Source organism: Schistocerca americana, chromosome X (genome assembly GCF_021461395.2).
Source record: "Schistocerca americana isolate TAMUIC-IGC-003095 chromosome X, iqSchAmer2.1, whole genome shotgun sequence".
NCBI lineage: Eukaryota > Metazoa > Arthropoda > Insecta > Orthoptera > Acrididae > Schistocerca > Schistocerca americana.
The window spans coordinates 498,064,503-498,641,218 of NC_060130.1; positions in this window are offsets into that span (position 1 = coordinate 498,064,503).

Here is a 576,716-nt window from a genome sequence, read left to right on the forward strand (position 1 = left end):
TGTTTAAAAAACTCTTTTGTGTAAAATCGCATGCTGTAAGGAAAGACACCTATATACAGATAAACATGAAAACCAAAACCTTAACTACATTCAATACGTACTAACAAAGTTTTACTAGATGGCGTTATAAAAACATGTGAAATAGCGTTTTTATAATATAAAATTGCGTTTTTACAAATGGAACTATGTAGGATATATATATTGTAAAATTGACTTCTTACGAAAGAATGGAACTATGTAGGTGAACTCAAAAAGCAAAAACCACTCTAAAAACAAAATTTCATCCAAATCGTTAGGGCCGTTTTCGAGATACGCGGTATATAATACATAATCCAAGTGTTATTGCTCGTGTGTAAAGAAGGTGTGTGTGTTTTGCTTTGCATCTGCAACAATTAGAGGCACGTATTTATTCATCATACTTGGATTTCTTGATTTTAATCGTGTGTATTGGGAGCTGTGTACTCGCTGTATATCGTTTCTGTCATCACTAGTTCGTGTACTACTCGCGCAAACTAAGCTGACGTCGGCGCGGTGGCTGATGGTAGCGACAGTAAATGGGAAATGCCTTTACGCTCGTTCCAGTCAGCCACCGCCAAGTATCAGCTTGGTTTGTTCGTTCCGAACTTCCTCTGTTCACACGTATCCTCCACTTGACTGCCATCTGGCGGTCGTAATCATTCGGCACGACTCGGCAAGATTCGGAAGTTCCCTTCGAAGCATAGCGTACCAAGACTCGATGAATCGTTGGAACTTGGAATCGTCACGAGTCGGAAACACGTAATCGTTCTTACGATTCTTTTGAACGACGATTCGTCCGTATGACGATTCGATTCTTACGATTCTTTATTTAGAGTCGTTCAAATGAACGACTCATTCACGAATCGCCACAACTCTACTAGGCAAGGCTCGCACGGCTGTCCTAGCTGCGCTCCTGGACGGGCCACGCCTCGATGTCCACCTCTGCTGCAAACTGCACAACAGGAGCTCGCTCTCAGCCGGTTGTCACCGTCCAATTGACATCATACAAGCCAACTGCGACGTCACTCCAGCAGTGGCTGCATCAATTCCCACGGGCAGACACGCCCCTGAACTGACTTAACCTTGTGCACGACTTGATGACTAATCATTTAACAGCCAGTATCGTAGACCAATATACCGTAGGAGAATGTAAGACACCGAGAAAATTTTTCTTTCTTTATGTTTATAAAATATTTGTGTACCAGAAAGTCCACAAATGTTAATAAGTACATGTAATACTCTCTACGATAATGAAGAACATAGAAGCCTTCACATTTTTTCTGCGACCAGCTAGGAGATGCCTTCAAGTTTCGTATCGTCCTTTCTTCTTCAGATTTCGCTATGTATGCATCTATCTTGTTAGCTGTTGTTGTTCTTGTTGTTGTGGTTTTCAGCCGAGAGACTGGTTATATGCAGCTCTCCATGCTACTCTGGCTCTGAGCACTATGGGACTTAAAATCCATGGTCATCAGTCTCCTAGAACTTAGAACTACTTAAACCTAACTAACCTAAGGACATCACACAACACCCAGTAATCACGAGGCAGAGAAAATACCTGACCCCGCCGCGAATCGAACCCGGGCGTGGGAAGCAAGAACGCTACCGCACGACCACGAGCTGCGGACTACGCTACTCTATCTTGTGCAAGCTTCCTCATCTCCCAGTACCTATTGCAACCTACATCCTTCTGAATCTGTTTAGTGTATTCATCTCTTCGTCTCCGTCTACGATTTTTACCCTCCACGCTGCCCTCCAATACTAAATTGACGATCCCCTGATGCCGCAGAATATGCCCTACCAACCGATCCCTTCTTCTAGTCAAGTTGTGCCACAAATTTCTCTTCTCTTTAATTCTACTCAGTACCTCCTCATTAGTTATGTGATCTGCCCATCTAATCTTCAGCATTCTTCTGTAGCACCACATTTCGAAAGCCTCTATTCTCGTCTTGTCTAAACCATTTATCGTCCACGTTTCACTTCCATACATAACTACACTCCATACAAATACTTTCAGAAACGACTTCCTGACACTTAAAACTTTACTCGGTGTTAGCAAATTTCTCTTCTTCATAAACGCTTTCCTTGCCACTGCCAGTCTACATTTCATATCCTCTCTACTTCGACCATCATCAGTTATTTTGCACCCCTAATAGCAAAACTCCTTTACTACTTTAAGTGTCTCATTTCCTAATCTAATTCCCTCAGCATCACCCGAATTAATTCGACTACATTCCAGTATCCTCGTTTTGCTTTTGTTGATGTTCATCTTATATCCTCCTTTCAAGACACTGTCCATTCCGTTCAACTGCTCTTGCAAGTCCTTTGCTGTCTCTGACAGAATTACAATGTCATCGGCGAACCTCAAAGTTTTTATTTCTTCTCTATGGATTTTAATTCCCGCTCCGAATTTTTCTTTTATTTCCTTTACTACTTGCTCGATATACAGATTGAATAACATCGGGGATAGGCTACAACCCTGTCTCACTCCCTTTCCAACCACTGCTTCCCTTTCATGCCCCTCGACTCTTATAGCTTCTATCTGGTTTCTGTACAAACTGTAAATAGCCTTTCGCTCCCTGTATTTTATCCCTGCCACCTTCAGAATTTGAAAGGGAGTATTCTATTTAACATTGCCAAAAACTTTCTCTAAGTCTACAAATGCTAGAAACGTAGGTTTGCCTTTCCTTAATCTATTTTCTAAGATAAGTTGTAGGGTCAGTATTGGCTCACGTGTTCCAACATTTCTACGGAATCCAAACTGATCTTCCACGAGGTCGGCTTCTACCAGTTTTCCATTCGTCTGTAAAGAATTTGTGTTAGTATTTTGCAGCCGTGGTTTATTAAACAGATAAATTCGGTAATTTTCACATCTGTCAACACCTGCTTTCTTTGGGATTGGAATTATTATATTCTTCTTGAAGTCTGAGGGTATTTCGCCTGTGACATACATCTTGCTCACTAGACGTTAGAGTTTTGTTAGGCCTGGCCCACCCAAGGCTGTCATTAGTTCTAATGGGATGTTGTCTACTCCCGGGGCCTTGTTTCGACTTAGGTCATTTAGTGCTCTGTCAAACTCTTCACGCAGTATCATATCTCCTATTTCATCTTCATCTACATTCTCTTCCATTAATATAATATTGTCCTCAAGAACATCGCCCTTGTATAGACCCTCTATATACTCCTTGCACCTTTCTGCTTTCCCTTCTTTGCATATTACTGGATTTCCATCTGAGCTCTTGATATTCATGCTAGTAGTTCTCTTTTCTCCTAAGATCTCTTTAATTTTCCAGTAGGCAGTATCTAACTTACCCCTGGTGATGTGCGCCTCTACATCCTTACATTTCTTCTCTAGCCATCCCCGCTTAGCAATTTGGCACCTCCTGTCGATCTCATTTTTGAGACGTTTGTATCCTTTTTTGCCTGCTTCATTTACTGCATTTTTGTATTCTTTCCTTTCATCAATTATATGAGGGGCGTTTCAAAAGTCCGTGCAAAAATAAATACTGCTTACATGTTTGGGGTAAACATTTTTTATTTTTCTACATAGTTTCCTTTTAGACTTATAAACTTCGTCCAAAGCTGTTCTAATTTGTTGATCCCTTCCGAATAATAGGAATTCTATAAGTCTGCAAAATAGCTAACTGATGCTGAAATCACCTCCTCGTTTGAATAAAATCTTTGTCCTGCCAGGCATTTCTTCAAATTGGGGAACAAATAGTAGTTCGAGGGAGCCAAGTCTGGAGAATAGGGCGGGGGGGGGGGGGGGGGGGGCGGATGTGAAACGAGTCGAATCCGTTTTCCATTAATTTTGCGACCACAACTGCTAAGGTGTGTGCTGGTGCATTGTCGTGATGGAAAAGGAAGATCCAAAAACAATGAATAATATTCACCTGTAATAGTTTTACCCTTTTCCAGATGGTCGATGATAATTATTCCTTGCGATTCCCAAAAGACAGTCGCCATAACCTTTCCGGCCCAAGAAATGGTCTTCGCCTTTTTTGGTGCAGATTCTCCCTTGGTAACCCATCGTTTAGATTGTTGTTTGGTCTCAGAAGTATAGTAATGTATCCATGTTTTATCCGCATTGACGAAACGACGCTCAAAGTTCTGCGGATTCTTCTGAACAGCTGCAAAACATCCTTGCAACACTTCACACAATTCCGTTTTTGGTCAAGCGTGAGCAATCGCAGAACACATCTTGCGGATAGCTTTCACATGTCCAAATGTGCAAAATATTATGTGCCCGTTCATTCGAGATGCCCACAGCACAAGCAATCTCACGCACCTCAACTCTTCTGTCATCCAGCACCATATTATGGATTTTATCAATGATTTCTGGAGTGGTAACCTCGACAGGGAGTCCAGAACGTTCAGCATACTTGTGCCCATATGGCCACTCCTAAAATTTTGAAATTACTTATAAATTGTTCCGATCTAAGGCGCAGAGTCACCGTAATGTTTATCTAGCTTCTCGTTAGTCCCCTGAGGCGTTTTGCCTTTCATAAAGTAATGTTTAATCACAACACGAAATTCTTTTTCGTCACTCGACTTCCTTGATTCACGCGAATGCCAAACACAAAGGAATAGACTAATATTACTGAAACTTGGTGTGCGTTCTTCCCAAAGATGCTACTAACTAAACATGACCTCGATAGACGCCGGTGGTGGCATGTCTCGGACTTTGCACGGACCTTTCAAACGCCTCTCGTATTCGAGTATATTTAAATTAATACCTTTCAAATGTATTAATTTAACAAACTAAACATATCTTTTTGTATTAATGTCTTTATCAGCTTTGTATACAGCCATTCGTGAAAGAAATGTAAAACTGCTGACGTGAAGCCCGTCCGCCACTGGTGTGATCCAAACACTGATTAGCAATTTATCAGATCTTTTATGGTGCACCAAAGAACCTACAGTCTTTATGAAACGAATTCCGTTACTCAATTAACTACACAGCATAATTCGATTGACCGATCGCGTTATGCACTTGCCTTATGAAAATTACATTGGAGCCACATCTGTAACTTTGCGTTTCTCTCGAACACCAACCTGGAGTAATAGGAAACTACAACAGGACTCACCAAGCACTGCTCGGTTATTTTCAATTGACATTACTAAGCTGACTACCTGCTGGTAAGTGATAGGTGATCACGACTATTTTCTTTCCATTGTCTGCAGCTCGCGGTTGTGCGTTAGCGTTCTCGCTTCCCACGCCCGGGTTCACGGGTTCGATTCCCGGCGAGGTCAGGGATTTTCTGTGCCTCGTGATGACTGGGTGTTGTGTGCTGTCCTTAGGTTAGTTAGGTTTAAGTGGTTCTAAGGTTTAGGGGACTGATGACCATGTCTGTAAAGTCCCATAGTGCTCAGAGCCATTTGAACCATTTCTCTTTACATTCTCTATCTTCCTTCCACCTTCGCAAGCAGGCAAGGTAACAGTTACAGCTCACAACTTCCACTTGCTCAAACACCTTCGAGAGAGCTTGTTTCCGTTGTCACTCCATGTAAGGTTGCAGTTTAACGTCATTCCAGAGACACTTCTGTTTACATCAACAAAATAATACATGATCCGTTACATCAGTTGTTTGAATCGGCCAACAATGTGAGATAAATAGTTCCCCAACACCCACATACACACACTTCCCTCCATTACCCAACTGACAATTCCTTGTTGCCTCAGGATAAGCCCTCTAAAACGAAGTCATGCATTAAGCTTCTTGTTTTTCCCGAGTTCGACTCAGTATCTTCGTATCAGTTATTCGATCTGCAGCGCCAGCACAAATTTTCAGCGCTACTGAGAAAATTGTGATCGTGGTATCGATATAGCTATGATGCCACGGCGTAGGTGGAAGTTTTTAAGTTGGCACTACGGCAGACAACGACGAAGCACCCTCTAACCGGTGCTGTGCAGGTCTACGAGCTCCGCGACAGATTCTGCCCATTTTGATCAAGAGCAGACGGCCAGGACACTTCGCTTGCTATTGAGATTATGTACTACATAGACGGGTCTAAGGCTTCGCAGCTCAGTGAAAAGTTATGTATTCAGTTAATATTGTGATACAGTAAAACCATTTCTAAGAGCAGTACCGAGAGAGTTTCACCTTTTCCTGCTCCTACTCACTTCCGTCATTCGGCCAACCTTTAGTTTACAGGAGCCGACCCACCCACCGCCTTCCAGGCGGGATACAAAACTTGGCGACGAACTGGGATAAAAAAAATTTTTTTCCTCTCCTTTCATTTCGTTTTTTGCTCGGTAATGCTTTAGCTTTTTTGTGATATCCCCGTGTGGCTGATCGGGCATGGATGCGTGTGATGTCCTTAGGTTAGTTAGGTTTAAGTAGTTCTAAGTTCTAGGGGACTGATGACCTCAGAAGTTAAGTCCCATAGTGCTCAGGGCCATTTGAACCATTTTTTTACGATGAAGTGATTGATGCTTTGAACTCCCACTTTCGTAATAGTGTAAATGTGGTTGCTGCACGCTACAAATTCCTTCGCCTCACGCGTGGCTCTAATCAGTCGAATAAAGCTTGGTTAGCGGGCCTTCAGGGACTAACTTCTGATTGTGACTTAAATTGCTCGTGTGGACGCTCATATGCGGATGTAATGATTACAGACGCTATTGCGCAAAATGTGGTGGATCACCGCATCCGCGAACAATTCCTCATATTTAAAAACCCGTCTTTGCAGGAAGTAGTGGACTTGCTAAACAGACAAGATAAATTAGCCATGGCTGCTTCCACGTTCGACGTGACCCCGGGTGTGTGTACTGTTAGCGCGGCACAACACGTGCCCTCCCACCCGCCAGCACGGCCAGCCACGCCGCGCCGCTCGCGCGCAAGTAAACAAATTTCACACCAGCCACCCACGAAGAAACTGAAATCATGTCCGAACTGCTTTCGTGCCAACCCACGGGACATTTGCCCATCCCGTCAGGCACTGTGCTATTTTTGTAATAAGAAATGACATGTGCAAGCTATGTGTAGTAAGAGAAACTCTAATTCGCCAAATCTCTCCCCCTTCGCGTAACTCGCGTGGGCGTCACCGCAACGGCAACCGTCATGACCATGATTCACATCAGCCTATGGATAATAATGCCATTTATTCAAAGCCATCTACTTCACCTTCTTCTACAGCTCGTCGTGTGGATCAGGTTTTACCAGACACTTCCTCTCGCATTCAGGAAACTTTTTGTGACTTTGCTCATTTGTGAATGTTCTGTTCGCATGCAGCTGGACACTGGTGCGTCAGTTTCTTTACTGAACAAATCGACGTATGACTTGCTTTATTCACTCCCGCTTCTTCGTTCCCATTCCACGCTGACTGCACTTACTGGACAGGAAGTCTCATTGCTTGGCGTGTGTAGTTTGCAAGCTACATATGGTGCCACGACCCATACAGTGTCTTTCCATGTGCTCAGCTCTAGTGATGCTACGAATATTTTTGGCATGGACGCATTTGAACTTTCTGGTCTCGCAATTCAGGACAATGTACTTTGCATCAACACTATTGACCATGCAGAAACTGTTACCACACTATGCGATGATTTTGCTGAACTCTTTTCTGATGGCCTTGGTTGTGCCACAGACTTTGCAGCGCATGTTGTAGTTAAAGGCAATGCCATTCCTATTTTCCGGCGTGCACGCCTGGTACTGCACGCTTGTGCGACGCCGTGGCTTCTGAACGTAAGCATTTTCAAGACATTGGTGTTACTGCACTTGTTTCTACTTCGCCATGGGCTTCGCCTATAGTGTGTGTGAAGAAACCAAACGGTCGTCTCCGAATTTGTGCTGACCTTAAGTCTACAGTAAAACCCTTGACAGTGGTAGCTACATTTCCCTTACTGCGTCCTGATTTTTTAAGCTTGGTGTGGGAAAATTCTTTTCCACCTGCGGGACGCATACTTTCAGATTCCGCTTTAAGAACAGTCGCAGCGTTATTTTGTGATACACACCCACCTTGGATTGCTCAAGTTTCGCCGCCGTCCGTTCGGTTGTGCTTCGCCTCCTGCTATTTTCCAGTCTTATTTGCAGCAGTTATGGACCAGTGTCCCTGGCTGCTCAAATTATCTGGACGATATAGATGTATAAGGCCGCACCCCTCACGAACATTTGCAGAATTTACGTGCCTTAGTTATTGTACTTTTGCAGGCAGGACTAAAGTGTAAAAGAGGAAGTGCAAATTTTTGCAAACTGAGATTCAGTATTTAGGACATATGATTAACGAACAGGGTATCCACCCCTCGCCGTCAAATCTCAGTGCAATTAGAGACTTGCCAGCACCCAGGAACTTGAAAGAACTTCAGTCTGTGCTGGGCAAAATTTTATATTATATTCGGTTTATAGCAAATGCAGCGGAGACTGCAGCGTCTTTGCATCGCCTTCGGCGTAGGAACGTTCCTTTTGTTAGGTCTTCGGAATGAGAGTCTGCTTTCCACGAGATCAAATCTGCTTTGTTGAGTGATCGCAGTTTGATTCCTTTCGATCCCTCTAAACCCGTTGTTTTAGCTGTCGATGCATCTTCTCACGCCATCGGAGCGGTTCTCTCACACCGCATGTCTGTCGATCGCCCGATAGCTTTTGCGTCTATGTTGCTCAATTGTGCCCACCAAAACTATTCTCAAATCGAGAAAGAAGCTTTAACTATTGTATATGGCGTGACAAAGTTTCATGATTTTTTGAGCGGTCGCAAGTTGTATTTGGTCACCGACCATAAGCCTTTGATGTCGTTGTTCCACCCGTCAAAGCCAGTTCTGACCCGTACTGTACAAAAGTTCCAACGCTGGTCTTTGTTTCTGTCAAACTACAATTACAAAATCTTGTTTCGGCCCACGGCCCGGCAAGGCAATGCTGGTGCTTTGTCTCGTCTGCCTGTCGGTCCTGACGAAGTGTCTGATTCTGCCGGATTGTCCCGCATGTTTATTGATTCACAAGATAAGGAATTAGCTGATGGTTTACCGGTGGATTTTCGTCGCATTGCTTCCGCGACAGCCGCCGATGCATCTTTGCAGATTCTTTTGCAGTATATTCGTACTCAATGGCCTCCATCTGCTATGCAGATTCTCCGCTTGCTGTACGCTGGTCATTGGGATATAGTGCCGATGAAGCAACTAACGCATCGTCACTGCACTTGGGTCGACATTGATAAACATATTAAGAATTTGCTTGATAACTGTTGCTCTTGTATGGAGCATCAATGTGCTCCCCGCCAGCGCTTCTTTGCGTGGCTGACTCCTACTGCGTCTTGGCAGCGCGTTCATATTGATTGTGCGGGTCCTTTCTAGGACACCTGCTGGTTAATAGTCATTGATGAGTACAGTAACTTTCCTTTTGTTGTACCTCTGTCTTCTTCTACATCTGCCAGTACTATTAAGGCTTTGACGTCTGTTTTCTGCATTGAGAGCCTCCCTGAAGTTATTGTCTCCGACAATGGCCCCCAATTCATGTCCTCTGAGTTTGAAGTGTTCTGTGCTGCTAATGGCATTCGCCATCTGACCTCAGCCCCATTCCACCCTCAGGCAAATGGCGAGGCTGAACGCTTTGTGCGTATGTTTAAGTCACAGATGAGCAAATTGCACGCCACGCACTCTCGCGAGCATGCGCTCTGGACTTTCCTTGCTTCATATTGCTGGCAGCTGCTCGGCACCCGTTCCCCAGCGGAATTGCTACATGGCCACGCCCATCGGTCGCTCCTGCAGCCATTGCACCCGCCGCCGCGCGTTCCCGCTGCTTCGTGTCGTTCTGGCTTGGCGCCACATGATTTAGTGATCTATTGCGTTTTCTCTGGCAGGCAGCGCTGGGAGCAGGGACGCATTCTTCGCCAGCTTGGCCGCGCCTTATGTGTCATTTATGGTCTCTCAGCACTGATAAGCGACACCGGAACCAGATCCGTTTGTGCCCTCCTCGGTTTTCTGCCGCTGGTTGGTTTCCGGCAGAACTGGAAGCTTCACGGATTCCGCCGCCTCAGCCCACGACTCCACCGAGGGCCCCTCCGCCACTCGCGCCCCCGCCGCGGGCGTGCCTGCCGTTGTCGAAGTCGCCGCTGTCAGTCCGGTTCCCCGTACGGGACGGCCGCCTCTCGCCGCTACCACGGCGCCATCTCCGGCCGCCGCCGCCGCCGCCGTGTTCCTCCGCAGTGCCGGTTCCGATGGACGCAGAGGCTGCCTCGTCACACACAAAATTATGTAGGTCGTTGCTCCGCCTCCTCATCCGAGCATACCCAGTGGTGGTGCGTGGAGTGGGCAGGTTTTCCATGGGGCGTTTTCCTCGTCCCTGTCGTGAGCAATTCGGGTTCGCGGGTGGACAGCACGCATCAGCAGTTCCGCAGTCCGTCCCCTCAGCTGCGCCCCTCTGGCTGCCTCCACCTGTCGCCGGACCCACACTCAATGACAGTGCATCGTTTCAGGGGGGAGGGATGTGGTACCGATAGGTACGATGCCACGGCGTAGGTGAAAGTTCTTAAGTTGGTACTACAACAGACACCGACGACAGCGCCTTCTAACCGCTGCTGTGAAGGTCTAAGAGCTCCGTGACAGATTCTGCCCATCTTGATCAAGAGCAGATCGCCGGGAGACTTCGCTTGTTATTGAGACTCTGTACTACTTACGATGGGTCTAAGGTTTCGCACCTCAGTGCAAAGTTATGTATTAAGTCAATATTGTGATATAGTAAAACCAAGAGATGTTCACCTTCTCCTGCTCCTACTCACTTCCTTCATTCAGTCACCTTTCTGTTTACAGGAACAAACCCACGCGCTGCATTCCAGGCGGGATACAAAAGTGATATTGCTGTGGCTGTTGCAAAAGACTTACTTAGTGGGCCAGCTCAGGGCCGACCAAACACCATTACGTCAGATGCACCAATGCCATTAGCACATTCCCACACATTGTGCTCCAGGAAAGGGTCTGGCACTGCCATAAAAACTACACAGCAGAAAGGCGTTTGTAGGCCAGTTGCTACACATCCAAACAACAGACTTCTTATGGTCTATATGGTTGCGAGCTGTGATTTGCAAAGCAAGAACGGTCTGACCCAACATAAATTACAATTATTTTCAGTCAAAGGTGTCTCAGTCTGGTAGCTACTACTTACCAGGAGAGGTGTATGCAGCTCCACGAGGCGACGTGATACTACAAGCAGCCACCACGAGATTTGGCGTCCACTAACTGTGGGCCCCTGCTTCTGGTCTTAAGATCAGTGCTGTGGCTTAGCATCTTCCAGCCAGTGGGCCACCTTCAGGCCAACTACCAGGTGCAAACATCCCTCCGCCATAGAAGGCAGTCACTTGACACCATGACCACCTATTTCATCAGTTCCTTAACACTCGCTGTCTTCAGCACACATTATGGAGTACGTTGCACCACAGAATGTTCTAGTTTGTTCTTCAGTAAAATTAAGACTAATAGTGAAGTTTTTATGAGTAGCCATCTATCATCATCCCGACAACAGTCCACCACTTCAACTCAGGCCTCCACACGCACATCTACATCACCATGGATACTCTGCAAATCACATTAAGGTGCCTGGCAGAGGGACCATCGACCAACCTTCACAATTCTCTATTATTCCAATGTCGTATAGCGTGCGGAAAGAATGAACACATATATCATTCTGTATAAGCTCTGATTTCCTTATTTTATCGTGATGATCGTTCCTCCCTATCTAGGTCGATGTCAACAAAATATTTTCGCATTCAGGGGAGAAAGTTGGTGATTGGAATGTCGTGCGAAGATTCCGTCGTAACGAGAAACGCCTTTCTTTTAATGATTTCCAGCCCATATCCTGCATCATTTCTGTGACAATCTCTCCCATATTTCGTGATAATACAGAACGTGCTGCCTTTCTTTGAACTTTTTCGATGTACTCAGTCTGTCCTATCTGTTAAGGATCCCACACTGCGCAGCTATATTCCAAAAGAGGACGGACAAGCATAGTATCCTCTTGTAGCGTAGTGTCCTCCTTAGTAGGTTTGTTACATTTTCTAAGTGTCCTGCCAATAAAACGCAGCCTTTCTTGAGCCTCCCCACAACAGCTCCTATGTGCTCCTTCCAGTTTAAGCTGTTCGTAATTGTGATACCTAGGTATTTAGTTGAGCATACGGCTTTTAGATTAGACTGATTTATCGTGTAACCGAAGTTTAAAGAGTTCATTTTAGCACTCATGTCGATAACCTCACCCTTTTCTTTATTTGAGGTCAACTGCCACTTTTCGCCCCATTCAGATATTTCTTCTAAATCGTTTTGGATTTTGTTTTGATCTTCTGACGACTTTATTAGTCAAAAACGACAGGGTTATCTGGAAACAACCGAAGACGGCTGCTCAGATTGTCTCCCAAATCGTTTATATAGATAAGGAACAGCAAAGGGCCTATAAAACTACCTTGGGGAACGTCTGAAATCACTTCTGTATTACTCGATGACTTTCCGTCAATTACTACGAACTGTGACCTGTCTGACAGGAAATTGCAAATCCAGTCACATAACTGAGACGATATTCCCTAAGCACGCAATTTCACTACGAGCAGCTTGTGTGGTACAGTGTCAAAAGCCTTCTGGAAATCCAGGAATACGGAATCGATCTGAAAGCCCTTGTCAATAGCACTCAGCACTTCGTGTGAATAAAGAGCTAGTTGTGTTTCACAGGAACGATGTTTTCAAAAACCGGGTTGACTGTGTGTCAATAGACCGTTTCCTTCGAGGTAATTCATAATTATCAAACACAATATATGTTCTACAATCCTGCAGCATATCGACGTTAATGATACGGGTCTGTAATTTAGTGGATTACTCCTAGTACCATTCTTGAATATTGGTGTGACGTGTGCAACTTTCCAGTCTTTGGGTACCGCTCTTTCGTGGAGGGAACGGCTGTATATGATTAATAAGTAAGGAGCTAATGCTTTAGCATACTCGGAAAGGAATCTAATTGGTATACAGTCTGGACCAGGAGACTTGTTTTTATTAAGTGATTTGAGTTGCTTCACTAGTTCGAGGATATTTACTTCTACATTACTCATATTGGCAGCTATTCTCGATTCGAATTCTGGGATATTTACTTCGTCTTCTTTGTGAAGGCATTTCGGAAGGCTGTGTTTAGTAACTCTGCTTTGGCAGCACCGTCTTCGATAGTAACTCCGTTGTTATCTCGCAGAGAGGGGCATTGATTGTTTCTTGCCGCTTATGTACTTCACATACGACCAGAATCATTTTGCATTTTCTGCCAGGTTTCGAGACAAAGTTTCGTTGTGGCAACTGTTGTAGGCGTCTCGCGCTATAGAGCGACCTTCTGTATAAGATCACCAATCGTGGGGATTTTGCGTCTGTTTACATTTGGCATGTTTGTTTCGTTGTTTCTGCAACAGTGTCTTAACCCGTTTTTGTACCAAGGAGGATCAGCTCCGTCGTTTGGTTCAAATGGTTCTGAGCACTATGGGACTTAACTTCTGAGGTCACCAGTCCCCTAGAACTTAGAACTACTTCAACCTAACTAACCTAAGGACATCACACACATCCATGCCCGAGGCAGGATTCGAACCTGGGACCGTAGCAGTCTCGCAGTTCTGGACTGTAACGCCTAGAATCGTTCCCCCAACCCGGCTGGCACAACGTTAGGTTCTTCGCAAAAATTTCGGCTGATCTTATATCCGATTTTAGGCAGGTTTCAGTGCCTATAACGATTTGAACATCAGTGCTTTCTATTAGCGCTTGGAGCTCTGGTACATTCCCAACACAGCTACGACAATTTACAACTGCTATCCCAATGATTCATGTATCTACTTTCTTCCTGTGTTTAGCTTGCACCCTTTGTGACTGAAGCCCTTCTTGTGATTTCCCGTGACCCTCTAACCTAAAAAAACACAATCCACGCCACACTCCCCTGCTACCCGTGTAGCCGCCTCCTGCGTATAGTGGACACCTGACCTATTCAGCGGAACCTGAAACCCAGCCACCCGTTGGCAAAAGTCGAGGAATCTGCAACCTACACGATCGCAGAGCCGTGTGAGCCTCTGATTCAGACCCACCACACGGCTCTGTACCAGATGTCCGCAATCGGTCTTGTCGACTATGCTGCAAATGGTCTGCTCTGCTTTCATCTTGCAAGCAAGATTGGCAGCCTTTACCACTTCTGTTAGTCGCTCGAAACCAGAGAGAATCTCTTCTGGTCCAAAGTGTCACACATCACTAGCACTGACGTGAGCAACCACCTGCAGTTGGCGGCACCCTGTGCTCTTCGTGGCATCCGGGAGGACCCTTTCCACATCTGGAATGACTCCACCCGGCATGCACACGGAGTGCACATTGGATTTCTTACCCTTCTTGTCAGCCAAGTCCCTAAGGGGCCATACAACGCGCCTAACGTTGGAGCTCCCAACTACCAATTATCCCACCCGCTGCGATTGCCCGGATCTTGCAGGCTGAGCGGTTTAAGCACCTAAAGTAGTAGTCCTGAGTAGACGCTCAAGCGAAGAAGTTAAGTTACAGTAAGTATTAGGAAAGAATTAAATTAAGTGTCCTTGCCATCGTACTGTTTTGTTCGCCACCTTTGTTGTTTGCATTATTTGTGGGGGACACCATGGCGGAGAGGTTGCAAATTTCTGCAGCCTGGACCAGATGTTCAGGGAAGTGCATGTGCCGATGATTTTTGTGTCCTGCAGAGTGCAACTGCCGACAGTAATTTTGTTGTAGATACTTAGGAGGTGGCACAGAAAGCTATCAATAAGGCTGATTGTATTGCAGATGTTGCGGGTACAGAAATGGTACAACGCATTTAGTATTTCCGAAGGACGCAGATTCAGCTCCATCTGTGACGGCACTGCCTCCTCAGAACGTGGGAGGAGAAGAAAGAGGACATGTATTTGTAAGGTTAATGATCGGGCCGACAAGGCTTGTGCCAGTGGATCAGGAGATTGACAAAAGTGACAACACTTGCAGTGTAATGCGTGATGCAGGCGAAGGCTGCTGCGCAATTCTAGGGTTAGACTTTCTGATCAAGCATCATGCTGAAACTGATTTTCGATGAAGCGCCTTGGAACTTTGGGGGATAATGTTCAAGCTGGATGAAGCAGTCACCAGTGAAATACTGTCGCAAGGTTCGTTTTTCATGAAGGACAAACGCGGGCAAAATCACTAAAGCTTAATTTGTATGATATAGTGCCACAATGCACTGGGCAGTTTCTTTAGGTGACAGAATGCGTTGCTAATTTATACGATTCTGGTCTTCGCCTCCGATTCGGGAATCGTCGCTGAGTCCGCAGCGTTTAGTGATTGAGAGCACTTCTCCTGTCTATACGCACGTTGAGAAGTTATATGAATACCGACGTGTGGCTTGGAGTTCTAGTTTGTTGTCTGTAGAATACAGACAGAACAAGATAGTATTAGAATATACTAGTCAAAGGACCGCCTTCTTCCGTCCTAGTGTTTAATGAGTTTTTTATTTTGTGGCTGGAGTTCTTCCATCGTCGCAGACGTGTACGAGAACCATCACTCAGTCGCACGCGACGCAGTACATTCGGTGATATTGCTAATTGCTATGGCTTATTAGGGTTACAAAGCTTAAAAGCTGTGATCACGTAAGTTTCATTTCCACTGAGGTTGCACACCACTGTAAATCTTTTTTGATAGTAGTGTCTTCTAGTGTTTGGGACATAGATGACGTCAGTCATGTCGCGTTATTTATAATTGATGGTGTAGCCATAACAAGGGTCATTCGGGCAGTTGATCAATAATATTAGTAATGAAATTCATTTGCATCTCTTTATGTCCACTGCACATCGTGTTATATCATTTATAATATAGAAAGGGGTTTTAATCTACAATAAATGTATAAGCAGAAACAACATTAATATTTAGTAGTTACTAGTTCCCTTAATCATTCATTTATTTTTGTGTTATAATTTATATGTTGAAGAGCAAGAGATCCTAAGATCTGCTTCAGGGGGTAATTAGACAGAGCCAAATCTTTATATTTGCGTTCAGTATTTTCCATTGCGCACATTCATTATTACACCCGCCTGGAGTAGCATCTAGGAAATCACAGAATACCTTCTGGAAATACTACCTAACACTTAATTTATATTTTATGTTAGCAAATCCTTCCTTTTCATTAATACTTTTCTTGCTATAGTCAGTCTTCATTTTATATCCTCTCTATGTCGGCCATCATCAGTTATTTTGCTGCCCAATAGTCCTTTTACTGTCTCATTTCGTAATCTGATTCCCTTAACACTACCTGATTTAACCCTCGCATTACCAAGGGGGAGGGAAGGGGTACTTTATGCCTACCTTTTCAGAACACTGTAATCCAATTATGACCATTATATTTAAAAATTTTGAAAAAAAAATTGTTTTATGCCTAGCTTTTCAGAGTACTGTAATCTGAACGCAAAAATTTAGGCCTTTTTGGTGCATGTGAATTTTCAGAACAGGTGTCATATTCATATTCAGGTTTAGGACACTTCTTACACGTAAATATATCGTTAAAAAGTAAGTTGTTCGTAAAATATAACGAAATTTAATGGAATCCTTATATCTTTGTGTTGGTCATATATTATGCCCCCTTTGTAGTACACATTATGGAAAATCCGTTGTACTGCTAGGTTTAATTCGAACAAATTCCATTACCTTTCATTTAGTTACATTGAGGGTTATCTTATAATCCTTATTCAGGGCACTATCTATTCCACTCGTCTGTTATTCCAAGTTCTTTGCTGTGTTTGACAGAAATGCAGTGTCACTGGGAAACTTCAAAATGTTTATTGCTTCTCCCCAATATTTAAATCTGTTTACAAATTTATCCTTGTATGCTTTACCGCTTGTTCGGTGTAGATGTTCAATAATATCGTTTGTAGGCTACCCTAAAGTCTAACTCCCATTTTCAAATTGCACAACTAGAAATCCAGCGGACGGAGTATCAGAATATATGTGCTTCAACAAGACTTGTTTTTTATGGGGTGAGGCTCTGAAATACCTGTCCAGCTTCATGATACCTCCCTTCTTTGTACCTGAGGACACCAAAATCCATTTCAGAACATTAAATGTTATTTTTGTAACTTCCAGAAGAGCAGAGAACATTGAGATAACTATTTCTAGACCGAAAGATAACCCAGTTCTGTTCGAACCCACTAGCGAGAACAAAGAGAAAAGACTGTTAGAGATGCAGTAAAGGGAAATGTCGTTAGAGTGTATTCTGGGATTGAAGCAGTATAAGGAAGGAAAACTATTGTATCCTTTTCATGACTTTACGCCTCTTATCTTCAGATATAATTTTAAATGAAGAATGGGTGCCAGAGGAAAGTTGCTACCTCACAGTATATCTGGAAAAAATAGCTTTTCATCTAAGGATAATTTGAGGCGTTTATGTAAAAGTCCGATTTCAGAAGCTTCTCTGTCTTGGGGCGCCTGACTCAAATGCTTTAACATTGTCATTGTCCATGACACCAGATGGTGCAGTGTAGGTGATTCTGCAGTTCTAATTCCTTGGACGCCGCTTTGAAGAGCTACAAAAACCCTTACGTTTTAAGAGCTATAAAATAAACTATTCCATATAACAATTACAGTAATATAATAGCATACATACCGTTAAAAGTTCTTTCATCAGCGTAATATCAGTTCCTTCAATTTGGGCTATTCCTCCATTCTCAGAGAGCTTTTCGCACAAAGACATTCTAACATTGTCAGCTGCTTATTCCGGCGAGTATCGTTAGACGGGGTCAGTGATTTGTCAAGAGCATTAAGAAGACCACTTTTCTTTACGTAAGTGACGCGTTCTTTCGCTGCAGTCAAACGACCATCTAGTTATGAACAATTGACGCATATATACTCGGCGTCAAAATTATTTCGTAGCCCTGTATTTAGCATATGGCAGGAACAATTCAATCGCCTAGTGCCACGACATTGTTGGTATCTTGATCAGTTGTGTGCTGCATGTTTTTCAAAGTAGAGTCGTGGATACCAAGAGACGCAAATCGTCCAAACAATTCTCTTAGAATGTTCACGCCCGTTGTTGATTCATCTGGAAACTGAGTTGTAAACAAAATGAGAGAGCTGAGAGTCCAGTCAATGAAACAGGAGACAGTACATGTCAGATAATTGTTTCTTCTCGCACTTGATGTCCACATGTCTGTAGTTGCTGAATATTCACCTTCTGTTATGTGAGCAATTACCTCAGTCATAATTATATGTCGCAGGCCTTTAGCACCTTCTGCTATGTACCACGGCACAGTTGTGGGTTGAGACATAATAACTTTTGCAGTGTCAATTAACGTTGAACAAGATTCACAAGACCTTCATCTCTTATAGTTCCATACGACCTTACGTCTCCTGCACACATAGCCACGCATTTATCGACAGTTATCTCCTGAGCAGTTTTAGGAAGTCGTTTCTGGTCCACATAAGACACTTGTTTATTAGACGCGCATGGATGGAGAGAAATGTGCGAAGTGCCACTTGCGGATAGCTTTCTCATGTCCAAACGTTAGTGCAAAATATTATGTACCCGTTCATTCGAGATGCCCACAGCGCTAGCAATCTCACGCCCCTCAACTCTTCTGTTATCCAGCAACATATTATGGATTTTATCAATGATTTCTGGAGTGGTAACCTCCACAGGGCGTCCAGAACGTTCAGCATACTTGTGCCCATATGGCCACTCCTAAAATTTTGTAATCACTCATAAACGGTTCTAATCGAAGACGCAGTGTCACCGTAATGTTTATCAAGCTTCTCCTTAGTCTCCTAAGGCGTTTTGCCTTTCATAAAGTAATGTTTAATTACAACACGAAATTCTTTTTCGTCCATATTTTGACAGTCACTCTATTTCCTTGATTAACACAAATGTCAAACACAAAGAAATGGACCAATATAACTGAAACTTGGTGTGCGCTCTTTCCAGAGATGCTACTAACTAAACATGACCTCGATAGGCGCCGGTGGTGGCATCTCTCGGACTTTGCACGGACTTTTCAAACGCCTCTCGCATTCGAGTATATTTAAATTAATACCTTTCAAATGTATTAATTTAACAAACATAACATATCTCTTTGTATTAATGTCTTTATCAGCTTTGTATACAGCTATTCGTGAAAGAAAGGCAAAACTGCTGACGTGGAGTCCGTTCGCCCTTGATGTGATTCAAGTATTGATTAGCAGTTTATCAGATCTTTTATGAGGCACCAAAGAACATACAGTCTTTCAGAAACGAAGTCTGATACTCAATTAAATAAACAGCATAATTCGATTGACCGATCGCGTTATCCACTTGCCCTAGGAAAATTACGTTGGAGCCACATCTATAACTTTGCGCTTCTCTGGAACACAAACCTGGAGTATGAGGAAATCACAACTGGAAACAACAAGCACTGCTCGGTTAATTTCAATTGACAATATTGAGCTGACTACCTGGTGGTAAGTAGTAGCTGATCACGACTATTTTCTTTACGTTGTCTATCTTCCTTCCACCTTCGCAAGCAGGCGAGGTAACAGTTACAGCTCACAACTTCCACTCGCTCATTCACCTTCGAGAGATGTTGTTGCTATTGTTGGATATTGACCACTTATACTGTATAGTTGCAGATTAACGTCATATCAGAGACACTTCTGTTTACAACAGCAAAATAATATAAGAACCGCTACATCACTTGGTGGCACCGGCCAACAATGTGAGATAAATAGCTTTTCTCATACGAGAATGAGCAAGCCGTTAATTTAAAGCAATATAGAAACGTCTTTTGCCATGTCAACAGCCGAGAGCGTTGAATCACACGAGATCTACCTTACTCATGAGTTCTCCCATTAAAGAACTTGCAAAATTGTGGACCAGAAGCCTACCTCTCCCTCCTGCCTCCTTACTCAAAGAAGTTGTTGTGGTCTTTAGTCTGATGACTGGTTTGATGCAGCAGCCCAAGCTAGCCTATTCTGTGCAAGCCACTTCGGCGCTGCACAGCTAATGCAATGTGCATCAGTTTGAACCCGCTAACTGTATTCAAGAAACTGTCTCCCTCTACAATTTTAACACAACCCCCCCACCCCCCAATACCCACATATACATTCTTCTCTCCATTACCAAACTGACAAGACGTTAATGCCTCAGGATATGCGCTGTGAAACGAAGTTGTGCCATAAATTTCTTGTTTTCCCCACTTCGACTCTGTATCTTCGTATCAGTTATTCGATCTGTAATGCCACCACTATTTTTCGGCGCTACTGAGTAACATTGTGATGTTGCCATGGATGTTGCAAAAGATCTCGGGAGTGGGCCAGCTCAGAGCCGATCATACACCATTTAGTCCGATGAAGCAATGCCACTGGCAGATTCCCACATTGTGCTCCAGGAAAGGGGCTGACACCGCCATAAGGACAATAAAGCTGAAAGCCGCTGGTAGGTCTGTTACTACACATCCAATTAACAGACTTCTTATGGTCTACATGGTTACAAGCTGTGATTTGCAAAGCAAGAACGCTCTGTACCAACATAAATTACCATTATTTTCGGTCAAAGGTCTCTCAGTCTGTTAGCTACTATTCAAGAGGAGAGGTGCTGCTGCTCCACAAGGCTACATGAGGCTACAAGCATCCACCATGGGATTTGGCCTCCACTAAATGTGGGCCCCCGCTGCTGGTTTTAAGATCAGTGCTCTGAGCTTGGCATCTTCAAGCCTGTGGGCCAACTACGAGGTGCAACCAGCCTTCGGCCATAGAGGGCAGACTACAGAATGTTCTAGTTTGTAGTACAGTAAAATATATGACTAATAGTGAAATTTTTATGAGCAGCCATCGATCATCATCCCGACAACAATCCAACCACCTCAACTCAGACCTCCACATATAGAGGTCTTAATCCTGGCCCTCCACATTTTGATGCCAGAAGTGTGTGTCACGGCTAAATTTCAGTGATAGGGGAACCTTACCAGCCACCCTCCCTGGAGACGATGACTCTCGACTACCTCAGGGTTGCAGTTATGCCGACACGCAGCATCAGTGTGCAGTTGATGAGTGCACTGCTTTTTTTCTATTTTTTCCCCTGCGAGTATCACGTCGAGTCATAGCACCTTTTACCAGCTTTTAGTTCTGTTTTCGTGTGTGACATGTGTAAAGTAAACTCAGACTGTGTTCTGAGAATGAGTAAATATGAACGTTATTTTTGCCTATCATGAATGAGTATGGCTCATTGTCTGTAAGTGTATAAGGTGTTAATCATGCGTAGCTTCCTGGGAGGGGAAGATGAGTTTTGCCGAGAGTTCGGAGTTTTGTGGTATTTTTCGCAGTTTTTAATGGGCAATGTATTTCATTTTGAGCAATAAATGTGGCTCACTACGTTTAAGCACGCGAAGTAGTAGTCATGAGTAGCCTCTCAAATGGAGAATTTACGTTACAGTAAGTGTTATGATAGAATTAGATTAAGTGTCCTTGTCGTCATAGTGTTCTGTTCTCCTCGTTTGTTGTTTGCATAATTAGTGAGGTATAGCCTGGCGGAGTGGTTGCGAATTCCTGCAGCCTGGACCAGATGTGAAGGGAAGTGTATGTGCCGATGATATTTGCAACTGCCGACAGTAATTTTATTGTAGATTCTTAGGAGGTGACGCAGAAAAGTATCAATATGGCTGGTTGTATTGCAGATGTTTTTGGCACTGAAATGGTACAGATGCATTTAGGCCGCAGATTCGGCACCATCTGTGATTGCACTGCCTCCTCAGAAGGTGGGAGGAGAAGAAAGGGGAAATGTGTTTGTAAGGTTTATGATCGGGCCAACAAGGCTTGCGCCAGTGGATCAGGAGATTGACAAACTGACACACCTGCAGTGTAATGCGTAATGCAGGCGAAGGCATCTGCGTAATCCCAGGACTAGACTTGCTCATCATTTTTGCCGAAACTGACTTTCGATGACTCGTAGTCGATCCCAAGGGGATAATGTTCAAGCTCGGGGAAGCTGTCACCAGTGAAATACTGTCGCAGGGTTCGTTTATCATGATTTGACAAATGTGAGCAAAGTCACTAAAGCTTAATTTGCATGACATAGGGGCACAAGTCACTGGGAAGTTGCTTTAGGTGACCGAAGGTTTTGCTAACTTGTACGATTCTGGACTTCACCTCCAGGTAGGGAATCATCGTTGAGTACACAGCGCACAGTGCATAGTGATTGAAAGCACTACTCCCGTCTATACTCACGTGGATCGTTATCTGAATTCCGTCCTTGCGGCTGGAACTTCACGTTTCTTGTCTGTAGAATACAGAGAGGAACACATAGTAATAGATTATACTAGTCAGAGGACCGCCTTCTTCCGTCCTAGTGTTTAATGGGTTTTTTTATTTTGTGATGGAGTTCTTCCATCGTCGCAGACGTGCACGAGAACCATCACTCCGACGCACGGGACGCAGTACATTCGGTGATATTGCTAATTGCTTCTGCTTATTAGGGCTATAAAGCTAAACAGCTGTGATCACGTAAGTTTCATTTCCACTGAGGTTGCACACCACTGTTGAAAGTAGTGTCTTCTAGTGTTTGGGATGTAGATCACATCAGTCATCTCACATTATTTATTTTAGACGCATTGCCATAAAAAGGGGCAGATTTGGGCAGTTCTTCAATAATTCATTTGTATCTCTTTATGTCCACTGCACATCGACATATAACAAATGTAATATATAAAGTGGTTTTAATTTACAATAAATGTATAAGCAGAAAGAACATTTATTATTTAGTAGTTGCTAGTTCCCTTAATCATTCATTTATTTTTATGTTGTAATTTATATATTAAGGGCAAGGTGGAGGAAATAATATCACCGTTAAGAGATCCTAAGACTTGCTCAAACAGGGCAAAACCTTCATTTTCGCGTTCAGTATTTTCCATTGCGCCCATTCATTGTTACATCCGCCTGGAGTAGGATCATGGAAACAATACAAATACCTTCAAGAAGTACTTCCTAACACTTAAATTTAAATTCAATGGCAGCAAATGCCTCTTTTTTATTAATACTTTTCTTGCTATAGCCAGTCTTCATTTTATATCCTCTCTACTTCGGCCATCAGTTATTTTGCTGCCCAATAGTACTTTTAGTGTCTCATTTCGTTATCTGATTCCCTTAACAACCACTAATTTAACACTCGCAATACCAAGGGCGAGGGAAGGGGTTCTTTTTGTCTACCTTTTCAGAATACTGTAATCTAGTCATGTACATTATATTTTAAAATTCTGAAAAAAATATATTTGTGATTTGTAATGATTTCTTCTACCAGATACCATAACTGTTTTAAATTTTTCATTAAATTTTAATGCAAAAAGTTAGGTCTTGTCAGTGCCTGTGAATTTTCAGAACAGGTGTCATATTCATATTTTCAGGTTTAGGACAATTCTTACACATAAATATACCTTTAAAAAGTTTTTTGTGCGTAAAACACAACGAAAATTAACGAAATCCGTCTATCTTTGTGTTGGTCATATATTATGCCCCCTTTTGTAGTACACGTTATTGAAAATCCGTTGCTACTGCTGGTTTAATTCGAATACGTTACATTACCTTTCATTTAGTTCCATTGAGGGTGAACTTATAATCCCTTTTCGGGGCACTATCTACTCCATTCAACTGTTATTCCAAGCTATTTGCTGTCTCTGATAGAACTGTAGTGTCACCGGTAAACTTCAAAATGTTTATTGCTTCTCCCTGATATTTAATTCTGTTTACAAATTTATCTTTGTATGCTTTACTGATTGTTCTGTTTACAAATTTATCTTTGTATGCTTTACTGATTGTTCAGAGTAGATGTTGAATAACATCGAGTGTATGCTACTCGAATGTCTCACTCCCATCTTCACATTTCACCACTAGAAATCCACCTAATACAGTAGCAGAATTTATGTGCTTCAACATGGTTTGTTCTTTGGTGGGGTGGGGCTGTGAAATACATGTCCAGCCTCATTACTCCTCTCTTCTTTTTACCTGAGGACTGCAAAATTAATATTTCAGTGCATATACGGCAAAAATTCAAACTTTCATTTAGGACAACATTGATTCCCAAGGATTCACATATTACCAGTTGTGGAGGAACATGTAGGAAAGAGCATCTCTCCTATTTACGAACATCAAATGTAGTTTTTGTAACTTCCAGAAGAGCAGAGTACATTGAGACATATATTTCTAGATCGAAAGACAAGCCAGTTCCGTTCGAACCCACTAGCGAGAACAAAGAGAAAAGACGGTTGGAGATGCAGTAAAGGGAAATGTCGTTAGAGTGTATTGTGGGATTGGAGAAGTGTGAGGAAGGAAAACTATTGTATCGAATTCATGACTTTACGCCTCTTATCTTCATATATCTTTTTTAAATGACGAATGGTGGCCAGAGGAAAGTTGCTACCTCACAGTATCTCTGGACAAATAGCTTTTCATCTAATTATAATTTGAGGCGTTTATGTCAAAGTCCAATTTCAAAAGCTTCGCTGTCCTGGGGCGCCTGACTCAAATGGTTTAACACTGTCATTGTCATTGTCAACAGAAGGTGTATCTATCAAGAGCATTAGGAAGACCACTTTTGTTTACGTAAGGGAAGCGATCTTCCGCCGCAATTAAAAGACCATGAACTTATGGACAATTGACGCATATATACTCCACATTAAAATTATTGGATAACGGTGGACATAAATCATGTAAACAATTCTCTTAGAATGTTACAGTCCGTTTTTGGTTCATCTGGAAACTGGGTTGTAGAGAAAATGCGAGATCTGAGAGTTCAGTCCATAGAACAGGAGACAATGCATATCAGATAATGGTTTCTTCACGCGATCGCGCTGGATGTCCACATGTCCGTAGTTGCTGAGTATTCGCGTTCTTTTATATCAGCAATTACCTCAGGCACAATTATATGTCGTAAGCATTTAACACTTTCTGCCATGTACCGCGGCACAGTTGTGGGGTGACGTATAATGGCCTTTGCAGTATCGATTAACGTCTGAACAAGATCCATAAGACCTTCACCTCTTATAGTTCCGTACGACCATACGTCTCGCGCACACATAGCAACGCAATTATCGACAGTTATCTCCTGAGCTGGTTTAGGAATTCGTTTTTCGTCCACATAAAACCTTTGTTTATTAGACACGCATGGATGGCGAGAAATGTACGAATTGCCGCTTGACCCTTCAGCATGAGAGTAAATTTCACAGCACAGCGAACAGCAAAGAAAATGAACGCTTTTCCTAACGCAATCCACAATAGACTTTAACAAGGTCCAAACTGTACTTTTCAAATTCGCTCCAGCCTTCGTGGTTCTCTACTCACCACTGATTAGTTTTTCTTTTACTTCCTTTTCTCTTGACATGTGCTCCTTCATCTGCAAACCACGTTTAGTCTCCCGCTCTCATTTTGTGTGTTACGAAAGAAATTAAGAAATCACATCACTCCACTAAACACTGCTCTACTCACCGCTCGTAGCCCGTAGCTCGCAACTGCGGTCAGTGCTACCAACTGTTCGTAGGTGCAGCACAGCAGTGCTTGAGCAAGGCACTGATGTAGTGACGTCACGGGGTCGCTCACGGAGCAGTGAGGTCGCTACCCGTGGGCGGCGTCTCCATGCGCAACTCTGCCGAGACCGTGGCATACAGATTCTTTCGCAACAGCAGTGCTCGGCCCTTGGGATGACGTCACGGTCTCGCTCAGCCCGATACTGCTGCAGTCCAGTGAGGCCGCAGCTCGCGGGCCGAGCCTCTTCGCACGACTCTCCGGCGGACGTCGATGAGGCTGCCCCGCCCGAACCGGCAGCGCGAGGCAAGGCTCGCACGTCTGCCCTGGCTACGGTCCTGGACGGGCCGCGCTTCGATGATCAGCTCTACTGCAAACTGCACAGCCAGAGCTCACATTCAGCTGGTTTTAATCGACCTATTGACATCATACAAGCCAACTGCGAAGTCACTCCAGCAGTGGCTGCATCAATTACCGCGGGCAGACACGTCCCTGAACTGACATACCTTCTTATCGTCCAAACAATGATACCTCCCAAATTTTAAGTTAGTGTATCTTGTACAAATATCCCTCGTGCCAATGTAAATGATTTGTAAAACTTTTTATTCAAAACATGTCAAATAGTGTATTGTTTTTCTTGTATACACCAATCTTGTAATTTTACTGTACACGACTTGAATGAGTACTCTTTTATCACCCAGTATCGTAATAAAATGTCTCGTAAACAGACTAAGACACCAAGAAATTTTTCTTTCTTTATGTTAATGAAATATGTGTTTACCAAAGAGTCCACAAGTGTTAAAAAGTACAAGTAACACTTTCTATGATGATAAAGAACAGAGAAGCCTTCACATTTTTTTTTTTGCGATCAGCTAGGGGATGCCTACCTGTTTCGTATTGTCCTTTGTTCTTCCGCTTTCGCTGTATAAGCATCTATACTACAGGCCATTAAAATTATTACACAACGAACGTGCTACAGAGGCGAAATTTAAACGACAGGAGGAAGATGCTGTGATATGCAAATGATTACCTTTTCAGATCATGAACGCAAGGTTGCCGCCGGTGGCGACACCTACAACATGCTGAAATGAAGAAAGTTTCCAACCGATTTCTCATACACAAACAGCAGATGACCGGCGTTGCCTGGTGAAACGTTGTTGGGATGCCTCGTGTAAGGAAGGGAAACGCGTACCATCACGTTTCCGACTTTGATAAAGGTAGGATTGAAGCCTATCGGGATTGCGGTTTATCGTATCGCGACTTTACTGCTCGCGTTGGTCGAGATCCAATGACTGTTAGCAGAATATGGAATCGGTGGGCTCAGGACGGTAATACGGAACGCCGTGCTGGATCCCAATGGCCTGATAGCACTAGCAGTCGAGATGAAAGGCATCTTATCCGCATGGCTGTAACGGATCGTGCAGCCACGTCTCGATCCCTGAGTCAACAGTTGGGGACGTTTTCAAGACAACAACCATCTGCACGAACAGTTCGACGACGTTTACAGCAGCATGGACTATCAGTTCGGGGAACATGGCTGCCGTCACCCTTGACCCTGCATCACAGACAGGAGCGCCTGCGATGGTGTACTCAATGACGAACCTGGGTGCACGAATGGCAAAACGTCATTTTTTCGGACGAATCCACCTTCTGTTTACAGCATCATGATGGTCGCATCTGTGTTTGGCGACATCGCGGAGGACTCACAATGGATGCGTGGATTCGTCATCGCCATACTGGCCATAACGGTATGGGGTGCCATTGGTTACACGTCTCGGTCACCTCTTGTTCGCACTTTGAACAGTGGACGTTACATTTCAGATGTGTTACGACCCGTGGATCTACCCTTCATTCGATCCCTGCGAAACCTTACATTTCACCAGGATAATGCACGACCACATGTTGCAGGACCTGTACGGGCCGTTCTGGATACAGAAAGAGTTCGACTGCTTCCATGGCCAGCACATTCTCCAGATCTCTCACCAATTGAAAACGTCTGGTCATTGGTTGCCGAGCAACTGGCTCGTCACAATACGCTAGTCACTACTCTTAATTAACTGTGGTGTCGTGTTGGAGCTACTTGGCCAGCTGAACCTGTACACGCCATGCAAGCTCTGTTTGACTCAATGCCCAGGCGAATCAAGGCTGTAATTTGGCCAGAGGTGGTTGTTCTGTTTTTCTGGGTACTGATTTCTCAGGATCTATATACTCAAATTGCCTGAAAACGCAACCACATGTCAGTTCTTGTATAATATATTTGTACAATGAAACACGTTTAACATCTGCATTTGTTCTTGGTGCAGCAATTTTAATGGCCAGTAGTGTATCTTGTTAGCTCTTAAGAACCATGAATATATTTAAGTGTATTTAAATTAATAACTTTCAGATGTATTAACTTAACAATTTAAACATATCTATTTGTACAATGTCTTCATCAGCTTTGTGTTCAGCTATTCGTGAAAGAAATGCAAAACTGCTGACAAGGAGCCCGTCCGCCATTGGTGTGATCCAAATAATATTTATCAATTTATCAGATCTTTAATGGTGCACCAAAGAACATATAGTCTTTCAGAAAGCAATTTATCAGAACATTTAAGTAAACTGCAGTCTATCGGGAACGAAGTCCGATACTCAATTAACTATACGGCATAATGCGATTGACCGATCGCGTTATGCACTTGCCGTATCAAAGTTACATTGTAGTAACATCTGTAACTTTACGTTTCTCTCGAACACCAACCTGGATTAATAGGAAATCACAACAGGAATCAACAAGCACTGCCCGGTTAATTTCATTTGACATTACTAAGATGACTACCTGCTGGTAAGTGGTAGGTGATCACGATTATTTTCTTTACATTCTCTATCTTCCTGCCACCTTCGCAAGCAGGCAAGGTAACAGTTACAGATCACAATTTCCACTCGCTCATCCACCTACCAGAGAAGTTGTTGCTATTGCTGGCTGGGGAGTCCTTATATTGTGGTCACTCCGTGTGTGGTTGCAGTTTAACATCATACCAGAGACATTTCTGTTTACAATAACAAAATAATACAAGAACAGCTTTCCCAGTTCGTTGCATCGGCCAACAGTGTGAGATCAATAGCTTTTCTCATACGGGAATGAGCAGCGCCGTAAATATAGAGCAACTCGTGAGTTCTCCCAGTAAAGAAGTAGCAAAGTTGGAGACCAGAAGCCTACCTCTCCCTCCCGCCCCCTTCACCAATGTTGTTGTTGTGGTCTTCAGTCTGAATACTGGTTTCATGTAGCTGCGTAAGCTAGTCTATTCTGGGCAAGCCTCTTCAGCGGTGCACACCTAACGCAATGTGCCTCAGTTTGAACCTGCTACCTGTATTCAAGACTTTGTCTCCTCTACAATTTTAATACCCCCTCTTCCCCAACATCCACAGCTACACACTTCTCTACATTACCAAATTGATAATTGCTTGGTGCCTCAGGATATGCCCTATGAAAGGAACTCGTGCTACAAGTTTCTTGTTTTCCCCAGTTCGACTCAGTATCTTCATATCAGTTATTCGATATGCAACGCCACCACTAATTTTCGGCGCCACTGATTAAAATTATGATTGTGGTATCGATAGCTACGACGTCACGGCGTAGGTGAAAGTTTTTAAGTTGTCACTACGATAGACACCGACGACAGCGCCCTCTAGCCCGTGCTGTGGAGATCTACGAACTCCGCGACAGATTCTGCCCATTTTGATCAAGAGCAGACGGCCAGGACACTTTGCTTGCTATTGAGATTATGTACTACATAGACGGGTCTAAGGCATCGCAGCTCAGTGAAAAGTTATGTATTCAGTTAATATTGTGATATAGTAAAACCATTTCTAAGAGCAGTACCGAGAGAGTTTCACCTTTTCCTGCTCCTACTCACTTCCGTCATTCGGCCAATCTTTAGTTCACAGGAGCCGACCCACCCGCAGCCTTCCAGGCGGGATACAAAACTTGGCGACGAAGTAGGATAGAAAAATATTTTTTCCTCTCCTCTCATTTCGTTTTTTGCTCGGTAATGCTGTAGCTTTTTTGTGATATCTCCGTGTGGCTGATCGGGCATGGATGTGTGTGATCTCCTTACGTCAGTTAGGTTTAATTAGTTCTACGTTCTAAGCGACCTCAGAAGTTAAGTCGCATAGTGCTCAGAGCCATTTTAACCGTGTGGCTGAGTGACTGTCTATAAGTGTTCCCACCATTCGCTACAAGACTTTCATTTGTGGAAACCATGGCTCAGCAAATGACGCAGCTGCTTGCTGCCATAAATGGACTGGTCACACTACAAACTGCAGCTATTTCGGTGCCTCCGACGCGACGACGCCGTCGCCAACGGCGCCATCATTTCGTGCCTTTGATGCTGACGTTGAACGCTGGCCACAATACATCGCACAGCTCAAGGCACAGTTCGCAGCTTACAACATACCAGATACAGAGCGGCTTGCTTTTCTCATTGCCAATGCGGGTGTTGCTGTACCGTGTGCTCGTGAAATTGTTTGCCACCATCCGCCCAGAAACTAAAACTTACGATGAAGTAATTCACGCTTTCAACTCCCACTTTCGTGATAGTGTAAATGTGGTAGCTGCACGCTACGAATTCTTATGCCTCCGGCGTGGCTCTACTTAGTCGAATAAAGCTTGGTTAGCGGGCCTTCAGGGACTAACTTCTGATTGTGACTTAAATTGCTCGTGTGGACGCTCATATGCGGATGTAATGATTACAGACGCTATTGCGCAAAATGTGGCGGATCACCGCATCCGCGAACAATTCCTCAGATTCAAAAACCCGTCTTTGTAGGAAGTAGTGGACTTGCTAAACAGACAAGATAAATTAGCCATGGCTGCTTCCACGTTCGACGTGACCCCGGGTGTGTGTACTGTTAGCGCGGCACAACACGTGCCCTCCCACCCGCCAGCACGGCCAGCCACGCCGCGCCGCTCGCGCGCAAGTAAACAAATTTCACACCAGCCACCCACTAAGAAACTGAAATCATGTCCGAACTGCTTTCGTGCCAACCCACGGAACATTTGCCCATCCCGTCAGGCACTGTGCTATTTTTGTAATAAGAAATGACATGTGCAATCTATGTGTAGTAAGAGAAACTCTAATTCGCCAAATCTCTCCCCCTCCGCGTAACTCGCGTGGGCGTCACCGCAACGGCAACCGCCATGACCATGATTCACATCAGCCTATGGATATTAATGCCATTTATTCAAAGCCTTCTACTTCACCTTCTTCGACAGCTCGTCGTGTGAATCAGGTTTTACCAGACACTTCCTCTCGCATTCAGGAAATTTTTTGTGACTTTGCTCATTTGTGAATGTTCTGTTCGCATGCAGCTGGACACTGGTGCGTCAGTTTCTTTACTAAGCAAATCGACGTATTACTTGCTTTATTTACTCCTGCTTCATTGTTCACATTCCACGCTGTCTGCACTTACTGTGCAGGAAATCTCAGTGCTCGGCATGTGTAGCTTCCTAGCCACGTATGGTGCCACAACCTGCAGGGTGTCTTTCCATGTGCTCTGCTCTAGTGTTGCTACGAATATTTTTGACATGGACGCATTTGAACTTTCTGGCCCCGCAATTCAGGACAGTGTACTTTGCATCAACACTATTGAGCATGCAGAAACTGTTACCACACTACGCGATGATTTTGCTGAACTCTTTTCTTATGGCCTTGGTTGTGCCACAGACTGTGCAGCGCATGTTGTAGTTAAAGACAATGCCATGCCTATTATCAGGCGTGCACGCCCGGTACTGCACGCACTGCACGACGCCGTAGTTTCTGAACTTAAGCATTTGCAAGACATTGGTGTCATTGAACTTCTTTCTGCTTCGCCATGGGCTTCGCCTATAGTGTGTGAGAAGAAACCAAACGGTCGTTCAAATGGTTCAAATGGCTCTGAGCACTATGGGACTCAACTGCTGTGGTTATCAGTCCCCTAGAACTTAGAACTACTTAAACCTAACTAACCTAAGGACATCACACACATCCATGCCCGAGGCAGGATTCGAACCTGCGACCGTAGCAGTCGCACGGTTCCGGACTGCGCGCCTAGAACCGCGAGACCACCGCGGCCGGCACCAAACGGTCGTCTCCGTATTTGTGCTGACCTTAAGTCTACAGTAGCCGGCCGCGGTGGTCTCGCGGTTCTAGGTGCTCAGTCCGGAACCACGCGACTGCTACGGTCGCAGGTTCGAAACCTGCCTCCGGCATGGGTGTGTGTGGTGTCCTTAGGTTAGTTAGGTTTAGGTAGTTCTAAGTTCTAGGGGACTGATGACCTCAGAAGTTAAGTCCCATAGTGCTCAGAGCCATTCGAACCATTTTTAACTCTACAGTAAATCCCCAGACAGTGGTAGCTACATTTCCCTTACTGCGTCCTGAATACATTTTTGATAAGCTTGGTGCGGGAAATTTCTTTTCCACGACTGGCTTGCGGGACGCATACTTTCAGATTCCGCTCGACGAACAGTCGCAGCGCTATTTTGTGATCAACACCCACCTTGGATGGCTTAAGTTTCGCCGCCTTCCGTTCGGTTGTGCTTTGACTCTTGCTATTTTTGAGTTTTATTTGCAGCAGTTGTATGCCACTGTCCCTGGTTGCTCAAATTATCTGGACGATATAATGGTATAAGGTCGCATCCCTGACGAACATTTGCAGAATTTGCGTGCCTTATTTATTGTACTTTTGGAGGCAGGACTAAAGTGTAACAAGGGTAAGTGCAAATTTTTGCAAACTGAGATTCAGTATTTAGGTCATATGATTAACGAACGGGGTTTCCACGCCTCGCCCTCACATCTCAGTGCAATTAGAGACTTGCCAGCACCCAGGAACTTTAAAGAACTTCAGTCTGTGCTGGGAAAAATTTCATATTATAATCGGTTTATACCAAATGCAGCACAGATTGCAGCGCTTTTGCGTCGCCTTCGACGTAGTAACGTTCCTTTTGTTTGTTCTTCGGAATGTGAGGCTTCTTCCCACAAGCTCAAATCTACTTTGTTGAGCGATCGCTGTTTGATTCCTTTCGATCCCTCCAAACCAGTTGTTTTGGCTGTCGATGCATCTTCTCACGGCATCGGAGCGGTTATCTCACACCGCATTAAGTTTGTCGATCGCCCGATAGCTTTTGCGTCTAAGTTGCTCAATTCTGCCCACCAAAACTATTCTCAAATCGAGAAAGAATCTTTAGCTATTGCATATGGTGTGACAAAGTTACATGATTTTTTGTATTGTCGCAAGTTCTATTTGGTCACCGACCATAAGCCTTTGATGTCGTTGTTCCACCCGTCCAAGCCAGTTCCGGCCCGTACTGCATAAAAGTTGCAACGATGGTCTTTGTTTTTGTCTAACTACAATTACGAAATCTTGTTTCGGCCCACGGCCCAGCATGTCAATGCTGATGCTTTGTCTCGTCTGCCTATCGGTCCTCATGAAGTGTTTGATTTTTGCGAATTGTCCTGCATGTTTATTGATTCACAAGATATTGAATTAGCTGATGGTTTACCGGTGGATTTTAGTCGGATTGCTTCCTCGACAGCCGCCAATGCTTCTTTGCAGATTATTTTGCAGTATATTCGTACTCAGTGGCCTCCAACTGGTATGCAGATTCTCAGCTTGCTGCACGCTGGTCATTGGGGTATAGTGCGAATGAAGCAACTAGCGCATCGTCACTGCACTTGGGTCAGCATTGATAAACATATTCAGAATTTGCTTGATAATTGTTGCTCTTGCATGGCGCATCAATCTGCTCCCCGCCAGCGCTTCTTAGCGTGGCCGACTCCTACTGCGCCTTGGCAGCACGTTCATATTGACTTTGCGGTTCCTTTCTGGGACACCTGCTGGTTAATAGTCACTGATGCGTACAGCAACTTTCCTTTTGTTGTAGCCGGCCGCTGTGGCCGAGCGGTTCTAGGCGCTCAGTCCGGAACTGCGCGACTGCTACGGTCGCGGGTTCGAATCCTGCCTGGGGCATGGATGTGTGTGATGTCCTTAGGTTAGTTAGGTTTAAGTAGTTCTTAGTTCTAGGGGACTGATGACCTCAGATGTTAAGTCTCATAGTGCTCAGAGCCATTTGAACCATTTGAACCTTATGTTGTACAGTCGTGGACAAAACGAGCGAGACCCCTCCCCTTTTCGTTATGCTGATCCGCACATCTCTAAAGTCTGCTACACAGCATAACAGGCAAGGCGACGAAGTGCTACCAACATACTGTGCACAGGCGTGAAATTGAAGAACTATCCGTTGTCAGACTGTTTTCAATCATCTGTAAGACTATACTAATGCTGATTAGTGCGTTAAACAAAACACGTAAATCTAAGATATAAATGAAAGAAGAAACGCTAATTAGTATGAACTGTACTAATAGAAATGATTGTCAACTTACAGAGATAACATAACTGTTTTAGTAAGACAAAGTACCCCAGATCGTTACGAATTAGCAAAATATTTTGCGCATTCGGCCACGAAACGGTCTGTGTCATCTTTCAGACCAGTGATACTGGTTCCTAACATAGAACCTCACTTTTTTACACCACGAAAGGAACGTATACCGCAGCAATTGCGATCATTTCATCTTATTATGTCTACTCGAGGTAAACGGGTTTTGAGAGTTGGGTACACAGACAGACGGTCAAGAATGTGACACTAGTAGGGTTCCATTTTTACCGATTTAGGTGGCGAAATTCTAAGAACGAAATAGCTACGACAGTTACTGAAGATGAGGGCCGCATAAATAATTCCCCCTACTCTTTATTCTAAATGTTCTAGTTGCAGTCGATACATCATCATATTAATCGTAGCTACGCTTTCGAACTAAAACACGTTTACAGGAGTGCAAATGAAGTCCATTTGCCTATATACGTGATAATTCAGATCCCAATATTAATGCCAACGCGTTTTAGAAGTGCGAGTATTCCCATTGCTGGCTAGCTTAAGAAACACTTCGGCTAATAAACGTTTTCTCGCTGTGGCGAGGGCCGGCTGTAGTGGCTGAACGGTTCTAGGTGCTTCAGTCTGGAACCGCGCGACCGCTACGGTCGCAGGTTCCAATCCTGCCTCGAGCATGGGTGTGTGTGATGTCCCTAGGTTAGTTAGGTTTAAGTAGTTCTTAGTTCTAGGGGACTGATGACCTCAGATGTTAAGTCTCATGGTGCTCAGAGCCATTTGAACCATTAGAACAAATCAGCATTAATGTAGTGTTACACATGATTGAAAACAGTCTGACAAAGTTCGGATAATTTTTCAATTTCACGCCTGTGCATAGTATGTTGGTAGCACTTCGTCGCCTTGCCTCTTATGCTGTGTAGCAGACTTTATAGCTATGCGGATCAGCATAACGAAAAGGCGAGGGGTCTCGCTCGTTTTGTCCACGACTGTACATATGTCTTCTACTACATCTGCCAGTACTATTCAGGCTTTGACGTCTGTTTTCTGCATTGAGGGCCTTCCTGAAGTTATTGTCTCCGACAATGGCCCTCAATTCGTGTCCTCAGAGTTTGAAGCGTTCTGTGGTCCTCATGGCATTCGCCATCTGACCTCAGCCCCATTCCACCCTCAGACGAACGGCGAGGCTGAACGCTTTGTGCATATGTTTAAGACGCAGATGAGCAAGTTGCGCGCCACTGACTCTCGTGAGCACGCTCTCTGTACTTTCCTTTCTTCATATCGCTCTCTGCCGCTCGGCACCCGTTCCCCAGCGGAATTGCTACAAGGCCGCCGCCGCCGCCGCCGCCGCCGCCACCGCCGTGTTCCTCCGCAGTGGTGGTACCGATGGATGCTGAGGCTGTCTCTCACGCAGCCTCCGCCGTCGCCCATGGAGGTTGAGGCTTCGCCTCCTCACCCGAGCATACCTAGTGGTGGTGCGCGACCTGGGCAGGTTTTGCACGGAGCGTTTTCCTCGCCTCCCCTCGAGCAATTCGGGGTCGCGGGTGGAAAGTACTTCTTCGCAGTTCCGCTGTCCGCCCCCACAGCTGCGCACCCCTGCGTGCCTCCACCAGTCGTCGGAAGCCCTACACAACGACGGAGCATCGTTTCAGGGGGGAGGAATGTGGTATCGATTGCTACGATGCTACGGAGTAGTTGAAGGTTCTTAAGTTGGTACTACAACAGACACCGACGACAGCGCCTTCTAACCGCATCTGTGAAGGTCTAAGAGCTCGGTGACAGATTCTGCCCATCTTGATCAAGAGCAGATGGCCGTGGGACTTCACTTGTTATTGAGACTATATATTACTTTACCATGGGTCTAAGGCTTCGCACCACAGTGAAAAGTTATGTATTAAGTTAATATTGTGATATAGAAAAACCCTTTCTAACAGCAGCACCAAGATATTTTCACTTTTTCCTGCTCCTACACATTTCCTTCATTTAGCCAACATTTCAGTGTACAGGAACAGATCCACGCACTGCCTTCCAGGTGGGATCCAAAAGTGATATTGCCATGGCTGCTGAAAAAACTTAGTTAGTGGTCCAGTTCAGAACCGACCAAACACCATTATGTCAGATGCAGCAATGCCACTGGCAGATTCTCACATTGTTCTCCAGGAAAGGGACTGGCACTGCCATAACGACGACGCAGCAGAAAGGCGGATGTAGTCCAGATACTACACACCCAATCAACAGACTTCTTAGGGTCTAAATGGCTGCGAGCTGTGATTTGCAAAGAAAGAACGCTCTGTCCCAACATAAATTACAATTATTTTCAGTGAAAGGTGTCTCAGTCTGGTAGCTACTATTTACCAGGAGAGGTGTATCCCGCTCCACGATGCAACATAAGGCTACAAGCAGCCACCACGAGATTCGGCCTCCACTGACTGTGTGCCCCTGCTTCTCGTTTTAAGATCAGTGCTGTGGCTCAGCATCTTCCAGCCAGTGGACCACCTTCGGGCCAACCAACAGGTGCAAACAGCCTTCCGCCATTGAAGGCAGTCGCTTGAGATCATGGACACTTGTTGCATCAGTTCCTTAACACTCGCTGTCTTCAGCACACGTTATGGAGGACGTTGCACCACAGAATGTTCTAGTTTGTTCTTCCGTAAAATGTATGACAATTGTGAAGTTTCATGAGCAGCCATCTATCATCATCCCGACAACAGTCTACCACCTCAACTCAGGCCTCCACACGTACATTTACATCTACATGGATACTTTGCAAATCACATTTAAGTGCCTCGCAGAGGGTTCATCGAACAACCTTCACAATTCTCTATTATTCCAATGTCGTATAGCGCTCGGAAAGAATGAACACCTATATCTTTCCGTACGAGCTCTGATTTCCCTTATTTTATAGTGGTGATCGTTCCTCTCTATGTATGTCGGTGTCAACAAAATATTTTCGTATTCAGAGGAGAAAGTTGGTGATTTGAATTTCGTGAGAAGATTCCGTTGCAAGGAAATACGCCTTTGTTTTAATGATTTCAAGCCCAAATCCTGTATCATTTTTGTGACACTCTCTCCCATATTTCGTAATAATATAAAACGTGCTTTGAATTTTTTCGATGTACTCCGTCAATCCTATCTGTTAAGGATCCCACACTACGCTGCAGTATTCTAAAAGAGGACGGACAAGCGTAGTATCCTTTTATAGCGTAGTGTCCTCCTTAGTAGGTTTGTTACATTTTCTAATTGTCCTGCCACTTCCTTCGAGGTAATTCATAATTTTTGAACGCAATATATGTTCTAAAATCCTGCTGCATAGCGACTCTAATGATATGGGCCAGTAATTTAGTGGATTACTCCTACTACCTTTCTTGAATATTGGTGTGACCTGTGCAACTTTCCAGTCTTTGCGTACGGATCTTTCGTGGAGCGAACGATTGTATATGATTGTTAAGTATGGAGCTAATGCATCAGCATACTCGGAAAGAAATCTAATTGGTACACAATCTCGACTAGAAGACTTGCTTTTATTAAGTGATTTGAGTTGCTTCACTACTTCGAGGATGTTTACTTCTACGATACTCATGTTGGCAGCTGTTCTCGATTCGAATTCTGGGATATTTAATTCGTCTTCTTTTGTGAAGGCATTTCGGAAGGCTGTGTTTAGTAACCCTGCTTTGGCAGCACTGCCGTAGATAGTAACTCCACTGTTATTGCACAGAGAAGGCATTGATAGTTTCTTGCCGCAAACGTACTTCACATACGACCAGAATCTTTTTGGATTTTCTGCCAGGTTTCGAGACAAAATTTCGTTGTGCAAACTGTTATAGGCGTCTCGCATTGAACTCCGCGCTAAATTTCGAGCTCCTGTAAAGGATCGCCAATCTTGGAGATTTCGCGTTTGTTTAAATTTGGCATGTTTCTTTCGCTGTTTCTGCAACAGTGTTCTAATCCGTTTTGTTTACCAAGGAGGATCAGCTCCGTCGTTTGTTTGTTTATTTGGTATAAATCTCTCAGTTGCTGGCGATACGATTTCTTTGAATTAAAGCCACATCTGGTATACATTCATATTATTAATTTGGAATGAGTGGAGATTGTCTCCCAGGTAAGCGTCAAGTGAATTTTTATCTGCTTTTATGAATATGTATATTTTTCGCTCATTTTTCGAGGATTTGGAGATTACAATGTTCAATCTCACTACGACAACCCTGTGGTCACTAATCCCTATATAGGTTTTCCTGCTCGTTATTAACTCAGGATTATTTGTTGCTAAGAGGTAAAGTGAGTTTTCACAACCGTTTACTATTCGTGTGGGCTCATGATCTACCTCCTCGAAATAAATTTCAGAGAATGCGTTTAGCAAAATTTCGGATGATATTTTATGCGTACTTCCGGAATGAAACATGTATTTTCGCCAACATATCGAGGGTAAATTAAAGTCACCAACAAATTTTATCGTATGAGTCGGGTACGTGTTTGAAATCAGACTCAAGTTTTCTTTGAGCCTTTCAGCAACTGTATCATCTGAACTGGGAGGTCAGTAAATGGATCCAATTATTATTTTATTTCGGTTGCCAACAATGACCCTTGCCCATACTAACTCACAGGAAGTATCTACTCCAATTTCGCAACAAGTTAAACTACTTCTGACAGCAAGAAACACGCGACCGCCAACGGTGTTTAGCCAATCTTTTCGAAACACCGTTAGGTTCAAAAATTGCTCTGAGCACTATGGGACTTAACATCAGGGGACATCAGTCCTCTAGAACTTAGAACTACTTAAACGTAACCAACATAAGGACATCACACACATCCATGCCCGAGGCAGGATTCGAACCTGCGACCGTAGCACACTCGCAGTTCTGGACTGAGACGCCTAGAACCGCTGGGCACCGAGGCCGGAACACGGTTAGGTTCTTCGCAAAAATTTTGGCTGGGCTAATGTCCGATTTTAGCCAGCTTTCAGTGCCTATAGCGATATGAGCATCAGTCCTTTCTATTAGCGCTTGGCGCTCTGGTACTTTCCCATTACAGCTACGACAATTTACAACTGTTATACCAATGATTCCTCTATCTACGTTCTTCCTGTGTTAAGCTTGCACCCTTTGTGACTGAAGCCCTTCTTGCGTTTTCCCGAGAGCTTCTAACCTAAAAAACCGCCCAATCCACGCCACACAGTCCCTGCTACCAGTGTAGCCGCCTCCTGCGTATAGTGGACACCTGACCTATTCAGCGGAACCCGAAACCCAAGCACCCTTTGCGCAAGTCTAGGAATCAGCAGCCTACACGTTCGCAGAACCGTCTGAGCCTCGGATACAGACCCACCACTCGGCTCTGTACCAAGGTCCGCAATCGGTCCTGCCGACTATGCTGCAAATGGTCAGCTCTGCTTTCATCTTGGAAGCAAGTCTGGCAGTCTTTACCACTTCTGTTAGCCGCTCGAAACCAGAGAGAATCTCTTCTGATTCAGAGTGACACACATCATTGGTACCGACGTGAGCAACCACCTGCAGTTGGCTGCACCCTGTGCTCTTCATGGCATCTGGGAGGACCATTTCCAGATCTGGAATGACTTCACCAGGTATGCACACGGAGTGCGCATTGGATTTCTTACCCTTCTTGTCAGTCCAGTCCCAGACGGGCCACGTAATGCGCCTAACGTTGGAGCTCCCAACTACCAATAATCCCACCCTCTTTGATTGCGCGGATTTTGCAGGCTGAGTGGTTTCCCCTGAAACAGGACTGGTGACAGCATCTTGACTCAGCGACAGCGTCAGCTACAGACAGTACCTGGAACCTGTTTGTCAGACAATCCGGCCGTCTTTTGCCGCCTACTTTGCCCTGGGGCGACCTCTAGATTTTGATGTCAGAAGTGTGTGTCACCAGTAAATTTCAGTGAAGGAGGTATCTTACCAGCCAACCTTCCTGGAGACGATGACTCCCGGCTACCGGAGGGTTGCAGTTTCGTCTACAGACTTCATCAGTATGCAGTGGGTGATTGCACTGACTGTCTTTTTTCCTCCCGTGTGAGTATCACGTCGAGTCTTTGATGGGGTGGGGCTGTGAAATACATGTCCAGCCTCAATACTCCTCACTTCTTTTTACCGGAGGACAGCAAAATTCATATTTCAGTGCATATACGGAAAAAACTGAAACTTTCATTTAGGACAACATGCATTTACAAGGATTCACATGTTACCAGTTGTGGAGTAACATGTAGGAATGAGCGTCTCTCCTATTTCAGACCATTAAATGTTATTTTTCTAACTTCCGGAAGAGAAGATTATATGGAGATAACTATTTCTAGATCGAAAGGTAAGCCAGTTCCGTTCGAACCCACTAGCGAGAAAAAGAGAAAGGACGGTTGGAGATGCAGTAAATGGAAATGTCGTTAGAGTGTATTGCGGGATTGGAGAACTATGAGGAAGGAAAACTATTGTATCCTTTTCATGACTTTACGCCTGTTATCTTCAGGTATCATTTTAAATGACGAATGGTGGCCAAAAGAAAGTCGCTACCTCACAGTATTTCTGGACAAATAGCTTTTTATCTAAGTATAATTTAAGGCGTCTATGTCAATGTTCTATTTCAGAAGCTTCTCTGTCCTGGGGCGCCTGTCTCAAATGCTTTAACATTGTCATTGTCCATGTCAACATAAGGTGCAGTGTGGGTGATTTCCCCGGTTCTAATTCCTTGGAAGCCGCTTTGAAGAGCTACAAAAACCCTTTTGTTTTAAAAGCTATAAAATAAACGATTGCCTATAAGTATTACAGTAATCGAATAGAATACATAACGTAAAAAGTTCTTTCATCAGCGTATTATCAGTTCCTTCATTTTGGACTATTTCTCCCTTCTCAGAGAGCTTCTTTCACTAAGACATTCTAGCACTGTCAGCTGCTTCTTCCAGCGGGCATCATTAAACTGGCTCAGTTACCTATCAAGAGCATTAAGAAGACCACTTTTCTTTACGAAAGTGACGCGTTCTTTCGCCACAGTCAAAAGGCCATGAAGGTATGGACAATTGACGCATATATACTCCGCATTAAATTTATTTCGTAGCCCTGTATTTAGCATATGACAGAAAAAATTCAATGGTGAATAATCATGCAGAGCAACGACAATGTTGGTACTTCGATCAGTCATGTGCTGCATGTCTTTCAAAGTAGAGTGGTGGATAGCAAGAGACATAAATCGTCTAAACAATTCTCTTATGATATTACAGACCGTTTATGGTTCATCTGGAAAGTGGGTTGCAAACAAAATGCAAGATCTGAGAGTCAAGTCAATAAAACAGGTGACAGTACGTGTCAGCTTATGGTTTTCTGTCGCTCTAGAAGTCCACATGTCCGTAATTGCTGAGTATTCACCTTCTGTTATATGAGCAATTACAATAGGCAAAAATATATGTCGTAGGCTTTTAGCACATTCTGCCATGTACCGCGACACAGTTTTGGGGTGAGACATAATGGCCTTTGCAGTGTCGATTAACGTCTGAACAAGATCCATAAGACTTTCACCTCTTATAGTTCCATACGACCTTACGCCACGTGCACGCATAGCCACTCATTTATCGACAGTTATCTCCTCAGCTGGTTTAGAAAGTCGTTTTTTGTCCACATAAGATGCTTGTTTGTTAGACACGCATGGACGGCGAGGAATGCCCGCCGGCTAGGGTGGCCGAGCGATTCTAGGCGCTTTAGTCCGGAACCGCGCGACCGCTACAGTCGCAGGTATGAATCCTGCCTCGGGCATGGATGTGTGCGACGTCATTAGGTTGGTTAGGTTTAAGTAGTTCTAAATTTTAGGGGACTGATGACCTCAGCAGTTAAGTCCCATAGTGCTCAGAGTCATTTGAACCATTTTTGAGAAATGTGCGAAATGCCACTTGACCCTTCAGCGTGAGAGTAAATTTCACTGCACAGCGAACAGCAAAGAACATGAACGCTTTTTTTAACGCCATCCACGACAGGCTTTAACATGGTCCAAACTGATCCTTTAGAATTCACTTCAGGCTGTGTGGTTATCCACTCACCACTCATTAGTTTTCCTTTTACTTCCCTTCTTATTGACAAGCGCACCTTCTCCTGCAAACCACATTTAGTATCCGCGCTCATTTTGTTCGTTACGAAAAAAAATGAAGAAATCCCACCACTCCACTAAACTCTAGCGGTCTAAGGCGCTGCAGTGATGGGACTGTGTGGCAAGTCCCAGTGAAGGTTCGAGTCCTCCCTCAGCCATGGGGGTGTGTGTTTGTCCTTACGATAATTTAGGTTAAGTAGTGTGTAAGCTTAGGGTCTGATGACTTTAGCAGTTAAGTCCCATAAGATTTCACACACATTTGAACATTTGAACTAAACTCTGCTCTACTCACCGCTCGCAGCCCGTAGCTCACACCCGCGGTCAATGCTACCAACAGCACGTAGGCCGCAGCACGCCAGCGCTTGCGCAAGGTACTGGTGCAGTGACGACACGGGACCGTTCAGTGTGGAGCAGTGACGCCGCGCCCATAGGGCTGCGTCTCCATGCGCGACTCTGCTGAGCCCGTGGCATACAAGTTGTTTCGCAACAGCACTGCTTGGCCCTTGGGGTGACTTCATAGACTCGATCTGCCCGAGACTGCACGACTCGGCACCGTCATGGCTACGCTCCTGGACGGGCCGCGCCTCGATGCCTATCTCTGCTGCAAACTGCAAAACCAGAGCTCGCTCTCAGCCGGTAGTCACTGTCCGATTGACATCATACAAGCCAACTGCGACGTCACTCCAGAAGTGGCTGCATCAATTCCTACAGGCAGACACGTACCTGAACTGTATTAACCTTGATGTACTCGACTTGAATGGCTACTGACATAACAGCCAGTATCGTACAAGCGAGGCAGTGAGGCCTGAGAGCTATAGACAACATCGAACGTAAGCTCCTGGAAACCCCAGGCGGGTGGACCGCGGCGTAGCGGGAGCCACGTGGCCGAGGACAAGGAGAAGACACAGGGGCTCGCTCACAAAACGCGTGGCGCCGTGTAGGTGGTTTTCCGAAGGGCCGGAGCAGAAGCTTCTGGAACAGTCTGTAAACTTCTAAAAGCTTTGGTGGATTGCAAAACTGAGATTGGGAAACGAACGCCTTCCAGCAACATGATTGGCCACACACATAAAAGTGGGGAAGAAAAAAGAACAGGAGCTACGGAAAGCGTTGCGACTGTGAAACACTTGTTCCTGGGGCGTCGAGGAGAGAGGTTGGTCCTGGCGAGGTGTGCGACCTCGTTACTGGGACAGAGTACTTGTAGCGAGAGCCTGAGGATCGTTTGGTGTTCCACGGCAGCCGTGGAGGTGCCTACGGAAGCTTTTGGTGAGGTAGAATTTATGTTATCTCGCAGAGGCGAGAACCTTTGCAGCGATAAGCGCTAGATCACTGTAGTGGTCGTGCATTCACAACGGCGGTTAGGGAAGTAAAGTAAACTGCTGATCACATGTCTTTTTCGTTCTATGCTGAGGCATCACGTTGCTTGTCGTGAGTGTGGTTCTAAATGTAATTGCAATTGACATAGCTGATGTCAGTATTCCGCGCTTGAATTAACAACCGCTAATATATCACAGGACAGACGATTGCCAAATGTGAATAGGCAGAACTAAAATGTTGCTCGTACTGTGTAATCTTGTATAGGGTCAATTGCAGAAGAGTAAAGAATTTAACACTACTGAGAGTGTCATTTCATAGTTAGTACTTCCCTTTGTCATTTTATTATCTCCTTATTTGTGTATTTCATGTTTGCAACCCCCTGGTGGAGGTAGTGTTTGTAGGTCAGCTCATCTCAACATTCTAGCATATACTGAGGATATTGTTAGAAACCAACCAGATTTGCATACTAGTTGATGTCACATATAGAGCAATGTACAAGCTTACCATTCTGGAAAGCGTATCAGTGTCAGAGCGACTAATCGGCGTTATAAAATCCGTTGTGCAAAATTTTTCACTTATACGTTCGGCTCGCAGGATTACCCATCAGCAGGAAAAACCAAAACAGAAGCGGTAGCATACAGTGTCCTAGTCGTCGTACTGTTTTGTTCTCCTCGTTTGTTGTTTGCGTAATTATTGAGGTACACCCTGGCGGAGAGGTTGAGAATATCTGCAGCCTGGACCAGATGTGGAGGGAAGTGCATGTGCCGATGATTTTGGTGTCTTGCAGAGTGCAACTGACGACAGTAATTTTCTTGAAGATACTTAGGAGGATGCACAGAGAGCTATCAATAAGGCTGATTGTATTGCAGATGTTTTGGGTACTGAAATGGTACAGACGCATTTAGTATTTCCGAAGTTCGCAGATTCTGCACCATCTGTGACGGCACTGCCCCTCAAAACGCGGGAGGGGAAGAAAGAGGAAATGTGTTCGTAAGGTTAACGATCGGGCCGACAAGGCTTGTGCCAGTGGATCAGCAGATTTGCAAAGTGACAATACCTGCAGTGTAATGCGTGATGCAGGCGAAGGCAGCTGTGCAAATCCCAGGGCTAGACTTTCTCATCAAGCATCATGCCGAAACTGACTTTCGATGACGAGCAGTGGAACTCAGGGGCATAAAATTCAAGCTGGGGGAAGCTGTCACCATTAAAATACTGTTGCAAGACTAAATTGTTAAGGCTTTCGTGGCCACTTGTTGACAAACTGCCTATTGGCTTCTGTCTCGGGTTCGTCGGCCGAAGAACCCGAGACAGAAGCCAATAGGCAGTTTGTCACTGTTGCAAGGTTCGTTCATCGTGATGGGACAAATGCGGGCAAAATCACTAAGGCTTAATCTGCATGATATAGTGCCACAAGGCACTCGGATGTTGCTTTAGGTGACAGAAGGTGTTGCTAACTTTTACGATTCTGCACTTCGCCTACGGGTAGGGAGTCATCGTTGAGTACGCAGCGTTCTGTGATTGAGAGCACTTCTTCTGCCTATACTCACGTTGACCCATCAAAATTCCGCCCTTGTGACTGGGAGTTCGCGTTTCTTGTCAGTAGAATGCAGAGAGGAGAAGATAGTAGTAGATTATACTAGTCAGAGCACCGCTTTGTGCCGTCCTAGTGTTTGAATGAGTTTTTTATTTTGTGGCTGGAGTTCTTCCATCGTCGTAGACGTGTACGAGAACCATCACTCCGACGCACCGGACGCATTACATTCGGTGATATTACTAATTGCTTCGGCTTATTAGGGCTATAAAGCTGAACAGCTGTGATCACGTGAGTTTCATTTCCACTGAGGTTGCACATCACTGTAGATCAACTTTGAAAACAGTGTCATCTAGTGTTTGGGACGTAGATAATGTCAGTCATCTCACGTTATTTGTATTAGATCGCGTAGCCAAAAAACGGGGCAGATTTGGGCAGTTGATCAATAATATTAGTCAGGAAATTCATTTGTATCTCTTTATGTCCATTCCACATCGACATATAAACATTTGTAATAAATAAGGGGGCTATAATCTACAATAAATGTATAAGCAAAAACATTAACATTTAGTAGTTACTAGTTCCCTTAAACATTCATTTATTTTTATGTTGTGATTTATACGTTAAGAGCAAGAAGGAGGAAATAATATCACCATTAAGAGATCTTAAGATCTACTTCAGGGGATAGTCAGACAGGGCAAAATCTTTATTTTCGCGTTCAGTGCTTTCCATTGCGCACATTCTTTTTTGCTCCCGCCTGGACCAGCATCTAGTAAACCACACAAATACCTTCAGGAAATACTTCCTAACACTTAAATTTATATTCGATGGTCGAAAATCCCTCTTTTTCATTAATTCTTTTCTTGCTATAGCCAGTCTTCATTTTATATCCTCTCTACTTCGTCCATCATCTGTTATTTTCCTGCCCAATAGTCCTTCTAGTGTCTCATTTCGTAATCTGATTCTCTTAACACTACCTGATTTAACCCTCGCATTACCAAGCGGGAGGGAAGGGGTACTTTATTCCTACGTTTCCAGAACACTGTAATCTAGTCATGCACAATATATTTCGTAATTGTTTCTCAGTAAAACGTAACGCAAAAATTTAGGTCTTTTCAGTGGATTTGACTTTTCATAACAGGTGTCATATTCATATTTTCAGGTTTAGGACACTTCTTAAACATAACTATATCTTTAAATGTATGTTGTGCGTAAAAGAAAACGAAAATTAACGAAATCCGTATATGTTTGTGTTCGTCATATATTACGCCCCCCTTTTGTAGTACACTTTATGGAAAATCCCTTGGTACTGCTAGGTTAATTCGAATACGTTCCATTGCCTTTCATTGAGGGTTATCTTATAATCCCTTTCCAGGGCACTATCAGTTCCACTCAACGGTTATTCCAAGTTCTTAGCTCTATCTGACAGAATTGGAGCGTCACTGGTAAACTTTCAAAATGTTTATTGCTTCTCCCTGATATTTAATTGTGCTTGCAAATTTATCCTTGTATGAGTTACTGTTTGTTTGGTGTAGATGTTGAATAACATTGAGTGTAGGCTACATGAATGTCTCACTCCCATCTTCCCATTGCACAACCAGAAATCCAGCGGATGGAGTAGCAGAATTTATGTGCTTCAATATGATTTGTTTTTTGTTTTTTTTGGGGGGTGGGGGGGATCTGAAATACATGTCCAGCCTCATTATACCTCGCTTCTTTTTAATTGAGGACAGCAAAATCCATATTTCAGTGCATATATGGCAAAAATTCAAACTTTCATTTAGGACAACATAGATTCCCAAGAATTCACGTGTTACCACTTGTGGAGGAACATGTAGGAATGAGCGTCACTCTTATTTTAGAACATAATATGTTATTTTTGTAACTTCCAGAAGAGCAGAGTACATTGAGATAACTATTTCTAGATCGAAAGGTAAGCCAGTTCCATTTGAACCCACAACCGAGAACAAAGAGAAAAGACAGTTGGAGATGCAGTAAAGGGATATGTCGTTAGAGTGTATTCTGGGATTGGAGAAGTATGAGGAAGGAAAACTATTGTCTCCTTTTCATGACTTTACGCCTCTTATCTTGAGATATTATATTTAAATGACGAATGGTGGCCAGAGGAAAGTTGCTACCTCACAATATATCTGGACAAATAGCTTTTCATCTAAGAATTATTTGAGGCGTTTATGTAAAAGTCCGATTTCAGAAGCTTCTCTGTCCTGGGGTGCCTGACTCAAATGCTTTGACATTGTCATTGTCCATGTCAACAGAAGGTGCAGTGTAGGTGATTTCCCCTAGTTCTAATTCATTGGAAGCCGCTCTGAAGAGCTACAGAAACCCTTATGTTTTAAAAGCTATAAAATAAACTATTGCGTATATGAATTACAGTAATACAACAGCATACATACCGTAAAAAGTTCTTACATTAGCGTGATATCAGTTCCTTCAATTTGGGCTATTTCTCCCTTCTCGGAGAGCTGTTCGCACAAAGACATTCTAACATTGTCAGCTGCTTATTCCAGGGACTATCGTTAGCCTGTGTCAGTGATCTATCAAGAGCATTAAGAAGAACACTTTTGTTTACGTTATTGATGCGTTCTTTCGCCATAGGCAAAAGACCATGAACTTATGGACAATTGACGCATATCTATTCCGCATCAAACTTATTTCGTAGCCTTGTATTTATCATACGGCAGGAACATTTCAATCAAGAATAATCGCGCATTGCAACGACGATATTGTTATCTTGTTCATTTGTGTGCTGCATGTTATTCAAAGTAGAGTCGTGGGTACCAAGAGACATTAATCGTCTAAACAATTCTCTTAGAATGTTACCGCCCGCTTTTGATTCAGTTGAAAACTGAGTTGCAAAGAAAATGCGAGATCTGAGTGTCCAGTCAATGAAACAGGAGACAATACATGTCAGATAATTGTTTCATCTCGCGCTGGACGTCCACATGTCTGTTGTTGCTGAGTATTCACCTTCTATTATATGAGCAATTACCTCACTCATAATTGGCTCTGAGCACTATGCGACTTAACTTCTGAGGTCATCAGTCACCTAGAACTTAGAACTAATTAAACCTAACTAACCTAAGGACATTACACACATCCATGCCCGAGGCAGGATTCGATCCTGCGACCGTAGCGGTCGCTCGGCTCCAGACTATAGCGCCTAGAACCGCACGGCCAATCCGGCCGGCTCACTCATAATTATATGTCGTAGACTTTTAGCACTTTCTGCCATTTACCGCGACACAGTAGTGGGGTGAGACATAATGGCCTTTGCAGTGTCAATTAACGCCTGAGCAAGATCCATAAGACCTTCACCTCTTATAGTTCCGTACGACCTTACATGTCGTGAACACATAGCCACGCATTTATCGACAGTTACCTCCAGAGCAGGTTTAGGAAGTCGTTTCTCGTCCATATAAGACCCTTGTTCATTAGACGCGCATGGATGGCGATAAATGTACGAAGTGCCACTTGACCCTTCAGCATGAGAGTAAATTTCGCAGTACAGCGAACAGCAAACAAAATGAACGCTTTTCCTAACGCCATCCACAATAGGCTTTAACAGGCTTCAATCTGATTTTTTAAGATTCGCTTCAAGCTTTGTGGTTCTCTACTCATCACAGATTAATTTTTCTTTTACTTCTCTTTTTCTTGACATGCGCTCCTTCCTCTGCAGACCACGTTTAGTTTCCGATCTCATGACGTGCGTTACAACAAAAATGAAGAAATAGCACCATCCCACTAAACACTGCTCTGCTCACCGCTCGTATCCCGTAGCCCGCAACTGCGGTCAGTACTACCAACAGTCCGTAGGCCGCAGCACGGCAGTGCTTGTGCAAGGCACTGGTGCAGTGACGTCACGGGCTAGCTCAGTGCGGAGCAGTGAGGGCCCGGCCCGTGGGCAGCGTCTCCAAACGCAACTCTGCTGAAGCCGTGGCATACAGGTTCTTTCGCAACAGCACTGCTCGGGCCTTGGGGTGACGTCAGGGACTCGCCCGGGCCGAGACTGCTGTAGGCCAGTGCGGCCGCAGAACGCGGGCGGGGTCTCTGTGCGCAACTCTGCACGGTGCGGCCCACCGGACCTCGATGCGGCTGCCCTGGCTGAACCAGCAGCGCGAGGCAAGGCTCGCACGGGTGACATGCCCACGGACCTGGACGTGCCACACCTCGATGCCAACCTCTGCTGCGATGTGCACAACCAGAGCTCGCACTCAGCCGGTCGTCACCGACCGGTTGCCATCAGATGGCCTGTGTGGCCGAGCGGTTCTAGGCGCTACAGTTGAGACTCTCGCGACCACTACGGTCACAGGTTCGAATCCTGCCTCGGGCATGGGCGTGAGTGATGTCGTTAGGTTAGTTAGATTGAAGTAGTTCTAAGATCTAGGGACTGATGACCTCAGAAGTTAAGTGCCATAGTGCTCAGAGCCACTTGAACCATTTGTTTGTTTGACATCATACAAGCCAACTGCGACAGTGCAGTGGCTGCATCAATTCCCACAGGCAGACACATCACTGAACAGACTTAACATCTTATCCTCAAAATAATTATACCTCTCAAATTTTAAGTTAGTGTATCTTGTACAAATATCTGCCATGCCAAGTAAAATGATTTGTCAAACTGTTTATTTAAAACATGTCAAATTGTGTATTGTTTTTTCTTGTATACACCAATCTTGTAATTTTGTGGTACTTAATCGACTTGAATGACCGCTCATGTAACAGTTAGTATCGTAGTCACTCAAGTGGGCAAATGTAAGGCACCAAGACAATTTTTCTTTCTTTGTGTTTATGAAATATGTGTGTACCAGAGAGTGCACAAATGTTAATAAGTACGTGTTAATAATTTCTATGATAATAAAGAACAGAGGAGCCTTCTCCTTTTTTTCTGAGATCAGCTAGGCGATGCCTTCCTGTTTCGTATCGTCCTTTGTTCTTCAGCTTTCGCTATGTAAGCATCTATCTTGTTAGCTCTAAATTACCATGAATATACTTAAGTATATTTAAATGAATGCCTTTCAGATGTATTAATTTAACAAAGTAAACATATCTCTTTGTATTAATGTCCGCCTCCGCAGCGCAGCAGTAGCGTTACCGACTAGTAGGGGGCCCCGGTTCGATTCCCAGCAGGGGAGTGGGTGTTGTGTGTCCTTCATCATCCTTTTCATTATCATTGACTCGCAAGTCGCCGATGTAGCGTCATCTAAAAAGGACTTTCAATACGGCAGCCGAACTTCCCTGCATAGGGCCTCCCGGACTACAATGTCATACATTTATTTATTTTTTTACACTTTTGTGTTAATGTCTTTACCAGCTTTGTGTACAGCTATTCGTGAACGAAATGCGAAACTGCTGACATGGAGTCCGTCCGCCATTGGTGTGATCCAATTACTGATTAGCAATTTATCATATCATTTATTTATGGTGCACCAACGAAACTGCAGTCTTTCAGAAACGAAGTCTGATACTCAATCAACAAGCACTGCTCGGTTAATGTCAATTGACATTACTTAGCTGACTACCTGCTGGTAAGTGGTAGGTGATCACGACTATTTTCTTTACATTCACTATCTTCCTTCCACCTTCGCAAGCAGTCAAGGTAACAGTTACAGCTCACAGCTTCCACTCGCTCCTCCACCTGCCAGAGAGGTTTTTGCTATTGTTGGATATTGACCACTTATACTGTATGGTTGCAGATTAACGTCATATCAGAGACACTTCTGTTTACAACAGCAAAATAATATAAGAACCGCTGCATCACTTGGTTGCACTTATACTGTGGTCACTCTGTGTGTGGTTGCAGTTTAACATCATACCAGAAACATTTCTGCTTACAAGAACAAAATAATACAAGAAACAATTCCTCAGTCGTTGCATCGGCCAATAGTGTGAGATAAATAGCTTTTCTCATAAGAGAATAAGCAGCGCCGTTAATTTAGAGCAATATAGAAACGTCTTTTGCCATGTCAACAGCCGAGGGTGCTGAATCACACGAGATCGATCTTACTCATGAGTTCTCCCAGGAAAGGACTTGGAAAATTGTGGACCAGAAACCTACCTCTCCCTCCCGCCCCCTTCCTCAATGTTATTGTTGTGGTCTTCAGTCTGAAGACGGGTTTGATGCCGATGCCTAAGCTAGTCTATTCTGTGCAAGCCTCTTCAGCGCTGCACAGCTAATGCAATGTGCATCAGTTTGAACCTGCGAACTGTATTCAAGACTTTGTCTCCCTCTACAATTTTAATACCCCCCTCTCCCCAACACTCACGTATACACACTTCTCTCCATTACCAAATTGAAAATCCTTGGTTCCTCATAATATGCCCTATGAAACGAAGTCGTGCCATACGTTTCTTGTTTTCCCCAGTTTGACTCAGTATCTTCTAATCAGTTATTCGATCTGCAGCGCCACCACTAATTTTCGGCGCTACTGAGTAAAATTGTGATTGTGGTATCGACAGCTACGATGCCACGGCGTAGGTGACAGTTCTTAAGTTGGCACTACGACAGGCACCGACGACAGCGCCCTCTAGCCGGTGCTGTGGAGGTCTACGAGCTCCGCGACGATTCTGCCAATTTTGATCAAGAGCAGACGGCCAGGACACTTCGCTTGCTATTGAGACTATGTACTACTTACTACGGGTCTAAGGTGTCGCACCTCAGTTATATATTCAGTTAATATTGTGACATAGTAAAACCATTTCTAAGAGCAGTACCGAGAGATTTTCACCTTTTCCTGCTCCTACTCACTTCCTTCATTCGGCCAAGTTTTCAGTTTGCAGAGCAGACCCAGACGCCGCCTTCCAGGCGGGATACAAAAGTTGGTGACGAACAGGGATTAAATTTTTTTTTCCTTTTCTCTCATTTCTTTTTTTGCTCGGTACTACTTTAGCTTTTTTGTGATATGCCCGTGTGGCTGAGTGACTGTTTTTAAGTGTTCCCACCATTCGCTAATAAGACGATCATTTGTGTAAACCTTGGCTTCGCCACAGGAACAGGCTTCGCTGTCCGATCTTGTACATTTTCAGGCTCAGCAACTGACGCAGCTGCTTGCTGCCATAAATGGACTGGTCACACTACAAACTGCAGTTACTTCGGCGCCTCCGACGCCACCGCCTGTACCGACGCCGTCGCTGACCGCACCGCCATTTCGTGCCTTCAATCCAGACGTTGAACGTTGGCCAGAATACATCGTACAGCTCAAGGCACAGTTCGCAGCTTGCAACATACCAGGTACAGAGCAGCTTGCTTTTTTAATTGTCAATGCAGGTGTTGCTGTAACGTGTGCTCGTGAAATTGTTTCCCACCACCTGCCCAGAAACTAAAAATTACGATGAACTGATTGATGCTTTCAGCTCCCACTTTCCTGATAGTGTAAATGTGGTAGCTTTACGCTACAAATTCTTTCGCCACAGGCGTGGATCTACTTAGTCGAATAAAGCTTCGTTAGCGGGCCTTCAGGGACTAACCTCTGATTGTGACTTTAATTACTCGTGTGGACGCTCATATGCGAATGTAATGATTAGAGATGCTATTGCGCAGAATGTGGCGTATCACCGCATCCGCGAACAGATCCTGAGATTTAAAAACCCATCTTTGCAGGAAGTAGTGGACTTGCTAGACAGACAAGATACATTAGACATGGCTACTTCCACGTTCGACGTGACCCCGGGTGTGTGTACTGTTAGCGCGGCACAACATGTGCCCTCCCAAGCACCAGCACGGCCAGCCACGCCGCTCCGCCGCGCGCGAGTAAACAAATTTCACACCAGGCACCCACTAAGAAACTGAAATCATGTCCGAACTGCTTTCGTGCCAACCCACGGGGCAGTTGCCCATCCCGTCAAGCACTGTGTCATTTTTGTAATAAGGAAGGACATTTGAAAGCTGTGTGTAACAAGAGAAACTCTAGTTCACCAACTGTCTCCCGTTCGCGTTACTCACGTGGGCGTCACCGCAACGGCTACCGCCATCATCATGATTCACAGCAGCCTATGGATGTTAATGCCATTTATTCAAAGCCTTCTGCTTCACGTACTTAGACAGCTCGTCGTGTGAATCAAGTTTTGCCAGACACTTCCTCTCGCATTCAGCGCGATGCGAGGAAACTTTTTGTGACTTTGCTCATTTGTGGACGTTATGTTCGCATGCAGCTGGAATCTGGTGCGTCAGTTTCTTTACTGAACAAATCGACGTATGACTTGCTTTATTCACTCCCGCTTCATCGTTCACATTCCAGGCAGACTGCACTTTCTGGGCAGGAAATCTCAGTGCTCGGCGCGTGTACTTTCCTGCCACATATGGTGCCACAACCCGTACAACGTCTTTCCATGTGCTCTGCTCTAGTGATGCTACGAATATTTTTGGCATGGACGCGTTTGAACTTTCTGGCCTCACAATTCAGGACAATGGATTTTGCATCAACGCTATTGACCCTGCAGACAGTGTTGTCACAGTATGCGGTGATTTTGCTGAACTCTTTTCTGATGGCCTTGGTTGTGCCGCAGACTTTGCAGCGCATGTTGTAGTTGAAGACAATGCCATGCCTATTATCAGGCGTGCACGCCCGGTACTGCACGCACTGCGCGACGCCGTAGCTTCTGAACTTAAGCATTTCCGAGACATTGGTGTCATTGAACCGGTTTCTGCTTCGCCATGGCCTTCGCCTATAGTGTGTGTGAAGAAACCAAACAGTCATTTCCGTATTTATGCTGACTTTAAGTCTACAGTAAATCCCCAGACAGTGTTACATACATTTCCCTTACTGCGTCCTGAAGACATTTTTGATAGGCTTGGTGCGGGAAAATTCTTTTCCACGATTGACTTGTGGGACGCATACTTTCATATTCCGCTCGACGAACAGTTGCAGCGCTATTTTGTGATCAACACCCAACTTGGATTGTTCAAGTTTTGTCGCCTTTCGTTCAGTTGTGCTTCGGCTCCTGCTGTTTTTCAGTCTTATTTGCCGCAGTTGTGTGCCACTGTCCCTGGTTGCTCAAATTATCTGGACGATATAGTGGTTCACAAAATGGTTCAAATGGCTCTGAGCACTATGGGACTTAACATCTGATGTCATCAGTCCCCTAGAACTTAGAACTACTTAAACCTAACTAACCTAAGGACATCACACACATCCATGCCCGAGGCAGGATTCGAACCTGCGACCGTAGCGATCACACGGATCCAGACTGAAGCGCCTAGAACCGCACGGCCAAACCGGCCGGCCGATATAGTGGTATAAGGTCGCACCCCAGACGAACGTCTGCAGAATTTGCGTGCCTTATTTATTGTACTTTTGCAGGCAGGACTAAAGTGAAACAAGGGTAAGTGCTAATTTCTGCAAACTGAGATTCAGTATTTAGGACATATGATTAACGAACAGGGTATGCACCCCTCGCCCTCACATCTCAGTGGAATTAGTTACTTGCCAGCACGCAGGAACTTGAAAGAACTTCAGTCTGTGTTGGGCATAATTTCATATTATATTCGGTTTATACCAAATGCAGTGCAGATTGCAGCGCTTTTGCATCGCCTTCGACGTAAGAACGTTCCTTTTGTTTGATCTCCCGAATGTAATGCTGCTTTCCACAAGCTCAAATCTGCTTTGTTGGGTGATCGCTGTTAGATTCCTTTCGATCCTTCCAGACCATAAGTTTTGGCTGTTGATCCATCTTCTCACGGCATCGGAGCGGTTCTCTCACACCGCATTAAATCTGTCGATTTCCCGATAGCTTTTGCGTCTAAGTTGCTCAACTGTACCCAGCAAAAATCTTCTCAAATCGAGAAAAAAGCTTTAGCTATTGTAAATGGTGTGACAATGTTACCTGATTCTTTGTACGGCCGCAAGTTCTATTTGGTCACCGACCATAAACCATTGATGTCGTTGTTCCACCCGTCATAGAAAGTTCCGGTCCATACTGCACAAAAGTTGCAACTTTGGTCTTTGTTTTTGTCTAACCACAATTACGAATCCTTGTTTCGGCCCACGGCCCGGCATGTGCAATGCTGACGCTTTGTCTAGTCTGCCTATCGGTCTTGACGAAGTGTCTGATTCTTTCGAATTGTCCTGCATGTTTATTGATTCACAAGACAAGGAATTAGCCGATGGTTTTCCGGTGGATTTTCGTCGCATGGCTTCCGCGACAACCGCGGATGCTTCTTTGAATATTCTTTCGCAGTATATTCGTATTCAATGGACTCCATCTACTACGCAGATTCGTGATCCACTTGTTCGACGCTACTTTGCGCAACGTCAGAACTTGTCTGCACACCATGGTGTTATCGTGTTACGAACTAACAGTGATCAGCCTCGTGAGGTTGTACCTCGTTCGTTGCAGTCGGAAATACTCTGCTTGCTGCACGCTGGTCATGGGGGTATAGAGCGGCTGAAGCAATTAGCGCATCGTCACTGCACTTGGGTCAGCATTGATAAACATATTGAGAGTTTGCTTGCTAACTGTCGCTCTTGCATGGCACATCAATCTGCCCCCGCCAGCGCTTCTTTGCGTGGCCGAGTCCTACTGCGCCTTGGTAGCACTTTCATATAGATTTTGCGGGTCCTTACTGTGACACCCGCTGGTTAATAGTCATTGATCCGTACAGCAACTTTCCTTTTGTTGTACCTATGTCTTCTACTACATCTGCCAGTACTATTCAGGCCTTGACGTTTATTTTCTGCATTGAGGTCCTTCCTGAAGATATTGTCTCCGACAATGGCCCCCAATCCGTGTCCTCAGAGTTTGAAGCGTTCTATGCTGCTAATGGCATTCGCCATCTGACCTCAGCCCCATTCTACCCCCAGGCGAACGGCGAGGCTGAACACTTTGTGCATATGTTGAAGTTGCAGATGAGCAAGTTTGGCGGCATGCACTCTCGCGTGCATGCGCGCTGGGTTTTCCTTGCTTGATATTGCTCGCATCCGCTCGGCACTCGTTCCCCAGCGGAATTGCAACATGGCCGCTCCCATGAGTCGCACCTGCAGCTATTGCATCCGCCGCCGCGCGCTCCAGCTGCTTCGTCTCGTTGTGGCTTGGCGCCACATGATTTAGTGTTCTGTTGCGTTTACTCTGGCAGGCAGCGCTGGGAGCAGGAACTCATTCTTCGCCAGCTTGGCCGCGCCTTATTTGTCATTTCTGGTCCCTCTGGCACTGACAAGCGACACCGGAACCAGATCTGTTTGTGCCGTCCGCGCTTTTCTGTCTCTGGTTGTTTTCGGCAGAATTGGAGGCTTCACAGATTCCGCTTCCTCAGCCCACGACTCCACCGATGGCACTTCCGCCGCTCGCAAACCCGACACGGGCGCCCCACATGCCGTCGTCGAAGCCACCGCTGCCAGTCCGGTTACCTGTATTGGTCGAGCGCCGCTACCACGGCCCCACCTCCGGCCGCTGCTGCCACCGCCGCCACCGCCGCCGTGTTCCTCCATTTTCCCAGTACGGATGGACGCTGAGGCTGCCGTCACGCCGCCGACGCCGTAGCCCATGGAGGTCGTTGCTCTGCCTGCTCATCCGAGTATACCCAGTGGCGGTGCGCAGCCTGGACAGGTTTTCCACGAGCGAGTGGACAGCACGACTCAGCAGTTCTGCAGTCTGCCCCCTCAGCTGCGCCCCCCTGGGTGCGTCCATCAGTCGTCGGAAGCCCTTCTCAATGACGGTGCATCGTTTCAGGGGGGAGGGATGTGGTAGCGATAGCTGTGATGCTATGGTGTAGGTGAAAGTTCTTAAGTTGGTACTACAACCGACACCGGCGACAGCACCCTCTAGCCGGTGCTGTGGAGGTCTACGAGCTCCGTGACAGATTTTGCCCATCTTGATCAAGAGCAGACGGCCGGGAGACTTTCCTTCCAATTCAGACTATGTACGATGGGTCTAAGGCTTCACACCTCAGTGCAAAGCTATGTATTCAGTTAATATTGTGATACAGTACAATCATTTCTATGAGCAGTATCGAGAGATTTTCACTTTTCCCTGCTCCTACTCACTTCCTTCATTCAGCCAACCTATCAGTTGACAGGAACAGACCCACCTACTGCTTTCCCGGTGGGATGAAAAAGTGATATTGCCATGACAGTTGCAAAAGACTTAGTTAGTGGGCCAGCGCACAGATGACCAAACACCATTACGTCAGTTGCAGAAATGCCACTGGCAGGTTCCCACACTGTGCTCCAGGAAAGGGGCTGGCACTGCCATAACGACGACACAGCAGAAAGGCGTTTGTAGGCCAGTTACTACACATCCAATCAACAGACTTCTTATGGTCTACATGGTTGCGAGCTGTGATTTGCAAAGCAATAACGCTCAGTCCCAAAATAACTTACAATTATTATCAGTCAAAGGTGTATCAGTCTGGTAGCTACTATTTAGGAGGAGAGGTGTATGTCGCTCCTCGAAGCGACATGATGCTACAAGCAGCCACCACGAGATTTGGCATCCACTAACTGTGGGCCCCTGCTTATGGTTTTAAGATAGTGCTGTGGCTTAGCGTCTTCCAGCCAGTGGGCCACCTTCAGGTCAACTACCAGGTGCAAACAGCCCTCTGCCATAGGAGGCAGTCGCCTGAGACCGTGGACAACTGTTGCATCAGTTCCTTGACACTCGCTCTCTTCAGCACACGTTATGGAGGACGTTGCACCACACAATGCACTAGTTTGTTCTTCAGTAAAATGTATGACTAACAGCGAAGTTCTTGTGAGCAGCCATCTATCATCATCCCGACAACAGTCCTCAACCTCAACTCAGACCTCCACATGTACATCTACATCTACAGGGATACTCTACAAATCACATTGCTGGCAGAAGGTTCATCGAACCACCTTCGCAATTCTCTATTATTCCAATGTCGTATAGCGCGCGGAAAGAATGAACACCTGTATCTTTCTGTACGAGCTCTGATTTCCCTTATTTTATCGTGGTGATCGTTCCTCCCTATATAGGTCGGTGTCAACAAAATATTTTTGCATTCAGAGGAGAAAGTTCGTGATACGAATTTCGTGAGAAGATTCCGTCGCAACGAAAAACGCCTTTCTTTTAATGATTTCCAGCCCAAATCCTGTATCATTTTTGTGACACTCTTTCCTATATTTCGCGATAATGCAAAACGTGCTGCCTTTCTTTGAACTTTTTCGATGTACTCAGTCAGTCCTATCTGGTAAGGCTCCCACACTGCGCAGCAGTATTCTAAAAGAGGACAGACAAGCGCAGTATCCTCTTGTAGCGTAGTGTCCTGCTCAGTAGGTTTGTTACATTTTCTAAGTGTCCTGCCAATAAAACGCAGCCTTTCTTTAGCCTTCCCGTCAACAGTTTCTATGTGCTCCTTCCAACTTAAGTTCTTCGTAATTGCAATACCTAGGCATTTACTTGAATTTATGGCTTTTAGATTAGACTGCTTTAGTTCATTTTAGAACCCATGTGGATGACCTCACACTTTTCGTTATTTAGGGTCAACTTGACTTTTCGCACTATTCAGATGTCTTTTCTAAATTGTTTTGATCTTCTGATGACTTTAATAGTCGAAAAACGACAGTGTTATCTGGAAACAACCGAAGACGGCTGTTCAGATTGTCTCCCAAATCGTTTATATAGGTAAGGAACAGCAAAGGGCCTATAAAACTACCTTGGGGAACGTCTGAAATCACTTCTGTATTACTCGATGACTTTCCGTCAATTACTACGAACTGTGACCTCTCTGATAGGAAATCACAAATCCAGTCACATAACTGAGACGATATTCCATAAGCACGCAATTTTACTACGAGCAGCTCGTGTGGTACAACGTCAAAAGCCTTCCGGAAATCCAGGAATACGGAATCGATCTGAAATCCCTTGTCAATAGCACTCAGCACTTAGTTGTGTCTCACAGGAACGACGTTTTCAAAACCCGTGTTGACTGTGTATCAATAGACCGATTCCTTCGAGGTAATTCATAATTTTCGAACACAATATATGTCCTAAAATCCTGCTGCATATCGACGTTAACGATATGGGCCTGTAATTTAGTGGATTACTCCTACTACCTTTCTTGAATATTGGTGTGACCTGTGCAGCTATCCAGTCTTTGGGTACGGATCTTTCCTCAAGCGAACGGTTGTATATGATTGTTAAGTATGGCGCTAATGCATCAGCATACTCGGAAATGAATCTAATTGGTATACAGTCTGGACTTGAAGACTCGCTTTTATTAAGTGATTTGAGTTGCTTCACTACTTCCAAGGATATTTACTTCTACGTTACTCATATTGGCAGCTGTTCTCGATTCGAATTCGCCAATCTTGGGGATTTTGGGTCTGTTTAAATGTGGCATGTTTGTATCGTCGTTTCTGCATCAGTATTCTAACTCGTTTTGTGTACCAAGGAGGATCAGCTCCATCGTTTGTTTGTTTTTTTGGAATAAATCTCTCAATTGCTGCTGATACTATTTCTTTAAATTTAAGCCACATCTGGTCTACACTTATATTATTAATTTTGAATGAGTGGTGATTGTCTCTCAGGCAGGTGTAAAGTGAATTTTTAATTGCTTTTTGAATAGGTATATTTTTCGCTCATTTTTCGTAGATTCGGGGATTACAATATTCGATGTCACTACGACAACCCTGTGTTCACTAATCACTATATCGGTTTTGATGCTCGTTATTAACGCAGGATTATTTGTTGCTAAGAGGTCAGGTGTGTTTTCACAACTATTTACTATTCGTGTGGGTCACCACCAACTATTAATGTATGAGTCGGATATGTGTTTGAAATCAAACTCAAGTTTTCTTTGAACCTTTCAGCTACTGTATCATCTGAACTGGGAGGTCAGTTAAAGGATCCCATTATAATTTTATTCCGGTTGCCAACAATGACCTCTGCCCATACTAACTCACAGGAAGAATCTACTTCAATTTCGCGACAAGTTAAACTACTTCTGACAGCAAGAAACACGCCACCGCCAACGGTGTTTAGCCTACCTTTTCGGAACACCGTTAGGTTCAGAAATGGCTCTGAGCACTATGGGACATCAGAGGTCATCAGTCCCCTAGGACTTAGAACTAGTTAAGCCTAACCACCCTAAGTGCTACGTCTGCGTAAGCAGAAGAAACTAACGATCAAAGTCCGACAACAATTTATTTGACTGTTCAATTTAGCAAAACAAATTCTCCATGTATAATATCAACACAAAACAACGATCCGTCTTCGAATCTCAACTACATACAAGAATAATATAGAAAACAACTGAAATAATTTCCTACTAGTCTCCGCCAGAGACTTCTCCGATATACCAAGCCTAATCCAGAGATCAGCAAGAAGATCCAAGCTGGGCTGCCGGGGTGGCAGCTATCCATGTCTGCTGGCGGCCTCTGAACTTCCGATGTGCAGCTGAGCGCCGGCCTTTATAGCGCTTTGGGGGATGAGTACCTCGGAACTATTTTCTATCACATGGTTTGATGTGTGAAAATAGTTCCGGGATCTGCAGCGACCTCTTCCTTATGTTTATGTGGGTCGGTAGTCAACCTGGTGGCCGCTAGTGTCTTTACCGTGGTGTTGTTGTTGTGGACGTTGTTGTGGCAGTACATTAATATTGCCTGTCGGTTGTGTAGTGCTTCAGTGTGCCTGCGGGACGGGCAGCCCGCGGCTGCAGGCTGTCAGTTTGGTTGCTGATACTCCAGGCGCTGTGATGTCTGGTGGAGAAGGCTACAGCAGACCTCCCCCTCCCCCCCCCCCCCTCCGCCACACCCTCACCAGCCGGAGTTGTCGGCCAGCTCATGTCGACATCTGGCCACGGGTCGGCGGGAGAGAAGAACCCCGGCCTGGGTGAGGCATTCACGTCCATGGGTGTAGGGACCACCTCAGGAACGACCGTCCGCAGTGATCCAGGTGACGGTGGAGACGGCAGTGGGTGCGGAGTCGGAATCGGAGATGGCGGCAGCTGTGGTTGGGGCACAGCGAGGGGAGGAGGGACAACCCCCCTCCCCCCCCCCCCCCCCCCATGATCCAGCTGCAACTGCGGTGGCGACGGATAGGGCTGCGTCCGAGGGCGGAGCTGATTGATGTGCTTCTTGCACACAGACCCATCGTCTAGGACGACAGCCGCCATTGGCCGACCGAGGAGAGCCGATATCCGGGTGGGCACCCGCCGGGAACGGTTGTGGGTGAAGATCAGCGCCCAGACTGGATCCTGCGGACAAAATCGTTGCTGCGGCGAGTGCGGGGGCACCGGGCGGGGTGAAGGGGGATTCAGGAGGGACAAGGCGGTGCGATGAGGGCAGCCATGAAGCTTTTCGGCTGGGGAAGATCCCTCTTGGACGGTGGAGCAGTAGGAAGACAGAAAGATTTAAGGGCATCGTCCATTGAGTGGAGAGGGCGTAGCTTGGACATCTGGGCCTTGAAGGTGCGAACGAACCATTCGGCCAATTCATTGGATGCTAGGTGGAAAGGGGTGGTGTGAAACAGGTGGATGCCCAAGGTGGTGCAAAAAGCCTTGAATTTGGCCGAGGTAAACTGAGCGCCATTGTCAGTCACCAGCGTCTCCGGAAGACCCTCAATTGCAAAAATGCAGGAAAGTGCTTTGATGGTTGGGCGGATGTCGTGGAGGTCATGTGGGAGATATACGGGTACCCGCTAGCCTCGTCGACCAGGATAAGCCAGGAAAATCCTATGAAAGGACCCGCGAAATCGAGGTGTAATCGGGACCATGGAGAAGGAACATCCGGCCACGGGACGAGGCTGCGTGATGGTGCCGCTTGCTGCCGCTGGCACGATGGACAGGAAGCCACCATGCGCTCGATGTCGGCGTCCAACCCCCGCCAGGAGATGTGTTGGTGCGCCAGCTGCTTGGTCAAGACAATACCCCAATGTCCCATGTGAAGGAGTTCTGAGGCACGTTGGTGGAGAGAGGAAGGCAGGACCACCCTCCAACGATCAGCATCATCTGAGATGAGGAGGACGCCATTGCAGGCAGTGAGGTCCTGGCAGTGGTGCCAATTAGTGCGGACCTTCGGAGACCACAGGTGACGGCCGTCCGCCGGCCACCCCTGTTGGATGTAGTGCAGCAAAGTCTGGAGGGTAGGGTCCTCGGCCGTGTAATGGGCCACCAGCTTGGCATCCAACGGCAAGGCAGCGACGGCGTCGGCTTCAGCAACATCCAGATGGAAACAAGCCACGGGGTAGGCGTCGAAAACGGGGTCGGCCCCCACCGGTAGGCGAGATTGAAGGTCAGCATTGGCATGCCGCACCGTGGCCCGAAACCAGATGTTGTAGGAATAACCTGCGAGGAACAGAACCGAGCGCTGGAGCTGGCGAGCAGACCAGGTGGGGATGGTGGATGTGGAACTGAACAACGATACCAACGGTTTGTGGTCGGTGTACAAGGTGAACCGACGACCATATATGAAATCGTGGAACTTCTTGAAGCCAAATATGATCGCCAACGCTTCCTTCTCGATCTGGCTGTAGTTCCGCTGAGCTGGAGAGAGCGTCTTCGAGACGAAAGCCACCGGGTGCTCCACCCAGTCGATGATGTGAGACAGCACCGCCCCGATGCCATAGTCAGACGCGTCAGCAGCCAATGTGATCGGCAATGCGGGATCATACGGAACCAGGCAAGCCAGCGTCAGGAGAGCCGCCTTCAGACAGTGAAACGCCCTATCACAGGCTGCAGACCAGTCCCAGACAACGTTCTTCCGAAGGAGACAGTGGAGAGGTTCTGCCAAGGCCGCTGCGTGCGGAATAAAACGGCGATAGTAGTCAAGCTGGCCCAAGACGGACTTGAGCTGGGAGATGTGCTGCGAAGGCGGCAGCTGCTGGATGGCCTAGATATATTGGGGTGTGGGGTGAATGCCGGAGGCGCTGAGGACATGGCTGAGGCAGGTCATCTGAGGCACAATAAAAAGACACTTCTCCTTGTTGCAACATAAGCCAGCAGCCTGGAGGATGCGGAAGAGGTGGCAGAGGTTCTGGGCCAAGTCCAGAACAGAGGTGTCCGCGACTAAGATGCCATCCAGGTAGTTTGCGTACCCAGAAAGTCCTTTGTCACGGACTCCAGATAGGGCTGAAAAATGACGGGAGCGCTGGCGACCCCAAAAGGAAGGCGGTTATAGCAGAGAAGCCCAAAAGGATTGGAGATGACCAAAACAGCTTTGGACGGCTCATCCAAACGTAAATTGGAGGTACACATCCCTCAGATCAATTTTGGCAAACACCTTGCCACCAGCCAATTTCGACAAAATGTCCTCAACCTTCAGGATGGGGTAAGAATCGATAACAGACTGAGCATTGACAGTGGCCTTAAAATCCCCACAAGCACGCAAGGATCCATTGGGTTTCTCAAGAACGACAATGGTCATAGCCCAACAACAACTATGGGGAACGGGGCTGAGGACACCCTCATCCTCCAGCCATTCCGGCGTAACTTGTGATGGAGTCTGAAAAGAACCAAGCAAGCCTTATGGAACTTCGGAACAGCCGAGGGAAGGAGTTCGATGTGAGCCTCAAACCCTGCACCCCCAGAGACGGGGTGGAGAAAACAGCAAAGAATTATTGCAACAGTTCCTGGAGGTGGTCACCTGCTGAAAGAGACTGGACTGCTGGCTCCGAATCATGGATCTCCAAGCCCAATAAAGGGAAAAGATCCATGCCCAATAGATTCGTGGCCGTGGGCGCGGAGAGGACCAATACCCAAGCCTGAACATCATGCGAGCGGTACTGGTCCCGAGCAGAGAACCACCCTTGGAGGTTAATGACATCATTACTGTAGCTCCGCAGGGCCGCATGAAAAGGACAGAGAGGTAGGGACCCCAGACAACAGTGGGAGCCAGCATCGATGATGATGGCGGAAGAACCTGTATCTACCTGAAACAGGAGGGGGACGCCATCAACCTGTACCATCAGAGTGATTGCCGCAATTGAAGGAGGAAAGACGGACTGCACAAAGGAAATCTGCGGCAGAGGGACAGAGTCGTCCTCCAGAGAGTCGGAAGCGTCGACGGACGTGTGGTCAACGAGCATTGAAGAGGACGATTGGCACACCTCCGCCTTGTGGCCCTGTTTTCTGCAGGCCGAATTGGTCACACGTCGAAACCGACAATCAACTCGCCAGTGCGAAATGAAACATTGCTGACAGGGCAGTAACCCTTGCTGCTGTTGTGGCTGGGGCGGCTGACGCCGCCCTCACGGTGGCTGGTGCGGTGGTGGAGCGGCCATTCCCCCTCTATCCGGGAATGGGGGAGGGCCCTCTGTACGGGGCGAACCCGTGAGGCATACTGGCGCTGCGACGGGTGGGCGACGAGGACCTGTGCAGGGGGAAGCAACTCAATCGACGAGCGAGTAGACTGGTCATGAGCGCGGACAACATTCAAGAAAGTTTCCAACGATGGATCCTTGAACTTAAGACGGTCGGTCCGCAAGGAGTAATCAGGAACATGTACGAGAAGCATGTCCCGAATGAGCGCTGAACCATACAACTGTTTACACGAGGGGTTGCCACAAAAAATCCGACAGTCCCGGGAAAGGCCTTGTAGTGTGGCAGTCCACTCCCTGTAAGGTTGGGAGGGGAGCTTCTTACAACAAAAAAACTTGTGACAGGCAGCTGGCACGTGGACCTGAGAATCAAAATACTCCAAAAAACTCGAAGTCAACTGTTCATATGAGAGAGCTTGTGCCTCCGTGTCGGGGTGCAACTGCTGCAACAGATGATATTTCTGGACCGACATAGGCAAGAAAAAACGCGCGCCTCTGCACGTCGCCAAAGACGTCATGCGCCAAAAAATGTTGTTCCAACCGTGCTACATAATTACACCAACGCTCCAAACACTTGTCAAACTTAGGAAAAGCGGGAGGCGTGACAGGTAGCCCCGCGAGCGGGGAAGCGGACGGAGCACTCGGTGCCTGAGACCCACGGGAGACAGCAGACAGAGCCTGCAATTGCTGAATAATAAGTTCATTCGTCTGCTGCATACTCGCTAAAAGCGCGAGAACGCGTGCCAAGGGCTGATCGATGCCCGTAATATCCTCTCCCATGGAGAAGAACAAGCAACAAACGCGTGAAAACTGCGAACCAACTCGTCGCCACTGCTTTGTCTGCGTAATCAAAGTCCGACAATGATTTATTAGACTGTTCAATTAACCAAAACAAATTCTCCAAGTATAACACCAACACATAACAATGACCCATCTTAGAATCACAACTACATACAAGAATAATATAGAAAACAACTGAAATAATTTCCTACTAGTCTCCACCAAAGATTTCTCCGATATACCAAGCCCAATCCAGAGATCAGAGAGAAATCCAAGCCGGGCTGCTGGGGTGGCAGCTATACATGTCTGCTGGAGGTCGATGAACTGCCGATGTGCAGCCGAGCGCAGGCCTTTATAGCGCTTCGGCGGATGAGTACCTTGGAACGTGGTTTGACGTGTGAAAATAGTTCCGGGGTCTGCAGTGACCTCTTCCTTATGTTTATGTGGGCCGTTAGTGGCCCCTGATGGCCACTGGTGTCTTTGATGTGGTGTTGTTGTTGTGGTTGTTGTGGCTGTTCATCAATATTGCCTGTCAGTTGTGTAGTGCTTCGGTGTGCCTGCGAGGCGGGGAACCCGCGGCTGCAGGCTGTTAGTTTGGTTGCTGATACTCTGGTTGAGAAGGCCCCAGCACTAAGGACATCACACATATCCATGCCCGAGGCATGATTAAAACCTGTGACCATAGCAGTCTCGCAGTTCCGGACTGAAATGCCTAGAACCACTCGGCCACCGTGGCCGGCATACCGTTAGGTTCTTTGCAAAAATATTGGCTGAGCTTATATCCGATTTTAGCCAGCTTTCAGTGGCTATAACGATTTGATCATCAGGGCTTTTTATTATCGCTTGGAACTCAGGTACTTTGCCAACACAGCTACGACAATTTACAACTGTTACACCAATGATTCCTGTATCTACGTTCTTCCTGTGTTCAGCTTGCACCCTTTGTGACTGAAGCCCTTCTTGTGTTTTCCCGAGAGCTTCTAACCTAAACAACCGCCCAATCCACGCCACACAGTCCCTGCTACCCGTGTAGCCGCCTCCTGCGTATAGTGGACAGCTGACCTATTCAGCGGAACCCGAAACCCAACCACCCGTTGGCGCAAGTTGAGGAATCTACCGCCTACACGGTCACAGAACCGTCTGAGCCTCTGATTCAGACCCACCACTCGGCTCTGTACCAGAGGTCCGCAATCGGTCCTGTCGACTATGCTGCAAATGGTCAGCTCTGCTTTCATCTTGCAAGCAAGACAGGCAGCCTTTACCACTTCTGTTAGCCGCTCGAAACCAGAGAGAATCTCTTTTGATCCAGAGTGACACACATCACTGGTACCGACGTGAGCAACCACCTGCAGTTGCGTGCACCCTGTGCTCGTCATGGCATCAGAGAGGGAGGACCCTTTCCACATCTGGAATGAGTCTACCCGGTATGCACACGCAGTGCGCATTGGATTTCTTACCCTTCTTGTCACCCTAGTCCCTAAGGGGCCCCATAATGCGCCTAACGTTGGAGCTCCCAACTACCAATAAACCCACCCTCTGTGATTGCCCGGATCTTGCAGGCTGGTTCAAAAATGGTTCAAATGGCTCTGAGCACTATGGGACTCAACATCTGGGGTCATCAGTCCCCTAGAACTTAGAACTACTGAAACCTAACTAACCTAAGGACATCACACACATCCATGCCCAAGGCAGGATTCGAACCTGCGACCGTAGCAGTCGCGCGGTTCCGGAATGAGCGCCTACAACCGCGAGACCACCGCGGCCGGCTTCTTGCAGGCTGAGTGGTTTCCTCTGAAACAGGACAGGTGACAGCATCTGGCACAGTGACAGCGTCAGCCACAGACAGTGCCTGGAACCTGTTTGACAGACGAACCGTGGAGGCCTTACGTGGGGCCACTTGGGAAGTCTTTTGCCGCCTTCTTCGCCCTGGGTCGACCTCTACATTTTTATGTCAGAAGTGTGTGTCACCACTAAATTTCAGTGACAGAGGAACCTTACCAGCCACCCTCCTTGGAGAGGATGACTCTCGGCTACCTGAGAGTTGCAGTTTCGTCGACAGACAGCATCAGTATGCAGTGGGTGTTTGCACTGACTGTTTTTTTTTTCCCCCCCCTGCGAGTGTCACGTCGAGTCAGTTCACCTTTTATCAGCTTTTCAGTTCTTTTTCCATGTGTGACATGTGGCAAGCAAACTCAGACTGGGTTCTGACGAGGTGTAAATATGAACGTTATTTTTCTCTGTCATCAATGGGTGTAGGTCATTGTCTGGAATGGTATAAGGTGTTAACCATGTGAAGCTTCTTAGGAGGGGAAGATGAGTTTTGTTTAGAAGTCGGAGTTTTGTGGTAGTTAACTCCGTTATGAATGGGGAATGTATTTGATTTCGAGCAATAGATGTGGCTCACTACGTTTAAGCACGTAAAGTAGTAGTCTTGACTAGCCGCTCAAGCGGAGAAGTTGAGTTACAGTAAGTGTTAGGATAGAATTAGATTAAGTGTTGTAAGGTGGCATGATTTTGAGCCACATTACAACTACCAGTCCGGTAAGAAGACCCTTTAATAGCATAAACATCGAGACAGGAAACCATTAACGATACTGACATCGGCTAGCGATCTTAATTTGTAGCAGAATATCTGCACGTTGGGCGATAGTGAAGCGGACGGAGACTGGCAGGAGAATGGGAAAGACACAAGCGAGGCAGGCAGGCCTGAGATCTGTAGACAACATCGAACGTAAGCTCCTGGAAACCCCAGACGGGTGGACCGCGGCTTAGCGGGAGCCACGTGGCCGAGGACAAGGGGAAGACACAGGGGCTCGATCACAAAACGCGTGGCGGCGTGTCAGTGGTTTTCCGAACGGCCGGAGCAGAAGCTTCTGGAACAGTCTGCAAACTTCTAGAAGCTTTGGTTGATTGCAAAACTGACATTGATCGGCGCTCAGAAACGAACGCCTTCCAGCAACATGATTGGCCACAAACATTAAAGGGGGGGATGAAAAAAGAACAGGAGCTACGAAAAAGCGTTGCGACTGTGAAACACTTGTTCCTGGGGCGTCGAGGAGAGAGATTGGTCCTGGCGAGGTGTGCGACCTCGTTACTGGGATAGAGTACTTGTAGCGAGAGCCTGAGGTTCATTTGGTGGTCCACGGCAGCCGTAGAGGTGCCTACGGAAGCTTTTGGTCAGGTAGAATTTATGTTATCTCGCTGAGGCCACAACCTTTGCAGCGATAAGCGTTAGATCACTGTAGTGGTCGTCCATTCGCAACGGCGGTTAGGGAAGTATAGTAAATTGCTGAACACGAGTCTTTTTCGTTCTATGCTGAGGCTTCACGTTGCTAGTCTTGAGTGTAGTTCTAAATGTAAATGCAATTGCCATAGCTGTGGATTACGCGTTGAATTAACAACCGCGAATATATCAAAGGACAGGCGATTACCAAATGTGAATAGGCAGAACTGAAATGTTTCTCGTACTGTGTAATCTTGTATAGGGTAAATTGCAGAAGAGTAAAGAATTTAACACTACTAAGTGTATCATTTCATAGCTAGTATTTTCCTTTGTCATTTTATTATATCCGTATTTCGTATTTCATGTTTGCAACCAGCTGGTGGAGGCAGTATTTGTAGGTCAGCACATCTGAACATTCTAGCATATACTGAGGATATGGTTAGAAACCATCCGGATTTGCATACGACTACTTGATGTCACATGTAGAGCAAAGGATAAGCTTTCCCTTCTGGGGAGCGTATAAGTGTCAGTGCGACTAATTTGCGTTATAAAATCCGTTGTGCAAAATTATTCACTTATACGTTCGGGTCGCAGGCTTACCCATCAGCAGAAAAGAGCAAAACAGAAGCGGTAGCAAAATGGCTCAAATGGCTCTGAGCACTATGGGACTTAGCATCGGAGGTCATCAGCCCCCTAGAACTTAGAACTACTTAAACCTAACTAACCTAAGGACAGCACACACATCCATGCTCGAGGCAGGATTCGAACCTGCGACCGTAGCGGTCGCGCGGTTGCAGACTGAAGCGCCTAGAACCGCTCGGCCACTCCGGCCGGCAGTAGCGGTAGCATACAGTGTCCTTGTCGTCGTACTGTTTTGTTCTCCTCGTTTGTTGTTTGCGTAATTAGTGAGGTATATCCTGGCGGATAAGTTGCGAATTCCTGCAGCCTGGACCAGATGTGGAGGGAAGTGCATGTGCCGACGATTTTTGTGTCTTGCAGAGTGCAACTGACGACAGTAATTTTGTTGTAGATATTTAGGAGGTTGCACAGAAAGCTATCCATAACGCTGATTGTATTGCAGATGTTTTGGGTACTGAAATGGTACAGACGCATTTAGTATTTCCGAAGGACGCAGATTCTGCACCATCAGTGACGGCACTGCCTCCTCATAACGTGCGAAGGGAAGAAAGAGGAAATGTGTTTGTAAGGTTTATGATCGGGCCGACTAGGCTTGTGCCAGTGGGTCAGGAGATTAACAAAAGAGACAACACTTGCAGTGTAATGCGTGATGCAGGCGAAGGCTGCTGTGCAATCACAGGGCTGGACTTCCTCATCAAGTAACATGCCGAAACTGACTTTCGATGACGAGCGGTGGAACTCATGGGGATAATGTTCGAGCTGGGGGGAGCTGTCACCAGTGAAGTACACTCGCAAACTTCGTTTGTCATGAAGGACAAATGCGGGCAAAATCAGCAAGGCTTAATTCGCATAATATAGTGGCAGAAGGCACTGGGAAGCTGCTTTAGGTGACCGAAGGTGTTGCTAACTTATACTATTCTGGAGTTCGCCTCCGGACAGAGAGTGATTGACAGCACTTCTCCTGTCTATACTTACGTTGAGACGTTATCTGAATTTCGTCCTTGTGGTTGGGAGTTCGTGTTTCTTGTCTGTAGAATACAGAGAGGAGAAGATAGTACTAGATTACACTAGTCAAAGGATTGCCTTCTGTCGTCCTAGTGTTTGAACGAGTTTTGTGTTTTGTGGTTGGAGTTCTTATACCGTCGCAGACGTGTACGAGAATCATCACTCCGACGCACAGGACGCAGTACATTCGGTGTTATTGGTAATTGCTTGGCTTATTGTGGCTATAAAGCTGAACAGCTGTGATAACGTGAGTTTCATTTCCACTGAGGTTGCACACCAATGTAGATCCCCTTTGAAAGCAGTGTCTTCTAGTGTTTGGGACGTAGATGATATCAGTCATATTGCGTTATTTATATTAGATCGCGTAGTAATAAATAGGGGCAGATCTGGGGCAGTTGATCAATAATCTTAGTCAGGAATTTCATTTGTATCTGTTTATGTCCACTGCACATCGACATATAAACATTTGTAATAAATAAAGGGGTTTAAAACTACAATAAATGCATAAGCAGAAACATTAATGTTTAGTAGTTACTAGTTCCCTTAAACACTCATTTATTTTTATTTTGTAATTTATATGTTAAAGAGCAAGAAGGAAGAAATAATAGCACCGTTAAGAGATCCGAAGATCTTCTTCAGAGGGTAGTTAGAGAGGGTCGAATCTTTATATTTGCGTTCAGTATTTTCCATTGCGGACATTTATTTTTACACCCTCCTGGAGCAGCATCTTGGAAACCATACAAATACCTTCAAGAAATACTAATACTTAAATTTATAATCGATGTTACCATCTAACATTCTGCGTGGTGTCTGTTGTTCTAAGTCGTGTCTCCCTACCACTTTCGCGGAACGACGCTCTGAGCGTGTTTTATAGGGAATTGATTAGTTTGAACCTGGGACCTGTTGCTGGTAAGGAGACGCCAGACCACACATGACATGTAGGGTTCAGAAGAGTTCAGTGAGACTAGCGATGATATAACCAAATACTTAATGATTTCAGAGTCAGCTCGACTGCACTCCCTGTAAAAGAACCTTAATACTAACTAAATGTAGTGGAAGGGGTTCAAGGCTTTCCTATTTTTAGTTGGCTGGTAAAATAACGTCGAAAAAGCAGTTAAGTTTACGATTAGAAATTTTATTCTACTCACAAAACATGGTTTATAAATTGCACTGTTGATAAAAGGAAAAATTTTAATACAGGATGATAAAAACCAACTGCGTTCAACAAAAATGTGAACGAATATTCCCTGAGTGGGTTTCCAGGTTCTACAATGGATCGAAGGATGACCTATGCCATATCACATCTATAATCTAGGTTTAAATTAAGTTTCACAAAAGAGAAAACTATCAAAATGGTCTACAGTGACCCTCAATTATCTTTAATTACTTATCTAACTTGTCGTAAATTACAGTGGCTTATGTGGCTTCTCAGTAATTATATAACAGAAAAATCATCGCGTTTCAGATTTTAAGATGGCTCTGAGCACTATGGGACTCAACTGCTGAGGTCATTAGTCCCCTAGAACTTAGAACTAGTTAAACCTAACTAACCTAAGGACATCACAAACATCCATGCCCGAGGCAGGATTCGAACCTGCGACCGTAGCGGTCTTGCGGTTCCAGACTGCAGCGCCTTTAACCGCACGGCCACTTCGGCCGGCTTCAGATTTTAACTTACGTAGCAAATGTGAATACTATGAGCTTCAATTGACGATCGACACTAGTATTACGTAAAAATGGGATGTAACAGATGAGACTTCTGCAGTTCTGAGTGAAGCCTTATGCGCTCAAAAATGCGGCATCGCGTGCGTTCATTACCTTGTCGGTTTTCGTCAGGGGGCGGCGGCCGGCACAGCTCCATACAGCTCGCTGTCACGGAAGCAACTCTGTCCTAACTTCCACTTACTACAAATTACCAAAGTTGGTTTAAAAAAAACTATCTGGCTGTGTTTTCATCTGACCAATCAGGGTCTCAATGTTAACCTTAAGCTCCGCCTACAAAAATTCTGTCTATCCAATGAGAAACGTTATACTTTTCGTGGTGGGGCAATGTTTTTAACGTTTGCAATATAACAGAGACGCGAAAAAGTCACACGCTAAAACTTGAAGCTGGTGTGGCCCTTTTAGTGTTACCGCAAGATTTATACTGTTCTTCTGGAGGGCTCTGGCTTTTAACATGGGCTGGGGGGTGGTCCTGGTGGTTAGATAGAGACATGGGTGTCCGTCCCTTATCGTAGGGCCTTCTAGTTGAACACGGTTCTGCTCGGCTTCTGTTCTCGTTTCTCCCCACTGAACTGCGTCTGTCTCACGGTGGGAAGGTATGACATACATTTAGGCATTCTTGTGTTAGTCTGTGGTATTCCATTTGCTCACTCGTTACTCGTATTACTTTGGTTAATTTAATGTCACGATTTATTCGGAGCTATGTGACATACTACTGGATTTGTTTATCATATCAGGGTTTTCATGGAAGGTGTTGGATTTGTCTGACACCTTACAAGCAAATACCTCTTTTTACATTAATACTCTTGTTGCTATAGTCAGTCTTCATTTTATATCCTCCCTACCGCGGCCATCATCACTAATTTTGCTGCCCAATAGTCCTTTTAGTGTCTCATTTCGTAATCAGATTCCTTAAGACTTCCTGATGTAACCCTCGCAATACAAAGGGAGAGGGACGGGGTATTTTATGCCTACCTTTTCAGAATACTGTAATCTAGTCATGTGCATATTATTTTACAATGTTGAGAAAAACATATTTGTGATTTCTAATGATTTCTTCTACCAGATTCCGTAGTTATTTTAAATTTTTGAGTAAAACTTAACGAAAAAATTTAGTCTTGTCAGTGGATCTGAGTTTTCAGGGCAGGTGTCATATTCATATTTTCAGGATTAAGACCATTCTTACACATCAATATATCTTTATAATGTATGTTGCGCGTAAAAGACAACGAAAATTAACGAAATCCGTATATCTTTGAGTTGGTCATATATTACGCCCCCCTTTTGTAGTAAACGATATAGACATTCCGTTGGTACTGCTAGGTTTAATTCGAATACGTTCCATTACCATTCATTTAGTTCCATTGAGGGTTATTTTACAATCTCTTTTCAGGACACTATCAATTCTGTTCAACTGTTATTCCAAGTTCTTAGCTGTCTCTGCAGAATTGTAGTGTCACTGGCAAACTTCAAAATGTTTATTGCTTCTCCCTGATATTTAATTCTGTTTACAAATTTATCGTTGTATGCGTTACTGCTTGTTCGGTGTAGATGTTGAATGACATCGAGTGTAGGCAACCCGAATGCGTCACTCCCGTCTTCCAATTGCACAACTAGAAATCCAGAAGATGGAGTAGCAGAATTTGTGTGCTTCAACAAGATTTGGTGTTTGATGGGGTGGGGCTGTGAAATACACGTAGAGCCTCATTACTCCTCTCTCCTTTTTACCTGAGGACAGCAAAATTCATATTTCAGTGCATATACGGCAAAAATTCAGACTTTGATATAAGACAACATGGATGCCCATGGATTCACATCTTACCAGTTGTGGAGGAACATGTAAGAATCGGCGTCTCTCCTATTTCCGAACATAAAATGTTACTTTTGTAACTTCCGGAAGACAAGATTACATTGAGATAACTATTTCTGGATCGAAAGGTAAGCCAGTTCCGCTCGAACCCACTAGCGAGAACAAAGAGAAAGGACAGTTGGAGATGCAGTAAATGGAAATGAAGGTAGAATGTATTGTGGGATTGGAGAAGTATGAACAAGGAAAACTCTTGTATCATTTTCATGAGTTTACGCCTCTTATCTCCAGATATCATTTTTAAATGACGAATGGTGTCAAAAGAAATTTGCTACTTAACAGTATCTCTGGACAAATAGCTTCTAATCTAAGTATAATTTGAGGCATTAATGTAAAGTCAGATTTCAGAAGTTTCTCTGTCCTGGGGCGCCTGATTCAAATGCTTTAACATTGTCATTGTCCATGTCAATAGAAGGTGCAGTGCAGGTGATTTCTCCAGTTCTAATTGGTTGAACGCCGCTTTGATGAGCTACAAAAATCCTTATGTTTTAAAAGCTATAAAATACACTATTGCGTATTAGAATTACAGTAATAGAATAGCATACATACCGTGAAATGTTCTTACATGAGCGTGATATCAGTTCCTTCATTTCGGGCTATTTCTCCCTTCTCAAAGAGATTTTCGCACAAAGACATTCTAACATTGTCACCTGCTTATTCCAGCGAGTATCGTTAGACGGGCTCAGTTATCTATCAAGAGCATTAAGAAGACCACTTTTCTTTACGTAAGTGACGCGTTCTTTCGCCACAATCAAAAGACCATGAGCTTATGGGCAATTGACGCATATATACTCCGCGTTAAATTTATTTCGTATCCCTGTATTTAGCATATGGCAGGAATAATTCAATCATGAATAATCATGCAATGCAACGACAATGACAACCTTCATCAGTCGTGGACTGCATGTCTTTCATAGTAGAGTGTTGGATACTAGGAGACATAAGTCGTCTAAACAATTCTCTTAGAATGTTACCGCCCATTTTTGGTTCATCTATAAACTGAGTTGTAAATAAAATGCGAGATCTGAGAGTCAAGTCAATGAAACAGGAGACAGTACATGTCAGATAATTCCTCTTTGTCGAGCTGAATGTCCACATGTCTGTAGTTGTTATATGAGCAGTTACCTCAGGCATAAATATATGTCGTAGGCTTTAAGCACTTTCTGCCATGCACTGCGTCCCAGTTGTGGGGTGAGACATAATGGCCTTTGCAGTGTCGATTGACGTCTGAACAAGATTCATAAGACCTTCACATCTTATAGCTCCATATGACCTTACATCTTGTGCACACTTAGGCACGCATTTATCAAAATGGTTCAAATGGCTCTTGGCACTATGGTCATCAGTCCCCTAGAACTTAGAACTACTTAAACCTAACCAACCTAAGGACATCACAAAACACCCAGTCATCACGAGGCAGAGAAAATCCCTTACCCCGATGGGAATCGAACCCGCAAACCCGAGCGTGAGAAGCGAGAACGCTACCGCACGACCACGACCTGCGGACACGCATTTATCATCAGTTCTCTCGTCAGCTGGTTGAGAAAGTCGTTTCTCGTCCGCGTAAGGCCCTTGTTTATTCGACACGCATGGATGGCGAGAAACGTACGAAGTGCCACTTGACCCTTCAGCATGAGAGTAAATTTGACAGTAGAGGGAGCAGCACAGAAAATGAAGGCTTTTCCTAATGGTATCCACAATAGACTTCAACAAGGTCTAAAGTGTACCTCTAAAATTTGCTCCATTCTGTGTGGTTCTCTACTCACCACTGATTAGTTTTTCTTTTGCTTCCCTTTTCCTTGACATGTGCTCCTTGTTCTGCAAACCACGTTTAATTTGCCGCTCTCATTTTGCGTGTTAGGAAAGAAATGAAGAAATCCCATCACTCCACTAAACACTGCTCTACTCACCGCTCATAGCCCGTAGTTCGCAACTGCGGTCAGTACTACCAACAGCTCGTAGGCCGCAGCACGCCAGTGCTTGCGCACGGCACTGGTGCAGTGACGTCATGGGCTCGCTCGGTGTCGAGCAGTGAGGCCGCGGCCCGTGGGCTGCGTCTCCACGCGCGACTCTGCTGAGGCCGTGGCGTACTGGTTCTTTCGCAACAGCACTGCTCGGCCCTTGGGATTACGTCAGGGACTCACTCGGCCCGAGACTGCTGCAGTCCAGTGCGGCTGCAGCTCGCGGGCCGAGCCTCTTCGCAATACTCTCCCGGCGGACCTCGATGCGGTTGCCCTGCCTCAACCGGCAGTGCTAGGCAAGGCACGCACGGCTGTCATGGCCACGGAACTGGACGGACCGCGCTTCGATGATCACCTCTGCTGCAAACTGCACAACCAGACCTCACACTCAGCTGGTTGTCACCGACCGATTGTCATCATACAAACCAACTGCGAAGTTAGTCCAGCAGTGGCTGCATCAATACTACGGGCAGACACGTCCCTGAACTGACTTAACCTTTTAGCCTCAGAAAATTGATACCTCTTAAATTTTAAGTTAGTGTATCTTGTTCAAATATCTCAGGTGCCAATCTAGATGATTTGTCAAACTGTTTATTTAAAACATGCCAAATAGCGTATTGTTTTTCTTGTATACACCAATCTTGTAATTTTGTTGTACACGAGTTGAATGAGTACTCATGTATCAGCCAGTATCGTAGTCAAATGTATCGTAGACAAACGTAAGACACCAAGAAGTTTTGATTTCTTTATGTTTATAATATATGTGTTTACCAGAGAGTCCACAAGTGTTAAAAAGTACATGTAATACTTTCTATGATTATAAAGATCAGAGAAGCCTTCACATTTTTTCTGCAATCAGCTAGGGGATGCCTTCCTGTTTCGTATCGTCCTTTGTTCTTCCGCTTTCGCTGTGAAGCATCTACACTACAGGCCATTAAAATTATTATACCACGAACGTGCTACAGACGCGAAATTTAAATGACAGGAAGAAGATGCTGTCATATGCAAATGATTACCTTTCCAGAGCATTCGTGCAAGGTTGCCGCCGGTGGCGACACCTACAACGTGCTGACATGAGGAAAGTTTCCCACCGTTTTCTCATACACAAACAGCAGTTGACCGGCGTAGCCTGGTGAAACGTTGTTCTGATGCCTCGTGTAATGAGGAGAAATGCGTACCATCACTATTCCGACTTCGATAAAGGTAGGATTGTAGCCTATTGCGATTGCGGTGTCACGTATCGCGACGTTGCTGCTCTCTTTGGTTGAGATCCAATGACTGTTAGCAGAATATGGATACGGTGGCTTCAGGAGGGTAGTACGGAACGCCGTGGTGGATCCCAACGGCCTCGTATAACTAGCAGTCGAAATGACAGGCATCTTATCCACTTGGCTGTAACGGATTGTGCACCCATGTCTCGATCCCTGAGTCAACAGATGGGGACGTTTGCAAGGTAACAACCTTCTGCACGAACAGTTGGACGACGTTTGCAACAGCATGGACCATCAGCTCGGAGATCATGGCTGCAGTTATCCTTGACGCTGGATCACAGACAGGAGCGCCTGCGGTGGTGTACTCAAGGACGAACCTGGATGTTCGAATGGCAAAACGTCACTTTTTCGGATGAATCGAGCTTCTGTTTACAGCGTCATGATGATCGCATCTGTGTTTGGCGACATCGCGGTGAACGCACATTGAGGGCGTGTATTCGTCATCGCCATACTGGCGTATCACCCGGCGTGATGGTATGGGGTGCCATTGGTTACACGTCTCGGTCACCTCTTGTTAGCACTTTGAACAGTGGACGTCACATTTATTATGTGTTACGACCCGTGGCTCTACCCTTCATTCCATCCCTTACATTTCAGCAGGATAATGCACGACCCCATTTTGCAGGACCTGTACGGGCCGTTCTGGATACAGCAAATGTTCGACTGCTGCCATGGACAGCACATCATGCAGATCTCTCACCAACTGAAAGCGTCTGGTCAATGGTGGCCGAGCAACTGGCTCGTCACAATACGCTAGTCACTACTCTTGATTAACTGTGGTATCGTGTTGAAGCTGCATGGCCAGCTGTACCTGTACATGCCGTCCAGCTGTTTTTGTCTCAGTACCCAGGCGTATCAAAGCCATAATTACGGCCAGAGGTGGTTGTTCTGCATACTGATTTCTCAGGATCTATATACCCAAAATGCCTGAAAATGTAATCACATGTCAGTTCTAGTATAATATATTTGTCCAATGAAACACGTTTATTATCTGCGTTTCTTCTAAGTGCAGCAATTTTAATGGCCAGTAGTGTATCTTGTTAGCTCTTAAGAACCATGAATATATTTAAATGTATTTAAATTAATAACTTCCAGATGTATTAACTTAACAAACTAAACATATCTCTTTGTATGATGTCTTTATCATCTTTGTGTTCAGCTTTTCGTGAAAGAAATGCTAAACTGCTGACGTGGAACCCGTCCGCCATTGGTGTGATCCAAATACTGATTAGCAATTTATCAGATCTTTTATGGTGCACCAAAGAACCAACAGTCTTTCAGAAACGAAGTCCGAAACTCAATTAAGTATATAGCATAATTCGATGACCGATCACGTTACGCACTTGACTTATGAAAATTACATTAAGCCACATCTGTAACTTTGCGTTTCTCTCTTACACCAACCTGGAGTGATAGGAAATCACAAAAGGAATCAACAAGCACTGCTCGGTTAATTTCGATTGACATTACTGAGCTGAGTACGTGGCGGTACGTGGTAGGTGATCAGGACTATTTTCTTTACATTATCTATCATCCTTCCACCTACGGAAGCAGGCAAGGTAACAGTTACAGCTCAGAACTTCCACTCGCTCATCCACCTACCAGAGAGGTTGTTGCTGTTGTTGGATGGGGACCACTTATACTGTGGTCACTCCATGTGTGGTTGCAGATTAACGTAATACCAGGGACATTTCTGTTTACAACAACAACATATACAAGAACCGCTACTTCAGTTCGCTGCACCGGCGAATTGTGTGAGCTAAATAGCTTTCCTCATACGGGAATGAGCATCACCGTTAATTTAGAGTAATATAGAAACGTCTTTTGCCATGTCTCAGCCCAGGGTGCTGAATCACATGAGATCTACCTTACTCATGAGTTCCCCCAGGAAAAAACTTCCAAATTATGAACTAGAAACCTTTCTTTCCCTCCCATCTCCTTCCCCAATGTTGTTGTGGTCTTCAGACTGAAGACTGCTTTGATGCAGCTGCACAAGCTAGTCTATTCTGTGCATGCCTCTTCAGCGCTGCACAGCTAACGCGATGTACATCAGTTTGAACCTGCTACCTGTATTCAAGACTTTGTTTCCCTGAAAAATTTTAACACCCCTCCCCCTCCCCAACACCCACATATACACATATCTCTCCATTACTAAATTGACAACTCCTTGATGCCTTAGGATATACTCTAAGAAACGAAGTTGTGCCAAAAAATTTCTTGTTTTCCCGAGTTTGACTCAGTATCTTCTTATCAGTTATTCGATCTGCTGCGCCACCACTGTTTTTCGGCGCTACTGAGTAAAATTGTGGCATTGCCATGGCTGTTGCAAAAGATCAGCGCGGACCAAACACCATTACGTCAGATGCAGCAATGTCACTCGCAAATTCCCACATTGTGCTCCAGGAATATGGCTGGCACCGCCATAACGACGACACAGCAGAAAGGCGTTGGTAGGCCAGTAACGAAGCATCCAATCAGCATACGTCTTATCCTCTGCATGGTTGCAAGCTGTGATTTGCAAAGCAACTGCGCTCTGTCCCAACATAAATTACCATTATTTTCAGTCAAAGGTGTCTCAGTCTGGTAGGTACTATTTAAGAGGAGAGGTATTGCCGCTCTACGAGGTGACATGAGGCTAGAAGCAGCCACCATGTTACTTGGCATCCACAAACCGTGAGCCCCTGCTGCTGGTTTTAAGATCAGTGCTGTGAGCTTAGCATCTTCCAGCCTGTGGGCCAACTACCATCTGCAACCAGCTTCGGCCATAGAAGGCAGTCGTTTGAGGCCATGCCCACCTGTTGAGTCCGTCCTTAAAACTCACTGTCTTCAGCACACACTACGGAGGACGTTGCACCACACAATGTTCTAGTTTGTTCTTCAGTAAAATGTATGACTAATAGTGAAGTTTTTATGAGCAGCCAGCGAACATCATCCCGACAACAATCCACCACCTCAACTCAGAACTGTACTTGTAGAGGTCGTCCATCCTGGACCTCCACATTTCGATGTCAGATGTGTGTGTCACGTCTAAATTTCAATGACAGAGGAACCTTACCAGCCACTCTCCCTGGAGACGATGACTCTTGACTACCTCAGGGTTGCAGATTCGTCGACACACAGCATCAGTGTGCAGTGGGTGACTGTTCTATTTTTTCCCCTGCGACTATCACGTCGAGTCATTGCACCTTTCAGCAGCTTTTCAGTTCTGTTTTCATGTGTGACATGTGGCAAGTAAGTTCCGACTGTGTTCTGACGATGTGTAAATATGAACGTTGTTTCTGCCGATCATCAATGATTATGTCTCATTGTCTGGAAGTGTATAAAGTGTTAACCATGCGTAACTTCTGAGGAGGGGAAGATGAGTTTTGTCCAGAAGTCGGAGTTTTGTGGTAGTATTCACCGTTTTTAATATGCAATGTATTTCGTTTTAAGCAATAAATGTGGCTCACTACGTGTAATTATGTAAAGTGGTAGTCATGAGTAGCCGCTCAATGGGAGAAGTTAAGTTACAGCAAGTGTTAGGGTAGAATTGGATTAAGTGTGCTTGTCGTCATACTGTTTTGTTCTCCTCGTTCTTTGTTTGCATAATTAGTAAGGTATACCCATGCGGAGAGTTTGCGCATTTCGGCAGCGTGGACCAGATGAGGAGAGAAGTGCATGTACCGATGATCTTTGTGTCTTGCAGAATGCAACTGCAGACAGTAATTTTGTTGTAGATATTTAAGAGGTGACACAGAAAGCTATGAATATCGCAGATTGTATTGCAGATGTTTTGCGTACTGAAAAGGTACAGACGCATTTAGTATTTCCGAAGGCCGCAGATTCGGCACCATCTGTAACGGCACTGCGTCCTCAGATCGTGGGAGGAGAAGAAAGAGGAAATGTCTTTGTAAGGTTTATGATCGGGCCGACAAGGCTTGTGCCAGTGGGTCAGGAGATTGACAAAAGTGACAACACTTGCAGGGTAATGCGTGATACAGGCGAAGGCTGCTGTGCAATCCCAGGGCTAGGCTTTCCCATCAAGCATCATGCCGAAACTGACTTTCGAGGACGGGCGGTGGAACTCACGGGGATAATGTTCAAGCTGGGGGAAGCTGTCACCAGTGAAATACTGTCGCAAGGTTCGTTTATCATGACAGGAGAAATACGAGCAAAATCATTAAGCACTAATTTGCATGATGGGAAGTTGCTTTAGGTAACCGAAGGTGTTGCTAACTTATACGATTCTGGACTTCGCCTCCAGGTGGGGAACTATCGTCAAGTACGCAGCGTTCAGTGATTGAGAGCACTTCTCCTGTCTGTACTCACGCTGAGACGTTATCTGAATTCCATCCTTGTGACTGGGAGTTCGAGTTTCTTGTCTGTAGAATACAGAATGGAGAAGATAGTATTAGATTATACTAGTCAGAGGACCACCTTCGCCATCCTAGTGGTTAATGAGTTTTTTATTTTGTGACTGGAGTTCTTCCATCGCTGCAGCCGTGTGCGACAATCATCACTCCGACGCATGGGACGCAGTACATTCTCTGATATTGCTAATTGCTTCGGCTTATTAGGGCTATAAAGCTGAACAGCTGTGATGGTGTAAGTTTCATTTCCACTGAGGTTGCACACCACTGTAGATCATCTTTGAAAGTGGTGTCTTCTAGTGTTTGGGACGTAGATGATATCAGTCATCTCGTGTTATTTATATTAGATCACGTGGCCATAAAAAGCGGTACATTTGGGGAGTTTATTAATAATGTTAGTCAGGAAATTCATTTGTATCTCTTTATGTCCATTGCACATCGACATATAAACGTTTTTAATAGGAATAGGGGTTTTAATCTACATTAAATGCATAAGCAGAGACAACGTCAATATTTAGTAGTTACTAGTTCCCTAAATTTATTTCTATGTTGCAATTTATATGTTAAGGAACAAGAAGGAGGAAATAATATCACCATTAAGAAATCCTAAGACCTGCTTCAGGGGGTAGTCAGACAGAGCCGAATCATTATATTTGCGTTCAGTATTTTCCATTGTTCACCTTCATTTTTACACCCGCCTGGAGCAGCATCTTGGAAACCATACAAATACCTTCCAGTAACACTTCCTAACACTGAAATTTATATTCGATGTTAGTAAATCACGCTTTTTCATTAATAATTTTCTTGCTATAGTCAGTCTTCATTTTATATCCTCTCTACTTCGGTCATCATCTGTAATTTTGCTGCCCAATAATCATTCTACTGTCTTATTTCGTAATCTGATTCCCTTAACAGTATCTGATTTAAAACTCGCCGTACCAAGGGACAGGGAAGGGTTTCTTTATGCCTACCTTCTCAGAATATTGTAATCTTCCCATTTACATTATATTTTCAAATTTAAAAAAAAAAATGTCATTTTTAATGATTTCTTCTGCCAGATTACGTAGTTGTTTTTAATTTTTCACTAAAGCTTAACGCAAAAATTTAGGTCTTGTCAGTGGATATGAATTTTCAGAACAGGTGTCATAATCATATTTCCAGGTTTAGAACCCTTCTTACAGACAAATATATCTTTAAAAAGTATGTTGTGCGTAAAAGACAACGAAAATTAACGACATCCGTATTTCTCTGTGTTGGTCATACATTACGCCCGCTTCAATAGTACACGTTATGGAAAATCCTTTGGTACTGCTAGGTTTAATTCGAATAGGTGACATTACCTTTCATTTAGTTCCATTGAGGGTTATGTTATAATCCCTTTAAAGGGCACAATCTGTTCCAGTCAACTGTTATTCCAAGTGCTTAGCTGTCTCTGAAAGAATTGCAGTGTCACCAGTAAACTTCATAACGTTTATTGCTTCTCCCTGATATTTAATTTTGTTTACAGATTTATCGTTGTATGCCTTACTGCTTGTTCGGTGTAGATGTTGAATGACATCGAGTGTAGGCTAGCCGAATGTGTCACTCCCATCTTCAAATTGCACAACTAGAAATCCAGCAGATTGGCTAAAATTTACAGACGCGTGCAATTTGGCACGGACTTCAATGCGAGATGCCTTTAATAGGTTCCACAACGAAACATTGTCTCGAAATTTGGTAGAAAACCCGAAGAAATTCTGGTCGTATGTAAAGTACACAAGCGGCAAGACGCAGTCAATACCCTCGCTGCGCAGTGCCGATGGCACTGTTACCGACGACTGTGCCGCTAAAGCGGAGTTATTGAACGCAGTTTTCCGAAATTCCTTCACCAGGGAAGATGAATGGAATATTCCAGAATTTGAAACACGAACAGCTGCTAGCATGAGTTTCTTAGAAGTAGATACCTTAGGGGTTGCGAAGCAACTCAAATTGCTTGATACGGGCAAGTCTTCAGGTCAAGATTGTATGCCGATTAGGTTCCTTTCAGATTACGCTGATACAATAGCTCCCTACATAGCACTCACATATAACCGCTCGCTCACTGATAGATCTGTACCTACAGATTGGAAAATTGCGCAGGTCGCACCAGTGTTTAAGAAGGGTAGTAGGAGTAATCCATCGAACTACAGACCTATATCATTGACGTCGGTTTGCAGTAGGGTTTTGGAGCATATACTGTATTCATACATTATGAATCACCTCGAAGGGAACGATCTATTGATACGTAATCAGCATGGTTTCAGAAAACATCGTTCTTGTGCAACGCAGCTAGCTCTTTATTCGCACGAAGTAATTTCCGCTATCGACAGGGAATCTCAAGTTGATTCCGTATTTATAGATTTCCGGAAAGCTTTTGACACCGTTCCTCACAAGCGACTTCTAATCAAGCTGCAGGCCTATGGGGTATCGTCTCAGTTGTGCGACTGGATTCGTGATTTCCTGTCAGGAAGTTCGCATTTCGTAGTAATAGACGGCAAATCATCGAGTGAAACTGAAGTGATATCACGTGTTCCCCAGGGAAGCGTCCTGGGACCTCTGCTGTTCCTGATCTATGTAAATGACCTGGGTGACAATCTGAGCAGTTCTCTTAGGTTGTTCGCTGATGATGCTGTAATTTACCGTCTAGTAAGGTCATCCGAAGACCAGTATCAGTTGCAAAGCGATTTAGAAAAGATTGCTGTATGGTGTTGCAGGTGGCAGTTGACGCTAAATAACGAAAAGTGTGAGGTGATCCACGTGAGTTCCAAAAGAAATCCGTTGGAATTCTATTACTCGATAAATAGTACAATTCTCAAGGCTGTCAATTCAACTAAGTACCTGGGTGTTAAAATTACGAACAACTTCAGTTGGAAAGACCACATAGATAATATTGTGGGGAAGGCGAGCCAAAGGTTGCGTTTCATTGTCAGGACACTTAGAAGATGCAACAAGTCCACTAAAAAGACAGCTTACACTATACTCGTTCGTCCTCTGTTGGAATATTGCTGCGCGGTGTGGGATCCTTACCAGGAGGGATTGACGGAGGACATCGAAAGGGTGCAAAAAAGGGCAGCTCGTTTTGTATTATCACGTAGTAGGGGAGAGAGTGTGGCAGATATGAAACGCGAATTGGGATGGAAGTCATTACAGCAAAGACATTTTTCGTCGCGGCGAGATCTATTTACGAAATTTCAGTCACCAACTTTCTCTTCCGAATGCGAAAATGTTTTGTTGAGCCCAACCTACATAGGTAGGAATGATCATCAAAATAAAACAAGAGAAATCAGAGCTCGAACAGAAAGGTTTAGGTGTTCGTTTTTCCCGAGCGCTGTTCGGGAGTGGAATGGTATAGAGATAGTATGATTGCGGTTCGACGAACCCTCTGCCAAGCACTTAAATGTGAATTGCAGAGTAGTCATGTAGATCTAGATGTAGTCGTAGATGGAGTAGCAGAATTTATGTACTTCAACAAGATTTGGTTTTTGATGGGGTGGGGCTGTGAAATACATCTACAGCCTCATTACTCCTCTCTTATTTTTACCTGAGGAGAGCAAAATACATATTTCAGTGCATATACCACAAAAATTCAGACTTTGATGTAGGACAACATGGATTCCCAGGGATTCACATGTTACCAGTTGTGGAGGAACATGTGGGAATGAGCGTCTATCCTATTTCCGAACATTAAATGTGATTTTGTAAGTTCCAGAAGAGTAGAGTATATTGAGATAACTATTTCTAGATCGAAAGGTAAGCCAGTTCCGTTCTCACCCACTAGCGAGAACAAATACAAATCACAGTTGGAGATGCAGTAAATGGGAATGACGTTAGAGTGTATTGTGGGATTGGAGAAGTATGTACAAGGAAAACTCATATCATTTTGATGGCTTTACGCCTCTTATCTTCAGATATCATTTTTAAATGACGAATGGTGGGCAAGGGAAGTTGCCAGCTCACAGTATCTCTGGAGAAATAGCTTTTCATCTAAGTATAATTTGAGGCGTAAATGTAAAAGTCCGATATCAGAAACTTCTCTGTCGGGGGCGCCTGATTCAAATGCTTTAACATTGTCATTGTCCATGCCAACAGAAGGTGCAGTGCAGGTTATTTCTCCAGTTCTAATTGGTTGGACGCCGCTTTCAAGAGCTACAAATACCTTCTCGCACAAAGACATTCTAACATTGTCAGCTGCTTATTCCAGCGACTATCATTAGACTGGCTCATTTATCGAACAAGAGCATTAAGAAGACCACTTTTCTTTAAGTAGGGGAAGCGTTCTTTCGCCCGAATCAAAAGACCATGAACTTATGGACAACTGAAGCATATATACTCCGCATTAAAATTATTTCGAAGCCCTGTATTTGAAATATGGCAGGAACAATTCAATCGTGAATATACCGCGCAGTGCAACGACAATGTTGGTACCTTCATCATTCGTGTGCTGCATATCTTTCAAAGTACTGTGGTGGATACTAAGAGACATATATCGTCTAAATAATTCTCTTAGAATGTTACCGCCCGTTTTTGGTTCATCTGGAAACTGAGTTGTAAACAAAATGCGAGATCTGAGAGTCCAGTCAATGAAACAGGAGACAGTTCACGTCAGATAATTGTTTCTTCTCGCGCTGGATGTCCGCATTTCTCTAGTTGCTGAGTATTCATTTGGTGTTATATGAGCAATTACCTCAGGCATAATTATATGTCGTAGGCTTTTAGCACTTTTTGCCATTTACCTCGACACAGTTATGGGGTGAGATATAATGGCCTTTGCAGTGTCAACTAACGTCGGAACAAGATCCCTGAGACCTTTATCTCTCATAGTTCCATACGACCTTACGTCTCGTGCACACATAGCCACGCATTTATCGACAGTTATCAGTTATCCCCTGGGCAGGTTTAGGAAGTCGTTTCTCCTCCACATAAGACCCTTGTTTATTATACACGCATGGATGGCGAGAAATGTGCGAAGTGCCACTTGGGCCTTCAGCATGAGAGTAAATTCCATCTAACAGCGAACAGCAATCAAAATGAACGGTTTTCCTCCCGCCATCCACAATAGGCTTCAACACGGTCGCAACTGAACTTTTAAGATTCGCTTTACGCTGTGTGGTTCTCTGCTCACCACTTATTAGTCTTCCTTTTACATCCCTCTTTCTTGACATGTGCTCCTTCTTCTGCAAACCCCTTATAGTTTCCACCCTCATCTTTGCATTACGAAAAAAATGAAGAAATCACACCCTCCACACGTATCCCGCAGCTGACAACTGCGGTCAGTGCTACCAACAGCCCGTAGGCGGCAGCACAGCAGTGCATTGGCAATGCACTTGTGCAGTGACGTCACGGTCTCGCTCAGTGCGGGACAGTGAGGCCGCGGCCCGTGGGCTGCATCACCACGCGCAACTCTTCTGAGCGCGTTATGTACAAGTTCTTTCGCAACAGTACTGCTCGGCCCTTGGGGTGACGTCAGGAACTCGCTCAGCCCGAGATTGCTGTAGTCGAGTGTGGTCGCACGACTCTGCACTGTGCGGACCGTCGGTCCTCGATGCGGCTGCCCCGGCTGAACCGGCAGCGCGAGGCAAGGCTCGCACGGCTGTCATGGCTACGGTCCTGGACGGGCTGCGCCTCGATGCCCACTTCTGATACGAAGTGCAGAACCAGAGCTCACACTCCGCCTGTTGTCACCGACCGACTTACATCATACAAACCGACTGCGACGTCACTCCAGCAGTGGCATCATTTATTCCCACGGGCAGGTACGTCACTGAACTGACTTAAACTCTTATCCCCAGAACATTGACACCTTTCAAATTCTTAGTTAGTGTATCTTGTACAAATATCTCCCATGCCAATAAAAAGGATTTGTCAAACTGTTTATTTAAAACATGTCAAATAGCGTATTGTTTTTTCTTGTATACATCATTCTTGTAAATTTGTTGTACACAACTTGAATGACTACTCATATATCAGCCAGTATCGTAGTCAAATGATCCGTAGGCACATGTAAGATACCAAGAAAATCTTTCTTTCTTTATTTTTATGAAATATGTGTGTACCAGTGAGACCACAAATAATAATAAGTACATGCAATACTTTCTATGAAGATAAAGAACAGAGAAGCCTTCACATTTATTCTGTGATTGACTAGGAGATGCCTTCCTGTTTCGTATCGTCCTTTCTTCTTCAGCTTCCGCTATGAAATCATCTACCTTGTTAGCTCGTAAGTACCATGAATATATTTAAATATATTTCAATTAATACCTTTCAGATGTATTAATTTAATAAACTAAACATATCTCTTTGTATCAATGTCTTTATCAGCTTAGTGTTCAGCTATTCGTATTGGAGGCACATCTGTAACTTTGCGTTTCTCCCGAACACCAACCTGGAGTAATAGGAAATCACAATAGGAATCAACAAGCACTGCTCAGCTTTGTGTCGGCTATTCGTGATACAGGTACAAAACTGCTGACATGGAGCCTGTCAGCCATTGGTGTGATCCAAATACTGATTAGCAATTTCTCAGTTCTTTTATGGTGCACCAACGAAACTGCAGTCTTTCAGAAACGAGGTCCGATACTCAATACAGCATAATTCGATAGACCGATAGCGTTGTGCACTTGCCTTAGGAAAATTATGTTGGAGCAACATCTGTAAGTTTGCGCTTCTCTCGAACACCAACCTGGAGTAATAGGAAATCACAACAGGAATCAACAAGCACTGGTCGGTTAATTTCAATTGACATTACTGGGCTGACTACCTGCTGGGAAGTGGTAGGTTAACACGACTATCTTCTTTACATTCTCTATGTTCCTTCCACCTTCGCAAGCAGGCAAGGTAACAGTTACAGCTCACAACTTCAACTCGCTCATCCACCTACCAGAGATGTTGTTGGTATTTTTGGGTAGGGACCACTTATACTGTGGTCACTCCATGTGTGGTTGCAGTTTAACGTCATACCAGAGACTCATCTGTTTACAACAACAAAATACTACAAGAACTCCTACATCAGTTCTTTGCATCGGCCAATAGTGTGAGATAAATACCTTTTCTCATACGAGAACGAGCAGCGTCGGTAATTTGGAGCAATATAGAAACGTCTTTTGCCATGTCAACAGCCGAGGGCGCTGAATCACATTAGTTCTACCACACTCATGAGTTCTCCCAGTAAAGAACTTGCAAAACAGTGAACCAGAATCACACCTCTCCCTCTCGCCCCCTTCCCCAATTTTGTTGTTGTGGTCTTCAGTCAGAAGATTGGTTTGATGCAGCTGCCCAAGATAGTCTATTCACTGCGAATCTCTTCAGGCTGCACAGTTAATGCAATGTACATCAGCTTGAACCTGCTAACTGTATTTAAGACTTTGTCTCCCTCTACAACTTTAACACCCTCCCCCCTCCCCCACACTCACATATACACACTTCTCTCCATTACTCCATTACCAAACTAAAAATTCCTTTTTGCCTCAGGACATGACCTATGAAACGAAGTTGTGCCATAAATTTATTGTTTTTCCCACTTCTACTCAGTATCTTCTTATCAGTTATTCGATGTGCAGTGCCACCACTATTTTTCGGCGCTACTGAGTTATATTGTGATGTTGAAATGGCTGTTGCAAAACATCTTAGGAATGAGCCAGCTCAGAGCCGACCAAACACCATTATGTCAGATGCAGAAATGCAACAGGCAGATTCCCACATTGTGCTCCAGGAAAGGGGCTGGCACCGCCATAACGACGACACAGCAGAAAGGCGTTGGTAGGCCATTTGCTAGACATCCAATCAACAGACTTCTTATGGTTTACATGGTTACAAGCTGTGGATTGCGAAGCAAGAATGTTCTGCCCGATCATAAATTGCCACTATTTTCAGTCAAAGGTGTCTCAGTCTGGTATCTACTATCTTCGAGAAGAGGTGTATGCCACTCCTCGAAGCGACACGATGCTTCAAGTAACCACCACGAGATTTGGCCTCCACTACCTGTGGGCCCCTGCTTCTGATTTAAGATAAGTGCTGTGGACTTAGCATCTTCCAGCCAGTGCACCAACTACCATGTGCATTGTAAGGTTTATGATCGAGCCGACAAGGCTTGTGCCTGTGGACCAGGAGACTGACAAATGTAACAACACTTGCAGTGTTATGCGTGAGCCGGCCGGAGTGGCCGTGCGGTTCTAGGCGCTGCAATCTGGAACCGAGCGACCGCTACGGTCGCAGGTTCGAATCCTGCCTCGGGCATGGATGTGTGTGATGTCCTTAGGTTAGTTAGGTTTAACTAGTTCTAAGCTCTAGGGGACTAATGACCTCAGAAGTGGAGTCCCAAAGTGCTCAGAGCCATTTTTTTGTAATGCGTGATGCAGGCGAAGGCTGCTGCGCAGTCCAAGGACTAGACTTTCTGATCAAGCATCATGATGAAACTGAGTGGGAACTGAGCGGTGGAACTGAGGGGGATAACTTTAAAGCTGGGGGAAGCTGTCATAATCGAAATACTGTTGTAAGGTTCGTTTATCATGATAGGAGAAATGCGGGCAAAATCACTAAGGCTTAGTTTGCATGATATAGTGCCACAAGGCATTGGGAAGTTGGTTTGGGTGACCGATTGTGTTGCTAACTTATACGATTCTGGACATCCCCTTCGGGTAGGGAATCGTCGTTGAGTACGCAATGTTCCCTGAGTGTGAGCGCTTCTCCTGTCAGTACTCACGTTGAGACGTTATCTGAATTCCGTCCTTTTGGCTAGGAGTTCACGTTTCTTGTCTGTAGAATACAGACAGGAGAAGATCGTGTTAGATTATACTAGTTAGAGGACCGCCTTCTGCCGTCCTAGTGTTTAATGAGTTTTTTATTTTGTGGCTGGAGTTCATCAATCGTCGCAGACGCGTACGAGAACCATCACTCCGACACTCGAAAAGCAGTACATTCAATGATATTGCTAATTGCTTCGGTTTATTAAGGCTAATAAGCTGAACAGCTGTGATCACGTAAGTTTCAATTCCACTGAGGTTGCAAACCACTGTAGATCATCTTTGTAACTAGTGTCTTCTAGAGTTTGGGACGTAAACGATATCAGTCATCCCGCGTTATTTATGTTAGATCGCGTAGCCACAAAAAGGGGCACATTTGAACAGTTGGCCAATAATATTACTCAGGAAATTCATTTGTATCTCTTTATGTCCATGGCACATCGACATATAAATATATGTACTGTATAAAGAAGTTTTTACCTACAATAAATGTATATGGAGAAACAACATTTATTATTTAGTAGTTACTAGTTCCCTTAATCATTCATTTATTTTTATGTTTTAATTTATATGTCAAACAGCAAGAAGGAGGAGATAATATTACCGATAAGAGATGCTATGATCTGGTTCAAGTGTTAGACAGACAGGGCCAAATCTTCACTCTCCCGTTTAGTATTTTCCATTGCGTACATTCATTTGTGCACCCGCCTGGAATAGCATCTTGGAAACCATACAAATACCTTCAAGAAATACTTCCTAACACTTAAATTTATATTCTATGTTAGCAAAACCCTCGTTTTCATTAATACTTTTCTTGCTATAGTCAGTCTTAATTTTATATCCTCTCTACTTCATCCTTCATCAGTTATTTTGCTGCCCAATAGTCCTTTTAGTGTCTCATATCGTATTCTGATTCCTTAACACTACCTGATTTAACCCTCGCAATACCAAGGAAGAGGGAAGGGGTACTTTATGCGTACCTTTTCAGAATACTGTAATCTAGTCATGTACATAATATTTTAAAATTTTGAAAAAAATATATTTGTGATTTTTAATGAATTCTTCTACCAGATTCCGTACTTGTTTTAAATATTTCAGTAAAACTTAACGGAAAATTTAGGTCGTGTCAGTGGTATAGAATTTTCAAAACAGGTATAATATTCATATTTTAAGTTTTAGGACCCTTCTTACACATAAATATATCTTTAAAAATGTATGTTGTGCGTAAAAGACAACGAAAATTCACGAAATCCGAATATCTTTGTGTTGGTCTTATATTACGCTTCCCCTTTGCAGTACACGTTGTGGAAAATCCGTTAGTACTGCTGGGTTTATTTCGAATACGTTCCAAGATTTCAAACTTTCATTTAGAACAACATAGATTCCCAAAAATTCACGTGTTACCAGTTGTGGAGGAAAATGTAGGACTGAGCGTCTCTCCTATTTCAGAACATGCCCCCCTTCTAACAGCCGTGTACCGCAAGTCTCTAGAGGAACGGAGGGTTCCAAATGATTGGAAAAGAGCACAGATAGTCCCAGTCTTCAAGAAGGGTCGTCGAGCAGATGCGCAAAACTATAGACCTATATCTCTTACGTCGATCTCTTGTAGAATTTTAGAACATGTTTTTTGCTCGCGTATCATGTCATTTCTGGAAACCCAGAATCTACTATGTAGGAATCAACATGGATTCCGGAAACAGCGATCGTGTGAGACCCAACTCGCCTTATTTGTTCATGAGACCCAGAAAATATTAGATACAGGCTCCCAGGTAGATGCTATTTTTCTTGACTTCCGGAAGGCGTTCGATACAGTTCCGCACTGTCGCCTGATAAGCAAAGTAAGAGCCTACGGAATATCAGACCAGCTGTGTGGCTGGATTGAGGAGTTTTTGGCAAACAGAACACAGCATGTTGTTATCAATGGAGAGACGTCTACAGACGTTAAAGTAACCTCTGGCGTGCCACAGGGGAGTGTTATGGGACCACTGCTTTTCACAATATATATAAATGACTTAGTAGATAGTGTCGGAAGTTCCATGCGGCTTTTCGCGGATGATGCTGTAGTATACAGAGAAGTTGCTGCATTAGAAAATTGTAGCGAAATACAGGAAGATCTGCAGCGGATAGGCACTTGGTGCAGGGAGTGGCAACTGACCCTTAACATAGACAAATGTAATGTATTGCGAATACATAGAAAGAAGGATCCTTTATTGTATGATTATATGATAGCGGAACAAACACTGGTAGCAGTTACTTCTGTAAAATATCTGGGAGTATGCGTACGGAACGATTTGAAGTGGAATGATCATATAAAACTAATTGTTGGTAAGGCGGGTACCAGGTTGAGATTCATTGGGAGAGTGCTTAGAAAATGTAGTCCATCAACAAAGGAGGTGGCTTACAAAACACTCGTTCGACCTATACTTGAGTATTGCTCATCAGTGTGGGATCCGTACCAGGTCGGGTTGACGGAGGAGATAGAGAAGATCCAAAGAAGAGCGGCGCGTTTCGTCACTGGGTTATTTGGTAACCGTGATAGCGTTACGGAGATGTTTAATAAACTCAAGTGGCAGACTCTGCAAGAGAGGCGCTCTGCATCGCGGTGTAGCTTGCTCGCCAGGTTTCGAGAGGGTGCGTTTCTGGATGAGGTATCGAATATATTGCTTCCCCCTACTTATACTTCCCGAGGAGATCACGAATGTAAAATTAGAGAGATTAGAGCGCGCACGGAGGCTTTCAGACAGTCGTTCTTCCCGCGAACCATACGCGACTGGAACAGGAAAGGGAGGTAATGACAGTGGCACGTAAAGTGCCCTCCGCCACACACCGTTGGGTGGCTTGCGGAGTATCAATGTAGATGTAGATGTAGATGTAGAACATTAACTGTTATTATTGTAACTTCCAGAAGGAAAGAGTACATTGAGGTAACTATTTCTAGATTTTTCGAGCCCACTAGCGAGAACACAGAGAAAAGACGGTTGGGGATGCAGTAATGGGTAATGTCTTTAGAGTGTGTTGTGGGATTGGAGAAGTATGAGGAAGGACAACTATTGTCTCCTTTTCATGACTTTACGCCTCTTATCGTCAGATATCATTTTTAAATGACGAATGGTGGCCAGAGGAAAGATGTTACCTCAAAGTATCTCTAGACAAATAGGTTTTAATCTAAGTATAATGTGCGGCGTTTATGTAAAAGGCCGATTTCAGAAGCTTCTCTGTCCTGATGCGCTTGAGACAAATGCTTTAACATTGTCATTGTCTATGCCAACAAAAGGTGCAGTGCATGTGATTTCTCCTGTTCTATTTCCTTGGAAGCCGTTTTGATGGGCTACAAAAACACTTATGTTTTAAGAGGTATAAAATAAACGATTGCGTATAAGATTAGAATAATCGAATATCATACATAATGTAAAAAGTTTTCATCAGCGTATTATCAGTTCATCATTTCGAGCTATTTCTCCCTTCTCAGACAGCTTCTCGCACAAAGACGTTCTAACATTTTTAGCTGCTTATTCCAGCGACTTTCGTTAGACTGGCTCAGTTATCAATCAAGAGCATTAAGAAGACCACTTTTCTTTACGTAAGTGACGCGTTCTTTCGCCACAGTCAAAAGACCATGCATTATGGACAATTGACGCATATATACTCGACATTAAATTTATTTCATTGCCCTATATTTAGCATACGGCAGGAACAATTCAATCGTGAATATATCGCGCAGTGCAACGACAATGTTGGTACCTTGATCAGTCGTGTGCTGTATGGTTCAAATGACTCTGAGCACATGGGACTTTACTTCTGAGGTCATCAGCCCCTAGTACTTAGAACTTCTTAACCTAACTAACCTAACGACCACACACAACCATGCCCGAAGCAGGATTCGAAACTTACAGACTGAAGCGCATAGAACCACTCGGCCACTCTGGCCGGCGTTTACTGTACGACTTTCAAAGTAAAGTCGTCGATACCAATACACCTTAATCGTCTAAATAATTCTCTTAGGATATTACAGACCGTTTATGGTTCATCTGGACACTGGGTTGTAAACAAAATGCAAGATCTGAGAGTCAAGTCAATAAAACAGGTGACAGTACGTGTCAGCTAATGGTTTCTTGTCGCGCTAGACGTCCACATATCCGTCGTTGCTGAGTATTCACCTTCTGTTATATGAGCAATTACATTAGGCATAATTATATGTCGTAGGCTTTTAACACTTCATGCCATGTTCCGCGACACAGCTGTGGGGTGAGATATAATGGCCTTTGCAGTGTTGATTAACGTATGAACTAGATCCATAAGAACTTCACATCTTATAGCTCCGTATAATCTTACGTCTCGTGCACATATAGCGACACATTTATCGACAGTTATGTCCTGAGCAGGTTTTGGAAGTCGTTTCTCGTCAACACAAGACCCTTGTTTATTAGACACGCATAGATGGCGAGAAATGTGCGAAATGCCACTGGACCCTTCAGCATGAGAGCAAATTTAACCGCACAGCGAACAGCAAACAAAACAAACGTTTTTTCTAACGCCATCAACAATAGGATTTAACTCGGTCCAAAGTGAACATTTAAGATTCGCTTCAGGATGTGTGGTTCTTCACTCACCACTGATTAGTTTTTCTTTTACTTCCTATTTTAATTGACATGAGCTGCTTCTTCTGTAGACCACATTAGTTTCCTCGCTCATTTTGTGAGTTACGACAAAAATGAAGAAATCCCACCACCCCACTAAACACTGCTCTACTCACCGCTCATAGTCCGTAGCTCACAACTGCGGTCAGTGGTACCAAAAGCCCGTAGGCCGCAGCACAACAGTGCTAGCGCAAGGCACTGGTGCAGTGACGTCACGAGCTCGCTCAGTGTGGAGCAGTGAGACCGAGGGCCGTGGACTGCGTCTCCATGCGCAACTCTGCTGAGGCCGTGGCATACAGGTGCTTCTGCAACTGCACTGCTCGGCCCTTGAGGTGACATCAGGGACTCGCTCGGCCCGAGACTGCTGAGGCCAGTGCGGCCGCAGCTCGTGGGCCGGGCCTCTGCGCACGACTCAGCACCGTGCAGCCCGGCGGATCACGATGCAGCTGCAACGGCTGAACCTGAAGTGCGAAGCAAGGCTCGTGGCTACGTTCCTGGACGGGCCGCGCCTCGATGCCCATTTCTGCTACAAAGTGCACAACCAGAGCTCACACTCAGCCGGTCGTCACTAACTGTTTGACATCATATAAGCTAACTGCGACGTCACTCCAGCAGTGGCTGCATCAATCCGCACGGGCTGTCAAGTCCCTGAACTGACTTAACCTCTTATCCTCAGAACAATGATACCTCTCAAATTTTAATTTATCCTATCTTGTACGCATATCTCCCGTGCCAATGAAAACGATTTGTCAAACTGTTTATTTAAAAAATGTCAAACTGTGCATTGTTCTTTCTTGTATACACCAATCTTGTAATTTCATTGTACTAACGACATGAATCACTACTCATGTAACAGCCAGTATCGTTGTCAAATGTATCGTAGGAAAATGTAAGACCCCAAGAAAATTATTCTTTCTTTATGTTTATGAAATATGTGTGTACCAGAAAGTCCACAAATGTTATTAAGTAGATGTAATACTTTCTACGATAATGAAGAACAGCGAAGCCTTCACATTCTTTCTGTTATCAGCTAGGAAATGCCTTCCCGTTTCGTATTGTCCTTTGTTCTTCAGATTTCGCTATGTATGCATATATGTTGTTAGCTCTTGTTGTTGTTGTTGTTGTCTTCAGTCCAGAGACTGGTTTGAAGCAGCTCTCCATGCTACTCTATCCTGTGCAAGCTTCTTCATCTCCCAGTACCTACTGCAACCTACATCCTTCTGAATCTTTTTAGTGTATTCATCTCTTGCTCTCCGTCTACAATTTTTACCCTCCACGCTGCCCTCCAATACTTATTTGGTGATCCCTTGATGCCTCAGAACATGTCCGACCAGCCGATCCCTTCTTCTAGTTAAGTTGAGCAACAAACTTCTCTTCTTCCAATCCTATTCAATACCTCCTCATTAGTTATATGATCTACCCATCTAATCTTCAGCATTCTTCTGTAGCCCCACATTACGAAAGCTTCTATTCTCTTCTTGTCCTAGCTAGTCATCGTCCATGTTTCACTTCCATACATGGCTACGCTCCATACAAGTACTTTCAGAAACGACTTCCTGACACTTAAATCAATACTCGATGTTAACAAATTTCTCTTCTTCAGAAACGCATTACTTGCCATTGCCAGTCTACATTTGATATCCTCTCTACTTCGACCATCATCAGTAATTTTGCTCCCCAAATAGCAAAACTCATTTAATATTTTAAGCCTCTCATTTCCTAATCTAATTCTCGCAGCACCACCCGATTTAATTCGACTACATTCCATTATCCTCGGTTTGATTCTGTTGATGTTCATCTTATGTCCTCCTTTCAAAACACTTTCCATTCCGTTCAGTTGCTCTTCCAGGTCCTTTGCTGTCTCTGACAGAATTACAATGTCATTGGTGTACCTTAAATCTTTTATTTCTTCTCCATGGACTTTAATTCCTACTCCGTATTTTTCTTTTTTTTCCTTTACTGCTTACTCAATATACAGATTGAATAACATCGGGGAGAGGCTACAACCCTCTCTCACTCCCGTCCCAACCACTGCTTCCGTTTCATGCCTCTCGACTCTTATAACTGCCGAAGTGGCCGTGCGGTTAAAGGCGCTGCAGTCTGGAACCGCAAGACCGCTACGGTCGCAGGTTCGAATCCTGCCTCGGGCATGGATGTTTGTAATGTCCTTAGGTTAGTTAGGTTTAACTAGTTCTAAGTTCTAGGGGACTAATGACCTCAGCAGTTGAGTCCCATAGTGCTCAGAGCCATTTGAACCATTTGACTCTTATAACTGCCATCTGGTTTCCGTACAAACTGTAAATAGCCTTTCGCTCCCTGTGTTTTATCCCTGCCACATTCAGAATATGAAAGAGAGTATCCCAGTCAACATTATCGAAAGCTTTCTCTACGTCTACAAATGCTAGAAACGTAGGTTCGCCTTTCCTTAATCTATTTTATAAGACAAGTCGTAGGGTCAGTGTTGTCTCACTTCTACCAACATTTCTACGGAATCCAAACTGCCCGTCCCTGAGGTCGGCTCTACCAGTTTTTCCATTCGTCTGTAAAGAATTCGTGCTAGTATTTTGCAGCTGTGACTTATTAAACTAATAGTTCGGTAATTTTCACATCTCTCAACACCTGCTTTCTTTAGGATTGGAATTATTATATTCTTCTTTAATTCTGAGGTTATTTCGCCTGTCTCATACATCTTGCTCACTAGATGGTAGAGTTTTGTTAGGCCTGGCCCTCCCAAGGCTGTCATTAGTTCTAATGTGATGTTGTCTACTCCCGGGGCCTTGTTTCGACTTAGGTCTTTCAGTGCTCTGTCAAATTCTTCACGGAGTATCATATCTCGTATATCATCTTCTTCTACATTCCCTTCCATTTCTATAATATTGTCCTCAAGATCATCGCCCTTGTATAGACCCTCTATATTAGGCTCGCCCCCGTGCCCCGCGGCGCAAGGCAGTGTAGTTCAGCGCCGAGTACACGACCGTTGTGTCGCTAGTGTCGGCATAGGCAGAGAGAGAGAGAGAGAGAGAGAGAGAGAGAGAAATAGCTGCGGAGTGAGTGAGACCTCTTAGCACTGCTCGGCGTTGGACTGTCATGCGGTCTGATCCAACGTAAACAAAACATTCTATTTTAGAAATAGTTTTATGTAAGGGATATAGTGTCTCATTCTTATTGTTAATAGTTACAAGTAAATATTTTTTTTAATACTTCGTGCTACAGCTTTCTGTATCACTTTTCAAAGTTTAGAAATCGGATCCTTAGTCTGATGTTTTGTACATAATCATTTCAACTGACCAAGTTTGAAAACTTATCAAAAATAGATTTAAGGTTATAAATCTCTTTAATTCTGACAGTCAGCCTTGTTAAAGACGACAATTAACATTTTACACGTTTTTCTACTTCGAGGAAACGATTTTGTCTAGGTTTGGTACAATATTCCGTGAGACTGCTTACCTCAAAGAATTTGTCAAATTTTTATCGCCGAGTAATGAACGGTTCTTAGTTTTAGCAAGCTTTAAAAGAGAGAAAAAGCGCTCACAAATATACGTAGAGCCAAACATTGGGAGAAATTTGGCCGCGTGCTTGTGCAAAAGAGGATATGTCTCTCGTGGAAGACATCTGTAAAAATCATCCAAAGTTTTACACATAAGAAAGTGGTTCTTCAGGCGGATATCGCACTGCAGGTCAATCAGCTCTAGTTGAAGCACTTGTGAGACGTCCTCTGCCCGAAGGAAAACGGGCGAACAAATATATATAAGGCCAGTTGTAGCTCACTTATCTCCAAAAATTAGTTTTCAAACTGTTCTTGTAATTCGCAAATGATTTGAACATAATCTGAAAAATCCACACCTTCTTTAACACTGTCTAGTGCAGAAAAGCGTCCACAATTCTTCTCGCGCAACTGTTTTCCCCACAAAATAACATTTTTTTTAAATGCTTGAATCGTCTGCACTAAATCAGCAACAGAGTGATTTTCGCCTTGGAGTGAAATGTTCAAGGTATTTAAATGACCATTAAGGTCACTCAAAAAAGCCAAATTCGCCACACACTTAGGATCACAAATTAATTCTTCTGGCGTCCTTTCATTTCAAAAAGATATTTATTTCACCCCTCAAGGAGAAAAACCGATGAAGCACATTTCCTCTGCTCAGCCATCTTATTTCGGTGTGGTAGGGGATGTCAGGGCATTCCGCTTCGATATCAGCGAGAAATTCTTTAAATTGGAGATGTGTGAGTCCATGCGATCGAAGATAATTAACAGTTCAAAGAACTGTGTCCATAACATTTTTTATGTTGACAATCTTCGCACAAAGTGCCTCCTGGTATATCAGACAATGGACTGCCGCGAATAAGGAAGAGCCAACTTCAGCCATTTTTGACCTGACGTAACCCGGGAATCCAGTGCGAATCCCTCGTAGCGCAGGGGCTCAATCCGTTGTTACACTGGTCAGGCGTTCCCGTTTTAAACCCATTGACTCTAACACGTTTTCCACGGCTAGAAAAGTATCCAAACCCGTGGTTGTGTCTTATAATGGTATAAGGTCGAGTGGCGCGGCGGACGGTCGGGCGGTCCGCACGGCCAGCTAAGCGACACGGCTCGGCCACTGTGGCAACATACGAATTCTCCCGGGGCGATGGCCGCGGGCGATCGCGGGCGCTAGCGCCCCAGGGGCACTGTTTGGACGAGGCTCCTTCCAACTTTCTGCTTTCCCTTCTTTGCTTATTACTGGATTTCCATCTGACATCTTGATATTCATGCAAGTCATTCTCTTTTCTCCAAAGTTCTCTTCAGTTTTCCTGTAGGCAGTATCTATCATACCCCTAGTGATATGCTCCTCTACATCCTTAGATTTGTCCTCTAACCATCCCTGCTTAGCCATTTTGTGCTTCCTGTCGATCTCATTTTTGACACGTTTGTATTCTTTTTTGCCTGCTTCATGTACTGCATTTTTGTATTTTCTCCATTCATCAATTAAATAATATACGAGGTGAGTTTGAAAAGTCTGTGAAAAAAAAACCGCTTACATGTTTGTGGTAAAATTTTTTATTTTTCAACATAGTCTCCTTTTAAAATTATACACTTCGTCCAATGCTGTTCTGATTTGTTGATCCCTTCCGAATAATAGGAATTGTCTAAGTCTGCAAAATAGCTAATAGTTGCTGAAATCACCTCCTCGTTTGAATAAAATCTTTTGTCCCACCAGCCATTTCTTCAAATTGGGGAACAAATAGTAGTTCGAAGGAGCCAAGTCTGGAGAATAAGGGAGGGGGGGGGGATGTGAAATTAGTAGGATTCCTATTTCCATTAATTTTGCGACCACAACTGCTGATGTGTGTGTTGGTGCATTGCCATGATCGAAAAGGACGGTCCAATAAAGATGAATAATATTCACCTGTAATAGTTTTACCATCTTCCAGATAGTCGATGAGGATTATTCCTTGCGAATCCCAAAAGACAGTCTCCATAACCGTTCCGGCCAAAGGAATGGTCTTCGCCTTTTTTGGTGCAGATTCTCCCTTGGTAACCCATTGCTTAGATTGTTGTTTGCCCTCAGGAGTATAGTGATGTATCCATGTTTCATCCACAGTGACGAAACGACGTTTGATGTACTCTTAAAGTATTGCGGATTCTGCCTGAACAGCTGCAAACCATCCTTGCAACACTTCGCACGATTCCGTTTTTTGTCAAGCGTGAGCAAACGCGGAAGGAATCTTGCGGATAGCTTTCTCATGTCCAAATATTCATGCAAAATATTATGTACCCGTTCATTCGAGATGCCCACATCACTAGCAATCTCACACACTTCAACTCTTCTGTCATCCATCACCATATTATGGATTATATCAATGATTTCTGGAGTGGTAGCCTCAACAGGGCGTCCAGAAAGTTCAGCAACACTTGTGCCCGTATGGCCACTCCTAAAATTTAAAATCGCTTATAAACTGTTCTAATCGAAAGCGCAGAACAACATGACTGAAACTTCGTGTGCGTTCTTTCCAAGGATGCTACTAACTAAACATTACCTCGATCGGTGCCGGTGGTGGCATCTCTCGGACTTTGCACGGTCTTTTCATACACCTCTCGTATTTGAGTATATTTAAACAAATACCTTTCAGATATATTAATTTAACAAAATAATCATATCTCGTTGTGTTAATGTCTCTATCAGCTTTGTGTACTGCTTGTAAGTAGGCTGTTTAGGGTTTTTTATTGGTAACGCCACCTCTGTATAAAAATCACTGGCTGCGCTGTGTGCAGTCTGTGTCTAGTTTGCATTGTTGTCTGCCATTGTAGTGTTGGGCAGCGGCAGCAGGATGTGAACAGCGCATAGCGTTGCGCAGTTGGAGGTGAGCCGCCAGCAGTGGTGGATGTGGGGAGAGAGATGGCGGAGTTTTGTAATTTGTCATGAACTGCTATATATATTATGACTTTTGATGATATTAAGGTAAATACATTGTTTGTTCTCTATTAATATCTTTCATTTGCTAACTATCCCTATCAGTAGTTAGTGCCTTCCATAGTTTGAATCTTTTATTTAGCTGGCAGTAGTGGCGCTCGCTGTATTGCAGTAGTTCGAGTAACCAAGATTTTTGTGAGGTAAGCGATTTGTGAATTGTTCATAGGTTAATGTTAGTCAGGGCCATTCTTTTGTAGGGATTTTTGAAAGTCAGATTGCGTTGTGCTAAAAAATATTGTGTGTCAGTTTAAGCACAGTCTTGTATAATTGTTCAAAGGGGACGTTTCAAGCTATTCGTGAAAGAAATGCAAAACTGCTGACGCGGAGCCCGTCTGCCATTGGTGTGATCCAAATACTGATTAGCAATTTTTCAGATCTTTCATGGTGCACCAAAGAACCTAAAGTCTTTCAGAAACAAAGTCCGAAACTCAATTAACTATATAGCATATTTCGATGACCGATCACGTTACGCACTTGACTTATGAAAATTACATTAAGCCAAATCTGTAACTTTGTGTTTCTCTCTTCCACCAACCTGGAATGATAGGAAATCGCAAACAGGAATCAACAAGCACTGGTCGGTTAATTTTAGTTGACATTACTGAGCTGACTATCTGCTGGTAAGTGGTAGGTGATCACGACTATTTTCTTTACATTCTCTCTCTTCCGTCCACCTTCCCAAGCAGGCGAGGTAACACTTACAGCTCACAGCTTCCACTCGCCCACCCACCTTCGAGAGAGGATGTTGCTATTGCTGGCTGGGGAGCAATTATACTGTGGTCACTCCATGTATGGTTGCAGTTTAATGTCATACCTGAGACACTTATGTTTACAACAACAAAATAATAATAGAACCGCTGCATCAGTTGGTTGCATCGGCCAACAGTGTGAGATAAATAGCTTTTCTCATTCGAGAAGGAGCAACGCCGTTAATTTAGACCAATATAGAAACGTCTTTTGCCATGTCAACAGCCGAGGGCGCTGAATCACACGAGATCTACCTTAGTCATGAGTTCTCCCGGTAAATAACTAGGAAATTTGTAAACCAAGAGCCGACCTCTTCCTCCGGCCCCCCCCCCCCCCCCTAATGTTGTTGTTGTGGTCTTCAATCTGAAGACTGGTTTGATGCAGCTGCGCGAGCTAGTCTATTCTGTGCAAGCCTCTTCAGCGCCGCACAGCTAATGCAATGTGCATCAGTTTGAACCTGTTCACTGTATTCAAGATATTGTCTCCCTCTACATTTTTAACACCCACATATACACACTTTTCTCCATTACCAAACTGACAAGTCCTTGATGTCTTAGGATATGCCCTATGAAAAGAACTTGTGCCATATATTTGTTTTCCCCAGTTCGACTCAGTATCTTCTTATCAGTTATACGATCTGCAGCGCCACCACTATTTTTCGGCGCTACTGAGTAAAATAGTGATGTTGCCATAGCTGTTGCAAAAAACCTTGGGAGTGAGGCAGCTCAGAGCCGACCATTACGTCAGATGCAGCAATGCCACAGGCAGATTCCCACATTATGCTCCAGGAAAGGGGCTGGCACCGCCATTACGACGACACAACACGAAGGCGTTGTCAGGCCGGTTACTACACATCCAATCAACATACTTCATATAGTCCACATGGTTGCAAGCTGTGATTTGCGAAGCAAGAACGCTCTCTCCCAACATAAATTGCCATTATTTTCAGTCAAAGGTGTCTCGGTCTGGTAGCTACTATTTACGACAAGAAGTGTATGCCACTCCTCGAGGCGACATAATACTTCAAGCAATTACCACGAGATTTGCCCTCTACTACATGTGGGCCCCTGCTGCTGGTTTTAAGATCACTGCTGAGGACTTAGCATCTTCCAGTCTGTGGGCCAACTACCAGGTGCAACCAGCCTTCCGCCATAGAGTGCAGTCGTTTGAGACCATGGCCACCTGTTGCCTCAGTTCCTATACACTCGCTGTCTTCACCACACGCTATGGAGGATGTTGCACCATAGAATGTTCTAGTTTGTTCTTCAATAAAATGTATAACAAATAGTGAAGTTTTTATGAACAGCCATCGATCATCATCCCGACAATAATCCACCACCTCAACTCAGATCTCTGTGTGTTTAGGTCATCCATCCTGAATCTCTACATTTCGATGTCAAAAGAGTGTGTCACCACTAAATTACAATGACAGAGAAAATTGCCAGCCACCCTACCTGGAGACGATGACCCTCGACTTCCTCAGGGTTGCAGTTTCGTCGACACACAGCATCAATATGCAGTGGTGAGTACACTCGTCTGCGAGTATCACGTCGAGTCAGTGCACCTATAAGCAGCCTTTCAGTTCTGTTCCCATGTGAGACGTGTGTGAAGTAAACTCAGTCTGTGCCGGCCGGAGTGGCCGAGTGGTTCTAGGCACTTCAGTCTGGAACCGCGCGACAGCAACGGTCGCAGGTTCGAATCCTGATTCGGCCATGGATGTGTGTGACGTCCTTAGGTTAGTTAGGTTTAAGTAGTTCTAAGTTCTAGGGGACTGATGACCTAAGATGTTAAGTCCCATAGTGCTCAGAGCCAGCCAAACTCAGTCTGTAATCAGAGGATGTGTAAACATGAACTTTATTTATGTCTATGATGAATGGGTGTGGCTCATTATCTGTAAGTGTATAAGATGTTAACCATACGTAGCTCCTCAGGAGGGAAGATGAGTTTTCTCGTGAAGTTGGAGTTTTGTGGTTGTTTTCGCCGCTTTTAATGGGCAGTGTGTTCCATTTTGAGCAATAAATGTGGCTCACTGCGTTTAAGCGCGTAAAGTAGTAGTCATGAGCAGCCGCTCAAATGGAGAAGTTGAGTTACAGTAAGGGTTAGGATAGAATTAGATTAAGTGTCCTTGTCGCCGTACTGTTTTGTTCTCCACGTTTGTTGTTTGCATAATTAGTGAGGTATACCCTGGCTGAGACGTTGCCAATTTCTGCTGCCTGGACCAGTTGTGGTGGGAAGTGCATGTGCCGATAATTTTGGTGTCTTGCAGAGTGCAACTGCCGACCGAAATTTTGTAGTAGACACTTAGGAAGTGACACAGAAAGCTATCAATAAGGTTGATTGAATTGCAGATGTTTTCGGTACTGAAATGGTACAGACGCCTTTCGTATTTCCGAAGGCCGCAGATTCGGCACCATCTCTGACGCACTGCCTCCTCAGAACGTGGGAGGAGAAGAAAGGGGAAATGTGTTTGTAAGGTTTATGATCGGGCCGACAAGGCTTGTGCCAGTGGATCAGGACATCGACAAAAGTGACAACACTTGCAGTGTAATGCGTGATGCAGGCTAAGGCTGCTGTGCAATCCTAGGGTTAGACTTTCTCATCAAGCATCACGTCAAAACTGGCGTTCGATGAAGCGCTGTGGAACTCAGGGTGATAATTTTCAAGCTGGGGGAAGCTGTCACCAGTGAAATACACTCACAAGGTTCGTTTGTCAAGAGTGACAAAAGCAGGCAAAATTACTAAGGCTTAATTGGCATGATATAGTGCTACAAGGCACTGGGAAATTTGCTTTAGGTGACCGAAAGTGTTCCTAACATACACGATTCTGGACTTCGCCTCCGGGGAGGGAATCGACGGTGAGTACGCAGTGTTCAGTGATTGAGAGCACTTCTCCCGTCTATACTCACGTTGAGACGTAATCTGCATTCCGTCCTTGTGGCTGGGAGTTGGCGTTTCTTGTTTGTAGAATACAGAGAGGAGATGATAGTATTAGATTATACTAGTCAGAGGACCGCCTCCTGCCGTCCTAGTGTTTAATGAATTTTTTATTTTGTGGCTGCAGTTCTTCCATCGGCGCAGACGTGTACGAGAACCATCACTTCGACATACGGGACGCAGTAAATTTGGTGATATTGCTAATTGCTTCGGCTTATTAGGGCTATAAAGCTGAACAGCTGCGATAACGTAAGCTTCAATTCCACTGAGGTTGCACACCACTGTAGATCATCTTTGAAACCAGCGTCTGCTAGTGTTCTAGTGTATGGGACGTACATGATAACAGTCATCTCGTGTTATTAATATTATATCACGTTGCCATAAAAAGGAGCAGATTTGGGCAGTTGATCAGTAATATTAGACAGGAAATTCATTTGTATTTCTTTATGTCCATTGCACATCGATATATAAGCATTTGTAATGTATAAAGAAGTTTTAATGTACAATAAATGTATAAGCAGAAACAACATTAATATTAAGTAGCTACTAGTTCCCTTAATCATTCATTTATTTTTATGTTGTAATTTATATGTTAAAGTGCAAGAAGGAGGAAGTAATATCACCGTTAAGAGATTCTAGGGTCTGCTTCAGGGTTTAGTCAGACAGTGCCAAATCTTCATTTTCGCGTTCAGTATTTTCCATTGCGCACATTCATTTTTGCACCCGTCTAGAGTAGCATTTAGGAAACCATACAAATTCCTTCGAGAATTACTTCCTGACACTTAAATATACATTCTATGTTAGCAAATCCGTCTTTTTGTTAATACTTTTCATGCTATAGTCAGTCTTCATTTTATATCCTTTCTACTATGGGCATCATCATTTCTTCTGCTGCCCAATAGTCCTTTTAGTGTCTCATTCCGTAATCTGATTTCCTCTACCTGATTTAACCCCCGCAATACCAAGGGAAAGGGAAGGGGTACTTTATGCCTATCTTTTCAGAATACTGTAATCTAGTCATGTTCATCATATTTCTAAATTTTGAAATTCATAAATTTGTGATTTTTAATGGTTTCTTCTTCCACATGCCGTAATTGTTTTAAATATTCCAGTAAAACTTAATGCAAGAATTTAGGTGTTCTCACTGTTATAGAATTTTCAGAACAGGTGTTACATTAATATTTTCAGGTTTAGCACCCTTCTTACACATAAATATATCTTTAAAAAGTATGTTGTGCGTAAAAGATAACGAAAATTGACGAAATCCGTATATCTTTGTGTTGGTCATATATTACGCCACCCTTTTGTAGTACACGTTATGGGAAACACGTTGGTACTGCTACGTTTATTTCGAATACGTTCCAAAATTTCAAACTTTCATTTATGACAACATGGATTCCCAAGGATTCACGTGTTACCAGTTGTGGAGGAACATGTAGCAATGAAAGTCTCTTGTATTTCAGAACATTAAATGTTATTTTTGTAACTTCCAGAAGCGCAGAGTACATTGAGATAACTATTTCTAGATCAAAAAGTAAGCCAGTTCCGTTCGAAACCACTAGCGAGAACAAAGAGGTAAGCGGTTGGAGATGCAGTAAAGTTAAATGTCGTTAAAGCGTATTCTGGGATTGGAGAATTATGAGGAAGGAAAACTATTGTCTCCTTTTCATGACTTTTCGCCTCTTATCGTCAGATATCTTTTTTAAATGACGAATGGTGGCCAGAGGAAAGTTGCTACCTCAAAGTATCTCCAAATACTGATTATCAGTTTATCAGATCTTTTATGGTGCACCAAAGAACCTACAGTCTTTCAGAAACGAAGTCCGAAACTCAATAAACTATACAGCATAATTCGATTGACCAATCGTGTTACGCACTTGCCTTATGAAAATTACATTGGAACAACATCAGGCGAAGACTGCTGTGCAATCCCAGGGCTAGTCATTCTCATCAAGCATCATCGCGGAACTGACTTTCGAAGACGAGTAGTGGAACTCAGGGGGATAATGTTCTTGCTGGGGGAAGCTGTCATCATTGAAATACTGTTGCAAGGTTCGTTTATCATGTCAGGACAAATGCAGGGAAAATCACTAAGGCTTAATTTGCATGATATAGTGCCACAAAATTATTCAGAAAAAGTTAACGCAAAAATTTGTGTCTTGTCAGTGGATGTGAATTTTCAGACCAGGTGTCATATTCATATTTTCAGGTTTAGGACCCTTTTAACACATAAATATATCTTTAAAATGTATGTTTTGCGCAAAAGACAATGGAAATTTACGAAATCCGTATATCTTTGTGTTGGTCATACACTACGCCCCCATTTTGTAGTACACGTTATGGGAAACACGTTTGTACTGCTAGGTTTAATTCGGATACGTTCGATTACCTTTCATTTAGTTCCATTGAGGGTTACCTTATAATTCCTTTTCAGGGCACTATCTATTTCATTAAACTGTTATTCCAATTTCTTTGCTGTCTATGACAGAACTGGAGTATCACCAGTAAACGTCAAAAAATTTATTGATTCGCCCTCACATTCAATTCTGTTTACAAATCTATTCTTGTATTCTTTACTGCTTGTTCGGTGAAGATGTTGAATTACATCGAGTGTAGGCTACCCGAATGTCATACCCCCATCTTCAGATTGCACAATTAGAAATTCAGCAGATGGACTAGCTGAATTCATGTGCTTCAACAAGATTTGTTCTTTGATGGGATTGGGCTGTGAAATACATGTCGAGTCAAATTACTCCTCTATTCTTTATACCGGAGGGCAGCAAAATTCGTATTTCAGTGCATATACGCCAAAAATTCAAACTTTCATTTAGTACGACATGGATTCCCAAGGATTCACGCGTTAACAGTTGTGGAGTAACATGTAGGAATGAGCGTCTCTCCTATTTCCGAACTTCTTATGGTCTACATGGTTGCAAGCTGTGATCTGCAAAGCGATAACGCTCTGTCCCAACATAAATTACCATTATTTTTGGTCAAAGGTGAAATTTGCCCCTACTTCTGGTTTTAAGATCAGTGCTGTGGCCTAGCATTTTCCATCCAGCGGGCCACCTTCAGGCCAACTACCAGGTGCAAAAAGCCCTGTGCTATAGAAGGCAGTCGCTTGAGACCATGGCCACCTGCTGCATCAGTTCCTTAACATTCACTGTCTTCAGCACACGTTATGAAGGATGTTGCACCACAGAATGTTCTAGTTTGTTCTTCAGTAAAATGTATGACTAATAGTGAAGTTTTTATGAGCAGTCATCTATCTTCACCCCGACAACATTCCACCACCTCAACTCAGACCCCCACATGTCCATCTACATCTACATCGGTACTCTGCAAATAACATTTAAGTGCCTGGCAGAGGATTCATCGAACCACCTTCACAATTCTCTATTATTCCAATGTCGTATAGCGCGCGGAAAGAATGGACACCTATATCTTTCCGTACTAGCTCCAATTTTATTTATTTTATCGTGGTGATAGTTTCTCCCTATGTAGGTTGGTGTCAACAAAATATTTTCGCATTCAGAGGAGAAACTTGGTGATTGGAATTTGGTGAGAAGTTTCCATCGCAACGAAAAACGCCTTTCTTTTAATGATTTCCAGCCCAAATCCTGCATCATTTCTGTGATACTTTCTCCCATATTTTGTAATAATACAAAACGTGTTGCCTTTCCTTGAACTTTTTCGATGTACTCCGTCAGTCATATCTGGTAAGGCTCCCACACAGCGCAGCAGTATTCTAAAAGAGGAAAGACAAGCTTAGTATCCTCTTGTAGCGCAGTGTCCTCCTTAGTAGGTTTGTTACATTTTCTAAGTGTCCTGCCAATAAAACGCAGCCTTTCTTTAGCCTTCCTCACTACTGTTTCAATGTGCTCTTTCCTATTTAAGTTGTTCGTAATTGTAATACCTAGGTATTTAGGTGAAATTGCGGCTTTTAAATTACACTGATTTATCGTCTAAAAGAGGAAATACAAGCTTAGTATCCTCTTGTAGCGTAGTGTCCTCCTTAGTAGGTTTGTTACAATTTCTAAGTGTCCTGCCAATAAAACGCAGCCTTTCTTTAGCCTTCCTCACAACTGTTTCAATGTGCTCTTTCCTATTTAAGTTGTTCGTAATTGTAATACCTAGGTATTTAGGTGAATTTGCGGCTTTTAAATTAGACGGATTTATCGTGTAACCGAAGTTTAAAGAGTTCCTTTTGGCACTCATGTGGATGACCTCCCACTTTTTGTTATTTAGGGTCAACTGCCACTTTTTGCCACATTCAGATATTTTTTCTTAATCGTTTTGGATTTTGTTTTGATCTTCTGATGACTTTATTAGCCGATAAACGACAGTGTCATCTGCAAATAACCGAAGACGGCTGCTCAAATTGTCTCCCAAATCGTTTATATAGATAAGGAACAGCAAAGGGCCTATAACACTACCTTGGGGAACGCCCGAAATCATTTCTGTATTACTCGATCACTCTCCGTCAGTTACTACGAACTGTGACCTCTCTGACAAAAAATCACAAATCCAGTCACATAACTGAGGCAATATTCAATAGGCACGCCATTTCCCTACGAGCAGCTTGTGTGGTACAGTGTCAAAAGCTTTCCGGAAATCCAGGAATACGGAATCGATCTTAAATCCCTTGTCAATAACACTCAGAGTTCGTGTGAATAAAGAGCTAGTTGCGTTTCACAGGAACGATGTTTTCAAAACCCGTGTTGACTGTGTGTCAATAGACCGTTTCCTTCAAGGTAACTCACAATTTTCGAACACAATATATTTTCTAAAATCCTGCTTCATATCGACGTATGCGATATAGGCCTGTAATTTAGTGGATTACTCCTACTACCTTCCTTGAATATTGGTGTGACCTGTGCAACTTTCCAGTCTTTGGGTACGGATCTTTCGTGGAGCGAACGGTTGTAAATCATTGTTAAGCATAGAGCTAAGGCATCAGCATACTCGGAAAGGAATCTAATTGGGATACAGTCTGGACCAAAAGACTTGCTTTTATGAAGTGATTCGAGTTGCTTCACTGCTTCGAGGATATTTACTTCTACGTTACTCATGTTGGCAGCTGTTCTCCATTCGAATTCTGGGATATTTACTTCGTCTTCTTTTGTGAATGCATTTCGGAAGGCTATGTTTAGTAACTCTGCTTTGGCAGCACTGTCTTCGATAGTAACTCCATTGTTATCGCGCAGAGAAGGGATTGATTGTTTCTTGGCGCTAACGTACTTCACATACGACCAGAATCTATTTGAATTTTCTGCCAGGTTTAGAGACAAAGTTTGGTTATGGAAACTGTTGTAGGCGTCTCGCATAGAACTCCGCGGTAAATTTCGAGCTCCTGTCAAGGATCCGTAATCTTGGGGATTTTGCGTCGTTTAAATTTGGTACGTTTGTTTCGTTGTTTCTGCAACAGTGTTCTAGTCCGTTTTGTGTACCAAGGAGGATCCACTGCGTTGTTTATTTGTTTATTTGGTGTAAATCTCTGAATTGCTGCCGCTACTATTTCTTTGAATTTAAGCCACGTCTGGTCTACGCTTCATATTATCAATTTGGAATGAGTGGAGATTGTCTCTCAGGTAAGCGTCAAGTGAATGTTTATTTGCTTTTTTGAATAGCAATCCCTATATCGGTTTTGCTGCTCGTTATTAACTCAGGATTATTTGTTGCTAAGAGGTAAACTGTGTTTTCACAACCGTTTACTATTCGTGTGGGGTCATGATCTAACTGTTCGAAATAATTTTCAGTGAATGCGTTTGACAAAATTTCGACTGATATTTTATGCGTACTTCCGGAATTAAACATGTATTTTCGCCAACATATCGAGGGTAAATTAAAGTCACCACCAACTATTATCGTATGAGTCGGGTACGTGTTTGAAATCAAACTCAAGTTTACTTTGAACATTTCAGCAAATGTATCACCTGAACTGGGAGGGCAGTTAAAGGGTCCCGTTATTATTTTATTCCGTTTGCCAACAATGACCTCAGCCCATACTAACTCACAGGAAGTATCTACTTCAATTTCGCGACAAGTTAAACTACTTCTGACAGCAACAAACACGCCACCGGCGACGGTGTTTAGCTTATCTTCTCGGAACACCGTTAGTTTAAAAAATAGCCCTGAGCACTATGGGACTTAACATCAGAGGTCATTAGTCCCCTAGAACTTAGAACTACTTAAATCTAAGCAACGTAAGGACATCACACACATTCATTCCCGTGGCAGGATTCCAACCCGCGCCCGTAGCAGTCTCGCAGCTCGGGACTGAAACGCCTAAAACCGTCGGCCATCGGGTCCAGCACACCGTTAGGTTCTTCACTTAAATTTCGGCTCAGCTTATATCCTATTTTAGCCAGCTTTCAGTGCCTATAAAGATTTGAGCATCAGTGCTTTCTATTAGCGCTTGGAGCTCTGGTACTTTCCCAACACAGCTACAACAATTTACGACTGTTATACCAATGGTTCCTGTATCTACGTTCTTCCTGAGTTCAGCTTGCATCCTTTGTGACTGAAGCCCTTCTTGTGTTATCCCGAGACCCTCTAACGTAAACAACCGTCCAATCCACGCCACACCCCCGTTCCACCCGTGTAGCCGCCTCCTGCGTATAGTGGACACCTGACCTATTCCGTGGAACCCGAAACCCAACCACCCGTTGGCGCAAGTCGAGGAATCTGCATCTTACACGCTCGCAGAACCGTCTGAGTCTCTGTTTCAGACCCACCACTCGGCTCTGTACCAGAGGTCCGCAATCGGTCCTGTCGACTATGCTGCAAATGGTCAGCTATGCTTTCATCTTGCAAGCATGACTGGCAGCCTTTACCACTTCTGTTAGCCGCACGAAACACGACAGAATCTCTTCTGATCCAAAGTGACACACATCACTGGTACCGACATGAGCAACCACCTGCAGTTGGCTGCACACTGTGCTCTTCATGGGATCGGGGAGGACCCTTTCCACATCTGGAATGACTCCACCCGGTATGCACACGGAATGCACATTGGTTTTCTTACCCTTCTGGTCAGCAAGGCCCTAAGGGACCCCATAGCGCACCTAACGTTGGAGCTCCCAACTACCAATAATCCCACCCTCTGCAATTGCCCAGATCTTGCAAGCTGAGTGGTTTCCTCTGAAACAGGACAGGCGACAGCATGTGGCTCAGCGACAGCGTCAGCCACAGGCAGTGCGTGGAACCTGTTTGTCAGACAAACCGGCGAGGCCATATGTGCTCACGCTTGGGAAGTCAATTGCCGCCTGCTTCGTCCTGGGGCGACATCTACATTTTGATGTCAGAAGTGTGTGTCACCACTAAATTTCAGTGACAGAGGAACCTTACCAGCCACCCTCCCTGGAGACGATGTCTCTCGGCTACGTGAGATTTGCAGTTTCGTCGACAAAAATGGTTCAAATGGCTCTGATCACTATGGAACTCAACTTCTGAGGTCATTAGTCCCCTAGAACTTAGAACTAGTTAAACCCAACTAACCTAAGGGCATCATACACATCCATGCTCGAGGCAGGATTCGAACCTGCGACCATAGCGGTCTCGCGGTTCCAGACTGCAGCGCCTAGCACCGCACGGCCACTTCGGCCGGCTTTCGTCGACAGACAGCATCAGTATGCAGTAGGTGATTGCACTGACTGTTCTTTCTTTTCCCCTGCGAGTGTCACGTCGAGTCAGTCCACCTTTTACCAGCGATTTAGTTCTGTTTTCATGTGTGACATATGGCAAGTAAACTCAGGCTGGGTTCTGAGCATGTGTAAATATTAACGTAATTTCTCTCTGTCATCAATGGGTGTGGCTCATTGTCTGGAATGGTATAAGGTGTTAAACATGTGAAGGTTCTTAGGATAAGAAGATGAGTTTTGTTTAGAAGTCGGAGTTTTGTGGTAGTTTACGCAGTTTTCGCCGTTTTGAATGGGGAATGTATTTCATTTCGTGTAATAAATGTGGCTCACTAGTTTAAGAACGTAAAGTAGCAGTCATGAGTAGCCGCTCAAGCGGAGAAGTTAAGTTACAGTAAGTGTTAGGATAGGATTAGATTAAGTGTTGTAAGGTGGCATGATTTTGAGCCATATTACAACTACCACTCCGGAGGGAAGGCCCTTTAATAGTATAAGCATCGAGACAGGAAACCATTAACGATACTGACATCGGATACGGATCTTAATTTGTAGCAGAATATCGGCACGTTGGGCGATAGTGAAGGGGACGGAGATGGGAGGCTGGCAGGAGAACGGGAAAGACACCAGCGAGGCAGGCATGCCTGAGAGCTGTAGACAGCATCGAACGTAAGCTCCTGGAAATCCCTGGCGGGTGCACCGCGGCTTAGCGGGAGCCACGTGGCCGAGGACAAGGAGAAGACACAGGGCTCGCTCTTAAAACGCGTGGCGGCGTGTAGGTGGTTTTTCCGAACGGCCGTAGCAGAAGCTTATGGAACAGTCTGGAAACTTCTAGAAGCTTCGGTCGATTGCAAAACTGAGATTGGTCAGCGCTCGGAAACGAACGCCATCCAGTAACATGATTGGCCACACACTTTAAAGGGGGCAAGAAAAAAGAACAGGAGCTACGAAAAAGCGTTGCGACTGTGAAACACTTGTTCCTGGGGCGTCGAGGAGAAAGGCTGGTACTGGCAAGGTGTGCGACCTCGTTACTGGGACAGAGTACTTGTAGCGAGAGCCTGAGGATCGTTTGGTGTTCCACGGCAGCCGTGGAGGTGCTTACGGAAGCTTTTGGGAGGCAGAATTTATGTTATCTCGCTGAGGCGTGAACCTCTGCAGCGATAAGCATTGATCACTGTAGTGGTCGCGCATTGGCAACGGCGGTTAGGGAAGTAAATTAAATTGCTGAGCTGGCCGGTGTGGCCGAGCGGTTCTTGGCGCTTTAGGCTAGATCGGAGCGACCGCTACGGTCGCAGGTTTGAATCCTGCCTCGGGCATGGATATGTGTGCTGTCCTTAGGTTAGTTAGGTTTAAGTAGTTCTAAGTTGTAGGGGACTGACGGCTTCAGATGTTAAGTCACATAGTGCTCAGAGCCATTTCAGCCATTTGAACCATAAATTGCTGATCACGTGTCATTTTCGTTCTATCCTGAGGCTTCACGTTGCTAGTCGCGAGTGTAGTTCTAAATGTATTTGCAATTGCCATAGCTGATGTCAGTATTCCACGTTGAATTAACAACCGCGAATATATCACAGGACAGACGATTACCAAATGTGAATAGGCAGAACTAAAATGTTGCTCGTACTGTGTAATCTTGTAAAGGGTAAATTGCAGAAGAGAAAAGAGCTTAACACTACTACTTTCGTTTGTCATGTTATTGTCTCCTTATTTGTGTATTTCATGTTTGCAACCAGCTGATGGAGGCAGTGTTAGTAGGTCAGCACATCTGAACACTCTAGGATATATTGGGGATATGGTTAGAAACCAACCAGATTTGCTTACGACTATTTGATGTCACATGTAGAGCAAAGGATAAGCTTACCCTTCTGGAGAGCGTATAAGTCTCAAGGCGAATAATTAACGTTATAAAATCCACTGTGCGAAGTTTTTCACTTATACGTCCGCAGGCTTACCCATCAGCTGAAAAGAGCAAATCAGAAGCGGCAGCCAAATGGTTCAAATGGATCTGAGCACTATGGGACTTAATATCAGAGGTCATCAGTCCCCTAGAACTTAGAACTACTTAAACTTAACCAACCTAAAGACAGCACACACATCCATGCCCGAGGCAGGATTCGAACCTGCGACCGTAGAGGTCGCGCGGTTCCAGACTGAAGTGCCTAGATCCGCTCTGCCACTCCGGCCGGCAGAAGCGGTAGCATACAGTGTCCTTGTCGTTGTACTGTTTTGTTCTCCTCGTTTGTTGTTTGCGTAATTAGTGAGGTATATCCCGGCGGAGAGGTTGCGAATTCCTGCAGCCTGGACCAGATGTAGAGGGAAATGCATGTGCCGATGATTTTTGTGTCTTGCGGAGTGCAACTGCCAACAGTAATTTTGTTGTAGATATTTAGGAGGTTCAAAAATGGTTCAAATGGCTCTGAGCACTATGGGACTCAACTGCTGAGGTCATTAGTCGCCTAGAACTTAGCACTAGTTAAACCTAACTAACCTAAGGACATCACAAACATCCATGCCCGAGGCAGGATTCGAACCTGCGACCGTAGCGGTCTTGCGGTTCCAGACTGCAGCGCCTTTAACCGCACGGCCACTTCGGCCGGCTGATATTTAGGAGGTTGCACAGAAAGCTATCAATAACGCTGATTGTATTGCAGATGTTTTGGGTACTGAAATGGTACAGACGCATTTAGTATTTCCGAAGGACGGAGATTCTGCACCATCTCTGATTGCACTGCCTCCTCAGAACATGGGTGGGGAAGAAAGAGGAAATGTGTTCGTAAGGTTAATGATCGGGCCGACTAGGCTTGTGCAGGAGATTGACAAAACCTACAACACTTGCAGTGTAATGCGTGATGCAGGCGAAGGCTGCTATGCAATCACAGGGCTGGACTTCCTCATCAAGCATCATGCCGAAACTGACTTTCGATGACGAGCGGTGGAACTCATGGGGATAATGTTCAAGCTGGGGGGAGCTGTCACCAGTGAAATACACTCGCAAGCTTCGTTTGTCATGAAGGACAAATGCGGGCAAAATCACTAAGGCCTAATTTGTATGATATAGTGCCACAAGGCACTGGGAAGTTGCTTCAGGTGACAGAAGGTGTTGCTAACTTATACGATTCTGAATTTCGCCTCCGGGTAGGGAGTCATCGTTGAGTACGCAACGTTCAGTGATTGAGAGCACTTCTTCTGTTCATACCCACGTTGAGCCTACTAAATTCTGTCCTTGTGACCGGGAGTTTGCAGTTCTTTTCTGTAAAATACAGAGAGGAGAAGCTAGTATTAGATTATACAAGTTAGAGGACCGCCATCTGCTGTCCTAGTGTTTGAATAAGTTTTTTTTTTGTGGCTGGAGTTCTTTCATCGTCGCAGACGTGTACGAGAACCACGACTCCGACGCACGGGATACAGTACATTCGGTGATATTACCAATAGCTTTGGCTTTTAGGGCCATAAAGCTAAACAGCATTTCCACTGAGGTTGCCCACCACTGTAGATCATCTTTGAAAATACTGTCTTCTAGTGTTTGGGACGTAGATGATGTCAGTGATCTCACGTTATTTGTATTATATCACGTAGCCAGAAAAAAGGTGCAGATGTGGGCAGTTGGTCAATAATATTAGTCAGTAAATTCATTTGTGTGTCTATTGCACATCGACATATAAACAATTTGTAATAAATAAAGGCGTGTTAATCCTCAATAAATGTATAAGCAGAAGCACAAATATTTAGTAGTTACTAGTTCCCTTAAACCTTCATTTATTTTTATGTTGTGATTTATACGTTAAAGAGCAAGAAGGAGGAAATAATATCACCATTAACAGATCCTAAGATCTGTTTAAGGGTGTAGTCAAACAGGGCAAAATCTTTATTTTAGCGTTCAGTATTTTCCATTGCGCACATTCATTTTTGCACCCGCCTGGAGTAACGTCTAGGAATCCACACAAATACCTGCAGGAAATACTTCCTAACACTTAAGTTTATATTCGATGTTAGCAAAACCCTCTTTTTCATTAATACTTTTCTTGCTATAGACATTCTTCATTTTATATCGTCTCTACTTCGGCCATCATCAGTTATTTTGCTCCCCAATAATGCTTCTAGTGTCTCATTTCGTATCCTGGTTCTCATAACACTTCCTCATTTAACCCTTGCATTACCAAGGGGGTGGGAAGGGGTACTTAATTCCTACGTTTCCCGAACACTGTTATCTAGTCTTGAAAATTATATTTTAAAATTTTGAAAAAGTATATATTTGTGATTTATAATGATTTCTTGTACCATATTCAGTAATTGTTTAAAATTTTTCAGAAAAACTTAATGCAAAAATTTAGGTCTTGTCAGTGCATGTGAATTTTGAGAACTAGTGTCATATTTGTATTTTCAGGTTCAGGACACATCTTAAACGTAAATATATCATTAAAAAGTATGTTGTGCGTAAAAGACAACGGAAATTATCTGGACAAAGAACTTTTCATCTAAATATAATTTGAGGCGTCTATGTTAAAGTCCGATTTCAGAAGCTTCTCTGCCCTGGGGCGCCTGACTCAAATGCTTTAACATTGTCATTGTCCATGTCAACAGAAGGTGCAGTGTAGGTGATTCGTCCAGTTCTAATTCCTTGGACGCCGCTTCGAAGAGCTACAAAAACCCTGATATTTTAATAGCTTTAAAACAAACGATTACGTATAAGAATAACTGCAATAGAATAGCATAAATACTGTGAAAAGCTCTTTCATCAGCGTGATATCAGTTCAATCGTTTCGGGCTATTCCTCTCTTCTCAGTGAGTTTTTAGCGCAAAGGCAAACTAACATTGCCAGGTGCCTATTCCAGCTAGTATCGTTAGACGGGCTCAGTTATCTATCAAGAGCATTAAGAAGACCAACTTTGATTACGTTATTGACACGTTCTTTCGCCACATTCAAATGACCATCAACGTGTGGACAATTGACACATATATACTCCGCATCAAAATTATTTCGTAGTCTTTTATTTATCATATGGCAGGAACAATTCAATCGTGAATAATCGCGCAGTGCAACGACGATGTTGGTTACTTGATCTGTTGTGTGCTGCATGTTTTTCAAAGTGGAGTTGTGGATACCAAGAGACATAAATCGTTTATACAATTCTCTTAGAATGTTACCGCCCGTTTTTGGTTCATCTGGAAACTGAGTTACAAACAAATTGCGAGATCTGAGAGTCCAGTCAATGAAACAGGAGACAGTGCATGTCAGATAATTGTTTCTTCGCGCACTGGAAGTCCACGTGTCTGTAATTGCTGAGTATTCACCTTCTGTCATATGAGTAATGAGTAATTATATGTCGTAGGCTTTTAACACTTTCTGCCATGTACCGCGACACAGTTGTGGGGTGAGACATAACGGCCTTTGCAGTGTCAATTAACGTCTGAACAAGATCCATAAGACCTTCACCTCTTATAGTTCCATACGACCTAACATCTCGTGCACACATAGCCACACATTTATCGACAGTTACCTCCTGAGCAGATTTAGGAAGTTGCTCCTCGTCCGCATGAGACCCTTGTTTATTAGACACGCATGGATGGCGAGAAATGTGCAAAGTGCCACTTGACCCTTCAGCATGAGAGTAAATTGCACTGCACAGCGAACAGCAAACAAAATGAACCCTTTTCCTACCACCATCTACGACACGCTTCACCACGGTCCAAACTGAACCTTTAAAATTAGCTTCAGGCTGTGTGGTTCTCCACTCACCACTCATTAGTTTTTCTTTCACTTCTCCTTTTATTGACATGTGCACCTTCTTCTGTAGGCCACGTTTAGTTTCCGCACTCAGTTTGTCCGCTACGAAAAAAACGAAGAAATCGCACCACTCCATTAAACTGTGGCAGTCTAAGGCGCTGTAGTCATGGACTGTGCGGCTGGTCCCGGTGGAGATTCGAGTCCTCCCTCGGGCAAGGTTTGTGTGTGTTTCTCCTTAGGATAATTTAGGTTAAGTAGTGTGTAAGTTTAGGGTCTGATGACCTTAGCAGTTAAGTCCCATAAGATTTCATACACAATTGAATATTTGAACTAAACTCTGCTCTACTAACCGCTCGCAGACCGTAGCTCACAACTGCGGTCAGTGCTACCAACAGCCTGTAGGCCACAGCTCGCCAGCGCTTGCGCACGGCACTGGTGTAGTGACGTCACAGGCTTGCACAGTGCAGAGCAGTGAGGCCGCGGCCCGTGCGCTGCGTCTCCATACGCGACGCACCTTAGCCCATGGCATACAAGTTGTTTCGCAACAGCACTGCTCGGCCCTTGGGGTGACGTCATGGACTCGGTCGGCCTGAGACTGCTGTAGCCCAGTGCGGCCACACGACTCCGCACCGTGCGGCCCGTCGGACCTCCACATGGCTGCCCTGGCTGAACCGGCAGCGCAAGGCAGGCTCGCACGGCTGTCAATGCTACGCTCCAGGATGGGCTGCGCCTCGATTCCCACTTCTGCTGCAAACTGCACAACCAGAGCTCGCACTCAGCCGGTTGTCACCGTCCGATTGAAATCATACAAGCCAACTGCGGTGTTAATCCAGCAGTGGCTGCATCAATTCACACGGGCAGACACGCCCCTGAACTGTCTTAACCTTGTTGTACACGACTTGAATGACTCCTCATGTAACAGCCAATATCGTAGTCAAATATATCGTAGGAAAATGTAAGACACCAAGAAAATTTTTCTTTCTTTATGTTTATGAAATATGTGTGTACCAGAAAGTAAGCAAATGTTAATCAGTTCATGTAATACGGGCCGATAATGAAGAACAGACAAGCCTACACATTTTTTCTGGGATCACCTAAGAGATGCCTTCCTGTTTCGTATCATCCTTTCTTCTTCAGCATTCGCTATGTATGCATCTATGCATCTATCCTGTTAGCTCTTAAGAACCACGAATATACGAGGGGCGATTGAGAAATCCGTGCAAAAATAAAAACTGCTTACATGTTTGGGGTGTACCTCATCTATTTTTGAACATAATCTCCTTTTAGACTTATACACTTCGTCCAACGCTGTCCTAATTTGTTGATCCCTTCCGAATAGTAGGAACTGTCCAAGTCTCCAAAATAGCCAATAGTTGCTACAATCACCTCCTCATTTGAATAAAACCTTTGTCCCAAATTGGGGAACAAATAGTACCCCAAGGGAGTCAGATCTGGAGAATAGGGGGTGGGGGACGTGAAACGAGTTGGAGTCCTATTTCTATTAATTTTACAACCACAACTGCTAGGGTGTGTGCTGATGCATTGTTGTGATCGAAAAGGACGGTCCAATAACGATGAATAATATTTACATAGCTTTCCCATTTTCCAGATAGTTGATGAGGATTATACATTGCAAAACTCAAAAGACAGTCGCCATAACCTTTCCAGCTGAAGGAATGGTTTTCTCCATTTTTGGTGCAGTTTCTCCCTCGGTAACCAATTGTTTGGATTGTTGTTTGGTCTCCGGAGTATAGTAATGTATCCATGTTTCATAAACAGTGACGAAACGACGCTGAAAGTCCTGCGGATTATTCTTAACAGCTTCAAACCATCCTCGCAACACTTCGCACAATTCCGTTTCTGGTCAAGTGTGAGCAATCGCAGAACGCATCTTGCGGATAGCTTTCTCATGTCCTAATGTTCATGCAAAATATTATCTACCCATTCATTCGAGATGCCCACGGAACTAGCAGTCTCACGCTCCTTAACTCTTCTGTCATCCATCACCATATCATGGATTTTATCAGTGAATTCTAGAGTGGTATTTTCCACAGGGCGTCCAGAACGTTCAACACAACTTGTGCCCCTATGGCCACTCCTAAAATTTTGATATCACTTATAAACTGTTCTAAGCCAAGGACAGCGTCATCAAGCTTCTCTTTATTCTCCTGAGACGTTTTGCCTTCATACGATAATGTTAAATCACCACACGCAATTCTTTTTCTTCCATTTTTTTGACAATCACTCGGCTCCCTTGATTCATACGAATTCCAGACCCAAAGAAGTAGACCAAATTGACTGAAACTTGGTGTGCGTTCTTTCCAAATATGCTAATAACTAAAAATGATCTCGATAGGCGCCGGTGGTGGCATATCTCGGACTTTGCACAGACTTTTCAAACGCCCTTCGTATTTAAGTATTTTTAAATTAATACCTTTTAGATGTATTAATTTAAAAAATTAATCATATCTCTTTGAATTAATGTCTTTATCAGCTATGTATACAGCTACTCGTGAAAGAAATGCAAAACTGCTGACATGGAGCTTGTCCGCCATTGGTGTGATGCAAATACTGGTTAGCAATTTCTCAGATCTTTTATGGTGCACCGAAGAACCTAGAGACTTTTAGAAACGAAGTACGATACTCAATTAACTATACAGCATAATTTGACTGACTGATCGCGTTATGCACTTGCCTTATGAAAATTACATTGGAGCCACATCTGTAACGTTGCGGTCGGCCGTTTGTGGCCATGCGGTTCTAGGCGCTTCAGTCTGGAACTGCGCGACCACTACGGTCGCAGGTTCGAATCCTGCCTCGGTCGCGGATGTGTGTGATGTCCTTAGGTTAGTTAGATTTAAGTAGTTGTAAGTTCTAGGGGACTGATGATCTGAGATGTTAAGTCCCATAGTGCTGAGAGCCATTTTTTTAACTTGGCGTTACTCTCGAACTCAAACCTGGAGTTACATTAAATCACAACAGGAATCAACATGCACTGCTCAGTTAATTTCAATTGACAATACTGAGCTCACTACCTGCCGCTGGCAGATTCCCACATTGTGCTCCAGAGAAGGGGCTGGCACCGCCATAATGACGACGCAATAGAAAGGCGTTGGTAGGCTAGTAACGAAACATCCAATCAACAGACTTCTTATGGTCTACATGCGTACAAGCTGTGATTTGCAAAGCAAGAATGCTCTGTTACAACATTAACTACCATTATCTTTAGTCAAAGGTGTCTCAGTCACGTAGCTACTATTTAAGAGGAGAGTTGTTGCCGCTCCACGAGGCGACATGACGCTACAAGCAGCCACCATGGGATTTGGCCTCCACTAACTGTGGGCCACTGCTGCTGGTTTTAAGATCAGTGATGTGAGCTTAGCATCTTTCAGCCTGTTGGCCAACTACCAGGTGGAACCAGCCTTCAGCCATAGAAGGATATCGTTTGAGACCATGGCCACCTGTTGCATCAGTTCAAATGGTTCAAATGGCTCTGAGCACTATGGGACTCAACTGCTGTGGTCATAAGTCCCCGAGAACTTAGAACTACTTAAACCTAACTAACCTAAGGACAGCACACAACACCCAGCCATCACGAGGCAGAGAAAATCCCTAACCCCGCCGGGAATCGAACCCGGGAACCTGGGCGTGGGAAGCGAGAACGCTACCGCACGACCACGAGATGCGGGCGTGTTGCATCAGTTCCTTAACTCTCGCTGTCTTCTGCACACACTATGGAGGACGTTTCACCACAAAATGTTCTAGTTTGTTTTTCAGTAAAATGTATGACTAACAGTGAAGTTTTTATGAGCAACCATGGGTCATCATCCCAACAACAATCCACCACCTCAAGTAAGACATCCACTTGTAGAGGTCATCCATCCTCGACCTCCACAGTGTGATGTCAGAAGTGTGGGTCACGTCTAAATTTCAGTGACAGGGGAATCCTACCAGCCACCCTCCTTGGAGACGATGACTCTCTACTTCCTCAGGGTTGCTGTTTCGTCGACACACAGCACCAGTGTGCCGTGGCTGAGTGCACTGACGGTTCAATCTTTTCCCCTGTGAGTATCACATCGAATCATTGCAGCTTTTTAGTTCTGTTTTCATGTGTCACGTAAACTCTTACAATGTTCTGAGGATGTGTAAAATTGAGCGTTATTTTTGCCTATCATCAATGGGTGTTTCTCATTGTCTGGAAGTGTATAAGATGTGAACCATGCGTAACTTCTTAGGAGGGAAGATGAGTTTTGTCGAGAAGTCGGATTTTTGTGGTAGATTTCGGCGTTTTGAACCTGCAGTGTATTTCATTTTAAGCAATAAATGTGGCTCACTACATGTAAGCACGTAAAGTAGTACTCATGAGTAGCCGCTCAATGGGAGAAGTTAAGTTACAGTAAGTGTTAGGGTAGAATTAGATTAAGTGTCCTCGTCGTCATACTGTTTAGTTCTCCTCGTTTGTTTATTGCATACTTAGTGAGGTATACCCTGGCACAGAGGTTGCGACCAAATGTGGAGGGAAGTCCATATGCCGTTGATATTTGTGTCTTTCAGAGTGCAACTGCCGACAGTAATTTTGTTATAGATACATAGGACGTGACGCAGAAATAAGGCTGACTGTATTGTAGATGTTTTGGGTACTGAAATGGTACAGACGCTTTTAGTATTTTCGAAGGCCGCAGATTCGGCATCATGTGTGATGGCACTGTCTCCTTAGAAGGTGGGAGGAAAGGAAGAGGAAATGTGTTTGTAAGGGCTATGTTCGGGCCGACAAGGCTTGTGCCAGTGGATCAGGACATTGACGAAAGTGACAGCACTTGCAGTGTAATGCTTGACGCAGGGGAAGGTTGTTGTGCAATCCCTGGACTAGACTTTCTCATCAAGCATCATGCCAAAACTGACTTTCGATGTCGCGCGGTGGAACCCAGGGGGATAATGTTCAAGCTCGGGGAAGCTGTCACCAGTGAAATACTGTCGCAGGGTTCGTTTATCATGATAGGACAAACGTGGCAAAATCATTAAAGCTTAATTTGCATGATATATGGGCACAAGGCACAGGGAAATTGTCTTAGGTGACCGAAGGTGTTGCTAACTTATACGATTCTGGACATCGCCTCCGGGGAGGGAGCCATCGTTGAGTACGCAGCGTTCAGTGATTGAGAACACTTCTCCTGTCTATACTCACGTTGAAACGTTATCTGAATTCCGCCCTTGCGACTGGGAGTTCGCGTTTCTTGTCTGTGGAATACACAGAGGAGAAGTAATAGATTATACTAGTCAGAGGTCCGCCTTCTGCCATCCTAGTGTTTAATGAGTATTTTTATTTTGTGGCTGAAGTTCTACCGTCGTCGCAGACGTGCACAAGAACCGTCAGTGCGACGCACGGGACGCAGTACATTCGGTGATATTGCTAATTGCTTCGGCTCATTAGGGCTATACAGCTGATCAGCTGTGATGGTGTAAGTTTCATTTCCACTGAGGTTGCACACCACTGTAGATCACCTTTGAAAGTAGTGTCACCTACTGTTTGGGACGTAGATGATATCAGTCATCTCGCGTTATTTATATTAGATCACGTAGCCATAAGGATCGGCACATTTGGGCAGTTGAAGAATAATTTTAGTCAGGAATTTCATTTGTATCTCTTTATGTCCATGGCACATCGACATATAAACATTTGTAATATAGAAAGGGGTGTTAATTCACAATAAATGTATAAGCAGAAACAACATATATAATTTAGTGGTTGCTAGTTCCCCTAAACATTCATTTATTTTTATGTTGTAATTTATATGTTAAGGGCAAGGAGGAGGAGATAATGTTACCGTTAACAGATCCTAAGACCTGCTTCAAGTGTTAATCAGACGGGGCTGAATCTTTATATTCGCGTTCAGTATTTTCCATTGCGCACATTCATTTTTACATCCGCCTATAGCGGATACCATACAAATACCTTTGTAATAATCTTGTAATAAATCTTTGTAATAAATAATCTATGTAATAAATAATCTTGGAAACCATACAAATACCTACAGTAAATATTTCCTAACATTAAAATTTATATTCGATGTTAGCAAATCCCTCTTTTTCATTAATACTTTTCTTGTTATAGTCAGTCTTCATTTCATATCCTCTCTACTTCGGTCATCATCAGTTATTTTGGTGCCCAATAGTCCTTTTCGTGTCTCATTTCGTAATCAGATTCGTTAACACTTCCTGATTTAACCCTCGCAATACCAAGTGACAGGGAAGGGGTACTTTTTGCCTACCTTTTCAGAATACTATAAACCAGCACATTATATTTTAAAATTAAAAAAATAAATTCTTGTGATTTTTAATGATTTATTCTATCAGATACCGTAATTGGTTTAAGTTTTATCAGTAAAACTTAACGCAAAAATTTATGTCTTGTCAGTGGATGTGAATTTTCAGATCTGGTGTCATATTCATATTTTCAGGTTTACGACACTTCTTACACATAAATATATCTTTAAAAAGTATGTTGTGCGTAAAAGACAACGAAAATCAACGAAATCCGTGTATCTTTGAGTTGGCCTTATATTATTCCCCCCTTTTGTAGTACACGTTATGAAAAATCCGTTGGTACTGCTAGGTTTAATTGGAATACGTTCCATTACCTTTCATTTCGTTCCGTTGAGGGTTATCTCATAATCCCTTTCCAGGGCACTGTCTATTCCATTCAAGTGTTATTCCAAGTTCATGGCTGTCTCTGACAGAATTGCAGTGTCACCGGTAAACTTCAAAATCTTTATTGCTTCTCCCTAATATTTAATTCTGTTTACAGATTTATCCTTGTTGCTTTACTGCCGCCCCCCCCCCCCCCCCGCCATGAACCACGGACCTTGCCGTTGGTGGGGAGGCTTGCGTGCCTCAGCGATACAGATAGCCGTACCGTAGATGAAACCACAACGGAGGGGTATCTGTTGAGAGGCCAGACAAACGTGTGGTTCCTGAAGAGGGGCAGCAGCCTTTTCAGTAGTTGCAAGTGCAGCAGTCTGGATGATTGACTGATCTGGCCTTGTAACAATAACCAAAACGGCCTTGCTGTGCTGGTACTGCGAACGGCTGAAAGCATGGGGAAACTACAGCCGTAATTTTTCCCGAGGGCATGCAGCTTTACTGTATGATTAAATGATGATGGCGTCCTCTTGGGTAAAATGTTCCGGAGGTAAAATAGTCCCCCATTCAGATCTCCGGGCGGGGACTACTCAAGAGGATGTCGTTATCAGGAGAAAGAAAACTGGTGTTCTACGGATCGGAGCGTGGAATGTCAGATCCCTTAATCGGGCAGGTAGGTTAGAAAATTTAAAAAGGGAAATGGATAGGTTGAAGTTAGATATAGTGGGAATTAGTGAAGTTCGGTGGCAGGAGGAACAAGACTTCTGGTCAGGTGAGTACAGGGTTATAAACACAAAATCAAATAGGGGTAATGCAGGAGTAGGTTTAATAATGAATAGGAAAATAGGAATGCAGGTAAGCTACTACAAACAGCATAGTGAACGCATTATTGTGGCCAAGATAGATACGAAGCCCACACCTGCTACAGTAGTACAAGTTTATATGCCAACTGGCTCTGCAGATGACGAAGAAATTGAAGAAATGTATGATGAGATAAAAACAATTATTCAGATTCTGAAGGGAGGCGAAAATTTAATAGTCATGGGTGACTGGAATTCGAGTGTAGGAAAAGGGAGACAAGGAAACATGGTAGGTGAATATGGATTGGGGCTAAGAAATGAAAGAGGAAGCCGACTGGAGAATTTTGCACAGAGCGCAACATAATCATAACTAACCCTTGGTTTAAGAATCATGAAAGAAGGTTGTATACATGGATGAACCCTGGAGATACTAAAAGGTATCAGATAGATTATATAATGGTAAGACAGAGATTTAGGAACCAGGTTTTAAATTGTAAGACATTTCCAGGGGCAGATGTGGACTCTGACCACAATCTATTGGTTATGACCTGTAGATTAAAACTGAAGAAACTGCAAAAAGGTGGGAATTTAAGGAGATGGGATCTGGATAAACTGAAAGAACCAGAGGTTGTACAGAGTTTCAGGGAGAGCATAAGGGAACAATTGACGGGAATGGGGGAAAGAAATACAGTAGAAGAAGAATGGGTAGCTTTGAGGGATGAAGTAGCGAAGGCAGCAGAGGATCAAGTAGGTAAAAAGACGAGGGCTAGTAGAAATCCTTGGGTAACAGAAGAAATATTGAATTTAATTGATGAAAGGAGAAAATATAAAAATGCAGTAAATGAAGCAGGCAAAAAGGAATAGAAACGTCTCAAAAATGAGATCGACAGGAAGTGAAAATGGCTAAGCAGGGATGGCTAGAGGACAAATGTAAGGATGTAGAGGCCTATCTCACTAGGGGTAAGATAGATACTGCCTACAGGAAAATTAAAGAGACCATTGGAGATAAGAGAACGACTTGTATGAATATCAAGAGCTCAGATGGAAACCCAGTTCTAAGCAAAGAAGGGAAAGCAGAAAGGTGGAAGGAGCATATAGAGAGTCTATACAAGGGCGATGTACTTGAGGACAATATTATGGAAATGGAAGAGGATGTAGATGAAGATGAAATGGGAGATAAGATACTGCGTGAAGAGTTTGACAGGGCACTGAAAGATCTGAGTCGAAACATGGCCCCCGGAGTAGACAACATTCCATTGGAACTACTGACGGCCTTGGGAGAGCCAGTCCTGACAAAACTCTACCATCTGATGAGCAAGATGTATGAAACAGGCGAAATACCCTCAGACTTTTGAAGAATTTAACAATTCCAATCCCAAAGAAAGCAGGTGTAGACAGATGTGAAAATTACCGAACTATCAGTTTAATAAGTCACAGCTGCAAAATACTAACACGAATTATTTACAGAAGAATGGAAAAACTAGTTGAAGCCAACCTCGGGGAAGATCAGTTTGGATTCCGTAGAAACACTGGAACACGCGAGGCAATACTGACCTTACGATTTATCTTAGAAGAAAGATTAAGGAAAGGCAACCTTACGTTTCTAGCATTTGTAGACTTAGAGAAAGCTTTTGACAATGTTGACTGGAATACTCTCTTTCAAATTCTAAAGGTGGCAGGGGTAAAATACCGGGAGCGAAAGGCTATTTACAATATGTACAGAAACCAGATGGCAGTTATAAGAGTCGAGGGGCATGAAAGGGAAGCAGTGGTTGGGAAGGGAGTGAGACAGGGTTGTAGCTTCTCCCCGATGTTGTTCAATCTGTATACTGAGCAAGCAGTAAAGGAAACAAAAGAAAAATTCGTAGTGGGTATTAAAATTCATGGAGAAGAAATAAAAACTTTGAGGTTTGCCGATGACATTGTAATTCTGTCAGAGACAGCAAAGGACTTGGAAGAACAGTTGAATGGAATGGACAGTGTCTAGAAAGGAGGATATAAGATGAACATCAACAAAAGCAAAACAAGGATAATGGAATGTAGTCTAATTAAGTCGGGTCATGCTGAGGGATTTAGATTAGGAAATGAGACACTTAAAGTAGTAAAGGAGTTTTGCTATTTGGGGAGCAAAATAACTGATGATGGTCGAAGTAGAGATGATATAAAATGTAGGCTGGCAATGGCTAGGAAAGCGTTTCTGAAGAAGACAAATTTGTTAACATCCAGTATTGATTTAAGTGTCAGGAAGTCATTCCTGAAAGTATTCGTATGGAGTGTAGCCATGTATGGAAGTGAAACGTGGACGATAACCAGTTTGGACAAGAAGATAATAGAAGCTTTCGAAATGTGGTGCTACAGAAGAATGCTGAAGATAAGGTGGGTAGATCATGTAACTAATGAGGAGGTATTGAATAGGATTGGGGAGAAGAGAAGTTTATGGCACAACTTGACTAGAAGAAGGGCTCGGTTGGTAGGACATGTTTTGAGGCATCAAGGGATCACAAATTTAGCATTGGAGGGCAGCGTGGAGGGTAAAAATCGTAGAGGGAGACCAAGAGATGAATACACTAAGCAGATTCAGAAGGATGTAGGTTGCAGTAGGTACTGGGAGATGAAAAAGCTTGCACAGGATAGAGTAGCATGGAGAGCTGCATCAAACCAGTCTCAGTACTGAAGACCACAACAACAACATGCTTTACTGTTTGTTCGGTGTAGATGTTGAATGACATCGAGTGTAGGGTACCCAAATGTCTCACTCCCATCTTCCCATTGCACAACTAGAAATCCAGCAAATGGAGTAGCAGAATTTATGTGCTTCATCAAGACTAGTTCTTTGATGTGGTGGGTCTGTGAAGTACATGTCCAGCTCCCATACTCCTCTCTTCTTTTTACCGGAGGACCGCAGAATTCATATTTCAGTGCATATACGGCAAAAGTTAAACGTCCATTTAGGACAACATGGATTCCCAAGGATTAACGTGTTACCAGTTGTGGAGGAACAAGCAGGAATGAACGTCTCTCCTATTTCCGAACATTAAATGTTGTTTTTGTAACTTCCACTTGAGCAGACTACATTGAGATAACTATTTCTAGATCGATAGGTAAGCCAGTTCCGTTCGAACCCACTAGCGAGAACAAATAGAAAGGCGTTTGGAGATGCAGTAATGGGAAATGTCGTTAGGGTGTATTGTAGAATTGGAGAAGTATGAAGAAGGAAAACTATTGTATCCATTTCATGACTTTACGCCTCTTACCTTCAGATATCATTACTAAATGACCAATGGTGGCCAGAGGAAAGTTGCTACCTCCCATTATCTCTGCACAAATAGCTTTTCATCTAACAAAAATTTGAGGCGTTTATGTAAAAGTTCGATTACAGAAACTAATCTGTTCTGGGTCGCCTGACTCAAATGCTTTAACATTGTCATCGTCCATGTCAACAGAAGGTGTAGTGTAGGTGTTGTCTCCAATTACAATTCCTTGAACGTCACTTTGAAGAGCTACAAAAACCCCTATGTCTTAAAAGCAATAAAATAAACGATTGTGTATAAGAATTACAGTAATAGAATAGTAAACATACCGTGCAAAGTTCTTTCATCAGCGTGATATCAGTTCCTTCATTTCGGGCTATTTCTCCCTTCTCAGAGAGCTTCTCGCAAAAAGACATTCTAACATTATCAGCTGCTTATTCCAGCGACTATCGTTAAACTGGCTCATTTATCAGACAAGATCATTCAGAAGAACACTTTTCTTTACGTAAGTGCCGCGTGCTTTCGCCGCAATCAAAAGACCATGAACTTATGGACAATTGACGCATATATACCCTGCATTACAATTATTTCGTAGCTCTGTATTTGACGTATGGCAGGAACAATTCAATCGTTAATATATCGCTCAGTGCAACGACAATCTTGGTACCTTTATCAGTCATGTGCTGCATGTCTTTCAAAGTACTGTGGTGGATACCAAGAGACATAAATCGTACAAACAGTTCTCTTAGAATGTTACCGCCCGTTTATGGTTCATCTGAAAACTGAGTTGTAAACAAAATGCGAGATCAGAGAGTGCTGTCAATAAAACAGGTGACATTACATGTCAGATAATTGTTTCTTCTCTCGCTGGATGTCCACATTTCTGTAGTTGCTGAGTATTCACCTTCTGTTATATCAGCAATTACCTCAGGGATAATTATATGTCCTAGGCTTTTAGCACTTTTTGCCATGTACCTCAACACAGTTGTGGGGTGATATACAATGGCCTTTGCAGTGTCAACTAACGTCTGAATGAGATCCATAAGACCTTCATCTCTCATAGTTCCATACGACCTTACATCTCGTGCACACATAGCCATGCATTCATCGACAGTTATCTCCTGGGCAGGTTTAGGAAGTCGTTTCTCCTCCACATAAGACCCTTGTTTATTATACACAAATGGATTGGGAGAAATGTGCGAAGTGCCATTTGGCCCTTCAGCATGAGAGTAAATTCCATCGAACTGCGAAATGAACGCTTTTCCTAACGCAATCCACAATAGGCTTTAACACGGTCCAAACTGACCTTTTAAGATTGGCTTCAGGCTGTGTGGTTCTCTGCTCACCACTTGTTAGTTTTTCTTTTACATCCCTTTTTCTTGATGTGCTCCTTCTTCTGGAAACCATATTAGTTTCGCTTATTTTGTGCGTTACGACAAAAATGAAGAAATCCCTCCACTCCAGTAAACACTGCTCTACTCAGCGCTCGTAGTCCGTAGCTTTCAACTGCGGTCAGTACTACCAACAGCCCGTAGGCCACAGCACGCCAGTGCTTGCTCACGTCACTGGTGCAGTGACGTCACGGGTTCGTTCATTGTGGAGCAGTGAGGCCGCGGCGCGTGGGCTGCGTCTCCATGCAAAGTCTGCTGAGCCCATGGCATACAGGTGCTTTCGCAACAGCACTGCTCGACGTCAGAGACTCGCTTGGCCGAGACTGCTGCAGTCCAGTGCAGCTCGCGGACCTGGCCTCTGTGCACGACTCTACATCGTGCAGCCCGTCGGACTTCGATATTGCTCCCCCGGTTGAACCGCCAGAGCGAGGCAAGGCACGCACGGCTGACATGGCTGCGCTCCTGGACGGGCCACGCCTCGATGCCCACCTCTGGTGCAACTTGTAGAACCAGAGCTCGCTCTCAGTCCGTTGTCAACGACCGACTGACACCATACAAGCCAACTGCGATGTCACTCCAGCAATGGCTGCATCAATTCCCACGGGCAGACCAGTCCCTTAACTGACTTACCCTCTTATCCACAGAACAATGATACCTCTCAATTTTTAAGTTACTGTATCTTGTACAAATATCTCCCATGCCAATGAAAATGATTTGTCAAACTGTTTATTTAAAACATGTCAAATTGTGTATTGTTTTTTCTTGTATGCACTAATCTTTTTAGTTTTGTTGTACTTACGATTTTAATGACTACTTTTGTAACGGCCAGCGTCATAATCAATTGTATCGTAGGCAAGTGTAAGACAACAAGAAAATTTTTCTTTCTTTATGTTTATGAAATGTGTGTGTAGTAGAGAGTCCATAAATGTTAATCAGGATATGTAATACTTTCTATAATAATAAAGAACAGAGTAGCTTTCACATATTTTCTGCAATCAGCTCGGAGATGCCTTCCTGTTTTGTATCGTCCTTTCTTCTTCAGCTTTTGCTATGTAAGCATCTATCTTGTTAGCTTGTAAGATCCGTGGATATATTTAGGTCTATTTAAATTAATACCTTTCAGATGTATTAATTTAAAAACTAACCATATCTCTTTGTATTAATGTCTTTATCAGCTTTGTGTACAGCTATTCGTGAAAGAAATGCAAAACTGCTGACATGGAGTCAGTCTGCCATTGGTGTGATCCAAATACTGATTAACAATTTATCAGATCTTTTATGGTGCACCTACGAACATGCAGATTTTCAGAAACGATGTTGGATACTCAATTAACTATACAGCATATTGCGAGGGACCAATCGCGTTATTGAATTGCCTTATGAAAATTACATTGGAGCCACATCTGTAACTTTGCGTTTCTCTCTTACACCAACCTGGAGTAATAAGAAATCACAACAGGAATATAAAAGCACTGCTCGATTAATTTCAATTGACATTACTGAGCTGAATGCCTGCTGGTAAGTGGTAGGTGATCACGACTATTTTCTTTACATTCTCTGTCTTCCTTTCACTTTCGCAAGCAGGCAAGTTAACAGTTACAGCTCACAACTTCCACTCGCTCATCCACCTTCCAGAGAGGTTGCTGCTATTGTTGCTTATACAGTGGTCACTCCACGTGTGGTTACAGTTTAACGTCATACCAGAGACATTTCTGTTTACAACAACAAAAGAATACAAGAACTGCTACCTCAGTTCGTGGCATTGGCTAATAGTGTGAGATAAATGGCTTTTCTCATAGGAGAATGAGCAGCGCCGTTAATTTAGAGCAATATAGAAACGTCTTGTGTAATGTCAATAGCCGAGGGTGCTGAATCACACGAGACCTACCTTTCTCAAGGGTTTTCACAGTAAAGAACTAGAAAATTGTGGACCAGAAACCTATTTCTCCCTCCCACCCCCTTCCCCAGTGTTGCTGTTGTGGTGTTCAGTCTGAAGACTGATGCAGCTGCCCAAGCTAGTCTATTCTGTAAAAGCCTCTTAAGCGCTGCACAGCTAATGCAATGTGCATCAGTTTGAACCTGCTACCTGTATTCGAGACTTTGTCTCCCTCTACAATTTTAACACCCCCTCCCTCTCCAACATCTACATATTCACACTTCACTCCATTAGCAAATTGACAATTCCTTCGTGCCTCAGGATATGCCCCATGAAACGAAGTGTGCCATACGTTTCTTGTTTTCCCCAGTTCGACTCAATATCTTCATATCAGTTATTCGATCTGCAGCGCCACCACTAATTTTGGGCGCTACTGATTAAAACTGTGATTGTGGTATCGATAGCTACGATGCCACGGAGTAGGTGGAAGTTCCTAAGTGGGCACTACGACAGACAACGATGACAGCACCCTCTAGCCGGTGCTGTGGAGGTCTACTAGCTCCATGACAGATTCTGCCTATTTTGATCAAGAACAGATGGCCAGGAAGCTTCGCTTGCTATTGAGATATGTACTTCTTATGATGGGTCTAAGGCTTCCCACCTCTGTGCAAAGTTATGTATTGTAGTGTTGCGGAATAGTAAAGAGTTTGAAACGTGGAATATGGTCAAAGTCTCGTTGCCTATGCCAAGTGCCAGAGGCAGTAAGTTAGCCAAGATGTAAGAGGATTGCACATATATCGGAATGTGTCGTCACTCAGGGGCAGTGGCCAGCTACACACAACAGGCGAGAGAGAATTGCTTAGCATGCGGGTTTGTGTTAGACGGAGATTTTTGTAGAGTGCAAGACAGAGGTATAGCGTCAGGTGTACTGTATTTCACAACTTTGCGTAAGTCTGTCGTAACAACACATAACGCTGGCCAGAGTGGCCGAGCAGTTCTAGGCGCTACAGTCTGGAACTGCGCGACCGCTATGGTCACAGGTTCGAATCCTGCCTCGGGCATGGATGTGTGTGGTGTCCTTAGGTTAGTTAGGTTTAAGTAGGTCTAAGTTCTAGGGGACTGATGACCACAGCAGCTAAGTCCCACAGTGCTCAGAGCCATTTAAGCTACAACAGGTAACTCCATCGCAAGAACACCTAAGGGGCGAGTACGACAGATGAATCAGCAGTATAAGTGAAACGAATGCATTCATTACAAACGAGCATGACGTCAGGACGTCGCTTGTGCTTCCTTTAAATACACCAGCTTTGATAGCAACAAGGCACTCGCAGTTAGACTTGCAGTTAGATGTCACTGGGCCATTGCTTAGTGCTCAGCTCAGTGATCGACGTGTTAATCTTTATTACGGAGATGTTGCAGTAAGGGCGGCCCATCCAGCAGCAGACGTGAGGGGACAGTACCAGCTCTGGTCCTCTCTGCTGCCACTGTCAATCATTTACCGAGGATTAGCAGATATCGCAGTAGACTTGCTCTCCGCCAATGCTGACCACATCAGTGAGCCATCGTCGAAATCATGCAGGGTCTAGTCCCTGTGCATCTGCTGTCACAACTGGGTGAGCCGACGATGCTAGGGGACTGCAGCCTGTTCTGCCCGTCCACCGTGGACGAGCCACCAGGTGGAGCAGGGAAGAAGACGGGGTGGGAGAGAGTACACTCTGCACTACGAGGACGCCTCTCGTGCCGACAGCGCCAGGACTCCAACCCGGAGCCCCCTACGTGCAGCAGCTTGCTGTTCGCAGCCGAGCCGGCCGGCCAGCTGGGCGCCACCATCCTCGCGCGGCCGAAGTACGATGTAGGGACATTCCTTCGCAAGGTCACAGCATGCACGCTGTGCTAGCAAGACTGTGTGGCCCGGAGCTGGTGACATTGCTATGAGTCAAAAATGGTTCAAATGGCTCTGAGCACTATGGGACTTAACATCTATGGTCATCAGTCCCCTAGAACTTAGAACTACTTAAACCTAACTAACCTAAGGACATCACACAACACCCAGTCATCACGAGGCAGAGAAAATCCCTGCCGGGAACCGAACCCGGGAACCCGGGTGCGGGAAGCGAGAACGCTACCGCACGTGCTATGAGTCAGCGAGGACTCGGGAAGGTCGTTGGTATCACCAAGCCACATTGTACTCGGCAGAATTAAAGGTGTTATGAATTAATAATGTTTCTTTGGCGTTTCTGACGCGTCCACAGTCATTTCCTAGTATCCTGACAACTGGAGGGATCACCGCTCGGCCATACAGTCCAACGTAGGCGACCGGGACCGCCTACAGATTTGGTGTCAGGAGTGGTGTCAGAAGTTCTCGCATTCACTGCCTACAGATTTGGTGTCAAAAGTCCTTGCACCCACCGCCTACAGATTTGGTGTAGTGGTAAGTGCACAAGGCGGTTTTTGTTATTAACTATGGATGCACGTTCTTTGTTGGGAGTGCACTTTGTGAGACCTGCTGAAACCCCAGATTTATCTGAGTTTAAGGGCAACAGTTGGGAAACGTACTTGGTGCCAGTCAGATGTACTGTGTGTAATTTAACGGGGCATGGGGAGCCATGCACATAGTTTGTACCAGTAGAATGTTCAATTTGTAAACGGTTTGGTCACACAGCGAACAATTGTGGACAGTGTTGCTGGGCTATAACAAGGCGGAAGGATTGATTTTGTTTAGTTGTGCATTGTGAGTCTTGTTTATCTTCGTGTGTGTAGTGCTCAACTGTGACAAAGGAGTTGAGTAGCTGGTGTTGTTATTGTTCTGAGGAGTAAATTCAGTATAGAGTAAGTTGTTGGTAATTTCCACAAATCATGCCGGAAACAAGATCCGTTAGTACTGATGTGAGTATAGCTGCTCTGACGGAGCAAGTCTCAAAATTCTTAGAAGAGAATGCGCAGCATAAGTTACGTCATGTAGAATTAATGACGCAAATGGAGACCTTGCGTTCGGCGCAAGAGTCGCAAACGGGTTCAAGTGAGTGCATGTCAGTAGCAATGTCCAACCTTGCAATATATCCTTCAGTAGCTAACCTGATCACGCCTTTCTCGGGTAAAACAGCAGAGGATGTCACAGCGTTCATTAATGATGTTTTGGCAACAGCTGCAATGAGCAATTGGTCGGACGAAAGTACGTTACGTACACTCCTGGAAATTGAAATAAGAACACCGTGAATTCATTGTCCCAGGAAGGGGATACTTTATTGACACATTCCTGGGGTCAGATACATCACATGATCACACTGTCAGAACCACAGGCACATAGACATAGGCAACAGAGCATGCACAATGTCGGCACTAGTACTGTGTATATCCACCTTTCGCAGCAATGCAGGCTGCTATTCTCCCATGGAGACGATCGTAGAGATGCTGGATGTAGTCCTGTGGAACGGCTTGCCATGCCATTTCCACCTGGCGCCTCAGTTGGACCAGCGTTCGTGCTGGACGTGCAGACCGCGTGAGACGACGCTTCATCCAGTCCCAAACATGCTCAATGGGGGACAGATCCGGAGATCTTGCTGGCCAGGGTAGTTGACTTACACCTTCTAGAGCACGTTGGGTGGCACGGGATAGATACGGACGTGCATTGTCTTGTTGGAACAGCAAGTTCCCTTGCCGGTCTAGGAATGGTAGAACGTTGGGTTCGATGACGGTTTGGATGTACCGTGCACTATTCAGTGTCCCCTCGACGATCACCAGTGGTGTACGGCCAGTGTAGGAGATCGCTCCCCACACCATGATGCCGGGTGTTGGCCCTGTGTGCCTCGGTCGTATGCAGTCCTGATTGTGGCGCTCACCTGCACGGCGCCAAACACGCATACGACCATCATTGGCACCAAGGCAGAAGCGACTCTCATCGCTGAAGACGACACGTCTCCATTCGTCCCTCCATTCACGCCTGTCGCGACACCACTGGAGGCGGGCTGCACGATGTTGGGGCGTCAGCGGAAGACGGCCTCCGTGCGTCGCTGCGGTCCGGTCCCAGGTCGACGGGCACGTGCACCTTCCGCCGACCACTGGCGACAACATCGATGTACTGTGGAGACCTCACGCCCCACGTGTTGAGCAATTCGGCGGTACGTCCACCCGGCCTCCCGCATGCCCACTATACGCCCTCGCTCAAAGTCCGTCAACTGCACATACGGTTCACGTCCACGCTGTCGCGGCATGCTACCAGTGTTAAAGACTGCGATGGAGCTCCATATGCCACGGCAAACTGGCTGACACTGACGGCGGCGGTGCACAAATGCTGCGCAGCTAGCGCCATTCGACGGCCAACACCGCGGTTCCTGGTGTGTCCGCTGTGCCGTGTGTGTGATCATTGCTTGTACAGCCCTCTCGCAGTGTCCGGAGCAAGTATGGTGGGTCTGACACACCGGTGTCAATGTGTTCTTTTTTCCATTTCCAGGAGTGTATATCAGATTTTCGACTTGCATGGGAAGCCAAGACGTTCGTGATGTACCATGAGACGCAGACGCTTAGTAAGGCGAGCACGTTTGTAGAATTGGCAGATGGGTTACGACAAAGATATCGTAAGCAGAATAGTGCAAGATTTTTTAGGGAGAAGTTAGGTAATTTGACACAGAAGGTCAATGAGACAGTGGAGTCTTTTTCAGAGAGGATACGGAAAATTAATTCGCAGACCTATGAATTATCGGGTAATTCTGATGCGGATTATGTATTACTATGTGAGGCAGAAAACAGGGCCCTCGATGTATTCCTCAGGGGAATTCCTGCAGGATTTTCTTGTAGGGTTAGGATGGAGAATCCTGGGGATATAGCTGCAGCACTGCGTATTTCAACGCATCTGCAGGAGATAGACATTGCAACAAGGGTTCGCAATGATAAACGAATCTTTGCGTCGGAGAGGAATTGTTACCGTTGTGGGAGGAAAGGTCACATGAGGGCTCAATGCAGACAGCCGCAGTGCTATGTTTGTAAACACTACTGTCACAAGGCGAATGAGTGTCGTAGTAAGCAGAATGGTAACGGAATAAACAGGAAAAAGCGTTAAACGGGAACGGGAGTGTTTCGTCCATCTGAAGACATTCCCGGTAAGCAGAGGTACGGTGAAAACTAGTACAGAGACGGATTGTTGCTTGATGGTTGTTGTAAGGAATAACAGATGTAAGTTTTTGATTGATACAGGGGCACATGTATCTGTAGCTAGTCTAGACCTCGTGGGTAGGAGAAGACTAGATACTCCTAGGTATAGATTACGTGGAGTAGGTAATAATGAGTTGCAATCATTGGGTACAACACAGCTGGTTTTTAAGATTGGAACTGTAGAGTTCGGAAAGCATATGGAAGTGTTGCCAACTGTGGGACAAGGGTATTCTGTGATTCTCGGACTGGACTTCCTCGATAAACATCATGCCAAAATTAATCTTTCACAGCGTACAGTTGAACGTAGTGGAAACTTGTTTTGAATGGGTACAACAGCTGTAAATGTTTCTACGTCGCGAGGTGCATCCGTTGCTAAGATATCACCAATTGAGCCGCGTACAAGGGCATTAAAGATGATTACGCATGTCAAAGTGCCTTCGGGTACAGGGAAGTTAGTTTGGTTGTCAGTATGTACCGATGTACCACAGCAGAGACTATGTGTGGTGGAGCCACTGCAGAGCAATGAAGCATTGGATAAAATGCATTGTTTTATTAGGAGGAGCGTTGCGCACGTAACGGATATAAATGAGGAACTGATGATTCCGGTCAGTGTAGATAATTTTGGGGCAGATGAAGTGGATCTCTCAAAGGGTTTAGTGGTAGCAAGTTTGGAAATACTCGACGATGAGGACATAGGTGAATCCCAAGGTGATTATAACGTCAAGCAAACCGTCAAGGCATCTGTACTACGTGATAAGATTCGTCATTTGGAGAATGGTGATCGGAGAGCTATAGAAGCTTTGTTATTAGGGTATTTAGATTTCTTTAATTTAGAAGGTCCATTACCAGCAACTCCTATTACACAGCACCATACACCGACTGGCGATAGTCCGCCGGTCTATAGAAAACCATACAGGATAGCGAAACACCTACAACCACTAGTGGAAGAATTTATTAATCAACAGCTAAGGGTCGGTATTATAGAGAACAGTGAAAGCCCGTGGTTTGCCAACATAGTGGTAGTTCCTAAGAAGTCATCGGACGGTACTAAGAAGTATTGGTTTTGTTGTGACTATCGTTTTTTGAACACACGAACTGTAACAGATGCGTATCCAATACCGAACATCACGGAAACATTGGACAACCTAAGTCGGTGTAACTATTTTTCGACGCTAGTTCTAACGATTGGGTACCCTCAGATAGAAGTAAGTCCCAAGGATAGACCGAAGACGACCTTTACAACAAGCGTTGGTTACTTTCAGTGTCACATAATGCCATTTGGGTTGAAAAACACTCCTGCTACTTTCCAGCGTCTGTTAGATGGTGTGCTTCGAGGACTGAAACCGAAGATTGCTATGGTATACCTCGATGATATTGTTACTTTTTCGCGTAATATAGAAGAGCATGTGGAACGACTGAACGAAGCATTTAGTAGGCTAAGAGAGGCAAATCTTACGCTTAATGTAAAGAAATGTCAGTTTTTCCCAGACGCAAGTGACTTATCTTGGGCATATTATCAGTCAGGATGGGGTAAGAACGGATCCTCGTCTAACGTCGGCTGTGCGTGGTTTCCCACTACCACAGACCATTAGACAAGTTCAGCAATATGTCGGTTTATGTAATTACTACAGACGATATGTAAAGGGGTTCGCGAAAATTGCACATCCATTAACGAGATTGTTAAAGAAAGGTGTTAAGTTTAAATGGAGAGCACAGTGTCAGGAGGCATTCGAGAAACTCAGATACTAATGGCAGACCCAGTGCTGATACTTCCTGATTTCGAACAAGAGTTCATACTATCTTCTGATGCCAGTAATATTCCTGTAGGTTTCATTCTTTCTCACAAGGTTAATGGACAGGATCATCCAGTGGCTTATGCTTCCAGGCAACTGAATAAGGCAGAGAAGAATTATTCAACTACAGAGAAAGAAATGTTAGCAGTGATTTACGTTATCACGTATTTTCGCTGTTATTTATATGGGCGTAAGTTCAAGGCGATTACAGATCACGCGGCATTGAAGTGGTTGTTGGGGTTGAAAGGTTCTTCAAGTCGTTTAACTAGATGGGCACTGAAACTAAGTGAATTTGACTACGAGGTAATTCACAAACCAGGGGTAAAACATACGAATGCAGATGCACTTAGTAGAAAAACAGCAGCTGTACAAGTTGTGGGCAAAAGTGAGAAGGAGTGGATAAAGGCGCAAGCTACTGACAGATAGGGTCAATTGCTCGAACGCAACCGCAGTGTGAAATGCAGGATGGGTTGCTTTGCAGGAAGACAAAGTGCCGACTATGCTTCGTAGTTCCGGAGTCGCTGAGGAAAGAAGTGTTGAAACAAGGGTACGACCATGTATTGTCGGGTCATGGTGGTAAAAGAACGACTGATAGACGGGTAGCTGAAAGGTTTTGGTGGAAGACACGTCGCAATGATGTAGAGCAGTATGTGCAGAGAGCAGATTTAAGTCATCAGAAAATTCAGTCACAGAGACTACCTGAAGCGGATCGTCCGTTCGCATTCATTGGATTAGACGTAATCGGAGCATTTAACAAGACCCAAGCGGGTAATCGATACGTATTAACAATATTAGATCATTTTTACCGATACCTGGTAATGGTAGCTATTCCAGATCAGAAGGCAAGCACTGTTGCGGAAGCCTTGGTATATAACTGGTTGCTGAAGTATGGTGTGCCTGATACTATAATTACAGATCAGGGTAGTAACTTTATGTCGGAGCTGATGAAGCAGTTATGCCGTTTATTGAAAGTTAAGAAATTGCTGTCAAGCCCATTTCATCCTCAGTCGAATGGACAAACAGAATGGGTTCATAGGACGTTAGTTAAGATGATTAGTCATTACGTAAATTCAGAACACGTGGATTGGGACGTGTATTTAAATCTGTTGACAGGCGCATATAACGCGAAAGTTCATACAGGAACGGGGCTCTCTCCGTATGAGGTAATTTATAGTCGGAAAATGCCATCACCATTTGATGTGCTCAAACCTCAGGTAGGTTCACAGGATGAGTCAGTGAAGAATTTCGCCAAGAAATGGAGAAAGATTTGGCAAAGAGTACGGCGTACTAATACTAAAGCTTTGGAGAAACAAGAGAGTATTGGGCAAAGAACAGGTAAACTGCCGCAATACAGAATTGGTCAATGGGTATTGTTGGCTAATCCTTATGTTCCAAAGGGTAAAACGAAGAAGTTTTTGACTAAATATTCTGGACCGTATCAGGTAAATGAAATAGTGTCTCCCGTGAACGTAAAATTGCAGTTACCAACCAAGTCGTCAGTAGTTAATGTGAGTAGGATTAAGCCGTTTAAGGGCGCAGTGGATGCGTTACCGCAGATTCCTCCAGCAGTAACAAAGGGTGTGAGGGTACCGAAGCTAAAAAAACAGCAGAGGAACGTTCCTTACGCACGTAGGTCTAGTGATAAGTAGATTAAGTGTCCTCCAGGAGGAACATGTCGTATATATTGTTATTAGGTAATAGGGTATGTGTAGTTTTTACTTGTCATTTGTGTGTTGTAGACGTGGTAAGGAAGGGAGCGATTGACATAGCTTCCTTATCCTTCAGGTGCCGTGCCAGGATGTGGCCTGGGAAACTTTTCGTCAGTCTGGTACTGCTACACTGTTGCAGATTAGAGGTGGTGCAGGTGCAACCACTGGGTAAGGGAATTTTGTTTGCAAGACAATTAGATGTGGTATTGTCAAGCCGCAGGTGGACAATCTTGTTCACGTATAATATATGGGGAGTGAGGAATGATGTATGGACACTACAGGATAGGTTTACGGTACTACAGGTGGCCACGGAGAAAGAGGGGTTGTTTCAAGACATACGGAACGAGTATCAGGAGGTGAAGCTCTTATACGAAATGGTGAGAAGGCAGTTGCAACAAGTAACAGAAGTGGTCCCGCAAACGCTCGTTCGCAGGAAACGAGCGTGGTTGGATGCAGGGGGAAAAATGCTGAAAACAGTGTTGGGATCCACGGACGAGGAAGATATAAGGAGCTTAAACAGTATGGTGGGGAGGTGCAGGAGTTGGCGGAGGAGACAAAATCGAAAGTGGATTGGCACGCGACACGTATAGGTAACATGCAGCAGGGGATATTGAATGTCACTATAACAGTGCGGGAGTTGACGTCAGACCTGGAACGGTATGCAGCAAATACCAGGAAAGTGTTGAATGGGGATATAGTGCGGTAGCGTTCTCGCTTCCCACGCCCGGGTTCCCGGGTTCGATTCCCGGCGGAGTCAGGGATTTTCTCTGCCTCGTGATGGCTGGGTGTTGTGTCATGTCCTTAGGTTAGTTGGGATTAAGTAGTTCTAAGTTCTAGGGGACTGATGACCATAGATGTTAAGGCCCATAGTGCTCAGAGCCATTTGAACCAATGGGGATATAGAGGCTATACAGACGAGACTGGTCCGAATAGACGGGAAAATACAAGTAGCATCTTTATTGAGGGCATTGGCAGACAGGGTGGATGATGCACGTGTCGAATTGGAAGCGTTATTTGAAACTATGTATCACGCAGTGCATGGGAAATTGAGTGCAACTTTGTTAGGTCCAGATCACGTGATGAAGGCGTTGCTGAAAGTGCAGAAAGAATTCTCGGAAGGAGTGCGTCATGTCGTGCCTCCGGCGAAGCGGAATTTACCGTTACTCTATCGCATGTCTAAACTGAGAGTAATTACAGATCAGACGAGTATACATGTAGAAGTGCAAATACCAGTGATGGGTATCAATTCGCAGTACCAGTGTTATACAGTACACCCGTATCCAATTAGATGGGGTGCACTTGGGAAGTGGGTGCAAGTGCAAACTCGGGAAGTATTGTTAGTGTCAAGACGGAGGAGTACTCATGTGGTAATGTCTACGGAAGATTTGACAGACTCTTTCAGGGGAAGTGTTTTTGTTTGTCCAGCAAAGGAGGTGGTAACCCACAATCATTCGTGTGAGATGCAGTTGTTCTTGGGGAATATGAGAACCTTAGAATGCGAAAAGAAGGTGTTACTTCCGAGACCGAAATTTCAGAAAGTTGGGGAATATTGGATTTACTCTGTGTTCGAACTAGAGATCGTAGTTGCCACTTGTTACAGAAATGGTAGATTTACAGATATATCAAAGCTTGAATTGCAGGGCAGTGGGTTTTTGATTAATGGCACTGGATGTAAAATAGTGGGGAAGCATTTTCACCTACCAGCTACATTCATGGGTACAACAATGATTAACGTGACACAGCCTATCTTGAAATATCCAGAGGAACCGCCACACATATTGCCTCGCCAGAATCTAACGTTTATTAAGAGTCCTTGGATCCTACATTACTACAATATTTAGATAGCCTGATTATCTCAGAAAAAGAGCAGATCTCAGTTAATCAACTACTGCAGCACGTGCAGCAATATCGGGAGAAACGTAAGCAAAACACAATCATGTTTGGTGTCTCAATGACGCGCATAATATTAGTTCTAGCGCTTATTTGTCCAACTTACTTTTGTATACGGAAAAAGATGTCTCGTTCTGAAATAACAACCGTACATCAAATACCGATGGGATGGATTGGGAATAGTGGAACGTAATATAAATTGATAAGCAATGATAACATTGGAATCAGTATTGAGTGTAAATAGAATATTAGCGGGTAAGAAAAGTTTGACAGTGTTGAAGGAGTAGTTGTAAGATACCTGTAGAGTATAAGGAAGTATGGCGTGCACAATCAGTAAGTCCACAATTATAAAATTCGGGACGAATTTTGTTAAATGAGGGGGATGTGTAGTTTCACGGAATAGTAAAGAGTTGGAAACGTGGAATATTGTCAAAGTTTCGTTGCCTATGCCGAGAGCCAGAGGCAGTAAGTTAGCCAAGAGGTAAGAGGATTGCACGTATATTGGAATGTGTAGTCACTCAGGGGCAGTGGCCGGTTACACACAAGAGGTGAGAGAGAATGCGGGTTTCTGTAAGACGGAGACTTTGTAGAGTGCCTGACAGAAGTATAGCGTCAACTGTACTGCATTTCACAACTTCGTGTAAGTCTACCGCAACAACATGTAACTCTGTCGCAAGAAAACCTAAGAGGCGAGTACGACAGATGAATCAGCAGTATAAGTGGAAAGAATGTGTTCATTACAAACGAGCATGACGTCAGGACGTCGCTCGTGCTTCCTTTAAATACGTCAGCTTTGATAACAATAAGGCACTCGCAGTTAGACTTGCAGTTAGATGTGTAATGGGTTGCTGCGTAGCGCTCAGCTCGGTGATCGACATGTATTAAGGAGATGTTGCAGTAAGGGTGGCCCAACCAGCAGCAGACGTGAGGGGACAGTACCGGCTCTGGTCCTCTCTGCTGCCACTGTCAATCATCAACCCAGGATTAGCAGACATCACGGCAGACTGGCTCGCAGCCAATGCTGACCACGTCAGTGAGCCGTCGTCGAGATCGTGCGGGGCCTAGACCCTGTGCATCCACCTTCACAACCGGGTGAGCGATGACGCTGGGGGACTGCAGCCCGTTCCGCCTGTCCACTGTGGACGAGCCACCAGGAGGAGCAGGGAAGAAGACGGGGTGGGATAGAGTACACTCTGCACTACAAGAACGCCTCTCGTGTGAACAGTGCCGGGACTCCAACCCAGAGCTTCCTATGCGCAGCAGCTTGATGTCCGCAGCCGATCCGGCTGGCCAGCCGAGTGCCACCAGCCATGCGTGGCCAAAGTACGAAATAAGGACATTCCTTGTACGAAATAAGGACATTCCTTCGCAACATCACAGCACGCAGCGCTGCGCTAGCAAGACTGTGCGGCCCAGAGCTGGTGTCATTGCTATGAATCAGTGAGGACTCGGGAAGGTCGTTGATATCACCAAGCCACATTGTACTTGGCAGGAATAAAGGTGTTATGAACTAATAATGTTTCTTTGGCGTTTCTGACGCGTCCACAGTCATTTCCCAGCATCCTGACTGGTGTCACTGCCAGACACCACACTTGCTAGGTTATAGCCTTTAAATCGGCCGCGGTCCGTTAGTATACATCGGACCTGCGTGTCGCCACTATCAATGATTGCAGACTGAGCGCCGCCACACGGCAGGTCTAGAGAGACTTCCTAGCACTCGCCCCAGTTGTACAACCGACTTTGCTAGGGATGGTTCACTGACAAAACACACACTCATTTGCGGAGATGATAGTCTAGCATAGCCTTCAGCTACGTCATTTGCCACGACCTAGCAAGGCGCCATTGTCATTTACTATTGGTATTGTGAATCATGTACTGTCCACACCGACGTTCACCATTAATGGATGAAAGTTAAGTATTCCACCAGCTACATCCATTTTTCTAAATTCTAATTTCTTTGTCCTGTTCCAGACCTCATGCCAGCCTGCGTGAGCTAAAATGCGTGCCTTTCGGCCTCTTATAGTAACCCGGTATTGGCTCTCCTGCCAACCAAAACATTGGCGACGAGGCAAAACCGCGTTCTTATCGATATTGCCCTGATTTACTTGTGTAATGGCTTCGCCACAATCTCCAGATGTACTGTCCGAATTTTTTCGCTTACAGAATCAGCAGAAACAGGCCTTACTGGATGCCCTTGGACAGTTCGTCCAGGGTCAACAGGCAATGCAAAATGAAGCGGCAGCCGCCGCTCCACCGCTAACGCAGCCACAACACGCTGTTACACCAACTTTTCGTCCTTTTGATGCTGCACTGGAAAGCTGGATGGAGTGGTCATGCCAATTTGGATTCCATCTCGCCGCCTATAATATTCAAGGTAACGAGCGGTAGCCATTGTTGTTATCATCGGTCGGCGTCCAAAGGTACCGTGTGATAGTCAAATTATTTCTCCGACGCGACATAGCAACTCTGTCCTACGACGAAATTTTGTCTGCATTAGATGCATATTTCAAAGAATCAGTCAATGTAGTTGCGAAAAGGTATACCTTCTTTCGTACAAAACGTACGGCAGGTCAGACTAATTGGGAGTGGGTTGCAACCTTGCATTGCCTTACTAGGGATTGTGCTTTTGAGTGTCAATGTGGACTCCCTTATTCAGATACTATGGTACGTGATGCAATTGCACAGAACGTTTCTGATGTTCGTATAAGGGAACAGATTTTGAAACTCGTGATGACTGGGTGTTGTGTGATGTCCTTTGGTTAGTTAGGTTTAAGTAGTTCTAAGTTCTAGGGGACTATAACCATAGCTATTAAGTCCCATAGTGCTCAGAGCCATTTGAACCATTCTGATTTTGAAACTATTCAGTCCCTCCCTTCCACAAGTGATGGACATATTGGATCGGCAGGACACACCTGACTTTGTTCAGGAATCATTTGAAACCAGCCATGTGTCAGGTTAACCGGCCCGCCGGGCGAGCTGCACGGAGCAGTAAACAGCCCTCGCGCCCGGCCGCGTCGTTGCCGCCAGGCTCTCAGCCACGTGTGCCACGCAGGCAAGTAAATGCAGTGCTAAAATCTTGCCTGTATTGCGCTACTAGACATTCGTGTGAGAATTGAACGTCACACCAAGCTATTTGCTTTTTCTGTAATAAAAAAGGACATGTTCAGAGTGTTTGCCAGAACGTCTCAGATCGAAAACTCACAACCATTCCAGGCCCTTTGCTTTGCACCGGATTAGAACCTAGGACACTAAGGCTCATGAAACATCGCTCATGGAAATTCATGTAGTTCATTCCACTCCGCCCAGTGCCACTCTCTCTAACAGCGACTGTGTTCGTCCCACAAATAGTGTGCGTCGACATCGCCGGAAATCCCGTCAAGTCGCAAGTGATTATATACCAGTGTCAGTTCACGTTGTGCGAGACAGTCGCTCTTCTCGTCAGGAAGACAATTAACTTTATGTAGACTTGGACATTAACGGCAAAGTGATACCATTCCAGCTCGATACCAGAGCTGCAGTTTCACTGATCTTTCAAGACACGTTCAAACAGCTGGGCACACCTCCATCGCGTGCCGCAAATGTTAAGTTAACTAGTTATTCAGGTCAAGATCTCCTTGTGTTAGGACGGGGCAGCCTTCTTGCAACATACAAAGGACAAACAAAGCTTGTGTCATTTTACATCCTTCGTTCTTCTTCTGCAGTGAACTTGTTTGGTTTCATTTTTTTCAGTTGTTTAACTTGTCTATAGTAAGTCCCGCCCCTGCATTGTTCCAGCAATATCTCCAAACTGTTTGTGCGTCGGTCCCTACTGCAGCAAACTATCTGGACGATATTGTGATCTCTGGAAAGACGGAAGAAGAACATTTAGCCAATCTCATAACATTATTTTCAGGTTTTGCGACAAAATGGTCTTCGCTTGCGGAAGGACAAATGTGTGTTTCTTGCTCGTGACTTGCCCTACCTGGGACATGTACTCAATGCCCAAGGCATACTCCCAGTCCCGAGCACCTCCGTGCCATACAAGACTTGCCTTCGCCGCAGCTACAGAGTGTGCTGGGAAAAATTAATTATTATCACCGTTATATACCACACGCCTCTTCCATTTCAGCTCCGCTTCATCGCTTACGCTATAAAGGTGTTCCGTTCGTCTGGACGACGGAATGCGAACGCGCCTTTCGCCAGTTGAAATCGGCGTTGCTTTCCAATACTTGCCTTACGCCATTCGATCCCCAGAAGCCCCTTTTGTTGATGGTGGGTTCATTGGATTTCGGGATCGGTGCTGTGCTTGCACACAAAGATAGATCACACGATCGCCCTATTGCCTTTGCGTCCAAATTGCTCTTGTGTGCGCAAAGAACTTATTCACAGATCGAGAAAGAAGCACTGGCTCTCGTATTTGGTGTTACATAGTTTCATGATTTCTTGTATGGTCGTCACTTTACCATCATCACAGACCACAAACTTTTGACATTGCTTTTTCATCCGAACAAGCCTGTACCTCCATGTACAGCGCATAAATTCATTCGCTGGTCTATTTTCCTCTCGCAGTACCACTACGATATCTTGTATCGGTCCACTGCTAAGCACGGAAACGCCGATGCGTTGTCCCGTTTGCCCGTTGCTGAGGACAGAGCACTCGATTCCTGTGAACTTGCTTGCATGTTCACTGATTCGGAAACCGATGACGTGGTCGAATCGTTTAAGATTGATTTTCGTCGTGTAGCTACAGCCACAGCTGCCGACCCTGTCCTTGCTACCATTCTGCGTTTTGTAGCTAGGCAATGGCCCTTGCCAAAGTCATGGATCGGGGACCCGTTGGTTCGCCGACTTTTTGCTCACAAGGAGTGACTTTTTGTTCGACGTGGTGTTTTGCTGTTGCGCTTTGATAATGATCAGTCCAGGGTCGAGGTCCCGCGTTCGTTACAGTCCTCTGTCTTACAGCTTCTCCACCAAGGACATGGGGTATAGTGATAATGAAACAACTTGCTCGTCAGCACTGTACTTGGTTCGGAATCGAAGCCGCGATTACGAATATGTGCTCTTCTTGCATGGTGTGTGCCGAACAACAATCAGCCCAACCGCGGAAATTCTTTGCATGGCCAAAAGCCACTTCCCCTTGGCAATGCTTACACATCGATTTTGCTGGTCCATTCTGGAATGCTCGATGGTTGGTTGTGGTTGATTCATTCAGTCATTTTCCTTTTGTTGTCCGGATGTCTTCCACGACGTCATCTGCCACCATCCAAGCGTTATCTGCTATCTTTTGCATTGAAGGTCTTCCACAAACTATTGTTTCCGACAATGGCCCACAATTCATGCCCGCAGAATTTCAGTCATTCTGCAAAGCCAAAGGTGTTCAACATCTGACGTCCACGCCGTTTTCGCCACAGTCAAACGGTGCCACTGAACGATTGGTCAGGACTTTGAAGTCACAGATGTTGAAGTTAAAAGAGTCGCATTCTTGGGAGGACGCGTTATTGCTCTTTTTGTCCTCGTATCGCTCTCAGCCCTGAGATGTTCGCTCGCCGGCTGAGTTGCTCCACGGTCGTCATCATCAAACCTTGATGTCTTTGCTACATCTGCCGCATCAGGTTCCTGTGCAGCGGCAGACACCTGCTTTTCCTCCAGGCGACGTTGTCTACTATCGTCAGTACCGAGGTTCACGGCGTTGGATCAAAGGGCGCATTCTTCGCTGCCTCGGTCGCACTATGTATCTGGTTTTTGGGGCCTCTGGTGAGGTGCGCCGGCATCTCAATCAGCTGCGCCTCTGTCGTCGCACGGGATCTGCTGCTCCCCGTCTGCTTTCAGCGGCGGTGCCGTCCGGTCAGCGCCCTGGGGACCCATCTACTGGCTCGCCTCAGCCCCAGGTGTAACAGACGCTGCCTTCCATTTTGCCCCATGGCGACGCACCGCCGCCACCGCCGCCGCCGCCTGTTCTCCCGCCGGCGACGCCCGCAGTGGACGCGTCGCTGCAACCGCCGGGCGCCTCCCTGGGTAACGCACTGCCGATCGCTTCCCGTGACCAGTTGTCCTCCGACATGGAACTCTTGCCTGCTCCAGACCATATGTCGTCTTCCCTGGCCCGATGGAGGTCGACCTTTCGGCCCCTCCTGTCTCTTTGCGGGCGCATACACCGCATGTTGGCGTGCACCCTGGAGCAGGTTTTCAGGTGTTTCCTAGCTCCCCGCGGTCCGAATGGCAGGATGAGGGTGGCACAGCCTCCCCTGTTGTTAGCCTCCCCATCTCGTCGCATGCGTTAACATGGGGCCCTCCCCACGGCGGGCGGAAGCCTTATGCCACCACCGTACGCCGATTTGCGGGGGAGGAATGTGGTGTCACCGCCAGACACCACACTTGCTAGGTGGTAGCCTTTAAATCGGCAGTGGTCCGTTAGTATACGTCGGACCCGCGTGTCGCCACTATCAGTGATTGCAGACCGAGCACCGCCACACGGCAGGTCTAGAGAGACTTCCTAGCACTCGCCCCAGTTGTACAATCGACTTTGCTAGCGATGGTTCACTGACAAAATACGCTCTCATTTGCCGAGACGATAGTTCAGCATAGCCTTCAGCTACGTCATTTGCTACGACCTAGCAAGGCGCCTTATCAGTTACTGTTGATATTGTGAATCATGTACCGTCCACACCTACGTTCACCATTAATGGATTAAAGTTAAGTATTCCAACAGCTACGTCCTTTTTTCTAAATTCTAATTTCCTTGTCCTGTTCCAGACCTCACGCCAGCCTGCGTGAGCTAAAACGCGTGCCTTTCGGTCTCCTCTAGTAACCCGGTGATGGCTCTCCTGCCAACCAAAACACTGACAACTGGAGGGGTCACCGCTCGGCCATCCAGTGCACCATAGGGGACTTGGACCACCGGGGCGCCTACAGTATTCAGTTAATATATCGATATAGTAAAACCATTGCGAAGAGCAGTACCGAGAGATTTTCACCTTTTCCTGCTCCTACTCACTTCCTTCATTCGGTCAACCTTTCACTTTACAGGAGCAGACCCACCTGCCGCCTTCAGGGCGGGATACAAAACGTCTCGACGAACTGCGATTAAAATTTTTTTTTCCCTCTCCTCTCATTTCGTTTTTTCCTCGGTACTGCTTTAGCCTTTTTGTGATATCCCCGTCTGGCAGAGTGACTGTATGTTAGTGTTCCCACCATTCGCTATAAGAATTTCGTTTGTGTAAACCACGGCTTCGCCACAGGAGCAGGCTTCACTGTCCCATCTTGTACGTTTTCAGGCTCAGCAAATGGCGCAGCTGCTTGCTGCCATAAATGGACTGGTCACACCACAAACTGCAGCTACTTCGGTGCCTCCGACGCCACCGCCTGTACCGACGCCGTGGCCAACGGCGCCGCTATTTCGTGCCTTCAACCCTGACGTTGGAAGTTGGCCAGAATACATCACACAACTCGAGGCACACTTCGCAGCTTAAAACATACCAGGTACAGAGCGGCTTACTTTCTTCAATGTCAACGCAGGTTTTTTGTTGTACTGTGTGCCCGTGAAATTGTTTCCCACCACCCCCCACTTTCGTGATAGTGTAAATGTGGTAGCTGCACGCTAGAAATTCTTTCGCCTCCAGCGTGGCTCTACTCGGTCGAATAAAGCTTGGATAGCGGGCCTTCAGAGACTAACTTCTGATTGTGACTTCCATGGCTCATGTGGACGCCCATGTGCGGATGAAATGATTAGAGGCGCTATTGCACAGAATGTAGACAGACAAGATACATTAGACATGGCTACTTCCACGTTCCCCCGGGTGTGTGTACTGCTAGCGCGGCACAACACGTGCCCTCCCACCCGCCAGCACGGCCAGCCACGCCGCGCCACTCGCGCGCAAGTATACAAATTTCAAACCAGGTACCCACTAAGAAACTGAAATCGTGTCCGAACTGCTTTCGTGCCCACCCACGGGACAGTTGCCAATCCCGCCAAGCTCTGTGTTATTTTTGTAATGAGAAAGGACATGTGCAAGATGTGTGTAGTAAGACAAACGCTAATTTACCAATTGTCTCCCGTTCGCGTGACTCACGTAGGCGTCACCGCAACGGCAACCGCCATGAACATGATACACACCACCCTGTGGATGTTATTGCCATTTATTCAAAGCCTTCTGCTTCACCTACTTCGACAGCTCGTCGTGAGAATCAAGTTTTGCCAGACACTTCCTCTCGCATTCAGCGCGATGCGAGGAAACTTTTTGTGACGGCTCATTAGTGTTCGTTCTGTTCGCATTCAGCTGGACACTGGTGCATCAGTTTCTTTACTGAACAAATCGACGTATGACTTACATTACTCACTCCCGCTTCATCGTTCACATTCCACGGCGGCTGCACTTACTGGACAGGAAATCTCAGTGCTTGGCGTGTGTAGTTTGCTAGCCACATATGGTGCCACGACCCCTACAGTGTCTTTCCGTGTGCCCTGCTCTAGTGATGCTACGAACATTTTTGGCATGCACGCATTTGAACTCTTAGGCCTCGCTATTCAGGAAAATGTACTTTGCATCAACGCTATTGACCATGCAGACAATGTTGCCGCACTATACGATGATTTTGCTGAACTCTTTTCTGATGGTATACGATTTGCCACAGATTTTTCAGCCCATGTTGCAGTTAAAGGCCTATTTTCCGGGATGGACGCCCGGTACTGCACGCCCTGCGCGACGCCGTAGCTTCTGAACTTAAGCATTTGCAAGACATTGGTGTCATTGAACCTGTTTCTGCTTCGCCATGGGCTACGCCTATAGTGTGTCTGAAGAAACCAAACGGTTCTCTCCGTATTTGTGCTGACTTTAAGTCTACAGTAAACCCCCACACTGCGTGCTGAAGACATTTTTGATAAGCTTGATGCGGGAAAATTCTTTCCCACGATTGACTTGCGGGACACATACTTTCAGATTCCGCTCGACGATCAGTCGCAGCGCTATTTTGTGATCAACACCCACAGTGGATTGTTCAAGTTTCGCCGCCTTCCGTTCGGTTGTGCTTCAGCTCCAGCTATTTTTCGGTCTTTTTTGCAGCAGTTGTGGACCACTGTCCCTGGTTGCTCAAATTATCTGGACGATATTGTGGTATGAGGTCGCATCCCTGACGAACATTTGCAGAATTTGTGTGCCTTATTTATTATACTTTTGCAGGCAGGACAAAAGTGTAACAGAGGTAAGTGCAATTTTTTTGAAACTGATATTCAGTATTTAGAACATATGATTAACGAACAGGGTATCCACCCCTTGCCCTCATATCTCAGTGCAATTAGAGACTTGCCAGCACCCAGGAACTTTAAAGAACTTCAGTCTGTGCTGGGAAAAATTTCATATTATATTCGGTTTATACCAAATGCAGCGGAGATTGCAGCGCCTTTGCATCGCCTTCGGCGTAAGAACGTTCCATTTGTTTGGTCTTCGGAATGTGACGCTGTTTTCTACAAGCTCAAATATGCTTTGTTGAGTGACCGCTATTTGATTCCTTTCGATCCCTCCAAACCTGTTGTTTTGGCTGTGGATGCATCTTCTCACAGCATCAGAGCAGTTTTCTCACACCGCATTAAATTTGTCGATCGCCCGATAGCTTTTGCGTCTAAGTTGCTCAATTGTGCCCAGCAAAACTATTCTCAAATCGAGAAAGAAGCTTTAGCTATTATCTATGGTGTGAGAAAGTTTCATGATTTTATTGTATGGTCCCAAGTTCTATTTGGTCACCGACCATAAGCCTTTGACGTTGTTGCGCCACCCGTCAAAGCCAATTCTGGCCCGTACTGCACAAAAGTTGCTACGTTGGTTTTTGTTTTTCTCTAGCTACAATTACGAAATTTTGTTTCAGCCCACAGCCCAGCATGGCAATGGTGATGCATTGTCTCGTCTGCCTATCGGTCCTGACGAAGTGATTGATTCTTCCGAATTGTCATGCATGTTTATTGAGTCACAAGATAAGGAATTAGCTGAAGGTTTTGCTGTGAATTTTCGTCGCATTGCTTCCGCGCCAGCCACCTATGCTTCTCTGCAGATTCTTTTGCAGTATATCCATACTCAATGGCCTCCATCTGCTATGCAGGTTCGTGATCCACTTGTTCGACGTTACTTTGCGCAAAGTCCCAAACTGTCTATACACCACAGCGTTATCTTGTTACGAACTGACAATGATCAGTCTTGTGTGGTTGTACCTCATTCGTTGCAGTCGGAAATTCTTCACTTGCTGCACGCTGGTCATTGGGGTATAGTGCCGATGAAGCAATTAGCGCGTCGTCACTGCACTTGGGTTGTGATTGATAAAGATATTGAGAATTTGCTTGTAAACTGTCGCTCTTGCGTGGATCATCAATCTGCTCACCGCCAGCGCTTCTTTGTGTGGCCGACTCCTACTGCGCCTGGGCATGGCGTTCACATTGGATTTGCGGGTCATTTCTGAGACACCCGCTGGTTGAATAGTCATTGATGCGTACAGCAACTTTCCTTTTGTTGTACCTGTGTCTTCTACTACATCTGCATGTACTATTTGGGGTTTGGCGTCTATTTTCTGCACTGAGGGCTTTCCTGAAGTTATTGTCTCCATCAATGGCCCCCAATTCGTATCGTCAGATTTTGAAGCGTCCTGGGCTGCTATTGGCATTCGCCATCTGACCTCAGCCCTGTTCCACCCCCAGTCAAATGGCAAGGCTGATCGCTTAGAGCGTACGTTTAAGTCGCAGGTAAGCAAATTGCGCGCCACACACTGTCACAAGCACACGCTCTGGACTTTCCTAGCTTCATATTGCTCGCAGCCGCTCGGCACCCGTTCCGCAGCGGAATTGCTACACGGCCGCGCCCATCAGTAGCTCCAGCAGCTATTGCACCCGCTGCTGCGCGCTTCGCTGCTTCGCTGCTTCGCCTCGTTGTGGCTTGGCGCCGCATGGGTTAGTGTTCTATCGCGTTTTCTATGGCAGGCAGCGCTGGGAGCAGGGACGCCTCCTTCGAAAGTTTGGCGGCGCCTTATTTGTCATTTCTGGTCCCTACAGCACTGACAAGCGACACCGCAATCAGATCCGTATGTGCCGTCCTCGGTTTTCTGCTGTTGGTTGTTTTCTGGCAGAATTGGAGGCTTCACGGATTCCGCCGCCTCAGCCCACTACTCCACCGACGGCGCCTCCGCTGCTCGCCCCCCCCGCCGCGTTCACGCGTGCCGTTGTCTCCGTCGCCGCTGCCGGTCCAGTCACCTGCACCGGACGGACGCCTCTCGCCGTCGCCACACCCCCGGCCGTCGCCGTCGCCGCGTACCTCCACGGTGCCGGAACCGATGGACGCTGAGGCTGCTGTCACGCCACCGCCGTCGTCGCCCATAGAGGTCGATGCTCTGCCTCCTCATCCGAGCATACCTAGAGGCGGTGCGCGGCCTGGGCAGGTTTTCCACGGGGCGTTTTCCTCGCCAACTCGCGAGCAATTCGCGACCGCGGGTGGACAGCACACCCCGGCAGTACCGCTGTCTGCTGCGCTCCCCTGGGTCCTTCCAACCGTCGTCGGAAGCCCTACTCAACGACGGTATGTCGTTTCAGGGGGGAGGGATGTGGTATCGATAGCTACGATACCACGTCGTAGGTGAAAGTTCTGAGCCGGCCGGAGTGGCCGAGCGGTTAAAGGCGCTACAGTCTGGAACCGCACGACCGCTACGGTTGTTGACACCAACCAACATAGGGAAGAAAGACACCACGATAATATAAGGGAAATCAGAGCTCGTACGCAAAAATATAGGTGTTCATTCTTTCCACGCGCTATACGAGATTGGAATAATAGAGAATTGTGAAGGTGGTTCGATGAACCCTCTGCCAGGCACTTAAATGTGATTTGCAGAGTATCCATGCAGATGTAGATGTGCGTGTGGAGGTCTGAATTGAGGTGGTGGACTGTTGTCAGGATGATGATAGATGGCTGCTCATAAATACTTCACAATTAGTCACACATTTTACTGAAGAACAAACTCGAACATTCTGTGGTGCAACATCCTCCATAACGTGTGCTGAAGACAGCGAGTGTTAAGGAACTAATGCAACTAGTGTCCATGGTCTCAAGGGACTGCCTTCAATGGCGGAAGGCTGTTTGCACCTGTTGGTTGGTCCGAAGGTGGTCCACTGGCTGGAAGATGCTGAGCCACAGCACTGATCCTTAAACCAGAAGCAGGGGCCCACAGTTGGTGGAGGCCAAATCTCGTGGTGGCTACTTGTAGCATCATGTCGCCTCGAGGAGCGGTTTACACCTCTCCTCGTAAATAGTAGCTACCAGACTGAGACACCTTTGACTGAATATAATTGTAATTTATGTTGGGACAGAGCGTTCTTGCTCTGCAAATAACAGCTCGGAGCCATGTTGACCATAAGCAGTCTGTTCAAATGGTTCAAATGGCTCTGAGCACTTTGGGGGTCAACATCTTAGGTCATAAGTCCCCTAGAACTTAGAACTAGTTAAACCTAACTAACCTAAGGACATCACACACACCCATGCCCGAGGCAGGATTCGAATCTGCGACCATAGCAGTCCCGCGGTTTCGGGACCGTAAAAGTCCGATTTCAGAAACTTCTCTGCCCCGGAGGCCTGACTCAAATGCTTTAACATTGTCATTGTCCACGTCAACAGAAGGTGCAGTGTATGTGATTTCCCCAGTTCTAATTCCTTGGACGCCGCTTTGAAGAGCTACGAAAACCCTTATGTTATAAGAGCTATAAAAGAAACGATTGCGTATAAGAATTACAGTAATCGAATAGCATACATACAGTGAAAAGTTCATTCACCAGCGTGATATCAGTACCTTCATTTCGAGCTATTTCTCCCTTCTCAGAGAGCTTCTTGCACAAAGACAATCTAACATTGTCAGCTGCTTATTCCAGGGAGTATCGTTAGAATGGTTCAGTGATCTGTCAAGAGCAGGAAGGTTGAAGGAAGATAGAGAGTGTAAAGAAAATAGTGATCACCTACCACTTACCAGCAGGTAGTCAGCTCAGTATTGTCAATTGAAATTAACTGAGCAGTTCTTGTTGACTCCTGTTGTGATTTCCTTTTACTCCAGGTTTGTGTTCGAGAAAACCTCAAAGTTAGAGATGTTGCACCAATGTTATTTTCATAAGGCATGTGCATAACGCCGACGGTCTATCGAATTATGCTGCATAGTTAATAGAGTCGGACTTCGTTTCATAATTATTGTAGGTCCTTTGGTTCACCGTAAAAGATCTGATAAATTACTAAGCAGTATTTGGATCACACTAATGGCGGACGGGCTCCACGTCAGCAGTTTTAAATTGGTTCAAATGGCTCTAAGCACTATGGGACTTAACATCTGAGGTCATCAGCCCCTATAACTCAGAACTACTTAAAGCTAACTAACCTAAGGACATCACACACATCCATACCCGAGGCAGGATTCGAACTTGCGACCGTAGCAATCGCGCGGTCCCGGACTGAAGCGCCTAGAACCGCTCGGCCACCGCGGCCGGCCTCAGCAGTTTTGCAATTCTTTCACGAATAGGTGTATACATAGCTGATAAAGACATTAATACAAAGAGATATGTTTAGTTTGTTAAATTAATACATCTGAAAGGTATTAATTTAAATATACTAAAATAGGGGGGCGTTTGAAAAGTCTATGAAAAGTCTGAGAGGTGCCACCACCGGCGCCTATCGAGGTCATTTTTGGTTAGTAGCATCTTTGGAAAGATCACACACCACGTTTCAGTCATATTGGTCTATTTCTTTGTGTTTGGCATTCGTGTCAGCCAAGGAAGTCGAGTGACTGTCAAAAAAATGGACGAAAAAGAATTTCCTATGGTGATTAAACATTACTTTATGAAAGGCAAAACGCCTCAGGAGACTAATGAGAAGCTTGATTAACATTATGTTGATTCTGCGCCTTCGCTTAGAACAGTTTATAAGTGATTTCACAATTTTAGGAGTAGCTATATGGGCACAAGTGATACTCCAGAAGTCATTGACAAAATCCATGATATATTGATGGATGACAGAACAGTTATGGTGCGTGAGATTGCTAGTGCCATGGGTGTCTCGAATGAACGGGTACAAAATATTTTGCATGAACATTTGGACAGGACGAAGCTATCTGCAAGATGTGTTCCGCGATTGCTAACGCTTGACCAAAAACGGAATCGTGTGTAATGTTGCAAGGTTGGTTTGCAGCTGTTAAGAAGGATCCGCAGGACTTTGAGCGTTGTTTCGTTACTGTGGATGAAACATAGATACGTTACTATACTCCTGAGACCAAGCAACAATGTAAACAATGGGTTACCAAGGGAGAATCTGCATGAAAAAAGGCGAAGATCATTCCTTCGGCCAGAAAGGTTATGACGACAGTTTTTCGGGATTCGCCAGGGATAATCCTCATCGACTATCTGGAAAAGGGGAAAACTATTACAGGTAAATATTATTCATTTTTATAGGACCGTTCTTTCCCATCATGACAATGCACCAGGACAAACCTAAGCAGTTCTGGTGGCAAAATTAATGGGAATATGATTCCATCTCGTTTACCATAACACACTATTCTCCAGACATGGCCCCCTTGGACTACTGTTTGTTCCCCAATTTGAAGAAATGTCTGGCGAGGCAAAGATTTTATTCAAAGGAGGAGGTGATTGCAGCAACAATTAGCTATATTGCAGACTTAGACAATTCCTATTATTCGGAAGGGATCAACAAATTAGAACAGCTTTGGACAAAGTGCGTAAGTCTAAAAGGAGACTATGTTGAAAAATAAACGGTTTACCCCAAAGATGTAAGTAGTTTTTATTTTTTCACGGTCTTTTCAAACGCCCCTCGTATATTCATGGTACTTAAGAGCTAACAAGATGGATGTATACACAGCGAAAGCTGAAGAACATAGGACGATACGAAACAGAAAGACATCTCCTAGCCAATCACAGATACAATATGAAAGCTTCTCTGTTCTTCATTGTCGTAGAAAGTATTACATGTACTTATTAACATTTGTGGACTTTCTGGGACAAACATATTTCATAAACATAAAGAAAGAAAATTTTTTTTGGTTTCTTACATTTTCCTGCAATATGTTTGACTACGATACTGGCTGTTACATGAGTAGTCATTCAAGTCGTGTACAACAAGGTTAAGTCAGTTCAGGGATGTCTGATTGAATTGATTCAGCCACTGCTGGAGTGACGTCGTAGTTGGCTTGTATGATGTCAATCGGACGGTGACAACCGACTGAGAATGAGCTCTGGTTGTGCACTTTGCAGCAGAGGTGGGCATCGAAGCGCGTCCCGTCCAGGAGTGTAGCCATCACAGCCGTGCTAGCCTTGCCTAGCGCAGCCGGTTCATCTGGGGCAGTCGCATGGAGGTCCGACGCGCCGCACGGTGCAGAGTCATGCAGCCGCACTGCGCTACAGCAGTCTCCGACCGAGCGAGTCCCTGACGTCACCCCAAGGGCCGAGCAGTGCTGTTGCGAAACAACTTGTATGCTACGGGCTAAGAAGCAGAGTCGTGTGTGGAGACGCAGCCCACGGGTCGCGACCTCGCTGCTCCGCACTGAGCGAGGCTGTGACGTCACTGTATGAGTGACGTGCGCAAGCGCTGGCGTGCTGCGGCCTACGTGCTGTTGGTAGTGCTGACGGCAGCTGTGAGCTAGGGCTGTGACCGGTGAATAGAGCAGAGTTTAGTTCAATGTTCAAATGTGTGTGAAATCTTATGTGGCTTAACTACTAAGGTCATCAGACCAAACACCATTTCGTCCGATGCAGATTCACATATTGTGCTCCAGGAAAGTGGGTGACACCGCCGTAACGACGACACAACAGAAAGGCGTTATTAGGCCAGTTACTACACATCCAATCAACAGACTTCTTTTGGTCTACATGGTTGCAAACTGTGATTTGCGAAGCAAGAGCGCTCTGTCTCAACATGAATTACCGTTACTTTCAGTCAAAGCTGTCTCAGTCTGGTAACTACTATTTACGAGAAGACGTGTATTCCACTCCTCGAGGCGACGTAATGCTCACGCAACCACCACGAGATATGGCCTCTACTACCTGTGGGCCCCTGTTGCTGGTTTTATGATTAGTTGTGTGAGCCTAGCATCTTCCAGCCAGTGGGGCAACTACCAGGTGCAACCAGCTTTCCGCTATAGAGGGCAGTCGTTTGAGACCACGGCCACCTGTTGCGTCAGTTCCTCAACACTCACTGTCTTCAGCACACACTATGGAGGACGTTGCACCACAAAATGTTCTAGTTTGTTCTTCAGTAAAATGTATGACCAACACTGAAGTTTTTATGAATAGCCACAGATCATCACCCCGACAACAATCCACCACCTCAACTCAGACCTCCACATGTAGAGGTCACCCATCCTGAACCTCTATATTTTGATGTCAGAAGTGTGTGTCACCTGTAAATTTCAGTGAAAGAGGTACATTACCAGCATCAGTGTGCAGCGGGTAACTGCACTGACTGTTTTATTTTTTTTCCCTGCGAGTATCACGTCACGTCATTGCACCTTTTAGCAACTTTTCATTTCTATTTTCATGTTTGACATGTGTCAAGTAAACTCAGACTGTGGTTTGAGGATGTGTAAATTTGAGCGTTATTTTTGCCTATCATCAATGAGTGGGGCTCATTGTCTTGAAGTGTATAATGTGTTAACCATGCATAGCTTCTTAGGAGGTGAAGGTGATTTTTGTCGAGAAGTCGGAGTTTTGTTGTAGTTTTCGTCGTTTTTAATGGGCAATGTATTTCATTTTGAGCAATAAATGTGGCTCACTACATTTAAGCACATGATGTAGTAGTCATGAGTATCCGCTCAAGTGAAGAAGTTATGTAACTGTAAGTGTTAGGATAGAATTAGATTAAGTGTCCTTGTAGTCATACTGTTTTGTTCTCCTCGTTTGTTGTTTGCATGGTTGGTGGTGGGATCCCCTGGCGGAGAAGTTGCGAATTTCTGCAACCTGGACCAGATGTGCAGGGAAGTGCATGTGCCGATGATTTTGGTGTCTTGCAGAGTGCAACTGCCGACAGTAATTTTGTTGTAGATACTTAGGAGGTGACAAAGAAAGCTATCAATAAGGCTGATAGTATTGACGATGTTTTTGGTACTGAAATGTGAGTGTAGAAATGAATGTGCGCAATGGAAAATACTGAAAGCTAATATAAAGATTTTGCCCTGTCTGGCTACCCTGTGAAGCTGATCTTAGGATCTCTTAACGGTGATATTATTTCCTCCTTCTTGCTCTTCAACATATAAATTACAACATAAAAATAAATGAATGATTAAGGTAACTAGTAACTACTAAATTATAAATGTTGTTTCTGCTTATACATTTATTGTAGATTAAAACACCTTTATTTATTACAAATATTTATATGTCGATGTGCAATGGACATTAAGAGATAGAAACTCCAGCCACAAAAACAAAAAACAAAAAAAAATTCATCAAACACTAGGACGGCAGAAGGCGGTCCTCTGACTAGTGTAATCTAATACTACCCTCTTCTTTCTATATTCTACAGACATGAAATGCGAACTCCCACCCAAAAGGACGGAATTCAGATAAAGACTCAGCATGAGTACAGACAGGAGAAGTGCTCTCAATCACTGAACGCTGCGTACTCAACGACGGTTTCCTATCCGGAGACGAAGTCCAGAGTCGTATAAGTTAGCAACACCTTCGTTCACCTAAACCAACTTTCCAGTGCCTTGTGCAATATATCATGCAAATTAAGCATTAGTGATTTGGACCGCATTTGTCCTATCATGATAAACGAACCCTGCGACAGTATATCACTGGTGACAGCTTCCCCCAGCTTCAACATTATCCTCCTGGGTTCCACCACTCGTCATCGAAAGTCAGTTTCGGCATGGTGCTTGATGAAAAACTCTAGCCCTGGGTTGCACAGCAGCCTTCGCCTGCATCACGCATTACACCGCAAGTGTTGTCACTTTTGTAAATCTCCTGATCCACTGGCACAAGCCTTGTCGGCCCGATCATAAACCTTACAAACACATTTCCTCCTACATTCTGAGGAGACAGTGCAGTCAAATACGGTGCCCAATCTGCGGACTTCGTAAATACTAAATGCGTCTGTACCACTTCAGTACCCAAAACATCTGCAATACAATCAGCCTTAATGATAGCTTTCTGTGTCACCTCCTAAGTATCAACAACAATATTACTGTCGGTAGTTGCACTCTGCAAGACACAAAGATCATCGGCACACGCACCTCCCTCTACATCTGGTCCAGGCTTCAGAAATTCGGAACCTCTGCGCCAGGGTATACCTCACTAATTATGCAAACAACAAACGCGGAGAACAAAACAGTACGACTGTAATACTACCGTCTGCAACTGCTATACCATAACCTTAAAGTAGGAGGCAGGTCGTGAAATATAACTATCTAGTTAAAACAATTATGGTATACAGCAAAAGAGCAGTGTTACCCTCTGAGAGGAATTTTGTTGTGTTGACCGAGTTGTACGTAACGGGGGTGGCTTATCGGAAATGAAAGTCAGAATTACGTAAATATTGAAACAGTAACAAACAAAATTTTTGTTTATCTGCACTGTTTAACGCATAGAGAAAACGGTCGCCAGCCTAATTAGGCAAGAGAATGATTAAAATTTTTGTTCAAGAAAAGAGTTATTGGTAACTTTAATGGATAAACACAACCTATACTTTGTCACACGTGAGTGCAATGAATTCTGACACATACATATGTTTACGGTAAGAATGAAGCTAACAGCTAGAGCATCACAAACTATTTGCAAAAATATAGCAGATACCGAAACACACTATTTTTTTCAGGGCTTGTTCAAACTGAATAGTCTTTATAACATTACTATTAACATTCACTGCAGGATCATAAACTGGACATAGGTTAAGTCTCTCTCAGTTAAATACTTTAATATTTAAAATGAAAGTTAATTGGAATCCACTAACAGGTTGCTTCTCTATCTTTTGAATAAAGAAATTATGGTTTTGATAAATAGTGGTCTTCCCATTACTTGATACCTAGCATTAGCACAATAGACAAACCGTGAATCCTGTTATACTATTAATATGCACTTCCAATACACAAGAGAGACAAACACTTAGCAATCATGAACAAATAATTTTCTACTATTGCAGTTTTCCACTTTTACTACAGTGAAACACAATGTTGACAAATTTGCAAGAAACTGACTCACCTTTTAAAATTTACTACATGTAGCACTATGATCATTAACTAAGCAAAACTTTATAAGCCTCAATTTTAAGAACTTTAATTTATAAAAGAAACAGCAAATTGTCTTTATTACCACAATCTTCTACTTTCAAGTAAATGATTAAATAGGTGTCTTTGATACTTCACAAAACTACATTTACTGCCTACCACAATTTCGCTAAATCCACAATAAATCTGAATATTCCCTTCTCATCAAAGATCAAACAACATTATGTAATTAACTGTCTAACTTTGAGGCTTTCATTTTTTCCACAAAATACCACACTCGGTAGTCATAGTTCAGATGGAGAGGAACCTGAGAGGTGTTGTGATAGGGAAAAAATCAAGGTAGGTACATAAATTCAGTTATAAGTTACCTTATATTTGTGCACACTAAATCACCCAGTAAGCTGATCCATCACTGTACATTATTATAGCATTCCGTTACAGTGATTGCGCAATGTGGTGTGGATTTGCAGGCAGAATTGCTGGACTCTGTCCCTTCTTGGTGGCGATGATGGATACCAATTCCAGAATCGTTCCAGCTATTTATCCATCCATCCGAGGCATTGGTAAGCGGCAGGAAAAGCTTCTCTCGGAACCAGCACAATATACAACTCTTACACAGGCAGTGCACAGTTTGGTAGCTCGCCCCCGACTGACTCTTGGCTCCATCTTTTCTACCTAGGCCAACCACATTTTGTGTGCGCTACACAGTTCCGTTCCCGAGGGGAACCACAAGACGTTTTACATACAAAATGACTAAGAACCCTAAGTGAGGATCAGCAGTTTACACAACAGTAACCAAACACATTAATTAAAACAGGACATTTGCACATATAGGTAGTTCTAAACAAAATTATTTAAACAAATTCCAATTAGATACAGCAAGTTTAGTTCCCTCCAAATGGGACAAAGAATTTAAATGACAGATACACTGCATTGCACAGAATCACACCATGACATCAAAGTTTTCACAAAGAAAGGAGTATACAATTTTGTGTTATCTATTCAATGAAACACATTTACAAATACTCTATGTTATAACATTAAACCAAAGCAAAAGGCAAAATAAATCAATACAGCATTAGAATTATGGTGTTACATGACGACAAGGACACGTAATCTAATTCTATACTAACACTTACTGTAACTTCTCCACCTGAGCGGCTAGTCATGCTTGAACGTAGTGAGCCACACTGATTGCTCAAAATGAAATACACTGCCCATTAAAAACGACGAAAACTACCACAAAACTCCGACTTCTCGACAAAACTCATCTTCCCCTCTTAAGAAGTTACGCATGGTTAACACCTTATACACTTCCAGACAATGAGCCACACTCATTGATAATAGAATAAAATAACGCTCATATTTACACATACTCAGAACACAGTCTGAGTTTACTTGACAGATGTCACAAATTATAACAGAACTGAAAAGCTGCTAAAACGTGCACTGACTCGGCGTGATACTCGCAGGGGAAAAAAATAAAACAGATAGTGCACTCACCTACTGCACACTGATGCTGTGTTGGTTGGTTGGTTGTTTTGGGGAAGGAGACCAGACAGCGTGGTCATCGGTCTCATCGGATTAGGGAAGGATGGGGAAGGTAGTCGGCCGTGCCCTTTCAGAGGAACAATCCCGCATTTGCCTGGAGTGATTTAGGGAAACCACGGAAAACCTAAATCAGGATGGTCGGACGCGGGATTGAACCATCGTCCTCCCGAATGCGAGTCCAGTGTCTAACCACTGCGCCACCTCGCTCGGTGATGCTGTGTGTCGACGAAACTGCAACCCTGAGGTAGTTGAGAGTTATCGTCTCCAGGAAGGGTGGCTGGTAAAGTTCTCCTGTCACTGAAATTTGGACGTGACACACACTTCTGACATCAAAATGTGGAGGTCCAGGATGGATGACCTCTACACGTGGAGGTCTGAGTTGAGGTGTTGGATTGTTGTCGGGATGCTGATCGATGGCTGCTCATAAAAATTTCACTGTCAGTCATACATTTTACTGAAGAACAAACCAGAAAATTCTGTGGTGCAGCGTCCTCCATAGTGTGTGCTGAAGACAGCGGGTGTTACGGAACTGATGCAAAAGGTGGCCATGATCTCAAACGACTTTCTTCTATGGCTGAAGGCTGATTGCACCTGGTAGTTGGCCCACAAGCTGGAAGATGCTAAACTCACAGCACTGACCTTAAAGCCAGCAGCAGGGGCCCACAGTTAGTGGAGGCCAAATCCCATGGTGGCTGCTTGTAGCCTCATGTCGCCTTCTGGAGCGGCATATTCCTCTCCTCTTAAATAGTAGCTACCAGACTGAGACACCTTTGACTGAAAATAATGGTAATTTACGTTGGGACAGAGCGTTATTGCTTTGCAAATCATAGCTTGTAACCATGTAGACCATAAGAAGTTTGTTGATTCGATGTGTAGTTACTGGCTTACCAACGCCTTTCAGCTGCGTCGTCGTTATGGCCTTTCATTTAGCACATTGTGGGAATGTGCCAGTGGCATTGCTCCATCTGACGTAATGGTGTTTGGTCGGCTCTGAGCTGGCCCACTCCCAAGATTTTTGGCTACAGCGATGGTAACATCACAATTTTACTCAGTAGCGCCGAAAAGTAGTGGTGGCATTGCAGATCGAATAACCGATAAGAAGATACTTTGTTTAATAGGGCATATACTGAGGCATCAAGGACTCCTCAGTTTGGAATATCATTTAGTTGGTGACAGGAGAAAATACAAAAACGCATTACATGAAGCAGGCAGAAAAGAATACATACGTCTAAAGAATGACATCGACTGGAAGTGCAAAATGGCTAAGCAGGGATGGCTAGAGGGCAAATGTAATTATGTCGAGGCGCATATCACTAGGGGTAAGTTAGATACTGCCTACAGGAAAATTAAAGAGATCTTTGTAGAACTGAGAACGACTTGCATGAATATCAAAAGCTCCGATAGAAATCTAGTAGTAAGCAAAGAAGGGAATGCAGAAAGGTTGGTTGGTTGGTTTGGGGAAGGAGACCAGACAGCGTGGTCATCGGTCTCATCGGATTAGGGAAGGATTGGGAAGGAAGTCGGCCGTGCCCTTTCAGAGGAACCATCCCGGCATTTGCCTGGAGTGATTTAGGGAAATCACGGAAAACCTAAATCAGGATGGCCGGACGCGGGATTGAACCGTCGTCCTCCCGAATGCGAGTCCAGTGTCTAACCACTGCGCCACCCCGCTCGGTGCAGAAAGGTGGAAGGAGTATATAGAGGATCTATATAAGGGCGATGTTCCTGAGGACAATATTATAGAAATGGAAGAGAATGTACATGAAGATGAAATAGGAGATATGATACTGCGTGAAGAGTTTAACAGAGCACTGAAAGACCTAAGTCGAAAGAAGGTCCCAGGAGTAGACAACATCCCGTTAGAACTAATGACAGCCTTGGGAGAGCTGGCCTAACAAAACTCTACCATCTAGTGAGCAAGATGTATGAGACAGGCGAAATAACCTCAGAATTAAAGAAGAATATAATAATTCCAATCCTAAAGAAAGCAGGCGTTGAGAGATGTGAAAATTACCGAACTATTAGTTTAATAAGTCACAGCTGCAAAATACTACCACGAATTCTTTACAGATGAATGGAAAAACTGGTAGAGCCGACCTCAGCGAAGGGCAGTTTGGATTCCGCAGAAATGTTGGAAGAAGTGAGACAACACTGACCCTACGACTTGCCTTATAAAATAGATTAAGGAAAGGCAAACCTACGTTTCTTGCATTTGTAGACTTAGAGAAAGCTTTCGATAATGTTGACTGGAATACTCTCTTTCAAATTCTGAATGTGGCAGGGATAAAACACAGGGAGCGAAAGGCTATTTACAGTTTGTACGGAAACCAGATGGCAGTTATAAGAGTCGAGGGGCATGAAAGGGAAGCAGTGGTTGGGACGGGAGTGAGAGATGGTAGTAGCCTCTCCCCGAAGTTATTCAATCTGTGTATTGAGCAAGCAGTAAAGGAAAAAAAGAAAAATACGGAGTAGGAATTAATGTCCATGGAGAAGAAATAAAAGATTTAAGGTACACCAATGACATTGTAATTCTGTCAGAGACAGCAAAGTACCTGGAACAGCAGAACGGAATGGACAGTGCCTTGAAAGGAAGATATAAGATGAACATCAACAGATGCAAAACGAGGATAATGGAATGCAGTCGAATTAAATCGGGTGATGCTGCGGGAATTAGATTAAGAAATGAGACGCTTAAAGTAGTAAATGCGTTTTGCTATTCGGGGAGCAAAATAACTGATGATGGTCGAAGTAGAGAGGATATAAAATCCAGACTGCCTGTGGCAAGGAAAGCGTTTATGAAGAAGAGAAATTTGTTAACATCGAGTATAGATTTAAGTGTCAGGAAGTCGTTTCTGAAAGTATTTGTATGGAGTGTAGTCATGAATGGAAGTGAAACGTGGACGATAAATAGTTTAGACAAGAAGAGAATAGAAGCTTTCGAAATGTAGTGCTACAGAATAATGCTGAAGATTAGATGGGTAGATCATATAACTAACGAGGAGGCACTGAATAGAATGAAAGAGGAGAGAAAATTTGTGGCACAACTTGACTAGAAGAAGGGATCGGTTGGTAGGGCATATTCTGAGGCATCAAGGGATCGGCAATTTAGTATTGGAGGCCAGCGTAGAGGATAAAAATCGTAGAAGGAGACCAAGAGATGAATACACCAAACAGATTCAGAAGGATGTAAGTTGCAGTAGGTGCTGGGAGATGAGGAAGCTTGCACGGGATGGAGTAGCATGGAGAGCTGCAGCAAATCAGTCTCTGGACTGAAGAGCAAAACAACGACAACAAGATCTTCTTTGTTCTTCTTTACTGTAGAAAGTGTTACATGTACTTATTAACATTTATGAACATTCTGGAACGCATATAATTCACAAACATAAAGAAAGAAAAATTTTCTTGGTGTCTTACATTTTCCTGCGACACATTTGACTACGATACTGGCTGTTACACGAGTAGGCATTCAAATAGTCAGTACAACAAAATTACAAGATTCGAGTATACAAGAAAAAAAGAGTACACAATTTGACATGTTTTAAATAAACAGTTTGACAAATCATTTACATTGGCATGGGAGAAATTTCTAAAAGATACACTAACTTAATGTTTGAGACGTATCAATGTTCTGAGGATAAGAGGTTAAGTCATTTCAGTGACGTGTCTGCCCATTGGAATTGATGCAGCCACTGGTGGAGTGACTTCGCAGTTGGCTTGTATGATGACAATCGGTCGGTGACGACTGGCTAAGTGCGAGTTCTGGTTGTGCACTTCGCAGCAGAGGTGGGCATCGAGGCAATGCCCGTCCAGGACCGTAGCCATGTGAGCCGTGCGAGACTTGCCTCGCGCTGCCGGTTCAACCGGGGCAGACGCACCGAGGTCCGACGCGCCGCACGGTGCAGATTAGTGCGCCTGCACTGGACTACAGTAGTCTCGGACCGAGCGAGTCCCTAACGTCACACCAAGGGCCGAGCAGTGCTGTTGCGAAAGCACCTGTATGCCAGCGGCTCAGCAGAGTTCTGCAGAGGGACTGATATTATCTACGTCCCAAACACTAGAAGACACTACTTTCAAAGATGATCTACAGTGGTGTGCAACCTCAGTGGAAGCGAAACTTACGTGATTACAGCTGCTCAGCTTTATAGCCTTAATATGCCGAAACAATCACTATCACCGAATGTGCTGTGTACCCTTGCGTCGGAGTAATGGTTCACGTACATGTCTGCGACGATGGAAGAACTCTGGGAGTTTGCGTTTCTTGTCTGTAGAACACAGGGAGGAGAACATATTATTAGATTATACTAGTCAGATGACAGCCCTCTGCCGTCCTAGCGTTTCAATGAGTTTTTTATTTTGTGGCTGCAGTTCCTCCATCGTTGCAGACGTGAACGCGAACCATCAATCCGACGCACCGGACGCAGTACATTCGATGATATTGATTGCTTTGGCATATTAGGACTATAAAGCTGAACACCTGTGATCACGTAAGTTTCATTTCCACTGAGGTTGCACACCACTCTAGATCATCTTTGTAAATAGTGTCTTCTAGTGTCATCTTAGATGATGTCAGTCATCTCGCGTTATTTGTATTAGATCGCGTATCCATAGAAAGGGGCAGATTTGGTCAGTTGATCAATAATATTAGTCAGGAAATTTATTTGTATCTCTTTATGTCCAATGAACATCGACATATAAACATTTGTAAATAATAAAGATGTTTTAATCTACAATAAATGTATAAGCAGAAACATTAATATTTAGTAGTTACTATTTCCCTTACGCATTTATTTATTTTTATGTTGTAATTTATATGTTAAAGATTAAGAAGGAGGAAATAATATCACCATTAAGAGATCCTATGATCTGCTTCAAGGGGTAGTCAGACAGGGCCAAATCTTCATTTGCGCGTTCACTATTTTCCAGTGCACACATTCTTTTTTACACCCACCTGGATCGGCATCTTGGAAACCATACAAATACCTTCCAGAAATACTTCCTAACACTTAAATTTATATTCGATGTTAGCAAATCCCTCTTTTTCATTAATACTTTTCTCGCTATAATCAGTCTTCATTTTGTATCCTCTCTACTTCGGCTATCATCAGTTATTTAGCTGCCCAATATTCCTTTTAGGGTGTCATTTTGTAATCAGATTCCCTTAACACTACCTGGTTTAACCCTCGCAATACCAAGGGAGAGGGAAGGGGTACTTTATGCCTACCTTTTCAGAATACAGTAATCTTGTCAGGTACATTATATTTTAAAATTCTGAAAAAAAATATATTTGTGCTTTTTAATGAGTTCTTCTGCCAGATTCCGTAATTGTTTAAACTTTACGCAAAAATTTAGGTCTTGTCAGTCGATGTGAATTTTCAGAACATGTGTCATACTCATATTTTCAGGTTTAGGACACTTCTTACGCATAAATATATCTTTAAAATAGAGGGTTATCTTATAATCCCTTTTCAGGGCTCTATCTATTCCATTCAACTGTTATTCCAAGTTCTTTGCTGCCACTGACAGAACTGCAGTGTCACCGTTTAACTTTAAAATGTTTATTGCTTCTCCCTGATATTTAGTTCTGTTTACAAATTTGTCCTTGCATGCTTTACTGCTTGTGAAGTGCAGATGTTGAATAACTTCCCTCGGGCATGGATGTGTGTGCTGTCCTCTTAGGTTAGTTAGGTTTAAGTAGTTCTAAGTTCTAGGGGACTGATGACCTCAGAAGTTAAGTCCCATAGTGCTCAGAGCCATTTAAACCATTTTTGAATAACTTCTAGTGTAGGCTACCAGAATGTCTCACACCCATCATTCCAATGCAGAACTAGAAATCCAGGAGATGGAGTAGCAGAATTTATGTGCTTCAGCAAGATTTGTTCTTTGATGCTGTGGGGCTATGAATTCCATGTCCAGTCTCATTACTCCTCTCTTCTTTTTACCGGTCGACAGCAAAATTCATATTTCAGTGTATATACGGCCAAAATTCAAACTCTGATTTAGGACAACATTGATTCCCAAGGATTATCATGTTACCAGTAATGGAGAAACATTTAGGAATGAGCGTCTTTTCAATCTCAGAACATTAAATGTCATTTATGTTACTCCAAGAAGAGCAGAGTACATTGAGACAACTATTTCTAGATCGAAAGGTAAGCCACTTCCGTTCGAACCCACTAGCGAGAAAAAACAGAAAAGACGGTTAGAGTTGCAGTAAAGGGAAATGTCGTTAGAGTGTATTGTGGGATAGCAGAAGTATGAGGAAAAGAAACTACTGTACCCTTTTCATGACTCTACGCCTCTTATCTTCAGATATCATTTTTAAATGACGAATGGTGGCGAGAGGCAAAGTTGCTACCTCACAGTATCTTTGGATTAATAGCTTTTCATATGAGGCATTTATGTAAAAGTCCAATTTCAGAAGTTTCTCTGTACTGGGGCGCCTGACTCAAATGCTTTAACACTGTCATCGTCCATGTCAAGAGAAGGTGCAGTGTAGGTGATTTCTCCAGTTCTAATTGCTTGGACGCCGTTTTGAAGTGCTACAAAACCTATTATGTTTTAAAAGCTATAAAATAAACGATTGCGTAAAAGAATTACAGCAGTAGAATAGCACACGTACCGTAAAAAGTTCTTTCGTCAGTATGATATCAGTTCCTTTAGTTCGGGCTATTTCTCCCTTCTCAGAGATCAATTCGCTACAAGACATTCTAACATTGCCAGCTGCTTATTCCAGCGACTACCTTAAGACTGGCTCAGTGATCCATCAGGAGCATCAAGAAGACCAACTTTCTTTAAGTAAATGATGTGTTCTTTCGCCGCAATCAAAAGACTATGAACGTATAGACAATTAACGCATATATACTCCGTATCAAAATTATTTCATAGCCCTATATTTAGCATATGGCAGGAACAATTCAGTCGTGAATAATCGCGCAGTGCAACGACAATGTTGCTACCTTAATCAGTCGTGTGCTGAATGGTTCAAATGGCTCTGAGGGCTATGGGACTTAATTTCTGAGGTCATCAGTCCCCTAGGACTTAAAACTACTTAAACCTAACTAACCTAAGGACATCACACACATCCATGTCTGAGGCAGGATTCGAACCTGCGACCATAGCGGTAGAGCGGTTCCAGACTGAAGCATCCAGAACCGCTCGGCCACTACTGCCGGCATGTGCTGTATGTCTTTCAAAGTAGAATCGTTTATACCAAGAGACATTAATCGTCTAAACAATTCTCTTAGAATATTGCTGACCGTTTGTGGTTCATTTGGAAACTGGGTTGTAAACAAAATGCGAGATCTGAGAGTCCAGTAAATGAAACAGGAGATAGTACATGGCTGCTAACGGTTTCAACTCGCGCTGGACGTGCCCATATCTGTAATTGCTGAGAATTCACCTTCTGTTACATGAGCAATTACCTCAGTCATAATTATATGTCATAGGCTTTTAACACTTCCTGCCATGTACTGCAACACAGTTGTGGGGTGAGATATAAGGGCCTTTGCGGTGTCAACTACAGTCTTAAAAAGATCCATAAGACCTGCACCTCTTATAGTTCCGTAAGACCTTATGTCTCGTGCACACATAGCAACGCAATTATCGACAGTTATCTCCTGAGCTGGTTTAGGAAGTCGTTCCTCGTCCACATAAGACCTTTGTTTATTACACACGCATGGGTGTCGAGAAATGTACGAAGTGCCACTTGACCCTTCAGCATGAGAGTAAATTTCACAGCACAGCGAACAGCAAAGAAAAAGAACGCTTTTCCTAACGCCATCCAGAATAGACTTTAACAAGGTCCAAACTGAACTCCAGGCTGGTTCTCTACTCACCACTGACTAGTTTTTCTTTTACTTCCCTTTTTCTTGATATGTGCTCCTTCTTCTGCAAACCACGTTTAGTTTCCCGCTCTCATTTTGTGTGTTACGAAAAAGGTGAAGGAATCTCATCACTCCACTAAACACTTCTCCACTCACCGCTCGTAGCCCGTAGCTCGCAACTGCGGTCAGTGCTACCAACAGTTCGTATGTGCAGCACACCAGTGCTTGCGCACAGCACTGGTGCAGTGACGTCACGGACTCGCTCAGTGCGGAGCAGTGAGGTCTCAACGCCAACTCTGCTGAGGCCGTGGCATACAGGTGGTTTCGCAACAGCACTGCTCGGCTTGTGGGATGACGCCAGGGACTCCCTCAGCCAGTTACTGTTGTAGTCCAGTGCGGCCGCAGCTCGCGGGCCGATCCTCTTCGCACGACTCTGCCGGCGGACCTCAATACGGCTGCCCTGCCCGAACCGGCAGCGCGAGGCAAGGCTCGCACGGCTGTCATGGCCACAGTCTTGGACGGGCTGCGCTTCGATGTTCACCTCTGCTGCAAACTGCACAACCAGAGCTCACACTCAGCCGGTTGCCACCGACCGATTGACATCATAAAAGCCAACTGCGAAGTCACTCCAGCAGTGGCTGCATCAGTTACCATGGGCAGACACGTCCCTGAACTGAATTAACCTCATATCCTCAGAACATTGATACCTTTCAAATTTTAAGTTGGTGTATCTTGTACAAATATCTCACGTGCTAATGTAAGTGATTTGTCGAACTGTTTATTTATAACATGTGAAATTGTTTATTGTTTTTCCTTGTATGTACCAATCTTGTGGTTTTGTTGTACTTACGACTTGAATGACTACTTTTGTAACGGCCAGTGTCGTAGTAAAATGTATCGTAGACAAACGAAAGACACCAGAAAATTTTTCGTTCTTTATGTTAATGAAATATGTGTTTACCAAAGAGTCCACAAGTGTTAAATAGTACATGCAAAACTTCCTATGATGATAAAGAATAGAGAAGCGTTCACATTTTTTTTGCGATCAGCTAGGGGATGCCTTCCTGTTTCGTATCGTTCTTTGTTCTTCCACTTTCGCTGTGTAAGCATCTACATTACCGGCCATAAAAATTATTACACCACGAAGATGACGTGCTACAGATTTAAATGACAGGAAGAAGGTGCTGTGAAATGTAAATGATTACCTTTTCAGAGCATTCACGCAAGGACACCATAACGTTCTGACATGAGGAAAGTTTCCAACCGATTTCTCATACACAAACAGCAGTTGACCGGCGTTGCCTGGTGGAACGTTATTGTGATGCCTCGTGCAAGGAGGAGAAATGCGTACCATTACGTATCCGACTTTGATAAAGGTAGGATTGTAGCCTATTGCAATTGCGGTTTATCGTATCGCGACATTGCTGCTCGCGTTGGTCGAGATCCAATGACTGTAGGCACGGCCGCGGTGGTCTAGCGGTTCTAGGCGCTCAGTCTGGAACCGCGGGACTGCTACAGTCGCAGGTTCGAATCCGGCCTCGGGCATGGATGTTTGTGATGTCCTTAGGTTAGTTAGGTTTAAGTAGTTCTAAGTTCTAGGGGACTGATGACCAAAGTAGTTAGGTCCCATAGTGCTCAGAGCCATTTGAACCAGCCATTGACTGTAGGCACAATATGGAATCGGTGGTTTCAGGAGGGTAATACGGAACGCCGAACTGGGTCCCAAAGGCCTCGTATCACTAGCAGTCGAGATGACAGGCATCTTATCCACTTGGCTGTAACGAATCGTGCAGCCATGTCTCGATCCCTGAGTCAGGAGATGGGGACGTTTTCAAGACAACAACCATCTGCACGAACAGTTCGACGACGTTTGCAGCAGCTCGGAGACCATGGCTGCAGTTACACTTGACGCCGCATCACAGACACTAGCGCCTGCAGTGGTGTACTCAACGACGAACCTGGGTACACGAATGGCAAAACGTCAATTTTTCGGATGAATCCAGGTTCTGTTTACATCATCATGATGGTCGCATCTGTGTTTGGCGACATCGCGGTGAACGCACTTTGGAGGCGTGTATTCGTCCAAGCCATACTGGCGTATCACTCGGCGTGATGGTATGGGGTACCATTGGTTACACGTCTCGGTCAATTCTTGTTCGCACAGTGGACGTTACATTTCAGATGCGTTACGACCCGTGGCTCTACCCTTCATTCGATCCTTTCGAAACCTTACATTTCAGCAGGATAATGCACGACTGCATGTTGCAGGACCTGTATGGGCCGTTCTGGATACAGAAAATGTTCGACTGCTGCCCTGGGCAGCATATTCTACAGATCTCTCACCAATTGAAAACGTCTGGTCGATGGTGGCCGAGCTACTGGCTCGTCACAATACGCCAGTCACTACTCTTGATTAACTGTGGTATCGTGTTGAAGCTGCAAGGGTAGTTGTACCTGTATACGTCAACCAAGCTCATTTTGGCTCAATCCCAAGGCGTATCAAGGCCGTCATTACGGCTAGCGGTGGTTGTTCTGGGTACTGATTTCTCAAGATCCATATACACAAATTGCCTGAAAATGTAATCACATGTCAGTTCTAGTATAATATATTTGTCCAATGAAACACGTTTATCATCTGCATTTCTTCTTGGTGCAGCAATTTTATAGGCCAGTAGTGTATCTTGTTAGCTCTTAAGAACCATGAATATATTTAAGTGCATTTAAATTAATAACTTTCAGATGTATTAACTTAACAAACTAAACTCTTTGTATAATGTCTTTATCAGCTCTGTGTTCAGCTTTCGTGAAAGATATGCAACACTGCTGACTTGGAGTCGGTCCGCCATTGGTGAGATCCAAATACTGATTAGCAAATTTATCAGATGTTGTATGGTGCCCCAACGAAACTGCACTCTTTCAGAAACGAAGTCCGATACTCAATTAACAATACAGCATAATGCGATTGACCGATCGCGTTATGCACTTGCATAATGAAATTAACATTGGAGGCACATCTGTAACATCGTGTTTCTCTCGAACACCAACCTGGAGTAATAGGAAATCACAACTCGAATCAAGAAGCACTCTGTTAATTTCTATAGACATTGCTCAGCTGGCTACCTGCTTGTAAGTGGTAGGTGATCATGACTATTTTCTTTACATTCTCTATCATCCTTCCACCTTCGCAAGCAGGCAAGGTAACAGTTACAGCTCAGAACTTCCACTCGCTCATACACCTACCAGAGATGTGGTTGCTGTTGTTGGATGGGGACCACTTATACTGTAGTCACACCATGGTAGTTACTAGTTTCCTTAATCATTCATTTATTTTTATGTTCTAATTTATATGTTATAGAGCAAGAAGGAGGAAATAATATCTCCGTTAAGACATCCTAAGATATGCATCAGGGGGTAGTCAGACAGGGCCAAATATTCATTTTTGCGTTCAGTATTTTCCATTGCGTATATTCATTTTTACACTCGCCTGGAGAAGCATCTTGGAAACCATACAAATACCTTCCAGAAATGCTTCCTAACACTTAAATTTATATTTGATGTTAGCAAATCCCTCCTTTTCATTAATACTTTTCTTGCTATAGTCAGCCTATATTTTGTATCCTCTTTACTTCGGCCATCATCAGTTATTTCGCTGCCCAATGGCGGTTTTAGTGTCTCATTTCGTAATCAGATTCCCTTAACACTACCTGATTCTACCGTCGCAATACCATGGGATAGGGAAGGGGTACTTTGTCCCTACCTTTTCAGGATACTGCAATTTAGTTAGGTACATTATATTTAAAATTTTGAAATAAATATATTTCTGATTTTTTGATTACTTTTACCAGATTCCTTAATTGTTTTCAATTTTTCAGTAAAACTTAACGCCAAAATTTAGGTCTTGTCAGTTGATGTGAATATTCAGAACATGTGACATATTCATATTTTCAGGTTTTGGACCCTTCTTACACATAAATATGTCATTAAAATGAATGCTGTGCGTAAAAGGCAACGAAAATTAACGAAATCCGTATATATTTGTGTTGGTCATATATTACAACCCCATTTTGTAGTGCACATGATGGAAAATCCGTTGGTACTGCTAGGTTCAATTCGAATAGGTTATATTACCTTTGATTTAGTTGCATTGATTGTTATCTTTTAATCCCTTTCCAGGGCACTATCTATGCCATTCAACTGTTATTCTAAGGTCTTTGCTGTCTCTGACAGAACTGCAGAGTCACCAGAAAACTTCAAAATGTTTATTGCATCTCCCTGATATTTAATTCTGTTTACAAATTCATCCTTGCATGATTTACTGCTTGTAAGGTGCAGACGTTGAATGACTTCGAGTGTAGGCTACCAGAATGTGTCACTCCCATCTTCAAATGGCACAACTAGAAATACAGCAGATGGAGTAGCAGTATTTATGTGCTTCAACAAGATTTGTTCTTTGGTGGCGTGGAGCTGTGAAATACATGTCCAGCCTCATTACTACTCTCTTCTTTTTACCTGAGGGCAGCAAAATTCATATTTCAGTGCATATATGGCAAAAATTCAAACTTTCATTTAGGACAACATGGATTCCCGTGGATTCGCATTTTACCAGGTGTGGAGGGACATGTAGGACTGAGGGCCTCTCCTATTTCCGAACATTAAATGTTGTTTTTTTAACTTCCAGATGAGCAGAGTACATTGAGTTAACTATTTCTCGATCGAAAGGTAAGCCAGTTCCGTTCGAACCCACTAGCGAGAACAAATAGGAACATGGTTGGAGTTGCAGTAATGGGAAATGTCGTTGGGGTATATTGTGGGAATGGAGAAATATGGAGAAGGAAAGCTATTGTATCCATTTCATGACTTTACGCCTCTTATCTTCAGATATGATTTGTAAATGACAAATGGTGGCCAGAGGATACCTCACAGTATCTCTGGACAAATAGCTTTTCATCTAAGTATAATTTGAGGCGTAAATGTGAAAGTCCGATTTCAGAAACTTCTCTGTCCTGGGGGGGCCTGACTCAAATGCTTTAACATGTTCATCGTCCATGTCAAAAGAAGGTGTAGTGCAGGTGATTTCTGCAGTTCTAATTTCTTGGACGCCGCTTTGAAGAGCTACAAAAACCCTTATATTTTAAAAGCTACAAAATAATCGATTGCGTATAAGAATTCCAGTAATAGAATAGTAAACATACCGTGAAAAGTTCTTTCATCAGCGTGATATCAGTTCCTTCATTTCGGGCTATTTCTCACTTCTCAGAGAACTTCTCGCACAAAGACATTCTAACATTGTCAGCTGCTTGTTCCAGGGAGTATCGTTAGACTGGCTCAGTGATATATCAAGATCATCAAGAAGACCACTTTTCTTTACGGAAATAACGCGTTCTTTCGCCGCAATCAAATGACCATGAACCTATGGACAACTGACGCATATATACTCAGCATTAAAATAAATTTGTAGCCCTGTATTTAGCATTCGGCAGGAACAAGTCAATCGTGAATATATATCGCGCAGTGCAACGACAATGTTGGTATCTGCATCAGTGGTGGATACCAAGAGAAATAAATCGTCTAAACAATTCTCTTAGAATGTTACCGCCCGTTTTTGGTTCATATGGATACAGAGTTGTAAACAAAATGTGAAACCTGAGAGTCGAGTCAATGAAACTGGAGACAGTACATGTCAGATAATTGTTTCTTCTCGCACTGGATGTCTGCATATCTGTAGTTGCTGAGCATTCACCTTCTGTTATGTGAGCAATCACCTCAGGCCTAATTATGTGTTGTAGGGTTTTAACTCTTTGTGCCATGTTCCACGACACAGTTGTGGGTTGAGAGATAATGGCCTTTGCAGTGTCAATTAACATCTGAACAGGATCCGTAAGACCTTCACCTCTTATAGTTCCGTTCGACCTCACGTCTCGTGCACACACAGCCACGCATTTATCGACAGTTATCTACTGGGGAGGTTTAGGAAGTCGTTTCTCGTCCCCATAAGACTCTTGTTTATTAGACGCGCATGGATGGCGAGAAACGTGTAAAGTGTCACGTGACCATTCAGGATGAGAGTAAATTTCACAGCACAGGAACAGCAAACAAAATGAACGTTTTTCCTAACGCCAACCAGTATAGGCTTTAACACGGTCCAAACTGAACTTTTTAGATTCGCTTCAAGCTGTGCAGTTCTCTACTTATCACCGATTAATTTTTATTTTACTACCCTTTTTGTTGAAATGCGCTCCTTCCTCTGCAGACGACATTTATTTTCCGAGCTAATTTTGTGCGTTACGACAAAAATGAAGAATTCCCACCACTCCACTACACACTGCTCTACTCACCGCTCGTAGCCCGTAGCTCTCAACAGTGGTCAGTACTACCAACAGCACGTAATGCGCAGCACGCCATTGCTTGCGCATGGCACTGGCGCAGTAACGTCAGGGTCTCGCTCAGTGCGGAGCAGTGAGAGCGCGGCCCGTGGGCTGCGTCTAAATGCGCAACTCTGCTGAGGATGTGGCATACGGGTTCTTTCGCAACAGCACTGCTCGGCCCTTGGGGTGACGTCAAGGACACGGTCGGCAAGAGACTGCTGCAGTCCAGTGCGGCCGCAGCACGTGGGCCGGGCCTCCATGCACGACTCTGCACTGTGCTACCTGTCGGACATCGATGCGGCTGTCCCAGGTGAACCGGCAGCGTGAGGCAAGGCTCACACGCCTGACATGGCTGCACTCCTGGACGGACCGCGCCTTTCTAGAAAGTGCACAACCAGAGCTCGCGCTCAGCCGGTCGTCACCGACCGATTGACATTATACAAGCCAACTGCGACGTCAATTCAGCAGTGGCTGCATCAATTCCCTCGGGCAGACACGTCCCTGAACTGAGTTAACCTCTTTTCCTCAGAACAATAATTCCTCTGATATTTTAAGTTACTCTAATTTTTACAAATATCTTCTGTGACAATGAAAATGATTTGTCAAACTGTTTACTTAAAACATGTCAAATTGTGTATTGTTTTTTTTGTATACACCAATCTTGTAGTTTTGTTGTACAGACGACTTAAATGACTAAGCATGTAACAGCCCGTATCGTAGTCAAATATATCGTAGGAAATTGTAAGACACGAAGAAAAATTTTCTTTATTTATGTACATGTAATACTTTCTACGACAATGAAGATCAGAGATGCCTTCACGTTTTTTCTGCGATCAGCTAGGAGATACCTCCCTGTTACGTATCATCCTTTGTTCTTCAATTTTCGCTATGTATGCATCTATCTTGTTAGCACTTAAGAACTATGAATATACGACGGGCGTTTGAAAAGTCCATTCAAAAATAAAAACTGCTTACATGTTTTGGGTAAATCTTTTTATTTTTCAGCATAGTCTCCTTTTAGACGTATACACTTCGTCCAATGCTGTTCTAATTTGTTGATCTCTTCAGAATAATAGGAATTGTCTAAGCCTGCAAAATAGCTAATAGTTGCTGAAATCACATCATCATTTGAATAAAATTTTTGTCCCGCCAGCCATTTCTTCAAATTGGGAAACAAATAGTGCTTCGAGCGAGCCAAGTCTGCAGAATAGTTGAGGGTGGGAGGGATGTGAAACGAGTTGGAATCAAATTTCCATTAACTTTGCGACCACAATTGCTGAAGTGTATGCTCCTGCATTGTCGTGATGGAAAACGATGAATAATATTCGCCTGTAATAGTTTTACCCTTTCCCTGACAGTCGATGAGGATTGTCCCTTGCGAATCCCAAAAGACAGTCGCCATAACCTTTCCGGCCAAAGGAATTGTCTTCGCCTGTTTTCGTGCAGATTCTCCCTTGGTAGCCCATAGTTTAGAATGTTGTTTGGACTGAGGAGTTTAGTAATGTATCCATGTTTCATCTACAGTGACGAAACGACGCTTAAAGTGCTACGGATACTTCTGAACAGCTGCAAATCATCCTTGCAACGCTTCACACGATTCCATTTTTGGTCAAGCGTGAGCAATCGCGGAACACATCTTGTGGGTAGCTTTCTCATGTCCAAATCTTCACGCAAAATATTATGTACCCGTTCATTCGAGATGCCCACAGAACTAGCAGTCTCACGCACCTCAACTCTTCTGTCATCCATTACCATATTATGGATTTTATCAATGATTTCTAGAGTGGTAACCTCCTCAGAGCGTCCAGAACGTTCAGCATCACTTGTGCCCATATGGCCACTCCTAAAATTTTTAAATCACTTATAAACTATTTTAATCGAAGGCGCAGAGTCACCGTAAATTTTATTACGCTTCTCTTTAGTATCCTGACGTGTTTTGCCTATCATAAAGTAATGTTTAATCACCACATGAAATTCTTTTTCGTCCATTTTTTGACAATCACTCGACTTCCTTGATTGACACGAATGCCAAACACATACAAATAGACCAAATTGACTGAAACTTGGTGTTCGTCCTTTCCAAAGATGCTACTAACTAAACATAACCTCTAAAGGCGCCGGTGGTGGCATCTCTCAGACTTTGCATGGAATTTTCAAATGCCTCTCGTATTTGAGTATATTTAACTTAATATCTTTCAGTTGTATTAATTTAACAAACTAAACATATTTCTTTGTATTAATGTCTTGATCAGCTTTGTATACAGCTATTCGTGAATGAAATGCAAAACTGCTGACGTGCTGCCCGTCTGCCATTGGTGTGACCCAAATACTGATTAGCAATTTATCAGATCTTTTATGGTGCACCAAAGAACGTACAGTCTTTCAGAAACGAAATCTGATACTCAATTAACTCCAAAGCGTAATTCGATTGACCGATCGCGTTATGAACTTGACTTATGAAAATTACATTGAAGCCAAATCTGTATCTATGCGTTTCTCTCGAACACCACGCTGAAGAAATAGGAAATCACAACAGGAATCAGCAAGCACTGCTCGGTTATTTTCAATTCAGATTACTGAGCTGACTACCTGCTGGTAAGTGATAGGTGATCACGACTATTTTCTTTACGTTCTCTATCTTCCGTCCACCTTCGCAAGCAGGTGAGGTAAGAGTTACAGCTCACAACTTCCACTTGCTCATCTACCTTCGAGAGCGGTTGTTGCTATTGTTGGATAGGGATCATCAGCGTGAGATAAATAGCTTTCCTCATACAAGAATGAGCAGCGCCGTTACGTTAAAGCAATTTAGAAACGTCTTTTGCTATGTCAAAAGCCGAGGGCGCTGAATCACAAGAGATCTTCCTTACTCATGAGTTCCCCAGTAAAGAATTTGCAAAATTGTGGACCAGAAGTCTACGTCTCCCTCCCGCCCCCTTCCTCAATGTTGTTGTTGTGGTCTTCAGTCTGAAAACTGGTTTGATGCAGCTGCCCAAGCTAGTCTATTCTGCGCAAGCCTCTTCAGCGCTGCACAGCTAATGCAATGTGCATCAGTTTGAACCTGTTCACTGTATTCAAGACTCTGTCTCCCTCTACAATTTTAACACCCCCCCCCCCCCCATCCCACCCCAACACGCGCATATACACACTTATCTCCATTACCAAACTGACAAGTCCTTGGTGCCTTAGGATATGCCCTAGGAAACGAAGTTGTGCCATAAATTTCTTGTTTTCCCCAGTTCGACTAAATATCTTCTTATCAGTTATTTTATCTGCAGTGCCACCACTACTTTTCGGCGCTACTGAGTAAAATTGTGAAGTTGCCATCGCTGTTGCAAAAGATCTTGGGAGTGGGCCAGCTCAGAGGCGACCAAACACCATTACGTCAGATGCAGCAATGCCACAGGCAGATTCCCACACTGTGCTCCAGGAAAGGGGCTGGCACCGCCATAACGACGACGCAGCACGAAGGCGTTGGGAGGCCAGTTACTACACATTCAATTAACAGACTTCTTATGGTTTAGATGGTTACAAGCTGTGATTTGCAAAGCAAGAACGCTCTGTCGCAACATAAATTACCATTATTTTCAGTCAAAGCTGTCACAGTCTCATAGTTACTAGAGGAGAGGTGTATGCTGCTCGACGAGGCGACATGAGACTACAAGCAGCCACCATGGTATTTCGCCTCCACTAAATGTGAGCCACTGCTGCTGGTTTAAAGATCAGTGATGTGAGCTTATCATGTTGCTGCCTGTGGGCCAACTATCAGGTGCAAGCAGCCTTCAGCCATAGAAGGCAGTCGTTTGAGACCATGTCCATCTCTTGCATCAGTTCCGTAACACTCGTTGTCTTCAGCACACACTGTGGAGGTCGTTGCACCACAGAACGTTCTAGTTTGTTCTTCAGTAAAATGTATGACTAACAGTGAAGGTTTTATGGGCAGCCATGGATCATCATCCCGACAACAATCCACCTCAACTCAGACCTCCACGTGTAGAGGTCATCCATCCTGGACTCCACATTTTGATGTCAGAAATGTATGTCACCTCTAAGTGTCAGTGACAGGGGAACCTTACAAGCCACCCTGCCTGGAGACGATGGCTCTCGACTAGCTCATGGTTGCGTTTTCGTCGACACACAGCATCAGTGTGCAGTGGGTGAGTGCACTGCCTGTTTCTTTTTTCACCTGCGAGTATCACGTCGAGTCAGTGCACCTTTTAGCAGCTTTTCAGTTCTGTTTTCATGTGTGACATGTGTCAAGTAAACTCAGACAGTGATCTGAGGATGTGCAAATATGAGTAGTAGAGCTACGTTCATTCCACCCCACTTTCTTCTGTTGCCAAATTTATTAAAAATGGCGGGGATGACGACATTCAAGATGGCGGCTTGTAGACTTGGCAACAGTGCATGACGTCATTTAGGATGGCCGATTTTGGCTTGAAAATAGGCCAATTGTGCTATGTCCAGTAACCTAACCTCCAGAAGAAATGGCAGGAATTTTGAATTTTGACGGAAAAATGGCCTATTGGGCAACGTCCACTAACCTAACTGTCCAGAAGAAACTGGCGTCAAATCCAAATTCCAACAGGACAATGCATGCAAAACCTTACTTTTCTTTATTATTATTCGTTATCATTTATTAACATTGATTATTATTTATTATAATTCATTATCAATCATTATCATTTATTATCATTTATTATTATTTATTATTACTCGCCTACATCCACGAAAAAATTCACGCCAAATGCAAATTCCAAAACGATATTGGCTGCAAAACAATATTTGTCTGTATTATTATTCATTATCGTTCATTATTTAATATAATTTATTATTTATTATTATTTATTATCATTTATTATTATTTGTTGTTATAGGCCTACCTCCACTAACATAGAAAATCGCGCCTTGTTCAAATTCACACTCCATAATCTCTTGACATCCGTACTTCTATTTATTATTATTATCATTTACTATTATTTATTAGCATTTAAAATGATTTATTATAATTTATTCAAGATGGTTTATTTTTGCATAAAAAAAATCTCTCACAAATTCAATTTCAAACACGATAATCTGTCACACCTACGTAAAATAAGAGACCAATTGGGCTATGTGCACTAACCTAAGTTCACCTCATCCTACGAAGTTTGAATTTTTCGCACTCACTTATTGTTTCACTCCTAAGCTATGAAAATCGCGTCAAATAGTAATAAAGTGCACTTTTACTAACGTAAGTCACCTCCTTTGAATTCGTGGGAAAAGGACTGAAGTCTTTATTTCAAACAGTACCGTCGTCACTTGTTCTCCAACAGAGTTAGTACACATGTTATAGATCGCAGTCCAGTCGCCACAAGGCCTCCAGTCCAACTGAATTAGTTCATATGGTCGTCGCCGACCCGATACAGACCGTGCGCCACTGACAAGCGAGCGATCGCCTCACGTGACGGCCGTCGGATACGTCCGCGTCTGCTACCCGTCCAGCGGCCGTTCGCGTCACAGCCCATTGACACCGACTAGCGTCGCAGGCCTGCGCTGGTCCAGCGATGTAAACATGTTTTCGTGGACAGTGGAGTTCGCCCCCACCGACCAGTGGGCGCCAAATCTATTCGCTGGACAGGTTGGAACCTGCAGACTTCATAACGATAGGTCGGTTGATCCAGCATCTGGTTGACAAAGAACGCCCTGCCACACGTTTGGCGTCAAAGTTCGCTCGAGAGTGGATCCCGCAATGACGTCTCAAAAGGTTGTCCAGCACATGTGCTCGCCACGACGTCCCTCGCTAAGTTAATTGATCACCCAACTCTCATATTCAATCCACTTTCTGCGTTTACCTAATTCAAGATCGTCGCGAAAACACACGTCCTTACACATGAGCCATCGCTCGCGCCTAAATTAGTACCTCCGCAAGTGAATGTAACACAGTTCGCATGACTACTAAATTAAATTGATCAATTAATTAACCTCTCTGATGCAGAAAAGTGCCATGTGCACCTAGAAATGGAATCAGTTTTCGCCATTGCCACGCCCACCTGGGCTTGAAGTGAAAACACAAGAAAATTGTGGCAAACGAAGCCCCTAACCTAAGTCATCTGTGATCAAAATCGTCTGCTTTGCCTCTCTCACACACCACGAGCGCGAGCCCGCCCACGTCGCAACCTGGACAACCTGGACCTTTATACTCGCGTCGGACATACTCTTCTGTAAATATTCAAGCTGAACTATGTCCCGAATACTCTTGTTCAATCCACACGGTCTAGGACACGGCCACAGCACACCACCAGTACCTAAGCGGAGAACACCGCTCACCCCACCTTTAGTTAACCGCTGAGAGACGGAGATATGCTGCAATCACATCCCTCGCGCTCTCGTAGCTACTTGCCTCAGCAATTCCATCTAACAAAACCTCCAAGTAGAAGAAATAAGAACCAACTCGAACTCTCTCATATTCTGTATCGTCCCACAAATAATTAACGTACATTTTCTTTAGACATCGAGTATATCTATCACTCTCATACAAAAAACACCCGCCCTGATGTACCTGGTGTCAAGTTGCACAGTCAGCAGACACGCAAACAGCTCCTAACTTCAGTGCACAATATCAGACTTCTCGTAAGAAATGCAGTATAGATAACTGTAAACACCATCAGTACTCGTAATCTGTCCAAATAACTCATAGCAAAATAACTCAACAGATGCGTTCAATCAACCTGTCCCATACTAAGTCACACATCCGACAGCTCTCAATTTGCTCAAAGGTCTCTGTTCGACCCCTCAAACATGACTTGATGACAGCCGCATTCACACCTAACACCCGAGAAATTCATATCACCTACAAGGCGAACATGAGTATCCAAGTCAGAAAAATAAGAGCCCAGTCAACATCTCCGAAATTGTATAGTGCCCCCAGAAATAGTTAACGCTCCCTTTCGTGTTTTCTCAGCTTATTTGTAAATTCAAATTCTTACCCTAACAGAACTTGCTCACGAAAATAATACTGAATGCGCTCCTAACCTCCTACCTTTCCAGCTCTCAACATACACAAATGTTCTCAATCCTCTTACATCCCAACACAACCGATTAATCATTCTTATTTCTTATCGAATTTACTGGCCTAATTTCCTAAGGACCCGTTATCGAAGTACCATCCTGATTTTCTTTCTGAGGCTTGCTGTGCTTACTTTTACAGAGATCTCTAAATTACCTCCACAGCCCCCTCAATCTACACACACACACACACACACACACACACACACACACACACGGTCATCCTCTCGTCATCCCATAACATAAGCAATAGTAACTTTACAGCCCTTTATATACAAACCCTACACAATGTAAGCCACATTAACTTTACAATAACGACTACATGCCCCAATTGTCTCCAATCCCAGGGAAGCACTGTGAACCTGCTCTTCCTTTCTACACACATGACACTCAGCGGTAATCAGCCCTTCTACATCAATGGACGGAAGTCCCTCTCAGAACTATTCCGCAAATTCGGCGGTCGCTACCCCTCAAGACAAATGCGTTACTTTCTCTTCTTGTTCCTTGCCTGCTAGCTTTTCTGCTACAAACATCTCCAGACTCATAGACTGCAAGAATACACCAAAAGTTTTCTAAGTACAGCTTCCTGTAAACCACTGAGTAACTAGAAACAAAGAGACCAAAAATTGATATTTGCACTCTCGAATACCGAAGTCGTTGCTGTCATTATACTACAGTTAATTCTTACGATCGCGGTCTTAATTGATTGGCATTCCACAATGAGCTAAGCATCGGAAATACACTCTCTTGACCGCTGTTACTCTGGAAATATCTCTACCGTCTTTACGACTTCCTCTCTACTCATCACATAACATCAATAATATTAACTTTACAATGCAATATATACAAACGCTACACAATGTAAACCACAGTAACTTTACAATACAGTATATACACATTTGACACAAAACAGTGCACTTATCCAGTATATCTCTACAGCATGCGAAAAAAATACCCTATTCCTACAGCCTCTATATACCGCAATGCTCCCCAATCCTAGGAAATTACCGTCAACCTGCTCTTACTCTCTACAGACCTGACACTCAGAGCGAAACTTCTCTCTTACATGAGTGGACCTAAGTCACCCTCAGAACTTTTTTGAAAAATTCGGTATCGTCCCCCCTCACCACAAACGCCTTACTGTCTCTCCCTCCCTATCGGTTTGCCTCAAACTCATAGACTGCAAGAACACATGAACTTTCTCCATAATATTACACCATTTTAGCTGTACTTCTCAATATCATGCACTAGGCTACACCCTACCGAACAATAGTTCATCATAATTCCCAAGATGAATACTTCAGATTAATTCTCTATAAACGCCAAACATTATCTACGTGCAACGTGCTGTAAACCACTGTCTAACTAGAAACAGACATATGCAAAATGGTATTTCCACTCTCGAATATCGCTCTCAGTCATGTAACATATTCGAGATCTTGGCTATAATTTACACGTCAACTAACGTCTGTCCCAAATCTAGAGAGCAGACAAAGGTGTATCCAACACACCACAATCGATCTTCACTCAACTAAATAAAGGAAGCAAATGTGCAGAAGTAGTCAACCGAACAATGTTCATCCCATCGAACACTCCGACCCAAATCAATCATCTTCTCAAATTATGACTTGATCACCAAAGCCGCCCAACACATACTATTACTTCGCTATTCGGTCGTCTAGAGGACATCAAAGTTAACTCTTACAGATCGATACACTCTAACAGGTCTCTGCATTCGTACAGCTGCTCCCGTTATTTATTATTATTTATTATCGTTTCTGATCATTTAATATTATTTATTATAACTTTTAATTTATGTCATGCTTGTGTGTTCGCCACGAGGTCCGGAGTCCAACTGGGTTTTTACACATGGCCACCAGCAGGGGACCTCATTCAAGTTGTCCGATTTTGGCTCCAAGTTCAACTGTGTTTAGATTCTAACACAACCACACTCTGTCATCACATCAGTTGATTATGCAATTACCATTGTTCAAGATGGCTGCACCCAGTGCGATACATGTCACCTTTAACGAACCTGCATGCTACAGTCTAATTCCAACTTGGCTTTAGTCACACGCTACACATCGTTCAACTGATTCCATTTCCAGATCTTTGGGCATATGATATCTGCAATTAAAGTCGGAGAAAGACATATCCATTACCTTCTGCAGTCTGGCTAGAAACAGAACGACCTCAGTTAGTGCAACAGGACCGTGTCTTGACCATTCGCCGGAAATGCGAGCGCCGGCGGCGGTATGTCAAAGCCACATATCTGTCCATCTAAACAGCCGTCTGCTCAGCCCCAGGACGAGCGTGCCGAAGTGGGCTCCCTCTGTACCTGCTCTGCAGCTATTGTCTAATGACATACACTGCACAAATGGATTTCTGAATAGCGCAGATCTCTATCCTCCCCTGTATCTCCTACTCGACATGTAAACATTGTCTCCCCCAGCCAGCGAACCCGACGTCACTCACGCCGTGCTGACAATTTCCACTCACAAATCTTAAATACCTAAATATATAAAAGCTTATTCACTCCTATCAAAACTCACTTAATAATAAAAAAGCATTCTCCCTTTCTAACCATAGATGAGTATGCATTTAGAACAAATAGACAAACATAATTCCAAGCAGAAGTCATACATATGATTAAAAAGAAAAAGAAGACCTCAATTTAGATTATCTGACATTTATTTACATGTCCTAATGATACAGTCGTAGATGAGTTATGTCATCCACTCGCTCGCTCCTTCAACACACACTTTCACAGAACCTGTTCTACTTGTATGCCACCGACCCTGTTATAACAATAATTTTCTACAAACATTTACGCCCCCACATACAACCCAGCTCAATAGAACATAATAATTCCATTTTCCACAGATAGTCATATTCGGTGAACAGTTAAACGTACTGAATTACACATACATATAGTCAAATAAGCACCATTATACACCAGAGCACCCTCAGTCGACCAAAGTCGCTCTCAGAACAGTTCAGCTAATTCGAGAGCCGTTTCCCCTTCGCAGAGACCCGTCAGTCTTTCTGATCAGAGCCTGTTCCTGTTTCTACAGACATCTCCAGACTCACATATTAGAAGACCAAAAATATTTTTAATATAATATTGTAAAATTCACCTCATACTCGTCTATATTAAGCACAGTCCTAGTACTTTAGCGTGTCATAGACCTCTGACTAACTAGAGTTCCTGCCTTGCACAGACATTAACACAGACTGTTTCTACAGACATCTCCAGACTCACATATTAGAAGACCAAAAATATTTTAAATATGATATTATAAAATTCACCTCATACTCGTCTATATTAAGCACAGTCCTACTACTTTAGCGTGTCATAGGTCTCTGACTAGCATGCTATTAAATTAAGGCATTTTGAGATCTGTTACTACAAATCGATATGGGGTGCTAAGCTCCAAGACTTAGTTACATCTCGAGAAATGTGGTGCACTTGGAGGGGTTAGGACTAGGAAAGCTCTATTCAGTCAAGAGAGGTGAAGTGTAGCTATATTTGTCTGCCTGATGAGGATTAATTGGGTAGCGATGTTGCGGGGTAGGCTGGTCAATGCCGAAGGGACGATGGTCTTTTAACGTAAGAGGGCGAGATTGCTCTGTGACCGCCATACGCAGAGAGATTGATCAAATACTATGGGCGAGGTCTTAGAAATATGTATATCGTTGTCGGGTATGCTTTGATCGTTTTTATGTGTTCGAGAATTAAGTGTGAATGGACGACCTGAGCAGTCATCTATCACTGCTCACAATGATACTTGCAAAGTAGAGGAGGTATGGTTTAGCTATGATACTGAAATTAGGAAAACATGCTGTCACATGATTGGCCAGTGTTGGGCTTACTGTAAAATTTTTCGCGATATCAGCTGTGATGGATAATATTACGGTAGATCGGTGGTGTCTTATCCATCCCATCCGAGCATTGGGTACCACGTAATGACTGAGTGACAAGGCTTGTTTGAGTTAGGGGAGACATTTTGGTTGATGGACCGCTAGTTGGGTTGCTAGCACCGAAAATGGTGATCTCGTACTTGTGTGCAAAATGAACAATCACTAGAAATGGAACACAGAGTTATCAACAATTGCGTCATTGTGACATATGAGTTTAAAAGTAGAGGCCGTCAATCACTTTTGGGGGGTAGTTTGGAAAGTCGCCATACCACCACCAGGCACTTCTAGTGTCCTTGTGTTGTGGCTACCCTTTATTTAAAATCATTCAATGTTTTGCTATCGACTGTAAGAATATTATTTTCAAGGTGCAAGTTATAGTTTCCTGTGAGAGGCCGTGCATCAGTCTGTGTTAATGTCTGTGCAAGGCAGGAACTCTAGTTAGTCAGAGGTCTATGACACGCTAAAGTACTAGGACTGTGCTTAATATAGACGAGTATGAGGTGAATTTTATAATATTATATTAAAAATATTTTTGGTCTTCTAATATGTGAGTCTGGAGATGTCTGTAGAAACAGGAACAGGCTCTGATCAGAAAGACTGAAGGGTTTCTGCGAAGGGGAAACGGCTCTCGAATTAGCTGAACTGTTCTGAGAGCGACTTTGGTCGACTGAGGGTGCTCTGGTGTATAATGGTCATTTTGTACGCTATACGTAAAAGAATTCTATCTTTATTAAAACGACACGGTGCGCATCGGAATATAGTTATCATTCGTCTTTGCTTAAGTATATAATGTTAACTACCCTATCCTCATTGAGAAGAGTGTCTATGTCGGTAAAAGTATTTGCTTATTTGACTACATGTATGCGTAATTTAGTACGTTTAATTGTTAATCGAATATGACTATCTGTGGAAAAAGGAATTATTATGTTCTATTGAGCTGGGTTGTATGTGGGGGCGTAAATGCCTGTACAGAATTATTATTATAACGGGGTCGGTGGCATATATGTAGAACAAGTTCTGTGAAAGCGTGTGTTGAAGAAGTGAGCGAGTGGATGACAAAACTCATCTACGACAGTATCAATAGGACATGAAAATAAATGTCGGATAATCTAAATTGAGGTCTTTTTTTTTCTTTTTAATCATATGTATGACTTCTGCTTGGAATTATGTCTGTCTATTTGTTCTAAATGCATACTCATCTATGCTTAGAAAGGGAGAATGCTTGTTTATTAATAAGTGAGTTTTGATAGGGGTGAATAGGCTTTTATATATGAGAGTAATTAAGATTTGTGAGTGGAAATTGTCAGCGCAGCATGAATGACGTCGGGTTCGCTGGCTGAGGGAGACAATGTTTACATGTCGAGTTGGAGATGCAGGGGAGGATAGAAATTTGTGCTATTCAGGAATCCGTTTGTGCAGTGTATGTCGATAGACAATAGCTGGAGTGCAGGTATAGAGAGAGCCCACTTCGGTAAGCTCGTCCTGGGGCTGAGCAGACGGCTGTTTAGATGGTCAGATATGTGGCTTTGACATGCCGCTGGCGGTGCTCGCATTTCCGTCGAATATTCAAGACAAGGTCCTGTTGCACTAACTGAGGTCGTTCTGTTTCTAGACAGACTGCAGAAGGTAATGGATATGTCTTTCTCCGACTTAAATTGCAGATTTCAGATGCGCAAAGATCTGGAAATGGGCTAAGCTGAACGATGTGTAGGGTGTGACTAAAGCCAAGTTGGAATGTTACTGAAGCATGCAGGTTCGTTAAAGGTGACACGTTTCGCACTGGGTGCAGCCATCTTGAATGATGGTAATTGCGTAATCAACTGACGTGAAGATAGTGTGTCAGCGACAGACAGCACCTGGAACCTGATTGTCAGACAAACCGGGGAGGCCTTATGTGCGGCCGCTTGAGAAGTCTTTTGCTGCCTGCTTCGCCATGAGGTGAGCTGTGCATTTTGATGTCAGAAGTGTGTGTCACCACGAAATTTCAGTGAAAGGAGGAACCTTACCACACACCCTCCCTGGAGACGATGACTCTCTACTACCTCAGGGCTGTAGTTTTGTCGACAGACAGCATCACTATGGAGTGGGTGATTGCATTGACTGTTCTTTTTATTTCCCCTGCGAGTATCACGTATAGTCAGTCCACCTATTACCAGCTTTTCTGTTCTGTTTTCATGTATGACATGTGGCAAGTAAACTCAGACACTATTCTGAGGATGTGTAAATATGAACATTATTTTTACCTATCATCAATGGGTGTGGCTCATTGTCTGGAAGGATATAAGGTGTTAACCATGTGTAGCTTCTTAGCAGGGGAAGATAAGTTTTGTTTAGAAGTCGGAGTTTTGTGGTACTTTACGCAGTTTTGAATGGGGGATGTATTTCATTTCGAGTAATAAATGTGGATGATTACGTTTAAGTACGTAAAGTAGTAGTCATGAGTACATGCCCAAGCGGAAAAGTTAAGTTACAGTAAGTGTTATAATGGAATTAGATTAAGTGTCTTTGTCGTTGTACTGTTTTGTTCTCCTCGTTTGTTGTTTGCATAATTAGTAGGGATACCCTAGTGCAGAGGTTGCGAATTTCAGCAGTCTGGACCAGATGTGCAGGGAAGCGCATGTGCCGATGATTTTTGTGTCTTGCAGAGTGCAACTGCCGACAGTAATTTTACTGTAGATACTTAGGAGGTGACACAGAAAGCTATCAATAAGGCTGATTGTATTGCAGATGTTTTGGGTACTGAAATGGTACAGACGCATTTAGTATTTCCGAAGAACGCAAATTCGGCACCATCTGTGACGGCACTGCCTCCTCAGAAGGTGGGAGGAGAAGAAAGAGGAAATGTGTTTGTAAGGTTTATGACTGGGCCGACAAGGCTTGTGCCAGTGGGTTAGGAGATTGACAAAAGTGACAAACTTGCAGTGTAATGGGTGATGCAGGCGAAGGCTGCTCTGCAATCCCAGGGCTAGACTTTCTCATCAAGCATCATACCAAAACTGACTTGTGATGACGCGCGGTGGAACTCAAGGGGATAATGTTCAAGCTGGGGGATGCTGTCACCAGTGAAATACTGTCGCAAGGTTCGTTTGTCATGAAGGATAAATGCAGGCAAAATCACTAAGGCTTCATTTGCATGATATAGTGCCACAAGGCACGGGGAAGTTGCTTTAGGTGACCTAAAGTGTTGCTACCTTATACTATTCTGGACTTTGCCTCCGGGTAGAGAGTCGTTGTTGATCACGCTGCATTCGGTGATTGAGAGCACTTCTTTGTCTATACTCACGTTGAGACATTTAAATCCCGTGCTTGTGTCTGGGAGTTCGCGTTTCTTCTCTGTAGAATACAGAGAGGAGAAGATAGTATTAAATTATACTAGTCAGAGGACCGCTTTCTGCTGTCCTAGTGTTTGAACAAGTTTTTTATTTTGTGGCTGGAGTTCTTCCATTGTCGCAGACATGTACGACAACCATCATTCCGACGCACGGGACGCAGTACATTCGGTGATATTGATTGCTTCGGCTTATTAGAGCTATGATCACGCAAGTTTCATATCCACTGAGGTTGCACACCACTGTTGATCATCTTGGACAGTAGTCTTCTAGTGTTTGGGACGTAGGGCAGTTGATCAATAATATTAGTCAGGAAATTCATTTCTATCTGTTTATGTCCATTGCACATTGACATATAAACATTTGTAACATATAAAGAGGTTTTAATTTACAATGAATGTATAAGCAGAAACGTTAATATTTAGTAGTTTCTTGTTCCCTTAAACATTTATTTATTTTTATGTTGCAATTTATATGTTAAAGAGCAAGAAGGAGGAAAAATATCACCGTTAAGAGATCCTAAGATCTGCTTCAGGGGGTAGTCAGACAAGACCAAATCTTTAAATTTGCGTTCAGTATTTTATACTGCGCACATTCATTTTTACATCCGCCTCGAGCAGCATCTTGGAAACCATACAAATACCTTCAAGAAATACTTCCTAACACTTAAATTTATGGTCGATGTTAGCAAACCCCTCTTATCGTTAATACTTTTCTTGCTATAGTCAGTCTTCATTTTATATCCTCTCTACTTCGGTCATCATCAGTCATTTTTCTGCCCAATAGTGCTTTTAGTGTCTCATTTCGTAATCAGATTCCTTAACACTACCTGATTTAACCCTCGCAATACCAAGGGAGATGGAAGGGGTACTTTATGCCTACCATTTTAGAATACTGTAATCTAGTCATGTACATAATATTTTAAAATTTTGAAAGAATATATTTGTGATTTTTAGAGATTTCTTCTACCAGAATCTGTAATTTTTTTTAAAATTTACAGTAAAACGTTAGGTCTTGTCAGTGGATGTGAAAGTTCAGAACGGGTGTTATGTTCGTATTTTCAGGTTTAGGACCCTTCTTACAGATAAATATATCTTTTAAAAGTATGTTGTGCTTAAAAGAGAACGAAAATTAACGAAAGCAGTATATCTTAGTGTTGGTCGTATATTACGACCCCCTTTTGTTGTACACGTTATGGAAAATCCGTTGGTACAGCTATGTTTAATTCGAATACGTTCCATTACCTTTCATTTAGTTCAATTGAGCGGTATCTTACAACCCCTTTCCAGGGCACTATCTATTCTGTTCAGCTGTAATTCCATGTTCTTTGCTGACTCTGACAGAACTGCAGTGTCACCGGTAAACTTCAGAATGTTTATTGCATCTCCCAAGTATTTAATTCTGTTTACAAATTTATCCTTGTATGCTTTGCTGCTTGTTCGGTGTAGATATCGAATGACATCGAGTGTAGACTACCCAAATGTCTCACTTCCATCTTCAAACTGTACAACTAGAAATCCAGCGGATGGAGTAGTAGAATTTATGTGCTTCAACATGATTTTTTTTTTGGGGGGGGGGGGGGGGCGGAGAGTGGTGGGGGGAATCTGAAATACATGTCCAGCCTCTTTATACATCTCTTCTTCTTACCTGAGGACAGCAAAATTCATATATCAGTGCAAATATGGCAAAAATTCAAACTTTCATTTAGGACAGTATGGATTCCCAGGAATTCACGTGTTACCAGTTGTGGAGGAACATGTAGGAATGAGCATCTCTCCTATTTCCGAACATTAAATGTTGTTTTTGTAACTTCCAGATGAGCAGAGTACTTTGAGATACCTATTTCTAGATCGAAAAGTAAGCCAGATCCTTTCGAACCCACAAGCGAGATCAAAGAGAAAGACGGTTGGAGATGCAGTAAAGGGAAATGTCGTTAGAGTGTATTGTGGGATTGGAGAAGTATGAGGAAGGAAAAAGATTGTATCCTTTTCATGACTTTACGCCTCTAATTTTCAGATATCATTTTTAAATGATGAAAGGTGGCCATAGGAAAGTTGCTACCACACAGTATATCTGAACAAATAGCTTTTTATCTAAGTATAATTTGAGGCGTTTATGTAAAAGTCCGATTTCAGAAGCTACTCTGTCCTGGGGCGTTTGACTCAAATGCTTTAACAATGTCATTGTCCACGTCAACGGAAAGTTCAGTGTAGGTGATTCCTCCAGTTGTAATTCCTTGGACGCCGCTTTGAAGAGCTACAAAAAGCCTCATGTTTTAAAAGCTTTAAAATAAACGATTGCGTTTACAAATAACAGCAATAGAATAGAATAAATACCGGGGAAAGTTTTTTCATCTGCGTGATATCAGTTCCTTCATTTCGGGCTATTCTTCCCTTCTCAGAGACTTTTTAGCACAAAGACATTCTAACATTGTCAGCTGCTTATTCCAGCGAGTATCGTTAGACTGGCTCAGCGATCTATCAAGAGCATTAAGAAGACCACTTTTTTTTACGTCCACATAAGACCCTTGTTTATTAGTCGCTCATGGATGGCGAGTAATGTGCGAAGTGCCACTTGATCCATTAGCATTAGAGTAAATTTCACAGCACAGCGAACTGCAAACAAAGGGAACGCATTTCCTAACGCCATCCAAAATAGGCTTTAACGCGGTCCAAACTGAACTTTTGAGATACGCTTCAAGCTGTGTGGTTCTCCACTCATCAATGATTAATTTTTCTTTTACTACCCTTTCTCCAGACCACCAGTTTCCAATCTCATTTTGTGCGTTTCGACAAAAATGAAGAAATTCCACCATCCCACTAAACACTGCTCTACTGAAGGCTCGCAGCCAGTCGCTCACAGCTGCGGTCAGTGCTACCAACAGCACGTAGGCAGCAGCATGCCAGTGCTTGCGAAGGGAATGATGCAGTGACGTCACAGCCTCGCTCAGTGCGGAGCAGTGAGGCCGCGGCCCGCGGGCTGTACGTGACTCTGCTTAGCCCGTGGCGTACAAGTTGTTTCGCAACAGCACTGCTCGGCCCTTGAGGTGACGTCAGGGACTCGCTCGGCCCGAGACTGCTGTAGCCCAGTGTCGCCGCATGAATCTGCACCGTGCGGCCTGTCGGACCTCGGTGCGGCTGTCCCGCCTGTACAGTCAGCGCGAGGCAAGGCTGGAACGGCTGTCATAGCTACGGTCCTGGATAGGGCCGCGCCTCGATGCCCACCTCTGCTACGAAGAGCTCAACCAAACTCATACTCATCCTGTTGTCACCGACCGATTGACATCATACAAGCCAACTGCGATGTCACTCCAGCAGTGGCTGCATCAATTCCCATGGGCAGAAACGTTCCTGAACTGACTTACCTCTTATCCTCAGAACAATGATTCCTCTGAAATTTTAAGTTACTTTATCTTGTAAAAATATCTCTTGTGCCAATGAAAATGATTTGTTTATTTACAACATGTCAAATTGTGCATTGTTTTTTATTGTATAGACCAATCTTGTAATTTTGTTGTACTGACGACTTAAATGACTACTCATGTAACAGCCATTATCGTAGTAAAATATATCGAAGGAAAATGTAAGACACCAAAACAATTTTCTTTCTTCATGTTTATGAAATATTTGTGTACCAGAAGGACCACAAATGTTAATAAGTACATGTAATACTTTCTACAATAATGAAGAACAGAGAAGCTTTCACATTTCTTTCTGCCATCAGCTTCCAGTTTCGTATCGTCCTTGATTCTTCAGCTTTCGCTATGAATGCATCCATCTTGTTAGCTCTTAAGAACAATGAATATACGAGGGGCGTTCGAAAAGTTCCTTCAAGGGTCTAACGCTGTTCTAATTTGTTGATCCCTTCTAAATAATAGGAATTGTTCAACGCTGCAAAATAGCTAATAGTTGCTGCAATCACCTCTTCGTGTGAATAAAATATTTGTTCCGCCAGCCATTTATTCAAATTGGGGAACAAATAGTAGTCTGAGGGAGCCAAGTCTGGAGAATAGGGGGTATGCTAAACGAGCTGGAATCATATTCCCATTAATTTTGCCACCAGAATTGTTTAGGTTTGTCCTGGTGCATTGTCACGATGGGAAAGGACGGTCCAATAACAATGAATGATATTCACCTGTAATACTTTTACCCTTTTCCAAATAGTCGATGAGGATTATCCCTTGCGAATCCCAAAAGACAGTCGCCATAACCTTTCCGGCCTAAGGAATGGTCTTCGCCTATTTTGGTGCAGATTCTCCCTTGGTAACCAATTGTTTAGACTGTTGTTTGGTCTCAGGAGCATGGTAAGGTATCCATGTTTCATCCACAGTGACGAAACGACGCTCAAAGTCCTGCGGATTCTTCTGAACAGCTGCAACCATCTTTGCAACACTTCGCCAAATTCTTTTTTTGGTCAAGCGGGAGCAATCGCGGAACGCATCTTGCGGATAGCTTTCTCATGTCCAAATGTTCACGCAAAATATTATGTAACCGTTCCTTCGAGATGCCCGCAGAACTAGCAATCTAACGCACCTTAACTCTTCTGTCATCCATCACCTTATCATGGACTTTATCAATGATTTCTGAAGTCGTAACTTCCACAAGGTATCCAGAAATTTCAGCATCAAATGGCTCTGAGCACTATGCGACTTAACATCTGAGGTCATCAGTCCCCTAGAACTTAGAACTACTTAAACATAACTAACCTAAGGACATCGCACACATCCATGCCCGGAGTAGGATTCGAACCTGCGACTGTAGTGGTCGCGCGGTTCCAGACTGTAGCGCCTATAACCACTCGGCCAAACCGGCCGGCCCGTTCAGTATCACTTGTGTCCATATGGCTACTCCTAAAATTTTGAAACCACTTATAAACTGTTCTAATCGAAGGGCAGAGTCACCGTAATGTTTATCAAGCTTCTGTTTAGTCTCCTGAGGCGTTTTGCCTTTCATAAAGTAAAGTTTGATCACCACACGAGATTCTTTTTCGTCCATTGTTTGACAATCATTCTACTACCTTGACTCACACGAATGCATAACACAAAGAAATAGACCAATATTACTGATACTTGGTATGCGTTCTTTCCAAACATGCTACTAACTAAACATGACCTCTTTAGGCGCCGGTGGTGGCATCTCTCGGACTTTGCACAGACTTTTCAAATGACCCTCGTATTTACGTATATTTAAATTAATACATTTCAGATGTATTAATTTAACACACTAATCATATCTCTTTGTATTAATGTATTTATCAGCTTTGTATACAGGTATTCGTGAAAGAAATTCAAAACTGCTGACTTGGAGCCCGTCCGCCGTTGGTGTGATCCAAGTACTGATTAGCAATTTATCAGATCTTTTATGGTGCACCAAAGAACCTACAGTCATTCGGAAACGAAGTTCGATACTCAATTTACTATACCGCATAATGCGATTGGCCGATCACGTTGTGCACTTCCCTTATGAAAATTACATTGGAGCCATATCTGTAACTTTGCGTTCCTCTCGAACACCAACCCGGAGTAATAGGAAATCACAAGAGGAATTAACAACCACAGCTCGGTTAATCTCAATTGACATTACTGAGCTGACTACCCGCTGGTAAGTGGTAGGTGATCATGACTGTTTCCTTTACATTCTCTATCTTCCTTCCACCTTCGCAAGCAGGCAAGGTAACAGTTACAGCTCACAACTTCCACTCCCCCATCCACCTTGATGCTATTGATGGATAGGGACCACTTATACTGTGGTCACTCCATGTGTGGTTGCAGTTTAACGTCATACCAGAGATACTTCTGTTTACAACACCCAAATTATACAAAAACCGCTACATCAGTTGGTTGCATCGGCCAACAGTGTGAGATAAATATCTATTCTCAGTCGAGAATGGGCAGCTCCGTTAATTTAGAACAATATATATACATAATTTGTCATTTCAACAGCCGAGAACGCTGAATCACATTAGTTCTAACTTACTCGCAACTTGTCCCAGTAAAGAACTCGCAAAATTGTGGACCAGAAGCCTACCTCTCCCTGCTGCCCCCTTTCACAATGTTGTTATTGTGGTCTTCAGTCTGAAAACTGGTTTGATGCAGATGTCCAAGCTAGTCTATTCTGTGCAAGCCTCTTCAGCGCTGCACAGCTAATGCGACGTGTGCATCAGTTTGAACCTGCTAACTGTATTAAAGACTTTGTCTCCCTCTACAATTTTAACACCCCCACCCTCTCCCCAACGCCCACATATACATATTTCTCTCCATTACCTACCAACCTGAAAAGTCCTTGATGCCTCAGGATATGCCCCATGAAAGGAAGTTGTGCCATAAATTTCTTGTTTTCCCCGGTTCGACGCAGTATCTTCTTATCAGTTATTCGATCTGCAGTGCCCCCGCTATTTTTCGGCGCTACTGAGTAAAATTGTGATGTTGCCATGGCTGTTGCAAAAGATCTTGGGAATGGGCCAGCTGAGCGCCGACGTAACACAATTACGTCAGATGCAGCAATGCCACTGGCAGATTCCCACATTGTGCTCCAGGAAAATAGCTGGCACCGCCATAACGACGACACAGGAGAAATTCGTTGGTAAGCCAGTAACTACACATCCAATCAGCAAACTTCTTATCGTCTACCTATTTGCAATCTGTGATTTGCAAAGCATGTGCGCTCCATCCCAAAATAAATTACCATTATTTTCAGTAAAAGGTAGCTACAATTTAATAGGAGAGGTGTTGCCGCTCCACGAGGCGAGATGAGGCTACCAGCAGCCATCACGAGATTTGGCCTCCACTAACTGTGGGCTAATGCTGCTGGTTTCAAGATCAGTGCTGTGAACTTGGCATCTTCCAGCCTGTCGGCCAACTACCTGGTGCAATTAGCCTTCGGCCATGGAAGGTAGTCGTCTGAGACCATGGCCACCTGTGGCGTCAGTTCCTTAACACTCGCTGTCTCCAGCACACGCTGTGGAGGACGTTGCACCACGGAATGTTCTAGTTTGTTCTTCAGTAAAATGAATGACTAATAGTGAAGTTTTTATGAGCAGCCATCGATCATAATCCCAACAACAATTCACCTCCTCAACTCAGACCACCACGTGTAGAGGCAATCCATCGTGGACCTCCACATTATGATGTCATAAGTGTGTGTCACGTCTAAATTTCAGTGACGGGGGAAACTTATCAGCCACCCTCCCTGGAGACAATGACTCTCGACTACCTCAGGGTTGCAGTTTCGCGACACATAGCATCAGTATGCAGTGGGTGAGTACACTGCATGTTCAATTTTCCCCCCTTTGCAAGTATCACGTCGAGTCAGTGCTCCTTTTAGCAGCTTTTTATTTCTGTTTACAAGTGTGACATGTGGCAAGTAAACTCTGACTGTGTTCTGAGTATGTGTTAATATGAACATTATATTTGCCTACCATCAATGAGTGTAGCTCATTGTCTGGAAGTCTATAAGGTGTTAACCATGCGTAGCTATGGAACCCAGGGGGATAATGTTCAAGCTCGGGAAAGCTGTCACCAGTGAAATCCTGTCGCAGATTTCGTTTATCATGCTAGGACAAATGTGGGCAAAATCACTAAAGCTTGATTTTCATGGTATATGGGCACAAGGCACTGGGAAGTTGCTTTATGTGACCGAAGGTGTTGCTGACCTATACGATTCTTGACTTCGCCTTTGGGTAGGGAATCGTCGTTGAGTACGCAGCGTTCAGTGATTGAGAGCACTTCTCCTGTCTATAGTCACGTTGAAACGTTATCTGAATTCCGTCCTTGCGGCTGGGTGTTCGCGTTTCTTGTCTGTAGAATACAGAGAGGAGAAGATAGTAATAGATTATACTAGTCAGAGGACCGCCTTCTCCCATCCTAGTGTTAATGAGTTTTTTATTTTGTGGCTGGAGTTCTTCCATCGTCGCACACGTGCACGAGATCCATCACTGCACTACATTCGGTGATATTGCTAATTGCTTCGGCTTATTAGAACTACAAAGCTGATCAGCTGTGATAGTGTAAGTTTCATTTCCACTGAGGTTGCACACCACTGTAGATCATCTTTGAAAGTAGTGTCTTCTAGTGTTTGGGACGTAGATGATATCAGTCGTCTCGCGTTTTTTATATTAGATCACGTAGCCATAAAAAGCGGCAGATTTGGGCAGTTTATCAATAATATTAGTCAGGAAATTCATTTGTATCTGTTTATGTCCATTGCACATCCACACATAAACATTTGTAATATATAAAGGTGTTTTAATCAACAATAAATGTATAAGCAGAAACAACATTTATAATTTAGTAGTTGCTAGTTCCCTTAATCATTCATTTATTTTTATGTTGTAATTTATATGTTAAGGGCAAGGAGGAGGAAATAATATCACCGTTAAGAGATCCTAAGACCTGCTTCAAGGGGTAGTCAGACAGGGCCAAATCTTTATTTTCGTGTTCATTAGTTTCCATTGCGCACATTCATTTTTACATCCGCCAGGAGTAGCATCTTGGAAACCACACAAATACCTTCAGTAAATACTTCCTAACATTAAAATTTATATTCGATGTTAGCAGATCCCTTATTTTCAATAATACGTTTCTTGCTATAGTCAGTCTTCATTTTATATCCTCTCTACTTCGGTCATCATCAGGTATTTTGCTGCCCAATAGCCCGTTTAGTGTCTTATTTTGTAATCAGATTCGATAACACTTCCTAATTTAACCCACGTGACACCAAGGGAGAGGGAAGGGGTACTATTTGCCTACCTTCTCAGAATACTGTAATCTAGTCATGTACATTATATTTTAAATTTAAAAAAAATATATTTGTTATATTTAATGATTTCTTCTGCCAGATATCGTAATTGTTTTCAATATTTCAGTAAAAATTAATGGAAAAATTTAGGTCTTGTCAGTGGATGTGAATTTTCAGAACAGGTGTCATATTCATATTTTCTGGTTTAGGACACTTCTTACGCATTATTACATCTTTAAAATATACGTTGTGCGTAGAAGACAACTTAAATTAACGAAACCCGTATATCTTTGTCTTCATCATACATTACGCCCCCCGTTTGGTGAACAGGTTACGGAAAATCCGATGGTACTGCTAGGTTTAATTCGATTACGTTCCATTACCTTTCATTTAGTTCAATTGAGGGTTATCTCATAATCCCTTTCCAGGGCACTGTCTATTCCATTCAAGTGTTATTCCAAGTTCTTTGCTGTCTGTAATAGAATTGCAGTGTCACTCGTACACTGCAAAATGTTTATTGCTTTGAGAGGCACCCATATGCCTTGCTCAAACTGTGGCTTCAAGCAGTCAGGCCTGCAAGATGAGTGGACTGCCAAGCGAGTGGATTTATCCATATTTATCGCAATACATCAGTGACTGATTGTGAGCTCTAGTAACCACAATTAAGCTACGGCTTTGACCGACACGTAGCCATCGCACTGAATATGAATGGCGCACACGTTATAAATTCTGGATATCATGACTACACACTATTCGAAGGACAAGGCCACCAATCTCTTTCTGTTAACTATCTTTTTTATTCAGATAAATTCAATTATGGTTCACAGATAACCTAAACACACCATTACATTTTATACTACAATTACACATGAGAAACTCCGCCCAAAGGGCATGGCTTTACATTGGTGATTCTCTGTCTTATGGTTTTGTAATTATCTAACGCTACAGTGCACTTTCCTTACAGTACCCATCACGTCGAAGTGCCCGTCTCTAATTTCAAGTCCCGCACACGCCATTTCTTAAATATTTCCAACTTACAGTACACACGCCTGTAATTTAGCTTAATTTTAGCACTCGGAAGTATTTCTACTTAGTTCTAGCACTCGCAAGTATTTCAACCTATTGCTACAAGTGTTTTCATTGTGACCGTTCGTCACTTACGAAGAGTACTACAATCCCCTTAATATTATCTGACTGACATTTAATTCTCCCCACAAAACTTCCTGAAATAGAGAAATAATTATTCCACACTAATCTTAAGTATTTCACATGTATACCATCTCTCCGCTCTTTTGTCTTTTACGGAGCACACCTAAGACAGGTCTTACCAACACAAGATCCAGCGCCAGAGTGCTGAAACATGGCCGTTCTTCAGGTCAGCTCACACCTCCGGCAAGATGGGGGAGCACCATGTTACCGTATTGGTCAGCCACATTTCAGGTGCTCAAATCTCTGGTAAATTTCACCTCTTTGGTTCCACCAAAGGTGACCAAAGGCCATCTCAAAGATGATCATATATTGCACATTCACTATCTGCGGTTAGCAGACGACCATACATTCATTTATTTCACAGATCTCACCAAATTGGATGTAATGATTTATTTTGTGGGAGTGCACATGTGATCAATTAAATAAATAATTTGTCATTCTTTCCTACAGCGATATCCGGCTTCGGTGTATTAAGTGGAATTGAGTTATTACCCACAAAAAAATATGTTGTTCTGACAAGAATAACGAAGAATATTGTACCTATTTTCAATGTTGGGCGGTACTGTACCCTTTCACCACCGGCTACCCATGCAAAAAGGAAAAAAAAGTGATAATAATTCACGGTACTATCCTTGCAATGTGAGGGTAGTTCCGAACATTTTTGTAAGAAAGCTGTTTTCGAACAAACGTAGTAAGTCACGATAATAACCAGAAGAAGACCTTAGCCCCTCGTGACCTTAAGTAGACGACCAAATGCTGTTACTTTACCAACTTATTGACACAGTTGTCACATTATTGTACTCTGTACAATCCGGAGTAACGTACACATACAAATTTACAACAATCCAAATGACAAATAAAACAATACATCATACCGATAAAAAAATGGCGAGATAAAAATTTGCTTAGTTACCTGTATCTCCGTTGTTCTTAGGAGTAATCCAAACTTTACTAATTCTATAACAAATAAAAAAAATACTAATTGTACTCATGAAATTTTAAATAGCTCACCGTCCACAAAGAGCAAGTAATCTGACATACATAAATTTCGGGGTAATAAACTTTACACAGCAATGGTTCAAATGGTTCAAATGGCTCTGTGCACTATGGGACTCAACATCTATGGTCATCAGTCCCCTAGAACTTAGAACTACTTAAACCTAACTAAGCTAAGGACATCACACAACACCCAGTCACCTCGAGGCAGAGAAAATCCCTGACCCCACCGGGAATCGAACCCGACACAGCAATGTCTAAATACAAAACAAAATGAACAAAAGAAAAAAAATTGCGTACACTAGTTACATGTAGAATGTCAGGCTCTGTACCATTACTTTAAAATGTAATCAAAAATGGCTCTGAGCACTATGGGACTCAACATCTTAGGTCATAAGTCCCCTGTAACTTAGAACTACTTAAACCTAACTAACCTAAGAACATCACATCCATCCATGCCCGAGGCAGGATTCGAACCTGCGACTGTAGCAGTCCCGCGGTTGCGGACTGCAGCGCCAGAACCGCACGGCCACCATGGCCGGCAAAATGTACATCACCTACAGAGAAATTAAACTGAGAAAAAAAACAATGAAATATAACAAGTTACATACTGGTTACGTAATAAGTCAATGTAAGACACAATATCATCACTTAAGCAATTACCACCACTACTCGACTGTGAGTTTAAACCTTATCCTTGTCCAGCAGTATAAATACATGCTGCTGAGCTAGTCAGTCCATCAACTTTGATCAATAACCGCAGTAAATAGTTAACAATAAGTGCCAGAATCCACCAGTAGCTCTCGTATTTTACTCTACTGCTCATTTCTCTGTTGTTATATATTTAGACGACAAGAACTTGCATTTCGACTAGCCTCCATTACACTTCAATGTGAAATATCACCACTGTGATAATACAAATAAGTGGCTTCAGTCAACACACCAACTAGATTATTACTGTCCACGACATAAAAATGCATCAGTTAATTCCTATATTTGTTGTGCAATGCAAACTCTTGTCCCCTGTGACAACTTTACTGAGCAATGCAACAAGAGCCGCTATGTTAGTATTACGACACTGGCTAATTATTAAAGCATCCTTGTACCAAATATTTCAATAAACATGCTACATGAACTTGATAACCCAGAACAAACAAAAAAAAAAAAACACACTAACTATTCTAAACACATATGTTACTGATATATGATCACATTTGCTGTCCCTTCAGGAATAAAACATACAAAAAAATTTACACAATTACAAATACAAATACATTATTCCCTATTATGTGAGTCACACAGAACCATTTCATTCTGTGATTTTCTTGGGGTCAAAAAGTTGCTGACAGTTTTCTTAGAAACACTGCCTCGATGTCAAAGCTCTCCCATGGTCACCCGGACGAAAGTCTTTAGGTCACCCAAATCGGCATTTTGAACACACACTGAACAGTTAACAGTATCTCACATTAAACTCAAATGTCATAGTCACTCTCAGATTACCATCCACACGAATGTGGTCGTCCAGAAATGGCCCTACAAGTACTATTACCCACGGTCCTTTCGTTTCAGTTCATGGTGTAATTAAAAGTCATTATGTTCCAGCAAACAAAACTTATTCTCGCACCAATTAAAGAAATGTCTCCTACTACAAATGCAAGTGTCAATGTCCCACTTTAGTTTCTTGTGTTCAGACAATAATTAGTCAACAAACGACAACTGTCCTCTTTAAGTATAACTATCGTCCCACATGCATTTTACAAAGCACACTTAACAAGTCACTCTCAAACGCTTATGGATCCCACCATCCAGTTGTCAAGACAAAACAAACCAATCGTCCAGTCTGCTAAAGACAAAATTTTTTCCACCACTCACAACGTTGGAACACCAGTCCTTCACTTTCCAACTTATTGAGACATACGAGCAGTCATCTTGTTTCACGGCTCCACAGTCCAGTACTAGTTAATAGCTGCTGTTAAAAAATCCCCGCCGGACTCCGCCGCGCGTCGTTCATTCTACCGTCGCGCTGACGCCAGGTGAGCCGTTGAGCAGAAAAACCACCCCCTGTTGCCTCTGTGGGATACTGTCTCCATTCGTAAGGGTGGCGCAACTTATGAATGGCAGTGGTAGGTGCGCGTCGCCCCAGGCCATTGACCTGCTGTAGCGGGCACGAGGAGTGTACCCCAACCGACAGTGGAGTGGGGAGCGCAGTGGCTCTGTCGCCTCTCACATGCTGACGTCAGCTTGGCCTCCCGCATTTTTATGTAGGTACGGGCGCGTTCTGCTTGGGCACCTCAGCTCTACGACACCCAATCAGTCAGCCCCTTCCGTGCATCTCGCAAAATTACAGACAAAAGGTTGTTCTTACAGTATTTAAATACTTATTGATTACATGTATGATCTATTAGATACATTGTTAATAAAAGAAACTTTGTTCTAAAAAACATAAAATCATACACCCTAGTTTTCTGCACATACAACATCAACATTTATCCCTTTTCTATATACAGCCCACACTTGTGCTATTGATTGTAACTGTCGTCCCTCATACAAAACATGAAAGTGTTACAAAAAAAGGAATAAGAAACAATCTATGCAGCTCATAGTTACAATATCTAATAGTAGACTACTTTAACATCCTATCACAGTGAACATATTAGCAACTGTTGATTCTAAAACCACAATATACAACACACCTTTGCCAGCCGGAGTGGCCGAGCAGTTCTAGGCACTTCAGTCCGGAACAGCGCGACCGCTACGGTCGCAGGTTCGAATCCTGCCTTGGGCATGGATGTGTGTGACGTCCTTAAATTAGTTAGGTTTAAGTAGTTTTAAGTTCTAGGGGACTGATGACCGCAGAAGTTAAGTCCCATAGTGCTCAGAGCCATTTGAACCATTTTGAACAACAAACCTTTGTGCTTGTGACAGACTGAAATTAATACCCCTTGAAAGTGTTCTAACAAAAAAATAAGAAACAATCTATACAGCTCACAATTACCTATTATGTAATATCAAGTAGTAAACTATTTTTACATCCTAACACAATAAACATTTTAGAAACTGATGACTCTACATGTACAACATACACTGCACCTTTGTGCTTGTGACAGACAGAAATTAGTATCTCTTTACATATTTTTACCTTTTATTGTATATAACAACATTTCCAGGACATGTATGTACCATCCACATGACGTCATATCCTGACCTACCATCGAGGTTCATCCAAATCAAACAATAAAGCACATAATGCTTTACTTATTTATAGGTAGCATCCCCTTTAACAGGGATGTGCGCATTGATCACACTACTGCCGGCCGGTGTGGCCGAGCGGTTCTAGGCGCTTCAGTCTGGAACCGCGCGACCGCTGCGGTCGCAGGTTCGAATCCTGCCTTGGGCATGGATGTGTATGATGTCCTTACGTTACTTAGGTTTAAGTAGTTCTAAGTTCTAAGGGACTGATGTCCTCAGAAGTTAAGTCCCATAGTGCTCAGAGCCATTTGAACCATTTGATCACACTACTCTATGACTCTCAGTCAACTGACATCACATTTTCCTTCTCATTTGATCCATTAATACATCAACAGAATAGGTCTAGCAGTCAGCTAACCTTAACACCACCACACTCACGTCGACATAACATACCTTTGCTCCATTATACTCAACAACATAACACATGGAGTTGTTTGGGAGATAGCATTCCAGTCTCCGATTTCGTCCTTTCACTCTGGCATCTCTCTCCATCGGCTTACCTCTGCATTCACTTTACCGATTATTCGTGCTGCTAAATATCAACTTAGAGTTGCGATATTTCATCTAAGAACAAAAAATACACAAATCATTCTTCCTGCAAAATAACTGTACACATTCTTGGGACCGTTTTGATTAGTTATACTGGTACCAGGATTCAACAACAACAACAAAATATTATTTTTGCAATATTGCAAATGTTATGGTAAGAATTAGATTTACACTTATATTACATCTTACGTCAGTATTCCACAACGTTCACCATCTGGATCTCAGACTCCCTTTGTGTCCTTTCACGTTGTGCAGTTGTCCTCATCTCTTCATTCATATTTCGACTCTCTGTCCGTCCATTACTCCATCATTTCCTGATCTTCCTTCTCCATTCGCATCAATCTCGATTGCAGCATACACAGGCCTCTCTGTAACATATACCTAAGACATCTCCACATTATTCAATTCTACTCACCTATATTTACCACTGTTTCATCACGTCGAATCTCTCTTTATTAATCACACTGCTTCACGTCGCTTCTTTCCTTAAATATCACCTTTATCCACTACTATTTATCACGTCGCTTCTCTCTCTATCTACCATCTTTATCTACTCATTAATCATCACGTCGTTTCTGCTTGATCCTTATTCATATGACAAAAAATTCGTACATACACCACTCTGTCGACTCTTGTTCATGACTCATTCGACCAGTCTATTCCGTCACACTTCCTGACATACCACCTGTACATTCTTATGTTCGATTTGACCCTGCACAGCGTTACACACCACAAATAAATACACTGCCTATGTACAATAACTCGTCTACTTTCGATCTATCCTTAACTATTCCATAATTTGATGTTTGAAATGTGAAGAAGCCCACACGATTATTTCCCCTTGATCGTCTCAATCAGTACAGCATTTTCGTGGACAATCCGCCTCACTCTGAATGGTTCACTATACACAGTAAAGAATTTGCTAGTTAGGAATCTGTGCTTACATGAAAATTAAATGTGTGCTGAGAATATACAAGCTGGGAGAAAGGGACAACACAAGGGTTAGAAACGTTGGTGCCAGTGGCCTCTTTCCCTAACACCAGATTCCGTACAACCATACGCAGCACTTCATTATAACTGTCACCACGACAATGACATACTATATATCGGATGGCAGCTAATCTAAAAACTTCGATCACATAGCTGATGTTATCTGTAACAGCGTTTTATATCTACCCCATGCCATACAGATCACAATGTTGACTTTTTTCTTTCCTACAGTGGTGTCTGGCTTCGGTGTATTAAGTGAAATTGAGTTATTACCCACAAAAAAAATGTTGTTCTGACAAGAATAACGAAGAATGTTGCACCTATTTTCAATGTCAGGCGGTACTGTACCCTTTCAGCTTCTCCCTAATATTCTCCCTAGTATTCTGTTTACAAATTTATCCTTGTATGCTTTACTGATTGTTCGGTGTAGATGTTGAATGAAATCGAGTGTCGGGTACCCGAATGTCTCACTCCCATTTTCAAATTGCACAACTAGAAATCTAACAGATGGAGTAGCAGAATGTATGTGCTACAACAAGATTTGTTCTTTGATGGGGTGGGGCTGTGAAATACATGTCCAGCCTCATTATACCTCTCTTCTTTTTACCTGAGGACAGCAAAATTCATATTTCAGTGCATATATGGCAAAAATTCAAATTTTCATTTAGGACAACATGGATTCCCAAGGATTCACGTGCTACCAGTTGTGGAGGAACATATAGGAAAGAGCATCTCTCCTATTTCAGAACAATAAATGTTATCTTTGTAACTTCCAGAAGAGCAGAGTACATTGGGATAACTATTTCTAGATCGAGAGGTAAGCCAGTTCCGTTCGAACCCACTAGCGAGATCAAAGAAGAAAGACGGTTGGAAACGCACTAAAGGGAAATGTCGTTAGAGTGTATTGTGGGATTGGAGAATTGTGAGGGTGTTGTATTCATGACTTTACGTCTCTTATCTTCAGATATCATTTTTAAATGACGAATGGAGGCCAGAGGAAAGTTGCTACCTCACAGTACGTCTGGACAAGTAGTTTTTCATCTACATATAATTTGAGGCGTAAATGCAAAAGTCCAATTTGAGAAGTTTCTCTGTCCTGGGGCGCTCGACTCAAATGCTTTAACATTGTCATTGCCCATGTCAAGAGCAGGTGCAGTGCAGCTGATTTCTGCAGTTCTAATTCCTTGGACGCCGTTTTTGAAGCGCTACCAAACCCCATATGTTTTAAAACAATGAAATAAATGATTGCGTATAAGAATTACAGTAATAAAATAGCATAAATATCGTGAAAAGTTCTTTCATCAGCGTGATATCAATTCCTTTATCTCGGACTATTTCTCCCTTCTCAGAGATCTTTCCGCACAAAAACAGTGTAGCATTGTCAGCTGCTTATTCCAGCGACTATACTTAGAATGGCTCAGTTTTCTATCAAGAGCATTAGGAAGACCTCTTTTCTTTACTTAGGGGAAGCGTTCTTTCGCCGCAATCAAAAGACCATGGACAACTGACGCAAATATACTCCGCATTAAAATTATTGGATACCAAGGGACTTAAATCGTGTTAACAATTCTTTTAGAATATTACCGCCCGTTTCTGGTTCATCTGGAAACTGGGTTATAAAGAAAACGCGAGATCTGATAGTTCAGTCAATGAAACAGGAGACAGTGCATGTCAGATAATGGTGTCTTCTCGCGCTCGCGCTGGACGTGCACACGTCCGTAGTTGCTGAGTATTCGCATTTTGTTATATGAGCAATTACCTCAGGCATAATTATATGTCGTCGGCTTTTAACACTTTCTGCCACGTCCGGCGACACAGTTGTGGTGTGAGATAGAATGGCCTTTGCAGTGTCGATTAACATCTCAACTAGACCCTCACCTCTTATAGTTCCGTACGACCTTACGTCTCGTGCACACATAGGAACGCAATTATCGACAGTTAGCTCCTGAGCTGGTTTAGGAAGTCGATTCTCGTCCACATATGGCCTTTGTTTATTAGACACGCATGGATGACGAGAAATGAACGAAGTGCCTCTTGACCCTTCAGCATTAGAGTAAATTTGACAGTACAGCGAACTGCAAAGAATAAGAACGCTCTTTCTAAATCCATCCACAATAGACTTTACCAGGGTCCAAAGTGTACTTTTAAAGTGCTCCAGGCAGTGTGGTTCTCTACTCACCACTGATTAGTTTTTCTTTAACTTCCATTTTTCTTGACATGTGCTCCTTCCTCTCCAAACCATGTTTAGTTTCCCGCTCTCATTTTGTGTGTTACCAAAAAAATGAAGAAATCCCATCACTCCACTAAACACTGCTCTACTCACCGCTCGTAGTCCGTAGTTCGCAACTGGGGTCAGTGCTACCAATAGGTCGTAGGTGCAGCACACCAGTGCTTGCGCAAGGCACTGTTCCAGTGACGTCATGGGCTCGCTCAGTGCGGAGCAGTTGGGCCGTGGCCCGTGGGCTGCGTCTCCAGGCGCAACTCATCTGAGCCCGTGGCATACAGGTGATTTCGCAACAGCACTGCTCGGCCTTTAGGATGACGTCAGGGTCTCGCTCAGCCCAATGCTGCTGTAGCCCAGTGCGGCCGCAGCTCATGGGCCGAGCCTCTTCGCACGACTCTCCCAGCGGACCAAGATGCGGGTGCCCCTCCTGAACCGGCAGTGCGAGGCAAGGCTCGCACTGCTGTCATGGCTACGTTCCTGGACAGGCTGCGCTTCGATGATCACCTCTGCTACGAACTGCACAACCAGAGCTCACACTCAGCCGGTTGTCACCGACCGATTGACGACATACAAGCCAACTGCGAAGTCACTCCTGCAGTGCCTGCATCAATTCCCACGGGCAGACACGTCACTGAACTGACTCAGAACACTGACACGTCTCAAATTTTAAGTTAGTGTATCTTGTACAAATATCTCACGTGCCTATGTAAATGATTTGTCAAACGGTTTATTTAAAACATGTCAAATAGTGCATTGTTTTTGTTGCATACACCAATCGCGTAATTTTGTTGTACACGACTTGAATGAGTACTCATGTATCAGCCAGTATCGTAGTCAAATGTATCGTAGACACCAAAAAAATTTTTCTTTCCTTATGTTTATGAAATATGTGTTTACCAGAGAGCCCACAAGTGTTAAAAAGTACATGTAATACGGTCTATGTTGATAAGGAACAGAGAAGCCTCCACATTTTTTCTGCGATCAGTTAGGGGATGCCTGCCTGTTTGGTACCGTCCTTTGTTCTTCCGCTTTCGCAGTGTAAGCATCTACACTACAGGCCATTAAAATTAGGACACCACGAAGACGACGTGCTACAGACGCGAAATTTAAACGACAGGAAGAAGATGCTGTGATATGCAAATGATTAGCTTTTCAGAGCATTCACGCAAGGTTGCCTCCGGTGGCGACACCTACAACGTTCTGACATGAGGAAGGTTTCCAACCGATTTCTCATACACAAACAACTGTTGACCGGCGTTGCCTGGTAAAACGTTGTTGTGATGCCTCGTGTAAGGAGGAGAAAAGCGTATCATCACGTTTGCGACTTTGATAAAGGTAGGATTGTAGCCTATCGCGATTGCGGTTTATCATATCGCGACATTGCTGCTCGCGTTGTTCGAGATCTAATGACTGTTAGCAGAGTATGGAATCCTTGGGTTCAGGAGGGTAATACGGAACGCCGTGCTGCATCGCAACGGCCTCGTATCACTAGCAGCCGAGATGAGAGGCCTCTTATCCGCTTGGCTGTAACGGATCGTGCAGCCACGTCTCGATCCCTGAAGCAACAGATGGGGACGTTTGCAAGGCAGCAACCATCTTCACGAACAGTTCGACGACGTTTGCAGCAGTAAGGACCATCAGTTCGGAGACCATGGCTGCAGTTACCCTTGACGCTGCATCACAGACAGGAGCGCCTGCGATGATAAACTCAATGACGAATTTGAGTGCACGAATTTTTTCCGATGAATCCAGATTCTGTTTACAGCATCGTGATGGTCGCATCTGTGTTTTGCGACATCGCGGTGAACGCACATTGGAAGTATGTATTCGTCATCGCCATACTGGCGTATCACTCGGAGTGATGGTATGGGGTGTCATTGGTTACACGTCTCAGTCACCTGTTGTTCGCACTTTGAACAGTGGACGTTACATGTCAGATGTGTTACGACCTGTGGCTCTACACTTCATCCGATCCCATGCATTTCAGCAGGATAATGCACGACCCCATGGTGTAGGATCTGTACGGGCCATTCTGATAATGAAAATGTTCGACTGCTGCCCTGGCCACCACTTCATGCAGATCACTCACCAACTGTAAACGTCTGGTCAATGGTGGCAGAGCAACGGGCTCGTCACAATACGCTAGTCACTACTCTTGATTAACTGTGGTATCGTGTTGAAGCTGCATGGCCAGCTGTACCTGTACACGCCGTGCAAGCTCCGTTTGACTCAATGCCCAGGCGTATCAAGGCCATAATTACAGACAGAGGTGGTTGTTCTGGGTACTGATTTCTCACGATCTATATACCCAAATTACCTGAAAATATAATCACATGTCAGTTCCAGTAGACTATACTTGTCCAGTGAAACACGTTTATCATCTGCATTTATTCTCGGGGCAGCAAATTTAATGGTCAGTAGTGTATGTTATTACCTTTTAAGAACCATGAATATATTTAAGTGTATTTAAATTAATAACTTCCAGATGTATTGACTTAACAAACCAAACATATCTCTTAGGCTAGGTGCAAATTGAGACGCGTATAGCACTTGTGACGTGACACGACGCTACAGCGCGACACACACGTGCCGCACGAGTCGCGCGGATGCAGCGCGTATTGCGACGCGTACACCATACTTCACACGCGCCGACTGACGGCGCTCTACGCAGAGAGAACCGAAGCGCGCGCAACCTGTTACCTTCCTCAAACGATTTTTCAGAAACTATTCACTGAAAATATTTGATTTTAGCCTTACTTGTAGCGTTATATGTCAGCTACGTGGCGAAGTGCCCATCATCTCGCTAATAACCATTCTTATTGTGATGTACACATTTTAGTAAGACACTACGCAAAACTCAAAAAGTTTGCAACGAAAATTAGGGGTCGCTATGATTTTGCGATTGGTGCGTATTATATCATATGTTGCTGCGTATGAAATTTAGCTAACATGTTGAATTTTTGTTTAGACTTGGGAGGAGGTCTCTATCTGCCTCCGATCTCGAGAAAATGGATCCTATGTAGCGCGCTCACTTCCGATCTCACGCCCGCGAGAATGAAGTACTCGCAACATTTCTCTTATCTCCTAAACCACTAGAGACATCGAAACGAAAGTCTGGCGAATGGTAGCACACAAGGTGGAAAGTGTTTTGTCAATTCTTAAACACATGGAACATCCTGTCTATGGCGATATATCAGTACTTAACTTACCTTTTTATTTATTTCACTCCAGTAACTGTAATTTTTAAGAGTTATCGACAGCTAGCGAAACAAGAGCTTCCTAGTATGAAAATAAACATGAAATTTTTGCTCTTACGTTACTGCAAACGGACACTACGACGTTTTTCATAAGCTATTGAGCTCTGTGACTGCCAATTACTTGTTTAATGTGACATTCCGTTTCGGAATTGTATCGGAATAGCTGCTGTGAGATGAGTTTGGCAAATTACACTGTGACAAAGGAAGTACAATTAAACCTGTACCAACAGAAATGTGGCCGTTACTCATAAATGGTGATGCTTCTTCGAATGAGGAAAGGTTAACTGACACAAAAATAGATTGCCAATTCTGTTGGAATTTTGGTGGAATCCCCGTAACCCATTGTATTTTTAAAAGTGAGTGACTGGAATGGAAACTTACCAAAGGATTTCATTCCGTCTCCTGAACTGAGCAGTATTAAAATAATGACGAGCAATCCTTCGGGCAGAATGATAGGCACATGCCAGATACTGGTTACTCACCTACGATTTGCCAAACTGACAATGTGTGATCGCGAATAAAATAGTTGTTATTGAGAAAAATAAACAATTGATCTGTCGCACAACTCAATGGTCAGCGTATTGTCAGCAGCGGAGGAAAATGCGCGCGACAAGAATGCAGAAGCTAGCCATGTGTGCCTTGGGAGCTGAAGTTCGAAAAGCATTGTCATGAAAGTAGGTCTGCCTTTGTCAGCAGTACATTTTAACAAATTAAATCTATCTAGTCATGATACTCCTTTAGGATATTCCTACTTCCGTAATAATACCGACCATTTTCTTCATTTGTGTAGCCTGTTGCATAATTAGTTTATTAATGCTAATAATGTGCATGCAACAATTAAAATGCTTTTTCTCATCACGGCGAACCAATTAAAACATTATTTGTGACTGTTTTTCGACTGTTTCTGGCTTGTAGCGGAAATGTGATATTCACATGCATGTAGTACAGTGTGTCGTATTACATTATTACATCCATATCCAAGTATTCACAGTGAGACTTCTACACTTCTGATCTTCGACGCTTTTTACCAGATTACCCCTTTCCAAATTTTTGTAACAGATCGTACAGATACGCCAGCATACGAGGCAGCGAGAAGATAACCTTGTTTTACTTTCCTGTCTTGCTTCTTAATCACATGATTTTATAATATTCCTTGCTTCCTTATTCACTACCCTCTGTCCCTTCTACATCTACATCTACATGATTACTCTGCAATTCACATTTAAGTGCTACGCAGAGGGTTCATCGAACCACAATCATACTATCTCTGTATCATTCCACTGCCGAACAGCGGGCGGGAAAAACGAACGCCTAAACCTTTCTGTTCGAGCTCTGATTTCTCTTGTTTTATTTTGATGATCATTCCTACCTATGTAGGTTGGGTTCAACAAAATATTTTCGCATTCGGAAGAGAAAGTTAGTGACTGATATTTCGTAAATAGATCTCGCCGTGACGAAAAACGTCTTTGCTTTAATGACTTCCATCCCAACTCGCGTATCATATCTGCCACACTCTCTCCCCTATTACGTGATGATACAAAATGAGCTGCCCTTTTTTTGCACCCTTTCGATGTCCTCCGTCAATCCCACCTGGTAAGGATCCCACACCGCGCAGCAATATTCCAACAGAGGACGAACGAGTGTAGTGTAAGCTGTTTCTTAAGTGGACTTGTTGCATCTTCTAAGTGTCCTGCCAATGAAACGCAACCTTTGGCTTGCCTCCCCACAATATTATCTATGTGGTCTATCCAACTGAAGTTGTTCGTAATTTTAACACCCAGGTACTTAGTTGAATTGACAGCCTTGAGAATTGTACTATTTATCAAGTAATCGAATTCCAACGGATTTCTTTTGGAACTCATGTGGATCACGTCACACTTTCCGTTATTTACCGTCAACTGCCACCTGCCACACCAAACAACAATCTTTTCTAAATCGCTTTGCAACTGATACTGGCCTTCGGATGACCTTACTAGATGGTAAATTACAGCATCATTTGCGAACAACCTAAGAGAACTGCTCAGATTGTAACCCAGGTCATTTATGTAGATCAGGACCAGCAGAGGTCCCAGGACGCTTCCCTGTTTAACACCTGATATCACTTCAGTTTTACTCGATGATTTGCCATCTATTATTACGAACTGCGACCTTCCTGATAGGCAATCACGGATCCAGTCGCACAACTGAGACGATACCCCATAGGCCCGCAGCTTGATTAGAAGTTGGTTGTGACGAACGGTGTCAAAAGCTTTCCGGAAATCTAGAAATACGGAATCAGCTTGAGATCTCCTGTCGATAGCGGCCATTACTTCGTGCAAATAAAGAGCTAGCTGCGTTGCACAAGAACGATGTTTTCTGAAACCACGCTGATTTCGTATCGATAGATCGTTCCCTTCGAGGTGGTTCATAATGTTCGAATACAGTATATGCTCCAAAACCCTACTGCAAACCGACGTCAATGATATAGGTCTGTAGTTCGATGGATTACTCCTACTACCCTTCTTAAACACTGGTGCGACCTGCGCTATTTTCCAATCTGTAGGTACAGATTTATCGGTGAGCGAGCGGTTGTATATGATTGCTAAGTAGGGAGCTATTGTATCAGCGTAACCTGAAAGGAACCTAACTGGTATATAATCTGGACCTGAAGACTTGCCCGTAGCAAGCGATTTGAGTTGCTTCACAACCCCTAAGGTATCTATTTCTAAGAAACTCATGCTAACAGCTGTTCGTGTTTCAAATTCGGGAATATTCCATTCGTCTTCCCTGGTGAAGGAATTTCGGAAAACTTCTTGCAAACTGAAAACATCGTGGAGGCATGTGATACAATTCCAGTGGCCAATGGCTCACCAGTTACTGAAGTATGCATTTTTCTTGACAGAAGAAAAAAATACTATACGGATATACATAACAGAAAAGCATAAGGTGCTAACGAAGGAAGCTGGAGCGTTTAATTGGCGAAAAATGAAACACCACCCAAAGGCAATAAAATTTAGTATACAGTAAGGCAATATTTATCGTATGTGCAATACTGCCACTGCTCATATGCGCCGTGCTGATGTGAGCATATGGCCGGAGTACTTTTCCGCTCCCGCCTCAAATTTCCCACAGTGCTAGCGAGGCACGCACGACGCGCGGCGCGAGAAACTGTGCCACAACCACAACGCCGCGCGGCCCAGCGCAGGCGCGTGTCGCGTCGCAGTCGCGTCGCGTCGCAATTTGCGCGGTCCCATTTGAACCTGCGATGTTACAAAAACACGCGCTGCGCTGCGCCGCGCCACACGCGCTTTACGCGTCTCAATTTGCGCCTAGCCTTAGTAGAATGTCTTTATCAGATCTGTGTTCAGCTATTCATGAAAGAAATGCAAAACTGCTGACTTGGAGCCCGTCCGCCTTTGGTGTGATCCAAATACTGATTAGCAATTTATCAGACATTTATGGTGCAGCAACGAAACTGCAGTCTTTCAGAAACTAAGGCCGATACTCAGTTAATTATACAGCATAACGCGATTGACCGATTGCGTTGTGCACTTGCCTTATGAAATTTACATTGGAGGCACATCTGCAACTTTGCATTTCTCTCGAACACCAACCTGGAGTAATAGGAAATCACAACAGGAATCAAGAAGCATTGCTCGGTTAATTTCAATTGACATTACTGAGCTGACCACCTGGTGGTAAGTGGTAGGAGATCATGACAATTTTATTTACATTCTCTATCATCCTTCCACCTTCGCAAGCAGGCAAAGTAACAGTTACGGCTCAGAACTTCCACTCGCTCATCCCCCTACCAGAGAGGTTGTTGCTGTTGTTGGATGGGGACCACTTATACTGTGGTCACTCCATGTATGGTTGCAGATTAACGTAATACCAGAGACATTTCTGTTTACAACAACAAAATATACTACAACCGCTACTTCAGTTCGCAGCATCGGCGAATAGTGTGAGATAAATAGCTTTTCACATACGAGAATGAGCGGCACCGTTATTTTAGAGTAATATAGAAACGTCTTTTGCCATGTCAACAACCGAAGGTGGTGAATCACTCGAGATTTACCTTACTCAGTAGTTCTCCCAGGAAAGAACTTACAAATTTATGGACCAGAAACCTACCTTTCCCTCCCATCTCCTTCCCCAATGTTGCTGTTGTGATCTTCAGTCTGAAGACTGGTTTGATGCAGCTGCCCAAGCTAGTCTATTCTGTGAAAGCCTCTTCAGCGCTGCACAGTTAACGCAGTGTACATCAGTTTGAACCTGCTAACTGTATTCAAGACTTTGTCTCTCTCTACAATCTTAACACTCCACACCCCCCCGCCCATCCCCAACACACACATATACACACACATCTATCCATTACCAAACGGATAAGTCTTTGATGCCTTAGGATATGCCAATGAAACGAAGTTGTAGCATAAAGTTCTTGTTTTCCCCAGTTTGACTCAGTATCTTATTATCAGTTATTCGATCTGCAGTGCCACCACTATTGTTCGGCGCTACTGAGTAAAATTGTGACATTGCCATGGCTATTGCAAAAAATCAGCGCCGACCAAACACCATTACGTCAAATGCAGCAATACCACTGGCAGATTCCCACATTGCGCTCCAGGAAAATGTATGGCACCGCCATAACTACGACACAGCAGAAAGGCGTTGGTAGGCCAGTAACTACACATCCAATCAGCAGACTTCTTATCGTCTACATGGTTGAAAGCTGTGCGCAAGTGCGCTCTGTCCCAACATGAATTACCATAATTATCAGTCAAAGATGTATCAGTCAGGTAGCTAATATTTAAGAGGAGAGGTGGCGCTCTACGAGGCGACATGAGGCTACAAGCAGCCGCCATGTTACTTGAACTCTATTAACTGTGTGCCCCTGCTGCTGGTTTTAAGATCAGTGTTGTCAGCTTAGCATCTTATATCCTGTGGACCAACTACCAGGTGCAACCAGCAATCGGCCGTAGGAGGCAGTCGTTTGAGGCCATGCCCACCTGTTGAGTCAGTTCCTTAACACTCGCTGTCTTCAGCACACACTATGGAGGACGTTGCACCACAGAATGTTCTGGTTTGTTCTTCAGTAAAATGTATGACTAATAGTGAAGTCTTTATAAGCAGCCACCGATCATCATCCCGACAACAATCCACTGCTTCAACTCAGACCTCCACATGTAGACGTCATCCATCCTGGACCTCCACATTTTGAAGTCAGAAGTGTGTGTCAAGTGTAAATTTAAGTGTCAGGGGAACCTTACCAGCCATTCTCCAGGGAGACGATGGCTCTCGACTACCTCAGTGTTGCAGTTACGTCGGCACACAACATCAGTGTGCAGTGGGCTAGTGTACTGACTGTATTTTTTCCCCTGCGACTATCACATTGAGACATTGCAACTTTTAGCAGCTTTTCAGTTCTGTTTCCATGTGTGACATGTGGCAAGTACACTCCGACTGTGTTCTGAGGATGTGTAAAGATGAACGTTATTTCTGCCTATCATGAATGTGTGTGGCTCATTGACTGGAAGTGTATAAGGTGTTAACTATACGTAGACTCTTAGAAGGAGAAGATGAGTTTTGTCGAGAAGTCGTAGTTTTGTGGTAGCTTTTGCCGTTTTTGATGGGCAATGTATTTCATTCTGAGCAAATTATTTGGCTCACTGCGATTAAGCGCGTATAGTAGTCGTCATGAGTAGCCGCTAAAGTGCAGAGGTTAAGTAACAGTAAGTGTTAGGGTAGAATGAGATTAATGGTCCTTGTAGTCATACTGTTTTGTTCCCCTCGTTTGTTGTTTGCATAATTAGTGAGGTATACCCTGGCGGAGAGGTTCCGAATTTCTGCAGCCTGGTTCAGATGTGGAGCGAAGTAGATGTGCCTACGATTTAGGAGTCATGCAGAGTGCCACTTTTGACAGTAATTTTGTTGTACATACTTAGGAAGTGACACGTAAAACAAATTAATAGGACTGATTGCATTGCAGGTGTTTTGGGTACTGAAATGGTACAGACACATTTAGTATTTCCGGAGGACGCATGTTCGGCACCATCCGTGATGGCACTGCCTCCTCAGAGGGTGGGAGGAGAAGAAAGAGCAAATGTGTTTGTAAGGTTTATGATGGGCCGACAAGGCTTGTGCCCGTGGATCAGGAGATTGACAAAACTGGCAACACTTGTAGTGTAATGGGTGACACTGGCGAAGGCTGCTGTGCAATCACAGGGCTAGACTTTCTCATCAAGCATCATGGCGAAACTGACTTTGGATGACGTGCAGCGGAACTCAGGGGGATAATGTTCAAGGTGGAGGAATTGCCAACAGTGTAATACTGTCGCAAGGTTCGTATATCATGATAGAACAAATGCGGACAAAATCACTAAGCATTAATCTGCGAGATGTATTGCCACGAGGCACTGGGAATCTGATTTAGGTGACCGAAGGTGTTGCGAACTTACACGATTCTGGAGTTCGCCTCCGGGTAGCGAATCGTCGTTGAGTACGCAGCGTTCAGTGATTGAGAGTGCTTCTCCTGCATACACTCACATTGAAATGTTATCTGAATTCCGTCCTTCCGGCTGGGATTTCGCGTTTCTTGTCTGTAGAATACAGAGAGGAGAAGATAGTAGCCGACCGAAGTGGCCGTGTGGTTAAAGGCGCTGCAGTCTGGGACCGCAAGACCGCTACGGTGGCAGGTTCGAATCCTGCCTCGGGTATGGATGTTTGTGATGTCCTTAGGTTAGTTAGGTTTAACTAGTTCTACGATCCAGGGGACTGATGACCTAAGATGTGAAGTCCCATAGTGCTCAGAGCCATTTGAACCATTTTTTTTCTAGGGGACTAATGACCTCAGCAGTTGAGTCCCATAGTGCTCAGAGCCATTTGAACCATTTTTGAGAAGATAGTATTAGATTATACTAGTCTGAGGACCGCCTTCTGCCGTCCTAGCGTTTAATGAGTTTTTTATTTTGTGGCTGAAGTTCTTCCATCGTCGCAGCCGTGCACGAGAAGCGTCACTCCGACACACTAACGCGGTACATTCTCTGATATTGCTAATTGCTTCGGCTTATTGGGGCTATAAAGCTGAACAGCTGTGATCACGTAAGCTTCATTTACACTGAGGTTGCAAACCGCTATAGATCATTTTTGAAAGTAGTGCCTTTTAGTGTTTGGGACGTAGATGATATCAGTCATCTCGTGTTATTTACATTAGAACACGTAGCCACCAAATGGGGCACATTTGAGCAGTTGATCAATAATATTAGTCAGGAAATTCATTTGTATCTCTTTACGTCCTTTGCACATCGACATATAAACATTTCTAACATATAAAGAGGTTTAAATCTACAATAAATGTATAATCAGGAACGACATTAATATTTAGTAATTACTAGTTCCCTTAATCATTCATTTATTTTTATGTTGTAATGTATATGTTAAAGAGCAAGAAGCAGGAAATAATATCACCGTTAAGAGATACTAAGATCTTATTCAGGGGGTAGTCAGACATGGCCAAATCTGTATATTTGCGTCCAGTATTTTCCACTGCGCACACTCATTTTTACGCTCGCCTGGAGCAGCATCTTGGAAACCATACAAATACCTTCCAGAAATACTTCCTAGCACTTAAATTTATATTCGACGTTAGAAAATCCCTCGTTTTCATTAATACTTTTCTTGCTGTAGTCACTATTCATTTTATATCCTCTCTACTTCGGCCATCATCAGTTATTTTGCTGCCCAATAGTGCTTTTAGTGTCTCATTCCGTAATCAGATTCCTTTAACACTACCTGATTTATCCCTGGGAATACCAACGTAGAAGGAAGGGTTACTTTTTGCCTACCTTTTCAGAATGCTACAATCTAGTCATATACATTATACACTCCTGGAAATGGAAAAAAGAACACATTGACACCGGTGTTTCAGACCCACCATACTTGCTCCGGACACTGCGAGAGGGCTGTACAAGCAATGATCACACGCACGGCACAGCGGACACACCAGGAACCGCGGTGTTGGCCGTCGAATGGCGCTAGCTGCGCAGCATTTGTGCACCGCCGCCGTCAGTGTCAGCCAGTTTGCCGTGGCATACGGAGCTCCATCGCAGTCTTTAACACTGGTAGCATGCCGCGACAGCGTGGACGTGAACCGTATGTGCAGTTGACGGACTTTGAGCGAGGGCGTATAGTGGGCATGCGGGAGGCCGGGTGGACGTACCGCCGAATTGCTCAACACGTGGGGCGTGAGGTCTCCACAGCACATCGATGTTGTCGCCAGTGGTCGGCGGAAGGTGCACGTGCCCGTCGACCTGGGACCGGACCGCAGCGACGCACGGATGCACGCCAAGACCGTAGGATCCTACGCAGTGCCGTAGGGGACCGCACCGCCACTTCCCAGCAAATTAGGCACACTGTTGCTCCTGGGGTATCGGCGAGGACCATTCGCAACTGTCTCCATGAAGCTGGGCTACGGTCCCGCACACCGTTAGGCCGTCTTCCGCTCACGCCCCAACATCGTGCAGTCCACCTCCAGTGGTGTCGCGACAGGCGTGAATGGAGGGACGAATGGAGACGTGTCGTCTTCAGCGATGAGAGTCGCTTCTGCCTTGGTACCAATGATGGTCGTATGCGTGTTTGTCGCCGTGCAGGTGAGCGCCACAATCAGGACTGCATACGACCGAGGCACACAGGGCCAACACCCGGCATCATGGTGTGGGGAGCGATCTCCTACACTGGCCGTACACCACTGGTGATCGTCGAGGGGACACTGAATAGTGCACGGTACATCCAAACCGTCATCGAACCCATCGTTCTACCATTCCTAGACCGGCAAGGGAACTTGCTGTTCCAACAGGACAATGCACGTCCGCATGTATCCCGTGCCACCCAACGTGCTCTAGAAGGTGTAAGTCAACTACCCTGGCCAGCAAGATCTCCGGATCTGTCCCCCATTGAGCATGTTTGAGACTGGATGAAGCGTCGTCTCACGCGGTCTGCACGTCCAGCACGAACGCTGGTCCAACTGAGGCGCCAGGTGGAAATGGCATGGCAAGCCGTTCCACAGGACTACATCCAGCATCTCTACGATCGTCTCCATGGGAGAATAGCAGCCTGCATTGCTGCGAAAGGTGGATATACACTGTACTAGTGCCGACATTGTGCATGCTCTGTTGCCTGTGTCTATGTGCCTGTGGTTCTGTCAGTGTGATCATGTGATGTATCTGACCCCAGGAATGTGTCAATAAAGTTTCCCCTTCCTGGGACAATGAATTCACGGTGTTCTTATTTCAATTTCCAGGAGTGTATTTACCACTTACCAGCAGGTAGTCAGCTCAGTATTGTCAATTCAAATTAACTGAGCAGTGCTTGTTAATTGCTATTGTGATTTACTGTTACTCCAGGTTTGTGTTCGTGAGAAACGCAAACTTACAGATGTGGCTCCAATGTTATTTTCATAAAGCAAGTGCATAACGCGGTCTGTCTATCGAATTATGCTGTATAGTTAAATGAGTATCGGACTTCGTTTCATAAAGACTGTAGGTTGTTTGGTGCACCATAAAAGATTTGATAAATTACTAATCAGTATTTGGATCACTCCGATGGCTGACGGGCTCCACGTCAGCAGTTTTAAATTGGCTCAAATGGCTCTGAGCACTATGGGACCTAACATCTGAGGTCATCAGTCCCCTAGAACTGAGAACAACGTAAACCTAACTACCCTAAGGACATCACACACATCCATGCCCGAGGCAGGATTCCAACTTGCGACCGTAGCAGCCGCGCAGTCCCGGACTTAAGCGCCTAGAAACGCTCGGCCACCTCGGACGGCCTCAGCAGTTTTGCATTTCTTTCACGAATAGCTGTATACAACGCTCATAAAGACATTAATACAAAGAGATATGTTTAGTTTGTTAAATTAATGCATCTGAAAGGTATTAATTTGAATATACTTGAAAAGTCTGTGCAAAGTCCGAGAGATTCCACCACCGTCGCCTTTAGAGGTCATGTTTAGTTAGTAGCATCTTTGGAAAGAACGCACACCAAGTTTCCGTCGTATTGGTCTATTTCTTTGTGTTTGGCATCCGTGTGAATCAAGGAAGTCGAGTGATTGTCAAAAAATGGACGAAAAATAATTTCGCGTGTTGATTAAACATTACTTTATGAAAGGCAAAACGCCTCAGGAAACTACAGAGGAGCTTAATAAAGTTTGCGGTGACTCTCCGCCTTCGATTAGAACAGTTTGCAAGTGATTTAAAAATTTCAGGAGTGGGCATATGGGCACAAGTGATGTTGAACTTTCTGGACGCCCTGTGGAGGTTACCACTCTAGAAATCATTGATAAAATCCATAATATGGTAATGGATGACAGAAGGGTTGAGGTGCGTGAGACTGCTAGTTCTGTGAACATCTCGAATGAACGGGTACATAATATTTTGCATGAACATTTGGACATGAGAAAGCTATCCACAAGATGCGTTCCGCTATTGCTCGCGCTTGACCAAAAACGGAATCGTGAGAATTGTTGCAAGGATGGTTTGCAGCTGTCCAGAAGAATCCGCAGGACTTTGAGCGTCGTTTCGTCACTGTGGATGAAACATGGATACGTTACTATACTCCTGAGACCAAACAATAATCTAAACAATAGGTTACCAAGGGAGAATCTGCACCAAAAAATGTGAAGACCATTCCTTCGGGCCGGCCGAAGTGGCCGCGCGGTTAAAGGCGCTGCAGTCTGGAACCGCAAGACCGCTACGGTCGCATGTTCGAATCCTGCCTCGGGCATGGATGTTTGTGATGTATTTAGGTTAGTTAGGTTTAACTAGTTCTAAGTTCTAGGGGACTAATGACCTCAGCAGTTGAGTCCCATAGTGCTCAGAGCCATTTGAACCATTTGAACCATTCCTTCGGCCAGAAAGGTTATGACGACTGTCTTTTAGGATTCGCAAGGGATAATCCTCATCGACAATCTGGAAAAGAGTAAAACTATTACATATGAATGATATTCATTATTATAGGACCGTCCTTTTCCATCATGACGATGCACCAGCACATACCTAAGCAGTTCCGGTGGCAAAATTAATGGAAATAGGATTCCAGCTCGTTTCCCATACCCCCCTATTCTCCAGACTTGGCCCCTCGGACTACTATTTGTTCCACAATTTGAAGAAATTTCTGGCGAGACAAAGATTTTATTCAAACAAGGAGGTGATTGCAGCAACTATTAGCTATATTGAAGACTTGGACAATTCCTATTATTCGGAAGGTATCTACAAATTAGAACAGCGTTGGACGAAGTGTATAAGTCTAAATGGAGACTATGTTGGAAAGAAAAAGGTTTACCACTAACATGTAAGCACTTTATATTTTAGCACGGACTTTTCAAACGCGCCTGGTATATTCGTGGTACTTAAGAGCTAACAAGATGGATGCATACATAGCGAAAGCTGAAGAACAAAGGACGATACGAAACAGGAAGGCATCTCCTAGCTGATCGCAGAAAAGAGGTGAAGGCTTCTCTCTTCTTTATTGTCGTAGAAAGTATTACATATACTTATTAACATTTGTGGACTTTCTGGTACACAAATATTTCATAAACATAAAGAAAGAAAAATTTTCTTGGTGTCTTACAATTTCCAGCGATATATATGACTTCGATACTGGCTGCTACCTGAGTAGTCATTCAAGTCGTGCAGAACAAGGTTATGTCAGTTTAGGGATGTGTGTGCCTGTGGGAATTGATGCAGCCACTGCTTGAGTGACGTCGTAGTTGGCTTGTATGATGTAAATCGGTTGGTGACAACCGGCTGAGAGTGAGCTCTGGTTGTGCAGTTTGCAACAGAGGTTGGCATCGAATCGCGGCCCGTCCAGGATTGTAGCCATCACAGCCGTGCTAGCCTTACCTAGCGCAGCCGGTTCAGCTGGGGCAGAGTCATGCAGCCGCACTGGGCCACAGCAGTCTCCGGCCTAGCGAGTCCCTGAGTCACCCCAAGGGCCGAGCAGTGCTGTTGCGAAGCAACTTGTATGCCACGGGCTAAGCAGAGTCGCGTACGGTGATGCAGCCCACGGGCCGCGGACTCACTGCTCCGCACTGTGCGAGGCTGTGACGTCACTCCATCAATGACTTGCGCAAGCGGTGGCGTGCTGCGGCGTATGTGCTGTTAGTAGCACTGACGGCAGCTGCGAGCTACGGGCTGCGAGTGGTGAGTAGAGTAGTGTTTAGTTGAATGTCCAAATGTTTGTGAAATCTTTTGGGACTTCATCAGACCAAACACCATTTCGTCCGATGCAGATTCCCACATTGTGCTCCAGGAAAGGGGGTGGCAACGCCGTAACGACGACACAGCAGAAAGGCATTGTTAGGCCATTTACTACACATCCAATCAACAGACTTCTTGTGGTCTACATGGTGGGATGCTGTGATTTGCGAAGCAAGAGCACTCTCTCCCAACATAAATTACGATTACTTTCAGTCAAAGGTGTCTCAGTCTGGTAGCTACTATCTACAAGGAGAGGTGTATGCCACTCCTCGAGGCGACATGATGCTTCAAGCAACCACCACGATATATGGTCTCCACTACCTGTGGGCCCCTGATGCTGGTTTGAAGATCAGTTTTGTGGGCTTAGCATCTTCCATCCTGTGGGCCAACTACCAGGTGCAACCAGCCTTCCACTATAGAGGGCAGTCGTTTGCAACCATGGTCACCTGTTGCGTCAGTTCCTTAAAACCCGTTGTCTTCAGCACTCACTATGGAGGACATTGCACCACAGAATGTTCCAGTTTGTTATTCAGTAAAATGTATGACAAACAGTGAAGTTTTTATGAACAGCCATGGATCATCATTGCGACAACATTCCACCACCTCAACTCAGACCTCCACGTGTAGAGGTCATCCATCCTAAACCTCTACATTTTGATGTCAGAAGTGTGTGTTACTTGTATATTTCAGTGAGAGAGGAACCTTACCAGTCAACCTATGTGGAGACGATGCCTCCCGATTTTCTCATGGTTGCAGTTTCTTCGACACACAGCATCATTGCGCAGTGGGTGATTACACTGACTGTTTTATTTTATTTTTTTTCCCTTCGAGTATCGCGTCGCGTCAGTGCACCTCAGCTTTTCAGTTTTGTTTTCATGTGTGACATGTGTCAAATGAACTCAGACTGTGTTCTGAGGATGTGTAAATATGAGCGTTATTTTTGCCTATCATCAATGAGTGGGGCTCATTGTCTGGTAGCATATAAGGCGTTAACCATGCATAGCTTCTTAGGAGCGAAAAGTGATTTTTGTAGGGAAGTCGGAGTTTTGTGGTAGTTTTCGCCGTTTTTAATGGGCAATGTATTTCATTTGGAGCAATGAATGTGGCTCACTACGTTTAAACACGTAAAGTTGTAGTCATGAGGAACCGCTCAAGTGGAGAAGTGAAGAAAAAGTAAGTGTTAGGATAGAATTCGATTAAGTGTCCTTGTCGTCGTACTGTTTTGTTCTCCTCGTTTGTTGTTTGCATGATTGGTGGAGGGATTCCCTGGCAGAGAAGTCTCGAATTTCTGCACCCTGGACCAGAAGTGGAGGGAAGTGCGTGTGCCGATGATTTTGGTGTCTAGCAGAGAGCAACTGCCGACTGTAATTTTGTTGTAGATACGAGGGTGACGAAGAAAGCTTTCAATAAGGCTGATTGTATTGAAGATGTTTTGGGTGCTGAAATGCGGGTGTAGAAATGAATGTGCGCAATGGAAAATACTGAAAGCGAAAATAAAGATTTTGCCCTGTCTGACTACCCCGCGAGCAGATCTTAGGACCTCTTCACGGTGAAATTGTTTCCTCCTTCTTGCTTTTTAACATGTAAATAACAACATAGAAATAAATGAATGATTAAGGGAGCTAGTGACTACTAAATATTAATCTCGTTTCTGCTTATACATTAATTGTAGATTAAAACCCCTTTACATATTACAGATCTTTATATGTCGATGTGCAATGGACATAAAGAGATACAAACTCCAGCCAAAAAATAAAAAAACTCATTAATCACTAGGACGGCAGAAGGCGGTCCTCTGACTAGTAAAATCTAATACTATCTTCTTCTCTCTGTATTCTACAGACAAAAAATGTGAACTTCCACACACGCTGCGTTCTCAATGACGATTCCCTTCTCGGACGCGAAGTCCAGAACCCTGTAAGTTAGCAACACCTTCGGTCACCTATAGCACCTTCCCAGTGCCTTGTGCCCTATAACATGATAATTAGGCATTAGTGATTTTGCCCGCATTTGTCCTATCATGATAAACGAACCCTGCGACAGTATTTCACTGGTGACAGCTACCGCCAGCTTGAACATTATCCCCTTGGGTTCCACCGCTCGTCATCGAAAGTCAGTTTCGGCATGATGCTTGATGAAAAAGTCTAGCCCTGGGATTGCACGGCAGAGTTTGCCTGCATCACGCAGTACACTGCAAGTGTTGTCACTTTTGTAAATTTCCAGATCCACTGGCACAAGCCTTGTCGGCCCGATCATAACCATCACAAACAAATTTCCTGTTGTTCTCCTCCTACATTCTGAGGAGGCAGTGCCGTCAAATATAGTGCCGAAACTGCGGCCTTCGGAAACACTAAATGCGTCTGTACCATTTCAGTTTCCATCTGCAATACCATCAGTCTTATTGATAGCTTTTTGCATCACCTCTCAAATACCTACAACAAAATTACTGTCGTCATTTGTGTGGTGTCACCGCCAGACACCACACTTGCTAGGTGGTAGCCTTTAAATCGGCCGCGGACCGGTAGTATACGTCGGACCCGCGTGTCGCCACTATCAGTGATTGCAGACCGAGCGCCGCCACACGGCAGGTCTAGAGAGACGTCCTAGCACTCGCCCCAGTTGTACAGCCGACTTTGCTAGCGATGGTTCACTGTCAAATTACGCTCTCATTTGCCGAGACGATAGTTAACATAGCCTCCAGCTACGTCATTTGCTACGACCTAGCAAGGCGCCATTATCATTTGCTATTTATCTTGTGATGCATGTACCGTCAGACCGATGTTCACCAATTATGGATTAAAGTTAAGTATTCCAGCAGCTACGTACTTATTTTACTAGATTCGACTCCTTTAACTGTTCCAGACCTCACGCCAGCCTGCGTGAGCTTAAACGCGTGCCTTTCGGCTATCTGTTAGTGACTTGGCTGTCTTGCCAAGTCACAACAATTTGTACTCCGCATGACACAAAGATCATCGGCACATGCACTTCCCTTCAAATCTGGCCCAGGCTGCAGAAATTCGCAACCTCTCCGCCAGGGTATACCTCACTAATTATGCAAACAACAAACGAGGAGAACAAAACACTACGACGACAAGGATACTTAATCTAATTCTCTCCTAACACTTACTGTATCGTAACTTCTCCACTTAAGCGGCTACTCATGACTACTACTTTAAGCGCTTAATCAAATTGTACCCTGACGCTTACTGTAACTTAGCTTCTTCACCTGAGCGGCTAGTCATGCTTAAACGTAGTGAGCCACACTTATTGCTCAAAATGAAATACGTTGCCAATTAGAAACTACCACTAAACTCCGACCTCTCGACAAAACTTATCTTCCCCTCCTAAGATGTTACGCATGCTTAACACCTTATACACTTCCAGACAATGAGCCACACTCATTGATAATAGGATAAAATAGCGCTCATCCTTACACATCCTCAGAACATAGTCTGAGATTACTTTACACATGTCACACATGGAAACAGAACTGAAAAGATGCTAGAAGTGCACTGAATCGGCGTGATACTCGCAGGAGAAAAAAATAGAACAGACAGTGCACTCAGCTACAGCACACTGATGCTGTGTGTCGACCAAACTGCAACCCTGAGGTAGTGGAGAGTTATCGTCTCCAGAGAGGGTGGCTGGTAAGGCTGACATCAAAATGTGGAGGTCCAGGATTTATGACCTGTACACGTGGAGGTCTGAGTTGAGCTGGTGGATTGTCGCCGAGATGATGATCCGTGGCTGCTCATAAAAACTTCTCTGTTAGTCATACATTTTACTGAAGAACAAACTAGAACGTTCTGTGGTGCAACATCCTCCATAACGTGTGCTGAAGACAGCGAGTGTTACGGAACTGACGCAACGGGTGGCCATGGCCTCAAACGACTGCCTTCTATGGCGGAAGGTTGGTTGCACCTGGTAGTTGGCTCACAGGATGGAAGATGCTAAACTCACAGCACAGACCTTAAAACCAGCAGCAGGGGCCCACAGTTAGTGGAGACCAAATCTCGTGGTGGCTGATTGTAGCCTCATGTCGCCTCGTGGAGCGGCATACACCTCTCCTTTTAAATAGTAACTACGAGACTGAGATACCTTTGACTGAAAATAATGGTAATTTGTGTTGGGATAAAGCGTTCTTGCTTTGCAAATCATAGCTTGTAACCATGTAGACCATATGAAGTCTGTTGTAGTTAGTGGCTTACCAACGCCTTACTGCTGCGTCGTTGTTATGGCCTTACCTATAGCACAATGTAGGAAACTGCCAGTGGCATTGCTGCATCTGTCGTAATGGTGTATGGTCGGCTCTGAGCTGGTCCACTCCCAAGATTTTTTGCAACAGCGATGGAAACATCACAATTTTACTCAGTAGCGCCGAAAATTAGTGGTGGCACTGCAGATCGAATAACTGATAATAAGATACTGAGTCGAACTGTGGAAGACAAGAAATTTGTGGCACAACTTCGTTTAATAGGGCATATCCTGATTCATCAAGGACTCGTCTGCTTTGTATATAATTTAATTGATGAAAGGTGAAAATACAAAAACGCATTACTTGAAGCAGGCAAAAAAGTATACATACGTCTAAAGAATGAGATCGACGGGAAGTGCAAAATGGCTAAGCAGGGATGGCTAGAGGACAAATGTAAGGATGTAGAGGCGCATATCACTAGAGGTAAGTTAGATACTGCCTACTGGAAAATTAAAGAGATCTTTGGAGAAAAGAGAACGACTTGCATGAATATCAAAAGCTCAGATCGAATTCCAGTAATAAGCAAAGAAGGGAAAGCAGAAAGGTGGACGGAGTATATAGAGGGTCTTTACAAGGGCGATGTTCTTGAGGACAATATTATAGAAATGGAAGAGAATGTACATGAAGATGAAATAGCAGATATGATACTGCTTGAAGAGTTTAACAGAGCACTGAAAGACCTAAGTCGAAACAAGGTCCCAGGAGTAGAAAACATCCAATTAGAACTAATGACAGCCTTGAGAGAGCCAGGCCTAACAAAAGCAGGTGTTGACAGATGTGAAAATTACCGAATTATCAGTTTAATAAACCATGGCTGCAAAATACTAACACGAATTCTTTACAGACGAATGGGTGAACTGTTAGAAGCCGACCGCGGGGAAGTTTAGTTTGGATTCCGTCGAAATATTGGAACACGTGAGCCAATACTGACCCTACGACTTATCTTAGAATAAAGATTACGGAAAGGCAAACTTACGTTTCTGGCATTTGCAGGCTTAGAGAAAGCTTTTGTCAGTGCTAACTGGAATACTCTCTATCAAATTCTAAAGGTGGTAGGGGAGAAATACAGGGAGCGAATTGCTGTTTACAATATGCACAGAAACCAGATAGCAGTTTTAAGAGTCGAGGGGCACGAAAGGGAAGCAGTGGTTGGGAAGGGAGTGAGACAGGGTTGTAAGCCTATCCCCAATGTTATTCAATCTGTATATCAAGCAAGCAGTAAAGGAAACAAAAGAAAAATTCGGAGCAGCAAATCCATGGAGAAGAAATAAAAACTTTGAGGTTCGCCGATGTCATTGTAATTCTGTCCGAGACACCAAAGGACCTGGAAGAGCAGCTGAACGGAATGGACAGTGCCTTGAAAGGAAGATATAAGATGAACATCAACAGAAGTAAAACGAGGATAATGGAATGCAGTCCAATTAAATCGGGTGATGCTGCGGGAATTAGATTAGGAAATGAGACGCTTAAAGTTGTAAATGAGTTTGGCTATTAGGAGAGCAAAATGACTGATTATGGTCGAAGTAGAGGGGATATAAAATGTAGGCTGGCAATGGCAAGGAAAGCGTTTCTGAAGAAGAGAAATTTGTTAACATCGAGTGTAGATTTAAGTGTCAGGAAGTCGTTTCTGAAAGTATTTGTATGGAGTGTAGACATGTATGGAAGTGAAACGTTGACGATAAATAGTATGGACAAGAAGAGAATAGAAGCTTTCTAAATGTGTTGCTACAGAAGAATTCCGAAGATTAAATGGGTAGATCACATTACTAATGAGGAGGTACAGAATAGAATTAAAGAGAAGAGAAATTTGTGGCACAACTTGACTAGAAGAAGGGATCGGTTGGTAGGGCATATTCTGAGGCATCAAGAGGACGCCAATTTAGTATTGGAGGGCAGCGTGGAGGGTAGAAATCGTAGAGGGAGACGAAGAGATGAATACACTAAACTGATTTAGATGGATGTAGGTTGCAGTAGGTACTGGGAGATGAGGGAGCTTGCACAGGATAGAGTAGCATGGAGAGCTGCAGCAAATCAGTCTCTGGACTGAAGAGCACAACAACGACAACAAGAGCCAAAGCTGAAGAACAAAGGACGATACGAAGCAGGAAGACATCTCCTAGCTGATCGCAGAAAAAATGTGATGGCTTCCCTGTTCTTGAATATCATAGGTAGTATTACATGTACTTATTAACATTTGTGAACTTTCTGGTACGCACATATTTCATAAACATAAAGAAAGAAAAATTTTCTTTGTGTCTTACTTTTTCCTGTGACACATTTGATTAAAATACTGGCTGTTACATGAGGAGTCATTCAAATAGTCAGTACAACAAAATTATAAGATTGGTGTATACAAGAAAAAACAAGTAAACAGTTTGACAAATCATTTACATTGGCATGGGAGAAATTTGTAAAAGATACATTAACTTTAGAGGTATCAATGTTCTGAGGATAAGAGGTTAAGTCATTTCAGTGACGTTTCTGCCCGTGGGAATTGATGCAGGCACTGCTGGAGTGACTTTGCAGTTGGCTTGTATGATGTCAGTCGGTCGGTGACGACTGGCTGAGTGCGAGCTCTGGTTGTGCACATCACAGCAGACGTGGGCATCGAGACGATGCCCGTCCAGGACCCTAGCCATCTCAGCCATGCGAGACTTGCCTCGCGCTACCGGTTCAGCAGGGGCTGCCGCATCGAGGTCCGACGCGCCGCACGATGCAGAGTTATGCTCTCGCACTGGACTACAGCAGTCTCGGGCCGAGCGCGTCCCTGACGTCACACCAAGGGCCGAGCATTGCTGTTGCGAAACCACCTGTATGCCAGCAGAGTTCCGCATAGAAAATCAGCCCACGGGCCGCGGCCTCGCTGCTTCACACTGAGCGAACCCGTGACATCACTACACCAGTGCCGTGCGCAAATAGTGCTGTGGTGCGGCCTACGGGCTGTTTGTAGCGAGTTACGGGCGACGAGCGGTGAGTAGAGCAGCATTTGATGGAGTGGTGGGATTTCTACTGTTTTTTGGTCGTGCACAAAATGAGCGCGGAAAGTAAAGGTGGTTTGCTGGAGAAGGAGTGCATGTCAAGGAAAAGGAAGGTACGTGAACCATCACTCTGACGCACTGGACGCGGTACATTCGTTGAGATTGATTATAAGCTGAACAGGTGTGATCACATATGTTTCACTTCCACTGAGGTTAAACACCACTGTAGATCATCTTTGAAAATAGTGTCTTCTAGAGTTTGGGACTTACATGATGTCAGTCATTTCACATTATTTATATTAGATCGCGTATCCATAACAAAGGGCAGATTTGGGCAGTTGATCAATAATATTAGTCAGGAGCCGGCCGTTGTGGCCATGCGGTTCTAGGCGCTTAAGTCTGGAACCGCGCGACCACCACGGTCGCGGGTTCGAATCCTGCCTTGGGCATGGGGGTGTCCTTAGGTTAGTTAGGTTTAAGTAGTTCTAAGTTCTAGCGGACTGCTGACCTCAGATGTTAAGTCCCATAGTGCTCAGAGCCATTTGAACCGTCAGGAAATTCATTTGTGTCTCATTATGGCCCTTGCACATCGGCATATAAACATTTGTAATATATTGCGAGGCATCCACATGCCTTGCTCATACTGTGGCATCAAGCAGTCAGGCCTGCAAGATGAGTGGTCTGCCAAGCGAGTGGACTCATTTTTATTTATCGAGTAACATGAACTCTAGTACTCACAATTAAGTTACAATATTTTTCTCTTTACTGTCTTATCTATTCTGATAAATTCTATAACCGAAACACACAAATTCTATAACCTATAACAATAACACGTGAGAAATTCTGCCCAGTGGGCATGGCTTTACATTGATGATTCTCTATCCTATGGTGTCGTAATTATTGAACGCTACAGTGCACTTTCTGGATAGGATGGTGTATCTTTTGCTGTATCTCACACTTCGACTCTCACACCCATCATCACGAAAATTTCCTCCAGACCGAGTGGTACAAAAAGGAATATGCATAACCCACTGCCTCTGAAACTATCTTGTTACTCTCCCATGCCAACCACACATACTTAAATTTCATGAAATACATCAGACATAACAACATACAATACAAAGAATAGTCACAACGTTATAATTATATCACTTTCAGCTTTCCCACTTCAATTAGTATTTATCCCAGTTTCACACGACACTGCCCCACTTTGTAACTTTTCTTTCCTACTATGAACTCTGGAGGATATGTGCACGTCTTCCTGTGCAATGCAAGCCAAGTGGCGTTGCTGGATAGATGGCTGACTCACCTTGCTTCTCTCTCAGAGGATTATAATTTGAATAAAGCGTCACACGGAAACATAACACGCAAAGTAATATTAAGAACATATTCATCACACACGCGAGTCCTCAACTGATACCATGGATTAGTACTTTTCATTATCCTTTGTCTTATACACAGATTGAGACTCACACAGTACTCACCACGTAGAACTACTCGTCTCTAATTTCAAGTCCTGCACGCACCATTTCTTAAATACACTCCTGGAAATTGAAATAAGAACACCGTGAATTCATTGTCCCAGGAAGGGGAAACTTTATTGACACATTCCTAGGGTCAGATACATCACATGATCACACTGACAGAACCACAGGCACATAGACACAGGCAACAGAGCATGCACAATGTCGGCACTAGTACAGTGTATATCCACCTTTCGCAGCAATGCAGGCTGCTATTCTCCCATGGAGACGATCGTAGAGATGCTGGATGTAGTCCTGTGGAACGGCTTGCCATGCCATTTCCACCTGGCGCCTCAGTTGGACCAGCGTTCGTGCTGGACGTGCAGACCGCGTGAGACGACGCTTCATCCAGTCCCAAACATGCTCAATGGGGGACAGATCCGGAGATCTTGCTGGCCAGGGTAGTTGACTTACACCTTCTAGAGCACGTTGGGTGGCACGGGATACATGCGGACGTGCATTGTCCTGTTGGAACAGAAAGTTCCCTTGCCGGTCAAGGAATGGTAGAACGATGGGTTCGATGACGGTTTGGATGTACCGTGCACTATTCAGTGTCCCCCCGACGATCACCAGTGGTGTACGGCCAGTGTAGGAGATCGCTCCCCACACCATGATGCCGAGTGTTGGCCCTGTGTGCCTCAGTCATATGCAGTCCTGATTGTGGCGCTCACCTGCACGGCGCCAAACACGCATACGACCATCATTGGCACCAAGGCAGAAGCGACTCTCATCGCTGAAGACGACACGTCTCCATTCGTCCCTCCATTCACGCCTGTCGCGACACCACTGGAGGCGGGCTGCACGATGTTGGGGCGTGAGCGGAAGACGGCCTAACGGTGTGCGGGACCGTAGCCCAGCTTCATGGAGACGGTTGCGAATGGTCCTCGCCGATACCCCTGGAGAATCAGTGTCCCTAATTTGCTGGGAAGTGGCGGTACGGTCCCCTACGGCACTGCGTAGGATCCTACGGTCTTGGCGTGCATCCGTGCGTCGCTGCGGTCCGGTCCCAGGTCGACGGGCACGTGCACCTTCCGCCGACCACTGGCGACAACATCGATGTACTGTGGAGACCTCACGCCCCACGTGTTGAGCAATTCGGCGGTACGTCCACCCGGCCTCCCGCACGCCCACTATACGCCCTCGCTCAAAGTCCGTCAACTGCACATACGGTTCACGTCCACGCTGTCGCGGCATGCTACCAGTGTTAAAGACTGCGATGGAGCTCCGTATGCCACAGCAAACTGGCTGACACTGACGGCGGCGGTGCACAAATGCTGCGCAGCTAGCGCCATTGGACGGCCAACACCGTGGTTCCTGGTGTGTCCGCTGTGCCGTGCGTGTGATCATTGCTTGTACAGCCCTCTCGCAGTGTCTGGAGCAAGTATGGTGGGTCTGACACACCGGTGTCAATGTGTTCTTTTTTCCATTTCCAGGACTGTGTTTCCAACTTATAGTACACACACTAGTAATTCAGCTTAACTTACACACTCGGAAATATTTCATCTTACTGCTACACATGATTTCATTGTGACCGTCGGTCACTTCCGAAGACAGGTCCTACCAACACAGGATCCAGCGCCAGAATGCCCAAAACATGGCCGTTCTTCAGGTCAGCTCGCACCTCCGTCGAGGTGGGGAAGATCACGCTACCCATAGGTCAGCCACATTTCAGGCGCTCAAAGCTCAGGTAAATTTCATCTCTTTGGTTCCACCAAAGGTGACCGATGGACCGTCTCAAAGATGATCATATATTCACATTCACTATCTGCGGTTAGCAGACGACCATACATTCATTCAATTCACAGATCTCACAAAATTGGATGTAGGGATTTATTTTGTGGGAGTGCACATGTAATCAATTAAATAAATAAGTTGTCATTCTATCCTACACTGATATCCGGCTTCACTGTATTAATTGAAATTGAGTTATTATTAGAAATAATATGTTGTTATGACAGGATTAACGAAGACTGTTGTACTTATTTTCAATGTCGGGCGGTACTATTTAGCGTATGACAGGAACAATTCAATCGTGAGTAATCGCGCAGTGCCACGACAACATTGGTACCTTGATCAGTCGTGTGCTGCATGGTTCAAATGGCTCAGAGCACTATGGGACTTAACTTCTGTGGTCATCAGTCCCCTAGAACTTGAAACTACTTAAACCTAACTAACCTAAGGACATGTCACACATCCATGTCTCAGGCGGAATTCGAACCTGGGACCGTAGCGGTAGCGTGGTTCCAGAGTGAAGCGTCCAGAACCGCTCGGCCACATTGGCCGGCATATGCTGTACGTCTTTCAAATTAGAATCGTGGATACCAAGAGACATTAATCGTCTAAACAATTCTCTTAGAATATTAGCGACGTTTGTGGTTCATCTGGAAACTGGGTTGTAAACAAAATGCGAAATCTGAGAGTCCAGTCAATGAAACAGGAGACAGTACATGTCAGCTAATGGTTTCTTCTTGCACTGGACGTGCACATGTCCGTATTTGCTGAGTATTCACCTTCTGTTACAAGAGCAATTACCTCAGGCATGATTATGTTTTAGCTCTTTCTGCCATGTACCGCGACACAGTTGTGTGGTGAGACATATTGGCGTTTGCGATGTCAACTAATCTCTGAAAAAGATCCATAAGTCCTCACCTCTTACAGTTCCGTATGACCTTATGTCCTGTGCACACATAGCAACGCAGTTATCGACATATAGCTCCTGAGCTGGTTTAGGAAGTCGTTTCTCGTCCACGTAAGACCTTTGTTTATTAGACACGCAAGGATGGCGAGAAATGTTCGAAGTGCCACTTGACCCTTCAGCATGAGAGTAAATTGGTCTGCACAGCGAACAGCAAACAAAATGAACGCTTTTCCTAACACCATTCACGACAGGCTTCACCAGGGTCGTAACTGAACCTTTAAAATTCGCTTCAGGCTATGTGGCTCTCCACTCACCACTCATTAGTATTTCTTTTGCTTCCCTTTATATTCACATGTGCACCTTCTTCTGCATACCACGTTTAATTTCCGCGCTCATTTTGTGTGTTACGAAAAAATGAAGAAATCCCACCACTCCACTAAACTCTGGCGGTAAGGCGCTGCAGTCATGGACTGTGCGGCTAGTCCCGGTGGAGAATCGAGTCCTCACTGGGACAAAGGTTCTGTGTGTTTCTCCTTAGGATAATTTAGGTCAAGAAGTGTGTAAGTTTAGGGTCTGATGACCTCAGCAGTTAACTCCCATAAGATTTCAAACACATTTGAATATTTGAACTAAACTGTGCTCTACTACCCGCTCGCAGCCCGTAGCTAACAACTGCAGTCAGTGCTACCAACAGCCTTTAGGCCACAGCACGCCAGCGCTTGCGCACGGCACTGGTGCAGTGACGTCACATGCTCGCTCAGTGCAGAGCAGTGAGGCCGCGGCCCGTGGGCTGCATTTCCACGCGCGACTCTGCTGAGACCGTGGAATACAAGCTGTTTCGCAACAGCACTGCTCGGCCCTTGAGGTGACGTCAGGGACTCGCTCGGCCTGAGAGTGCTGTAGCCCAGTGCGGCCATACGACTCTGCACCGTGCGGCCTGTCAGACCTCCATGTGGCTGCCCTGGCTGACTCGGCAGCGCTAGGCAAGGCTCACGCAGCTGCCATGGCTATGCTCCTAGACAGGCCACGCCACCATGCCCACCTCTGCTGCGAGCTGCACAACCAGAGCTCGCTCTCAGCCGGTTGTCACCGTCCAATTGACATCATACAAGCCAACTGCGGCATCACTCCAGCAGTGGCTGCATCAATTCCCACGGGCAGACGCGTCCCTGAACTGTCTTCACCTTGTTGTAGACGACTTGCATGACTACTCATGTAACAGCCAGTATCGTAGTCAAATATATGCCTTCCTGTTTCGTATCGTCCTTTGTTCTGCAGCTTTCGCTATCTATATCCATCTATGCACCTATCCCGTTAACTCTTAAGAACCATGAATATACGAGGGGCGTTTTAAAAGTCCGTGTTTGTGGTGAACCTTTTTTATTTTTCAACATAGTCTCCTTTTAGACTTATAGACTTAGTCCAACGCTGTTCTAATTTGTTGATCCCTTCCAAATAATAGGAATTGTCCAAGTCTGCAAAATAGCTAATACGTGTTGCAATCATCTCCTCGATTAATTAAATCTTTGTCCCACCAGCCATTTCTTCAGTTTGGGGAAGAAATAGTAGTCCGAGGGAACCAGGTCTGGAGAATATTGGGGGGTGGGGGATGTGAAACTAGATGGAAACCTATTTCCATTAATTTCGCGACCACAACTGCTGAGATGTGTGCTGGTGCACTGTCGTGATCGAAAACGACGGTCCCATGACAAAGAATAATATTCACATAGTTTTACCCTTTTGCAGATAGTTGATGACAATTATCTATTGCGGATCCCAAAAGACAGTCGCCATAACCTTACTGGCCGAAGGATTGGTCTTCGCTTTTTTGGTGCAGATTGTCCCTCGGTAACCCATTGTTTAGATTGTTGTTTGGTCTAATGAGTATAGTAATTTATCCATGTTTCATAAACAGTGGCGAAACGACGCTCAAAGTCCTGCGGATTCTTCTGAACAGCTGCAAACCATCCTTGCAACACTTCGCACAATTCCGTTTTTGGTCAAGCATGAGCACCCGCGGAACGCATCATTCGGCTAGCTTTGTCATGTCCAAATGTTCATGCAAAATATTATGTACCCGTTCATCCGAGATGCCCACAGCACTAGCAATCTCACGTACCTTAACTCTTCTGTCATACATCACCATATCATGGATTTTATCAGTGATGTCTGGAGTGGTATCCTCCACAGGGCGTCCAGAAAGTTCAGCATTACTTGTGCCCATATGTCCACTCCTAAAATTTTGAAATCACTTATAAACTGTTGTACGCGAAGGCGAAGAGTCACCGTAACTTTTATCGAGGTTCTCTTTAGTCTCCTGACGCATTTTTTCTTTCATAAAGTAATGTTAAATCACCACACGAAATGCTTTTTCGTCCATTTTTTGACAATCACTCGACTTCCTTGATTCATACGAATGCCAAACACAAAGAAATAAACCAGTATGACTGAAACTTGGTGTGCGCTCTTTCCAAAGATGCTACTAACTAAACTCGATAGGCGCCGGTGGTGGCATCTCTCTGACTTTGCACAGACTTATTTAAGTCGTATTTAAGTATATTTAAATTAATGCCTTTCAGATGTATAAATTTAACAATTTAAACATATCTCTTTGTATTAATGTCTTTATCAGCTTTGTATACAGCTGTTCGTGAAAGAAGTGCAAAACTGCTGACACGGAGCCTCTCTGCCTTTGCTATGATCCAAATACTGATTAGCAATTTATCAGATCTCTTATAGTTTACCAAAGAACCTACAGCCTTTCAGAAACGAAGTACGATACTCAATTAACTACACAGCATAATTCGATTGACCGATCGCGTTATGCTCTTGCATTATGAAAACCACATTGGAGCCACATCTGTAATTTTGCGTTACTCTCGAACACAAACCTGGAGTAACATGAAATCACATCAGGAATCAGCAAGCACTGCTCAGTTAATTTCAATTGACAATACTGAGCTCACTACCTGCTGGTAAGTGGTAGGTGATCACGACTGTTTCCTTCACATTCTCTATCGGCCTTCCACCTTCGGAAGCAGACAAGGTAACAGTAACACCTCACAAGTTCCACCGGCTCATGCACCTTCGAGAGAGGTTGTTGCTATTGTCGGATAGGGACCGCTTATAGTGTATGGCTGCAGTTTAACGTCATACCAGAGACACTTCTGTTTACAACAACAGAACAATACAAGAACCGCTACATCAGTTGGTTGCATCGGCCAACAGCGTGAGATAAATACCTTTTCGCAAACGAGAATGAGAAGCGCCGTTAATTTAGAGCAATATAGAAACGTCTTTTGCCATGTCAACTGCCGAGGGCGCTGAATCACACGTGATCTACCTTACTAATGAATTCTCCCAGTAAACAACTTGCAAAGTTGTGACCAGAAGCCTACCTCTCCCTCCCACCCCCTTCCACCATGTTGTTGTTGTGGTCTGCAGTCTGAAGACTGGTTTGATGCAGCTGCCCAAGCCAGTCTATTCTGTGCAAGTCTCTTCAGCGCTGCACAGATAATGCAATGTGCATCAGTTTGAACTTGCTAACTGTATTCAAGACATTGTCTCCCTCTACAATTTTAACACCCCCGTCTCTCAACACCCACATATACACACTGCTCCCCATTACCAAACTGAAAAGTACTTAATGCGTCAGGATATGCACTATGAAACGAAGTTATGCCATAAATTTCTTGATTTCCACAGTTCGACTCAGTATCATCTTATTTGTTATTTTATTTGCAGTGTCACCACTATTTTTCGGCGCTACTGAGTAAAATTGTGATGTTGCCATGGCTGTTGCAAAAGATCTTGGGGTTGGGCAAGCTCAGAGCCGACAAAACACCATTACGTCAGATGCAGCAATGCCACTGGCAGAATCCCACATTGTGCTCCAGAGAAGGGGCTGGCAACGCCATAATGACGACGCAGCAGAAAGGCGTTGGTAGCCCAGTAACTATACATCCAATCAACAGACTTCTTATGCTCTACATGGGTACAAGCTGTGATTTGCAAAGCTCCGTCCCAACATAAATTACCATTATCTTTAGTCAAAGGTGCCACAGTCTGGTAGCTACTATTTAAGAGGAGAGGTATTGCCGCTCTACCAGGCGACATTACGCTACAAGCAGCCGCCATGGGATTTGGCCTCCGCTCACTGTGGGACCCCGCTGTTGGTTTTGAGATCAGTGCTGTGAACTCATCATCTTCCAGCCGGTGGTATGACTACCAGGTACAGCCAGCCTTCAGCCATAGAAAGCAGTCGTTTGAGACTATGGCCACCCGTTGCATCAGTTCCTTAACACTCGCTGTCTTCAGCACACACTATGGAGGACGTTGCACCACAGAACGTCCTAGTCTGCCTTTCAGTAAAATGTACGACTAACAGTGAAGTTTTTATGAGCAACCATGTGTCATTATCCCGGCAACAATCCACCACCTCAACTCAGACATCCACGTGTAGAGGTCATCCATCCTGGACCTCCACATTTTGATGTCAGAAGTGTGGGTCACGTCTAAATATCAGTGACTGGGGAACCTTACCAGCCACCCTCCCTGGGACGATGACTCTCCACTACCTCAGGGTTGCTGGTTCGTGGACGCACAGCATCAGTGCACAGTGGCTGAGTGCACTGACTGTTCTATTTTTTCCCCTGCGAGTATCACGTCGAATCATTGCACCTTTTAGCAGTTTTTGAGTTCTGTTTTCATGCGTGACATGTGTCAAGTACACGCTGACTGTGTTATGAGGATGTGTAAATATGAGCGTTATTTTTGCCTATCATCAATGGGTGTGGCTCACTGTCTGGAAGTGTATAAGGAGTTAACCATGCATAGCTTCTTAGGAGGGAAAGATGAGTTCATTCGAGAAGTCGGAGTTTTGTGGTAGTTTTCGCCGTTTGTATTATGCAATGTATGTCATTTTGAGCAATATATGTGGCTCACTACGTTTAATCACGTAAAGTAGTAGTCGTGAGTAGCCGCTCAATGAGAGAAGTTAAGTTACGGTAAGTGTTAGGATAGAATTAGATTAAGTGTCATTGTCGTCGTACTGTTTCGTTCTCCTCGCTTGTTGTTTGCATAATTAGGCAGGAGAGGTTGCGAATTTCTGCAGTCTGGACCAGATGTGGAGGGAAGTGCATGTGCCGATGATTTTTGTGTCTTACAGAGTGAAACTGCCGACAGCAATTTTATTGTAGATACTTAGGAGGTGACGCAGAAATCTATCAATAAGGATGATTGTATCGCAGATGTTTTGGGTACTGAAATGGTACAGACGCATTTAGTATTTCTGAAGGCCGTAGATTCGGCACCATCTGTGACGGCACTGCCTCCTCAGAAGGTGGGATTACAAGAAAGAGGAAATGTGTTTGTAAGGTTTATGATGGAGCCGACAAGGCTTGTGCCAGTGGATCAGGAGATTGAATAAAGTGACAACACTTGCAGTGTAATGCGTGGTGCAGGTGAAGGCTGCTGCGCAATCCTAGGGCTAGACTTCATCATCAAGCATCATGCCGAAACTGACTTTCGATGACGCGCGGTGGAACCCAGGGAGATAATGTTCAAGCTTGGGGAAGCTGTCACCAATGAAATGTTGTTGCAGGGTTCATTTATCATGTTAGGACAAATGTGGGCAAAATAACTAAAGCTTAATTTCAGTGGTATATGGACACAAGGCACTGGGATGTTGCTTTATGTGAGCGAAGGTGTTGCTAATTTATACGATTCTGGACTTCGCCTCCGGGTAGGGAATCGTCGTTGGGTACCCAGCGTTCAGTGATTGAGAGCACTTCTCCTGTCTATATTCACGTTGAAACGTTATCTGAATTCCGTCGTTGCGGCTGAGATTTCGTGCTTCTTGTCTGTAGAATACAGAGAGGAGAAGATAGTAATAGATTGTACTAGTCAGAGGACCACCTTCTGCCATCCTAGTGTTTAATGAGTTTTTTATTTTGTGGCTGGAATTCTTCCATCGTCGCAGACGTGCACGAGAACCATCACTGCGACACACGGGACGCAGTACATTCGGTGATATTGCTAATTGCTTCGGCTATTCAAAAATGAGGGTGGAAACTAAATATGGCCCGTAGAAGAAGGAGCACATATCAAGAAAAAGGGATATAAAAGAAAAACTAATCAGTGGTGAGCAGACACCCACACAGCGTAAATAGAATCTTAAAAGATCAGTTGGGACTCTGTTAAAGCCTATTGTGGATGGCGTTAGAATAAGCGTTCATTTTGTTTGCTTTTCGCTGTTGTATGGAATTTACTCTCATGCTGAAGGCCCAACTGGCACTACGCACATTTGTCGCCATCCATGCGTGTATAATAAACAAGGGGCTTATGTTGAGCAGAAACGACTTCTTAAACTTGCTCAGGAGATAACTGTCGATAAAAGCGTGGCTATGTGTGCAGGAGACGTAGGTTCGTATGGAACTATGAGAGATGAAGGTCTTAGGGATCTTATTCATACGTTATTTGACATTTTAAAGGTCATTATATCTAACCCCACAACTGTGTCGGGGTACATGGCAAAAAGTGCTAAAAGCCTACGACCTATATTTATGCCTGAGGTAATTGCTCATATAACAGAAGGTGAATACTCAGCAACTACAGAAATGTGGACATACAGTGCGAGCAGGAACAATTATCTGACATGTACTGTCTCCTGTTTCATTGACTGGACTCTCAGATCTCGCATTTTGTTTACAACTCAGTTTCCAGATGAACCAAAAACGGGCGGTAACATTCTAAGAGAAATGTTTCGACGATTTATGTCTCTTGGTATCCACCACAGTAGTTTGAAAGACATGCAGCGCACGACTGATCAAGATACCAACATTGTCGTTGCAATGCGCGATATGTTGAATTGTTCCCTCCATAAGTCAAATACGGGCCTACGAAATAATTCGGAGTATATATGCGTCAATTGTCCATAAGTTCATGGTCTCTTGATTGCGGCGAAAGAACACGGTACTTACGTAAAGAAAAGTGGTCTTCTTAATGTTCTTGTTAGATAAATGAGCAAGTCTAACGATAGTCGCTGGAATAAGCAGCTGACAATGTTAGAGTGTCTTTGTGCGAGAAGCTCTCTGAGAAGGGAGAAATACCTCGAAATGAAGGAACTGATATCACGCTGATGAAAGAACTTTTCACGGTATGTTTGCTATTCCATTACTGTAATTCTTATACGTAATCGTTTATTTTATGCTTTAAATAAGATAAGGGTTTTTGTAGCTCTTGCAGGCGGCGTCCAAGCAATTAGAACTGGAGAAATCACCTACACTGCTCATTCTGTTGACATGGACAATGACAATGTTAAAGTATTTGAATCAGGCGCGCCAGGACAGAGAAGTTTCTGATGTTGGGCTTTTACATTTACGCTTCAAATTACACTAAGATGAAAAGCTAATTGTCCAGAGATACTGTGAGGTAGCAACTTTCCTCTGGCCACCATTCGACATTTAAAAAGGATATCTGAAGATAAGAGGCGTAAAGTCATGAAATGGATACGATAGTTTTCCTTCCTCATACTTCTCCAATCCCACTAAGCACTCTAACGACATTTCCCATTACTGCATCTCCAACCGTCTTTTCTATTTGTACTCGCTATTGTGTTAGAACGGAACTCGCTTACCTTTCGATCTAGAAATAGTTAACTCAATGTAATCTACTCATCTGGAACTTACAAAAATAATATTTAATAATCAGAAATATTAGAGACGCTCATTCCTACATGCTTCTCCAATACTGGTAACGTGTGGATCCTTGGGAGTTCATGTTGTCCTAAATCAAAGTCTGAATTTTTGCCGTATATGCACTGAAGTTTGAATGTTTCTTTCGTGTGGTAGTTAGAAGAGAGGAGTAATGAGGCTGGACATGTATTTCACAGTCCCACTCCATCAAAGAACAAAACTTGTTGAAGCACATAATTTCTACTACTCCATCTGCTGGATTTCTAGTTGTGCAATTGGAAGATGGGAGTAACACATTCCGGTAGCCTACACTCGATGTCATTCAACATCTACACCGAACAAGCAGTAAAGTATAAAAGGATAAATTTGTAAACAGGATTAAATATCAGGGAGAAGTAATAAACGTTTTGAAGTTTACCGATGACAATGCTATTCTGTCAGAAACAGTAAAGAACTTGGAATAACAGTTGAATGGAATAGATAGTGCCCTGGAATGGGAATATAAGATAACCCTCAATGGAACTAAATGAAAAGTAATGGAACGTTTTCGAATTAAACATAGCAATACCAACGGATTTTCCATAACGTGTACTACAAAAGGAGGGCGTAATATATGACCAACATAACGATACAAGGATTTCGTTAATTTTCGTTGTCTTTTACGCACAACATACCTTTTAAAGATATATTTGTGTGTAAGAAGGGTACTATTCCTGGAAATATGAATATGACACCTGTTCTGAAAACTCACATCCACTGACAAGACCTAAATTTTTGCGCTAAGTATTAGTGAAAAATTAAAAACAACAACGTAATCTGGTAGAAGAAATCATTAAAAATCACAAATATATTTTTATCAAAATTTTAAAAATATTTTATTTATTTATTTAGCGTATGCCTCATAACATCACAGTAAAAATTACAGAAACAACATGTTTAAAAAAAAACACATATGTATAAACAGAGCAATAAATAACAGTTTGTAAATAAGGACACCGCCAATTGTAAATTTACACTCACAGAAGAGCAATCACAAGCAGACGATTTATGTCTCTTGGTATCCACCACAGTATCCACACCGTCGGATCTCGATGCGACTGCCCCGCCTGAACTGCCAGTGCGAGCATGGCTCGCACGGCTGTCATGCCTACGGTCCTGGATGGGGCCGCGCCTCGGTGCCCACCTCTGTTGCGAAGTGCTCAACAGAACCCACACTCAGCCTATTGTCACCGACCGATTGACATCATAGAAGCCAACTGCGACTTCACTCCAGCAGTGGTTGCATCAATTCACACAGGCAGACACATCACTGAACTGACTTAACCTCTTATCCGCAGAACATAGATACCTCGCAAACTTTTAGTTAGTGTGTGGTGTCACCGCCAGACACCACACTTGCTAGGTGGTAGCTTTCAATCGGCCGCGGTCCATTAGTACATGTCGGACCCGCGTGTCGCCACTGTCAGGGATCGCAGACCGAGCGCCACCACAAGGCAGGTCTCGAGATACGGAATAGCACTCGCCCCAGTTGTACGGATGACGTAGCTAGCGATGCACACTGACGAAGCCTCGCTCATTTGCAGAGCAGATAGTTAGAATAGCCTTCAGCTAAGTCAATGGCTACGACCTAGCAAGGCGCCATTAGTAACATTGCATGTATGTAAAGAGTCTCACTTGTATCGCCACAATCTCCAGATGTACCAAAAGGATGGATTAAAGTTAAGTATTCCAGAAGCTACGTACTTTTCTTTATAGCATTCATTACGTCTCCTGTTTCAGACCTCACGCCATCCAGCTTTAGCTTAGCGCGTGCCTTTCGGCTTCCTCTCATTGTGTCTAGGCTGTCTTGTCTAGACACATCATAGTGTATCTTCTACACATATCTCCCGTGCCATTGCAAAAGATTTGTCAAACTCTTTACTTAAAACATGTCCAATAATTTATTGTTTTTTCTTGTTTACACCAATCTTGTAATTTTGTTGTACAGGACATGAATAAGTACTCATATTACAGCCATTATTGTAGTCAAATGTATCGTTGACAAACGTAAGACATCAGGAAATTTCTCTTTCTTTATGTTTATGAAATGTGTGTGTAGCAGAGAGTCCACAAATGTTAATAACTACATGTAATACTTCCTATGATGATAAAGAACAGAGAGGCCTTCACATTTCTTTCTGCCATCAACTAGGAGAAGCCTTCCTGTTTAGTATCGTCCTTTGTTCTTCAACTTTTGCTATGTTTGAATCTATCTTGTTAGCTCTTAAGAATAATGAATATATTTAAGTATATTTAAAATATTCATGAAAGAAATATTCATGAAAGAAATGCAAAACTGCTCACATGGTGCCCGTCTGACTTTGGTGTGATCCAAATATTGATTGGCAATTTATCAGATCTTTAATGCTGGCCGGTGTGGCTGTGCGATTCTAGGCGCTTCAGTCTGGAACCGCGTGACCGCTACGGTTTGAGGCCATGCCCACCTGTTGAGTCAGTTCCTTAACCCTAGATGTCTTCAGCACACACTATGGAGGACTTGCACCACAGAATGTTATAGTTTGCTCTTCTGTAAAATGTATGACTAATAGTGAAGTGCCGGCCGCGGTGGTCTCGCAGTTCTAGGCGCTCAGTCCGGAACCGTGTGACTGCTGCGGTCGCAGGTTCGACTCCTGCCTCGGGCATGGATGTGTGTGATGTCCTTAGGTTAGTTAGGTTTAAGTAGTTCTAAGTTCTAGGGGACTGATGACCTAAGATGTTAAGTCCCATAGTGCTCAGATCCATTTGAACCATTTGAACCATAGTGACCGATAACGGCACACAATTTACGTCGCAAGAATTCCAGTCATTCTGTCAGATGAACGGAATTGCACATTACAGGACAGCACCATTTCACCCTGAGGCTAATGGACTCGCCAAACGATTCGTACGAACGTTCAAGGCACACATGACAAAGTTGGTGCAACAGTACAACAAAGAGACTTCCTTATGAATTTTTCTGTCACAATACAGAGCTACGTGGCACAGTTACCAGCAGAAAAACTGCATGCGCGACACACAGGACTTTGATGTCCATCCTAAAACCCACAATGCATCCAGAAAATGATCAACGAACGTCGAAAGGACGACGATTCCACGTAAACGACAAAGTCCTCGTAACTGTCTACCGTCGAGGAAAGCGTACTTGGACACAAGGAATCATTCTCGAATTCAATGGAAATGTCATGTATAGAATAAAAATGAAAAGCGGCATAGTTATTCACCATACTAATCAATTACGGCAGCAAAGGCAGCAGTCACATATAGGCTCAACTCCTAGGCTGTTTAATTTTGCAGCCTCAGAAGTAGATGTCAACCCCGAGCAGCTCGCGGGATTCCAGACGCCGTTACCGGCTGCCGCCGCCGACGACGACGCAGCACCTTCATGGGCAGCCGACTACACCAGCCGTCCACAGCCGACATCCCCAGAGAAGATGGACGTCGAAGAAGAATTATATTTACTCTATGACCAATGTACTGATGTTGAAATGCAATTATGTAACAAAATTTCTGCGTCTCCGGTTCCCTGTTCCGCAGGTTTTAGGTGGGTTTTCCTAGCGGACCGCGGGCGAATGCCACGGGGAACAACATGTGTGCACCCACAGAGATACGCACGCCAGAAAGCAAAGAAGCAGATAAAAAAGGATTTTCAAGCAAACTTCAAAAGCATTTTTTCTTCCCTGGAAGGGAGGGATATTGTGTACATAGTTCCGTGTAGTCAGCGCGTACACAACTTTCCCACTAGAGCGCACCCCGCTAAGCACAACAGCACAGGCGCAGCGCTCGACCGTCTCCGCACTATGAGATGGCGCTGCCTTAGAGACGGATAAAATTCTGCTTCCGCCGATCTGCGTATTAATACGTACCGCAGCCAATGAGATTGCTGCTAACGTAGAACCTTTTCTCCTCACGGATCACACTCGCGCAGTGATACCTGAACGCGTGAGGTATTGTAACTAGTGTACAGTCCTCCGATTAGTAAGTCTGCATTAGTCTGTACCAGTCTATAGTCAAGTTTCAGTCTGCGCCTAATAAGATTATCATATTCCTGTAGACAGCCATGAAGATAAATGTATAGACACTTTGTTAAGTATCAGAGATATGTGAGAATAAGATTAACGTACCAAGACCAAAGGAACTTCAGATTGTCAGTTGTAAACAGCATCCAGAATCAAGTTACGTAATGTCTATGCTTTTTATTATTTTAATAAATGTGTGTGACAATTAATCAAGTTCTGTTTAAAGTTGGTCACCGTCAATCTGCTACTCTAAGCGTGCAAGTGTCATTTCTATCGTCTGACCTAACGGCAGAAGATAAACATGCCACGATAAAACCATGAGACATATTGCTGACACTCGCCTACTTTGTTAGAGTGACAAGTCAAATAATCTGATGGTGAGTGTACCGAAAGTCTTCAAGTACGCACACCACAGCCAGTTACTACACATCCAACCAACAGATGTCTTATGGTCTACATGGATTACATGCTGTGATCTGCAAAGCAAGAACGCTCTGTCCCAACATAAATTACCATTATTTTCAGTAAAAGGTGGCTCAGTCTGGTAGCTACTACTTAAGAGGAGAGGTGTATGCCGGTCCACGAGGCGACATGAGGCTACAAGCAGCCACCATGGGATTTGTCCTCCACTAACTGTGGGCCCCTGCTACTGGTTTTAAGATCAGTGCTGTGAGCATAGCATCTTCCAGTCGGTGGTATGACTACCAGGTACAACCAGCCTTCAGCCATAGAAATCAGTCGTTTGAGACCATGGTCACCCGTTGCATCAGTTCCTTAACACTCGCTGTCTTCAGCACACACTATGGAGGAAGTTGCACCACAAAATGTTCTAGTTTGTTCTTTAGTAAAACGTATCACTAACAGTGAAGTTTTTATGAGCAGCAATCGATCATGATCGCGACAACAACGCACCACCTCAACTCAGACCTCCACGTGTACAGGTGATCCATCCTGGACCTCCACATTTTGATGTCAGAACTGTGTGTCACCTTTAAATTTCAGTGACACGGTAACCTCACCAGCCACCCTCCCTGGAGACGATGACTCTCAACTATATCAGGGTTGCAGTTTCATCGACACACAGCATCAGTATGCAGAGGCCGGCCAGAGTGGCCGAGCGGTTCTAGGCCTTTCAATCTGGAGCTGCGCAATCGGTACCGTCGCAGGTTCGAATCCTGCCTCCGGCATGGATGTGTGTGATGTCCGTAGATAAGTTAGGATTAAGTAGTTCTAAGTTCTAGGGGACTGATGATCTCAGAAGTTAAGTCCAATAGTGCTCAGAGCCATTTGAAAAGAAGTGTGCAGTTGGTGAGTGCACTAACAGTTCTATTTTAGCCCCTGCGAGTACCACTTCGAGTTAGTGCACCTTTTAGCAGCTTATCAGATCTGTTTTCATGTGTGACATGTCTCAAGTAAACTCAGACTGTGTTCTAAGGATGTGTAAGTATGAACGTCATTTTTAACTATTATCAATGATTGTATCTCATTGTCTGGAAGTGTATGAGGTGTTAATTATGCGTAGCTTCTTAGGAGGGGAATATGAGTTTCGTCGAGAAGTCTGACTAATGTGGCTGTTTTCGCCATTTTGAATGAGCAATGGATTTCATTTTGAGCAACATATGTGGCTCACTGCGTTTAAGCACGTAAAGTAGTAGACATGAGTAGCCGCTCAAGCGGAGAAGTTAAGTTATTGTAAGTGTTAGGTTAGAATTAGATTAAGTGTTCTTGTCGTTGTACTATTTTGTTCTCCTCGTTTGTTGTTTGCATAATTAGTGGGGGACAACTCGGCGGAAAAGTTGCAAATTTCTGCAGCCTGGACCAGATGTGGAGGGAAGTGCATGTGCCTATGATTTTTGTGTCTTGCAGAGAGCAACTGCCGACAGTAATTTTGTTGTAGACACTTAAGAGGTGACACAGAGAGCTATGTTTTGGTCACTGAAATGGTACAAACGCATTTTGAATTTTCGAAGGCCGCAGATTCGGCATCATCTCTGACGGCACTGCCTCCTCAGAACGTGGGAGGAGAAGAAACCGGAAATGTGTTTGTAAGGTTTATGTTCGGGCAGACATGGCTTGTGCCAGTGGATCTGGAGATTGACAGAAGTGACAACACTTGCAGTGTATTTTGTGTTGCAGGCGAAGGCTGCTGTGCAATCCCATGGCTAGACTTTGTCATCAACCATCATCCCGAAGCTGACTTCCGATGACGACCGGTGGAACCCAGGGGGATCATGTTCAAGCTGGGGGAAACTGACACCTGTGAAATACTGCTGTAAGGTTCGTTTATCATGATAGGACAAATGTGGGAATACCACTAAGCCTTAATTTACATGATATAGTGCCACAAGGCACTGGGAAGTTGCCTTATGTGACCGAAGGTGTTGCTAACTTATACGATTCTTGACTTCGCGTCTGGGTAGGGAATCGTCGTTGAGTACGCAGCGCTCAGTGATTGAGAGCACTTCTCCTGTCAATACTCACGTTGAGACGTTATCTGAATTCCGTCCTTGTGGCTGGGAGTTCGCATTTCTTATCTGTAGAATACAGAGAGTGGAAGGTAGTACTAGATTGTACTAGACAGAGGACCGCCTTCTGCCGTCCTAGCGTTCAATGAGTTTTTTTATTTTCTGGCTGGAGATCTTTTATCGTCGCAGACGTGTACGAGAACCGTCACTCCGACGCACCGGACGCAGTACATTCGGAGCTATTGGTAATTGCTTCGGGTTATTAGAATTATAAAGCTGAACAACTGTGATAATGTAAGTTTCATTTCCACTGAGGTTCCACACCACTGTAGATCGTCTTTGAAAGTATTGTCTTCTAGTGTTTGGGACGTAGATGATTTCAGTCATAAGGCTTTATTTATTTTAGATCGCGTAGCCATAAAAAGGGGCAGATTTGGGCAGTTGATCAATAATATTAGTCAGTAAATTCATTTGAATATCTTTATGTCTATTGCACATCGACATATAAACATTTGTAATATATAAAGGGGTTTTAATCTACAATAAACGTATAAGCAGAGAAAACATTAATATTTAGTAATTACCAGTTCCCTTAATCATTCATTATTTTTATGTTGTAATTTATATGTTAAAGAGCGAGAAGGAGAAAATAATATCACCGTTAAGATATCTTAAGATCTGCTTCCGGTGGTATTCAGACAGGGCCAAATCTTTACTTTCGCGATCGATTTTTTCCATAGTGCACATTCGTTTTTACAACCGCCTTTAGCAGCATCTCGGAAACTATACAAATACCTTCCAGTAATACTTCCTAACATTTAAATTTATATTCGAAATCCCTCATTCTCATTAATACTTTCTTGCTATAGTCAGTCTTCATTTTATATCCTGTTGTGCGTAAAAGACAACGAAAATGAACGAAATAAGTCTATCTTTGTGTTGGTCGTATATTACGCCCCTCTTTGTAGTACACGTTATTTAAAATCCGTTGGTACTGCTAGGTAAAATTCGAATACGCTCCATTACCTTTGATTTAGTTCCATTGGAGGATATCTTATAATTCCTTTCCAGGGCACTATCTATTCCATTCAACTGTTATTCCAAGTTCTTTGCTGCCTCTGATTGAATTGCAGTGCACTGGTAAACTTAAAAATGTTTATTGCTTCTCCCTAATATTTAATTCTGTTTACAAATTTATCCTTGTATGCTTTACTGCTTGTTCGGTGTAGATGTCGAATAACATCGAGTGCAGGCTTCCTGAATGTCTGACTCCCATCTTCCCATTGCACAAATAGAAATCCACTGGATGGAGTTGCAGATTTTATGTGCTTCAACAAGATTAGTTTTTTGATGGAGTAGGGCTGTGAAATAAAAGCCCAATCTCATTACTCCTCTCTTCTTACCTGTAGACAGCAAAATTCATATTACAGTAAATACACGGCAAAAATTCAAACTTTAATTTAGGACAACATGGATTCCCAAGGATCCACATGTTACCAGTCGAGGAGGAACATGTAGAAATGAGCGTGTCGCCTATTTCAGAACATTAAATGTTATTTTTGTAACTTACAGAAGAGCAGAGTACAACGAGATAGCTATTTCTAGATCGAAAGGTAAGCCACTTCCGTTCGAACGTACTAGTGAGAACAAATAGAAAGATGGTTGGAGATGCAGTAAAGGGAAATGACGATAGAGTGTATTCTGGGATTGGAGAAGTATGAGGAAAGAAAAGTATTGTATCCTGTCATGACGTTACGCCTCTTATCTTCAGATATCATCTTTAAATGACAAATGGTCGCCAGAGGAAGGCTGCTACATCACAGTATCTCTGGACAAATAGCTTTACATCTAAGAATAATTTGAGGCGCTAATGCAAAAGTCCGATTTCAGAAACTTCTCTGTACTAGAAGGCCTGACTCAAATGTTTTAACATTGTCATTGTCCATGTCAACAGGAGGTGCAGTGTAGGTGACTCCCCCAGTTCTAATTCCCTAGACGCCGCTTTGAAGACCTACAAAAACCCTTATGTTTTAAATGGTATAAAAGAAACGATAGCGTATAAGAATTACAGTAATCGAATAGCATACATAACGTAAAAGGTTTTTTCATGAGCGTATTATCAGTGCCTTCATTTTGGGCTACTTCCCCCTTCTCAGAGAGCTTCTTGCACAATGACATTCTAACATTTTCAGCTGCTTATTCCATGGTGTATCGATAGACTGGCTCAGTGATCTACCAAGAGCGGGAAGGTTGAAGGAAGATAGAGAATGTAAAGAAAATTGTCGTGATCACCTACCACCTACCAGCAGATAGTCAGCACAGTATTGTCAATTGAAATTAACTGAGCATTGCTTGTTGATTCCTGTTGTGATATCCTGTTACTCCAGGTTTGTGTTCGAGAGAAACGCAAACTTACAGATGTGGCTTTAATGTTATTTTCATAAGGCAAGTCCATAACGCGGCGGTCTATCAAATTATGCTGTATAGTTAATTGAGTTTCGGACTTCGTTTGATAAAGACTGTATGTTCTTTGGTGCACCATAAAAGATATGATAAATTACTAATCAGTATTTGGATCACACCAATGGCGGACGGGCTCCACGTCAGCAGTTTTAAATTGGTTCAAATGGTTCTGAGCACTATGGGACTTAACATTTGATGTTATCAGTCCCCTAGAACTTAGAACTACTGAAACCTAACTAACCTAAGGACATCACACATATCAATGCCCGAGGCAGGATTCGAACTAGCGACCATAGCAGTCGCGCGGTCCCGGACTTAAGCGCCTAGAACCGCTCGGCCACCACGGTCGGCCTCAGCAGTTTTGCATTTCTTTCACAAGTAGCTGTATACAAAGCTGATAAAGACATTAACACAAACAGATATGTTTAGTTTGGTAAATTAATACATCTGAAAGGTGTTAATTTAAATATACTTGAATACGAGGGGCGTTTGAAAAGTCTGTGCAAAGTCCGAAGATGCCACCACCGGCGCCTATTGAGGTCGTGTTTAACTAGTAGCATCTTTGGAAAGAACGCACACTAAGTTTCAGTCATATTGGTCTATTTCTATGTGTATGGCATTCGTGTTAATGAAGGAAGTCGAGTGATTGTCAAAAAATGGGCGAAAAAGAATTTCGTTTGGTGATTAAACATTACTTTATGAATGGCAGAACGCCCCAGGGGACTAAAGAGATGCTTGATAAACATTATAGTGACTCTGAGCCTTCGCTTAGAACAGTTTATAAGTGATTTCACAATTTTCGGAGTGGCCACATGGGCACTAGAGATACTGAACTTTCTTGACGCCCTGTGGAGGTTACGACTCCAGAAATCATTCATAAAATCCCTGATATGATTATGGAAGACAGAAGAGTTAAGGTGCGAGAGATTGCTAGTTCTGTGGGCATCTCGAATGAACGGGTACATAATATTTTGCATAAACATTTGGACACGAGAAAGCTATCCGCAAGTTGTGTTAGGCGATTGCTCACGCTTGACCAAAAACGGAATTGTGCGAAGTGTTGCAAGGATGGTTTGCAGCTGTTCAGAAGAATCCGCAGGAGTTTGAGCGTCGTTTCGCCACTGTGGATGAAACATGGATACATTACTATACTCCTGAGACCAAACAACAATCTAATCAATGGGGTACCAAGGCAGAATCTGCACCAAAAAACGCGAAGACCATTCCTTCGGCCAGAAACGTTATGACGGCTATCTTTTGGGGGTTCGCAAGGGATAATCCTCATCGACTATCTAAAAAAGGGTAAAACTATTACAGGTGAATATTATTCATTGTTATAGGACCGTCCTATTCCATCATGACAATGCACCAGCACAAACCTAAGCAGTTCTAGTGGCAAAATTAATGGAAATAGGATTCCAGCTCGTTTCCCATACCCCATTATTCTCCAGACTTGGCTCCCTCGAACTACTATTTGTTCCCCAATTTGTAGAAATGTCTGACGAGACAAAGATTTTATTCAAATGGGGACGTGATTGCAGCAACTATTAGCTATATTGCAGACTTAGACAGTTCCTATTATTCGGAAGGGATCAACAAATTAGAACAGCGTTGGACGAAATGCATAAATCTAAAAAGTGACTACCTTGAAAAATAAAAAAGTTTACCCAAAATATGTATGCAGTTTTTATTTTTGCACGGACTTTTCAAACGCCCCTCGTATATTCTGGTACTTAAGAGCTAACAAGATGGATGCATACATAGCGAAAGCTGAAGAACAAAGGACGATACGAAACAGGAAGGCATCTCCTAGCCAATCGCAGAACAAATGTGGAGGCTTGTCTGTTCTTCATAGTTGTAGAATGTATTACATGTACATATTAACATGTGTGGACTTTCTGGTACACAGATATTTCATAAAAATAAGGAAAGAAAAATTTTCTTGGTGTCTTACATTTACCTGCGATATATTTGACTACAATACTGGCTGTAACATGAGTAGTCATTCAAGTCATGAACAACAAGGTTGAGTCAGTTCAGGGATGTGTCTGCCTGTGGGAATTGATGCAGCCACTGCTGGAGTGATTTCGTAGTTGGCTTGTATGAAGTCAATCGGACGGTGACAACCGGCTAAGAGTGACCTCTGGTTGTGCAGTTTGCAACAGAGGTGGGCATCGAATCGCAGCCCGTCCACGATTGTAGCCATCACAGCCGTGCTAGCCTTGCCTAGCGCAGCCGGTTCATCTGGGGCAGTCGCATGGAGGTCCGACGCGCCGCACGGTGCAGAGTCATGTGGCCGCACTGGGCTACAGCAGTCTCCGGCCGAGCGAGTCCCTGACGTCACCCCAAGGGCCGAGCAGTGCTGTTGCGAAACAACTTGTATGCCACGGGCTAAGCAGTGTCGCATATGGAGACGCAGCCCACGGGCCATGGCCTCACTGCTCCGCACTGAACGAGGCTGTGGCGTCACTGCATCACTGACATGCGCAAGCAATGGCGTGGTGTGGCCTACGTGTTGTTGGTAGCACTGACTGCAGCTGAACCAGACTCAGGCGTCCAGAACTGCTCAGCCACTCCGGTCGGCATGTGCTGTATGTCTTGCAAAGTAGATATGTGGATACCAAGAGACATTAATCGCCTAAACAATTCTCTTAGAATATTACCGACCGTTTGTGGTTCATCTGGAAACTGGGTTGTAAACGATATCTGAGAGGCCAGTCAATGAAACAGGAGACAGTACGTGTCAGCTAATGGTTTCTTCTCTCGCTGGACGTCCACATGTCTGTAGTTGCTGAGTATTCACCTTCTGTTGCATGAGCTATTACCTCAGTCATAATTGTATGTCGTAGGCTTTTAACACTTTCTGCCATGTACGACCACACAGTTGTGGGGTGAGATATGATGGCCTTTGCGGTGTCAACTAAAGTCTGATCAAGATCCCTAAGACCTTTCTCATAGTTCCATACGACCTTACGTCTCGTGGACACATAGCAACGCAATTGTCGACAGTTTTCTCCTGAGCTGGTTTAAGAACTCGTTTCTAGTTTACATAAGACCTATGTTTATTACACACGCATGGATGGCGAGAAATGTTCGACGTGCCACTTGACCCTTCAGCATGAGAGTAAATTTCACAGTACGGCGAACAGCAAAGAAAATGAACGCTTTTCCTAACGCCATCCACAATAGACTTTAACAAGGTCCAAAGTGTACTTTTAAAATTTTCTCCAGGCTGTGTGGTTCCCTACTCACCAGTGATTAGTTTTTCTTTTACTTCCCTTTTTCCTCATATGTGTTCCTTGTTCTGCAAACCACGTTTAGTTTGCCGCTCTCATATTGTGTGCTACGAAGAAAATGAAGAGATCCCATCACTCCAATAAACGCTTCTCTAGTCACCGGTCGTAGCCCGAAACTTGCAACTGCGGTCAGTGCTACCAACAGTTCGTAGGTAGCACACCAAAGCCAGTTCACCGCACTGGTGCATTGACGTCACGGGCTCGCTCAGTGCGGAGCAGTGAGGTCGCGGCCTGTGGGCTGCGTCTCCACGCGCAACTCTGCTGAGCCCGTGACATACAGGTGCTTTCGCAACAGCACTGATCGGCCCTTGGGAAGACGTCAGGGACTCGCTCAGCGCGATACTGCTGTAGTCCAGTGCGGCCGGGGCTCGCGGGCCCAGCCTCTACAAAGGACTCTCCCGGCGTACCTCGATGCGACTGCCCCACCCAAACCGGCAGAGCGAGGCAAAACTCGCACTGCTGTCATGGCCACGGTGCTGGATGGGCCGCGCTTCGATGATCACCTCTGCTGCAAACTGCACAACCAGAGCCCACACTCAACCAGTTGTCACCGACCGATCGACATCATAAAGGCCGACTGCGAAGTCACTCCAGTAGTGACTGCATCGATTACCATGGGCAGACACGTCCCTGAACTGACTTAAACTCTTATCCTCAGGACATTGATACCTTTTAAATTGTAAGTCAGAGTATCTTTTGCAAATATCTCACGTGCTAATCTAAATGATTTGTCAAATTGTTTATTTAAAACATATCAAATGATGTATTGCTTTTCTTGTATACACCAATCCTGTAATTTTGTTGTACACGAACTGAATGAGCACTCATGTAACAGCCAGTATCGTAGCCAAATGTATCGTAGACAAACGTAAGACACCAGGAAATTTTTTTTTCATTATGTTTATGACATATGTGTCTACCAGAGAGTCCACAAGTGGTAAAAAGTACATGTATTACTCTCTATGATGATAAACAACAGAGAAGCCTTCACATTTTTTCTGCGATCAGCTAGGGGATGCCTTCCTGTTTCGTATCGTCCTTTGTTCTTCCGCTTCCGCTGTGTAAGCATCTACACCACAGGCCATTAAAATTATTACACCACGAACGTGCTACAGACGCGAAATTTAAACGACAGGAAGAATATGCTGTCATATGGAAACGATTACCTTTCCAGAGCTTTCACGCAAGGTTGCCGCCGGAGGCGACACCTACAAAGTGCTGACATGAGGAAAGTTTCCAACCGTTTTCTCATACTCAAACAGCAGCTGACCGGCGTTGCCTGGTGTAACGTTGTTGTGATGCCTCGTGTAAGGAGGAGATATGCGTACCATCACGTTTCCGACTTCGATAAAAGTAGGATTGTAGCCTATTGCGATTGCGGTTTATCGTATTGCGACATTGCTGCTCGCGTTGGTCGAGATCCAATGACTGTAAGCAGAATATGGAATCAGTGGGTTCAGGAGGGTAATACGCAACGCCGTGCTGGATTCCAACGGCCTCGTATCCCTAGCAGTCGAGATAACAGGCATCTTATCCACTTCGCTGTAACCGATCAAGCAGCCACGTCTCGATCCCTGAGTCAACAGATGGGGACGTTTGCGAGACAACAAGCATCTGCACGAACAGTTCGAAGGCGTTTGCAGCAGCATGGACTATCAGCTCGGAGACCAAGGCTGCAGTTTCCCTTGACGCTGCATCACAGACAGTAGCGCCTGCCATGCTGTACTCAACGACGAACCTGAGCGCACGAATGGCAAAACATCATTTCTTCGGACGAATCCAGGTTCTGTTTACAGCATCGTGATGGTCGCATCTGTGTTTGGCGACATCGCAGTGAACGCACATTGGAGGTGTGTATTCGTCATCGGTATACTGGCGTATCACCCGATGTGATAGTATGGGATGCCATTGGTTACACATCTCGGTCACCACATGTTCGCACTTCGAACAATGGACTTTACATTTCAGAAGTGTTAAGACCCGTGGCTCTACCCTTCTTTCGATCTCTGCAAAACCTTACATTCCAGCAGGATAATGCACGACCGCACGTTGCAGGACCTGTACGGGCCGTTCTGGATTCAGAAAATGTTCGACTGCTGCCCTGGCCAGCACATCATGCAGATCTCTCACCAACTGAAAGCGTCTGGGCAGTGGTGGCCGAGCAACAAGTGGCTCATCACAATACGCTAGTCACTACTCTTGATTATCTGTGGTATAGTGTTGAAGCTGCATGGGCAGCTGTACCTGTACACGCTATCCAAGCTCTGCTTGACTCAAAACCCAGGCGTATCAAGGCCGTAATTACGGCCAGAGGTGGTTGTTCCGGGTACTGATTTCTCAGGATCTATATACCCAAATTGCCTGAATAAGTGATCACATGCCAGGTCTAGTATAATATGTTTGTCCAATGAAACACGTTTATCATCTGCATTTCTTCTTGGTGCAGCAATTTAAATGGCCAGTAGTGTATCTTGTTAGCTCTTAAGAACCATGAATATATTTAAGTGTAATTAAATTAACAACTTCCAGATGTATAAACTTAACAAACAAAACACATCTCTTTGTATAATGTCTTTATCTGCTTTGAGTTCAGAAATTCGTGAATGAAATGCAAAACTGCTGACGTGGAACCCCTACGCCATTGGTGTGATCCAAATACTGATTAGCAATTTATCAGATGTTTTATGGTGCCTCAACGAAACTGCAGTCTTTCAGAAACCAAGTCCGATAGTCCATTAACTGTACACCATAATGCAACTGACCGATCGCGTTATGCACTTGCCTTATGAAATACACATTGGAGGCAAATCTGTAACTTTGCGTTTCTCTCGAACTCAAACCAGGAGTAATAGGTATTCACAACAGGAATCAATAAGCACTGCTCGGTTAATTTCGATTGACATTACTGAGCTGAATCCCTGCTGGTAAGTGGTAGGTGACCAGAACTATTTTCTTTACATTCTCTATCATCCTTACACCTTCACAAGCAGGCAGGGTAACAGTTACAGTTCAAAGCTTCCACTCGCTCATACACCTACCAGAGAGGTTGTTGCTGTTGTTGGATGGGGACCACTTATAATGTGGTCACTCCATGTGTGGTTGCAGATTAACATCATACCAGAGACATTTCTGTTTACAACAACAAAACATACTACAACCGCTACTTCAGTTCGCTGCATCGGCGAATAGTGTGAGCTAGTTAGCTTTTTTCATACGCGAATTAGCAGTACCGTTAATTTAGAGTAATATAGAAACGTCTATTGCCATGTCAACAGCCGAGGGTGCTGAATCACAAGAGATCTACCTTACTCATGAGTTCTCCCAGGAAAGAACTTGGAAAGTTATGGAACAGAAACCTACCTTTCCCTCCCATCTCGTTGCCCAATGTTGTTGCTGTGATCTTCAGTCTGATGACTGGTTTGATGCAGCTGCCCAAACTAGTCTACTCTGTGCAAGCCTCTTCAGCGCTGCACAGCTAGCGCAATGTGCATCATTATGAACCTGCTAACTATATTCATTACTTCGTCACCCTCTACAATTTTAACACCTCCCCCCCCACCCCAACACCCACGTATACACACATCTCTCCATTACCAAACTGACAAGTCCTTGATGCCTTAGGACTTGGCAATGAGACGAGGTTGTGCCATAAAATTCTTGTCTTTCATAGTTCGAATCAGTATCTTCTTATCAGTTATTCGATCTGAAGTGCCACCGCTATTTTTCGGCGCTACTGAGTAAAATTGTAACATTGCCATGGCTGTTGCAAAACACCTTTAGAGTAGGCCAGCTCAGCGCCGACCAAACACCATTACGTCAGATGCAGCAATGCCACTGTCAGATTCCCACATTGTGCTCCAGGAAAATGGCTGGCACCGCCATAACGACGAAACAGCAGAAAGGCGTTGGTAGGACTGTAACTGCACATCCAATCAGCAGACGTCTTATCGTCTACATGGTTGCAAGCTGTAATTTGCAAAGCAAGAACGCTCAGTCCCAACATAAATTACCATTCTTTCCAGTCAAAGGTGTCTCAACCTGGTACCTACTAATTAAGAGGAGAGGTGTTGCAGCTCCACGAGGCGTTATGAGGCTAGAAGCTGCCACCATGGGATTTGGCATCCACTAACTATGGGCCCCTGTTGCTGGTATTAAGATCTGTGCTGTGAGTTTAGCATCTTACAGCCTGTGGGCCAACTACCAGGTGCATCCAGCCTTCGTCCATTGAAAACAGTCGTATGAGGCCATGAAAACCTATTTCGTCAGTTCATTAACACTCGCTGTCTTCAGCACACGCTATGGAGGACGTTGCACCACAGAAAGTTGTAGTTCGTTCTTCAGTAAAATGTATGATTAATAGTAAAATTTTTATGAGCAGCCATGGATCATCATCCCGACAACAATCCACCACCTCAACTCAAACCTCCACATGTAGAGGTCATCCATACTGGACCTCCACATTTTGATGTCAGAAGTGTGTGTTATGTCTAAATTTCAGTGACAGGTGAACCTTACCAGCAACTCTCCCTGGAGACGATGACTCTCGACTACCTCAGGGTTGCAGTTTCGTCGACACACAACAGCGTCGAGTCAGTGCACCAATAAGCAGCTTTTCAGTTCTGTTTCCATGCGTGACATGCGTCAGGTAAACTCAAACTGTGTTCTGAGGATGTGTAAATATGAACGTTATTTTTGTCTATCATAAATTAGTGTGGCTCATTGACTGGAAGTGTATAAGGTATTAACTATGCGTAGATTCTTAGAAGAGAAAGATTAGTTTTGTCGAGAAGTCGTCGTTTTTGGTAGTTTTCGCCGTTTTTAATGGGCAATCTATTTCATTTTGAGCAATAAATATGGCTCACAGTGTTTAACGGCGTAAAGTAGTAGTCATGAGCTGCTCCTAAATTGGGAAGTTAAGTTACAGAAAGTGTTACGATAGAATTAGCTTAAGTGTCCTTGTGGTCATACTGTTTTGTTGTCCTCGTTATTTGTTTGCATTATTAGCGGGGGATACCCTGGCGGAGAGGTTGCGAATTTTTGCAACCTTGACCAGATATGAAGGGAAGTGCATGTGCCGATGATTTTTGTGTCTTGCAGAGAGCAACTGCCGACAGTAATTTTGTTGTAGATACTTAGGGGGTGACACAGAAAGCTATCAATAAGACTGCTGTGCAATCCCAGGGCTAGACTCATCAAGCATCATGCCGAAGCTGACTTTCGATGACGTGCCGTGAAACACATGGGGATAATGTTCAAGCTTGCAGAAGTTGTCACCAGTGAAATATTGTGGCTAGGTTCGTATGTCATGATAGGACAAATCCGGGCATAATCACTAAGCCTTAATTTGCATGATATAGTGCCACAAGGCACTGGGATTTTGCTTTAGGTGCCCGAAGGTGTTGCTAACTTATACGATTCTGGACTTCGCCTCCTGGTAGAGAATCGTCGTTTAGTACGCAGCGTTCAGTGATTGAGAGCACTTCTCCTGTCTATACTCACGTTGAGACGGTATCTGAATTCCATCCTTGTGGCTGGGAGGTCGCATTTCTTGTCTGTAGAATACAGAGAGGAGAAGCTAGTATTAGATTATTCTAGTCAGAGGACCGCCTTCTGGCGTCCTGGTGTTTAATGAGTTGTTTATTTTGTGACTGGAGTTCTTCCATCGTCGCAGACGTGTACTTGCTTCAGCTTATTTGGCCTATAAAGCTGAACAGCTGAGATCACGTAAGTTTCATTTCCGCTAAGGTTGCACACCACTGTAGATCATCTTTTAAAGTAGTGTCTTCTAGTGTTTTGGACGTAGATGATATCAGTCACCTCGTGTTATTTACATTAGATCGCGTAGGCACAGAATCGGCCCATTTGTGCAGTGGATCAATAATATTAGTCAGGAAATCCATTTGTATCTCTTTATGTCCATTGCACATTGACATATAAACATTTGTAATATTTAAAGGGGTTTTAATCTCCAATAAATCTATAAGCAGAAACAACATTGTATTTGATATGTTAAAGAGCAAGAAGGAGGATATAATATCACCATTAATAGATCCTAAGATCTGCTTCAGCGGGGAGTCAGACAGGGCCAAATTTTTATATTTGCGTTCAGTATTTTCCACTGCGCACATTCATTTTTACACCCGCCTGATGGAGTATCTTGGAAACGATGCAAATACCTTCCAGAAATACGTCCTAACACTTAAATTTATATTAGATGTTAGGAAATCCCTCTTATTCATTAATACTTTTCTTGCTATAGTCGCCGGCCGGAGTGGCCGTGCGGTTCTAGGCGCTGCAGTCTGGAGCCGAGCGACCACTACAGTCGCAGGTTCGAATCCTGCCTCGGGCATAAATGTGTGTGATGTCCTTAGGTTAGTTAGGTTTAATTAGTTCTACGTTCTAGGCGACTGATGACCTCAGAAGTTAAGTCGCATAGTACTCAGTGCCATTTGAACCATTTTTGCTTAGTCAGTCATCATTTTGTATCCTCTCAACTTCGGCCATCATCAGTTAATCCGCTGGTACTGCTAGGTTCAATTCGAATAGGTTACATTACCTTTCATTTAGTTCCATTGAGGGTTATCTTATAATCCCTTTCCATTCAACTGTTTTTCCAAGTTCTTTGCTGTTTCTGACAGAATTCCAGTGCCACTGGTAAACTTCAAAATATTTATTGCATCTCCCTCATATTTAATTCTGTCTACAAATATATCCTTGTATGTTTTACTGCCTGTTCTATGTAGATGTTGAATGATATCGAGTGTAGCGTACCGGAATGTCTCACTCCCATCTTCAATTTGCACAACTGGAAATCCAGGAGATGGCGTAGCAGAATTTATGTGCTTCAAACATGATTTGTTCTTTGATGGGGTAGGGCTATGAAATACATGTCCCGCCTCATTACTCCTCTCTTCTTTTTACCTGGGGATTGCAAAATTTACCTTTCAGTGCATATACGGCAAAAATTCAAACTTTTATTTAGGATAACATGGGCTCCGAAGGATTCACATGTTACCAGTTGTGGAGTAACATGTAGGACTGAGCGTCTCTCCTATTTCCGAACATTAATTGCTGTTTTTGTAACTTCCTGATGTGCAGAGTACGTCTGAACCCACCAGCGAGAACAAGGACAAAAGACTGTTGGAGATGCAGTAGTAGGAAATGTCGTTACAGTGTATCGTGGAATTGGAGAAGTATGAAGAAAGAAAACTATCGTATCCTTTTCATGACTTGACGCCTTCAGATATCATTTTTAAATGATGAATGGTGGCCAGTGGAAAGTTGATACCTCACAGCATCTCTGGACAACAGCTTTTCATCTAAGTATAATTAGAGGCGTTCATATAAAAGTTCAAATTCAGAAACTTCTCTGTCCTGGGGCGCCTGACTCAAATCCTTTAACATTGTCATTGTCCATTTCAAAAGAAGGTGCAGTGCACGTGATTTCCCCAGTTTTAGTTCCTTGGACGCCGCTTTGAAGAGCTACAAAAATCCTTATGTTTTAAAATCTATAAAGTAAACTATTGTGTATAAGAATTACAGTAATAGAATTGCATACATACCGTGAAATGTTCATATATCAGCGTGATACCAGTTCCTTCATTTCGGGGTATTTCTCGCTTCTCAGAGAGCTTTTTGCACAAAAACGTTCTAACACTGTCATCTACTTATTCCAGCGACTATCATAAGACTGGCTCATTTATCTAAGAAGAGCATTAAGACACCACATTTCTTTACGTAAGTGATGCGTTATTTCGCACCAAAAGACCATGAACTCATGGACAATTGACGCATATATACTCCGCATTAAAATTATTTCTTAGCCCTGTATTTAGCATAAGGCAGGAACAACTCAATGGCGAATATATCGCGCAGTGCAACGGAAGTGTTGGTACCTGGATCAGTCGTGTGCTGCATGTCTTTCAAAGTAGAGTGGTGGATACCAAGAGACATAAATCGTCTAAACAATTCTCTTAGCCTGTTATCGGGCACTTTCGGTTGATCTGGAAACAGAGTTGTAAAAAATTGCGAAATCTAAGAGTCCAGTCAATGAAACAGGAGACAGTTGATGTCAGATATTTGTTGCTTCTCGCACTGGATGTCCACATGTCTGTAGTTGCTCAGTATTCACCTTCTGTTATATGAACAATTATCTCCCGCATAATTATATGTCATAGGCTTTTAGCACTTTCTGCTGTGTACTGCGATACATTTGTGGGGTGAGATATAATGGCCTTTGCAGTGTCAACTAACGTCTGAACACCTTCATCTCATATAGTTCTGTACGACCTTACGTCTCGTGCACACATAGATACACTTTTATCGACAGTTATCTCCTGAGCAAGTTTAGGAAGTCGTTTCTCGTCCACACAAGACCCTTTTTTGTTAGACACGCATGGATGGGGAGAAATGTGCGAAGTGTCACTTGACCCTTCAGCAGGAGAGTAAATTTGACCGCACAGCGAACAGCAAACAAAACGAACGTTTTTCCTAACGCCATACACAATACGCTTTAACACGGTCCGAACTGAACTTCTAAGATTCGCTTCAGGATGTGTAGTTCTCTACTCATCAGTCATTAGATTTTCTTTTACTCCCCTCTTTTTTGACATGCGCTCCTTCTTCTGCAATCCACATTAGTTTCCTCGCCCATTTTGTGCGTTACGACAAAAATGAGGAAATCCCACCACCCGACTAAACGCTGCTCTACTCACCGCTCGGAGCCCATAGCTCGCAACTGCGGTCAGTACTACCAAGAGAACGTAGGCCACAGCACGCCAGTGCTTGCGCATGGCACTGTTGCTGTGACGTCATGGGCTCGGTCAGTGTGGAGCAGTGAGGCCGCGGCCCGTGGGCTGCGTCTCCATGCGCAGCTCTGCTGAGGCCGTGGCATACAGGTTCTTTTGCAACAGCACTGCTCGGCCCTTGGCGTGACGTCAGGGACTCGCTCGGCTCGAGACTGCTGCAGTACAGTGCGGCCTCAGTAGGCGGGCCGGGCCTCTGTGCACGACTCTACACCGTGCGTCTCGTCGGTCCTCGATGCAGCTGAACCGGCAGCGCTAGGCAAGGCTCACACAGATGTCATTATGTCATGGCTACGCTCCTGCATGGGCCACCCCTCGATGCTCACCTCTGCTGCAAGCTGCACAGCCAGAGCTTGCTCTCAGCCGGTTGCCACCGACCGATTGGCTTCATACAAGCCAATTGCGACGTCACTCCAGAAGTGGCTGCATCAATTCCCATGGGCACACACGTCACTGAACTGCCTTACCCTCCTATCCTCAGAACAATGATACCTCTCAAATTTTAAGTTATTGTATCTTTTATAAATATCCCCTGTGCAACCACTTTTGTAAGTGTCGTAATCAAATGTATCATAGGCAAATATAAGACAACAAGAAAATATTTCATTCTTTATGTTTAAGAAATGTGTGTGTCCCAAAAATTCCACAAATGTTAATAAGTACATGTAATACTTTCTATGACAATAAAGAACAGAAAAGCCTTCACATTTTTTCTGTGATCAGCTAGGAGATGTCTTCCTGTTTTTTTTATTGTCCATTGTTCTTCAGCTTTCGCTATGTAAGCATCTGTCTTGTTAGCTCTTAATAACCATGAATATATTTAAATCTATTTAAATTAATACCTTTCAGATGAAGTAATTTAATGAACTATACATATCTCTTTGTATCAATGTCTTTATCAGCTCTGTGTACAGCTAATCGTGAAAGAAATGCAAAATTGCTAACGTGGAGCCTGTCTGCCGTTGGTGTGATCCAAATACTGATTAGCAATTATCAGTTACTTTTTGGTGCACCAATGAACCTGCAGTCTTTCAGAAACGAAATCCGATAGTCAATTAACTACACAGCATTATGCGATTGACCGATAACGTTATGCACTTGCCTTATGAAAAATACGTTGGAGCCACATCTGAAACTTTACGTTTCTCTCGAACACCAACCTGGAGTAATAAGAAATCACAAATCGAATCAAGAAGCACTGCTCGGTTAATTTCAAATGACATTACTGAGCTGGCTACCTGCTGGTAAGTGGTAGGTGATCACGACTATTTTCTGCAGATTCTCTTTCTTCCTTCCACCTTCACAAGCAGGCAAGGTAACAGTTACAGTTCAGAACTTCCATTCGCCCATCCACCTTCCAGAGGGGTTGCTGCTATTGTTGCTTATACGGTTGTCGCACCACGTGTGGTTACAGTTTAACGTCATACCAGAGACATTTCTGTTTACAGCAACAAAATAATACAAGAACCGCTACCTCAGTTCGTTGAATCGGCCAATAGCGTTAGATAAATAGCTTTTCTCATACAAAAATGAGCAGCGCCATTAATTTAGAGCAATACAGTATCGTCTTTTGCCATGTCAACAGCCGAGGGTGCTGAATCACACGAGATCTACCTTACTCATGAGTTCTCCCAATAAAGAACTTGCAAAATTGTGGACCAGAAGCCTAGTTCCCCCTCTCGCCCCCTTCCTCAGTGTTGTTGTTGGGGTTTTCAGTCTAAAGATTGGTTTCAAGCTAGTCTATTCTGTGCAAGCCTCTTCAGCGTTTCACAGCTAATGCAATGTGCATCAGTTTGAACCTGCTACCTGTGTTCAGGACTTTGTCTCCCTCTACAATTTTAATACCCCCCTCCCCAACACCCACATATACACACTTCTCTTCATAACCAAATTGACAATTCCTTGGTGCTTCAGGATGTGCCCTGTGGAACCAAGTCTTGTTTTCCCCAGTTGACTCAGTATCTTCTTACCAGTTATTCGATCTGCAGCGCCACCACTAATTTTCGGCGCTACTGAGTAAAATGGTGATTATGGTATCGATAGCTACGATGCCACGGCGTACGTGGAAGTTCTTAAGTTGACACTACGAAAGACACCGACGCCAGCTCCCTCTAGCGAGTGCTGTGGAGGTCTACGAGCTCCGCGACAGATTCTGCCCATTTTGAACAAGAGTAGACTGCCAGGACACCTCGCTTTCTATTGAGACTATGTACGACATACGACGGGTCTAAGGCTTCCCACCTCAGTGCAAAGTTAGGTATTCAGTTAATATTGTGATATAGTCAAATCATTTCTAAGGGCAGTGCCGAGAGATTTTCACCTTTTTCTGCTCCTACTCACATCCTTCATTCGACCAAACTTTCAGTTTACAGGAGCAGACCCACCCACCGCCTTACAGGTGGGATACAAAACTTGGCGACAAACTGCGATTAAAGTTTTGTTTTCCCTCTCCTCTCGTTTCCTTTTTTCCTCGGTACTGCTTTAGCTTTTTTGTGATGTCCTCGTGTGGCTGAGTGACTGTCTTTAAGTGTTTTCCACCATTCGCGGTAAGACTTTCATTTGCGTAAGCCATGGCTTCGTCACTGGAACAGGCTTCGCTGTCCGATCTTGTACGTTTTTAGGCTCAGCAAATGACGCAGCTGCTTGCTGCCATAAATGGACTGGTCACACTACAAACTGCAGCTACTTCGGCGCCTCCGACGCCACCGCCTGCACCGACGCCGTGGCCAACGGCGCCGCTATTTCGTGCCTTCAATCCTGACGTTGAACGCTGGCCGGAATACATCCCACAGCTCGAGGCACACTGTGCAGCTTACAACATACCAGGTACAGAGCGGCTTGCTTTTTTACTGTCATCGCGGGTGTTTTGTTGTACCATGTGCTCGTGAAATTGTTTCCTACCAATCGCCCAGAAACTAAAACTTACGACGAAGTAATTGATGCTTTGAATTCCCACTTTCGTGATTGTGTAAATGTAGTAGCTGCACCCTACGACTTCTTTCGCCTCCGGCGTGGCTCTACTCAGTCGAATAAAGCTTGGTTAACGGACCTTCAGGGACTAACTTCTGATTGTGACTTTAATTACTCGTGTGGACGCTCATATGTGGATGTAATGATAAGAGGCGCTATTGTGCAGAATGTGGCGGATCACCACATCCCCGAACAACTCCTCAGATTTAAAAACCCGTCTTTGCAGGAAGTGGACTTGCTAGACAGACAAGATACATTAGACATCGCTACTTCCGCGTTCGACGTGACCCAGGGTGTGTGTACTGTTAGCGCGGCACAACACGTGCCCTCCCGCCAGCCAGCACGGCCAGCAACGCCGCGTCGGTCGCGCGCAAGTAAACAAATTTCACCCTAGACACCCAATAAGAAACTGAAATCATGCCCGAACTGCTTTCATGCCAACCCACGGGACGGTTTCCCATCCCGCCAAGCACTGTGTTATTTTTGTAATAAGAAAGGACATGCAAGCTGTGTGTAATAAGAGAAACTCTAATTTACCAATTGTCTCCCTTTCGCGTGACTCACGTAGGCGTCACCGCAACGGCAACCGCCATGAACATGATACGCATCACCCTGTGGATGTTAATGCCATTTATTCAAAGCCTTCTGCTTCACGTACTTCGACAGCTCGTCGTGAGAATCAAGTTTTGCCAGACACTTCCTCTCGCATTCAGCGCGATGCGAGGAAACTTTTTGTGACTTTGCTCATTTGTGTTCGTTCTGTTCGCATGCAGCTGGACACTGGTGCGTCAGTTTCTTTACTGAACAAATCGACGTATGACTTGCTTTATTCACTCCCGCTTCATCGTTCACATTTTTTTTTTTTTTTTTTCTTTATTGTATTTCAATTCCCCTATCGGGGCGGGCTGGCAGCAGCATATGCGCTGCTCTTCAGCCGAAAGACATAGAACAAAACAATAGAAGACATTTAAAAACAGCAAAGGAGAGAAGAAGGCGAACATAGATATAAAAAGGGAGAACATCATGGAAGGCAATATACAAAAAAACGGGGTGACTGTAAAATGGAGATAAAAAACTGTTTAAAAGTAGCACACACAAAAAGCCACACACTGCGACGATTAAAAGAACACAAGGCACAGTATGACTGGAGCATAAAGGTGTTGACGGCTGGCATAGCACACAGCGTAGCACTGACGGCGAACCTCAAGGCAGCACACAATTAAAATCACACCTCTTGACGCACACGAGAAAAGCACAAAACACAACACTGACGTGGCACACTGATGTAGATCAATACAGAGGATCTGCCAGGTTCAAGGAGATGAGGGAGACCTGAAGAAGGGAGGGAGGGGAAGAGATGGGGGAGGGGAAATTGGGGGCGCTCGGAAGAGGGCCAGGTAGGGAGGGATGTGGGAAGGAGAGAGGCAAGTATGGGGTGCAGGGTCTCAGGGGAGGGGGGGATGGAGGAAAATCCGCTCTGGGAGAAGGAGGAAAGAGGAGAAGGGGGCCCTGGGGAGGGGGGGGGGAACAAGGCCGGGTTATAGTTGGAAGGAAGGGTATATGTCATGGCGAAGTTCGTCATCCGGGAGGGGGAGGCGTTGGAAATTGCCCCGATGAAGGAGATGGAGGGTGTGGAGGTGGAGAGAGGGAGGGATACAGCGATAGAGGCGCGGCAACGGGCGGGGGGTGGAGAGGAAGGAGGAAACCAGAGGGTGGGGGGGATCAACCCTGCGAACAATGTAAAGGATGCGGAGATGTTGGAGGAACAAGAGGGGGTGGGGGAAGGGGATCAGTTCATACAGGAGCCGTGTGGGGGAAGGAAGGCGGATACGGAAGGCAAGGCGGAGCGCATGGCGTTCAAGGATTTGGAGAGCCTTGTAAAAGCGGGTGGGGGCGGAGATCCAGGCGACGCTGGCATAACAGAGGATAGGACGGATGAGGGATTTGTAGGTGTGGAGGATGGTAGAAGGATACAATCCCCATGTCCGGCCGGACAGGAGTTTCAGCAGGCGGAGGCGGGAATGGGCTTTCTGCTGGATGGTCAGGAGATGAGGGGTCCAGGTGAGGTGTCGGTCAAGGGTGAGGCCAAGGTATTTCAGGGTGGGGGTGAGTTGGATAGGACGACCATAAAGGGTATCGTTCACATTCCAGCTGACTGCATTTATTGGGCAGGAAATCTCAGTGCTTGGCGAGTGTAGCTTGTTAGCCACTCATGCTGCCACGAGCCGTACAGTGTCTTTCCATGTGCTTTGCTGTAATGATACTACGAATATTTTTGGCATGGACGCATTTGAATTTTCTGGCCTCACAATTCAGGACAATGTACTTTGCATTAACGCTATTGACCATGCAGACAGTGTTGCCACATTATGCGATGATTTCGCTGAGCTCTTTTCTGATGGCCTTGGTTGTGCCACAGACATTGCAGCGCATGTTGTAGTTGAAGACAATGCCATGCCCATTTTCCGGCGTGAACGCCCGGTACTGCACGCACTGCGTGACGCCGTAGGTTCTGAACTTAAGCATTTGCAAGACATTGGTGTCATTGAACCTGTTTTTGCTTCGCCATGGGCTTCGCCTATAGTGTGTGTGAAGAAACCAAACGGTCGTCTCCGTATTTGTGCTGACTTTAAGTCTACAGTGAATCCCCAGACAGTTGTAGCTACATTTCCCTTACTTCATCCTGAAGACATTTTTGATAAGCTTGATGCGGGAAAATTCGTTTCCACGATTGACTTGCGGGACGCATACTTTCATATTCCGCTCGACGAACAGTCGTAGCCCTATTTTGTGATCAACACCCACAGTGGATTGTTCAAGTTTCGCCGCCTTCCGTTCGGTTGTGCTTCGGCTCCTGCTATTTTTCAGTCTTATTTGCAGCAGTTGTGGACCACTGTCCCTGGTTGCTCAAATTATCTGGACGATATAGTGGTATAAGGTCGCACACCTGACGAACATTTGCAGAACTTGCGTGCCTTCTTTATTGTACTTTTGCAGGCAGGACTAAAGCGTAACAGAGGCAAGTGCAAATTTTTTCAAACTGAGATTCAGTATTTAGGACATATGATTAACGAACAGGGTATCCACCCGTCGCCGTCACATCTCAGTGCAATTAGAGACTTGCCAGCACAAAGGAACTTGAAAGAACTTCAGTCTGTGTTGGGCAAAATTTCCTATTATATTTGGTTTATACCAAATGCAGCGGTGATTGCAGCGCCTTTGCATCGCCTTTGGCGTAAGAATGTTCTTTTGTTTGGTCTTCGGAATGTGAAGCTACTTTCCACAAGCTCAAATCTGCGTTGTTGAGTGATCGCTGTTTGATTCCTTTCGATCCCTCCAAACCAGTTGTTTTGGCTGTCGATGCATCTTTTCACAGCATCGTAGCAGTTCTCTTACACCGCATTAAATCTGTCGATCGCCCGATAGCTTCTGCGTCTAAGTTGCTCAATTCTGCCCAGCAAAGCTATTCTCAAATCGAGAAAGAAGCTTTAGTTATTGTATATGGTGTGACAAAGTTTCATGATTTTTTGTATGGTTCCAAGGTCTATTTGGTCACCGACCATAAGCCTTTGACGTCGTTGTTCCACCTGTCAAAGCCAGTTCCGGCCCGTACTGCACAAAAGTTGCAACGTTGGTCTTTATTTTTCTCTAACTACAATTATGAAATTTTGTTTCGGCCCACAGCCCAACATGGCGATGCTGATGCTTTGTCTCGTCTGCCTATCGGTCCTGACGAAGTGTTTGATTCTTCCGAATTGTCACGCATGTTTATTGATTCACAAGATAAGGAATTAGCTGATGGTTTTGCAGTGGATTTTCTACGCATTGCTTCATCGACAGCCGCCGATGCTTCTTTGCAGACTCTTTTGCAGTATATTCGTACTCAACGGCCTCCATCTGCTACGCAGATTCGTGATCCACTTGTTCGACGTTACTTTGCGCAACGTCACAATTTGTCTGTGCACCACAGTGTTATCTTGTTATGAACTGACGATGATCAGTCTTGTGTGGTTGTACCTCGTTCGTAGTAGTCGGAAATTCTCCGCTTGCTGCACGCTGGTCATTGGGGTATAGTGCGGACGAAGCAATTAGTGCGTCGTCACTGCACTTGGATCGGCATTAATAAACATATTGAGAATTTGCTTGCTAACTGTCGCTCTTGCGTGGAGCATCAATCTGCTCGCCGCCAGCGCTTCTTTGCGTGGCCGACTCCTACTGCGCCTAGGCAGCGCGTTCATATTGAATTTGCGGGTCCTTTCTGGGACACCCGCTGGTTGGTAATCATTGATGCATACAGCAACTTTGCTTTTGTTGTAGCTATGTCTTCTACTACATCTGCCAGTACTATTCGGGCTTTGACGTCTGTTTCCTGCATTGAGGGCTTTCATGAAGTTATTGTCTCCGACAGTGGCCCCCAGTTCGTGTCCTCAGAGTTTGAAGCGTTCTGTGCTGCTAATGGCATTCGCCATTTGACCTCAGCCCCATTCCACCCCCACTCAAACGGCAAGGCTGAACGCTTTGTGCGTGCGTTTAAGTTACTGATGAGCAAGTTGCACGCCACAGACTCTCACGAGCACATGCTCTGGACTTTCCTTGCTTCATATTGCTCGCAGCCGCTTGGCACCAATTCCCCAGTGGAATTGCTACATGCCCGCGCCCATCGGTCGCTCCTGCAGCTATGCACCTGCCGACGCGCGCTCCCGCTGTTTCGCCTCGTTGTGGGTTGGCGCCGCATGATTTAGTTTTCTATCGCATTTTCTTTGGCAGGTAGCGCTGAGAGCAGGGGCGCATTCTTCGCCAGCTTGGCGGCGCCTTGTTTGTCATTTCTGGTCCCTCCAGCACTGACAAGCGACACCGGAACCAGATCCGTTTGTGCAGTGCTCGGTTTTCTGCTGTTAGTTATTTTCCGGTAGAATTGGAGGCTACCAGCATTCCGCCGCCTCAGCCCACGACTACACCGACGGCGCCCCCGGTGCTTGCGCCCACGCCACGGGCGCGCCTGCCTTCGCCGCCGCCGCCGCGTTCCACCGCGGTGCCGGAACCGATGGACGCTGAGGCTGCCGTCACGCCGTCACCGCCGTCGCCCATAGAAGTCATGGCTCTGCCTCCTCATCCGAGCATACGCAGTGGCGGTGCGCGGCCTGGGCAGGTTTTCCACGGTGCGATTTCCTCTCCCCCTCGCGAGCAATTCGGGGTCGCGGGTGGACAGCACACCCCGGCAGTTTCGCTGTCCGCTGCACCCCCCTGGGTCCCTCCACCCATCATCGGAAGCCATACACAGCGACGGTGTGTAGTTTCAGGGGGGAGGGATGTGGTATCGATAGCTACGATGCCACGGCGTAGGTGAAAGTTCTTAAGTTGGTACTAGAGCAGACACAGACGACAGCGCCCTCTCGCTGGTGTTGTGGAGGTCTATGAGCTCCGTGAGAATTCTGCTCATTTTGATCAAGAGCAGACAGCCGGAAGACTTTGCTTGTTATTCAGACTATGTACTACTTATGATGGGTCTAAGGCTTCGCATCTCAGTGGAATGTCATGTATTAAGTTAATACTGTGATATAGTAAAACCATTTCTAAGAGCAGTACCGAGAGATTTTTCACCTTTTCCTGCTCCTACTCAATTCCTTCATTCGGCCAACCTTTCACTTTACAGCAGCAGACCCACATGCTGCCTTCCAGGCGACACAAAAGTCATATTGCCATGGCTGTTGCAAAATACTTTGTTAGTGGGCCAGCTCAGAGCCGACCGAACACCATTACGTCAGATGCAGCAATGCCACTGGCAGATTCCCACATTGTGCTCCAAGAAAGGTGCTGGCACTGCCATAACGAAGACACAGCAGAAAGGAGTTTGTAGGCCACTTACTTCTTATGGTCTACATGACTGCGAGCTGTGATATTCAAAGTAAGAACGCTCTCTCCCAACATAAATTACAGTTATTTTCAGTCTAAGGTGTTTCAGCCTGGTAGCTACACGAGGAGAGATGTATGCCCTTCCTCGAGGCGACATGATGCTACAAGCAGCCACCATGGGGTTTGGTCTCCGCTAACTGTGGGCCCCTGCTTCTGGTTTTAAGATCAATGCTGTGGCTTAGCATCTTCCAGCCAGTGGACCACCTTCGGCCCAACTACCAGATGCAAACAGCCTTGCGCCGTAGAAGGCAGTCGCTTGTGATCATGGCCATGTGTTGCATCAGTTCCTTAACACTCGCTGTCTTCAGCACACGTTATGGAGGATGTTGCACCACAGAATGTTCTAGTTTGTTCTTCAGCAAAAAGTATGACTAGTGGTGAAGTTTTTACGAGCAGCCACCTATCATCATCCCGACAACAGTCCCATCCTATATCTTTCCGTAAGAGCTATGATTTCCCTTATTTTATGGAGGTGATCTTTCCTCCCTATGTAGGTCAGTGTGAACAATATATTTTCGCATTGGGTGAAGAAATTTGGTAATTGGAACTTTGTGTGAAGATTCCATCGCAACGGAAAACGCCTTTCTTTTAATAATTTCCAGCCCAAATCCTGTATCATTTCTGTGACACTCTCTCCCATATTTTGTGATAAGACAAAACTTGCGGCCTATATTTGAACTTTTTCGTTGTACTCCGTCACTCCTATCTGGTAAGGATCCAACACTGCTCAGCAGTATTCAGAAAGAGGACGGACAAGCATAGTATCGTCTTGTAGCGTTGTCCTCCTTAGTACGTTTGTTAAATTTTCTAAGTGTCGTGCCAATAAAACGCAGCCTTTCTTTAGCCTTCTCCACAACATTTTCTATGTGCTCTTTCCAATTTAAGTTGTTCGTAATTGTAATACCTAGGTATTTATTTGAATATACGCCTTGTAGATTAGACTGATTTCTCGTGCAATCGAAGTTTAAAGAGTTCCTTTTAGCACTCATGAGGATGACCTAACACTTTTCGTTATTTAGCGTCAACTGCCACTTTTCGCACATTTCAGATATTTTTTCTAAATCGTTTTGGATTTGACACAGAAGGCTATCAATAAGGCTGATTGAATTGCAGATGTTTTGGGTACTGAAATGGTTCCTGACGCATTTAGTATTTCCGAAGGCCGAAGATTCGGCACCATCTGTGACGACACTGCCTCCTCAGAAGGTGGGAGAAGAAGAAAGAGGAAATGTGTTTGTAAGGTTTATGATGGGGCCGACAAGGCTTGGGCCAGTGGATCAGGAGATTGACTAAAGTGACAACACTTGCAGTGTAATGCGTGATGCAGGCGAAGGCTGCTGTGCAATCCCAGGGCTAGACTTTCTCATCAAGCATCATGCCGAAACTGACTTTCGTTGACTCGCTGTGGAACCCAGGGGGATAATGTTCAAGCTCGGGGAAGCTGTCTCCAATGAAATACTGTCGCAGGGTTCGTTTATCATGATAGGACAAATGTGGGCAAAATCAGTAAAGCCTAATTTGCGTGATATATGGGCACAAGGCACTGGGAAATTCCTTTATGTGACCGAAGGTGTTGCTAATTTATACGATTCTGGACCTCGCCTCCGGGTAGGGAATCGTCGTTGGGTACCCAGCGTTCAGTGATTGAGAGCACTTCTCCTGTCTATATTCACGTTGAAACGTTATCTGAATTCCGTCATTGCGGCTGGGAGTTCGCGTTTCTTGTCTGTAGAACACAGAGAGGAGAAGATAGTAATAGATTGTACTAATCAGAGGACCACCTTCTGCCATCCTAGTGTTTAATGAGTTTTTTATTTTGTGGCCGGAGTTCTTCCATCGTTGCAGACGTGCACGAGAACCATCACTGCGACACACGGGACGCAGTACATTCGATGATTATGCTAATTGCTTCGGCTATTCAAAAATGAGGGTGGAAACTAAAAATGGCTTGCAGAAGAAGAAGCACATTTCAAGAAAAAGGGATGTAAAAGAAAAACTAATCAGTGGTGAGCAGACACCCACACAGTGTAAATCGAATCTTAAAAGATCAGTTCGGACTCTGTTAAAGCCTATTGTGGATGGCGTTAGGATAAGCGTTCATTTTGTTTGCTGTTCGCTGTTCAATGGAATTTACTCTCATGCTGAAGGCCCAAGTGGCACTACGCACATTTGTCGCCATCCATGCGTGTATAATAAATAAGGGTCTTATGTGGAGCAGAAACGACTTCCTAAACTTGCTCAGGAGATAACTGTCGATAAAAGTGTGGCTATGTGTGCACGAGACGTAAGGTCGTATGGAACTATGAGAGATGAAGGTCTTAGGGATCCTGTTCATACGTTAGTTGACATTTTAAAGGCCATAATATCTAACCCCACAACTGTGTCGAGGTACATGGCAAAAAGTGCTAAAACCTACGACCTATATTTATGCCTGAGGTAATTGCTCACATAACAGAAGGTGAATACTCAGCAACTACAGAAACGTAGACATCCAGCGCGAGAAGAAACAATTATCTGACATGTACTGTCTCCTGTTTCATTGACTGGACTCTCAGATCTCGCATTTTATTTACAACTCAGTTTCCAGATGAACCAAAAAGGGGCGGTAACATTCTAAGAGAAATGTTTCGACGATTTATGTCTCTTGGTATCCACCACAGTACTTTGAAAGACATGCAGCACACGACTGATCAAGATACAAACATTGTCGTTGCAATGCGCGATATATTGAATTGTTCCTGCCATAAGTCAAATACAGGGCTACGAAATAATTATAATGCGGAGTATATATGCGTCAATTGTCCATAAGTTCATGGTCTTTTGATTGCGGCGAAAGAACGCGGTACTTACGTAAAGAAAAGTGGTCTTCTCAATGCTCTTGTTAGATAAATGAGCAAGTCTAACGATAGTCGGTGGAATAAGCAGCTGACGGTGTTAGAATATCTTTGTGCGAGAAGCTCTCTGAGAAGGGAGAAATACTTCGATATGAAGGAACTGATATCACGCTGATGAAAGAACTTTTCACGGTATGTTTGCTATTCCATTACTGTAATTCTTATACGTAATCGTTTATTTTATGCTTTAAATAAGATAAGGGTTTTTGTAGCTCTTGCAAGCGGCGTCCAAGCAATTAGAACTGGAGAAATCAGCTACACTGCTCATTCTGTTGACATGGACAATGACAATGTTAACGCATTTCAGTCAGGCGCCCTAGGACAGAGAAGCTTCAGAAACTGGACTTTTACATGAACGCTTCAAATTATACTAAGATGAAAAGCTAATTGTCCAGAGATACTGTGAGGTAGCAACTTTCCTCTGGCCACCATTCGTCATTTAAAAATGATATCTGAAGATAAGAGGCGTAAAGTCACGAAAAGGATACAATAGTTTTCCTTCCTCATACTTCTCCAATCCCACAAAGCACTCTAACGACATTTCCCATTACTGCATCTCCAACCGTCTTTTCTATTTGTACTCACTAGTGGGTTAGAACGGAACTCGCTTACCTTTCGATCTAGAAATAGTTAACTCAATGTACTCTACTCTTCTGGAACTTACAAAAATAACATTTAATAATCAGAAATATTAGAGACGCTCATTCCTACATGTTTCTCCAATACTGGTAACATGTGGATCCTTGGGCCCGCATCTCGTGGTCGTGCGGTAGCGTTCTCGCTTCCCACGCCCGGGTTCCCGGGTTCGATTCCCGGCGGGGTCAGGGATTTTCTCTGCCTCGTGATGGCTGGGTGTTGTGTGCTGTCCTTAGGTTAGTTAGGTTTAAGTAGTTCTAAGTTCTAGGGGACTTATGACCACAGCAGTTGAGTCCCATAGTGCTCAGAGCCATTTGAACCATTTGATCTTTGGGAGTTCATGTTGTCCTAAGTCAAAGTCTGAATTTTTGCCATGTACGCAGTGAAGTATGAATTTTGCTTTCGTTTGGTAGATAGAAGAGAGGAGTAATGAGGCTGGACATGTATTTCACAGTCCCACCCCATCAAAGAACAAAACTTGTTGACGCACATAATTTCTACTACTCCATCTGTTGGATTTCTAGTTATGCAATTGGAAGATGGGAGTAACACATTCCGGTAGCCTACACTCGATGTCATTCAACAGCTACACTGAACAAGCAGTAAAGTATAGAAGGATGAATTTGTAAACAGGATTAAATATAAGGGAGAAGTAATAAACATTCTGAAGTTTACCGATGACAATGCTATTCTGTCAGAAACAGTAAAGAACTTGGAATAACAATTGAATGGAATAGATAGTGCCCAGGAAAGGGGATTATAAGATAACCCTCAATGGAACTAAATGAAAAGTAATGGAACGTTTTAGAATTAAAGTTAGCAGTACCAACGGATTTTCCATAACGTGTACTACAAAAGGAGGGCGTAATATATGACCAACACAAAGATGTAAGGATTTCGTTAATTTTCGTTGTCTTTTACGCACAACATACCTTTTAAAGATATATTTGTGTGTAAGAAGGGTCCTATACCTGGAAACATGAATATGACACCCGTCCTGAAAACTCACATCCACTGACAAGACCTAAATTTTTGCGCTAAGTATTAGTGAAAAATTAAAAACAACAACGTAATCTGGTAGAAGAAATCATTAAAAATCACAAATACATTTTTATCAAAATTTTAAAATATGATGTACATGACTAGATTACAGTATTCTGAGAGGGTAGGCATAAAGAACCCCTTCCCTCTCCCTTGGTATTGCGAGGGTTAAATCAGGTAGTATTAAGGAAATCTGATTACAATATAAGACACTAAAAGGATTATAGGGCAGCAAACTAAGTGATGATGACCGACGTGGAGAGGATATAAAATGAAGACTGACTATAGCAAGAAATGTATTAATAAAAAGAGGTATTTGCTAACATCGAATATAAATTTAAGTGTTAGGAAGTAATACTGGATGGTATTTGTATGGTTTCCAAGATGCTGCTCCAGGTGGGTGTAAAAATGAATGTGCGCAATGGAAAATACTGAATGCAAATCTAAAGATTTGGCTCAGTCTTACTACCCTCTCAAGCAGATCTTAGGATTTCTTAATGGTGATATTATTTCCTCCTTCTTGCTCTTTAACATATAAATTAAAGCATAAAAATGAATGATTGATTAAGGGAACTAGTAACAACTAAATATTAATGTTGTTTCTGCTTATACACTTATTGTAGATTAAAACCCCTTTATATATTAAAAATGTTTATATGTCGATGTGCAATGGACACAAAGAGATACAAAGGAATTTCCTGACTAATATTATTTATAAAGTGCCCAAATGTGCGGCTTTTTATGGCTACGTGATCTCAAATGAATAACGCTAGATGACTATTATCATCTACGTCCCAAACACTAGAAGACACTACTTTCGAAGATGATCTACAGTGGAGTGCAACCTCAGTGGAAATGAAACTTACGCTATCACAACATATCAGTTTCATAGCTCTACCTACCACTCATAGCCCATAGCTCACAACTGCAGTCAGTGCTTCCAACAGCCCGTAGGCGACAGCACACCAGTGCTTGCACAAGGGACTGGTGCAGTGACGTCACGGTCTCGCTCAGTGCGGAGCAGTGAGACCGCGGCCCGTGGGCTTCATCTCCATGCCCAACTCTGCTGAGCCCGTGACATACAGGTGCTTTCGCAACAGCTCTGCTCTAGAGATGGGCAAAACTGTTCTTTTCAGAGATTGGATCAGAACTGTTCACTCCCTGAAATGAATTAGCTCTTTTTCATGACTCACCACTCATTTACAATAGAAAATAAATGGAAGGCACATTGTCCTTTAAACTTGGTTTATTCCAGTACTACACCTGTATTTTGATCTTATTTGATCCTATTTTTAAGTAACACAGATAATGAGTAAGAATTTTGTATTGTTTATTGAAATTTCCACGATATGACAAAGTTTTTGATTATTGATTTATTTTGCACTATTGTGGTTTTTTGGGTGATCGGAAAATGTTGTAACTTGAGATTTACATTAACAATAAATTTGGCTATAATGTATTAAAATTTCATTAACCTCATACAAATTCATCGCAAGCCATATATTTTTAAAGTGAACGTTTCCTTCCGAAGACGCCTAAAATCGCAAAATCCGTACCAGAATAAGAAAAAAAAATATAAATTTGACTGTAAAACGAAAGTGCTGCATATAGCCTTACGCAGAATAAAACAAGGAAAATATTGGTGTATCACATTTTGCGATACGTTTATCGATTCGCTCGTAATTAAAGCGTAAATTCGAGTCCCACAATAAAAATCCTATAGTAAGAGGAGTCATCAGGAACCTAATCTAATCAGTTTAAACAAATAAAAATAAAATAAAAACAATTGATGTATACATAACATAATAATGTAATGTACATAGCGGTATTACTACGAAGAACAATATCCAGTAGGGACGAACTCCGATGCAGAGGCGCTGAGTCGAGCGGGTCGAGCCGCGAGCTGTATTACTGCGTGAGCTGAGACCGCAGAGACCAGAGTGACACCTGAGTCGCTTTGCTCAACGCTCTGGCTAGAGTCGAGACGGTGGGGTGAGCGTTGAGCAGGCGAGTTCCGAGGGTTGGGGGAGCGGTGAACTCACCCGCTCCGAAACAAATCGTCCGTTCCCTAGCGAGCAGGTTGTTGCTAGTAGTTCCTATGTTATCCGCTAGGTGGCTCTCTGTCCTGTTGCTTGCATCAACTGCCCAGAGGGCAGGACGTGCGACTGAAACGATCGCCGACAGAGTGCGATGCGAAGTTAAGCTGCGCCAGACACTGCGCGCGGCAGACGACACACATGGATGGCACGGCATATGTGAAACAGAAAATCCAATGGGGCACTGCACAATGCAGGCAGCCAAGGTAGAAGCAGGGCAGAGGCCAGCGCTGGCTGTGTTGTGTGGCGTGCACTGTGCTCTGACCAGCAGAGGCGCTGCTGATATGCTCCATCTCTCTCTCTCTCTCTCTCTCTCTCTGCCGTGGGAAACGTTTGGAGCTACCGTTCTTCTTTTCTGAATCACTGATTGTTCACTCCTTTGAAAGATTCAACTCTATGAATTAGTTCAAGAGCGAATCCCCCATCTCTACTCTGCTCGGCTCTAGGGGTGACGTCAAGGACTCGCTCGGCCCAAGACTACTGTGGTCGAGTGCAGCCGCACGACTCTGCACTGTGCGGCCCGTCGGATCTCGATGCGACTGCCCCACCTGAACTGGCAGTGCGAGGCAACGCTCGCACGGCTGTCATGCGTATGGTCCTGGATGGGGCCGCGCCTCAGTGCCCACCTCTGCTGCGAAGTGCTCAACCAGAGCCCACACTCAGCCTATTGTCACCGACCGATTGACATCATAGAAGAAAACTGCGACTTCACTCCAGCAGTGGCTGCATCAATTCCCACAGGCAGACACATCACTGAACTGACTTAACCTCTTATCCGCAGATCATTGATACCTCCCAAACTTTTAGTTAGTGTATCTTCTACAAATATCTCCCGTGCCATTGTAAATGATTTGTCAAACTCTTTACTTAAAACATGTCCAATAATTTATTGTTTTTTCTTGTTTACACCAATCTTGTAATTTTGTTGTACAGGACATGAGTAAGTACTCATATAACAGCCAGTATCATAGTCAAATGTACCTTAGACAAACGTAAGACACCACGATATTTTTATTTCTTTATGTTGATGAAATGTGTGTGTAGCATAGAGTCCACAAATGTTAATAACTACATGGAATACTTTCTATGATGATATAGAACAGAGAAGCCTTCACATTTTTTCTGCCGTCAACTAGGAGAAGCCTTCCTGTTTCGTATCGTCCTTTGTTCTTCAGCTATTGCTATCTTTGAATCTATCTTGTTAGCTCTTAAGAATAATGAATATATTGAAATATATTTAAATTAACACCTTTCAGTTTTGTGATCAGCTATTCGTGAAAGAAATGCAAAACTGCTTACATGGTGCCCGCCTGACATTGGTGTGATCCAAATATTGATTAGCAATTTATCAGATCTTTTATGCTGGCCGGTGTGGCTGTGCGGTTCTAGGCGCTTCAGTCTGGAACCGCGTGACCGCTACGGTTTGAGGTCATGCCCACCTGTTGAGTCAGTTCCTTAACACGCGATGTCTTCAGCACACACTATGGAGGACTTGCACCACAGAATGTTCTCGTTTGTTCTTCAGTAAAATGTATGACTAATAGTGAAGTTTTTGTGAGCAGCCATCGTTCATCTTCCCGACAAAAATCCACCACCTCAACTCAGATCTCCGCGTGTAGAGGTTATCCATCCTGGACCTCTACATTTTGATGTCAGAAGTGTGTGTTATTTCTAAATTTCAGTGACAGGGGAACCTTACCAGGCACTCTCCCTGGAGGCGATGACTCTCGACTACCTCAGTGTAGCAGTTTCGTCGACACACATCAGCGTGCAGTGGGTGAGTGGAATGACTGTTGTTTTTTTTCTCATGGGACCATCTCGTCGAGCAATTTCACCTTTTAGCAGCTTTTCAATTCTGCTTCCATGTGTGACATGTCGCAAGTAAACTCAGACTGTGTTCTAAGGATGTGTAAATATGAATGTTATTTTTGTCTGTCATGAATGGGTGTGGCTCATTGTCTGGAAGTGTGTAAGGTGTTAACCATGCGTAGCTTTTCAGGAGGGGAAGATGAGTTTTGTCGAGAAGTCGGAGTTTTGTGGTAATTTTCGCAGTTTTCAACGGGCAATGTATTTCATTTTGAGCAATAAATGTGGCTCACAGCGTTTAAGCGCTTACAGTAGTAGTCATGAGTAGCCGCTTAAGTGGAGAAGTTAAGATACAGTAAGTGTTAGGAGACAATTAGATTAAGTATCCTTTTCGTCGTACTGTTTTGTTCTCCTCGTTTGTTGTTCGCATAATTAGTGAGGTATACCGTGGTGGAGAGGTTGCGAATTTCTGCAGCCTGAACCCGATGTGCTGGGATGTGCAAGTGACGATGATTTTTGTGTCTTGCAGAGTGCAACTGCCGGGAGTAATTTTATTGTAGATACTTAGGAGGTGACACAGAAAGCTATCAATAACGCTGGTTGTATTGAAGAAGTTTTGGGTACTAAAATGTTACAGACACATTTAGTGTTTCCTAAGGACGCAGATTCGCCACCATTGTGACAGCCCTGCCTCCTCAGAAGGTGGGAGGAGAAGAAAGAGGAAATGTGTTTGTAAGGTTTATGATCAGTCCGACAAGGCTTGTGCCAGTGGATTAGGAGATTGACAAAAGTGTAATGCGTGATGCAAGCGAAGGATGCTGTGCAATCCCAGGGCTAGACTTTCTCATCAAGCATCATGCCGAAACCGGCATCCGATGACGCGCGGTGGGACTCAGGGGATGATGTTCAAGCTCGGGGAAGGTGTCACCAGCGAAATACTGTCGCATGGTTCGTTTAACATGATACGACAAATGCGGCAAAATCACTAAGCTTTAATTTGCATGATATAGTGCTGCAAGGCACTGGGAAGTTGCTTTAGGTGAGAGAAGGCGTTGCTAACTTACACTATTCTGGACTTCGCCTCCGGGTACGGAGTCGTCGTTGAGTACGCAACGTTCTGTGATTGAAAGCACTTATTCTGTCCATACTTACGTTGAGACATCTAAATTCATTTTGTGAATGGGAGTTCGCGTTTCTTATCTGTAGAATACAGAGATGAGAAGATAGTATTAGATTAAACTAGTCAGAAGACCGCCTTCTGCCGTCCTAGTGTTTGAACGAGTTTTTATTATGTGGCTGGAGTTCTTCCATCGTCGTAGACGTGCACGAGAACCATCACTCCGACGCACTGGAAGAAGTACATACGGTGATATTGCTAATTCCTTCGGCTTATTAGGGCTATAAAGCTAAACAGCTGTGATCATGTAAGTTTCATTTCCACTGACGTTTCACACCACTGGAGGTCATCATTGAAAGTAGTGTCTTCTAGTGTTTGGGATGTAGATGATATCAGACATCTCGTGTTATTTATATTAGAACACGTAGCCACCAAAAGGGGCACATTTGAGCAGTTGATCAATAATATTAGTCAGGAAATTCATTTTTATCTCTTTATGTCCATTGCACATCGACATATAAACATTTGAAATGTATAAAGAACTTTTAATCTACAATAAATGTACAAGCAGATACAACATTAATATTTAATAGCTACTAGTTCCCTTAATCTTTCATTTATTTTTATGTTGTAATTTATATGTTAAAGAGCAACAAGGAGGAAACAATATCACCGTTAAGAGATCCTAAGATCTGATTCAGGTGCCCAATCTTCATTTTCGCATTCAGTATTTTCCACTGCGCACATTCATTTTTATACCCTATAGCGTCCCCAGTGAAATAATATGACAAGACTTAAAAACAGTATTTATAAGGAGAGACATATAAAAATTAAATAATATACATTTTTATCATGAACCCGGATTATAGTAATTTCTCTGTGTTTGTTTTGATGGCAAGGAAATGATCTAAGGAGACGACAAGATACGCTCTTTTGTTATCTTTTGTTAATTTTTTACTCGTCTTCACTTCTTCTCTTGTTTTGGTTGCGTGTAGATGGACATCTTTCAAGTGCTGGCAAATGTAAGCATATATGTACTAATTAAGCAAATAATATATTGATTTAATATTATTGTTCGCTTTTAATTTGTAAGAGGTGATCCCGATTTCGTGTCCGCCTTCCTTAAATTAGCCTGCATTCGAGTAATTTACAGTGCAACAATCGCAGCGGCCGATGAAGCCAACGACGTCATTACGTGGGGATAGTAACTAATAAAATTTTAGCGGAAGCAAGAAACTAGCCCGCTATTGACAAAATATACATTATTCTCCACAGCCGACCGACGCTGCAGAAATTACGAAGCTTTAAGATTCTTATTTTCAGTACAACAGCCGAGGGCCAGAGCCAGGACTCCGATTACAATGCAATGGTTAACGGAGGTAAGAGAAAATACTGTCGTGCGTGTGTGAGCCGCAATTGTGATTAATAACTAAAGATTTTTTGCTTTAAAGTGAACTGAGTAGCGGAGGAAATTAATATGAAAAGTTTATTCCATTGTTCAACTTACATGCTCATGTTTTAAGACTCAGCGAGTCTAACGTTCATTAACGTAACAAATGATTTATACTGAAGATTAATATTGTTAAAAAAGAGAACTTCACAAAAGTATTTTATTGTAAATCAAAACCAAAGGAAATATCCTTTTCTATTAACGCCCACCACGTAAGTCAACAACAATAATATCACCAACAAATTTTTGTGGTAAATAACATACTAAATTACGACGGCCGACGGACGCGAGAACCCGCCTAGAGTAGCATCTTGGAACCATACAAATACCATCAAGAAATACTTCCGAAACTTAAATTTATATTCTATTCTCGCAAATCCCTCTTTTTCATTAATACTATTTTTGTTATAGTCAGTGCTCATTTTATATCCTCTCTACTTCGGCCATCATCAGATATTTTGCTGCAAAATAGTCCTTTTAGTGTGTCATTTCGTAATCAGATTCCCTTAACACTACCAGATTTAACCCTCACAATGCAAAGGGGGAGGGGGAGCTGTATGCCTACCTTTTCAGAACACGGTAATCTAATCATGTACATTATAAAACTTCGTGGCAGGTTAAAACTGTGTGCCCGACCGAGACTCGCACTCGGGACATTTGCCTTTCGAGGGCAAGTGCTCTACCATCTGAGCTACCGAAGCACGACTCATGCCCGCTTTACTTCTGCCAGTATCTCGTCTCCTACCTTCCAAACTTAACAGAAGCTCTCCTGCGAAACTTGCAGAACTAGCACTCCTGAAAGAAAGGATATTGCGGAGACATGGCTTAGCCACAGCCTGGGGGATGTTTCGAGAATGAGATTTTCACTCTGCAGCGGAGTGATTCGTGCTTCGGTAGCTCAGATGGTAGAGCACTTACCCGCGAAAGGCAAAAGTCCCGTGTTCGAGTCTCGGTCGGGCACACAGTTTTAATCTGCCAGGAAGTTTCATATCAGCGCACACTCCGCTGCAGAGTGAAAATCTCATTCTGGAATCATGTACATTATATTTTAAAATTTTGAAAAAAATATATTTGTGATTTTTATTGATTTCTTCTACCAGATGCCTTAATTGTTTCAAATTTTTTGTAAAGCAAAAAGTTGGGTCTTATAAGAGATGTGAATATTCAGAACATGTGTCATATTCATATTTTCAGGTTTAGGACTCTTCTTACACATAAATGTATCTTTAAACAGCATGTTGTGCGATAAAGACAACGAAAATTAACGAAATCCGTATATCTTTGTGTTGGTCATATATTACGCGCTCCTTTTGTAGTACACGTTAGTGAAAATCCGTTGGTACTACTAGGTTTAATCTGAATACGTTCCATTACTTTTTATTTAGTTCCATTGAGGGTTGTCTTATAATACCTGGCCAAGGCACTATCTATTCCATTCAACTGTTATTCCAAGTTCTTTACTGTCTCTGACAGAATTGCAGTGTCACCGGTAAACTTCAAAATGTCTATTGCTTCTTCCTGATATTTGCTTCTATTTACAACTTTATCTTTGTGTGCTTTACTACTTGTTCAGTGTAAATGTTGAACAACAAAGAGTGTAGGCTGCCCCAGTGTCTCACTCTCATCTTCAAATTGCACAACTAGGAATCCAGCAGATGGAGTAGCTGAATTTATGTACTTCTACAAGATTTGTTCTTTAATGGGGTGGGCCTCTGAAATACATGTCCTGTCTCCTTACTCCTCTCTTCTTTTTACGGGAAAACAGCAAAATTCATATTTCAGTACATGTACAGCAAAAATGCAAACTTTCATTTATGACAACATGGATTCCCAAGGATCCACGTGTTACCAATTGTAGAGGAACATGTAGGAATGAGCGTTTCTTCTATTTTCGAACATAAAATGTTATTTTTGTAACTTGCAGAATAGCAGAGTACATTGAGACAACTATTTCTAGATCGAAAGGTAAGTCAGTTCCGTTCGAATCTCGCTAGTGAGAACAAAGAAAAAAGACGGTTGGAGATGCAGTAAAGGGAAATGTCGTTAGAGAGTATTGTGGGATTCACGTCCCCGTTTGAATAAAATCTTTGTCTCGCCAGACATTTCTTCAAATTGGAGAACAAATAGTAGTTCGAGGGAGCCAAGTCTGGAGAATAATGGGGTATGGGAAATGAGCTGGAATCCTATTTCCATTAATTTTGCCACCAGAACTGCTTAGGTTTGTGCTGGTGCATTGTCATGAAGGAAAAGGACGAACAATAAATAATATTCACCTGTAATAGTTTTACCCTTTTTTAGATAGTCGATGAGGATTATCCCTTGCGAACCCCCAAAAGACAGCCGTCATAACCTTTCTGGCCGAAGGAATAGTCTTCGCCTTTTTTGGTGCAGATTCTCCCTTGGTACCCCATTGATTAGATTGTTGTTTGGTCTCAGGAGTATAGTAATGTCTCCATGTTTCATCCACAGTGGCGAAACGACGCTCAAACTCCTGCGGATTCTTCTGAACAGCTGCAAACCATCCTTGCAACATTTCGCACAATTCCGTTTTTGGTCAAGCGTGAGCAATCGCGGAACGCAACATACGGATAGCTTTCTCGTGTCCAAATGTTGATACAAAATATTATGTACCCGTTCATTCGAGATGCCCACAGCACTAGCAATGCCACGCACATTAACTCTTCTGTCATTCATCACCATATCATGGATTTTATCAATGATTTCTGAAGTCGTAACCTTCACAGGGCGTCCAGAACGTTCAGCATCACTTGTGCCCTTATGGCCACTCAAAAATTTTGAAATCGCGTATAAACTGTTTTAAGCGAAGGTGCAGGGTTACTGTAATGTTTATCAAGCTTCTCTTTAGACTCCTGAGGCGTTTTGCTTTTCATAAAGTAGTGTTTATTCACCAAAGGAATTTTTTTCGGCCATTTTTTGACAATCACTTGTTTTCCTTGATTGACACGAATGCCTAACGTAAAGAAATAGACCAATATGACTGAAACTTAGTGTGCGCTCTTTCCAAAGATGCTACTAACTAAACTCGATGGGCGCCGGTGGTGGCATCTCTCGGACTTTGCACGAATTTTTCAAACGCCCCTCGTATTTAAGTATATTTAAATTAATACCTTTCAGATGAATCAATTCAACAAATTAAACATATCTCTTTGTGATTATGTCTTTATCAGCATTTACAAACTGCTATTCGTAAAAGAAATGCAAAACTGCTGACGTGGAGCCCGTCCGCCATTGGTGTGATCCAAATACTGATTAACAATTTATCAGATCTTTTATGGTGTACCAAAGAACCTACAGTCTTTCAGAAACAATGTCTGATACTCAAATAACTATGCAGCATAATTCGATTGACCGATCGCATTACGCACTTTCCTTATGAAAATTACATTGAAGCCACATCTGTAACTTTGCGATTCTCTCGAACACAAACCTGGAGTAACAGGAAATCCCATCAGGAATCAACAAGCACTGCTCAGTTAATTCCAGTTGCCAATACTGAGCTGACTACATGCTGGTAAGTGGTAGATGATCACGACTATTTTCGTTACATTCTCTATCATCCTTCCATCTTCGCAAGCAGGCAAGGTAACAGTTACAGCTCACAACATCCACTGGCTCATCCACCTTCGAGAGAGGTTGTTGCTATTGTGGGATAGGGACCACTTATACTGTATGGTTGCAGTTTAACGCCATACCACAGACACTTCTGTTTACAACAACAAAATATACAATAACCGCTACATCAGTACGTTGCATAGGCCAACAGTGCGGGATAAATACCTATTCACATACGAGAATGAGCAACGCCTTTAATTTAGGGCAATATAGAAACGTCTTTTGCCATGTCAAAGCCAAGGGCGCTGAATTACACGAGATCTACCTTACTCATGAGTTGTCCCAGTAAAGAACTTGCAAAATTGTGCACCAGAAGCCTACCTCTACCTCCCGCCCCCTTCCTCAATTTTGTTGATGTGGTCTTCAGCCTGAAGTCTGGTTTGATGCAGTTGCCCAAGCTAGACTTTTCTGTGCAAGCCTCTTCAGCGCTGCACAGCTAATGCCATGTGCATCAGTTTAATCCAGCTAACTGTATTCAAGACTTTGTTCTCCCTCTACAACTTTAACACCCTCCCCTCCCCAATACCCACATATACACACTTCTCTCCATTACCAAACAAACAAGTCCTTCATGCCTAAGGATATGCCCTATGAAACGAAGTTGTGCCTTACATTTCTTGTTTTCCCTAGTTCGACACAGTATCGTCTTATCAGTTATTCGATCTGCAGTGCCACTACTATTTTTTGCGATATTGAGTACATATGTGATGTTGCCATGGATGTTGCAAAAGATGTTGCTAGTGGGCCAGCTCAGAGCCGACCAAACATCATTTCGTCCGATGCAGCTGAAAGGCATTGGTACGCCAGTAACTACACATCCAAGCAACAGACTTCTTATGGTCTACATGGATACAAGCAGAGATTTGCAAAGCAAGAATGCTCAGTCGCAGCATAAATTACCATTATTTTTCAGTCAAAGGTGTCTCAGTCTGGTAGCTACTATTTGAGGGGAGCGGTGTTGCCACTCCACGAGGCGACATGAGGCTACAAGCAGCTACCATGGGATATGGCTCCACAAACTGTAGGCCCCTGCTACTGGTTTTAAGATGAGTGCTGTGAGCTTAGCATCTTCCAGCCTGTGGGCCAACTACCAGTTGCAATCAGCCTTTGGCCATAGAAGGCTGTTGTTTGAGACCACAGAATGTTCTAGTTTGTAGTACAGTAAAATGTATGACAAATAGTGAAATTTCTATGAGCAGCCATCGATCATCATCCCACCACCCCACTAAACACTGCTCTACCCACCGCTCGTAGCCAGTATCATGCAACTGCGTTCAATGCTACCAACAGGCCGTAGGCCCCAGCACTGATACAGTGACGTCACGGGCTCGCTCAGTGTGGAGCATTGAGGCCACGGCCAGTGGGCTGCGTCTCTATTTGTAACTATGCTGAGGCTGTGACATACAGGTGCTTTCGAAACAGCACTGCTCGGCCCTTGGGGTGACGTCAGGGACTCGCTCGGCCCGAGAGTTTTGGTATCCAGTGCGGCCGCAGCTCGTGGGCCGGGCCTCTGTGCACGACTCTGCACCTTGCGGCCCTGTCGGACCTCAATACGGCTGTCCCGGTTGAACCGGCAGCGCGAGGCAAGGCACGCACGTCTGACATGGATGCGCTACTGGACGGGCCGCACCTCGATGCCCACCTCTGCTACGAAGTGCGCAACCAGGGCCCGCTCTCAGCCTGTTATCATCGACCGATTGACATAATACAAGCCAACTGCGATGCCACTGTGGCAGTGGCTGCATCAATTCCCATGGGCAGACACTTCTCTGAATTGACTTACCCTGTTATACTCAGAACAAAGATAACTCTCAAATTTTCAGTTAGTGTATCTTGTACAAATATCTCCCATGCCAATGAAAATGATTTGTCAAACTGTTCATTTAAAACATGTGAAATTCCATATTCTTTTTCCTTGTATGCACCAATCTTGTGGTTTTGTTGTAGTCAAATGTATCGTAGACAAACGTAAGACACCAAGAAAATTTTCCTTTCTTTATGAAATATGTGTTTACCAGATAGTCCACAAATGTTAATAAGTACATGTAATACTTTGTATGATAATAAAGAACAGAGAAGCCTTAACATTTTGTCTGCGACAAACTAGGAGATGCCTTTCTGTTTCGTATCGTCTTTTGTTCTTCAGCTTTCGCTATGCAAGCATCTATTTTGTTTGCTCTGAAGAGCCATGAATATATTTAAATATTTTTTAATTAATACTTGTCAGATGCATTAATTTAATAAACTAAACATATCTCTTTGTATTAACGTCTTTATCAGCTTTGTGTACAGCTAGTCGTGAAAGAAATGCAAATGTGAAAACGTGGAGTCCGTCCGCCATTAGTGTGATCCTAATTCAGATTAGCAATTTATCAGATCTTTTATGGTGCTCCGACGAACCTGTAGTCTTTCAGAAACGAAGTCCGATATTCAATTAACTATACAGCATAATGCGACTGACCGATCATGTTATGCACTTCCCTTATGAAAATTACTTTCGAGCCATACTTGTAACTTTGCGTTTCTCTCGAACACCAACCTGGGTTAATAGGAATTGACGTTACTGAGCTGATTACCTGCTGGAAAGTGGTTGGTGATCACGACTATTTTCTTTGCAGTCTTTATCTTCCTTCCACCTTCGCAAGCAGGCAAGGTAACAGTTACAGGTCACACCTTCCATTCGCTCATCCACTTTCCCGAGACGTTGTTGCTATTCTTGGACGGGGACCACTTATACTCTGGTCACTCCACGTGTGGTTGCAGTTTAACGTCATGCCAGAGACACTTCTGTTTACAACAACAAAATAATACAAGAACCGCTACATCGGTTGGTTGTATTAGCCAACAGTGTGAGATAAATAGCTTTTCTCATACCAGAATGAGCAGCGCCGTTAATTTAGAGCAATATAGAAACGTGTTTTGCCATGTCTACAACCGAGGGCGCTGAATCACACGAGATCTACCTTACTCGTGAGTTCTCCCAGTCACGAACGTGCAAAGTTGTGAAACAGAAGCGTACATCTCTCTCCCCTCCCTTCTCAAATTTTGTTGTTGTGGTCTTCAGTCTGAAGACTGGTTTGATGCAGCTGCCCAAGCTAGCCTATGATGTGCAAGCCTCTTCAGCACTGCACAGCTAATGGAATGTACATCATTGTGGACCTGCTAACTGTATTCACGACTTTGCCTCCTTCTACAATTTTAACACCCCCCCCCCTCCCCAACACCCACATATACACACTTTTCTCCATTACCAAACTGACAATTCTTTGATGCCTCAGGATATGCCCTATGAAACGAAGTTGTGCCATAAATCCCTTGTTTTCCCCAGTTCAACACAGTATCTTCTTATCAGTTATTCGATATGCAGAGCCACCACTATTTTTCAGCGCTACTGGGTAAAATTGTGATTTTGCCATGGCTGTTGCAAAAGATCTTGCCTGTGTGGAGCGGTTGCATAACGCCGCACAAGGCGGGTGACCTTGAAACGAGTTCCACTCGCTGCCACCAGAGCTCGGAGGATCGCGCTTTAGTTTTAAGTAAGCGCAATCCGCTACGAAAAACATTACATCCGGTGTGGCAACGCCCTTCCGGCGTGCGCTGATTGGTTGGGGCGCTCTTATCAGGAGCCACATCCGTTGGGGGCCCAGTCTCGGTCGTGAGGCAACAGCATGTTCAGTCGACTCGAGGCAGCCGCACGATACACACAGCCATGCCTTACAGGAGGAGAAGGTACAGCAGGAGGCCAAGAATGCCAGTATATAAAATGGTTGACAGCTTTAGTTTCGTACCAAATGAGGTTGTTCAAGAAGAGCTCCTGAGTGGTCCAATGACTTTTGTAGGATGCAAGGTTAATTTCTCTTGCACTACTACCGAGGTTGTGATACCATTCCCTCAGATGCAGCAATGCCACTGGCAGATTTCCACATTGTGCTCCAGGAAAGGGGCTGGAACCACCATAATGACAATGCAGCAGAAAGGCGTTGGTAGGCCAGTGTTGTGTACATAGTTCCGCATAGTCAGCTCGTACACAACTTTCCCACTAGAGAGCGCCCCACTAAGCACAACAGCGCAGGTGCAGCGCTCGTCTCTCTCTGCACTACGATTTGGTGCTGCCTTAGAGATGGACCAAATTTTGCTTCCGCCGATCCGTGTAGTAATGAGTAACGCAGCCAATGAGATTGCTGCTAACGTAGAGCCTTTTCTCCTCGCGGATCACACTCGCGCAGTGATACTTGAATGCATGAGGTATTATAACGAGTGTACAGACCTCCGATTAGTCAGTCTGCATTAGTCTGTACGAGTCTGCATTTGTCTGTGCCAATCTATAGCAAGTTTCAGTTTGCACCTAGTAAGCTTCTCATATTCCTGTACATAGCCATGAAGATAAATGTGTAGACACTTTGTCAATTATCGGAGATATGTGAGAATAAGATTAACGTACTAAGACCAAAGGAACTTCAGATTGACAATTGTAAACAGCATCCAGAATCAAAGTTACGTAATGTATAATCTTTTTATTATTTTAATAAATGTGTGTGAAAATTAATCAAGTTCTGTTTAAAGTTGGTCACCGTCAATCTGCTATTCTAAGCGTGCAAGTGGCATTTCTAGCGTCTGACTTAACGGCAGATGATAAACACGCCACGGTAAGACCATGAGACACATTGCTGACACTCGCCTACTTCGTTAGAGCGATAAGTCAAATAATCTGATGGTGTGCGTATCGAAGGTCTTACAGCACGTGGACTCGCATTCGGGAGGACGACGGTTCAATCCCGCGTCCAGCCATCCTGATTTAGGTTTTCCGTGATTTCCCTAAATCGCTCCAGGAAAATGCCCGGATGGTTCCTTTCAAAGGGCATGGCCGACTCCCTTCCCCGTCCTTCCCAAATCCGATGAGACTGATGACCTCGCTGTCTGGTCTCCTTCCCGAAACCAACCAACCAATATTACAATACGGGGACTGATGACCTAAGATGTTAAGTCCCATAGTGCTCAGAGCCATTTCATACAGTACGCACACCACATTGGCGACGAGGTGACTGTTTAGAAGGCAATGGTATTATCGAACCTGTCACATGTAGCGCCTGGGCACGTTGTAATAGAAAAGCCCAAAGCATCATTACGTATCTGTGGAGATTTCAAGAATACTTTCAATTCACAGTGCATTATAGATACATACCTGATTCCGAAACTGATGTATAAATTTGCAGGGGGGTGTGTATTTCGCCAAACTGGATTTAAAGGAAGCATATCTGCAGATCCCTCTAGACAAAGATACACAAAAGTTTATGGTAATAAATACTCCGTTTGGATTGTACAGATACAAGCGCTTACCATTTGGTATCGCTAGCACACCAAGCATCTTTCAACGTTACTTGGAACAATTAATTAGAAACTGTCCTAACGCAGTTAACTATCTCGATGACATAATCGTCTCAGGAAAATCTCCACAAGATTTACTAGATAACCTGGATGAACAGTTCAAGGTTCTCAGAAAGGCCAATCTCAGGTGCAACAAAGACCAATGTATATTTTTTGTCAAGAAAATTCAGTATTTACGACGTATATTGTCAAATAACGGAATCAGTCCGACACCACAGCATAAAGAAGCAATACAGAAATTGCCAGCTCCGAAAGACTTAAAGCAACTAATAGCTTTATTAGGCCAAATTAATTATTACCGGAATTTCATACCGAAAGCAGCTGCAATTTCCGAACCGTTGCACAGATTGCTTCGCAAAGGAGTCACGCGGAATTGGTTCAAAGAATGCCAGCACGCATTCGAAAAACTGAAACAAAGTTTAGTAGACGCAAAATGTCTTACGACATATGACCCGCAAAAGTTGATCACTATTGCGGTGGACTCGTCAGATTACTGGATCGGTGCAGTCATGTCCCATAAACATCAAGTAATTGAACGACCGATTGCATACGCGTCGAAAACTTTAAACTCAAGTCAACGAAACTATAGCCAAGTAGAAAAAGAGGCTCTAGCAATTATCTTTGCAGTGAAGAAGTTTCATGACTACATATACGGAAGAAAATTTATTCTGCTCACAGACCATAAGCCATTCATGACAATATTCGGACCACATAATAGTGTATCCACTAAGACAGCAAAGCGTTTACGACGTTGGGCATTGCTACTGTGTAATTACAACTACGAGATCTTATATAGATCGACGGCAAAACATGCCAACGCCGATGTACTTTCACGTCTACCGGCGGGTCAAGATGAACATTTTGACAAATCAGAGGACGTATGTTTTCAGATAGACGTAATCAGTGAGGACGTAGTGGAAAATTTCCCCGTCAATGCCACCTTAATAGCTAAGTTAGTGACCAAAGATCCAGTGTTACCAAAGATAAAGCAATATATTCTTAAGGAATGGCCTACCGATAAGAACATGTTCGCTCAGCCAGAAGTGAAATCTTATTGGAACATGAGACATGCTCTCACAGTGCACAAAGGCGTCATATTAGTTCACAGTGAACCGGGAAAAACAAGAGTAGTTATACCCAAAGCTCTCAGGACTAAAGTGCTAACAATGTTGCACCAATGTCATTGGGGCATAGTACGCACAAAACGCATGGCCAGAGAACATTGCTACTGGAAGAACATTGATAATGATATTGAAACAATGCTTTGTAACTGTAAATTATGTCAGACGCATCAATCAGCTCCGCCAAGACAATATTTTCTGTGGCCACAGGCAACAGAACCTTGGTCAAGATTGCATATTGACTATGCAGGTCCTTTTCTTGGAACTTCTTGGTTAATTGCCATTGATGCATTTTCAAAATTTCCCTTTGTACTACAAATGCGTACAACTTCTTCAGCGACAACAAATCAAGCGTTGTCAAAGATCTTTTCCATTGAAGGATTGCCTCAAATCATAGTGACCGATAACGGAACACAACTTACGTCGCAAGAATTCCAGTCATTCTGTCAGATGAACGGAGTTGCACATTACAGGACGGCACCATTTCACCCTGAGGCTAATGGACTCGCCAAACGATTTGTACGAACGTTCAAGGCACACATGACAAAGTTGATGCAAGAGTACAACAAAGAGACTTCCTTATTCATTTTTCTGTCACAATACAGAGCTACTCCGCACGAGGCACAGTCACCAGCAGAAAAACTGCATAGGCGACAACACAGGACTTTGATGTCTATCCCAAAACCCACAATGCATCCAGAAAATGATCAACGAACGTCGAAAGGACAACGATTCCACGTAAACGACAAAGTCCTCGTAACTGTCTACTGTCGAGGAAAGCGTACTTGGACACAAGGAATCATTGAAGAATGCAATGGAAATGTCATACATAGAATAAGAACGAAAAGCGGCATAGTTATTCCCCATACTAATCAATTACGGCAGCAAAGATAGCAGTCACATATAGGCAGAACTCCTAGGCTGTTTCATTTTGCAGACTCAGAAGCAGATGTCAACCCCGAGCAGCTCGAGTGATTCCAGACCCCGTCACCGGCTGCCGCCGCCGCCGCCACCGCAGCCAACGTAGACACCGCCGCCGACGCCGGTGCAGCACCTTCATGGGCAGCCGACTACGCCAGCCGGTCCACAGCCGACATCCCCAGAGAAGATGGACGTCGAAGAAGATTTAAATTTACGCTGTGACAAATGTACCGATGTTGAAATGCAATTATGTAACAAAAGTTTTGCTTCTCCAGTTCCCTGTTCTGCAGGTTTTGAGTGGGTTTTCCTAGCGGACCGCGGGCGATTGCCATGGGAGCAACATGTGTGCACCCACAGACATACGCACGCCGGAAAGCAAGGAAGCAGAAAAAAAAAGGATTTTCAAGCAAACTTCAAAAGCTCTCTTTCTTCCCCCAGAAGGGAGGGATGTTGTGTACGTAGTTCCGCGTAGTCAGCCCGTACCCAGCTTTCCCACTAGAGCGCGCCCCGCTAAGCACAACAGCGCAGGCGCAGCGCTCGTCCGTCTCCGCGCTATGAGATGGCGCTGCCTTAGAGACGGCTCAAAGTCTTCTTCCGCCGATCTGCGTATCAATATGTTCGCAGCCAATGAGATTGCTGCTAACGTAGAACCTTTTCTCCTTGCGGATCACACTCGCACAGTGATACCTGAACGTGTGAGGTATTATAACGAGTGTACAGACCTCCGATTAGTCAGTCTCCATTAGTCTGTACGAGTCTGCATTAGTCTGTACCAGTCTATAGTCAATAATAAGATTATCATATTCCTGTACATAGCCATGAAGATAAACGTATAGACACTTTGCCAAGTATCAGAGATATGTGAGAATAAGATTAACGTACCAAGACCAAAGGAATTTCAGATTGTCAATTGTAAACAGCATCCAGAATTAAGTTACGTAATGTCTATGCTTTCTATTAGTTTAATAAATGTGTTTGAAAATACATCAAGTTCTGTTTAAAGTTGGTCACCGTCAATCTGCTACTCGAAATGTGCAAGTGGCATTTCTATCGTCTGACCTAACGGCAGAAGATAAACATGCCACGATAAAACCATGAGACATATTGCTGACACTCGCCTACTTTGTTAGAGTGACAAGTCAAATAATCTGATGGTGAGTGTACCGAAGGTCTTCAAGTACGCACACCACTGCCAGTTACTACACATCCAACCAACAGATGTCTTATGGTCTACATGGATTACACGCTGTGATTTGCAAAGCAAGAACGCTCTGTCCCAACATAAATTACCATTGTTTACAGTCAAAGGCATCTCAGTTTGGTAGTTACTACTTAGGAGGAGAGGTGTATGCCTATCCACGAGGCGACGTGAGGCTACAAGCAGCCACCATGGGATTTGTCCTCCACTGACTGTGGGCCCATGCTACTGGTTTTAAGATCAGTGATGTGAGCTTAGCATCTTCCAGCCTGTGGTCCGACTACCAGGTGCAACCAGCCTTCAGCCATAGAAAGCAGTCGTTTGAGACCATGGCCACCTGTTGCCTCAGTTCCTTAACACTCACTGTCTTCAGCACACACTATGGAGGAAGTTGCACCACAGAATGTTCTAGTTTGTTCTTCAGTAAAATGTATGGCTAACAGTGAAGTTTTTATGAGCAGCCATCGATCATGATCGCGACAACAATCCGCCACCTCAACTCAGACCTCCACGTGTACAGGTGATCCATCCCAGACCTCCACATTTTGATGTCAGAACTGTGTGTCACCTTTAAATTTCAGTGACAGGGGAACCTCACAAGCCACCCTCCCTGGAGCCGATGACTCTCGGCTAACTCAGGGTTGCACTTTCATCGACACACAGCATCAGTATGCAGTGGGTCGGCCGGAGTGGCAGAGAGGTTCTAGGCGCTTCAGTCTGGAGTTGCACAACCGCTACGGTCGCAGGTTCGAATCCTGCCTTGGGCATGGATGTGTGTGATGTCCGTAGGTTAGTTAGGTTTAAGTGGTTCTAGGTTCTTGGGGACTGATGACCTCAGAAGTTAAGTCCCATAGTGCTCAGAGCCTTTTGAAGCCAAGTATGAAGTGGGTGAGTGCACGAGTATCACGTCGAGTTAGTGCACCTTTTAGCAGCTTATCAGGTCTGTTTTCATGTGTGACATGTCTCAAGTAAACTCAGACTGTGTTCTAGGATGTGTAAATATGAACATCATTTTTAACTATCATCAGTGATTGTATCTCATAGTCTGGAAGTGTATAAGGTCTTATCTATGCGTGGCTTCTTAAGAGGGGAATATGAGTTTCGTCGAGAAGTCTGGATTTTGTGGTAGTTTTCACCATTTTGAATGAGCAATGTATTTCATTTTGAGCAATAAATGTGGCTCACTGCATTTAAGCACGTCAAGTAGTAGAAATGAGTAGCCGCTCAAGTGAAGAAGTTAAGTTATTGTGAGTGTTAGGCTTGAATTAGATTAAGTGTTCTTGACCTTGTACTGTTTTGTTCTCCTTGTTTGTTGTTTGCATAATTAGTGGGGGATACCCTGGCGGAAAAGTTGCAAATTTCTGCAGCCTGGACCAGATGTGGAGGGAAGTGCATGCGCCGATCATCTTTGTGTCTTGCAAAGTGCAACTGGCGACAGTAATTTTGTTGTAGATACTTAAGAGGTGACACAGAAAGGTATCATTAAGGCTGATTGCATTGCAGATGTTTTGGGTACTGAAATGGTACAGACACATTACGAATTTCCGAAGGCCGCAGATTCGGCATCAGCTTTGACGGCACTGCCTCCTAAGAACATGGGAGGAGAAAAAAAAGGAAATGTGTTTCTAAGGTTTATGATCGGGCCGACAAGGATTGTGCCAGTGGATCAGGAGATTAACAAAAGTGACAACACTTGCAGTGTATTGAATGATGCAGGACAAGGCTGCTGTGCAATACCAGTGCTAGAATTTCTCATCAAGCATCATGCCGGAACTGACTTCCAATGACGAGCGGTGGAACCCAGGGGGATAATGTTCAAGCTGGTGGAAACTGACACCAGTGAAATACTGCTGCAAGGCTTGTTTATCATGATAGGACAAATGTGGGAAAATCACTAAGCCTTAATTTACATGATATAGTGCCGCAAGGCACTGGGAAGTTGCTCTATGTGACCGAAGGTGTTACTGACCTATACGATTCTTGACTTCGCCTCTGGGTAGGGAATCGTCGTTGAGTACGCAGTGCTCAGTGATTGAGAGCACTTCTCCTGTCAATACTCACTTTGAGACGTTATCTGAATTCCGTCCTTGTGGCTGGGAGTTCGCATTTCTTGTCTGTAGAATACAGAGAGAAGAAGATAGTATTAGATTATACTAGACAGAGGACCGCCTTCTGCCGTCCTAGCGTTTAATGAGTTTATTTATTTTGTGGCTGGAGATCTTCCATCGTCGCAGACGTGTACGAGAACCATCACTCCGACGCACCGGACGCAGTACATTCGGAGATTGCTTCGGCTTATTAGTGTTATAAAGCTAAACAGCTGTGATAATCTAAGTTTCATTTCCACTGAGGTTCCACACCACTGTAGATCACCTTTGATAGTAGTTCTTCTAGTGTTTGGGACGTAGATGATTTCAGTCATCTCGCGTTATTTATTTTAAATCGCGTGGCCATAAAAAGGGGAAGATTTGGCCAGTTGATCAATAATATCAGTCAGGAAATTCATTTGTATATCTTTATGTCCATTGCACATCGACATCTAAACATTTGTAATATATAAAGGGGTTTTTATCTACAATAAATGTATAAGCAGAGAAAACATTAATATTTAGTAATTAACAGTTCCCTTAATCATTCATTATTTTTATGGTGTAATTTATATGTTAAAGAGCAAGAAGGAGAAAATAATATCACCGTTAAGAGATCCTAAGATCTGTTTCATGTGGTATTCATACCGGTCCAAATCTTTACTTTCGCTATCAGTATTTTCCATAGTGCACATTCGTTATTACACCCACCTGGAGTAGCATCTCGGAAACCATACAAATACCTTCCAGTAATACTTCCTAACACTTAAATTGATATTCGATATTACGAAATCCCTCTTTCTCATCAATACTTTCTTGCTATAGTCAGTCTTCATTTTATATCCTGTTGGGCGTAAAAGACAACGAAAATGAACGAAATAAGTCTATCTTTGTGTTGGGCATATATTACGCCCCTTTTGTAGTACACATTATTTAAAATCGGTTGGTACTGCTAGGTAAAATTCGAATACGTTCCATTACCTTTGATTTAGTTGCATTGATTGTTATCTTATAATTCCTTTCCAGGGCACAATCTATTCCATTCAACTGTTATTCCAAGTTCTTTGCTGTCTCTGACTGATTTGCAGTGCCACCGGTAAGCTTCATAATGTTTATTGCTTCTCCCTGATATTTAATTCTGTTTACAAATTTATCCTTGTATGCTTTACTGCTTGTTCGGTGTAGATGTTGAATAACATCGAGTGTAGGCTACCTGAATGTCTCACTCCCATCCTCCCATTGCACAAATAGAAATCCACTGGATGAAGTTACAGAATGTATGTGCTTCAACAAGATTAGTCCAATCTCATTACTCCTCTCTTTTTACCTGAGGACAGCAAAATTCATATTACAGTACATATACGGCAATAATTCAAACTTTAATTTGGGAAAACATGGATTCCCAAGGATCCACATGTTACCAGTCGTGGAGGAACATGTAGGAATGAGCGTGTCTCCTATTTCAGACCATTAAATGTTATTTTTGTAACTTCCAGGAGAGCAGAGTACATTGAGATAACTATTTCTAGATTGAAAGGTAAGCCACTTCCGTTCTAACATACTAGTGAGAACAAATAGAAAAGACGGTTGGAGATGCAGTAAAGGGAAATGACGTTAGAGTTTATTTTGGGATTGGAGAAGTATAAGGAAGGATAAGTATTGTATCCTGTCATGATTTTACGCCTCTTATCTGCAGATATCATTTTTAAATGACAAATGGTCGCCAGAGGAAAGCTGCTACCGCACAGCATCTCTAGACAAATAGCTTTACATCTAAGAATACCTAGAGACGTTAATGTAAAGGTCCGATTTCAGAAACATTTCTGATCTGGAAGGCCTGACTCAAATGGTTTAACATTGTCATTGTCCATGTCAACAGAAGATGCAGTGTAGGTTATTTCTCCAGTTCTAATTCCTTGGACGCCGCTTACAAGACCTACAAAAAACCTTATGTCTTAAAAAAGTTTCTCTGTCCTGGTGCGCCTGACTCAAAAGCTTTAACATTGTCGTCGTCCATGTCAAGAGAAGATGCAGTGTATGTGATTTCTCTGGCTGTAATTGCTTGGACGCCGGTTTGAAGTGCTACAAAAACCATTATGTTTTAAAAGCTATGAAATAAACGATTACGTATGAGAAATACAGTAATAGAATAGCATACATACCGTAAAAAGTTCTCTCATCAGCATGATATCAGTTCCTTTAGTTCGGGCTATTTCTCCCTTCTCAGAGAGCTTTAACACAAATACATCTAACATTGTTAACTGCTTATTCCAGCGAGTAATGTAAGACTGGGTCAGTCATCTATCAAGAGCATTAAGAAGACCACCTTTCTTTACGTAAGTGATATGTTCTTTCGCCGCAGTCAAAAGACCATGAAAGTATGGACAATTAACGCATATATGCTCGGCATCAAAACTGTTTCATAGCCCTGTATTTAGCATATGGCAGGAACAATTCAGTCGTGAATTCTAGCGCAGTGCAACGACAATGTTGGTACCTTGATCAGTCGTGTGCTGTATGGTTCATATGGCTCTCAGTACTATGGGACTTAACTTCTGACGTCATCAGTCCCCTAGAACTTAGAACCACATAAAACTTACTAACCTAAGGACATCACACACATCCATGTCCGAGGCAGGATTTGAACCTGCGACCGCAGCGGTAGCGTGGTTCCAGACTGAAGCGTGCAGAACCGCTCCGCCAACCCGGTCGGCATGTGCTGTATGTCTTTGAAAGTAAAATCGTGGATACCAAGAGACATTAATCGCCTAAACAATTCTCTTAGAATATTACCAACCGTTTGTGGTTCATCTGTAAACTGGGTTGTAAACAATCCGAGATCTGAGAGGCCAGTCAATGAAACAGGAGACAGTACATGTCAGCTAATGGTTTCTTCTCGAGCTGGAGGTCCACATGTCCGTAGTTGCTGAGTATTCACCTTCTGTTACATGAGCAATTACATCAGGCATATTTATATGTCGAAGGCATTTAACACTTTCTGCCATGTACGACCACACAGTTGTGTGGTGAGATATAACGGCCTTTGCGGTGTCAACTAAAGTCTGATCAAGATCCCTAAGACCTTTCTCATAGTTCCATACGACCTTACGTCTCGTGCACACGTAGCAACGCAATTATCGACAGTTATCTCCTGAGCTGGTTTAGGAAGTCGTTTCTCGTCCACATAAGACCTTTGTTTATTAGACACGCATGGATGGCGAGAAATGTACGACGTGCCACTTGACCCTTCAGCATGAGAGTAAATTTCACAGTACGGTGAACAGCAAAGGAAATGACCGCTTATCATAATGCCATCCACAGTAGACTTTAACAATGTCCAAAGTGTACTTTTAAAATTTGCTAGAGGCTGTGTTGTTCTCTACTCACCACTGATTAGTTTTTCTTTTACTTCCCTTTTTCTTCACATGTGCTCCTTGTTCTGCAAACCACGTTTAGTTTGCCGCTCTCATTTTGTGTGCTACGAAAAAAATGAAGAAATCCCATCACTCCAATAAACACTGCTCTATTCACCGCTCGTAGCCCGAAGCTCGCAACTGCGGTCAGTGCTACCAACAGCCCGTAGGTGGCAGCACACCAGTGCTTTTGCAAGGCACTGGTGCAGTGACGTCACGGGCTCGCTCTATGCGGAGCAGTGAGGTCGCGGCCCGTGGGCTGCGACTCCACGCGCAACTCTACTGGGCCCGTGGCATACAAGTGCTTTCGCAACAGCACTGATCTGCCCATGGGATGACGTCAGGGACTCGCTCAGCCCGGTACTGCTGTAATCTAGTGCGGCCGCAGCTCGCGGGCCCAGCCTCTACACAGGACTCTCCCGGCGGACCTCGATGCGGCTGCCCCGCCCAAACCGGCAGAGCGAGGCAAAGCTCGCACTGCTGTCATGGCCACGGTGCTGGATGGGCCACGCTTCGATGATCACCTCTGCTGCAAACTGCACAACCAGAGTTCACACTCAGCCGGTTGTCACCGACCGATCGGCATCATGAAAGCCAACTGTGAAGTCACTCCAGCAGTGGCTGTATCAATTACCATGAGCAGACACGTCCCTGAACTGACTTAATCTCTTATCCTCAGGACATCGATACCTTTCAAATTTTAAGTCAGAGTATCTTGTACAAATATCTCACGTGCTAATCTAAATGATTTTTCAAACTGTTTATTTAAGGCCGGCCGAAGTGGCCGTGCGGTTAAAGGCGCTGCAGTCTGGAACCGCAAGACCGCTACGGTCGCAGGGTCGAATCCTGCCTCGGGCATGGATGTTTGTGATGTCCTTAGGTTAGTTAGGTTTAACTAGTTCTAAGTTCTAGGGGACTAATGACCTCAGCAGTTGAGTCCCATAGGGGAGGAGGAGGAGGAGGAAATTAGTGTTTAACGTCCCGTCGACAACGAGGTCATTAGAGACGGAGCACAAGCTCGGGTTGGGGAAGGATGGGGAAGGAAATCGGCCGTGCCCTTTCAAAGGAACCATCCCGGCATTTGCCTGAAGCGATTTAGGGAAATCACGGAAAACCTAAATCAGGATGGCCGGAGACGGGAGTGAACCGTCGTCCTCCCGAATGCGAGTCCAGTGTGCTAACCACTGCGCCACCTCGCTCGGTAAGAGTCCCATAGTGCTCAGAGCCATTTGAACCATTTTTGTTTATTTAAAACAGGTCAAATAATGTATTGTTTTTCTTGTATACACCAATCTTGTAATTTTGTTGTACACGACTTGAATGAGTACTCATGTAACAGCCGGTATCGTAGTCAAATGTATCGTAAACAAACGTAAGACACCAAGAAAATTTTTTTTCATTATGTTTATGAAATATGTGTCTACCAGAGAGTCCACAGGTGTTAAAAAGTACATGTAATTCTTTCTATGATGATAAAGAACAGACAAGCCTTTATATTTTTTCTGCGATCAGCTATGGGATTCCTTCCCGTTTCGTATCGTCCTTTGTTCTTCCGCTTTCGCTGTGCAAGCATCCACACTACAGACCATTAAAATTATTGCACCACGAACGAGTTACAGACGCGAAATTTAAACGACAGGAAGAAGATGCTGTGATATGCAAATGATTACCTTTTCAGAGCATTCACGCAAGGTTGCCGCCGGTGACGACACCTTCAACGTGCTGACATGGGGAAGTTTCCAACCGATTTCTCATACACAAACAACAGTTGACCGGCGTTGCCTGGTGAAACGTTGTTTTAATGCCTCGTGTAAGGAGGAGAAATGCGTACCATCACGTTTCCGACTTCGATAAAGGTAGGATTGTAGCCTATTGCGATTGCGGTTTATCGTATCGCGACATTGCTGCTCGCTTTGGTCGAGATCCAATGACTGTAAGCAGAATATGGAATCAGTGGGTTCAGGAGGGTAATACGGAACGCCGTACTGGATCCCAACGGCCTCGTATCACTAGCAGTCGAGATGATAGGCATCTTATACACTTCGCTGTAATCGATCGAGCAGCCACGACTCGATCCCTGAGCCAACAGATGGGGACGTTTGCAAGACAACAACCATCTGCACGAACAGTTCGAAGGCGTTTGCAGCAGCATGGACTATCAGCTCGGAGACCAAGGCTGCAGTTTCCCTTGACGCTGCATCACAGACAGTAGCGCCTGCCATGCTGTACTCAACGACGAACCTGAGCGCACGAATGGCAAAACGTCGTTTTTTCGGACGAATCCAGGTTCTGTTTACAGTATCGTGATGGTCGCATCTGTGTTTGGCGACATCACAGTGAACACACATTGGAGGCGTGTATTCGTCATCGCCATACTGACGTATCACCCGGCGTGATGGTATGGGGTGCCATTGGTTACACATCTCGGTCACCACTTGTTCGCACTTCGAAAAGTGGACTTTACATTTCAGGAGTGTTAAGACCTGTGGCTCTACCCTTCATTCGATCTCTGCGAAACCTTCCATTCCAGCAGGATAATGCACGACCGCGTGTTGCAGGACCTGTACGGGCCGTTCTGGATACAGAAAATGTTCGACTGCTGCCCTGGCCAGGACATCATGCAGATCTCTCACCAACTGAAAGCGTGTGGTCAGTGGTGGCCGAGCAACAAGTGGCTCATCACAATACGCTAGTCACTACTCTTGATTAACTGTGGTATAGTGTTGAAGCTGCATGGGCAGCTGTACCTGTGCACGCTATCCAAGCTCTGTTTGACTCAAACCCCAGCCGTATCAAGGCCGTAATTACGGCCAGAGGTGGTTGTTCTGTGTACTGATTTCTCAGGATCTATATACCCAAATTGCCTGAAAATGTAATCACATGTCAGGTCTAGTATAATATGTTTGTCCAATGAAACACGTTTATCATCTGCATTTCTTCTTGGTGCAGCAATTTTAATGGCCAGTAGTGTATCTTGTTATCCCTTAAGAACCGTGAATATATTTAAGTGTAATTAACTTAATACCTTTCAGATGTATTAACTTAACAAACTAAACATATCTCTTTGTATAATGTCTTTACCAGCTTTGTGTTCAGAAATTCGTGAAATAATTGCAAAACTGCTGACGTGGAGCCCCTCCGCCATTGGTGTGATCCAAATACTGATTAACAACTTATCAGATGTTTTATGGTGCCTCAACGAAATTGCAGTCTTTCAGAAACGAATTCCGATACTGAATTAACTATACACCATAATGCGACTGACCGATCGCGTTATGCACTTGCCTTATGAAATATACATTGGAGGCACATATGTAAATTTGCGTTTCTCTCGCACACAAACCTGGAGTAATAGGAAATCACAACAGGAATCAACAAGCATTGCTCGGTTAATTTCAATTAACATTACTGAGCTGACTATCTGCTGGTAAGTGGTAGGTGATGACGACTATTTTCTTTACATTCTCTATCATCCTTACACCTTCACAAACAGGCAGGGTAACAGTTACAGCTCAGAACATCCACTCGCTCATCCACCTACAAGAGAGGTTGTTGCTGATGTTGGATGGGGACCACTTATAATGTGGTCACTCCATGTGTTGTTGCAGATTAACATCATACCAGAGACATTTATGTTTGCAACAACAAAATATACTACAACCCCTACTTCAGTTCGCTGCATCGGCGAATAGTGTGAGCTAGTTAGCTTTTCCCATACTCGAATTAGGAGCACCGTTAATTTAGAGTAATACAGAAACGTCTTTTGCCATGTCAACAGCCGAGGGTGCTGAATGACACGAGATCTACTTTACTCATGAGTTCTCCCAGAAAAGAACTTGCAAAGTTATGGAACAGAAACCTACCTTTCCCTCCCATCTCGTTCCCCAATGTTGTTGTTGTGGTCTTCAGTCTGAAGACTGGTTTGATGCAGCTGCCCAAACTAGTCTGTTCTGTGCAAGCCTCTTCAGCGCTGCACAGCTAACGCAATGTGCGTCAGTATGAACCTGTAACTGTATTCAAGACTTTTGTCTCCCTCTACAATTTTAACACCTCCCGCCTTTTCAGTAGTTGCAGGGGCAACAGTCTGGATGATTGACTGATCTGACCTTGTAGCCCTAACCAAAACGGCCTTGCTGTTCTGGTACTGCGAACGGCTGAAAGCAAGGGGAAACTACAGCCGTAATTTTTCCCGAGGGCATGCAGCTTTACTGTATGGTTAAACGATGATGGCGTCCTCTTGGGTAAAATATTCCGGAGGTAAATAGTCCCCCATTCGGATCTCCGGGCGGGGACTACTCAAGAGGACGTCGTTATCAGGAGGAAGAAAAACTGGCGTTCTGAGGATCGGAGCGTGGAATGTCAGATCCCTTAATCGGGCAGGTAGGCTAGAAAACTTAAAAAGGGAAATGGATAGGTTAAAGTTAGATATAGTGGGATTTAGTGAAGTTCGGTGGCAGGAGGAACAGGACTTTTGATCAGGTTAATAGAGGGTTATAAATACAAAATCAAATAGGGGTAATGCAGGAGTAGGTTTAATAATGAATAAAAAATATAGGAGTGCGGGTAAGCTACTACAAACAGCATAGTGGACGCATTATTGCGGCCATGATAGACACGAAGCCCACACCTACTAAAATAGTACAAGTTTATGTGCCAACTAGGTCTGCAGATGATGAAGAAATTGATGAAATGTATGATGAGTTAAAACAAATTATTCAGGTAGTGAAGGGAGGCAAAAATTTAATAGTCATGGATGACTGGAATTCGAGAGTAGCAAAAGGGAGAGAAGGAAACATACTAGGTGAATATGGATTGGGGGAAAGAAATGAAAGAGGAATCCGTCTGGTAGAACTTTGCACAGAGCATAACTTAATCATAGCTAATACATGGTTCAAGATTTATAAAAGAAGGGTATACACATGGAAGAATCCTGGAAATACTAGAAGGTATCAGATAGATTATATGATGGTAAGACAGAGAGTTAGGAACCAGGTATTAAATTGTAAAACTGGGGCAGATGTGGACTCTGACCACAATCTATTGGTTATGAGCTGTAGATTAAAACTGAAGAAACTGCAAAAAGGTGGGAATTTAAGGAGATGGGATCTGGACGAACTGATTAAACCAGAAGTTGTACAAGGTTTCAGACAGAGCATAAGGGAACAACTGTCACAAATGGGGGAAAGAAATACAGTACAACGAGAATGGATAGCTCTGAGGAATGAAGTAATGAAGGCAGCAGAGGATCAAGTAGGTAAAAAGACGAGGGCTAGTAGAAATCCTTGGGTAACAGAAGAAATATTGAACTTAATTGATGAAAGGAGAAAATATAAAAATGCAGTAAATGAAGCAGGCAAAAAGGAATACAAAAGTCTCAAAAATGAGATCGACTGGAAGTGCAAAATGGCTAAGCAGGGATGGCTAGTGGACAAATGTAAGGATGTAGAGGCTTATCTCACTAGGGGTAAGATAGATCCTGCCTACAGGAAAATTAAAGAGACCTTTGGAGAGAAGAGAACCACTCGTATGAATATCAAGAGCTCAGATGGAAACCAAGTTCTAAGCAAAGAAGGGAAAGCAGAAAGGTGTAAGGAGTATATAGAGGGTTTATACAAGGACAACGTACTTGAGGACAATATTCTGGAAATGGAAGAGAATATAGATGAAGACGAAATGGGAGATATGAAACTGCGTGAAGAGTTTGACAGAGCACTGAAAGACCTGGGTCGAAACAAGGCCCCGGGAAAATACAACATTCCATTAGAACTACTGACAGCCTTGGGAGAGCCAGTCCTGACTAACCTCTACCATCTGGTGAGCAAGATAAATCAGACAGGTGAAATACCCTCAGACTTCATGAAGAATATAATAATTCCAAAGAAAGCAGGTGTTGACAGACGTGAAAAGTACCGAACAATAATTTTAATAAGTAACAGCTACAAAATACTAACGCGAATTCTTTACAGACGAATGGAAAAACTAGTAGAAGCCAACCTCGGGGAAGATCAGTTTGGATTCCGTAGAAATATTGGAACACGTGAGGCAATACTGACCCTACGACTTATCTTAGAAAATAGATTAAGGAAAGGCAAACCTACGTTTCTAGCAATTGTAGACTTAGAGAAAGCTTTTGACAATGTTGACTGGAATACTCTCTTTCAAATTCTAAAGGTGACAGGGGTAAATTCAGGGAGCGAAAGATTATTTACAGTTTGTACAAAAACCAGATGGCAGTTATAAGAGTCGAGGTAAATGAAAGGGAAGCAGCGGTTGGGAAGGGAGAGAGACAGGGTTGTAGCATCTCCCCGATGTTATTCAATCTGTATATTGAGCAAGCAGCAAAGGAAACAAAAGAAAAATTCAGAGTAGGTATTAAAATCCATTGAGAAGAAATAAAACTTTGAGGTTCGCCGATGACATTGTAATTCTGTCAGAGACAGCAAAGGACTTGGAAGAGCAGTTGAATGGAATGGACAGTGTCTTGAAAGGAGGATATAAGATGAACATCAACAATAGCAAAACGAGGATAAAGGAAGGTAGTCGAATGAAGTCAGGTGATGCTGAGGGAATTAGATTAGGAAATGAGAGACTTAAAGTAGTAAAGGAGTTTTGCTATTTAGGGAGTAAAATAACTGATGATGGTCGAAGTAGAGAGGATATAAAATGTAGACTGGCAATGGAAAGAAAAGCGTTTCTGAAGAAGAGAAATTTGTTAACATCGAGTATAGATTTAAGTGTCAGGAAGTCGTTTCTGAAAGTATTTGTATGGAGTGTAGCCATGTATCGAAGTGAAACATGGACAATAAATAGTTTGGACAGGAAGAGAATAGAAGATTTCGAAATGTGGTGCTACAGAAAAATGCTGAAGATTAGATGGGTACATCACATAACTAATGAGGAGGTATTGAATAGAATTGTGGAGAAGAGGAGTTTGTGGCACAACTTGACAAGAAGGAGAGACAGGTTGGTAGGACATGTTCTGAGGCATCAAGGGATCACAAAGTTAGCATTGCAGGGCAGTGTGGAGGGTAAAACTCGTAGAGGGACACGAAGAGGTGAATACACCAAGCAGATTCAGAAGGACGTAGGTTGAAGTAAGTACTGGGAGATGAAGAAGCTTGCACACGATAGAGTAGCATGAAGAGCTGCATCAAACCAGTATCAGGACTGAAGACCACAACAACAACGACCCCACCTCCCCAACACCCACATATACACACATCTCTCCATTACCAAACTGACAAGTCCTTGATGCCTTAGGATATGCCAATGAAACGAAGTTGTGCCATAAAATTCTTGTTTTTCCCAGATCGAATCAGTATCTTCTAATCAGTTATTCGATCTGCAGTGCCACCACTATTTTTCGGCGCTACTGAGTAAAATTGTAACATTACCATGGCTGTTGCAAAAGATCTTTAGAGTAGGCCAGCTCGGCGCCGACCAAACACCATTACGTCAGATGCAGCAATGCCACCGGCAGATTCCCACGTTGTGCTCCAGGGAAATGGCTGGCCCTGCCATAACGACGACACAGCAGAAAGGCGTTGGTAGGCCTGTAACTGCACATCCAGTCAGCAGACGTCTTATCGTCTACATGTTTGCAAGCTGTGATTTGCTAAGCAAGAACGCTCTGCCCCAACATAAATTACCATTCTTTTCAGTCAATGGTGTCTCAGTCTGGTAGCTACTATTTAAAAGGAGAGGTGTTGCAGCTGCACGAGGCGTCATGAGGCTAGAAGCAGCAAACGTGGAATGCACTAACTATGGGCCCCTGTTGCTGGTATTAAGATCTGTGCTGTGAGTTTAGCATCTTACAGCATGTGGGCCAACTACCAGGTGCAAGCAACCTTCGGCCATTGAAAACAGTCGTATGAGGCCATGAAAACCTGTTGCGTCAGATCATTAACACTCGTTGTCTTCAGCACACGCTATTGAGGGCGTTGCACCACAGTAAGTTCTAGTTTGTTCTTCAGTAAAATGTATGACTAATAGTAAAATTTATATGAGAAGCCATGGATCATCATCCCGACAACAATCCACCACCTCAACTCAGACCTCCACATGTAGAGGTCATCCATACTGGACCTCCACATTTTGATGTCAGAAGTGTGTGTTATGAGTAAATTTTAGTGACAGGGGAACCTTACCAGCAAATCTCCCTGGAGACGATGACTCTCGACTACCTCAGGGTTGCAGTTTCGTCGACACATAACAGCGTCGAGTCAGTGCACCAATAAGCAGCTTTTCTGTTCTCTTTCCATGTGTGGCATGTGTCAGGTAAACTAAAACTGTGTTCTGAGGATGTGTAAATACGAACGTTATTTTTATCGTAAATGAGTGTGGCTCATTGACTGGAAGTGTATAAGGCGTTAACTATGCGTAGATTCTTAGAAGAGGAAGGTTAGTTTTGTCGAGAAGTCGTCGTTTTTGGTAGTTTTCTCCGTTTTTAATGGGCTATCTATTTCATTTTGTGCAATAGATATGTCTCACTGCGTTTAACGGCGTAAAGTAGTAGTCATGAGCAGCCCCTAAAATGGGAAGTTAAGTTACAGTAAGTGTTACGATAGAATTAGATTAACTGTCCTTGTAGTCATACTGTTTTGTTGTCCTCGTTCTTTGTTTGCATAATTAGTGCGGGATACCCTGGCGGAGAGGTTGCGAATTTCTGCAGCCTGGGCCAGATGTGCAGCGAAGTGCATGTGCCGATGATTTTTGTGTCTTGCAGAGTACAACTGCCGACAGTAATTTTGTTGTAGATACTTAGGAGGTGACACAGAAAGTTATCAATAAGACTGATTGTATTGCAGGTGTTTTGGGTACTGAAATGGTACAGTCGCCTTTAGTACTTCAGGAGGACGCATATTCGGCACCATCTGTGACGGCACTGCCTCCTCAGATCGTGGGAGGAGCAGAAAGAGGAAATGTACTTGTAAGGTTTTTTTCGGGTCGACAAGGCTTGTGCCAGTGGATCAGGAGACTGACAAAAGTGACAACACTTGCAGTGTAGTGGGTGATGGAGGCGAAGGCTGCTGTGCAGTCCCAGGGCTAGACTCATCAAGCATCATGCCGAAGCTGACTGTCGATGACGTGCCGTGAAACTCATGGGGATAATGTTCAAGCTGGGGGAAACTGTTACCATTGAAATACTGTTGCAAGGTTCGTTTATCATGATAGAACAAATGCAGGCAAAATCACTAATGCTTAATTTGCATGTTATGGGGTCACAATGCACGGGGAAGTTGCTTTAGGTGACCGAAGGTGTTGCTAACTTATACGATTCTGGACTTCGCCTCCTGGTAGAGAATCGTCGTTTAGTACGCAGCGTTCAGTGACTGAGAGCACTTCTCCTGTCTACACTCACGTTGAGACGGTATCTGAATTCCATCCTTGTGGCTGGGAGTTCGCATTTCTTGTCTGTAGAATACAGAGAGGAGAAGCTAGTATTAGATTATACTAGTCAGAGGACCGCCTTCTGCCGTCCTAGTGTTTAATGAGTATTTTATTTTGTGGCTGGAGTTCATCCATCTTCGCAGACGTGTACGATTACCATAAATCCGACGCACGGGACGCAGTACATTTGGTGATATTGGTAACTGCTTCAGCTTATTAGGGTTATAAAGCTGAACAGCTGTGATCACGTAAGTTTCAATTCCGCTGAGGTTGCACACTATTGTAGTTCATCTTTTAAAGTAGTGTCTTCTAGTGTTTGGGACGTAGATGATATCAGTCACCTCGGGTTATTTATATTAGTTCTCGTAGCCACAAAATCGCCCCATTTGTGCAGTGGATCAATAATATTAGTCAGGAAATTCATTTGTATATCTTTATGTCCATTGAACTTCGCCATATAAACATTTGTAATATTTAAAGGGGTTTTAATCCACAGTAAATCTATAAGCAGTAACAACCTTAATATTTGGTAGTTACTAGTATCCTTTATCATTCATTTATTTTTATGTTGTAATTAATATGTTAATGAGCAAGAAGGAGAAAATAATGTCACCATTAAGAGATTCTAAGTCAGACAGGGCCAAATCTTTACATTTGTGTTCAGTATTTTCCATTGCGAACATTCATTTTTACACCCGCCTGGAGCAGCACCTTGGAAACGATACAAATACCTTCCAGAAATACTTCCTAACACTTAAATTTATATTAGATGTTAGCAAATCCCTCTTATTCATTAATACTTTTCTTGCTATAGTCAGTCATCATTTTGTATCTTCTCTACTTCGGCCATCATCAGTTATTTTGCTGCCCAATAGTGTGGCATTTCGTAATCAGATTCCCTTAACACTACCTGATTTAACCCTCGCAATACCATGGGATAGGGAAGGGGTACGTTATCCCTTCCTTTTCAGAACACTGCAATCTAGTCACGTACATTATATTTTAAAATTTTGAAAAAAAGATAGTTGTCATTTTTAATGAATTCTTCTACCAGGTTCCGTAATTGTTTTCAATTTTTCAGTAAAACTTAACACAAAAATTTAGGTATTGTTAGTGGATGTGAATTTTCAGAACATGTGTCATATTCATCTTTTAAGGTTTAGGTCCCTTCTTACGCATAAATATGTCTTTAAAATGTATGCTGTCAGTAAAAGAATACGAAAATTAACGAAATACGTATGTCTTTGTGTTTGTAATATATTACACCCCCCCTTTTGTAGTGCACGTTATGGAAAATCAGTTGGTACTGCTATGTTCAATTCGAATAGGTTACATTACCTTTCATTTAGTTCCATTGAGGGTTATCTTATAATCCCTTTCCGGGGAACTATCTACTCCATTCAACTGTTTTTCCAAGTTCTTTGCTGTCTCTGCCAGAATTGCAGTGTCACTGGTAAACTTCAAAATGTTTATTGCATCTCCCTCATATTAAATTCTGTTTACAAATTTATCCTTGTATGTTGCACTGCTTGTTCGATGTAGATGTTGAATGATATCGAGTGTAGGCTACCCGAATGTCTCACTCCCATCTTCAATTTGCACAACTAGAAATCCAGGAGACGACGTAGCAGAATTTATGTGCTTCAACATGATTTATTCTTTGATGGGGTGGGGCTATGAAATACATGTCTAGCCTCATAACCCCTCTCTTCTTTTTACCTGGGGATTGCAAAATTCACATTTCAGTGCATATACGGCAAAAATTCAAACTTTCATTTAGGATAACATAGATCCGAAGGATTCAGATGTTACCAGTTGTGTAGGAACATGTAGGATTGAGCGTTTCTCCTATTTCCGAACATTAATTGTTGTTTTTGTAACTTTGTGATGTGCAGGGTACGTCTGAACCCACTTGCGAGAACAAAGAGAAAAGACTGTGGGAGATGGAAGAGTAGGAAATGTCGTTAGAGTGTATCGTGGAATTGGAGAATTACGAAGAAAGGAAACTATTGTATCCTTTTCGTGACTTGACGCCTCTTATCTTCACATATCATTTTTAAATGACAAATGGTGGGCAGAGGAAAGTTGATACCTCACAGCATCTCTGGACAATAGCTTTTCATCTAAGTATAATTTGAGGCGTTCATGTAAAAGTTCAAATTCAGAAGCTTCTCTGTCCTGGGGCGCCTGACTCAAATCCTTTAACATTGTCATTGTCCATGTCAAAAGAAGGTGCAGTGCACGTGATTTCTCCAGTTCTAATTCCTTGGACGCCGCTTTGAAGAGCGACAAAAATCCTTATGTTTTAAAAGCTATAAAATAAACGATTGCGTGGAAATATTGCAGCAGTAGAATAGCAAACATACCGTGAATAGTTCTTTCATCAGCGTGATATCAGTTCATTCATTTCGGGGTATTTCTCCCTTCTCAGAGAGCTTTTCGCACAAAGACATTCTAACATTGTCAGCTACTTATTCCAGCGACTATCTTAAGACTGGCTCATTTATCTAACAAGAGCATTAAGAAACCACATTTCTTTACGTAAGTGAAGCGTTATTCCGCCGCACCAAAACACAATGAACTTATGGACAATTGATGCATATATACTCCGCATTAAAATTATTTCCTAGATCTGTATTTACCATAAGGCAGGAACAACTCAATCGCGAATATATCGCGCAGTGCAAGGAAAGTGTTGGTAACTGGATCAGTCGTGTGGTGCATGTCTTCCAAAGTAGAGTGGTGGATACCAAGAGACATAAATCGTCTAAACAATTCTCATAGAATGTTAGCGACCGTTATTGGTTGATCTGGAAACAGTGTTGTCAAAAATTGCGAAATCTGAGAGTCCAGTCAATCAAACAGGAGACATTAGATGTCAGATGTTTGTTGCTTCTCGCACTGGATATCCACATGTCTGTACTTGCTGAGTATTCACCTTCTGTTATATGAGCAATTACCTCCGGCATAATTATATGTCGTAGGCTTTTAGCACTTTCTGCCATGTACGGCGACACATTTGTGGGGTGAGATATAATGGCCTTTGCAGTGTCAACTAACGTCTGCACAAGATCCTTAACACCTTCATCTCATATAGTTATGTACGACCTTACGTCTCGTGCACACATAGCTACACTTTTATCGACTGTTATCTCCTGAGCAAGTTTAGGAAGTCGTTTTTCGTCCACATAAGACCCTTGTTTGCCAGACACCCATGGATGGGGAGAAATGTGCCAAGCGTCACTTGACGCTTCAGCATGAGAGTAAATTTTACCGCACAGCGAACAGCAAACAAAACGAACGTTTTTCCTAACGCCATACACAATACGCTTTCACACGGTCCAAACTGAAGTTTTAAGATTCGCTTCAGGATGTGTAGTTCTCTACTCATCAGTCATTAGTTTTTCTTTTACATCCCTCTTAATTGACATGCGCTCCTTCTTGTGCAATCCACATTAGTTTCCTCATTCATTTTGTGCATTACGACAAAAATGAGGGAGTCCAACCACCCGACTAAACGCTGCTCTACTCAACACTCAGAGCCCATAGCTCGCAACTGCGGTCAGTACTACCAAGAGCCCGTAGGCCACAGCACGCCAGTGCTTGCGCATGGCACTGTTGCAGTGACGTCACGGGCTCGCTCGGTGTGGACCAGTGGGGCCGCGGCCCACGGGCTACGTCTCCATTAGCAGCTCTGCTGAGGCCTTGGCATACAGGTTCTTTCGCAACAGCACTGCTCGGCCCCTGGGGTGACGTCAGGGACTCGCTCGGCTCGAGACTGCTGCAGTACAGTGCGGCCGCAGCAGGCGGGCCGGGCCTCTGTGCACGACTCTACACCGTGCGTCCCGTCGGACGTCGATGCGGCTGAAACGGCAGCGCTAGGCAAGGCTCACACGGATGTCATGGCTATGCTCCTGCATGGGCTGCCCCTCGATGTCCACCTCTGCTGCAAGCTGCACAACCAGAGCTCGCTCTCTGCCGGTTGCCACTGACCGATTGACATCATACAACCCAACTGTGACCTCGCTCCAGCAGTGGCTGCGTCAATTCCCACGGACACACACGTAACTGAACTGCCTTACCCTCCTACCCTCAGAACAATGATACCTCTCAAAATTTAAGATATTGTATCTTTTATAAATATCCCCCGTGCGACCACTTTTGCAACAGCGAGTGTCGTAATCAAATATATCATAGGCAAGTATAAGACACGAAGAAAATTTTTCTTTCTTTATGTTTATGGAATGTGTGTGTACCAGAGAGTCCACAAATGTTAATAAGTACATGTAATACTTTCTATGATAATAAAGAACAGAGAAGCCTTCCCATGTTTTCTGCGATCAGCTAGAAGATGTCTTCCTGTTGTTTTATAGTCCATTGTTCTTCGGCTTTCGCTATGTTAGCATCTATCTTGTTAGCTCTTATGAACCATGAATATATTTAAATATATTTAAATTAATACCTTTCAGAAGTAGTAATATAATAAACTATACATATCTCTTTGTATTAATATCTTTATCACCTTTGTGTACAGCTAACCGTGAAAGAAATGAAAACTGCCAACGTGGAGCCTGTCTGCCGTTGGTGTGATCCAAATACTGATTAGCAATTATCAGTTATTTTATGGTGCACCAATGAACCTGCAGTCTTTCAGAAACGAATTCCGATACTCAATTAACTACACAGTATAATGCGATTGACCGATAACGTATTCCACCTGCCTTATGAAAATTACATTGGAGCCACATCTGTAACTTTACGTTTCTCTCGAACACCAACCTGGAGTAATAAGAAATCACAAAAGGAATCAACAAGCACTGCTAGGTTAATTTCAAATGGCATTACTGAGCTGACTACCTGCTGGTAAGTGGTAGGTAACCACGACTATTTTCTTTAGATTCTCTTTCTTCCCTCCACCTTCACAAGCAGGCAAGGTAACAGTCACAGCTCAGAACTTCCACTCGCTCATCCACCTTCCAGAGGGGTTGCTGCTATTGTTGCTTATACAGGGGTCACTCCATGTGTGGTTACAGTTTAACGTCATACCAGAGACGTTTCTGTTTACAGCAACAAAATAATACAAGAACCGCTACCTCAGTTCGTTGAATCGGCCAATAGCGTTAGATAAATAGCTTTTCTCATACAAGAATGAGCAGCGCCGTTAATTTAGAGCAATACAGTAACGTCTTTTGCCATGTCAACAGCCGAGGGTGCTGAATCACACGAGATCTACCTTACTCATGAGATCTCCCAATAAAGAACTTGCAAAATTGTTGACAACAAGCCTAACTCTCCCTCCCGCCCCCTTCCACACTGTTGTTGTAGTGGTCTTCAGTCTGAAGACTGGCTTCAGGCTAGTCTATTCTGTGCAAGCCTCTTCAGCGTTTCACAGCTAATGCAATGTGCATCAGTTTGAACCTGCTACCTGTGTTCAAGACTTTGTCTCCCTCTACAATTTTAATATCCCCCCTCCCCAACATGCACATATGCACACTTCTCTCCATAACCAAATTGACAATTCCTTGGTGCTTCAGGATGTGCCCTGTGAAACGAAGTCGTGTCTTAAGTTTCTTGTTTTACCCAGTTCAACTCAGTTTCTTCTTATCAGTTATTCGATCTGCAGTGCCACCACTAATTTTCGGCGCTACTGAGTAAAATTGTGATTGTGTTATCGATAGCTACGATGCCACGGCGTACGTGGAAGTCCTTCAGTTGGCACTACGAAAGACACCGACGCCAGCTCCCTCTAGCCAGTGCTGTGAAGGTCTACGTGCTCCGCGACAGATTCTGCCCATTTTGAACAAGAGTAGACGGCCAGGACACCTCGCTTGCTATTGAGACTATGTACGGCATACGGCAGGTCTAAGGCTTCCCATCTCAGTGCAAAGTTATGTATTCAGTTAAATTGTGATATAGTAAAACCATTTCTAAGAGCAGTGCCGAGAGATTTTCACCTTTTCCTGCTCCTACTCACTTCCTTCATTCGGCCAAACATTCAGTTTACAGGAGCAGACCCACCCACCGCCTTACAGGCGGGATACAAAACTTGGCGACAAACTGCGATTAAAGTTTTTCTTTCCCTCTCCTCTCGTTTCCTTTTTTCCTCGGTACTGCTTTAGCTTTTTTGTGATGTCCCCGTGTGGCTGAGTGACTGTCTTTAAGTGTTTTCCACCATTCGCGGTAAGACTTTCATTTGCGTAAGCCATGGCTTCGCCACAGGAACAGGCTTCGCTGTCCAATCTCGTACGTCTTCAGGCTCAGCAAATGACGCAGCTACTTGCTGCCATAAATGGACTGGTCACACTACAAACTGCAGCTACTTCGGCGCCTCCGACGCCACCGCCTGTACCGACGCCGTGGCCAACGGCGCCGCTGTTTCATGCCTTCAGTCCGGACGTTGAACGCTGGCCAGAATACATCCCACAGCTCGAGGCACACTGCGCGGCTTACAACATACCAGGTACAGAGCGGCTTGCTTTTTTCATTGTCATCGCGGGTGTTGTGTTGTACCATGTGCTCGTGAAATTGTTTCCCGCCACTCGCCCAGAAACTAAAATTTACGACGAAGTAATTGATGCTGATAATTCCCAATTTCTGATTGTGCAAATGTGGTAGCTGCACCCTACGAATTCTTTCGCCTCCTGCGTGGCTCTATTCAGTCGAATAAAGCTTGGTTAGCGGGCCTTCAGGGACTAACTTCTGATTGTGACTTAAATTGCTCGTGTGGACGCTCATATGTGGATGGAATGATTAGAGGCGCTATTGCGCAGAATGTGGCGGATCACCGCATCCGCGAAAAAATCCTCAGATTTAAAAACCCGTCTTTGCAGGACGTGGACATGCTAGACAGACAAGATACATTAGACATGGCTACTTCCACGTTCCCCCGGGTGTGTGTACTGTTAGCGCGGCACAACACGTGCCCTCCCACCCGCCAGCACGGCGAGCCACGCCGCTCCGCTCGCTCGCAAGTAAACAAATTTCACCCTAGGCACCCACTAAGAAACTGAAATCATGTCCGAACTGCTTTCGTGCACACCCACGGGACAGTTGCTAATCCCGCCAAGCACTGTGCTATTTTTGTAATAAGAAAGGGCATGTGCAAGCTGTGTGTAGTAAGAGAAACTCAGAATCAACAATTGTCTCGCGTTCGCGTGACTCGCGTGGGCGTCTCCGCAACGGCAACCGCCATAATCATGATTCATATCAGCCTATGGATGTTAATGCCATTTATTCAAAGCCTTCTGCTTCACGTGCTTCGACGGCTCGTCGTGTGAATCAAGTTTTGCCAGACACTTCTTCTCGCATACAAAGCGATGCGAGGAAACTTTTTGGGACTTTGCTCATTTGTGTTCGTTCTGTTCGCATGCAGCCTGAGACTGGTGCGTCAGTTTCTTTACTGAACAAATCGACGTATGACTTGCTTGGATCACTCCCGCTTCATCGTTCACATTCCACACTGACTACACTTACTGGACAGGAAATCTCAGCGCTCGGCGTGTTTAGCTTGCTAGCCACATATGCTGCCACGACCCGTACAGTGTCTTTCCATGTACTCTGCTCTAGTAATGCAACGAACATATTTGGCATGGACGCATTTGAACTTTGTGGTCTCGCAGTTCAGGACAACGTACTTTGCATCAACGCTATTAACCATGCAGACAGTGTTGCCGCACTATGCGATTATTTTTCTGAACTCCTTTCTGATGGCCTTGGTTGTGCCACAGACTTTGTTGCGCATGTTGTAGTTAAAGACAATGCCATGCCTATTTTCCGGCATGCACGCCCGGTACAGCACGCACTGCGCGACGCCGTAGCTTCTGAACTTAAGCATTTGCAAGACATTGGTGTCATTGAACCTGTTTCCGCTTCGCCATGGGATTCGCCTATAGTGTGTCTGAAGAAACAAACGGTCGTCTTTGTATATGTGCTGACTTTAAGGCTACAGTAAATCCCCAGACAGTGGAAGCTACATTTCCCTTACTGCGTCCTGAAGTCATTTTTGATAAGCTTGATGCGGGAAAATTCGTTTCCACGATTGACTTGCGGGACACATACTTTCAGATTCCGCTCGACAAACAGTCGCAGCACTATTTTTGCAATCAACACCCACCTTGGATTGTTCGAGTTTCGCCGCCTTCCATTCGGTTGTGCTTCGGCTCCTGCTATTTTTCAGTCTCATTTGCAGCAGTTGTGGGCCACTGTCCCTGGTTGCTCAAATTATCTGGACGATATAGTGGTATCAGTTCGAACCCCTGACGAACATTTGCAGAATTTGCGTGCCTTAATTATTGTACTTTTGCAGGCAGGACTAAACTGTAACAGGGACAAGTGCAATTTTTTTCAAACTGAGATCCAGTATTTAGGACATATGATTAACGAACAGGGTATCCACCCGTCGCCGGCACATCTCAGTGCAATTAGAGACTTGCCAGCACACAGGAACTTGAAAGAACTTTAGTCTGTGTTGGGCAAAATTTCCTATTATATTTGGTTTATACCAAATGCAGCGGTGATTGCAGCGCCTTTGCATCGCCGTCGGCGTAAGAATGTTCCTTTTGTTTGGTCTTCGTAATGTGAAGCTACTTTCCACAAGCTCAAATCTGCTTTGTTGAGCGATCGCTGTTTGATTCCTTTCGATCCCTCCAAACCAGTTGTTTTGGCTGTCGATGCATCTTTTCACAGCATCGGAGCGGCTCTCTCACACCGCATTAAATCTGTCGATCGGCCGATAGCTTTTGCGCCTAAGTTGCTCAATTGTACCCAGCAAAACTATTCTCAAATCGAGAAGTAAGCTTTAGTTATTGTATACCGTGTGACAAAGTTTCATGATTTTTTGTACAGTCCCAAGTTCTATTTGGTCACCGACCATAACCCTTTGAGGTCGTTGTTCCACCTGTCAAAGCCAGTTCCGGCCCGTACTGCACAAAAGTTGCAACGTTGGTCTTTATTTTTCTCTAACTACAATTATGAAATTTTGTTTCGGCCCACAGCCGAGCATGGCGATGCTGATGCTTTGTCTCGTCTGCCTATCGGTCGTGACGAAGTGTTTGATTCTTCCGAATTGTCATGCATGTTTATTGATTCACAAGATAAGGAATTAGCTGATGGTTTTGCAGTGGATTTTCGACGCATTGCTTCATCGACAGCCGCCGATGCTTCTTTGCAGACTCTTTTGCAGTATATTCGTAGTCAACGGCCTCCATCTGCTACGCAGATTCGTGATCCACTTGTTCGACGTTACTTTGCACAACGTCAGAATTTGTCTGTGCACCACAGTGTTATCTTGTTATGAACTGACGATGATCAGTCTTGTGTGGTTGTACCTCGTTCGTAGTAGTCGGAAATTCTCCGCTTGCTGCACGCTGGTCATTGGGGTATAGTGCGGATGAAGCAATTAGTGCGTCGTCACTGCACTTGGATCGGCATTGATAAACATATTGAGAATTTGCTTGCTAACTGTCGCTCTTGCGTGGAGCATCAATCTGCTCGCCGCCAGCGCTTCTTTGCGTGGCCGACTCCTACTGCGCCTAGCCACCGCGTTCATATTGGTTTTGCGGGTCCTTTCTGGGACACCCGCTGGTTGGTAGTCATTGATGCACGCAGCAACTTTCCTTTTGTTGTACCTATGTCTTCTACTACGTCTGCCAGTGCTATTCGGGCTTTGACGTCTGTTTCCTGTATTGAGGGCTTTCCTGAAGTTACTGTCTCCGACAATGGCCCCCAGTTCGTGTCCCCATAGTTTGAAGCGTTCTGTGCTGCTAATGGCATTCGCCATCTGACCTCAGCCCCATTCCACCCCCAGTCAAACGGCGAGGTTGAAAGCTTTGTGCGTACGTTTAAGTCACAGATGAGCAAGTTGCACGCCACAAACTCTCACGAGCACACGCTCTGGACTTTCCTTGCTTCATATTGCCCGCAGCCGCTCGGCACCTGTTCCACAGTGGAATTGCTACATGCCCGCGCCCATCGGTCGCTCCTGCAGCTATGTACCTGCCGGCGCGCGCTCCCGCTGCTTCGCCTTGTTGTGGGTTGGCGCCGCATGATTTAGTGTTCTATCGCGTATTCTTTGGCAGGCAGCACTGAGAGCAGGGACGCATTCTTCGCCAGCTTGGCGGCGCCTTATTTGTCATTTCTGGTCCCTCCAGCACTGACAAGCTACACCGGAACCAGATCCGTTTGTGCAGTGTTTGGTTTTCTGCTGTTAGTTATTTTCCGGCAGAATTGGAGGCTTCACGGATTCCGCCGCCTCAGCCCACGACTCCACCGACGGCGCCTCCGCTGCTCGCGCCCCCGCCGCTTTTACGCCTGCCATCGTCGCCGTCGCCGCTGCCGGTCCAGTCACCTGCACCGGACGGGCGCCTCTCGCCGTCGCCACGTCAACACCCCCGGCCGTCTCCGTCGCCGCCGCCACTACCGCCGCCGCGTACCTCTGTGGTGCCGGAATCGATGGACGCTGAGGCTGCTGAAACGCCGCCGCCACGGTCGCCCATTGAGGTCGTTGCTCTGCCTCCTCATCCGAGCATACATAGTGGCGGTGCGCGGCCTTTTTCACGGGGCGTTTTCCTCGCCCCCTCGCGAGCAATTCGGGGCCACGGGTGGACAGCACGCCCCGGCAGTTCCACTGTCTGCTGCGCCCCCCTGGGTCCCTCCAACCGTCGTCGGAAGCCCTACTCAACGACGGTGTGTCGTTTCAGGGGGGAGGGATGTGGTATCTATAGCTACGATACCACGGCGTAGGTGAAAGTTCTGAAGTTGGTATTACAACAGACACCGAAGACAGCGCCCTCTAGTTAGTGCTGTGGAGGTCTACGAGCTCCGTGACAGATTCTGCCCATTTTGATTAAGAGCAGACGGCCGGAAGACTTTGCTTGCTATAGAGACTATGTACTACTTATGATTGGTCTAAGGCTTCACATCTCAGTGAAAAGTTACGTATTAAGTTAGTATTGTGATACACAAAAACCATTTCTAAGAACAGTACCGTGAGATTTTCATCTTTTCCTGCTCCTACTCACTTCCTTCATTTGGCCAATGTTTCACTTTACAGGAGCATACCCACGTGCTGCCTTCCAGGTGGAACACAAAGTGATATTGCCATAGCTGTTGCAAAAGACTTTGTTAGTGGTCCAGTGCCACTGGCAGATTCCCATATTGTGCTCCAGGAAAAGGGCTGGCACTGCCATAACGAAGACAAAAATGGATCAAATGGCTCTGAGCACTATAGGACTAAACTTCTGAGGTCATCAGTCCCCTAGAACTTAAAACTACTTATACCTAACTAACCTAAGGACGTCACACACATCCATGGCCGGATTCGAATCTGTGACCGCAGCGGTCGCGCGGTTCCAGACACAGTCTCTTCTTATCAGTTATTGTATCTGCAGTGCCACCACTATTTTTCGGCGCTACTGAGTAAAATTGTGATGTTGCCATGGTTATTGCAAAATATCTTGAGAGTGTGCCAACTCAGAGCCGACCAAACACCATTTCGTCCGATGCAGCAGTGCCACTGGCAAATTCCCACATTGTGCTACAGGAAAGGGGCTGGTACCGCCATAACGACGACACAGCAGAAAGGCGTTGATAGGACAGTTACTACACATTCAATTAACAGACTTCTTATGGTCTACATGGTTACAAGCTGTGATTTGCAAAGAAAGAACGCTCTTTCCCAAAATAAATTGCCATTATTTTCAGTCAAAGGTGTCTCAGTCTGGTACCTAGTATTTAAGAGGAGAGGTGTTGCCGCTCCACGAGGCGACATGAGGCTACAAGCAGCCACCATGGGATTTACAACATCGCTGCGAGCTGTGATTTTCAAAGCAAGATCACTCTGTCCCAACATAAATTACAATTATATTCAGTCAAAGGTTTCTCAGTCTGGTAGCTACTATTTACGAGGAGAGGTGTATACCGCTCCTCGAGGCGACATGATGCTACAAGCAGCCACCACGAGATTTGGCCTCCACCAACTGTGGGCCCCTGCTTCTGGTTTTAAGTTCAGTGCTGTGGCTTTGCGTCTTCCAGCCAGTGTACCATCTTTAGGCCAACTACCAGGTGCAAAGAGCCCTCTGCTATAGAAGGCAGTCGCTTGAGACCATGGCCACCTGTTGCGTCAGTTCCTTAACACTCCTGTCTTCAGCACACGTTATGGGGGATGTTGCACCACAGAATGTTCGAGTTTGTTCTTCAGTAAAATGTATGACTAATAGTGAATTTTTTATGACCAGCCATCTACCATCATCCTGACAACAGTCCACCACCTCAACTCAGACCTCCACACGTACATCTACATCTACATGGATACTCTGCAAATCACATTTAAGTGCCTGGCAGAGGGTTCATCGAACCACCTTCACAATTCTCTATTATTCCAATCTCGTATAGCGCATGGAAAGAATGAACAGCTATATCTTTCCGTACGAGCTCTGATTTCCCTTATATTATCGTGGTGTCTTTCTTCCCTATGTTGGTTGGTGTCAACAAAATGTTTTCGCATTCGGAGGGGAGAGTTGGTGATTGGAATTTCGTGAGAAGATTGCATCACAACGAAAAACGCCTTTCTTTTAATGATTTCCAGCCCAAACCCTGTGTCATTTCTGTGACACTCTCTCCCATATCTCGTGATAATACAAAACGTGCTGCCTTTCTTTGAACTTTCTCGATGTACTCCGTCAGTCCTATCTGGTAAGAATCCCACACTGTGCAGCGGTATTCTAAAAGAGGACAGACAAGCGTAGTATCCTCTGGTAGCGTAGTGTCCTCTGTAGGAGGTTTGTTACATTTTTTAAGTGTCCTGCCAATAAAACGCAGCCTTTCTTTAGCCTTCCCCACAGCATATTCTATGTGCACTTTCCAATTAAAGTTGTTCGTAATTGTAATACCTAGGTATTTATATCAATATTTGGCATTTAGATTAGACTGATTTATCGTGTAACCGAAGTTTAAAGAGTTCGTTTTAGCACTCATGGGGATGGCCTCACACTTTTCGTTGTTTAGGGTCAACTGCCACATTTCGCACCATTCAGATATTTTCTCTAAATCGTTTTGGATATTGTTTTGATCTTCTGATGACTTTATTAGTCGATAAACGATAGTGTCATCTTCAAACAACCGAAGACGGCTGCTCAGATTGTCTCCCAAATCGTTTATATAGGTAAGGAACAGCAAAGGGCCTATAACACTACCTTGGAGAACACCTGAAATCACTTGTGTATTAATCGATGACTCTCCGTCAGTTACTACGAACTGTGACCTCTCTGACAGGAAATCGCAAACCCAGTCACATAACTGAGGTGATATTCCATAAGCACGCAATCTTCCTACGAGCAGCTCGTGTGGTACGGTATCAAAAGCTTTCCGGATATCCAGGAATACGGAATCGATCTGAAATCCCTTAACAATATCACTCAGCACTTCGTGTGAATAAAGAGCTAGTTGTGTTTCACAGGAACGATGTTTTCTAAACCAGTGTTCACTATGTGTCGATAGACCGTTTCCTTCGAGGTAATTCACAATTTTCGAACACAATATATTTTCTAAAATCTTGCTGCATATCGACGTTAACGATATGGGCCTGTAATTTAGTGGATTACTCCTACTACCTTTCTTGAATTCTGGTGTGACCTGTGCAATTTTCCAGTCTTTGGGTACGGATCTTTCTTCGAGCGAATGGTTGTATATGATTGTTAAGTATGGAGCTAAGGCATCAGCATACTCGGAAAAGAATCTAATTGGTATACAGTCTGGACCAAAAGACTTGCTTTCATTAAGTGATTTGAGTTCTTTCACTTCTTAGAGATTATTTACTTATGTTGGCAGCTGTTCTCGATTCGAATTTTGGGATATTTACTTCGTCTCCTTTTGTGAAGGCGTTTCGGAAGGCTGTGTTTAGTAACTCTGTTTTAGCAGCACTGTCTTCGATATTAACTCCATTGTTATCGCGCAGAGAAGGCACTGATTGTTTCTTGCCGTTAACGTACTTCACATACGACCAGAATCTTTTTGAATTTTCTGCCAGGCTTCGAGACAAAGTTTCGTTGTGGAAACTGTTATGGGCTTCTCGCATTGAACTCCGCGTTAAATTTCGAGCTCCTGTAAGGGATCGCCAATCTTGCGGATTTTGGGACTGTTTAAATTTGGCATGTTTGTTTCGTTGTTCGTGCAACAGTATTCTAACCCGTTTTCTGTACCAAGGAGGATCAGCTCCGTTTTTTGTTTGTTTATTTGGTATAAATCTCTCAACTGCTGCCGATACTATTTCTTTGAATTTAAGCCACATCTGGTCTACACTTACATTATTAATTTGGAATGAGTGGATATTGTCTCTCAGGTAGGCGTCAAGTGAATTTTAATCTGCTTTTTTGAATAGGTATATTTTTTGCTCATTTTTCCACGATTTGGGGATTACAATATTCAGTCTCACTACGACTGCCCTGTGTTCACTAATCCTTATATCGGTATTGATGCTTGTAATTAACTCAGGATTATTTGTTGCCGAGAGGTAAAGTGTGTTTTCCCAAACGTTTACTATTTGCTTGGGGTCATGAACTAACTGCTCCAAATAATTTTCAGAGAATGCGTTTAGCAAAATTTCGGATGATATTTTATGCGTACTTCCGGAATTAAACATGTATTTTCGCCAACATATCGAGGGTAAATTAAAGTCACCACAAACTATTATCGTATGAGTCGGGTACGTGTTTGATATCAAACTCAAGTTTTCTCTGAACCTTTCAGCAACTGTATCATCTGAAGTGGGAGGCCAGTAAAAGGATCCCATTATTATTTTATTCCGGTTGTCAACAATGACCTCTGCCCATACTAACTCACAGGAAGTATCTACTTCAATTTCGCGACAAGTTAAACTACCTCCGAGAATCTTTTCGGAACACCGCTAGGTTCAAAAAAGGCTCTGATATCTATGGGACTTAACATCAGAGGATATCAGTCCCATAGACCTTAGAACTACTTAAACCTAACTAAGCTAAGGACGTCACATGCCCGTAGTGGTCTCTCAGTTCCAGACTGAAATGCCTTGAACGACTCGGCCACCGCGGGCAGCACACCGTTAGGTTCTTCGTAAAAATTTCAGCTGAGCTTATATACGACTTTATCCAGATTTTAGTGCCTATAGCGATTTGAGAATCAGTGCTTGCTATTAGCGCTTGGAGCTGTGGTACTTTCCCAACACAGCTACGACAATTTACAACTGTTATACCAATGGTTCCTGTATCTACGTTCTTCCTGTGTTCAGCTCTGTACCAGAGGTCCGCAATCGGTCCTGTCGACTATACTGCAAATGGTGAGCTCTGCTTTCATCTTGCAAGCAAGACTGGCAGCCTTTACCACTTCTGTTAGGCGCTACAAACCAGAGAGAATCTCTTCTGATCGAAAGTGACACACATCATTGGTACCGACGTGTGCTACCACACGCTGTTGTCTCCACCCTGTGCTCTTCGTGGCATCCGGGACGACCTTTTCCACATGTGGAATGACTCCACCCGGTATGCACATGGAATGCGCATTGGTTTTATTACCCTCCTTGTCAACAAGGCACTAAGGAGCCCAATAAAGCGCCTATCGATGGAGCTTCCAACTACCAATAATCCCGCTTGCAGTGATTGCCCGGATCTTGCAGGCTGAGTGGTATCCTCTGAATCAGGACAGCGGACAGCATCCGGCTCAGTGACAGCGTCAGCCACAGACAGCACCTGGAACCTGTTAGCCAGACAAACCGGGGAGGCCTTACGTGCGGCCTCTTGGTAAGTCTTTTGCCACCTGCTTCGCCCTGGGACGACCTCTACATTTTGATGTCACAAGTGTGTGACACCTCTAAATATAAGTGACAGGGGAACCTTACCAGCCACCATCCCTGGAGACGATGACTCTCGACTACCTCAGGGTTGCAGTTTCGTCGACACACAGCATCAGTATGCAGTGGGCCGGCCGAGTGGCCGAGCGGTTCTAGGCGCTTTAGTCTGGAGCCGCGCGACCGCTATGGTCGCAGTTTCGAATCCTGCCTCGGGCATGGATGTGTGTGATGTCCGTAGGTTAGTTAGATTTAAGTAGTTCTAAGTTCTAGTGGACTGATTACCTCAGAAGTTAAGTGCCATAGTGCTCAGAGCCTTTTGAAGCCAAGTATGCAGCGGGTAAGTGCACTAACTGTTCTATTTTACCCCCTGCGAGTATCATGTCGAGTCAATGCACCTTTTAGCAGCTTTTCAGGTCTGTTTTCATGTGTGACATGTGTCAAGTAAACCCAGACTGTGTTCTGAGGTTGTGTAAATATGTACGATATTTTTCCCTATCATCAATGTGTGTGGCTCATTGTCTGGAAGGATATAAGGTGTTAACCAAGTGTAGCTTCTTCGGAGGGGAAGATGAGTTTTGCTTGGAAGTCGGAATTTTGTGGTAGTTTACGCTGTTTTGATTGGGGAATGTATTTCATTTCATTAATGAATGTGGGTCACTACGATTAAACACGTAACGCAGTGGTCATGTGTAGATGCTCAAGCGGAAAATTAAGTTACAGTACGTGTTAAAATGGAATTAGATTAAGTGTCCTTGTCGTCGTACTGTTTTGTTCCCCTCGTTTGTTGTTTGCATAATTAGTGAGGTGTACCTTGGCGGAGAGGTTGCGAATATCAGCAGCCTGGACAAGATGTGGAGGGAAGTGCATGTGCCGATGATCTTTGTGTCTGGCAGAGTGTAACTGCCTAACTCGTATTTAAGTATTTAAGTATATTTACATTAATACCTTTCAGATGTATTAATTTAACAAACCAAACATATCTCTTTGTAGTAATGTCTTTATCAGCTTTTTATACAGCTGTTCGTGAAAGAAATACTGATCAGCAATTACTCAGACCTTTTATGGTGCACCAACGAACCTGCAGTCTATCAGAAACGAAGTCCGAACCTCAATTAACTATACAGCATAATGCGCTGACAGATCATTTTATGCACTTGCCTTATGAAAATTACATTGGAGCCATATTTGTTACTTTGCGTTTCTCTCGCACACCCAGCCGGGGGTAATAGAAATTAACAACAGGGACAACAAGCCACGCTTGGTTAATTCAATTGACGTTACTCAGCTGACTACCTGCTGGAAAGTGGTTGTTGATCACGACTATTTTTTTCATTCTCTGTCTTCCTTCCACCTTCGCAATCAGGCAAAGGTAACAGTTACAGGCCACAACTTCCATTCGCTCATCCACCTTCCCGAGACGTTGTTGCTATTGTTGGATGGGGACCACTTACACTCTGGTCACTCCACGTGTGGTTGCAGTTTAACGTCATACCAGAGACATTTCTGTTTACAACACCAAAATATACAAGAAACGCCACGTCAGTTCGTTGCATCGACCAATAGTGTGAGATAAATAGCTTTTCTCATACGAGAATGAGCAGCACCGTTAATTTAGAGCAATACAGAAGTGAAGTTGACATGTCAACAGCAGAGGGTGGTGAGTCACACCAGATCGACCTTACTCATTTATTCTCCCAGTAAAGAAAATCAAAACTTGTGAACCAGAAGAGTACAACTCTCTCCCTCCCTTCCCTACTGTTGTTTTTGTGGTCTTCAGTCTGAAAACTGGTTTCATGCAACTGCCCAAGCTAGTCTATTATGTGCAAGCCTCTTCAGCAGTGCAAAGCTAATGGAATGTACATCATGGACCTGCCAACTGAATTCACGAATTTGTCTCCCACTACAATTTTTACACCCCTACCCTCTCCCCAACACCCACATATACACACACCTCTCTCCATTCCCAAACTGACAATTCCTTGATGCCTCAGGATATATCCTATGAAACGAAGATGTGCCATAAATTTCTTGTTTTCCCCAGTTCGACTCAGTATCTTCTTATCATTTATTCGATCTGCAGCGCCACCACTATTTTTCAGCGCTACTGAGTAAAACTGTGATGTTACCATGGCATTTGCAAAAGATCTTGGCAGTGGGCCAGCTCAGAGCGCACCAAACACCGTTACGTCAGAGGCAGCAACACCACTGGCAGATTTCCACATTGTGCTCCAGGATAGGGGCAGGCACCGCCATAACGACGACGCAGCAGAAAGGCGTTGGTATGCCAGTTACTACACATCCAAAATACAGACGTTTTATGATCTATATGCTTACAAACTGTGATTTGCAAAGCAAGAACGCTCTGTCCCAACATAAATTACCATTAATTTGGGTAAAAGGTGTAACAGTCTGGTAGCTACTATTTAAGAGGGGAGGTGTACGCAGCTCCCCGACGCGACATGCGGCTACAAGCATCCACCATGGGATTTGTGCTCCACTAGCTGTTGGCTCCTGCTGCTGGTTTTAAGATCAGTGCTGTGAGCTTAGCATCTTCCAGCCTGTGGTCCGACTACCAGGTGCAACCAGCCTTCAGCCAAAGAAAGCAGACCATGGGCACCTGTCGCATCAGTTCCTTAACACTCGCTGTCTTCAGGACACACTATGGGGGAAGTTGCACCACAGAATGTTCTAGTTTCTTCTTCAGTAAAATGTATGACTAACAGTGAAGTTTTTATGAGCTGCCATCGATCATCATCCCGACAACAATCCACCACCTCAACTCAGACCTCCACATGTAGAGGTCATCCATCCTCGACCTCCACATAGTGATGCCAGAAGTGTGTGTAACGTCTATATTTCAGTGACAGGGGAACCTTACCCGCCACTCTCCCTGGAGACGATGACTCTCGACTACCTCAGGGTTGCAGTTTCATCGACACACAGCATCAGTATGTAGTGGGCCGGCCGGAGTGGCCGAGCGGCTCTAGGCGCTTCAGACTGGAGCCGCTCGACCGCTACGGTCGCAGTTTCGAATCCTGCGTCGGGCATGGATGTATGTGATGTCCGTAGGTTAGTTAGGTTTATGTAGTTCTACGTTCTAGGACACTGATCACCTCATAAGTTAAGTGCCATAGTACTCAGAGCCTTTTGAAGCCAAGTATGCAGTGGGTGAGTGCACTAACTATTGTATTTTACCCCCTGCGAATATCACGTCGAGTGAGTGTGCCTTTTAACAGCTTTTCAGTTCCGTTTTCATGTGTGACATATGTCAAGTAAACTCACACTGTGTTCTGAGGCTGTGTAAATATGAAAGTCATTTTTACCTATAATCAATGATTTTGGCTCATTGTCTGGAAGTGTATAAGGTGTTAACTATGCGTAGCTTCTTAGGAGGGGAAGATGAGGTTCTTCGAGAAGTCAGAGTTTTGTGGTAGTTTTCGCCATTAGGAATGGGAAATATTTCATTTTGAGCAATAAATGTGGCTCACTACGATTAAGCACGGAACGTAGTAGTCATGTGTAGATGCTCAAGCCGAGAAGTTAAGTTACAGTAAGTGTTAGAATGGAATTAGATTATGTGTCCGTGTCGTCGAACTATTTTGTTCTCCTCGTTTGTTGTTTGCGTAATTATGGAGATATACCCTGGGGGAGAGGTTGCGAATATCAGCAGCCTGGACCAGATGTGCAGGGAACTGCATGTGCCGATGACCTTTGTGTCTTGCAGAGTGCAACTGCCAACAGTAATTTTGTTGTAGAACTTTGGAGGTTGCACAGAAAGCTATCAATAAGGCTGATTGTATCGCAGATGTTGCGGGTACTGAAATGCTACAGACGCATTTAGTATTACCGAAGGCCGCAGATTCGGCAACATCAATGACGGCCCTGCCTCCTCAGAACGTGGGAGGAGAAGAAAGAAGAAATGTGTTTGTACGATTAATGATCGGGCCGACAAGGATTGGGCCGGTGGATCAGGAGATTGACAGTGTAATGCGTGATGCAGTCGAATGCTGCTGAGCAATCCCAGGGCTTGATTTTCTCATCAAGCATCATGCCGAAACTGACTTTCGAAGACGTGCGATGGAACTCAGGGGTATAATGTTCAAGCTCGGGCAAGCTGTCACCAGTGAAATACTGCTGCAAGGTTCGTTTATCATGATAGGACAAATGAGGGCAAAATCACTAATGCTTATTTTGAATGATATGGTGCCGCAAAGCACTGGGAACTTGCTTTAGGTGACCGAAGGTGCTGCTAACCTATACGATTGTGGACTTCGCCTATGGGTAGGGAATCGTCGTTGGCTACGCAGCGCTCAGTGATAGAGAGCACTTCTCCTGTCAATACAAAAGAGCGGCGCGTTTCGTCACAGCGTTATTTGGTAACCGTGATAGTGTTACGGAGATGTTTAATAAACTCAAGTTGCAGACTCTGCAAGAGAGGCGCTCTGCGTCGTGGTGTAGCTTGCTCGCCAGGTTTAGAGAGGGTGCGTTTGTGGATGAGGTATGGAATATATTGCTTCCCCCTACTTATTACTCCAGAGGAGATCACGAATGTAAAATTAGAGAGATTAGAGCGCCCACGGAGGCTTTCAGACAGTCGTTCTTCCCGCGAACCATACGCGACTGGAACAGGAAAGGGAGGTAATGACAGTGGCACGTAATGTGCCCTCCGCCACACACCGTTGGGTGGCTTGCGGAGTATAAATGTAGATGTAGATGTAGAATACTCACGTTGAATCGTTATGTGAATTCCGTCCTTGTGGCTGAGAGTTTGCGTTTCTCGTCTGTAGAATACAGAGAGGAGAAGACAGTATTAGATGATACTAGTCAGAGGTCCGCCTTCTGTCGTTCTAGTGTTTGAATAAGTTTTTTATTTTGTGGCTAGAGTTCTTTCATCGTTGCAGACGTATACGAGAACCATAACTCCGACGCACGGGACGTAGTACATTCGGTGATATTGCTAATTGCTTCGGCTTATTACGACTATAAAGCTGAACAGCTGTTATCACGTAAGTTTCATTTCCACTGAGGCACACAACTGTCGATCATCTTTTAAAGTTGTGTCTTCTAGTGTTTGGGACGTAGATGATATCAATCATCTCGCGTTATTTATTGTAGATTGCGTAGCCATAAAAAGGGGCAGATTTGGGCAGTTGATCAATACTATTAGTCAGGAAATTCGTTTGTATATCTTTATATCCATTGTACATCGGCACAAAAACATTTGTGATATATAAAGGGGATTTTAATCTACAATAAATGTATAAGCTGAAAAAACGTTATTATTTAGTAGTTACCAGTTCCCTTAATCATTCATTTATTTTCATTTTGTAATTTATATGTAAAAGAGCAAGAAGGACAAAATAGTATCACGGTCGCAGGTTCGAATCCTACCTCGGGCATGGATGTGTGTGGTGTCCTTCGGTTAGTTAGGTTTAAGTAGTTCTAAGTTCTAGGGGCCTGATGACCACAGAAGTTAAGTCCCATAGTGCTCAGAGCCATTTGAACCATTTTTGAACATCCTAAGATCTCCTTCAGGTGGTAGTCAGACAGGGCCAAATCTTTAGTGTCGCGATCAGTATTTTCCATTGTGCACATTCATTTTTACACCCGCTTGGAGCAGCATCTCGGAAACCATACAAATACCTTCCAGTAATTCTTCCTAATACTTAAATTTATATTCGATATTACGAAATCCCTCTTTCTCATTAACACTTTTCTTGCTATAGTCAGTCTTCATTTTATATCCTGTTGTTCGTAAAAGACAACTAAAATAAACGAAATAAGTATATTTTTGTGTTGGTCATATATTACGCCCTTTTTTGTTCAAAAATGGTTCAAATGGCTCTGAGCACTATGGGACTCAACATCTTAGGTCATAAGTCCCCTAGAACACTTAGAACTTCTTAAACCTAACTAACCTAGGATTCGAACCTGTGACCGTAGCAGTCCCGCGGTTCCCTGTTTGTAGTACACGTTATTTAAAATCCGTTGGTACTGCTAGGTTTAATTCGAATACGTTCCATTGCCTTTCATTTAGTTCCATTGGGAGTTGTCTTATAATTCCTTTCCAGGGCACTATCTATTCCATTCAACTGTTATTCCAAGTTCTTTGCTGTCTCTGACAGAATTGCAGTGTCACTTGTAAACTTCAAAATGTTTATTGCTTCTCCCTAATATTTAATTCTGTTTACAAATTTATCCTTGTATGCTTTACTGCTTGTTCGGTATAGATGTTGAATAAAATCGTGTGTTAGCTACCTGAATGTCTCACTCCCATCTTCCCATTGATCAACTAGAAATCCACCGGACGGAGAGCAGAATTTATGTGCTTCAACAAGATTTGTTTTTTGATGGGGTGTGTTATGGGTTGGCAAGAGAGCCAACCCGGTACTACTAGAGGAAGCCGAAAGGCACGCGTTTTAGCTCACGCAGGCTGGCGTGAGGTCTGGAACAGGTCAAGGAAATTAGACTAGCAAAAAAGGACGTAGCTGTGGAATACGTAACTTTAATCCATAAATGGTGAACATCGCTCTTGACGGTACATGTTTTACCGCATCAATAGTAACTGGTAATGGCGCCTTGCTAGGTCGTAGCAAATGACGTAGCAGAAGGCTATGCTAACTATCGTCTCGGCAAATGAGAGCGTATTTTGTCTGTGAACCATCGTTAGCAAAGTCGGTTGTACCACTGGGGCGAGTGCTAGGAAGTCTCTCTAGACCTGGCGTGTGGCGGTGCTCGGTCTGCAATCACTGATAGTGGCGAGACGCGGGTCCGACGTATACTAACGCACCGCGGCCGATTTAAAGGCAACCACCAAGCACGTGTGGTGTCTGGATGTGACACCACAGGGTGGGGCTCTGAAATACATGTCCAGTCTCATTACTCATCACTTCTTTTTACTGCAGGACAGCAAAATTGATATTTCAGTACATATACGGTACTATTTGAAACTTTAATTTAGGACAACATGGATTCCCAAGGATTCACAAGTTACCAGTTGTGGAGGAACATGTACGAATGAGCGTCTCTCCTACTTCAGAACATTAAATGTAATTTTTGTAACTTTCAGAAGAACAGAGTACATTGAGATAACTATTTCTAGATCGAAAGGTAAGCCACTTCCATTCGAACCCACTAGCGAGAACAAAGAGAAAAGACGGTTGGAGACGCAGTAAAGGGAAATGTCGTTCGACTGTATTGTGGGATTGGAGAAGTATGAAGAAGGAAAACTATTGTATCCTGTCGTGACTTTACGCCTCTTGTCTTCAGATATCATTTTTAAATGACGAATGGTCCACAGAGGGAAGTTGCTACCTCACAGCATCTCTGGACAAATTGCTTTACATCTAAGCATAATTTGAGGCGTTTATGTAAAAGTCCGATTTCAGAAACTTCTCTGTCCTGGGGGGCATGACTCAAATGGTTTAACATTGTCATTGTCCATGTCAACAGATGGTGCAGTGTATGTGATTTTCTCAGTTCTAAATCCTTGGACGCCGCTTTGAAGAGCTACAAATACCCTTATGTTTTAAGAGCTATAAAAGAAACGATTGCGTATAAGAATTACAGTAATCTAGTAGAATGCACTACGTAAAATGTTCTTTCAACAGCGAATTATCAGTTCCTTCATTTTGGGCTATTTCTCACTTCTCAGAGTGCTTCTTCCACAAAGACATTCTAACATTGTCAGCTGCTTATTCTAGGCAGTATCTTTAGAGTGGATCAGTGATCTATCAAGAGCAGGAAGGTTGAAGGAAGATAGAGAGTGAATGGTTCAAATGGCTCTGAGCACTATGGGACTTAACATCTGTGGTTGTCAGTCCCCTAGAACTTAGAACTACTTAAACGCAACTAACCTAAGGACATCACACACATCCATGCCCGAGGCAGGATTCGAACCTGCGACCGTAGCAGTCGCGCGGTTCCAGACTGCGCGCCTAGAACCGCTAGACCACCGCGGCCGGCGATAGAGAGTGTAAAGAAAATAGTTGTGATCACCTACCTCTTACCAGCAGTAATCAGCACAGTATTGTCAATTGAAATTAACTGAGCAGTGCTTATTGATTCCTGTTGTGAGTTCCTGTTACTCCAGGTTTGTGTTCGAGAGAAACGCAAAGTTAGAGATGTGGCACCAATGTTATTTTCATAAGGAAAGTGCATAACGAGGTCGGTCTATCGAATTATGCTGCATAGTTAATAGAGTCGGACTTCGTTACATAAAGACTGTAGGTTCTTTGGAGCACCATAAAAGATCGAATAAATTGCTAATCAGTATTTGGACCACACCAATAGCCGTCGGGCTCCACGTCAGCAGTTTTAAATTGGTTCAAATGGCTCTGAGCACTATGGAACTCAACATCTGAGGTCATCAGTCCCCTAGAACTCAGAACTACTTGAAGCTAACTAACCTAAGGACATCACACACATCCATGCCCGAGGCAGGATTCGAACTCGCGACCGTAGCAATTGCGCGGCCCCGGACTGAAGCGCCTAGAACCGCTCGGCCACCCCGGCCAGCCTCAGCAGTTTTGCATTTCTTACACGAATAGTTGTATACAAAGCTGATAAAGACATTAATACAAAGAGATATGTTTGGTTTGTTAAATTAATACATCTGAAAGATATTAATTTAAATATACCAAAATAGGAGGGGCGTTTGAAAAGTCTGTTCAAAGTCCGAGAGATGCCACCACCGGCGCCTATCGAGGTCACGTTTAGTTAGTAGCATGTTTGGAAAGATCGCACACCGAGTTTCAGTCATATTGGTCTATTTCTTTGTGTTTGGCGTTCGTGTGAAAAAAAAAAAATGGCTCTGAGCACTATGGGACTTAACATCTATGGTCATCAGTCCCCTAGAACTTAGAACTACTTAAACCTAACTAACCTAAGGACAGCACACAACACCCAGCCATCACGAGGCAGAGAAAATCCCTGACCCCGCCGGGAATCGAACCCGGGAACCCGGGCGTGGGAAGCGAGAACGCTACCGCACGACCACGAGATGCGGGCTGGCGTTCGTGTGAGTCAAGGAAGTTGAGTATCTGTCAAAAAACGGACGAAAAAGAATTTCGTGTGGTGATTAAACATTACTTTATGAAAGACAAAACGCCTCAGGAGACTAATGAGAAGCTTGATAAACATTATGTTGATTCTGCACCTTTGCTTAGAACAGTTTATAAGTGATTTCACAATTTTAGGAGTGGCCATATGGACACAAGTGATACTGAACGTTCTGGACGCCCTGTGGAGTTTACGACTCCAGAAATCATTGATAAAATCCATGATATGTTGATGGATGACAGAAGAGTTAATGTGCGTGAGATAGCTAGTGCCGTGGGCGTCTCGAATGAAAGGGTATAAAATATTTTGCATGATATTTTGGACACGAGAAAGCTATCCGCAAGATGCGTTCCGCGATTGCTAACGCTTGACCGAAAACGGAATCGTGTGTAGTGTTGCAAGGATGGTTTGCAGTTGTTCAGAAGGATCCGCAGGACTTTGTGCGTCGTTTCGTTACTGTGGATGAAACATCGATACGTTACTATACTCCTGAGACCAAAATACAATCTTAACAATGGGTTACCAAGGGAGAATGTGCACCAAAAAAGGCGAAGACCATTCCTTCGGCCAGAAAGGTTATGACGACTGTCTTTCGGGATTCGCAAGGGATAATCTTCATCGACTATCTGGAAAAGGGGAGAACTATTACAGGTGAATATTATTCATTGTTATAGGACCGTCCTGTCCTATCATGATAATGCACCAGAACAAACCTAAGCATTTCTGGTGGCAAAATTAATGGGAATAGGATCCCAGCTCGTTTCCCATATCCCACTACTCTCCATACGTGGATACCTCAGACTACTATTTGCTCCCTAATTTGAAGAAATGTCTGGCAGGACAAAGATTTTATTGAAACTAGGGGGTGATTGCAGTAACGATTAGCTATATTGCAGACTTAGACAATTCCTATTATTCGGAAGGGTTCAACAAATTAGAACAGCTTTGGACGAAGTGCATAGGTCTAAAAGGAGACTATGTTTAAAAAAAAAGGTTTATCCCAAAGATGTAAGCAGTTTTTATTTTTGCACAGACTTTTCAAACGTCCCTCGTTATTCATAGTACTTACGAGCTGACAAGATGGATGCGTACACAGCGGAAGTTGAAGAACATAGGACGATACGAAACAGAAAGGCATCTCTTAGCCGATCGCAGATACAATGAGAAGGGTTCTCTGTTCTTCATTATCGTAGAAAGTATTACATGTACTTATTAACATTTGTGGACTTTGTGGGACACACATATTTCATAAACATAAAGAAAGAAAAATTTTCTTGGTGTCTTACATTTTCCTGCAATATATTTGACTACGATACTGTCTGTTACATGAGTAGTCATTCAAGTCGTGTACAACAAGGTTAAGTCAGTTCAGGGATGTGCTGTCTGTGGGAATTGATGCAGCCACTGCTGGAGTGACGTCGTAGTTGGATTGTAAGATGTCAATGGGACAGTGACAATTGGCTGAGAATGAGCTCTGGTTTTGCACTTTGCAGCAGAGGTGGGCATCGAAGCGCCGCCCCTCCAGGAGTGTAGCCATCTCAGCCGTGCTAGCCTTGCCTAGCGCAGCCGGTTCAGCTGGGGCAGTCGCATGGAGGTCCGACGGGCCGCACTGTGCAGAGTCATGCAGCCGCACTGGGCTACAGCAGTCTCTCGCTGAGCGAGTCCCTGACGTCACCCCAAGGGCCAAGGAGTGCTGTTGCGAAACAACTTGTATGCCACGGGCTAAGCACAGTCGCGTATGGAGATGCAGCCCACGGGCCGCGGCCTCTGCTCCGCACTGAGCGAGGCTGTGACGTCACTGCATGAGTGACGGGCGCAAGCGCTGGCGTGCTGCGGCCTACGTGCTGTTGGTAGCTCTGACGGCAGCTGTGAACTACGGGCTGTGAGCGGTGAATAGGACAGAGTTTAGTTCAAATGTCCAAATGTGTGTGAAATCTTATGGGACTTAACTTCAAATGGTTCAAATGACTCTGAGCACTATGGGACTTAACTTCTGAGGTCATCAGTCCCCTACAACTTAGTACTACTTAAACCTAACTAACCTAAGGACATCACACACACCCATGCCCGAGGCAGGATTCGAACCTGCGACCGTAGCGGGTGCGGTTCCATACTGTAGCGCTTAGAACCGCTCGGCCACCACGCGCCGGCGGGACTTCACTACTAAAGTCATCAGACCAAACACCATTTCGTCCGATGCAGATTCCCACATTGTGCTCCAGGAAAGTGGGTGTCACCGCCGTAACGACGACACAGCAGAAAGGCGTTGTTAGGCCAGTTACTACACATCCAGTCAACAGACTTCTTTTGGACTACATGGTTGCAAGCTGTGATTTGCGAAGCAGGAGCGCTCTGTGTCAACATGAATTACCATTACTTTCAGTCAAAGGTGTCTCAGTCTGGTAGATACCATTTACGAGAAGACGTGAATGCCACTCGTCGAGGCGCCGTGATGTTTCAAGCAACCACCACGAGATGTGACCTCTACTACCTGTGGGCCCCTGCTGCTGTTTTAAGATTAGTTGTGTGGGCCTAGCATCTTCCAGCCAGTGGGCCAACTACCAGGTGCAACCAGCTTTCCGCTATACAGGTCAGTCGTTTGAGACCACGGCCACCTGTTGCGTCAGTTCCTTAACACCCGCTGTCTTCAGACACACTATGGAGGACGTTGCACCACAGAATGTTCTAGTTCGTTCTTCAGTAAAATGTATGACCAACAGTGAAGTTTTTATGAACAGCCACAGATCATCACCACGACAATAATCCACCACCTCAACTCAGACCTGCACATGTAGAGGTCACCCATCCTGGACCCCTACATTTTGATGTCAGAAGTGTCTGTCACCTGTAAATTACAGTGAAAGAGGAACCTTACCAGCCAACCTACGTGGAGACGATAACTCCCAATTTCCTCATGGTTGCAGTTTCATCGACACACAGCATCAGTATGCAGTGGGTGACTGCACTGGCTGTTTTATTTTTTTTCCCTGCGAGTATCACGTCACGTCAGTGCACCTTTTAGCAGCTTTTCAATTCTGTTTTCATGTGTGACATGTGTCAAGCAAACTCAGACTGTGTTTTGAAGATGTGTAAATATGAACGATATTTTTGCCTATCATCCATGAATAGGAAAATAGGAATGCGGGTAAGCTACTACAAACAGCATAGTGAACGCATTATTGTGGCCAAGATAGACACAAAGCCCATGCCTACTACAGTAGTACAAGTTTATATGCCAACTAGCTCTGCAGATGATGAAGAAATTGATGAAATATATGACGAGATAAAAGAAATTATTCAGGTAGTGAAGGGAGACGAAAATTTAATAGTCATATTTGACTGGAATTCGTCAGTAGGAAAAGGGAGAGAAGGAAACATAGTAGGTGAATATGGATTGGGGGAAGAAATGAAAGAGGAAGCCGCCTTGTAGAATTTTGCACAGAGCATAACTTAATCATAGCTAACACTTGGTTCAAGAATCATGAAAGAAGGTTGTATACCTGGAAGAATCCTGGAGATACTAAAAGGTATCAGATAGATTACATAATGGTAAGACAGTGATTTAGGAACCAGGTTTTAAATTGTAAGACATTTCCACTGGCTGATGTGGATTCTGACCACAATCTATTGGTTATGAACTGCAGATTGGAACTGAAGAAACTGCAAAAAGGCGGGAATTTAAGGAGATGGGACCTGGATAAACTGAAAGAACCAGAGGATGTACAGAGTTTCAGGGAGAGCATAAGGGAACAATTGACCGGAGTGGGGGAAAGAAACACAGTAGAAGAAGAATGGGTAGCTCTGAGGGATGAAGTAGTGAAGGAAGCAGAGGATCAAGTAGGTAAAAAGACGAGGGCTTATAGAAATCCTTGGGTAACAGAAGAAATATTGAATTTAATTGATGAATGGAGAAAATATAAAAATGCAGTAAATGAAGCAGGCAAAAAGGAATACAAACGTCTCAAAAATGAGATCGACAGGAAGCGCAAAATGGCTAAGCAGGGATGGCTAGAGGACAAATGTAAGGATGTAGCGGCTTGTCTCACTAGGGGTAAGATAACTACTGCCTACAGGAAAATTAAAGAGACCTTTGGAGGGAAGAGAACCACTTGTATGAATATCAAGAGCTCAGATGGCAACCCAGTTCTAAGCAAAGAAGGGAAGGCAGAAAGGTGGAAGGAGTATATAGAGGGTTTATACAAGGGCCATGTACTTGAGGACAATATTATGGAAATGGAAGAGGATGTAGATGAAGATGAAATGGGAGATAAGATACTGCGTGAAGAGTTTGACAGAGCACTGAAAGACCTGAGTCGAAACAAGGCCCCGGGAGTAGACAACATTCCATTAGAACTACTGATGGCCTTGGGAGAGCCAGTCATGACAAAACTCTACCATCTGGTGAGCAAGATGTATGAGACAGGCGAAATACCCACAGACTTCAAGAAGAATATAATAATTCCAATCCCCAAGAAAGCAGGTGTTGACAGATGTGAAAATTACCGAACTTTCAGTTTAATAAGTCACAGCTGCAAAATACTAACGCGAATTCATTACAGACGAATGGAAAAACTGGTAGAAGCGGACCTCGGGGAACATCAGTTTGGATTCCGTAGAAATGTTGGAACACGTGAGGCAATACTAACCTTACGACTTATCTTAGAAGAAAGATTAAGAAAAGGCAAACCTACGTTTCTAGCATTTGTAGACGTAGAGAAAGCTTTTGACAACGTTAACTGGAATACTCTCTTTCAAATTCTGAAGGTGGCAGGGGTAAAATACAGGGAGCGAAAGGCTATTTGCAATTTGTACAGAAACCAGATGGCAGTTATAAGAGTCGAGGGGCATGAAAGGGAAGCAGTGGTTGGGAAAGGAGTGAGACAGGGTTGTAGCCTCTCCCCGATGTTATTCAATCTGTATATTGAGCAAGCAGTAAAGGAAACAAAAGAAAAATTCGGAGTAGGTATTAAAATTCATGGAGAAGAAATAAAAACTTCGAGGTTCGCCGATGACATTGTAATTCTGTCAGAGACAGCAAAGGACTTGGAAGAGCAGTTGAACGGAATAGACAGTGTCTTGAAAGGAGGATATAAGATGAACATCAACAAAAGCAAAACGAGGATAATGGAATGTAGTCAAATTAAATTGGTTGATGCTCAGGGGATTAGATTAGGAAATGAGACACTTAAAGTAGTAAAGGAGTTTTGCTATTTAGGGAGTAAAATAACTGATGATGGTCGAAGTAGAGAGGATATAAAATGTAGACTGGCAATGGCAAGGAAATCGTTTCTGAAGAAGAGAAAATTGTTAACATCGAGTATAGATTTAAGTGTCAGGAAGTCGTTTCTGAAAGTATTTGTATGGAGTGTAGCCATGTATGGAAGTGAAACATGGACGATAACCAGTTTGGACAAAAAGAGAATAGAAGCTTTCGAAATGTGGTGCTACAGAAGAATGCTGAAGGTAAGGTGGGTAGATCACGTAACTAATGAGGAGGTATTGAATAGGATTGGGGAGAAGAGAAGTTTGTGGCACAACTTGACTAGAAGAAGGGATCGGTTGGTAGGACATGTTTTGAGGCATCAAGGGATCACAAAGTTAGCATTGGAGGGCAGCGTGGAGGGTAAAAATCGTAGAGGGAGACCAAGAGGTGAATACACTAAGCAGATTCAGAAGGATGTAGGTTGCAGTAGGTACTGGGAGATGAAGAAGCTTGCACAGGATACAGTAGCATGGAGAGCTGCATCAAACCAGTCTCAGGACTGAAGATCACATCAACAACAACATCATCCATGAATGGGGCTCATTGTCTGGAAGTGTATAATGTGTTAACCATGCATAGCTTCTTAGGAGGGAAAGGTGATTTTGGACGAGAAGTCGGAGTTTTGTTGTCGTTTTCGTGGTTTTTAATGGGCAATGTATTTCATTTTGAGCAATAAATGTGGCTCACCATGTTTAAGCAAATGATGTAGTACTCATGAGTATCCGCTCAAGTGGAGAAGTTATGTAACTGTACGTGTTAGGATAGAATTAGATTAAGTGTCCTTGAAGTCATACTGTTTTGTTCTCCACGTTTGTTGTTTGCATGATTGGTGGCGGGATCCCCTGGCGGAGAAGTTGCGAATTTTTGCAGCCTGGACCAGATGTGCAGGGAAGTGCATGTGCCGATGATTTTGGTGTCTTGTAGAGTGCAGCTACCGACAGTAGTTTTGTTGTAGATACTTAGGAGGTGACAAAGAAAGCTATCAATAAGGCTGATTGTATTGAAGGTGTTTTGGGTACTGCAATGCGGGTGTAGAAAAGAATGTGCGTAATGCAAAATACTGAAAGCAAAAATAAATATTTTGCCCTGTCTGGCTACCCCGTGAAGCAGATCTTAGGATCTCTTAACGGCGATATTATTTCCTCCTTCTCTCTCTTTAACATATAAATTACAACATAAAAATAAATGAATGATGAAAGGAACTAGTAACTACTAAATAATAAATTTTGTTTCTGCTTATACATTTATTGTAGATTAAAACACCTTTATATATTACAAATGTTTATATGTCGATGTGCAGTGGACGTTAAGAGATACAAACTCAAGCCACAAAAAAAAAAAAAAACTCACTAAACACTGGGACGGCAGAAGGCGGTCCTCTGACTAGTATAATCTAATACTGTCTTCTTCTTTCTGTATTCTACAGTTGAGAAATGCGAACTCCCACCCACAAGGACGGAATTCAGATAACGACTCATCATGAGTATAGACAGGAGAAGTGCTCTCAATCACTGACCGCTGCGTACTCAACGACGATTTCCTACCCGGAGACGAAGTCCAAAGTCGTATAAGTTAGCAACACCTTCGGTCACCTAAAGCAACTTGCCAGTGCCTTGTGGCACTACATCATGCAAATTAAGCATTAGTGACTTTTCCTGCATTTGTCCTATCATGATAAACGAACCCTGCGACAGTGTATCACTGGTGACAGCTTCCCCCAGCTTGAACATTATTCCCCTGAGTTCCACCGCTCGTCATCGAAAGTCAGTTTCGGCATGATGCTTGATGAAAAAGTCTTGCCCTGGGATTGCACAGCAGCCTTCGCCAGAATCACGCATTACACTGCAAGTGTTGTCACTTTTGTCAATCTCCTGATACACTGGCACAAGACTTGTCGGCCCGATCATAAACCTTACAAACACATTTACTCCTACAACCTGAGGAGGCAGTGCCGTCGAATCTGCGGACTTCGTAAATACTAAATGCATCTGTACCATTTCAGTACCCAAAACATCTACAGTACAATCAGCCTTGCTGATAGCTTTCTGTGTCACCTCCTAAGTATCTACAACAATATTACTGGCGGCAGTTTCATCCTGCAAGACACAAAGATCATTGGCACATGCACCTCCCTCTACATCTGGTCAAGGCTTCAGAAATTCGCAACCTCTCCGCCACGGTATACCTCACTAATTATGCAAACAACAAACGAGGAGAACAAAACAGTACGACTATAACACTACCGTCTGCTACTGCTATACCATAACCTTAAAGTAGGAGGCAGGTCGTGAAATATAACTATCTACTTAAAACAATTATGGTATAAAGCAACAGAGCTGTGTTATCCTCTGAGAGGGATTTTGTTGTGTTGACCGAGTTGTACCTGACGGGGGTGGCTTATGGGAAATGAATGTCAGAATTAAGTAAATATTTGAACAGTAACAAACAAAGTTTTTGTTTATCTGCACTGTTTAACGGATAAAGAAAACGGTCACCAGCCTAATTAGGCAAGAGAGTGATTATCATTCTTGTTCAAGAAAATAGTTATTAGTAACTTTAACGGATAAACACTACCTATACTTTGTCACACGTGAGTGCAATGAACTCTGACACATACATATGTTTACGGTAGGATTGAAGCTAACAGCTAGAGCAGCACAAACTGTTTGCAAAAATATAACAGATACCGAAATACACTATTACTTTCAGGGCTTGTTCAAACTGAATAGTCTTTATAACATTACTATTAACATTCACTGCAGGATCATAAATTGGACATAGCTTAAGTCTCTCTCACTTAAATACTTTACTATTTAAAATGAAATTTAATTGGAATCCACCAACAGGTTGCTTCTCACTATCTTTTGAATGAAGAAATTATGGTTATGATAAATAGTGGTCTTCCAATTACTTGTTACCTAGCATTAGCACAATAGACAAACTGTGGATCCTGTTATACTATTAATATGTACTTACAATACACAAGAGAGACAAACACTTAGCAATCATGAACAAATAATTTTCTACTATTGCAGTTATCCACTTTTACTACAGTGAAACACAATGTTGACAAATTTGCAAGAATCTGACTCACCTTTTAAAATTTACTACAGGTAGCACTATGATCGTTGCCTAAGCAAGACTTTATAAGCCTCAATTTTAAGAACTTTAATTCATAAAAGTAACAGCAAATTGTCTTTATTACCACAGCCCTCTACTTTCAAGTAAATGATTAAATAGGTGTCTTTGAAACTTCACAAAACTACATTTACTGCCTACCAAAATTTCACTAAATCCACAATAAATCTGAATATTCCATTCTCATCAAAGATCAAACAACATTATGTAATTAACTGCCTAACTTTGAGGCTTTCATTTTTTCCACAAAATAGGACACTCGGTAATCATAGTTCAAATGGAGAGGAACCTGAGAGGTTTTGTGATAAGGAAAAAATCAAGGTAGGTACATAAATTCAGTTATAATTTACCTTATCTTTGTGCACACTAAATCACCCAATAAGCTGATCCTTCACTGTACATTATTATAGCAATCCGTTACAGTGACCGCGCAATGTGGTGGCAACTGCATGATGGTAGGTGGATTTGCAGGCAGAATTGCTGGACTCTGTCCCTTCTTGGTGGCGATGAAGGATACCAATTCCAGAATCGTTCCAGCTATTTATCCATCCATCCGAGGCATTGCTAAGCGGCAGGAAAAGCCTCTCTCGGAAGCAGCACAATATACAACTCTTACACAGGCAGTGTACAGTTTGGTAACCCCCAACTGACTCTTGCCTCCACCTTTTCTACCTAGGCCAACCACATTTTGCGCGCGCTACACAGTTCCGTTCAAGAGGAGAACCACAAGACGTTTTACATACGAAATGACTAAGAACCCTAAGTGAGGATCAGCAGTTTACATAACAGTAACCAAACATATTAATTAAAAGAGGACATTAGCATATATAGGTAGTTCTAAACAAAATTATTTAAACAAATTCCAATTATGTACAACAAGTTTTGCTCCCTCCAAATGGGACAAAGAATTTAAATGACAGACACACTACATTGCATAGAATCAAACCATGACATCAAAGTTTTTACAAAGAAAGGAGTATACAATTTTGTGTTATCTATTCAATGAAACACATTTACAGATACTCAATGTTATAACATTCAACCAAAGTAAAAGGCAACATAAATCCATACAGCATTAGAGCTATGGTGTTACACGACGACATGAACACGTAATCTAATTCTATCCTAACACTTACTGTAACTTAACTTCTCCATCTGAGCGGCTAGTCATGCTTAAACGTAGTGAGCCACATTTATTGCTCAAAATCAAATACATTGCCCTTAAAAAACGACGAAAACTAACACAAAACTCCAACTTCTCGACAAAACTCATCTTCCCCTCTTAAGAAGTTACGCATGGTTAACACCTTATACACTTCCAGACAATGAGCCACACTCATTGATAATAGGATAAAATAAAGCTCATGTTTACACATCCTCAGAACACAGTCTGAGGTTGCTTGACATATGTCACAAATTAAAACAGAACTGAAAGGCTGCTAAAAGGTGCACTGACTCGGCGTGATACTCGCAGGGGAAAAAATAGAACAGACAGTGCACTCACCTACTGCACACTGATGCTGTGTGTCGACGAAACTGCAACCCTGAGGTAGTTGAGAGATATCGTCTCCACTGAAATTTAGACGTGACACACACTTACGACATCAAAATGTGGAGGTCCAGGATGCATGACCTCTACACGTGAAGGTCTGAGTTGAGGTGGTGGATTGTTGTTGGGATGCTGATCGATGGCTGCTCATAAGAACTTCACTGTTAGTCATACATTTTACTGAAGAACAAACCAGAACATTCTGTGGTGCAACGTCCTCCATAGTGTGTGCTGAAGACAGCGGGTGTTAAGGAACTGATGCAACAGATGGCCATGATCTCAAACGACTGCTATGGCTGAAGACTAATTGCACTGGAAGTTGGCCCACAGGCTTGAAGATGCTAAACTCACAGCTCTGACATTGAAACTAGCAGCAGGGTCCCACAGTTAGTGGAGGCAAAATCCCATGGTTGATGCTTGTAGCCTCATGTTGCCTTCTGGAGCGGCATACTCCTCTCTTCTTAAATAGTAGCTACCAGTCTGAGACACCTTTGACTGAAAATAATGGTAATTTATGTTGGGACAGAGCGTTCTTGCTTTGCAAATCATAGCTTGTAACCATGTAGACCATAAGAAGTCTGTTGTAGTTACTGGCTTACCAACGCCGTTCTGCTGCGTCGTCGTTATGGCCTTTCCTTTGGCACATTGTGGGAGTCTGCCAGTGGCATTGCTGCTTCTGACGTAATGGTGTTTGGTCGGCTCTGAGCTGGCCCACTCCCAAGATCTTTTGCAACAGCGATGACAACATCACAATTTTACTCAGAAGTGACGAAAAGTAGTGGTGGCACTGCAGATCGAATAACTGATAAGAAGATACTGAGTCGAACTGGGGAAGACAAGATATTTGTGGCACAACTTTGTTTAATAGGGCATATACTGAGGCATCAAGGACTCGTCAGTTTGGAATATCATTTAATTGATGACAGGAGAAAATACAAAATCGCATTACATGAAGCAGGCAAAAAAGAATACATACGTCTAAAGAATGAGATCGACTGGAAGTGCAAACTAGCTAAGCAGGGATGGCTAGAGGGCAAATGTAATTATGTAAAGGCGCATATCACTAGTAGTAAGTTAGATACTGCCTACAGGAAGATTATAGAGATCTTTGGAGAAAAGAGAACGCTTGCATGAATATCAAAAGCCCAGATGGAAATCCAGTAATAAGCAAAAAAGGAAAAGCAGAAAGGTGGAAGGAGTATATAGAGGATCTATATAAGGGCGATGTTCTTGAGGACAATATTATAGAAATGGAAGAGAATACACATGAAGATGGAATAGGGGATATGATACTGCGTGAAGAGTTTAACAGAGCACTGAAAAACCTACGTAGAAACAAGGTCCCAGGAGTAGACAACATCCCATTAGAACTAATTGCAGCCTTGGGAGAGCCAGGCCTAACAAAACTCTACCATCTAGTGAGCAAGATGTATGAGACAGGCGAAATACCCACAGACTTCAAGAAGAATATAATAATTCCAATCCCAAAGAAAGCAGGTGTTGACAAATGTGAAAATTACCGAACTATTAGTTTAATAAGACACAGCTGCAAAATACTAACACGAATTCTTTACAGACGAATGGAAAAACTGTTAGAAGTGGACCTCGGGGAAGTTCAGTTTGGATTCCGTAGAAATGTTGCAACACGTGAGGCAATACTGACCTTACGACTTACCGTAGAATAAAGATTAAGGCAAACTTACGTTTCTAGCATTTGTAGTGTTCGTCAGGATAGAAGTCAGGAGCGGAGGGCGTTGTAAAATGAAAATTAATTGAGTGGAATGGACCCAGTTTATTCTTGTAATGATGGTACAGTGGTGCCTACGTAGGGCTGAGCAGCCCCAAGAGGGGTTGCCGTCTGCTCATCAGAGAGGCAGAGGCTAGAGGAGCGACTACTCGGGGCCGAGGTCAGAAGCTAAGAGAGCGCGGAGCTGTTTCCAAGCCGCCCTCGCCGCTCCCGGCCGCGTCCCCACGTGATCACACGATTAGTCTCTGATTGGAGGATTGATTCCGCCAACGCGCCTTGCTAGTAGCGTGCCCCCGTCAGCGCAACCAACCCGTGGGACTTGAGTCTGACCGAGGAGCACGTGGCAGGAATGTGCCGACCATGGTCTTCCGGCCAGCACCTTCCACCACAGTATGCCCAAGCCGGCTACGGCCGAACATTATGCATTGAAAATTTATTTAAATAAAATTTTGTCGGCAATGATCCCTCTTGGGGGTCTCCTCCCTGCACATCCTTTCCCCTTCCGAAGAAGGCTCTCTGGATGAAAATGAATGAGCTTATTCTAATCGATTATTCCATTTAAAAAATATATGATCATTATGAAGGGTCTCATAACATAGTGATATCAATATGTGCAAATGTTACAAAGTGGCCTGAAGGGCCTGAAGGAAGGCTCTTGAATAACAAACTTGTGAAGTTGGTGCGACGGCAGTGGGGCGGCGCCATGCTGTGAATGTGTGTCGGCGGTATCAGTGGTGTGGGTACCCAGGCGATGATGAGGAGCACCGGAGCACAGCACACTGAAACACTCCACCCTCGTGGGGGTGAGAGAATGCTCCCAGGCCTAACAGTCACAACGGGGTTTTTCCCCGTAATATTACTTTGAGTTCTTAAATCTAGGATTACAATGGTAATTGCCCAAGTGGGTGAATGAGAACATTACAAAATGACAAAAATTTAAAGAGAAAACAAAGTAACTAACATGAGGGTTAAAACTCGACAGTTAAATTGTGATTCCATAGACTTTACATAGAAATACAAATCCATTACAAAATTAGTTCATTGACCTGACACCTAGACTACAACTTAATTCTAAGGGGGGGGGTCATGCCTGATCGCATGCACCAAGGTTGGCAGGTAGTTTCAGGTGTGATATTCACCTTCAGGTTGTGGGGGTGGTACTACTTCTCGGAAGGAAGTGAAACATTTGCAAAACCCTCTTTTACAGAGTATCCAGGATACTATAATCAGAATTATTACAGTGATGATTACCGAACCAGCGCTGGGTAATACAACGGTGGTTAATCGCTTGGTTTGGTGCCAATCAGCAATATGTGAGGCCACTCGGTCAAGAGCAACTTGGTTGTGTTCCTGGGTAAGGAGATGATTGATCGATTGGAGTAGATCTGAATCATTGGTATTCGGTAAATTCTTCAGCTTCTCATGGTGATGGATTTTAAAAGAGAGTTCAGGAAGGTATAAGGTAAATGTGGGAATGGTGACATGAAAGGTGGAGTGCAATTGAGCTGATATCCTCATAGAAGCAGCGTATACGTCACATCTTGAACTATTATACACTAGGCCACTATTATTCAGTGTTATCCGGTACGATTCAGTCTCTGACATTGAACGGTGGCACACCAGGGTGGCGGTGACAGTCTGTGGAACAGCGAACAGAAAACTGTTGCCAACAGGCTGAATTATTGGTTGACGAAGTGAGACTAGAACACGAGGACATGGAGGGGTAGTGGTTTCAGCTAAAAACAGTGACATCTCGCACTCAGTAGTGTTAGTGTGTAAAATTAGTGTGGAGCATAAGTAATGTGTTGTATGGAAGCAACTGGATAGTTCAGCGCGAGTGAGAGTGGCGTGAGTTTGTCGATCCCGACTAACTATTAAAAATTCTTGAGTCTGCCAAACAACATGGTGATGAAGGGTAGCCCAAGAGACTGGAAAAGTGTATATTTGAGAGCACTCGTATTCGCAATTTGCGCACGTGATTGGCAACCTCATTCGCATCCGAATACCGTCAGAATTACGGGTAAGTCGGACCTCCAATGCAGCATAGTAAAAGGGGAGGTTGCTTTCCCGCACGGCATTTGTTTGGGGCCAAAATTTGCGACGACACATTGTGTAGCATGTGCAAGAAGGGCTCTGAGGGTAACAGATGAGGACTGAGCTTTCCTTGCAGTCCGAGTTGAATGGCCGAGTGTAACATGTACACGTGTAACTGTGCTGTGTGTATATTAAATAAAAGAATTTGCGTGGTCTTCATAATGTCCAATGTGATAGTTAGATTACGTAATCCCGAGCGAAGATGAGTCCACTCTTGGTTAAAGGATTGTTCAAGTGCACCATAGTGTCGCGTTAATCTGTCGGCTACAACTTGTATTTGTCTAGTTGTGGCTAACAGGTTATTCTCAAGATGTGTCAGGAGCACCTGTTGATGTACCAACACTTCGTGACTAACTTGTGTGTCCGAAAGCGCTTGCTGTGTGTCCAAATCCCAGCGTTTTGCGTCTGTTTCGTCAGGAGTCCCAAAGACAGACTTTAATAATGTACCTCCAACGGGCAACCAGGCTCGTTTGAAACGAGGCAGTGGTACTGCATCCCTAATACTGTTCAATTGACTTCGAAGGGTTGAAATAATTCTAGTCACTTCCCACAAAGATCGGAGAAACTCATGTTCCTTCGTCTGCGTCAAGAAGGTTTCATATTTTGACAATTGCTGAGCTGTATCATATAAAGCACGGTCTTCCTCTTCTAATAATGTTAGGTTGACATCAGCTAACACAATAGCATAATGTGAAGTATGCACCAGATTGTGACGACGTCCAAAGAGCACGCCAGATGTGGAAGGGTAGACGTGAAATGGAGGCGCCTTAACGGCGACGACGACAACCATTGAGATTAACATGCTGCCCATTGCGGATGATAAATTGACAGCCATTTGAACGGAGGTTGCTTTCAGTTTCCAATGTTGATAACGGTCGACTGCGAGAGAAAGTATTAGTGCCCCTAGAAGTAAAAATTTCCTGGCTTACTTGATGAGTAATTCAGAGATGACGGAGGGGGTACAACGTTGTAGCAGTAATTACCTGGCAAGTAGCGACGATGGACCCGTTCAGTCACGCTTACTGATGAAGAAGGCCACGAAGTTGAATCACGGCAGGCAACCAACAGTTTGGCAGCCGTGGGGGTAGCAAGGCGGCAAGACAATGGTGTAATTCGACACCGAGTATCCGCTGATCAATCACGCGTCAGCAAATAAGACGCTGAACGCGGAGGCAGTACTACGCAGCGCAGACTAAGCGTAACTCGCTGGAAAAATTTTTCTACCTGCTATGGGACGAAGGCCAAGTGTCATCAATTAATTTGAGCTTTGTACGAAGAAAGTTTTTTTTTTTTTTAATGAATAAAATGAGAAGGATTCCTGTGATCGCGGTGTAAACCTGCACAGCCTAGGCACCTCCCACGCATTGGCCACTACGCAGGGGCACCCACCCCGCTAAGGCTCGACACGGCGAGACAGGTGAAGTACTTCATAAATTTCAGAAATAATATTGAGTGGTTTTTCAGCTGTAGAAAACCCGAATGAGGGTAGGACAACTTAAGTTAACTCAATAATCAAAGGATCTTTACTTACAGAAGTGGTCAATAGAGAGATTAACTGTACTGAAGTCGGAAATGAATGTTAGCGAGAGCGAGTCTGTTGCTCGTGAATACAGAGGCTGGGTGTGAAGCAGTGGAGGCGGCGCAGCGCAGCTTATCAGCGCTGAGCCGGCAGAGTGCTGAGCTCAGATAACAGCGTCAGAGAGCGCTAGTGGCTCTGCGTCCGAGACTAAGACATTGTAAGTGCAACTTAAAAGTAACAGTTTATTGCAAAGCAATAATACACAAATAGCTGATGTCACAAAGACGTTTGATTCCATTTTAACAGAACAACTTAAGTGTTCAACAGGTAAATTGACTACGTTGTTGATTAAAAGAAACTGCTACTGAACATAACGTACATACGTACGTGCTTCCCTTTCCCCTTCCGAAGAGCGGAGGGCATAAACCATAAAAGCCTTGTTCATGTACTTAGTATATGACAATAGAGGTCTGGTAACATCAACAAGTTACACCAAGGTAGTGTGGATATGAACAGTGTGACTATGTTGTAAGTTGTTATTGGGCGTATGAAGTGTTGTGTAAATGTGTGACTAATGGTAGCTGATGGCGGATACGAATTGAAGGCCAATAGGTGCTATCAGAGATACTTCCAGTCCAGAAACAATGAAAGTTAAAAGGGAATACCGAATATGACACAAAAATAGCGTATAACCATAAAGTGTACTAACATTAATCATAACTGTAAATTGATAACAATAAAACATGACATTGAAGTAATAACAATTGACAAGAAATAAAATAAAGGAAATATTTCCGGAACATAAACTTCCGAATCGGATACGAAATCCGCCAGGGGAAGTTGTTTTTTTTTTTTTTTTTTTTTTTTTTTTTTTTTTTAATCGGTTGACGAAGTGCATAAGGGACTACGTCAGTAAAATCCGACAGTGTGTGTATATAACAACATTGTTCTTAAAAGTGCAGTTTGCACTGTCAGATGGTGAAAAGCAACTAATCCGTTCAGCAACGGAAAAGGCTGCCATCTGGGGAACGGTATCTGAATCTTTGGCAGAATCCGATGATTTTGCAATGGAATTGCCATCTAGAAGAAGGTGGCTTTGTATAAAATGTAATAAAAGAGCGTCTGGGGCTCAGTTCATTTGTGGTTGAGTGCCAAAGGCGTAGTGTGAGTGCAAATTGTCTCACGGTAATTGATGTATGAATTGTTTTGTGGTCAACCGAGGAGCCTAGGATTCGGTGACGTGTAAGTACAAGTTCGCAGTGCGTATGAGCTACCTGCGAGTGACTCGACTATTAAATTCAGCAGTGCATTAGTGCAATCTGCAGACTTGGATTGATGGTTATATAATTTGCAGGGCAATGGGGCAACCTGCGGACAGTGCTAAGGCAACCTGTCTGATAATTGAGGGGTAGGCAGTGCATTGGAACTATCTGCGATACCGCGGTTCAGCGGGCCTAAGGGCGTCCGTAATAAAAGTATCAGCGGCGTTATTAGCGACCTGCTGTACTAGGGAAATGTCGACTGTTCAAGCACTAAAAATAGCTCTGAAGCTAGAATAGCATACATGCATAAATAGCGTCACTTTTTGAGCGCGCAGTACATAACACTACATAAAATGAAAATCATGAACTATAAATCAATAGCGCTAGCATAATGACATAATTAAAAACAATGACATATATTGACAGGAAAATAAAAACACAATGATGTGTAATAATAATGCTGTAAGTAGTCGGAACGCTCAACGTTAACATGTAACACTGGCCACTTGGGGCTGGCTGCTAGGCTGCGTGTGTGTTAGTTTTAAAACTGATGATAACAAATTGAACTGAAAGGACAACTAGGCACAGTTCCCGTAGCGCTTACATCACCGGCTAATTAGAGGCAAAGTACGTATCTCACAATGGATCATTGGCCGATTTTTTGGGGCAAGACTGCAACAAGGGAGAGCAATATCTCGGTGTAAATGGTGGTAAGACTAAAAGACCGGTACTGTCGGAAGAGGGTACCTAACATGTTGTAGGGGCCTCCTCATCGACAGAAGAAGGAAAACAGGATAGAACAATGACCACGGCGGTAGAGTAAAATAAATGGGGAGGGCAAAAATAACTGCGTAGCAACCAAGGAACAATCGTCCACCGATATACGGCAGCCCGGACGATTGGTCGTTTGTGCCTCGTCAGTAGCGTGAAAAACCCGAGCATTGTATTGGTTTGCCCATATCTGGCTTTGTCCAAGGCAGTTCGATGTGTAAGAGGGTTAGGGCTGTAGTTTGTAGCTTACACAATGAATCAAAGCAGTAGTGAAATTTCACTTATAGGATTGGCAGACTAAGGTATGCAGAATAATGTAAATCGTTAAGAACTTCGTGTGATTTATCCAGCTAATGTGAACAAAACGAGGAAAAGAATTTAAACAATGAATCACATCTATTTAATATTTATGTTAAGATTTATTGGGATGTTTGAATGAATTTTGTTTGCCGTGTCTTCCGGCTGCATGAAAGAAACCAGTTTGGAGCTGTTAGCGAGCGCGCAGCGCACGCGTAGGTGCGGAGTAGGCAACGGCACGTCAGCGGTTATGTGAGACGGCGTGTAGCCGCGAGAGACCGGCCGCTACTGCAGCGACAAATATCACGCGCTTAGCGTGTACCAGAAATAACGATGAATTAGAAATTGCTAATTATCTAGAATAAGAGTTTTTTTTTTTTTTAAAAAAAAAAAGGGTGTTAGTTATATAAACTGATGGTAAGTGCATTGTAGTCTGTCATACACGGAGGATAGGGCAGTAATTTGCGGTTTGTGTTTGTAACTACTAGGACGCTCCGCGTGTTGAGACGCTGGAGGCGGCAGCGCACGTGGTGATATGATACGTCATCGCGCGGAGCGCTGTTACTGGCTGAGAAGGAATGATGGCCGCTGGCCAGTTCTTGGCGAGGAGAAGGGACAGCGCTGAAGAGGAGGGGAGGCGACAGCTGATGTTATGCCCCGCCAACAGCTGGTCCCGTAAACAAAGCGTACGAGGCGTATGCATTTCAACTCCTGGCTTTATCTGTTCCGATTACTTACGAATAGCTGCAGCAAATACAGAACTACGACATATAGTACAATACACTAGACGTCAACGTAACAAGTATTAAGAAAAGCTCGGAGTAAAAATACTCCACATGTACTGGTTTGCCAAATAGATGGCAATAGAGGACATTGAAGAATATCATTCGGAGTTAGCAGCCGCGGTACTGCCAACACCAAGTGTAATGGTTGCATTTGAAGCAAGTCAGTTGCGTGACGTCTAATGCGTGGCATTGCTTGCAAAACATAAAACATAATCATACATATAAAAATGAGCAAAAATACATGACAGGACTGGAAACTGACAATTGAGAATGGCTGGGAACTCCGTGGTGGCCAGGCACGTCTTGCTTCCAAGTCCCTGGAGAAAATGACTTAAACTAAGCTGCAATAGAACATAACATAAAACTCTAACTAGGCGTGATTAATCACGCGACCTCAACCCATAAGGGTGTCGATTCCGCAAAGGGTATCTACAACCCTGTGGAGGTAATCTCCTCCGTTTTTCCTTTCGTTTTTGTTCTACTTGAGGTGGAGGTGACACAGGCGGATCGGGGGCTGCGACCTGTTGTGGTGACACAGCCCTACCGTGGTAAGGTTGCAGGCGGTCAAAGTGCACTATCACCGTACGATCGGTTAATTGCAGTTCTGCATTGACTGGTGAGGTCAACCGTACAATCCGATACGGGCCTTCAAAGCGGGGAGAGAACTTTTTAGTTCGTCCCTTTTTGATTGCCGGGTTTCGTAGTAACACTAAATCACCTGTCTGATAAGTCGGTAAAACAGCATTTTTGTTCTGCCTGTGCAACAGTTTATTAGTAGCTTTGATATTATTCCTCTTTACCTTATACCAGATCGCTTTTAGCCGGCGGGCTAAACCTTTTACTTCCTTTATTTCTACACCTTGAGGTAGTTTGTCTATTTCGAACGGCGAATTCATCGGCCGTCCAAACACAGCTTCGTAAGGGGTATACCCTGTGGATTCATGTATTCGGGTGTTGTATGCAGAAGAAATATACGGTACATATCTGTCCCAGTCAGCGTGCGTTTTTGCAACATAATAGGATAACATTTTACAAATTGTACGGTGTACGCGTTCAACGCGACCGTTAGCTTTAGGATGGAAGGGAGTTGTACGCCATTTTTTGATTCTTAATAATTTACAAACTTGTACAAATAAAGCAGACATGAAATTGGTTCCTTGATCCGTTAAAATGGCATCAGGACTTCCAAAAGGCAGTATCACACGATTTACAAACTCTCTCGCCACAGTTTCAGCTATCATGTCGGGGAGGGGAACCAAAATTAGATAACGTGAAAAGTGATCAATAACAGACAAAATGTATTTGTTACCTTGTTGCGACTGTGGAAAAGGACCTTGGAAATCTAAAGCAAGAATTTCGAAGGGTGAAGATGCCTGAGGAAGTGTTTGCAGCGGCACTCGCGGATGCCTATTTTGTGCTCGTTGTGCACACGGCAGGCAAGATCTTACATACCTGTCCACATCACGTTGTCGGTATTGCCACCAATAACGTGTCGCAATTCGAGCGTTCGTAGCGCGTTTTCCGCTGTGACATGCTTGGATGGTATCATGGCATTGCCGTATTATACGTTGCTGCAAGCATTCCGGTATTACCAAACGATTCCCATGTGGAGTTCTTCGATACAAAAGGTCGTCTATTACTTCAAATTCTGGGAAGGTGGCGTATTTTTGACATTGAACGTCCACCTGCTGTGCTTCTTTTAACTCTTCAATTGATACCTCATCTGATTCAATGACACGCACTTTTCTACTTAACGCATCAGCATTTTGATGCAACCGACCAGGCTTGTGCCGAACTTCAAAATCATATTCTGACAGTTTCATGGCCCAGCGCATAAGTTTGCTGCTAGGGTCTTTAAGATTCAATAACCACTGCAGAGCAGAGTGATCGGTAAGAACTGTAAATTTGCGACCATAGAGGTAACATCTAAAATAATTAATTCCAAAAAGAAGGGCAAGCAATTCCTTTTCTGTAGTACTGTAATTAGTTTCTGCTTTATTCAGTTGACGAAAGGCATACCCAACGGGTTTTTCCTCACCATCTTGCACTTGTCTTAGGACACATCCTACAGCAAAATCAGATGCGTCACAAGATAAAATAAAAGGTTCAGCGAAGTCTGGGTAAACAAGTAGAGGTGAACTAGTTAAAATAGTTTTCACTGTTTGAAAGGCGGTCGAACATTCATCCGTCCAAACAAAAGGAGTATCCTTTTTCAACAATTTAGTAAGTGGTTTGGTAATAGTAGCATAATCTTTAACAAAACGGCGGTAATAATTTGCAAGGCCAAGGAAGGATTGTAATTCCTTTAAATTTGTTGGAATAGAAAAAGTGTCTACTGCTTCAGTTAATCGTGGATCTGGTTTGACTCCGCTGGAACTGATGACATGACCTAAATACTGCACTTGTGATTGAGCAAAAGAACATTTTTCTAATTTTAAGCTTAAATTAGCATTTTGCAAGCGCAACAGTACACTGCGTAGATGTTCAGCATGTTCAGCAATGGATTTTGAAAATATAATTATATCATCAAGATACACAAGGCACATAGTAGGTTTCAACCCACGTAGTAGCAGATCTGCAAATCGCTGAAAGGTTGCTGGTGCGTTGCGAAGCCCGAAAGGCATCCTTAAGAATTCATATAAGCCGCCAGGAACTACAAAAGCTGTCTTAGCTCGATCTTCAGGAGCAATTGGAATTTGATGATACCCACTGCGCATGTCTAATGTTGTGAAGTACCGGCAATTGCCCAGACGATCGAGTGTTTCATCGATCCGGGGTAATGGATAATGATCTGGAGTAGTAACTTTGTTTACTGCTCGCATGTCTACACAGAGGCGATAGGATTTTTCTCCGTCTATAGATTTCTTTGGAACGACTACAATTGGGCTAGACCACGCACTAGAAGAGGGTTGTATTACTCCTGCTTCTAGTTGCTGTTGTATAGTTTCCTCTACCACTGACTGAAGATGGTAGGGAATTCGGTACCCTTTTTGAGCTATTGGCCTAGCATTTCCGGTTGGAATCTCATGTTGGATTAGATCTGTTGCTGGTAAATATTTCCTGTCTTCAAACAACCATGAATACTCATTCAACACTTCATTTATTAGCTTTTGTTCATGCAATGGGAGATGACTAAGCTTAGCTTTAAACTTATCTGTCAGATGTGACGTGATTGCCAAAGGGTGTTGAGAGGCGGCAGCAGTCTTTTTCTTTTTCAGAGAAGGGGTTCTCTTTGACAACTCATCTTCTGGGATAACCTGTAAGCTGGCTAATACTGTACCACGCGGTATGAAAGCTTGCTTGTGACTAAAATTGTCTAAACACACGGGTACGCAATTTTCTTTCTGTACTTGCTGTGCTTTGCACAGGCTACGTTTTACGTGGACCTGCATCTGGTCGAGAGTTTCATTCTGGCAGAGTGGATCTACCAAGAAATGAACCTCTTCGGATTCACGTATCCCGACAGGCACCCAAAGGATCTTTCCTGTGCCTTCTGGTATCTCCACGGGATTATCGGCTTTTAGCATCGTTACGGGAGACTCTGAAACTTGGGAAACGGATCCTTTTTTCCCAGCTCCGCTCGCCCGCAACGTGCAGTCACGTCCAAAACGGTGCACGTTGTCGCCGAATTGGACGGTATTTAACCTATAGTCAATAACCCCCTGGAAATGACGCAGAAAGTCACTTCCTAGGATGATGTCGTAATCCGTGCGCCTGTTTCGTACAACCTCCATCGTAAAAGCATATTCTGTGGAGTCCAACATGAACTCAACGCAACAGCTGCCATCAGGTTTCAATATGTCGGGACCAATACCACTGATATGGTACCGCGGCGGTTGCAATGTTCTTTTATCTCTCTTCGATAAAAATGCCAAGCTGATCTGTGCGCCTGTGTCAATTAGCACGCGTATTGGTTTGCGGCCTCTAACACCATCGACAACCACGCTTGCCACCTGCGTGATTCCCTTATCAACTAGGGGGGTCACTATTTTTAACGGGGGCCGGGAGGGGTGGCACTTCCTGCCCCGCGGCCGTTTCCCGAATTCTGTGATTGGTTTGCATTTCGCCTGGAATTTGCAGGCGGTTGTGGCCTACTATTTGGACAATGCACGCTTTGGTGGCCCATGTTCCTGCACTGATGACAATATGGCACGCGACATTGCTCTGCCACATGTCCTTGTCTATTACAGCGCCCACACTTAGTATCGTTCGAAAAGACACGTCGGGGCTCACTTTGCCGCGCGGAGACGGCCACAAATCGGCTCGCCTCCTCTCTCAAGAGTGCTAATCGCACGGCTTCATGTAAGGTGCGGGGGGAAGCTACCTTGATTTCGCCCCCTATTTGAGGGTTTATGCCACGAATAAACACGTCTATCGCACGACATTCTGATTCTTCCAACAGAACTTCGTTACGAGCAGAACTGGCACTTAGTGCGTACGTGTGGCATGCGACGCTTCGAATCCTGTCCGCGAATGCTTCTAAATCTTCACCCGTTTTTTGCTTAAGGGTGGAAAGCAAGTCGCGATAGTAACTAGTACCACGTTTGTCTGTATACCTTTCAATCAACCCTGTTGCAAGGGACTGGAAGGTAGGGGCATTTTTCAAGCTCTCGACCGACTGCACGTAGTTCCGCGCTTCGCCGGTGAGTTTCATTTTCATCACGTTTAAGAGAAATTCATCTGGCCAACCGCAAAGCTTTCCGATGTCCTGGATATTCTGGACAAGCGTTTGAATATCCTCGTGCGGCTTTCCAGCGAACGCCGGAATAAACGCTACTGCTGGGAAGCTCTGCACCAAAGTAGAGGTGGCTACTGCCACAGGTGATTCTGCACTAGTGCGTGGTGGAATCACCTGCTTCGGCTGTTCTTCCACTAGCACTGGCTTAGCAACACTAGATTGCGGAGAAGCCATTTTAAGATCATCTATCTGTTGCTTAAGCTCCGCGTTAGTCAGAATTAATTGATTTAACTGGGACTGCAGCGCCAAGAGGGGATCTTCATCCGCTCCGGCTGCTCCTGCCTCCGATTGCTGCCTGGTGATCGGCATGTTACAATAGTGTGGGCATCTACACCACCGTAGCGTCGCTAGCGACTTACATTATTTGGTGGCGTGCAGACGACGGACGGCGGCGGTGTCGACGAGCGGCGGCAGGCGCGTTGATCACTCGTGGGCGCAGCAGGCGGCGGGCGACAGCATGGACAGCTGCGACGGCGAGGCGGCGCGAGGGCCGCACCCCGGACCCTGGCGCAGGCGGTGACCCGTGGCAGCTACGGACAGCGGCGGCGGCGGCGGCGGCGGCGAGCGTGACTGCATCGCGGACCCTCCTCGGCTCGCGTCCGGCGGCGAACTGCGTCACGCTTGTGGCGCGCTAGTGCGCGGCCACGCACATTCTGCAACGCAGGCGCCCGGCTGGCACGTGCATGGCGCGCTGCAGCCTCGCCACGTTCGGTCTAGTTTCCTTTACTTACTCAAACTCGGCCCCTTCATAGTACTCATACTCAACTGATGAGTTGATTTTACAACCGTAAGGTGGGTCGCATCCCACTTCTGACACCATTTGTTCGTCAGGATAGAAGTCAGGAGCGGAGGGCGTTGTAAAATGAAAATTAATTGAGTGGAATGGACCCAGTTTATTCTTGTAATGATGGTACAGTGGTGCCTACGTAGGGCTGAGCAGCCCCAAGAGGGGTTGCCGTCTGCTCATCAGAGAGGCAGAGGCTAGAGGAGCGACTACTCGGGGCCGAGGTCAGAAGCTAAGAGAGCGCGGAGCTGTTTCCAAGCCGCCCTCGCCGCTCCCGGCCGCGTCCCCACGTGATCACACGATTAGTCTCTGATTGGAGGATTGATTCCGCCAACGCGCCTTGCTAGTAGCGTGCCCCCGTCAGCGCAACCAACCCGTGGGACTTGAGTCTGACCGAGGAGCACGTGGCAGGAATGTGCCGACCATGGTCTTCCGGCCAGCACCTTCCACCACAGTATGCCCAAGCCGGCTACGGCCGAACATTATGCATTGAAAATTTATTTAAATAAAATTTTGTCGGCAATGATCCCTCTTGGGGGTCTCCTCCCTGCACAGTAGACTTAGAGAAAGCTTTTGAAAATGTTGACTGGAATACTCTCGTTCAAATTCTGAAGGTGACAGGCGAAAAATACAGGGAGCGAAAGGCTATTTACAATTTATACAGAAACCAGATAGCAGTTATAAGAGTCGAGGGGCATGAAAGGGAAGCAGTGGTTGGGAAGGAGTGAGACAGGTTTGTAGCCTATCCCCGATGTTATTCAATCTGTATATGGAGAAGAAATAAAAACTTTGATGTTCGCCGATGACATTGTAATTCTGTCAGAGACAGCAAAGTACCTGGAAGAGCAGCTGAACGGAATGGACAGTACCTTGAAAGGAAGATATAAGATGAACATCAACAGAAGCAAAACGAGGATAACAGAATGCAGTCGAATTAAATCGGGTGATGCTGCGGGAATTAGATTAGGAACTGAGAGGCTTAAAGTAATAAATGAGCTGTGCTATTTAGGGACCAAAATAACTGATGATGGTCGATGTAGAGAGGATATAAAATGTACACTGGCTATGGCAAGGAAAGCGTTTCTGAAGAAGAGAAATCTGTTAACATCGAGTATAGATTTAAGTGTCAGGAAGTCGTTTCTGATAGTATTTGTATGTAGTGTAGTCATATATGGAAATGAAACGTGGACGATAGATAGTTTAGACAAGAAGAGTAAAGAAGCTTTCAAAATGTTGTGCTACAGAATAATGCCGAAGATTAGATGGGTAGATCTCATAACTAACGGGCAGGTACTGAATATAATTAAAGAGAAGAGAAAATTTGTGGCACAACTTCACTAGAAGAAAGGCTCGGTTCGTAGGGCATATTCTGAGGCATCAAGGGATCGCCAATTTAGTATTGGAGGGCAGCGTGGAGGATAAAAATCGTAGAGGGAGAGCAAGAGATGAATACACAAACAGATTCAGAAGGATGTAGGTTGCAGCAGGTGCTGGGAGATGAGGAAGCTTGCACGGGATGGAGTAGCATGGAGAGCTGCAGCAAACCAGTCTCTGGACTGAAGAGCACAATAACGACAACAAGTGCTAACAAAATAGGTCCATAAATAGCGAAAGCTCAAGAACAAAGGACGATACGAAACAGGAAGGCGTCTCCTAGCTGATCGCGAAAAAATGTGTAGGCTTCTCTGTTCTTCATTACTGTAGTAAGTATTACATGTACTTATTAAGATTTTTTAACTTTCTGGTACGCACATATTTCATAAACATAAAGAAAGAAAAATTTTCTTGGTGTCTTACATTTTCCTACGACACATTTGACTACGATACTGGCTGTTACATGAGTAGTCATTCAAATTGTCAGGACAAAAAAATTACAAGATTGGTGTGTGGTGTCACCACCAGACACCACACTTGCTAGGTGATAGCCTTTAAATCGGCCGTGGTACGTTATTATACGTCGGACCCACATGTCGTTATTATCAGTGATTGCAGACCGAGCGCCGCCACTGACAAAATACGCTCTCATTTGCCGAGACGATAGTTAGCATAGCTTTCAGCTACGTCATTTGCTACAACCTAGCAAGGGGCGATTACCAGTTACTATTGATACTGAGTCATTTACAGTCAAGAGCGACGCTCATCATTATTGGATTAAAGTTAAGTATTCCAAAAGCAACGTCCGTTTTTCGAAAGTCTAATTTCCTTGTCCTGTTCCAGACCTCACGCCAGCCTGCGTGAGCTAGAACGCGTGCCTTTCGGCTTCCTCTAGTACCCGGTGTTGGCTCTCCTGCCAACCCACAACATTGGCGACGAGGCAACGCCGCGTTCGTAACTATACTGCCCTGATTTAATTGTGTAATGGCTTCGCCACCATCTCCAGATGTACTGTCCGAATTTTATCGCTTACAGAATCAGCAGACATAGGCCTTACTGGATGCCCTTGGACAGCTCGTCCAGGGTCAACGTGTGATGCAAAACGATGCGGCAGCCGCCGCTCCACCGCTAACGCAGCCACAAAACGCAGTTGCACCAACTTTTCGTCCTTTTGAAGCTGCACTGGAAAGCTGGACGGAGTGGTCACGCCAATTTGGATTCCATCACGCCACCTACAGAATTCAAGGTAACGAGCGACAGCCTTTTTTATTGTCCTCCGTCGGGGTGCACACATACCGTGTGATAGTCAAATTATTTCCCCGAAGCAACGTAGCAACTCTGTTCTACGACGAAATTTTGTCTGCATTAGATGCATATTTCAAAGAATCAGTCAATGTAGTTGCCAAACGGTATACCTTCTTTCATACAAAACGTGTGGCAGGTCAGAGTAATCGGGAGTGGGTTGCAACCCTGCAAAGCCTTACTAGGGATTGTGCTTTTGAGTGTCAATATGGACTCCCTTATTCAGATACTATGGTACGTGATGCAATTGCACAGAACGTTTCTGATGTTCGTATGAGGGAACAGATTTTGAAACTAGCCAATCCCTCCCTTCAACAAGTGATGGACATATTGGATCGGCAGGACACACTTGACTTTGCTCAGGAATCATTTGAAACTTCGCCACCAGTGTGTCAGGTTACCCGGCCCGCCGGGCAATCTGCACGGAACAGTAAACAGTCCTCGCGCCCGGCTGCACTGCTGCCACCAGGCTCTCAGCCACGTGTACCGCACCGGCAAGCAAATGCAGTGCTAAAATCATGCTCGCGGTGTGCTACTAGACATTCGCGTGAGAATCGCCCGTCAGGCCAAGCTATTTGCTTTTACTGTAATAAAAAAGGACATGTTCAAAGTGTTTGCCAGAAAAAGCTCAGATCGGAAGCTCAAAACCATTCCAGGCCCTTTGCTTCGCGCAGGAATCGGAATCGAACCAAGGATACTCAGGCTCACGACACTTCGCCCGTGGAAATTCATATACGAGGGTTGCCCAGTAAATAATGCCCCATATTTTTTTTCTCCAGAAGTATTTATTCCACAACAATCAAATTTACATATGTGAAAGACTGATGTTTTGTCTACTTGCTTTATTTTTCCACATAATCTCCTTCAAGTTCGACGGCCTTTTTCCAGCGAGACACAAGAGCGTGTATTCCCTGCCGGTAAAAATCTGTACTCTGCCTACGGAGCCAGGTTGTCACTTCGTGAATCACTTCTTCGTCATCGGCAAAACGTCTTCCACGAATGAAATTCTTCATTGGCCCAAACAAGTGAAAGTCTGAAGGAGCCAAATCGGGGCTGTAGGGTGGATGGGGTAACACTATCCAACCCACTTTCGCGATGTGTTCACGAGTCCTCAAACTTGTGTGAGGACGAGCGTTATCATGCTGAATCAGAACATCTTGTGGGTTAACATGACGCCCAAGGCGCCGGAAGCGCTGCTTAAGTTTGTCTAATGTTTTGACATAAGCCTCTGTCGAGTCGTAATGCGTCGATCCCGTCGAATGAGAACATCAGCCCGCTGCAACATGTCAGGCGTGACAGCTGTGGGAGGCCTTCCTGACCGCGGCAAATCTCGGAGCTCCGCAGCACCGCCCTCTGATGCTTTCATCCTCTGTGCCCAGCGACCAACAGTACTCCTATCGACTGCAGATGTTCCGTAGACTTTGCAGAAGCGTTTATGAATATTATCCACGGTTTCTTCCTCTGCTACGAGAAATTCAATCACTGCACGTTGTTTATGACGGATGTCACCTGCAGACGCCATTTTAGAACATTCCTACACCACCGCTCTCTGTCGGAGGAAATTGAAACTTTGCGTACACACGCGGGAAACTTCAAATAACTCGCACCTAAAGTGTCACATTTCTAATATTTTTTATTTCGGAGAAAAAAAATATGGGGCATTATTTACTGGGCAACCCTCGTATTTCATTCCACTCCGCCCAGTGCCACTCTCTCTAACAGTGACTGTGTTCGTCCCATACATAGTGTACGTCGACATTGCTGGCTCTCCCGTCAAGTCGCAAGTAATTTTGTACCCGTGTCACTTCACGTTGCACGAGACAGTCGCTCTTCTCGTCAGCAGGACAATAAACTTTTTGTGGACTTGGATATTAATGGCAAAGTGATACCATTCCTGCTCGATACCGGGGCTGCAGTTTTACTGATCAATCAAGACACTTACAGACTGCTGGGCACACCTTCATTGTGTGCCGCAACTGTTAACTACCTATTAAGGTCACAAGATCCCTGTGTTAGGACAGTGCAGCCTTCTTCCCCGACCTTCCCGCTATTTCCCTAAGGGGCTCCATCACCCGCCTAACGTTGGAGCTCCCAATAACTAATAAACCCCCCCTCCCGTGTGCCTGCTCGGACCTTGCTGAAGGAGCAGCCACATGTCCACTCACAGGCAGAGCGGGCGATGCCACACGGCCAGCCTCCACATTGACCCTCCGCCTCGTGCGCCGCGAACGCCGCTGAACCCGCCACTCCCCTTGGGGAGAGGGTGGCCCAACCGCGCCCAGTACACGCGAAGATGTCTCGACAGCAGGGACAGTGGGTGAAGCATGTAACACCTGGGGTGTACCTTGCGACGCACCAGACTCCCCACTGCCGCTACACTCCGAGGCAGCAGCCTGAAGACGGCTGACCGCGGCCATCAACACGCTCAGCTGTTCGCGAACAGTGGCCAGCTCCTCCTGCGTCCGTACACAGCAGTCACACATCCTATCCATCCTAAGGAATCAATTTACTGAAGAGAGTTAATCAACCTTTAACTAGACTGCTAATTCACTAAAGGCGGCTGTTTATTCACTAAACTGTGGTTGCTAGGCACTTCTTGTAGAAAACAATGACAATAGCACTACCTGTCTCTGGACTGTATTGAAAACAAACACTAGCACTACTGGCACTATGGTTGACTAAAGGGACTCTCTGACTGTGTTCAAAACAAACACGAAATCTATGGAACTATTAATAGCACTCGACAATTAAAGCATTAGAAGTAAATACACACGGAAGAAGAAGTGACAAGTCAGAAAAATACAGTTAATACTTAAATTAAGGTAGCTCGCTGCACAGCAGACGTGAAGCAGACGGCAGTTACGACGACACTGACTCTACTGGCACTATGGCTGACTAAAGGGACACTCTCTGACTGTATTCAAAACAAACACGAAATCTATGGAACACTATTAATAGCACCCGACAATTAAAGCTTCCTAAAAGCAAATACACACGGAAGAAGAAGTGACAAGTAAGAAAAATACAGTCAATACTTAAATTAAGGTAGCTCGCTGCACAGCAGACGTGAAGCAGACGGCAGTTACGACCTACCTTGCTACTCTCCCATGCAAACCACACATACTTACATTACATGAAATACATCCCACTGACAACACAGAATACACCACAAAGAATAGCCACAGCGTTAGAATCACTTCACTTTCAGCTTTCCCACTTCAATTGGTATTCATCCCAGTTTCATACGACACTGCCCCACTTCGTAACTTTTCTTTCCTACTATGAACTCTGGAGGATATATGCACGTCTTTCTGTGCAATGCAAGCCAAGTGGCGTTGCTGGATAGACGGCTGACTCACCTTACTTCTCTCTCAGAGTATTAGAGTCTGAATCTAGCGTCACAAGGAAACATAACACACAAAGGTAATATTAAGATCATATTCATCACACACGCGAGTCCTCAACTGATACCATGGACGAGCACTTCTCTTTATCCTTAGTGCAATCCACAGATTGAGACTCACACAGTACTCAACACGTGGAAGTGCTCGTCTCTAATTCCAAGTCCTGCACACGCCATTTCTTAAATATTTCCAACTTGTAGTACACACGCCAGTAATTCAGCTTAACTTTAGCACTCGGAAGTATTTCAACTTAATACTAGCACTCGCAAGTATTTGAACTTATTGTTACACGTGGTTTCGTTTTGAACGTTGGTCACTTCCGAAGAGTACTACAATCCCCTTAATATTACCTGCCTGACATTTAATTATCCCCACAAAAGTTCCTGAAATAGAGAAATAATTATTCCAAACTACTCTTAAGTATTTCACATGCATACCATCTCTCCACTCTTTTGTCTTTTACGGAGCACACCAAAGACAGGTCTTACCAAGACAAGATCCAGCGCCAGAGTGCTGAAACATGGCCGTTCGTCAGGTCAGCTCGCATCTCCGCCGAGGTGGGGGAGCACCATGTTACCGTGTTGGTCAGCCACGTTTCAGGCGCTCAAAGCTCAGGTAAATTTCCTCTTTCGTTCAACTGAAGGTGACCAAAGGACCGTGTCAAAGATGATCATATATTGCACATTCACTATCTGCGGTTAGCAGACATCCGTACATTCATTCATTTCAGAGATCTCACCAAATTGGATCTAGGGATTTATTTTGAGGGAGTGCACATGTGATCAATTAAATAAATAATTTGTCATTCTTTCCTACAGTGGCATCCGGCTTCGGTGTAATAAGTGAAATTGAGTTACTATCCACAAAAAATATGTTGTTCTGACAAGAATAACGAAGAATGTTGTAACTATTTTCAATGTCAGGCGGTACAGTACCCTTTCAGCTTCTCCCTAATATTCTCCCTATTAGTATGTTTACAAATTTATCCTTGTATGCTTTACTGCTTGTTCGGTGTAGATGTTGAATGACATCGAGTGTAGGGTACCCGAATGTCTCACTCCCATCTTCAAATTACACAACTAGAAATCTAGCAGATGGAGTAGCAGAATTTATGTGCTACAACAAGATTTGTTCCTTGATGGGGTGGGGCTGTGAAATACGTGTCCAGCTTCAATACTCCTCTCTTCTTTTTACCTGAGGACAGCAAAATTCATATTTCAGTACATATACGGCAAAAATTCAAACTTTCATTTAGGACAACATGGATTCCCAAGGATTCATGTGCTACCAGTTGTGGAGGAACATGTAGGAAAGAGCATCTCTCCTATTTCAGAACATTAAATGTTATTTTTGTAACTTCCAGAAGAGTAGAGTACATTGAGATAACTATTTCTAGATCGAAAGGTAAGCCAGTTCCGTTCGAACCCACTTGCGAGAACAAAGAAAAAAGACGGTTGCAGATGCAGTAACGGAAAAATGTCGGTAGAGTGTATTTTGGGGGTATCGTATTCATGACTTTACGCCTCTTATCTTCAAATATCATTTTTAAATGACGAATGGTGGCCAGAGGAATGTTGCTACCTCACAGTATCTTTGGACAAATAGCTTTTTATCTAATTATAATTTGAGGCGTTTATGTCAAAGTCCAATTTCAGAAGCTTCTCTGTCCTGGGGCGCCTGACTCAAATGCTTTAACATTGTCATTGCCCATGTCAAGAGCAGGTGCAGTGCAGCTGATATCTACAATTCTAATTCCTTGGACGCCGCTTTGAAGCGCTACAAAGACCCATATGTTTTAAAACTATAAAATAAACGATTGCGAATAAGAATTACAGTAATAGAATAGCATAAATATCGTGAAAAGGTCTTTCATCAGCATGATATCTGTTACTTCATTTCGGGCTATTTCTCCCTCCTCAGAGAACTTTTCGCACAAAGACATTGTAACATTGTCAGCTGCTTATTCCAGCGACTATCCTAAGAATGGCTCAGTTTTCTATCAAGAGCATTAGGAAGACCGGTTTTCTTTACGTAGGGGAAGCGTTCTTTCGCCGAAATCAAAAGACATGAACTTATGGACAACTGACGAATATATACTCCGCATTAAAATTATTGGATACCAAAGGACTTAAATCGTGTAAAAAATTCTCTTAGAATATTACCGCCCGGTTTTGGTTCATCTGGAAACTGGGTTGTACAGAAAACGCGAGATCTGATAGTTCAGTTAATAAAACAGGAGACAGTGCTTGTCAGATAATGGTGTCTTCTCGTGCTCGCTCTCGACGTGCACATGTCCGTAGTTGCTGAGTATTCGTCTTTTGTTATATGAGCAATTACCTCAGGCATGATTATATGTCGTCGGCTTTTAACACTTACTGCCACGTACTGCGACACACTTGTGGAGTGAGATATAATGGCCTTTGCAGTGTCGATTAACTTCTGAACTAGATCCATAAGACCCTCACCACTTATAGTTCCGTACGACCTTACTTCTCGTCCACACATAGGAACGCAATTATCGACAGTTAGCTCCTGAGCTGGTTTAGGAAGTCGATTCTCGTCCACATAAGACCTTTGTTAATTAGACGTGCCTGGATGTCGAGAAATTGCGAAGTTTCACTTGACCCTTCAGCATGAGAGTAAAACTCACTGCACAGCGAACAGCAAACAAAATGAACGCTTTTCCTTACACCATCCAACGACAGGCTTCACCACGGTCCAAACTGAACCTTTAAAATTCGCTTCAGGCTGTATGGTTCTCCACTCACCTCTCATTAGTTTTTCATTTATTTCCCTTTTTATTGACACGTGCACCATCTTCTGCATACCACATTTAGTTTCCGCGCTCATTTTTACTGATGACCTTAGCAGTTAAGTCCCATAAGATTTCACACACAGTTAAACATTTGGAATAACTCTGCTCTACTCACCTCTCGCAGCCCGTAGCTCACAACTGCGGTCAGTGCTACGAACAGACCGTAGGCCGCAGCACGCCAGCGCTTGCGCAAGGCACTGGTGCAGTGACGTCACGGGCTCGCTCAGTGTGTAGCAGTGAGGTCACGGCCCGTTTGCTGCGTCTCCATACGCGACTCTGCTGAGCCCGTGGCATACTAGTTCGTTTCGCAACAACACTGTTCGGCCCTTGAGGTGACGTCAGGGAGTCGCTCGGCCCGCGACTGCTGTAGCCGGGTGCGGCCGCACGACTCTGCACCGTGCGGCCCGTCGGACCTCCATGCGGCTGCCCCGGCTGAACCGGCAGCGCTACGCAAGGCTCGCACGGCTGTCATGGCTGCGCTCCGGGACGGGCCGCGCCTCGATGCCCACCTCTGCTGCAAACTGCAAAACCAGAGCTCGCTCTCAGCCGGTTGACATCGTCTGATTGACATCATACAAGCCGAATGTGACGTGACTCCATCAGTGGCTGCATCAATTCCCATGGGCAGACATGTCCCTGAACTGACTTAACCTTGTTGTACACGACTTGAATGACTAGTCATGTAACAGCCAGTATCGTAGTCAAATATATCGTAGGAAAATGTAAGACACCAAGAAAATTTTTCTTTCTTTATGTTTATGAAATATGTGTGTACTAGAAAGTCCACAAATGTTAATAAGTACATGTAATATGGGCTGATAATGAAGAACAGAGAAGCCTTCACATTTTTTCTGCGATCAGCTAGGAGATGCCTTCCTGTTTCGTATCGTCCTTTATTCTTCAGTTTTCGCTATGTAAGCATCTATGCAACTGTCCTGATAGCTCTCAAGAACCATGAATGTACGAGGAGCCATTGAAAAATCCGTGCAGAAATAAATACTGCTTACATGTTTGGGGTAAACTACTTTTAAAATACAACATTGTCTCCTTTTAGACTTAAACGCTTCGTCGAGCGCTGTTCTAATTTGTTGATCCCTTCCGAATAATAGGAATTGTTCAAGTTTGCAAAATAGCTAATAGTTGCTGCAATCACCACCTCGTTTCAATAAATTCTTTGTCCCGCCAGCCATTTCTTCAATTTGGGGAACATGTAGTAGTCCGACGAGCCAGGTCTGGAGAATATGGGGGGTGGGGGATGTGAAACGAGTTGGAATCCTATTTCCATTAGTTTTGCGACCACAACTGCTGAGGTGTGTGCTGGTGCATTTTCTTGATCGAAAAGGACGGTCCAATAACGATGAATAATATTCACCTGTAATAGTTTTACCCTTTTCCAAATAGTCGATGAGGATTATCGCTTGAGATTCCGCAAAGACAGTTTCCATAACCTTTCCGGCCAAAAGAATTGTCTTCGCCTTTTTTCGTGCAGATTCTTCCTCGGTAACCCATTGTTTAGATTCTTGTTTGGTCTCAGGAGTATAGTAATGTATCCATGTCTCATCCACAGAGACGAAACGACGCTCAAAGTCCTGCGGATTCTTCAGAACAGCTGCAAACCATCCTTGCAACACTTCGGACAGTTCCGTCTTGGTCAAACGTGAGCAATCGCGGAACGCATCTTGCGGATAGCTTTCTGATGTCCAAATGTTCATGCAAAATATTATGTACCCGATCATTCGAGATGCCCACAGCACTAGCAATCTCACTCACCTTTACTCTTCTTTCATTCATCACCATATCACGGATTTTATCAATGATTTCTGGAGTGGTAACCTCCGCAGGGCGTCCAGAACGGTCAGCATCACTTGTGCCCATGTGGCCACCACTAAAATTTTGAAATCACTTATAAACTTTTCTAAGCGAAGACGCAGAGTCACCGTACTGTTTATCAAGATTCTAAAATGGCTCTGAGCACTATGGGACTTAACATCAATGGGCATCAGTCCCCTAGAACTTAGAACTACTTAAACCGAACTAACCTAAGGACATCACACAACACCCAGCCATCACTAGGCAGAGAAAATCCCTGACCCCATCGTATCAAGATTCTCTTTGGTCCCCTGAGGCGTTCTGCCATTCATAAAGTAATGTGTAATGACCACACGAAATTCTTTTTCGCCCATTTTTTGACAATCACTCGACTTCCTTGATTCACACGAATGCCTAACACATAAAAATATACCAATATGACTGACACTTGGTGTGCGTTCATTCCAAAGATGCTACTAACTAAACATGACCTCGATAGGCGCCGGTGGTGGCATCTCTCGGACTTTTCACAGACTCTTCAAACGCACCTCGTATTTAAGTATATGTAAATTAATACCTTTCAGATTTAACAAACTAAACATATCTCTTTGTATTAATGTCTTTATCAGCTTTGTATACAGCTATTCGTGAAAGAAATGCAAAACTGCTGACGTGGGACCCCTCCAATATTGGTGTGATCCAAACACTGATTAGCAACTTATGAGATCTTTTATGGTGCAACAAAGAACATACAGTCTTTCACAAACGAAGTCCGATACTCAAATAACTACACAGCATAATTCGATTGACCATTCGCGTTATGCACTTGCCTAATGACAATTACATTGGAGCCACTTCTGCAACTTTGCATTTATCTCGAACACAAACCTGGAGTAACAGGAAATCACGTCAGGAATCAACAAGCACTGCTCAGTTAATTTCAATTGACAATACTGTGCTGACTACCTACTGGTAAGGGGTAGGTGATCACGACTATTTTCTTTACATTCTCTATCTTCCTTCCACCTTCGCAAGCAGGCAAGGTAACAGTTACAGGTCACAACTTCCACTGGCTCATCAACCTTCGAGAGAGGCTGTTGCTATTGTCGGATAAGGTCCACTTATACTGTATGGTTGCAATTTAACGTCATACCAGAAAAACTTCTGTTTACAACAAGAAAATATACAAGAACTGCTACATCAGTTCGTTGCATCGGCCCAAAGTGTGAGATAAACAGCTTTTCTCATACGAGACTAAGCAGCGCCTTTAATTTAGGGCAATATAGAAACTTCTATTTCCGTGTCTACAGTCGAGGGCGCTGAATCACACGAGATCTACCTTACTCATGAGTTCTCCAAGGAAATAACTAGCAAAACTGTGCACCAGAAGGCTACCTCTCCCTCCCACCCCCTTCCTCAATGTTGTTGATGTGGTCTACAGCCTGGAGACGGGTTTGATGCAGCCGTCCAAGCTAGCCTATTCTGTGCAAGCGTCTTCAGCGCTGCACAGCTAATGCCATGTGCATCAGTTTGATCCTGCTACTTGTGTTCAAGACTTTGTCTCCCTCTACAATTTTAGCACCCTCCCCTCCCCAATACCCACATATACACACTTCTCTCCATTACCAAACAGTCCTTGATGCCTCAGGATATGCCCTATGAAACGAAGATGTGCCATAAATTTCTTGTTTTCCTCAGTTCGACACAGTATCTTCTTATCAGTTATTCGATCTCCAGTGCCACCGCTATTTTTCGGTGCTACTGAGTGAAATTGTGATGTTGCCATGGATGTTGCAAAAGATATTGCTAGTGGGCCAGCTCATTTCGTCCGATGCAGCAATGCCACTGGCAGATTCCCACATAGTGCTCCAGGAAAGGGTCTGGCAGCGCCATAACCACGACACAGCAGAAAGGCGTTGTTAGGCCAGTAACTACACATCCAATCAACAGACTTCTTATTGTCTACATGGTTACACGCTGAGATTTGCAAAGCAAGAACGCTCTGTCCCAACATAAATTACCATTACTTTCAGTCAAAGGTGTAACAGTCTGGTAAAGGGGAGCTGTATAGCGCTCCACGAGGCGACATGAGGCTAAAAGCAGCCACCATGGGATTTGTCCTCCACCAACTGTGGGCACCTGCTGCTGGTTTTAAGATCAGTGGTGTGTGCTTAGCATCTTCCAGCGTGTGGGCCAACTACCAGGTACAACCAGCGTTTGGGCATAAAAGGCAGTCGTTTGAGACCAGAGAATGTTCTAGTTTGCAGTACAGTAAAATGTATGAGAAATAGTGAAGTTTTTGTGAGCAGCCATCTATCATCATCCCACCACCGCACTAAACATTGCTCTACTCACAGCTCGTAGCCCGTATCTTGCAACTGCGGTCAATACTAACAACAGGCCGTAGGCCACAGCACTGGTGCAGTGACGTCACGGGCTCGCTCACTGTGGAGCAGTGAGGCCGCGGCCAGTGGGCTGTGTCTCCTAGCGCGACTCTGCTGTGACCGTGGCATACAGGTGCTTTCACAATAGCACTGCTCGGCCCTTGGGCTGACGTCAGGAACTCGGCCCGAGACTGCTGCAGTCCAGTGCCGCCACAGCTCGGTGGTCGGGCCTCTTTGCACGATTCTACACCGTGCGTCCCTTCGGACCTCGATATGGCAGCCCCGGTTGAACCGGCAGCGCGAGGCAAGGCTCGCACCGCTGACATGGCTGCGCTCTCAGACGGGCCGCGCCTCGATGCCCACCTCTGCTACAAACTTCACAACCATAACTGGCTCTCAGCCTGTTGTCACCGACCGATTGACATCATATAAGCCAACTGCGATGCAACTCCAGCAATGGCTGCATCTATTCCCACAGGCAGCCGCGTCTCTGAACTGACTGACCCTCTTTTACTCAGAACAATGATACCTCTCAAATTTTAAGTTAGTGGATCTTGTACAATCATCTCCCATTCCAATGAAAATGATTTGTCAAACTGTTCATTTAAAACATGTAAAATTGTGTACTGTTTTTTCTTATATGCACTAATCTTGTGGTTTTGTTGTCCTTACGATCTGAATGACTACTTTTGTAACGACCATTGTCGTAGTCAAATATATTGTAGACAAACGTAACACACCAAGAAAATTACTCTTTCTTTATTTTTATGAAATATGTGTTTACCAGAAAGTCCACAAATGTTAATAAGTAAATGTAATACTTTGTATGATAATAAAGAACAGAGAAGCAATCACATTTTTTTGCGACATGCTAGGAGATGCCTCCCTGTTTCATACCGTCCATTGTTCTTCAGCTTTCGCTATGTAAGCATCTATCTTGTTAGCTCGTAATAATCGTGAATATATTTAAGCATATTTAAATTAATACCTTTCTGATGTATTAATTTAACAAACTAAACATGTCTCTTTGTATTAATGTCTTTATCAGCTTTGTGTACAGCTATTCGTGAAAGAAATGCAAATCTGCTGACGTGGAGCCCGTCCGGCATTGGTGTGATCCAAATACTGATGAACAATTTATCAGATCTTTTATGGTGCACCAACGATCCATCAGTCTTTCAGAAACGAAGTCCGATACTCAATTAACTATACAGCATAATGCAACTGACCGAACATGTTATGCACTTGCCTTATGAAAATTACATTGGAGCCATATTTGTAACTTTGCCTTTCTCTCGAACACTAACCTGGTTTAATAGGAATTAACAACAGGAATCAACAAGCAACGCATGGTTCATTCTGTTGACGTTACTGTGCTGACTACCTGCTGGAAAGTGGTAGGTGATCATGACTACTTTCTTTGCATTCTCTATCTTCCTTCCACCTTCCCAAGCAGGCAAGGTAACAGTTACAGGTCACAACTTCCATTCGCTTTGACACCTTCCCGAGACGTTGCTGCTAATGTTGTTTGGGGACCACTTATACTCTTGTCACTCCACGTGTGGTTACAGTTTAACGTCATACCAGAGACATTTCTGTTTACAGCAACAAAATATACAAGAAACGCTACTTCAGTTCGTGGCATCGGCCAATAGTGAGAGATAAATAGCTTTTCTAAAAAATGGCTCTGAGCACTATGGGACTTAACATCTGTGGTCATCACTCCCCTAGAACTTAGAACTACTTAAACCAAACTAACCTAGGGACATCACACACATCCATGCCCGAGGCAGGATTCGAACCTGCGACCCTAGCAGTCGCGCGGTTCGGGACTGAGCTCCTAGAACCGCTAGACCACCGCGACCGGCTAGCTTTTCTCATACGAGAATGGGCAGCGCCGTTAATTTAGAGTAATATAGAATAATCTTTTCCCATGTCTGCAGCCGAGGGTGCTGAATCACACAAGATCGACCTTACTCATGAGTTGTGATGTTGCCATGGATGTGGCAAAAGATCTTGGCAGTGAGCCAGCTCAGAGCCGACCAGACACTATTACGTCAGGTGCAGCAATGCCACTGGCAGATTTCCACATTGTGCTCCAGGAGAGGGGCTGGCAACGCCATAACGACGACGCAGCAGAAAGGCGTTGGTAGGTAAGTAACTACACATCCAACCTGCAGACGTCTTATGGTCTACTAGGTTACAAGCTGTGATTTGCAAAGCGAGATCGATCTGTCCCAACATAAATTACTATTACTTTCAGTCAAAGGTGTAACAGTCTCGTAGCTACTATTTAAGAGGGAGGTGCATGACGCTCCACGAGGCGACATGAGGTAAAAAGCAGCCACCATGGGATTTGTCCTCCACTAACTGTGGGCCCCTGCTGCTTGTTTTCAGATTAGTGCTGTGAGCTTAGCATCTTCCAGCCTGTGGTCCAACTACCAGGTGCAACCAGCCTTCGGCCATAGAAGGCAGTGGTCTGAGGACATGTTGCGTCAGTCCCTTAACACTCGCTGTCTTCAGCACACACTATGGAGGAAGATGCACCACAGAATGTTATAGTTTGTTCTTCAGTCAAACGTATGACTAATAGCGAAGTTTTTATGAGTAGCCATTTTTCATCATCCCGACTACAATCCACCACCTCAACTCAGACCTTCACGTGTAGAGGTCATCCATCCTGGACCTCCTCATTTTGATGTCAGAAGTGTGTGTCACGTCTAAATTTCAGTGACAGGGGAACCTTACCAGCCACCCTCCCTGGAGACGATGACTCTCGACTACCTTAGGGTTGCAGTTTCGTCGACACACTGCATCAGTATGCAGTGGGCCGGCCGGAGTGGCCGAGCGGTTCTAGGCGCTTCAGTCTGGAGCCGCACGACCGCTACGGTCGCAGTTTCGAATCCTGCCTCGGGCATGGATGTATGTGATGTTCGTAGGTTACTTAGGTTTAAGTAGTTCTAAGTTCTAGGGGAATGATGACCTCTGAAGTTAATTCCAATAGTGCTCAGAGCCTTTTGAAGGCAAGTATGGAGTGGGTGAGGGCACTAACTGTTGCATTTTACCCACTGCGTGTATCACGTCGAGTCACTGCACCTTTTAGCAGTTTTTCAGTTCTGTTTTCATGTGTGACATGTGTCAAGTGAACTCAGACTGTGTTCTGAGGATGTGTGAATATGAACGTCATTTTTACATATCATCAATGATTGGGGCTCATTGTCTGGAAGTGTATATGGTTTTACCCATGCGTAACTTCTTAGGAGGGGAATATGAGTTTCGTCGAGAAGTCGGATTTTTGTGGTAATTTTCGCCGTTTTGAATGGGCAATGTATTTCATTTTAAGCAATAAATGTGGCGCACTGCGTTTAAGCACGTACAGTAGTAGTCATGAGTAGCCGCTCTAGCGGAGAAGTTAAGTTACAGTAAGTGTTAGGATAGAATTAGATTCAGTGTCCTTGTCGTTGTACTGCTTTGTTCACCTCGTTTGTTGTTTGCATAATTAGTGGGGGACCTCCTGGCGGAGAAGTCGCAAATTTCTGCAGCCTGCACCAGATGTGGAGGGAAGTGCATATACCGACGATTTTTGTGTATTGCAGAGTGCAACTGCCAACAGTAATTTTGTTGAAGATACTTAGAAGAAGACACAGAAATCTATCAATAAAGCTGATTGTATTGCAAATGTTTTGAGTACTGAAATGGTACAAACGCATTCAGTATTTCCGAAGGCAGCAGGTTCGGCACCATCTTGACGGCACTGCCTCCTCAGAAGGTCGGAGGAGAAGAAAGAGGAAATGTGTTTGTAAGGTTTTTGTTCGGGCCGACAAGGCTTGTGCCAGTGGATCAGGAGATTGACGAAAAGGGACAACACGTGCAGTGTAATGCGAGATGCAGGCGAAGACTGCTGTGCAATCCCGAGGCTAGACTTTCTCATCAAGCATCACGCCGAAACTGACTTTCGATGACGTGCAGTGGAACTCAGGGGGAAAATGTTAAAAAAAAATGGTTCAAATGGCTCTGAGCACTATGGGACTCAACTGCTGAGGTCATTAGTCCCCTAGAACTTAGAACTAGTTAAACCTAACTAACCTAAGGACATCACACACATCCATGCCCGAGGCAGGATTCGAACCTGCGACCGTAGCGGTCTCGCGGTTCCAGACGGCAGCGCCAGAACCGCGCGGCCACTTCGGCCGGCGGAAAATGTTAAAGCTGGGGAAAGCTGTCACCAGTGAAATACTGTGGCAATGTTCGTTTGTCATGATAGGACAAATGCGGGCAAAATCACTAATGCTTAATTTGCATGATAAAGTGCCGCAAGGTACTGGGAAGTTGCTTTAGGTGACCGAAGGTATTGCTAACTTCTGGACTTCGCCTCTGGGTAGGGAATAGTCGTAGAGTACGCTGCGCTCAGTGATTGAGAGCACTTCTCCTGTCAATACCCACATTGAGACGTTATTTGAATTCCGTCCTTGTGGGTTGGAGTTCGCGTTTCTTGTCTGTAGAATACAGAGACAAAAAGATAGTGTTAGATTGTACTAGACAGAGGACCGCCTTCTGCCGCCCTAGTGTTTAATGAGTTTTTTTTATTTTGTGGCTTGTGATCTTCCATAGTCTCAGACGTGTACGAGAACCATCACTCCGACGCACCGGACGCAGTAGATACGGTGATATTGGTAATTGCTTCGGCTTCTTAATACTTTAAAGCTGAACAGCTGTAATCATGTAAGTTTCATTTCTACTGAGGTTGCACACTACTGTAGATGATTTAGAAACTAGTGGCTTCTAGTGTTTGAGACGTATATGAAGTCTGTCATCTGTCATTATTTATATTAGACCGCGTAGACATAAAAAGGGTCACTTTTGGGCAGTTGATCAATAACATTAGTCAGGAAATTCATTTGTATATCTTTATGGCCATTGCACATCGACATATAAGCATTTGTAATATATAAAGGGGTTTTAATCTACAATAAATGTATAAGCAGAAAAAACGTTAATATTTAGTAGCTACTAGTTCCCTTAATCATTCATTTATTTTTATGTTGTAATTTATATGTTAAAGAGCAAGAAGCAGAAAATAATATCACCGTTACGAGATCCTAAGATCTGCTTCAGGTGGTAGTCAGACAGGGACAAATCTTTACTTTCGCGATCAGTATTTTCCATTGTGCACACTTATTTTTGCACCCGCCTGAAACAGCTTCTTGGAAACCATAAAAATAACTGACAGTAATACTTGCTAACACATAAATTTATATTCGATGTTACGAAATCCATCTTTCTCATTAATATTTTCATGCTATAGTCAGTCTTCATTTTATATCGTGTTGTGCGTAAAAGACAACGAAAATGAACGAAATAAGTATATCTTTGTGTTGATCATTTATTACGCCTCTCTTTGTAGTACACGTTATTTAAAATCCGTTGGTACTGCTAGGTTTAATTCGAATACGTTCCATTACCTTTCATTTGGTTCCATTGGGGGTTATCTTATAATTCCCTTCCAGGGCACTATCTATTCCATTCAACTGCTATTCCAAGTTCTTTGCTGTCTGTGACAGAATTGCAGTGTCACCGGTAAACTTCAAAATGTTTATCTCTTCTCCCTAATATTTAATTCTGTTCACAAATTTATCCCTATATGCTTTACTGCTTGTTCGTTGTAGATGTTGAATAACGTCTAGTGTAGGCTACCTGAATGTCTCACTCCCATCTTCCCATTGCACAACTAGAAATCCACCGGATGGAGTAGCAGAATTTATGTGCTTCAACAAGATATGTTCTTTGATGGGCTGGGGCTCTGAAATACATGTCCAGTCTCATTACTCATCTCTTTTTTTATCGCAGGACAGCAAAATACATATTTCAGTACATATACGGCAATAATACAAACTTTAATTTAGGACAACATGGATTCCCAGGAATTCACATATTACCAGTTTTGGAGGAACGTGTAGGAATGAGCGTCTCTCCTATTTCACAACATTAAATGTTATTTTTGTAACTTCCAGAAGAGCAGAGTACATTTATACAACTATTTCTAGATCGAAAGGTAAGCCATATCCGTTCTAACCCACTAGCGAGAACAAAGAGAAAAGACGGTTGGAGATGCAGTAAAGGGGAATGTCGTTAGAGTGTATTCTGGGATTGGAGAAGTATGAGGAAGGAAAAGTAGTGTATCCTTTTCATGACTTTGCGCCTCTTATCTTCAGATATCATTTTTAAATGATGAATGGAACCAGAGGAATGTTGCTACCTCACAGCATCTCTGGGGGGCCGGACTCAAATGCTTTAACATTGTCATTGTCCATGTCAACAGAAGGTGCAGTGTTGGTGATTTCCCAGTTCTACTTCCATGGACGCCGCTTAGAAGAGCTACAAAAACCCTCATGTTTTAAAAGCTATAAAAGAAACGGTATGGTATAAGAATTACAGTAATCGAATAGCATACATAACGCAAAAAGTTCTTGCATCAGCGTATTATCAGTTTCTTCATTTTGGGATATTTTTCCCTTCTCAGAGAGCTTCTTGCACAAAGACATTCTAACATTGTCAGCTGCTTATTCCTGGCAGTATCCTTAGACTGGCTCAGTGTTCTATAAAGAGCAGGAAGTTTGAAGGAAGATAGAGAATGTAAAGAAAATAGTCGTGATCACCTACCACTTACCAGCAGCTAGTCAGCTCAGTATAGTCAATTGAAATTGACTGAGTAGTGCTTGTTGATTGCTGTTGTGATTTTCTGTTACTCCAGGTTTGTGTTCGAGGTAAGCGCAAACTTACAGATGTGGTTTCATAAGGCAAGTGCATAACGCGATTGGTCTACCGAATTATGCTGTATAGTTAATTGAGTATCGGACTTCGTTTCATAAAGACTGTAGGTTGTTGGTGCACCATAAAAGATCTGATAAATTACTAATCAGTATTTGGATCACACCAATGGTGAACAGGCTCCACGTCAGCCGTTTTAAATAGGTTCAAATGACTCTGAGCACTATGGGACCTAACATCTGAGGTCATCAGTCCCCTAGAACTGAGAACTACTTAAACCTAACCACCCTAAGGTCATCACACACACCATGCCCGAGGCAGGATTCCAACTTGCGAACTTAGCAGTCGCGCAGTCCCGGACTGAAGCGCCAAGAACCGCTGGGCCAACACAGACGGCCTCATCAGTTTTGCATTTCTTTCACGAGTAGCTGTATACAAAGCTGATAAAAACATTAATACAAAGAGATATGTTTAGTTTGTTAAATTAATACATACGATAGGTATTAATTTAAATATACTTGAATACGTGGGCCGTTTGAAAAGTCTGTGCAAAGACCGAGAGATTCCACCACCGGCGCCTTTAGAGGTCATGTTTAGTTAGTAGCATCTGTGGAAAGAACGCACACCAAGTTTCAGTCATATTGGACTATTTCTTTGTGTTTGGCATCCGTGTGAATCAAGGAAGTCGAGTGATTGTCAAAAAATGGCAGAAAAATAATTTCTTGTGTTGATAAAACATTACTTTATGAAAGGCAAAACGGCTCAGGAGACTAAAGAGAAGCTTAATAAAGTTTACGGTGACTCTGCGCCTTCGATTAGAACAGTTTGTAAGTGATTTCAAAATTTTAGTAGTGGCCTTATGGGCACAAGTGATGCTGAACTTTCTGGACTCCCTGTCGAGGTTACCACTCTAGAAATCATTGATAAAATCCATAATATGGTAATGGATGACAGAAGGGCTGAGGTGTGTGAGACTGCTAGTTCTGTGGGCATCTGGAATGAACGGGTACATAATATTTTGCGTGAACATTTGGACATGAGAAAGCTATCCACAAAATGCGTTCCGCGATTGCTCACGCTTCACCAAAAACGGAATCGTGTGAAGTGTTGCCAGGATGGTTTGCAGTTGTTCAGAAGAATCCGCAGGTCTTTGAGCGTCATTTCGTCACTGTGTATGAAACATGGGTACATTACTATACTCCTGAGACCAAACAATAATTTAAATAATAGGTTATCAAGGGAGAATCTGCACCCAAAAAGGCGAAGACCATTCCTTCCGGCAGAAAGGTTATGACGACTGTCTTTTAGGATTCGCAAGGGATAATCCTCATCTACTATCTGGAAAAGGGTAAAACTATTACATGTGAATATTATTCATTATTATAGGATCGTCCTTTACCATTATGACAATGCACCAGCACAAACCTAAGCAGTTCTGGTGGCAAAATTAATGGAAATAGGATTCCAGCTCGTTTCCCATACCCCCCTATTCTCCAGACTTGACTCCCTCGGACTACAATTTGTTCCCCAATTTGAAGAAATGGTTGGCGAGATAAAGATTTTAATCAAACAAGGAGGTGATTCCAGCAACTATTAGCTATATTGAAGACGTTGGATGAAGTGTACAAGTCTAAAAGGAGACTATGCTGAAAAATAACAAAGGCTTACCACAAACACGTAAGCAGTTTTTACTTTTGCACAGACTTTTCAAACGCCCCTCGTATATTCATGGAACTTAAGAGCTAACAAGATGGATGTATACAAAGCGAAAGCTGAAGGACAAAGGACGATACGAAACAATAAGGCATCTCCTAGCCGATCGCAGAAAAAATGTGGAGGCTTCTCTGTTCTTCACTGTCGTAGAAAGTATTACATGTACTTATTAACATTTGTGGACTTTCTGGTACACAAATATTTCATAAATATAAAGAAAGAAAAATTATCTTGGTGTCTTACATTTTCCTGCGATATATTTGACTTCGATACTGTCTGTTACATCAGTAATCATTCAAGTCGTGTACAACAAGGTTAAGTCAGTTCAGGGATGTGTCTGCCTGTGGGAATTGACGCAGCCACTGCTGGCGTGACGTCGTAGTTGGCTTGTATGATGCCAATCGGAGGGTGACAACCGGGTGGGAGTGAGCTCTGGTTGTGCAGTTTGCAGCAGAGGTGGGCATCGAAGCGCCGCCCCTCCATGAGTGAAGCCATCACAGCCGTGCTAGCCTTGCCTAGCGCAGCCGGTTCAGCAGGGGCAGTCGCATGGAGGTCCGACGCGCCGCACTGTGCAGAGTCATGCGGCGGCACTAGGCTACAGCAGTCTCGTGCCGGCCGAGCGAGCGAGTCCCTGACGTCACCCCAAGGGCCGAGCAGTGCTGTTGCGAAACAACTTGTATGCCACGGGATAAGCATAGTCGCGTATGGAGACACAGCCCACGGGCCGTGGCCTCACTGCTCCGCACTGAGCGAGGATGTGACGTGCGCGATCGGTGGCCTGCTAGGGGCTACGTGCTGTTGGTAGCACTGACCGCTGCTGTGACCTACGGGCTGCGAGCGGCGAGTAGAGTAGAGCTTAGTTCAAATGTTCTTATGTGCTAAGGTCATCAGACCAAACACAATTTCATCCGATGCAGATTCCCAAATTGTGCTCCAGGAAAACGGGTGGCACCGCCGTAACGACGACACAGCAGAGAGCCGTTGTTAGGCCAGTTACTACACGCCCAATCAACAGACGTCTTCTGATCTACATGGTTGGATGCTGTGACGTGCGAAGCAAGAACGTTCTGTCCCAACATAAATTACCATTACTCTCAGTCAAAAGTGTCTCAGTCTGGTAGCTACTATTTACCAGAAGAGGTGTATGCCACTCCTCGAGGTGACGAGGTGCTTCAAGCAACCACCACGAAATATGGCCTCCACTACCTGTAGGCCCCTGCTGCTGGTTTTAAGATCAGTTGTGTGGGCTTAGCATCTTCCAGCAACTGGGCCAACTACCAGGTGCAACCAGCCTTCCGCTATAGAGGGCAGTCGTTGGCGACCATGGCCACCTGTTGCGTCAGTTTCTTAAAACCCGCTGTCTTCAGCACACACTATCGAGGACGTTGCACCACAGAATGTTCTATTTTGTTCTTCAGTAAAATGTATGACTAACAGTGAAGTTTTTATGAACAGCCATGGATCATCATCACGACAACAATCCAGCACCTCAACTCAGACCTCCACGTGTAGAGGTCATCCATCCTAAACCTCTACATTCTGATGTCAGAAGTGTGTGTCACCTGTATATTTCAGTGAAAGACGAACCTTACCAGTCAACCTATGTGGAGACGATGCCTCCAAGTTTCCTCATGGTTGCAGTTTCTTCGACACACAGCATCAATGCGCAGTGGGTGAGAGCACTGAGTGTTTTATTTTTTTCCCCGCGAGTATCACGTCGCATCAGTGCACCATTTAGCAGCTTTTCAGTTCTGTTTTCATGTGTGACATGTGTCAAGTAAACTCAGAATGTGTTCTGAGGATGTGTAAATACGAACGCTATTTTTGCCTATCATCAATGAGGGTGGCTCATTGTCTGGAAGTGTATAAGGTGTTAACCATGCAAGGCTTCTTAGGAGGAGAATTTGATTTTTATCGAGGAGTCGCAGTTTTGTGGTAGTTTTCGCCGTTTTTAATGGGCAATGTATTTCATTTGGAGCAATAAATGTGGCTCACTACGTTTAAGCACGTAAAGTTGTAGTCATGAGTAACCGCACAAGTGGAGAACTTAAGTAACAGTAAGTGTTAGGATAGAATTAGCTTCAGTATCCTTGTCGTCGTTCTGTTTTGTTCTCCTCGTTTGTTGTTTGCATGATTGGTGGAGGGATTCCCTGGCGGAGAAGTCTCGAATTTCTGCAGCCTGGACCAGATGTGGAGGGAAGTGCATGTGCCGATGATTTTGGTGTGTTCCAGAGTGAAACTGCCGACTGTAATTTTGTTCTAGATACTTAGGAGGTGACGAAGAAAGCTGTCAATAAGGCTGATTGTATTGCAGATGTTTTGGGTACTGAAATGCGGGTGTAGAAATGAATGTGTACAATGGAATACACTATATGCGAAAATAAAGGTTTTGCCCCGTCCGACCACCCCTTTCTGTATTACAGATGTTATACAACGATGTGCAATGGACATAAAGAAATACAAATGAATTTCCTGACTAATATTATTGATCAACTGCCCAAATGTGCCCCTTTTTATGGCTACACGTCCTAATATAAATAACGCGAGGTGACTGACATCATCTACGTCCCAAACAATAGAAGACTCTAGTTTCAAAGATGATCTACGGTGGTGTGCAGCCTCAGTGGAAATGAAACTTCCAAGATCACAGCTGTTTAGGTTTATAGACCTAATATGCCGAAGCAATTACCAATATCACCGTATCTACTGCGTCCGGTGCGTCGGAGTGATGGTTCTCGTACACGTCTGCGACTATGGAAGATCTCCAGCCACAAAATAAAAAAAACTCATTAAACACTAGGGCGGCAGAAGGCGGACCTCTGTCTAGTACAATCTAACACTATCTTTTTGTCTCTGTATTCTACAGACAAGAAACGCGAACTCCCACCCACAAGGACGGAATTTAGATAACGTCTCAATGTGAGTATTGACAGGAGAAGTGCTCTCAATCACTGAGCGCTGTGTACTCAACGACGATTCCCTACCCAGAGGCGAAGTCCAGAATCGTATAAGTTAGCAACACCTTCGGATACCTAAAGCAACTTCGCAGTGCTTTGTGGCATTATATCGTGGAAATTATGCCTTAGTGATTTTGCCCGCATTTGTCCTATCATGATAAACGAATCTTGCAACTGTATTTCTGTGGTGACGGCTTCCCCTACCCTGAACATTAGCCCCATGGGTTCCACAAATCGTCATCAAAAGTTAGTTTCGGCATGTTGCTTGATGAGCAAGTCTAGTCCTGGGATTACGCAGCAGCCTTCGCCTGCATCACGCATTACACTGCAAGTGTGTCAGTTTGTCAATCTCCTGATACACTGGCAGAAGCCTGGTTGGCCCGATCATAAACCTTACAAACACATTTCCTCTTTCTTTTTCTCCCACCTTCCGAGGAGGCAGTCCCGTTACATATGGTGCCGAATCTTCGGCCTTCGGAAACACTAAATGTGTCTGTACCATTCAGTACCCAAAACATCTGCAGTACAATCAACCTTATTGATAGCTTTCTGTGTCACGCCCTAAGTATCTACAACAAAATTACTGTCAGCAGTTGCACTCTGCAAGACACAAAAATCATCGGCACATGCACTTCCCTCCACTTCTGGTCCAGGCTGCAGAAATTCGCAACCACTCCGCCAGGGTATACCTCACTAATTATGCCAACAACAAACGAGGGGAACAAAACACTATGACGACAAGGACACTTAATCTAATTCTATCCTAACGCTTACTGTTACTTAACTTCTCCACTTGAGCGGCTACTCATGACTACTACTTTACATGCTTAAACGTAGTGAGTCACATTTATTGCTCAAAGTGAAATACATCGGACATCAAAAACGGCGAAATCTACCACTAAACTCCGACATCCGAACAAATATCACCTTCCCCTCCTAAGAATCTATGCATGGTTAACACCTCATACACTTCCATACAATGAGCCACACTCACTGATGATAGGCAAAAATAGCGTTCATATTTTCACATCCTCAGAACACAGTTTGAGTTTACATGACACATGTCACACATGGAAAGAGAACTGAAAAGCTACTTATACGTGTACTGACTCGACGTGACACTCGCAAGGGAAGAGATAGAACAGTCAGTGCACTCACCCAGTGCACATTTGTAATGTATAAAGGGGTTTTAATCTACCATAAATGTATAAACAGAAACGAGATTAATATTTAGTAGTTACTAGCTCCCTTAATCATTTATTTATTTTTATGTTGTTATTTATATGTTAAAGAGCAAGAAGGAGGAAATAATATCACCGTTAAAAGACCCTAAGATCTGCTTGAGGGGGTAGTCAGACAAGGCCAAATCTTTATTTTCGCGGTCACTATCTTCCATTGTGCACATTTAATTTTACAACCGCCTGGATCAGCATTTTGGAAACCATACAAATACCTGCCAGTAATACTTCCTATCATTTAAATTTCTATTCGATGTTACTAAATCCCTCTTTCTCATTAATACTTTTCTTGCTATAGTCAGACATCATTTTATATCGTGTTGTGCGTAAATGACAACGAAAATGAAAGAAATAAGTATATCTTTGTGTTGGTCATATATTACGCCACACCTTGTTATTGTTGTTCTTGTTGTTGAGGCGGTCTTCACTCCTGAGACTGGTTTGATGCAGCTCTCCATTCTACTCTACACTGTGCAAGCTTCTTCATCTCCCAGTACCTACTGCAACCTACATCTTTCTGAATCTGTCTAGTGTATTCATCTCTTGGTCTCCCTCTACGAATTTTACCCTCGACTCTGCCCTCCAATACTAAATTGGTGATCCCTTGATGCCTCAGAACATGTCCTACCAACCGGTTCCTTCTTCTTGTCAAGTTGCGCCACAAGCGTCTCTTCTCCCCAGTCCTATTCAATACCTCCTCATTAGTTATATGATGTGCCCAACTAATCTTCAGCATTCTTCTGTAGCACCACATTTCGAAAGCTTCTTTTCTCTTCTTGTTCAAATTATTTATCGTCCATGTTTCACTTCCATACATGGCTACACTCCATACAAATAATTTCAGAAACGACTTCCTGACGCTTAAATCTATAATCGATGTTAACAAATTTCTCTTCTTCAGAAACGCTTTCCTTGCCATTACCAGTCTACATTTTATATACTCTCTGCTTCGACCATCATCAGTTATTTTGCTCCCCTAATAGCAAAACAACTTTACTACTTTAAATGTCTGATTTCCTAATCTAATTCCCTCAGCATCACCCGATTTTATTCGACTACATTCCATTATCCTCGTTTTGCTTTTCTTGATGTTCATCTTATATCCTCCTTTCAAGACACTATCCATTCCGTTCAACTGCCCTTCGAAGTCCTTTGCTGTCTCCGACAGAATTACGTCATCGGGGAACCATGGATTTTAGTACCTACTCCGAATTTTTATTTTGTTTCCATTACTGCTTGCCCAATATACAGATTGAATAACATTGGGGAGAGGCAACAACCCTGTCTCACTCCCTTCCCTACCACTGCTTCCCTTTCATATCCCTCGATTCTTATAACTGCCATCTGGTATCTATACAAATTGTAAATAGTCTTTCGCTCTCTGTATTTTTCCCCTGCCGCCTTCAGAATATGAAAGTGAGTATTCCAGTCAACATTGTCAATAGCTGTCTGTAAGTTTACAAATGCTAGAAACGTAGGTTTGCTTTTCCTTAATCTAGCTTCTAAGTCGTAGGGTCAGTATTGCCACACGTGTTCCAATATTTCTACGGAATCCAAACTGATCTTCCCCGAGGTCGGCTTCTATCAGTTTTTCCATTCGTCTGTAAAGATGTCGCCTTAGCATTTTGCATCCGTGATTTATTAAACTGATTTCTCAGTAATTTTCACATCTGTCAGCACCTGCTTTTTTGGGATTGGAATTATATTCTTCTTGAAGTCTGAGGGTATTTCGCCTGTCTCATACATCTTGCTCACCAGATGGTAGAGTTTTCTCAGGATTGGCTCTCCCAAGGCCGTCAGTAGTTTTAATGGAATGTTGTCTACTACTGGGGCCTTGTTTCGACTCAGGTGTTTCAGTGCTGCGTCAAACTCTTCACGCACTATCGTATCTCCCATTTCATCTTCATCTTCATCTTCATCCTCTTCCATTTCCATAATATTGTCCTCTAGTACTTCGCCCTTGTATAGACCCTCTATATACTCCTTCCACCGTTCTGCTTTCCCTTCTTTGCTTAGAACTGGGTTTCCATCTGAGCTCTTGATATTCTTTTCTGCAAAGGTCTCTTTAATTTTCCTGTAGGCGGTATCTATCTTACCCGTAGTGAGATAAGCCGTTACATCCTTGCATTTGTCCTCTAGCGATCCCTGCTTAGCCATTTTGCACTTCCTGTCGATCTCATTTTTGCGACGTTTGTATTCCTTTTTGCGTGCTTCATTTACTGCATTTTTATATTTTCTCCTTTCATCAATTAAATTCAATATTTCTTCTGTTACCCAAGGATTTCTACTAGCCCTCGTCTTTTTACCTACTTGATCCTCTGCTGCCTTCACTACATCATCTCTCATAGCTACCCATTCTTCTTCTACTGTATTTCTTTCCCCAATTCCTGTCAATTGCTCCCTTACGCTCTCCCTGAAACTCTGTGCACCCTCTGGTTTAGTCAGTTTATCTAGGTCTCATCACCTTAAATTCCCGCCTTTTTGCAGTTTCTTCAGTTTTAATCTACAGTTCATAACCAACAGATTGTGGTCAGAGTCCAATCTGCCACTGGAAATTTCTTACAATTTAAAACCTTGTACCTAAATCTCTGTCTTACCGTTATATAATCTATCTGAAACCTGTCAGTATGTCCAGGCTTCTTCCATGTATCCCCTCTTTGTAGTACACGTTATTTAAAATCCCTTGGTACTGCTGGGTTTAATTCGAATACGTTGCATTGCCTTTCATTTAGATCCATTGGGGGTTAACTTATAATTCTATTACAGGGCACTATCTACTCCACTCCATTGTTATTCCAAGTTGTTTGCTGTCTCTGACAGAATTCCAGTGTCAACGGTAAACTTCAAAATGTTTATTGCTCCTCCATGATATTTACTTCTGCTTACAAATTTATCTTTGTATGCTCAACTGCTTGTTTGGTGTAGATGTTGAATAACATCCAGTGTAGGCTACCCGAATGTCTCACTCCCATCTTCAAATTGCATAACTAGAAATCCAACGGATGGAGTAGCAGAATTTATGTTTCAACAACATTAGTTCTTTGATGGGGTGGGGCTCTGAAATACATGTCCAGTCTCACTACTCCTCTCTTCTTTTTAGCGGAGGACGCCAAAATTCATATTTCAGTACATATATGGCAAAAATTCAAACTTTAATTTAGGACAAAAAGGGATTCCCAAGGACTCACATGTTACTACTTGTGGAGGAACATGTAGGAATGAGCGTCTTTCCTATTTCACAACATTAAATGTTGTAAGTTCCAGAAGAGCAGAGTACATCGAGATAATTATTTCTAGATCGAAATGTAAACCACTTCCGTTCGAACCCACTAGCGAGAACAAAGAGAAAAGACAGCTGGAGAGGCAGTGAAGGGAAATGTCGTCAGAGTGTATTCTGGGATTGGAGAAGTATGAGGAAGGACAAGTATTGTATCCTTTTCATAATTTTACGCCTCTTATCTTCAGATATCATTTTTAAATGACGAATGGTGGCCAGGGGCAAGTTGCTCCCTCACAGCATCTGTGGACAAATAGCTTTACATCTAAGAATAGTTTGAGGCTTTTATGTAAAAGACCGATTTCAGAACCATTCTGTCCTGGGGAGCCTGACTCAAATGGTTTAACATTCACATTTTCCATGTCAACAGAAGGTGCAGTGTAGGTTATTTCACCAGTTCTAAATGCTTAGACACCGGTTTGAAGAGCTAATGTAACGGGTATCAGTTTGAACCTGCTAACTGTATTCAAGAATATGTCTCCCTCTACAATTTTAACACCCCCCCCCCCTCCCGTCCCCAATACCCACATTATCACACTTCTCTCCATTACCAAACTGTCAAGTCCTTGATACGTCAGGATATGCCCTATGAAACGAAGTTGTGCCATAAATTTCTTGTTTCCCCAGTTCGACTCAGTTATTCGATCTGCGGTGCCACCAATATTTTTCGGCGATACTGAGTGGAATTGTGATTTTGTCATGGATGTTGCAAAAGATCTTGGGAGTGGGCCAGCTCGGAGCTGACCAAACATCATTTCGTCCGATGCAGCAATGCCGCTGATAGATTCCTACATTGTACTCCAGAAAAGGGGCTGGCACCGCCATAAAGACGACACAGCGGAAAGGCGTTGGTAGGACAGTTACTACACATCCAATCAGCAGTCTTCTTATGGTCTACATGGTTACAAACAGTGATTTGCAAAGCAAGAACAATCTGTCCCAACATAAATCACCGTTATTTCCAGTCAAAGTTGTCTCCGTCTGGTAGCTACTATTTAAGAGGAGAGGTGTTGCCGCTCCACGAGGCGACATGAGGCTACAAGCAGCTACCATGGGATTTGGCCTCCACTAACTTTGGGGACATGCTGCTGGTTTTAAGATCAGTGCAGAGAGCTTAGCATCTTTCTGCCAGTGGCCCAACTACCTGGTGCAACCACCCTACAGTCATAGAAGGAAGTCGTTTGAGACCACACAATGTTCTAGTTTGTTCTTCAGTAAAATGTACGACTAATGGTGAAGTTCTTATGACCAGCTATCGATCATCATCCCAACGATAATCCACCACCTCAACTCAGACCTCCACGTGTAGAGGCCATCGATCCTGGACCTCCACATTTTGATGTCAGAAGTGTGTGTCACCTCTAAATTTCAGTGACAGGGGTACCTTACCAGCCACCCTCCACGGAGACGATGACTCTCGAATACCTCAGGGTTACAGTTTCATCAACACACAGCGTCAGTGTATAGTGAGTAAGTGCACTGACTGCTCTATTTTTCTCCCTGTGAGTATCACATCCAGTAAGTGCACCTTTTAGCAGCTTCCCAGTTCTGTTTTCATGTGTGACATGTGTCAAGTAAACTCAGACTGTGTTCTGAGGATGTGTAAATATGAACGTTATTTTTGCGTATCATCAATGAGTGTTGCTCATTGTATGGAAGTGTATAAGGTGTTAACCATGCATAGATTCTTAGGAGGGGAAGGTGATATTTGTTCGGATGTCGGAGATTTGTGGTAGATTTCGCCGTTTTTAATGTCCGATGTATTTCACTTTGAGCAATAAATGTGGCTCACTACGTTTAAGCATGTGAAGTAGTAGTCATGAGTAGCCGCTCAAGTGGAGAAGTTAAGTTACAGTAAGTGTTAGGATAGAATTAGATAAAGTATCCTTGTCGTCATACTGATTTGTTCTCCTCGTTTGTTGTTTGCATGCTTGGCGGCGGGATTCTCTGGCTCAGAAGTTGCGAATTTCTGTTTCCTGAACCAGATGTGGAGGGAAGTGCATGTGCCGATGATTTTAGTATCTTGCAGAGTGCAACTGCCAACTGTAATTTTGTTGTAGATACTTAGGAGGTGACGAAGAAAGCTATCAATAAGGCGTATTATATTGAAGATGTTTTGGGTACTGAAATGCGGCCGGCCGTGGTGGCTGTGCGGTTCTAGGCGCTCCAGTCCTTAGCCGCGCTGCTGCTACGGTCGCAGGTTCGAATCCTGCTTCGGGCATGGGTGTATGTGATGTCCTTAGGTAAGTTAGGTTTAAGTAGTTCTTAGTTCTAGGGACTGATGACCACAGCAGTTGAGTCCCGTAGTGCTCAGAGCCATTTAAACCATTTTGAACTGAAATGCGGGTGTAGAAATGAATGTGCGCAACGGAAAATACTGAAAGCGAAAATAAATATCTTCCCTGTCTGACTACCCCGCGAAGCAGATCTTAGGATCTCTTAACGGTGATGTTGTTTCCTCCTTCTTGCTCTTTAACATATAAATAACAACATAAAAATAAATGAATGATTAAGGGAGCTAGTAATTACTAAATGTTAATCTCGTTTCTGATTATACATTTATTGTAAATTAAAACCCCTTTATATATTACAAATCTTTACATGTCGATGGACATAAAGAGATACAAACTTCAGCCAAAAAATAAAAAACTCATTAAACACTAGGACGGCAGAAGGTGGTCCTCTGACTAGCATAATCTAATACTATCTTCTGCTCTCTGTATTCTACAGACAAGAAATGCGAACTTCCACCCACAAGGACGGAATTCAGATAATGACTCAACATGAGCATAGACAGGAGAAGTGCTCTCAATCACTGAACGCTGCGTACTCAACGACGATTCCCTACTCGGAGACGAAGTCTAGAATCATATAAGTTAGCAACACCTTCGGTCATCTAAAGCGCTTTCCCAGTGCGTTTTGCCCTATAACATGCCAATTAAGCAATAGTGATTTTGCCCGCATTTGTCCTATCATGATAAACGAACCCTGCGACAGTATTTCACTGGTGACAGCTTCCGCCACCTTGAACATTGTCCCCCTGGGTTCCACCGCTCGTCATCGAAAGTCAGTTTCGGCAAGATGCTTGATGAAAAAGTCTAGTCCTGGGATTGGACGGCAGAGTTCGCCTGCATCACTCAGTACACTGCAAGTGTTGTCACTTTTGTAAATCTCCTGATCCACTGGCACAAGCCTTGTCGGCCCGATCATAAACCTTACAAATACATTTCCTGTTGTTCTCCTCCTACAGTCTGAGGAAGCAGTGCCGTCAAATATGGTGCTGAATCTGCGGCCTTCGGAAACACTAAGTGCGTCTGTACCATTTCAGTATCCATCTGCAATATAATCAGCTTTATTGATAGCTTTCTGCGTCACCTCTCAAATATGTACAACAACATTACTGTCGTCATTTGCACTTTGCATGACACAAAGATCATCGGCCCATGCAGTTCCCTCCACAGCTGGTCCAGGCTTCAGAAATTCGCAACCTCTCCGCCTGGGTATACCTCACTAATTATGCAAGCAACAAACGAGGAGAACAAAACAGTACGACGACAAGGACACATAATCTAATTCTACCCTAACGCTTACTGTAACTTAATTTCTTCACCTGAGCAGCTAGTCATGTTTAAATGTAGTGAGCCACACTTATTGCTCAAAATGAAATACATTGCCCATTAAATGCTACCACAAAACTCCGACTTCTTGACAAAACTCATCTTCCCCTCCTAAGAAGTTACGCATGCTTAACACCTTTTACACTTCCAGACAATGAGCCACAATCATTGACAATAGGATAAAATAAAGCTCATACCTACACATTCTCAGAACACAGTCTGAGTTTACTTGACACATGTCACACATGGAAACAGAACTGAAAAGATGCTAGAGATGCACTTACTCGGCGTGATACTCGCAAAAGAAAAAAAAATAGAACAGACAGTACACTCACCTACAGCACACTGATGCTGTCTGTCGACGAAACTGGAACTCTGAGGTAGTGGAGAGTTATCGTCTTCAGGGAGGATGGCTGGTAAGGTTCCCCTGCCACTGAAATTTAGACGTGATACACACATCTGACATCAAAATGTGGAGGTCCAGGATGGATGACCTGTACACGTGGAGGTCTGAGTTGAGGTAGTGGATTGTTGTCGGGATGATGATCCGTGGCTGCTCATAAAAACTTCACTGTTAGTCATACATTTTACTGAAGAAGAAACTAGTACATTCTGTCGTGCAATGTCCTCCATAGTGCGTGCTGAAGACAGCGGCTGTTAAGGAACTGATGCAACAGGTGGCCATGATATCAAACGACTGCTTTCTAATGCGGAAAGCTGGTTGCACCTGGTAGGTGGACCACAGGCTGGAAGATGCTAAACTCACAGCACAGACTTTAAAACCAGCAGCAGGGGCCCACAGTTAGTGGAGGCCAAACCTCGTGGTGGCTGCTTGTAGCCTCATGTTGCCTCGTGGAGCGGCATACACATCTCCTTTTAAATAGTAACTACGAGACTGAGATACCTTTGACTGAAAATAACGGTAATTTATGTCAGGACAGACCGTTCTTGCTTTGCAAATCATAACTTATAACCATGCTGCGAGGTTGTTATGGTCTCTCCTTTAGCACCACGTGGGAATCTGCCAGTGGCATTGCTGCATCTGACGTAATGGTGTTTGGTCGGGTCTGAGCTGGTCCACTCCACAGATTTTTTTGCAACAGCGATGGCAACTTCACAATTTTACTCAGTAGCGCCGAAAAGTAGTGGTGGCACTGCAGATCGAATAACTGATAAGAAGATACTGAGTCGAACTTGGGAAGACAAGAACTTTGCGGCACAATTTGGATTAATTTGGCATATCCTTATTGATCAAGGACTCGTCAGTTTGGTATATCATTTAATTGAGGACAGGAGAAAATACAAAAACGCATTACATGAACCAGGCAAAAAAGAATACATACGTCTAAAGAATGAGATCGGCGGGAAGCGCAAAATGACTAAGCAGGGATGGTTAGAGGACAAATGTAGGGATGTAGAGGCGCATATCACTAGGGGTAAGTTAGATACTGCCTACTGGAAAATTAAAGAGATCTTTGGAAAAAAGAGAACGACTTGCATGAATATCAAAAGCTCAGATGGAATTCCAGTAATAAGCAAAGAAGGGAAAGCAGAAATGTGGAAGGAGTATATAGAGGGTCTTTACAAGGGCGATGTTCTTGAGGACAATATTATAGAATGGAAGAAAATGTACATGAAGATGAAATAGGAGATATGATACTGCGTGAAGAGTTTAACAGAGCACTGGCAGACCTAAGTCGAAACAAGGTCCCAGGAGTAGAATGCATCCCATTAGAACTAATGACTGCGTTGGGACTGCCCGGCTTAACAAAACTCTACCACCTAGTGAGCAAGATGTATGAGACAGGCGAAATACTATCAGACTTCAAGAAGAATATAATAATTCCAATCCCAAAGAAAGCAGGTGTTGGCAGATGTGAAAATTACCGAACTATCAGTTTAATAAACCACGGCTGCAAAATACTAACACGAATTCATTACAGATGAATGGGTGAACTGTTAGAAGCAGACCTTGGGGAAGTTCAGTTTGGATTCCGTAGAAATGTTGCAACACGTGAGGCAATACTGACCCTACGAATTATCTTAGAATAAAGATTAAGTAAAGGCAAATCTACGTTTCTAGCATTAGTAGACTTAGAGAAAGCTTTTGACAATGTTGTCTGGAATACTGTCTTTCAAATTCTAAAGGTGATAGGGGAAAAATACAGGGAGCGAATTGCTATTTAAAATTTGTACAGAAAGCAGATAGCAGTTATAAGAGTCGAGGGGCATGAAAGAGAAGCAGTGGTTGGGAAGGGAGTGAGACAGGTTTGTAGCCTACCCCCGATGTTATTTAATCTGTAAATCGAGCAAGCAGTAAAGGAATCAAAGAAAAATACGGAGCAGGAATTAAAATCCATGGAGAAGAAATAAAAACTTTGAGGTTCGCCGATGACATTGTAATTCTGTCAGAGACAGCAAAGGACCTGGAAGAGCAGCTGAACGGAATGGACAGTGCCTTGAATGGAAGATATAAGATGAACATCAAAGGAAACAAAATGAGGATAATGCAATGTAGTCGAATTCAATCGGGTGATGCTGCGGGAATTAGATTAGGAAATGAGATGCTTAAAATAGTAAATGACATTGCTATTTGGGGAGCAAAATAACTGATGATGGTCGAAGTAAAGAGGATATAAAATGTAGACTGGCAATGGCAAGGGAAGCGTTTCTGAAGAAGAGAAATTTATTAACATCGAGTATAGATTTAAGTGTAAGGAAGTCGTTTCTGAAAGTATTTGTATGGAGGGTAGTCATGTATGGAAGTGAAACGTGGACGATAAATAGTTTAGAGAAGAAGAGAATAGAAGCTTTCTAAATGTGGTGCTACAAAAGAATTCCGAACATTAGATGGGCAGATCACATTACTAATGAGGAGGTACAGAATAGAATTGAAGAGAAGAGAAATTTGTCGCACAACGTTACTAGAAGAAGGAATCGGTTGGTAGGGCATATTCTGAGGAATCAAGGTATCTCCAATTTGGTATTGGAGAGCAGCATGTAGGGTAAAAATCGTAGAGGGATACAAAGAGACAAAGAGGTGAATACACTAAACAGATTTAGAAGAATGTAGGTTGCAGTAGGTACTGGGAGATGAGGAAGCTTGCACAGGATAGAGTAGCATGGAGCACTGCAGCTAACCAGGCTCTGGACTGAAGAGCACAACAACGACAACAAGAGCTAACAAGATAGGTGCATACATAGCGAAAGCTGAAGAACAAAGGACGATACGAAACAGGAAGACATCTCCTAGCTGACCGCAGAAAAAATGTGAAGGCTTCTCCATTCTTCAATATCGTAGGAAGTATTACATGTACTTTTTAACATTTGTGAGCTTTCTGGTATGCACATATTTCATAAACACAAAGAAAGAAAAATTTTCTTGGTGTCTTACTTTTTCCTACGACACATTTGACTACGATACTGGCTGTTGCATGAGGAGTCACTTAAATAGTCAGTACAACAAAATTACGAGATTGGTGTATACAAGAAAAAACAATACACAATTTGACATGTTTTAAGTAAACAGTTCGACAAATCATTTACATTGGCATGGGAGAAATTTGTAAAAGATACACTAACTAGTGATGTATCAATGTTATGAGGATAAGAGGTTAAGTCATTTCAGTGACGTGTCAGCCCGTGGGAATTGATGCAGCCACTGCTGGAGTGACTTCGCAGTTGGCTTGTATAATGTCAGTCGGTCAGTGACAACTGGCTGAGTGCGAGCTCTGGTTATGCACTTCGCAAAAGACGTGGGCATCGAGGCGATGCCCGTCCAGGACAGTAGCCATGTCAGCCGTGCGAGACTTACCTCGCGCTACCGGTTCAACAGGGGCACCCGTATTGAGGTCCGATGCGCTGCACGGTGCAGAGTCATGCTCCCGCACTGGACTACAGCAGTCTCGGGCCGAGCGAGTCCCTGACGTCACACCAAGGGCCGAGCAGTGCTGTTGCGAAACCACCTGTATGTCAGCAGAGTTCCGCATAGAAAAGCAGCCAACAGGCCGCGGCCTCGCTGCTTCACACTGAGCAAACCCGTGACATCACTACACCAGTGCTGTGCGCAAATAGTGCTGGGGTGCGACCGACGGGCTGTTGGTTGCGAGTTACGGGCGACGAGCGGTGGGTAGAGCAGTGTTTGATGGAGTGGTGGGATTTCTACTGTTTTTTGGTCGTGCACAAAATGAGTGCGGAAAGTATAGGTGGTTTGCAGAAGAAGGAGTGCATGTCAAGGAAAAGGAAGGTACGTGAACCATCACTCCGACGCATTGGATGCAGTACATTTGTTGAGATTGATTATAAGCTGAACAGGTGTGATCACATATGTTTCACTTCCACTGAGGTTAAACACCACTGTAGATCATCTTTGAAAATAGTGTCTTCTAGAGTTTGGGACTTACATGATGTCAGTCATTTCACATTATTTATATTAGATCGCGTGTCCATAACAAAGGGCAGATTTGGCAGTTGATCAATAATATTAGTCAGGAGCCGGCCGTTGTGGCCATGCGGTTCTAGGCGCTTCAGTCTGGAACCGCGCGACCACTACGTTCGCGGGTTCGAATCCTGCCTTGGGCATGGGGTGTCCTTAGGTCACTTAGGTTTAAGTAGTTCTAAGTTCTAGCGGACTGCTGACCTCAGATGTTAAGTCCCATAGTGCTCAGAGCCATTTGAACCATCAGTCAGGAAATTCATTTGTGTCTCTTTATGGCCCTTGCACATCGGCATATAAGCATTTGTAATATATTGCGAGGCATCCACATCCCTTGCTCATACTGTGACATCAAGCAGTCAGGCCTGCAAGATGAGTGGTCTGCCAAGCGAGTGGACTCATTCTTATTTATCGAGTTATTCTCCTGTTTGAGTATTACGCAGCGGAAACGGAAACGCAAATCTGACTATTAGTAATTTACACATCTCTGACTGTTCACAACGCACTGGCAATACCACATTTTCTTTCTTATTTAACGAATTTGATCAACACGTGGCCATCGCACTGAATATGAATGGCGCACACAATATAAATCCTGGGTATCGTGACAACATACTATTCGAAGGAAAAGGCCACCAATCTTTTTCTCTTCACTATCTTATCTATTCTGATAAATTCTATAACCTAAACACACAAATTCTATAACCTACAACAATAACACGTGAGAAATTCTGCCCAGTGGGTATGGCTTTACATTGATGATTCTCTATCCTATGGTGTCGTAATTATTTAACGCTACAGTGCACTTTCTGGATAGGATGGTGTATCTTTTGCTGTTTCTCACACTTCGACTCACACCCATCGCCGGCCGCGGTGGTCTCGCGGTTCTAGGCGCGCAGTCCGGAACCACACGACTGCTAGGGTCGCAGGTTCGAATCCTGCCTCGGGCATGGATGTGTGTGCTGTCCTTAGGTTAGTTAGGTTTAAGTAGTTCTCAGTTCTAGGGGACTGATGACCACAGCTGTTAAGTCCCATAATGCTCAGAGCCATTTGACCCATCACACCCATCATCACGAAAATTTCCTCCAGACCGAGTGGTACTAAAAGGAACATGCATAGCCCACTCCCTCTGAAACTATCTTGTTTCTCTCCCATGCCAACCACGCATACTTAAATTTAATGAAATACATCAGACATAACAACATACAACACAAAGAATAGTCGCAACGTTATAATCATATCACTTTCAGCTTTTCCACTTCAATTAGTATTTATCCCAGTTTCACAGGACACACGGAAACATAACACGCAAAGTAATATTAAGAACATATTCATCACACACGCGACTCCTAAACTGATACCATGGATGAGTATTTTTCATTATCCTTTGTCTCATACACAGATTGAGACTCACACAGTACTCACCACGTGGAACTACTCATCTCTAATATCAAGTCCTGCACGCACCATTTCATAAATATTTCCAACTTATAGTACACACACTAGTAATTCAGCTTAACTTACACACTCGGAAGTATTTCATCTTATTGCTACACATCGTTTCATTGTGACCGTTGGTCACTTCCGAAGACAGGTCCTACCAACACAGAATCCAGCGCCAGAATGACCAAAACTTGGTCGTTCTTCAGGTCAGCTCGCACCTCCGTCGAGGTGGGGAAGATCATGCTACCCATTGGTCAGCCACATTTCAGGCGCTCAAAGCTCAGGTAAATTTCATCTCTTTGGTTCCACCAAAGGTGACCAATGGACCGTCTCAAAGATGATCATATATTCACATTCACTATCTGCAGTTAGAAGACGACCATACATTCATTCAATTCACAGATCTCACAAAATTGGATGTAGGGATTTATTTAGTGGGAGTGCACATGTAATCAATTAAATAAATAAGTTGTTATTGTTTTCTACACTGGTATCCGGCTTCACTGTATTAATTGAAATTGAGTTATTATTAGAAAAAATATGTTGTTATGACAGGATTAACGAAGACTGTTGTACCTATTTTCAACGTCGGGCGGTACTGTACCCTTTCAGTATATAGGGCGTTTAACAAAAATGTATAAGCAGAAACATCATTTATTATTTAGTAATTACTAGTTCTGTTAATCATTCATTTATTTTTATGTTGTAATATATATGTTAAAGAGCAAGAAGGAGGAAATAATATCACCGTTAAGAGATCCTATGATCTGCTTTAGGGGGTAGTCAGACAAGGCCAAATCTTCATTTTCGCGTTCAGTACTTTCCAGTGCGCACATTAATTTTGCACTCGCCCCGAGCAGCAGCTTGGAAACCATATAAATACCTTCAAGAAATGCTTCCTAACACTTAAATTTATATTCGATGTTAGCAAATCCCCCTTTTTCATTAATACTTTTCTAGCTGTAGTCAGTCTTCTTTTTGTATCCTGTCTACTTCGCCCATCATCAGTTATTTTGCTGCCCAATAGTCGTTTTAGTGTCTCATTTCGTAATCAGATGTCCTTAACGCTACCTAGTTTAACCCTCGCAATACCAAGGGAGAGGGAAGCGGTACTTTATGCCTACCTTTTTAGAATACTGTAATTTAGTCATGTACATTATATTTTAAAATTCTCAGAACAATATATTTGTGATTTTTAATGAATTCTTCTACCAGATTCCGTAATTGTTTTAAATTTTTCAGTAAAGCTTAACGCAAAAATTTAGGTCTTGTCAGTGGATGTGAATTTTCAGTACATGTGTCATATTCATATTTTCAGGTTTGGGACACTTCTTATGCATAATTATATCTTTAAAAAGTATGTTGTGCGTAAATCACAACGTAAAATAACGAAATCCGTATTTTTTTATTTTGGTCATATATTACACCCCTTTTTGTAGTGCACGTTATGGAAAATCCGTTGATACTGCTAGGTTTCAATCAAAAACGTTCCATTTCCTTTCATTCAGTTCCATAGGGGGTTATCTTAAAATCCCTTTTCAGGGCTCTATCTATTCCAGTCAACTGTTATTCCAAGTTCTTTGCTGTCTCTGACAGAACTGCAGTGTCACCGTTAAACTTCAAAGTGTTTTTGAAGATGTAAAATAAACGATCGCGTATAAGAATTACAGTAATCGAATAGCATGCATAACGTAAAAATTTCTTACATCAGCGTATTATCAGTTCCTTTATTTTGGGCTATTTCTCCCTTCTCATAGAGCTTCTTGCACGAAGACATTCTAACATCGTCAGCTTCTTATTCCAGCGAGTATCGTAAGCCTGGCTCAGTGATCTATTAAGAGCATTAAGAAGACCACTTTTCTTTACGTAAGTGATGTGTTCTTTCGCCGCAGTCAAAAGACCATGAACGTATGGACAATTAACGCACATATACTCGGCATCAAAATTATTTCATAGCCCTGTATTTAGAGTACGACAGGATCAATTCAATCATGAGTAATCGCGCAGTGCCACGACAACATTGGTACCTTGATCAGTCGTGTGCTGCATTGGTTCAAATTGCTCTGAGCACTATGGGATTTAACTTCTGAGGTCATCAGTCCCCTAGAACTTGGAACTACTTAAACCTAACTAACCTAAGGACATCTCACACATCCATGTCTCAGGTGGGATTCGAACCTGGGACCGTAGCGGTAGCATGGTTCCAGAGTGAAGCGTCCAGAACCGCTCGGCCACACTGGCCGGCATGTGCTGTATGTCTTTCAAAGTATAATCGTGGATACCAAGAGACATTAATCGTCTAAACAATTCTCTTAGAATATTAGCGACGTTTGTGGTTCATCTGGAAACTGGGTTGTAAACAAAATGCGAAATCTGAGAGTCCAGTCAATGAAACAGGAGACAGTACATGTCAGCTAATGCTTTCTTCTTGCACTGGACGTGCACATGTCCGTATTTGTTGAGTATTCACCTTCTGTTACATGAGCAATTACCTCAGGCATTATTATGTTTTAGTTCTTTCTGCCATGTACCGCGACACAGTTGTGGGGTGAGACATATTGGCGTTTGCGATGTCAACTAATCTCTGAAAAAATCCGTAAGTCCTCACCTCTTACAGTTCCGTATGACCTTATGTCCTGTGCACACATAGCAACGCAGTTATCGACAGATAGCTCCTGAGCTGGTTTAAGAAGTCGTTTCTCGTCCACATAAGACCTTTGTTTATTAGACACGCAAGGATGGCGAAAAATGTTCGAAGTGCCACTTGACCCTCCAGCATGAGAGTAAATTGGTCTGCACAGCGAACAGCAAACAAAATGAACGCTTTTCCTAACACCATTCACGACAGGCTTCACCAGGGTCGTAACTGAACCTTTAAAATTCGCTTCAGGCTATGTGGCTCTCCACTCACCACTCATTAGTATTTCTTTTGCTTCCCTTTATATTCACATGTGCACCTTCTTCTGCATATCACGTTTAGTTTCCGCGCTCATTTTGTGCGGTACGAAAAAATGAAGAAATCCCACCACTCCACTAAACTCTGACGGTCTAAGGCGCTGCAGTCTTGGACTGTGCGGCTAGTCCCGGTGGAGATTAGAGTCCTCACTCGGACAAAGGTTCTGTGTGTTTCTCCTTAGGATAATTTAGGTCAAGCAGTGTGTAAGTTTAGGGTCTGATGACCTCAGCAGTTAAGTCCCATAAGATTTCAAACACATTTGAATATTTGAACTAAACTGTGCCCTACTACCCGCTCGCAGCCCGTGGCTAACAATTGCAGTCAGTGCTACCAACAGCCTGTAGGCCACAGCACGCCAGCGCTTGCGCACAGCACTGGTGCAGTGACGTCACATGCTCGCTCAGTGCAGAGCAGTGAGGCCGCGGCCCGTGGGCTGCGTCTCCACGAGCGACTCTGCTGAGCCCGTGGAATACAAGCTGTTTTGCAACAGCACTGCTCGGCCCTTGAGGTGACGTCAAGGACTCGCTCGGCCTGAGAGTGCTGTAGCCCAGTGCGGCCATACGACTCTGCACCGTGCGGCCTGTCAGATCACCATGTGGCTGCCCTGGCTGACTCGGCAGCGCTAGGCGAGGCTCACACAGCTGCCATGGCTATGCTCCTGGACAGGCCACGCCACCATGCCCACCACTGCTGCGAACTGCACAACCAGAGCTCGCTCTCAGCCGGTTCTCACCATCCAATTGACATCATACAAGCCGACTGCAGCGTCACCCCAGCAGTGGCTGCCTCAATTCCCACGGGCAGACACGTCCCTGAACTGTCTTCACCTTGTTGTACACAACTTGCATGACTACTCATGTAACAGCCAGTATCGTAGTCAAATATATGCCTTCCTGTTTCGTATCGTCCTTTGTTCTTCAGCTTTCGCTATCTATATCCATCTATGCATCTATCCCGTTAACTCTTAAGAACCATGAATATACGAGGGGCGTTTTAAAAGTCCGTGTTTGGGGTGAACCTTTTTTATTTTTCAACATAGTCTCCTTTTAGACTTATAGACTTAGTCCAACGCTGTTCTAATTTGTTGATCCCTTCCAAATAATAGGAATTGTCCAAGTCTGCAAAATAGCTAATACATGCTGCAATCATCTCCTCGTTTAAATAGAATCTTTGTCCCACCAGCCATTTCTTCAAATTGGGGAAGAAACAGTAGTCCGAGGGAACCAGGTCTGGAGAATATTGGGGGGTGGCGGATGTGAAACGAGATGGAAACCTATTTCCATTAATTTCGCGACCACAACTGCTGAGATGTGTTGCTGGTGCATTGTCGTGATCGAAAACGACGGTCCCATGACGATGAATAATATTCTCATATCGATGAATAATATTCACCTGTAACAGTTTTACCCTTTTCCAGACAGTAGATAAGGATTATCCCTTGCGAATCCCAAAAGACGGTCTCCATAACCTTTCCGACCGAAGGAATGGTCTTCTCCTTTTTTGGTACGGATTCTCCCTTGATAACCTATTGTTTAGATTGTTGTTTGGTCTCAGGAGTATAGTAATGTTTCCATGTTTCATCCACAGTGACGAAATGACAGTCAAAGTCCTGCGGATTCTGCTGAACAGCTGCAAATCATCCTTACAACACTTCGCACAATTCCGTTTTTGGTCAAGCGTGAGCAATCGCGGAACGCAGCTTGCGGATAGCTTTCTCGTGTCCAAATGTTGATGCACAATATTGTGTACCCGTTCATTCGAGATGCCCACAGCACCAGCAATCCCACACACCTTAACTCTTCTGTCATCCATCACCATATCATGAATTTTATCAATGATTTCTGGAGTTGTAACCATCACAAGGCGTCCAGAACGTTCAGCATCACTTGTGCCCATATGGCCACGCACAAATTTTGAAATCACTTATAAACTGTTCTAAGCGAAGGCGCAGAGTTACTGTAATGTTTATTAAGTTTCTGTTTAGTCTCCTGAGGCGTTTTGCTTTTCATAAAGTAGTGTTTAATCACCAAAGGAATCTTTTTCGTCCATTTTTTGATAATCACTTGTTTTCCTTGATTCACACAAATGCCTAACGCAATGAAATAGACAAATATGACTGAAACTTGGTGTGCGCTCTTTCCAAAGATGCTACTAACTAAACTCTATAGGCGCCAGTGGTGGCATGTCTCGGACTTTGCACGAATTTTTCAAACGCCCCTCGTATTTAAGTATATTTAAATTAATACCTTTCAGATGAATCAATTCAACAAATTAAACATATCTCTTTGTGATAATGTCTTTATCAGCATTTATATACTGCTCTTCGTAAAAGAAATGCAAAAGTGCTGACGTGGAGCCCGTCCGCCATTGGTGTTATCCAAATACTGATTAACAATTTATCAGATCTTTTATGGTGCACCAAAGAACCTACAGTCTTTCAGAAACAATGTCCGATACTCAATTAACTATGCAGCATAATTCGATTGACCGATCGCGTTATGCACTTGCCTCATGAAAATTACATCGGAGCCACATCTGTAACTTTGCGATTCTCTCGAGCACAATCCTGGAGTAACAGGAAATCCCATCAGGACTCAACAAGCACTGCGCAGTTAATTTCAGTTGCCAATAACTAGCTGACAACATGCTGGCAAGTGGTAGGTGATCCCGACTATTTTCATTACATTCTCTATCATCCTTCCACCTTCGCCAGCAGGCAAAGTAACAGTTACAGCTCACAACATCGACTGGCTCATCCACTTTCGAGAGAGCTTGTTGCTATTGTAGGACAGGGACCACTTATACTGTATGGTTGCAGTTTAACGTCATACCACAGACACTTTTGTTTACAACAACCGCTACATCTGTTAGTTGCATCGACCAACAGTGTGGGATAAATACCTTTTCACATACGAGAATGAGCAACGCCTTTAATTGAGAGCAGTATAGAAAATCTTTTGCCATGTCAAGAGCAAAGGGCACTGAATCACACGAGATCCACCTTACTCATGAGTTGTCCCGGTAAAGAACTTGCAAAATTGTGCTTCAGAAGCCTACCTCTGCCTCCCACCCCCTTCCTCAATGTTGTTGATGTGGTCTTTAGCCTGAAGTCTGGTTTGATGCAGTTGCCCAAGCTAGTCTATTCTGTGCAAGCCTCTTCAGCGCTGCACAGCTAATGCCATGTGCATCAGTTTAATCCTGCTAACTGTATTCAAGAATTTGTTCTCCCTCTACAACTTTAACACCCTCCCCTCCCCAATACCCACGTATACACACTTCTCTCCATTACCAAACAAAGAAGTCATTCATGCCTAAGGATATTCCCTATGAAACGAAGTTGTGCCATTAAATTCTTGTTTTCCCTAGTTCGACACAGTATCGTCTTATCAGTTATTCGATCTGCAGTGCCACCACTATTTTTTGCGCTATTGAGAAAATTATGTGATGTTGCCATGGATGTTGCAAAAGATGTTGCTAGTGGGCCAGCTCAGAGCCGACCAAACATCATTTCGTCCGATGCAGCAATGTCACTGGCAGATTCCCACATCGTGCTCCAGGAAAGGGGTTGGCAGCGCCATAACGCTGACACAGCAGAAAGGCGTTGGTACGCCAGTAACTACACATCCAAGCAACAGACTTCTTATGGTCTACATGGCTACAAGCTGAGATTTGCAAAGCAAGAATCCTCAGTCGCAACATAAATTACCATTATTTTCAGTCAAAAGTGTCTCAGTCTGGTAGCTACTATTTAAGGGAAGCGGTGTTGCCACTCCATGAGGCGACATGAGGCTACAAGCAGCTACCATGGAATGTGGCTCCACAAACTGTGGGCCCCTGCTGCTGGTTTTAAGATGAGTGATGTGAGCTTAGCATCTTCCAGCCTGAGGGCCAACTACCAGTTACAACCAGCCTTTGGCCATAGAAGGCAGTCGTTTGAGACCACAGAATGCTCTAGTTTGTAGTACAGTAAAATGTATGACAAGTAGTGAAGAGTCTATGAGCAGCCATCGATCATCATCCCACCACCCCACTAAACACTGATCTACCCATCGCTCGCAGCCAGTATCTTGCAACTGCCGTCAATACTACCAACAGGCCGTAGGCCCCGGCACTGGTACAGTGACGTCACGGGCTCGCTCAGTGTGGAGCATTGAGGCCGCGGACCGTGGGCTGCGTCTCCATTTGCAACTCTGCTGAGCCTGTGACATACAGGTGCTTTCGAAACAGCACTGCTCGGCCCTTGGGTGACGTCAGGGACTCGCTCGGCCCGACAGTGTTGGTATCCAGTGCGGCCGCAGCTCGCAGGCCAGGCCTCTGTGCACGACTCTGCACCTTGCGGCCCGTCGGACCTCAATACGGCTGTCCCGGTTCAACCGGTAGCGCGAGACAAGGCACGCACGTCTAACATGGCTGCGCTCCTGGACGGGGCGCACCTCGATGCCCACCTGTGCTACAAAGTGCGTAACCAAAGCTCGCTCTCAGCCTGTTGTCGCCCACCGATTGACATAATACAAGCCAACTGCGATGCCACTGCGGCAGTGGCTGCTTCAATTCCCATGGGCAGACACGTCTCTGAACTGTCTTACCCTCTTAAACTCAGAACAATGATAACTCTCAAATTTTAAGTTAGTGTATCTTGTACAAATATCTCCCATGCCAATGAAAATGATTTGTGAAACTGTTCATTTAAAACATGTGAAATTGTGTATTCTTTTTCCTTGTATGCCCCAATCAAATCATTCAAATGGCTCCTCGCACTATGGGACTTAACATCTATGGTCATCAGTCCCCTAGAACTTAGAACTACTTAAACCTAACTAACCTAAGGACAGCACACAACACCCAGTCATCACGAGGCAGAGAAAATCCCTGACCCTGCCGGGAATCGAACCCGGGAACCCGAGCGTGAGTAGCGAGAACGCTACCGCACGACCACGAGCTGCGGACTATGTCCCAATCTTGTGGTTTTGTTGTACTTACGACTTGAATGACTACTTTTGTAACGGACAGTGTCGTAGTCAAATGTATCGTAGACAAACGTAAGACACCAAGAAAATTTTTCTTTCTTTATGTTTATGAAATATGTGTTTACCAGAGAGTCACAAATGTTAACAAGTACATGTAAAACTTTCTGTGACAATAAAGAACAGAGAAGCCTTAACATTTTGTCTGCGACAAGCTAGGAGATGCCTTTCTGTTTTGTATCGTCGTTTGTTCTTCAGCTTTCGCTAGTTTGCTCTTCAGAGCCCTGAATATATTTAAGTATGTTTTAATTAATACTTTTCACATGCATTAATTTAACAAACTCAACATATCTCTTTGTATTAATGTCTTTATCAGCTTTGTGTACAGCTATTTGTAAAAGAAATGCAAATGTGATGACGTGGAGCCCGTCCGCCATTAGTGTGATCTAAATTCAGATTAGCAATTTATCAGATCTTTTATGGTGCTCCAACGAACCTGCAGTCTTTCAGAAACGAAGTCCGATACTCAATAAACTATAAAGCATAATGCGACTGACCGATCATGTTATGCACTTCCCTTATGAAAATTACTTTCGAGCCATACTTGTAACTTTGCGTTTCTCTGGAACACCAACTTGGGTTAATAGGAATTGACGTTAAAGAGCTAGTCAGCTCATTAACGTCAATTCCTATTAACCCAAGTTGGTGTTCCAGAGAAACGCTTCCGCCAATCCGCGTATTAATGTGTAACGCAGCCAATGAGATTGCTGCTAACGTAGAACCTTTTCTCCTCGCGGATCACAGTCGCGCAGTGATACTTGAATGCATGAGGTATTATAACGAGTGTACAGACCTCCCATTAGTCAATCTGCATTAGTCTGTACGAGTCTGCATTAGTCTGTACCAGTCTGTAGCAAGTTTCAGTCTGCGCCTAATAAGATTATCATATTCCTTTACATAGCCATGAAGATAAATGTGTAGACGCTTTGTGAAGTATCAGAGATATGTGAGAATAAGATTAACGTACCAAGACCAAAGGAACTTCAGACTGTCAGTTGTAAACAGCATCCAGAATCAAGTTACATAATGTATAATCTTTTTATTATTTTAATAAATGTGTGTGAAAATTAATCAAGTTCTGTTTAAAGTTGGTCACTGTCAATCTGCTACTCTAAGTGTGCAAGTGGCATTTCTATCGCCTGACTTAACGGCAGAAGATAAACACGCCACGATAAGACCACGAGACACATAGCTGACACTCGCCTACTTCGTTAGAGCGACAAGTCAAATAATCTGATGGTGTGTGTACCGAAGGTCTTACAGTGCGCACACCACAATGGCGACGAGGTGACCGTTTAGAAAGCAATGGTATTATCGAACCTGTCACATGTAGCGCCTGGGCAACACCAATCGTTGTAATAGAAAAAGCCCAAAGGATCATTACGTATCTGTGGAGATTTCTAGAATACTTTCAATTCACAGTGCATTATAGATACATACCTGATTCCTAAACCGGAAGAACTGATGTATGAATTAGCAGGGGGGTGTGCATTTCGCCAAACTGGATTTAAAGGAAGCATATCCGCAGATCCCTTTAGACAAAGATACACAAAAGTTTATGGTAATAAATACTCCGTTTGGATTGTACAGATACAAGCGCTTACCATTTGGTATCGCTTGCGCACCAAGCATCTTTCGACGTTACTTGGAACAATTAATTATAAACTGTCCTAACGCAGTTAACTATCTCGATGACATAATCGTCTCGGGAAACTCTCCACAAGATTTACTAGATAACCTGGATGAACTGTTCAAGGTTCTCAGAAAGGCCAATCTCAGGTGCAACAAGGACAAATGTATATTTTTTGTCAAGAAAATTCAGTATTTACGACATATATTGTCAAATAACGGAATCAGTCCGACACCACAGCATAAAGAAGCAATACAGAAATTGCCAGCTCCGAAAGACTTAAAGCCACTAAGAGCTTAATTAGGCCAAATTAATTATTACCGGAAATTCATACCGAAAACAGCTGCAATTTCCGAACCGTTGCAAAGATTGCTTCGCAAAGGAGTCACGTGGAATTGGTTCAAAGAATGCCAGCACGCATTCGCAAAACTGAAACAAAGTTTAGTAGACGCAAAATGTCTTACGACATATGACCCGCAAAAGTTGATCACTATTGCGGCGGACTCGTCAGATTACTGAATCGGTGCAGTCATGTCCCATAAACATCAAGTAATTGAACGACCGATAGCATACGCGTCGAAAACTTTAAACTCAAGTCAACGAAACTATAGCCAAGTAGAAAAAGAGGCTCTAGCAATTATCTTTGCAGTGAAGAGGTTTCATGACTACATACACGGAAGAAAATTTATTCTGCTCACAGACCATAAGCCACTGATGACAATATTCGGACCAAATAATAGTGGATCCACTAATACAGCAAAGCGTTTACGACGTTGGGCATTGCTACTGTGTAATTACAACTACGAGATCTTATATAGATCGACGGCAAAACATGCCAACGCCGATGTACTTTCACGTCTACCGGCGGGTCAAGATGAACATTTTGACAAATCAGAGGACGTATGTTTTCAGATAGACGTAATCAGTGAGGACGTAGTGGAAAATTTCCCCGTCAATGCCACCTTAATAGCTAAGTTAGTGACCAAAGATCCAGTGTTATCAAAGATAAAGCAGTATATTCTTAAGGAATGGCCAACCGATAAGAACATGTTCGCTCAGCCAGAGGTGAAATCTTATTGGAACATAAGACATGCTCTCACAGTGCACAAAGGCGTCATATTAGTTCACAGTGAAACGGGAAAAACAAGAGTAGTTATACCCAAAGCTCTCAGGACTAAAGTGCTAGCAATGTTACACCAATGTCATTGGGCATAGTACGCACAAAACGCATGGCCAGAGAACATTGCTACTGGAAGAACATTGATAAAGATGTTGAAACAATGCTTTCTAACTGTAAATTATGTCAAACGCATCAATCAGCTCCGCCAAGACAATATTTTCCGTGGCCACAAGCAATAGACCCTTGGTCAAGATTGCATATTGACTATGTAGGTCCTTTTTTTGGAACTTCTTGGTTAATTGTCATTGATGCATTTTCAAAATTCCTTTTTGTACTACAAATGCGTACAGCTTCTTCAGTGACAACAATTCAAGCGTTGTCAAAGATCTTCTCCATTGAAGGATTGCCTAAAATCATAGTGACCGAGGCCGGCCGTGGTGGCCGTGCGGTTCTAGGCGCTTCAGTCCGGAACCGCAGGACTGCTACGGTCGCCGGTTCGAATCCTGCCTCGGGCATGGATGTGTGTGATGTCCTTAGGTTAGTTAGGTTTAAGTAGTTCTAAGTTCTAGGGGACTGATAACCTAAGATGTTAAGTCCCATAGTGCTCAGATCCATTTGAACCATAGTGACCGATAACGGCACACAATTTACGTCGCAAGAATTCCAGTCGTTCTGTCAGATGAACGGAATTGCACATTACAGGACAGCACCATTTCACGCTGAGGCTAATGGACTCGCCAAACGATTCGTACGAACGTTCAAGGCACACATGACAAAGTTGGTGCAACAGTACAACAAAGAGACTTCCTTATTAATTTTTCTGTCACAATACAGAGCTACTCCGCACGAGGCACAGTCACCAGCAGAATAACTGCATGGGCGACCACACAGGACTTTGATGTCCATCCTAAAACCCACAATGCATCCAGAAAATGATCAACGAACGTCGGAAGGACGACGATTCCACGTAAACGACAAAGTCCTCGTAACTGTCTACCGTCGAGGAAAGCGTAATTGGACACAAGGAATCATTGTACAATGCAATGGAAATGTCATGTATAGAATAAAAACGAAAAGCAGCATAGTTATTCGCCATACCAATCAATTACGGCAGCAAAGACAGCAGTCACATATAGGCTCAACTCCTAGGCTGTTTAATTTTGCAGACAGAAGTGCCGGCCGCGGTGGTCTAGCGGTTCTGGCGCTGCAGTCCGGAACCGCGGGACTGCTACGGTCGCAGGTTCGAATCCTGCCTCAGGCATGGGTGTGTGTGCTGTCCTTAGGTTAGTTAAGTTTAAGTAGTTCTAAGTTCTAGGGGACTTATGACCTAAGATGTTGAGTCCCATAGTGCTCAGAGCCATTTTTTTGCAGACAGAAGCAGATGTCAACCCCGAGCAGCTCGCGGGATTCCAGACGCCGTTACCGGCTGCCGCCGCCGACGCCGACGCAGCACCTTCATGGGCAGCCGACTACACCAGCCGTCCACAGCCGACATCCCCAGAGAAGATGGACGTCGAAGAAGAATTAGATTTACTCTATGACCAATGTACTGAAGTTAAAATGCAATTATGTAAAAAAATTCCGCGTCTCCGGTTCCCTGTTCCGCAGAGTGGGTTTTCATAGCGGACCGCGGGCGAATGCCACGGGGAACAACATGTGTGCACCCACAGAGATACGCGCGCCGGAAAGCAAGGAAGCAGAAAAAAAAAGGATTTCCAAGCAAACTTCAAAAGCATTTTTTCTTCCCTGGAAGGGAGGGATATTGTGTACATAGTTCCGTGTACTCAGCGCGTACACAACTTTCCCACTAGAGCGCACCCCGCTAAGCACAACAGCACAGGCGCAGCGCTCGACCGTCTCCGCACTATGAGATGGCGCTGCCTTAGAGACGGATAAAATTCTCCTTCCGCCGTTCTGCGTATTAATATGTACCGCAGCCAATGAGATTGCTGCTAACGTAGAACCTTTTCTCCTCACGGATCACACTCGCGCAGTGATACCTGAACGCGTGAGGTATTGTAACTAGTGTACAGACCCCCGATTAGTAAGTCTGCATTAGTCTGTACCAGTCTATAGTCAAGTTTCAGTCGGCGCCTAATAAGATTATCATATTCCTGTAGATAGCAAAGTTAAGTATCAGGGATATGTGAGAATAAGATTAATCTAATAAGACCAAAGGAATTTCAGATTGTCAGTTGTAAACAGCATCCAGAATCAAGTTACGTAAAGTCTATGCTTTTTATTATTTTAATAAATGTGTGTGAATATTTATCAAGTACTGTTTAAAGTTGGTCACCGTCAATCTGTTACTCTAAGCGTGCAAGTGGCATTTCTATCGTCTGACCTAACGGCAGAAGATAAACATGCCACGATAAAACCATGAGACATATTGCTGACACACGCCTACTTTGTTAGAGTGACAAGTCAAATAATCTGATGGTGAATGTACCGAAGGTCTTCAAGTACGCACACCACAGCCAGTTACTACACATCCAACCAACAGATGTCTTATGGTCTACATGGATTACATGCTGTGATTTGCAAAGCAAGAACGCTCTGTCCCAACATAAATTACCATTATTTTCAGTAAAAGGTGTCTCAGCCACCATGGGATTTGTCCTCCACTAGCTGTGGGCCCCTGCTACTGGTTTTAAGATCAGTGCTGTGAGCTTAGCATCTTCCAGCCAGTGGTATGACTACCAGGTACAGCCAGCCTTCAGCCATAGAAAGCAGCCGTTTGAGACCATGGCCACCCGTTGCGTCAGTTCCTTAACACTCGCTGTCTTCAGCACACACTATGGAGGAAGTTGCACCACAAAATGTTCTAGTTTGTTCTTCAGTAAAACGTATCATTAACAGTGAAGTTTTTATGAGCAGCCATCGTCATGATCGCGACAACAACCCACCACCTCAACTCAGACCTCCACGTGTACAGGTGATCCATCCTGGACCTCCTCATTTTGATGTCAGAACTGTGTGTCACCTTTAAATTTCAGTGACAGGGGAACCTCACCAGCCACCCTCCCTGGAGACGATGACTCTCGACTAACTCAGGGTTGCAGTTTCATCGACACACAACATCAGTATGCAGCGGGCCAGCCGCAGTGGCCGAGCGGTTCTGGGCGCTCTGGAGCTGCGCAATCGCTACGGTCGCAGGTTCGAATCCTGCCTCGGGCATGGATGTATGTGATGTCCGTAGGTTAGTTAGGATTAAGTAGTTCTAAGTTCTAGGGGACTGATGACCTCAGAAGTTAAGTCCAATAGTGCTCAGAGCCTTTTGAAAAGAAGTGTGCAGTTGGTGAGTGCACAAACAGTTCTAGTTTATCCCCTGCGAGTACCACTTCGAGTTAGTGCACCTTTTAGCAGCTTATCAGTTCTGTTTTCATGTGTGACATGTCTCAAGTAAACTCAGACTGTGTTCTAAGGATGTGAAAATATGAACGTCATTTTTAACTATCATCAATGATTGTATCTCATTGTCTGGAAGTGTATTAGGTGTTAACTATGCGTAACTTCTTAGGAGGGGAATATGAGTTTCGTCGAGAAGTCTGACTAATGTGGCAGTTTTCGCCATTTTGAATGAGCAATGGATTTCATTTAGAGCAACAAATGTGGCTCACTGCGTTTAAGCACGTAAAGTAGTAGACATGAGTAGCCGCTCAAGCGGAGAAGTTAAGTTATTGTAAGTGTTAGGCTAGAATTAGATTAAGTGTTCTTGTCGTTGTACTGTTTTGTTCTCCTCGTTTGTTGTTTGCATAATTAGTGGGGGACACCCCGGCGGAAAAGTTGCAAATTTCTGCAGCCTGGACCACATGTGGAGGGAAGTGCATGTGCCTATGATTTTTGTGTCTTGCAGAGGGCAACTGCCGACAGTAATTTTGTTGTAGACACTAAGAGGTGACACAGAACGCTATGTTTTGGGTACTGAAATGGTACAAACGCATTTTGAATTTTCGAAGGCCGCAGATTCGGCACCATCTCTGACGGCACTGCCTCCTCAGAACGTGGGAGGAGAAGAAACAGGAAATGTGTTTGTAAGGTTTATGTTCGGGCAGACAAAGCTTGTGCCAGTGGATCTGGAGATTGATAGAAGTGACAACACTTGCAGTGTATTTTGTGATGCAGGCGAAGGCTGCTGTGCAATCCCAGGGCTTGACTTTGTCATCAACCATCATACCAAAGCTGACTTCCGATGACGAGCGGTGGAACCCAGGGGGATCATGTTCAAGCTGGGGGAAACTGACACCTGTGAAATACTGCTGTAAGGTTCGTTTATCATGATAGGACACATGTGGGAAAACCACTAAGCCTTAATTTACGTGATATAGTGCCACAAGGCACTGGGAAGTTGCTTTATGTGACCGAAGGTGTTGCTAACTTATACGATTCTTGACTTCGCCTCTGGGTAGGGAATCGTCGTTGAGTACGCAGCGCTCAGTGATTGAGAGCACTTCTCCTGTCAATACTCACGTTGAGACGTTATCTGAATTCCGTCCTTGTGGCTGGGAGTTCGCATTTCTTATCTATAGAATACAGAGAGGGGAAGGTATTACTAGATTATACTAGACAGAGGACCGCCTTCTGCCGTCCTAGCGTTTAATGAGTATTTTTATTTTGTGGCTGGAGATCTTTTATCGTCGCAGACGTGTACGACAACCATCACTCCGACGCACCGGACGCAGTACATTCGGAGCTATTGGTAATTGCTTCGGGTTATTAGAATCATAATGCTGAACAACTGTGATAATGTAAGTTTCATTTCCACTGAGGTTCTACACCACTGTAGATCATCTTTGAAAGTATTGTCCTCTAGTGTTTGGGACGTATATGATTTCAGTCATCTCGCTTTATTTATTTTAGATCGCGTAGCCATAAAAAGGGGCACATTTGGGCAGTTGATCAATAATTTTAGTCAGTAAATTCATTTGTATATCTTTATGTGCATTGCACATCGACATATAAACATTTGTAATATATGAAGGGGTTTTAATCTACAATAAACGTATAAGCAGAGAAAACATTAATATTTAGTAATCATTCATTATTTTTACGTTGTAATTTATATGTTAAAGAGCAAGAAGGAGAACATAATATCACCGATAAGATATCTTAAGATCAGCTTCAGGTGGTATTCAGACAGGGCCAAATCTTTACTTTCGCGATCGGTATTTTCCATAGTGCACATTCGTTTTTACACCCGCCTGGAGCAGCATCTCGGAAACTATACAAATACCTTCCAATAATACTTCCTAACACTTAAATTTATATTCGAAATCCCTCATTCTCATTAATACTTTCTTGCTATAGTCAGTCTTCATTTTACATCCTGCTGTGCGTAAAAGACAACGAAAATGAACGAAATAAGTCTATCTTTGTGTTGGTCATATATTACGCCCGTCTTTGTAGTACACGGTATTTAAAATCCGTTGGTACTGCTAGGTAAAATTCGAATACGTTCCATTACCTTTGATTTAGTTCCATTGGAGGTTATCTTATAATTCCTTTCCAGGGCACTATCTATTCCATTCAACTGTTATTCCAAGTTCTTTGCTGCCTCTGATTGAATTGCAGTGCACCGGTAAACTTAAAAATGTTTATTGCTTCTCCCTAATATTTAATTCTGTTTACAAATTTATCCTTGTATGCTGTACTGTTTGTTCGGTGTAGATGTCGAATAACATCGAGTGCAGGCTACCTGAATGTCTGACTCCCATCTTCCCATTGCAGAAATAGAAATCCAGTCGATGGAGTAGCAGATTTTATGTGCTTCAACAAGATTAGTTTTTTGATGGAGTGGGGCTGTGAAATACAAGCCCAATCTCATTACTCCTCTCTTCTTACCTGTGGACAGCAAAATTCATATTACAGTACATGCACGGCAAAAATTCAAACTTTAATTTAGGACAACATGAATTCCCAAGGATCCACATGTTACCAGTCGAGGAGGAACATGTAGAAATGAGCGTGTCGCCTATTTCAGAACATTAAATGTTATTTTTGTAACTTACAGAAGAGCAGAGTACAACGAGATAGCTATTTCTAGATCGAAAGGAGGGCCACTTCCGTTCGAACATACTAGTGAGAACAAATAGAAAGATGGTTGGAGATGCAGTAAAGGGAAATGACGATAGAGTGTATTCTGGGATTGGAGAAGTATGAGGAAGGAAAGGTATTGTATCCTGTCATGAATTTACGCCTCTTATCTTCAGATATCATCTTTAAATGGCAAATGGTCGCCAGAGGAAGGCTGCTACATCACAGTATCTCTGGACAAATAGCTTTACATCTAAGAATAATTTGAGGTGTTAATGTAAAAGTCCGATTTCAGAATTTTCTCTGTACTAGAAGGCCTGACTCAAATGCCTTAACATTGTCATTGTCCATGTCAACAGGAGGTGCAGTGTAGGTGACTCGCCCAGTTCTAATTCCTTGGACGCCGCTTTGAAGACCTACAAAAACCCTTATGTTTTAAATGGTATAAAAGGAACGATAGCGTATAAGAATTACAGTAATCGAATAGCATACATAACGTAAAAAGTTTTTTCAGGAGCGTATTATCAGTTCCTTCATTTTGGGCTATTTCCCCCTTCTCAGAGAGCTTATTGCACAATGACATTCTAACATTGTCAGCTGCTTATTCCATGGAGTATCGATAGACTGGCTCAGTGATCTACCAAGAGCGGGAAGGTTGAAGGAAGAGAGAGAATGTAAAGAAAATTGTCGTGATCACCTACCACCTACCAGCAGATAGTCACCACAGCATTGTCAATTGAAATTAACTGAGCATTGCTTGTTGATTCCTGTGATTTCCTGTTACTCCAGGTTTGTGTTCGAGAGAAACGCAAACTTACAGATGTGGCTTCAATGTTATTTTCATAAGGCAAGTCCATAACGTGGCGGTCTATCAAATTGTGCTGTATAGTTAATTGAGTATCGGACTTCGTTTGATAAAGACTGTATGTTCTTTGGTGCACCATAAAAGATATGATAAAGTGCTAATCAGTATTTGGATCACACCAATGGCGGACGGGCTCCACGTCAGCAGTTTTAAATTGGTTCAAATGGTTCTGAGAACTATGGGACTTAAAATTTGATGTTATCAGTCCCCTATAACTTAGAACTACTTAAACCTAACTAACTTAAGGACATCACACACATCCATGCCTGAGGCAGGATTCGAACTTGCGACCATAGCAGTCGCGCGGTCCCGGACTTAAGCGCCTAGAACCGCTCGGCCACCTCGATCGGCCTCAGCAGTTTTGCATTTCTTTCACGAAAGCTGTATACAAAGCTGATACAGACATTAACACAAAGAGATATGTTTAGTTTGGTAGATTAATACATCTGAAAGGTATTAATTTAAATATACTTGAATACGAAGGGCGTTTGAAAAGTCTGTGCAAAGTCCGAAGATGCCACCACCGGCGCCTATTGAGGTCGTGTTTAGCTAGTAGTATCTTTGGAAAGAGCGCACACCAAGTTTCAGTCATATTGGTCTATTTCTATGTGTATGGCATTCGTGTTAATGAAGGAAGTCGAGTGATTGTCAAAAAATGGGCGAAAAAGAATTTCGTTTGGTGATTAAACATTACTTTATGAATGGCAGAACGCCTCAGGGGACTAAAGAGAAGCTTGATAAACATTATAGTGACTCTGCGCCTTCGCTTAGAACACTTTATAAGTGATTTCACAATTTTAGGAGTGGCCACATGGGCACTAGAGATACTGAACTTTCTGGACGCCCTGTGGAGGTTACGACTCCAGAAATCATTCATAAAACCCCTGATATGATTATGGATGACAGAAGAGTTAAGGTGCGAGAGATTGCTAGTTCTGTGGGCATCTCGAATGAACGGGTACATAATATTTTGCATAAACATTTGGACACGAGAAAGCTATCCGCAAGTTGCGTTAAGCGATTGCTCACGGTTGACCAAAAACGGAATTGTGCGAAGTGTTGCAAGGATGGTTTGCAGCTGTTCAGAAGAATCCGCAGGAGTTTGAGCGTCGTTTCGCCACTGTGGATGAAACATGGATAAATTACTATACTCCTGAGACCAAACAACAATCTAATCAATGGGGTACCAAGGGAGAATCTGCGCCAAAAAAGGCGAAGACCATTCCTTCGGCCAGAAAGGTTATGACGGCTATCTTTTGGGGGTTCGCAAGGGATAATCCTCATCGACTATCTAAAAAAGGGTAAAACTATTACAAGTGAATATTATTCATTGTTATAGGACCGTCCTTTTCCATCATGACAATGCACCAGCACAAACCTAAGCAGTTCTGGTGGCAAAATTAATGGAAATAGGATTCCAGCTCGTTTCCCATACCCCACTATTCTCCAGACTTGGCTCCCTCGAACTACTATTTGTTCCCCATTTTGAAGAAATGTTTGGCGAGACAAAGATTTTAATCAAAATGGGACGTGATTGCAGCAACTATTAGCTATATTGCAGACTTAGACAGTTCCTATTATTCGGAAGGGATCAACAAATTAGAACAGCGTTGGACGAAGTGTATAAATCTAAAAAGTGACTACCTTGAAAAATAAAAAAGTTTACCCAAAATATGTATGCAGTTTTTATTTTTGCACGGACTTTTCAAACGCCCCTCGTATATTCTGGTACTTAAGAGCTAACAAGATGGATGCATACATAGCGAAAGCTGAAGAACAAAGGACGATACGAAACAGGAAGGCATCTCCTAGCCCATCGCAGAACAAATGTGGAGGCTTGTCAGTTCTTCGTTGTTGTAGAATGTATTACATGTACCTATTAACATTTGTGGACTTTCTGGCACACAGATATTTCATAAACCTAAGGAAAGAAAAATTTTCTTGGTGTCTTACATTTTCCTGCGATATATTTGACTACAATACTGGCTGTAACATGAGAAGTCATTCAAGTCATGTACAACAAGGTTAAGTCAGTTCAGGGATGTGTCTGCCTGTGGGAATTGATGCCGCAACTGCTGGAGTGTCGTCGTAGTTGGCTTGTATGAAGTCAATCGGACGGTGACAACCGGTTGAGAGTGATCTCTGGTTGTTTAGTTTGCAACAGAGGTGGGCACCGAATCGCAGCCCGTCCACGATTGTAGCCATCACAGCCGTGCTAGCCTTGCCTAGCGCAGCCGGTTCATCTGGGGCAGTCGCATGGAGGTCCGACGCGCCGCACGGTGCAGAGTCATGTGGCCGCACTGGGCTACAGCAGTCTCCGGCCGAGCGAGTCCCTGACGTCACCCCAAGGGCCCAGCAGTGCTGTTGCGAAACAACTTGTATGCCACGGGCTAAGCAGTGTCGCACATGGAGATGCAGCCCACGGGCCATGGCCTCACTGCTCCGCACTGAACGAGGCTGTGGCGTCACTGCATCACTGACGTGCGCAAGCAATAGCGTGGTGTGGATTACGTGCTGTTGGTAGCACTGACCGCAGCTGTGAGCTACGGGCTGTGAGCGGTGATTAGAGCAGAGTTTAGTTCAGATGTTCAAATGTGTATGAAATCTTATGGGAAATAACTCCTAAAGTCATCAGACCAAACACCATTTCGTCCGATGCCGATTCCCACATTGTGCTCCACTAAAGGGTGTGGCACCGCCGTAACGACGACATAGCAGTAAGGCGTTTGTAGACCAGTTACTACACATCTAATCAACAGACCTCTTATGGTCTACATGGCTGCAAGCTGTGATTAGCGAAGCAAGAACGCTCTGTCCCAACATAAATTACCATTACTTTCAGTTAATGGTGTCTCAGTCTGGTAGCTGCTGTTTACGAGAAGAGGTGTACGCCACTCCTCGAGGCGACATGATACTTCAAGCAACCAGGGCGAGATATGGCCTCCAACACCTTTGGGCCCCTGCTGCCGGTTTTTAGATCAGTTGTGTGATACTCGCAGGGGAAAAAAATACAACAGACAGTGCACTCACTTAATGCACACTGATGCTGTTTGTCAACGAAACTGGTACCCTGAGGTAGTGGAGAGTTATCGTCTCTAGGAAGGTGGCTGATAAGGTTCTCCCGTCAATGAAATTTCGACGTGACACACACCTCTGACATCATAATGTGGAGGTCCAGGATGGGTGACACCTACACGTGGGGGTCTGAGTTGAGGTGGTGGATTGTTGTCGGGATGATGATCCATGGCTGCTCATAAAAACTTCACTGTCAGTCATATATTTTACTGAAGAACAAACTAAAACATTCTGTGGTGCAACGTCCTCCATAGTGTGTGCTGAAGACAGCGAGTGTTAAGGAACTGATGCAACAGGTGGCCATGATCTCAAACGACTGCCTTCTTTGGCTGAAGGCTGATTTCACCTGGTAGTTGGTCCACAGGCTGGAAGATGCTAAACTCACAGCACTGACCTTAAAACCAGCAGCAGGGGCCCACACTTAGTGCAGGCCAAATCCAAAGGTGGCTGCTTGTAGCCTCATGTCGCATTGTGGAGCAGCATACACCTCTCCTCTTAAATAGTAGCTACAAGACTGAGACACCTTTTACTGAAAATAATGGTAATTTATGTTGTGACAGAGCGTTCTTGCTTTGAAAATCATAGCTTGTAACCATGTAGACCATATGAAGTCAGTTGATTGGATGTGTAGTTACTGGCTTACCAAGCCTCTCTGCTGCGTCGTCATTATGGCCTTTCCTTTAGCACAATGTGGGAATCTGCCAGTAGAATTGCTGCATCTGACATAATGGTGTTTGGTCGGCTCTGAGTTGGCCCATTCCCAAGATCTTTTGCAACAGCGATGGTATCATCACAATTTTACTCAGTAGCGCCGAAAAGTAGTGCTGGCACTGCAGATCGAATAACTGATAAGAAGATACTGATGGGAACTGGGGAAGACAAGAAATTTGTGGCACAACTTCATTTAATAGGGCATATACTGAGGCATCAAGGACTCGTCAGTTTGGTTTATCATTTAATTGATGACAGGAGAAAATACAAAAACGCATTACATGAAGCAGGCAGAAAAGAATACATAAGTCTAAAGTTAGATGCTGCCCACAGGAAAAGTAAAGAAATCTTTGGAGAAAAGAGAACGACTTGAATATCAAAAGCTCTGATGGAAATCCAGTAATAAGCAAAGAAGGGAAAGCAGAAAGATGGAAGGAGTATACAGAGGGTCTATACAAGGGCGATGTTCTTGAGGACAATATTATAGAAATGGGAGAGAATGTACATGGAAATGAAATAGGAGATGTGATACTGCGTGAAGAGTTTAACAGAGCACTGAAAGACCTAAGTCGAAACAAGGTCCCAGGAGTAGACAACATCCCATTAGAACAAATGACAGCCTTGGGAGAGCCAGGCCTGTCAAAACTCTACCATCTAGTGAGCAAGTTGTATGAGACAGGCGAAATACTATCAGACTTCAAGAAGAATATAATAATTCCAATCCCAAAGAAAGCAGGTGTTGGCAGATGTGAAAATTACCGAACTATCAGTTTAATAAACCACGGTTGCAAAATACTTACACGAATTTTTTAGAGACAAATGGAAAAACTGTTAGAAGCCGACCTCGGGGAAGTTCAGTTCGGATTCCGTAGAAATGTTGCAACACGTGAGGCAATACTGACCCTGCCACTTATTTAAGAATAAAGATTGAGGAAAGGCAATCATACGCTTCTAGCATTTGTAGACTTAGAGAAAGCTATTGACAATATTGACTGGAATATTCTCTTTCAAATTCTGAAGGTTGGTTGGTTGGTTTGGGGGATTAAAGGGACCAGACTGCTATGGTCATCGGTCCCTTAAATTCTGAAGGTGACAGAGGAAAAGTACAGGGAGCGAACGGCTATTTACAATTTGTACAGTAACCAGATAGCAGTTATAAAAGTCGAGGGGCATGAAAGGGAAGCAGTGGTTGGGATGGAAGTGAGACAGGGTTGTAGCCCATCCTTGATGTCATCCAATCTGTATATCGAGCATGCAGTAGAGGAATCAAAAGGAAAATTCGGAGCAGGAATTAAAAACCATGGAGAAGGGAAAAAAGTCTGAGGTTCGCCGATGACATTGTAATTCTGTCAGAGACAGCAAAGGACCTGGAGAAACAGCTGAACGGTGTGGACAATGCCTTGAAGAGAAGATATAAGATGAACATCAACAGAAGCAAAACGAGGATAATGGAATGCAGTCCAATTAAATCGAGTGATGCTGCAAAAATTAGATTAGGAAATGAGAGGCTTAAAGTAGTAAATGAGTTTTGCTATTTAGGGAGCAAAATAACTGATGATGGTCGAAGTAGAGAGGCTATAAAATGTAGACTGGCAATGGCAAGGAAATCGTTTCTGAAGAAGAGAAATTTGTTAACGTCGAGTATAGATTTAAGTATCAGAAAGTCGTTTCTGAAAGTGTTATATGCAGTGTAGTCATGTATGGAAGTGAAACGTGGACGATAAATAGTTTAGACAAGAAGGGAATAGAAGCTTTCTAAATGTGGTACTACAGAAAAATGCCGAAGATTAGATGGGTAGACCACATAACTATTGAGGAGGTACTGAATTGAATTAAGGAGAAGAGAAATTTGTGGCACAACTTGACTGGAAGAAGCGATCGGTTGGTAGGGCATATTCTGAGGCATCAAGGGATCGCCAATTTAGTATTGGTGGGCAGCGTGGAGGGTAAAAATCGTAGAGGGAGACCAAGAGATGAATACACTAAACAGATTCAGAAGGATGTAGGTTGCAGTAGGTACTGGGAAATGAGGATGCTAGCACAGGATAGAGTAGCATGGAGAGCTGCAGCAAAAAATTTCTGGAGTGAAGAGTTCTATTTGGTCACCGACCATAAGCCTTTGACGTCGTTGTTCCACCTGTCAAAGCCAGTTCCGGCCCGTACTGCACAAAAGTTGCAACGTTGGTCTTTATTTTTCTGTAACTACAATTATGAAATTTTGTTTCGGCCCACAGCCGAGCATCGCAATGCTGATGCTTTGTCTCGTCTGCCTATCGGTCGTGACAAAATGTTTGATTCTTCAGAATTGTCATGCATGTTTATTGATTCACAAGATAAGGAATTAGCTGATGGTTTTGCAGTGGATTTTCGTCGCATTGCTTCATCGACAGCCGCCGATGCTTCTTTGCAGACTCTTTTGCAGTATATTCGTACTCTATGGCCTCCATCTGCTACGCAGATTCGTGATCCACTTGTTCGACGTTGCTTTGGATAACGTCACAATTTCTCTATGCACCACAGTGTTATCTTGTTATGAACTGACGATGATCAGTCTTGCGTGGTTGTACCTCGTTCGTAGCAGTCGGAAATTCTCCGCTTGCTGCACGCTGCTCATTGGTTTATAGTGCGGATGAAGCAATTAGCGCGTCGTAACTGCACTTGGGTCGGCATTGATAAACGTATTGAGAATTTGTTGCTAACTGTCGCTCTTGCGTGGAGCATCAATCTCCTCGCCGGCAGCGCTTCTTTGAGTGGCCGACTCCTACTGCGCCTAGGCAGCGCGTTCATATTGATTTTGCGGGTCCTTTCTGGGACACCCGCTGGTTGGTAGTCATTGATGCATACAGCAACTTTGCTTTTGTTGTACCTATGTCTTCTACTACATCTGCCAGTACTATTCGGGCTTTGACGTCTGTTTCCTGCATTGAGGGCTTTCATTAAGTTATTGTCTCCGACAGTGGCCCCCAGTTCGTGTCCTCAGAGTTTAAAGCGTTCTGTGCTGCTAATGGCATTCGCCATTTGACCTCAGCCCCATTCCACCCCCACTCAAACGGCGAGGCTGAACGCTTTGTGCGTGCGTTTAAGTCACTGATGAGTAGGTTGCACGCCACAGACTCTCACGAGCACACGCTCTGGACTTTCCTTGCTTCATATTTCTCGCAGCCGCTTGGCACCTGTTCCCCAGTGGAGTTGCTACATGCCCACGCCCATCGGTCGCTCCTGCAGCTATGCACCTGCCGACGCGAGCTCCCGCTGCTTCGCCTCGTTGTGGGTTGGCGCCGCATGATTTAGTGTTCTATCGCATTTTCTTTGGCAGGTAGCGCTGAGAGCAGGGACGCATTCATCGCCAGCTTGGCGGCGCCATGTTTGTCATTTCTGGTCCCTCCAGCACTGACAAGCGACACCGGAACCAGATCAGTTTGTGCAGTGCTCGGTTTTCTGCTGTTACTTATTTTCCGGTAGAATTGGAGGCTACCAGGATTCCGCCGCCTCAGCCCACGACTACACCGACGGCGCCCCCGCTGCTCGCGCCCACGCCACGGGCGTGCCTGCCTTCGCCGCCGCCGCCGCGTTCCTCCGCGGTGCCGGAACCGATGGACGCTGAGGCTGCCGTCACGCCGTCACCGCCGTCGCCCATAGAAGTCATGGCTCTGCCTCCTCATCCGAGCATACGCAGTGGCGGTGCGCGGCCTGGGCAGGTTTTCCACGGTGCGATTTCCTCTCCCCCTTGCGAGCAATTCGGGGTCGCGGGTGGACAGCACACCCCGGCAGTTTCGCTGTCCGCTGCACCCCCCTGGGTCCCTCCACCCATCATCGGAAGCCATACACAGCGACGGTATGTAGTTTCAGGGGGGAGGGATGTGGTATCGATAGCTACGATGCCACGGCGTAGGTGAAAGTTCTTAAGTTGGTACTACAGCAGACACAGACGACAGCGCCCTCTCGCTGGTGTTGTGGAGGTCTATGAGCTCCGTGAGAGATTCTGCTAATTATGATCAAGAGCAGACAGCCGGAAGACTTTGATTGTTATTCAGACTATGTACTACTTATGATGGGCCTAAGTCTTCGCATCTCAGTGGAATGTTACGTATTAAGTTAATACTGTGATATAGTAAAACCATTTCTAAGAGCAGTACCGAGAGATTTTTCACCTTTTCCTGCTCCTACTCAATTCCTTCATTCGGCCAACCTTTCACTTTACAGGAGCAGACCCACATGCTGCCTTTCAGGCGACACAAAAGTCATATTGCCATGGCTGTTGCAAAATACTTTGTTAGTGGGCCAGCTCAGAGCCGACCGAACACCATTACGTCAGATGCAGCAATGCCACTGGCAGATTCCCACATTGTGCTCCAAGAAAGGTGCTGGCACTGCCATAACGAAGACACAGCAGAAAGGAGTTTGTAGGCCACTTACCTCTTATGGTCTACATGACTGCGAGCTGTGATATGCAAAGTAAGAACGCTCTCTCCCAGCATAAATTACAGTTATTTTCAGTCAAAGGTGTTTCAGTCTGGTAGCTACACGACGAGAGATGTATGCCGATCCTCGAGGCGACATGATGCTACAAGCAGCCACCATGGGGTTTGGTCTCCGCTAACTGTGGGCCCCTGCTTCTGGTTTTAAGATCAATGCTGTGGCTTAGCATCTTCCAGCCAGTGGACCACCTTCAGCCCAACTACCAGATGCAAACAGCCTTGCGCCATAGAAGGCAGTCGCTTGTGATCATGGCCATGTGTTGCATCAGTTCCTTAACACTCGCTGTCTTCAGCACACGTTATGGAGGATGTTGCACCACAGAATGTTGTAGTTTGTTCTTCAGCAAAAAGTATGACTAGTGGTGAAGTTTTTACGAGCAGCCACCTATCATCAGTCCCATCCTCAACTCAGACCTCCACATGTACATCTACATCTACATGGATACTCTGCAAATCACATTTAAGTGCCTGGTGGAGGGTTGATCGAGCCACCTTCACAATTCCTTATTATTCCAACTTCGTATAGCGCACGGAAAGAATGAACACCTATATCTTTCCGTACGAGCTATGATTTCCCTTATTTTATGGAGGTGATCTTTCCTCCCTATGTAGGTCGGTGTGAACAATATATTTTCGCATTCGGAGGAGAAATTTGGTGATTGGAACTTTGTGAGAAAATTCCATCACAACGAAAAACGCCTTTCTTTTAATAATTTCCAGCCCAAATCCTGTACCATTTCTGTGACACTCTCTCCCATATTTCGTGATAAGACAAAACTTGCGGCCTATATTTGAACTCTTTCGTTGTACTCCGTCACTCCTATCTGGTAAGGATCCAACACTGCTCAGCAGTATTCAGAAAGAGGACGGACAAGCATAGTATCCTCTTGTAGCGTTGTCCTCCTTAGTACGTTTGTCACATTTTCTAAGTGTCGTGCCAATAAAACGCAGCCTTTCTTTAGCCTTCTCCACAACATTTTCTATGTGCTCTTTCCAATTTAAGTTATTCGTAATTGTTAATACCTAGGTTTTTATTTGAGTATACGCCTTGTAGATTAGACTGATTTATTGTGCAATCGAAGTTTAAAGAGTTCCTTTTAGCACTCATGTGGATGACCTAACACTTTTCGTTATTTAGCGTCAACTGCCACTTTTCGCACAGTTCAGATATTTTTTCTAAATCGTTTTGGATTTTGTTTTGATCTTCTGATTACTTTATTAGTCGATAAACGACAGCGTCATCTGCAAACAACCGAAGACGGCTGCTCAGATTGTCTCCCAAATCGTTTATATAGATAAGGAACAGCGAAGGACTTATAACAGCAAAGGGCCTGTAACACCACCTTGGGGAACGACTGAAATCACTTCTGAATTACTCGATGACTTTCCGTTAATTACTATGAACTATGACCTCTCTCACAGGAAATCGCAAATCTAGTCACATAACTCAGACGGTATTCCATAAGCACGCACTTTCACTACGAGCAGCTTGTGTGGCACAGTGTCAAAAGCCTTCCGGAAATCCGGGAATACGGAACCGATCTGAAATCCCGTGTCTATAGCACTCAGCACTTCGTGTGAATAAAGAGCTAGTTGTGTTACACAGGAACGATGTTTTCTAACCCATGTTGACTGTGTGTCAATAGGCCCTTTTCTTCGAGGTAATTCATAATGTTCGAACACAATATATGTTCTAAAATCCTGCTGCATATCGACGTTAACGATATGGGCCTGTAATTTAGTGGATTACTCCTACTAACTTTCTTGAATATTGGTGTGACCTGTGCAACTTTCGAGTCTTTGGGTACGGATCTTTCGTCAAGCGAACAGTTGTATATGATTGTTAAGTATGGAGCTAATGCATCAGCATACTCGGAAAGGAATTTAATTGGTATACAGTCTGGACCAGAAGACTTGCTTTTATTAAGTGATTTGAGTTGCTTCACTACTTCGAGGATATTTACTCCTATGTTACTCATGTTGGCAGCTGTTCTCGATTCGAATTCTGGGATATTTACTTAGTCTCCTGGACCATAAGACTTGCTTTTATTAAGTGATTTGAGTTGCTTCACTACTTCGAGGGTATTTACTCCTATGTTACTCATGTTGGCAGCTGTTCTCGATTCGAATTCTGGGATATTTACTTAGTCTCCTTTTGTGAAGGCATTTCGGAAGGCTGTGTTTAGTGACTCTGCTTCGGCAGCACTGCCTTCCATAGTATCTGCAATGTTATCGCGCAGATAAGGCATTGATTGTTTCTTGCCGCTGACGTACTTCACATACGACCAGAATCTTTTTGGATTTTCTGGCAGGTTTCGAGACAAAGTTTCGTTGTGGAAACTGTTGTAGGCATCTCGCATTGAACTCCGCGCAAAATTACGAGCTCCTGTAAAGGATCGCCAGTCTTGGGGATTTCGCGTCTATTTAAACTTGGCATGTTTGTTTCGTTGTTCCTGCAACAGTGTTCTAACCTGTTTTGTGTACCAAGGAGGATCAGCTCTGTTGTTTGTTTGTTTGTTTATTTGGTATAAATCTCTCAATTGCTGCCGATCCTATTTCTTTGAATTTAAGCCACATTTGGTGTACACCTATATTATTAATTTGGAATGAGTGTAGACTGTCTCTCAGGAAGGCGTCGAGTGAATTTTTATCTGCTTTTTTAAATAGGTATATTTTTCACTCAATTTTCGAGGATTTGGAGATTACAATACTCAATCTCACTACGACAACCCAGTGTTCACTAATCTCTATACCGGTTTCGGTGCTCGTTATTAACTCAGGATTATTTGTTGCTAAGAGGTAAACTGTGTTTTCACAACCATTTACTATTCGCCTGGGCTCATGAACTGCTCGAAATAATATTCAAAGAATGCGTTTGGCAAAATTTCGGATGATATTTTATGCGTACTTCCGGAATTAAACATGTGCTTTCGCCAACATATCGAGGGTAAATTAAAGTCACCACCAACTATTATCGTATGCGTCGGGTACGTGTTTGAAATCAAACTCATGTTTTCTTTGAACATTTCAGCAACTGCATCACCTGAACTGGGAGGGCTGTAAAAGGATCCCATTATTATTTTATTCCGGTTGCCAACAATGACCTCTGCCCATACTAACTCACAGGAAGTATCTACTTCAATTACGCGACAAAATGAACTACTTCTGACAGTAACAAACACGCCACCGCCAACTTTTCGCAACACGGTTAGTTTCAAAAATGGCTCTGAGCACTATGGGACTTATCATCAGAAGTCATCAGTCCCCAGCAACTTAAAGCTACTTAAACCTAACCAACCTAAAGACATCACACACATCAATGCCCGAGGCAGGATTCGAACCTGCGAGCATAGCAGTCTCGCAGTTCCGGACTGAATTGCCTAAAACCACTCGGCCACCGGGTCCGGCACACCGTTGGGTTCTTCGCAAAAATTTCGGCTGAGCTTATATCCGATTTTAGCCAGCTTTCATTGCCTATAACGGTTTGAGCATCAGTGCTTTCTATTAGTGGTTGGAGCTCTGGTTCGTTCCCAACACAGCTACGACATTTTACAACTGTTATACCAATGATTCCTGCATCTACGTTCTTCCTGTGTTCAGCTTGCCCCCTTTGTCACTGAAGCGCTTCTTGTGTTTTCACGAGACCCTCTAACCTAAACAACCGTCTAATCCACGCCACATACGCCTTCCACCCGTGTAGCCGCCTCCTTCGTATAGTGGACACCTGGCCTATTCAGTGGAGCCCAAAACCCAACCACCCGTTGGCGCAAGTCGAGGAATCTACAGCCTACACGCTTGCAGAACCGTTTCAGCCTCTGATTCAGACCCACCACTCGGCTCTGTACCAGAGGTCCGCAATCGGTCCTGTCGACTATGCTGCAAATGGTCAGCTCTGCTATCATCTTGCAAGCAAGACTCCACCCGGTATGCACACGGAGTGCACATTGGATTTCTTACCCTTCTTGTCAGCCAAGTCGCTAAGGGGCCCCATAACACGCCTAACGTTGGAGCTCCCAACTACCAATAATCCCACCCTCTGCGATTGCCCGGATCTTGCAGGCTGAGTGGTTTCCTCTGAAACAGGACAGCCGACAACATCCGGCTCAGCGACAGTGTCAGCCACAGACAGCACCTGGAACCCGTTTGTCAGACAAACCGGGGAGGCCTTACGTGCGGCCGACTGGGAAGTCTTCTGCCGCCTGCTTCGCCCTGGGGCGACCTCTACATTTTGATATCAGAAGTGCGTGTCACCACCATATTTCAGTGCCAGAGGAACGTTACCAGCCACCCTCCCTGGAGGCGATGACTCTCGGCTACCTGAGAGTTGCAGTTTCGTCGACAGACAGCATCAGTATGCAGTGGGTGATTGCACTGACTGTTCTTTTTTTTCCCCTGCGAGTCACGTCGAGTCAGTCCACATTTTACGAGCTTTTCAGTTCTGTTTTCATGTGTGACATGTGGCTTGCAAACTCAGACTGGATTCTGAGGATGTGTAGATATGAACGCTATTTTTCTCTGTCATCAATGGATGTGGCTCATTGTCTGGAATGGTATGAGGCGTTAACCATGTGAAGCTTCTTAGGAGTGGAAGATGAGTTTTGTTTAGAAGTCGGAGTTTTGTGGTAGTTTACGCCGTTTTGAATGGGGAATGTATTTGATTTCGAGCAATAGATGTGGCTCGCTACGTTTAAGAATGTAAAATAGTAGTCACGAGTAGCCGCTCAAGCGGAGAAGTTAAGTTACGGTAAGTGTTAGGATAGAATTAGATTAAGTGTTGTAAGGTGGCATGATTTTGAGCCACATTACAACTACCACTCCGGAAAGAAGACCCTTTAATAGTATAAACATCGAGACAGGAAACCATTAACGATACTGAAATCGGCTAGGGATCTTAATTTGTAGCAGAATATCTACACGTTGGGCGATAGTGAAGTGGACAGAGAACGGGAACGTCACAAGCGAGGCAGCCAATCCTGAGAGCTGTAGACAACATCGAAAGTAAGCTCCTGGAAACCCCAGGCGGGTGGATCGCGGCTTAGAGGGAGCCACGTGGCCGAGGACAAGGAGAAGACACAGGGGCTCGCTCACAAAACGCGTGGCGGCGTGTAGGTGGTTTTCCGAACGGCCGTAGCAGAAGCATTTGCAACAGTCTCGAAACTTCTAGAAGCTTCGGTCGATTGCAGATCTGAGATTGGTCGGCGCTCGCAAACGAATGCCTTCCAGCAACATGATTGGCCACACACATTAAAGAGGGGAAGAAAGGAGAACAGGAGCTACGAAAAAGCGTTGCGACTGTCAAACACTTGTTCCTGGGGCGTCGAGGAGAGAGGTTGGTCATGGCGAGGTGTGCGACAGCGTTACATGGACAGAGTACTTGTGGCGAGAGCCTGAGGATCGTATGGTGTTCCACAGCAGCCGTGGAGGTGCCTACGGAAGCTTTTGGTGAGGTAGAATTTATGTTATCTCGCTGAGGCGAGAACCTTTGCAGCGATTAGCGTTGGATCACTGTAGTGGTCATGCATTCGCAACGGCGGTTAGGGAAGTAAAGTAAATTGCAGATCACGTGTCTTTTTCGTTCTATGCTGAGGCTTCACGTTGCTAGTCGTGAGTGTAGTTCTAAATGTAAATGCTAGTGCCATAGCTGATGTCAGTATTCCACGTTGAATTAACAACAGCGAATTTATCAAAGGACAGACGATTACCAAATGTGAATAGGCAGAACTAAAATGTTGCTCGTACTGTGTAATCTTGTATAGGGTAAATTGCAGAAGAGTAAAGAACTTAACACTACTGAGTGCATCATTTCATAGCTAGTACTTTCCTTTGTCATTTTATTATCTCCTTATTTTGTATTTCATGTTTGCAACCACCTGGTGGAGACAGTGTTAGTAGGTCAACACATCTGAACATTCTAGGATATATTGAGGATATGGTTAGAAACCAACAACATTTGTATACGACTACTTGATGTCACATGTAGAGCAAAGGAGAAGCTTACCCTTCTGGACAGCGTATAAGTGTCAGGGCGACTGATTAGCGTTATAAAATTCGCTGTGCAAAATTATTCACTTATACGGTCGGCTCGCAGGCTAACCCATCAGCAGAAAAGATCAAAACAGAAGCGGTAGCAAAATGGTTCAAATGGCGCTGAGCACTATGGGACTTAACATTGGAGGTCATCAGCACCCTAGAACGTAGAACTACTTAAACCTAACTAACCTAAGGACAGCACACACACCCATGCCCGGAGCAGGATTCGAACCTGCGACCGTAGCGGTCGCGCGGATGCAGACTGAAGCGCCTAGAACCGCTCGGCCACTCCGGCCGGCAGAAGCGGTAGCATACAGTGTCCTTGTCGTCGTACTGTTTTGTTCTCCTCGTTTGTTGTTTGCGTAATTAGTGAGGTATACCCTGGCGGAGAGGTTGCGAATTCCTGCAACCTGGAACAGATGTGGAGGGAAGTGCATGTGCCGATGATTTTTGTGTCTTGCAGAGTGCAACTGCCGACAGTAATTTTGTTGTAGATATTTAGGAGGTTGCACAGAAAGCTATCAATAAGGTTGATTGTATTGCAGATGTTTTGCGTACTGAAATGGTACAAACGCATTTAGTATTTCCGAAGGACGCAGATTCTGCACCATCTGTGACGGCACTGCCTCCTCAGAACGTGGGAGGGGAAGAAAGAGGAAATGTTTTTATAAGGTTTATGATAAGGCCGACGAAGTTTGTGCCAGTGGGTCAGGAGATTGACAATAGAGACAACACTTGCAGTGTAATGCGTGATGCAGGCGAAGGCTGCTGTGCAATCCCTGGGCTAGACTACCTTATCAAGAGGCATGCCGAAACTGACTTTCGATGACGAGCCGTGGAACTCAGGGGGATAATGTTCAATTTTTGGGGGAACTGTCACCAGTGAAGTACACTCGCAAACTTCGTTTGTCATGAACGACAAATGCGGGCAAAATCAATAAGACTTAATTTGCATGATATAGTGCCACAAGGCACTGGGAAGTTGCTTTAGGTGACAGAAGGTGTTTCTAACTTATACTATTCTGGAATTCGCCTCCGGGTAGGGAGTCATCATTGAGTACGTAGCGTTCTGTGATTGAGAGCACTTCTTGTGTTCATACGTTGAGACGTCATCTGATTTCCGTCATTGTGGAATTCGTGTTTCTTGTCTATAAAATACAGAGAGGAGAAGATAGTATTAGATTACACTAGTCAAAGTACCGCCTTTTGCCGTCCTAGTGTTTGAACGAGTTTTGTATTTTGTGGTTGGAGTTCTTACATCGTCGCAGACGTGTACGTGAATCATCACTCCGACGCACGGGACGCAGTACATTCGGTGATATTGGTAATTGCTTCGGCTTATTATGGCTATGAAGCTGAACAGCTGTGATCACGTGAGTTTCATTTCCACTGAGGTTGCACACCACTGTAGACCATCTTTGAAAGTAGTGTCTTCTAGTGTTTGGGACGTAGATGATATCAATCATCTCGCGTTATTTATATTAGATCGCGTAGTCATAAATAGGGGCAGATTTGGGGCAGTTGATCAATGATATTAGTCAGGATATTCAATTGTATAATTTTATGTCCATTGCACATCTATTATAAACATTTGTAATATATAAAGGGGTTTTAATCTACAATAAATGTATAAGCAGAAACATTAATGTTTAGTAGTTACGAGTTCCCTTAAACATTGATTTATTTTTATGTTGTAATTTATATGTTAAAGAGTAAGAAATAGTAGCACCGTTAAGACATCCGAAGATCTTCTTCAGAGGGTAGTCAGAGAGGGCCGAATCTTTATATTTTCGTTCAGTATTTTCCATTGCGGACATTTATTTTTACACCCGCCTGGAGCTGCATCTTGGAAACCATAAAAATACCTTCAAGAGATACTTACTAACACTTAAATTTATATTCGATGTTAGCAAAACTCTCTTTTTCATTAGTACTTTTCTTGCTGTAGTCAGTCTTCATTTTATATCCTCTCTACTTCAGCCATCATTAGTAATTTTGCTGCCCAATAGTCCTTTTAGTGTCTCATTTCGTAACCTGATTCCCCTTAACACTACCTGATTTAACCCTCGCAATACAAAGATAGAGTACTACCGTTTCTGAATACTGTAATCTAGTCATGTGCATATTATTTTAAAATTTTGAAAAAAATATATTTGTAATTTTCAGTGATTTCTTCTACCAGATTCCGTAGCTGTTTTAAATTTTTGAGTAAAACTTAACGCAAAAATTAAACTCTTGTCAGTGGATGTGAGTTTTCAGAGCACGTGTCATATTCATATTTCCAAGTTTAGGACCCTTGTTACTTATAAATATATCTATAACAAGTATGTTGCGCGTAAAAGACAACGAAAATTAACGAAATCCGTATATCTTTGTATTGGTCATATATGACGCCACCCTATTGTAGTACACGTTATAGAAAATCCGTTGGTACTGCTAGGTTTAATTCGAATACGTTCCATTACCAATCATTTAGTTCCATTGAGGGATATCTTATAATCTGTTTTCAGGACACTATCAATTCCGTTCAACTGTTATTCCAAGTTCTTCGCTGTCTCTGACAGAATTGCAGTGTCACTGGCAAACTTCAAAATGTTTATTGCTTCTCCCTGATATTTAATTCCGTTTACAAATTTATCCTTGTGTGCTTTACTGCTTGTTCAGTGTAGATGTTGAATGAGATCGACTGGAGGCTACCCGAATGTGTCACTCCCATCTTCAAATTGCACAACTAGAAATCCAGCAGATGGAGTAGCAGAATTTATGTGCTTCAACAAGATTTGGTCTTTGATGGGGTGGGGTTGTGAAATACATGTAGAGCCTCATTACTCCTCTCTTCTTTCTACCTGAGGACAGCAACATTCATATTTCAGTGCATATACGGCAAAATTCAGGCTTTGATATAGGACAATATGGATTCCCAAGGATTCACATGATACCAGTTGTGGAGGAACATGTAGGAATCGGCGTCTCTCCTATTTCCGAACATAAAATGTTATTTTTCTAGCTTCCGCAAGGGATATTACATTGAGATAAGTATTTCTAGATCGAAATGTAAGCCAGTTCCGTTCGAACCCACTAGCGAGAACAAAGAGAAAGGACGGTTGGAGATGCAGTAAATAGAAATGACGTTAGGGTGTATTGTGGGAATGGAGAAGTATGAACAAGGAAAACTCTTGTATCATTTTTATGACTTTACGCCTCTTATCTTCAGATATCATTTTTAAATGACGAATGGTGGCCAAAAGAAAGTTGCCACTTCACAGTATCTCTGGACAAATAGCTTTTAATCTAAGTACAATTTGAAACGTTAATGTAAAAGTCCGACTTCAGAAGTTTCTCTGTCCTGGGGCGCCTGATTCAAATGCTTTAACATTGTCACCGTCCAAGTCAATAGAAGGTGCAGTGCAGGTCATTTCCCAAGTTCTAATTCCTTGAACGCCACTATGAAGAGCTACAAAAACCGTTACGTTTTAAAATCTATAAAATAAACTATTGTGTATAAGAATTACAGTAATAGAATAGCATACATACCGTGAAATGTCCTTACATGAGCGTGATATCAGTTCCTTCATTTCGGGATATTTCTCCCTTCTCAAAGAGCTTTTCGCACAAAGACATTCTAACATTGTCACCTGCTTATTCCAGCGAGTATCGTTAGACGGGCTCAGTTATCTATCAAGAGCATTAAGAAGACCGGGTTTCTTTACGTAAGTGACGCGTTGTTTCGCCACAGTCCAAAGACCATGAGCTTATGGGCAATTGACGCATATATACTCCGCATTAAATTTATTTCGTATCCCTGTATTTAGCATATGGCAGGAAAAATTCAATCCTGAATTATCATGCAGTGCAATGACAATGACAAACTTGATCAGTCGTGGGCTGCATGTCTTTCATAGTAGAGTGTTGGATACCAGGAGACATAAGTCGTCTAAACAATTTATTTTATTTATTTATTTTTATCTATTTATTTATTGTTCCGTGGGACCAAATTAAGGAGAAGTCTCCATGGTCATGGAACGAGTCAATACATGAAATTATAACACGATACTAGAAACAGATAAAATGAAATATAAAAAAAAAAAACATATTCAGGTGACAAGTCGTAAGTTTAAATAAAGAAAATCAACAATGTAGAATTGGAATTTGCTTAATTTTTTAGCTCTTCCAGGAGCTCCTCGACAGAATAGGAGTGAGCCATGAGGAAACTCTTCAGTTTACACTTAAAGGAGTTTGGGCAACTGGTAAGATTTTTGAGTTCTTGTGGTAGCTTATTGAAAACGGATGGAGCAGAATATTGCACTCCTTTCTGCACAAGAGTCAAGGATGTGCATTGCACATGCAGATTGGATTTCTGCCTAGTACTAACTGAGTGAATGCTGCTAACTCTTGGGAATAGGCTAATATTGCTAACAACAAACGACATTACAGAAAATATATACTGTGAGGGCAATGTCAGAATTCCCAGACTATTGAATGGGGGTCGACAAGAGGTTCTCGAACTTCCACCACATGTAGCTCGAGAAGCCCGTTTTCGAGCCAAAAATACCCTTTTTGAATCTGAAGAATTACCCATAAAAACAATACCATACGACATAAGTGTATGAAAATATGCGAAGTAGACTACGTTTCGTGTTGAACTGTCACTTATTTCAGATACTGTTCTAATGGTAAATAAAGCAGCATTTAGTTTCTGAACATTATCCTGGACATGGGCTTTCCACAACAGCTTACTATCTATCCGAACGCCTAGGAACTTGAACTGTTCCGTCTCGCTTGTAATATGCCCATTCTGTCTGATCAAAATATCGGTTCTTGTTGAATTGTGAGTTAGAAGCTGTAAAAACCGAGTCTTACTATGATTTAGCATCAAATTATTTTCCACAAGCCACGAACTTATTTCACGAACTACATTATTTGATACTGTTTCAATATTACGCACAAGATCCTTCACTATCAAGCTGGTGTCATCAGCAAACAGAAATATTTTTGAATCACCTGTAATACTAGAAGGCATATCATTTATATAAATAAGAAACAGCAGTGGCCCCAACACCGATCCTTGGGGAACGCCCCAGTTAACAGTGCCCCATTGGGACTGAACATCACTGCCACTCTCAATATTGCTGAGAATTACCTTCTGCTTTCTGTTCTTTAAGTAAGAGGCGAACCAATTGTAAGCTACTCCCCTTACTCCATAATGGTCCAACTTCCGCAGTAATATTTTGTGGTCAACACAGTCAAAAGCCTTCGTTAAATCTAAGAAAACACCTAGCGTTCGCCACCTTTTATTTAATCCGTCCAAAACCTCACAGAGAAAAGAGAATATAGCATTTTCAGTTGTTAAACCATTTCTAAAACCAAACTGTACATTTGACAGCAAATTAAGTGAATTTAAATGCTCCAGTAACCTTGTATATACAACCATCTCGATAACTTTAGCAAACACCAATGGCATAGAAATAGGTCTAAAATTGTCAACATTATCAATGTCTTCCTTTTTATAAAGTGGCTTCACTACCGAGTACTTTAATCGGTCAGGAAACCGACCACTCCTAAAGGAAAAGTTACAGATATGGCTAAGTATTGGGCTAACATACATAGAACAATACTTCAGTATTCTGCTAGATACCCCGTCATATCCATGAGAGTTCTTGGTCTTTAGTGATTTAATTATTAACTCAATCTCCCTCTTGTCAGTATCATGGAGGAGCATTTCAGGTAACAGTCACGGAACACATTTTTCTAAGAGCTCTATGTGATTCCCTGTTGGGACTAGGTTTCTATTTAGTTCACCTGCTATATTCAGAAAGTGATCATTAAATACTGTACCTATATGGGACTTATCAGTAACACGGACATTCCCACTACGCACTGATTCTATATCCTCGACCTGTCTCTGCAGACCAGCCACTTCCTTTATGATTGACCATATGGTTTTAATTTTATCCTGAGACTTAGCTATTCTATCTGCATACCACATACTTTTTGCCTTCCTAATAACATTTTTAAGCACCTTACAATACTGTTTGAAATGGGCTACTGCATTTAGATTTTGACTGTTTCTAACGTTTTGATATAATTGCCACTTTGTTCTACAAGAAATTCATATCCCTCTAGTCAGCCACCCAGGCTGCCTGTTTGTGCTAGTACCCTGTTTTGAACGTTCTAACGGAAAGCAACTCTCAAAGAGCACGAGAAAAGTCTTAAGAAAAGCATTATATTCATCGTCTACTGTATCAGCGCTATAAACATCTTGCCACTCTTGTTCCTTGATAAGGTTTACAAAGGTCTCTACAGCAACTGGATCAGCTTTCCTAAACAGCTGATGACTATATTTAACACGTATTGGAGCACAAAAATCTTTTAGAGTTAAAATTTGTGCATCATGATCTGAAAGGCCATTCACCTTTTTGCTAACAGAATGCCCTTCTAGTAATGAGGAATGAACAAAAATGTTGTCTATGGTTGTTCTACTGTTCCCTTGCGCTCTCGTTGGAAAAGAATACGGTTTGCATAAGATTATATGAATTAAGGAGGTCTACCAGCATCCTCTTCATTGCACAATCACTTATACAATTAATACTGAGGTCAAATTCTCTTAGAATGTTGCCGCCCATTTTTGCTTCATCTAGAAACTGAGTTGTAAATAAAATGCGAGATCTGAGAGTCAAGTCAATGAAACAGGAGACAGTATATGTCAGATAATTGCTTTTTGTCGAGCTGAATGTCCAGATGTCTGTAGTTGCTGAGTATTCACCTTCTGTTATATGAGCAATTACCTCAGGCATAAATATATGTCGTAGGCCTTAAGCACTTTCTGCCATGTACCGCGTCCCAGTTGTGGGGTGAGACATAATGGCCTTTGCAGTGTCGATTAACGTCTGAACAAGATCCATAAGACCTTGCGTCTCGTGCACACTTAGGCACGCATTTATCGAGTTATCTCGTCAGCTGGTTGAGAAAGTCGTTTCTCGTCCACATAAGACCCTTATTTATTAGATATCCATGGATGGCGAGAAATGTACGAAGTGCCACTTGACCCTTCAGCATGAGAGTTAATTTGACAGTACAGCAAACAGCAAAGAAAATGAACACTCTGCCTAATGCTATCCACAATAGACTACAACAAGGTCCAAAGTGTACTTTTAAAATTTGCTCCATGCTGTGTGGTTCTCTACTTACCACTGATTAGTTTTTCTTTTGCTTCCCTTTTCCTTGACATGTGCTCCTTCGTCTGCAAACCACGTTTAGCTTCCCGCTCTCATTTTGCGTGTTCGGAAAGAAACGAAGAAATCCCATCACTCCACTAAACACTGCTCTACTCACCGCTCGTAGCCCGTAGCTCGCAACTGCAGTCAGTGCTACCAACAGCCCATAGGCAGCAGCACACCAGTGCTTGCGCAAGGCACTGGTGCAGTGACGGAATGGGCTCGCCCGGTGTGGAGCAGTGAGGCCGCGGCCCGTGGCCTGCGTCCCCATGCGCAACTCTGCTGAGACCATGGCATACAGGTTCTTTCGCAACAGCACTGCTTGGCCCTTGGGATGACGTCAGGGACTCGCTGCAGTCCAGTGCGGCCGCAGCTCGCGGGCCGAGCCTCTTCGCACGACTCTCCCAGGGGACATCGATGCGCCTGCCCCGCCTGAACCGGCAGCGCTAGGCAAGGCACGCACGGCTGTCATGGCCACGGGACTGGACGGGCCGCACTTCGATGATCACCTCTGCTGCAAACTGCACATCCAGACCTCACACTCAGACGGTTGTCACCGACCGATTGACATCATACAAGCCAACTGCGAAGTTACTCCAGCAGTGACTGCATCAATTACCACGGGCAGACACGTCCCTGAACTGACTTAAACCATTATCCTCAGAACACTGATACCTCTCATATTTAAGTTAGTGTATGTTGTTCAAATATCTCACGTGCCAATCTAAATGATTTGTCAAACTGTTTATGTAAAACATGTCAAATAGTGTATTTTTTTTATTGTATACACCAACCTTGTAATTTTATTGTACACGACTTGAATGAGTACTCATTTATCAGCCAGTATCGTAGTCAAATGTACCGTAGACAAACGTAAGACTCCAAGATATTTTTCTTTCTTTATGTTTATGAAATATGTGTTTACCAGAGAGTCCACAAGTGTTAAAAAGTACATCTAATACTGTCTGTGATGATAAAGAACAGAGAAGTCTTCACATTTTTTCTGCGATCAGCTATGGGATGCCTTCCTGTTTCGTATCGTCCTTTGTTCTTCCGCTTCCGCTCTGTAAGCATCTACACCACAGGCCATTAAAATTATTACACCGCAAACGTGCTACAGTCGCGAAATTTAAACGACAGGAAGAATATGCTGTCATATGCAAATGATTACCTTTCCAGAGCATTCACGCAAGGTTGCCGCCGGTGGCGACACCTACAACGTGCTGACATGAGGAAAGTTTCCAACCGTTTTCTCATACACAAACAGCAGTTGACCGGCGTTGCCTGGTGAAACGTGGTTGTGATGTCTCGTGTAAGGAGGAGAAATGCGTACCATCACGTTTCCGACTTCGATAAAGGTAGGATTGTAGCCTATTGCGATTGCGGTTTATCGTATCGCGACATTTCTCGCGTTGGTCGAGAACCCATGATTGTTAGCAGAATATGGAATCGGTGGGTTCAGGAGGGTAATACGGAACGCCGTGCTGGATCCCTACGGCCTCGTATCACTAGCGGTCGAGATGAGTGACATCTTATCCACTTGGCTGTAACAGATCGTGCAGCCATGTCTCGATCCCTGAGTCAACAGATGGGGACGTCTGCAAGACAACAACCACCTTCACGAACAGTTGGATGACGTTTGCAACAGCATGGACCATCAGCTCGGAGATATTGGCTGCAGTTACCCTTGACGCTGGATCACAGACAGGAGCGCCTACGGTGGTGTACTCAACGACGAGCCTGGGTGCACGAATGGCAAAACGTCATTTTTTCGGATGAATCCAGGTTCTGGTTACAGCGTCATGATGGTCGCATCTGTGTTTGGCGACATCGTGGTGAACGCACATTGGAAGCGTGTATTCGTCATCTCCATACTGGCGTATCACCCGGCGTGATGGTATGGGGTGCCATTGGTTACACGTCTCGATCACCTCTTGTTCGCACTTCGAACAGTGGACTTTACATTTCAGATGCGTTACGACCCGTGGCACTACCCTTCATTCGATCCCTGCGAAACCCTACATTTCAGCAGGATAATGCACGACTGCATGTTGCAGGACCAGTACGGGCCGTTCTAGATACAGAAAAATTTCGATTTGCTGCCCTGGCCAGGACATCATACAGATCTCTCACCAACTGAATGGTCAAAGGTGGCTGAGCAACTGGCTCGTCACAATACGCTAGTCACTACTCTTGATTAACTGTGGTATCGTGTTGAAGCTGCATGGGCAGATGTACCTGTACATGCCGTTCAAGCTCTGTTTGACTCAATGTCGAGGCGTATCAAGGCCGTAATTATGGCCAGAAGCGGTCGTTCTGGGTACTGATTTCTCAGGATCTATATACCCAAATTGCCTGAAAATGTAATCACATGTCAGTTCTAATATAATATATTTGTCCAATGAAACACGTTTATCACCCGCATTTCTTCTTGGTGCAGTTCTTAAGAACCATGAATTTATTTAAGTTAGTTTATATTATTAACTTCCCGATGTATTAACTTAACCCACTAAACATATCTCTTTGTATAATGTCTTTATCAGCTTTTTCAGCTATTCGTGAAAGAAATGCAAAACTGCTGACGAGGAGCCCGTCCACCATTGGTGTGATCCAAATACTGACTAGCAATTTATCAGATCTTTTATGGTGCACCAAAGAACCTACAGTCTTTCAGAAACGAAGTCCGATACTCAATTAAGTATATAGCATAATTCGATGACCGATCACGTTATGCACTTGACTTATGAAAATTACATTAAGCCACATCTGTAACTTTGCGTTTCTCTCTTACACCAACCTGGAGTAATAGGAAATCACAATAGGAATCAACAAGCACTGCTCGGTTAATTTCGATTGACATTACTGAGCTGACTACCTGGTGGTAAGTGGTAGGTGATCAAGACTATTTTCTTTACATTATCTATCATCCTTCCACCTACGCAAGCAGGTAACGTAAAAGTTACAGCTCAGAACTTCCAGTCGCTCATCCACCTACCAGAGGGGTTGTTGCTGTTGGTGGATTGGGACCACTTATACTGTGGTCACTCCATGTGTGGTTGCAGATTAACGTCGTACCAGAGACATTTCTGTTTACGACAACAAAATATACAAGAACCGCTAATTCAGTTCGCAGCACCGCCGAATAGTGTGAGCTAAACGGCTTTCCTCATTCAGGAATGAGCAGCACCGTTAATTTAAAGTAATATAGAAACGTCTTTTGCCATGTCTCAGCCGAGGGTGCTGTATCACACGAGATCTGCCCTGCTCATGAGTTCTCCCGCGAAACAACTTGCAAATTATGGACCAGAAACCTACCTTTCCCTCCCATCTTTCCCATGTTGTTGGGGTCTTCAGTCTGAAGACTGGTTTGATGCAGCTGCCCAAGCTAGTCTATTCTGTGCAAGCCTCTTCAACGCTACACAGCTAACGCAATGTACACCAGTTGAACCAGCTAACTATATTCAAGACTTTGTCTCCCTCTACCCCATTGTAACACCCCACCCCCCACCCACTCTCTAACACCCACATATACACATATGTCTCCATTACCAAACTGACAAGTCCGTGATGCCTTTGGATATACTCTATGAAACGAAGTTGTGCCAAAAAATTTCTTGTTTTCCTCAGTTTGATTCAGTATCTTCTTATCAGTTATTCGATCTGCAGCGCCACCACTCTTTTTCTGCGCTACTGAGTACAATTGTGGCATTGCCATGGCTGTTGCAAAAGATCAGCGCTGACCAAACACCATTACGTCAGATGCAGCAATGCCACTGACAGATTCCCACATTGTGCCCCAGGAATATGGCTGGCACCGCCATAAGGACGACACAGCAGAAAGGCGTTGGTAGGCCAGTAACGACACATCCTATCAGCAGACGTCTTATCCTCTACATGGTTGCAAGCTGTGATTTGCAAAGCAACTGCACTCTGTCCCAACATAAATTACCATTATTTTCAGTCAAAGGTGTCTCAGTCTGGTAGGTACTATTTAAGAGGAGAGGTATTGCCGCTCTACGAGGTGACATGAGGCTAGAAGCAGCCACCATGTTACTTGGCATCCACAAACCGTGAGCCCCTGCCGCTGGTTTTAAGATCAGTGCTGTGAGCTTAGCATCTTCCAGCCTGTGGGCCAACTACCATCTGCAACCATCCTTCGGCCATAGAAGGCAGTCGTTTGAGGCCATGCCCACCTGTTGAGTCCGTCCTTAAAACTCACTGTCTTCAGCACACACTATGGAGGACGTTGCACCACAAAATGTTCTAGTTTGTTCTTCTGTAAAATGTATGACTAATGGTGAAATTTTTATGAGCAGCCACCGAACATCATCCCGACAACAATCCACCACCTCAACTCAGAAATGCACGTGTAGAGGTCGTCCATCCTGGACCTCCACATTTTGATGTCAGAAGTGTGTGTCACGTCTAAATTTCAATGACAGAGGAACCTTACCAGCCACTCTCCCTGGTGACGATTACTCTTAACTACCTCAGGGTTGCAGTTTCGTCGACACACAGCATCAGTGTGCAGTGGGTGAGTGGACTGACTGTTCTATTTTTTCCTCTGCGACTATCACGTCTAGCCATTGCACCTTTTAGCAGCTTTTCAGTTCCGTTTTCATGTGTGACATGTGGCGAGCAAATTGAGACTGTGTTCTGAGGATGTGTAAATATGAACGTTGTTTCTGACTATCATCCATGATTGTGGCTCATTGTCTTTAAGTGTATAGGGTGTTAACCATGGGTAACTTCTTAGGAGGGGAAGATGAGTTTTGTCGAGAAGTCGGATTTTTTTGGTGGATTTCGCCGTTTTTAACATGCAATGTATTTCATTTTAAGCAATAAATGTGGCTCACTACGTGTAATCACGTAAAGTAGTAGACATGAGTAGCTGCTCAATGGAAGAAGTTAAGTTACAGTAAGTGTTAGGGTAGAATTAGATTAAGTTTCCTTGTCGTCATACTGTTTTGTTCTCCTTGTTCTTTGTTTGCATAATTAGTAAGGTATACCCATGCGCAGAGGTTGCGAATTTCGGCAGCCTGAACCAGATGAGGAGATAAGTGTATGTGCCGATGATCTTTGTGTCTTGCAGAGTGCAACTGCAGACAGTAATTTTGTTGTAGATACTTAACAGGTGACACAGAAAGCTATGAATAAATTTCGCTGATTGTATAGCAGATGTTTTGCGTACTGAAATGGTACAGACGCCTTTAGTATTTAAGAAAGCGGCAGACTTGGCACCATCAGTGACGGCACTGCGTCCTCAGAACGTGAGAGGAGAAGAAAGAGGAAATGTGTTTGTAAGGTTTATGATCTGGCCGACAAGGCTTCTGCCAGTGGATCAGGAGATTGACGAAAGTGACAACACTTGCAGTGTAATGCGTGATGCAGGCTAAGGCTGCTGTGCTATCCCAAGGCTAGGTTATCCCATCAAACATCATGCCGAAACTGACTTTCGATGACGCGCGGTGGAACTCACGGGGATAATGTTCTAGCTGGGGGAAGCTGTCACCAGTGAAATACTGTCGCAAGGTTCGTTTATCATGATAGGACAAATACGGGCAAACCATTAAGCCTTAATTTGCATGATATAGTGCCACAAGACACTAGGAAGTTGCTTTAGGTAACCGAAGGTGTTGCTAACTTATACTATTCTGGACTTCGGCTCCGGGTGGGGAATTGTCGTTAAGTACGCAGCGTTCAGTGATTGAGAGCACTTCTCCTGTCTGCACTCACGCTGAGTTTTTTTATTTTGTGGCTAGAGTTCTTCCATGGTCGCAGCCGTGTACGAGGAACATCACTCCGATGCATGGGACGCAGTACATTCACTGATATTGCTAATTCCTTCGGCTTATTGGGGCTATAAAGCTGAACAGCTGTGATAGTGTAAGTTTCATTTCCACTGAGGTGTCACACCACTGTAGATCATCTTTGAAAGTAGTGTCTTCTAGTGTTTAGGACGTAGATGATATCAGTCATCTCGTGTTATTTATATTAGATCACGTGGCCATAGAAAGCGGCACATTTGGGCAGTTTATTAATAATGTTAGTCAGGGAATTCATTTGTATCTCTTTATGTCCATTGCACATCGACATATAAACGTTTTTAATATATAAAGGGGTTTTAATCAACAATAAATGTATAAGCAAAAACAAAATCAATATTTAGTAGTTACTAATTCCCTAAATTTATTTCTATGTTGCAGTTTATATGTTAAAGAGAATGACGGAGGAAATAATATCAGCATTAAGAAATCGTAAGATCTGATTCAGGGGGTAGTCAGACAGAGCAGAATCTTTATATTTGCGTTCAGTATTTTCCATTGCTCACATTCGTTTTAACACCAGACAGGATCAGCGTCTTGGAAACCATACAAATACCTTCCAGTAACAGTTCCTAACACTGAAATTTATGTTCGATGTTAGTAAATCCCTCTTTTTCATTAATAATTTTTTTGCTATGGTCAGTCTTCATTATATATCCTCTCTACTTCGGTCATCATCAGTTATTTTGCTGCCCAATAATCATTTTACTGTCTTATTTCGTAATCAGATTCCCTAGACAGTACCTGATTTAACCCTCGCCGTACCAAGGGACAGGGAAGGGTTTCTTTATGCCTACCTTCTCAGAATACTGTAATCTACCCATTTACATTATATTTTAAAATTTTAAAAGGATATATTTGTGATTTTTTAATGATTTATTCTACCAGATTACGTAGTTGTTTTTAATTTTTCACTAAGACTTAACGAAAAATTTAGGTCTTGCCAGTGGATATGAATTTTCAGAACAGGTGTCATATTCATATTTCCAGGTTTAGGACTCTTCTTAAATACAAATATATCTTTAAAAATTATGTTGTGCGTAAAAGACAACGAAATTTAACGAAATCCGTATTTCTCTGTGTTGGTCATATATTACGCCCGCTTCTATAGTACACGTTATGGAAAATCCGTTGGTACTGCTAGGTTTAATTCAAATAGGTTACATTACCTTTCATTTAGTTCCATTGAGGGTTATGTTATAATCCCTTTAAAGGGCACAATCTGTTCCATTCAACTGTTATTCCAAGTGCTTTGCTGTCTCTGAAAGAATTCCAGTGTCACCAGTAAACTTCATAATGTTTATTGCTTCTCCCTGATATTTAATTCTGTTTACAAATTTATCCTTGTGTGCTTTACTGCTTGTTCGGTGTAGATGTTGAATGACATCGAGTGTAGGCGACCTGTATGTCTCACTCCCATCTTCAAGTTGCACAGCTAGAAATCCAGCAGATGGAGTGCAGAATTTATTTGCTTCCACAAGTTTTGGTCTTTGATGGGATGAGGCTGTAAAATACATGTAGAGCCTCATTACTCCTCTCTTCTTTTTAACTGACGACAGCAAAATTCATATTTCAGTGCATATACGGCAAAAATTCAAACTTTCACTTAGGACAACAAGGATTGCTAACTCCCCAACTCCCCACTTGTGGAGGAACATGTAGGAATGAGTGTCCCTCCTATTTCCGAGCATTAAATCTGTTTTGTAAGTCCCAGAAGAGTAAGGTACATTGAGATAACTATTTATACATCGAAATGTAAGCCAGTTCCGTTCTAACCCACTAACGAGAACAAATGCAAAAGACGGTTGGAGGTGCAGTAATGAGGAAATGTCGTTAGATTGTATTGTGGGATTGGAGAAGTATGAACAAGGGAAACTCTTGTATCATTTTTATGACTTTACGCCTCTTATCTTCAGATACTATTTTTAAATGACGAATGGTGACCAAGGGAAAGTTGATACCTCACAGTATCTCTGAACAAATAGCTTTTCATCTAAGTATAATCTGAGGCGTAAATGTAAAAGTCAGATATCAGAAACTTCTCTGTCCGGGGGCGCCTGACTCAAATTCTTTAACATTGTCATTGTCCAAGTCAACAGAAGGTGCAGTGCTGGTGATTTCTTTAGTTCTAATTGGTTGGACGCCGCTTTTTTTAAAAGCTATAAAACAAACGGTTGCGTATAAGAATTACAGTAACGGAATAGCAAACGTACCGTGAAAAGGTTTTTCAACAGCGTGATATCAGTTCCTGCATTTCGAGCTATTTCTCCCTTCTCAGAGAGCTTCTCGCACAAAGACATTCTAACACTGTCAGCTGCTTATTCCAGCGACTATCGTTAGACTGGCTCATATACCTAACAAGAGCAGTAAGAAGACCCCTTTTCTTTACGTAGGGGAAGCATTCTTTCGCCGCAATCAAAGGACCATGAACTTAAGAACAATTGACGCATGTATACTCCGCTTTAAAATTATTTCGTAACCATGTATTTGAAATATGGCACGAACAATTCAATCGTGAATATATCGCGCGTTGCTACGACAATGTTGGTACCTTGATCAGTCGTGTGCTGCATATCTTTGAAAGTAATGTGGTGCATACTAATTGACATAAATCGTCTAAATAATTCTCTTAGAATGTTTCCGGCCGTTTTTGGTTCATCTGGAAATTGAGTTGCAAACAAAATGCGAGATCTGAGAGACTAGTCAATGAAACAGGAGACAGTACATGTAAGATAATTGTTGCATCCTGCAGTGGATGTCCATATGTCTGTAGTTGCTGAGTATACACCATCTGTTATATGAGCAATTACCTCAGTCATAATTATATGTCGTAGGCATTTAGCACTTTTTGCCATGTACCTCGACGCAGTTTTGGGGTGAGATATAATGGCCTTTGCAGTATCAACTAACGTCTGAACAAGATCCCTAAGACCTTCGTCTCTCATAGTTTCATACGTGCACACATAGTCACGCATTTATCGACAGTTATCAGTTATCTCCTGGGCAGGTTTAGGAAGTCGTTTCTGCTCCACTTAAGACCCTTGTTTATTACACACGCATGGATGGCGAGAAATTTGCGAAGTGCCACTTTGGCCTTCAGCATGAGAGTAAATTCCATCTAACACTGAACAGCAAACAAAATGAACACTTTTCCTAACGCCATCCACAATAGGCCTTAACACGGTCCCAACTGAACTTTTAAGATTCGCTTTACGCTGTGTGGTTCTCTGCTCACCACTTATTAGTCTTCCTTTTCCATCCCTTTTTCTAGACATGTGCTTCTGCTTCTGCAAACCTCCCTCATTTTTGCATTACGAAAAAAATGAAGAAATCACACCACTCCACTAGACACTGCATTACCTTCCACTCGTAGCCCGTAGCTGACAACTGCGGTCAGTGCTACCAAAAGCCCGTAGGCGGCAGCACAGCAGTGACGTCACGGTCTCGCTCAGTGCGGGACAGTGAGGCCGCGGCCCGTGGGCTGCATCACCTCGCGCAATTCTTCTGAGCGCGTTATGTACAAGTGCTTTCGCAACAGTACTGCTCGGCCCTTGGGGTGACGTCAGGAACTCGCTCAGCCCGAGATTGCTGTAGTCGAGTGTGATCGCACGACTCTGCACTGTGCGGACCGTCGGTCCTCGATGCGGCTGCCCCGGCTGAACCGGCAGCGCGAGGCAAGGCTCGCTACGGTCCTGGACGGGCTGTGCCTCGATGCCCACTTCTGATACAAAGTGCACAAACAGAGCTCACACTCGGCCTATTGTCACCAACCGACTGACATCATACAAACCAACTCCAGCAGTGGCATCATTAATTCCCACGGGCAGACACGTCACTGAACTGGCTTAAACACTTATCCCCAGAACATTGAAACCTTTTAAATTTTTAGTTAGTGTATCTTGTACAAATATCTCCCATGCCAATAAAAATGATTTGCAAAACTGTTTATTTAAAACATGTCAAATAGCGTATTGTTTTATCTTGTAAACATCATTCTTGTAAATTTGTTGTACACAACTTGAATGACTACTCATGTAACAGCCAGTATCATAGTCAAATGATCCGTAGGCACATGTAAGACACCAAAAAAAATTTTCTTTCTTTATATTTATGAAATATGTGAGTACCAGTGAGACCAAAAATGGTAATAAGTACATGTAATACTTTCCATGAAGATAAAGAACAGAGAAGCCTTCACATTTTTTCTGTGATTAGCTAGGAGATGCCTTCCTGTTTCGTATCGTCCCTTCTTCTTCAGATTTCGCTTTGTAAGCATCTACCTTGTTAGCTCATAAGAACCATGAATATATTTAAATATATTTAAATTAATACCTTTCATATGTATTGATTTAATAAACTAAACATATCTCTTTGTATTAACGTCTTTATCAGCTTTGTGTCGGCTATTCGCGAAACAACTGCAAAACTGCTGACATGGAGCCTGTCAGCCATTGGTGTGATCCAAATATTGATTAGCAATTTGCCAGATCTTTAATGGTGCACTAACGAAACTGCAGTCTTTCAGAAACGAAGTCCGATACTCAATTAACGATACAGCATAATTCGATTGACCGATCGCGTTATGCACTTGCCTTAGGAAAATTACATTGGAGCAACACCAGTAACTTCGTGTTTCTCTCGAACACCAACATGGAGTAATAGGAAATCACAACAGGAATCAACAAGCACTGGTCGGTTAATTTCAATTGACACTACTGAGCTGATTACCTGATGGTAAGTGGTAGGTGAAGACGACTATTTTCTTTACATTCTCTATCTTCCTTCCACCTTCGCAAGCAGGCAAGGTAACAGTTACAACTAACAACTTCCACTCTCTCATCGACCCACCAGAGAGATTATTGCTATTGTTGGATAGGGACAACTTATACTGTGGTCACTCTATGTGTGGTTGCAGTTTAACGTAATACCAGAGACACTTCTGTTTACAGCAACAAAATAATAACAGAACCGCCACATCAGTTTGTTGCATCAGCCAGTAGTGTGAGATAAATAGCTTTTCTCATACGAGAATGGGCAGCGCCGTTAATTTAGAACAATTTAGAAACGTGAGCACGCTGAATCGCACGAGATCTGCCTTTCTCAGGAGTTCTCCCAGTAAAGAACTTGCAAAACTGTGAACCAGAATCCTACCTCTCCCTCCCGCCCCTTCCCCAATTTTGTTGTTGTGGTCTTCAGTCAGAAGATTGGTTTGATGCAGCTGCCCTAGATAATCTAATCACTGCAAATCTCTTCAGGCTGCACAGTTAATGCAATTTACATCAGCTTGAACCTGCTAACTGTATTCAAGACTATGTCTCCCTCTACAACTTTAACACCCTCCCCCACACTCACATATACACACTTCTCTCCATTACTCCATTACCAAACTGAAAATTCCTTGATGCCTCAGGACATGACCTTTGAAACTAAGTTGTGCCATAAATTTATTGTTTTTCCCAGTTCGACTCTGTATCTTCTTATCAGTTATTCGATGTGCAGTGCCGCCACCATTTTTCGGCGCTACTGAGTAAAATTGTGATGTTGCCATGGCTGTTTTAAAAGACCTTGGGAATGAGCCAGCTCAGAGCCGACCAAACACCATTATGTTAGCTGCAGAAATGCCACAGGCAGATTCCCACATTGTGCTCCAGGAAACGGGCTGGCAACGCCATAACGACGACACAGCAGAAAGGCGTTGGTAGGCCAGTTGCTACACATCCAATCAACAGACGTCTTATGGTCTACATGGTTACAAGCTGTGATTTGCGAAGCAAGAATGCTCTGTCCGATCATAAATTGCCACTATTTTCAGTCAAAGGTGTCTGTCTGGTACCTACTATCGTCGAGGAGAGGCGTATGCCAGTCCTCGAAGCGACATGATGCTTCAAGTAAGCACCACGATATTTGGCCTCCACTACCTGTGGGCCCCTCCTTCTGGTTTTAAGATCAGTGCTGTGGACTATGCATCTTCCAGCCAGTGCACCAACTACCATGTGCATTGTAAGGTTTATGATCGGGCCGACAAGGCTTGTGCCAGTGGATCAGGAGACTGACAAATGTGACAACACTTGCAGTGTAATGCGTGATACAGGCGATGGCTGCTGCGCAGTCCAAGGACTAGACTTTCTGATCAAGCATCATGACGAAACTGAGTTTCGATAACGAGCGCTGGAACTCAGGGGGATAACTTTCAAGCTGGTGGAAGGTGTCACCATTGAAATACTGTTGTATGGTTCGTTTATCATGATATAATGCCACAATGCATTGGGAAGTTGGTTTGGGTGACTGAAGGTGTTGCTAACCTATACGATTCTGGACTTCCCCTTCGGGTAGGGAATCGTCGTTGAGTACGCAATGTTCCCTGATTGTGAGCACTTCTCCTGTCAATACTCACGTTGAGACGTTATCTGAATTCCGTCCTTGTTGCTGGGAGTTCACATTTCTTGTCTGTAGCATACAGAGAGGAGAAGATAGTGTTAGATTATAGTAGTCAAAGGACCGCCTTCTGCCGTCCATGTGTTTCATGAGTTTTTTTTTATTTTGTGGCTGGAGTTCATCAATCGTCGCAGACGTGTACGAGAACCATCACAACGACGCACCGGATGCAGTACAATCGGTGATATTACCAATAGCTTCTGCTGTTAGGGCTATAAAGCTAAAGAGCTGTGATCACGTACGTTTCAGTTCCACTGAGGTTGCACACCTCTGTAGATCATCTTTGTAACTAGTGTCTTCTAAAGTTTGGGATGTATACGATATCAGTCACCTCGTGTTGTTTATATTAGATCGCGTAGCCAGAAAAAGGGGCACATTTGGCCAGTTGGTCAATAATATTACTCAGGAAATTCATTTGTATCTCTTTATGTCCATGGCACATCGAGATATAAATATTTGTAATGTATAAAATAGTTTGTATCTACAATAAATGCATATGGAGAAACAACATTTATTATTTAGTAGTTACTAGTTCCCTTAGTCATTCATTTATTTTTATGTTGTAATTTATATGTCGAAGAGCAAGAAGGGGGAAATAATATTACCGATAAGAGATGCTAAGATCTGCTTCAAGTGTTAGACAGACAGGGCCAAATCTTTACTTTCACGTTCTGTATTTGCCATTGTAAACATTCATTTTTACACCCGCCTGGAGCAGCATCTTGGAAACCATACAAATAACTTCAAGAAAGACTTCCTAACACTGAAATTTATATTCGATGTTAGCAAATACCTCTTTTTCATTAATACTCTTGTTGCTATAGTCAGTCTTCATTTTATATCCTCTCTACTTCGGCGATCATCAGTTATTTTGCTGCCCAATAGTCCTTTTAGTGTCTCATTTCGAAATCAGATTCCCTTAACACCACCTGATTTAACCCTCGCAATACCAAGGAAGAGGGAAGGGGTACTTAATGACTACCTTTTCAGAATACTGTAACCTAGTCATATACATTATATCTTAAATTTAAAAAAATTATATATTTGTGATTTTTAATGGTTTCTTCTTCCAGAGTCCGTACTTGTTTTAAATATTTCAGTAAAACTTAACGCAAAATGTAGGTCTTGTCAGTGGTATAGCACTTTCAAAACAGGTATTATATTCATATTTAGGACCCTTCTTACACATAAATATACCTTTAAAAGGTATGTTGTGCGTAAAAGACAACGAAAATTAACGAAATCCGTATATCTTTGTCTTGGTCTTATATTACGCTTCCCTTTTGCAGTACACGTTATGGAAATTCCGTTGGTACTGCTAGGTTCATTTGGAATACGTTCCAAGATTTCAAACTTTCATTTAGAGCAACATGGATTCCCAAAAATTCACGTGTTACTAGTTGTGGAGGAAAATGTAGGACTGAGTGTCTCTCCTATTTCAGAACATTAACTGTCATTATTGAAACTTCCAGAAGAGCAGAGTACAGTGAGATAACTATTTCTAGATCGAAAGGTAAGCCAGTTCCTTTCGAGCCCACTAGCGAGAACAAAGAGAAAAGACGGTTGGGGATACAGTAATGGGTAATGTCTTTCGAGTGTATTGTGAGATTGGAGAAGTATGAGGAAGGAAAACTATCGTCTCCTTTTCATGACTTTACGCCTCTTATCTTCAGATGTCATTTTTAAATGACGAATGGTGGCCAGAGGAAAGTTGCTACCTCAAAGTATCTCAGGACAAATAGCTTTTCAACTAAGTATAATTTGAGTCCTATTTCAGAAGCTTCTCTGTCGTGGGACGCTGACTCAAATGCTTTAAGATTGTCATTGTCCATGACAACATAAGGTGCAGTGCAGGTGTTTTCTCCAGTTCTAATTCCTTGGACGCCGTTTTGAAGAGCTACAAAAACCCTTGTGTTTTTAAAGCTATAAAATAAACGATTGCGTATAAGATTACAGTAATCGAATAGTATACATAGCGTAAAAAGTTCTTTCATCAGCGTATTATGTGTTCCTTCATTTTGGGCTATTTCTCCCTTCTCAGAGAGGTTCTCGCACGAAGACATTCTAACATTGTCAGCTGCTTATTCCAGCGACTATCCGGTATCTATCAAGAGCATTAAGAAGATTACTTTTCTTTACGTAAGTGACGCCTTCTTTCGCCACAGCCAAAAGACCGTAAGGTTATGGACAATTGACGCATATATACTCCGCATTAAATTAACTTCATAGCCCTGTATTTAGCAGGAACAATTCAATCGTGAATACACCGCGCAGTGCAACGACAATGTTGGTACCTTGATCAGTTGTGTGCTGTATGGTTCAAATGACTCTGAGCACAATGGGACTTAACTTCTGAGGTCATCAGCCCTTAGAACTTAGAACTACTTAAACCTAACTAACCTAAGGACATCACACACACCCATGCCCGAGGCAGGATTCGAACCTTCCAGACTGAAGCTCATAGAACTTTCAAAGTAGAGTCGTCGATACATTAATCGTCTAAATAATTCTCTTAGGATATTACAGACCGTTAATGGTTCATCTGGAAACTGGGCTGTAAACAAAATGCAAGATCTAAGAGTCAAGTCAATAAAACAGGTGACAGGACGCGTCAGCTAATGATTTCTTGTCGTGCTAGACGTCCACAAGTCCATAGTTGCTGAGTATTCACCTTCTGTTATATGACCAATTACATTAGGCATAATTATATGTCGTAGGCTTTTAACACGTCCTGCCATGTACCGCGACACAGCTGTTGGGTGAGATATAATGGCCTTTGCAGTGTTGATTAACGTCTGAATAAGATGCATAAGACCTTCACATCTTATAGCTCTGTATGATCTTACGTCTCGTGCACATATAGCCACGCATATATCGACAGTTATGTCCTGAGTAAGTTTAGGAAGTCGTTTCTGGTCAACACAAGACCCTTTTTTATTAGACATGCATAGATGGCGAGAAATGTGCGAAGTGCCACTAGACCCTTCTGCATAACAGCAAATTTCACTGCACAGCGAACAGCAAACAAAACGCCATCAACAATAGGGTTTCCGCGCTGGATTAGCCGAGCGATCTAGGGCGCTGCAGTCCTGGACTGTGCGGCTGGTCCTGGTGGAGGTTCGAGTCCTCCCTCGGGCATGGGTGTGTGTGCGTTCGTCCTTAGGATAATTTAGGTTAAGTAGTGTGTAAGCTTAAGGACTGATGACCTTAGCAGTTACGTCCCATAAGATTTCACACACATTTGAACATTTTTTTTTTTTGAACAATAGGGTTTAACATTCTCCAAACTGAACATTTAAGATTCGCTTCAGGATGTGTGGTTCCTCACTCAACACTGATTAGTATTTCTTTCAATTCCCATTTTAACTGACATGCGCTCCTTCTTCTGCTGACCACAGTAGTTTCCTCGCTCATTTTGTGTGTTACGACAAAAATGAAGAAATCCCACCACCCCACTAAACACTGCTCTACTCACCGCTCGTAGTCCGTAGCTTGCAACTGTGGTCAGTACTATCAACAGCCCGTAGGCTGCAGCACGCCAGTGTTTGCGCACGCACTGTCGCAGTGACGTCACGGGCTCGCTCAGTGTGGAGCATTGAGGCCGCGGCCCGTGGGCTGCGTCTCCATGCGCAGCTCTGCTGAGCCCGTGGCATACAGGTTCTTTCGCAACTGCACTGCTCGGCCCTTGAGGTGACGTCAGGTGCTCGCGCGGCCCGAGAATGCTGGAGTCCAGTGCGGCCGCAGCTCGCGGGCCGGGCCTCTGCGCACGACCCAGCACCGTGCAGCCCGTCGGATCACGATGCAGCTGCCCCAGCTGAACCTGCACTGCGAGGCAAGGCTCGCACCTCTGTCATGGCTACGTTCCTGGACGGGCCGCGCCTCGATGCGCATTTCTGCTACCAAGTGCACAACCAGAGCTAACACTCATCCGGTCGTCACCAACCGCTTGACATCATATAAGCTAACTGCGACGTCAGTCCAGCAGTGGCTACATCAATTCGCACGGGCAGTCACGTACCTGAACTGACTTAACCTCTCACATTTTAATTTAATCTATCTTGTACACTTATCTCCCGTGCCAATGAAAATGATTTCTGAAACTGTTTATTTAAAACATGTCGAACTGTGCATTGTTTTTTCTTGTATACACCAATCTTGTAATTTCATTGTACTAACGACATGAATGACTACTCACGTAACAACCAGTACCGTTGTCAAATGTATCGTAGGAAAATGTAAGACACCAAGAAAATTTTTCTTTCTTTATGTTTATGAAATATGTGTGTACCAGAAAGTACATGTAATACATGTAATACTTTCTACGATAATGAGGAACAGAGAAGCCTTCACATTTTTTCTGTTATCAGCTAGGAGCTGGCTTCCTGTTTCGTATCGTCTTTTGTTCTTCAGCTTTCGGTATGTATGCATCCATCTTCTTAGCTCTTGTTGTTGTTGTTGTGGTCTTCAGTCCAGAGACTGGTTTGATGCAGCTCTCCATGCTACTCTATCCTGTGCAAGCTTCTTCATCTCCCAGTACCTACTGCAACCTACATCCTTCTGAATCATTTTCGTGTATTCATCTATTGCTCTCCGTCTACGATTTTTACCCTCCACACTGCCCTCGAATACTTATTTGGTGATCCCTTGATGCCTCAGAATATGCCCTACTGGATGATCCCTTCTTGCAGTCAAGTTGTGCCACAAATTTTTCTTCTCTCTAATTCTGTTCAATACCTCTTCATTAGTTATGTGATGTACCCATCTAATCTTCAGCATTCTTCTGTAGCACCACATTTTGAAAGCTTCTATTCTCATCTTGTCCAAATTATTTATCGTGCACTTTCACTTCCTTACATGGCTACACTCCATACAAATACTTTCAGAAACGACTTTCTGACACTTAAATCGATACTTGATGTTAACAAATTTCTCTTCTTCAGAAACGCTTTCCTTGCCATTGCCAGTCTACATTTTATATCCTCTCTACTTTGACCATCATCACTTGCTCCCCAAATAGCAAAACTCATTTACTACTTTAAGCCTCTCATTTCCTAATCTAACTCACGCAGCACCCCCCGTCCCCTATTTAATTCGACTACATTCCATTATCCTCGTTTTGCTTCTGTTGATGTTCATCTTATGTCCTCCTTTCAAGACACTTTCCATTCCGTTCAGCTGCTCTTCCAGGTCCTTTGCTGTCTCTGACAGAATTACAATGGCATTGGTGAACCTTAAATTTTTTATTTCTTCTCCATGGACTTTAATTCCTACTCTGTATTTTTCGTTTGTTTCCTTTACTGCTTGCTCTATATACAGATTGAATAACATCTGGGATAGGCTACAACCCTGTCTCACTCCCTTCCCAACTACTGCTTCCCTTTCATGCCCATCGACTCTTATAACTGCCATCTGGTTTCTGTACAAACTGGAAATAGCCTTTCGCTCCCTGTGTTTTATCCCTGCCACATTCAGAATTTGAAAGAGAGTATTCTAGTCAACATTATCGAAAGCTTTCTCTAAGTCTACAAATGCTAGAAACGTAGGTTTGCCTTTGCTAAATCTATTTGTAAGATAAGTCGTAGGGTCAGAGTTGTCTCACGTGTTCCAACATTTCTATGGAATCCAAACTGCCCTTCCCCGAGGTCGGCTCTACCAGTTTTTCCATTCGTCTGTAAAGAATTCGTGTTAGTATTTTGCAGCTGTGTCTTATTAAACTAATAGTTCGGTAATTTTCACATTTGTCAACACCTGCTTTCTTTGGGATTGGAATTATTATATTCTTCTTGAAGTCTGAGGGTATTTCGCCTGTCTCATACATCTTGCTCACTAGATGGTAGAGTTTTTTTAGCCCTGGCCCTCCCAAGGCTGTCATTAGTTCTAATGTGATGTTGTCTACTCCTGGGGCCTTGTTTCGACATAGGTCTTTCAGTGCTCTGTCTAATTCTTCACGCAGTATCATATCTCGTATTTCATCTTCATCTACATTCTCTTCCATTTCTATAATATTGTCCTCAAGATCGTCGCCCTTGTATAGACCCTCTATATGAGGCTCATCCAAGAATTGCGCCCGGCGGGAGCAGCGGGTGCAAGACAGTGTAGTTCAGCGCCCCGTACACGACCATGTGTCGCTAGTGTCAGCATAAAGAGAGAGAGAGAGAGAGAGAGAGAGAGAGAGAGAGCTGCGGAGCGAGTGAGACCGCTTAACACTGCTCTGCGTTGGACTTTCATGCGGTCTGGTCCAACGTAAACAAAACATTCATTTTAGAAATAGTTTTTACAAGTAAATATTTTTTTTATACTTCGTGCTACAGCTTTTTGTATCACTTTTCAGAGTTTAGAAATCGGATCTTTAGTTTGGTGTTTTGTACATAATAATTTTAACTGACCAAGTTTGAAAACTAATTAAAAATTGATTTAAGGTTATAAAGCTCTTTAATTCTTACAGTCAACATTATTAAAAACGACAATTAACATTTTACACGTTTTTCTTTTTCGAGGAAACGATTTTGTCTAGGTTTGGTACAATATTCCGTGAGATTGCTTACCTCAAAGACTTTGTCAAATTTTTATCGCCAAGTAATGAACGGTTCTTAGTTTTAGCAAGCTTTAAAAGAGAGAAAAAGCACTCACAAATATACGTAGAACCAAATATTGAGAGAAATTTGGCCACGTGCTTGTGCAAAAGAGGATATTTCTCTGGTGGAAGACATCTGTAAAAGTCATCCAAAGTTTTACACATAACAAAGTGGCTCATCAGGCCGATATCGCACTGCAGGTCAATCAGCTCTAGTTGAAGCACTTGTGAGACGTTCTCTGCCAGAAGGGAAAACGGGCGAACAATATATATATATATATATATATATATATATATATATATATATATATATATATATATATATATATATATATATAAGGCCGGTTGAAGCTCACTTATCTCCAAAAATTTGTTTTCAAACTGTTCTTGTAATTCGCAAATGATTTGAAAATAATCTGAAAAATCCACATCTTCTTTAACACTGTCAAGTGCAGAAAAGTGTCCACAATTCTTCTCGCGCAACTGTTTTCCCCACAAAATAACTTTTTTTTTTTAAATGCTTGAATCGTCTGCACTAAATCAGCAACAGAGTATTTTCGCCTTGGACTGAAATGTTCAAAGTATTTAAATGACCATTAAGGTCACTCAAAAAAGCCAAATTCGCCACCCACTTAGAATCACAAAGTAATTCTTCTGCGCCCTTTCATTTGAAAAAGATATTTATTTCACCCCTCAAGGAGAAAAACCGATGAAGCACCTTTCCTCTGCTCAGCCATCTTACTTCGGTGTGGTAGGGGATGTCCGGGTATTCCGCTTCGATATCAGCCAGAAATTCTTTAAATTGGAGATGTGTGAGTCCATGCGATCGAAGATAACTAACCGTTCGAAGAACTGTGTCCATAACATTTTTTATGTTGACAACCTCCGCACAAAGTGCCTCCTGGTATATCAGACAATGGACTGCCGCGAATAAGGGACAGCCGACTTCAGCCATTTTTGACCTGACGTAACCCAGGAATCCAGTGCGTATCCCTCGTAGCGCAGAGGCTCAATCCGTTGTTACACTGGTCAGGCGTTCCCGTTTTAAACCCATTGACTCTAACACGTTTTCCACGGCTAGAAAAATATCCAAACCCGTGGTCGTGTCTTATAATGGTATAAGGTCGAGTGGCGCGGTCGGGCGGTCCGGACGGCCAGCTAAGCGACACGACTCGGCCACTGTAGCAATATACGAATTCTCTCGGGGCGATGGCCGCGGGCGATCGCGGGCGCCAGAGCCCCAGGGGCACAGTTTGGATGAGACTCCGTCCACCTTTCTGCTTTCCCTTCTTTGCTTATTACTGGATTTCCATCTGACCTCTTGATATTCATGCAAGTCGTTCTCTTTTCTCCAAAGACCTCTTCAATTTTCCTGTAGGCAGTATCTATCTTACCCCTAGTGATATGCTCCTCTACATCCTTAGATTTGTCCTCTAACCATCCCTGCTTAGCCATTTTGTGCTTCCTGTCGATCTCATTTTTGACACGTTTGTATTCTTTTTCGCCTGCTTCATTGACTGCATTTTTGTATTTTCTCCATTCATCAATTAAATAATATACGAGGTGCGTTTGAAAAGTCTGTGCAAAAAAAAAAAAAAAAAAAAAAAGAAAGAAAAAGAAAAAGATAAAAGAAAAAACTGCTTACATGTTTGGGGTAATTTCTTTTATTTTTCAGCATAGTCTCCTTTTAAATTTGTACTCTTTGTCCAATGCTGTTCGAATTTGTTGAACCCTTCCGAATAATAGGAATTGTCTAAGTCTGCAAAATAGCTAATAGTTGCTGAAATCACCTCCTCGTTTGAATAAAATCTTTGTCCCACCAACAATTTCTTCAAATTGGGGAACATATAGTAGTTCGAAGGAGCCAAGTCTGGAGAATAGGGGAGGGGTGGATGTGAAATGAGCTGGATTCCTTTTTCCATAAATTTTGCGACCACAAATGCTGATGTGTGTGATGGTGCATTGTCATGATCGAAAAGGACGGTCCAATAAAGATGAATAATATTCACCTGTAATAGTTTTACCCTTTTCCAGATAGTCGATGGGGATTATTCCTTGCGAATCCCAAAAGACAGCCGCCATAACCGTTCCGGCCAAAGGAATGGTCTTCGCCTTTTTTGGTGAAGATTCTCCCTTGGTCACCCATTGTTTAGAATGTTCTTTTCTCTCAGGAGTATAGTAATGTATCCATGTTTCATCCACAGTGACGAAACGACGCTTAATGTACTCTTAAAGTCCTGCGGATTCTGCCTGAACAGCAGCAAACCATCCTTGCAACACTTCACACGATTCCGTTTTTGTTCATGCGTGAGCAAACGCGGAACGAATCTTGCGGATAGCTTTCTCAAGTCCAAATGTTCATGCAAAATATTATGTACCCGTTGATTCGAGATGCCCACAGGACTAGCAATCTCACACACTTCAACTCTTCTGTCATCCATCACCATATTATGGATTTTATCAATGATTTCTGGAGTGGTAACCTCAACAGGGCGTCCAGAAAGTTCAGCAACACTTGTGCCCAAATGGTCACTCCTAAAATTTAAAATCGCTTATAAACTGTTCCAATCGAAGGCGCAGAACAACATGACTGAAACTTCGTGTGCGTTCTTTCCAAAGATGCTACTAACTAAACATTACCTCGATCGGCGCCGGCGGTGGCATCTCTCGGACTTTGCACGGTCTTTTCATACACCTCTCGTATTTAAGTATATTTAAATTAATACCTTTGAGATATATTAATTTAGCAAAATAAACATATCTCTTTGTGTTAATGTCTCTATCAGGGTTGTGTAAAGCTATTCGTGAAAGAAATGCAAAACTCCCTACGTGGAGCCCGTCCGCCATTGGTGTGATCCAAATAGTGATTAGCAATTTATCAGATCTTTTATGGTGCACCAAAGAACCTACAGTCTTTCAGAAACGAAGTCCGGAACTCAATTAACTGTATAGCATAATTCGATGACCGATCACGTTAAGCACTTGACTTATGAAAATTACCTTAAGCCACATCTGTAACTTTGCGTTTCTCTCTTACACCAACTTGGAGTAATAGGAAATCGCAAACAGGAATCAACAAGCACTGGTCGGTTAATTTTAGTTGACATTACTGAGCTGACTATCTGCTGGTAAGTGGTAGGTGATCACGACTATTTTCTTTACCTTCTCTATCTTCCTTCCATCTTCCCAAGCAGGCGAGGTAACACTTACAGCTCACAGCTTACACTCGCCCACCCACCTTCGAGAGAGGATGTTGCTATTGCTGGCTGGGGAGTAATTATACTGTGGTCACTCCATGTATGGTTGCAGTTTAATGTCATACCAGAGACACTTATGTTTACAACAACAAAATAATAACAGAACCGCTGCATCAGTTGGTTGCATCGGCCAACAGTGTGAGATAAATAGCTTTTCTCATACGAGAAGGAGCAACGCCGTTAATTTAGACCAATATAGGAACGTCTTTTGCCATGTCTACATCCGAGAGCGCTGAATCACACGAGATCTACCTTAGTTATGAGTTCTCCTGGTAAATAACTTGGAAATTTATGGACCAAGAGCCTACCTCTCCCTCCGGCTACCCCCGCCCCCCCAATGTTGTTGTTGTCGTCTTCAATCTGAAGAGCTGCCCGAGCTAGTATATTCTGTGCAAGCCCCTTCAGCGCCGCACAGCAATGTGCATCAGTATGAACCTACTCACTGTATTCAAGACTTTGTCTCCCTCTACATTTTTAACATCCCCCCCCCCCCCCCCGGCGAACAACACCCACATATACACACTTTTCTCCATTACCAAACTGAGAAGTCCTTGACGTCATAGGATATGCCCTATGAAAAGAACTTGTGCCATATATTTGTTTTCCCCAGTTCGACTCAGTATCTTCTTATCAGTTATACGATCTGCAGCGCCACCACTATTTTTCGGCGCTGCTGAGTAAAATTGTGATGTTGCCATAGCTGTTGCAAAAGATCTTGGGAGTGAGGCAGCTCAGAGCCGACCAAACATCATTACGTCAGATGCAGCAATGCCACTGGCAGATTCCCACATTATGCTCCAGGAATGGGGCTGGCACCACCATTACGACGACACAGCACGAAGCCGTTGTCAGGCCGATTACTAGACATCCAATCAACAGACTTCATATGGTCCACATGGTTGCAAGCTGTGATTTGCGGAGCAAGAACGCTCTGTCCCAACATAAATTGCCATTATTTTCAGTTAAAGGTGTCTCGGTCTGGTAGCTACTATTTACGAAAAGAAGTGTATGCTACTCCTCGAGGCGACATAATACTTCAAGCAATTACCACGAGATTTGCCCTCCACTACCTGTGGGCCCCTGCTGCTGGTTTTAAGATCACTGCTGAGGGCTTAGCATCTTCCAGTCTGTGGGCCAACTACCAGGTGCAACCAGCCTTCCGCCATAGAGTGCAGTCGTTTGAGACCATGGCCACCTGTTGCCTCAGTTACTATACACTCGCTGTCTTCAGCACACGCTATGGAGGATGTTGCACCATAGAATGTTCTAGTTTGTTCTTCAATAAAATGTATAACCAATAGTGAAGTTTTTATGAACAGCCATCGATCATCATCCCGACAATAAACCACCACCTCAACTCAGATCTCTGTGTGTTTAGGTCATCCATCCTGAATCTCTACATTTCGATGTCAAAAGAGTGTGTCACCACTAAATTACAGCGACAGAGGAAAATTGGTAGCCACCCTACCTGGAGACGATGACTCTCGACTTCCTCGGGGTTGCAGTTTCGTCGACACACAGCAGCAATATGCAGTGAGGAGTGCACTCCCCTGCGAGTATCACGTCGAGTCAGTGCACCAATAAGCAGCCTTTCAGTTCTGTTTCCATGTGTGACGTGTGTCAAGTAAACTGTCTGTGCCGGCCGGAGTGGCCGAGCGGTTCTAGGTGATTCAGTCTGGAACCGCGCGACAGCAACGGCCGCAGGTTCGAATCCCGCTTCGGGCATGGATGTGTGTGATGTCCTTAGGTTAGTTAGGTTTAAGTAGTTCTAAGTTCTAGGGGACTGATGACCTAAGATGTTAAGTCCCATAGTGCTCAGAGCCAGCCAAACTCAGTCTGTAATCTGAGGATGTGTAAACATGAACTTTATTTATGTCAATGATGAATGGGTGTGGCTCATCATCTGGAAGTGTCTAAGATGTTAACCATGCGTAGCTTCTTAGGAGGGAAGATGAGTTTTGTCGAGAAGCTGGAGTTTTGTGGTTGTTTTCGCCGCTTTTAATGGGCAGTGTGTACCATTTTGAGCAATAAATGTGGCTCACTGCGTTTAAGCACGTAGAATAGTAGTCATGAGTAGCCGCTCAAATGGAGAAGTTAAGTTACAGTAAGTTTTGGGATCGAATTCGATTAAGTGCCCTTGTCGCCGTACTGTTTTGTTCTCCTCGTTTGTTGTTTGCATAATTAGTGAGGTATACCCTGGCTGAGAGGTTGCGAATTTCTGCAGCCTGGACCAGATGTGGAGGGAAGTGCATGTGCCGATAATTTTGGTGTCTTGCAGAGTGCAACTGCCGCCCGTAATTTTCTTGTAGACACTTAGGAAGTGACACAGAAAGCTATCAATAAGGTTGATTGAAATGCAGATGTTTTGGGTACTGAAACGGTACAGACGCCTTTCGTATTTCCGAAGGCCGCAGATTCGGCACCATCTCTGACGCACTGCCTCCTCAGAACGTGGGATGAAGAAAGGGGAAATGTGTTTTTAAGGTTTATGATCGAGCCGACAAGGCTTGTGCCAGTGGATCAGGAGATTGACAAAAGTGACAACACTTGCAGTGTAATGCGTGATGCAGGCTAAGGCTGCTGTGCAATCCCAGGGTTAGACTTTCTCGTCAAGCATCACGCCAAAACCGACGTTCGATGAAGCACTGTGGAACTCAGGGTGATAATTTTCAAGCTGGGGGAAACTGTCACCAGTGAAATACACTCACAAGGTTCGTTTGTCAAGAGGAACAAAAGCAGGCAAAATCACTAAGGCTTAATTGTCTTGATATAGTGCTACAAGGCACTGGGAAATTGCTTTAGATGACCGAAAGTGTTCCTAACTTATACTATTCTAGACTTCGCCTCCGGGGAGGGAGCCATCGTTGAGTACGCAGTGTTCAGTGATTGACAGCACTTCTCCCGTCTATACTCACGTTATGAAGTAATCTGCATTCCGTCCTTGTGGCTGGGAGTTGGCGTTTCTAGTTTGTAGATTAAAGAGAGGAGATGATAGTATTAGATTATACTAGTCAGAGGACCGCCTCCTGCCGTCCTAGTGTTTAATTAGTTTTTTATTTTGTGGTTGGAGTTCTTCCATCGGCGCAGAAGTGTACGAGAACCATCACTTCGACATACGGGACGCAGTAAATTTGGTGATGTTGCTAATTGCTTCGGCTTATAAGGGCTATACAGCTGAACTGTTGTGATAACGTAAGCTTCAATTCCACTGAGGTTGCACACCACTGTAGATCATCTTTGAAACCAGTGTCTTCTAGTGTTCTAGTGTATGGGACGTACATGATAACAGTCATCTCGTGTTATTAATATTATATCACGTTGCCATAAAAAGGAGCAGATGTGGGCAGTTGATCAGTAATATTAGACAGGAAATTCATTTGTATCTCTTTATGTCCATTGCACATGGACATATAAGCATTTGTAATGTATAAAGAAATATTAATCTACAATTAATGTATAAGCAGAAACAACATTAATATTAAGTAGTTCCTAGTTCCCTTAATCATTCATTTATTTTTATGTTGTAATTTATATGTTAAAGTGCAAGAAGGAGGAAGTAATATCACCGTTAAGAGATTCTAGGGTCTACTTCAGGGTTTAGTCAGACTGGGCAAAATCTTCATTTTCGCATTCAGTATTTTCCATTGCGCACATTCATTTTTGCACCCGTCTAGAGTAGCATTTAGGAAACCATACAAATTCCTTCGAGAAATACTTCATAACATTTAAATATACATTCTATGTTAGCAAATCCGTCTTTTTGTTAATACTTTTCATGCTATAGTCAGTCTTCATCTGATATCCTTTCTACTTTGGCCATCATCATTTATTCTGCTGCCCAATAGTTCTTTTAGTGTCTCATTTCGTAACCTGATTCCCTTAACACTACCTGATTTAACCACCGCAATACCAAGGGAAAGGGAAGGGGTACTTTATGCCTATCTTTTCAGAATACTGTAATCTAGTCATGTTCATTATATTTTAAAATTTTGAAATACACATATTTGTGATTTTTAATGGTTTCTTCTTCCACATGCCGTAATTGTTTTAAATATGCCTGTAAAACTTAACGCAAAAATTTAGGTGTCCTCAGTGGTATAGAATTTTCAGAACAGGTGTTACATTAATATTTTCAGGTTTAGCACCCTTCTTACACATAAATATATCTTTAAAAGGTATGTTGTGCGTAAAAGACAACGAAAATTAACGAAATCCGTATATCTTTGTCTTGGTCATATATTACGCCCCCCTTTTGTAGTACACGTTATGGGAAACTCGTTGGTACTGCTACGTTTATTTCGAATACGTTCCAAAATTTCAAACTTTCATTTAGGACAACATGGATTCCCAAGGATTCACGTGTTACTAGTTGTGGAGGAAAATGTAGGACTGAGCGTCTCTCTTATTTCCGAACTTCTTATGGTCCACATGGTTGCAAGCTGTGATCTGCTAAGCGATAACGCTCTGTCCTAACATAAATTACCATTATTTTCAGTCAAAGGTGAAATTTGCCCCTGCTTCTGGTTTTAAGATCAGTGCTGTGGCCTAGCATCTTCCATCCAGTGGGCCACCTTCAGGCCAACTACCAGGTGCAAAGAGCCCTCTGCCATAGAAGGGAGTCGCTTGAGACCATGGCCACCTGTTGCATCAGTTCCTTAATACTCACTGTCTTCAGCACACGTTATGGAGGATGTTGCACCACAGAATGTTCTAGTTTGTTCTTCAGTAAAATGTACTACTAATAGTGAAGTTTTTATGAGCAGCTATCTATCATCACCCCGACAACATTCCACCACCTCAACTCAGACCTCCACATGTTCATCTACACCTACATCTACACCTACTTGGATACACTGCAAATCACATTTAAGTGCCTGGCAGAGGGTTCATCGAACCACCTTCACAATTCTCTATTATTCCAATGTCGTATAGCGCGCGGAAAGAATGGACACCTATATCTTTCCGTACTAGCTCTGATTTCCTTTATTTTATCGTGATGATCGTTCCTCCCTATGTAGGTCGGTGTCTACAAAATATTTTCGCATCGCAACGAAAAACGCCTTTCTTTTAATGATTTCCAGCCCAAATCCTGTATCATTTCTGTGATACTGTCTCCCATATTTCGTAATAATACAAAACGTGCTGCCTTTCCTTGAACTTTTTCGATGTACTCCGACAGTCCTATCTGGTAAGGATCCCACACTGCGCAGCAGTATTCTAAAAGAGGAAAGACCAGCCTAGTATCCTCTTGTAGCGTAGTGTCCTCATTAGTAGGTTTGTTACATTTTCTAAGTGTCCTGCCAATAAAACGCAGCCTTTCTTTAGCCTTCCTCACAACTGTTTCTATGTGCTCTTTCCAATTTAAGTTGTTCGTAATTGTAATACCTAGGTATTTAGGTGAATTTGCGGCTTTTAAATTAGACTGATTTATCGTGTAACCGAAGTTTATCCAGTACATTTTAGCACTCATGTGGATGACCTCCCACTTTTTGCTATTTAGGGTCAACTGCCACTTTTCGCACCAGTCAGATATTTTTTCTTAATCGTTTGGATTTTGTTTTGATCTTCTGATGACTTTATTAGTCGCTAAACGACAGTGTCATGTGCAAAAAACCGAAGACGGCTGCTCAAATTGTCTTCCAAATCGTTTATATAGATAAGGAACAGCAAAGGGCCTATAACACTACCTTGGGGAACGCCTCATATCACTTCTGTATTACTCGATCACTCTCCGTCAGTTACTACGAACTGTGATCTCTCTGACAAGAAATCGCAAATCCAGTCACATAACTGAGGCAATATTCAATAGGCACGCCATTTCCCTACGAGCAGCTTGTGTGGACATGATGCTACAAGCAGCCACTACGAGATTTGGCCTCCACCAACTGTGGGCCCCTGCTTCTGGTTTTAAGATCAGTGCTGTGGCTTAGCGTCTTCCAGCCAGTGGACCACCTTCTGGCCAACTACCAGGTGCAAAGAGCCCTCTGCCATAGAAGGCAGTCGCTTGAGACCATGGCCACCTGTTGCGTCAGTTCCTTAACACTCCTGTCTTCAGCACACGTTATGGAGGATGTTGCACCACAGGATGCTCGAGTTTGCTCTTCAGTAAAATGTATGACTAATAGTGAAGTATTTATGAGCAGCCATCTATCATCATCCTGACAACAGTCCACCACCTCAACTCAGACCTCCACACGTACATCTACATCTACATGGATACTCTGCAAATCACATTTAAGTGCCTGGCAGAGGGTTGATCGAATCACCTTCACAATTCTCTATTATTCCAATCTCGTATAGCGCGTGGAAAGAATGAACACCTATATCTTTCCGTACGAGCTCTGATTTTCCTTATATTATCGTGGTGTCTTTTTTCCCTATGTGGATTGGTGTCAAGAAAATGTTTTCCCATTCGGAGGAGAGAGTTGGTAATTGAAATTTCGTGAGAAGATTGCATCACAACGAAAAACGCCTTTCTTTTAATGATTTCCAGCCCAAACCCTGTATCATTTCTGTGACACTCTCTCCCATATTTCTTGATAATTCAAAACGGGCTGCTTTCTTTGAACTTTTTCAATGTACTCCGTCAGTCCTATCTGGTAAGGCTCCCACACTGTGCAGCGGTATTCTAAAAGAGGACAGACAAGCGTAGTATCCTCTCGTAGCGTAGTGTCCTCCTTAGTAGCTTTGTTACATTTTTTAAGTGTCCTGCCAATAAAACGCAGCCATTCCTTAGCCTTCCCCACAACATTTTCTATGTGCTCTTTCCGAATAAAGTTGTTCGTAATTGTAATACCTAGGTATTTATTTCAATATACGGCTTTTAGATTACACTGATTTATCGTGTAACCGAAGTTTAAAGAGTTCCTTTTAGCACTCATGTGAATGACCTCACACTTTTCGTTGTTTAGGGTCAACTGCCACAATTCGCACCATTCAGATATTTTTTCTAAATCGTTTTGCATTTTGTTTTGATGTTCTGATGGCTTTATTTGTCAATAAACTACAGTGTCATCTGCAAACAACCGAAGACGGCTGTTCAGATTGTCTCCCAAATCGTTTATATAGGTAAGGAACAGCAAAGGGCCTATAACACTACCTTGGGGAACGCCTCAAATCACTTCTGTATTACTAAATGACTCTCCGTCAGTTACCACGAACTATGACCTCTCTGACAGGAAATCGCAAATCCAGTCACATAACTGAGGCGATATTCCACAAGCACGAAACTTCCTTACGAGCAGCTTGTGTGGTACGGTGTCAAAAGCTTTCCGGATATCCAGGAATACGGAATCGATCTGAAATCCCTTGTCAATAGCACTCAGAGTTCGTGTGAATAAAGAGCTAGTTACGATTCACAGGAACGATGTTTTCAAAACCCGTGTTGACTGTGTGGCAATAGACCGTTTCCTTCGAGGTAACTCACAACTTTCGAACACTATATATTTTCTAAAATCCTACCGCATATCGACGTTAGCGATATGGGCCTGTAATTTAGTGGATTACTCCTACTAACTTTCTTGAATATTGGTGTGACCTGTGCAACTTTCCAGTCTTTGGGTACGGATATTTCGTGGAGCGAACGGTTGTATATGATTGTTAAGTATTGAGCTAAGGCATCAGCATACTCGGAAAGGAATGTAATTGGGATACAGTCTGGACCAAAAGACTTGTTTTTATTAAGTGATTTGAATTGCTGCACTACTTCCAGGATATTAACTTCTACGTTACTCATGTTGGCAGCTGTTCTCCATTCGAATTCTGGGATATTTACTTCGTCTTCTTTTGTGAAGGCATTTCGGAAGGCTGTGTTTAGTAACTCTGCTTTGGCAGCACTGTCTTCGATAGTAACTCCATTCTTATCGCGCAGAGAAGGCATTGATTGTTTCTTGCCGCTAACGTACTTCACATACGACCAGAATCTATTTGAATTTTCTGCCAGGTTTCGAGACAAAGTTTCGTTATGGAAACTGTTATAGGCGTCTCGCATTGAACTGCGCGCTAAATATCGAGCTCCTGTAAAGGATCGCCAATCTTGGGGATTTTGCGTCCTTTAAATTTGGTACGTTTGTTTCGTTGTTTCTGCAACAGTGTTCTAGTCCGTTCTGTATACCAAGGAGGATCCACTGCGTTGTTTGTTTGTTTATTTGGTGTAAATCGCTGAATTGCTGCCGATACTATTTCTTTGAATTTAAGCCACGTCTGGTCTACACTTTATATTATTAATTTGTAATGAGTGGAGATAGTCTCTCAGGTAGGCGTCAAGTGAATTTTTATTTGCTTTTTTGAATAGGTATATTTTTCGCTCGTTTTTCGAGAATTTGGTGATAGCAATATTCACTCTCACTACGACAACCCTGTGTTCACTAATCCCTATATCGGTTTTGCTGCTCGTTATTAACTCAGGATTATTTGTTGCTAAGAGGTAAACTGTGTTTTCACAACCGTTAACTATTCGTGTGGGGTCATGATCTAACTGCTCGAAATAATTTTCAGAGAATGCGTTTGACAAAAGTTCGGCTGATATTTTATGCGTACTTCCGGAATTAAACATGTATTTTCGCCAACATATCGAGGGTAAATTAAAATCACCACCAACTATTATCATATGAGTCAGGTACGTGTTTGAAATCAAACTCAAGTTTTCTTTGAACATTTCAGCAACTGTATCACCTGAACTGGGAGGGCAGTTAAAGGGTCCCATTATTATTTTATTCCGTTTGCCAACAATGCCCTCTGCCCATACTAACTCACAGCAAGTGTCTACTTCAATTTCGCGACAAGTTAAACTACTTCTGACAGCAACAAACACGCCACCGGCAACGGTGTTCAGCCTATCTTCTCTGAACACCGTTAGTTTAAAAAATGACCCTGAGCACTATGGGACTTAACATCAGAGGTCATCAGTCCCCTAGAACTACTTAAACCTAACCAACGTAAGGACATCACACACATCCATGCCCGAGGCAGGGTTCGACCCTGCGCCCGTAACAGTCTCGTAGCTCGGGACTGAAATACCTAAAACCGTCGGCCACCGGGGCCGGCACACCGTTAGGTTCTTCACAAAAATTTCGGCTCAGCTTATATCCTATTTTAGCCAGCTTTCAGTGCCTATAAAGATTTGAGCATCAGTGCTTTCTATTAGCGCTTGGAGCTCTGGTAGATTCCCAACACAGCTACAACAATTTACGACAGTTATACCAATGGTTCCTGTATCTACGTTCTACCTGTGTTCAGCTTACACCCTTTGTGACTGCGGCCCTCCTTGTGTTTTCTCGAGACCCTCTAACCTAAACAACCGTCTAATCCACGCCACACATCCCTTCCACCCGTGTAGCCGCCTCCTGCGTATAGTGGACACCTGACCTATTCAGTGGAACTCGAATCCCAACCGCCCGTTGGCGCAAGTAGAGGAATCTGCATCCTACACGCTCGCAGAACCGTCTGAGCCTCTGATTCAGACCCACCACTCGGCTCTGTACCAGGGGTCCGCTATCGGTCCTGTCGACTATGCTGCAAATGGTCTGCTCTGCTTTCATCTTGCAAGCAAGACTGGCAGCCTTTACCACTTCTGTTAGCCGCTCGAAACCAGAGAGAATCTCTTCTGATCGAAAGTGACACATATCACTGGTACGGATATGAGCAACCACCTGCTGTTAGCTGCACCCTGTGCTCTTCATGGCATCGGGGAGTATCCTTTCAACATCTGGAATGACTCCACCCGGTATGCACACGGAATGCACATTGGTTTTCTTACCCTTCTCGTCAGTAAGGCCCTAAGGGGCCCCATAACGCGCGCCCAACGTTGGAGCTCCCAACTACCAATAATTCCACCCTCTGCGATTCTCCAGATCTAGCAGGCTGAGTGGTTTCCTCTGAAACAGGACAGGCGACAGCATCTGGCTCAGCGACGGCGTCAGCCGCAGACAGTGCCTGGAACCTGTTTGTCAGACAAACCGGCGAGGCCTTGTGTGCTCACGCTTGGGAAGTCATTTGCCGCCAGCTTCGCCCTGGGGCGACCTCTACATTTTGATGCCAGAAGTGTGTGTCACCACTAAATTTCAGTGAGAGAGGAACCTTACCAGCCACCCTCCCTGGAGACGATGTCTCTCGGCTACATGAGAGTTGCAGTTTCGTCGACAAAAAAGGTTCAAATGGCTCTGAGCACTATGGGACTCAACTTCTGAGGTCATTAGTCCACTAGAACTTAGAACTACTTAAACCTAACTAACCTAAGGACATCATACACATTCATGCCCGAGGCAGGACTCGAACCTGCGACCGTAGCGGTTTCGCGGTTTCAGACTGCAGCGCCTAGCACTCCACGGCCACTTCGGCCTGCTTTCGTCGACAGACAGCATCAGTATGCAGTGGGTGATTGCACTGACTGTTCTTTCGTTTCCCCTGTGAGTGTCACATCGAGTCAGTCCACCTTTTAGCAGCGATTCAGTTCTGTTTTCATGTGTGACATGTGGCACGTAAACGCAGACTGGGTTCTGAGGATGTGTAAATATGAACGTAATTTTTCTCTGTCTTCAATGGGAGTGGCTCATTGTCTGGAATGGTATAAGGTGTTAAACATGTGAAGCTTCTTGGGAGGAGAAGATGAGTTTTGTTTAGAAATCGGAGTTATGTGGTAGTTTACGCAGTTTTCGCCGTTCTGAATGTCGAATGTATTTCATTTCGAGTAATAAATGTCGCTCACTAATTTAAGAACGTAAAGTAGTAGACATGAGTAGCCGCTCAAGCGGAGAAGTTAAGTTACAGTAAGTGTTAGCATAGGATTAGATTAAGTGTTGTAAGGTGGCATGATTTTGAGCCATATTACAACTACCACTCCGGAAAGAAGGACCTTTAATAGTATAAACATCGAGACAGGAAACCATTAACGATACTGACATCGGCTAGGGATCTTAATTTGTAGCAGAATATCTGCACGTTGGGCGATAGTGAAGCGGACGGAGACGGGAGGCTGGCAGGAGAACGGAAAAGACACAAGCGGGGCAGGCAGGCCTGAGAGCTGTAGACAGCATCGAACGTAAGCTCCTGGAAACCCCTGACGGGTGGACCGCGGCTTAGTGGGAGTCACGTGGCCGAGGACAAGGAGAAGACACAGGGGCTCGATCACAAAACGCGTTGTGGCGTGTTGGTGGTTTTCCGAACGGCCGGAGCGGAAGCTTCTGGAACAGTCTGGAAACTTCTAGAAGGTTCGGTCGATTGCAAAACTGAGATTGGACGGCGCTCGGAAACGAAAGCCATCCAGTAACATGATTGGCCACACACTTTAAAGGGGGGAAGGAAAAAGAACAGGAGCTACGAAAAAGCGTTGCACCTGTAAACACTTGTTCCTGGGGCGTCGAGGAGAGAGGTTGGTTCTGGCAATGTGTGCGACCTCGTTACTGGGACAGAGCACTTGTAGCGAGAACCTGAGGATCGTAAGGTGTTCCACGGCAGCCGTGGAGGTGACTACGGAAGCTTTAGGGAGGCAGAATTTATGTTATCTCGCTGAGGCGTGAACCTCTGCAGCGATAAGCATTGATCACTGTAGTGGTCGTGCATTCGCAACGGCGGTTAGGGAAGTAAATTAAATTGCTGAGCTGGCCGGTGTGGCCAAGCGGTTCTTGGCGCTTTAGGCTGGATCCGAGCGACCGCTACGGTCGCAGGTTTGAATCATGCCTCGGGCATTGATTCGTGTGCTGTCCTTAGGTTAGTTAGGTTTAAGTAGTTCTAAGTTCTAGGGGACTGATGGCTTCAGATGTTAAGTCACATAGTGCTCTGAGCCATTTGAACCATAAATTGCTGATCACGTGTCATTTTCGTTCTATCCTGAGGCTTCACGTTGCTAGTCGCGAGTGTAGTTCTAAATGTATTTGCAAATGCCATAGCTGATGTCAGTATTCCACGTTGAATTAACAACCGCGAATATATCACTGGACAGACGATTACCAAATGTGAATAGGCAGAACTAAAATGTTGCTCGTACTGTGTAATCTTGTATAGGGTAAATTGCAGAAGAGTTAAAATTTAACACTACTAAGTGTATCATTTCACACTTTCGTTTGTCATGTTATTGTCTCCTTCTTTGTGTATCTCATGTTTGCAACCAGCTGGTGGAGGCAGTGTTAGTAGGTCAGCACATCTGAACATTCTAGGATATATTGAGGATATGGTTAGAAACCAACCAGATTTTCATACGACTTGTTGATGTCACATGTATAGCAATGGATAAGCTTACCCTTCTGGAGAGCGTATAAGTGTCAAGGCGACTAATTAACGTTATAAAATTTTTCACTTATACGTTCGCAGGCTTACTCATCAGCAGAAAAGAGCAAGACAGAAGCGGCAGCCAAATGGTTCAAATGGCTCTGAGCACTATGGGACTTAATATCAGAGATCATCAGTCCCCTAGAACTGAGAACTACTTAAACCTAACTAACCTAAAGACAGCACACACATCCATGCCCGAGGCGGGATTCGAACCTGCGACCGTAGTGGTCGCTCGGTTCCAGACTGAAGTGCCTAGATCCGCTCGGCCACTCCGGCATACAGTTTCCTTGTTGTCGTAGCGTTTTGATCTCCTCGTTTGTTGTTGTGTGCGTAATTGGTGAGGCATACCCTGGCGGAAAGGTTGCGAATTTCTGCAGCCTGGAAAAGATGTGAAGGGAAGAGCATGTGCCGATGATTTTTGTGTCTTGCAGAGTGCAACTGCCGACAGTAATTTTCTTGTAGATACTTAGGAGGTTGCACAGAAAGCTATCAAAAAGGCTGATTGAACTGCAGATGATTTGGGTACTGAAATGGTACAGACGAATTTAGCATTTCTGAAGGACGGAGATTCTGCACCATCTGTGATGGCACTGCCTCCTCAGAACTTTCGTAAGGTCAATGATCTGGCCGACAAGGCTTGTACCAGTGGATCAGGAGACTGACAAAACTGACAACACTTGCAGTGTAATGCGTGATGCAGGCGAAGGCTGCTGTGCAATCACAGGGCTAGACTTCCTCTTCAAGCATCATGCCGAAACTGACTTTCGATGACGAGCGGTGGAACTCAGGGGGATAATGTTCAAGCTGGGTGGAGCTGTCACCAGTGAAATACACTCGCAAGCTTCGTTTGTCATGAAGGACAAATGCGGGCAAAATCACTAAGGCCTAATTTGTATGATATAGTGCCACAAGGCACTGGGAAGTTGCTTCAGGTGACAGAAGGTGTTGCTAACTTATACGATTCTGGATTTTGCCTCCGGGTAGGGAGTCATCGTCGAGTACGCAGCGTTGAGTGATTGAGAGCACTTCTTCTGTTCATACCCACGTTGAGCCTACTAAATTCTGTCCTTATGACTGTGAGTTCGCAGTTCTTGTCTGTAGAATACAGAGAGGAGAAGCTAGTATTAGATTATACTAGTTAGAGAACCGCCATCTGCCGTCCTAGTGTTTGAATGAGTTTTTTATTTTGTGGCTGGAGTTCTTCCATCGTCGCAGACGTGTACGAGAACCATCACTCCGACGCACCGGATGAAGTACATTCGGTGATATTACCAAAAGCTTCGGCTTTTAGGGCTATAAGGCTAAACAGCTGTGATCAAGTATGTTTCATTTCTGCTGAGGCTGCCCACCTCTGTTGATCATCTTTGAAAATACTGTCTTCTAGTGTTTGGGACGTAGATGATATCAGACATCTGGCGTTATTTATATTAGACCGCGTAGCCATAAAAAGGTGCCGATTTGGGCAGTTGATCAATAATATTAGTCAGGAAATTCATTTCTATCTCTTTATGTCCGTTTCAAATCGACATATAAACATTTGTAATGTAAAAAGAAGTTTTAATCTACAGTAAATGTATAAGCAGAAAAAACCTTAATATTTAATAGTTACTAGTTCCCTTAATCATTCATTTATTTTTATGTTGTAATTTAGATGTTAAGGAGCAAGAAGGAGGAAATAATATCACCGTTGAGAGATCCTAAGATCTGCTTCAGCGGGTAGGCAGACAGGGTGAAATCTTTAATTTCACGTTCTGTATTTTCCATTGCGGACATTCGTTTTCGCACCCGCCTGGAGCAGCAGCTTGGAAACCATACAAATAATTTCAAGAAATACCTCCTAACACCGAAATTTATATTCGATGTTAGCAAATACCTCTTTTTCATTAATACTATTGTTGCTATAGTCAGTCTTCATTTCATATCCTCCCTACATCGGCCATCGTCAGTTATTTTTCTGCCCAATATTTCTTTTAGTGTCTCATTTCGTAATCAGATTCCCTTAACACTACTTGATTTAACCCTCGCAATACCAAGGAAGAGGGAAGGGGTATTTTATGCCTACCTTTTCATAATACTGTAATATAGTCATGTGCATATTATTTTAAAATTTTGAAAAATATATAGTTGTGATTTTTAATGATTTCTTCTACCAGATTCAGTAGTTGTTTTAAATTTTTAAGTAAAACTTAACGCAAAAATTTAGGTCTTGTCAGTGGATGTGAATTTTCATAACAGGTGTCATATTCATATTTTCAGTTTTAGGGCCCTTATTACACATAAATACATCTTAAAAACGTATGTTGTGCGTTAAAGACAACGAAAATTAACGAAATCCGTATATCATTGTGTTGGTCATATATTACGCCTCCCTTTTGTAGTACATGTTATAGAAAGTCGGTTGGTACTGCTAGGTTTCATTCGAATACGTTCCATTACCTTTCATTTTGTTCCATTGAGGGTTATCTCATAATCCCTTTCCAGGGCACTGTCTATTCCATTCAAGTGTTATTCCAAGTTCTTTACTGTCTCTGACAGAATTGTAGTGTCACCGGTAAACTTCAAAATCTTTATTACTTCTCCCTAATATTTAATTCTGTTTAAAAATATATCCTTGTATGCTTTACTGCTTGTTCGGTGTAGATGTTGAATGACATCGAGTGTAGGGTACCCAAATGTCTCACTCCCATCTTCCCATTGCACAACTAGATATCCAGCAGATGGAGTAGCAGAAGTTATGTGCTTCATCAAGATTTGTTCTTTGATGTGGTGGGGCTGTGAAGTACATGTCCAGCTCCCATGCTCCTCATTTCTTTTTACCGGAGGACTGCAGAATTCATATTTCAGTGCATATACGGCAAAAATTAAAGTTTCATTTAGGACAACATGGATTCCCAAGGATCCACATGTTACCAGTCGTGGAGGAACATGTAGGAATGAGCGTGTCGTCTATTTCAGAACATTAAATGTCATTTTTGTAACTTACAGAAGAGCAGAGTACAACGAGATAGCTATTTCTAGATCGAAAGGTAAGCCAGTTCCGTTCGAACCCACTAGCGAGAACAAATTTACAGACGGTTGGAGATGCAGTAATGGGATATGTCGTTAGAGTGTATTGCAGAATTGGAGAAGTATGAAGAAGGAAAACTATTGTATCCATTTCATGACCTTACGCCTCTTACCTTCAGAAATCATTATTAAATGACCAATGGTGGCCAGAGGAAAGTTGCTACCTCACATTATCTGTGGACAAATAGCTTTTCATCTAATTAAAATTCGAGGCGTTTATGTAAAAGTTCGATTACAGAAACTAATCTGTTCTGGGGCGCCTGACTCAAATGCTTTAACTTTTTCATCGTCCATGTCAACAGAAGGTGCAGTGTAGGTGATGTCTCCAGTTATAATTCCTTGGACGCCACTTTGAAGAGCTACAAAACCCCTTATGTTTTAAAAGCTACAAGATAAACGATTGCGTATAAGAATTACAGTAATAGAATAGCAAACATACAGTGCAAAGATCTTTCATCAGCGTGATATCAGTTCCTTCATTTCGGGCTATTTCTCCCTTCTCAGAGAGCGTCTCGCACATAGACGTTCTAACATTATCAGTTGCTTATTCCAGCGACTATCGTTAAACTGGCTCATTTATCTAACAAGATCATTAAGAAGACCACTTTTCTTTACGTAAGTGACACGTGCTTTCGCCGCAATCAAAAGACCATGAACTTATGGACAATTGACGCATATATACTCTGCATTAAAATTATTTCGTACCCCTGTATTTGACAAATGGCAGGAACAATTCAATAGTTAATATATCGCGCAGTTCAACGACAATCTTGGTACCTTTATCAGTCATGTGCTGCATGTCTTTCAAAGTACTGTGGTGGATACCAGGAGACATAAATCGTCCAAACAATTCTCTTAGAATGTTACCGTCCGTTTTTGGTTCATCTGAAAACTGAGTTGTAAACAAAATGCGAGATCTGAGAGTGCAGTTAATAAAACAGGTGACAGTACATGTCAGATAATTGTTTCTTCTCGCGCTGGATGTCCATATTTCTGTAGTTGCTGAGTATTCACCTTCTGTTATATCAGAAATTACCTCAGGCATAATTATATGTCCTAGGCTTTTAGCACTTTTTGCCATGTTCCTCAACACAGTTGTGGGGTGAGATATAATGGCCTTTGCAGTGTCAACTAACGTCTGAACGAGATCCCTAAGACCTTCATCTCTCATAGTTCCATACGACCTTACATCTCGTGCACACATAGCCATGCATTATCGACAGTTATCTCCTGGGCAGGTTTAGGAAGTCGTTCCTCCTCCACATAAGACCCTTGTTTATTATACACAAATGGATTGGGAGAAATGTACGAAGTTCCATTTAGCCCTTCAGCATGAGAGTAAATTCCATCGAACTGAGAATAGCAAACAAAATGAACGCTTTTCCTAACGCCATCCACAATAGGCTTTAAATCGGTCCAAACTGAACTTTTAAGATTGGCTTCAGGCTGTGTGGTTCTCTGCTCACCACTTGTTAGCTTTCCTTTTAGATCCCTTTTGCTTGATGTACTCCTTCTTCTGGAAACCATATTAGTTTCCTCGCTCATTTTGTGCGTTACGAGAAAAATAAATAAATTCCACCACTCCTCTAAACACTGCTCTACTCAGCGCTCGTTGTCCGTAGATTGCAGCTGTGGTCAGTACTACCAACAGCCCGTAGGCCGCAGCACGCCAGTGCTTGCTCACGTCACTGGTGCAGTGACCTCATGGGCTCGTTCATTGTGGAGCAGTGAGGCCGCGGCGCGTGGGCTGTGTCGCCATGCACAAGTCTGCTGAGCCCATGGCATACAGGTGCTTTCGCAACAGCACTGCTCGCCCTTGGGGTGACGTCAGAGACTCGCTCGGCCGTGACTGCTGCAGTCCAGTGCGTCTCGCGAAGCAGGCCTCTGTGCACGACTCTACATCGTGTGGCCCGTCGGACTTCGATACCGCTCCCCCGGTTGAACAGCCAGCGCGAGGCAAGGCACGCACGGCTGACATGGCTGCGCTCCTGGACTGGCCGCGACTCGATGCCCACCTCTGGTGCAACTTGCACAACCAGAGCTCGCTCTCAGTCTGTTGTCAACGACCGACTGACACCATACAAGCCAACTGCGATGTCACTCCAGCAATGGCTGCATCAATTCCCACTGGCAGACCCGTCCCTTTACTGACTTACCCTCTTATCCACAGAACAATGATACCTCTCAATTTTAATGTTACTGTATTTTGTACAAATATCTCCAGTGCCAATGAAAATGATTTGTCAAGCTGTTTATTTAAAACATGTCAAATTGTGTATTGTTTTTTCTTGTGAGCACTAAGCTTTTTAGTTTTGTTGTATTTACGATTTGAATGACTACTTTTGTAACGGCCAGTGTCGTAATCTATTGAATCGTAGGCAAGTGTAAAACAATAAAGAACAGAGTAGCCTTCACATTTTTTCTGCAATCATCTCAGAGATGCCTTCCTGTTTGGTATCGTCCTTTCTTCTCCAGCTTTCGCTATGTAAGCATTTATCTTGTTAGCTCCTAAGATCCATGGATATATTTAATTCTATTTAAATTAATACCTTTCAGATGTATTAATTTAAAAACTAACCATATCTCTTTGTATTAATGTCTTTATCAGCTTTGTGTACAGCTATTCGTGAAAGAAATGCAAAACTGCTGACGTGGAGTCAGTCTGCCATTGGTGTGATCCAAATACTGATTAACGATTTATCAGATCTTTTATGGTGCACCTACGAACCTGCAGTTTTTCAGAAACGATGTCCGATACTCAATTAACTATACAGCATAATGCGAGGGACCAATCGCGTTATGCAATTGCCTTATGAAAGTTACATTGGAGCCAAATCTGTAACTTTGCGTTTCTCTCGAACACCAACCTAGAGTAATAAGAAATCACAACAGGAATCAAAAAGCACTGCTCGGTTAATTTTAGTTGACATTACTGAGCTGACTACCTGCTGGTAAGTGGTAGGTGATCACGACTATTTTCTTTACATTCTCTATCTTCCTTTCACTTTCGCAAGCAGGTAAGTTAAGTTACAGCTCACAACTTCCACTCGCTCATCCACCTTCCAGAGAGGTTGCTGCTATTGTTGCTTATACAGTGGTCACTCCACGTGTGGTTACAGTTTAACGTCATACCGGAGACATTTCTGTTTACAACAACAAAAGAATACAAGAACTGCTACCTCAGTTCGTAACATTGGCCAATAGTGTGAGATAAATGGCTTTTTACATAGGAGAATGAGCAGCGCCCTTAATTTAGAGCAATATAGAAACGTCTTTTGTCATGTCAACAGCCGAAGGTGCTGAATCACACGAGACCAACCTTTCTCATGAGTTTTCGCAGGAAAGAACTTGAAAATTGTGGACCAGAAGTCTACTTCTCCCTCCCGTCGCCTTCCCCAGTGTTGTTACTGTGGTGTTCAGTCTGAAGACTGATGCCGCTGTCCAAGCTAGTCTATTCTGTAAAAGCCTCTTGAGCGCTGCACAGCTAATGCAATGTGCATCAGTTTGAACCTGCTACCTGTATTCGAGACTTTGTCTCCCTCTACAATTTTAACACCCCCCTCCCTCTCCAATATCCACATATTCACATCTCTCTCACATTTTCCTCTGTTCGACTCAATATATTCTTATCAGTTATTCGATCTGCATCGCCACCACTAATTTTCGGCGCTACTGATTAAAATTGTGATTGTGGTATCAATAGCTACGATGCCACGGAGTAGGTGGAAGTTTCTAAGTGGGCACTACGACAGACACCGATGACAGCACCCTCTAGCCGGTGCTGTGGAGGTCTACTAGCTCCACAACAGATTCTGCCTATTTTGATCAAGAACAGATGGCCAGGAAGCTTTGCTTGCTATTGAGATATGTACTTCTTATGATGGGTCTAAGGCTTCCCACCTCTGTGCAAAGTTATGTATTGTAGTGTCGCGGAATAGTAAAGAGTTGGAAACGTGGAATATGGTCAAAGTTTCTTGGCCTATGCCAAGAGCCAGAGGCAGTAGGTTAACCAAGAGGTAAGAAGATTGCACATATATCGGAATGTGTTGTCACTCTGGGACAGTGGCCAGTTACACACAACAAGCGAGAGAGAATTGCTTAGCACACGGGTTTGTGTTAGACGGAGATTTTTGTAGAGTGCAAGACAGAGGTATAGTGTCAGGTGTACTGTATTTCACAACTTTGCGTAAGTCTGCCGTAACAACACATAACGCCAGCCAGAGTGGCAGAGCGGTTCTAGGCGCTACAGTCTGGAACCGCGCGACCGCTATGGTCGCCGGTTCGAATCCTGCCTCTGGCATGGATGTGTGTGGTGCCCTTAGGTTAGTTAGGTTTAAGTAGTTCTAATTTCTAGGGGACTGATGACCACAGCAGTTAAGTCCCATAGTGCTCAGAGCCATTTGAGCCACAACACGTAACTCCGTCGCAAGAACACCTAAGGGGCGAGGACGACATATGAATCAGCAGTATAAGTGGAACGAATGCATTCATTACAAACGAGCATGACGTCAGGACGTCGCTCGTGCTTCCTTTAAATTCGCCAGCTTTGATAGCAACAAGGCACTCGCAGTTAGACTTGCAGTTAGATGTTACTGGGTCATTGCTTAGTGCTCAGCTCAGTGATCGACATGTTAATCTTTATTAAGGAGATGTTGCAGTAAGGGCGGCCCATCCAGCAGCAGACGTGAGGAGACAGTACCAGCTCTGGTCCTCTATGCTGCCACTGTCAATCATTTACCCAGGATTAGCAGACATCGCGGTAGACTTGCTCGCCGCCAATGCTGACCACATCAGTGAGCCATCGTCGAAGTCGTGCGGTGTCTAGGCCCTGAGCATCTGCTGTCACAACTGCGTGAGCCGACGATGCTGTGGGACTGCGACCGGTTCTGCCCGTCCACATCAGCCGAGCCACCAGGTGGAGCAGAGAAGAAGACGGGGTGGGAGAGAGTACACTCTGCACTACGAGGACGCCTCTCGTGCCGACAGCGCCAGGACTCCAACCCGGAGCCCCCTACGTGCAGCATGTTGCTGCCCACAGCCGAGTCGGTCAGCCAGCTGGGCGCCACCAGCCACCCGCGGCGTGACATTGCTACGAGTCAGCGAGGACTCGGGAAGGTCGTTGATATCACCAAGCCACATTGTACTCGACAGGAATAAAGGTGTTATAAATTAATAATGTTTCTTTGGTGTTTCTGACGCGTCCACAGTCATTTCCTAGTATCCTGACAACTGGAGGGGTCACCGCTCGGCCATCCACTCCAACGTAGGCGACCGGGACCACTGGGGCACCTACAGATTTGGTGTCAGGAGTGGTGTCGGACGTCCTCGCGTCCACTGCCTACAGATTTGGTGTCAAAAGTCCTTGCACCCACCGCCTACAGATTTGGTGTAGTGGTAAGTGCACAAGGCGATTTTTGTTAATAACTATGGATGCACGTTCTTTGTTGGGAGTACACTTTGTGAGACCTGCGGAAACAGCAGATTTATCTGAGTTTAAGGGCAACAGTTGGGAAACGTACTGGTACCAGTCAGATGTACTGTGTGTAATTTAACGGGGCATGTGGAGCCATGCACGAAGTTTGTACCAGTAGAATGTTCAATTTGCAAACGGTTTGGTCACACAGCGCACAATTGTAGACAGTGTTGCTGGGCAATAACAAGGTGGAAGGATTAATTTTGTTAGTTGTGCATTGTGAGTCTTGTTTGTATTCTTGTGTGTAGTGCTCAACTGTGACAAAGGAGGTGTGTAGCTGGTGTTGTTATTGTTCTGAGGAGTAAATTCAGTATAGAGTAAGTTGTTGGTAATTTGCACAAGTCATGTCGGAAACAAGATCCTTTAGTACTGATGGGAGTATAGCTGCTGTGACGGAGCAAGTCTCAAAATTCTTAGAAGAGAATGCGCAGCATAAGTTACGTCATGTAGAATTAATGACGCAAATGGAGACCTTGCGTTCGGCGCAAGAGTCGCAAACGGGTTCAAGTGAGTGCAAGTAAGTAGCTATGTCCAACTTTGCAATATATCCTTCAGTAGTTAACCTGATCACGCCTTTCTCGGGTAAAACAGCAGAGGATGTCACAGCGCTCATTAATGATGTTTTGGCAACAGCTGCAATGAGCAATTGGTTGGACGTAACTACGTTACGTATATCAAATTTTCGACTTGCATGGGAAGCCAAGACGTTCGTGATGTACCATGAGACGCAGACGCTTAGTAAGGCGAGCGCGTTTGAAGAATTGGCAGATGGGTTACGACAAAGATAGCGTAAGCAGAATAGTGCAAGGTTTTTTAGGGAGACGTTAGGTAATTTGACACAGAAGGTCAATGAGACAGTGGAGTCTTTTTCAGATAGGATACGGAAAATTAATTCGCAGACCTATGAATTATCGGGTAATCCTGATGCGGATTATGTATTACTATGAGAGGCAGAAAACAGAGCCCTCGATGTATTCCTCAGGGGAATTCCTGCAGGATTTTCTTGTAGGGTTAGCATGGATAATCCTGGGGACTTAGCTGCAGCACTGCGTATTGCAACGCATCTGCAGGAGAGAGACATTGCAACAAGGGTTCGCAATGATAAACGCATCTTTGCGTCGGAGAGGAATTGTTACCGTTGTGGGAGGAAAGGTCACATGAGGGCTCAATGCAGACAGCCGCAGTGCTATGTTTGTAAACGCTACTGTCAGAAGGCGAATGAGTGTCGTAGTAAGCAGAATGGTAACGGAATAAACAGGAAAAAGCGTTAAACGGGAACGGGAATGTTTCGTCCGTCGGAAGACATTCCCGGTAAGCAGAAGTACGGTGAAAACTAGTACAAAAAATGGCTCTGAGCACTATGGGACTCAACTGCTGAGGTCATTAGTCCCCTAGGACTTAGAACTAGTTAAACCGAACTAACTTAAGGACATCACAAACATCCATGCCCGAGGCAGGATTAGAACCGGCGACCGTAGCGGTCTGGCGGTTCCAGACAGCAGCGCCTTTAACAGCACGGCCACTTCGGTCGGCCCGAAAACTAGTACTGAGACGGATTGTTGCTTGGTGGTTGTTGTAAGGAATAAGAGATGTAAGTTTTTGATTGATACAGGGGCACATGTATCTGTTGCTAGTCTAGACCTCGTGGGTAGTAGAAGACTAGATACTCCTAGGTATAGATTACGTGGAGTAGGGGATAATGAGTTGCAATCGTTGGGTACAACACAGCTCGTCTATAAGATTGGAACTGTAGAGTTCGGAGAGCAAATGGAAGTGTTGCCAACTGTGGGACAAGGGTATTCTGTGATTCTCGGACTGGACTTCCTCGATAAACACTATGCCTAATTTAATCTTTCACAGCGTACAGTTGAACGTAGTGGAAACTTGTTTTCAATGAGTACAACAGCTGTAAATGTTTCTACGTCGCGAGGTGCATCCGTTGCTAAGATATCACCAATTGAACCGCGTACAAGGGCATAAAAGATGATAGCGCATGTCAAAGTGCCTTCGGGAACAGGGAAGTTAGTTTGGTTGTCAGTAGGTACCGATGTACCACAGGAGAGACTATGTGTGGTGGAGCCACTGCAGAGCAATGAAGCATAGCATAAAATGCATTGTTTTATTAGGAGGAGCGTTGCGCACGTAACGGATATAAATGAGGAACTGATGATTCCGGTCAGTGTAGATAATTTTGGGGCAGATGAAGTGGATCTCCCAAAGGGTTTAGTGGTAGCAAGTTTGGAAATACTCGACAGTGAGGATATAGGTGAATCCCAAGGTGATTATAACGTCAAGCAAACCGTCAAGGCATCTGTACTACGTGATAAGATTCGTCATTTGGAGAATGGTGATCGGAAAGCTGTGGAAGCTTTGTTATTAGAGTATTTAGATTTGTTTAATTCAGAAGGTCCATTACCAGCAACTCCTATTACACAGCACCATACACCGACTGGCGGTAGTCCGCCGGTCTATAGAAAACCACACAGGTTTTACCCCTGGTTTGTGAATTAACTCGTAGTCAAATTTACTTAGTTTCAGTGCCCATCTCGTTAAACGACTTGAAGAATCCTTCAACCCCAACAACCACTTCAACTCTTAGGTTAGTTAGGTTTAATTAGTTCTAAGTCCTAGGGGACTAATGACCTCAGTGGAAGAATTTATTAATCAACAGCTAAGGGACGGTATTATAGAGAACAGTGAAAGCCCGTGGTCTGCCAACATAGTGGTAGTTCCTAAGAAGTCATCGGACGGTACTAAGAAGTATAGGTCTTGTTGTGACTATCGTTTTTTGAACGCACAAACTGTAACAGATGCGTATCCAATACCGAACATCACGGAAACATTGGACAACCTAGGTCGGTGTAAATATTTTTCGACGATAGATCTAAAGAGTGGGTACCCTCAGATAGAATTAAGTCCCAAGGATAGACCGAAGACGACCTTTACAACAAGCCTTGGTTACTTTCAGTGTCACATAATGCCACTTGGGTTGAAAAACACTCCTGCTACTTTCCAGCGTCTGTTAGATGGTGTGCTTCGGGGACTGAAACCGAAGATTGCTATGGTATACCTCGATGATATTGTTACTTTTTCGCGTAATATAGAAGAGCATGTGGAACGACTGAACGAAGTATTTAGTAGGCTAAGAGAGGCAAATCTTACGCTTAATGTCAAGAAATGTCAGTTTTTTCCAGACGCAAGTGACTTATCTTGGGCATATTATCAGTCAGGATGGGGTAAGAACGGATCCTCGTCTAACGTCGGCTGTGCGTGGTTTCCCAGTACCACAGACCATTAGACAAGTTCAGCAATATGTCGGTTTATGTAATTACTACAGACGATATGTAAAGGGGTTCGCGGAAATTGCACATCCATTAACGAGATTGTTAAAGAAAGGTGTTAAGTTTAAATGGAGAGCACAGTGTCAGGAGGCATTCGAGAAACTCAGATACTAATGGCAGACCCAGTGCTGATACTTCCTGATTTCGAACAAGAGTTCATACTATCTTGTGATGCCAGTAATATTCCTGCAGGTGTTATTCTTTCTCAGAAGGTTAATGGACAGGATCATCCAGTGGCTTATGCTTCCAGGCAACTGAATAAGGCAGAGAAGAATTATTCAACTACAGAGAAAGAAATGTTAGCAGTTATTTACGTTATCTCGTATTTTCGCTGTTATTTATATGGGCGTAAGTTCAAGGCGATTACAGATCACGCAGCATTGAAATGGTTGTTGGGGTTGAAGGATTCTTCAAGTCGTTTAACGAGATGGGCACTGAAACTAAGTAAATTTGACTACGAGTTAACTCACAAACCAGGGGTAAAACATACGAATGCAGATGCACTTAGTAGAAAAACAGCAGCTGTACAAGTTGTGGGCAAAAGTGAGAAGGAGTGGATAAAGGCGCAAGCCACTGACAGAGAGTGTCAATCGTTCGAACGCAACCGCAGTTTGAAATGCAGGATGGGTTGCTTTGCAGGAAGACAAAGTGCGGACTACGCGTCGTAGTACCGGAGTCGCTGAGGAAAGAAGTGTTGAAACAAGGGTACGACCATGTATTATCGGGTCATGGTGGTAAAAGAACGACTGATAGACGGGTAGCTGAAAGGTTTTGGTGGAAGACACGTCGCAATGATGTAGAGCAGTATGTGCAAAATTGTATACCGTGTGCGCAGAGAGCAGATTTAAGTCACCGGAAAATTCAGTCACAGAGACTACCTGAAGCGGATCGTCCGTTCGCATTCATTGGATTAGACGTAATCGGAGCATTTAACAAGACGCAAGGGGTAATCGATACGTATTAACAATATTAGATCATTTTTACCGATACCTGGTAATGGTAGCTATTCCAGATCAGAAGGAAAGCACTGTTGCGGAAGCCTTACTATATAGCTGGTTGCTGAAGTATGGTGTGCCTGATACTGTAATTACAGATCAGGGTAGTAACTTTATGTCGGAGCTGATGAAGCAGTTATGCCGTTTATTGAAAGTTAAGGAATTTCTGTCAAGCCCATTTCATCCTCAGTCGAATGGACAAACAGAATGGGTTCATAGGACGTTAGTTAAGATGATTAGTCATTACGTAAATTCAGAACACACGGATTGGGACGTGTATTTAAATCTGTTGACAGGCGCATACAACGCGAAAGTTCATACAGGAACGGGGCTCTCTCCGTATGAGGTAATTTATAGTCGGAAAATGCCATCACCATTTGATGTGCTCAAACCTCAGGTAGGTTCACAGGATGAGTCAGTGAAGAACTTCGCCAAGAAATGGAGAAAGATTTGGCAAAGGGTACGGCATGCTAATACTAAAGCTTTGGAGAGAGAGTATTGGACAAAGAACAGGTAAACTGCCGCAATACAGAATTGGTCAATGGGTATTGTTGGCTAATCCTTACGTTCCGAAGGGTAAAACGAAGAAGTTTTTGAGGAAATATTCTGGACCGTATCAGGTAAATGAAATAGTGTCTCCCATGAACGTAAATTTGCAGTTACCAACCAAGTCGTCAGTAGTTCATGTGAGTAGGATTAAGCCGTTTAAGGGCGCAGTGGATGCGTTACCGCAGATTCCTCCAGCAGTAACAAAGGGTGTGAGGGTACCGAAGCTAAAAGAACAGCGGAGGAACGTTCCTTACGCACTTAGGTCTAGTGATAAGTAGATTAAGTGTCCTCCAGGAGGAACATGTCGTATATATTGTTATTAGGTAATAGGGTATGTGTAGTTTTTACTTGTCATTTGTGTGTTTTAGACGTGGTAAGGAAGGGAGCGATTGGTTCAAATGGTTTAAATGGCTCTGAGCACTATGGGACTTAACATCTGTGGTCATCAGTCCCCTAGAACTTAGAACTACTTAAACCTAACTAACCTAAGGACATCACACACATCCATGCCCGAGGCAGGATTCGAACCTGCGACCGTAGCAGTTGCGCGGTTCCGGACTGCGCGCCTAGAACCGCTGGACCACCGCAGCCGGCGGGAGCGATTGACATGGCCTCCTTTTCCTGCAGGTGCCGTGTCAGGATGTGGCCCGGGAAACTTTTCGTCAGTCTGGTACTGCGACACTGTTGCAGAGGAGAGGTGGTGCAGGTGCAACCACTGGACAAGGGAATTTTGTTTGCAAGACAATTAGATGTGGTATTGTCAAGCCGCAGGTGGACAGTTGTGTTCACGTATAATATATGGGGAGTGAGAAATGATGTATGGACACTACAGGATAGGTTTACGGCACTACAGGTGGCCACGGAGAAGGAGGGGTTGTTTCAAGCCATACGGAACGAGTATCAGGAATTGAAGCTCTTATACGAAAAGCTGAGAAGGCAGTTGCAACAAGTAACAGAAGTGGTCCCGCAAACGCTCGTTCGCAGGAAACGAGCGTGGTTGGATGCAGGGGGGAAATTGCTGAAAACAGTGTTTGGAACCACGGACGAGGAAGATATAAGGAGCTTAAATAGCATGGTGGGGAGGTGCAGGAGTTGGCGGAGGATACAAATTCGAAAGTGGATTGGCACACGACACGTATAGGTAACATGCAGCAGGGGATATTGAATGTCACTAGAACAGTGCGGGAGTTGACGTCAGACCTGGAACGGTATGCAGCAAATACCAGGAAAGTGTTGAATGGGGATATAGAGGCTATACAGACGAGATTGATCCGAATAGACGGGAAAATACAAGTAGCACCTTTATTGAGGGCATTGGCAGACAGGGTGGATGATGCACGTGTCGAATTGGAAGCGTTATATGAAACTATGTATCACGCAGTGCATGGGCAATTGAGTGCCACTTTGTTAGGTCCAGATCACATGCTGAAGGCGTTGCTGAAAGTGCAGAAAGAATTCTCGGAAGGAGTGCGTCATGTCGTGCCTCCGGCGAAGCGGAATTTACCGTTACTCTATCGCATGTCTAAACTGAGAGTAATTACAGATCAGACGAGTATACACGTAGAAGTGCAAATACCAGTGATGGGTATCAATTCGCAGTACCAGTGTTACACAGTACACCCGTATCCAATTAGATGGGGTGCATTTGGGAAGTGGGTGCAAGTGCAAACTCGGGAAGTACTGTTAGTGTCAAGACGGAGGAGTGCTCATGTGGTAATGTCTACGGAAGATTTGACAGACTGTTTCAGGGGAAGTGTTTTTATTTGTCCAGCAAAGGAAGTGGCAACCCACAATCATTCGTGTGAGATGCAGTTGTTCTTGGGGAATATGGGAACCTTAGAATGCGAAAAGAAGGTGACAGTTCCGAGACCGAAATTTCAGGAAGTTGGGGAACATTGGATTTACTCTGTGTTCGAACTAGAGACCGTAATTGCCACTTGTTACAGAAATGGTAGATTTATAGATATATCAAAGCTTGAATTGCAGGGTAGTGGGTTTTTGATTAATGGCACTGGATGTAAAATAGTGGGGAAGCATTTTCACCTACCAGCTACTTTCGTGGGTACAACAATGATTAACGTGACACAGCCTATCTTGAAATATCCAGAGGAACCGCCACACATATTGCCTCGCCAGAATCTAACGTTTATTGAGAGTCCTTGAATCCTACATTACTACAATCTTTAGATAGCCTGATTATCTCAGAAAAAGAGCAGATCTCAGTTAATCAACTACTGCAGCACGTGCAGCAATATCGGGAGAAACGTAAGCAAAACACAATCATATTTGGTGTCTCAATGACTAGCATAATATTAGTTCTAGCGCTTATTTGTGCAACTTACTTTTGTATACGGAAAAAGATGTCTCGTTCTGCAATAACAACTGTACATCAAATACCGATGGGATGGATTGGGAATAGTGGAACGTAATATAAACAGATAAGCAATGATAAGATTGGAATCAGTATTAAGTGTAAATAGATTATTAGCGGGTAAGAAAAGTTTGACAGTGTTGAAGGTGTAGTTGTAAGATACCTGTAGTGTATAAGGAAGTATGGCGTGCACAACCAATAAGTCCACAATTATAAAATTTGGGACGAATTTTCTTAAAAGAGAGGGATGTGTAGTGTCACGGAAAAGTAAAGAGTTGGAAACGTGGAATATTGTCAAAGTTTCGTTGCCTATGCCGAGAGCCAGAGGCAGTAAGTTAGCCAAGAGGTAAGAGGATTGCACATATATCGGAATGTGTCGTCACTCAGGGGCAGTGGCCGGTTACACACAAGAGGCGAGAGAGAATGCGGGTTTGTGTAAGACGGAGACTTTTGTAGAGTGCCAGACAGAGGTATAGCGTCAGCTGTACTGTATTTCACAACTTCGTGTAAGTCTGCCGTAACAACATGTATCTCTGTCGCAAGAAAACCTAAGGGGCGAGTACGACAGATGAATCAGCAGTATATGTGGAAAAAATGTGTTCATTACAAACGAGCATGATGTCAGGACGTCGCTTGTGCTTCCTTTAAATACGCCAGCTTATATAACAACAAGGCACTCGCAGTTGCTTCCCACTCCCGGATTCCCGGGTTCGATTCCCGGCGGGGTCAGGGATTTTCTCTGCCTCGTGATGGCTGGGTGTTGTGTGCTGTCCTTAGGTTAGTTAGTTTTAAGTAGTTCTAAGGTCTAGGGGACCGATGACCATAGATGTTAAGTCCCATAGTGCTCAGAGCCATTTGAACCATTTTTGAGCCACTCGAAGTTAGACTTGCATTTAGATGTGTACTGGGTCGCTGCGTAACGCTCAGCTCGGTGATCGACATGTATTAAGGAGATGTTGCAGTAAGGGTGGCCCAACCAGCAGCAGACGTGAGGGGACAGTACCGGCTCTGGTCCTCTCTGCTGCCGCTGTCAATCATCAACCCAGGATTAGCAGACATCACGGCAGACTGGCTCGCAGCCAATGCTGACCACGTCAGTGAGCCGTCGTCGAGATCGTGCGGGGCCTAGACCCTGTGGATCCACCTTCACAACCGGGTGAGCGATGACGCTGGGGGACTGCAGCCCGTTCCGCCTGTCCACTGTGGACGAGCCACCAGGAAGAGCAGGGAAGAAGACGGGGTGGGATAGAGTGCACTCTGCACTACGAGAACGCCTCTCGTGCGAACAGTGCCGGGACTCCTACCCAGAGCCTCCTATGGGCAGCAGCTTGATGTCCGCAGCCGAGCCGGCCGGCCAGCCGGGGGCCACCAGCCACGCCTGACCAAAGTACGAAATAAGGACATTCCTTCGCAACATCAAAGCACGCGGCGCTGCGCTAGCAAGACTGTGCGGCCCAAGCTGGTGTAATTGCTATGAATCGGTGAGGACTCGGGAAGGTCGTTGATATGACCAAGCCACATTGTACTTGGCAGGAATAAAGGTGTTATGAACTAATAATGTTTATTTGGCGTTTCTGACGCGTCCACAGTCATTTCCCAGCATCCTGACTGTGGTGTCACCGCAAGACACCACACTTGCTAGGTGGTAGCCTTTAAATCGGCCGCGGTCCGTTAGTATACGTCGGACCCGCGTGTCGCCACTATCAATGATTGCAGACTGAGCGCCGCCACACGGCAGGTCTAGAGAGACTTCCTAGCACTCGCCCCAGTTGTACAACCGACTTTGCTAGCGATGGTTCACTGACAAAACACACACTCATTTGCCGAGACGATAGTTTAGCATAGCCTTCAGCTACGTCATTTGCTACGACCTAGCAAGGCGCCATTGTCATTTACTATTAGTATTGTGAATCATGTACTGTCCAGACCGACGTTCCCCATTAATGGATTAAACTGAAGTATTCCACCAGCTACGTCCTTTTTTCTAAATTCTAATTTCTTTGTCCTGTTCCAGACCTCACGCCAGCCTGCGTGAGCTAAAACGCGTACCTTTCGGTCTCCTCTAGTAACCCGGTGATGGCTCTCCTGCCAACCAAAACACTGACAACTGGAGGGGTCACCGCTCGGCCATCCAGTGCACCATAGGGGACTTGGACCACCGGGGCGCCTACAGTATTCAGTTAATATTGTGATATAGTAAAACCATTTCGAAGAGGAGTACCGAGAGATTTTCACCTTTTCCTGCTCCTACTCACTTCCTTCATTCGGCCAACCTTTCACTTCACAGGAGCAGACCCACCTGCCGCCTTCAGGGCGGGATACAAAACTTGGGGACGAACTGCGATTAAAAATTTTTTTTTTCCTCTCCTCTCATTTCGTTTTTTCCTCGGTACTGCTTTAGCCTTTTTGTGATATCCACGTCTGGCAGAGTGACTGTTTGTAAGTGTTCCCACCATTCGCTATAAGAATTTCAAGTGTGTAAACCACGGCTTCGCAACAGGAACAGGCTTCACTATCCCATCTTGTACGTTTTCAGGCTCAGCTAATTATGCAGCTGCTAGCTGCCATAAATGGCCTGATCACATCACAAACTGCAGCTACTTCGGTGCCTCTGATGCCACCGCCTGTACCGACGCCATCACCGACGGCGCCGCTTATTCGTGCCTTCAACCCAGACGTTGAAAGTGGGCCAGAATACATCACACAACTCGAGGCACACTTCGCAGCTAACAACAAACCAGGTACAGAGCGGCTTACTTTTTTCAATGTCAACGCGGGTTTTGTATTGTATTGTGTGCTCGTGAAATTGTTTCCCACCACCCCCCACTTTCGTGATAGTGTAAATGTGGTAGCTGCACGCTACAAATTCTTTCGCCTCCAGAGTGGCTCTACTCGGTCGAATAAAGCTTGGATAGCGGGCCTTCAGAGACTAACTTCTGATTGGGTCTTCCATGCCTCATGTGGACGCTCATATGCGGATGAAATTATTAGAGGCGCTATTGCACAGAATGTAGCGGATCACATTGGAGGAAGTAGACTTCTAGACAGACAAGATACATTAGACATGGCTACTTCCACGTTCCCCGGGGTGTGTGTACTTTTAGCGCGGCACAACACGTGCCCTCCCACCCGCCAGCACGGCCAGCCACGCCGCGCCACTCGCGCGTAAGTATACAAATTTCAAACCAGGCACCCACTAAGGAACTGAAATCATGTCCGAACTGCTTTCGTGCCCACCCACGGGACAGTTGCCAATCTCGCCAAGCACTGTGTTACTTTTGTAATAAGAAAGGACATGTGCAAGCTGTGTGTAGTAAGAGAAACTCTAATTCACCAGTCTCCCGTTCGCGTGACTCACGTGGGCGTCACCGCAGCGGCAACCGCCATAATCATGATTCACATCAGCCTATGGATGTTAATGCCATTTATTCAAAGCCTTCTGCTTCACATGCTTCGACAGATCGTCGTGTGAATCTAGTTTTGCCAGACACTTCCTCTCGCATTCAGCGCGATGCGAGGAAACTTTTTGTTGCTGCTCATTAGTGTTCGTTCTGTTCGCATGCAGCTGGACACTGGTGCGTCAGTTTCTCTACTGAACAAATCGACGTATGAGTTACATTACTCACTCCCGCTTCATCGTTCATATTCCACGGTGGCGGCACTTACTGGACAGGAAATCTCAGTGCTTGGCGTGTGTAGTTCGCTAGCCACATATGGTGCCACGACTCGTACAGTGTCTTTCCGTGTGCTCTGCTCTAGTGATGCTACGAACATTTTTGGCATGCACGCATTTGAACTTTTAGGCCTCGCTATTCAGGAAAATGTACTTTCCATCAACGCTATTGACCATGCAGACAATGTTGCCGCACTATACGATGATTTTGCTGAACACTTTTCTGATGGTCAACGTTTTGCCACAGATTTTTCAGCCCATGTTGCAGTTAAAGGATATGAAATGCCTATTCTCCGGCGTGGACGCCCGGTACTGCACGCCCTGCGCGACGCCGTAGCTTCTGAACTTAAGCATTTGCAAGACATTTGTGTCATTGAACCTGTTTCTGCTTCGCCATGGGCTACGCCTATAGCGTGTCTGAAGAAACCAAACGGTCGTCTCCGTATTTGTGCTGTCTTTAAGTCTACAGTAAACCTCCAGACAGTGGTAGCTACGTTTCCCTTACTGTGTGCTGAAGACATTTTTGATTAGCTTGATGCGGGAAAATTCTTTCCCACGATTGACTTGCGGGACACATACTTTCATATTCCGCTCGACGAACAGTCGCAGCGCTATTTTGTGATCAACACCCACAGTGGATTGTTTAAGTTTCGCCGCCTTCCGTTCGGTTGTGCTTCAGCTCCAGCTATTTTTCGGTCTTATTTGCAGCAGTTGTGGACCACTGTCCCTGGTTGCTCAAATTATCTGGATGGTATAGTGGTATCAGGCCGCATCTCTGACGAACATTTGCAGAATTTGCGTGCCTTACTTATTGTACTTTTTCAGGCAGGACTAAAGTGTAACAGGGGTAAGTGCAGTTGTTTTCAAACTCAGATTCAGTATTTAAAACATATGATTAACGAACAGGGTATCCACTCCTCGCCCTCACATCTCAGTGCAACTAGAGACTTGCCAGCACCCAGGAACTTGAAAGAACTTCCGTCTGTGCTGGGCAAAATTTCATATTATATTCGGTTTATACCAAATGCAGCGGAGATTGCAGCGCCTTTGCATCGCCTTCGGCGTAGGAACGTTCCTTTTGTTTGGTCTTCGGAATGTGACGCTGTTTTCCAGAAGCTCAAATCTGCTTTGTTGAGTGACCGCTATTTGATTCCTTTCGATCCCTCCAAACCAGTTGTTTTGGCTGTCGATGCATCTTGTCACAGCATCAGAGCAGTTCTCACACACCGCATTAAATTTGTCGAACGCCCGATAGCTTTTGCGTCTAAGTTGCTCAATTGTGCCAAGCAAAACTATTCTCAAATCGAGAAAGAAACTTTAGCTATTGTCTATGGTGTGACGAAGTTTCATGATTTTTTGTACGGTCCCAAGTTCTATTTGGTCACCGACCATAAGCCTTTGACGTTGTTGCTCCACCCGTCAAAGCCAGTTCTGGCCCGTACTGCACAAAAGTTGCTACGTAGGTCTTTGTTTTTCTCTAACTACAATTACGAAATTTTGTTTCAGCCCACAGCCCAGCATGGCAATGCTGATGCTTTGTCTCGTCTGCCTATCGGTCCTGACGAAGTGTTTGATTCTTCCGAATTGTCATGCATGTTTATTGATTCACAAGATAAGGAATTAGCTGATGGTTTTGCAGTGGATTTTCGTCGCATTTCTTCCGCGCCAGCCACCTATGCTTCTTTGCAAATTCTTTTGCAGTATATTCGTACTCAATGGCCTCCATCTGCTATGCAGGTTCGTGATCCACTTTGTAAGTAGGCTGTTTAGGTTTTCTTATTGGTAACGCCACGTAGCGCTCTGTATGAAAAATCACTGGCTGTGCTGTGTGCAGTCTGTGGCTAGTATGCATTGTTGTCTGCCATTGTAGTGTTGGGCAGATGGATGTGAACAGCGCGTAGCGTTGAGCAGTTCGAGGTGAACTGCCAGCAGTGGTGGATGTGGGGAGAGAGATGGAGGAGTTTTGAAATTTGCAAGACTGAATGTCTTGAACTATAGTTTGCAGTTCCTTTATGGCTGCTTCGTGATTCTGTAATGCATTTTCATGACGCGAAAAAATAGGTTGGAAATGCTCACAAATTTGTGTTTTTACGTCGTTAAAGACTTTTTGACATTTCGATTCAATGTTATGTAACTCAGTAGTTAAATCTTCACGTGTTTGTTCGAATGTGGTGTCTAACTTCCGAAGATTTTGTTCCATTGTGTCTAAATGTTGCTGTGTTTGTCTCTGGTGTTGTTCAATTGTGTCTAACTTTTGAAGATTTTGTCCCATTTGTTTCTCATTTTGATCAAGCGTTGTGTCTAACTTTTGTAGCCTTTGTCCCATTTGTTGCATTAACTGTAATAACAGTGCACTGGTGTCTGAAACATGTTCCTCAGTGCTATTCGGCAGTACATTTGAACCGGCAATATTCGCGTTTTTAAAAGCAGAAAATGTGTCTTGATTTATTTGAGAAAACGGTGAGGACGCAAAACCTGAATCTACAGTATTTGCAAGATTGTGTCCTGTCATTTCGGAATCCTGAAGCGAGCTGTTGCCGACCGATCGATCGATAATGCTTTCCTGTTCACTAATTGTTTCACTGCCTACACCATTATTTGCAGCCCGCTCCATTTCCCTATGCACAATTACCAAATTACTACTTTGAACATTAGTTAATTCATTACATTGTGGCGCTAACACACTGCTTTCGTCTTCACTGTCATTTCTCAGTTTACTTTGGAGCCTAGTATTACGTTTTTCACACGCCGTTATTGTCACAATATTTCACACGACAACACAGAAGAACACAATTTGAAGAGCAAAAATAAGAGAACACATTAACATAGCACTGAAAATAATATCTAGTTAATTGCAAGCGCAGCTGCGAAATACTTGGTGCAAATTTACATCCGTGCCACACCTGTTTTACTGTACAACAATGAAAGACTGCAACTACAAAGAAGATTCTCTCTACAATTACGCGCTAGCAATAAACAAAATCTACACTAATTACACAAACTACAAGAAAAAATCAGAAGATTCCAGTGAGGTATCCTTGGCTAAGGGTCGACATATGAAACGTCCCCTTCGAAAAATTATACATGACTTTGTTTAAACTGACACACAATATTTTTAGCGCAACGCAATCTGACTTTCAAAAATCCCTACAAAAGAATGGCCCTGACTAACATTAACCTATACCTTTCACAAATCACTTACCTCACCAGAAATCTTCGTTACTCGAACTACTGCAATACAGCGAGCGCCATGACTGCCAGCTAAATAAAAGATTCGAACTACTGAAGGCACTAACTACTAATAGGCATAGTTAGCAAATGAAAGATTTTGATGGAGAACAAACAATGTATTTACCTTACTAGTGTTCAAAAGTCATAATATATAAAGCAGTTCATGACATCCAGTCTTACAAATTTCAAAACTCCGCCATTTCTCTCCCCACATCCACCACTGCTGGCGGCTCACCTGCAACTGCTCAACGCTGCGCGCTGTTCACATCCATCTGCCCAACACTACAATGGCAGACAACAATGCAAACTAGCCACAGACCGCACACAGCACAGCCAGTGATTTTTCATACAGAGCGCTACGTGGCGTTACCAATAAGAAAACCTAAACAGCCTACTTACAACTTGTTCGACGTTACTTTGCGCAAAGTCACAAATTGTCTATACGCCACGGCATTATCTTGTTACGAACTGACAATGATCAGTCTTGTGTGGTTGTACCTCATTCGTTGCAGTCGGAAATTCTCCACTTGCTGCACGCTGGTCATTGAGGTATAGTGCGGATGAGGCAATTAGCGCGTCGTCACTGCACTTGGGTTGGGATTGATAAACAATTTGAGAATTTGCTTGCTAACTGTCGCTCTTGCGTGGAGCATCAATCTGCTCACCGCCAGCGCTTCTTTGAGTGGCCGACTCCTACTGCGCCTGGGCAGCGCGTTCATATTGGTTTTGCGGTGTCATTTCTGGGACACCGGCTGGTTGATAGTTGCTAATGCGTACAGTAACTTTCCTTTTGTTGTACCTGTATCGTCTACTACATCTGCCAGTAGTATTCGGGCTTTGACGTCTATTTTCTGCACTGAGGGCTTTCCTGAAGTTATTGTCTCCGTCAATGGCCCCCAATTCGTATCGTCAGAGTTTGAAGCGTCCTGGGCTGATAATGGCATTCGCCATCTGACCTCAGCCCTGTTCCACCCCCAGTCAAATGGCAAGGCTGATCGCTTAGTGCGTATGTTTAAGTCGCAGATAAGCAAGTTGCGCGCCACACACTGTCACAAGCGCACGCTCTGGACTTTCCTTGCTTCATATTGCTCGCAGCCGCTCGGCACCCGTTCCGCAGCGGAATTGCTACACGGCCACGCCCATCAGTCGCTCCTGCAGCTATTGCACCCGCTGCCGCGCGCTCCCGCTGCTTCTCCTCGTTGTGGCTTGGCGTCGCATGGTTTAGTGTTCTATCGCATTTTCTCTGGCAGGCAGCGCTGGGAGCAGGGACGCATCCTTCGAAAGTTTGGCGGCGCCTTATTTGTCATTTCTGGTCCCTACAGCACTGACAGGCGACACCGCAATCAGATCCGTTTGTGCCGTCCTCGGTTTTCTGCTGTTGGTTGTTTTCTGGCAGAATTGGAGGCTTCACAGATTCCGCCGCCTCAGCCCACTACTCCACCGACGGCGCCTCCGCTGCTCGCGTCCCCGCCGCGTTCGCACCTGCCGTCGCCGCCGTCGCCGCTGTCTGTCCAGTCACCTGCACCTGACGGACGCCTCTCGCTGTCGCCACGTCAACACCCCCGGCCGTCTCTGTCGCCACCGCCGCCGCCGCCGCCGCCACCGCCGCGTACCTCCACGCTGTCGGAACCGATGGACGCTGAGGCTGCTGTCACGCCGCCGCCGCCGTGGCCCATTGAGGTCGTTGCTCTGCCTCCTCATCCGAGCATACCCTGTGGTGGTGCGCGGTCTAGGCAGGTTTTCCACGGGGCGTTTTCCTCGGCCCCTCGCGAGCAATTCGGGGTCACGGGTGGACAGCACGCCCCGGCAGTTCCGCTGTCTGCTGCGCCCCCCTGTTTCCCTCCACCCGTCGTCGGAAGACCTACTCAACGACGGTGTGTCGTTTCAGGGGGGAGGGATGTAGTGTCGATAGCTACGATACCATGGCGTAGGTGAAACTTCTTAAGTTGGTATTACAACAGACACCGACGACAGCGCCCTCTAGCTAGTGCTGTAGAGGTCTACGAGCTCCGTGACAGATTCTGCCCATTTTGATCAAGAGCAGACGGCCAGAAGACTTTGATTGCTATTGAGACTATGTACAACTTATGATGGGTCTAAGGCATAACATCTCAGTGAAAAGTTATGTAATAAGTTAGTATTGTGATATACAAAAACCATTTGTAAGAACAGTACCGAGAGATTTTCATCTTTCCCTGCTCCTACTCACTTCCTTCATCTGGCCAACATATCACTTTACAGGAGCATACCCATGTGATGCCTTCCAGGTGGGACACAAAAGTGATATTGGCATAGCTGTTGCAAAAGACTTTGTTAGTGAGCCAGCTCGGAACCGATCAAACACCATTACGTCAGATGCAGCAATGCCACTGGCAGATTGTGCTCCAGGAAAGGGGCTGGCACTGCCATAACGAAGACAAAAATGGTTCAAATGGCACTGAGCACTATAGCACTAAACTTCTGAGGTCATCAGTCCCCTAGAACTTAGAACTACTAAAACCTAACTGACCTAAGGACATCACTCACATCCATGCCCGAGACATGATTCGAACCTGTGACCGTAGCGGTCGCGCGGTTCTAGACTGAAGCGCCTAGAACCGTTCGGCCATTCTGGCCAGCCATAACGAAGACACAGCAGAAAGGCGTTTGTAGGCCAGTTACTACACATCCAATCAACAGACTTCTTATGGTCTACATGGCTCCGAGCTGCGATTTGCAGAGCAAGAACGCTCTGTCCCAACATAAATTACAATTATATTCAGTCAAAGGTGTCTCAGTCTGGTAGCTACTATTTACGAGGAGAGGTGTAAACCGCTCCTCGAGGCGACATGATGCTACAAGCAGCCACCACGAGATTTGGCCTCCACCAACTGTGGGCCCCTGCCTCTGGTTTTAAGATCAGTGCTGTGGCTTAGCGTCTTCCAGCCAGTGGACCACCTTCAGGCCAACTACCAGGTGCAAAGAGCCCTCTGCCATAGAAGGCAGTCGCTTGAGACCATGGTCACCTGTTGCGTCAGTTCCTTAACACTCCTGTCTTCAGCACACGTTATGGAGGATGTTGCACCACAGAATGTTCGAGTTTGTTCTTCAGTAAAATGTGTGACTAATAGTGAAGTATTTATGAGCAGCCATCTATCATCATCCTGACAACAGTCCACCACCTCAACTCAGACCTCCACACGTACATCTACATCTAAATGGATACTCTGCAAATCACATTTAAGTGCCTGGCAGAGGGTTCATCGAATCACCTTCACAATTCTCTATTATTCCAATCTCGTATAGCACGTGGAAAGAATGAACACCTATATCTTTCCGTACGAGCTCTGATTTTCCTTATATTATCGTGGTGTCTTTTTTCCCTATGTGGATTAGTGTCAAGAAAATGTTTTCCCATTCGGAGGAGAGAGTTGGTAATTGAAATTTCGTGAGAAGATTGCATCACAACGAAAAACGCCTTTCTTTTAATGATTTCCAGCCCAAACCCTGTATCATTTCTGTGACACTCTCTCCCATATTTCTTGATATTTCAAAACGTGCTGCTTTCTTTGAACTTTTTCAATGTACTCCGTCAGTCCTATCTGGTAAGGCTCCCACACTGTGCAGCGGTATTCTAAAAGAGGACAGACAAGCGTAGTATCCTCTCGTAGCATAGTGTCCTCCTTAGTAGCTTTGTTACATTTTTTAAGTGTCCTGCCAATAAAACGCAGCCTTTCCTTAGCCTTCCCCACAACATTTTCTATGTGCTCTTTGCGATTAAAGTTGTTCGTAATTGTAATACGTAGGCATTTATTTCAATATACGGCTTTTAGATTAGACTGATTTATAGTGTAACCGAAGTTTAAAGAGTTCCTTTTAGCACTCATGTGAATGACCTCACACTTTTCGTTGTTTAGGGTCAACTGCCACAATTCGCACCATTCAGATATTTTTTCTAAATCGTTTTGGATTTTGTTTTGATGTTCTGATGGCTTTATTAGTCGATAAACTACAGTGTCATCTGCAAACAACCGAAGACGGCTGCTCCGATTGTCTCCCAAATCGTTTATACAGATAAGGAACAGCAAAGGGCCTATAACACTACATTGGGGAACGCCTCAAATCACTTCTGTATTACTCGATGACTCTCCGTCAGTTACCACGAACTGTGACCTCTCTGACAGGAAATCGCAAATCCAGTCACATAACTGGCGATATTCCACAAGCACGCAACTTCCTTACGAGCAGTTTATGTGGTAAAATGGTTCAAATGGCTCTGGGCACTATGGGACTCAACTGCTGAGGTCATTAGTCCCCTAGAACTTAGAACTAGTTAAACCTAACTAACCTAAGGACATCACAAATATCCATGCCCGAGGCAGGATTCGAACCTGCGACCGTAGCGGTCTTGCGGTTCCAGACTGCAGCGCCTTTAACCGCACGGCCACTTCGGCCGGCGTTTATGTGGTACGGTGTCAAAAGCTTTCCGGATATCCAGGAATACGGAATCGATCTGAAATCCCTTGTCAATATCACTCAGCACTTCGTGTGAATAAAGAGCTAGTTGTGTTTCACAGGAACCATGTTTCCAAAACCAGTGTTGACTGTGTGTCAATAGACCGTTTCCTTCGAGGTAATTCACAATTTTCTAACACAATATATATTCTAAAATCATGCTGCATATCGACGTTAACGATATGGGCCTGTAATTTAGTGCAATACACCTACTACCTTTCTTGAATATTGATTGCTTTTATTAAGTGATTTGAGCTGCTTCACTACTTAGAGGATATTTACTTCTACGTTACTCATGATGGCAGCTGTTCTCGATTCGAAATTTGGGATATTTACTTCGTTTTCTTTTGTGAAGGCATTTCGGAAGGCTGTGTTTAGTAACTGCTTTGGCTGCACTGTCTTCGATAGTATCTCCATTGTTATGGCGCAGAGAAGGCATTCTTCGCTTCTTGCCGCTAACGTACTTCACATACGACCAGAATCTTTTTGGATTTTCTGCCAGGTTTCGAGACAAAGTTTCGTTGTCGAAACTGTTATAGGCTTCTCGCACTGAACTCCGCGCTTAATTTCGAGCTCCTGTGAAGGATCGCCAATCGTGGGGATTTTGCATCTGTTTAAATTTGACATGTTTGTTTGGTTGTTCGTGCAACAGTGTTCTAACCTGTTTTGTATACCAAGGAGGATCAGCTCCGTTGTTTGTTTGTTTATTTGGTATAAATCTCTCAATTGCTGACGATACTATTTCTTTGAATTTAAGCCACATCTGGCCTACACTTATATTATTAATTTAGAATGCGTGGAGATTGCCTCTCAGGTAGGCGTCAAGTGAATTTCAATCTGCTTTTTTGAATAGGTATATTTTTCGGTCTTTTTCCACGATTTGGGGATTACAATATTCAGTCTCACTACGACCACCCTGTGTTCAGTAATCCTTATATCGGTATTGATGCTCGTTATTAACTCAATATTATTTGTTGCTAAGAGGTAAAGTGTGCTTTCACAACCGTTTACTATTCGCGTGGGGTCATGAACTAACTGCTGCAAATAATTTTCGAGAATGCGTTTAGCAAAATTTCGGATGATATTTTATGCGTACTTCCGGAATTAAACATATATTTTCGCCAACATATCGAGGGTAAATTAGTCACCACCAACTATTATCGTATGAATCGGGTACGTGTTTGATATCAAACTCAAGTTTTCTTTGAACCTTTCAGCAACTGTGTCATCTGAACTGGGAGGCCAGTGAAAGGATCCCATTACTATTTTATTCCGGTTGCCAACAATGACCTCTGCCCAGACTAACTCACAGGAAGTATCTACTTCAATTTCGCGACAAGTTAAACTACTTCTGAGAATCTTTTCGGAACACCGTTAGGTTCAAAAACGGCTCTGAGATCTATGCGACTTAACATCAGAGGTTATCACTCCCCTAGAACTTAGAACTACATAAACCTAACTAACCTTAGGACATCACATACACACACATGCCCGAGGCAGAATTTGAACCTGCAACAGTAGTGGTCTCACAGTTCCAGACGGAAATGCCTAGAACGACTCGGCCACCGCGGGCAGCACACCGTTAGGTCCTTCGCAAAAATTTCGGCTCAGCTTATATACGACTTTAGCCAGATTTTAGTGCCTATAACGATTTGAGAATCAGTGCTTTCTATTAGCGCTTGAAGCTGTGGTACTTTCCCAACACAGCTACGACAATTTACAACTGTTATACCAACGGCTCCTGTATCTACGTTCTTCCTGTGTTCAGCTCTGTACCAGAGGTCCGCAATCGGTCCTGTCGACTATACTGCAAGTGGTGAGCTCTGCTTTCATCTTGCAAGCAAGACTGGCAGCCTTTACCACTTCTGTTAGCTGCTAGAAACCAGAGAGAATCTCTTCTGATCGCAAGTGACACGCATCATTGGTACCGACGTGAGCAACCACCTGCAGTTGGCTCCACCCTGTGCTCTTCGTGGCATCCGGGACGACCTTTTTCACATCTCGAATGACTCCACCCGGTATGCACACGGAATGCACATTGGTTTTCTTACCCTCCTAGTCAGCAAGGCCTTAAGGGGCCCCTTAACGCGCCTAACGTTGGAGTTTCCAACTACCAATAATCCCACTTACTGCGATTTCCCGGATCTTGCAGGCTGAGTGGTATCCTCTGAAACAGGATAGGCGTCAGCATCCGGCTCAGCAACAGCGTCAGCCACAGACAGCACCTGGAACCTGTTAGCCAGACAAACCGGGGAGGCCTTACGTGCGGCCTCTTTGGAAGTCTTCTGCCGCCTGCGTCGCCCTGGGGCGACCTCTACATTTTGATGTTAGAAGTGTGTGTCACCACTAAATTTCAGTGACAGAGGAACATTACCAGCCACCCTACCTGGAGACGATGACTCTCAACTACCTGAGGGTTGCAGTTTCGTCGACACACAGCATCAGTATGCAGTGGGCCGGCCGAGTGGCCGAGCGGCTCTAGGCGCTTCAGTCTGGAGCCGCGCGACCGCTATGGTCGCAGTTTCGAATCCTGCCTCGGGCGTGGATGTGTGTGATGTCCGTAGGTTAGTTAGGTTTAAGTAGTTCTAAGTTCTAGGGGACTGATGACCTCAGAAGTTAAGTGCCATAGTACTCAGAGCCTTTTGAAGCCAAGTATGCAGTGGGTAAGTGCACTAACTGTTCTATTTTACCGCCTGCGAGTATCGTGTCGAGTCAGTGCACCTTTTAGCAGCTTTTCAGGTCTGTTTTCATGTGTGACATGTGTCAAGTTAACCCAGACTGTGTTCTGAGGTTGTGTAAATATGAACGTTTTTTTCCCGATCATCAACGTGTGTGGCTCATTGTCTGGAAGGATATAAGATGTTAACCGTGTGTTGCCTCTTAGGAGGGGAAGATGAGTTTTGAGTGGGGAATGTATTTCATTTCGTTAATAAATGTGGCTCACTACGCTTAAGCAAGTAACGTAGTGGTCATGTGTAGATGCTCAAGCGGAGAAGTTACAGTAAGTGTTAGAATGGAATTAGAATAAGTGTCCTTGTAGTCGTACTGTTTTGTTCTCCTCGTTTGTTGTTTGCGTAATTAGTAAGGTATACCATGGCGTAGAGGTTGCGAATTTCTGCAGCCTGGACCAGTTGTGCAGGGAAGTGCATGTGCCGATGACCTTTGTGTCTTGCAGAGTGCGTGCGGTTCTTAGCGCTTCAGTTTGGAACCGCGTGTCCGCTACGGTCTCAGGTTCGAATCCTGCCTCGGGCATGGATGTGTGTGATGTCCTTAGGTTAGTTAGGTTTAAGTAGTTCTAAGTTCTAGGGGACTGATGACCTCAGAAGTTAAGTCCCATAGTGCTCAGAGCCATTTGAACCATTTTTTTCTTGCAGAGTGCAACTGCCAACAGTAATTGTAGATACTTTTGAGGTTGCACAGAAAGCTATCAGTAAGGCTGATTGTAACGCAGATGTTGCGGGTATTGAAATGGTACAGACGCATTTAGTATTTCCGAAGGCAGCAGATTCGGCGACATCTGTGACGGACCTGCCTCCTCAGAACGAGGGAGGAGAAGAAAGAGGAAATGTGTTTGTAAGCTTAATGATCGGACAGACAAGGCTTGTGCCAGTGGAACATTAGATTGACGAAAGTGACAACACTTGCAGTGTAATGCGTGATGCAGTCGAAGGCTGCTGAGGAATCCAAGGGCTAGACTTTCTCATAATGCATCATGCCGAAACTGACTTTCGATGACACGCGGTGGAACTCAGGGGTATAATGTTCAAGCTGGGGGAAGCTGTCACCAGTGAAATACTGCTGCAAGGTCCGTTTATCATGATAGGACAAATGAGGGCAAAATCACTAACGCTTAATTTGCATGATATAGTACGGCAAAGCACTGGGAAGCTGCTTTAGGTGACCGAAGGTGCTGCTAACTTATATGTTTCTGGACTTCGCCTATGGGTAGGGAATCGTTGTTGGCTACGCAGTGTTCAGTGATTGAGAGCACTTCTCCTGTCAACACTCACGTTGAGACGTTATCTGAATTCCGTCCTTGTGGCTGGGAGTTTGCGTTTCTTGTCTGTAGAATACAGAGAGGGGAAGATAGTATTAGATTATACTAGTCAGAGGTCCACATTCTGTCGTTCTAGAGTTTGAATAAGTTTTTTATTTTGTGGCTAGAGTTCTTCCATCGTCGCAGACGTATACGAGAACCATCACTCCGACGTACGGGACGCAGTTTATTCGGTGATATTGCTAATTGCTTCGGCTTATTACGGCTATAAAGCTGAACAGCTGTTATCACATAAGTTTCATTTCTACTGATGCACACAACTGTCGATCATCTTTGAAAGTTGTGTCTTCTCGTGTTTGGGACGTAGATGATATCAGTCAACTCGCGTTATTTATTTTAGATCGCTTAGCCATAAAAAGGGGCAGATTTGGGCAGTTGATCAATAATATTAGTCAGAAATACTTCATTTGTATATCTTTATATCCATTGCACGTCGGCACAAAAACATTTGTAATATATAAAGGGGTTTTAATCTACAATAATTTTGTAAGCAGAAAAATCATTAATAATTAGTAGTTACCAGTTCCCTTAATCATTCATTTATTTTTATGTTGTAATTTATATGTTAAAGAGAAAGAAGCAGAAGATAATATCGCCGTTAACACATCCTAAGATCTGCTTCAGGTGGTAGTCAGACAGGGCCAAATCTTTACTTTCGCGATCAGTATTTTCCATTGTGCACATTCGGTTTTACATCCGCCTGGAGCAGCATCTCGGAAACCATACAAATACCTTCCAGTAATACTTCCTAACACTTAAATTTATATTCGATATTACGAAATCCCTCTTTCTCATTAACACTTTTCTTGCTATAGTCATTCTTCATTTTATATCCTGTTGGGCGTAAAAGACAACGAAAATAAACGAAATAAGTATATTCTTGTGTTGGTCGTATATTACGCCCCTCTTTGTAGTACACGTTATTTAAAACCCGTTGGTACTGCTAGGTTTAATTCGAATACGTTCCATTGCCTTTCATTTAGTTCCATTGGGGGTTATCTTATAATTCCTTTCCAGGGCACTATCTATTCCATTCAACTGTTATTCCAAGTTCTTTGCTGTCTCTGACAGAATTGCAGTGGCACCGGAAAACTTCAAAATGTCTATTGCTTCTCCCTAATAATTAATTCTGTTTACAAACTTATCCTTGTATACTTTACTGCTTGTTCGGTGTAGATGTTGAATAACATCGAGTGTAGGCTACCTGAATGTCTCACTCCCATCTTCCCATTGCACAACTAGAAATCTACCGGATGTAGTGGCAGAATTTATGTGCTTGATGGGGTGGGGCTCAGAAATACATGTCCAGTCTGTTCTTTTTATCGCAGGAGAGAAAAATTGATAGTTCAGCACATTTACGGTAAAAATTCAAACTTTAATTTAGGACAACTTGGATTTCCAAGAATTGACAAGTTACCCGTTGTGGAGGAACATGTAGGAATAAGCATCTCTCTTACTTCAGCAAATTAAATGTAATTTTTTTAACTTCCAGAACAGCAGAGTACATTGAGATAACTATCTCTAGATCGAAAGGTTAGCCACCTCCATTCGAACCCACTAGCGAGAACAAAGAGAGAAGACGGTTGGAGACGCAGTAAAGAGAAATGTCGTTAGAGTGTATTCTGGGATTGGAGAAGTATGAGGAAACAAAACTGTTGTATCCTATTCTTGACTTTACGCCTCTTATCTCCAGATATCATTTTTAAATGACGAATGGTCGCCAGAGGAAAGTTGCTACCTCACAGCATCTCTGAGCAAATAGCTTTACATCTAAGAACAATTTGAGGCGTTATTGTAAAAGTCCGATTTCAGGAACATCTCTCTCTTGGGGGCATGACTCAAATGCTTTAACATTGTCATTGTCCATGTCAACAGAAGGTGCAGTGTATGTGATTTCCCTAGTTTTAATTCCTTGGACGCCGCTTTGAAGAGCTACAAAAACCCTTATGCTTTAAGAGCTACACTCCTGGAAATGGAAAAAAGAACACATTGACACCGGTGTGTCAGACCCACCATACTTGCTCCGGACACTGCGAGAGGGCTGTACAAGCAATGATCACACGCACGTCACAGCGGACACACCAGGAACCGCGGTGTTGGCCGTCGAATGGCGCTAGCTGCGCAGCATTTGTGCACCGCCGCCGTCAGTGTCAGCCAGTTTGCCGTGGCATACGGAGCTCCATCGCAGTCTTCAACACTGGTAGCATGCCGCGACAGCGTGGACGTGAACCGTATGTGCAGTTGACGGACTTTGAGCGAGGGCGTATAGTGGGCATGCGGGAGGCCGGGTGGACGTACCGCCGAATTGCTCAACACGTGGGGCGTGAGGTCTCCACAGTACATCGATGTTGTCGCCAGTGGTCGGCGGAAGGTGCACGTGCCCGTCGACCTGGGACCGGACCGCAGCGACGCACGGATGCACGCCAAGACCGTAGGATCCTACGCAGTGCCGTAGGGGACCGCACCGCCACTTCCCAGCAAATTAGGGACACTGTTGCTCCTGGGGTATCGGCGAGGACCATTCGCAACCGCCTCCATGAAGCTGGGCTACGGTCCCGCACACCGTTAGGCCGTCTTCCGCTCACGCCCCAACATCGTGCAGCCCGCCTCCAGTGGTGTCGCGACAGGCGTGAATGGAGGGACGAATGGAGACGTGTCATCTTCAGCGATGAGAGTCGCTTCTGCCTTGGTGCCAATGATTGTCGTATGCGTGTTTGGCGCCGTGCAGGTGAGCGCCGCAATCAGGACTGCATACGACCGAGGCACACAGGGCCAACACCCGGCATCATGGTGTGGGGAGCGATCTCCTACACTGGCCGTACACCACTGGTGATCGTCGAGGGGACACTGAATAGTGCACGGTACATCCAAACCGTCATCGAACCCATCGTTCTACCATTCCTAGACCGGCAAGGGAACTTGCTGTTCCAACAGGACAATGCACGTCCGCATGTATCCCGTGCCACCCAACGTGCTCTAGAAGGTGTAAGTCAACTACCCTGGCCAGCAAGATCTCCGGATCTGTCCCCCATTGAGCATGTTTGGGACTGGATGAAGCGTCGTCTCACGCGGTCTGCACGTCCAGCACGAACGCTGGTCCAACTGAGGCGCCAGGTGGAAATGGCATGGCAAGCCGTTGCACAGGACTACATCCAGCATCTCTACGATCGTCTCCATGGGAGAATAGCAGCCTGCATTGCTGCGAAAGGTGGATATACACTGTACTAGTGCCGACATTGTGCATGCTCTGTTGCCTGTGTCTATGTGCCTGTGGTTCTGTCAGTGTGATCATGTGATATATCTGACCCCAGGAATGTGTCAATAAAGTTTCCCCTTCCTGGGACAATGAATTCACGGTGTTCTTATTTCAATTTCCAGGAGTGTATAAAAGAAACGATTGCGTATAAGAATTACAGTAATCGAATAGCATACATACCGTGAAAAGTTCATTCATCAGCGTGATATCAGTACCTTCATTTCGAGCTATTTCTCCCTTCTCAGACAGCTTCTTCCACAAAGACATTCTAACATTGTCAGCTGCTTATTCCAGGGAGTATCGTTAGAGTGGCTCAGTGATCTATCAAGAGCAGGACGATTGAAGGAAGATAGAGAGTGTAAAGAAAATAGTGATTCCCGGCGGGGTCAGGGATTTTCTCTGCCTCGTGACGGCTGGGTGTTGTGTGCTGTCCTTAGGTTAGTTAGGTTTAAGCAGTTCTAAGTTCTAGGGGACTGATGACCATAGATGTTAAGTCCCATAGTGCTCAGAGCCATTTTTTTTGTCATTTGAAATTAGCTGAGCAGTGCCTGTTGATTGCTGTTGTGATTTCCTGTTACTCCAGGTTTGTGTTCGAGAGAAACGCAAAGTTATAGATGTGGCACCAATGTTATTTTCATAAGGCAAGTGCATAACGCGGTCGGTCTATCGAATTATGCTGCATAGTCGGACTTCGTTTCATAAAGACTGTAGGTTCTTTGGTGCACCATAAAAGATCTGATAAATTACTAATCAGCATTTGGATCACACCAATGTCGGACGGGCTCCACGTCAGCAGTTTTAAATTGGTTCAAATGGCTCTGAGCACTATGGGACTTAACATCTGAGGTCATCAGTCCCCTAGAACTCAGAACTACTTAAACCTAACAAACCTAAGGACATCACACACATCCATGCCCGAGGCAGGATTTGAACTTGCGACCGTAGCAATCGCGCGGTCCGGGACTGAAGCGCCTAGAACTGCTCGGCCACCGCGGCCGCCCTTAGCATTTCTTTCACGAATAGGTATATACAAAGCTGATAAAGACATTAATACAAAGACATATGTTTAGTTTGTTAAATTAATACATCTGAAAGGTATTAATTTAAATATACTAAAATAGGAGGGGCGTTTGAAAAGTCTGTGCAAAGTCCGAGAGATGCCACCACTGGCGCCTATCGAGGTCACGTTTAGTTAGTAGCATCTTTGGAAAGATCGCACACCACGTTTCGGTCATATTGGTCTATATCTTTCTGTTTGGCATTCGTGTCAGTCAAGGAAGTAGAGTGACTGTCAAAAAATGGACGAAAAAGAATTTCGTGTGGTGATTAAACATTAATTTATGATAGGCAAAACGCCTCATGAGACTAATGAGAAGCTTGATAAACATTATATTGTGTCTGTGCCTTCGCTTAGAACAGTTTATAAGTGATTTCACAATTTTAGGAGTGGCCATTTGGGCACAAGTGATACTGAACGTTCTGGATGCCCTGTGGAGTTTACGACTCCAGAAGTTATTGATAAAATCCATGATATATTGATGTATAACAGAAGACTTAAGGTGTGTGAGATTGCTAGTGCCATGGGCGTCTCGAATGTACGGATATAAAATATTTTGCATGGACATTTGCACAGGACAAAGCTATCTGCAAGACGCGTTCCGCGATTGCTAACGCTTGACCAAAAACGGAATTGTGTGTAGTGTTGCAAGGATGGTTTGCAGCTGTTCAGAAGGATCCGCAGGACTTTGAGCGTCGTTTCGTTACTGTGGATGAAACATGGCTACGTTACTATACTCCTGAGACAAAACAACTATGTAAACAATGGGTTACCTAGGGAGAATCTGCACGAAAAAGGCGAAGACCATTCCTTCGGTCTGAAAGGTTATGACGACTGTTTTTCGGGATTCGCAAGGGATAATCCTCATCGACTATTTGGAAAAGGGGAAACTATTACAGGTGCATATTATTCATTTTTATAGGACCGTCCTTTCCCATCATGACAATGCACCAGGACAAACCTCAGCAGTTCTGGTGGAAAAATTAATGGGAATATGATTCCAGCTCGTTTCACATAGCACACTATTCTCCAGACATGGCTCCCTTGGACTACTATTTGTTCCCCAATTTGAAGAAATGTCTGGCGAGACAAAGATTTTATTCAAACGAGGAAGTGATTGCAGCAACGATTAGCTATATTGCAGACTTAGACAATTCCTATTATTCGGAAGGGATCAACGAATTAGAACAGCTCTGGGCGAAGTGCATAAGTCCGAAAGGAGACTATGTTGAAAAATAAAAGGTTTGCCCCAAAGATGTAAGCAGTTTTTATTTTTTCACGAACTTTTCAAACGCCCCTCGTATATTCATGGTACTTAAGAGCTAACAAGATGGATGCATACACAGCGAAAGCTGAAGAACATAGGACGATACAAAACAGAAAGGCATCTCCTAGCCGATCGCAGATACAATATGAAGGCTTCTCTGTTCTTCATTGTCGTAGAAAGTATTACATGTACTTATTAACATTTGTGGACTTTCTGGGACACAAATATTTCATAAATATAAAGAAAGAAAAATTGTCTTGGTGTCCCACATTTTCCTGCGATATATTTGACTACGATACTGGCTGTTACATGAGTAGTTATTCATGTCGTGTACAACAAGGTTAAGTCAGTTCAGGGATGTGTCTGTCTGTGGGAATTGATAAAGCCACTGCTGGAGTGACGTCGTAGTTGGCTTGTATGATGTCAATCGGACGGTGAAAACCGGCAGAGAATGAGCTCTGGTTGTGCACTTTGCAGCAGATACGGGCATCGAAGCACGTCCCGTCCAGGAGTGTAGCCATCACAGCCGTGCGAGCCTTGCCTGGCGCAGCCGGTTCAGCTGGGGCAGTCGCATGGAGGTCCAACGGGCCGCACGGTGCAGAGTCGAGCGGCCGCACTGGGCTACAGCAGCCTCTCGCCGAGCGAGTCCCTGACGTCACCCCAAGGGCCGAGCAGTGCTGTTCCGAAACAATTTGTATGTCACGGGCTAAGCAGAGTCGTGTATGGAGACGCAGCCCACGGGCCGCGACCTCACTGCTCCGCACTGAGCGAGGCTGTGACGTCACTGCATCAGTGACGTGCGCAAGCGCTGGCGTGCTGCGGCCTTAGTGCTGTTGGTAGCGCTGACGGCAGCTATGAGCTAGGGCTGTGAGCCGTGGATAGAGCAGAGTTTAGTTCAAATGTTCAAATGTGTGTGAAATCTTATGGGGCTTAACTACTAAGGTCATCAGTCCAAACACCATTTCGTCCGATGCAGATTCCCACATTGTACTCCAGGAAAGTGGGTGACACCGCCGTAACGACGACACAGCAGAACGGCGTTATTAAGCCAATTACTATACATCCAATCAACAGACTTCTTTTGGTCTACATGGTTGAAAGCTGTGATTTCCGAAGCAAGAGCGCTCTGTCTAAACATGAATTACCATTACTTTCAGTCACAGGTGTCTCAGTCTGGTAGCTACTATTTACGAGAAGACCTGTATTCCACTCCTCGAGGCGACGTGATGCTCAAGAAACGACCACGAGATTGGGTCTCTACTACCTGTGGGCCGCTGCTGCTGGTTTTAAGATTAGTTGTGTGGGCCTAGCATCTTCCAGCCAGTGGGGCAACTACCAGGTGCAACCAGCTTTCCGCCATAGAGGGCAGTCGTTTGAGACCACGGCCAGCTGTTGCGTCAGTTCCTTAGCACTCACTGTCTTCAGAACACACTATGGAGGACGTTGCACCACAAAATGTTCTAGTTTGTTACCAGCAAAATGTATGATCAACAGTGAAGTTTTTATGAACAGCCACAGATCATCACCCCGACAACAATCCACCACCTCAAGTCAGACCTCCAGATGTAGAGGTCACCCATCCTGACCTCTACATTTTGATGTCAGAAGTATGTGTCACCTGTAAATTTCAGTGAAAGAGGAACCTTACCAGCCAACCTACGTGGAGACGATGACTCCCGATTTCCTCATAGTTGCAGTTTCATCGACACCCAGCATCAGTGTGCAGCGGGTGACTGCACTGACGGTTTTATTTATTTATTTTTTCCTGCGAGTATCACGTCACGTCATTGCACCTTTTAGCAACTTCTCAGGTCTGTTTTCATGTGTGACATGTGTCAAGTAAACTCAGACTGTGTTTTGAGGATGTGTAAATATGAGCGTTATTTTTGCCTATCATCAATGAATGGGACTCATAGTCTTCAAGTGCATAATGTGTTAACCATGCATAGCTTCTTAGGAGGGGAAGGTGATTTTTGTCGAGAAGTTGGAGTTTTGTTGTAGTTTTCGTCGTTTTTAATGGGCAATGTATTTCATTTTGAGCAATAAATGTGGCTCACTACGTTTAAGCACATGATGTAGTAGTCATGAGTAGCCGCTCAAGTGGGGAAGTAAGTAACTGTAAGTGTTAGGATAGAATTAGATTAAGTGTCCTTGTAGTCATACTGTTTTGTTCTCCTCGTTTGCAGTTTGCATGATTGGTGGCGGGATCCCCTGGCGGAGAAGTTGCGAATTTCTGCAGCCTGGACTAGATGTGCAGAGAAGTGCATGTGCTGATGATTTTGGTGTCTTGCAGAGTGCAACTGCCGACAGTAATTTTGTTGTAGATACTTAGGAAGTGACAAAGAAAGCTATCAATAAGGCTGATAGTATTGAAGATGTTTTTGGTACTGAAATGTGAGTGTAGAAATGAATGTGCGCAATGGAAAATACTGAAAGCTAATATAAAGATTTTGCCCTGTCTGGCTACCCTGTGAAGCTGATCTTAGGATCTCTTAACGGTGATATTATTTCCTCCTTCTTGCTCTTCAACATATAAATTACAACACAAAAATAAATGAATGATTAAGGGAACTAGTAACTACTAAATTATAAATGTTGTTTCTGCTTATACATTTATTGTAGATTAAAACACCTTTATTTATTACAAATATTTATATATCGATGTGCAATTGACATTAAGAGATACAAACTCCAGCCACAAAATAAAAACTCATTAAACACTAGGACGGCAGAAGGCGGTCCTTTGACTAGTATAATCTAATACTACCTTCTTCTTTCTGTATTCTACAGACAAGAAATGCGAACTCCCACCCACAAGGACGGAATTCAGATAACGACTCAGCATTAGTACAGACAGGAGAAGTGCTCTCAATCACTGAACGCTGCGTACTCAACGACGATTTCCTATACGGAGACGAAGTCCAGAGTCGTATAAGTTAGCAACACCTTCGGTCACCTAAAGCAACTTTCCAGTGCCTTGTGCACTGTATCATGCAAATTAAGCATTAGTGATTTTGCCCGCATTTGTCCTATCATGATAAACGAACCCTGCGACAGTATATCACTGGTGACAGCTTCCCCCAGCTTCAACATTATCCTCCTGGGTTCCACTGCTCGTCATCGAAAGTCAGTTTTGGCATGGTGCTTGATGAAAAAGTCTAGCCCCGGGATTGCGCAGCAGCCTTCGCCTGCATCACGCATTACACTGCAAGTGTTGTCACTTTTGTAAATCTCCTGATCCACTGGCACAAGCCTTGTCGGTCCGATCATAAACCTTACAAACACATTTCTTCCTACATTCTGAGGAGGCAGTGCCGTCAAGTATGGTGCCGAATCTGCGGACTTCGTAAATACTAATTGCGTCTGTACCATTTCAGTACCCAAAACATCTGCAATACAATCAGCCTTATTGATAGCTTTCTGTGTCACCTCCTAAGTATCTACAACAATATTACTGTCGGCAGTTGCACTCTGCAAGACACAAAGATCATCGGCACATGCACCTCCCTCTACATCTGGTCCAGGCTTCAGAAATTCGCAACTTCTCCGCCAGGGTATACCTCACTAATTATGCAAACAACGGACGAGGAGAACAAAACAGTACGACTATAACACTACCGTCTGCTACTGCTATACCATAACCTTAAAGGAGGAGGCAGGTCGTGAAATATAACTATCTAGTTAAATCAATTATGGTATAAAGCAACAGAGCAGTGTTACCCTCTGAGAGGAATTTTGTTGTGTTGACCGAGTTGTACCTAACGGGGGTGGCTTATCGGAAATGAAAGTCAGAATTACGTAAATATTTGAACAGCAGCAAACAAAATTTTTGTTTATCTGCACTGTTTAACGGATAGAGAAAACAGTTGCCAGCCTAATTAGGCAAGCGAATGATTAACAGTCTTGTTCAAGAAAATAGTTATTGGTAACTTCAACGGATAAACACACTATACTTTGTCACACGTGAGTGCAATGAACTCTGACCCATACATATGTTTACGGTAAGAATGAAGCTAACAGCTAGAGCAGCACAAACTATAACAGATGCCGAAACACACTATTACTTTCAGGGCTTGTTCAAACTGAATAGTCTTTATAACATTACTATTAACATTCACTGCAGCATCATAAATTGGACATAGGTTAAGTCTCTCTCAGTTAAATACTTTACTATTTAAAATTAAAGTTAATTGGAATCCACTAACAGGTTGCTTCTCCACTATCTTTTGAATAAAGATATTATGGTTTTGATAAATAGTGGTCTTCCCGTTACTTGTTACCTAGCATTAGCACAATAGACAAACTGTGGATACTGTTATACTATTAATATGCACTTCCAATACACAAGAGAGACTAACACTTAGCTATCATGAACAAATAATTTTCTACTATTGCAGTTTTCCACTTTTACTACAGTGAAACACAATGTTGACAAATTTGCAAGAAACTGACTCACCTTTTAAAATTTGCTACATGCAGCACTATGATAATTAACTAAGCAAAACTTTATAAGCCTCAATTTTGAGAACTTTAATTTATAAAAGAAACAGCAAATTGTCTTTATTGCCACAGTTTTCTACTTTCAAGTAAACGATTAAATAGGTGGCTTTGAAACTTCACAAAACTACATTTACTGCCTACCACAATTTCACTAAATCCACAATAAATCTGAATATTCCCTTCTCATCAAAGACCAAACAACATTATGTAATTAACTGTCTAACTTTGAGGCTTTCATTTTTTCCACAAAATAGGACACTCGGTAGTCATAGTTCAAATGGAGAGGAACCTGAGAGGTGTTGTGATAGGGAAAAAATCAAGGTAGGTACATAAATTCATTTATAAGTTACCTTATATTTGTGCACACTAAATCACCCAATAAGCTGATCCTTCATTGTACATTATTATAGCATTCCGTTACAGTGATTGCGCAATGTGGTGTGGATTTGCAGGCAGAATTGCTGGACTCTGTGCCTTCTTGGTGGCGATGATGGATACCAATTCCAGAATCGTTCCAGCTATTTATCCATCCATCCGAGGCATTGCTAAGCGGCAGGAAAAGCCTCTCTCGGAACCAGCACAATATACAACTCTTACACAGGCAGTGAGCAGTTTGGTACCTCGCCCCCGACTGACTCTTGGCTCCACCTTTTCTACCTAGGCAAACCACATTTTGCGCGCGCTACACAGTTCCGTTCCCGAGGGGAACCACAAGACGTTTTACATACAAAATGACTAAGAACCCTAAGTGAAAATCAGCAGTTTACATAACAGTAACCAAACATATTAATTAAAACAGGACATTTGCACATATAGGTAGTTCTAAACAATATTATTTAAACAAATTCCAATTATATACAGTACGTTTTATTCCCTCCAAATGAAACAAAGAATTTAAATGACAGATATACTACATTGCACAGAATCAAATGCTGATCGATGGCTGCTTATAAAAACTTCACTGTTAGTCATACATTTTACTGAAGAACAAACCGGAACATTCTGTGGTGTTAAGGAACTGATGCAAAAGGTGACCATGATCTCAAACGACTTCCTTCTATGGCTGAAGGCTGATTGCACCTCGTAGTTGGCCCACAGTCTGGAAGATGCTAAACTCACAGCACTGATCTTAAAACCAGCAGCAGGGGCCCACAGTTAGTGGAGGCCAAATCCCATGGTGGCTGCTTGTAGCCTCATGTCGCCTTCTGGAGCTGCATACTCCTCTCCTCTTAAATAGTAGCTACCAGACTGAGACACCTTTGACTGAAAATAATGGTGATTTATGTTGGGACAGAGCGTCCTTGCTTTGCAAATCATAGCTTGTAACCATGTAGACCATAAATAGTCTGTTTATTGGATGTGTAGTTACTGGCTTACCAACGCCTTTCTCCTGCGTCGTCGTTATGGCCTTTCATTTAGCACATTGTGGGAATCTGCCAGTGGCATTGCTGCATCTGACGTAATGATGTTTAGTCGGCTCTGAGCTGGCCCACTCCCAAGATGTTTTGCAACAGCGATGGCAACATCACAATTTTACTCAGTAGCGCCGAAAAGTAGTGGTGGCACTGCAGATCGAATAACAGATAAGAAGATACTGAGTCGAACTGTGGAAGACAAGAAATTTGTGGCACAACTTCGTTTAATAGGGCATATACTGAGGCATCAAGGACTCCTCAGTTTGGTATATCATTTAATTGATGCAGGAGAAAATACAGAAACGCATTACATGAAGCAGGCACAAAAGAATACATACGTCTAAAGAATGAGATCGACTGGTAGTGCAAAATGACTAAGCAGAGATGGCTAGAGGGCAAATGTAATTATGTAGAGGCGCATATCACTAGGGGTAAGTTAGATACTGCCTACAGGAAAATTAAAGAGATCTTTCGAGAAAAGAGAACGACTTGCATGAATATCAAAACCTCAGATGGAAATCCAGTAATAAGCAAAGAAGGGAAAGCAGAAAGGTGGAAGGAGTATATAGAGGATCTATATAAGGGCGCTGTTCTTGAGGACAATATTATAGAAATGGAAGAGGATGTACATGAAGATGAAATAATAGATATGATACAGCGTGAAGAGTTTAACAGAGCACTGAAAGACCTAAGTCGAAACAAGGTCCCAGGAGTAGACAACATCCCATTAGAACTAATGACAGCCTTGGGAGAACCAAGCCTAACAAAACTCTACCATCTAGTGAGCAAGATGTATGAGACAGCCGAAATACCCTCAGACTTCCAGAAAAATATAATAATTCCAATCCCAAAAGAAAGCAGGTGTTGACAGATGTGAAAATTACCGAACTATCAGTTTAATAAACCACGGCTGCAAAATACTATCACGAATACTTTACAGACGAATGGAAAAACTGTTAGAAGCCGACCTCGGGGAAGTTCAGTTTGGATTCCGTAGAATTGTTGCAACACGTGAGGTAATACTGACCCTACGACTTACCTTAGAATAAAGATTAAGCAAAGGCAAACTTACGTTTCTAGCATTTGTAGACTTAGAGAAAGCTATTAACAGTGTTGACTGGAATAGTCTATTTCAAATTCTGAAGGTAACAGAGGAAAAATACAGGGAGCGAAAGGCTATTTACAAGTTGTACAGAAACCAGATAGCAGTTATAAGAGTCGAGGGGCGTGAAAGGGAAGCAGTGGTTGGGAAGGAGTGAGACAGGGTTTTAGCCTATCCCCGATGTTATTCAATCCGTATATGGAGAAGAAATAAAAACTTTGAGGTTCGCCGATAACATTGTAATTCTGTCAGAGACAGAAAAGTACCTGGAACAGCAGCTGAACGGAATGGACAGTTACTTGAAAGGAAGATATAAGATGAACATCAACAGAAGCAAAACGAGGATAATGGAATGCAGTCCAATTAAATCGGGTGATTTTGCGGGAATTAGATTAGGAAATGAGAGACTTAAAGTAGTAAAGGAGTTTTGCTATTCGGGGAGCAAAATAACTGATGATGGTCGAAGTAGAGAGGATATAAAACGCAGACTGTCTGTGGCAAGGAAAGCGTTTATGAAGAAGAGAAATTTGTTAACATCGAGTATAGATTTAAGTGTCAGGAAGTCATTTCTGAAAGTATTTGTATGGAGTGTATTCATGAATGGAAGTGAAACGTGGACGATAAATAGTTTAGACAAGAAGAAAATAGAAGCTTTCGAAATGTGGTGCTACAGAATAATGCTGAAGATTAGATGGGTAGACCACATAACTAACGAGGAGGTACTGAATAGAATGAAAGAGGAGAGAAAATTTGTGGCACAACTTGACTAGAAGAAGGGATCGGTTGGTAGTGCATATTCTGAGGCATCAAGGGATCGCCAATTTAGTTTTTGAGGACAGCGTGGAGGATAAATATCGTAGAGGGAGACCAAGAGATGAATTCACCAAACAGATTCAGAAGGATGTAGGTTGCAATGGGTGCTGGGAGATGAGGAAGCCTGCACAGGATGGAGTAGCATGAAGAGCTGCAGCAAACCAGTTTCTGGACTGAAGCGGAAAACAACGACAACAAGAGCTAACAAAATAGGTCCATACATAGCGAAAGCTGAAGAACAAAGGACAATACGAAACAGGAAGGCATCTCCTAGCTGATCGCAGAAAAAATGTGAAGGCTTCTCTGTTCTTCATTACTGTAGAAAGTATTACATGTACTTATTAACATTTTTGAACTTTCTGGTACACACATATTTCATAAACATAAAGAAAGATAAATTTTCTTGGTGTCTTACATTTTCCTACGACACATTTGACTACAATACTGGCTGTTACATGAGTAGTCATTCAAATAGTCTGTACAACAAAATTACAAGTTTGGTGTATACAAGAAAAAAACAGTACACAATTTGACATGTTTTAAATAAACAGTTTGCAAATCATTTACATTTGCATGGGAGAAATTTCTAAAAGATACACTAACTTAATGTTTGAGACGTATCAATGTTCTGAGGATAAGAGGTTAAGTCATTTCAGTGACGTGTCTGCCCATGGGAATTGATGCAGCCACTGGTGGAGTGACTTCGCAGTTAGCTTGTATGATGTCAATCGGTCGGTGACGACTGGCTAAGTGCGAGTTCTGGTTGTGCACTTCGCAGCAGAGGTGGGCATCGAGGCAATGCCCGTCCAGGACCGTAGCCATGTGAGCCGTGCGAGACTTGCCTCGCGCTGCCGGTTCAACCGGGGCAGACGCACCGAGGTCCGACGCGCCGCACGGTGCAGATTAGTGCGCCTGCACTGGACTACAGCAGTCTCGGACCGAGCGAGTCCCTAACGTCACACCAAGGGCCGAGCAGTGCTGTTGCGAAAGCACCTGTATGCCAGCGGCTCATCAGAGTTCCGCATAGGGACTGATATTATCTACGTCCCAAACACTAGAAGACACTACTTTCAAAGATGATATACAGTGGTGTGCAATCTCAGTGGAAGTGAAACTTACGTGATCACAGCTGCTCAGCTTTATAGCCTTAATATGCCGAAACAATCTCTATCAACGAATGTGATAGTCGGCGTCGGCGTAATGGCTCACGTACATGTCTGTGGCGATGTTCGCGTTTCTTGTCTGTGGAACTCAGAGAGGAGAACATATTATTAGATTATACTAGTCAGAGGACAGCCCTCTGCCGTCCTAGCGTTTCAATGAGTTTTTTATTTTGTGGCTGGAGTTCCTCCATCGTTGCAGACGTGAACGCGAACCATCAATCCGACGCACCGGACGCAGTACATTCGGTGATATTGATTGCTTTGGCATATTAGGGCTATAAAACTGAACACCTGTGATCACGTAAGTTTCACTTCCACTGAGGTTGCACACCACTGTAGATCATCTTTGTAAATAGTGTCTTCTAGTGTCATCTTAGATGATGTCAGTCATCTCGCGTTATTTGTATTAGATCGAGTATCCATAAAAAGGGGCAGATTTGGTCAGTTGATCAATAATATTAGTCAGGAAATTCATTTGTATCTCTTTATGGCCACTGAAAATCGACATATAAACATTTGTAATAACTAAAGATGTTTTAATCTACAGTAAATGTATAAGGAGAAACATTAATATTTAGTAGTTACTAGTTCCCTTACGCATTCATTTATTTTTATGTTTTAATTTATATGTTATAGAGCATGAAGGAGGAAATAATATCACCGTTAAGAGATCCTATGATCTGCTTCAGGGGGTAGTCAGACAGGGCCAAATCTTCATTTGCGTGTTCAGTATTTTCCAGTCCGCACATTCTTTTTTACACCCGCCTGGAGCAGCATCTTGGAAACCATACAAATACCTTCCAGAAATACTTCCTAACACTTAAATTCATATTCGATGTTAGAAAATCCCTCTTTTTCATTAATAATTTTCTAGCTATAACCAGTCTTCATTTTGTATCCTCTCTACTTCGGCCATCATCAGTTATTTTGCTGCCCAATAGTCCTTTTAGGGTCTCATTTTGTAATCAGATTCCCTTAACACTACCTGGGTTAAACGTCGCAATACCAAGGGAGAGGGAAGGGGTACTTTATGCCTACCTTTCCAGAATACAGTAATCTAGTCAGGTACATTATATTTTAAAATTATGAAAAAAATATTTTGTGCTTTTTAATGAATTCTTCTACCAGATTCCGTAATTGTTTAAAATTTTTCAGTAAAACTTAACGAAAAATTTAGGTCTTGTCAGTGAATTTTCAGAACATGTGTCATATTCATATTTTCAGGTTTACGACACTTCTTACGCATAAATATATATTTAAAATAGAGGGTTATCTTATAATCCCTTTTCAGGGCTCTATCTATTCCATTCAACTGTTATTCCAAGATCTTTGCTGCCACTGACAGAACTGCAGTGTCACTAGTTAACTTTAAAATTTTTCTTACTTCTCCCTGATATTTAGTTCTGTTTACAAATTTGTCCTTGCATGCTTTACTGCTTGTGAAGTGCAGATGTTGAATAACTTCCCTCGGGCATGGATGTGGGTGCTGTCCTCTTAGGTTAGTTAGGTTCAAGTAGTTCTAAGTTCTAGGGGACTGATGACCTCAGAAGTTAAGTCCCATAGTGCTCAGAGCCATTTGAACCATTTTTGAATAACTTCGAGTGTAGGCTATCAAAATGTCTCACACCCATCATTCCATTGCACAACTAGAAATCCGGGAGATGGAGTAGCACAATTTATGTGTTTCAGCTAGATTTGTTCTTTGATGCGGTGGGGCTGTGAATTCCATGTTCAGTCTCATTACTCCTCTCTTCTTTTTAGCGGTCGACAGCAAAATTCATATTTCAGTGTATATACGGCCAAAATTCAAACTCTGATTTAGGACATGAATTCCCAAGGGTTGACATGTTACCAGTAATGGAGAAACATTTACGAATGAGCGTCTTTTCAATCTCAGAACATTAAATGTTATTTATGTAACTCCAAGAAGAGCAGAGTACATTGAGACAACTATTTCTAGATCGAAAGGTAAGCCACTTCCGTTCGAACCCACTAGCGAGAAAAAACAGAATAGACGGTTGGAGTTGCAGTAAAGAGAAATGTCGTTAGAGTGTATTGTGGGATAGCAGAAGTATGAGGAAAAGAAACTACTGTATCCTCTTCATGACTTTACGCCTCTTATCTTCAGATATCATTTTTAAATGACGAATGGTGGCCAGACGGAAAGTTGCTACCTCACAGTATCTCTGGATTAATAGCTTTTCATATAAGGCGTTTATTTAAAAGTACAATTTCAGAAGTTTCTCTGTACTGGGGCGCCTGACTCAAATGTTTTAACATTGTCAACGTCCATGTCAAGAGAAGGTGCAGTGTAGGTGATTTCTCCAGTTCTAATTGCTTGGACGCCGTTTTGAAGTGCTACAAAACCTATTATGTTTTAAAAGCTATAAAATAAACGATTGCGTATAAGAATTACAGCAGTAGAATAGCACACATGCCGTAAAAAGTTCTTTCGTCAGTGTGATATAAGTTCCTTTAGTTCGGGCTATTTCTCCCTTCTCAGAGAGCTTTTCGCTACAAGACATTGTAACATTGTCAGCTGCTTATTCCAGCGACAATCTTAAGACTGGCTCAGTGATCGATCAGGAGCATCAGGAAGACCAACTTTCTTTAAGTAAATGATGTGTTCTTTCGCCGCAATCAAAAGACCATGAACGTATAAACAGTTAACGCATATATACTCCGTATCGAAATTATTTCATAGCCCTATATTTAGCATATGGCAGGAACAATTCAGTCGTGAATAATCGCGCAGTGCAACGACAATGTTGCTACCTTGATCAGTCGTGTGCTGTATGGTTCAAATGGCTCTGAGGACTATGGGACTTAATTTGTGAGGTCATCAGTCCCCTAGAACTTAAAACTACTTAAACCTAACTAACCTACGGACGTCACACACATCCATGTCTGAGGCAGGATTCGAACCTGCGACCATAGCGGTAGCGCGGTTCCAGACTGAAGAATCCAGAACCGTTCGGCCACTACGTCCGGCATGTGCTGTATGTCTTTCAAAGTAGAATCGTCTATACCAAGAGACATTAATCGTCTAAACAATTCTCTTAGAATATTGCTGACCGTTTGTGGTTCATTTGGAAACTGGGTTGTAAACAAAATGCGAGATCTGAGAGCCCAGTCAATGAAACAGGAGACAGTACATGGCAGCTAACGGTTTCTTCTCGCGCTGGACGTGCCCATATCTGTAATTGCTGAGTATTCACCTTCTGTTACATGAGCAATTACCTCAGACATAATTATATGTCGTAGGCTTTTAACACTTCCTGCCATGTACTGCAACACAGTTGTGGGGTGAGATATAAGGGCCTTTGCGGTGTCAACTAAAGTCTGAAAAAGATCCATAAGTCCTTCACCTCTTATAGTTCCGTAAGACCTTACGTCTCGTGCACACATAGCAACGCAGTTATCGACAGATATCTCCTGGGCTGGTTTAGGAAGTCGTTTCTCGTCCACATGAGACCTTTGTTTATTAGATACGCATGGATATCGAGAAACGTAAGAAGTGCCACTTGACCCTTCAGCATGAGAGTAAATTTCACAGCACAACGAACAGCAAAGAAAAAGAACGCTTTTCCTAACGCCATCCACAATAGACTTTAACAAGGCCAACACTGAACTCCAGGCTGTGTGGTTCTCTACTCACCACTGACTAGTTTTTCTTTTACTTCCCTTTTTCTTGATATGTGCTCCTTCTTCTGCAAACCACGTTTAGTTTCCCGCTCTCATTTTGTGTGTTACGAAAAAAGTGAAGGAATCTCATCACTCCACTAAACACTTCTCCACTCACCGCTCGTAGCCCGTAGCTCGCAACTGCGGTCAGTGCTACCAACAGTTCGTATGTGCAGCACACCAGTGCTTGCGCACAGCACTGGTGCAGTGACGTCACGGACTCGCTCAGTGCGGAGCAGTGAGGTCTCAACGCCAACTCTGCTGAGGCCGTGGCATACAGGTGCTTTAGCAACAGCACTGCTCGGCTTGTGGGATGACGCCAGGGACTCCCTCAGCCAGGTACTGCTGTAGTCCAGTGCGGCCGCAGATCGCTGGCCGATCCTCTTCGTACGACTCTGCAGGCGGACCTCAATGCGGCTGCCCTGCCCGAACCGGAAGCGCGAGGCAAGGCTCGCACGGCTGTCATGGCCACGGTCTTGGACGGGCCGCGCATCGATGACCACCTCTGCTGCAAACTGCACAACCAGAGCTCACACTCAGCTGGTTGTCACCGACCGATTGACATCATAAAAGCCAACTGCGAAGTCACTCCAGCAGTGGCTGCATCAGTTACCATGGGCAGACACGTGCCTGAACTGAATTAACCTGATATCCTCAGAACATTGATACCTTTCAAATTTTAAGTTGGTGTATCTTGTACAAATATCTCACGTGCCAATATAATTGATTTGTCAAACTGTTTATTTTAAACATGTGAAATTGTCTTTTGTTCTTCCTTGTATGTACCAATCTTGTGGTTTTGTTGTACTTACGACTTGTATGACTACTTTTGTAACGGCCAGTGTCGTAGTCAAATATATCGTAGACAAACGAAAGACACCAAGAAAATTTTTCTTTCTTTATGTTTATGAAATATGTGTTTACCAAAGAGTGCACAAGTGTTAAATAGTACATGTAATACTTTCTATGAGGATAAAGAAAAGAGAAGCGTTCACATTTTTTCTGCGATCAGCTAGGGGAAGCCTTCATGTTTCGTATCGTCCTTTGTTCATCCGCTTTCGCTGTGTAAGCATCTACACTACCGGCCATAAAAATTATTACACTACAAAGATGACGTGCTACAGATTTAAACGACAGGAAGAAGGTGCTGTGAAATGCAAATGATTACCTTTTCAGGGCATTCACGCAAGGTCAGCCGGTGGCGACACCATAACATTCTGACATGAGGAAAGTTTCCAACCGATTTCTCATACACAAACAGCAGTTGACCGGCGTTGCCTGGTGGAACGTTGTTGTGATGCCTCATGTAAGGAGGAGAAATGCATACCATTACGTATCCGACTTTGATAAAGGTAGGATTGTAGCCTATTGCAATTGCGGTTTATCGTATCGCGACATTGCTGCTCGCGTTGGTCGAGATTCAATGACTGTTGGCAGAATATGGTATCGGTGGTTTCGGGAGGGTAATACGGAAGGCCGTGCTGGGTCCCAACGGCCTCGTATCACTAGCAGTCGAGATGACAGGCATCTTATCCACTTGGCTGTAACGGATCGTGCAGCCATGTCTCGATCCCTGAGTCAGCAGATGGGTACGTTTTCAAGACAACAACCATCTGCACGAACAGTTCGACGACGTTTGCAGCAGCGTGGACCATCAGCTCGGAGACCATGGCTGCAGTTACACCTGACGCTGAATCACAGACAGTAGCTCCTGCAATGGTGTACTCAACGACGAACCTGGGTACACGGATGGCAACACGTCATTTTTTCGGATGAATCCAGGTTCTGTTTACATCATCAAGATGGTCGCATCTGTGGTTGGCGACATAGCGGTGAACGCAAATTGAAGGCGTGTATTCGTCATCGCCATACTGGCGTATCACTGGGCGTGATGGTATGGGGTACCATTGGTTACACGTGTCGGTCAACTCTTGTTCGCACAGTGGACGTTCCATTTCAGATGCGTTACGACCTGTGGCTCTACCCACCATTCGATCCTTGCGAAACCTTACATTTCAGCAGGATAATGCACGACTGCATGTTGCAGGACCTGTATGGGCCGTTCTGGATACAGAAAATGTTCGACTGCTGCCCTGGCCAGCATATTCTCCAGATCTCTCACCAACGGAAAACGTCTGGTTAATGGTGGCCGAGCAACTGGCTCGTCACAATATGCTAGTCACTACTATTGATTAACTGTGGTATCGTGTTGAAGCTGCAAGGCCAGTTGTACCTGTATACGTCAACCAAGCTCAGTTTGACACAATGCCAAGGCGTATCAAGGCCGTCATTACGGCTAGAGGTGGTTGTTCTGGGTACTGATTTCTGAAGATCCATATACACAAATTGCCTGAAAATGTAATCACATGTCAGTTCTAGTATAATATATTTGTCCAATGAAACACGTTTATCATCTGCATTTCTTCTTGGTGCAGCAATTTTAATGGCCAGTAGTGTATCTTGTTAGCTCTTAATAACCATGAATATATTTAAGTGCATTTCAATTAATAACTTTCAGATGTATTAACTTAACAAACTAAACTCTTTGTATAATGTCTTTGTCAGCTCTGTGTTCAGCTTTCGTGAAAGATATGCAAAACTGCTGACTTGGAGTCCGTCCGCCATTGGTGTGATCCAAATACTGATAACAAATTTATCAGATGTTTTATGGTGCCCAACGAAACTGCAGTCTTTCAGAAACGAAGTCCGATACTCAATTAACAATACAGCATGATGCGATTGACCGATCGCGTTATGCACTTGCCTAATGAAATTAACATTGGAGGCACATCTGTAACATTGTGTTTCTCTCGAACACCAACCTGGAGTTACAGGAAATCACAACACGAATCAAGAAGCACTGCTCTGTTAATTTGTATAGCCATTACTGAGCTGTCTACCTGCTTGTAAGTGGTAGGTGATCATGACTATTTTCTTTACATACTCTATCATCCTTCCACCTTCGCAAGCAGGCAAGGTAACAGTTACAGCTCAAAACTTCCACTCGCTCATACACCTACCAGAGAGGTGGTTGCTGTTGTTGGATGGGGACCACTTATACTGTAGTCACACCATGGTAGTTACTAGTTTCCTTAAACATTCATTTATTTTTGTGTTGTAATTTATATGTTAAAGAGCAAGAAGGAGGAAATAATATCTCCGTTAAGACATCCTAAGATATGCATCTGGGGGTAGTCAGACAGGACCAAATATTCATTTTTGCGTTCAGAATTTTCCATTGCGTACATTCATCTTTACACTCGCCTGGAGCAGCATCTTGGAAACCATACAAATACCTTCCAGAAATGCTTCCTAACCCTTAAATTTATACTCGAATTTTGCAAATCCCTCTTTTTCATTAATACTTTTCTTGCTATAGTCAGCCTATATTTTGTATCCTCTTTATTTCGGCCATCATCAGTTATTTCGCTGTCCAATGGCGCTTTTAGTGTCTCATTTCGTAATCAGATTCCCTTAACACTACCTGATTTTACCGTCGCAATACCATGGGACTGGAAAGGGGTACTTTATCCCTACCTTTTCAGAATACTGCAATCTAGTTATGTATATTATATTTTAAAATTTTGAAAAAAATATATTTCTGATTTTTTGATTACTTCAACCAGATTCCTTAATTGTTTTAAATTTTTCAGTAAAACTTAACGCCAAAATTTAGGTCTTGTCAGTTGATGTAAATTTGTAGAACATGTGTCATATTCATATTTTCCGGTTTACGACGCTTCTTACACATAAATATGTCATTAAAATGTATGTTGTGCGTAAAAGGCAACGAAAATTTACGAAATCCGTATATATTTGTGTTGGTCATATATTACAACCCCCTTTTGTAGTGCACGTGATGGAAAATCCGTTGGTACTGCTAGGTTCAATTCGAATAGGTTACATTACCTTTCATTTAGTTGCATTGATTGTTATCTTATAATCCCTTTGCAGGGCACTATCTATGCCATTCAACTGTTATTCTAAGGTCTTTGCTGTCTCTGACAGAATTGCAGTGTCACCAGAAAACTTCAAAATGTTTATTGCATCTCCCTGATATTTAATTCTGTTTACAAATTCATCCTTGCATGATTTACTGCTTGTACGATGCAGACGTTGAATGACATCGAGTGTAGGCTACCAGAATGTGTCACTCCCATCTTCAAATTGCACAACTAGAAATCCAGGAGATGTAGTAGCAGTATTTATGTGCTTCAACAAGATTTGTTCTTTAGTGTGGTGGGGCTGTGAAATACATGTCCAGCCTCATTACTCCTCTCTTCTTTGTACCTAAGGGCAGCAAAATTCATATTTCAGTGCACAAACGACAAAAATTCAAACTTTCATTTAGAACAACATGGATTCCCAAGGATTCACATTTTACCAGTTGTGGAGGAACATATAGGACTGAGCGTCTCTCCTATTTCCGAACATTAATTGTTATTTTTTTAACTTCCAGAAGAGCAGAGTACATTGAGTTAGCTATTTTTAGATCGAAAGGTAAGCCAGTTCCGTTCGAACCCACTAACGAGAACAAATGGGAACATGGTTGGAGTTGCAGTAATGGGAAATGTCGTTAGAGTGTATTGTGGGAATGGAGTAATATGAAGAAGGAAAGCTATTGTATCCATTTCATGACTTTACGCCTCTTATCTTCAGATATGGTATGTAAAAGACGAATGGCGGCCAGAGGATAGTTGCTACCTCACAGTATCTCTGGAAAAATAGCTTTTCATCTAAGTATAATTTGAGGCATAAATGTAAAAGTCCGATTTCAGAAACTTCTCTGTCCTTGGGGGGCCTGACTCAAATGCTTTAACATTGTCATCGTCCATGTCAACAGAAGGTGTAGTGCAGGTGATTTCTGCAATTCGAATTTCTTGGACGCCGCTTTGAAGAGCTACGAAAACCCTTATATTTTAAAAGCTATAAAATAATCGATTGCGTATAAGAATTCCAGTAATAGAATAGTAAACATACCGTGAAATGTTCTTTCATCAGCGTGATATCAGTTCCTTCATTTCGGGCTATTTCTCAGTTCTCAGAGAGCTTCTCGCACAAAGACATTCTAACATTGTCAGCTGCTTATTCCAGCGAGTATCGTTAGACTGGCTCAGTGATATATCAAGATCATCAAGAAGACCACTTTTCTTTACGGAAATGACGCGTTCTTTCGCCGCAATCAAATGACCATGAACTTGTAGACAATTGACGCATATATACTCAGCATTAAAATAAATTTGTAGCCCTGTATTTAGCATTCGACAGGAACAAGTCAATCGTGAAAATATCCCGCAGTGCAACTACAATGTTGGTATCTGCATCAGTGGTGGATACCAAGAGAAACAAATCATCTAAACAATTCTCTTAGAATGTTACCGCCCGTTTTTGGTTCATATGGAAACTGAGTTTTAAACAAAAGGCAAAATCTGAGAGTCGAGTCAATGAAACAGGGACAGTACATGTCAGATAATTGTTTCTTCTCGCACTGGATGTCTACATATCTGTAGTTGCTGACCATTCACCTTCTGTTATATGAGCGATTACCTCAGGCCTAATTATATGTTGTAGGGTTTTAGCTCTTTGTGCCATGTTCCACGACACAGTTGTGGGTTGAGAGGTAATGGCCTTTGCAGTGTCAATTAACATCTGAACAGGATCCATAAGACCTTCACCTTTTATAGTTCCGTTCGACCTCACGTCTCGTGCACACATAGTCACGCATTTATCGACAGTTATCTCCTGGGGAGGTTTAGGAAGTCGTTTCTAGTCCCCATAAGACTCTTGTTTATTAGACGCGCATGGATGGCGAGAAATGTGTAAAGTGCCACTTGACCCTTCAGCATGAGAGTAAATTTCACAGCACAGGAACAGCAAACAAAATGAACGTTTTTCCTAACGCCATCCAATATAGGCTTTAACACGGTCCAAACTGAACTTTTTAGATTCGCTTCAAGCTGTGCATTTCTCTACTCATCACCGATTAATTTTTATTTTACTACCCTTTTTCTTGAAATGTGCTCCTTCCTCTGCAGACCACGTTTATTTTCCGAGCTCATTTTGGGCGTTACGACAAAAATGAAGAATTCCCACCACTCCACTGTACACTGCTCTACTCACCGCTCGTAGCCCGTAGCTCTCAACAGTGGTCAGTACTACCAACAGCACGTAATGCGCAGCACGCCATTGCTTGCGTATGGCACTGGCGCAGTAACGTCAGGGTCTCGCTCAGTGCGGAGCAGTGAGAGCGCGGCCCGTGGGCTGCGTCTAAATGCGCAACTCTGCTGAGGATGTGGCATACGGGTCCTTTCGCAACAGCACTGCTCGGCCCTTGGGGTGACGTCAGGGACACGGTCGACAAGAGACTGCTGCAGTCCAGTGCGGCCGCAGCACGTTGGCCGGGCCTCCATGCACGACTCTGCACTGTGCTACTTGTCGGACCTCGATGCGGCTGTCCCAGCTGAACCGGCAGCGTGAGGCAAGGCTCACACGGCTGACATGGGTGCGCTCCTCGACGGACCGCGCCTTGATGCCCACCTCTGCTACAAAGTGCACAACCAGAGCTCGCGCTCAGCCGGTCGTCACCGACCGATTGACATCATACAAGCCAACTGCGACGTCACTTCAGCAGTGGCTGCATCAGTTCCCTCAGGCAGACACGTCCCTGAACTGACTTAACCTCTTATCCTCAGAACAATAATTCCTCTGAAATTTTAAGTTACTCTAATTTTTAAAAATATCTTCTGTGCCAATGAAAATGATTTGTCAAACTGTTTGCTTAAAACATGTCAAATTGTGTATTGTTTTTTCTTGTATACACCATTCTTGTAGTTTTGTTGTACAGACGACTTAAATGACTAAGTATGTAACAGCCAGTATCGTAGTCAAATATATCGTAGGAAATTGTAAGACAACAAGAAAAATTTTCTTTCTTTATGTTTATGAAATATGTGTGTACCAGAAAGTCCACAAATGTTAATAAGTACATGAAATACTTTCTACGACAATGAAGAACAGAGATGCCGTCACGTTTTTTCTGCGATCAGCTAGGAGATGACCCCCTATTACGTATCATCCTTTGTTCTTCAGTTTTCGCTATGTATGCATCTATCTTGTTAGCACTTAAGAACTATGAATATACGACGGGCGTTTGAAAAGTCCGTTCAAAAATAGAAATTGCTTACATGTTTGGGGTAAATATTTTTGTTTTTCAGCATAGTCTCCTTTTAGATATATACACTTCGTCCAATGCTGTTCTAATTTGTTGATCTCTTCAGAATAATAGGAATTGTCTAAGCCTGCAAAATTGCTAATAATTGCTGAAATCACATCATCGTTTGAATAAAATCTTTGTCCCGCAAGCCATTTCTTCAAATTGGGAAACAAAAATAGTACGTCGAGCGAGCCAAGTCTGGAGAATAGTTGAGGGTGGGAGGGATGTGAAACGAGTTGGAATCAAATTTCCATTAACTTTGCGACCACAATTGCTGAGGTGAATGCTCCTGCATTGTCGTGATACAAAAAGGACGGTCCAATAACGATGAATAATATTCACCTGTAATAGTTTAACCCTTTCCCAGATAGTCAATGAGGATTGTCCCTTGCGAATCCCAAAAGACAGTCGCCATAACCTTTCCGGCCAAAGGAATTGTCTTCGCCTTTTTTCGTGCAGATTCTCCCTTGGTAGCCCATTGTTTAGAATGTTGTTTGGACTGAGGAATATAGTAATGTATCCATGTTTCATCTATAGTGACGAAACGACGCTTAAAGTGCTGCGGATACTTCTGAACAGCTGCAAACAATCCTTGTAACACTTCACACGATTCCATTTTTGGTCAAGCGTGAGCAATCGCGGAACACATCTTGTGGATAGCTTTCTCATGTCCAAACCTTCACGCAAAATATTATGTATCCGTTCATTCGAGATGCCCACAGAACTAGCAGTCTCACGCACCTCAACTCTTCTGTCATCCATTACCATATTATGGATTTTATCAATGATTTCTAGAGTGGTAACCTCCTCAGGGCGTCCAGAACGCTCAGCATCGCTTGTGCCCATATGGCCACTCCTAAAATTTTTAAGTCACTTTTAAACTAATTTAATCGAAGGCGCAGAGTCACCGTAAACTTTATTAAGCTTCTCTTTAGTATCCTGACGTGTTTTCCCTATCATAAAGTAATGTTTAATCACCACACGAAATTCTTTTTCGTCCATTTTTTGACAATCACTCTTCTTCCTTGATTTACACGAATGCCAAACACAAACAAATAGACCAAATTGACTGAAACTTGGTGTGCGTCCTTTCCAAAGATGCTACTAACTAAACACGACCTCTAAAGGCGTCGGTGGTGGCATCTGTCAGACTTTGCATGGAATTTTCAAATGCCTCTCGTATTTGAGTATATTTAACTTAATAGCTTTCAATTGTATTAATTTAACAAACTAAACATATTTCTTTGTATTAATGTCTTTATCAGCTTTGTATACAGCTATTCGTGAAAGAAATGCAAAACTGCTGACGTGCTGCCCGTCCGCCATTGGTGTGACCCAAATACTGATTAGCAATTTATCAGATCTTTTATGGTGCACCAAAGAACGTACAGTCTTTCAGAAACGAAATCTGATACTCAATTAACTCCAAAGCGTAATTCGATTGACCGATCGCGTTATGAACTTGACTTATGAAAATTACATTGAAGCCAAATCTGTATCTATGCGTTTCTCTCGAACACCACGCTGGTGAAATAGGAAATCATAACACGAATCAGCAAGCACTGATCGGTTATTTTCAATTGACATTACTGAACTGACTACCTGCTGGTAAGTGATAGGTGATCACGACAATTTTCTTTACGTTCTCTATCTTCCGTCCACCTTCGCAAGCAGGCGAGGTAACAGTTACAGCTCACAACTTCCACTGGCTCATCTACCTTCGAGAGCGGTTGTTGCTATTGTTGGTTAGGGAACATCAGTGTGAGATAAATAGCTTTCCTCATACAAGAATGAGCGGCGCCGTTAATTTAAAGCGATATGGAAACGTCTTTTGCTGTGTCAACAGCCGAGGGCGCTGAATCACAAGAGATCTACCTTACTCATGAGTTCTCCCAGTAAAGAATTTGCAAAATTGTGGACCACAAGTCTACCTCTCCGTCCCGCCCCCTTCCTCAATGTTGTTGTTGTGGTCTTCAGTCTGAAAACTGGTTTGATGCAGCTGCCCAAGCTAGTCTATTCTGTGCAAGCCTCTTCAGCGCTACACAGCTAATGCAATGTGCATCAGTTTGAACCTGCTCACTGTATTCAAGACTCTGTCTCCCTCTACAATTTTAACACCCCCCCAATCCCTCCCCAATACCCACATATACACACTTATCTCCATTACCAAACTGACAAGTCCTTGGTGCCTTAGGATATGCCCTAGGAAACGAAGTTGTGCCATAAAGTTCTTGTTTTCCCCAGTTCAACTCAACAATATCTTCTTATCAGTTATTTTATCTGCAGTGCCACCACTACTTTTCGGCGCTACTGAGTAAAATTGTGAAGTTGCCATCGCTGTTGCAAAAGATTTTGGGAGTGGGCCAGCTCAGAGGCGACCAAACACCATTATGTCAGATGCAGCCATGCCACAGGCAGATTCCCATACTGTGCTCCAGGAAAGGGGCTGGCACCGCCATAACGACTACACAGCACGAAGGCGTTGGTAGGCCAGTTACTACACATCCAATCAACAGACTTCTTATGGTTTACATGGTTACAAGCTGTGATTTTCAAAGCAAGAACGCTCTGTCGCAACATAAATTACCATTATTTTCAGTCAAAGCTGTCACAGTCTGATAGCTACTGGAGGAGAGGTGTATGCTGCTCGACGAGGCGACATGAGACTACAAGCAACCATCATGGGATTTGGCCTCCACTAAATGTGAGCCACTGCTGCTGGTTTAAAGATCAGCGATGTGAGCTTAGCATGTTGCTGCCTGTGGGCCAACTATAAGGTGCAAGCAGCCTTCAGCCATAGAAGGCAGTCGTTTGAGACCATGTCCACCTGTTGCATCAGTTCCTTAACACTCGCTGTCTTCAGCACACACTGTGGAGGTCGATGCACCACAGAACGTTCTAGTTCGTTCATCAGTAAAATGTATGAGTAACAGTGAAGGTTTTATGGGCAGCCATGGATCATCATCCCGACAACAATCCACCACCTCAACTCAGACCTCCACGTGTAGAGGTCATCCATCCTGGACCTCCACATTTTGATGTCAGAAATGTATGTCACCTCTAAGTGTCAGTGACAGGGGAACCTTACAAGCCACCCTGCCTGGAGACGATGGCTCTCGACTACCTCAGGGTTGCATTTTCGTCGACACACAGCATCAGTGTGCAGTGGGTGAGTGCATTGCCTGTTTTTTTTTTTTTTTTTTCACCTGCGAGTATCACGTCGAGTCATTGCACCTTTTAGCAGCTTCTCAGTTCTGTTTTCATGTGTGACATGTGTCAAGTAAACTCAGACTGTGATCTGAGGATGTGCAAATATGAGTAGTAGAGCTAAGTTCATTCCACCCCACTTTCTTCTGTTGCCAAATTTATTAAAGATGGCGGGGATGACGTCATCCAAGATGGCCGCATGTAGACTTGGCAACAGTGCATGACGTAATTCAGGATGGCCGATTTTGGCGGTAAAATAGGCCAATTGTGCAATGTCCAGTAACCTAACCTCCAGAAGAAATGGCGGGAATTTTGAATTTTGACGGAAAAATGGCCTATTGGGCAACGTCCACTAACCTAATTGTCCAGAAGAAATTGGCGTCAAATCCAAATTCCAACATGACAATGCATGCAAAACCTTACTTTTCTTTATTATTATTCCATATTATTTATTAACATTGATTATCATTTATTATAATTCATTATCAATTATTATCATTTATTATTACTCTCCCACATCCACGAAAAAATTCACGCCAAATGCAAATTCCAAAACGATATTGGCTGCAAAACAATATTTGTCTGTATTATTATTCATTATCGTTCGTCATTTATTTCAATTTATTATTTATTATTATTTATTATTATTTGATGTTGTAGGCCTACCTCCACTACCATAGAAAATCGCGCCATGTTCAAATTCACACTCCATAATCTCTTGACATCCGTACTTCTATTTATTATTATTATTATTTACTATTATTTATTAGCATTTTAAATGATTTATTATTATTTATTCAAGATGGTCTATATTTGCAGCAAGAAAGTGTATTCCCTTACATTAAAAAAAAAATCTCTCACAAATTCAGTTTCAAACACGATAATCTGTCACACCTACGAAAAAAAAGAGACCAATTGGGCTATGTGCACTAACCTAAGTTCACCTCATCCTACGAAGTTTGAATTTTTCGCACTCACTTATTGTTTCACTCCTAAGCTATCAAAATCGCGGCAAATAGTAATAAAGTGCACTTTTACCAACGTAAGTCACCTCCTTTGAATTCGTGGGAAAATGACTGAAGTCTTTATTTCAAACAGTACCGTCGTCACTTGTTCTCCAACAGAGTTAGCACACATCTTATAGATCGCAGTCCAGTCGCCACAAGGCCTCCAGTCCAACTGAATTAGTTCATGTTGTCGCCACCGACCCGATCCAGACCGCGCGCCACCGGCAAGCGAGCGATTGCCTCACGTGACGGCCGTCGGATACGTCCGCGTCTGCTACCCGTCCAGCGGCAGTTCGCGTCACAGCCCATTGGCGCCGACTCGCGTCGCAGGCCTGCGCTGGTCCAGCGATGTAAACATGTTTTCGTGAACAGTGGAGTTCGCCCCCACCGACCAGTTGGCGCCAAATCTATTCGCTGGACAGGTTGGAACCTGCAGACTTCATAACGATAGGTCAGTTGATCCAGCATCTGGTTGACAAAGAAAGCCCTGCCACACGTTTGGCGTCAAAGTTCGCTCGAGAGTGGATCCCGCAATGACGTCACCAAAGGTTGTCCAGCACATGTGCTCGCCACGACGTCCCTCGCTAAGTTAATTGATCACCCAACTCTCATATTCAATCCCCATTCTGCGTTTACCTAATTCAACATCGTAGCGAAAACACCCGTCTTTACACATGAGCCATCGCTCGCGCCTAAATTAGTACCTCCGCAAGTGAATGTAACAAAGTTCGCATGACTACTAAATTAAATTGATCAATTAACTATCTTCTCTGATGCAGAAAAGTGCCACGTCCACCTAGAAATGGAATCAATTTTCGTCATTGCCACGCCCACCTGGGCTTGAAGTGAAAACACAAGAAAATTGTGGCAAACGAAGCCCCTAACCTAAGTCATCTGTGATGACTCAAAATCGTCTGCTTTGCCTCTCTCACACACCACGAGCGCGAGACCGCCCACGTCGCAACCTGAACAACCGGGACCTTTATACTCTTGTCGGACATACTCTTCTGTAAATATTCAAGCTAAATTATGTCAAGAATACTATTGTTCAATCCACACGGTCTAGGACACGGCCACAGCACACCACCAGTACCTAAGCGGAGAACACCGCTCACCCCACCTGTAGTTAACCGCTGAGAGACGGAGATATGCTGCAATCACATCCCTCGCGCTCTCGTAGCTACTTGCCTCAACAATTCCATCTAACAAAACCTCCAAGTAGAAGAAATAAGAACCAACTCGAACTCTCTCATATTCTATATCGTCCCACAAATAATTAACGTACATTTTCTTTAGACATCGAGTACATCTATCACTCTCATACAAAAAACACTCGCCCTGATGTACCTGGTGTCATGTTGCACAGTCGGCAGACACGCAAACAGCTCCTAACTTCAGTGCACAATATCAGACTGCTCCTAAAAAATGCAGTACACTTAACTGTAAATACCATCAGTACTCGTAATCTGTCCAAATAACACATAGCAAAATAACTCAACAGATGCGTTCAATCAACCTGTCCCACACTAAGTCACACGTCCGACAGCTCTCAATTTGCTCAAAGGTCTCTGTTCGACCCCTCAAACGTGACTTGATGACAGCCGCATTCACACCTAACACCTGAGAAATTCATATCACCTACACGGCGAACATGAGTATCCAAGCCAGAAAAAAAGAGCCCAGTCAACATCTCCGAAATTGTATAGTGCCCCCAGAAATAGTTAACGCTCACTTTCGTGTTTTCTCAGCTTATTTGTAAATTCAAATTCTTACCCTGACAGAACTTGCTCACGAAAATAATACTGAATGCGCTCCTAACCTCCTACCTTTCCAGCTCTTAACATACACAAATGTTCTCAATCCTCCTATATCCCAGCACAACCGATTAATCATTCTTATTTCTTATCGAATTTACTGGCCTAATTTCCTAAGCACCCGTTATCGAAGTACCATCCAGATTTTCTTTCTGAGGCTTTCTGTGCTTACTTTTACAGAGATCGCTAAATTACCTCCACAGCCCCCTCAATCTACACACACACACACACACACACACACACACACACACACGGTCATCCTCTCGTCATCCCATAACATAAGCAATAGTAGCTTTACACTCCTTTATATACAAACCCTACACAATGCAAGCCACAGTAACTTTACAATAACGACTACATGCCCCAATTGTCTCCAATCCTAAAGAAGCACTGTGAACCTGCTCTTTCTTTCTACACACACGACACTCAGCGGTAATCAGCCCTTCCACATCAATGGACGGAAGTCCCTCTCAGAACTGTTCCACAAATTCGGCGATCGCTTCCCCTCAACACAAATGCGTTACTTTCTCTTCTTATTCCTTGCTTGCTAACTTTTTTGCTACAAACATCTCCAGACTCATAGACTACAAGAATACACTAAAATTTTTCTAAGTACAGCTTCCTGTAAACCACTGAGTAACTAGAAACAAAGAGAACAAAAATTGATATTTGCACTCTCGAATACCGAAGTCGTTGATGTCATTATACTATAGTTAATTCTTACGATCGCGGTCTCAATTGATTGGCATTCCACAATGAGCTAAGTATCGGAAATACACTCTCTTGACCGCTGTTACTCTGGAAATATCTCTACCATGTTTACGACTTCCTCTCTACTCATCACATAACATCAACAATATTAACTTTACAATGCAATATATACAAACGCTACACAATGTAAGCCACAGTAACTTTATAATACAGTATATACACATTTGACACAAAACAGTGCACTTATCCAGTATATCTCTACAGCATGCGAAAAAAATACCCTATTCCTACAGCCTCTATATACCGCAATGCTCCCCAATCCTAGGAAAGCACCGTCAACCTGCTCTTACTCTCTACAGACCTGACCTCTGAGCTAATCTTCCCTCTTACATGAGTGGACCGAAGTCACCCTCAGAACTCTTTTTACAAATTCGGTATCGTCCCTCCTCACCACAAACGCCTTACTGTCTCTCCCTCCCTATCTGTTTGCCTCAGACGCATAGACTGCAAGAACACATGTACTTTCTCCATAATATTACACCATTTTAGCTGTACTTCTCAATATTATGCACTAGGCTACACCCTACCGATCAATAGTTCATCATAATTCCCAAGATAAATACTTCAGATTAATCTCTATAAACGCCAAACATTATCTATATGCAACGTGCTGTAAACCACTGTCTAACTAGAAAAGACATATGCAAAATGGTATTTCCACTCTCGAATATCGCTCTCAGTCATGTAACATATTCGAGATCTTGGCTGTAATTTACACGTCAACTAACGTCTGTCCCAAGTCTAGAGAACAGACAAACGTGTATCCAACACACCACAATCGATCTTCACTCAACTAAATAAAGGAAGCAAATGTGCAGAAGTAGTCAGCCGAACAATCTTCACCCCATCGAACACTCCGACCCAAATCAATCATCTTCTCAAATTCTGACTTGATCACCAAAGCCGCCCAACACATACTATTACTTCGCTATTCGGTCGTCTAGAGGACATCAAAGTTAACTCTTACAGATCGATACACTCCAACAGGTCTCTGCATCCGTACAGCTGCTACAGTTATTTATTATTATTTGTTATCATTTCTGATTATTTAATATTATTTATTGTAATTTTTTATTTATGTCATGCTTGTGAGTTCGCTACGAGGTCCGGAGTCCAACTGGGTTTCTACACATCGCCACCAGCAGGGGGCCTCATTCAAGATGTCCGATTTTGGTAGGGAGTTTGAATTTTGGCAGAAGATCATACAATTCGTTTACCTAACAAAAATGGCTCCAAGTTCAACTGGTTTAGATTCTATCACAACCATCAGAGCACTCTGTCATCACGTCAGTTGATTATGCAATTACCATTATTCAAGATGGCTGCACCCAGTGCGATACGTGTCACCTTTAACGAACCTGCATGCTACAGTCTAATTCCAACTTGGCTTTAGCCACACACTACACATCGTTCAACTGATCCCATTTCCAGATCTTTGGGTATATGATATCTACAATTTAAGTCGGAGAAAGACATATCCATTACCTTCTGCAGGCTGTCTAGAAACAAAACGACCTCAATTAGTGCAACAGGACCATGTCTTGACCATTCGACGGAAATGCGAGCGCCGCCGGCGGGATGTCAAACATATCTGTCCATCTAAACAGTCGTCTGCTCAGCCCCAGGACGAGCGTGCCGAAGTGGGCTCTCTCTATACCTGCTCTCTAGCTATTGTCTAATGACATACACTGCACAAATGGATTCCTGAATAGCGCAAATCTCTATCCTCCCCTGCATCTCCTACTCGACATGTCAACATTGTCTCCCCAGCCAGCGAACCCTACGTCATTCACGCCGTGCTGATAATTTCCACTCACAAATCTTAGACACCTAAATATATAAAAGCTTATTCACTCCTATCAAAACTCACTTAATAATAAAAAAGCATTCTACCTTTCTAAGCATAGATGAGTATGCATTTAGAACAAATAGACAAACATAATTCCAAGCAGAAGTCATACATATGATTAAAAAGAAAAATAAGACCTCAATTTAGATTATCTGACATTTATTTACATGTCCTATTGATACTGTCGTAAATGAGTTATGTCATCCACTCACTCGCTCCTTCAACACACACTTTCACAGAACTTGTTCTACTTATATGCCACCGACCCTGTTATAATAATAATTTTCTACAAGCATTTACGCCCCCACATACAACCCAGCTCAGTAGAACATAACAATTCCTTTTTTCACAATAGTCATATTCGATGAACAATTAAACGTACTAAATTACGCATACATGTAGTCAAATAAGCAAATACTTTTACCGTCATAGACACTCCTCTCAATGAGGATAGGGTAGTTAACATTATATACTTAAGCAAAGACGAATGATAACAATATTCCGATGCGCACCTTGTCGTTTTAATAAAGATAGAATTCATTTACCTATAGCATACAAAATCACCATTATACATCAGGGCACTCTCAGTCGACCAAAGTCGCTCTCAGAACAGTTCAGCTAATTCGAGAACCGTTTCCCCTTCGCAGACACCCGTCAGTCTTTCTGATCAGAGCCTGTTCCTGTTTCTACAGACATCTCCAGACTCACATATTAGAAGACCAAAATATTTTTAATATAATATTATAAAATTCACCTCATACTCGTCTATATTAAGCACAGTCCTAGTACTTTAGCGTGTCATAGACCTCTGACTAACTAGAATTCCTGCCTTGCACAGACATTAATACAGACTGATCCATGGCCTCTCACTGGAAACTATAACTTGCACCTTGAAAATCATATTCTTATAGTCGATAGCAAAACATTGAATGATTTAAAATAAAGGACAGCCACAACATAAGGAAACTAGAAGTGCCTGGTGGTGTTGTGACGACTTTCCAAACTACCCCCCAAAAGTGATTGACGGCCTCTACATTTAAACTCATATGTCACAATGACGCAATAGCTGATAACTCTGCGTTCCATTTCTAGTGATTTTTCATTTGCACACAAGTACGAGATCACCATTTTCGGTGCAATCAACCCAACTAGCGGTCCATCAACCAAAATGTCTCCCCCAACTCAAACAAGCCTTGTCACTCAGTCTTTACGTGGTACACCATGCTCGGATGGGATCTACTGTAATATTATCCATCACAGCTGATATCGCGAAAAATTTTACGGGAAGTCCAACACTGGCCAATCATGTGACAGCATGTTTTCCTAATTTCAGTATCATAGCTAAACCATACCTCCTCTACTTTGCAAGTATCATTGCGATCATTGATAGGTGACTGCTCAGTACGTCCATTCACACTTTATTCTCGAACACATAAAAACGATCAAAGCATACCAGACAACGATATACATATTTCTAAGACCTCGCGCATAGTACTCGATCTATCTCTCTGCATATGCAGTCACAGAGCAATCTCGCCCTCTTACGTTGAAAGAGCAACCTTACTCGCCATTCACCAGCCTACCCCGCAACATCGCTACCCAATTAATCCTCAACCGAGAAGACAAATATAGCTACACATCACCTCTCTGGACTGAATAGAGCTTTCCTAGTCCTAACCCCTCCAAGTGCACCACATTTCTCGAGATGTAACGAAGTCTTGGAGCTTAGCACACCATATCGATCTATAGTAACGGATCTCAAAATGCCTTAATTTAATAGCATACAGTTAAAAAGAACAAGAACGGAGTGATATTTATACGCTACGTAGTTCAACACATTTTTGCATAAATCAACCAACCTATCTTGTGTAAAGTACTATCGCTGCATACGACTAAAATGCTGGTTATATCATGGCTATATCACGTGACTAAAGCATCCTGATAGAACACTGGAAAAAAAATTGACCTTCAGCAACTTGTCCTTTTCTAGAATAAATGAGACAACCTTGTTACAGCTCTATCTCAATCGATCATCCCATACATTCTCTGTTATCATTTAACACAGATGTGGGTAAGTTTAGACGTGAATGATTCTCTGTCTTCTTGAAAAGCATCAAATACCGTATTCAACTCGCGAATATCACTGCTACCGCAGTAGACATACACTATAATACGAACTCAACGAGAAAAAAATTGACTACCTTCCTGATTCCACTCTCTTCAATGTCATCGTTTACCTACATTCCTCTTGCTGCCGCATACTTGACTCCATGTACAAATTGCCCCCTGTGATCCAGATGATAAGCAAGCACGTCCTCATTTTAACTGCATTTTGGTGTATATTAGGTTAATTTATACGTATGTGCTAATCAGTTTTCGCATTTCTTTCGATTTTCTGTCAGATCCAATCATGCGACCGCTACACAACATATCGTTCTGTGTTCTAAAATGGCCTGTAAATGTAACCCAGCCGCATCTAGTCACCTCCACATTCGGAGAGCGCTTGCTCTGTTTTCTGTATGTCTGTGTACATGCACGCCTTGCGGAAGGCTCCCAGGACCGGTGATAAACTCGAGTTAACGTTCGAATGTGGATCTGTAGCGAGTTATATCCGGAGCGGTGTTCAGATGTGGATCCACAATATGCAGCGCACGGGGTAGTGTTTGTAGGTGGATCCTCCTCGCGCAAGGTAGGAAGCTGTATTCGAATGCAGATCCACAGTATACCATACCCGAGTTAGCGTTTGAGTGTGAATCTGCTGCGTACTGTATATCCGGAGCTGTGTCTGGGGGCAGATCCACCACACACAGTATCCGCGATAGGGTTCGCAGGTGGACCAAGCACGCATTACGTTCTGACAAGTAATCGATGCTCGAAGTTTGGTCCACCAGCCGATGCGACTGGGTCCTCAGAGCCGTCCGCGAGGCGTGCATGTACACAGACATACAGAAAACACAGCAAGCGCTCTCCGAATCTGCAGGTGACTGGATATGCCTGGGTTACATTTACAGGCAATTTTAGAAAACAGAACGATATGTTATGTCACGGTCGCATGGATGGATCTGACATGAAACCGAAAGAAATGCGAAAACTGATTAGCACATACGTATAAACAAACCTAATATACACCGAAATGCTGTTAAAATGAGGACGTGCTTGCTCATCTTCTGGTTCGCAGGGGGAAAATTGTACATGGAGTCAAGTTTGCGGCAACAAGAGTAATGTAGGAAAACGATGACATCAAAGCGAGCAGAATCACGAAGGTAATCAATTTTTTTGCGTTGAGTTCGTATTATAGTGTATGTCTACTGAGGTAGCAGTGATATTCGCGAGTTGAATTCTGTACTTGATGCTTTTCAGGAGGACAGAGAATCATTCACGTCTAAACTTACCCACATCTGTGTTAAATGATAACAGAGAATGTACGGGATGATCGATTTAGATAGATAAGAAGGGACGATTTAAACGTTGTCTCATTTACTCTAGAGAAGGACAAGTTGCTGAAGGTCAATTTTTTTCCAGTGTTCTATCTGGATGCTTTGGTCACGTGATAAAGCCTGCATTTTAATCGTATGCAGCTACAGTACTTTACACATGATAGGTTGGATGATTTATTTAAAAATGTGTTGCACTACGCAGCGTATAAATATCACTCCATTCTTGATCTTCTTAACTGTATGCTATTAAATTAAGGCATTTTGAGATCTGTTACTACAAATCGATATGGTGTGCTAAGCTCCAAGACTTAGTTACATCTCGAGAAATGTGGTGCACTTGGAGGGGTTAGGACTAGGAAAGCTCTATTCAGTCCAGAGAGGTAAAGTGTAGCTATATTTGTCTGCTCGGTTGAGGATTAATTGGGTAGCGATGTTGCGGGGTAGGCTGGTGAATGGCGAGTAAGGTTGGTCTTTCAACATAATAGGGCAAGATTGCTCTGTGACTGCATATGGAGGGAGATTGATCGAATACTATGGGCGAGGTCTTAGAAATATGTATATCGTTGTCTGGTATGCTTTGATCGTTTTTATGTGTTCGAGAATAAAGTGTGAATGGACGAACTGAGCAGTCATCTATCAATGCTCACAACGAAATTTGCAAAGTAGAAGAGGTATGGTTTAGCTATGATACTGAAAGTAGGAAAACATGCTGTCACATGATTGGCCAGTGTTGGACTTACTGTAAAATTTTTCGCGATATTAGCTGTGATGGATAATATTACAGTAGATCGGTGGTGTCTTATCCATCGCTTCCGAGCATTGGGTACCACGTAATGACTTGTTTGAGTTGGGGGAGACATTTTGGTTGATGGACCGCTAGTTGGGTTGCTAGCACCGAAAATTGTGATCTCGTACTTGTGTGCAAAATGAACAATCACTAGAAATGGAACGCAGAGTTATCAACTTTTGCGTCATTGTGACATATGAGTTTAAATGTAGAGGCCGTCAATCACTTTTGGGGGGTAGTTTGGAAAGTCGTCACAACACCACCAGGCGCTTCTAGTTTCCTTATGTTGTGGCTGTCCTTTATTTAAAATCATTCAATGTTTTGTTATCGACTGTAAGAATATGATTTTCAAGGTGCAAGTTATAGTTTCCTGTGAGAGGCCGTGCATCAGTCTGTGTTAATGTCTGTGCAAGGCAGGAATTAGTCAGAGGCCTATGACACGCTAAAGTACTAGGGCTGTACTTGATATAGACGAGTATGAGGTGAATTTTATAATATTATATTAAAAATATTTTTGGTCTTCTAATATGTGAGTCTGGAGATGTCTGTAGAAACAGGAACAGGCTCTGATCAGAAAGACTGACGGGTCTCTGCGAAGGGCAAACGGCTCTCGAATTAGCTGAAATGTTCTGAGAGCGACTTTGGTCGACTGAGGGTGCTCTGATGTATAATGGTGATTTTGTAAGCTTTAGGTAAATGAAGTCTATCTTTATTAAAACGAAAAGCTGCGCATCGGAATATTGTTATCATTCGTCTTTGCTTAAGTATATAATGTTAACCACCCCATACTCATTGAGAGGAGTGTCTATGTCGGTAAAAGTATTTGCTTATTTGACTACATGTATGCGTAATTTAGTACGTTTAATTGTTCATCGAATATGACTATCTGTGGAAAAAGGAATTATTATGTTCTATTGAGCTGGGTTATATGTGGGGGCGTAAATGCCTGTACAAAATTATTATTATAACGGGGTCGGTGGCATATATGTGAAAGCGTGTGTTGAAGAAGCGAGCGAGTGGATGACATAACTCATCTACGACAGTATCAATAGAACATGTAAATAAATGTCGGATAATGTAAATTGAGGTCTTTTTTTTTCTTTTTAATCATACGTATGACTTCTGCTTGGAATTATGTCTGTCTATTTGTACTAAATGCATACTCATCTATGTTTGGAAAGGGAGAATGCTTTTTTATTATTAAATAAGTTTTGATAGGGGTGAATAGGCTTTTATATATTTGAGTAATTAAGATTTGTGAGTGGAAATTGTCAGCGCAGTATGAATGACGTAGAGTTCGCTGGCTGGGGGAGACAATGTTTACATGTCGAGTAGGAGATGCAGGGGAGGATAGAGATTTGCGCTATTCAGGAATCCATTTGTGCAGTGTATGTCATTAGACAATAGCTGGAGAGCAGGTATAGAGAGAGCCCACTTCGGCATGCTCGTCCTGGGGCTGAGCAGACGGCTGTTTAGATGGACAGATATGTGGCTTTAACATGCCACTGGCGGTGCTCGCATTTCCGGCGAATGGTCAAAACAAGGTCCTGTTGCACTAACTGAGGCCGTTCTGTTTCTAGACAGGCTGCAGAAGGTAATGGATATGTCTTTCTCCGACTTAAATTGCAGATTTCGGGTGCGCAAAGAGCTGGAAATGGGCTAAGCTCTACAACTTATTGAAAGAAGTTTTGACAAAGAGATTTCAGCTTTATTTAAACATGTTCTGCCATCCATATATTTCTTATTTAACAACGAATTTTTTAAACAGACAGACGGAGTCCGCATGGGTAGTCCCTTATTCCCTCTGGTGGCCAAATTATTTATGGAGGACTTCGAGGAGAAGGCGCTTGAATCTGCTGACTTGAAACCCACAGTATTCTAGTGGTATGTTGAAGATACCTTTGTAGTTTGGCCCCATGGTGAAGACAACTTGCAAGACTTCTTAAGACATCGGAACTCCCTCCACGATCAAATAAAGTTCACATTGGAAATTGAAAAGGAGGGATGCCTTCCATTCTTGGATGTTTTAGTTCGGCGCAGGGTGGATGGCACTTTGGAACATGAAGTGTATAGGAAGCCGACGCACACCGATCTATATTTACGTGCCAATAGCTGTCACCATCCAGCCCAGACAATGAGTGTTCTCCGAACTTTGACTCACAGAGCGCATATTATTTCTGACGGAAGCAGTCTGCAAGATGAAGTTTTTCACTTACAAAGAGTGTTTGAAGACAATGGGTACTCTCCACAACAAATACAGAGGGCACAGAAAATGAAACCGAAAGAGGCCACAAAGAAAGTAGAAGAAGATGAAGAAACCTTTAAATCTATGGCCTTCCTGCCATATGTGGGTAGCCTCTCATCAAAAATAGGACGCGTTCTCAGCAGACACAAAGCAAAAGTGATTTTTCGTCCTCCACCCAAGACAGCTGCGCTCGTGGTCTCCGTCAAAGATGATTTGCTGCTCCGAAAATCTGGAGTTTACAAAATTCCATGGGAATGTGGACTTTCTTACATCGGACAAACAGCTCGTACTGTCCAAGACAGATGTACAGAACACCGGAGGTACACACGACTTTGACAACCTAACAAGTCGGCAGTGGCACAGCACTGTATTGATAATGGTCACAGTATGTTGTATGACAACGTCGAAATTTTGGCAACTACATCATTCTTTTGTGACCCGATAGTGAAGGAGGCAATTGAAATTCGCTTGACGACGAATTTAATTAATAGAGATAGTGGTTTAAATCTTGATAAATCATGGAATCCAGCACTTGCTGTAATAAACTCGCAAATACGTCGTCAAAGTGCAGGTCACAATGCTATCGATTTGCCAACACAGATCAACTGCGGAGTCATAGATACAACTCGCGCATTATGCACGTCTCTGCCGCCGACCAACGTCTCTGGCGCATTTGCATCTGTGGCCCCATGCGCAGTCGCGAGGTACGACAGTATAAAGGGACGAAGCGAGCACTGGAGCGGCAGTCTTGCGGCTCACTCTGAAGATGGCTGAACGTTATACAGCCGAAATATTAAATGAAGAAGGAGATTTCTTGCGGTTGCACACCCGAAACTTAATGGAACAGTCTTTGCGCCGCCAAAACCTAAAGATTCACATTAAACGTTATTTTTGTAACTTCCGGAAGAGCAGAGTACATTGAGATAACTATTTCTAGATCGAAAGGTAAGTCAGTTCCGTTCGAACCCACTAGCGAGAACAAAGAGAAAAGACCATTGGAGATGCAGTAACAGGAAATGTGATTAGAGTGTATTCTGGGATTGAAGAAGGGAAACTATTGTATCCTTTTCATGACTTTACCCCTCTTATCTTCAGATATCATTTTTAAATGACGAATGGTGGCCAGAGAAAAGTTGCTACCTAACAGCATCTCTGGACAATAGCTTTTCCTCTCAGTATAATTTGATGCAGTCATGTAAAATTCCAATTTCAGAAGCTTCTCTGTCCTAGGGCGCCTGACTCAAATCCTTTAACATTGTCATTGTCCATGTCAAAAGAAGGTGCAAAGCACGTGATTTCTCCAGTTCTAATTCCTTGGATGCCGCTTTGGAGAGCTACAAAAATCCTTATGTTTTAAAAGCTATAAAATAAAAGATTGCGTATAAGAATTACAGAAATAGAATAGCAAACATACCGTGAAAAGTACTTTCATCAGCGTGATATCACTTCCTTCATTTCGGGATATTTCTCCCTTCTCAGAGAGCTTCTCGCACAAAGACATTCTATCATTGTCAGCTGCTTATTTCATCGACTATCGTTAGACTGGCCCATTTATCTAACAAGAGCATTAAGAAGACCACTTTTCTTTACGTAAGTGAAATGTTCTTTCGCCGCATCAAAAGACCACGTACGTATGGACAATTGACGCATATATACTCCGCATTAAAATTATTTCCTAGCCTTGTATTTAGCATACGGCAGGAACAAATCAATCGCGAATATATCGCGCAGTGCCATGGCAATGTTGGTACCTGGATCAGTCGTGTGCTTTATGTCTTTCAAAGTAGAGTGGTGGATACCAAGAGACATAAATCGTCTAAATAATGCTCTTAGAATGTTGCCGCCCGTTTTTGGTTCATCTGAAAACTGAGTTGTAAACAAAATGCGAGATCTGAGAGTGCAGTTAATAAAACAGGTGACAGTACATGTAAGATATTTGTTTCTTCTCGCGCTGGATGTCCACATTTCTGTAGTTGCTGTGTATTCACCTTCTGTTATATCAGGAATTACCTCAGGCATAATTATATGTCCTAGGCTTTTAGCACTTTTTCCATGTACCTCAACACAGTTGTGGGGTGAGATATAATGGCCTTTGCAGTGTCAACTAACATCTGCACAAGATCTGTAACACCTTCATCTCTTATAGTTCTGTACGACCTTATGTCTCGTGCCCACATAGCCACACTTTTATCGACAGTTATCTCCTGAGCAGATTTAGGAAGTCGTTTCTCGTCCACACAAGACCCTTGTTTATTAGACATGCATGTATGGCGAGAAATGTGTGAAGTGATACTTGACCCTTCAGCATGAGAGTAAATTTCACCGCACAGCGAACAGCAAACAAAATGAACGTTTTTCCTAACGCCATACACAATAGGCTTTAACACGGTCCAATTCGAACTTTCAAGATTCGCTTCAGGATGCGTGGTTCTCTACTCACCACTCATTAGTTTTTCTTGTAGTTCCCTTTTTATTGACATGCGTTCCTTCTTCTGCAATCCATATTAGTTTCCTCACTCATTCTGTGCGTTACGACAAAAATGAGGAAATGACACCACTCCACTAAACACTGCTCCCCTCACCGCTCTTAGGCCGTAGCTAGCAACTGTGGTCAGTACTGCCAACAGCCCGTGGGCTGCGTATCCATGCGCAGCTCTGCTGAGCCTGCCGCATACAGGTTCTTTCACAACAACACTGCTCGGCCCTTGGGGTGACGTCAGGGACTCGCTCGGCCCGAGACTGCTGCAGTCCATTGCGGCCGCAGCACGCGAGCCGGGCCTCTGTGCACGACTCTACACCGTGCGCCCCGTCGGACGTCGATGCGGCTGAACCGGCAGAGCTAGGTAAGGCTCACACGGATATCATGGCTACGCTCCTGCATGGGCTGTGCCGCGATGTCCATCTCTACTGCAAACTGCACAACCAAAGCTCACTCTCAGCCTGTTGTCACCGACCGATTGACACCATACAAGCCAACTGCGACGTCTCTCCAGCAGTGGCAGCATCAATACCCACGGGCAGACACGTCACTGAACTGACTTACCCTCCTATCCTCAGAATAATGATACCTCTCAAATTTTAAGTTAGTGTATCTTGTACAAATATCTAACGAGCGAATGAAAATGATTTGTCAAACTGTTAATTTAAAACATGTCAATTTGTGTAATGTTTTTCCTTGTATGTACCAATCTAGTAGTTTTGTTGTGCTTACTACTTGAATGACCTTTTTTGTAATGGCGAGTGTCATAATCAAATGTATCATAGGCCGATATAAGACACCAAGAAAATTTTTCTTTCTTTATGTTTATGAAATGTGTTTATGTTTATCAAATGTGTGTGTGTGGCAGAGAGTCCACAAATGTTAATAAGTACTTGTAATACTTACTATGATGATAAAGAACAGAAAAGCCTTCACATTTTTTCTGCGATCTGCTAGGAAATATCTTCCTGTTTCTTATCGTCCATTGTTCTTCAGCTTTCGCTATGTAAGCACCTTTCTTACTAGCTCGTAAAAACCATGAATATATTTAAGTCTAATTAAATTAATACCTTTCAGATGTATTAATTTAACAAACTAAACATATCGCTTTGTATTAACGTCTTTATCAGCTTTGTGTGCATCTATTCATGACAGAAATGCAAAATTGCTGACTTGGAGCCAGTCTGCCATTGGTGTGGTGCAAAAATTGATTAACAATTATCAGTTATTTTATGGTGCACCGCTTAACCTGCAGTCTTTCACAAACAAAGTCCGATAGTCAATTAACTACACAGCATAATGCGATTGGCCGATCACGTTATGCACTTGCGGTATGAAAATCACATTAGATCCACATCTGTAACTTTACGTTTCTCTCGAGCACCAACCTGGAGTAATAAGAAATTACAACAGGAATCAACAAGCACTGCTCGGTTAATTTCAGTTGACAGTACTGATCTGACTACCTACTGGTAAGTGGTAGGTGATCGCAACTACTTTCTTTACATTCTCTATCTTGCTTCCACCTTAGCAAGCAGGCAAGGTAACAGTTACAGCTCACAACTTCCACTGGCTCATCCACCTTCCAGAGAGGTTGCTGCTATTGTTGCTTGTACAGTGGTCACTCTACCTGTGGTTACAGTATAACGTCATACCAGAGACACTTCTGTTTAATACAACAAAATAATACAAGAACCGTTACTTCAGTTCGTTTCGTCGTCCAACACTGTGATATAAATAGCTTTTCTCATACGAGAATGGGCCGGGCCGTTAATTTAGTGCAATATAGAAACGTCTTTTGCCATATCAACAGCCGAGGGTGCTGAATCACACGAGATCTACCTTACTCAGGAGTTTTCCCAGTTAAGAACTTGCAAAATTGTGGACCAGAAGCCTACTTCTCCCTCCCGCCCCCTTTTCCAGTGTTGTTGTTGTGTTCAGTCTGAAGACTGGTTTGATGCAGCTGCCCAAGCTAGTCTATTCTGTGCAAGCTTCTTCTGCGCTGCACAGCTAATGCAATGTGTATCAGTTTGAACCTGCTACCTGTATTCAAGGCTTTGTCTCCCTCTACAATTTTAATACCCCACCCCCTCCCCAACACCCACATATACACACTTCTCTCCATTACCAAACTGGCAATTCCTTTGTGCCTCAGGATATGCCCTATGAAACGAAGTCATGCTATACGTTTCTTGTTTTCCCCAGTTCGACTCAGTATCTTCATATCAGTTATTCGATCTGCAGTGCCACCACTAATTTTCTGGGCTACTGATTAAAATTGTTATTGTGGTATCGATAGCTACGATGACACGGCGTAGGTGGAAGTTCTTAAGTTGGCACTACGATAGACACCGACGACAGCTCCCTCTAGCCGGTGCTGTGGAGGTCTACACGCTCCACGTCAGATTCTTCCCATTTTGATCAAGAGCAGACGGCCAGGACATTTCGCTTGCTATTGAGACTATGTACTACTTACGACTGGTCTAAGGTTTCCCACTTCAGTGCGAAGATCTGTATTCAGTTAATACTGTGATAAAGTAAAACCATTTCTAAAAGCAGTACCGAGAGATTTTCACCTTATCCTGCTCCTACTCACTTCCTTCATTCGGCCAACCTTTCAGTTTGCAGGAGCCGACCTACTCGCCGCTTTCCAGGCGGGGTACAATACTTAGAGACGAACAAGGATTACAATTTTTTTCCTCTCCTCTCATTTCCATTTTTACTCGGCACTCGTTTAGCTTTTTGTGATATGCCCGGCTTCGCTGTCTAATGCTGCACGTATTTAGGCTTAGCAACTGACGCAGCTGCTTGCTGCCATAAATGGACTGGTCACACTACAAACTGCAGCTACTTCGGCGCCTCCGACGCCACCGCCTGTACCGACGCCGTCGCCGACGGCACCGCCATTTCGTGCCTTCAATCCTGACGTTGAACGCTGGCCAGAATACATCCCACAGCTCGAGGCACACTGCGCAACTTACAACATGCCAGGTACAGAGCGGCTTGCGTTTTTCATTGTCAATGCGGGTGTTGTGTTGTACCGTGTGCTCGTGAAATTGTTTCCCACCACCCGCCCAGAAACTAAAACTTACGATGAAGTAATTGATGCTTTGAACTCCCACTTTCGTGATAGTGTAAATTTGGTAGCTGCACGCTACAAATTCTTTCGCCTCCGGCGTGGCTCTACTCGGTCGAATAAAGCTTGGTTATCGGGCGTTCAGGGACTAACTTCTGATTGTGACTTTAATTACTCGTGTGGACGCTCATATGCGGATGTAATTATTAGAGGCACTATTGAGTAGAACGTGGTGTATCACTGCATCCGCGAACAAATCCTCAGATTTAAAAACCCGTCTTTGCAGGAAGTGGACTTGCTAGGCAGACAAGATACATTCGACATGGCTACTTCTACGTTCCCCCGGGTGTGTGTACTGTTAGCGCGGCACAACACGTGCCCTCCCACCCGCCAGCACGGCCAGCCACGCCGCGTCGCTCGCGCGCAAGTAAACAAATTTCACACCGGGCACCCACTAAGAAACTGAAATCATGTCCGAACTGCTTTCGTACCCACCCACGGGACAGTTGCCCATCCCGCCAAGCACTGTGTTATTTTTGTAATAAGAAAGTACATGTGAAAGCTGTGTGTAGTAAGAGAAACTCTAATTCACGAATTGTCTCGCGTGGCCGTCTCCGCAACGGCAAACCGCCATGATCATGATTCACATCACCCTTTGGATGTTAGTGCCATTTATTCAAAGCCTTCCGCTTCACGTACTTAGACAGCTCGTCGTGAGAATCAAGTTTTGCCAGTCACTTCCTCTCGCATTCAGCGTGTTGCGAGGAAACTTTTTGTGACTTTGCTCATTTGTGTTCGCTCTGTTCGCATGCAGCTGGACATTGGTGCGTCAGTTTCTTTACTGAAGAAATCGACGTAAGACTTGCTTTATTCACTCCCGCTTCATCCTTCACATTCCACGCTGACTACACTTACTGGACAGGAAATCTCAGTGCTTGGCGTGTGTAGTTTGCTAGCAACGTATGGTGCCACGACACGTACAGTGTCTTTCCATGTGCTCTGCTCTAGTGATGGTACGAATATTTTTGGCATGGACACATTTGAACTTTTTGGCCTCGCAATTCAGGACTATGTACTTTGCATCAACGCTACTGACCATGCAGGTGTCCAGTAGTGCACGCACAGCCCGACGCCGTAGCTTTTAAACTTAAACACTGGTGTCATTGGACCTGTTTCTGCTTCGCCATAGGCTTCGCCTATGTGTGTGAAGAAACCAAACGGTCGTCTGCGTATATGTGATGACTTTAAGTCTACAGTAAATCCCCAGACAGTGGTAGCTACATTCCCCTTACTGTGTCCTGAAGATATTTTTGATAAGCTTGATGCGGGAAAATTCTTTTCCACTATTGACTTGCGGGACGCATACTTTCAGATTCCGCTCGATGAACAGTCGCAGCGCTATTTTGTGAACAACACCCACCTTGGATTGTTCAAGTTTCGCCGCCTTCCGTTCGGTTGTGCTTCGGCTTCTGCTATTTTTTAGTCTTATTTGCAGCAGTTGTGGGCCACTGTCCCTGGTTGCTCAAATTGTCTGGACGATATAGTGGTATCAGGTCGCACCACTGACGAACATTTGCAGAATTTGCGTGAGTTATTTATTGCACTTTTGCAGGCAGGACTAAAGCGTAACAGAGGCAAGTGCAAATTTTTTCAAACTGAGATTCAGTATTTAGGACATATGATTAACGAACAGGGTATCCATCCATCGCCCTCACATCTCAGTACAATTAGAGACTTGCCAGCACAAAGGAACTTGAAAGAACTTCAGTCTGTGTTGGGCAAAATTTCCTATTATATTCGGTTTATACCAAATGCAGCGGGGATTGCAGCGCCTTTGCATCGCCTTCGGCGTAAGAACGTTCCTTTTGTTTGGTCTTCGGAATGTGACGATGCTTTCCACGAGCTCAAATCTTCTTTGTTGAGTGATCGCTGTTTCATTCCTTTCGATCCCTCCAAACCAGTTGTTTTGGCTGTCGATGTATCTTCTGACGGCATCGGAGCGGTTATCTCACTCCGCGTTAAGTCTGTCGATAGCCCGATTCCTTTTGCCTCTAAGTTTTCAATTCTGCCCAGCAAAACTATTCTCAAATCGAGAAAGAAGTTTTAGCTATTGTATATGGTGTGACAAAGTTTCATGATTTTTTGTACGGTCCCAAGTTCTATTTGGTCACCGACCATAAGCTTTTGACGTCGTTGTTCCACCCGTCAAAGACAGTTCCGGACCATACTGCACAAAAGTTGCAACGTAGGTCTATGTTTTTCTCTAACTGCACTTACGAAATTTAGTTTCGGTCCACAGTCTAGCATGGCGATGCTGATGCTTTGTCTCTTCTGCCTATCGGTCCTGACGAAGTGTTTGATTCTTCCGAATTGTCATGCATGTTTATTGATTCACAAGATAAGGAATTAGCTGATGGTTTTCCAGTGGATTTTCGTCGCATTGCTTCCGTGACAGCCACCGACATTTCCTTGCAGATTCTTTTGCAGTATATTCGTACTCAGTGGCCTCCATATGCTACGCCGATTCGTGATCCACATGTTCGACCTTACTTTGCGTAATGTCACAACTTGTCTGTACACCACGGTGTTATTTGTTACGAACTGACCATGATCAGCCTTGTATGGTTTTACCTCCTTCGTTGCGGTCGGAAATTCTCTGCTTGCTGCACGCTGCTCATTGGTTTATAGTGCGGATGAAGCAATTAGCGCGTCGTCACTGCACTTGGGTCGGCATTGATAAACGTATTGAGAATTTGCTTGCTAACTGTCGCTCTTGCGTGGAGCATCAATCTGCTCGCCGGCAGCGCTTCTTTGAGTGTCCGACTCCTACTGTGCCTTGGCAGCGCGTTCATATTGATTTTGCGAGTCGTTTCTGCGACAGCCGTTTGATAGACATTGACGCGTACAGCAACTTTCCGTTTGTTCTACCGATGTCTTCTACTACATCTGCCAGTACTATTCGCGGTTTGACCACTATTTTCTGCATTGAGGGCTTTCCTGAAGTTATTGTCTCCGACAATGGCCCCCAATTTGTGTCCTCAGAGTTTGAAGCGTTCTTTGCTGCTAATGGCATTCGCCATCTGACCTCAGCCCCGTTCCACCCCTAGTCAAATGGCGAGGCTGAATGCTTTGTGCGTACGTTTAAGTCGCAGATGAGAAAGTTGCGCGCCACACACTCTCACAAACACGGGCTCTGGTCTTTCCTTGCTTCATATCGCTTGCAGCCAATCAGAATCCGATCCCCAGTGGAACTGCTACATGTCCGCACCCATCTGTCGCTCCTGCAGCTATTGCGCCCGCCGCCTTGCGTTCCCACTGCTTCGCCGCGTTTTGGCTTGGCGCCGCATGATTTAGTGTTCTATCGCGTTTTCTCTGGCAGGCAGCGCTGGGAGCGGGGACGCATTCTTCGCCAGCTTGGCGGCGCCTTATTTGTTATTTCAGGTCCCTCCAGCACTGACAAGCGACACCGGAACCAGAACCGTTCGTGCCGTCCTCGGTTTTCTGCCGTTGGTTGTTTTCCGGCAGGATTGGAGGCTTCACGGATTCCGCCGCCTCAGCCCACGACTGCGCTGACGGCGCCTCCGCTGCTCGCGCCCCCGCCGCGGGCGCGCCTGCCGTTGTCTCCGTCGCCACTGCCGGTCAAGTCACCTGCACGGGACGGGCGCCTCTCGCCGTCGCCACGTCCCCACCTCCGGCCGTCGCCGTCGCCGCCGCCGCCGCCGCGTTCCTCCGGAACCGATGGACGCTGAGGCTGCCGTCACGCCGCTGCCGCCGTGGCCCATAGTGGTCGTTGCTCTGCCTCCTCATCCGAGCATACCCTGTGGTGGTGCGCGGCCTGGGCTGGCTTCGCACGGGGCGTTTTCCTCGCCCCCTCGCGAGCAATTCGGGGTCGCGGGTGGACAGCACGCCACGGCAGTTCCGCTGTCCACTGCGCTCCCCTGGGTTCCTCCTCCTGTCGTCGGAAGCCCTACTCAATGACGGTGCATCGTTTCAGGGGGGAGGGATGTGGTATTGATAGCTACGATGCCACGGTGTAGGTAAAAGTTCTTAAGTTGGTACTTCAACAGACACCGATGACAGCGCCCTCTAGCTGGTGCTGTGGAGGCCTACGAGCACCGTGACAGATTCTGCCCATTTTGATCAAGAGAAGACGGCTGGGAGACTTTGCTTGCTATTGATACTATATACTGCTTATGATGGGTCTAAGGGTTCGCATCTCAGTGCAAAGTTATGTATTAAGTTAATATTGTGATATAGTAAAACCATTTCTAAGAGCAGTACCGAGAGATTTTCATCTTTTCCTGCTCGTACTCACTTCCTTCATTCGGCCAACCTTTCACTTTACAGGAGCAGACCCACGAGCTGCCTTCCACGCGGGATACAAAAGTGATATTGCCATGGCTGTTGCCAAAGACTTAGTTAGTGGGCCAGCTCAGATCCGACAAAACATCATTACGTAAGATGCAGCAAAGCCACTGGCAGATTCCCACATTGGGTTCCAGGAATGGGGCTGGAACAGCCATTACGAAGACTCAGCAGAAAGGCGTTTGTAGGCCAGTTAGTACACATCCAATCAACAGATTTATTATGGTTTACATAGCTGCGAGCTGTGATTTGCAAAGAAAGAACGCACTGTCCCAACATAAATTACAGTTACTTTCAGTCAAAAGTGTCTCAGTCTGGTAGCTACTATTTACGAGGAGAGGTGTATGCCGCTCCTCGAGGCGACATGATGCTCCAAGCAGCAACCACGAGATTTGGCTTCCACTAATTGTGGGCCCCTGCTTCTGGTCTTAAGATCAGTGCTGTGGCTCAGCATCTTCCAGCCAGTGGACCACCTTCGGGCCAACCAACAGGTGCAAACAGCCTTCCGCCATTGAAGGCAGTCTTGTTGCATCAGTTCCTTAACACTCGTTGTCTTCAGCACACGTTATGGAGGACGCTGCAACATAGAACGTTCTAGTTTGTTCTTCAGTAAAATGTATGACTAATAGCGAAGTATTTATGAGCAGCCACCTATCATCATCCCGACAACAGTCCACCACCGCAACTCAGACCTCCATATGTACATCTACATCTACATGGATACTCTGCATATCACATTTAAGTGCCTGGCTGAGGGTTCATCGTACCACCTTCACAATTCTCTATTATTCCAATGTCGTATAGCACGCGGAAACAATGATCACCTATATCTTTCCGTACGAGCTCTGATTTCCCTTATTTTATGGTGGTGGACGTTCCTCCCTAGGTAGGTCGGTGTCATCAAAATATTTTCTCATTCAGAGGCGAAAGTTAGTGATTCAAATGTCGTTAGAAGATTCCGTCGCAACGAAAAACGACTTTCTTTTAATGATTTCCAGCCCAAATCCTGTATCATTTCTGTGACACTCTCTCCCATATTACGTGATAATTCTAAACGTGCTGAATTTCTTTGAACTTTTTCGATGTACTCCGTCAGTCCTATCTGGTAAGGATCCCACACTGTTCAGCAGTATTCTGAAAAATGACAGAATAGCGTAGTATCGTCTTGTAGCGTAGTGTCCTCCTCAGTAGGTTTGTTACATTTTTTAAGTGTCCTGCCAATAAAACGCAGCCTTTCTTTAGCCATCCCCACAACATTTTTTATGTGCTCTTTCCATTTTAAGTTGTTCGTGATACTAATACCTAGGTATTTATTTGAATATACTGCTTTTAGGTTAGACTGATTTATCGTGTAACCGCAGTTTAAAGAGTTGCTTTTAGCACTCATGTGGATGACCTCACATTTTTCGTTATTTATGGTCAACTGCCACTTTTCGCACCATTCAGATTTTTTTCTAAGTCTTTTTGCAGTTTGTTTTTATCTTCTGATGACTTTATTAGTCGATAAACGTCTGCGTCATCTGCAAACAACAGCTGCTCAGATTGTCTCACAAATCGTTTATATATATAAGGAACAGCAAAGGGCCTATAACACTACCTTGGGGAACGCCTCAAATCACTTCTGTATCACTTGATGAATTTTCGTTAATTACTGCGAACTGTGACCTCTCTGACAGAGAATCGCAAATCCAGTCACATAACTGAGACAACATTCCATAAGCATGCAATTTCACTACGAGGAGCTTGTGTCGTACAGTGTCAAAAGCCTTCCGGAAATCCAAGAATACGGAATCGATCTGAAATCCCTTGTCAGTAGCACTCAGCACTCCGTGTGAATAAAGAGCTAGTTGTGTTTCCCAAGAACGATGTTTTCTAAATCCAAGTTCACTTTGTGTTAATAGATCGTTTCCTTCGAGGTAATTCATAATGTTCGAACACAATACATGTTCTTAAATCCTGCTGCATAATGACGTTAGCGATATGGGCCTGTAATTTAGTGGATTACTCCTACTACCTTTCTTGAATATTGGTGTGACCTGTGTAACTTTCCAGTCTTGGGGTACGGATCTTTCGTCGAGTGAACGGTTGTATATGATTGTTAAGCATGGAGCTAATGCATCAGGATGCTCGGAAGGAACCTAATTTGTATACAGTCTGGACCAGAAGACTTGCTTTTATTAGGTGATTTGAGTTGCTTCACTACTTCGAGGATATTTACTCCTATGTTACTTATGTTGGCAGCTGTTCTCGATTCGAATTCTGGGATATTTACTTAGTCTTCTCTTGTGAAGGCATTTCAGAAGGCCGTGATTAGTAACTCTGCTTTGGCTGCACTGTCTTCGATAGTATCTCCATTGTTATGGCGCAAGAAGGCATTCTTCGTTTCTTGCCGCTAACGTACTTCACATACGACCAGAATCTTTTTGGATTTTCTGCCAGGTTTCGAGGGAAAGTTCCGTTGTGGAAACTGTTATAGGCGACTCGCATTGAACTCCACTCTATATTTCGAACTCGTGTAAAGGATCGCCAATCTTGGGGATTTTGCGTCTGTTTAAATTTGCCGTGTTTGTTTCGTTGTTCTTGCAACAATGATTTAACCCGTTTTGTGTACCAAGGAGGATCAGCTCCTTCGTTTGTTTGTTTATTTGGTATACTGGCTCTGAGCACTGTGGGAATTAAGATCTGTGGTCATCAGCCCCCTAGAACTTAAGACTACTTAAACCTAGCTAACCTAAGGACATCACACACATCCATGCCCGAGGCAGGATTCGAACCTGCGACCGTAGCGGTCACGCGGTTCCAGACTGACGCGCCTAGAACCGCACGGCCACACCGGCCGGCGATTATTTGGTATACATCTCTCAATTGCTGCCGATACTATTTCTTCGAATTTAAGCCACATCTGGTGTACACTTACATTATTAATTTGAAATGAGTGGATATTGTCTCAGGAAGGCGTGAAGTGAATTTTTTTCTGCTTTTTTGAATAGGTGTATAATTCGCTCATTTTTCGAGAATTAAAGGATTACAATATTCAATCTCGCTACGACAACCCTGTGTTCACTAATGAGTATATCGGTTTTGATGCTCATTATTAACTCAGGATTATTTGTTGCTAAGAGGTCAAGTGTGTTTTCACAACCGTTCACTATTCGTGTGGGCTCATGAAGTAACTGCTGGAAATAATTTTCAGAGAATGCGTGTAGCAAAATTTCGGATGACATTTTATGTTGAGAGGACTCTGTTGGATTCCTTTCATGTTAATTTCTTAAATCTGTTGCCATTTACATCATAAATTCCACTTCTAATTTTACCGTGGTGTTTTTGACTCTATCTGGGAGGAGACTGAGCAGTGGAACATGTTATTTTTACACGTAATCAAGAACGATGTGTCACGCTACTACAATTTAAAACACAGTTTATATGTAATTCATGTCACACAGTCTCATACGGAACCCCTATCCGCTTTCTTTTATATATTGTATATGATGAGATACTGTCATTCCCCTTCCCTTCTGTGTGAAAGAATGAATGAGCAAATGTATTTCTAGTTGCGTGTTTGATGGTAGCAGACAAGCCTCTCTGCTAGATAAGATTAGGACCAATGTCCGAACAGGTAGCTACGCTTTCTAAAAGCAAAGAGGTTTTATTCTTAGTATGGTCCTGTCCGTCCCTCGTCATGTTGGTATAGGAAGCTGCCTCTCTTGTTAGTTCCGTTTGTATCTGTGAAGCACCCTCAGTAGGGGCCCACGGCAGTCTGTCTGCGGCGAGTGTCCGAAGTGGTAAGATCTCCGGGTAAGTGCGTCTCTGCTAAGTCTGTAGGACAATGAATTTCTTAAGTTCAGCTGAAAAGTTAATCACCTTTATTTCAGGTTTAGGTCTAAAATATTTTATTTTATCTTAAATTGCAATGCAGCGTAATTCTAGTGTGAAGTTCAGAATATCTTCCAGTAGCTGCTTTGTCACTATTTTGTCAGTAAAGTGGAACCACATGTTGATGAGCCATAACTCTAACTAAGATCATCAATCTTAAATGCGAATGTGCGTGAGATTATAACGTCTCGTCTTGACAAAATTTTTCAATATAGCAACGTTTCTTTATGTTCAACCAACGTGAGGTGTACTTTGTGAGACCAGTACCAAGTGCTTATACACTTGTTTGACACATCATGTTAATGGTAAGAAGATAGTAACCAGTTCGAGGTTTTTCTGTTGTAAATTGCGTTTCGATGTAATTTAGCTTAATTATCAAAATTATTATGGAGTTACACTCTTTGTGTAAACCAAGTTGACCACGTGAAGCATGTGGTGTAATCATCAAAGTAGCCCTCAGCTATTCTTTTCGGGAAGATTTCACAGAGAGTTTGTATGAATATAGTATACCAGTGCGTGGATTGCGCTACTAACGTAACTTCTTTGTGTGCAAATTGAGTAGGTTGGTTGTGGTTAATTTCCTCTTGCATATGTTTCAACGTTCTTCGTGTGTTCTTTTATGAATGCAGTGTTGTATGCAGACTCCCAATCTTGGCTCCATATTTGATGTGTTCCGTAAGATTACAAACCCACATTTTCACAATCCTAAATAAGGTACCAGTTCAGTTATGAATCAAATTTAATATGCCGAAATTTTAACGGAACAAAGATTAATGTTGAAATAAATGTCCAAATATAAACTGATTTACTTCTTTTTATTTAAATTGTCTTTATATATATATATATATATATATATATATATATATATATATATCACTGGTTGTCGTAAGATGACTATTAAAAGCTTATAATTAATGCTGGTCTGATTGGGAATTTGGTAAGCTAGACTGAATACTTGGTGAAACAGTTGCTCAGTAATGCAAGGTTAACTTCCCCAGATTGCTCACAGCTTTTAACCCGCATTTATTGTCGTGAATATCAGCACCGCTTTCAGAACAACTTAATGCATCAACATTACAATGTGCACTTCCGGAAGTAAACATGTATTTTCGCCAACATATAGAGGGTAAATTAAAGTCACCACCAGCTGTTATCGTTTAAGTTTGGTACGTGTTTGAAATCAAACTCAAGTTTTCTTTGAACCTTTCAGCAACTGTATCATCTGAACCGGAAGGTCAGTAAAAGGATCCAATTATTATTTTATTCCGGTTACCAACAATGGCCTCTGCCCATACTAACTCACAGGAAGTATCTACTTCAATTTCGCGACAAGTTAAACTACTTCTGAGAGCTACAAACACGCCATAGCCAACCGTGATTAGACTATCCTTTGGGAACACCGTTAGGTTCAAATATGGCTCTGAGCACTATGGGACTTAACATCAGAGTTTATCAGTCCCCTACAACTTACAACTACTTAAACCTAACTAACCTAAGGACATCACACACACCCATGCCCGAGGTAGGACTCGAACCAGCGACCGTAGCAGTCCCGCGGTTCCGGACTGCAGCGCCAGAACCGCACGGCCACCGCGGCCGGCTAGAATACAGAGAGGAGAAGATAATATTATATTATACCAGTCAAAGGGCCGCCTTCTGCCGTCCTAGTGTTTAATGAGTTTATCTCATGGTCGTGCGGTAGCGTTCTCGCTTCCCACGCCCAGGTTCCCGGGTTCGATTCCCGGCGGGGTCAGGGATTTTCTCTGCCTCGTGATGGCTGGGTGTTGTGTCCTGTCCTTAGGTTAGTTAGGTTTAAGTAGTTCTAAGTTCTAGGGGACTGATGACGATAGATGTTAAGTCCCATAGTGCTGAGAGCCATTTTTGTTTAATAAGTTTTTTATTTTGTGGCAGGAGTTCTTCCATCATCGCAGCCGTGTGCGAGAACCATCACTCCGACGCAAGGGACGTAGTACATTCGGTGATATTGCTAACTGATTCGGCTTATTAGGGCTATAAAGGTCAACAACTGTGATAATGTAAATTTCTTTCCACTGAGGTTGCACACCACTGTAGATCATCTTTGATAGTAGTGTCTTCTAGTGTTTGGGACGTAGATGATCAGACATCTCACGTTATTTATATTAGATGACGTAGCCATAAAAAAGGGGCAGATTGGAGCAACTGACCGATAATGTTAGTCAGGAAATTCATTTGTATCTCTTTATGTCCATTGCACATCGACATATAAACATTTTTAATATATAAAGGGATTTCAATCTACAATAAATGTATAAGCAGAATCTACATTAATATTTAGCCGTTACTAGTTCCCTTAAACATTTATTTATTTTTATGTTGCAATTTATACGTTAAAGAACAAAAAGGTGGAAAAATATCACCGTTAAGAGATCCTAAGATCTGCTTCAGGGGGTAGCCAGACAAGACCAAATCTTTATATTTGCGTTCAGTATTTTATACTGCGGACATTCATTGTTACATCCGCCTCGAGCAGCATCTTGGAAACCATACAAATACCTTCAAGAAATACAGGGCTATTACAAATGATTGAAGCGATTTCATAAATTCACTGTAGCTCCATTCATTGACATATTGTCACGACACACTACAGATAGGTAGAAAAACTCATAAAGCTTTGTTCGGCTGAAGCCGCACTTCAGGTTTCTGCCACCAGAGCGCTCGAGAGCGCAGTGAGACAAAATGGCGACAGGAGCCGAGAAAGCGTATGTCGCGCTTGAAATGCACTCACATCAGTCAGTCATAACAGTGTAACGACACTTAAGGACGAAGTTCAACAACGATCCACCAACTGCTAACTCCATTCGGCGATGGTATGCTCAGTTTAAAGCTTCTGGATGCCTCTGTAAGGGGAAATCAACGGGTCGGCCTGCAGTGGGCGAAGAAACGGTAGAACGCGTGCGGGCAAGTTACACGCGTAGCCCGCGGAAGTCGGCGAATAAAGCAAGCAGGGAGCTAAACGTACCTCAGCCGACGGTTTGGAAAATCTTACGGAAAAAGCTAAAGCAGAAGCCTTACCGTTTACAACTGCTACAAGCCCTGACACCCGATGACAAAGTCAACGCTTTGAATTTTCGGTGCGGTTGCAACAGCTCATGGAAGAGGATGCGTTCAGTGCGAAACTTGTTTTCAGTGATGAAGCAACATTTTTTCTTAATAGTGAAGTCAACAGACACAATGTGCGAATCTGGGCGGTAGAGAATCCTCACGCATTCGTGCAGCAAATTCGCAATTCACCAAAAGTTAACGTGTTTTGTGCAATCTCACGGTTTAAAGTTTATGGCTCCTTTTTCTTCTGCGAAAAAAACGTTACAGGACACGTGTATCTGGACATTCTGGAAAATTGGCTCATGCCACAACTGGAGACCGACAGCGCCGACTTCATCTTTCAACAGGATGGTGCTCCACCGCACTTCCATCATGATGTTCGGCATTTTTTAAACAGGAGATTGGAAAACCGATGGATCGGTCGTGGTGGAGATCGTGATCAACAATTCGTGTCATGGCCTCCACGCTCTCCCGACTTAACCCCATGCGATTTATTTCTGTGGGGTTATGTGAAAGATTCAGTGTTCAAACCTCCTCTACCAAGAAACGTGCCAGAACTGCGAGCTCGCATCAACGATGCTTTCGAAGTCATTGATGGGGACATGCTGCGCCGAGTGTGGGAGGAACTTGATTATCGGCTTGATGTCTGCCAGATCACTAAAGGGGCACATATCGAACATTTGTGAATGCCTAAAAAAACTTTTTGAGTTTTTGTACGTGTGTGCAAAGCATTGTCAAAATATCTCGAATAATAAAGATATTGTAGAGCTGTGAAATCGCTTCAATCATTTGTAATAACCCTGTACTTCCTAACACTTAAATTTATGGTAGATGTTAGCAAACCCCTCTTTTCGCTAATACTTTTCTTGCTATAGTCAGTCTTCATTTTATATCCTCTCTACTTTGGTCATCATCAGTTATTTTGCTGCCCAATAGTCCGTTTAGTGTCTCATTTCGTAATCAGATTCCTTAACACTACCTGATTTAACCCCCGCAATACCAATGGAGATGGAAGGGGTACTTTATGCCTACCTTTTTAGAATACTGTAATCTACTCATGTACATTATATTTTCAAATTTTGAAAAAATATATTTGTGATTTTTAGTGATTTCTTGTACCAGATTCTGTAATTGTTTTAAAATTTTCAGTAAAACGTAGCGTTAAAATTTAGGTCTTGTCAGTGGATGTGAATTCTCAGAATGGGTGTTATATTCGTATTTTCAGGTTTAGGACCCTTCTTACAGATAAATATATCTTTTAAAAGTATGTTGTGCTTAAAAGAGAACGAAAATTTACGAAAGCAGTATATCTTAATGTTGGTCGTATATTACGACCCCCTTTTGTTGTACACGTTATGGAAAATCCGTTGGTACTGCTATGTTTAATTCGAATACGTTCCATTACCTTTCATTTAGTTCCATTGAGTGGTATCTTACAATCCCTTTCCAGGGCACTATCTATTATGTTCAGCTGTAATTCCAAGTTCTTTGCTGACTGACAGAACTGCAGTGTCACCGGTAAACTTCAGAATGTTTATTGCACCTCCCAAGTACACTCCTGGAAATAGAAAAAAGAACACATTGACACCGGTGTGTCAGACCCACCATACTTGCTCCGGACACTGCGAGAGGGCTGTACAAGCAATGATCACACGCACGGCACAGCGGACACACCAGGAACCGCGGTGTTGGCCGTCGAATGGCGCTAGCGGCGCAGCATTTGTGCACCGCCGCCGTCAGTGTCAGCCAGTTTGCCGTGGCATACGGAGCTCCATCGCAGTCTTTAACACTGGTAGCATGCCGCGACAGCGTGGACATGAACCGTATGTGCAGTTGACGGACTTTGAACGAGGGCGTATAGTGGGCATGCGGGAGGCCGGGTGGACGTACCGCCGAATTGCTCAACACGTGGGGCGTGAGGTCTCCACAGTACATCGATGTTGTCGCCAGTGGTCGGCGGAAGGTGCACGTGCCCGTCGACCTGGGACCGGACCTCAGCGACGCACGGATGCACGCCAAGACCGTAGGATCCTACGCAGTGCCGTAGGGGACCGCACCGCCACTTCCCAGCAAATTAGGGACACTGTTGCTCCTGGGGTATCGGCGAGGACCATTCGCAACCGTCTCCATGAAGCTGGGATACGGTCCCGCACACCGTTAGGCCGTCTTCCGCTCACGCCCCAACATCGTGCAGCCCGCCTCCAGTGGTGTCGCGACAGGCGTGAATGGAGGGACGAATGGAGACGTGTCGTCTTCAGCGATGAGAGTCGCTTCTGCCTTGGTGCCAATGATGGTCGTATGCGTGTTTGGCGCCGTGCAGGTGAGCGCCACAATCAGGACTGCATACGACCGAGGCACACAGGGCCAACACCCGGCATCATGGTGTGGGGAACGATCTCCTACGCTGGCCGTACACCACTGGTGATCGTCGAGGGGACACTGAATAGTGCACGGTACATCCAAACCGTCATCGAACCCATCGTTCTACCATTCCTAGACCGGCAAGGGAACTTGCTGTTCCAACAGGACAATGCACGTCCGCATGTATCCCGTGCCACCCAACGTGCTCTAGAAGGTGTAAGTCAACTACCCTGGCCAGCAAGATCTCCGGATCTGTCCCCCATTGAGCATGTTTGGGACTGGATGAAGCGTCGTCTCACGCGGTCTGCACGTCCAGCACGAACGCTGGTCCAACTGAGGCGCCAGGTGGAAATGGCATGGCAAGCCGTTGCACAGGACTACATCCAGCATCTCTACGATCGTCTCCATGGGAGAATAGCAGCCTGCATTGCTGCGAAAGGTGGATATACACTGTACTAGTGCCGACATTGTGCATGCTCTGTTGCCTGTGTCTATGTGCCTGTGGTTCTGTCAGTGTGATCATGTGATGTATCTGACCCCAGGAATGTGTCAATAAAGTTTCCCCTTCCTGGACAATGACTTCACGGTGTTCTTACTTCAATTTCCAGGAGTGTATTTAATTCTGTTTACAAATTTATCCTAGTATGCTTTATTGCTTGTTCGGTGTAGATGTCGAATGCCAGTGGACCAGGAGATTGACAAAACAGACAACACTTGCAGTGTAATGCGTGATGCAGGCGAAGGCTGCTGTGCAATCCTAGGGCTAGATTTTCTCACACGCATCATGCCGAAACTGACTTTCGAAGACGTGTGATGGAACTCAGGGGGATAATGTTAAAGCTGGGGAAAGCTGTCACCAGTGAAATACCGTCGCAATGTTCGTTTGTCATGAGAGGACAAATACGGGCAAAATCACTAATGCTTAATGTGCATGATATAGTGGCGCAAAGCACTGGGAAGTTGCTTTAGGTGACCGAAGGTGTTGCTAACTTATACGATTCTGGACTTCGCCTGTGGGTAGGGAATCATCGTTGAGTACGCAGCGCTCAGTGATTGAAAGCACTTCTCCTGTCATTACTCACATTGAGTCGTTATCTAAATTCCGTCCTTGTGGGTGGGAGTTCGCGTTTCTTGTCTGTAGAATACAGAGAGAAAAAGATAGTTTTAGATTATACTAGACAGAGGACCGCAGTCTGCCGTCCTAGTGTTTAATTAGTTTTTTATTTTGTGGCTGGAGATCTTACATCGTCGCAGACGTGTACGACAACCATCACTCCGACGCACCGGACGCAGTGCATTCGATGATATTGCTAATTGCTTCGGCTTATTAGGGCTATAAAGCTGAACGGTTGTGATCACGTGAGTTTCATTTCCACTGAGGTTGCACATCACTGTAGATCATCTTCGAAATCAGTGTCTTCTAGTGTTTGGGACGTAGATGATGTCAGTCATCTCTCGTTATTTATCGCGTAGCCATAAATAGCTGCAGATTTGGGGCAGTTGATCAATAATATTAGTCAGAAAAATCATTTGTATCTTTTTATGTCCGTTGCACATTGACATATAAACATTTGTAATAAATAAAGGGGTTTTAATCTACAGTAAATGTATAAGAAGAAACATTAATATTTAGTAGTTACTAGTTCCCTTAATCATTCTGTTACTTCTATGTTGTGATTTATACGTTAATGAGCAAGATGGAGGAAATAATATCACCGTTAAGAGATCCTAAGACCTGCTTCAGGGGGTAGTTAGACAAGGCCAAATCTTTATTTTTGCGTTCAGTATTTTCCATTGCGCACCTTCATTTTTACACCCGCCTGGAGTAGCATCTAGGAAACCACACAAATATCTTCAGGAAATACTTCCTAACACTTAAATTTATATTCGATGTTACCAAATCCCTCATTTCATTAACAGTTATTTTGGTAAAGACAGTCCTTATTTTATATCCTCTCTACCTCCGCCATCATCAGTTATTTTGCTCCCCAATAGTCCTAGTGTCTCATTTCGTAGTCTGGTTCTCTTAACACTACCTCCCATTACCAAGAGGGAGGGAAGGGCTACTATATTCCTACGTTTCCAGAACACTGTAATCTAGTCATGTGCATTATATTTTAAAATTTTGAAAAAAATACATCTTTATGATTTTTAATGATTCCTTCTAGACGGCCGGTGTGGCCATACGGTTCTAGGCGCTTCAGTTTGGAACCGCGTGACCGCTACGGTCGCAGGTTCGAATCCTGCCTCGGGCATGTATGTGTGTGATGTCCGTAGGTTAGTTAGGTTTAAGTGGTTCTAATTTCTAGGGAATTGATGACCACAGACGTTAAGTCCCACAGTGCTCAGAGCCATTTGCACCAACCATTTCTTTTGTTCTCCCAGATGCCGTAATTGTTTTAAATTTTTCAGTAAAACTTAACGCATAAATTTAGGTCTTGTCAGTGGATGTGAATTTTCAGAACAGGTGTCATATTCATATTTTCAAGTTTAGGACCTTTCTTACACATAAATATACCTTTAAAAAGTATGTTGTGTGTAAAAGACAACGAAAATTAACGAAATCCGTATGTCTGTGTATTGGTCATTTACTACGCCCCCATTTTGTAGTACACGTTATGGGAAACACATTGGTACTGCTAGGTTTAATTCAAATACGTTTCATTACCTTTCATTTAGTTTCATTGAGGGTTATCTTATAATCCCTTTCCAGGGCACTATCTATTCCAATCAACTGTTATTCCAATTTCTTTGCTGACTCTGACAGAACTTGAGTGTCACCAGTAAACTTCAAAACGTTTATTGTTTCTCCCTCATATTTAATTCTGTTCACAAATTTATAATTGTTTTCTTTACTGCTTGTTCAGTGTAGATGTTGAGTAACATTGAGTGTAAGCTACCCGAATGTCTAACTTGCACAACTACAAATCCAGCGGATGGAGTAGCAGAATTTATGTGGTTCAACATGATTAGTTCTTTTTTTTTTTCTTTTGGGGCGGAGAGGGTGGGGGGGGGGGGCGGAGTCTGAAATACATGTCCAGCCTCATTATCCATCTCTTCTTTTTACCCGAGGACAGCAAAATTCATATATCAGTGCAAATAGAGCAAAAATTCAAACTTTCATTTAGGACAGCGTGGATTCCACAGTATTCACGTGTTACCAGTTATGGAGGAACATGCAGGAATGAGCGTTGCTCCTATTTCAGTGCATTAAATGTTATTTTTGTAACTTCCAGAGGAGCAGAGTACATTGAGATAACTATTTCTAGATCGAAAGGTAAGTCAGATCCTTTCGAACCAACAAGCGAGAACAAAGATAAACACGTTTGGAGATGCAGTAAAGGGAAATGTCGTTACAGTGTATTGTGGGATTGGAGAAGTATGAGGAAGGAAAAAGATTGTATCTTTTTCATGACTTTACGCCTCTTATTTTCAGATATCATTTTTAAATGATGAATGGTGGCCAGAGGAAAGTTGCTACCACACAGTATATCTGAACAAATTGCTTTTTATCTAAGTATAATTTGAGGTGTTTATGTAAAAGTCCGATTTCAGAAGCTACTATGTCCTGGGGCGTTTGACTCAAATGCTTTAACAATGTCATTGTCCATGTCAACAGAAGGTTCAGTGTAGGTGATTCCTCCAGTTGTAATTCCTTGGACGCCGCTTTGAAGAGCTACAAAAACCCTCATGTTTTAAAAGCTTTAAAATAAACGATTGCGTATACGAATAAGAGCAATAGATTAGCATAAATACCGTGAAAAGTTCTTTCATCAGCGTGATATCAGTTCCTTCATTTCGGGCTATTCTTCCCTTCTCAGAGAGTTTTTAGCACATTCTCACATTATCAGCTGCTTATTCCAGCGAGTATCGTTAGACTGGCTCAGTGATCTATCAAGAGCAACTTTTGTTTACATCCACATAAGACCCATGTTTATTAGACGCACATGAATGGCGAGTAGTGTGGGAAGTGCCACTTGATCCATTAGCATGAGAGTAAATTTCACAGCACAGCGAACTGCAATCAAAATGAACGCTTTTCCTAACGCCATCCAAAATAGGCTTTAACACGGTCCAAACTGAACTTTTGAGATACGCTTCAAGCTGTGTGGTTCTCCACTCATCACTGATTAATTTTTCTCTTACTACCCTTCTTCTTGACATGCGCTCCTTCCTCTCCAGCCCACGGTTAGTTTCCAACATCAGTTTGTGCGTTACGACAAAAATGAAGAAATCCCACCATCCCACTAAACACTGCTCTACTCAAGGCTCGCAGTCTGTAGCTCACAGCTGCGGTCAGTGCTACCAGCAGCACGTAGGCAACAGCACCCCAGCGCTTGCGCAAGGCACGGATGCAGTGACGTCACAGCCTCGCTCAGTGCGGAGCAGTGAGGCCGTGGCCCCCGGGCTGTCTCTCCATACGTGACTCTGCTTAGCCCGTGGCATACAAGTTGTTTCGCAACAGCACTGTTCGGCCCTTGCGGTGACGTCAGGGACTCGCTCGGCTCGAGACTGCTGTAGCCCAGTGTCGCCGCATGACTCTGCACCATGCGGCCCGTCGGATGTCGATGCGGCTGTCCCGCCTGTACAGGCAGCGCGAGGCAAGGCTCGCACGGCTGTCATTACTACGGTCCTGGATGGGGACGCGCCTCGATGCCCACCTCTGCTACGAAGAGCTCAACCAAACTCACACTCATCCTGTTGTCACTGACCGATTGACATCATACAAGCCAACTGCAATGTCACTCCAGCAGTGGCTGCATCAATTCCCATGGGCAGAAACATCCCTGAACTGACTTAACCTCTTATCCTCAGAACAATGGTTTCTCTGAAATTTTAAGTTACTCTATCTTGTAAAAATATCTCCTGTGCCAATGAAAATGATTTGTTTATTTACAACATGTGAAAATGTGTATTGTTTTTTCTTGTATACACCAGTCTTGTAATTTTGTTGTACAGATGGCTTAAATGACTACTCATGTAACAGCCATTATCGTAGTAAAATATATTGAAGGAAAATGTAAGACACCAAAAAAAATGTGTTTATTTATGTTTATGAAATATTTGTGTACCAGAAGGACCACAGATGATATTAAGTACATGTAATACTTTCTAAGATATTGAACAACAGCAAAGCTTTCACATTTTTTTCTGCCATCAGCATCCAGTTTCGTATCGTCCTTTGTTCTTCAGCTTTCGCTATAAACGCATCTATCTTGTTAGCTCTTAAGAACAATGAATATAATTGGAATTGTCCAACGCTGCAAAATAGCTAATAGTTGCTGCATTCACCTCCCCGTTTGAATAAAATATTTGTTCAGCCAGCCATTTATTCAAATTGGGGAACAAATAGTAGTCTGAGGGAGCCAAGTCTGGAGAATAGTGGGGTATGCTAAACGAGCTGGAATCATATTCCCATTAATTTTGCCACCAGAATTGCTTAGGTTTGCCCTGGTGCATTGTCACGATGGGAAAGGACGGTCCTATAACAAAGAATGATATTCACCTGTAATACTTTTACCCTTTTCCAAATAGTCGATGAGGATTATCCCTTGCGAATCCCAAAAGACAGTCGCCATAACCTTTCCGGCCTAAGGAATGGCCTTCGCCTATTTTGGTGCAGATTCTCCCTTGGTAACTAATTGTTTAGATTGTTGTTTGGTCTCAGGAGCATAGTAAGGTATCCATGTTTCATCCACAGTGACGAAACGACGCTCAAAGTCCTGCGGATTCTTCTGAACAGCTGCAACCATCCTTGCAACACTTCACAAAATTCCGTTTATGGTCAAGCGGGAGCAATCGCGGAACGCATCTTGCGGATAGCTTTCTCATGTCCAAATGTTCACGCAAAATAATATATAACCGTTCCTTCGAGATGCCCGCAACACTAGCAATCTAACGCACCTTAACTCTTCTGTCATCCATCACCTTATCATGGATTTTATCAATGATTTCTGAAGTCGTAACCTTCACAAGGTATCCAGAAATTTCAGCATCAAATGGCTCTGAGTACTTTGCGACTTAACATCTGAGGTCATCAGTCCCCTAGAACTTAGAACTACTTAAACATAACTAACCTAAGGACATAAAACACATCCATGCCCGAAGCAGGATTCGAACCTTCGATTGTAGTGGTCGCGCGGTTCCAGAATGTAGCCCCTAGAACCACTCGGCCATTCCGGCCGTCTCGTACAGCATCACTTGTGTCCATATGGCCACTCCTAAAATTTTGAAATCACTTATAAACGGTTCTAATCGAAGGCGCAGAGTCACCGTAATGTTTATCAAGCTTCTGTTTAGTCTCCTGAGGCGTTTTGCCTTTCATAAAGAAAAGTTTGATCACCACACGAGATTCTTTTTCGTCCATTTTTTGACAATCACTCTACTTCCTTGACTCACACAAATGCCTAACACAAAAAAATATACCAATATGACTGACACTTGGTGTGCGTTCTTTCCAAAGATGCATCCATCTAAACATGACCTAAACAGGCGCCGGTGGTAGCATTTCTCAGAATTTCCACAGACTTTTAAACGACCCTTGTATTTACGTATATTTAAATTAATACCTTTCAGATGTATTAGTTTAACAAACTAAACATATCTCCTTGTATTAATGTCTGTATCAGCTTTGTATACAGGTATTCGTTAAAGAAATGCAAAACTGCTGACTTGGAGCCCGTCCTCCGTTGGTGTGATCCAAATACTGATCAGTATTTTATCAGATCTTTTATGGTGCACCAAAGAACCCACAGTCTTTCGGAAACGAAGTTCGATACTCAATTTACTATACCGCATAATGCGACTGGCCGATCAAGTTATGCACTTCCCTTACGAAAATTACATTGGAGCCACATCTGTAACTTTGTGTTTCTCTCGAACACCAACCTGGAGTAACAGGAAATCACAAGAGAAATTAACATCCACAGCTCGGTTAATCTCAATTGACATTACTGAGCTGACTACCTGCTGGTAAGTGGTAGATGACCACGACTATTTTCCTTACATTCTCTATCTTCCTTCCACCTTCGCAAGCAGGGAAGGTAACAGTTACAGCTCACAACTTCCACTCCCCCATCCCCCATGATGCTATTGTTGGATAGGGACCACTTATACTGTGGTCACTCCATGTGTGGTTGCAGTTTAACGTCATACCAGACATACTTCTGTTTACAACAACAAAATTATACAAGAACCGCTACATCAGTTGGTTGCATCGGCCAACAGTGTGAGATAAATATCTATTCTCATTCGAGAATGGGCAGCGCCGTTAATTTAAAACAATATAAATACGTATTTTGCCATTTCAACAGCCGAGGGCGCTGAATCACATTAGTTCTAACTTACTCGCTACTTGTCCCAGTAAAGAACTCGCAAAATTGTGGACCAGAAGCCTACCTCTCCCTGCTGCCCCCTGCCGCAATGTTGTTATTGTGGTCTTCAGTCTGAAGACTGGTTTGATGCAGCTGCCCAAGCTAGTCTATTCTGTGCAAGCCTCTTCAGCGCTGCACAGCTAATGCGACGTGCATCAGTTTGAACCTGCTAACTGTATTAAAGACTTTGTCTCCCTCTACAATTTTAACACCCCCACCACCTCCCCAACACCCACATATACACACTTCTCTCCATTACCAAACTGACAAGTCCTTGAGGCCTCAGGATATGCTCTGTGAAACGAAGTGGTGCCATAAATTTCTTGTTTTCCCCGGTTCGACTCAGTATCTTCTTATCAGTTATTCGATCTGCAGTGCTCCTACTATTTTTCGGCGCTACTGAGTAAAATTGTGATGTTGCCATGGCTGTTGCAAAAGATCTTGGGAATGGGCCAGCTGAGCGCCGACGTAACACCATAACGTCAGATGCAGCCATGCCACTGGCAGATTCCCACATTGTGCTCCCGGAAAAATAGCTGGCACCGCCATAACGACGAAACAGCAGAAATTCGTTGGTAAGCCAGTAACTACACATCCAATCAGCAAACTTCTTATCGTCTACATGTTTGCATTCTGTGATTTGCAAAGCATGTGCGCTCCATCCCAAAATAAATTACCATTATTTTCGGTAAAAGGTAACTACTATTTAAGAGGAGAGGTGTTGCCGCTCCACGAGGCGAGATGAGGCTACCAGCAGCCATCACGAGATTTGGCCTCCACTAACTGTGGGCTAATGCTGCTGGTTTTAAGATCAGTGCTGTGAGCTTAGCATCATCCAGCCTGTGGGCGAACTACCAGGTGCAATTAGCCTTCGGCCATAGAAGGTAGTCGTTTGAGACCATGGCCACCTGTTGCATCAGTTCCTTAACACTCGGACACAGCACGCACTAAGGAGGACGTTGCACTACGGAATGTTCTAGTTTGTTCTTCAGTAAAATGTATGACTAATAGTGAAGTTTTTATGAGCAGCCATCGATCATAACCCCAAAAACAATTCACCTCCTCAACTCAGACCTCCACGTGTAGAGGCAATCCATCGTGGACCTCCACATTATGATGTCATAAGTGTGTGTCACGTCTAAATATCAGTGACAGGGGAACCTTACCAGCCACCCTCCCTGGAGACAATGACTCTCGACTACCTCTGGGTTGCAGTTTCGTCGACACACAGCATCAGTATGCAGTGGGTGAGTGCACTGCCTGTTCTAATTTTCCCCCTTTGCGAGTATCACGTCGAGTCAGTGCACCTGTTAGCAGCATTTTAGTTCTGTTTTCATGTGTGACATGTGGCAAGTAAACTCTGACTGTGTTCTGAGTATGTGTAAATGTGAACATTATTTTTGCCTTTCATCAATGAGTGTAGCTCATTGTCTGGAAGTCTATAAGGTGTTAACCATGCATAGCTATGGAACCCAGGGGGATAATGTCCAAGCTCGGGGACGCTGTCACCAGTGAAATACTGTCGCAGATATCGTTTATCATGATAGGACAAATGTGGGCAAAATCACTAAAGCTTAATTTTCATGGTATATGGGCACAAGGCACTGGGAAGTTGCTTTAGGTGACGGAAGGTGTTGCTAACTTATACGATTCTGGACTTCACCTCCGGGTAGGGAATCGTCGTTGAGGACGCCGCGTTCAGTGATTGAGAGCACTTCTCCTGTCTATAGTCACGTTGAAACGTTATCTGAATTCCGTCCTTGCGGCTGGGAATTCGGGTTTCTTGTCTGTAGAATTCAGAGAGGAGAAGATAGTAATAGATTATACTAGTCAGAGGACCGCCTTCTCCCATCCTAGTGTTAATGAGTTTCTTATTTTGTGGCTTGAGTTCTTTTATCGTCGCACACGTGCACGAGATCCATCACTGCACTACATTCGGTTATATTGCTAATTGCTTCGGCTTATTAGGGCTATAAAGCTGATCAGCTGTGATAGTGTAAGTTTCATTTCCACTGAGGTTGCACACCACTGTAGATCATCTTTCAAAGTAGTGTCTTTTAGTGTTTGGGACGTAGATGATATCAGTCATCTCGTGTTATTTATATTAGATCATGTAGCCATAAATAGGTGCAGATTTGGGCAGTTTATCAATAATATTAGTCAGGAAATTCATTTGTATCTCTTTATGCCCATTGCACATCCACACATAAACATTTGTAATATATAAAGGTGTTTTAATCAAAAGTAGTTGTATAAGCTGAAACAACATTTATACTTTAGTAGTTGCTAGTTCCCTTAATCATTCATTTATTTTTATGTTGTAATTTATATGTTAAGGGCAAGGAGGAGGAAATAATATCACCGTTAAGAGATCCTAAGACCTGCTTCAGGGGGTAGTCAGACAGGGCCAAATCTTTATTTTCGTGTTCAGTATTTTCCATTGCGCACATTCATTTCTACATCCGCCTGGAGCAGCATCTTGGAAACCATACAAGTACCTTCAGTAAATACTTCCTAACATTAAAATTTATATTCGATGTTAGCAGATCCCTTTTTTTTTCAATAATACTTTTCTTGCTATAGTTAGTCTTCATTTTATATCCTCTCTACTTCGGTCATCATCAGTTATTTTTCTGCCCAGTAGTCCGTTTAGTGTCTCATTTCGTAATCAGATTCCATAACACTTCCTGATTTAACCCACGTGATACCAAGGGAGTGGGAAGAGGTACTATTTGCCTACCTTCTCAGACTACTGTAATCTAGTCATGTACATTATATTTTAAAATAAAAAAAATGTATTTGTTATATTTAATTATTTCACTATCAGATATCGTAACTGTTTTAAATATTTCAGTAAAAATTAAAGGAAAAATTTAGGTCTTGTCAGAGGATGAGAATTTTCAGAACAGGTGTCATATTCATATTTTCAGGTTTTGGACACTTCTTACGCATAAATACATCTTTGAAATGTACGTTGTGCGTAGAAGACAACGAAAATTAACGAAACCCGTATATCTTTGTCTTCATCATATACTACGCCCCCCGTTTGGTGAACACGTTATGGAAAATCCCATGGTACTGCTAGGTTTAAGTCGAATACGTTCGATTACCTTTCATTTACACTCCTGGAAATGGAAAAAAGAACACATTGACACCGGTGTGTCAGACCCACCATACTTGCTCCGGACACTGCGAGAGGGCTGTACAAGCAATGATCACACGTACGGCACAGCGGACACACCAGGAACCGCGGTGTTGGCCGTCGAATGGCGCTAGCTGCGCAGCATTTGTGCACCGCCGCCGTCAGTGTCAGCCAGTTTGCCGTGGCATACGGAGCTCCATCGCAGTCTCTAACACTGGTAGCATGCCGCGACAGCGTGGACGTGAACCGTATGTGCAGTTGACGGACTTTGAGCGAGGGCATATGGTGGGCATGCGGGAGGCCGGGTGGACGTACCGCCGAATTGCTCAACACGTGGGGCGTGAGGTCTCCACAGTACATCGATGTTGTCGCCAGTGGTCGGCGGAAGGTGCACGTGCCCGTCGACCTGGGACCGGACTGCAGCGACGCACGGATGCACGCCAAGACCGTAGGATCCTACGCAGTGCCGTAGGGGACCGCACCGCCACTTCCCAGCAAATTAGGGACACTGTTGCTCCTGGGGTATCGGCGAGGACCATTCGCAACCGTCTCCATGAAGCTGGGCTACGGTCCCGCACACCGTTAGGCCGTCTTCCGCTCACGCCCAACATCGTGCAGCCCGCCTCCAGTGGTGTCGCGACAGGCGTGAATGGAGGGACGAATGGAGACGTGTCGTCTTCAGCGATGAGAGTCGCTTCTGCCTTGGTGCCAATGATGGTCGTATGCGTGTTTGGCGCCGTGCAGGTGAGCGCCACAATCAGGACTGCATACGACCGAGGCACACAGGGCCTCATGGTGTGGGGAGCGATCTCCTACACTGGCCGTACACCACTGGTGATCGTCGAGGGGACACTGAATAGTGCACGGTACATCCAAACCGTCATCGAACCCATCGTTCTACCATTCCTAGACCGGCAAGGGAACTTGCTGTTCCAACAGGACAATGCACGTCCGCATGTATCCCGTGCCACCCAACGTGCTCTAGAATGTGTAAGTCAACTACCCTGGCCAGCAAGATCTCCGGATCTGTCCCCCATTGAGCATGTTTGGGACTGGATGAAGCGTCGTCTCACGCGGTCTGCACGTCCAGCACGAACGCTGGTCCAACTGAGGCGCCAGGTGGAAATGGCATGGCAAGCCGTTCCACAGGACTACATCCAGCATCTCTACGATCGTCTCCATGGGAGAATAGCAGCCTGCATTGCTGCGAAAGGTGGATATACACTGTACTAGTGCCGACATTGTGCATGCTCTATTGCCTGCGTCTATGTGCCTGTGGTTCTGTGTGATCATGTGATGTATCAGACCCCAGGAATGTGTCAATAAAGTTTCCCCTTCCTGGGACAATGAATTCACGGTGTTCTTATTTCAATTTCCAGGAGTGTAGTTCCATTGAGGGTTATCTCATAATTCCTCTCCAGGGCATTGTCTATTCCATTCAAGTGTTATTCCAAGTTCTTTGCGGTCTATGACAGAATTGCAGTGTCACCTGTACACTGCAAAATGTTTATTGCTTTGAGAGGCACCCATATGCCTTGCTCATACTGTGGCATCAAGCAGTCAGGCCTGCAAGATGAGTGGTCTGCCAAGTGAGTGGATTTATTCTTATTTATCGCAAAACACCAGTGACTGATTGTGAGCTCTAGTAACCACAATTAAGCTACAAATTAATCTCCTGTTTGAATATAACGTCACGGATACGGATAACGCACATCTGACTATTAAAAATGTAAACAACTCTGATTGTTCACTACGCACTGGCAATACCACATTTTCTTTCTCACCCTACGGATTTGATCAACACGTAGCCATCGCACTGAATATGAATGGCGCACACGTTATAAATTCTGGATATCATGACTACACACTATTCGAAGAACAAGGCCACCAATCATTTCTTTTAACTATCTCATTTATTCAGATAAATTCTATTATGGTTCACAGATAACCTTAACACACCATTACATTTTATACTACAATTACACATGAGAAACTCCGCCCAGAGGGCATGGCTATACATTGGTGATTCTCTATCTTATGGTTTTGTAGTTATCTAACGCTACAGTGCACTTTCCTTACAGTAGCCATTACGTGGAAGTGCCCGTCTCTAATTTCAAGTCCCGCACACGCCATTTCTTA